The following is a 553,791-nucleotide window of genomic DNA, read 5'->3' as shown; positions in this document are numbered from 1 at the left end:
GTGAGCCACCACCTCTGGCCAGCTCCCACCTGTTGATCAAAGGAGCATCAAAGAATTTGCAGCCTCCAGAAGGAGGTCATTTCCTGCCTCTGAGTCTCAGTTTCCACATCTATGAAATAAAGTTAATGATCCTTCACTCCAGGGTTGTCGTGAAGGCTAAATTAAGTTGTATTTGGAAAAATATGTGGGGCACAGTAGGTGTGTTTCTCACACCCAGAGTCAGAGTGTTTAGCAGAGGGTTAGTAGTTGCCTCCAGGGCATGAAGGGCTCTTCCTGACCCTAAGTGTGAGGAACGCTTTGGGTTAAAAGATTGTACTTTTCTGCGTTCAGCTGAAAGGTGGAGGGCTCAGTGAGGTGGCTCACACCTGTAATTCCAATGCTTTGGGAGGCCGAGGTGGGAGGATCACTTGAGCCCAGGAGTTTCAGAGCAGCTTAAACAACACAGGAAGACCTTGTTTCTACACACACACACACACACACACACACACACACACACACACACACACACACTAGCCAGGCGTGGTGGCATGTGCCTGTAATTCCAGCTACTTGGGAGGCTGAGGTGGGTGGATTGCTTGAGGCAAGGAGTTTGAGACAAGCCTGGTCAACATAGTGACACCCCATCATCCCCCAAAATCATTTTTCTTTGTTTTAAGGCAGAGCCTCACTCTATTGCCCAGGCTGGAGTGCAGTGGTGTGATCTCACCTCCTTGCAACCTCTGCCTCCCGGGTTCAAGCGATTCTTGTGTCTCAGGCTCCTGAGTAGCTAGGATTACAGGTGTGCACCACCATGCCTGGCTAATTTTTGTATTTTTAGCGGAGATGGGGTTTTGCCGTGTTGGTCAGGCTGGTCTTCAACTCCTGGCCTCAAGTGATCCGTCTGCCTTGGCCTCCCAAGTGCTGGGATTACAGGTGTGAGCCACTGTGCCCAGCCACAATAAATCATTTTTTAAAGGTTAAATTTAACCTCATTTAAGTAATACATATAAGTCTCATCGAATAATTGAAGCCAGTTTGTGAGGTAAAGTCTAATATTATGTGCATTTTAATTCTTAGCGTTTAATTAAAGCCTCATAAGTACAAATAAAAACAGGACTTGCTATAACAGGTTGCCACCTATTTTCTTTAAAGATGACGAGCAGCATCTTATTTGCGTTAACACAAGTCATCCACATAACAAATATAGATAAGAAAAGTGGCCAGGTGTGGTGGCTCATGCCTCTAATCCTAGTACTTTGGGAGGCCGAGGCAGACAGATCACTTGAGGTCAGGAGTTCGAGACCAGCCTGGGCACTATGGTGAAACCCCATCTCTATCAAAAATACAAAAATTAGCCCGGCATGGTGGTGGGCACCTGTAATCCCAGCTACTTGGGAGGCTGAGGCAGGAGAATTGCTTGAACCTGGAAGGCGAAGTTTGCAGTGAGCCAAGATCATGCCACTGCACTCCAGCCTGGGTGACAGAGCGAGACTCTATCTCGAAAAAAGAAAAAAGAAAAGAAAAGAAAAGAAAAGTAAGGCACTTAGAGGGTAAGTGGCTTCACTCGGTACTAAGTAGGGGAGTGTGCATTTGAGCCAAGCTGTGGGTTCAAACCACATCAACACCTGCTATGCCTGACTGCGTCTCCACGCTGCTGGGAAGGTTGACTGAATCTGCCACTACCTCCCTGGGGTGCATGTGCTTACCAAACCATTGCATTATGTAAAAGGCGGTGCTGTAGGTTTTTAGTTTTTTAATTTTTATTTTTTTGAGATAGAGTCTCACTCTGTCACCCAGGCTGGAGTGTAGTGGCATGATCTTGGCTGACTGCAATCTCTGCCTTCCGGGTTCAAGTGATTCTCTTGCCTCAGCCTCCTGAGTAGCTGGGACTACAGGCCCACACCACCACGCCTGGCTAATTTTTGTATTTTTAGTAGAGACAGGGTTTCACCATGTTGGACATCATGGTCTCGGTCTCTTGGGCTCATTATCTGCCTGCCTCGGCCTCCCAAAGTGCTGGGATTACAGGTGTGAGCCACCGTGCCTGGCCTCTAGTGACCTCATTTTAACTTGATCACCTCTGTAAAGACTCTGGTTCCAATAAGGTCACCTCTAAGGTCTGGAGGGTCATGGCTTCAATACACGAATTAGGGGTGGGGGGCACACCATGCAGCCCATAATACTAGCGTATCTGGTTATGTTAAACTTGCTATAGCCACAGTCTCGCTGACTTGGATATGGTACCATGGGAAGGGCCCTTAAAGATCATCTTATCTGGTTGGGCTCAATGGCTCACGCGTGTAATTCCAGCACTTTGAGAGGCCAAGGCAAGAGGATCGCTTGTGACCAAGAGTTCAAGACCAGTCTGGGCAACAGAGCAAGATGCTATATCTACTACAGGCATGCACCTGTAGTCTCAGCTACTTGGGAGGCTGAGAGAAGAGGATTGCTTGAGCCCAGGAGGCAACAGAGAGCTGATTGTACCACTGCACCCCAGCCAAGGCAACAGAGACCTTGTCTCTAAAAAACAAAAACAGGCCGGGTGCAGTGTCTTATGCCTGTATTCCTAGCACTTTGAGAGGCAGAGGCGGGTGGATCATTTGAAGTCAGGTGTTCAAGACCAGCCTGGCAAACATGACGAAACCCTGTCCCTACTAAAAAAATACAAAAATTAGGCGGGAGTGGTGGTGGGTGCCTGTAATCTCAGCTACTCGGGAGGCTGAGGCAGGAGAATCGCTTGAACCTGGGAGGCAGAGGTTGCAGTGAGCCGAGATGGAGCCACTGCACTGCAGCCTGGGTGACAAAAGCGAAACTCTGTCTCAAAATATTAGGAAAAAAAAAAAGAGAGAGCCTCTTTTCCATCTCCCCGCCACAGAGTTGTCTTCAGTAATTTCATTCCCTTTTTTCCTGAGGATTCACTGGGTTTCTGGGTCCCAAAGGGGAAGTTCTCTTCAAGGTACAGAAACCACGACTCCGCAGAGAACCGCAGAGACGGCAGCATGACCAGACCCCGGACAGGTGTGGAGAAGCTGCTGGGCTGAGACTTGGGCTGAACTTCCGCTGCAGGTCGACTTATTCCCATCAGCACCAAAGCTGCTGGAGGGGGTCATCCACTAGCAAATGAAGGAGGGGGGGTGCGGCTTGGAGGCTGTTTCAGAAGGCCCCACTGAGCCACGGACTCAAGGCCTGGCCACAGCCCTCCCAAGTGAGGCCCAGATCATATTTCACCACGCTCAGAAAACCTTGTCAGCTCATTTCAGTCCACAGTGACTTTGTTTTCTTTAGGATCTCTCTTGCACTGTCCAACTCAGAGAATTTCAAATCTGAATGGATTCCAATGACGGAGCTAAATCAGGCCTCACCTCAGTTTTTAAATTACAATCAATAGGGCTGGGTCCCAGCATCTGTGTCTTAATGTTCCTCCATGTGATCCTCATGCTGAAAGGCTGGTATTTGAAAATCCCTTTTTTTGGGGAGTGAAGGGTTTTTTTTAGAGAGAGGCCTCACTCTGATGCCCAGCCTGGAATGCAGTGGTGGATCACAGCTCACTGCAGCCTCGAACTCCTGGCCGCAAGAAATCCTCCCACCTTAGCCAACCAAAGTGTTGGGATTACAGGAGTGACCGCTGTGTCCAGCCAGGAAAGCCCTTCTGTTTCACTTGAATGATATTTCTGCAGCATACCTACAGCCATTGTTGTATTAAACGGCATCATTGCAGGAAAAGAAAAGGTGAGAGGTGACTGTTTTGCTTTTTTCTGAACATATCAGACCAAACCTGGGCTGTCTGGCACTTTTTTTTTTTTTTGAGTCGGAGTCTCACTCTGTCGCCCAGGCTGGAGTGTAGTGTCGTGATCTCGGCTCACTGGAACCTCCACCTTCCCGGTTCAAGTGATTCTCCTGCCTCAGCCCCACAAGTAGCTGGGATTACAGAAGTGCACTCCCACGCCCAGCTCATTGTTTCTGTATTTTTACAGAAAAACAGACAGGTTTCACCATGTTGGCCAGGCTGATCTCAACCTCCTCACCTCTGGTTATCTGTCGGCATCGGCTTCCAAAAGTGCTGGGATTACAAGTGTGAGCCACCGCACCTGGTTTGCCCATTTTTTGACAATGTGTCAACATCATCTAAGATGGGCACTGCCTCAGTGTAGTGTGTCTAGACAAGGTGGCCGGAACAGAGAGGAATATGCATACCAGGCTTAAAGACGGGTTAAATCAGAGCTTTTCATTCCACAAAAGAGCAATTTTAATGAGGTCAGAACATGGATGTTCTAATATTTGAAAGCCTGTTAACTAGGAGAGAGAGAGAGTAAAGTGATTTGTTGTAGGAGGACACACCCAGCTCTGACGGTTTAAAGCGTCATGAATGCAAATTTGAACTCCAGAAAAGCAGAGCTTCCTAACAATGGGACTTCCACAGCAATGGGATTTCCTCCCGCATTCAGTTTGTGCCTTTCCCATGAGCGAGAGACTCCTAGGAGAGCCGCAGCCCGTTAGGAAGCCATGTGGGAACTCATCCACAGGTTCTCTTTTTTTTTTTTTTTTTTTTTTTTTTTGAGATGTAGTTTTGCTCTTGTTGCCCAGGCTGGAGTGCAATGGTGCGACCTTGGCTCACTGCAACCTCCGCCTCCCAAGTTTAAGCCATTCTGCTGCCCCCGCCTCCTGAGTGGCTGGGATTACAGGCACCCACCACCATGCCTGACTAATTTTTTGTATTTTTAGAAGAGATGGGGTTTCACCATGTTGGCCAGGCTGCTCTTAAACTCCTGACCTCAAGCGATCCACCTGCTATGGCCTCCCAAAGCGCTGGGATTACAGGTGTGAGCCACTGTGCCTGGCCGGAACCCACAGGTTCTTTGGATGGTCTCTGAATGTCATGAAACTCTTTTATATTTAATTAAAAGAATTTTTTTGACACAAGGTCTTGCTGTGTTGCCCAGGCTGGAGTGCGGTGTCACGATCACAGCTCACCGCAGCCCCTAACTCCTAGGCTCAAGCAATCCTCCTGCCACCTCAGTCTCTCAAGTTGTTGGAACACAGGTGCCAGCCACGACACCTGGCTAATTTTGTTTTGTTTTGTTTTGTTTTAGAGATGGGCTCTTGCTATGTTGCCTATACTGGTCTCGAACTGCTGGCCTCAGGCAGTCTTCCTCCCTTGGCCACCCAAAGAGATGGGATTACAAGCATGAGCCACTGTGCACAGCTGAGATTTTTCGACTTAGTCTTTTTGTACACCCAGTATCTTATAGAATATCCATAATATAGATTCATAAATAAACCATTTCCTTCAATGGTATAAATAAATAAACCACTGCCAAAAATGGTGGAATTTTCTGAGTTAAGAGCAATACATATGATACAAAACTTGATATATAGAGTTTCTTAGCCAAACTGGAGGGGCTGGCTTTAGGTGATCCGTGGACTCCCTGAAATTGGGGACACCATTGGAAATATGTGTGAACTCATGGGCAGTTTCCTATGATTTCCAGTCCTCAAAATATCTCTTGGACTCAAAGATGCCTTAGGGCAGAGGACGCGTGTACCCCCAGTACAGAATCTCGGACAGTGAATGTCAGTAGACATTCGGCAGAAAAGCTCTGCCAAATTGAGTGCTCTGATGTGACTTTTTCATCAAGTCAATGTTCCTGGGATCTCTTGTACATGATAATCTCACTCTTGTAAGGTTTCATCGTTTCTGCTTACCCTACTTTTCTTTCCCATCCTGATCCCTCTCCCACCAGACCGGACTCTGAAACGGGCATGTACAGAGAAGAGGAGACCCCAATACGCTTCAAGCTTTGAGCGGAGAGGACACAGCCTCTGCTGGGACAGGGAACAGAGGGATGCGGAGACCCTGAAGATGCTTTTGGACAGTGGTCTGAGGTTGGGACAGTGGCAGGAGATACCATTCACCCAGGATCTCCAGGACAAGAGATCAGCCTGGCAGTTACATGTGTTTTTGTTCAAACTAGTTGCCAGGTTGGCATGAACGATGACATCAGAGATTCCGACCTTCCTGATTGGAGGGACCGGACTCTGTCGGCACCTGGCAGTTCAGTTGGACAACAGTAACTTCTCAGAGCTGTTCTCCACTCCTGACTTCTCCCAGCCTCGAGAATTGATAACACACTCTTCTGGATCCCAGCAGTGTCCAGAAGAAGACCAAGGACAGAACAGAGACTAGGTTCGGTGAGATGGGACAGATTTTGGGAAAGATCATGATGAGCCATCAACCGCAGCCCCAGGAAGAGCAGAGCCCCCAGCGGAGCACCTCAGGGTACCCCCTCCAGGAGGTGGTGGATGATGAAGTGTCGGGACCATCAGGTGAGGGGACTGGAGGAAGAAGAGGTGGCATACGATTGACTAAGACGAAGGAAGGGGGCCAGGCGTGGTGGCTCACCCCTGTAACCCCAACACTTTGGGAGGCTGAGGCGGGCAGATCACCTGAGGTCAGGAGTTCAAGACCAGCCTGGCCAACATGGTGAAACCCCATCTCTACTAAAAGTACAAAAATTAGCCAGGCGGTAGTGGTGTGTGCCTATAATCCCAGCTACTTGGGAGGCTGAGACAGGAGAATCACTTGAGCCTGGGAGGAAGAGGTTGCAGTGAGCCGAGATCGTGCTACTGCACTCCAGTCTGGGTGACAGAGTGAGATGCTGTCTCAAAAAAAAAAAAGAGGAAGAAAAAAAGAAGGGTCAGAGGTCAGGAAGGAGAACCTGGGGAGGGTGTGTGGGAAGAATGGAGAAATTCAGGTTGGGTGCAGTGGCTCACACTTGTAATCCCAGCACTTTGGGAAGCCAAGGCAGGTGGATCACTTGAGGCCAGGAGTTTGAGACCAGCCTGGGCAACATGGTGAAACCCTGTCTCTACTAAAAGTACAAAATTGAGCTGGGCATTATGGCAGGCACCTGTAATCCCAGCTACCTGAGAGGCTGAGGCAGGAGAATAACTGGAATCCGGGAGATGGATGTTGCAGTGAGCTGAGATTGCACCACTACACTCCAGCCTGGGTGACAAAGCAAGATTCTGTCTCGAAACAAAAAAAAAAAAAAAGAGGGACTCAGAGAGCCAGGGACCAGGGAAGGATATGAGGCAGTGTTCTGAGGACAGAGAGAGGGAAGAATGGGGAGGGGAAGGAGTGGCACATGGGGTTGAGCAGAGGAGAAAGTCAGAAAGGTGGCTTGGAGAAGCCAGCAGTCTGCGAGGCTGGGGAGGATGGAGAGTGGTTTGGGGTTTGGGGTCGGGGTCTAACGTGATCAGTTGCAGAAGCATTACACGGTGGCCTGGTTTCTTTACTCAGCCCCTGGGGTAGATCCCAGCCCCCCACGTAAGTCCCTTGGCTGGAAAAGGAAGAGGGAGTGTTTGGATGAATCTGACGATGAGCCAGAGCAGGAGCTCGCCCCTGAGCCTGAGGAGACCTGGGTGGCGGAGACGCTGTGTGGCCTCAAGATGAAGGCGAAGCGACGGCGAGTGTCGCTCGTGCTCCCTGAGTACTACGAGGTCTTCAACAGGCTGCTTGGTAGGAGGACACCCCAGAGAGCACCTCCAATCCTGTTCTTTCTAAAGAGGAAACTTCCAATAACCACACTTTTCCAATGGGAAAAATATGCCCCAGTGGGTGAGCTCTCCATGCGGGAGGACTCTGAAGTGATCACTCATGAGGGACACTTAGGAGACAACAGAGGATTAGGTAGACTTGATAAAGGTCGGTGCTTGGGATAAGAAAGCTTGGTTTTGGGCCAGGCGCTGTGGCTCCCGCCTGAGATCCCAGCACGTTGGGAGGCTGAGGCAAGAGGATTGCTTGAACTCAGGACTTTGAGGCTGCAGTGAGCTATGACTGCACCACTGCACTCCAGCCTGGGTGACAGAGCAAAAGTCTGCGTCAAAAGAAAAACCAAGGCTGGGCACAGTAGCTCATCCCTGTAGTTCCAGCTACTCGGGAGGCTGAGACAGGAGAATTGCTTAAACCCAGGAGGCAGAGGTTGCAGTGAGCCAAGATCAGGCCAATGCATTCCAGCCTGGCCCACAGAGCAAGACTCTGTCTCAAAATAAATTAATAAATAAATAAAAATAAAAATCAAATAAAGAAAAACAAAATCAAAAATCAAAAAAGTGGTTTCAGCTGTGCCCTCTGAAACTTAATGTTTCTTACCGACTTTTCTAAACCTAAGTGTTTCCATCCATAGTGAGGGATACCAAGGCCATGGTCACACCCTGATGTGTGACTGCCTCATGAGGAAATGATGGGAATTCCTTTATGACTCTGCAGTGGTCCCTCCGTGTCTGCTGGAGGGGGTCCTGGCTGATTCCCAGCTCTACATCCTGTAGATTCTCACACCCAGGGCCTCCTTCGGCCTCTTCTCAGGGGAGTCTCAGAGCAGGAGCCTCTCTCCCTTGCCCAGTGAAAGTCATTCTCCCCTCTCCCATCCACCTCACCCGCGGCCACAATCCTGAGACTTTCCCCCGGGAGGCACACTTCTCCTCACTGCCCTGCTGCTCCCACGGAAACCCTGTCCTGCTTCTCACGCTGATATCTGCTCTCTAATCACAGAGGATCCTGTCATTAAAAGATTCCTGGCCTGGGACAAAGATCTGAGGGTGTCGGACAAGGTAAGGTTGTTCTCTATGTAACTGTGTTCCTGTTCTAACGCACGGCCAGCGGGAGGGCGCAGCTTCCAAACCCACAGTTCTCCCTCCACCACCTCCCACCAGATGCTCCTACAGTTTGTTTTTGTTTTTGTTTTTGTTTTGTGAGACACAGTCTTGCTCTGTTGCCCAGGCTGGAGGGCAGTGTCTCGGTCTTGACTCACTGCAGCTGATGCCTCCTGGGTTCAAGCGATTCTCGTGCCTCAGCCTCCAAGCAGCTGGGATTACAAACGTGAACCACCACGCCTGGCTAATTTTTGTGTTTTTAGTAGAGACGGGGTTTTGCCCTGTTGGCCAGATTGGTGCCGAACACCTGACCTCAGGTGATCCACCCGCCTTGGCCTCCCAAAGTGCTGAGATTACAGACATCAGCACTGTGTCTGACCAGCTCCCATGGTCTTGAGTCTTGGCACCCACACATTTTTTTTTCTGAGACAGAGTCCAGCTCTGCTCCCCAGGATGGAGTACAGTGGCATGATCATAGCTCACTCTAACTCCTGGGCTCAAGCAATCCTCTTTCCTTAGACTCCTGAGGAGCTGGGACTAGGCACATGCCACCATGCTCGATGAATTTTTGAAATCTTCGTAGAAACAGGGTCTCGCTGTGTTGCCCAGGTTGTTCTCCAACTGTTGGGCTCATGTGATACTCCTGTCTCCACCTCTCAAAAAGTACTGGGATCACAGGCTTGAGCTGCCACTCCCGGCTATTCTTTGTCTTTTTATGATTTGTCAGCATCTCTCTCAGGACTCTGCTGGTCTCTTGCAGAGTGAATGAGTGGCCCCTGCCTCTCCTATGGGTCCTTTGGGATCTGAGCCCTGGGCCACAGTCTGGCTGCAGTCCTGAAGCTCCTGGGCCCTCTACTCTCAGCTCCTTGGGACAGTTCTCTGCCTGGCACACAAAAGACCCTCCTGACACCAGCCGACCTAGACACACCCCCTCCCAAGATCCCATCAGAGCCCACCATCCTGGGAGCATCACCGAAAACCCTTCCTCCGGCTTCTCGGATTTGCATCCGACCTTCGAATACCCCTCCACCCCGCAATTTCCACATGAGCACAGTCACCCCAATGCTGAGGTCCCTTCTCTGATGGGCAACCCCTCCCCAGACCCCCATTCCACTATCTCCACAATCTTCCTCTCCCAAGATGTGACCTCTCCCTCTCTGTGTTCCTTTCTCTCCATCAGTATCTCCTGGCTATGGTCATAGCGTATTTCAGCCGGGCCGGCCTCCCCTCCTGGCAATACCAACGCATTCATTTCTTCCTGGCTCTGTGAGTGGTTTGCTGCCTCCTATCCATCAATATCCAATGCCCTGGGACAGCGGGGGAAGTGGGATTGCAGCCTTTCATTTATTCTTTCACCTATTTGTCCTCTTTATTCTGTGTACAAAAAAGACAGGATTATAGTATCTTAGACTGTTGTCTCTAAAAAGAAACTCAGGCTGGGCGTGGTGGCTCAGGCCTGTAATTCCAGCACTTTGGGAGGCCGAGGCAAGCGGATCACCTGAGATCAGGAGTTTGAGACCAGCCTGGCCAACATGGCAAAACCCCGTCTCTACTAAAAATAGAAAAATCAGTCGGGCATGTTGGTGTGCACCTGTTATCCAAGCTACTTGGGAGGCTGAGGCAAGAGAACCCCTTGAACCCAGGAGGTGGAGGTTGCAGTAAGCTAAGGTTGAGCCACTGCACTCCAGCCTGGGCAACAGAGTGAGACTTTTTTTCAAAAAAAAAAAAAAAAAAACAGGCAAACAAAACAAACTCCAATGCCAGTGTACAAATAAAAGAGTAAAACAGGCCAGGTGCGGTGGCTCACGCCTGTAATCTCAACAGTTTGGGAGGCCGAGGTGGGCGGATCACAAGGTCAGGAGAGCGAGACCATCCTGGCTAACATGGTGAAACCCTGTCTCCACTTAAAAAAAAAAATACAAAAATTAGCCGGGTGTGGTGGCGGGCTCCCGTAGTCCCAGCTACTCGGGAGGCTGAGGGAGGAGAATGGCATGAACCTGGGAGGCGGAGCTTGCAGTGAGCCGAGATCGCACCACTGCACTCCAGCCTGGGCGACGGAATGAGACTCCGTCTCAAAAAAAAAAAAAAAACAACAAAAAAAAAACAAAAAAAGAACAAAAAACAAAAGGAACCATGAACCGCTCCTAAGGGGAGAAGAAAAGGAGCGGAGGAGCGGACATGACACTTCCCCCAGCAAGCAGACGTTTCCGGTTCTTCTCTCTCTCTCCTTCCCACATCAACCGCAAAAGCCATCAACCTCCTCTGGGTTCCCGTGACAGAGGTCACAGTCCAGGTCCCCCTTGCATCACTCGAATCCACTGTCAAATGCTCCCTGCTGGGGTTTCCTGGAGTCTCTCCCCAAGCCAAGGGGCTTCCTAGTGCAGCCTGAACATCTTTCCAAAGCACGACAACCTCACCGCCCACCTGAACAACTTCCTTAGCTGATGTCTTTCTCTATCGAGGCCAGGGTCCACAGTGCCAATTCCACCCTCTCTACAATCTCTACAACCACACTGGCTCGCCATCTTGGTGTTTCCTGGCTTGGCTTCACTGCTCCTTCCAAATGCCCTCCACTTGACTTTGCATTTGTGTTTTCTGTCTGGGTGTCCCACACACGTGGTTCTGAAGGGAAGCACCCATTCCTTGAAGTCGGTTCACCCTACAGCCTCTGTGATGCCTTCCCTCATCTTCCAACTTCTGCATGCCCGTAGCTCTCCAGTTACATCCTATTATAATGTGACATTGGGATTAGGACATCTCCTCTGATTACTCCCAGTGCCATTAGACTAGATGCCTGTAGAAGGCAGGGTCCTGGCAAAATATCAATGTATTCAATTGCTTTTTTTTTTTTTGAGACAGACTTGCCCTGTCCCCTAAGCTGGAGTGCAGTGGTGAGATCATAGCTCACCGCAGCCTCCATATCCTGGGCTCAAGCGATCCTCCCACCTCAGCCTCTTGATTAGCTCCGACTACAGGGCTGTGCCACCACACCTGGACAGTTTGTATTTATTTATTTATTTATTTATTTATTTATTTATCAAGACAAGAGTGTTGCTGTGTGTCTCAGGCTGGAATGGAGGGGCCCAATCTTGGCTCACTGCAACCTCCGCCTCCTGGGTTCACACAATTCTTATGCTTCAGCCTCTTGAGTAGCTAGGACTAATGGGTGTGCCACCGCACCAGGCTGATTTTTGTATTTTTAGTATAGATGGGGTTTCTCTGTGTTGACCAGGCTGGTCTCAAACTCCTGGTCTCAAGCAATCCACCTGCTTCAGCCTTCCAAAGCGCTGGGATTACAGGCATGAGCCACCGCGTCTGGCGTATTTTTTATATTTTTAATAGAGACAAGGGTCTTGCTATGTTGCCCAGGCCTGTCTCAAACTCCTGGCCTCAAGTGATCCTCCTGCTTCGGCCTCCCAGTGTGCTGGGATTCCAGGCCTAAGCCACCACTCTTGGTCACCAGTTGGGTTTTTGTCTCCATCCTGAAGGAGTGGGAGACGCCCTTGATCAGGTCTCTGTCCAGCAGAGCCCTCCTGAGGAAGGCATGGCTCTCTGCAGGGTGGGTGCCAGTCCTGAGCTAGGGACGGTCCCTTTTCTTCCTCTCTGGGAAGCTGATCTCAGCCGGAGGTCTCTCCTGGTGGTGCCCCTGAGCAGCAACCTGATTTCTGTCCTCAGCTATCTGGCCAATGACATGGAGGAGGACGACGAGGCCCCCAAACAAAACATCATCTGCTTCCTGTACGAGGAGACCCGCTCTCATATATCCTTGCTCCATGAGCTTTGGTTCCAGTTATGCCGTTACATGAACCCGAGGGCCAGGAAGAACTGCTCTCAGATAGCCTTGTTCCGGAAGCATCGGTTCCACTTCTTCTGTTACATGCACTGCAGGGCTTGGGTTTCCCTGGAGGAGTTGGAAGAGGTGGGTGGGGCCTGGGGACGTGGAGGATGTGGGGAGGAATCGGGTGGGCTGGAGGCTGGACGAGGGGAGAGAGGGGTATCCTGGGGAGTCCCCGTCTTCTCAAAGCGCGTTTGTTTTTCCAGATCCAGGCTTATGACCCAGAGCACTGGGTGTGGGCGCGAGATCGCGCCCACCTTTCCTAGAGCTCCAGGGACCGTGGAGGCCTGAGGTCATCGGCCTGAGAGAAGGTACATCTGCATCCTCCGGGGTAAAGGCAGAATATTGGGGTCTATTTCGGAAATCCAAGGAACCCAATTGCTTGATCTGGCTTCAAGCCTGGGCAACGTGGCGAGATATCCCCTCTCCACAAAAATACAAAAATTAGCCAGGCGATGTGGGAGGCATCTCTACTCCCAACTACTCAGGAGGCTGAGGCAGGAGGATCGCTGGAGCCTGGGAGGTCGGGGCTGCAGGGAGCCCTGATCCTGCCACTGCACTCCAGCCCGGGTGACAGAGTGAGACCCTGCCTCAAAAATAATCATAAATACTGAGTTCGGGGAGGTTCATTATGATTGACGCACTTGAGTTACCGATTTGGGTCGAGGGTTCAGTGAAGCTTTGGTTTACATCTTGTGCAGCTAACCATGTTGAGCACAGAGCATGAGACTTCGTCATGAGGAGGGAGGATTATGGATTAGGCTTCTGGACTCGTGGTTCCTGATGTTGTCACATTAGAAACAGATCTAGCACGGTTACAAGTTTAGATCTGAAGTGACACAAAAGGCCCCAGCTGTGATGAAGTCCAAAGCCACATTCTCTGAGGGTGCCCTACTCCCTGGGAAGACCCACCCAAAGTCCTTGCTATGAAGCAGAGCACTGGGGCTGACCTTGGGTGTATTAAGTTTTGGAGTCAGGGTCACCAAAGTGTGAGTTTCACAGTTGAACACGATGGTTCACAAGCAGGGTATAGAATGAAAGGCAGGAGATAAAATTGCACTTCTCAATTGCTCTGAACTCTAGCTAGACTTGACATGGGACGTGAATAACCTTCCTGTCTAGAGAGCTGCCTCCTTGAGGTGTGACATTGTCTCTCTCACTTCCAGAACACCGGACCCAGGGGAGATGTGGATTTTCAGCAGGAACTTTATTCCAGTGCTAATGGCAGACATCAGGAAGGAGGAGAGGAACCATTTGTGCAGATCATCTAGAAGAACCTGGACCATTCTTGACAGAGCTGAATACAGTGATCACGTTGTCCTCCAAGGAGCAGGGGTGGGGTGGGGTACTTCTAGGAGTCCTTGGAGAAAAGTAAGAAACCAGGAGTGTTTCCAGTTCCACCCTTTCCTGCGGCACCACCTCCCTTTTTATATTGCTGAATGCCAACCTCCCTGGGACGGAACCTGGAGGTCCTGTTTCTTACGGACTTGCTTGCCACAGTCCAGGAGCATTTGAAGGCACAGTGCAGGGGCTCAGATTGGCACAGAATTCTTTCTGAAATATGAGTGCCACAGACTGTAACAGATAGCTTCATGCACACTATGCATTTTATTGGTTTGTTTGGAAAATGTTGGCCATTGAATTATTAATAGGTTTATTTCAAATAGTTTGGAAATTGTTGTACTTTTGAAAACATGCTGTTCCTGTAGAGTTTTTTGATGAGAGTTATAGTTGTTATATATACATAAAGATAATTTTCTTTTCATTTTTAAGTGAGAATTCATTTTATCCTAAATCTTTTATTATCTTTAAATTTTTTTCTGTATTATTATATGTGCTCCTGAAGCGAGCACTCTTTTTATCTATGATACTTCCATAATAATCTCTTCTATTTATAGCTATTGGTAGTTCCCCACCAGAAAAAAACATAATTCTGGTGATAGAAATTTTTATTTGCTGTTTAGGTTTGTGACTGAATTGTGAGAATTCAGTTGTGATTTTTAACATGTCTCAGATATATATACTAACATGTCTAATATATACTATCTATTTTATTGGTTTATTTTGAAAAACATGGGTATAGAATTATTTAAACATTATTTTATTTATTGAAATATTTATTAAATATATTTATTTAAATATTATTATTACTTTCAATATTATTTTAAATATTTTGGAAATACTGGTATTTTTGAATAGATGCTGTTTCTATAAAGCTGTGTGATGGGTGTTATAACTGTTGTATACACATACATATAATTTTGTTTTCCTTTTTAAGAGAGGATTCTTTTCATCCTAAATCTTTTACCTTTCAATCTTGGTATCTATTATTACACGTGCTGCTGAAGGGAGCATGGTTTTTATCTATGATACTTAGTTAACATATATATTACATTTATAGCTATGTGGTAGTTCCCCTAAATTCTTGTAAAAATAAATTTTTATTTGATATTTAGTGTATGTTTGAAATGTGAGAATTCAGATGGAATTTTTTATCTTGTTTTGGCATGTTTGTATGTTACTTTAAAGAGGATGTGTGTTCTAAAGGAGGACACGAGCTGTGTGTTTTGAAGAGAACAGTGCAGTGCATCTCTTGGGGAAACATAATAAAGATGAACTTTTCTCACCTTCACAGTGAGTGTGATCATATTGTGGTCTGGATTGATTATTTGCTGTCAAGTGACATTTTTCCTTAATGGGGTTGTGGTTATTTGAACATATTTATTAGCTTTGGAAGATAATCCTGTGCTGTTTTTTATGTAGAAAAAAACATAAGGCTGGGTGCAGTGCTCACACCTACAATCCCAGCAGTTTTGGAGGTCATGGCGGGAGGATCACTTGAAGCCTATTTTTAATTTTTACTTTTTTAAAGAAAAACAACAGAAGAGAAGGCTGATCCCAAGCTACAGGGTTTTTTTGCTTGTTTGTTTGTTTGTTTTGGAGACAGTCTCGCTCTGTCTCCCAGGCTGGAGTGCAGTGGCACAACCTCGGCTCCCTGCAACTTTCACCTCCGCGTTCAAGCAAATTCTCCTGCCTCAGCCTCCCAAGTAGCTGGGACTACAGGCACCCGCCTGTACGTCTGACTAACTTTTGTAAAAATAGTAGAGACAAGGTTTCACCATGTTGGCCAGGCTGGTCTCAAACTCCTGACCTCAAGTGATCCACCCGCCTCAGTCTCCCAAACTGCTGGGATTATAGGCATGAGCTACTGTGCCCAGACCCCAAGCTAGAGTTTTAAAGCAGGAAATGGGAGAAAGATATTGAGAGAGGAAAACCAGGTGGTAAGAAAACTCTAAAGGTGGCTGGGCGTGGTGGCTCACGCCTGTGATCCCAGCAGGAGTTCGAGACCAGGCAGGAGAATCACTAGCAGAGAATATGTCTCCCCAACCCCTCTCAAAAAAAAAAAAAAGTCCAGGCGCGGTGGCTCAGGACTGTAATCCCAGCACTTTGGGAGGCTGAGGTGGGCGGATCATGAGGTCAGGAGATCAAGACCACCCTGGCTAATACGGTGAAACCCCATCTCTGCTAAAAATACAAAAAATTAGCTGGGCGCGGTGGCAGGCGCCTGTAGTCCCAGCTACTCCGGAGGCTGAGGCAGGAGAATGGTGTGAACCCAGGAGGCGGAGCCTGCAGTGAGCCGAGATGGTGCCACTGCACTCCAGCCTGGGTGAAAGGGCGAGACTCCATCACAAAAAAAAAAAGAAAGAAAGAAAGAAAGAAAAAAAGAAAGTTCCTGCAACAGTTCAAGCTGTGAAAGGCAGGCACTCTGCCATGCAATTCTTTGTGATTTTTCTTTTTTATTTTTGGAGTCGGGGTCTTGTGCTGTCACCCAGACTGGGGTACAGTGGTGCGGTCATAGCTCACTGCGGGCTCAGACTCAAGCTCAAGCGATCTTCTTATCTTGCCTTTCTAATTGCTGGGATTATAAGCATGAGCCACTGCACCTGGCCTGTGTGACGTAATTCTGATGTCAACTCCCTGATGTTACATCAAATGCCACAGGTTAAGGCCACCAGCCCCCGCTAGGCTGCCCTCGCTTCAGATGCAGCTGCAAGCTTGGGTATCCACAGACCGCATGTACTTCTCACCAACTGGCTGCAAATTTGGAGGTTCCCACCACGTCCTCAGGTTTGATAATTCACTATAACAACCCACAGAACTCTGAAAAGCATGATACTTTCTCTTTCTTTATTTGAGACAGAGTCTTGCTCTGTCACCCAGGCTGGAGTGCAGTGGCCACCATGCTTGGCTAATTTTAGTATTTGTATTAGAGACAGGGTTTCGCCATGTTGGCCAGGCTGGTCTTGAACTCCTGACCTCAGGTGATCCGCCCACCTTGGCCTCCCAAAGCGCTGGGATTACAGGCATAGCCACTGTGCCTGGCTGACTTCTAGAGTTTCAATAACAGAGATGTGGTTCAAGAAGAAAAGGGAGACATGTTTTGTAGACAGCAGGAGCTTCATGAAAAGAAGCCAATGAAGGGCAGGATGTGTAGCTGTCTACCTACAGGAAACCAGCCGGGAGCCTCCCCACAGGGACTTCAGCACAGACGGCTGGGAAAATCTGCATTAACCTGAGCTCTGGACCTAAGAGAGGACAAGGCCTTGACTGTTTCTACAGACTCACAAGACGCAATCTCTGCAGTCCATGCCCGTGGTGTGATCTGGGAAACAGGGGGCCTTCTAAATGCCAACAGCAAGGAAATCAAATGTGCAACAGACAGAAATACCGGCACTGACACGGGCCATGGAAAGGCCTAAACAGATGACTGCAGTCCACTGCCAAGGTCATCAAAGGGGTGACTCTGAAATAATACATTTCAGACGCCATGGCCCAAATAGCTGCACGAGGTGGGGAAGTCCTCCACATGCCTCTGCTTCCTTCAGTACCTCTTCATGAAATAAGCTGAGGTACTTCCCTGGGGAATTTCCTTTCTCTTTCTTTCTTTTGAGACGGAGTCTTGCTCTGTCACCCAGGCTAGAGTGCAGTGGCGCGATCTCGGCTCACTGCAACCTCTCCCTCCCGGGTTTTGGCAATTCTTCTGTCTCAGACTTCTGAGTAGCTGAGATTACAGGTGTGTGCCACCATGCCCAGCTAATATTTGTATTTTTACTCGAGACAGGGTTTCACCATCTAGGCCAGGCTGGTCTTGAACTCCTGACCTCATGATCCACCCATCTTGGCCTCCCAAAGTCCTGGGATTACAGGCACGAGCCACCACACCCAGACTTCTTTTTTTATTTTTTGAGATGAAGTTTCGCTCTTGTTGCCCAGGCTGGAGTGCAATGGCGAGATCTCAGCTCACTGCCACCTCCTCCTCCCAGGTTCAAGTGATTATCCTGCCTCAGCCTCCCGAGTAGCTGGGATTACAGGCACCCAACACCAAACCCAGCTAACTTTTTGTATTTTCAGTAGAGATGGAATGTCACCATGTTGGCCAGGATGGTCTTGAACCCCTGACCTCTAATGATCTACCCGAATTGGTCTCCCAAAATGCTGGGATTACAGGCGTGAGCCACTGTGCCCAGCCCCTCCCATACCTCTTTTGGCCAAGGCAGTACAATTCAGAGGATCTTGCCAGGGAAGACTGGTAAATGGACATCAACATGATGCCTATGGCTCCTGGTGGATTTAGATACCTCCTGGTGCTTACTGATACCTTTACCAGTTACATGGGGGCTTTTCCATGCCAGACTGAAAATGCTGGAGATCACTGATCAACCTTCAACTATTTACTAGCAGAACACTGAGGGGACTCTGCAGTCACCAATATCTCCTATTGCACTTGGATAAACACCTCCCGGGAAATAGAGATGAACAGAAAGGAAATAGTTAAACAAGCAGAATGGCTACATTCCTTCAACCAGAAGGGTCCATTAGTCTGTTTTCACACTGCTCTAAAGAACTACTGGAAACTGGGGAATTTATGAAGAAAAGAGGTTTAATTGACTCACAGTTCTGCAGGCTGTACAGGAAGCATGGCTGGGGAGGCCTCAAGAAACTGACAATCACGGCAGAAGGCGAAGGGGAAGCAGGCACGTTTCTGGCCATGGTGGAGCAGGAGAGACAGAGAGAGTGAAGTGGGAGGGCTGCACGCTTCTAAACAACCAGATCCCATGAGCGCTCACTCACTATCACGAGAACAGCAAGGGGGACGTCAGCCGCCACGAGCCAATCACCTCCCACCAGGTCCCTCCCTCAACACTGGGAATTGCAATTTGACATGAGATTTGGTTGGGGATACAGAGCTGAACCATATCAAGGGTAGTTCAACCACTGAGATTGATTGATTGACTGAGATGGAGTCCCGCTCTGTTACCTAGGCTGGAGTGCAGTGGCACAATCTCGGCTCACTGCAACCTCCGCCTCCCAGGTTCAAGCAATTCTCCTGCCTCAGCCTCCCTAGTAGCTGGGACTACAGCACACGCCACCACACCTGGCTAATTTTTGTATTTTCAGTAGAGACGGGGTTTCACCATGTTTGCCCGGCTGGTCTTGAACTCCTGACCTCGTGATCACCCTGCCTCGGCTCTTCTTTTGCTGGAATTACAGGCGTGAGCCACCGCACCCGGACAACCACTGAGATTTAGAAGGCAGTCGAGTCCACTATACCACACCTCACCTGGTTTCTTCCTCTGTTGGGGCCCCTCGTGGCCACTGTTCTGTTACTTTTTGGTCCTATTTATTTAAATGGATGGTGAGCTGTTTGTCCTCCAGGATCCAACACTTCCACCTTCAGCTGGTATTACAACAATACCAGCCTTTCAAGCTACTCCGGGTGACCCCAGAACTCATCTGAACTCAGAAGCCCAAGAGTTTCATTCCTCTCACTTTAGGGGACTAAGTGCCCCTGGTCAGCATGAAGTCGATACAGAAGCATGACCTCCATCCCTAATCCCTCAAGAATGAGGAGTGGAAGGTGTTGGCAGGAGGGTGGGACGCAGTTTGTAAATCTGTAACTGCATCAGACCAAATCTAGTTCAACTTTTTTTTTTTTTTTGATGGAGTTTCACTCTTGACACCCAGGCTGGAGTGCAATGGCACGATCTCAGCTCACTGCAACCTCCACGTCCTAGGTTCAAGCATTCTGCTGCCTCAGCCTCTGGGGTAGCTGGGATTACAAGGGTGCGCCACCACGCCTGGCTAATATTTATATTTTTAGTAGAGACGGGGTTTCACCATTTTGGCCAGGCTGGTCTTGAACTCCTCGACCTCAGGTGATCCACCTGCCTTGGCCTCCCAAAGTGCTGGGATTACAGGCGTGAGTCACCGCACCCGAATCAGTTCAACTTTTATGTAATGAAGTTGTCAGTTGTTTTTCAATTGCCATCGACCCGCAGGTTGAAGGTCATGTACCCTGTGCATGCCCAGGTTAACCAAGCGTGCCACCGTGGAGTGGAACCTAAGAGCTCAGCCTGAAGAGCTCGGACCGATTTAAGAACCAGACACCCCAAGGCAGGAGCCAGGATCCAATCACATTGAGTTTTGGTGTCACCCCATGGCAGGATCCAGTCAGATCACACCTCCCAGCGTTACTTTATTGCAAGATCCAATCAAATCACACCTCATTACCCTACGCTTATAAAACCTGACATAGCCCCCAGCTGTGTAAGGGAGATTTGAGTACTTCCTCCTGTGTTCTTGCTGGCTGACTTACAAAAAAGCTTTAAAAAAAAAGCCGGGCGTGGTGGCTCACGCCTGAAATCCCAGCACTTTGGGAGGCTGAGGTGGGCAGATCACTTGAGATCAGGGGTGCAAGACCAGCCTGGCCAACATGGTGAAACCCCATCTCTACTAAAAATACAAAAATTAGCTGGGTGTGGTGACACACACCTATAATCCCAGCTACTTGGGAGGCTGAGGTAGGAGAATCACTTGAACCCAGGAGGCGGAGGTTGCAGTGAGCCAAGATCACACCACTGCACTCCAGCCTGGGCGACAGAGTGAGAAGACTCCGTCTAAACAAAAAAAGTTAAAATTAGCACCGAATGCTTTACAGGTAAAAAAAGTTTTTAGCTGCATATGTTTAAGTAACTTTTTAGATTATAAGAAATATGCATGCAAAATGGAAAGGCACAAAGAAGAGAGCAAAAAGTGCATGAGATCTCACATCCAAGGATAACCGCTGAGAACATGGAAGTGCTGACTCTTCCAGTCTTTATACTATACACATTTAGGCCTGTTGTTTTGTTTTCATAAAACTGTGATCATATAATACAGACAGTTTTATAATCTGCTTTTTAAACACAACAATTATATAACATTTAGCTGTTTCATTTGCATTCAAATTCATAAGGGTTCCAGTAACTCATTTATCAGAAAACCAAGAGAAATATTCTCATAAAAATATAAGTACATAAGGTCAGGCATGGTGGCTCACGCCTGTAATCCCAGCACTTTGAGAGGCCGAGGTGGGCGGATCACCTGAGGGCAGGAATTCGAGACCAGCCTGGCCAGCCTGGACAACATGGTGGAACCCCGTCTCCACTGAAAATACAAAAATTAGCTGGGCGTGGTGGCGCGTGCCTGTAATGGTAGCTACTCAGAAGGCTGAAGCAGGAGAATCGCTTGAACTTGGCAGGTGGAGGTTGCAGTGAACTGAGATCGCGCCACTGCACTGCAACCAGGGCGCCAAAGTGAGACTCCATCTCAAAAAAAGATAAAAATAAAAAATAAAGAAAATGTATATCTATGTATATATATTTTTCCAGACAGGGTCTTACTCTGTCTCACAGTCTGAAGTGTAGTGACGCAATCATAGCTCACTGCAGTCTCAGGTTCCTGGGCTCAAGTGATCCTCCCACTTCAGCCTCCCAAGTAGCTGGAACTACAGGTGCATGCCACCATGCCCAGTCAATTTTTTTTTAAATTTTTCATAGAGACAGAGTCTCACTATGTTTCTCAGTCCTAATAAACACTATGTGATAAAAAGAAAAAAGTAAATCACCCTGAAGTTAAGTCTTTAATGAGAAATGCAAATAAAGCATTTCTCAATAAATTAGGGGAAGAGAATCAACTGAAGAATAAACATCTTTAGTAAAATCTTTTGCTCATGTGCATTAACCAATACTCTTGAAAACCGGGATTAATTTACTGTACCTTCTTAATATTCCTTTGAAATTCCTTATGGCGCACAGGTAGCGTAGAAAATAACTGCTTCACGCTGACTGTGGTCCCTCTGGGGTGGGGGTAGGGGGTTTTCTGGGTGATTTTCCCATCGTGATCAAACACCAGTCGAGTCCCAACCTTCGCCGATACGTGGCAGGTAGAAATGGTGACATCGCTGTGAGAGAATACCAGGCATGGTGTGTTCAGTGAGAGATCCGTGATGTTGGGCACTGACTACTCTTTTCTTCACTTGATTTTCTCTCAAAACTTTCTTAAAAAGCTGATGATCCCTCTGAGATAACTGAGATCTAAACAGTTGAGGAGTCATCATAAAATCTAAGGTCTGGCATCTAAAAGACAGTGAGACAGAGAGCACTAAACATGCTTTGTTTTGATAAAAACTTTGACTTCGTTTTTCAGGTTGAATTGCAAAACCATAAATGATCTCAAGATTTATTGATTCTCAGAGATTTGTTTTGTTATTACTCTTCAAACAAAATTTTTTAAAAGAATTTTTTTAAAGAATTTTTTAAAATTTTAAAAAAATGTTTTAAAGAATCCAAAAGATATTATAATTAAAAGGTATATGTAGGGCAGGGTGCGGTGGCTCGTGCCTGTAATTCCAGCACTTTGGGAGGCCAAGGAGGGCGGATCACTTGAGGCCTGGAGTTCCAGACCAGCCTGGGCAACATGGCAAAACCCCACCTCTATTAAAAATACAAAAATTAGCCAAGAGTGGTGGTGCACGCTATAGCCCAAGCTCTTCAGGAGGCTGAGGCACAAGAATCACTTGAACCTGGGAGGCAGAGATTGCAGTGAGCTGAGACTGTGCCACTGCACTCCAGCCTGGGTGACAGTGTGTGACTCTAAAAAATATATATATATATATGTATGTATATATATGTGTGTGTGCGTGTGTGTGTGTGCATGTAGTTATTTATAAAAATTTAGTATCTGTGCTATAATTAAGTAGTGCTTTGGTGAAATGTTTCCCTAAAAATTGATAATGAAAACCAATGGTAACTATCATTTATTACCTATATGTTATGTTCAAATTGAGAAGTTACTGTTCTAATAAGGGTAACCAATTTTTTTAACAATACTATTTGCTTCATTTCATTCATTTATTGCTCACATTTCAGAAGTACTAGGACTTAGATTGGCAGTGAGACAAAACAGAATTCAGAAGCTAGAAGCTGAGATATTGAGACAGCAAATTGTAAATAATAATGATTCCAATTAATTTTCAGAGAGGTTTTTCTAAGGGGTCAAGTGAATGGATAAAAATATTTTATCACCTCAGTGCACAAAGTGAGCTCAGAGCTTCCCCCCGAAAGCCAAAAGTTTCAACCTGAGGTACGTCGGCAAACTCTTGAATCTTAGATGTGTGATGTTTCAGAGCTGAAAGAGAGTATAAAGTAAGGACTAAGATATTTCAAGTGCTATAACAATAAATATACATGATATCTAGTAACTGGCTTTAAAAAAACTGTTTTTGTGTTTCCCAAGACAGTGTTACTCAAAATTCTAAGACATGTGGCCCAATTATTTTATAATAGGATTAGAAAAAGTTAACTTACTTAAGCCTTCGAACTTTTCTTCTTCTACCCCACATCCATTGCCTGAAACTTCAATGAGATCCACTCCATAGTCCTTAAGCTTTAGATCTAGAAAGTTTAAAATATTTATATATTTATTAAAAATGGACCCATGCTATCAGTTTTTATATTGATATTATCTATAACATGTGCAAATTTAAGTGTCATAACTAGACCTTTAGTTAAACATACTAGTGTCATTTTGTATATTTCATTTTTATAAAGTTCTTTCTGGCTATTTACTAGCCCAGATTAAATAGTTTAGCATTTTCTTTCTTTCCTCTTTTTTTTTTTCCCTTATGCTAGTCAAGTGAAGCAGTTGGAGTGGAGAAGGAACAAAAAAATCTGTAACTGGTTGTGATCAATTAGTTGTAAAGACCGTTGCACTTTGACCAGCCTTTTCCTTTGAAAGAAATAATTTTAACATACCCAGTAAGGAGAACGGGGGCCGGGCGCGGTGGTTCATGCCTGTAATCCCAGCACTTTGGAAGGCTGAGGCAGGCGGATCACGAGGTCAGGAGATTGAGACCATCCTGGCTAACACGGTGAAACCCTGTCTCTACTAAAAATACAAAAAATTAGCCGGACGTGGTGGCGGGCACCTGTAGTCCCAGCTACTCGGGAGGCTGAGGCAGGAGAATGGCGTGAACCCAGGAGACGGAGCTTGCAGTGAGCCGAGAACACACCACTGCACTCTGGCCTGGGCAACAGAGCAAGACTCCGTCTCAAAAAAAAAAAAAAAAAAAAAAAAAAAAAAAAAAAAAAAGACCAGGCAAAACAATAGTATTCAAGAATACATATTTAGGTGAGATAAATGATGAAATTATTTTATTTTATTATTTCTTTCTTGAAGACACCACTGCCACCCAGGCTGGAGTGCAGTGGTGTGATCATGGCTCACTGTGGCCTCCACCTTCCAGGTTCAAGTGCTCCCCTGCCTCAGCCTCCTGAGTAGCTGGGACTACGGGGCACAGACCACCACACCCAGCTAATCGTTTTTATTGTTTGTGGACATGGGGTCTTGCCACGTTGCCCAGGCTAATAGATAGTGAACTTATTTTAAAGGAGCAAGAAAAAAATGTCCATCCGCACATGAATGGATAAAGAAAATGTGATATATACATACAATGGAGTATTTAATTCAGCCTTAAAAATAAGGAGATCCTGTCACTTGTAACACTATGATTGAACTTGGGGATGTTATGCTAAGTGAAAGGTCAAGGTGGGCGGATTATATGAGGCCTGGATATATGGGATCTTGCTAGGCTGCCCAGGCTGGTCTTGAAGTCCTGGTCTCAAGCAATCCTCCCACCTTGGCCTCCCAAAGTTCTAGGATTACAGGCGTGAGCCACCAAGCCTGGCTGACCCTCACCTATTTTTTTGTTGTTGTTTGAGACAGGGTCTATCTCCATCTCCTCGGCTGGAGAGCAGTGGCTTGATCATGGCTCACTCCAGCCTCAACCTCCTGGGCTCAAGCAATGCTACCACTTCAGCCTCCCGAGTGGCTGCGACTACAGGTGTGCACCACCACACCCTGCTAATTTGTGTATTTTTTGTAGAGATGAGGTCTTGCTATGTTGCCCAGGCTAGTTTCAAACTCCTGGCCTCAGTCAATCCTCCCACCTTGGCCTCCCAAAGTGCTGGGATTATACGTGTGAGCCACCACCTCTGGCCAGCTCCCACCTGTTGATCAAAGGAGCATCAAAGAATTTGCAGCCTCCAGAAGGAGGTCATTTCCTGCCTCTGAGTCTCAGTTTCCACATCTATGAAATAAAGTTAATGATCCTTCACTCCAGGGTTGTCGTGAAGGCTAAATTAAGTTGTATTTGGAAAAATATGTGGGGCACAGTAGGTGTGTTTCTCACACCCAGAGTCAGAGTGTTTAGCAGAGGGTTAGTAGTTGCCTCCAGGGCATGAAGGGCTCTTCCTGACCCTAAGTGTGAGGAACGCTTTGGGTTAAAAGATTGTACTTTTCTGCGTTCAGCTGAAAGGTGGAGGGCTCAGTGAGGTGGCTCACACCTGTAATTCCAATGCTTTGGGAGGCCGAGGTGGGAGGATCACTTGAGCCCAGGAGTTTCAGAGCAGCTTAAACAACACAGGAAGACCTTGTTTCTACACACACACACACACACACACACACACACACACACACACTAGCCAGGCGTGGTGGCATGTGCCTGTAATTCCAGCTACTTGGGAGGCTGAGGTGGGTGGATTGCTTGAGGCAAGGAGTTTGAGACAAGCCTGGTCAACATAGTGACACCCCATCATCCCCCAAAATCATTTTTCTTTGTTTTAAGGCAGAGCCTCACTCTATTGCCCAGGCTGGAGTGCAGTGGTGTGATCTCACCTCCTTGCAACCTCTGCCTCCCGGGTTCAAGCGATTCTTGTGTCTCAGGCTCCTGAGTAGCTAGGATTACAGGTGTGCACCACCATGCCTGGCTAATTTTTGTATTTTTAGCGGAGATGGGGTTTTGCCGTGTTGGTCAGGCTGGTCTTCAACTCCTGGCCTCAAGTGATCCGTCTGCCTTGGCCTCCCAAGTGCTGGGATTACAGGTGTGAGCCACTGTGCCCAGCCACAATAAATCATTTTTTAAAGGTTAAATTTAACCTCATTTAAGTAATACATATAAGTCTCATCGAATAATTGAAGCCAGTTTGTGAGGTAAAGTCTAATATTATGTGCATTTTAATTCTTAGCGTTTAATTAAAGCCTCATAAGTACAAATAAAAACAGGACTTGCTATAACAGGTTGCCACCTATTTTCTTTAAAGATGACGAGCAGCATCTTATTTGCGTTAACACAAGTCATCCACATAACAAATATAGATAAGAAAAGTGGCCAGGTGTGGTGGCTCATGCCTCTAATCCTAGTACTTTGGGAGGCCGAGGCAGACAGATCACTTGAGGTCAGGAGTTCGAGACCAGCCTGGGCACTATGGTGAAACCCCATCTCTATCAAAAATACAAAAATTAGCCCGGCATGGTGGTGGGCACCTGTAATCCCAGCTACTTGGGAGGCTGAGGCAGGAGAATTGCTTGAACCTGGAAGGCGAAGTTTGCAGTGAGCCAAGATCATGCCACTGCACTCCAGCCTGGGTGACAGAGCGAGACTCTATCTCGAAAAAAGAAAAAAGAAAAGAAAAGAAAAGAAAAGTAAGGCACTTAGAGGGTAAGTGGCTTCACTCGGTACTAAGTAGGGGAGTGTGCATTTGAGCCAAGCTGTGGGTTCAAACCACATCAACACCTGCTATGCCTGACTGCGTCTCCACGCTGCTGGGAAGGTTGACTGAATCTGCCACTACCTCCCTGGGGTGCATGTGCTTACCAAACCATTGCATTATGTAAAAGGCGGTGCTGTAGGTTTTTAGTTTTTTAATTTTTATTTTTTTGAGATAGAGTCTCACTCTGTCACCCAGGCTGGAGTGTAGTGGCATGATCTTGGCTGACTGCAATCTCTGCCTTCCGGGTTCAAGTGATTCTCTTGCCTCAGCCTCCTGAGTAGCTGGGACTACAGGCCCACACCACCACGCCTGGCTAATTTTTGTATTTTTAGTAGAGACAGGGTTTCACCATGTTGGACATCATGGTCTCGGTCTCTTGGGCTCATTATCTGCCTGCCTCGGCCTCCCAAAGTGCTGGGATTACAGGTGTGAGCCACCGTGCCTGGCCTCTAGTGACCTCATTTTAACTTGATCACCTCTGTAAAGACTCTGGTTCCAATAAGGTCACCTCTAAGGTCTGGAGGGTCATGGCTTCAATACACGAATTAGGGGTGGGGGGCACACCATGCAGCCCATAATACTAGCGTATCTGGTTATGTTAAACTTGCTATAGCCACAGTCTCGCTGACTTGGATATGGTACCATGGGAAGGGCCCTTAAAGATCATCTTATCTGGTTGGGCTCAATGGCTCACGCGTGTAATTCCAGCACTTTGAGAGGCCAAGGCAAGAGGATCGCTTGTGACCAAGAGTTCAAGACCAGTCTGGGCAACAGAGCAAGATGCTATATCTACTACAGGCATGCACCTGTAGTCTCAGCTACTTGGGAGGCTGAGAGAAGAGGATTGCTTGAGCCCAGGAGGCAACAGAGAGCTGATTGTACCACTGCACCCCAGCCAAGGCAACAGAGACCTTGTCTCTAAAAAACAAAAACAGGCCGGGTGCAGTGTCTTATGCCTGTATTCCTAGCACTTTGAGAGGCAGAGGCGGGTGGATCATTTGAAGTCAGGTGTTCAAGACCAGCCTGGCAAACATGACGAAACCCTGTCCCTACTAAAAAAATACAAAAATTAGGCGGGAGTGGTGGTGGGTGCCTGTAATCTCAGCTACTCGGGAGGCTGAGGCAGGAGAATCGCTTGAACCTGGGAGGCAGAGGTTGCAGTGAGCCGAGATGGAGCCACTGCACTGCAGCCTGGGTGACAAAAGCGAAACTCTGTCTCAAAATATTAGGAAAAAAAAAAAGAGAGAGCCTCTTTTCCATCTCCCCGCCACAGAGTTGTCTTCAGTAATTTCATTCCCTTTTTTCCTGAGGATTCACTGGGTTTCTGGGTCCCAAAGGGGAAGTTCTCTTCAAGGTACAGAAACCACGACTCCGCAGAGAACCGCAGAGACGGCAGCATGACCAGACCCCGGACAGGTGTGGAGAAGCTGCTGGGCTGAGACTTGGGCTGAACTTCCGCTGCAGGTCGACTTATTCCCATCAGCACCAAAGCTGCTGGAGGGGGTCATCCACTAGCAAATGAAGGAGGGGGGGTGCGGCTTGGAGGCTGTTTCAGAAGGCCCCACTGAGCCACGGACTCAAGGCCTGGCCACAGCCCTCCCAAGTGAGGCCCAGATCATATTTCACCACGCTCAGAAAACCTTGTCAGCTCATTTCAGTCCACAGTGACTTTGTTTTCTTTAGGATCTCTCTTGCACTGTCCAACTCAGAGAATTTCAAATCTGAATGGATTCCAATGACGGAGCTAAATCAGGCCTCACCTCAGTTTTTAAATTACAATCAATAGGGCTGGGTCCCAGCATCTGTGTCTTAATGTTCCTCCATGTGATCCTCATGCTGAAAGGCTGGTATTTGAAAATCCCTTTTTTTGGGGAGTGAAGGGTTTTTTTTAGAGAGAGGCCTCACTCTGATGCCCAGCCTGGAATGCAGTGGTGGATCACAGCTCACTGCAGCCTCGAACTCCTGGCCGCAAGAAATCCTCCCACCTTAGCCAACCAAAGTGTTGGGATTACAGGAGTGACCGCTGTGTCCAGCCAGGAAAGCCCTTCTGTTTCACTTGAATGATATTTCTGCAGCATACCTACAGCCATTGTTGTATTAAACGGCATCATTGCAGGAAAAGAAAAGGTGAGAGGTGACTGTTTTGCTTTTTTCTGAACATATCAGACCAAACCTGGGCTGTCTGGCACTTTTTTTTTTTTTTGAGTCGGAGTCTCACTCTGTCGCCCAGGCTGGAGTGTAGTGTCGTGATCTCGGCTCACTGGAACCTCCACCTTCCCGGTTCAAGTGATTCTCCTGCCTCAGCCCCACAAGTAGCTGGGATTACAGAAGTGCACTCCCACGCCCAGCTCATTGTTTCTGTATTTTTACAGAAAAACAGACAGGTTTCACCATGTTGGCCAGGCTGATCTCAACCTCCTCACCTCTGGTTATCTGTCGGCATCGGCTTCCAAAAGTGCTGGGATTACAAGTGTGAGCCACCGCACCTGGTTTGCCCATTTTTTGACAATGTGTCAACATCATCTAAGATGGGCACTGCCTCAGTGTAGTGTGTCTAGACAAGGTGGCCGGAACAGAGAGGAATATGCATACCAGGCTTAAAGACGGGTTAAATCAGAGCTTTTCATTCCACAAAAGAGCAATTTTAATGAGGTCAGAACATGGATGTTCTAATATTTGAAAGCCTGTTAACTAGGAGAGAGAGAGAGTAAAGTGATTTGTTGTAGGAGGACACACCCAGCTCTGACGGTTTAAAGCGTCATGAATGCAAATTTGAACTCCAGAAAAGCAGAGCTTCCTAACAATGGGACTTCCACAGCAATGGGATTTCCTCCCGCATTCAGTTTGTGCCTTTCCCATGAGCGAGAGACTCCTAGGAGAGCCGCAGCCCGTTAGGAAGCCATGTGGGAACTCATCCACAGGTTCTCTTTTTTTTTTTTTTTTTTTTTTTTTTTGAGATGTAGTTTTGCTCTTGTTGCCCAGGCTGGAGTGCAATGGTGCGACCTTGGCTCACTGCAACCTCCGCCTCCCAAGTTTAAGCCATTCTGCTGCCCCCGCCTCCTGAGTGGCTGGGATTACAGGCACCCACCACCATGCCTGACTAATTTTTTGTATTTTTAGAAGAGATGGGGTTTCACCATGTTGGCCAGGCTGCTCTTAAACTCCTGACCTCAAGCGATCCACCTGCTATGGCCTCCCAAAGCGCTGGGATTACAGGTGTGAGCCACTGTGCCTGGCCGGAACCCACAGGTTCTTTGGATGGTCTCTGAATGTCATGAAACTCTTTTATATTTAATTAAAAGAATTTTTTTGACACAAGGTCTTGCTGTGTTGCCCAGGCTGGAGTGCGGTGTCACGATCACAGCTCACCGCAGCCCCTAACTCCTAGGCTCAAGCAATCCTCCTGCCACCTCAGTCTCTCAAGTTGTTGGAACACAGGTGCCAGCCACGACACCTGGCTAATTTTGTTTTGTTTTGTTTTGTTTTAGAGATGGGCTCTTGCTATGTTGCCTATACTGGTCTCGAACTGCTGGCCTCAGGCAGTCTTCCTCCCTTGGCCACCCAAAGAGATGGGATTACAAGCATGAGCCACTGTGCACAGCTGAGATTTTTCGACTTAGTCTTTTTGTACACCCAGTATCTTATAGAATATCCATAATATAGATTCATAAATAAACCATTTCCTTCAATGGTATAAATAAATAAACCACTGCCAAAAATGGTGGAATTTTCTGAGTTAAGAGCAATACATATGATACAAAACTTGATATATAGAGTTTCTTAGCCAAACTGGAGGGGCTGGCTTTAGGTGATCCGTGGACTCCCTGAAATTGGGGACACCATTGGAAATATGTGTGAACTCATGGGCAGTTTCCTATGATTTCCAGTCCTCAAAATATCTCTTGGACTCAAAGATGCCTTAGGGCAGAGGACGCGTGTACCCCCAGTACAGAATCTCGGACAGTGAATGTCAGTAGACATTCGGCAGAAAAGCTCTGCCAAATTGAGTGCTCTGATGTGACTTTTTCATCAAGTCAATGTTCCTGGGATCTCTTGTACATGATAATCTCACTCTTGTAAGGTTTCATCGTTTCTGCTTACCCTACTTTTCTTTCCCATCCTGATCCCTCTCCCACCAGACCGGACTCTGAAACGGGCATGTACAGAGAAGAGGAGACCCCAATACGCTTCAAGCTTTGAGCGGAGAGGACACAGCCTCTGCTGGGACAGGGAACAGAGGGATGCGGAGACCCTGAAGATGCTTTTGGACAGTGGTCTGAGGTTGGGACAGTGGCAGGAGATACCATTCACCCAGGATCTCCAGGACAAGAGATCAGCCTGGCAGTTACATGTGTTTTTGTTCAAACTAGTTGCCAGGTTGGCATGAACGATGACATCAGAGATTCCGACCTTCCTGATTGGAGGGACCGGACTCTGTCGGCACCTGGCAGTTCAGTTGGACAACAGTAACTTCTCAGAGCTGTTCTCCACTCCTGACTTCTCCCAGCCTCGAGAATTGATAACACACTCTTCTGGATCCCAGCAGTGTCCAGAAGAAGACCAAGGACAGAACAGAGACTAGGTTCGGTGAGATGGGACAGATTTTGGGAAAGATCATGATGAGCCATCAACCGCAGCCCCAGGAAGAGCAGAGCCCCCAGCGGAGCACCTCAGGGTACCCCCTCCAGGAGGTGGTGGATGATGAAGTGTCGGGACCATCAGGTGAGGGGACTGGAGGAAGAAGAGGTGGCATACGATTGACTAAGACGAAGGAAGGGGGCCAGGCGTGGTGGCTCACCCCTGTAACCCCAACACTTTGGGAGGCTGAGGCGGGCAGATCACCTGAGGTCAGGAGTTCAAGACCAGCCTGGCCAACATGGTGAAACCCCATCTCTACTAAAAGTACAAAAATTAGCCAGGCGGTAGTGGTGTGTGCCTATAATCCCAGCTACTTGGGAGGCTGAGACAGGAGAATCACTTGAGCCTGGGAGGAAGAGGTTGCAGTGAGCCGAGATCGTGCTACTGCACTCCAGTCTGGGTGACAGAGTGAGATGCTGTCTCAAAAAAAAAAAAGAGGAAGAAAAAAAGAAGGGTCAGAGGTCAGGAAGGAGAACCTGGGGAGGGTGTGTGGGAAGAATGGAGAAATTCAGGCTGGGTGCAGTGGCTCACACTTGTAATCCCAGCACTTTGGGAAGCCAAGGCAGGCGGATCACTTGAGGCCAGGAGTTTGAGACCAGCCTGGCCAACATGGTGAAACCCTGTCTCTACTAAAAGTACAAAATTGAGCTGGGCATTATGGCAGGCACCTGTAATCCCAGCTACCTGAGAGGCTGAGGCAGGAGAATAACTGGAATCCGGGAGATGGATGTTGCAGTGAGCTGAGATTGCACCACTACACTCCAGCCTGGGTGACAAAGCAAGATTCTGTCTCGAAACAAAAAAAAAAAAAAAGAGGGACTCAGAGAGCCAGGGACCAGGGAAGGATATGAGGCAGTGTTCTGAGGACAGAGAGAGGGAAGAATGGGGAGGGGAAGGAGTGGCACATGGGGTTGAGCAGAGGAGAAAGTCAGAAAGGTGGCTTGGAGAAGCCAGCAGTCTGCGAGGCTGGGGAGGATGGAGAGTGGTTTGGGGTTTGGGGTCGGGGTCTAACGTGATCAGTTGCAGAAGCATTACACGGTGGCCTGGTTTCTTTACTCAGCCCCTGGGGTAGATCCCAGCCCCCCACGTAAGTCCCTTGGCTGGAAAAGGAAGAGGGAGTGTTTGGATGAATCTGACGATGAGCCAGAGCAGGAGCTCGCCCCTGAGCCTGAGGAGACCTGGGTGGCGGAGACGCTGTGTGGCCTCAAGATGAAGGCGAAGCGACGGCGAGTGTCGCTCGTGCTCCCTGAGTACTACGAGGCCTTCAACAGGCTGCTTGGTAGGAGGACACCCCAGAGAGCACCTCCAATCCTGTTCTTTCTAAAGAGGAAACTTCCAATAACCACACTTTTCCAATGGGAAAAATATGCCCCAGTGGGTGAGCTCTCCATGCGGGAGGACTCTGAAGTGATCACTCATGAGGGACACTTAGGAGACAACAGAGGATTAGGTAGACTTGATAAAGGTCGGTGCTTGGGATAAGAAAGCTTGGTTTTGGGCCAGGCGCTGTGGCTCCCGCCTGAGATCCCAGCACGTTGGGAGGCTGAGGCAAGAGGATTGCTTGAACTCAGGACTTTGAGGCTGCAGTGAGCTATGACTGCACCACTGCACTCCAGCCTGGGTGACAGAGCAAAAGTCTGCGTCAAAAGAAAAACCAAGGCTGGGCACAGTAGCTCATCCCTGTAGTTCCAGCTACTCGGGAGGCTGAGACAGGAGAATTGCTTAAACCCAGGAGGCAGAGGTTGCAGTGAGCCAAGATCAGGCCAATGCATTCCAGCCTGGCCCACAGAGCAAGACTCTGTCTCAAAATAAATTAATAAATAAATAAAAATAAAAATCAAATAAAGAAAAACAAAATCAAAAATCAAAAAAGTGGTTTCAGCTGTGCCCTCTGAAACTTAATGTTTCTTACCGACTTTTCTAAACCTAAGTGTTTCCATCCATAGTGAGGGATACCAAGGCCATGGTCACACCCTGATGTGTGACTGCCTCATGAGGAAATGATGGGAATTCCTTTATGACTCTGCAGTGGTCCCTCCGTGTCTGCTGGAGGGGGTCCTGGCTGATTCCCAGCTCTACATCCTGTAGATTCTCACACCCAGGGCCTCCTTCGGCCTCTTCTCAGGGGAGTCTCAGAGCAGGAGCCTCTCTCCCTTGCCCAGTGAAAGTCATTCTCCCCTCTCCCATCCACCTCACCCGCGGCCACAATCCTGAGACTTTCCCCCGGGAGGCACACTTCTCCTCACTGCCCTGCTGCTCCCACGGAAACCCTGTCCTGCTTCTCACGCTGATATCTGCTCTCTAATCACAGAGGATCCTGTCATTAAAAGATTCCTGGCCTGGGACAAAGATCTGAGGGTGTCGGACAAGGTAAGGTTGTTCTCTATGTAACTGTGTTCCTGTTCTAACGCACGGCCAGCGGGAGGGCGCAGCTTCCAAACCCACAGTTCTCCCTCCACCACCTCCCACCAGATGCTCCTACAGTTTGTTTTTGTTTTTGTTTTTGTTTTGTGAGACACAGTCTTGCTCTGTTGCCCAGGCTGGAGGGCAGTGTCTCGGTCTTGACTCACTGCAGCTGATGCCTCCTGGGTTCAAGCGATTCTCGTGCCTCAGCCTCCAAGCAGCTGGGATTACAAACGTGAACCACCACGCCTGGCTAATTTTTGTGTTTTTAGTAGAGACGGGGTTTTGCCCTGTTGGCCAGATTGGTGCCGAACACCTGACCTCAGGTGATCCACCCGCCTTGGCCTCCCAAAGTGCTGAGATTACAGACATCAGCACTGTGTCTGACCAGCTCCCATGGTCTTGAGTCTTGGCACCCACACATTTTTTTTTCTGAGACAGAGTCCAGCTCTGCTCCCCAGGATGGAGTACAGTGGCATGATCATAGCTCACTCTAACTCCTGGGCTCAAGCAATCCTCTTTCCTTAGACTCCTGAGGAGCTGGGACTAGGCACATGCCACCATGCTCGATGAATTTTTGAAATCTTCGTAGAAACAGGGTCTCGCTGTGTTGCCCAGGTTGTTCTCCAACTGTTGGGCTCATGTGATACTCCTGTCTCCACCTCTCAAAAAGTACTGGGATCACAGGCTTGAGCTGCCACTCCCGGCTATTCTTTGTCTTTTTATGATTTGTCAGCATCTCTCTCAGGACTCTGCTGGTCTCTTGCAGAGTGAATGAGTGGCCCCTGCCTCTCCTATGGGTCCTTTGGGATCTGAGCCCTGGGCCACAGTCTGGCTGCAGTCCTGAAGCTCCTGGGCCCTCTACTCTCAGCTCCTTGGGACAGTTCTCTGCCTGGCACACAAAAGACCCTCCTGACACCAGCCGACCTAGACACACCCCCTCCCAAGATCCCATCAGAGCCCACCATCCTGGGAGCATCACCGAAAACCCTTCCTCCGGCTTCTCGGATTTGCATCCGACCTTCGAATACCCCTCCACCCCGCAATTTCCACATGAGCACAGTCACCCCAATGCTGAGGTCCCTTCTCTGATGGGCAACCCCTCCCCAGACCCCCATTCCACTATCTCCACAATCTTCCTCTCCCAAGATGTGACCTCTCCCTCTCTGTGTTCCTTTCTCTCCATCAGTATCTCCTGGCTATGGTCATAGCGTATTTCAGCCGGGCCGGCCTCCCCTCCTGGCAATACCAACGCATTCATTTCTTCCTGGCTCTGTGAGTGGTTTGCTGCCTCCTATCCATCAATATCCAATGCCCTGGGACAGCGGGGGAAGTGGGATTGCAGCCTTTCATTTATTCTTTCACCTATTTGTCCTCTTTATTCTGTGTACAAAAAAGACAGGATTATAGTATCTTAGACTGTTGTCTCTAAAAAGAAACTCAGGCTGGGCGTGGTGGCTCAGGCCTGTAATCCCAGCACTTTGGGAGGCCGAGGCAAGCGGATCACCTGAGATCAGGAGTTTGAGACCAGCCTGGCCAACATGGCAAAACCCCGTCTCTACTAAAAATAGAAAAATCAGTCGGGCATGTTGGTGTGCACCTGTTATCCAAGCTACTTGGGAGGCTGAGGCAAGAGAACCCCTTGAACCCAGGAGGTGGAGGTTGCAGTAAGCTAAGGTTGAGCCACTGCACTCCAGCCTGGGCAACAGAGTGAGACTTTTTTTCAAAAAAAAAAAAAAAAAAAAAACAGGCAAACAAAACAAACTCCAATGCCAGTGTACAAATAAAAGAGTAAAACAGGCCAGGTGCGGTGGCTCACGCCTGTAATCTCAACAGTTTGGGAGGCCGAGGTGGGCGGATCACAAGGTCAGGAGAGCGAGACCATCCTGGCTAACATGGTGAAACCCTGTCTCCACTTAAAAAAAAAAAATACAAAAATTAGCCGGGTGTGGTGGCGGGCTCCCGTAGTCCCAGCTACTCGGGAGGCTGAGGGAGGAGAATGGCATGAACCTGGGAGGCGGAGCTTGCAGTGAGCCGAGATCGCACCACTGCACTCCAGCCTGGGCGACGGAATGAGACTCCGTCTCAAAAAAAAAAAAAAAAACAACAAAAAAAAAACAAAAAAAGAACAAAAAACAAAAGGAACCATGAACCGCTCCTAAGGGGAGAAGAAAAGGAGCGGAGGAGCGGACATGACACTTCCCCCAGCAAGCAGACGTTTCCGGTTCTTCTCTCTCTCTCCTTCCCACATCAACCGCAAAAGCCATCAACCTCCTCTGGGTTCCCGTGACAGAGGTCACAGTCCAGGTCCCCCTTGCATCACTCGAATCCACTGTCAAATGCTCCCTGCTGGGGTTTCCTGGAGTCTCTCCCCAAGCCAAGGGGCTTCCTAGTGCAGCCTGAACATCTTTCCAAAGCACGACAACCTCACCGCCCACCTGAACAACTTCCTTAGCTGATGTCTTTCTCTATCGAGGCCAGGGTCCACAGTGCCAATTCCACCCTCTCTACAATCTCTACAACCACACTGGCTCGCCATCTTGGTGTTTCCTGGCTTGGCTTCACTGCTCCTTCCAAATGCCCTCCACTTGACTTTGCATTTGTGTTTTCTGTCTGGGTGTCCCACACACGTGGTTCTGAAGGGAAGCACCCATTCCTTGAAGTCGGTTCACCCTACAGCCTCTGTGATGCCTTCCCTCATCTTCCAACTTCTGCATGCCCGTAGCTCTCCAGTTACATCCTATTATAATGTGACATTGGGATTAGGACATCTCCTCTGATTACTCCCAGTGCCATTAGACTAGATGCCTGTAGAAGGCAGGGTCCTGGCAAAATATCAATGTATTCAATTGCTTTTTTTTTTTTTGAGACAGACTTGCCCTGTCCCCTAAGCTGGAGTGCAGTGGTGAGATCATAGCTCACCGCAGCCTCCATATCCTGGGCTCAAGCGATCCTCCAACCTCAGCCTCTTGATTAGCTCCGACTACAGGGCTGTGCCACCACACCTGGACAGTTTTTATTTATTTATTTATTTATTTATTTATTTATTTATTTATTTATCAAGACAAGAGTGTTGCTGTGTGTCTCAGGCTGGAATGGAGGGGCCCAATCTTGGCTCACTGCAACCTCCGCCTCCTGGGTTCACACAATTCTTATGCTTCAGCCTCTTGAGTAGCTAGGACTAATGGGTGTGCCACCGCACCAGGCTGATTTTTGTATTTTTAGTATAGATGGGGTTTCTCTGTGTTGACCAGGCTGGTCTCAAACTCCTGGTCTCAAGCAATCCATCTGCTTCAGCCTTCCAAAGCGCTGGGATTACAGGCATGAGCCACCGCGTCTGGCGTATTTTTTATATTTTTAATAGAGACGAGGGTCTTGCTATGGTGCCCAGGCCTGTCTCAAACTCCTGGCCTCAAGTGATCCTCCTGCTTCGGCCTCCCAGTGTGCTGGGATTCCAGGCCTAAGCCACCACTCTTGGTCACCAGTTGGGTTTTTGTCTCCATCCTGAAGGAGTGGGAGACGCCCTTGATCAGGTCTCTGTCCAGCAGAGCCCTCCTGAGGAAGGCATGGCTCTCTGCAGGGTGGGTGCCAGTCCTGAGCTAGGGACGGTCCCTTTTCTTCCTCTCTGGGAAGCTGATCTCAGCCGGAGGTCTCTCCTGGTGGTGCCCCTGAGCAGCAACCTGATTTCTGTCCTCAGCTATCTGGCCAATGACATGGAGGAGGACGACGAGGCCCCCAAACAAAACATCATCTGCTTCCTGTACGAGGAGACCCGCTCTCATATATCCTTGCTCCATGAGCTTTGGTTCCAGTTATGCCGTTACATGAACCCGAGGGCCAGGAAGAACTGCTCTCAGATAGCCTTGTTCCGGAAGCATCGGTTCCACTTCTTCTGTTACATGCACTGCAGGGCTTGGGTTTCCCTGGAGGAGTTGGAAGAGGTGGGTGGGGCCTGGGGACGTGGAGGATGTGGGGAGGAATCGGGTGGGCTGGAGGCTGGACGAGGGGAGAGAGGGGTATCCTGGGGAGTCCCCGTCTTCTCAAAGCGCGTTTGTTTTTCCAGATCCAGGCTTATGACCCAGAGCACTGGGTGTGGGCGCGAGATCGCGCCCACCTTTCCTAGAGCTCCAGGGACCGTGGAGGCCTGAGGTCATCGGCCTGAGAGAAGGTACATCTGCATCCTCCGGGGTAAAGGCAGAATATTGGGGTCTATTTCGGAAATCCAAGGAACCCAATTGCTTGATCTGGCTTCAAGCCTGGGCAACGTGGCGAGATATCCCCTCTCCACAAAAATACAAAAATTAGCCAGGCGATGTGGGAGGCATCTCTACTCCCAACTACTCAGGAGGCTGAGGCAGGAGGATCGCTGGAGCCTGGGAGGTCGGGGCTGCAGGGAGCCCTGATCCTGCCACTGCACTCCAGCCCGGGTGACAGAGTGAGACCCTGCCTCAAAAATAATCATAAATACTGAGTTCGGGGAGGTTCATTATGATTGACGCACTTGAGTTACCGATTTGGGTCGAGGGTTCAGTGAAGCTTTGGTTTACATCTTGTGCAGCTAACCATGTTGAGCACAGAGCATGAGACTTCGTCATGAGGAGGGAGGATTATGGATTAGGCTTCTGGACTCGTGGTTCCTGATGTTGTCACATTAGAAACAGATCTAGCACGGTTACAAGTTTAGATCTGAAGTGACACAAAAGGCCCCAGCTGTGATGAAGTCCAAAGCCACATTCTCTGAGGGTGCCCTACTCCCTGGGAAGACCCACCCAAAGTCCTTGCTATGAAGCAGAGCACTGGGGCTGACCTTGGGTGTATTAAGTTTTGGAGTCAGGGTCACCAAAGTGTGAGTTTCACAGTTGAACACGATGGTTCACAAGCAGGGTATAGAATGAAAGGCAGGAGATAAAATTGCACTTCTCAATTGCTCTGAACTCTAGCTAGACTTGACATGGGACGTGAATAACCTTCCTGTCTAGAGAGCTGCCTCCTTGAGGTGTGACATTGTCTCTCTCACTTCCAGAACACCGGACCCAGGGGAGATGTGGATTTTCAGCAGGAACTTTATTCCAGTGCTAATGGCAGACATCAGGAAGGAGGAGAGGAACCATTTGTGCAGATCATCTAGAAGAACCTGGACCATTCTTGACAGAGCTGAATACAGTGATCACGTTGTCCTCCAAGGAGCAGGGGTGGGGTGGGGTACTTCTAGGAGTCCTTGGAGAAAAGTAAGAAACCAGGAGTGTTTCCAGTTCCACCCTTTCCTGCGGCACCACCTCCCTTTTTATATTGCTGAATGCCAACCTCCCTGGGACGGAACCTGGAGGTCCTGTTTCTTACGGACTTGCTTGCCACAGTCCAGGAGCATTTGAAGGCACAGTGCAGGGGCTCAGATTGGCACAGAATTCTTTCTGAAATATGAGTGCCACAGACTGTAACAGATAGCTTCATGCACACTATGCATTTTATTGGTTTGTTTGGAAAATGTTGGCCATTGAATTATTAATAGGTTTATTTCAAATAGTTTGGAAATTGTTGTACTTTTGAAAACATGCTGTTCCTGTAGAGTTTTTTGATGAGAGTTATAGTTGTTATATATACATAAAGATAATTTTCTTTTCATTTTTAAGTGAGAATTCATTTTATCCTAAATCTTTTATTATCTTTAAATTTTTTTCTGTATTATTATATGTGCTCCTGAAGCGAGCACTCTTTTTATCTATGATACTTCCATAATAATCTCTTCTATTTATAGCTATTGGTAGTTCCCCACCAGAAAAAAACATAATTCTGGTGATAGAAATTTTTATTTGCTGTTTAGGTTTGTGACTGAATTGTGAGAATTCAGTTGTGATTTTTAACATGTCTCAGATATATATACTAACATGTCTAATATATACTATCTATTTTATTGGTTTATTTTGAAAAACATGGGTATAGAATTATTTAAACATTATTTTATTTATTGAAATATTTATTAAATATATTTATTTAAATATTATTATTACTTTCAATATTATTTTAAATATTTTGGAAATACTGGTATTTTTGAATAGATGCTGTTTCTATAAAGCTGTGTGATGGGTGTTATAACTGTTGTATACACATACATATAATTTTGTTTTCCTTTTTAAGAGAGGATTCTTTTCATCCTAAATCTTTTACCTTTCAATCTTGGTATCTATTATTACACGTGCTGCTGAAGGGAGCATGGTTTTTATCTATGATACTTAGTTAACATATATATTACATTTATAGCTATGTGGTAGTTCCCCTAAATTCTTGTAAAAATAAATTTTTATTTGATATTTAGTGTATGTTTGAAATGTGAGAATTCAGATGGAATTTTTTATCTTGTTTTGGCATGTTTGTATGTTACTTTAAAGAGGATGTGTGTTCTAAAGGAGGACACGAGCTGTGTGTTTTGAAGAGAACAGTGCAGTGCATCTCTTGGGGAAACATAATAAAGATGAACTTTTCTCACCTTCACAGTGAGTGTGATCATATTGTGGTCTGGATTGATTATTTGCTGTCAAGTGACATTTTTCCTTAATGGGGTTGTGGTTATTTGAACATATTTATTAGCTTTGGAAGATAATCCTGTGCTGTTTTTTATGTAGAAAAAAACATAAGGCTGGGTGCAGTGCTCACACCTACAATCCCAGCAGTTTTGGAGGTCATGGCGGGAGGATCACTTGAAGCCTATTTTTAATTTTTACTTTTTTAAAGAAAAACAACAGAAGAGAAGGCTGATCCCAAGCTACAGGGTTTTTTTGCTTGTTTGTTTGTTTGTTTTGGAGACAGTCTCGCTCTGTCTCCCAGGCTGGAGTGCAGTGGCACAACCTCGGCTCCCTGCAACTTTCACCTCCGCGTTCAAGCAAATTCTCCTGCCTCAGCCTCCCAAGTAGCTGGGACTACAGGCACCCGCCTGTACGTCTGACTAACTTTTGTAAAAATAGTAGAGACAAGGTTTCACCATGTTGGCCAGGCTGGTCTCAAACTCCTGACCTCAAGTGATCCACCCGCCTCAGTCTCCCAAACTGCTGGGATTATAGGCATGAGCTACTGTGCCCAGACCCCAAGCTAGAGTTTTAAAGCAGGAAATGGGAGAAAGATATTGAGAGAGGAAAACCAGGTGGTAAGAAAACTCTAAAGGTGGCTGGGCGTGGTGGCTCACGCCTGTGATCCCAGCAGGAGTTCGAGACCAGGCAGGAGAATCACTAGCAGAGAATATGTCTCCCCAACCCCTCTCAAAAAAAAAAAAAAGTCCAGGCGCGGTGGCTCAGGACTGTAATCCCAGCACTTTGGGAGGCTGAGGTGGGCGGATCATGAGGTCAGGAGATCAAGACCACCCTGGCTAATACGGTGAAACCCCATCTCTGCTAAAAATACAAAAAATTAGCTGGGCGCGGTGGCAGGCGCCTGTAGTCCCAGCTACTCCGGAGGCTGAGGCAGGAGAATGGTGTGAACCCAGGAGGCGGAGCCTGCAGTGAGCCGAGATGGTGCCACTGCACTCCAGCCTGGGTGAAAGGGCGAGACTCCATCACAAAAAAAAAAAGAAAGAAAGAAAGAAAGAAAAAAAGAAAGTTCCTGCAACAGTTCAAGCTGTGAAAGGCAGGCACTCTGCCATGCAATTCTTTGTGATTTTTCTTTTTTATTTTTGGAGTCGGGGTCTTGTGCTGTCACCCAGACTGGGGTACAGTGGTGCGGTCATAGCTCACTGCGGGCTCAGACTCAAGCTCAAGCGATCTTCTTATCTTGCCTTTCTAATTGCTGGGATTATAAGCATGAGCCACTGCACCTGGCCTGTGTGACGTAATTCTGATGTCAACTCCCTGATGTTACATCAAATGCCACAGGTTAAGGCCACCAGCCCCCGCTAGGCTGCCCTCGCTTCAGATGCAGCTGCAAGCTTGGGTATCCACAGACCGCATGTACTTCTCACCAACTGGCTGCAAATTTGGAGGTTCCCACCACGTCCTCAGGTTTGATAATTCACTATAACAACCCACAGAACTCTGAAAAGCATGATACTTTCTCTTTCTTTATTTGAGACAGAGTCTTGCTCTGTCACCCAGGCTGGAGTGCAGTGGCCACCATGCTTGGCTAATTTTAGTATTTGTATTAGAGACAGGGTTTCGCCATGTTGGCCAGGCTGGTCTTGAACTCCTGACCTCAGGTGATCCGCCCACCTTGGCCTCCCAAAGCGCTGGGATTACAGGCATAGCCACTGTGCCTGGCTGACTTCTAGAGTTTCAATAACAGAGATGTGGTTCAAGAAGAAAAGGGAGACATGTTTTGTAGACAGCAGGAGCTTCATGAAAAGAAGCCAATGAAGGGCAGGATGTGTAGCTGTCTACCTACAGGAAACCAGCCGGGAGCCTCCCCACAGGGACTTCAGCACAGACGGCTGGGAAAATCTGCATTAACCTGAGCTCTGGACCTAAGAGAGGACAAGGCCTTGACTGTTTCTACAGACTCACAAGACGCAATCTCTGCAGTCCATGCCCGTGGTGTGATCTGGGAAACAGGGGGCCTTCTAAATGCCAACAGCAAGGAAATCAAATGTGCAACAGACAGAAATACCGGCACTGACACGGGCCATGGAAAGGCCTAAACAGATGACTGCAGTCCACTGCCAAGGTCATCAAAGGGGTGACTCTGAAATAATACATTTCAGACGCCATGGCCCAAATAGCTGCACGAGGTGGGGAAGTCCTCCACATGCCTCTGCTTCCTTCAGTACCTCTTCATGAAATAAGCTGAGGTACTTCCCTGGGGAATTTCCTTTCTCTTTCTTTCTTTTGAGACGGAGTCTTGCTCTGTCACCCAGGCTAGAGTGCAGTGGCGCGATCTCGGCTCACTGCAACCTCTCCCTCCCGGGTTTTGGCAATTCTTCTGTCTCAGACTTCTGAGTAGCTGAGATTACAGGTGTGTGCCACCATGCCCAGCTAATATTTGTATTTTTACTCGAGACAGGGTTTCACCATCTAGGCCAGGCTGGTCTTGAACTCCTGACCTCATGATCCACCCATCTTGGCCTCCCAAAGTCCTGGGATTACAGGCACGAGCCACCACACCCAGACTTCTTTTTTTATTTTTTGAGATGAAGTTTCGCTCTTGTTGCCCAGGCTGGAGTGCAATGGCGAGATCTCAGCTCACTGCCACCTCCTCCTCCCAGGTTCAAGTGATTATCCTGCCTCAGCCTCCCGAGTAGCTGGGATTACAGGCACCCAACACCAAACCCAGCTAACTTTTTGTATTTTCAGTAGAGATGGAATGTCACCATGTTGGCCAGGATGGTCTTGAACCCCTGACCTCTAATGATCTACCCGAATTGGTCTCCCAAAATGCTGGGATTACAGGCGTGAGCCACTGTGCCCAGCCCCTCCCATACCTCTTTTGGCCAAGGCAGTACAATTCAGAGGATCTTGCCAGGGAAGACTGGTAAATGGACATCAACATGATGCCTATGGCTCCTGGTGGATTTAGATACCTCCTGGTGCTTACTGATACCTTTACCAGTTACATGGGGGCTTTTCCATGCCAGACTGAAAATGCTGGAGATCACTGATCAACCTTCAACTATTTACTAGCAGAACACTGAGGGGACTCTGCAGTCACCAATATCTCCTATTGCACTTGGATAAACACCTCCCGGGAAATAGAGATGAACAGAAAGGAAATAGTTAAACAAGCAGAATGGCTACATTCCTTCAACCAGAAGGGTCCATTAGTCTGTTTTCACACTGCTCTAAAGAACTACTGGAAACTGGGGAATTTATGAAGAAAAGAGGTTTAATTGACTCACAGTTCTGCAGGCTGTACAGGAAGCATGGCTGGGGAGGCCTCAAGAAACTGACAATCACGGCAGAAGGCGAAGGGGAAGCAGGCACGTTTCTGGCCATGGTGGAGCAGGAGAGACAGAGAGAGTGAAGTGGGAGGGCTGCACGCTTCTAAACAACCAGATCCCATGAGCGCTCACTCACTATCACGAGAACAGCAAGGGGGACGTCAGCCGCCACGAGCCAATCACCTCCCACCAGGTCCCTCCCTCAACACTGGGAATTGCAATTTGACATGAGATTTGGTTGGGGATACAGAGCTGAACCATATCAAGGGTAGTTCAACCACTGAGATTGATTGATTGACTGAGATGGAGTCCCGCTCTGTTACCTAGGCTGGAGTGCAGTGGCACAATCTCGGCTCACTGCAACCTCCGCCTCCCAGGTTCAAGCAATTCTCCTGCCTCAGCCTCCCTAGTAGCTGGGACTACAGCACACGCCACCACACCTGGCTAATTTTTGTATTTTCAGTAGAGACGGGGTTTCACCATGTTTGCCCGGCTGGTCTTGAACTCCTGACCTCGTGATCACCCTGCCTCGGCTCTTCTTTTGCTGGAATTACAGGCGTGAGCCACCGCACCCGGACAACCACTGAGATTTAGAAGGCAGTCGAGTCCACTATACCACACCTCACCTGGTTTCTTCCTCTGTTGGGGCCCCTCGTGGCCACTGTTCTGTTACTTTTTGGTCCTATTTATTTAAATGGATGGTGAGCTGTTTGTCCTCCAGGATCCAACACTTCCACCTTCAGCTGGTATTACAACAATACCAGCCTTTCAAGCTACTCCGGGTGACCCCAGAACTCATCTGAACTCAGAAGCCCAAGAGTTTCATTCCTCTCACTTTAGGGGACTAAGTGCCCCTGGTCAGCATGAAGTCGATACAGAAGCATGACCTCCATCCCTAATCCCTCAAGAATGAGGAGTGGAAGGTGTTGGCAGGAGGGTGGGACGCAGTTTGTAAATCTGTAACTGCATCAGACCAAATCTAGTTCAACTTTTTTTTTTTTTTTGATGGAGTTTCACTCTTGACACCCAGGCTGGAGTGCAATGGCACGATCTCAGCTCACTGCAACCTCCACGTCCTAGGTTCAAGCATTCTGCTGCCTCAGCCTCTGGGGTAGCTGGGATTACAAGGGTGCGCCACCACGCCTGGCTAATATTTATATTTTTAGTAGAGACGGGGTTTCACCATTTTGGCCAGGCTGGTCTTGAACTCCTCGACCTCAGGTGATCCACCTGCCTTGGCCTCCCAAAGTGCTGGGATTACAGGCGTGAGTCACCGCACCCGAATCAGTTCAACTTTTATGTAATGAAGTTGTCAGTTGTTTTTCAATTGCCATCGACCCGCAGGTTGAAGGTCATGTACCCTGTGCATGCCCAGGTTAACCAAGCGTGCCACCGTGGAGTGGAACCTAAGAGCTCAGCCTGAAGAGCTCGGACCGATTTAAGAACCAGACACCCCAAGGCAGGAGCCAGGATCCAATCACATTGAGTTTTGGTGTCACCCCATGGCAGGATCCAGTCAGATCACACCTCCCAGCGTTACTTTATTGCAAGATCCAATCAAATCACACCTCATTACCCTACGCTTATAAAACCTGACATAGCCCCCAGCTGTGTAAGGGAGATTTGAGTACTTCCTCCTGTGTTCTTGCTGGCTGACTTACAAAAAAGCTTTAAAAAAAAAGCCGGGCGTGGTGGCTCACGCCTGAAATCCCAGCACTTTGGGAGGCTGAGGTGGGCAGATCACTTGAGATCAGGGGTGCAAGACCAGCCTGGCCAACATGGTGAAACCCCATCTCTACTAAAAATACAAAAATTAGCTGGGTGTGGTGACACACACCTATAATCCCAGCTACTTGGGAGGCTGAGGTAGGAGAATCACTTGAACCCAGGAGGCGGAGGTTGCAGTGAGCCAAGATCACACCACTGCACTCCAGCCTGGGCGACAGAGTGAGAAGACTCCGTCTAAACAAAAAAAGTTAAAATTAGCACCGAATGCTTTACAGGTAAAAAAAGTTTTTAGCTGCATATGTTTAAGTAACTTTTTAGATTATAAGAAATATGCATGCAAAATGGAAAGGCACAAAGAAGAGAGCAAAAAGTGCATGAGATCTCACATCCAAGGATAACCGCTGAGAACATGGAAGTGCTGACTCTTCCAGTCTTTATACTATACACATTTAGGCCTGTTGTTTTGTTTTCATAAAACTGTGATCATATAATACAGACAGTTTTATAATCTGCTTTTTAAACACAACAATTATATAACATTTAGCTGTTTCATTTGCATTCAAATTCATAAGGGTTCCAGTAACTCATTTATCAGAAAACCAAGAGAAATATTCTCATAAAAATATAAGTACATAAGGTCAGGCATGGTGGCTCACGCCTGTAATCCCAGCACTTTGAGAGGCCGAGGTGGGCGGATCACCTGAGGGCAGGAATTCGAGACCAGCCTGGCCAGCCTGGACAACATGGTGGAACCCCGTCTCCACTGAAAATACAAAAATTAGCTGGGCGTGGTGGCGCGTGCCTGTAATGGTAGCTACTCAGAAGGCTGAAGCAGGAGAATCGCTTGAACTTGGCAGGTGGAGGTTGCAGTGAACTGAGATCGCGCCACTGCACTGCAACCAGGGCGCCAAAGTGAGACTCCATCTCAAAAAAAGATAAAAATAAAAAATAAAGAAAATGTATATCTATGTATATATATTTTTCCAGACAGGGTCTTACTCTGTCTCACAGTCTGAAGTGTAGTGACGCAATCATAGCTCACTGCAGTCTCAGGTTCCTGGGCTCAAGTGATCCTCCCACTTCAGCCTCCCAAGTAGCTGGAACTACAGGTGCATGCCACCATGCCCAGTCAATTTTTTTTTAAATTTTTCATAGAGACAGAGTCTCACTATGTTTCTCAGTCCTAATAAACACTATGTGATAAAAAGAAAAAAGTAAATCACCCTGAAGTTAAGTCTTTAATGAGAAATGCAAATAAAGCATTTCTCAATAAATTAGGGGAAGAGAATCAACTGAAGAATAAACATCTTTAGTAAAATCTTTTGCTCATGTGCATTAACCAATACTCTTGAAAACCGGGATTAATTTACTGTACCTTCTTAATATTCCTTTGAAATTCCTTATGGCGCACAGGTAGCGTAGAAAATAACTGCTTCACGCTGACTGTGGTCCCTCTGGGGTGGGGGTAGGGGGTTTTCTGGGTGATTTTCCCATCGTGATCAAACACCAGTCGAGTCCCAACCTTCGCCGATACGTGGCAGGTAGAAATGGTGACATCGCTGTGAGAGAATACCAGGCATGGTGTGTTCAGTGAGAGATCCGTGATGTTGGGCACTGACTACTCTTTTCTTCACTTGATTTTCTCTCAAAACTTTCTTAAAAAGCTGATGATCCCTCTGAGATAACTGAGATCTAAACAGTTGAGGAGTCATCATAAAATCTAAGGTCTGGCATCTAAAAGACAGTGAGACAGAGAGCACTAAACATGCTTTGTTTTGATAAAAACTTTGACTTCGTTTTTCAGGTTGAATTGCAAAACCATAAATGATCTCAAGATTTATTGATTCTCAGAGATTTGTTTTGTTATTACTCTTCAAACAAAATTTTTTAAAAGAATTTTTTTAAAGAATTTTTTAAAATTTTAAAAAAATGTTTTAAAGAATCCAAAAGATATTATAATTAAAAGGTATATGTAGGGCAGGGTGCGGTGGCTCGTGCCTGTAATTCCAGCACTTTGGGAGGCCAAGGAGGGCGGATCACTTGAGGCCTGGAGTTCCAGACCAGCCTGGGCAACATGGCAAAACCCCACCTCTATTAAAAATACAAAAATTAGCCAAGAGTGGTGGTGCACGCTATAGCCCAAGCTCTTCAGGAGGCTGAGGCACAAGAATCACTTGAACCTGGGAGGCAGAGATTGCAGTGAGCTGAGACTGTGCCACTGCACTCCAGCCTGGGTGACAGTGTGTGACTCTAAAAAATATATATATATATATGTATGTATATATATGTGTGTGTGCGTGTGTGTGTGTGCATGTAGTTATTTATAAAAATTTAGTATCTGTGCTATAATTAAGTAGTGCTTTGGTGAAATGTTTCCCTAAAAATTGATAATGAAAACCAATGGTAACTATCATTTATTACCTATATGTTATGTTCAAATTGAGAAGTTACTGTTCTAATAAGGGTAACCAATTTTTTTAACAATACTATTTGCTTCATTTCATTCATTTATTGCTCACATTTCAGAAGTACTAGGACTTAGATTGGCAGTGAGACAAAACAGAATTCAGAAGCTAGAAGCTGAGATATTGAGACAGCAAATTGTAAATAATAATGATTCCAATTAATTTTCAGAGAGGTTTTTCTAAGGGGTCAAGTGAATGGATAAAAATATTTTATCACCTCAGTGCACAAAGTGAGCTCAGAGCTTCCCCCCGAAAGCCAAAAGTTTCAACCTGAGGTACGTCGGCAAACTCTTGAATCTTAGATGTGTGATGTTTCAGAGCTGAAAGAGAGTATAAAGTAAGGACTAAGATATTTCAAGTGCTATAACAATAAATATACATGATATCTAGTAACTGGCTTTAAAAAAACTGTTTTTGTGTTTCCCAAGACAGTGTTACTCAAAATTCTAAGACATGTGGCCCAATTATTTTATAATAGGATTAGAAAAAGTTAACTTACTTAAGCCTTCGAACTTTTCTTCTTCTACCCCACATCCATTGCCTGAAACTTCAATGAGATCCACTCCATAGTCCTTAAGCTTTAGATCTAGAAAGTTTAAAATATTTATATATTTATTAAAAATGGACCCATGCTATCAGTTTTTATATTGATATTATCTATAACATGTGCAAATTTAAGTGTCATAACTAGACCTTTAGTTAAACATACTAGTGTCATTTTGTATATTTCATTTTTATAAAGTTCTTTCTGGCTATTTACTAGCCCAGATTAAATAGTTTAGCATTTTCTTTCTTTCCTCTTTTTTTTTTTCCCTTATGCTAGTCAAGTGAAGCAGTTGGAGTGGAGAAGGAACAAAAAAATCTGTAACTGGTTGTGATCAATTAGTTGTAAAGACCGTTGCACTTTGACCAGCCTTTTCCTTTGAAAGAAATAATTTTAACATACCCAGTAAGGAGAACGGGGGCCGGGCGCGGTGGTTCATGCCTGTAATCCCAGCACTTTGGAAGGCTGAGGCAGGCGGATCACGAGGTCAGGAGATTGAGACCATCCTGGCTAACACGGTGAAACCCTGTCTCTACTAAAAATACAAAAAATTAGCCGGACGTGGTGGCGGGCACCTGTAGTCCCAGCTACTCGGGAGGCTGAGGCAGGAGAATGGCGTGAACCCAGGAGACGGAGCTTGCAGTGAGCCGAGAACACACCACTGCACTCTGGCCTGGGCAACAGAGCAAGACTCCGTCTCAAAAAAAAAAAAAAAAAAAAAAAAAAAAAAAAAAAAAAAAGACCAGGCAAAACAATAGTATTCAAGAATACATATTTAGGTGAGATAAATGATGAAATTATTTTATTTTATTATTTCTTTCTTGAAGACACCACTGCCACCCAGGCTGGAGTGCAGTGGTGTGATCATGGCTCACTGTGGCCTCCACCTTCCAGGTTCAAGTGCTCCCCTGCCTCAGCCTCCTGAGTAGCTGGGACTACGGGGCACAGACCACCACACCCAGCTAATCGTTTTTATTGTTTGTGGACATGGGGTCTTGCCACGTTGCCCAGGCTAATAGATAGTGAACTTATTTTAAAGGAGCAAGAAAAAAATGTCCATCCGCACATGAATGGATAAAGAAAATGTGATATATACATACAATGGAGTATTTAATTCAGCCTTAAAAATAAGGAGATCCTGTCACTTGTAACACTATGATTGAACTTGGGGATGTTATGCTAAGTGAAAGGTCAAGGTGGGCGGATTATATGAGGCCTGGATATATGGGATCTTGCTAGGCTGCCCAGGCTGGTCTTGAAGTCCTGGTCTCAAGCAATCCTCCCACCTTGGCCTCCCAAAGTTCTAGGATTACAGGCGTGAGCCACCAAGCCTGGCTGACCCTCACCTATTTTTTTGTTGTTGTTTGAGACAGGGTCTATCTCCATCTCCTCGGCTGGAGAGCAGTGGCTTGATCATGGCTCACTCCAGCCTCAACCTCCTGGGCTCAAGCAATGCTACCACTTCAGCCTCCCGAGTGGCTGCGACTACAGGTGTGCACCACCACACCCTGCTAATTTGTGTATTTTTTGTAGAGATGAGGTCTTGCTATGTTGCCCAGGCTAGTTTCAAACTCCTGGCCTCAGTCAATCCTCCCACCTTGGCCTCCCAAAGTGCTGGGATTATACGTGTGAGCCACCACCTCTGGCCAGCTCCCACCTGTTGATCAAAGGAGCATCAAAGAATTTGCAGCCTCCAGAAGGAGGTCATTTCCTGCCTCTGAGTCTCAGTTTCCACATCTATGAAATAAAGTTAATGATCCTTCACTCCAGGGTTGTCGTGAAGGCTAAATTAAGTTGTATTTGGAAAAATATGTGGGGCACAGTAGGTGTGTTTCTCACACCCAGAGTCAGAGTGTTTAGCAGAGGGTTAGTAGTTGCCTCCAGGGCATGAAGGGCTCTTCCTGACCCTAAGTGTGAGGAACGCTTTGGGTTAAAAGATTGTACTTTTCTGCGTTCAGCTGAAAGGTGGAGGGCTCAGTGAGGTGGCTCACACCTGTAATTCCAATGCTTTGGGAGGCCGAGGTGGGAGGATCACTTGAGCCCAGGAGTTTCAGAGCAGCTTAAACAACACAGGAAGACCTTGTTTCTACACACACACACACACACACACACACACACACACACACACTAGCCAGGCGTGGTGGCATGTGCCTGTAATTCCAGCTACTTGGGAGGCTGAGGTGGGTGGATTGCTTGAGGCAAGGAGTTTGAGACAAGCCTGGTCAACATAGTGACACCCCATCATCCCCCAAAATCATTTTTCTTTGTTTTAAGGCAGAGCCTCACTCTATTGCCCAGGCTGGAGTGCAGTGGTGTGATCTCACCTCCTTGCAACCTCTGCCTCCCGGGTTCAAGCGATTCTTGTGTCTCAGGCTCCTGAGTAGCTAGGATTACAGGTGTGCACCACCATGCCTGGCTAATTTTTGTATTTTTAGCGGAGATGGGGTTTTGCCGTGTTGGTCAGGCTGGTCTTCAACTCCTGGCCTCAAGTGATCCGTCTGCCTTGGCCTCCCAAGTGCTGGGATTACAGGTGTGAGCCACTGTGCCCAGCCACAATAAATCATTTTTTAAAGGTTAAATTTAACCTCATTTAAGTAATACATATAAGTCTCATCGAATAATTGAAGCCAGTTTGTGAGGTAAAGTCTAATATTATGTGCATTTTAATTCTTAGCGTTTAATTAAAGCCTCATAAGTACAAATAAAAACAGGACTTGCTATAACAGGTTGCCACCTATTTTCTTTAAAGATGACGAGCAGCATCTTATTTGCGTTAACACAAGTCATCCACATAACAAATATAGATAAGAAAAGTGGCCAGGTGTGGTGGCTCATGCCTCTAATCCTAGTACTTTGGGAGGCCGAGGCAGACAGATCACTTGAGGTCAGGAGTTCGAGACCAGCCTGGGCACTATGGTGAAACCCCATCTCTATCAAAAATACAAAAATTAGCCCGGCATGGTGGTGGGCACCTGTAATCCCAGCTACTTGGGAGGCTGAGGCAGGAGAATTGCTTGAACCTGGAAGGCGAAGTTTGCAGTGAGCCAAGATCATGCCACTGCACTCCAGCCTGGGTGACAGAGCGAGACTCTATCTCGAAAAAAGAAAAAAGAAAAGAAAAGAAAAGAAAAGTAAGGCACTTAGAGGGTAAGTGGCTTCACTCGGTACTAAGTAGGGGAGTGTGCATTTGAGCCAAGCTGTGGGTTCAAACCACATCAACACCTGCTATGCCTGACTGCGTCTCCACGCTGCTGGGAAGGTTGACTGAATCTGCCACTACCTCCCTGGGGTGCATGTGCTTACCAAACCATTGCATTATGTAAAAGGCGGTGCTGTAGGTTTTTAGTTTTTTAATTTTTATTTTTTTGAGATAGAGTCTCACTCTGTCACCCAGGCTGGAGTGTAGTGGCATGATCTTGGCTGACTGCAATCTCTGCCTTCCGGGTTCAAGTGATTCTCTTGCCTCAGCCTCCTGAGTAGCTGGGACTACAGGCCCACACCACCACGCCTGGCTAATTTTTGTATTTTTAGTAGAGACAGGGTTTCACCATGTTGGACATCATGGTCTCGGTCTCTTGGGCTCATTATCTGCCTGCCTCGGCCTCCCAAAGTGCTGGGATTACAGGTGTGAGCCACCGTGCCTGGCCTCTAGTGACCTCATTTTAACTTGATCACCTCTGTAAAGACTCTGGTTCCAATAAGGTCACCTCTAAGGTCTGGAGGGTCATGGCTTCAATACACGAATTAGGGGTGGGGGGCACACCATGCAGCCCATAATACTAGCGTATCTGGTTATGTTAAACTTGCTATAGCCACAGTCTCGCTGACTTGGATATGGTACCATGGGAAGGGCCCTTAAAGATCATCTTATCTGGTTGGGCTCAATGGCTCACGCGTGTAATTCCAGCACTTTGAGAGGCCAAGGCAAGAGGATCGCTTGTGACCAAGAGTTCAAGACCAGTCTGGGCAACAGAGCAAGATGCTATATCTACTACAGGCATGCACCTGTAGTCTCAGCTACTTGGGAGGCTGAGAGAAGAGGATTGCTTGAGCCCAGGAGGCAACAGAGAGCTGATTGTACCACTGCACCCCAGCCAAGGCAACAGAGACCTTGTCTCTAAAAAACAAAAACAGGCCGGGTGCAGTGTCTTATGCCTGTATTCCTAGCACTTTGAGAGGCAGAGGCGGGTGGATCATTTGAAGTCAGGTGTTCAAGACCAGCCTGGCAAACATGACGAAACCCTGTCCCTACTAAAAAAATACAAAAATTAGGCGGGAGTGGTGGTGGGTGCCTGTAATCTCAGCTACTCGGGAGGCTGAGGCAGGAGAATCGCTTGAACCTGGGAGGCAGAGGTTGCAGTGAGCCGAGATGGAGCCACTGCACTGCAGCCTGGGTGACAAAAGCGAAACTCTGTCTCAAAATATTAGGAAAAAAAAAAAGAGAGAGCCTCTTTTCCATCTCCCCGCCACAGAGTTGTCTTCAGTAATTTCATTCCCTTTTTTCCTGAGGATTCACTGGGTTTCTGGGTCCCAAAGGGGAAGTTCTCTTCAAGGTACAGAAACCACGACTCCGCAGAGAACCGCAGAGACGGCAGCATGACCAGACCCCGGACAGGTGTGGAGAAGCTGCTGGGCTGAGACTTGGGCTGAACTTCCGCTGCAGGTCGACTTATTCCCATCAGCACCAAAGCTGCTGGAGGGGGTCATCCACTAGCAAATGAAGGGGGGGGGCGCGGCTTGGAGGCTGTTTCAGAAGGCCCCACTGAGCCACGGACTCAAGGCCTGGCCACAGCCCTCCCAAGTGAGGCCCAGATCATATTTCACCACGCTCAGAAAACCTTGTCAGCTCATTTCAGTCCACAGTGACTTTGTTTTCTTTAGGATCTCTCTTGCACTGTCCAACTCAGAGAATTTCAAATCTGAATGGATTCCAATGACGGAGCTAAATCAGGCCTCACCTCAGTTTTTAAATTACAATCAATAGGGCTGGGTCCCAGCATCTGTGTCTTAATGTTCCTCCATGTGATCCTCATGCTGAAAGGCTGGTATTTGAAAATCCCTTTTTTTGGGGAGTGAAGGGTTTTTTTTAGAGAGAGGCCTCACTCTGATGCCCAGCCTGGAATGCAGTGGTGGATCACAGCTCACTGCAGCCTCGAACTCCTGGCCGCAAGAAATCCTCCCACCTTAGCCAACCAAAGTGTTGGGATTGCAGGAGTGACCGCTGTGTCCAGCCAGGAAAGCCCTTCTGTTTCACTTGAATGATATTTCTGCAGCATACCTACAGCCATTGTTGTATTAAACGGCATCATTGCAGGAAAAGAAAAGGTGAGAGGTGACTGTTTTGCTTTTTTCTGAACATATCAGACCAAACCTGGGCTGTCTGGCACTTTTTTTTTTTTTGAGTCGGAGTCTCACTCTGTCGCCCAGGCTGGAGTGTAGTGTCGTGATCTCGGCTCACTGGAACCTCCACCTTCCCGGTTCAAGTGATTCTCCTGCCTCAGCCCCACAAGTAGCTGGGATTACAGAAGTGCACTCCCACGCCCAGCTCATTGTTTCTGTATTTTTACAGAAAAACAGACAGGTTTCACCATGTTGGCCAGGCTGATCTCAACCTCCTCACCTCTGGTTATCTGTCGGCATCGGCTTCCAAAAGTGCTGGGATTACAAGTGTGAGCCACCGCACCTGGTTTGCCCATTTTTTGACAATGTGTCAACATCATCTAAGATGGGCACTGCCTCAGTGTAGTGTGTCTAGACAAGGTGGCCGGAACAGAGAGGAATATGCATACCAGGCTTAAAGACGGGTTAAATCAGAGCTTTTCATTCCACAAAAGAGCAATTTTAATGAGGTCAGAACATGGATGTTCTAATATTTGAAAGCCTGTTAACTAGGAGAGAGAGAGAGTAAAGTGATTTGTTGTAGGAGGACACACCCAGCTCTGACGGTTTAAAGCATCATGAATGCAAATTTGAACTCCAGAAAAGCAGAGCTTCCTAACAATGGGACTTCCACAGCAATGGGATTTCCTCCCGCATTCAGTTTGTGCCTTTCCCATGAGCGAGAGACTCCTAGGAGAGCCGCAGCCCGTTAGGAAGCCATGTGGGAACTCATCCACAGGTTCTCTTTTTTTTTTTTTTTTTTTTTTTTTGAGATGTAGTTTTGCTCTTGTTGCCCAGGCTGGAGTGCAATGGTGCGACCTTGGCTCACTGCAACCTCCGCCTCCCAAGTTTAAGCCATTCTGCTGCCCCCGCCTCCTGAGTGGCTGGGATTACAGGCACCCACCACCATGCCTGACTAATTTTTTGTATTTTTAGAAGAGATGGGGTTTCACCATGTTGGCCAGGCTGCTCTTAAACTCCTGACCTCAAGCGATCCACCTGCTATGGCCTCCCAAAGCGCTGGGATTACAGGTGTGAGCCACTGTGCCTGGCCGGAACCCACAGGTTCTTTGGATGGTCTCTGAATGTCATGAAACTCTTTTATATTTAATTAAAAGAATTTTTTTGACACAAGGTCTTGCTGTGTTGCCCAGGCTGGAGTGCGGTGTCACGATCACAGCTCACCGCAGCCCCTAACTCCTAGGCTCAAGCAATCCTCCTGCCACCTCAGTCTCTCAAGTTGTTGGAACACAGGTGCCAGCCACGACACCTGGCTAATTTTGTTTTGTTTTGTTTTGTTTTAGAGATGGGCTCTTGCTATGTTGCCTATACTGGTCTCGAACTGCTGGCCTCAGGCAGTCTTCCTCCCTTGGCCACCCAAAGAGATGGGATTACAAGCATGAGCCACTGTGCACAGCTGAGATTTTTCGACTTAGTCTTTTTGTACACCCAGTATCTTATAGAATATCCATAATATAGATTCATAAATAAACCATTTCCTTCAATGGTATAAATAAATAAACCACTGCCAAAAATGGTGGAATTTTCTGAGTTAAGAGCAATACATATGATACAAAACTTGATATATAGAGTTTCTTAGCCAAACTGGAGGGGCTGGCTTTAGGTGATCCGTGGACTCCCTGAAATTGGGGACACCATTGGAAATATGTGTGAACTCATGGGCAGTTTCCTATGATTTCCAGTCCTCAAAATATCTCTTGGACTCAAAGATGCCTTAGGGCAGAGGACGCGTGTACCCCCAGTACAGAATCTCGGACAGTGAATGTCAGTAGACATTCGGCAGAAAAGCTCTGCCAAATTGAGTGCTCTGATGTGACTTTTTCATCAAGTCAATGTTCCTGGGATCTCTTGTACATGATAATCTCACTCTTGTAAGGTTTCATCGTTTCTGCTTACCCTACTTTTCTTTCCCATCCTGATCCCTCTCCCACCAGACCGGACTCTGAAACGGGCATGTACAGAGAAGAGGAGACCCCAATACGCTTCAAGCTTTGAGCGGAGAGGACACAGCCTCTGCTGGGACAGGGAACAGAGGGATGCGGAGACCCTGAAGATGCTTTTGGACAGTGGTCTGAGGTTGGGACAGTGGCAGGAGATACCATTCACCCAGGATCTCCAGGACAAGAGATCAGCCTGGCAGTTACATGTGTTTTTGTTCAAACTAGTTGCCAGGTTGGCATGAACGATGACATCAGAGATTCCGACCTTCCTGATTGGAGGGACCGGACTCTGTCGGCACCTGGCAGTTCAGTTGGACAACAGTAACTTCTCAGAGCTGTTCTCCACTCCTGACTTCTCCCAGCCTCGAGAATTGATAACACACTCTTCTGGATCCCAGCAGTGTCCAGAAGAAGACCAAGGACAGAACAGAGACTAGGTTCGGTGAGATGGGACAGATTTTGGGAAAGATCATGATGAGCCATCAACCGCAGCCCCAGGAAGAGCAGAGCCCCCAGCGGAGCACCTCAGGGTACCCCCTCCAGGAGGTGGTGGATGATGAAGTGTCGGGACCATCAGGTGAGGGGACTGGAGGAAGAAGAGGTGGCATACGATTGACTAAGACGAAGGAAGGGGGCCAGGCGTGGTGGCTCACCCCTGTAACCCCAACACTTTGGGAGGCTGAGGCGGGCAGATCACCTGAGGTCAGGAGTTCAAGACCAGCCTGGCCAACATGGTGAAACCCCATCTCTACTAAAAGTACAAAAATTAGCCAGGCGGTAGTGGTGTGTGCCTATAATCCCAGCTACTTGGGAGGCTGAGACAGGAGAATCACTTGAGCCTGGGAGGAAGAGGTTGCAGTGAGCCGAGATCGTGCTACTGCACTCCAGTCTGGGTGACAGAGTGAGATGCTGTCTCAAAAAAAAAAAAGAGGAAGAAAAAAAGAAGGGTCAGAGGTCAGGAAGGAGAACCTGGGGAGGGTGTGTGGGAAGAATGGAGAAATTCAGGCTGGGTGCAGTGGCTCACACTTGTAATCCCAGCACTTTGGGAAGCCAAGGCAGGCGGATCACTTGAGGCCAGGAGTTTGAGACCAGCCTGGCCAACATGGTGAAACCCTGTCTCTACTAAAAGTACAAAATTGAGCTGGGCATTATGGCAGGCACCTGTAATCCCAGCTACCTGAGAGGCTGAGGCAGGAGAATAACTGGAATCCGGGAGATGGATGTTGCAGTGAGCTGAGATTGCACCACTACACTCCAGCCTGGGTGACAAAGCAAGATTCTGTCTCGAAACAAAAAAAAAAAAAAAGAGGGACTCAGAGAGCCAGGGACCAGGGAAGGATATGAGGCAGTGTTCTGAGGACAGAGAGAGGGAAGAATGGGGAGGGGAAGGAGTGGCACATGGGGTTGAGCAGAGGAGAAAGTCAGAAAGGTGGCTTGGAGAAGCCAGCAGTCTGCGAGGCTGGGGAGGATGGAGAGTGGTTTGGGGTTTGGGGTCGGGGTCTAACGTGATCAGTTGCAGAAGCATTACACGGTGGCCTGGTTTCTTTACTCAGCCCCTGGGGTAGATCCCAGCCCCCCACGTAAGTCCCTTGGCTGGAAAAGGAAGAGGGAGTGTTTGGATGAATCTGACGATGAGCCAGAGCAGGAGCTCGCCCCTGAGCCTGAGGAGACCTGGGTGGCGGAGACGCTGTGTGGCCTCAAGATGAAGGCGAAGCGACGGCGAGTGTCGCTCGTGCTCCCTGAGTACTACGAGGCCTTCAACAGGCTGCTTGGTAGGAGGACACCCCAGAGAGCACCTCCAATCCTGTTCTTTCTAAAGAGGAAACTTCCAATAACCACACTTTTCCAATGGGAAAAATATGCCCCAGTGGGTGAGCTCTCCATGCGGGAGGACTCTGAAGTGATCACTCATGAGGGACACTTAGGAGACAACAGAGGATTAGGTAGACTTGATAAAGGTCGGTGCTTGGGATAAGAAAGCTTGGTTTTGGGCCAGGCGCTGTGGCTCCCGCCTGAGATCCCAGCACGTTGGGAGGCTGAGGCAAGAGGATTGCTTGAACTCAGGACTTTGAGGCTGCAGTGAGCTATGACTGCACCACTGCACTCCAGCCTGGGTGACAGAGCAAAAGTCTGCGTCAAAAGAAAAACCAAGGCTGGGCACAGTAGCTCATCCCTGTAGTTCCAGCTACTCGGGAGGCTGAGACAGGAGAATTGCTTAAACCCAGGAGGCAGAGGTTGCAGTGAGCCAAGATCAGGCCAATGCATTCCAGCCTGGCCCACAGAGCAAGACTCTGTCTCAAAATAAATTAATAAATAAATAAAAATAAAAATCAAATAAAGAAAAACAAAATCAAAAATCAAAAAAGTGGTTTCAGCTGTGCCCTCTGAAACTTAATGTTTCTTACCGACTTTTCTAAACCTAAGTGTTTCCATCCATAGTGAGGGATACCAAGGCCATGGTCACACCCTGATGTGTGACTGCCTCATGAGGAAATGATGGGAATTCCTTTATGACTCTGCAGTGGTCCCTCCGTGTCTGCTGGAGGGGGTCCTGGCTGATTCCCAGCTCTACATCCTGTAGATTCTCACACCCAGGGCCTCCTTCGGCCTCTTCTCAGGGGAGTCTCAGAGCAGGAGCCTCTCTCCCTTGCCCAGTGAAAGTCATTCTCCCCTCTCCCATCCACCTCACCCGCGGCCACAATCCTGAGACTTTCCCCCGGGAGGCACACTTCTCCTCACTGCCCTGCTGCTCCCACGGAAACCCTGTCCTGCTTCTCACGCTGATATCTGCTCTCTAATCACAGAGGATCCTGTCATTAAAAGATTCCTGGCCTGGGACAAAGATCTGAGGGTGTCGGACAAGGTAAGGTTGTTCTCTATGTAACTGTGTTCCTGTTCTAACGCACGGCCAGCGGGAGGGCGCAGCTTCCAAACCCACAGTTCTCCCTCCACCACCTCCCACCAGATGCTCCTACAGTTTGTTTTTGTTTTTGTTTTTGTTTTGTGAGACACAGTCTTGCTCTGTTGCCCAGGCTGGAGGGCAGTGTCTCGGTCTTGACTCACTGCAGCTGATGCCTCCTGGGTTCAAGCGATTCTCGTGCCTCAGCCTCCAAGCAGCTGGGATTACAAACGTGAACCACCACGCCTGGCTAATTTTTGTGTTTTTAGTAGAGACGGGGTTTTGCCCTGTTGGCCAGATTGGTGCCGAACACCTGACCTCAGGTGATCCACCCGCCTTGGCCTCCCAAAGTGCTGAGATTACAGACATCAGCACTGTGTCTGACCAGCTCCCATGGTCTTGAGTCTTGGCACCCACACATTTTTTTTTCTGAGACAGAGTCCAGCTCTGCTCCCCAGGATGGAGTACAGTGGCATGATCATAGCTCACTCTAACTCCTGGGCTCAAGCAATCCTCTTTCCTTAGACTCCTGAGGAGCTGGGACTAGGCACATGCCACCATGCTCGATGAATTTTTGAAATCTTCGTAGAAACAGGGTCTCGCTGTGTTGCCCAGGTTGTTCTCCAACTGTTGGGCTCATGTGATACTCCTGTCTCCACCTCTCAAAAAGTACTGGGATCACAGGCTTGAGCTGCCACTCCCGGCTATTCTTTGTCTTTTTATGATTTGTCAGCATCTCTCTCAGGACTCTGCTGGTCTCTTGCAGAGTGAATGAGTGGCCCCTGCCTCTCCTATGGGTCCTTTGGGATCTGAGCCCTGGGCCACAGTCTGGCTGCAGTCCTGAAGCTCCTGGGCCCTCTACTCTCAGCTCCTTGGGACAGTTCTCTGCCTGGCACACAAAAGACCCTCCTGACACCAGCCGACCTAGACACACCCCCTCCCAAGATCCCATCAGAGCCCACCATCCTGGGAGCATCACCGAAAACCCTTCCTCCGGCTTCTCGGATTTGCATCCGACCTTCGAATACCCCTCCACCCCGCAATTTCCACATGAGCACAGTCACCCCAATGCTGAGGTCCCTTCTCTGATGGGCAACCCCTCCCCAGACCCCCATTCCACTATCTCCACAATCTTCCTCTCCCAAGATGTGACCTCTCCCTCTCTGTGTTCCTTTCTCTCCATCAGTATCTCCTGGCTATGGTCATAGCGTATTTCAGCCGGGCCGGCCTCCCCTCCTGGCAATACCAACGCATTCATTTCTTCCTGGCTCTGTGAGTGGTTTGCTGCCTCCTATCCATCAATATCCAATGCCCTGGGACAGCGGGGGAAGTGGGATTGCAGCCTTTCATTTATTCTTTCACCTATTTGTCCTCTTTATTCTGTGTACAAAAAAGACAGGATTATAGTATCTTAGACTGTTGTCTCTAAAAAGAAACTCAGGCTGGGCGTGGTGGCTCAGGCCTGTAATCCCAGCACTTTGGGAGGCCGAGGCAAGCGGATCACCTGAGATCAGGAGTTTGAGACCAGCCTGGCCAACATGGCAAAACCCCGTCTCTACTAAAAATAGAAAAATCAGTCGGGCATGTTGGTGTGCACCTGTTATCCAAGCTACTTGGGAGGCTGAGGCAAGAGAACCCCTTGAACCCAGGAGGTGGAGGTTGCAGTAAGCTAAGGTTGAGCCACTGCACTCCAGCCTGGGCAACAGAGTGAGACTTTTTTTCAAAAAAAAAAAAAAAAAAAAAACAGGCAAACAAAACAAACTCCAATGCCAGTGTACAAATAAAAGAGTAAAACAGGCCAGGTGCGGTGGCTCACGCCTGTAATCTCAACAGTTTGGGAGGCCGAGGTGGGCGGATCACAAGGTCAGGAGAGCGAGACCATCCTGGCTAACATGGTGAAACCCTGTCTCCACTTAAAAAAAAAAAATACAAAAATTAGCCGGGTGTGGTGGCGGGCTCCCGTAGTCCCAGCTACTCGGGAGGCTGAGGGAGGAGAATGGCATGAACCTGGGAGGCGGAGCTTGCAGTGAGCCGAGATCGCACCACTGCACTCCAGCCTGGGCGACGGAATGAGACTCCGTCTCAAAAAAAAAAAAAAAACAACAAAAAAAAAACAAAAAAAGAACAAAAAACAAAAGGAACCATGAACCGCTCCTAAGGGGAGAAGAAAAGGAGCGGAGGAGCGGACATGACACTTCCCCCAGCAAGCAGACGTTTCCGGTTCTTCTCTCTCTCTCCTTCCCACATCAACCGCAAAAGCCATCAACCTCCTCTGGGTTCCCGTGACAGAGGTCACAGTCCAGGTCCCCCTTGCATCACTCGAATCCACTGTCAAATGCTCCCTGCTGGGGTTTCCTGGAGTCTCTCCCCAAGCCAAGGGGCTTCCTAGTGCAGCCTGAACATCTTTCCAAAGCACGACAACCTCACCGCCCACCTGAACAACTTCCTTAGCTGATGTCTTTCTCTATCGAGGCCAGGGTCCACAGTGCCAATTCCACCCTCTCTACAATCTCTACAACCACACTGGCTCGCCATCTTGGTGTTTCCTGGCTTGGCTTCACTGCTCCTTCCAAATGCCCTCCACTTGACTTTGCATTTGTGTTTTCTGTCTGGGTGTCCCACACACGTGGTTCTGAAGGGAAGCACCCATTCCTTGAAGTCGGTTCACCCTACAGCCTCTGTGATGCCTTCCCTCATCTTCCAACTTCTGCATGCCCGTAGCTCTCCAGTTACATCCTATTATAATGTGACATTGGGATTAGGACATCTCCTCTGATTACTCCCAGTGCCATTAGACTAGATGCCTGTAGAAGGCAGGGTCCTGGCAAAATATCAATGTATTCAATTGCTTTTTTTTTTTTTGAGACAGACTTGCCCTGTCCCCTAAGCTGGAGTGCAGTGGTGAGATCATAGCTCACCGCAGCCTCCATATCCTGGGCTCAAGCGATCCTCCCACCTCAGCCTCTTGATTAGCTCCGACTACAGGGCTGTGCCACCACACCTGGACAGTTTGTATTTATTTATTTATTTATTTATTTATTTATTTATCAAGACAAGAGTGTTGCTGTGTGTCTCAGGCTGGAATGGAGGGGCCCAATCTTGGCTCACTGCAACCTCCGCCTCCTGGGTTCACACAATTCTTATGCTTCAGCCTCTTGAGTAGCTAGGACTAATGGGTGTGCCACCGCACCAGGCTGATTTTTGTATTTTTAGTATAGATGGGGTTTCTCTGTGTTGACCAGGCTGGTCTCAAACTCCTGGTCTCAAGCAATCCACCTGCTTCAGCCTTCCAAAGCGCTGGGATTACAGGCATGAGCCACCGCGTCTGGCGTATTTTTTATATTTTTAATAGAGACGAGGGTCTTGCTATGGTGCCCAGGCCTGTCTCAAACTCCTGGCCTCAAGTGATCCTCCCGCTTCGGCCTCCCAGTGTGCTGGGATTCCAGGCCTAAGCCACCACTCTTGGTCACCAGTTGGGTTTTTGTCTCCATCCTGAAGGAGTGGGAGACGCCCTTGATCAGGTCTCTGTCCAGCAGAGCCCTCCTGAGGAAGGTGTGGCTCTCTGCAGGGTGGGTGCCAGTCCTGAGCTAGGGACTTACCTTCCTCTCTGGGAAGCTGACCTCAGCCGGAGGTCTCTCCTGGTGGTGCCTCTGAGCAGCAACCTGATTTCTGTCCTCAGCTATCTGGCCAATGACATGGAGGAGGACGACGAGGCCCCCAAACAAAAGATCTTCTACTTCCTGTACGGGAAGACCCGCTCTCGCATACCCTTGCTCCCTAAGCTTTGGTTCCAGTTATGCCGTTACATGAACCCGAGGGCCAGGAAGAACTGCTCTCAGATAGCCTTGTTCCAGAAGCGTCGGTTCCAGTTCTTCTGTTCCATGCGCTGCAGGGCTTGGGTTTCCCCGGAGGAGTTGGAGGAGGTGGGTGGGGCCTGGGGACGTGGAGGATGTGGGGAGGAATCGGGTGGGCTGGAGGCTGGACGAGGGGAGAGAGGGGTATCCTGGGGAGTCCCCGTCTTCTCAAAGCGCGTTTGTTTTTCCAGATCCAGGCTTATGACCCAGAGCACTGGGTGTGGGCGCGAGATCGCGCCCACCTTTCCTAGAGCTCCAGGGACCGTGGAGGCCTGAGGTCATCGGCCTGAGAGAAGGTACATCTGCATCCTCCGGGGTAAAGGCAGAATATTGGGGTCTATTTCGGAAATCCAAGGAACCCAATTGCTTGATCTGGCTTCAAGCCTGGGCAACGTGGCGAGATATCCCCTCTCCACAAAAATACAAAAATTAGCCAGGCGATGTGGGAGGCATCTCTACTCCCAACTACTCAGGAGGCTGAGGCAGGAGGATCGCTGGAGCCTGGGAGGTCGGGGCTGCAGGGAGCCCTGATCCTGCCACTGCACTCCAGCCGGGGCGACAGAGTGAGACCCTGCCTCAAAAATAATCATAAATACTGAGTTCGGGGAGGTTCATTATGATTGACGCACTTGAGTTACCGATTTGGGTCGAGGGTTCAGTGAAGCTTTGGTTTACATCTTGTGCAGCTAACCATGTTGAGCACAGAGCATGAGACTTTGTCATGAGGAGGGAGGATTATGGATTAGGCATCTGGACTCGTGGTTTGTGATGTTGTCACATTAGAAACAGATCTAGCACGGTTACAAGTTTAGATCTGAAGTGACACAAAAGGCCCCAGCTGTGATGAAGTCCAAAGCCACATTCTCTGAGGGTGCCCTACTCCCTGGGAAGACCCACCCAAAGTCCTTGCTATGAAGCAGAGCACTGGGGCTGACCTTGGGTGTATTAAGTTTTGGAGTCAGGGTCACCAAAGCGTGAGTTTCACAGTTGAACACGATGGTTCAGAAGCAGGGTATAGAATGAAAGGCAGGAGATAAAATTGCACTTCTCAATTGCTCTGAACTCTAGCTAGACTTGACATGGGACGTGAATAACCTTCCTGTCTAGAGAGCTGCCTCCTTGAGGTGTGACATTGTCTCTCTCACTTCCAGAACACCGGACCCAGGGGAGATGTGGATTTTCAGCAGGAACTTTATTCCAGTGCTAATGGCAGACATCAGGAAGGAGGAGAGGAACCATTTGTGCAGATCATCTAGAAGAACCTGGACCATTCTTGACAGAGCTGAATACAGTGATCACGTTGTCCTCCAAGGAGCAGGGGTGGGGTGGGGTACTTCTAGGAGTCCTTGGAGAAAAGTAAGAAACCAGGAGTGTTTCCAGTTCCACCCTTTCCTGCGGCACCACCTCCCTTTTTATATTGCTGAATGCCAACCTCCCTGGGACGGAACCTGGAGGTCCTGTTTCTTACGGACTTGCTTGCCACAGTCCAGGAGCATTTGAAGGCACAGTGCAGGGGCTCAGATTGGCACAGAATTCTTTGTGAAATATGAGTGCCACAGACTGTAACAGATAGCTTCATGCACACTCTGTATTTTATTGGTTTGTTTGGAAAATGTTGGCCATTGAATTATTAATAGGTTTATTTCAAATAGTTTGGAAATTGTTGTACTTTTGAAAACATGCTGTTCCTGTAGAGTTCTTTGATGAGAGTTATAGTTGTTATATATACATAAAGATAATTTTCTTTTCATTTTTAAGTGAGAATTCTTTTTATCCTAAATCTTTTATTAACTTTAATTTTTTTCTGTATTATTATATGTGCTCCTGAAGCGAGCACTCTTTTTATCTATGATACTTCCATAATAATCTCTTCTATTTATAGCTATTGGTAGTTCCCCACCAGAAAAAAACATAATTCTGGTGATAGAAATTTTTATTTGCTGTTTAGGTTTGTGACTGAATTGTGAGAATTCCGTTGTGATTTTTAACATGTCTCAGATATATATACTAACATGTCTAATATATACTATCTATTTTATTGGTTTATTTTGAAAAGCATGGGTATAGAATTATTTAAATATTATTTTATTTATTGAAATATTTATTAACTATATTTATTTATTTAAATATTATTATTACTTTCAATATTATTTTAAATATTTTGGAAATACTGGTATTTTTGAATAGATGCTGTTTCTATAAAGCTGTGTGATGGGTGTTATAACTGTTGTATACACATACATATAATTTTGTTTTCCTTTTTAAGAGAGGATTCTTTTCATCCTAAATCTTTTACCTTTCAATCTTGGTATCTATTATTACACGTGCTGCTGAAGGGAGCATGGTTTTTATCTATGATACTTAGTTAACATATATATTACATTAATAGCTATGTGGTAGTTCCCCTAAATTCTTGTAAAAATAAATTTTTATTTGATATTTAGTGTATGTTTGAAATGTGAGAATTCAGATGGAATTTTTTATCTTGTTTTGGCATGTTTGTATGTTACTTTAAAGAGGATGTGTGTTCTAAAGGAGGACACGAGCTGTGTGTTTTCAAGAGAACAGTGCAGTGCATCTCTTGGGGAAACATAATAAAGATGAACTTTTCTCACCTTCACAGTGAGTGTGATCATATTGTGGTCTGGATTGATTATTTGCTGTCAAGTGACATTTTTCCTTAATGGGGTTGTGGTTATTTGAACATATTTATTAGCTTTGGAAGATAATCCTGTGCTGCTTTTTATGTAGAAAAAAACATAAGGCTGGGTGCAGTGCTCACACCTACAATCCCAGCAGTTTTGGAGGTCATGGCGGGAGGATCACTTGAAGCCTATTTTTAATTTTTATTTTTTAAAGAAAAACAACAGAAGAGAAGGCTGATCCCAAGCTACAGGGTTTTTTTGCTTGTTTGTTTGTTTGTTTTGGAGACAGTCTCACTCTGTCTCCCAGGCTGGAGTGCAGTGGCACAACCTCGGCTCCCTGCAACTTTCACCTCCGCGTTCAAGCAAATTCTCCTGCCTCAGCCTCCCAAGTAGCTGGGACTACAGGCACCCGCCTGTACGTCTGACTAACTTTTGTAAAAATAGTAGAGACAAGGTTTCACCATGTTGGCCAGGCTGGTCTCAAACTCCTGACCTCAAGTGATCCACCCGCCTCAGTCTCCCAAACTGCTGGGATTATAGGCATGAGCTACTGTGCCCAGACCCCAAGCTAGAGTTTTAAAGCAGGAAATGAGAGAAAGATATTGAGAGAGGAAAACCAGGTGGTAAGAAAACTCTAAAGGTGGCTGGGCGTGGTGGCTCACGCCTGTGATCCCAGCAGGAGTTCAAAACCAGGCAGGAGAATCACTAGCAGAGAATATGTCTCCCGAACCCCTCTCAAAAAAAAAAAAAAAAAACTCCAGGCGCGGTGGCTCAGGACTGTAATCCCAGCACTTTGGGAGGCTGAGGTGGGCGGATCATGAGGTCAGGAGATCAAGACCACCCTGGCTAATACGGTGAAACCCCATCTCTGCTAAAAATACAAAAAATTAGCTGGGCGCGGTGGCAGGCGCCTGTAGTCCCAGCTACTCCGGAGGCTGAGGCAGGAGAATGGTGTGAACCCAGGAGGCGGAGCCTGCAGTGAGCCGAGATGGTGCCACTGCACTCCAGCCTGGGTGAAAGGGCGAGACTCCATCACAAAAAAAAAAAGAAAGAAAGAAAGAAAGAAAAAAAGAAAGTTCCTGCAACAGTTCAAGCTGTGAAAGGCAGGCACTCTGCCATGCAATTCTTTGTGATTTTTCTTTTTTATTTTTGGAGTCGGGGTCTTGTGCTGTCACCCAGACTGGGGTACAGTGGTGCGGTCATAGCTCACTGCGGGCTCAGACTCAAGCTCAAGCGATCTTCTTATCTTGCCTTTCTAATTGCTGGGATTATAAGCATGAGCCACTGCACCTGGCCTGTGTGACGTAATTCTGATGTCAACTCCCTGATGTTACATCAAATGCCACAGGTTAAGGCCACCAGCCCCCGCTAGGCTGCCCTCGCTTCAGATGCAGCTGCAAGCTTGGGTATCCACAGACCGCATGTACTTCTCACCAACTGGCTGCAAATTTGGAGGTTCCCACCACGTCCTCAGGTTTGATAATTCACTATAACAACCCACAGAACTCTGAAAAGCATGATACTTTCTCTTTCTTTATTTGAGACAGAGTCTTGCTCTGTCACCCAGGCTGGAGTGCAGTGGCCACCATGCTTGGCTAATTTTAGTATTTGTATTAGAGACAGGGTTTCGCCATGTTGGCCAGGCTGGTCTTGAACTCCTGACCTCAGGTGATCCGCCCACCTTGGCCTCCCAAAGCGCTGGGATTACAGGCATAGCCACTGTGCCTGGCTGACTTCTAGAGTTTCAATAACAGAGATGTGGTTCAAGAAGAAAAGGGAGACATGTTTTGTAGACAGCAGGAGCTTCATGAAAAGAAGCCAATGAAGGGCAGGATGTGTAGCTGTCTACCTACAGGAAACCAGCCGGGAGCCTCCCCACAGGGACTTCAGCACAGACGGCTGGGAAAATCTGCATTAACCTGAGCTCTGGACCTAAGAGAGGACAAGGCCTTGACTGTTTCTACAGACTCACAAGACGCAATCTCTGCAGTCCATGCCCGTGGTGTGATCTGGGAAACAGGGGGCCTTCTAAATGCCAACAGCAAGGAAATCAAATGTGCAACAGACAGAAATACCGGCACTGACACGGGCCATGGAAAGGCCTAAACAGATGACTGCAGTCCACTGCCAAGGTCATCAAAGGGGTGACTCTGAAATAATACATTTCAGACGCCATGGCCCAAATAGCTGCACGAGGTGGGGAAGTCCTCCACATGCCTCTGCTTCCTTCAGTACCTCTTCATGAAATAAGCTGAGGTACTTCCCTGGGGAATTTCCTTTCTCTTTCTTTCTTTTGAGACGGAGTCTTGCTCTGTCACCCAGGCTAGAGTGCAGTGGCGCGATCTCGGCTCACTGCAACCTCTCCCTCCCGGGTTTTGGCAATTCTTCTGTCTCAGACTTCTGAGTAGCTGAGATTACAGGTGTGTGCCACCATGCCCAGCTAATATTTGTATTTTTACTCGAGACAGGGTTTCACCATCTAGGCCAGGCTGGTCTTGAACTCCTGACCTCATGATCCACCCATCTTGGCCTCCCAAAGTCCTGGGATTACAGGCACGAGCCACCACACCCAGACTTCTTTTTTTATTTTTTGAGATGAAGTTTCGCTCTTGTTGCCCAGGCTGGAGTGCAATGGCGAGATCTCAGCTCACTGCCACCTCCTCCTCCCAGGTTCAAGTGATTATCCTGCCTCAGCCTCCCGAGTAGCTGGGATTACAGGCACCCAACACCAAACCCAGCTAACTTTTTGTATTTTCAGTAGAGATGGAATGTCACCATGTTGGCCAGGATGGTCTTGAACCCCTGACCTCTAATGATCTACCCGAATTGGTCTCCCAAAATGCTGGGATTACAGGCGTGAGCCACTGTGCCCAGCCCCTCCCATACCTCTTTTGGCCAAGGCAGTACAATTCAGAGGATCTTGCCAGGGAAGACTGGTAAATGGACATCAACATGATGCCTATGGCTCCTGGTGGATTTAGATACCTCCTGGTGCTTACTGATACCTTTACCAGTTACATGGGGGCTTTTCCATGCCAGACTGAAAATGCTGGAGATCACTGATCAACCTTCAACTATTTACTAGCAGAACACTGAGGGGACTCTGCAGTCACCAATATCTCCTATTGCACTTGGATAAACACCTCCCGGGAAATAGAGATGAACAGAAAGGAAATAGTTAAACAAGCAGAATGGCTACATTCCTTCAACCAGAAGGGTCCATTAGTCTGTTTTCACACTGCTCTAAAGAACTACTGGAAACTGGGGAATTTATGAAGAAAAGAGGTTTAATTGACTCACAGTTCTGCAGGCTGTACAGGAAGCATGGCTGGGGAGGCCTCAAGAAACTGACAATCACGGCAGAAGGCGAAGGGGAAGCAGGCACGTTTCTGGCCATGGTGGAGCAGGAGAGACAGAGAGAGTGAAGTGGGAGGGCTGCACGCTTCTAAACAACCAGATCCCATGAGCGCTCACTCACTATCACGAGAACAGCAAGGGGGACGTCAGCCGCCACGAGCCAATCACCTCCCACCAGGTCCCTCCCTCAACACTGGGAATTGCAATTTGACATGAGATTTGGTTGGGGATACAGAGCTGAACCATATCAAGGGTAGTTCAACCACTGAGATTGATTGATTGACTGAGATGGAGTCCCGCTCTGTTACCTAGGCTGGAGTGCAGTGGCACAATCTCGGCTCACTGCAACCTCCGCCTCCCAGGTTCAAGCAATTCTCCTGCCTCAGCCTCCCTAGTAGCTGACACTACAGCACACGCCACCACACCTGGCTAATTTTTGTATTTTCAGTAGAGACGGGGTTTCACCATGTTTGCCCGGCTGGTCTTGAACTCCTGACCTCGTGATCACCCTGCCTCGGCTCTTCTTTTGCTGGAATTACAGGCGTGAGCCACCGCACCCGGACAACCACTGAGATTTAGAAGGCAGTCGAGTCCACTATACCACACCTCACCTGGTTTCTTCCTCTGTTGGGGCCCCTCGTGGCCACTGTTCTGTTACTTTTTGGTCCTATTTATTTAAATGGATGGTGAGCTGTTTGTCCTCCAGGATCCAACACTTCCACCTTCAGCTGGTATTACAACAATACCAGCCTTTCAAGCTACTCCGGGTGACCCCAGAACTCATCTGAACTCAGAAGCCCAAGAGTTTCATTCCTCTCACTTTAGGGGACTAAGTGCCCCTGGTCAGCATGAAGTCGATACAGAAGCATGACCTCCATCCCTAATCCCTCAAGAATGAGGAGTGGAAGGTGTTGGCAGGAGGGTGGGACGCAGTTTGTAAATCTGTAACTGCATCAGACCAAATCTAGTTCAACTTTTTTTTTTTTTTTGATGGAGTTTCACTCTTGACACCCAGGCTGGAGTGCAATGGCACGATCTCAGCTCACTGCAACCTCCACGTCCTAGGTTCAAGCATTCTGCTGCCTCAGCCTCTGGGGTAGCTGGGATTACAAGGGTGCGCCACCACGCCTGGCTAATATTTATATTTTTAGTAGAGACGGGGTTTCACCATTTTGGCCAGGCTGGTCTTGAACTCCTCGACCTCAGGTGATCCACCTGCCTTGGCCTCCCAAAGTGCTGGGATTACAGGCGTGAGTCACCGCACCCGAATCAGTTCAACTTTTATGTAATGAAGTTGTCAGTTGTTTTTCAATTGCCATCGACCCGCAGGTTGAAGGTCATGTACCCTGTGCATGCCCAGGTTAACCAAGCGTGCCACCGTGGAGTGGAACCTAAGAGCTCAGCCTGAAGAGCTCGGACCGATTTAAGAACCAGACACCCCAAGGCAGGAGCCAGGATCCAATCACATTGAGTTTTGGTGTCACCCCATGGCAGGATCCAGTCAGATCACACCTCCCAGCGTTACTTTATTGCAAGATCCAATCAAATCACACCTCATTACCCTACGCTTATAAAACCTGACATAGCCCCCAGCTGTGTAAGGGAGATTTGAGTACTTCCTCCTGTGTTCTTGCTGGCTGACTTACAAAAAAGCTTTAAAAAAAAAGCCGGGCGTGGTGGCTCACGCCTGAAATCCCAGCACTTTGGGAGGCTGAGGTGGGCAGATCACTTGAGATCAGGGGTGCAAGACCAGCCTGGCCAACATGGTGAAACCCCATCTCTACTAAAAATACAAAAATTAGCTGGGTGTGGTGACACACACCTATAATCCCAGCTACTTGGGAGGCTGAGGTAGGAGAATCACTTGAACCCAGGAGGCGGAGGTTGCAGTGAGCCAAGATCACACCACTGCACTCCAGCCTGGGCGACAGAGTGAGAAGACTCCGTCTAAACAAAAAAAGTTAAAATTAGCACCGAATGCTTTACAGGTAAAAAAAGTTTTTAGCTGCATATGTTTAAGTAACTTTTTAGATTATAAGAAATATGCATGCAAAATGGAAAGGCACAAAGAAGAGAGCAAAAAGTGCATGAGATCTCACATCCAAGGATAACCGCTGAGAACATGGAAGTGCTGACTCTTCCAGTCTTTATACTATACACATTTAGGCCTGTTGTTTTGTTTTCATAAAACTGTGATCATATAATACAGACAGTTTTATAATCTGCTTTTTAAACACAACAATTATATAACATTTAGCTGTTTCATTTGCATTCAAATTCATAAGGGTTCCAGTAACTCATTTATCAGAAAACCAAGAGAAATATTCTCATAAAAATATAAGTACATAAGGTCAGGCATGGTGGCTCACGCCTGTAATCCCAGCACTTTGAGAGGCCGAGGTGGGCGGATCACCTGAGGGCAGGAATTCGAGACCAGCCTGGCCAGCCTGGACAACATGGTGGAACCCCGTCTCCACTGAAAATACAAAAATTAGCTGGGCGTGGTGGCGCGTGCCTGTAATGGTAGCTACTCAGAAGGCTGAAGCAGGAGAATCGCTTGAACTTGGCAGGTGGAGGTTGCAGTGAACTGAGATCGCGCCACTGCACTGCAACCAGGGCGCCAAAGTGAGACTCCATCTCAAAAAAAGATAAAAATAAAAAATAAAGAAAATGTATATCTATGTATATATATTTTTCCAGACAGGGTCTTACTCTGTCTCACAGTCTGAAGTGTAGTGACGCAATCATAGCTCACTGCAGTCTCAGGTTCCTGGGCTCAAGTGATCCTCCCACTTCAGCCTCCCAAGTAGCTGGAACTACAGGTGCATGCCACCATGCCCAGTCAATTTTTTTTTTAATTTTTCATAGAGACAGAGTCTCACTATGTTTCTCAGTCCTAATAAACACTATGTGATAAAAAGAAAAAAGTAAATCACCCTGAAGTTAAGTCTTTAATGAGAAATGCAAATAAAGCATTTCTCAATAAATTAGGGGAAGAGAATCAACTGAAGAATAAACATCTTTAGTAAAATCTTTTGCTCATGTGCATTAACCAATACTCTTGAAAACCGGGATTAATTTACTGTACCTTCTTAATATTCCTTTGAAATTCCTTATGGCGCACAGGTAGCGTAGAAAATAACTGCTTCACGCTGACTGTGGTCCCTCTGGGGTGGGGGTAGGGGGTTTTCTGGGTGATTTTCCCATCGTGATCAAACACCAGTCGAGTCCCAACCTTCGCCGATACGTGGCAGGTAGAAATGGTGACATCGCTGTGAGAGAATACCAGGCATGGTGTGTTCAGTGAGAGATCCGTGATGTTGGGCACTGACTACTCTTTTCTTCACTTGATTTTCTCTCAAAACTTTCTTAAAAAGCTGATGATCCCTCTGAGATAACTGAGATCTAAACAGTTGAGGAGTCATCATAAAATCTAAGGTCTGGCATCTAAAAGACAGTGAGACAGAGAGCACTAAACATGCTTTGTTTTGATAAAAACTTTGACTTCGTTTTTCAGGTTGAATTGCAAAACCATAAATGATCTCAAGATTTATTGATTCTCAGAGATTTGTTTTGTTATTACTCTTCAAACAAAATTTTTTAAAAGAATTTTTTTAAAGAATTTTTTAAAATTTTAAAAAAATGTTTTAAAGAATCCAAAAGATATTATAATTAAAAGGTATATGTAGGGCAGGGTGCGGTGGCTCGTGCCTGTAATTCCAGCACTTTGGGAGGCCAAGGAGGGCGGATCACTTGAGGCCTGGAGTTCCAGACCAGCCTGGGCAACATGGCAAAACCCCACCTCTATTAAAAATACAAAAATTAGCCAAGAGTGGTGGTGCACGCTATAGCCCAAGCTCTTCAGGAGGCTGAGGCACAAGAATCACTTGAACCTGGGAGGCAGAGATTGCAGTGAGCTGAGACTGTGCCACTGCACTCCAGCCTGGGTGACAGTGTGTGACTCTAAAAAATATATATATATATATGTATGTATATATATGTGTGTGTGCGTGTGTGTGTGTGCATGTAGTTATTTATAAAAATTTAGTATCTGTGCTATAATTAAGTAGTGCTTTGGTGAAATGTTTCCCTAAAAATTGATAATGAAAACCAATGGTAACTATCATTTATTACCTATATGTTATGTTCAAATTGAGAAGTTACTGTTCTAATAAGGGTAACCAATTTTTTTAACAATACTATTTGCTTCATTTCATTCATTTATTGCTCACATTTCAGAAGTACTAGGACTTAGATTGGCAGTGAGACAAAACAGAATTCAGAAGCTAGAAGCTGAGATATTGAGACAGCAAATTGTAAATAATAATGATTCCAATTAATTTTCAGAGAGGTTTTTCTAAGGGGTCAAGTGAATGGATAAAAATATTTTATCACCTCAGTGCACAAAGTGAGCTCAGAGCTTCCCCCCGAAAGCCAAAAGTTTCAACCTGAGGTACGTCGGCAAACTCTTGAATCTTAGATGTGTGATGTTTCAGAGCTGAAAGAGAGTATAAAGTAAGGACTAAGATATTTCAAGTGCTATAACAATAAATATACATGATATCTAGTAACTGGCTTTAAAAAAACTGTTTTTGTGTTTCCCAAGACAGTGTTACTCAAAATTCTAAGACATGTGGCCCAATTATTTTATAATAGGATTAGAAAAAGTTAACTTACTTAAGCCTTCGAACTTTTCTTCTTCTACCCCACATCCATTGCCTGAAACTTCAATGAGATCCACTCCATAGTCCTTAAGCTTTAGATCTAGAAAGTTTAAAATATTTATATATTTATTAAAAATGGACCCATGCTATCAGTTTTTATATTGATATTATCTATAACATGTGCAAATTTAAGTGTCATAACTAGACCTTTAGTTAAACATACTAGTGTCATTTTGTATATTTCATTTTTATAAAGTTCTTTCTGGCTATTTACTAGCCCAGATTAAATAGTTTAGCATTTTCTTTCTTTCCTCTTTTTTTTTTTCCCTTATGCTAGTCAAGTGAAGCAGTTGGAGTGGAGAAGGAACAAAAAAATCTGTAACTGGTTGTGATCAATTAGTTGTAAAGACCGTTGCACTTTGACCAGCCTTTTCCTTTGAAAGAAATAATTTTAACATACCCAGTAAGGAGAACGGGGGCCGGGCGCGGTGGTTCATGCCTGTAATCCCAGCACTTTGGAAGGCTGAGGCAGGCGGATCACGAGGTCAGGAGATTGAGACCATCCTGGCTAACACGGTGAAACCCTGTCTCTACTAAAAATACAAAAAATTAGCCGGACGTGGTGGCGGGCACCTGTAGTCCCAGCTACTCGGGAGGCTGAGGCAGGAGAATGGCGTGAACCCAGGAGACGGAGCTTGCAGTGAGCCGAGAACACACCACTGCACTCCGGCCTGGGCAACAGAGCAAGACTCCGTCTCAAAAAAAAAAAAAAAAAAAAAAAAAAAAAAGACCAGGCAAAACAATAGTATTCAAGAATACATATTTAGGTGAGATAAATGATGAAATTATTTTATTTTATTATTTCTTTCTTGAAGACTCCACTGCCACCCAGGCTGGAGTGCAGTGGTGTGATCATGGCTCACTGCGGCCTCCACCTTCCAGGTTCAAGTGCTCCCCTGCCTCAGCCTCCTGAGTAGCTGGGACTACGGGGCACAGACCACCACACCCAGCTAATCGTTTTTATTGTTTGTGGACATGGGGTCTTGCCACGTTGCCCAGGCTAATAGATAGTGAACTTATTTTAAAGGAGCAAGAAAAAAATGTCCATCCGCACATGAATGGATAAAGAAAATGTGATATATACATACAATGGAGTATTTAATTCAGCCTTAAAAATAAGGAGATCCTGTCACTTGTAACACTATGATTGAACTTGGGGATGTTATGCTAAGTGAAAGGTCAAGGTGGGCGGATTATATGAGGCCTGGATATATGGGATCTTGCTAGGCTGCCCAGGCTGGTCTTGAAGTCCTGGTCTCAAGCAATCCTCCCACCTTGGCCTCCCAAAGTTCTAGGATTACAGGCGTGAGCCACCACGCCTGGCTGACCCTCACCTATTTTTTTGTTGTTGTTTGAGACAGGGTCTATCTCCATCTCCTCGGCTGGAGAGCAGTGGCTTGATCATGGCTCACTCCAGCCTCAACCTCCTGGGCTCAAGCAATGCTACCACTTCAGCCTCCCGAGTGGCTGCGACTACAGGTGTGCACCACCACACCCTGCTAATTTGTGTATTTTTTGTAGAGATGAGGTCTTGCTATGTTGCCCAGGCTAGTTTCAAACTCCTGGCCTCAGTCAATCCTCCCACCTTGGCCTCCCAAAGTGCTGGGATTATACGTGTGAGCCACCACCTCTGGCCAGCTCCCACCTGTTGATCAAAGGAGCATCAAAGAATTTGCAGCCTCCAGAAGGAGGTCATTTCCTGCCTCTGAGTCTCAGTTTCCACATCTATGAAATAAAGTTAATGATCCTTCACTCCAGGGTTGTCGTGAAGGCTAAATTAAGTTGTATTTGGAAAAATATGTGGGGCACAGTAGGTGTGTTTCTCACACCCAGAGTCAGAGTGTTTAGCAGAGGGTTAGTAGTTGCCTCCAGGGCATGAAGGGCTCTTCCTGACCCTAAGTGTGAGGAACGCTTTGGGTTAAAAGATTGTACTTTTCTGCGTTCAGCTGAAAGGTGGAGGGCTCAGTGAGGTGGCTCACACCTGTAATTCCAATGCTTTGGGAGGCCGAGGTGGGAGGATCACTTGAGCCCAGGAGTTTCAGAGCAGCTTAAACAACACAGGAAGACCTTGTTTCTACACACACACACACACACACACACACACACACACACACACTAGCCAGGCGTGGTGGCATGTGCCTGTAATTCCAGCTACTTGGGAGGCTGAGGTGGGTGGATTGCTTGAGGCAAGGAGTTTGAGACAAGCCTGGTCAACATAGTGACACCCCATCATCCCCCAAAATCATTTTTCTTTGTTTTAAGGCAGAGCCTCACTCTATTGCCCAGGCTGGAGTGCAGTGGTGTGATCTCACCTCCTTGCAACCTCTGCCTCCCGGGTTCAAGCGATTCTTGTGTCTCAGGCTCCTGAGTAGCTAGGATTACAGGTGTGCACCACCATGCCTGGCTAATTTTTGTATTTTTAGCGGAGATGGGGTTTTGCCGTGTTGGTCAGGCTGGTCTTCAACTCCTGGCCTCAAGTGATCCGTCTGCCTTGGCCTCCCAAGTGCTGGGATTACAGGTGTGAGCCACTGTGCCCAGCCACAATAAATCATTTTTTAAAGGTTAAATTTAACCTCATTTAAGTAATACATATAAGTCTCATCGAATAATTGAAGCCAGTTTGTGAGGTAAAGTCTAATATTATGTGCATTTTAATTCTTAGCGTTTAATTAAAGCCTCATAAGTACAAATAAAAACAGGACTTGCTATAACAGGTTGCCACCTATTTTCTTTAAAGATGACGAGCAGCATCTTATTTGCGTTAACACAAGTCATCCACATAACAAATATAGATAAGAAAAGTGGCCAGGTGTGGTGGCTCATGCCTCTAATCCTAGTACTTTGGGAGGCCGAGGCAGACAGATCACTTGAGGTCAGGAGTTCGAGACCAGCCTGGGCACTATGGTGAAACCCCATCTCTATCAAAAATACAAAAATTAGCCCGGCATGGTGGTGGGCACCTGTAATCCCAGCTACTTGGGAGGCTGAGGCAGGAGAATTGCTTGAACCTGGAAGGCGAAGTTTGCAGTGAGCCAAGATCATGCCACTGCACTCCAGCCTGGGTGACAGAGCGAGACTCTATCTCGAAAAAAGAAAAAAGAAAAGAAAAGAAAAGAAAAGTAAGGCACTTAGAGGGTAAGTGGCTTCACTCGGTACTAAGTAGGGGAGTGTGGATTTGAGCCAAGCTGTGGGTTCAAACCACATCAACACCTGCTATGCCTGACTGCGTCTCCACGCTGCTGGGAAGGTTGACTGAATCTGCCACTACCTCCCTGGGGTGCATGTGCTAACCAAACCATTGCATTATGTAAAAGGTGGTGCTGTAGGTTTTTAGTTTTTTAATTTTTATTTTTTTGAGATAGAGTCTCACTCTGTCACCCAGGCTGGAGTGTAGTGGCATGATCTTGGCTGACTGCAATCTCTGCCTTCCGGGTTCAAGTGATTCTCTTGCCTCAGCCTCCTGAGTAGCTGGGACTACAGGCCCACACCACCACGCCTGGCTAATTTTTGTATTTTTAGTAGAGACAGGGTTTCACCATGTTGGACATCATGGTCTCGGTCTCTTGGGCTCATTATCTGCCTGCCTCGGCCTCCCAAAGTGCTGGGATTACAGGTGTGAGCCACCGTGTCTGGCCTCTAGTGACCTCATTTTAACTTGATCACCTCTGTAAAGACTCTGGTTCCAATAAGGTCACCTCTAAGGTCTGGAGGGTCATGGCTTCAATACACGAATTAGGGGTGGGGGGCACACCATGCAGCCCATAATACTAGCGTATCTGGTTATGTTAAACTTGCTATAGCCACAGTCTCGCTGACTTGGATATGGTACCATGGGAAGGGCCCTTAAAGATCATCTTATCTGGTTGGGCTCAATGGCTCACGCGTGTAATTCCAGCACTTTGAGAGGCCAAGGCAAGAGGATCGCTTGTGACCAAGAGTTCAAGACCAGTCTGGGCAACAGAGCAAGATGCTATATCTACTACAGGCATGCACCTGTAGTCTCAGCTACTTGGGAGGCTGAGAGAAGAGGATTGCTTGAGCCCAGGAGGCAACAGAGAGCTGATTGTACCACTGCACCCCAGCCAAGGCAACAGAGACCTTGTCTCTAAAAAACAAAAACAGGCCGGGTGCAGTGTCTTATGCCTGTATTCCTAGCACTTTGAGAGGCAGAGGCGGGTGGATCATTTGAAGTCAGGTGTTCAAGACCAGCCTGGCAAACATGACGAAACCCTGTCCCTACTAAAAAAATACAAAAATTAGGCGGGAGTGGTGGTGGGTGCCTGTAATCTCAGCTACTCGGGAGGCTGAGGCAGGAGAATCGCTTGAACCTGGGAGGCAGAGGTTGCAGTGAGCCGAGATGGAGCCACTGCACTGCAGCCTGGGTGACAAAAGCGAAACTCTGTCTCAAAATATTAGGAAAAAAAAAAAGAGAGAGCCTCTTTTCCATCTCCCCGCCACAGAGTTGTCTTCAGTAATTTCATTCCCTTTTTTCCTGAGGATTCACTGGGTTTCTGGGTCCCAAAGGGGAAGTTCTCTTCAAGGTACAGAAACCACGACTCCGCAGAGAACCGCAGAGACGGCAGCATGACCAGACCCCGGACAGGTGTGGAGAAGCTGCTGGGCTGAGACTTGGGCTGAACTTCCGCTGCAGGTCGACTTATTCCCATCAGCACCAAAGCTGCTGGAGGGGGTCATCCACTAGCAAATGAAGGGGGGGGGCGCGGCTTGGAGGCTGTTTCAGAAGGCCCCACTGAGCCACGGACTCAAGGCCTGGCCACAGCCCTCCCAAGTGAGGCCCAGATCATATTTCACCACGCTCAGAAAACCTTGTCAGCTCATTTCAGTCCACAGTGACTTTGTTTTCTTTAGGATCTCTCTTGCACTGTCCAACTCAGAGAATTTCAAATCTGAATGGATTCCAATGACGGAGCTAAATCAGGCCTCACCTCAGTTTTTAAATTACAATCAATAGGGCTGGGTCCCAGCATCTGTGTCTTAATGTTCCTCCATGTGATCCTCATGCTGAAAGGCTGGTATTTGAAAATCCCTTTTTTTGGGGAGTGAAGGGTTTTTTTTAGAGAGAGGCCTCACTCTGATGCCCAGCCTGGAATGCAGTGGTGGATCACAGCTCACTGCAGCCTCGAACTCCTGGCCGCAAGAAATCCTCCCACCTTAGCCAACCAAAGTGTTGGGATTGCAGGAGTGACCGCTGTGTCCAGCCAGGAAAGCCCTTCTGTTTCACTTGAATGATATTTCTGCAGCATACCTACAGCCATTGTTGTATTAAACGGCATCATTGCAGGAAAAGAAAAGGTGAGAGGTGACTGTTTTGCTTTTTTCTGAACATATCAGACCAAACCTGGGCTGTCTGGCACTTTTTTTTTTTTTTGAGTCGGAGTCTCACTCTGTCGCCCAGGCTGGAGTGTAGTGTCGTGATCTCGGCTCACTGGAACCTCCACCTTCCCGGTTCAAGTGATTCTCCTGCCTCAGCCCCACAAGTAGCTGGGATTACAGAAGTGCACTCCCACGCCCAGCTCATTGTTTCTGTATTTTTACAGAAAAACAGACAGGTTTCACCATGTTGGCCAGGCTGATCTCAACCTCCTCACCTCTGGTTATCTGTCGGCATCGGCTTCCAAAAGTGCTGGGATTACAAGTGTGAGCCACCGCACCTGGTTTGCCCATTTTTTGACAATGTGTCAACATCATCTAAGATGGGCACTGCCTCAGTGTAGTGTGTCTAGACAAGGTGGCCGGAACAGAGAGGAATATGCATACCAGGCTTAAAGACGGGTTAAATCAGAGCTTTTCATTCCACAAAAGAGCAATTTTAATGAGGTCAGAACATGGATGTTCTAATATTTGAAAGCCTGTTAACTAGGAGAGAGAGAGAGTAAAGTGATTTGTTGTAGGAGGACACACCCAGCTCTGACGTTTAAAGCATCATGAATGCAAATTTGAACTCCAGAAAAGCAGAGCTTCCTAACAATGGGACTTCCACAGCAATGGGATTTCCTCCCGCATTCAGTTTGTGCCTTTCCCATGAGCGAGAGACTCCTAGGAGAGCCGCAGCCCGTTAGGAAGCCATGTGGGAACTCATCCACAGGTTCTCTTTTTTTTTTTTTTTTTTTTTTTGAGATGTAGTTTTGCTCTTGTTGCCCAGGCTGGAGTGCAATGGTGCGACCTTGGCTCACTGCAACCTCCGCCTCCCAAGTTTAAGCCATTCTGCTGCCCCCGCCTCCTGAGTGGCTGGGATTACAGGCACCCACCACCATGCCTGACTAATTTTTTGTATTTTTAGAAGAGATGGGGTTTCACCATGTTGGCCAGGCTGCTCTTAAACTCCTGACCTCAAGCGATCCACCTGCTATGGCCTCCCAAAGCGCTGGGATTACAGGTGTGAGCCACTGTGCCTGGCCGGAACCCACAGGTTCTTTGGATGGTCTCTGAATGTCATGAAACTCTTTTATATTTAATTAAAAGAATTTTTTTGACACAAGGTCTTGCTGTGTTGCCCAGGCTGGAGTGCGGTGTCACGATCACAGCTCACCGCAGCCCCTAACTCCTAGGCTCAAGCAATCCTCCTGCCACCTCAGTCTCTCAAGTTGTTGGAACACAGGTGCCAGCCACGACACCTGGCTAATTTTGTTTTGTTTTGTTTTGTTTTAGAGATGGGCTCTTGCTATGTTGCCTATACTGGTCTCGAACTGCTGGCCTCAGGCAGTCTTCCTCCCTTGGCCACCCAAAGAGATGGGATTACAAGCATGAGCCACTGTGCACAGCTGAGATTTTTCGACTTAGTCTTTTTGTACACCCAGTATCTTATAGAATATCCATAATATAGATTCATAAATAAACCATTTCCTTCAATGGTATAAATAAATAAACCACTGCCAAAAATGGTGGAATTTTCTGAGTTAAGAGCAATACATATGATACAAAACTTGATATATAGAGTTTCTTAGCCAAACTGGAGGGGCTGGTTTTAGGTGATCCGTGGACTCCCTGAAATTGGGGACACCATTGGAAATATGTGTGAACTCATGGGCAGTTTCCTATGATTTCCGGTCCTCAAAATATCTCTTGGACTCAAAGATGCCTTAGGGCAGAGGACACGTGTACCCCCAGTACAGAATCTCAGACAGTGAATATCAGTAGACATTCGGCAGAAAAGCTCTGCCAAATTGAGTGCTCTGATGTGACTTTTTCATCAAGTCAATGTTCCTGGGATCTCTTGTACATGATAATCTCACTCTTGTAAGGTTTCATCGCTTCTGCTTACCCTACTTTTCTTTCCCATCCTGATCCCTCTCCCACCAGACCGGACTCTGAAACGGGCATGTACAGAGAAGAGGAGACCCCAATACGCTTCAAGCTTTGAGCGGAGAGGACACAGCCTCTGCTGGGACAGGGAACAGAGGGATGCGGAGACCCTGAAGATGCTTTTGGACAGTGGTCTGAGGTTGGGACAGTGGCAGGAGATACCATTCACCCAGGATCTCCAGGACAAGAGATCAGCCTGGCAGTTACATGTGTTTTTGTTCAAACTGGTTGCCAGGTTGGCATGAACGATGACATCAGAGATTCCGACCTTCCTGATTGGAGGGACCGGACTCTGTCGGCACCCGGCAGTTCAGTTGGACAACAGTAACTTCTCAGAGCTGTTCTCCACTCCTGACTTCTCCCAGCCTCGAGAATTGATAACACACTCTTCTGGATCCCAGCAGTGTCCAGAAGAAGACCAAGGACAGAACAGAGACTAGGTTCGGTGAGATGGGACAGATTTTGGGAAAGATCATGATGAGCCATCAACCGCAGCCCCAGGAAGAGCAGAGCCCCCAGCGGAGCACCTCAGGGTACCCCCTCCAGGAGGTGGTGGATGATGAAGTGTCGGGACCATCAGGTGAGGGGACTGGAGGAAGAAGAGGTGGCATACGATTGACTAAGACGAAGGAAGGGGGCCAGGCGTGGTGGCTCACCCCTGTAACCCCAACACTTTGGGAGGCTGAGGCGGGCAGATCACCTGAGGTCAGGAGTTCAAGACCAGCCTGGCCAACATGGTGAAACCCCATCTCTACTAAAAGTACAAAAATTAGCCAGGCGGTAGTGGTGTGTGCCTATAATCCCAGCTACTTGGGAGGCTGAGACAGGAGAATCACTTGAGCCTGGGAGGAAGAGGTTGCAGTGAGCCGAGATCGTGCTACTGCACTCCAGTCTGGGTGACAGAGTGAGATGCTGTCTCAAAAAAAAAAAAGAGGAAGAAAAAAAGAAAGGTCAGAGGTCAGGAAGGAGAACCTGGGGAGGGTGTGTGGGAAGAATGGAGAAATTCAGGCTGGGTGCAGTGGCTCACACTTGTAATCCCAGCACTTTGGGAAGCCAAGGCAGGCGGATCACTTGAGGCCAGGAGTTTGAGACCAGCCTGGCCAACATGGTGAAACCCTGTCTCTACTAAAAGTACAAAATTGAGCTGGGCATTATGGCAGGCACCTGTAATCCCAGCTACCTGAGAGGCTGAGGCAGGAGAATAACTGGAATCCGGGAGATGGATGTTGCAGTGAGCTGAGATTGCACCACTACACTCCAGCCTGGGTGACAAAGCAAGATTGTGTCTCGAAACAAAAAAAAAAAAAAAAAGAGGGACTCAGAGAGCCAGGGACCAGGGTAGGATATGAGGCAGTGTTCTGAGGACAGAGAGAGGGAAGAATGGGGAGGGGAAGGAGTGGCACATGGGGTTGAGCAGAGGAGAAAGTCAGAAAGGTGGCTTGGAGAAGCCAGCAGTCTGCGAGGCTGGGGAGGATGGAGAGTGGTTTGGGGTTTGGGGTCGGGGTCTAACGTGATCAGTTGCAGAAGCATTACACGGTGGCCTGGTTTCTTTACTCAGCCCCTGGGGTAGATCCCAGCCCCCCACGTAAGTCCCTTGGCTGGAAAAGGAAGAGGGAGTGTTTGGATGAATCTGACGATGAGCCAGAGCAGGAGCTCGCCCCTGAGCCTGAGGAGACCTGGGTGGCGGAGACGCTGTGTGGCCTCAAGATGAAGGCGAAGCGACGGCGAGTGTCGCTCGTGCTCCCTGAGTACTACGAGGCCTTCAACAGGCTGCTTGGTAGGAGGACACCCCAGAGAGCACCTCCAATCCTGTTCTTTCTAAAGAGGAAACTTCCAATAACCACACTTTTCCAATGGGAAAAATATGCCCCAGTGGGTGAGCTCTCCATGCGGGAGGACTCTGAAGTGATCACTCATGAGGGACACTTAGGAGACAACAGAGGATTAGGTAGACTTGATAAAGGTCGGTGCTTGGGATAAGAAAGCTTGGTTTTGGGCCAGGCGCTGTGGCTCCCGCCTGAGATCCCAGCACGTTGGGAGGCTGAGGCAAGAGGATTGCTTGAACTCAGGACTTTGAGGCTGCAGTGAGCTATGACTGCACCACTGCACTCCAGCCTGGGTGACAGAGCAAAAGTCTGCGTCAAAAGAAAAACCAAGGCTGGGCACAGTAGCTCATCCCTGTAGTTCCAGCTACTCGGGAGGCTGAGACAGGAGAATTGCTTAAACCCAGGAGGCAGAGGTTGCAGTGAGCCAAGATCAGGCCAATGCATTCCAGCCTGGCCCACAGAGCAAGACTCTGTCTCAAAATAAATTAATAAATAAATAAAAATAAAAATCAAATAAAGAAAAACAAAATCAAAAATCAAAAAAGTGGTTTCAGCTGTGCCCTCTGAAACTTAATGTTTCTTACCGACTTTTCTAAACCTAAGTGTTTCCATCCATAGTGAGGGATACCAAGGCCATGGTCACACCCTGATGTGTGACTGCCTCATGAGGAAATGATGGGAATTCCTTTATGACTCTGCAGTGGTCCCTCCGTGTCTGCTGGAGGGGGTCCTGGCTGATTCCCAGCTCTACATCCTGTAGATTCTCACACCCAGGGCCTCCTTCGGCCTCTTCTCAGGGGAGTCTCAGAGCAGGAGCCTCTCTCCCTTGCCCAGTGAAAGTCATTCTCCCCTCTCCCATCCACCTCACCCGCGGCCACAATCCTGAGACTTTCCCCCGGGAGGCACACTTCTCCTCACTGCCCTGCTGCTCCCACGGAAACCCTGTCCTGCTTCTCACGCTGATATCTGCTCTCTAATCACAGAGGATCCTGTCATTAAAAGATTCCTGGCCTGGGACAAAGATCTGAGGGTGTCGGACAAGGTAAGGTTGTTCTCTATGTAACTGTGTTCCTGTTCTAACGCACGGCCAGCGGGAGGGCGCAGCTTCCAAACCCACAGTTCTCCCTCCACCACCTCCCACCAGATGCTCCTACAGTTTGTTTTTGTTTTTGTTTTTGTTTTGTGAGACACAGTCTTGCTCTGTTGCCCAGGCTGGAGGGCAGTGTCTCGGTCTTGACTCACTGCAGCTGATGCCTCCTGGGTTCAAGCGATTCTCGTGCCTCAGCCTCCAAGCAGCTGGGATTACAAACGTGAACCACCACGCCTGGCTAATTTTTGTGTTTTTAGTAGAGACGGGGTTTTGCCCTGTTGGCCAGATTGGTGCCGAACACCTGACCTCAGGTGATCCACCCGCCTTGGCCTCCCAAAGTGCTGAGATTACAGACATCAGCACTGTGTCTGACCAGCTCCCATGGTCTTGAGTCTTGGCACCCACACATTTTTTTTTCTGAGACAGAGTCCAGCTCTGCTCCCCAGGATGGAGTACAGTGGCATGATCATAGCTCACTCTAACTCCTGGGCTCAAGCAATCCTCTTTCCTTAGACTCCTGAGGAGCTGGGACTAGGCACATGCCACCATGCTCGATGAATTTTTGAAATCTTCGTAGAAACAGGGTCTCGCTGTGTTGCCCAGGTTGTTCTCCAACTGTTGGGCTCATGTGATACTCCTGTCTCCACCTCTCAAAAAGTACTGGGATCACAGGCTTGAGCTGCCACTCCCGGCTATTCTTTGTCTTTTTATGATTTGTCAGCATCTCTCTCAGGACTCTGCTGGTCTCTTGCAGAGTGAATGAGTGGCCCCTGCCTCTCCTATGGGTCCTTTGGGATCTGAGCCCTGGGCCACAGTCTGGCTGCAGTCCTGAAGCTCCTGGGCCCTCTACTCTCAGCTCCTTGGGACAGTTCTCTGCCTGGCACACAAAAGACCCTCCTGACACCAGCCGACCTAGACACACCCCCTCCCAAGATCCCATCAGAGCCCACCATCCTGGGAGCATCACCGAAAACCCTTCCTCCGGCTTCTCGGATTTGCATCCGACCTTCGAATACCCCTCCACCCCGCAATTTCCACATGAGCACAGTCACCCCAATGCTGAGGTCCCTTCTCTGATGGGCAACCCCTCCCCAGACCCCCATTCCACTATCTCCACAATCTTCCTCTCCCAAGATGTGACCTCTCCCTCTCTGTGTTCCTTTCTCTCCATCAGTATCTCCTGGCTATGGTCATAGCGTATTTCAGCCGGGCCGGCCTCCCCTCCTGGCAATACCAACGCATTCATTTCTTCCTGGCTCTGTGAGTGGTTTGCTGCCTCCTATCCATCAATATCCAATGCCCTGGGACAGCGGGGGAAGTGGGATTGCAGCCTTTCATTTATTCTTTCACCTATTTGTCCTCTTTATTCTGTGTACAAAAAAGACAGGATTATAGTATCTTAGACTGTTGTCTCTAAAAAGAAACTCAGGCTGGGCGTGGTGGCTCAGGCCTGTAATCCCAGCACTTTGGGAGGCCGAGGCAAGCGGATCACCTGAGATCAGGAGTTTGAGACCAGCCTGGCCAACATGGCAAAACCCCGTCTCTACTAAAAATAGAAAAATCAGTCGGGCATGTTGGTGTGCACCTGTTATCCAAGCTACTTGGGAGGCTGAGGCAAGAGAACCCCTTGAACCCAGGAGGTGGAGGTTGCAGTAAGCTAAGGTTGAGCCACTGCACTCCAGCCTGGGCAACAGAGTGAGACTTTTTTTCAAAAAAAAAAAAAAAAAACAGGCAAACAAAACAAACTCCAATGCCAGTGTACAAATAAAAGAGTAAAACAGGCCAGGTGCGGTGGCTCACGCCTGTAATCTCAACAGTTTGGGAGGCCGAGGTGGGCGGATCACAAGGTCAGGAGAGCGAGACCATCCTGGCTAACATGGTGAAACCCTGTCTCCACTTAAAAAAAAAAATACAAAAATTAGCCGGGTGTGGTGGCGGGCTCCCGTAGTCCCAGCTACTCGGGAGGCTGAGGGAGGAGAATGGCATGAACCTGGGAGGCGGAGCTTGCAGTGAGCCGAGATCGCACCACTGCACTCCAGCCTGGGCGACGGAATGAGACTCCGTCTCAAAAAAAAAAAAAAAACAACAAAAAAAAAAACAAAAAAAGAACAAAAAACAAAAGGAACCATGAACCGCTCCTAAGGGGAGAAGAAAAGGAGCGGAGGAGCGGACATGACACTTCCCCCAGCAAGCAGACGTTTCCGGTTCTTCTCTCTCTCTCCTTCCCACATCAACCGCAAAAGCCATCAACCTCCTCTGGGTTCCCGTGACAGAGGTCACAGTCCAGGTCCCCCTTGCATCACTCGAATCCACTGTCAAATGCTCCCTGCTGGGGTTTCCTGGAGTCTCTCCCCAAGCCAAGGGGCTTCCTAGTGCAGCCTGAACATCTTTCCAAAGCACGACAACCTCACCGCCCACCTGAACAACTTCCTTAGCTGATGTCTTTCTCTATCGAGGCCAGGGTCCACAGTGCCAATTCCACCCTCTCTACAATCTCTACAACCACACTGGCTCGCCATCTTGGTGTTTCCTGGCTTGGCTTCACTGCTCCTTCCAAATGCCCTCCACTTGACTTTGCATTTGTGTTTTCTGTCTGGGTGTCCCACACACGTGGTTCTGAAGGGAAGCACCCATTCCTTGAAGTCGGTTCACCCTACAGCCTCTGTGATGCCTTCCCTCATCTTCCAACTTCTGCATGCCCGTAGCTCTCCAGTTACATCCTATTATAATGTGACATTGGGATTAGGACATCTCCTCTGATTACTCCCAGTGCCATTAGACTAGATGCCTGTAGAAGGCAGGGTCCTGGCAAAATATCAATGTATTCAATTGCTTTTTTTTTTTTTGAGACAGACTTGCCCTGTCCCCTAAGCTGGAGTGCAGTGGTGAGATCATAGCTCACCGCAGCCTCCATATCCTGGGCTCAAGCGATCCTCCCACCTCAGCCTCTTGATTAGCTCCGACTACAGGGCTGTGCCACCACACCTGGACAGTTTGTATTTATTTATTTATTTATTTATTTATTTATTTATCAAGACAAGAGTGTTGCTGTGTGTCTCAGGCTGGAATGGAGGGGCCCAATCTTGGCTCACTGCAACCTCCGCCTCCTGGGTTCACACAATTCTTATGCTTCAGCCTCTTGAGTAGCTAGGACTAATGGGTGTGCCACCGCACCAGGCTGATTTTTGTATTTTTAGTATAGATGGGGTTTCTCTGTGTTGACCAGGCTGGTCTCAAACTCCTGGTCTCAAGCAATCCACCTGCTTCAGCCTTCCAAAGCGCTGGGATTACAGGCATGAGCCACCGCGTCTGGCGTATTTTTTATATTTTTAATAGAGACAAGGGTCTTGCTATGTTGCCCAGGCCTGTCTCAAACTCCTGGCCTCAAGTGATCCTCCTGCTTCGGCCTCCCAGTGTGCTGGGATTCCAGGCCTAAGCCACCACTCTTGGTCACCAGTTGGGTTTTTGTCTCCATCCTGAAGGAGTGGGAGACGCCCTTGATCAGGTCTCTGTCCAGCAGAGCCCTCCTGAGGAAGGCATGGCTCTCTGCAGGGTGGGTGCCAGTCCTGAGCTAGGGACGGTCCCTTTTCTTCCTCTCTGGGAAGCTGATCTCAGCCGGAGGTCTCTCCTGGTGGTGCCCCTGAGCAGCAACCTGATTTCTGTCCTCAGCTATCTGGCCAATGACATGGAGGAGGACGACGAGGCCCCCAAACAAAACATCATCTGCTTCCTGTACGAGGAGACCCGCTCTCATATATCCTTGCTCCATGAGCTTTGGTTCCAGTTATGCCGTTACATGAACCCGAGGGCCAGGAAGAACTGCTCTCAGATAGCCTTGTTCCGGAAGCATCGGTTCCACTTCTTCTGTTACATGCACTGCAGGGCTTGGGTTTCCCTGGAGGAGTTGGAAGAGGTGGGTGGGGCCTGGGGACGTGGAGGATGTGGGGAGGAATCGGGTGGGCTGGAGGCTGGACGAGGGGAGAGAGGGGTATCCTGGGGAGTCCCCGTCTTCTCAAAGCGCGTTTGTTTTTCCAGATCCAGGCTTATGACCCAGAGCACTGGGTGTGGGCGCGAGATCGCGCCCACCTTTCCTAGAGCTCCAGGGACCGTGGAGGCCTGAGGTCATCGGCCTGAGAGAAGGTACATCTGCATCCTCCGGGGTAAAGGCAGAATATTGGGGTCTATTTCGGAAATCCAAGGAACCCAATTGCTTGATCTGGCTTCAAGCCTGGGCAACGTGGCGAGATATCCCCTCTCCACAAAAATACAAAAATTAGCCAGGCGATGTGGGAGGCATCTCTACTCCCAACTACTCAGGAGGCTGAGGCAGGAGGATCGCTGGAGCCTGGGAGGTCGGGGCTGCAGGGAGCCCTGATCCTGCCACTGCACTCCAGCCCGGGTGACAGAGTGAGACCCTGCCTCAAAAATAATCATAAATACTGAGTTCGGGGAGGTTCATTATGATTGACGCACTTGAGTTACCGATTTGGGTCAAGGGTTCAGTGAAGCTTTGGTTTACATCTTGTGCAGCTAACCATGTTGAGCACAGAGCATGAGACTTCGTCATGAGGAGGGAGGATTATGGATTAGGCTTCTGGACTCGTGGTTCCTGATGTTGTCACATTAGAAACAGATCTAGCACGGTTACAAGTTTAGATCTGAAGTGACACAAAAGGCCCCAGCTGTGATGAAGTCCAAAGCCACATTCTCTGAGGGTGCCCTACTCCCTGGGAAGACCCACCCAAAGTCCTTGCTATGAAGCAGAGCACTGGGGCTGACCTTGGGTGTATTAAGTTTTGGAGTCAGGGTCACCAAAGTGTGAGTTTCACAGTTGAACACGATGGTTCACAAGCAGGGTATAGAATGAAAGGCAGGAGATAAAATTGCACTTCTCAATTGCTCTGAACTCTAGCTAGACTTGACATGGGACGTGAATAACCTTCCTGTCTAGAGAGCTGCCTCCTTGAGGTGTGACATTGTCTCTCTCACTTCCAGAACACCGGACCCAGGGGAGATGTGGATTTTCAGCAGGAACTTTATTCCAGTGCTAATGGCAGACATCAGGAAGGAGGAGAGGAACCATTTGTGCAGATCATCTAGAAGAACCTGGACCATTCTTGACAGAGCTGAATACAGTGATCACGTTGTCCTCCAAGGAGCAGGGGTGGGGTGGGGTACTTCTAGGAGTCCTTGGAGAAAAGTAAGAAACCAGGAGTGTTTCCAGTTCCACCCTTTCCTGCGGCACCACCTCCCTTTTTATATTGCTGAATGCCAACCTCCCTGGGACGGAACCTGGAGGTCCTGTTTCTTACGGACTTGCTTGCCACAGTCCAGGAGCATTTGAAGGCACAGTGCAGGGGCTCAGATTGGCACAGAATTCTTTCTGAAATATGAGTGCCACAGACTGTAACAGATAGCTTCATGCACACTATGCATTTTATTGGTTTGTTTGGAAAATGTTGGCCATTGAATTATTAATAGGTTTATTTCAAATAGTTTGGAAATTGTTGTACTTTTGAAAACATGCTGTTCCTGTAGAGTTTTTTGATGAGAGTTATAGTTGTTATATATACATAAAGATAATTTTCTTTTCATTTTTAAGTGAGAATTCATTTTATCCTAAATCTTTTATTATCTTTAAATTTTTTTCTGTATTATTATATGTGCTCCTGAAGCGAGCACTCTTTTTATCTATGATACTTCCATAATAATCTCTTCTATTTATAGCTATTGGTAGTTCCCCACCAGAAAAAAACATAATTCTGGTGATAGAAATTTTTATTTGCTGTTTAGGTTTGTGACTGAATTGTGAGAATTCAGTTGTGATTTTTAACATGTCTCAGATATATATACTAACATGTCTAATATATACTATCTATTTTATTGGTTTATTTTGAAAAACATGGGTATAGAATTATTTAAACATTATTTTATTTATTGAAATATTTATTAAATATATTTATTTAAATATTATTATTACTTTCAATATTATTTTAAATATTTTGGAAATACTGGTATTTTTGAATAGATGCTGTTTCTATAAAGCTGTGTGATGGGTGTTATAACTGTTGTATACACATACATATAATTTTGTTTTCCTTTTTAAGAGAGGATTCTTTTCATCCTAAATCTTTTACCTTTCAATCTTGGTATCTATTATTACACGTGCTGCTGAAGGGAGCATGGTTTTTATCTATGATACTTAGTTAACATATATATTACATTTATAGCTATGTGGTAGTTCCCCTAAATTCTTGTAAAAATAAATTTTTATTTGATATTTAGTGTATGTTTGAAATGTGAGAATTCAGATGGAATTTTTTATCTTGTTTTGGCATGTTTGTATGTTACTTTAAAGAGGATGTGTGTTCTAAAGGAGGACACGAGCTGTGTGTTTTGAAGAGAACAGTGCAGTGCATCTCTTGGGGAAACATAATAAAGATGAACTTTTCTCACCTTCACAGTGAGTGTGATCATATTGTGGTCTGGATTGATTATTTGCTGTCAAGTGACATTTTTCCTTAATGGGGTTGTGGTTATTTGAACATATTTATTAGCTTTGGAAGATAATCCTGTGCTGTTTTTTATGTAGAAAAAAACATAAGGCTGGGTGCAGTGCTCACACCTACAATCCCAGCAGTTTTGGAGGTCATGGCGGGAGGATCACTTGAAGCCTATTTTTAATTTTTACTTTTTTAAAGAAAAACAACAGAAGAGAAGGCTGATCCCAAGCTACAGGGTTTTTTTGCTTGTTTGTTTGTTTGTTTTGGAGACAGTCTCGCTCTGTCTCCCAGGCTGGAGTGCAGTGGCACAACCTCGGCTCCCTGCAACTTTCACCTCCGCGTTCAAGCAAATTCTCCTGCCTCAGCCTCCCAAGTAGCTGGGACTACAGGCACCCGCCTGTACGTCTGACTAACTTTTGTAAAAATAGTAGAGACAAGGTTTCACCATGTTGGCCAGGCTGGTCTCAAACTCCTGACCTCAAGTGATCCACCCGCCTCAGTCTCCCAAACTGCTGGGATTATAGGCATGAGCTACTGTGCCCAGACCCCAAGCTAGAGTTTTAAAGCAGGAAATGGGAGAAAGATATTGAGAGAGGAAAACCAGGTGGTAAGAAAACTCTAAAGGTGGCTGGGCGTGGTGGCTCACGCCTGTGATCCCAGCAGGAGTTCGAGACCAGGCAGGAGAATCACTAGCAGAGAATATGTCTCCCCAACCCCTCTCAAAAAAAAAAAAAAAAAAAAAAAAAGTCCAGGCGCGGTGGCTCAGGACTGTAATCCCAGCACTTTGGGAGGCTGAGGTGGGCGGATCATGAGGTCAGGAGATCAAGACCACCCTGGCTAATACGGTGAAACCCCATCTCTGCTAAAAATACAAAAAATTAGCTGGGCGCGGTGGCAGGCGCCTGTAGTCCCAGCTACTCCGGAGGCTGAGGCAGGAGAATGGTGTGAACCCAGGAGGCGGAGCCTGCAGTGAGCCGAGATGGTGCCACTGCACTCCAGCCTGGGTGAAAGGGCGAGACTCCATCACAAAAAAAAAAAGAAAGAAAGAAAGAAAGAAAAAAAGAAAGTTCCTGCAACAGTTCAAGCTGTGAAAGGCAGGCACTCTGCCATGCAATTCTTTGTGATTTTTCTTTTTTATTTTTGGAGTCGGGGTCTTGTGCTGTCACCCAGACTGGGGTACAGTGGTGCGGTCATAGCTCACTGCGGGCTCAGACTCAAGCTCAAGCGATCTTCTTATCTTGCCTTTCTAATTGCTGGGATTATAAGCATGAGCCACTGCACCTGGCCTGTGTGACGTAATTCTGATGTCAACTCCCTGATGTTACATCAAATGCCACAGGTTAAGGCCACCAGCCCCCGCTAGGCTGCCCTCGCTTCAGATGCAGCTGCAAGCTTGGGTATCCACAGACCGCATGTACTTCTCACCAACTGGCTGCAAATTTGGAGGTTCCCACCACGTCCTCAGGTTTGATAATTCACTATAACAACCCACAGAACTCTGAAAAGCATGATACTTTCTCTTTCTTTATTTGAGACAGAGTCTTGCTCTGTCACCCAGGCTGGAGTGCAGTGGCCACCATGCTTGGCTAATTTTAGTATTTGTATTAGAGACAGGGTTTCGCCATGTTGGCCAGGCTGGTCTTGAACTCCTGACCTCAGGTGATCCGCCCACCTTGGCCTCCCAAAGCGCTGGGATTACAGGCATAGCCACTGTGCCTGGCTGACTTCTAGAGTTTCAATAACAGAGATGTGGTTCAAGAAGAAAAGGGAGACATGTTTTGTAGACAGCAGGAGCTTCATGAAAAGAAGCCAATGAAGGGCAGGATGTGTAGCTGTCTACCTACAGGAAACCAGCCGGGAGCCTCCCCACAGGGACTTCAGCACAGACGGCTGGGAAAATCTGCATTAACCTGAGCTCTGGACCTAAGAGAGGACAAGGCCTTGACTGTTTCTACAGACTCACAAGACGCAATCTCTGCAGTCCATGCCCGTGGTGTGATCTGGGAAACAGGGGGCCTTCTAAATGCCAACAGCAAGGAAATCAAATGTGCAACAGACAGAAATACCGGCACTGACACGGGCCATGGAAAGGCCTAAACAGATGACTGCAGTCCACTGCCAAGGTCATCAAAGGGGTGACTCTGAAATAATACATTTCAGACGCCATGGCCCAAATAGCTGCACGAGGTGGGGAAGTCCTCCACATGCCTCTGCTTCCTTCAGTACCTCTTCATGAAATAAGCTGAGGTACTTCCCTGGGGAATTTCCTTTCTCTTTCTTTCTTTTGAGACGGAGTCTTGCTCTGTCACCCAGGCTAGAGTGCAGTGGCGCGATCTCGGCTCACTGCAACCTCTCCCTCCCGGGTTTTGGCAATTCTTCTGTCTCAGACTTCTGAGTAGCTGAGATTACAGGTGTGTGCCACCATGCCCAGCTAATATTTGTATTTTTACTCGAGACAGGGTTTCACCATCTAGGCCAGGCTGGTCTTGAACTCCTGACCTCATGATCCACCCATCTTGGCCTCCCAAAGTCCTGGGATTACAGGCACGAGCCACCACACCCAGACTTCTTTTTTTATTTTTTGAGATGAAGTTTCGCTCTTGTTGCCCAGGCTGGAGTGCAATGGCGAGATCTCAGCTCACTGCCACCTCCTCCTCCCAGGTTCAAGTGATTATCCTGCCTCAGCCTCCCGAGTAGCTGGGATTACAGGCACCCAACACCAAACCCAGCTAACTTTTTGTATTTTCAGTAGAGATGGAATGTCACCATGTTGGCCAGGATGGTCTTGAACCCCTGACCTCTAATGATCTACCCGAATTGGTCTCCCAAAATGCTGGGATTACAGGCGTGAGCCACTGTGCCCAGCCCCTCCCATACCTCTTTTGGCCAAGGCAGTACAATTCAGAGGATCTTGCCAGGGAAGACTGGTAAATGGACATCAACATGATGCCTATGGCTCCTGGTGGATTTAGATACCTCCTGGTGCTTACTGATACCTTTACCAGTTACATGGGGGCTTTTCCATGCCAGACTGAAAATGCTGGAGATCACTGATCAACCTTCAACTATTTACTAGCAGAACACTGAGGGGACTCTGCAGTCACCAATATCTCCTATTGCACTTGGATAAACACCTCCCGGGAAATAGAGATGAACAGAAAGGAAATAGTTAAACAAGCAGAATGGCTACATTCCTTCAACCAGAAGGGTCCATTAGTCTGTTTTCACACTGCTCTAAAGAACTACTGGAAACTGGGGAATTTATGAAGAAAAGAGGTTTAATTGACTCACAGTTCTGCAGGCTGTACAGGAAGCATGGCTGGGGAGGCCTCAAGAAACTGACAATCACGGCAGAAGGCGAAGGGGAAGCAGGCACGTTTCTGGCCATGGTGGAGCAGGAGAGACAGAGAGAGTGAAGTGGGAGGGCTGCACGCTTCTAAACAACCAGATCCCATGAGCGCTCACTCACTATCACGAGAACAGCAAGGGGGACGTCAGCCGCCACGAGCCAATCACCTCCCACCAGGTCCCTCCCTCAACACTGGGAATTGCAATTTGACATGAGATTTGGTTGGGGATACAGAGCTGAACCATATCAAGGGTAGTTCAACCACTGAGATTGATTGATTGACTGAGATGGAGTCCCGCTCTGTTACCTAGGCTGGAGTGCAGTGGCACAATCTCGGCTCACTGCAACCTCCGCCTCCCAGGTTCAAGCAATTCTCCTGCCTCAGCCTCCCTAGTAGCTGACACTACAGCACACGCCACCACACCTGGCTAATTTTTGTATTTTCAGTAGAGACGGGGTTTCACCATGTTTGCCCGGCTGGTCTTGAACTCCTGACCTCGTGATCACCCTGCCTCGGCTCTTCTTTTGCTGGAATTACAGGCGTGAGCCACCGCACCCGGACAACCACTGAGATTTAGAAGGCAGTCGAGTCCACTATACCACACCTCACCTGGTTTCTTCCTCTGTTGGGGCCCCTCGTGGCCACTGTTCTGTTACTTTTTGGTCCTATTTATTTAAATGGATGGTGAGCTGTTTGTCCTCCAGGATCCAACACTTCCACCTTCAGCTGGTATTACAACAATACCAGCCTTTCAAGCTACTCCGGGTGACCCCAGAACTCATCTGAACTCAGAAGCCCAAGAGTTTCATTCCTCTCACTTTAGGGGACTAAGTGCCCCTGGTCAGCATGAAGTCGATACAGAAGCATGACCTCCATCCCTAATCCCTCAAGAATGAGGAGTGGAAGGTGTTGGCAGGAGGGTGGGACGCAGTTTGTAAATCTGTAACTGCATCAGACCAAATCTAGTTCAACTTTTTTTTTTTTTTTGATGGAGTTTCACTCTTGACACCCAGGCTGGAGTGCAATGGCACGATCTCAGCTCACTGCAACCTCCACGTCCTAGGTTCAAGCATTCTGCTGCCTCAGCCTCTGGGGTAGCTGGGATTACAAGGGTGCGCCACCACGCCTGGCTAATATTTATATTTTTAGTAGAGACGGGGTTTCACCATTTTGGCCAGGCTGGTCTTGAACTCCTCGACCTCAGGTGATCCACCTGCCTTGGCCTCCCAAAGTGCTGGGATTACAGGCGTGAGTCACCGCACCCGAATCAGTTCAACTTTTATGTAATGAAGTTGTCAGTTGTTTTTCAATTGCCATCGACCCGCAGGTTGAAGGTCATGTACCCTGTGCATGCCCAGGTTAACCAAGCGTGCCACCGTGGAGTGGAACCTAAGAGCTCAGCCTGAAGAGCTCGGACCGATTTAAGAACCAGACACCCCAAGGCAGGAGCCAGGATCCAATCACATTGAGTTTTGGTGTCACCCCATGGCAGGATCCAGTCAGATCACACCTCCCAGCGTTACTTTATTGCAAGATCCAATCAAATCACACCTCATTACCCTACGCTTATAAAACCTGACATAGCCCCCAGCTGTGTAAGGGAGATTTGAGTACTTCCTCCTGTGTTCTTGCTGGCTGACTTACAAAAAAGCTTTAAAAAAAAAGCCGGGCGTGGTGGCTCACGCCTGAAATCCCAGCACTTTGGGAGGCTGAGGTGGGCAGATCACTTGAGATCAGGGGTGCAAGACCAGCCTGGCCAACATGGTGAAACCCCATCTCTACTAAAAATACAAAAATTAGCTGGGTGTGGTGACACACACCTATAATCCCAGCTACTTGGGAGGCTGAGGTAGGAGAATCACTTGAACCCAGGAGGCGGAGGTTGCAGTGAGCCAAGATCACACCACTGCACTCCAGCCTGGGCGACAGAGTGAGAAGACTCCGTCTAAACAAAAAAAGTTAAAATTAGCACCGAATGCTTTACAGGTAAAAAAAGTTTTTAGCTGCATATGTTTAAGTAACTTTTTAGATTATAAGAAATATGCATGCAAAATGGAAAGGCACAAAGAAGAGAGCAAAAAGTGCATGAGATCTCACATCCAAGGATAACCGCTGAGAACATGGAAGTGCTGACTCTTCCAGTCTTTATACTATACACATTTAGGCCTGTTGTTTTGTTTTCATAAAACTGTGATCATATAATACAGACAGTTTTATAATCTGCTTTTTAAACACAACAATTATATAACATTTAGCTGTTTCATTTGCATTCAAATTCATAAGGGTTCCAGTAACTCATTTATCAGAAAACCAAGAGAAATATTCTCATAAAAATATAAGTACATAAGGTCAGGCATGGTGGCTCACGCCTGTAATCCCAGCACTTTGAGAGGCCGAGGTGGGCGGATCACCTGAGGGCAGGAATTCGAGACCAGCCTGGCCAGCCTGGACAACATGGTGGAACCCCGTCTCCACTGAAAATACAAAAATTAGCTGGGCGTGGTGGCGCGTGCCTGTAATGGTAGCTACTCAGAAGGCTGAAGCAGGAGAATCGCTTGAACTTGGCAGGTGGAGGTTGCAGTGAACTGAGATCGCGCCACTGCACTGCAACCAGGGCGCCAAAGTGAGACTCCATCTCAAAAAAAGATAAAAATAAAAAATAAAGAAAATGTATATCTATGTATATATATTTTTCCAGACAGGGTCTTACTCTGTCTCACAGTCTGAAGTGTAGTGACGCAATCATAGCTCACTGCAGTCTCAGGTTCCTGGGCTCAAGTGATCCTCCCACTTCAGCCTCCCAAGTAGCTGGAACTACAGGTGCATGCCACCATGCCCAGTCAATTTTTTTTTTAATTTTTCATAGAGACAGAGTCTCACTATGTTTCTCAGTCCTAATAAACACTATGTGATAAAAAGAAAAAAGTAAATCACCCTGAAGTTAAGTCTTTAATGAGAAATGCAAATAAAGCATTTCTCAATAAATTAGGGGAAGAGAATCAACTGAAGAATAAACATCTTTAGTAAAATCTTTTGCTCATGTGCATTAACCAATACTCTTGAAAACCGGGATTAATTTACTGTACCTTCTTAATATTCCTTTGAAATTCCTTATGGCGCACAGGTAGCGTAGAAAATAACTGCTTCACGCTGACTGTGGTCCCTCTGGGGTGGGGGTAGGGGGTTTTCTGGGTGATTTTCCCATCGTGATCAAACACCAGTCGAGTCCCAACCTTCGCCGATACGTGGCAGGTAGAAATGGTGACATCGCTGTGAGAGAATACCAGGCATGGTGTGTTCAGTGAGAGATCCGTGATGTTGGGCACTGACTACTCTTTTCTTCACTTGATTTTCTCTCAAAACTTTCTTAAAAAGCTGATGATCCCTCTGAGATAACTGAGATCTAAACAGTTGAGGAGTCATCATAAAATCTAAGGTCTGGCATCTAAAAGACAGTGAGACAGAGAGCACTAAACATGCTTTGTTTTGATAAAAACTTTGACTTCGTTTTTCAGGTTGAATTGCAAAACCATAAATGATCTCAAGATTTATTGATTCTCAGAGATTTGTTTTGTTATTACTCTTCAAACAAAATTTTTTAAAAGAATTTTTTTAAAGAATTTTTTAAAATTTTAAAAAAATGTTTTAAAGAATCCAAAAGATATTATAATTAAAAGGTATATGTAGGGCAGGGTGCGGTGGCTCGTGCCTGTAATTCCAGCACTTTGGGAGGCCAAGGAGGGCGGATCACTTGAGGCCTGGAGTTCCAGACCAGCCTGGGCAACATGGCAAAACCCCACCTCTATTAAAAATACAAAAATTAGCCAAGAGTGGTGGTGCACGCTATAGCCCAAGCTCTTCAGGAGGCTGAGGCACAAGAATCACTTGAACCTGGGAGGCAGAGATTGCAGTGAGCTGAGACTGTGCCACTGCACTCCAGCCTGGGTGACAGTGTGTGACTCTAAAAAATATATATATATATATGTATGTATATATATGTGTGTGTGCGTGTGTGTGTGTGCATGTAGTTATTTATAAAAATTTAGTATCTGTGCTATAATTAAGTAGTGCTTTGGTGAAATGTTTCCCTAAAAATTGATAATGAAAACCAATGGTAACTATCATTTATTACCTATATGTTATGTTCAAATTGAGAAGTTACTGTTCTAATAAGGGTAACCAATTTTTTTAACAATACTATTTGCTTCATTTCATTCATTTATTGCTCACATTTCAGAAGTACTAGGACTTAGATTGGCAGTGAGACAAAACAGAATTCAGAAGCTAGAAGCTGAGATATTGAGACAGCAAATTGTAAATAATAATGATTCCAATTAATTTTCAGAGAGGTTTTTCTAAGGGGTCAAGTGAATGGATAAAAATATTTTATCACCTCAGTGCACAAAGTGAGCTCAGAGCTTCCCCCCGAAAGCCAAAAGTTTCAACCTGAGGTACGTCGGCAAACTCTTGAATCTTAGATGTGTGATGTTTCAGAGCTGAAAGAGAGTATAAAGTAAGGACTAAGATATTTCAAGTGCTATAACAATAAATATACATGATATCTAGTAACTGGCTTTAAAAAAACTGTTTTTGTGTTTCCCAAGACAGTGTTACTCAAAATTCTAAGACATGTGGCCCAATTATTTTATAATAGGATTAGAAAAAGTTAACTTACTTAAGCCTTCGAACTTTTCTTCTTCTACCCCACATCCATTGCCTGAAACTTCAATGAGATCCACTCCATAGTCCTTAAGCTTTAGATCTAGAAAGTTTAAAATATTTATATATTTATTAAAAATGGACCCATGCTATCAGTTTTTATATTGATATTATCTATAACATGTGCAAATTTAAGTGTCATAACTAGACCTTTAGTTAAACATACTAGTGTCATTTTGTATATTTCATTTTTATAAAGTTCTTTCTGGCTATTTACTAGCCCAGATTAAATAGTTTAGCATTTTCTTTCTTTCCTCTTTTTTTTTTTCCCTTATGCTAGTCAAGTGAAGCAGTTGGAGTGGAGAAGGAACAAAAAAATCTGTAACTGGTTGTGATCAATTAGTTGTAAAGACCGTTGCACTTTGACCAGCCTTTTCCTTTGAAAGAAATAATTTTAACATACCCAGTAAGGAGAACGGGGGCCGGGCGCGGTGGTTCATGCCTGTAATCCCAGCACTTTGGAAGGCTGAGGCAGGCGGATCACGAGGTCAGGAGATTGAGACCATCCTGGCTAACACGGTGAAACCCTGTCTCTACTAAAAATACAAAAAATTAGCCGGACGTGGTGGCGGGCACCTGTAGTCCCAGCTACTCGGGAGGCTGAGGCAGGAGAATGGCGTGAACCCAGGAGACGGAGCTTGCAGTGAGCCGAGAACACACCACTGCACTCTGGCCTGGGCAACAGAGCAAGACTCCGTCTCAAAAAAAAAAAAAAAAAAAAAAAAAAAAAAAAAAAAAAAAAAAGACCAGGCAAAACAATAGTATTCAAGAATACATATTTAGGTGAGATAAATGATGAAATTATTTTATTTTATTATTTCTTTCTTGAAGACACCACTGCCACCCAGGCTGGAGTGCAGTGGTGTGATCATGGCTCACTGCGGCCTCCACCTTCCAGGTTCAAGTGCTCCCCTGCCTCAGCCTCCTGAGTAGCTGGGACTACGGGGCACAGACCACCACACCCAGCTAATCGTTTTTATTGTTTGTGGACATGGGGTCTTGCCACGTTGCCCAGGCTAATAGATAGTGAACTTATTTTAAAGGAGCAAGAAAAAAATGTCCATCCGCACATGAATGGATAAAGAAAATGTGATATATACATACAATGGAGTATTTAATTCAGCCTTAAAAATAAGGAGATCCTGTCACTTGTAACACTATGATTGAACTTGGGGATGTTATGCTAAGTGAAAGGTCAAGGTGGGCGGATTATATGAGGCCTGGATATATGGGATCTTGCTAGGCTGCCCAGGCTGGTCTTGAAGTCCTGGTCTCAAGCAATCCTCCCACCTTGGCCTCCCAAAGTTCTAGGATTACAGGCGTGAGCCACCAAGCCTGGCTGACCCTCACCTATTTTTTTGTTGTTGTTTGAGACAGGGTCTATCTCCATCTCCTCGGCTGGAGAGCAGTGGCTTGATCATGGCTCACTCCAGCCTCAACCTCCTGGGCTCAAGCAATGCTACCACTTCAGCCTCCCGAGTGGCTGCGACTACAGGTGTGCACCACCACACCCTGCTAATTTGTGTATTTTTTGTAGAGATGAGGTCTTGCTATGTTGCCCAGGCTAGTTTCAAACTCCTGGCCTCAGTCAATCCTCCCACCTTGGCCTCCCAAAGTGCTGGGATTATACGTGTGAGCCACCACCTCTGGCCAGCTCCCACCTGTTGATCAAAGGAGCATCAAAGAATTTGCAGCCTCCAGAAGGAGGTCATTTCCTGCCTCTGAGTCTCAGTTTCCACATCTATGAAATAAAGTTAATGATCCTTCACTCCAGGGTTGTCGTGAAGGCTAAATTAAGTTGTATTTGGAAAAATATGTGGGGCACAGTAGGTGTGTTTCTCACACCCAGAGTCAGAGTGTTTAGCAGAGGGTTAGTAGTTGCCTCCAGGGCATGAAGGGCTCTTCCTGACCCTAAGTGTGAGGAACGCTTTGGGTTAAAAGATTGTACTTTTCTGCGTTCAGCTGAAAGGTGGAGGGCTCAGTGAGGTGGCTCACACCTGTAATTCCAATGCTTTGGGAGGCCGAGGTGGGAGGATCACTTGAGCCCAGGAGTTTCAGAGCAGCTTAAACAACACAGGAAGACCTTGTTTCTACACACACACACACACACACACACACACACACACACACACTAGCCAGGCGTGGTGGCATGTGCCTGTAATTCCAGCTACTTGGGAGGCTGAGGTGGGTGGATTGCTTGAGGCAAGGAGTTTGAGACAAGCCTGGTCAACATAGTGACACCCCATCATCCCCCAAAATCATTTTTCTTTGTTTTAAGGCAGAGCCTCACTCTATTGCCCAGGCTGGAGTGCAGTGGTGTGATCTCACCTCCTTGCAACCTCTGCCTCCCGGGTTCAAGCGATTCTTGTGTCTCAGGCTCCTGAGTAGCTAGGATTACAGGTGTGCACCACCATGCCTGGCTAATTTTTGTATTTTTAGCGGAGATGGGGTTTTGCCGTGTTGGTCAGGCTGGTCTTCAACTCCTGGCCTCAAGTGATCCGTCTGCCTTGGCCTCCCAAGTGCTGGGATTACAGGTGTGAGCCACTGTGCCCAGCCACAATAAATCATTTTTTAAAGGTTAAATTTAACCTCATTTAAGTAATACATATAAGTCTCATCGAATAATTGAAGCCAGTTTGTGAGGTAAAGTCTAATATTATGTGCATTTTAATTCTTAGCGTTTAATTAAAGCCTCATAAGTACAAATAAAAACAGGACTTGCTATAACAGGTTGCCACCTATTTTCTTTAAAGATGACGAGCAGCATCTTATTTGCGTTAACACAAGTCATCCACATAACAAATATAGATAAGAAAAGTGGCCAGGTGTGGTGGCTCATGCCTCTAATCCTAGTACTTTGGGAGGCCGAGGCAGACAGATCACTTGAGGTCAGGAGTTCGAGACCAGCCTGGGCACTATGGTGAAACCCCATCTCTATCAAAAATACAAAAATTAGCCCGGCATGGTGGTGGGCACCTGTAATCCCAGCTACTTGGGAGGCTGAGGCAGGAGAATTGCTTGAACCTGGAAGGCGAAGTTTGCAGTGAGCCAAGATCATGCCACTGCACTCCAGCCTGGGTGACAGAGCGAGACTCTATCTCGAAAAAAGAAAAAAGAAAAGAAAAGAAAAGAAAAGTAAGGCACTTAGAGGGTAAGTGGCTTCACTCGGTACTAAGTAGGGGAGTGTGCATTTGAGCCAAGCTGTGGGTTCAAACCACATCAACACCTGCTATGCCTGACTGCGTCTCCACGCTGCTGGGAAGGTTGACTGAATCTGCCACTACCTCCCTGGGGTGCATGTGCTTACCAAACCATTGCATTATGTAAAAGGCGGTGCTGTAGGTTTTTAGTTTTTTAATTTTTATTTTTTTGAGATAGAGTCTCACTCTGTCACCCAGGCTGGAGTGTAGTGGCATGATCTTGGCTGACTGCAATCTCTGCCTTCCGGGTTCAAGTGATTCTCTTGCCTCAGCCTCCTGAGTAGCTGGGACTACAGGCCCACACCACCACGCCTGGCTAATTTTTGTATTTTTAGTAGAGACAGGGTTTCACCATGTTGGACATCATGGTCTCGGTCTCTTGGGCTCATTATCTGCCTGCCTCGGCCTCCCAAAGTGCTGGGATTACAGGTGTGAGCCACCGTGCCTGGCCTCTAGTGACCTCATTTTAACTTGATCACCTCTGTAAAGACTCTGGTTCCAATAAGGTCACCTCTAAGGTCTGGAGGGTCATGGCTTCAATACACGAATTAGGGGTGGGGGGCACACCATGCAGCCCATAATACTAGCGTATCTGGTTATGTTAAACTTGCTATAGCCACAGTCTCGCTGACTTGGATATGGTACCATGGGAAGGGCCCTTAAAGATCATCTTATCTGGTTGGGCTCAATGGCTCACGCGTGTAATTCCAGCACTTTGAGAGGCCAAGGCAAGAGGATCGCTTGTGACCAAGAGTTCAAGACCAGTCTGGGCAACAGAGCAAGATGCTATATCTACTACAGGCATGCACCTGTAGTCTCAGCTACTTGGGAGGCTGAGAGAAGAGGATTGCTTGAGCCCAGGAGGCAACAGAGAGCTGATTGTACCACTGCACCCCAGCCAAGGCAACAGAGACCTTGTCTCTAAAAAACAAAAACAGGCCGGGTGCAGTGTCTTATGCCTGTATTCCTAGCACTTTGAGAGGCAGAGGCGGGTGGATCATTTGAAGTCAGGTGTTCAAGACCAGCCTGGCAAACATGACGAAACCCTGTCCCTACTAAAAAAATACAAAAATTAGGCGGGAGTGGTGGTGGGTGCCTGTAATCTCAGCTACTCGGGAGGCTGAGGCAGGAGAATCGCTTGAACCTGGGAGGCAGAGGTTGCAGTGAGCCGAGATGGAGCCACTGCACTGCAGCCTGGGTGACAAAAGCGAAACTCTGTCTCAAAATATTAGGAAAAAAAAAAAGAGAGAGCCTCTTTTCCATCTCCCCGCCACAGAGTTGTCTTCAGTAATTTCATTCCCTTTTTTCCTGAGGATTCACTGGGTTTCTGGGTCCCAAAGGGGAAGTTCTCTTCAAGGTACAGAAACCACGACTCCGCAGAGAACCGCAGAGACGGCAGCATGACCAGACCCCGGACAGGTGTGGAGAAGCTGCTGGGCTGAGACTTGGGCTGAACTTCCGCTGCAGGTCGACTTATTCCCATCAGCACCAAAGCTGCTGGAGGGGGTCATCCACTAGCAAATGAAGGGGGGGGGCGCGGCTTGGAGGCTGTTTCAGAAGGCCCCACTGAGCCACGGACTCAAGGCCTGGCCACAGCCCTCCCAAGTGAGGCCCAGATCATATTTCACCACGCTCAGAAAACCTTGTCAGCTCATTTCAGTCCACAGTGACTTTGTTTTCTTTAGGATCTCTCTTGCACTGTCCAACTCAGAGAATTTCAAATCTGAATGGATTCCAATGACGGAGCTAAATCAGGCCTCACCTCAGTTTTTAAATTACAATCAATAGGGCTGGGTCCCAGCATCTGTGTCTTAATGTTCCTCCATGTGATCCTCATGCTGAAAGGCTGGTATTTGAAAATCCCTTTTTTTGGGGAGTGAAGGGTTTTTTTTAGAGAGAGGCCTCACTCTGATGCCCAGCCTGGAATGCAGTGGTGGATCACAGCTCACTGCAGCCTCGAACTCCTGGCCGCAAGAAATCCTCCCACCTTAGCCAACCAAAGTGTTGGGATTGCAGGAGTGACCGCTGTGTCCAGCCAGGAAAGCCCTTCTGTTTCACTTGAATGATATTTCTGCAGCATACCTACAGCCATTGTTGTATTAAACGGCATCATTGCAGGAAAAGAAAAGGTGAGAGGTGACTGTTTTGCTTTTTTCTGAACATATCAGACCAAACCTGGGCTGTCTGGCACTTTTTTTTTTTTTGAGTCGGAGTCTCACTCTGTCGCCCAGGCTGGAGTGTAGTGTCGTGATCTCGGCTCACTGGAACCTCCACCTTCCCGGTTCAAGTGATTCTCCTGCCTCAGCCCCACAAGTAGCTGGGATTACAGAAGTGCACTCCCACGCCCAGCTCATTGTTTCTGTATTTTTACAGAAAAACAGACAGGTTTCACCATGTTGGCCAGGCTGATCTCAACCTCCTCACCTCTGGTTATCTGTCGGCATCGGCTTCCAAAAGTGCTGGGATTACAAGTGTGAGCCACCGCACCTGGTTTGCCCATTTTTTGACAATGTGTCAACATCATCTAAGATGGGCACTGCCTCAGTGTAGTGTGTCTAGACAAGGTGGCCGGAACAGAGAGGAATATGCATACCAGGCTTAAAGACGGGTTAAATCAGAGCTTTTCATTCCACAAAAGAGCAATTTTAATGAGGTCAGAACATGGATGTTCTAATATTTGAAAGCCTGTTAACTAGGAGAGAGAGAGAGTAAAGTGATTTGTTGTAGGAGGACACACCCAGCTCTGACGGTTTAAAGCATCATGAATGCAAATTTGAACTCCAGAAAAGCAGAGCTTCCTAACAATGGGACTTCCACAGCAATGGGATTTCCTCCCGCATTCAGTTTGTGCCTTTCCCATGAGCGAGAGACTCCTAGGAGAGCCGCAGCCCGTTAGGAAGCCATGTGGGAACTCATCCACAGGTTCTCTTTTTTTTTTTTTTTTTTTGAGATGTAGTTTTGCTCTTGTTGCCCAGGCTGGAGTGCAATGGTGCGACCTTGGCTCACTGCAACCTCCGCCTCCCAAGTTTAAGCCATTCTGCTGCCCCCGCCTCCTGAGTGGCTGGGATTACAGGCACCCACCACCATGCCTGACTAATTTTTTGTATTTTTAGAAGAGATGGGGTTTCACCATGTTGGCCAGGCTGCTCTTAAACTCCTGACCTCAAGCGATCCACCTGCTATGGCCTCCCAAAGCGCTGGGATTACAGGTGTGAGCCACTGTGCCTGGCCGGAACCCACAGGTTCTTTGGATGGTCTCTGAATGTCATGAAACTCTTTTATATTTAATTAAAAGAATTTTTTTGACACAAGGTCTTGCTGTGTTGCCCAGGCTGGAGTGCGGTGTCACGATCACAGCTCACCGCAGCCCCTAACTCCTAGGCTCAAGCAATCCTCCTGCCACCTCAGTCTCTCAAGTTGTTGGAACACAGGTGCCAGCCACGACACCTGGCTAATTTTGTTTTGTTTTGTTTTGTTTTAGAGATGGGCTCTTGCTATGTTGCCTATACTGGTCTCGAACTGCTGGCCTCAGGCAGTCTTCCTCCCTTGGCCACCCAAAGAGATGGGATTACAAGCATGAGCCACTGTGCACAGCTGAGATTTTTCGACTTAGTCTTTTTGTACACCCAGTATCTTATAGAATATCCATAATATAGATTCATAAATAAACCATTTCCTTCAATGGTATAAATAAATAAACCACTGCCAAAAATGGTGGAATTTTCTGAGTTAAGAGCAATACATATGATACAAAACTTGATATATAGAGTTTCTTAGCCAAACTGGAGGGGCTGGCTTTAGGTGATCCGTGGACTCCCTGAAATTGGGGACACCATTGGAAATATGTGTGAACTCATGGGCAGTTTCCTATGATTTCCAGTCCTCAAAATATCTCTTGGACTCAAAGATGCCTTAGGGCAGAGGACGCGTGTACCCCCAGTACAGAATCTCGGACAGTGAATGTCAGTAGACATTCGGCAGAAAAGCTCTGCCAAATTGAGTGCTCTGATGTGACTTTTTCATCAAGTCAATGTTCCTGGGATCTCTTGTACATGATAATCTCACTCTTGTAAGGTTTCATCGTTTCTGCTTACCCTACTTTTCTTTCCCATCCTGATCCCTCTCCCACCAGACCGGACTCTGAAACGGGCATGTACAGAGAAGAGGAGACCCCAATACGCTTCAAGCTTTGAGCGGAGAGGACACAGCCTCTGCTGGGACAGGGAACAGAGGGATGCGGAGACCCTGAAGATGCTTTTGGACAGTGGTCTGAGGTTGGGACAGTGGCAGGAGATACCATTCACCCAGGATCTCCAGGACAAGAGATCAGCCTGGCAGTTACATGTGTTTTTGTTCAAACTAGTTGCCAGGTTGGCATGAACGATGACATCAGAGATTCCGACCTTCCTGATTGGAGGGACCGGACTCTGTCGGCACCTGGCAGTTCAGTTGGACAACAGTAACTTCTCAGAGCTGTTCTCCACTCCTGACTTCTCCCAGCCTCGAGAATTGATAACACACTCTTCTGGATCCCAGCAGTGTCCAGAAGAAGACCAAGGACAGAACAGAGACTAGGTTCGGTGAGATGGGACAGATTTTGGGAAAGATCATGATGAGCCATCAACCGCAGCCCCAGGAAGAGCAGAGCCCCCAGCGGAGCACCTCAGGGTACCCCCTCCAGGAGGTGGTGGATGATGAAGTGTCGGGACCATCAGGTGAGGGGACTGGAGGAAGAAGAGGTGGCATACGATTGACTAAGACGAAGGAAGGGGGCCAGGCGTGGTGGCTCACCCCTGTAACCCCAACACTTTGGGAGGCTGAGGCGGGCAGATCACCTGAGGTCAGGAGTTCAAGACCAGCCTGGCCAACATGGTGAAACCCCATCTCTACTAAAAGTACAAAAATTAGCCAGGCGGTAGTGGTGTGTGCCTATAATCCCAGCTACTTGGGAGGCTGAGACAGGAGAATCACTTGAGCCTGGGAGGAAGAGGTTGCAGTGAGCCGAGATCGTGCTACTGCACTCCAGTCTGGGTGACAGAGTGAGATGCTGTCTCAAAAAAAAAAAAGAGGAAGAAAAAAAGAAGGGTCAGAGGTCAGGAAGGAGAACCTGGGGAGGGTGTGTGGGAAGAATGGAGAAATTCAGGCTGGGTGCAGTGGCTCACACTTGTAATCCCAGCACTTTGGGAAGCCAAGGCAGGCGGATCACTTGAGGCCAGGAGTTTGAGACCAGCCTGGCCAACATGGTGAAACCCTGTCTCTACTAAAAGTACAAAATTGAGCTGGGCATTATGGCAGGCACCTGTAATCCCAGCTACCTGAGAGGCTGAGGCAGGAGAATAACTGGAATCCGGGAGATGGATGTTGCAGTGAGCTGAGATTGCACCACTACACTCCAGCCTGGGTGACAAAGCAAGATTCTGTCTCGAAACAAAAAAAAAAAAAAAGAGGGACTCAGAGAGCCAGGGACCAGGGAAGGATATGAGGCAGTGTTCTGAGGACAGAGAGAGGGAAGAATGGGGAGGGGAAGGAGTGGCACATGGGGTTGAGCAGAGGAGAAAGTCAGAAAGGTGGCTTGGAGAAGCCAGCAGTCTGCGAGGCTGGGGAGGATGGAGAGTGGTTTGGGGTTTGGGGTCGGGGTCTAACGTGATCAGTTGCAGAAGCATTACACGGTGGCCTGGTTTCTTTACTCAGCCCCTGGGGTAGATCCCAGCCCCCCACGTAAGTCCCTTGGCTGGAAAAGGAAGAGGGAGTGTTTGGATGAATCTGACGATGAGCCAGAGCAGGAGCTCGCCCCTGAGCCTGAGGAGACCTGGGTGGCGGAGACGCTGTGTGGCCTCAAGATGAAGGCGAAGCGACGGCGAGTGTCGCTCGTGCTCCCTGAGTACTACGAGGCCTTCAACAGGCTGCTTGGTAGGAGGACACCCCAGAGAGCACCTCCAATCCTGTTCTTTCTAAAGAGGAAACTTCCAATAACCACACTTTTCCAATGGGAAAAATATGCCCCAGTGGGTGAGCTCTCCATGCGGGAGGACTCTGAAGTGATCACTCATGAGGGACACTTAGGAGACAACAGAGGATTAGGTAGACTTGATAAAGGTCGGTGCTTGGGATAAGAAAGCTTGGTTTTGGGCCAGGCGCTGTGGCTCCCGCCTGAGATCCCAGCACGTTGGGAGGCTGAGGCAAGAGGATTGCTTGAACTCAGGACTTTGAGGCTGCAGTGAGCTATGACTGCACCACTGCACTCCAGCCTGGGTGACAGAGCAAAAGTCTGCGTCAAAAGAAAAACCAAGGCTGGGCACAGTAGCTCATCCCTGTAGTTCCAGCTACTCGGGAGGCTGAGACAGGAGAATTGCTTAAACCCAGGAGGCAGAGGTTGCAGTGAGCCAAGATCAGGCCAATGCATTCCAGCCTGGCCCACAGAGCAAGACTCTGTCTCAAAATAAATTAATAAATAAATAAAAATAAAAATCAAATAAAGAAAAACAAAATCAAAAATCAAAAAAGTGGTTTCAGCTGTGCCCTCTGAAACTTAATGTTTCTTACCGACTTTTCTAAACCTAAGTGTTTCCATCCATAGTGAGGGATACCAAGGCCATGGTCACACCCTGATGTGTGACTGCCTCATGAGGAAATGATGGGAATTCCTTTATGACTCTGCAGTGGTCCCTCCGTGTCTGCTGGAGGGGGTCCTGGCTGATTCCCAGCTCTACATCCTGTAGATTCTCACACCCAGGGCCTCCTTCGGCCTCTTCTCAGGGGAGTCTCAGAGCAGGAGCCTCTCTCCCTTGCCCAGTGAAAGTCATTCTCCCCTCTCCCATCCACCTCACCCGCGGCCACAATCCTGAGACTTTCCCCCGGGAGGCACACTTCTCCTCACTGCCCTGCTGCTCCCACGGAAACCCTGTCCTGCTTCTCACGCTGATATCTGCTCTCTAATCACAGAGGATCCTGTCATTAAAAGATTCCTGGCCTGGGACAAAGATCTGAGGGTGTCGGACAAGGTAAGGTTGTTCTCTATGTAACTGTGTTCCTGTTCTAACGCACGGCCAGCGGGAGGGCGCAGCTTCCAAACCCACAGTTCTCCCTCCACCACCTCCCACCAGATGCTCCTACAGTTTGTTTTTGTTTTTGTTTTTGTTTTGTGAGACACAGTCTTGCTCTGTTGCCCAGGCTGGAGGGCAGTGTCTCGGTCTTGACTCACTGCAGCTGATGCCTCCTGGGTTCAAGCGATTCTCGTGCCTCAGCCTCCAAGCAGCTGGGATTACAAACGTGAACCACCACGCCTGGCTAATTTTTGTGTTTTTAGTAGAGACGGGGTTTTGCCCTGTTGGCCAGATTGGTGCCGAACACCTGACCTCAGGTGATCCACCCGCCTTGGCCTCCCAAAGTGCTGAGATTACAGACATCAGCACTGTGTCTGACCAGCTCCCATGGTCTTGAGTCTTGGCACCCACACATTTTTTTTTCTGAGACAGAGTCCAGCTCTGCTCCCCAGGATGGAGTACAGTGGCATGATCATAGCTCACTCTAACTCCTGGGCTCAAGCAATCCTCTTTCCTTAGACTCCTGAGGAGCTGGGACTAGGCACATGCCACCATGCTCGATGAATTTTTGAAATCTTCGTAGAAACAGGGTCTCGCTGTGTTGCCCAGGTTGTTCTCCAACTGTTGGGCTCATGTGATACTCCTGTCTCCACCTCTCAAAAAGTACTGGGATCACAGGCTTGAGCTGCCACTCCCGGCTATTCTTTGTCTTTTTATGATTTGTCAGCATCTCTCTCAGGACTCTGCTGGTCTCTTGCAGAGTGAATGAGTGGCCCCTGCCTCTCCTATGGGTCCTTTGGGATCTGAGCCCTGGGCCACAGTCTGGCTGCAGTCCTGAAGCTCCTGGGCCCTCTACTCTCAGCTCCTTGGGACAGTTCTCTGCCTGGCACACAAAAGACCCTCCTGACACCAGCCGACCTAGACACACCCCCTCCCAAGATCCCATCAGAGCCCACCATCCTGGGAGCATCACCGAAAACCCTTCCTCCGGCTTCTCGGATTTGCATCCGACCTTCGAATACCCCTCCACCCCGCAATTTCCACATGAGCACAGTCACCCCAATGCTGAGGTCCCTTCTCTGATGGGCAACCCCTCCCCAGACCCCCATTCCACTATCTCCACAATCTTCCTCTCCCAAGATGTGACCTCTCCCTCTCTGTGTTCCTTTCTCTCCATCAGTATCTCCTGGCTATGGTCATAGCGTATTTCAGCCGGGCCGGCCTCCCCTCCTGGCAATACCAACGCATTCATTTCTTCCTGGCTCTGTGAGTGGTTTGCTGCCTCCTATCCATCAATATCCAATGCCCTGGGACAGCGGGGGAAGTGGGATTGCAGCCTTTCATTTATTCTTTCACCTATTTGTCCTCTTTATTCTGTGTACAAAAAAGACAGGATTATAGTATCTTAGACTGTTGTCTCTAAAAAGAAACTCAGGCTGGGCGTGGTGGCTCAGGCCTGTAATCCCAGCACTTTGGGAGGCCGAGGCAAGCGGATCACCTGAGATCAGGAGTTTGAGACCAGCCTGGCCAACATGGCAAAACCCCGTCTCTACTAAAAATAGAAAAATCAGTCGGGCATGTTGGTGTGCACCTGTTATCCAAGCTACTTGGGAGGCTGAGGCAAGAGAACCCCTTGAACCCAGGAGGTGGAGGTTGCAGTAAGCTAAGGTTGAGCCACTGCACTCCAGCCTGGGCAACAGAGTGAGACTTTTTTTCAAAAAAAAAAAAAAAAAAAAACAGGCAAACAAAACAAACTCCAATGCCAGTGTACAAATAAAAGAGTAAAACAGGCCAGGTGCGGTGGCTCACGCCTGTAATCTCAACAGTTTGGGAGGCCGAGGTGGGCGGATCACAAGGTCAGGAGAGCGAGACCATCCTGGCTAACATGGTGAAACCCTGTCTCCACTTAAAAAAAAAAAATACAAAAATTAGCCGGGTGTGGTGGCGGGCTCCCGTAGTCCCAGCTACTCGGGAGGCTGAGGGAGGAGAATGGCATGAACCTGGGAGGCGGAGCTTGCAGTGAGCCGAGATCGCACCACTGCACTCCAGCCTGGGCGACGGAATGAGACTCCGTCTCAAAAAAAAAAAAAAAACAACAACAAAAAAACAAAAAAAGAACAAAAAACAAAAGGAACCATGAACCGCTCCTAAGGGGAGAAGAAAAGGAGCGGAGGAGCGGACATGACACTTCCCCCAGCAAGCAGACGTTTCCGGTTCTTCTCTCTCTCTCCTTCCCACATCAACCGCAAAAGCCATCAACCTCCTCTGGGTTCCCGTGACAGAGGTCACAGTCCAGGTCCCCCTTGCATCACTCGAATCCACTGTCAAATGCTCCCTGCTGGGGTTTCCTGGAGTCTCTCCCCAAGCCAAGGGGCTTCCTAGTGCAGCCTGAACATCTTTCCAAAGCACGACAACCTCACCGCCCACCTGAACAACTTCCTTAGCTGATGTCTTTCTCTATCGAGGCCAGGGTCCACAGTGCCAATTCCACCCTCTCTACAATCTCTACAACCACACTGGCTCGCCATCTTGGTGTTTCCTGGCTTGGCTTCACTGCTCCTTCCAAATGCCCTCCACTTGACTTTGCATTTGTGTTTTCTGTCTGGGTGTCCCACACACGTGGTTCTGAAGGGAAGCACCCATTCCTTGAAGTCGGTTCACCCTACAGCCTCTGTGATGCCTTCCCTCATCTTCCAACTTCTGCATGCCCGTAGCTCTCCAGTTACATCCTATTATAATGTGACATTGGGATTAGGACATCTCCTCTGATTACTCCCAGTGCCATTAGACTAGATGCCTGTAGAAGGCAGGGTCCTGGCAAAATATCAATGTATTCAATTGCTTTTTTTTTTTTTGAGACAGACTTGCCCTGTCCCCTAAGCTGGAGTGCAGTGGTGAGATCATAGCTCACCGCAGCCTCCATATCCTGGGCTCAAGCGATCCTCCCACCTCAGCCTCTTGATTAGCTCCGACTACAGGGCTGTGCCACCACACCTGGACAGTTTGTATTTATTTATTTATTTATTTATTTATTTATTTATCAAGACAAGAGTGTTGCTGTGTGTCTCAGGCTGGAATGGAGGGGCCCAATCTTGGCTCACTGCAACCTCCGCCTCCTGGGTTCACACAATTCTTATGCTTCAGCCTCTTGAGTAGCTAGGACTAATGGGTGTGCCACCGCACCAGGCTGATTTTTGTATTTTTAGTATAGATGGGGTTTCTCTGTGTTGACCAGGCTGGTCTCAAACTCCTGGTCTCAAGCAATCCACCTGCTTCAGCCTTCCAAAGCGCTGGGATTACAGGCATGAGCCACCGCGTCTGGCGTATTTTTTATATTTTTAATAGAGACGAGGGTCTTGCTATGGTGCCCAGGCCTGTCTCAAACTCCTGGCCTCAAGTGATCCTCCCGCTTCGGCCTCCCAGTGTGCTGGGATTCCAGGCCTAAGCCACCACTCTTGGTCACCAGTTGGGTTTTTGTCTCCATCCTGAAGGAGTGGGAGACGCCCTTGATCAGGTCTCTGTCCAGCAGAGCCCTCCTGAGGAAGGTGTGGCTCTCTGCAGGGTGGGTGCCAGTCCTGAGCTAGGGACTTACCTTCCTCTCTGGGAAGCTGACCTCAGCCGGAGGTCTCTCCTGGTGGTGCCTCTGAGCAGCAACCTGATTTCTGTCCTCAGCTATCTGGCCAATGACATGGAGGAGGACGACGAGGCCCCCAAACAAAAGATCTTCTACTTCCTGTACGGGAAGACCCGCTCTCGCATACCCTTGCTCCCTAAGCTTTGGTTCCAGTTATGCCGTTACATGAACCCGAGGGCCAGGAAGAACTGCTCTCAGATAGCCTTGTTCCAGAAGCGTCGGTTCCAGTTCTTCTGTTCCATGCGCTGCAGGGCTTGGGTTTCCCCGGAGGAGTTGGAGGAGGTGGGTGGGGCCTGGGGACGTGGAGGATGTGGGGAGGAATCGGGTGGGCTGGAGGCTGGACGAGGGGAGAGAGGGGTATCCTGGGGAGTCCCCGTCTTCTCAAAGCGCGTTTGTTTTTCCAGATCCAGGCTTATGACCCAGAGCACTGGGTGTGGGCGCGAGATCGCGCCCACCTTTCCTAGAGCTCCAGGGACCGTGGAGGCCTGAGGTCATCGGCCTGAGAGAAGGTACATCTGCATCCTCCGGGGTAAAGGCAGAATATTGGGGTCTATTTCGGAAATCCAAGGAACCCAATTGCTTGATCTGGCTTCAAGCCTGGGCAACGTGGCGAGATATCCCCTCTCCACAAAAATACAAAAATTAGCCAGGCGATGTGGGAGGCATCTCTACTCCCAACTACTCAGGAGGCTGAGGCAGGAGGATCGCTGGAGCCTGGGAGGTCGGGGCTGCAGGGAGCCCTGATCCTGCCACTGCACTCCAGCCGGGGCGACAGAGTGAGACCCTGCCTCAAAAATAATCATAAATACTGAGTTCGGGGAGGTTCATTATGATTGACGCACTTGAGTTACCGATTTGGGTCGAGGGTTCAGTGAAGCTTTGGTTTACATCTTGTGCAGCTAACCATGTTGAGCACAGAGCATGAGACTTTGTCATGAGGAGGGAGGATTATGGATTAGGCATCTGGACTCGTGGTTTGTGATGTTGTCACATTAGAAACAGATCTAGCACGGTTACAAGTTTAGATCTGAAGTGACACAAAAGGCCCCAGCTGTGATGAAGTCCAAAGCCACATTCTCTGAGGGTGCCCTACTCCCTGGGAAGACCCACCCAAAGTCCTTGCTATGAAGCAGAGCACTGGGGCTGACCTTGGGTGTATTAAGTTTTGGAGTCAGGGTCACCAAAGCGTGAGTTTCACAGTTGAACACGATGGTTCAGAAGCAGGGTATAGAATGAAAGGCAGGAGATAAAATTGCACTTCTCAATTGCTCTGAACTCTAGCTAGACTTGACATGGGACGTGAATAACCTTCCTGTCTAGAGAGCTGCCTCCTTGAGGTGTGACATTGTCTCTCTCACTTCCAGAACACCGGACCCAGGGGAGATGTGGATTTTCAGCAGGAACTTTATTCCAGTGCTAATGGCAGACATCAGGAAGGAGGAGAGGAACCATTTGTGCAGATCATCTAGAAGAACCTGGACCATTCTTGACAGAGCTGAATACAGTGATCACGTTGTCCTCCAAGGAGCAGGGGTGGGGTGGGGTACTTCTAGGAGTCCTTGGAGAAAAGTAAGAAACCAGGAGTGTTTCCAGTTCCACCCTTTCCTGCGGCACCACCTCCCTTTTTATATTGCTGAATGCCAACCTCCCTGGGACGGAACCTGGAGGTCCTGTTTCTTACGGACTTGCTTGCCACAGTCCAGGAGCATTTGAAGGCACAGTGCAGGGGCTCAGATTGGCACAGAATTCTTTGTGAAATATGAGTGCCACAGACTGTAACAGATAGCTTCATGCACACTCTGTATTTTATTGGTTTGTTTGGAAAATGTTGGCCATTGAATTATTAATAGGTTTATTTCAAATAGTTTGGAAATTGTTGTACTTTTGAAAACATGCTGTTCCTGTAGAGTTCTTTGATGAGAGTTATAGTTGTTATATATACATAAAGATAATTTTCTTTTCATTTTTAAGTGAGAATTCTTTTTATCCTAAATCTTTTATTAACTTTAATTTTTTTCTGTATTATTATATGTGCTCCTGAAGCGAGCACTCTTTTTATCTATGATACTTCCATAATAATCTCTTCTATTTATAGCTATTGGTAGTTCCCCACCAGAAAAAAACATAATTCTGGTGATAGAAATTTTTATTTGCTGTTTAGGTTTGTGACTGAATTGTGAGAATTCCGTTGTGATTTTTAACATGTCTCAGATATATATACTAACATGTCTAATATATACTATCTATTTTATTGGTTTATTTTGAAAAGCATGGGTATAGAATTATTTAAATATTATTTTATTTATTGAAATATTTATTAACTATATTTATTTATTTAAATATTATTATTACTTTCAATATTATTTTAAATATTTTGGAAATACTGGTATTTTTGAATAGATGCTGTTTCTATAAAGCTGTGTGATGGGTGTTATAACTGTTGTATACACATACATATAATTTTGTTTTCCTTTTTAAGAGAGGATTCTTTTCATCCTAAATCTTTTACCTTTCAATCTTGGTATCTATTATTACACGTGCTGCTGAAGGGAGCATGGTTTTTATCTATGATACTTAGTTAACATATATATTACATTAATAGCTATGTGGTAGTTCCCCTAAATTCTTGTAAAAATAAATTTTTATTTGATATTTAGTGTATGTTTGAAATGTGAGAATTCAGATGGAATTTTTTATCTTGTTTTGGCATGTTTGTATGTTACTTTAAAGAGGATGTGTGTTCTAAAGGAGGACACGAGCTGTGTGTTTTCAAGAGAACAGTGCAGTGCATCTCTTGGGGAAACATAATAAAGATGAACTTTTCTCACCTTCACAGTGAGTGTGATCATATTGTGGTCTGGATTGATTATTTGCTGTCAAGTGACATTTTTCCTTAATGGGGTTGTGGTTATTTGAACATATTTATTAGCTTTGGAAGATAATCCTGTGCTGCTTTTTATGTAGAAAAAAACATAAGGCTGGGTGCAGTGCTCACACCTACAATCCCAGCAGTTTTGGAGGTCATGGCGGGAGGATCACTTGAAGCCTATTTTTAATTTTTATTTTTTAAAGAAAAACAACAGAAGAGAAGGCTGATCCCAAGCTACAGGGTTTTTTTGCTTGTTTGTTTGTTTGTTTTGGAGACAGTCTCACTCTGTCTCCCAGGCTGGAGTGCAGTGGCACAACCTCGGCTCCCTGCAACTTTCACCTCCGCGTTCAAGCAAATTCTCCTGCCTCAGCCTCCCAAGTAGCTGGGACTACAGGCACCCGCCTGTACGTCTGACTAACTTTTGTAAAAATAGTAGAGACAAGGTTTCACCATGTTGGCCAGGCTGGTCTCAAACTCCTGACCTCAAGTGATCCACCCGCCTCAGTCTCCCAAACTGCTGGGATTATAGGCATGAGCTACTGTGCCCAGACCCCAAGCTAGAGTTTTAAAGCAGGAAATGAGAGAAAGATATTGAGAGAGGAAAACCAGGTGGTAAGAAAACTCTAAAGGTGGCTGGGCGTGGTGGCTCACGCCTGTGATCCCAGCAGGAGTTCAAAACCAGGCAGGAGAATCACTAGCAGAGAATATGTCTCCCGAACCCCTCTCAAAAAAAAAAAAAAAAAAACTCCAGGCGCGGTGGCTCAGGACTGTAATCCCAGCACTTTGGGAGGCTGAGGTGGGCGGATCATGAGGTCAGGAGATCAAGACCACCCTGGCTAATACGGTGAAACCCCATCTCTGCTAAAAATACAAAAAATTAGCTGGGCGCGGTGGCAGGCGCCTGTAGTCCCAGCTACTCCGGAGGCTGAGGCAGGAGAATGGTGTGAACCCAGGAGGCGGAGCCTGCAGTGAGCCGAGATGGTGCCACTGCACTCCAGCCTGGGTGAAAGGGCGAGACTCCATCACAAAAAAAAAAAAAAAAAAAAAAAAAAAAAGAAAAAAAAAAGAAAGTTCCTGCAACAGTTCAAGCTGTGAAAGACAGGCACTCTGCCATGCAATTCTTTGTGATTTTTCTTTTTTATTTTTGGTGTCGGGGTCTTGTGCTGTCACCCAGACTGGGGTATAGTGGTGCGGTCATAGCTCACTGCGGGCTCAGACTCAAGCTCAAGCGATCTTCTTATCTTGCCTTTCTAATTGCTGGGATTATAAGCATGAGCCACTGCACCTGGCCTGTGTGATGTAATTCTGATGTCAACTCCCTGATGTTACATCAAATGCCACAGGTTAAGGCCACCAGCCCCCGCTAGGCTGCCCTCGCTTCAGATGCAGCTGCAAGCTTGGGTGTCCACAGACCGCATGTACTTCTCACCAACTGGCTGCAAATTTGGAGGTTCCCACCACGTCCTCAGGTTTGATAATTCACTATAACAACCCACAGAACTCTGAAAAGCATGATACTTTCTCTTTCTTTATTTGAGACAGAGTCTTGCTCTGTCACCCAGGCTGGAGTGCAGTGGCCACCATGCTTGGCTAATTTTAGTATTTGTATTAGAGACAGGGTTTCGCCATGTTGGCCAGGCTGGTCTTGAACTCCTGACCTCAGGTGATCCGCCCACCTTGGCCTCCCAAAGCGCTGGGATTACAGGCATAGCCACTGTGCCTGGCTGACTTCTAGAGTTTCAATAACAGAGATGTGGTTCAAGAAGAAAAGGGAGACATGTTTTGTAGACAGCAGGAGCTTCATGAAAAGAAGCCAATGAAGGGCAGGATGTGTAGCTGTCTACCTACAGGAAACCAGCCGGGAGCCTCCCCACAGGGACTTCAGCACAGACGGCTGGGAAAATCTGCATTAACCTGAGCTCTGGACCTAAGAGAGGACAAGGCCTTGACTGTTTCTACAGACTCACAAGACGCAATCTCTGCAGTCCATGCCCGTGGTGTGATCTGGGAAACAGGGGGCCTTCTAAATGCCAACAGCAAGGAAATCAAATGTGCAACAGACAGAAATACTGGCACTGACACGGGCCATGGAAAGGCCTAAACAGATGACTGCAGTCCACTGCCAAGGTCATCAAAGGGGTGACTCTGAAATAATACATTTCAGACGCCATGGCCCAAATAGCTGCACGAGGTGGGGAAGTCCTCCACGTGCCTCTGCTTCCTTCAGTACCTCTTCATGAAATAAGCTGAGGTACTTCCCTGGGGAATTTCCTTTCTCTTTCTTTCTTTTGAGACGGAGTCTTGCTCTGTCACCCAGGCTAGAGTGCAGTGGCGCGATCTCGGCTCACTGCAACCTCTCCCTCCCGGGTTTTGGCAATTCTTCTGTCTCAGACTTCTGAGTAGCTGAGATTACAGGTGTGTGCCACCATGCCCAGCTAATATTTGTATTTTTACTCGAGACAGGGTTTCACCATCTAGGCCAGGCTGGTCTTGAACTCCTGACCTCATGATCCACCCATCCTGGCCTCCCAAAGTCTTGGGATTACAGGCATGAGCCACCACACCCAGACTTCTTTTTTTATTTTTTGAGATGAAGTTTCGCTCTTGTTGCCCAGGCTGGAGTGCAATGGCGAGATCTCAGCTCACTGCCACCTCCTCCTCCCAGGTTCAAGTGATTATCCTGCCTCAGCCTCCCGAGTAGCTGGGATTACAGGCACCCAACACCAAACCCAGCTAACTTTTTGTATTTTCAGTAGAGATGGAATGTCACCATGTTGGCCAGGATGGTCTTGAACCCCTGACCTCTAATGATCTACCCGAATTGGTCTCCCAAAATGCTGGGATTACAGGCGTGAGCCACTGTGCCCAGCCCCTCCCATACCTCTTTTGGCCAAGGCAGTACAATTCAGAGAATCTTGCCAGGGAAGACTGGTAAATGGACATCAACATGATGCCTATGGCTCCTGGTGGATTTAGATACCTCCTGGTGCTTACTGATACCTTTACCAGTTACATGGGGGCTTTTCCATGCCAGACTGAAAATGCTGGAGATCACTGATCAACCTTCAACTATTTACTAGCAGAACACTGAGGGGACTCTGCAGTCACCAATATCTCCTATTGCACTTGGATAAACACCTCCCGGGAAATAGAGATGAACAGAAAGGAAATAGTTAAACAAGCAGAATGGCTACATTCCTTCAACCAGAAGGGTCCATTAGTCTGTTTTCACACTGCTCTAAAGAACTACTGGAAACTGGGGAATTTATGAAGAAAAGAGGTTTAATTGACTCACAGTTCTGCAGGCTGTACAGGAAGCATGGCTGGGGAGGCCTCAAGAAACTGACAATCACGGCAGAAGGCGAAGGGGAAGCAGGCACGTTTCTGGCCATGGTGGAGCAGGAGAGACAGAGAGAGTGAAGTGGGAGGGCTGCACGCTTCTAAACAACCAGATCCCATGAGCGCTCACTCACTATCACGAGAACAGCAAGGGGGACGTCAGCCGCCACGAGCCAATCACCTCCCACCAGGTCCCTCCCTCAACACTGGGAATTGCAATTTGACATGAGATTTGGTTGGGGATACAGAGCTGAACCATATCAAGGGTAGTTCAACCACTGAGATTGATTGATTGACTGAGATGGAGTCCCGCTCTGTTACCTAGGCTGGAGTGCAGTGGCACAATCTCGGCTCACTGCAACCTCCGCCTCCCAGGTTCAAGCAATTCTCCTGCCTCAGCCTCCCTAGTAGCTGACACTACAGCACACGCCACCACACCTGGCTAATTTTTGTATTTTCAGTAGAGACGGGGTTTCACCATGTTTGCCCGGCTGGTCTTGAACTCCTGACCTCGTGATCACCCTGCCTCGGCTCTTCTTTTGCTGGAATTACAGGCGTGAGCCACCGCACCCGGACAACCACTGAGATTTAGAAGGCAGTCGAGTCCACTATACCACACCTCACCTGGTTTCTTCCTCTGTTGGGGCCCCTCGTGGCCACTGTTCTGTTACTTTTTGGTCCTATTTATTTAAATGGATGGTGAGCTGTTTGTCCTCCAGGATCCAACACTTCCACCTTCAGCTGGTATTACAACAATACCAGCCTTTCAAGCTACTCCGGGTGACCCCAGAACTCATCTGAACTCAGAAGCCCAAGAGTTTCATTCCTCTCACTTTAGGGGACTAAGTGCCCCTGGTCAGCATGAAGTCGATACAGAAGCATGACCTCCATCCCTAATCCCTCAAGAATGAGGAGTGGAAGGTGTTGGCAGGAGGGTGGGACGCGGTTTGTAAATCTGTAACTGCATCAGACCAAATCTAGTTCAACTTTTTTTTTTTTTTTGATGGAGTTTCACTCTTGACACCCAGGCTGGAGTGCAATGGCACGATCTCAGCTCACTGCAACCTCCACGTCCTAGGTTCAAGCATTCTGCTGCCTCAGCCTCTGGGGTAGCTGGGATTACAAGGGTGCGCCACCACGCCTGGCTAATATTTATATTTTTAGTAGAGACGGGGTTTCACCATTTTGGCCAGGCTGGTCTTGAACTCCTCGACCTCAGGTGATCCACCTGCCTTGGCCTCCCAAAGTGCTGGGATTACAGGCGTGAGTCACTGCACCCGAATCAGTTCAACTTTTATGTAATGAAGTTGTCAGTTGTTTTTCAATTGCCATCGACCCGCAGGTTGAAGGTCATGTACCCTGTGCATGTCCAGGTTAACCAAGCGTGCCACCGTGGAGTGGAACCTAAGAGCTCAGCCTGAAGAGCTCGGACCGATTTAAGAACCAGACACCCCAAGGCAGGAGCCAGGATCCAATCACATTGAGTTTTGGTGTCACCCCATGGCAGGATCCAGTCAGATCACACCTCCCAGCATTACTTTATTGCAAGATCCAATCAAATCACACCTCATTACCCTACGCTTATAAAACCTGACATAGCCCCCAGCTGTGTAAGGGAGATTTGAGTACTTCCTCCTGTGTTCTTGCTGGCTGACTTACAAAAAAGCTTTAAAAAAAAAGCCGGGCGTGGTGGCTCACGCCTGAAATCCCAGCACTTTGGGAGGCTGAGGTGGGCAGATCACTTGAGATCAGGGGTGCAAGACCAGCCTGGCCAACATGGTGAAACCCCATCTCTACTAAAAATACAAAAATTAGCTGGGTGTGGTGACACACACCTATAATCCCAGCTACTTGGGAGGCTGAGGTAGGAGAATCACTTGAACCCAGGAGGCGGAGGTTGCAGTGAGCCAAGATCACACCACTGCACTCCAGCCTGGGCGACAGAGTGAGAAGACTCCGTCTAAACAAAAAAAGTTAAAATTAGCACTGAATGCTTTACAAGTAAAAAAAGTTTTTAGCTGCATATGTTTAAGTAACTTTTTAGATTATAAGAAATATGCATGCAAAATGGAAAGGCACAAAGAAGAGAGCAAAAAGTGCATGAGATCTCACATCCAAGGATAACCGCTGAGAACATGGAAGTGCTGACTCTTCCAGTCTTTATACTATACACATTTAGGCCTGTTGTTTTGTTTCCATAAAACTGTAATCATATAATATAGACAGTTTTATAATCTGCTTTTTAAACACAACAATTATATAACATTTAGCTGTTTTCATTTGCATTCAAATTCATAAGGGTTCCAGTAACTCATTTATCAGAAAACCAAGAGAAATATTCTCATAAAAATATAAGTACATAAGGTCAGGCATGGTGGCTCACGCCTGTAATCCCAGCACTTTGAGAGGCCGAGGTGGGCGGATCACCTGAGGGCAGGAATTCGAGACCAGCCTGGCCAGCCTGGACAACATGGTGGAACCCCGTCTCCACTGAAAATACAAAAATTAGCTGGGCGTGGTGGCGCGTGCCTGTAATGGTAGCTACTCAGAAGGCTGAAGCAGGAGAATCGCTTGAACTTGGCAGGTGGAGGTTGCAGTGAACTGAGATCGCGCCACTGCACTGCAACCAGGGCGCCAAAGTGAGACTCCATCTCAAAAAAAGATAAAAATAAAAAATAAAGAAAATGTATATCTATGTATATATATTTTTCCAGACAGGGTCTTACTCTGTCTCACAGTCTGAAGTGTAGTGACGCAATCGTAGCTCACTGCAGTCTCAGGTTCCTGGGCTCAAGTGATCCTCCCACTTCAGCCTCCCAAGTAGCTGGAACTACAGGTGCATGCCACCATGCCCAGTCAATTTTTTTTTTAATTTTTCATAGAGACAGAGTCTCACTATGTTTCCCAGTCCTAATAAACACTATGTGATAAAAAGAAAAAAGTAAATCACCCTGAAGTTAAGTCTTTAATGAGAAATGCAAATAAAGCATTTCTCAATAAATTAGGGGAAGAGAATCAACTGAAGAATAAACATCTTTAGTAAAATCTTTTGCTCATGTGCATTAACCAATACTCTTGAAAACCGAGATTAATTTACTGTACCTTCTTAATATTCCTTTGAAATTCCTTATGGCGTACAGGTAGCGTAGAAAATAACTGCTTCACGCTGACTGTGGTCCCTCTGGGGTGGGGGTAGGGGGTTTTCTGGATGATTTTCCCATCGTGATCAAACACCAGTCGAGTCCCAACCTTCGCCGATACGTGGCAGGTAGAAATGGTGACATCGCTGTGAGAGAATACCAGGCATGGTGTGTTCAGTGAGAGATCCGTGATGTTGGGCACTGACTACTCTTTTCTTCACTTGCTTTTCTCTCAAAACTTTCTTAAAAAGCTGATGATCCCTCTGAGATAACTGAGATCTAACAGTTGAGGAGTCATCATAAAATCTAAGGTTTGGCATCTGAAAGACAGTGAGACAGAGAGCACTAAACATGCTTTGTTTTGATAAAAACTTTGACTTCGTTTTTTCAGGTTGAATTGCAAAACCATAAATGATCTCAAGATTTATTGATTCTCAGAGATTTGTTTTGTTATTACTCTTCAAACAAAAATTTTTAAAAGAATTTTTTTAAAGAATTTTTTAAAAATTTAAAAAATTTTTTTAAAGAATCCAAAAGATATTATAATTAAAATGTATATGTAGGGCAGGGTGCGGTGGCTCATGCCTGTAATTCCAGCACTTTGGGAGGCCAAGGAGGGCAGATCACTTGAGGCCTGGAGTTCCAGACCAGCCTGGGCAACATGGCAAAACCCCACCTCTATTAAAAATACAAAAATTAGCCAAGAGTGGTGGTGCACGCTATAGTCCAAGCTCTTCAGGAGGCTGAGGCACAAGAATCACTTGAACCTGGGAGGCAGAGATTGCAGTGAGCTGAGACTGTGCCACTGCACTCCAGCCTGGGTGACAGTGTGTGACTCTAAAAAAAAAAAAATATATATATATGTATGTATATATATATATGTGTGTGTGCGTGTGTGTGTGTGCATGTAGTTGTTTATAAAAATTTAGTATCTGTGCTATAATTAAGTAGTGCTTTGGTGAAATGTTTCCCTAAAAATTGATAATGAAAACCAATGGTAACTATCATTTATTACCTATATGTTATGTTCAAATTGAGAAGTTACTGTTCTAATAAGGGTAACCAATTTTTTTAACAATACTATTTGCTTCATTTCATTCATTTATTGCTCACATTTCAGAAGTACTAGGACTTAGATTGGCAGTGAGACAAAACAGAATTCAGAAGCTAGAAGCTGAGATATTGAGACAGAAAATTGTAAATAATAATGATTCCAATTAATTTTCAGAGAGGTTTTTCTAAGGGGTCAAGTGAATGGATAAAAATATTTTATCACCTCAGTGCACAAAGTGAGCTCAGAGCTTCCCCCCGAAAGCCAAAAGTTTCAACCTGAGGTACGTCGGCAAACTCTTGAATCTTAGATGTGTGATGTTTCAGAGCTGAAAGAGAGTATAAAGTAAGGACTAAGATATTTCAAGTGCTATAACAATAAATATACATGATATCTAGTAACTGGCTTTAAAAAAACTGTTTTTGTGTTTCCCAAGACAGTGTTACTCAAAATTCTAAGACATGTGGCCCAATTATTTTATAATAGGATTAGAAAAAGTTAACTCACTTAAGCCTTCGAACTTTTCTTCTTCTACCCCACATCCATTGCCTGAAACTTCAATGAGATCCACTCCATAGTCCTTAAGCTTTAGATCTAGAAAGTTTAAAATATTTATATATTTATTAAAAATGGACCCATGCTATCAGTTTTTATATTGATATTATCTATAACATGTGCAAATTTAAGTGTCATAACTAGACCTTTAGTTAAACATACTAGTGTCATTTTGTATATTTCACTTTTATAAAGTTCTTTCTGGCTATTTACTAGCCCAGATTAAATAGTTTAGCATTTTCTTTCTTTCCTCTTTTTTTTTTTCCCTTATGCTAGTCAAGTGAAGCAGTTGGAGTGGAGAAGGAACAAAAAAATCTGTAACTGGTTGTGATCAATTAGTTGTAAAGACCGTTGCACTTTGACCAGCCTTTTCCTTTGAAAGAAATAATTTTAACATACCCAGTAAGGAGAACGGGGGCCGGGCGCGGTGGTTCATGCCTGTAATCCCAGCACTTTGGAAGGCTGAGGCAGGCGGATCACGAGGTCAGGAGATTGAGACCATCCTGGCTAACACGGTGAAACCCTGTCTCTACTAAAAATACAAAAAATTAGCCGGACGTGGTGGCGGGCACCTGTAGTCCCAGCTACTCGGGAGGCTGAGGCAGGAGAATGGCGTGAACCCAGGAGACGGAGCTTGCAGTGAGCCGAGAACACACCACTGCACTCCGGCCTGGGCAACAGAGCAAGACTCCGTCTCAAAAAAAAAAAAAAAAAAAAAAAAAAAAAAGACCAGGCAAAACAATAGTATTCAAGAATACATATTTAGGTGAGATAAATGATGAAATTATTTTATTTTATTATTTCTTTCTTGAAGACTCCACTGCCACCCAGGCTGGAGTGCAGTGGTGTGATCATGGCTCACTGCGGCCTCCACCTTCCAGGTTCAAGTGCTCCCCTGCCTCAGCCTCCTGAGTAGCTGGGACTACGGGGCACAGACCACCACACCCAGCTAATCGTTTTTATTGTTTGTGGACATGGGGTCTTGCCACGTTGCCCAGGCTAATAGATAGTGAACTTATTTTAAAGGAGCAAGAAAAAAATGTCCATCCGCACATGAATGGATAAAGAAAATGTGATATATACATACAATGGAGTATTTAATTCAGCCTTAAAAATAAGGAGATCCTGTCACTTGTAACACTATGATTGAACTTGGGGATGTTATGCTAAGTGAAAGGTCAAGGTGGGCGGATTATATGAGGCCTGGATATATGGGATCTTGCTAGGCTGCCCAGGCTGGTCTTGAAGTCCTGGTCTCAAGCAATCCTCCCACCTTGGCCTCCCAAAGTTCTAGGATTACAGGCGTGAGCCACCACGCCTGGCTGACCCTCACCTATTTTTTTGTTGTTGTTTGAGACAGGGTCTATCTCCATCTCCTCGGCTGGAGAGCAGTGGCTTGATCATGGCTCACTCCAGCCTCAACCTCCTGGGCTCAAGCAATGCTACCACTTCAGCCTCCCGAGTGGCTGCGACTACAGGTGTGCACCACCACACCCTGCTAATTTGTGTATTTTTTGTAGAGATGAGGTCTTGCTATGTTGCCCAGGCTAGTTTCAAACTCCTGGCCTCAGTCAATCCTCCCACCTTGGCCTCCCAAAGTGCTGGGATTATACGTGTGAGCCACCACCTCTGGCCAGCTCCCACCTGTTGATCAAAGGAGCATCAAAGAATTTGCAGCCTCCAGAAGGAGGTCATTTCCTGCCTCTGAGTCTCAGTTTCCACATCTATGAAATAAAGTTAATGATCCTTCACTCCAGGGTTGTCGTGAAGGCTAAATTAAGTTGTATTTGGAAAAATATGTGGGGCACAGTAGGTGTGTTTCTCACACCCAGAGTCAGAGTGTTTAGCAGAGGGTTAGTAGTTGCCTCCAGGGCATGAAGGGCTCTTCCTGACCCTAAGTGTGAGGAACGCTTTGGGTTAAAAGATTGTACTTTTCTGCGTTCAGCTGAAAGGTGGAGGGCTCAGTGAGGTGGCTCACACCTGTAATTCCAATGCTTTGGGAGGCCGAGGTGGGAGGATCACTTGAGCCCAGGAGTTTCAGAGCAGCTTAAACAACACAGGAAGACCTTGTTTCTACACACACACACACACACACACACACACACACACACACACTAGCCAGGCGTGGTGGCATGTGCCTGTAATTCCAGCTACTTGGGAGGCTGAGGTGGGTGGATTGCTTGAGGCAAGGAGTTTGAGACAAGCCTGGTCAACATAGTGACACCCCATCATCCCCCAAAATCATTTTTCTTTGTTTTAAGGCAGAGCCTCACTCTATTGCCCAGGCTGGAGTGCAGTGGTGTGATCTCACCTCCTTGCAACCTCTGCCTCCCGGGTTCAAGCGATTCTTGTGTCTCAGGCTCCTGAGTAGCTAGGATTACAGGTGTGCACCACCATGCCTGGCTAATTTTTGTATTTTTAGCGGAGATGGGGTTTTGCCGTGTTGGTCAGGCTGGTCTTCAACTCCTGGCCTCAAGTGATCCGTCTGCCTTGGCCTCCCAAGTGCTGGGATTACAGGTGTGAGCCACTGTGCCCAGCCACAATAAATCATTTTTTAAAGGTTAAATTTAACCTCATTTAAGTAATACATATAAGTCTCATCGAATAATTGAAGCCAGTTTGTGAGGTAAAGTCTAATATTATGTGCATTTTAATTCTTAGCGTTTAATTAAAGCCTCATAAGTACAAATAAAAACAGGACTTGCTATAACAGGTTGCCACCTATTTTCTTTAAAGATGACGAGCAGCATCTTATTTGCGTTAACACAAGTCATCCACATAACAAATATAGATAAGAAAAGTGGCCAGGTGTGGTGGCTCATGCCTCTAATCCTAGTACTTTGGGAGGCCGAGGCAGACAGATCACTTGAGGTCAGGAGTTCGAGACCAGCCTGGGCACTATGGTGAAACCCCATCTCTATCAAAAATACAAAAATTAGCCCGGCATGGTGGTGGGCACCTGTAATCCCAGCTACTTGGGAGGCTGAGGCAGGAGAATTGCTTGAACCTGGAAGGCGAAGTTTGCAGTGAGCCAAGATCATGCCACTGCACTCCAGCCTGGGTGACAGAGCGAGACTCTATCTCGAAAAAAGAAAAAAGAAAAGAAAAGAAAAGAAAAGTAAGGCACTTAGAGGGTAAGTGGCTTCACTCGGTACTAAGTAGGGGAGTGTGCATTTGAGCCAAGCTGTGGGTTCAAACCACATCAACACCTGCTATGCCTGACTGCGTCTCCACGCTGCTGGGAAGGTTGACTGAATCTGCCACTACCTCCCTGGGGTGCATGTGCTTACCAAACCATTGCATTATGTAAAAGGCGGTGCTGTAGGTTTTTAGTTTTTTAATTTTTATTTTTTTGAGATAGAGTCTCACTCTGTCACCCAGGCTGGAGTGTAGTGGCATGATCTTGGCTGACTGCAATCTCTGCCTTCCGGGTTCAAGTGATTCTCTTGCCTCAGCCTCCTGAGTAGCTGGGACTACAGGCCCACACCACCACGCCTGGCTAATTTTTGTATTTTTAGTAGAGACAGGGTTTCACCATGTTGGACATCATGGTCTCGGTCTCTTGGGCTCATTATCTGCCTGCCTCGGCCTCCCAAAGTGCTGGGATTACAGGTGTGAGCCACCGTGCCTGGCCTCTAGTGACCTCATTTTAACTTGATCACCTCTGTAAAGACTCTGGTTCCAATAAGGTCACCTCTAAGGTCTGGAGGGTCATGGCTTCAATACACGAATTAGGGGTGGGGGGCACACCATGCAGCCCATAATACTAGCGTATCTGGTTATGTTAAACTTGCTATAGCCACAGTCTCGCTGACTTGGATATGGTACCATGGGAAGGGCCCTTAAAGATCATCTTATCTGGTTGGGCTCAATGGCTCACGCGTGTAATTCCAGCACTTTGAGAGGCCAAGGCAAGAGGATCGCTTGTGACCAAGAGTTCAAGACCAGTCTGGGCAACAGAGCAAGATGCTATATCTACTACAGGCATGCACCTGTAGTCTCAGCTACTTGGGAGGCTGAGAGAAGAGGATTGCTTGAGCCCAGGAGGCAACAGAGAGCTGATTGTACCACTGCACCCCAGCCAAGGCAACAGAGACCTTGTCTCTAAAAAACAAAAACAGGCCGGGTGCAGTGTCTTATGCCTGTATTCCTAGCACTTTGAGAGGCAGAGGCGGGTGGATCATTTGAAGTCAGGTGTTCAAGACCAGCCTGGCAAACATGACGAAACCCTGTCCCTACTAAAAAAATACAAAAATTAGGCGGGAGTGGTGGTGGGTGCCTGTAATCTCAGCTACTCGGGAGGCTGAGGCAGGAGAATCGCTTGAACCTGGGAGGCAGAGGTTGCAGTGAGCCGAGATGGAGCCACTGCACTGCAGCCTGGGTGACAAAAGCGAAACTCTGTCTCAAAATATTAGGAAAAAAAAAAAGAGAGAGCCTCTTTTCCATCTCCCCGCCACAGAGTTGTCTTCAGTAATTTCATTCCCTTTTTTCCTGAGGATTCACTGGGTTTCTGGGTCCCAAAGGGGAAGTTCTCTTCAAGGTACAGAAACCACGACTCCGCAGAGAACCGCAGAGACGGCAGCATGACCAGACCCCGGACAGGTGTGGAGAAGCTGCTGGGCTGAGACTTGGGCTGAACTTCCGCTGCAGGTCGACTTATTCCCATCAGCACCAAAGCTGCTGGAGGGGGTCATCCACTAGCAAATGAAGGGGGGGGGCGCGGCTTGGAGGCTGTTTCAGAAGGCCCCACTGAGCCACGGACTCAAGGCCTGGCCACAGCCCTCCCAAGTGAGGCCCAGATCATATTTCACCACGCTCAGAAAACCTTGTCAGCTCATTTCAGTCCACAGTGACTTTGTTTTCTTTAGGATCTCTCTTGCACTGTCCAACTCAGAGAATTTCAAATCTGAATGGATTCCAATGACGGAGCTAAATCAGGCCTCACCTCAGTTTTTAAATTACAATCAATAGGGCTGGGTCCCAGCATCTGTGTCTTAATGTTCCTCCATGTGATCCTCATGCTGAAAGGCTGGTATTTGAAAATCCCTTTTTTTGGGGAGTGAAGGGTTTTTTTTAGAGAGAGGCCTCACTCTGATGCCCAGCCTGGAATGCAGTGGTGGATCACAGCTCACTGCAGCCTCGAACTCCTGGCCGCAAGAAATCCTCCCACCTTAGCCAACCAAAGTGTTGGGATTGCAGGAGTGACCGCTGTGTCCAGCCAGGAAAGCCCTTCTGTTTCACTTGAATGATATTTCTGCAGCATACCTACAGCCATTGTTGTATTAAACGGCATCATTGCAGGAAAAGAAAAGGTGAGAGGTGACTGTTTTGCTTTTTTCTGAACATATCAGACCAAACCTGGGCTGTCTGGCACTTTTTTTTTTTTTTGAGTCGGAGTCTCACTCTGTCGCCCAGGCTGGAGTGTAGTGTCGTGATCTCGGCTCACTGGAACCTCCACCTTCCCGGTTCAAGTGATTCTCCTGCCTCAGCCCCACAAGTAGCTGGGATTACAGAAGTGCACTCCCACGCCCAGCTCATTGTTTCTGTATTTTTACAGAAAAACAGACAGGTTTCACCATGTTGGCCAGGCTGATCTCAACCTCCTCACCTCTGGTTATCTGTCGGCATCGGCTTCCAAAAGTGCTGGGATTACAAGTGTGAGCCACCGCACCTGGTTTGCCCATTTTTTGACAATGTGTCAACATCATCTAAGATGGGCACTGCCTCAGTGTAGTGTGTCTAGACAAGGTGGCCGGAACAGAGAGGAATATGCATACCAGGCTTAAAGACGGGTTAAATCAGAGCTTTTCATTCCACAAAAGAGCAATTTTAATGAGGTCAGAACATGGATGTTCTAATATTTGAAAGCCTGTTAACTAGGAGAGAGAGAGAGTAAAGTGATTTGTTGTAGGAGGACACACCCAGCTCTGACGTTTAAAGCATCATGAATGCAAATTTGAACTCCAGAAAAGCAGAGCTTCCTAACAATGGGACTTCCACAGCAATGGGATTTCCTCCCGCATTCAGTTTGTGCCTTTCCCATGAGCGAGAGACTCCTAGGAGAGCCGCAGCCCGTTAGGAAGCCATGTGGGAACTCATCCACAGGTTCTCTTTTTTTTTTTTTTTTTTTTTTTGAGATGTAGTTTTGCTCTTGTTGCCCAGGCTGGAGTGCAATGGTGCGACCTTGGCTCACTGCAACCTCCGCCTCCCAAGTTTAAGCCATTCTGCTGCCCCCGCCTCCTGAGTGGCTGGGATTACAGGCACCCACCACCATGCCTGACTAATTTTTTGTATTTTTAGAAGAGATGGGGTTTCACCATGTTGGCCAGGCTGCTCTTAAACTCCTGACCTCAAGCGATCCACCTGCTATGGCCTCCCAAAGCGCTGGGATTACAGGTGTGAGCCACTGTGCCTGGCCGGAACCCACAGGTTCTTTGGATGGTCTCTGAATGTCATGAAACTCTTTTATATTTAATTAAAAGAATTTTTTTGACACAAGGTCTTGCTGTGTTGCCCAGGCTGGAGTGCGGTGTCACGATCACAGCTCACCGCAGCCCCTAACTCCTAGGCTCAAGCAATCCTCCTGCCACCTCAGTCTCTCAAGTTGTTGGAACACAGGTGCCAGCCACGACACCTGGCTAATTTTGTTTTGTTTTGTTTTGTTTTAGAGATGGGCTCTTGCTATGTTGCCTATACTGGTCTCGAACTGCTGGCCTCAGGCAGTCTTCCTCCCTTGGCCACCCAAAGAGATGGGATTACAAGCATGAGCCACTGTGCACAGCTGAGATTTTTCGACTTAGTCTTTTTGTACACCCAGTATCTTATAGAATATCCATAATATAGATTCATAAATAAACCATTTCCTTCAATGGTATAAATAAATAAACCACTGCCAAAAATGGTGGAATTTTCTGAGTTAAGAGCAATACATATGATACAAAACTTGATATATAGAGTTTCTTAGCCAAACTGGAGGGGCTGGTTTTAGGTGATCCGTGGACTCCCTGAAATTGGGGACACCATTGGAAATATGTGTGAACTCATGGGCAGTTTCCTATGATTTCCGGTCCTCAAAATATCTCTTGGACTCAAAGATGCCTTAGGGCAGAGGACACGTGTACCCCCAGTACAGAATCTCAGACAGTGAATATCAGTAGACATTCGGCAGAAAAGCTCTGCCAAATTGAGTGCTCTGATGTGACTTTTTCATCAAGTCAATGTTCCTGGGATCTCTTGTACATGATAATCTCACTCTTGTAAGGTTTCATCGCTTCTGCTTACCCTACTTTTCTTTCCCATCCTGATCCCTCTCCCACCAGACCGGACTCTGAAACGGGCATGTACAGAGAAGAGGAGACCCCAATACGCTTCAAGCTTTGAGCGGAGAGGACACAGCCTCTGCTGGGACAGGGAACAGAGGGATGCGGAGACCCTGAAGATGCTTTTGGACAGTGGTCTGAGGTTGGGACAGTGGCAGGAGATACCATTCACCCAGGATCTCCAGGACAAGAGATCAGCCTGGCAGTTACATGTGTTTTTGTTCAAACTGGTTGCCAGGTTGGCATGAACGATGACATCAGAGATTCCGACCTTCCTGATTGGAGGGACCGGACTCTGTCGGCACCCGGCAGTTCAGTTGGACAACAGTAACTTCTCAGAGCTGTTCTCCACTCCTGACTTCTCCCAGCCTCGAGAATTGATAACACACTCTTCTGGATCCCAGCAGTGTCCAGAAGAAGACCAAGGACAGAACAGAGACTAGGTTCGGTGAGATGGGACAGATTTTGGGAAAGATCATGATGAGCCATCAACCGCAGCCCCAGGAAGAGCAGAGCCCCCAGCGGAGCACCTCAGGGTACCCCCTCCAGGAGGTGGTGGATGATGAAGTGTCGGGACCATCAGGTGAGGGGACTGGAGGAAGAAGAGGTGGCATACGATTGACTAAGACGAAGGAAGGGGGCCAGGCGTGGTGGCTCACCCCTGTAACCCCAACACTTTGGGAGGCTGAGGCGGGCAGATCACCTGAGGTCAGGAGTTCAAGACCAGCCTGGCCAACATGGTGAAACCCCATCTCTACTAAAAGTACAAAAATTAGCCAGGCGGTAGTGGTGTGTGCCTATAATCCCAGCTACTTGGGAGGCTGAGACAGGAGAATCACTTGAGCCTGGGAGGAAGAGGTTGCAGTGAGCCGAGATCGTGCTACTGCACTCCAGTCTCGGTGACAGAGTGAGATGCTGTCTCAAAAAAAATAAAGAGGAAGAAAAAAAGAAAGGTCAGAGGTCAGGAAGGAGAACCTGGGGAGGGTGTGTGGGAAGAATGGAGAAATTCAGGCTGGGTGCAGTGGCTCACACTTGTAATCCCAGCACTTTGGGAAGCCAAGGCAGGCGGATCACTTGAGGCCAGGAGTTTGAGACCAGCCTGGCCAACATGGTGAAACCCTGTCTCTACTAAAAGTACAAAATTGAGCTGGGCATTATGGCAGGCACCTGTAATCCCAGCTACCTGAGAGGCTGAGGCAGGAGAATAACTGGAATCCGGGAGATGGATGTTGCAGTGAGCTGAGATTGCACCACTACACTCCAGCCTGGGTGACAAAGCAAGATTCTGTCTCGAAACAAAAAAAAAAAAAAAGAGGGACTCAGAGAGCCAGGGACCAGGGAAGGATATGAGGCAGTGTTCTGAGGACAGAGAGAGGGAAGAATGGGGAGGGGAAGGAGTGGCACATGGGGTTGAGCAGAGGAGAAAGTCAGAAAGGTGGCTTGGAGAAGCCAGCAGTCTGCGAGGCTGGGGAGGATGGAGAGTGGTTTGGGGTTTGGGGTCGGGGTCTAACGTGATCAGTTGCAGAAGCATTACACGGTGGCCTGGTTTCTTTACTCAGCCCCTGGGGTAGATCCCAGCCCCCCACGTAAGTCCCTTGGCTGGAAAAGGAAGAGGGAGTGTTTGGATGAATCTGACGATGAGCCAGAGCAGGAGCTCGCCCCTGAGCCTGAGGAGACCTGGGTGGCGGAGACGCTGTGTGGCCTCAAGATGAAGGCGAAGCGACGGCGAGTGTCGCTCGTGCTCCCTGAGTACTACGAGGCCTTCAACAGGCTGCTTGGTAGGAGGACACCCCAGAGAGCACCTCCAATCCTGTTCTTTCTAAAGAGGAAACTTCCAATAACCACACTTTTCCAATGGGAAAAATATGCCCCAGTGGGTGAGCTCTCCATGCGGGAGGACTCTGAAGTGATCACTCATGAGGGACACTTAGGAGACAACAGAGGATTAGGTAGACTTGATAAAGGTCGGTGCTTGGGATAAGAAAGCTTGGTTTTGGGCCAGGCGCTGTGGCTCCCGCCTGAGATCCCAGCACGTTGGGAGGCTGAGGCAAGAGGATTGCTTGAACTCAGGACTTTGAGGCTGCAGTGAGCTATGACTGCACCACTGCACTCCAGCCTGGGTGACAGAGCAAAAGTCTGCGTCAAAAGAAAAACCAAGGCTGGGCACAGTAGCTCATCCCTGTAGTTCCAGCTACTCGGGAGGCTGAGACAGGAGAATTGCTTAAACCCAGGAGGCAGAGGTTGCAGTGAGCCAAGATCAGGCCAATGCATTCCAGCCTGGCCCACAGAGCAAGACTCTGTCTCAAAATAAATTAATAAATAAATAAAAATAAAAATCAAATAAAGAAAAACAAAATCAAAAATCAAAAAAGTGGTTTCAGCTGTGCCCTCTGAAACTTAATGTTTCTTACCGACTTTTCTAAACCTAAGTGTTTCCATCCATAGTGAGGGATACCAAGGCCATGGTCACACCCTGATGTGTGACTGCCTCATGAGGAAATGATGGGAATTCCTTTATGACTCTGCAGTGGTCCCTCCGTGTCTGCTGGAGGGGGTCCTGGCTGATTCCCAGCTCTACATCCTGTAGATTCTCACACCCAGGGCCTCCTTCGGCCTCTTCTCAGGGGAGTCTCAGAGCAGGAGCCTCTCTCCCTTGCCCAGTGAAAGTCATTCTCCCCTCTCCCATCCACCTCACCCGCGGCCACAATCCTGAGACTTTCCCCCGGGAGGCACACTTCTCCTCACTGCCCTGCTGCTCCCACGGAAACCCTGTCCTGCTTCTCACGCTGATATCTGCTCTCTAATCACAGAGGATCCTGTCATTAAAAGATTCCTGGCCTGGGACAAAGATCTGAGGGTGTCGGACAAGGTAAGGTTGTTCTCTATGTAACTGTGTTCCTGTTCTAACGCACGGCCAGCGGGAGGGCGCAGCTTCCAAACCCACAGTTCTCCCTCCACCACCTCCCACCAGATGCTCCTACAGTTTGTTTTTGTTTTTGTTTTTGTTTTGTGAGACACAGTCTTGCTCTGTTGCCCAGGCTGGAGGGCAGTGTCTCGGTCTTGACTCACTGCAGCTGATGCCTCCTGGGTTCAAGCGATTCTCGTGCCTCAGCCTCCAAGCAGCTGGGATTACAAACGTGAACCACCACGCCTGGCTAATTTTTGTGTTTTTAGTAGAGACGGGGTTTTGCCCTGTTGGCCAGATTGGTGCCGAACACCTGACCTCAGGTGATCCACCCGCCTTGGCCTCCCAAAGTGCTGAGATTACAGACATCAGCACTGTGTCTGACCAGCTCCCATGGTCTTGAGTCTTGGCACCCACACATTTTTTTTTCTGAGACAGAGTCCAGCTCTGCTCCCCAGGATGGAGTACAGTGGCATGATCATAGCTCACTCTAACTCCTGGGCTCAAGCAATCCTCTTTCCTTAGACTCCTGAGGAGCTGGGACTAGGCACATGCCACCATGCTCGATGAATTTTTGAAATCTTCGTAGAAACAGGGTCTCGCTGTGTTGCCCAGGTTGTTCTCCAACTGTTGGGCTCATGTGATACTCCTGTCTCCACCTCTCAAAAAGTACTGGGATCACAGGCTTGAGCTGCCACTCCCGGCTATTCTTTGTCTTTTTATGATTTGTCAGCATCTCTCTCAGGACTCTGCTGGTCTCTTGCAGAGTGAATGAGTGGCCCCTGCCTCTCCTATGGGTCCTTTGGGATCTGAGCCCTGGGCCACAGTCTGGCTGCAGTCCTGAAGCTCCTGGGCCCTCTACTCTCAGCTCCTTGGGACAGTTCTCTGCCTGGCACACAAAAGACCCTCCTGACACCAGCCGACCTAGACACACCCCCTCCCAAGATCCCATCAGAGCCCACCATCCTGGGAGCATCACCGAAAACCCTTCCTCCGGCTTCTCGGATTTGCATCCGACCTTCGAATACCCCTCCACCCCGCAATTTCCACATGAGCACAGTCACCCCAATGCTGAGGTCCCTTCTCTGATGGGCAACCCCTCCCCAGACCCCCATTCCACTATCTCCACAATCTTCCTCTCCCAAGATGTGACCTCTCCCTCTCTGTGTTCCTTTCTCTCCATCAGTATCTCCTGGCTATGGTCATAGCGTATTTCAGCCGGGCCGGCCTCCCCTCCTGGCAATACCAACGCATTCATTTCTTCCTGGCTCTGTGAGTGGTTTGCTGCCTCCTATCCATCAATATCCAATGCCCTGGGACAGCGGGGGAAGTGGGATTGCAGCCTTTCATTTATTCTTTCACCTATTTGTCCTCTTTATTCTGTGTACAAAAAAGACAGGATTATAGTATCTTAGACTGTTGTCTCTAAAAAGAAACTCAGGCTGGGCGTGGTGGCTCAGGCCTGTAATCCCAGCACTTTGGGAGGCCGAGGCAAGCGGATCACCTGAGATCAGGAGTTTGAGACCAGCCTGGCCAACATGGCAAAACCCCGTCTCTACTAAAAATAGAAAAATCAGTCGGGCATGTTGGTGTGCACCTGTTATCCAAGCTACTTGGGAGGCTGAGGCAAGAGAACCCCTTGAACCCAGGAGGTGGAGGTTGCAGTAAGCTAAGGTTGAGCCACTGCACTCCAGCCTGGGCAACAGAGTGAGACTTTTTTTCAAAAAAAAAAAAAAAAAAACAGGCAAACAAAACAAACTCCAATGCCAGTGTACAAATAAAAGAGTAAAACAGGCCAGGTGCGGTGGCTCACGCCTGTAATCTCAACAGTTTGGGAGGCCGAGGTGGGCGGATCACAAGGTCAGGAGAGCGAGACCATCCTGGCTAACATGGTGAAACCCTGTCTCCACTTAAAAAAAAAAAATACAAAAATTAGCCGGGTGTGGTGGCGGGCTCCCGTAGTCCCAGCTACTCGGGAGGCTGAGGGAGGAGAATGGCATGAACCTGGGAGGCGGAGCTTGCAGTGAGCCGAGATCGCACCACTGCACTCCAGCCTGGGCGACGGAATGAGACTCCGTCTCAAAAAAAAAAACAAAAAACAAAAAAAAAACAAAAAAAGAACAAAAAACAAAAGGAACCATGAACCGCTCCTAAGGGGAGAAGAAAAGGAGCGGAGGAGCGGACATGACACTTCCCCCAGCAAGCAGACGTTTCCGGTTCTTCTCTCTCTCTCCTTCCCACATCAACCGCAAAAGCCATCAACCTCCTCTGGGTTCCCGTGACAGAGGTCACAGTCCAGGTCCCCCTTGCATCACTCGAATCCACTGTCAAATGCTCCCTGCTGGGGTTTCCTGGAGTCTCTCCCCAAGCCAAGGGGCTTCCTAGTGCAGCCTGAACATCTTTCCAAAGCACGACAACCTCACCGCCCACCTGAACAACTTCCTTAGCTGATGTCTTTCTCTATCGAGGCCAGGGTCCACAGTGCCAATTCCACCCTCTCTACAATCTCTACAACCACACTGGCTCGCCATCTTGGTGTTTCCTGGCTTGGCTTCACTGCTCCTTCCAAATGCCCTCCACTTGACTTTGCATTTGTGTTTTCTGTCTGGGTGTCCCACACACGTGGTTCTGAAGGGAAGCACCCATTCCTTGAAGTCGGTTCACCCTACAGCCTCTGTGATGCCTTCCCTCATCTTCCAACTTCTGCATGCCCGTAGCTCTCCAGTTACATCCTATTATAATGTGACATTGGGATTAGGACATCTCCTCTGATTACTCCCAGTGCCATTAGACTAGATGCCTGTAGAAGGCAGGGTCCTGGCAAAATATCAATGTATTCAATTGCTTTTTTTTTTTTTGAGACAGACTTGCCCTGTCCCCTAAGCTGGAGTGCAGTGGTGAGATCATAGCTCACCGCAGCCTCCATATCCTGGGCTCAAGCGATCCTCCCACCTCAGCCTCTTGATTAGCTCCGACTACAGGGCTGTGCCACCACACCTGGACAGTTTTTATTTATTTATTTATTTATTTATCAAGACAAGAGTGTTGCTGTGTGTCTCAGGCTGGAATGGAGGGGCCCAATCTTGGCTCACTGCAACCTCCGCCTCCTGGGTTCACACAATTCTTATGCTTCAGCCTCTTGAGTAGCTAGGACTAATGGGTGTGCCACCGCACCAGGCTGATTTTTGTATTTTTAGTATAGATGGGGTTTCTCTGTGTTGACCAGGCTGGTCTCAAACTCCTGGTCTCAAGCAATCCACCTGCTTCAGCCTTCCAAAGCGCTGGGATTACAGGCATGAGCCACCGCGTCTGGCGTATTTTTTATATTTTTAATAGAGACGAGGGTCTTGCTATGGTGCCCAGGCCTGTCTCAAACTCCTGGCCTCAAGTGATCCTCCCGCTTCGGCCTCCCAGTGTGCTGGGATTCCAGGCCTAAGCCACCACTCTTGGTCACCAGTTGGGTTTTTGTCTCCATCCTGAAGGAGTGGGAGACGCCCTTGATCAGGTCTCTGTCCAGCAGAGCCCTCCTGAGGAAGGTGTGGCTCTCTGCAGGGTGGGTGCCAGTCCTGAGCTAGGGACTTACCTTCCTCTCTGGGAAGCTGACCTCAGCCGGAGGTCTCTCCTGGTGGTGCCTCTGAGCAGCAACCTGATTTCTGTCCTCAGCTATCTGGCCAATGACATGGAGGAGGACGACGAGGCCCCCAAACAAAAGATCTTCTACTTCCTGTACGGGAAGACCCGCTCTCGCATACCCTTGCTCCCTAAGCTTTGGTTCCAGTTATGCCGTTACATGAACCCGAGGGCCAGGAAGAACTGCTCTCAGATAGCCTTGTTCCAGAAGCGTCGGTTCCAGTTCTTCTGTTCCATGCGCTGCAGGGCTTGGGTTTCCCCGGAGGAGTTGGAGGAGGTGGGTGGGGCCTGGGGACGTGGAGGATGTGGGGAGGAATCGGGTGGGCTGGAGGCTGGACGAGGGGAGAGAGGGGTATCCTGGGGAGTCCCCGTCTTCTCAAAGCGCGTTTGTTTTTCCAGATCCAGGCTTATGACCCAGAGCACTGGGTGTGGGCGCGAGATCGCGCCCACCTTTCCTAGAGCTCCAGGGACCGTGGAGGCCTGAGGTCATCGGCCTGAGAGAAGGTACATCTGCATCCTCCGGGGTAAAGGCAGAATATTGGGGTCTATTTCGGAAATCCAAGGAACCCAATTGCTTGATCTGGCTTCAAGCCTGGGCAACGTGGCGAGATATCCCCTCTCCACAAAAATACAAAAATTAGCCAGGCGATGTGGGAGGCATCTCTACTCCCAACTACTCAGGAGGCTGAGGCAGGAGGATCGCTGGAGCCTGGGAGGTCGGGGCTGCAGGGAGCCCTGATCCTGCCACTGCACTCCAGCCGGGGCGACAGAGTGAGACCCTGCCTCAAAAATAATCATAAATACTGAGTTCGGGGAGGTTCATTATGATTGACGCACTTGAGTTACCGATTTGGGTCGAGGGTTCAGTGAAGCTTTGGTTTACATCTTGTGCAGCTAACCATGTTGAGCACAGAGCATGAGACTTTGTCATGAGGAGGTAGGATTATGGATTAGGCATCTGGACTCGTGGTTTGTGATGTTGTCACATTAGAAACAGATCTAGCACGGTTACAAGTTTAGATCTGAAGTGACACAAAAGGCCCCAGCTGTGATGAAGTCCAAAGCCACATTCTCTGAGGGTGCCCTACTCCCTGGGAAGACCCACCCAAAGTCCTTGCTATGAAGCAGAGCACTGGGGCTGACCTTGGGTGTATTAAGTTTTGGAGTCAGGGTCACCAAAGCGTGAGTTTCACAGTTGAACACGATGGTTCAGAAGCAGGGTATAGAATGAAAGGCAGGAGATAAAATTGCACTTCTCAATTGCTCTGAACTCTAGCTAGACTTGACATGGGACGTGAATAACCTTCCTGTCTAGAGAGCTGCCTCCTTGAGGTGTGACATTGTCTCTCTCACTTCCAGAACACCGGACCCAGGGGAGATGTGGATTTTCAGCAGGAACTTTATTCCAGTGCTAATGGCAGACATCAGGAAGGAGGAGAGGAACCATTTGTGCAGATCATCTAGAAGAACCTGGACCATTCTTGACAGAGCTGAATACAGTGATCACGTTGTCCTCCAAGGAGCAGGGGTGGGGTGGGGTACTTCTAGGAGTCCTTGGAGAAAAGTAAGAAACCAGGAGTGTTTCCAGTTCCACCCTTTCCTGCGGCACCACCTCCCTTTTTATATTGCTGAATGCCAACCTCCCTGGGACGGAACCTGGAGGTCCTGTTTCTTACGGACTTGCTTGCCACAGTCCAGGAGCATTTGAAGGCACAGTGCAGGGGCTCAGATTGGCACAGAATTCTTTGTGAAATATGAGTGCCACAGACTGTAACAGATAGCTTCATGCACACTCTGTATTTTATTGGTTTGTTTGGAAAATGTTGGCCATTGAATTATTAATAGGTTTATTTCAAATAGTTTGGAAATTGTTGTACTTTTGAAAACATGCTGTTCCTGTAGAGTTCTTTGATGAGAGTTATAGTTGTTATATATACATAAAGATAATTTTCTTTTCATTTTTAAGTGAGAATTCTTTTTATCCTAAATCTTTTATTAACTTTAATTTTTTTCTGTATTATTATATGTGCTCCTGAAGCGAGCACTCTTTTTATCTATGATACTTCCATAATAATCTCTTCTATTTATAGCTATTGGTAGTTCCCCACCAGAAAAAAACATAATTCTGGTGATAGAAATTTTTATTTGCTGTTTAGGTTTGTGACTGAATTGTGAGAATTCCGTTGTGATTTTTAACATGTCTCAGATATATATACTAACATGTCTAATATATACTATCTATTTTATTGGTTTATTTTGAAAAGCATGGGTATAGAATTATTTAAATATTATTTTATTTATTGAAATATTTATTAACTATATTTATTTATTTAAATATTATTATTACTTTCAATATTATTTTAAATATTTTGGAAATACTGGTATTTTTGAATAGATGCTGTTTCTATAAAGCTGTGTGATGGGTGTTATAACTGTTGTATACACATACATATAATTTTGTTTTCCTTTTTAAGAGAGGATTCTTTTCATCCTAAATCTTTTACCTTTCAATCTTGGTATCTATTATTACACGTGCTGCTGAAGGGAGCATGGTTTTTATCTATGATACTTAGTTAACATATATATTACATTAATAGCTATGTGGTAGTTCCCCTAAATTCTTGTAAAAATAAATTTTTATTTGATATTTAGTGTATGTTTGAAATGTGAGAATTCAGATGGAATTTTTTATCTTGTTTTGGCATGTTTGTATGTTACTTTAAAGAGGATGTGTGTTCTAAAGGAGGACACGAGCTGTGTGTTTTCAAGAGAACAGTGCAGTGCATCTCTTGGGGAAACATAATAAAGATGAACTTTTCTCACCTTCACAGTGAGTGTGATCATATTGTGGTCTGGATTGATTATTTGCTGTCAAGTGACATTTTTCCTTAATGGGGTTGTGGTTATTTGAACATATTTATTAGCTTTGGAAGATAATCCTGTGCTGCTTTTTATGTAGAAAAAAACATAAGGCTGGGTGCAGTGCTCACACCTACAATCCCAGCAGTTTTGGAGGTCATGGCGGGAGGATCACTTGAAGCCTATTTTTAATTTTTATTTTTTAAAGAAAAACAACAGAAGAGAAGGCTGATCCCAAGCTACAGGGTTTTTTTGCTTGTTTGTTTGTTTGTTTTGGAGACAGTCTCACTCTGTCTCCCAGGCTGGAGTGCAGTGGCACAACCTCGGCTCCCTGCAACTTTCACCTCCGCGTTCAAGCAAATTCTCCTGCCTCAGCCTCCCAAGTAGCTGGGACTACAGGCACCCGCCTGTACGTCTGACTAACTTTTGTAAAAATAGTAGAGACAAGGTTTCACCATGTTGGCCAGGCTGGTCTCAAACTCCTGACCTCAAGTGATCCACCCGCCTCAGTCTCCCAAACTGCTGGGATTATAGGCATGAGCTACTGTGCCCAGACCCCAAGCTAGAGTTTTAAAGCAGGAAATGAGAGAAAGATATTGAGAGAGGAAAACCAGGTGGTAAGAAAACTGTAAAGGTGGCTGGGCGTGGTGGCTCACGCCTGTGATCCCAGCAGGAGTTCAAGACCAGGCAGGAGAATCACTAGCAGAGAATATGTCTCCCGAACCCCTCTCAAAAAAAAAAAAAAAAAAAAAACTCCAGGCGCGGTGGCTCAGGACTGTAATCCCAGCACTTTGGGAGGCTGAGGTGGGCGGATCATGAGGTCAGGAGATCAAGACCACCCTGGCTAATACGGTGAAACCCCATCTCTGCTAAAAATACAAAAAATTAGCTGGGCGCGGTGGCAGGCGCCTGTAGTCCCAGCTACTCCGGAGGCTGAGGCAGGAGAATGGTGTGAACCCAGGAGGCGGAGCCTGCAGTGAGCCGAGATGGTGCCACTGCACTCCAGCCTGGGTGAAAGGGCGAGACTCCATCACAAAAAAAAAAAAAAAAAAAAAAAAAAAAGAAAAAAAAAAGAAAGTTCCTGCAACAGTTCAAGCTGTGAAAGACAGGCACTCTGCCATGCAATTCTTTGTGATTTTTCTTTTTTATTTTTGGTGTCGGGGTCTTGTGCTGTCACCCAGACTGGGGTACAGTGGTGCGGTCATAGCTCACTGCGGGCTCAGACTCAAGCTCAAGCGATCTTCTTATCTTGCCTTTCTAATTGCTGGGATTATAAGCATGAGCCACTGCACCTGGCCTGTGTGATGTAATTCTGATGTCAACTCCCTGATGTTACATCAAATGCCACAGGTTAAGGCCACCAGCCCCCGCTAGGCTGCCCTCGCTTCAGATGCAGCTGCAAGCTTGGGTATCCACAGACCGCATGTACTTCTCACCAACTGGCTGCAAATTTGGAGGTTCCCACCACGTCCTCAGGTTTGATAATTCACTATAACAACCCACAGAACTCTGAAAAGCATGATACTTTCTCTTTCTTTATTTGAGACAGAGTCTTGCTCTGTCACCCAGGCTGGAGTGCAGTGGCCACCATGCTTGGCTAATTTTAGTATTTGTATTAGAGACAGGGTTTCGCCATGTTGGCCAGGCTGGTCTTGAACTCCTGACCTCAGGTGATCCGCCCACCTTGGCCTCCCAAAGCGCTGGGATTACAGGCATAGCCACTGTGCCTGGCTGACTTCTAGAGTTTCAATAACAGAGATGTGGTTCAAGAAGAAAAGGGAGACATGTTTTGTAGACAGCAGGAGCTTCATGAAAAGAAGCCAATGAAGGGCAGGATGTGTAGCTGTCTACCTACAGGAAACCAGCCGGGAGCCTCCCCACAGGGACTTCAGCACAGACGGCTGGGAAAATCTGCATTAACCTGAGCTCTGGACCTAAGAGAGGACAAGGCCTTGACTGTTTCTACAGACTCACAAGACGCAATCTCTGCAGTCCATGCCCGTGGTGTGATCTGGGAAACAGGGGGCCTTCTAAATGCCAACAGCAAGGAAATCAAATGTGCAACAGACAGAAATACCGGCATTGACACGGGCCATGGAAAGGCCTAAACAGATGACTGCAGTCCACTGCCAAGGTCATCAAAGGGGTGACTCTGAAATAATACATTTCAGACGCCATGGCCCAAATAGCTGCACGAGGTGGGGAAGTCCTCCACGTGCCTCTGCTTCCTTCAGTACCTCTTCATGAAATAGGCTGAGGTACTTCCCTGGGGAATTTCCTTTCTCTTTCTTTCTTTTGAGACGGAGTCTTGCTCTGTCACCCAGGCTAGAGTGCAGTGGCGCGATCTCGGCTCACTGCAACCTCTCCCTCCCGGGTTTTGGCAATTCTTCTGTCTCAGACTTCTGAGTAGCTGAGATTACAGGTGTGTGCCACCATGCCCAGCTAATATTTGTATTTTTACTCGAGACAGGGTTTCACCATCTAGGCCAGGCTGGTCTTGAACTCCTGACCTCATGATCCACCCATCTTGGCCTCCCAAAGTCCTGGGATTACAGGCACGAGCCACCACACCCAGACTTCTTTTTTTATTTTTTGAGATGAAGTTTCGCTCTTGTTGCCCAGGCTGGAGTGCAATGGCGAGATCTCAGCTCACTGCCACCTCCTCCTCCCAGGTTCAAGTGATTATCCTGCCTCAGCCTCCCGAGTAGCTGGGATTACAGGCACCCAACACCAAACCCAGCTAACTTTTTGTATTTTCAGTAGAGATGGAATGTCACCATGTTGGCCAGGATGGTCTTGAACCCCTGACCTCTAATGATCTACCCGAATTGGTCTCCCAAAATGCTGGGATTACAGGCGTGAGCCACTGTGCCCAGCCCCTCCCATACCTCTTTTGGCCAAGGCAGTACAATTCAGAGAATCTTGCCAGGGAAGACTGGTAAATGGACATCAACATGATGCCTATGGCTCCTGGTGGATTTAGATACCTCCTGGTGCTTACTGATACCTTTACCAGTTACATGGGGGCTTTTCCATGCCAGACTGAAAATGCTGGAGATCACTGATCAACCTTCAACTATTTACTAGCAGAACACTGAGGGGACTCTGCAGTCACCAATATCTCCTATTGCACTTGGATAAACACCTCCCGGGAAATAGAGATGAACAGAAAGGAAATAGTTAAACAAGCAGAATGGCTACATTCCTTCAACCAGAAGGGTCCATTAGTCTGTTTTCACACTGCTATAAAGAACTACTGGAAACTGGGGAATTTATGAAGAAAAGAGGTTTAATTGACTCACAGTTCTGCAGGCTGTACAGGAAGCATGGCTGGGGAGGCCTCAAGAAACTGACAATCACGGCAGAAGGCGAAGGGGAAGCAGGCACGTTTCTGGCCATGGTGGAGCAGGAGAGACAGAGAGAGTGAAGTGGGAGGGCTGCACGCTTCTAAACAACCAGATCCCATGAGCGCTCACTCACTATCACGAGAACAGCAAGGGGGACGTCAGCCGCCACGAGCCAATCACCTCCCACCAGGTCCCTCCCTCAACACTGGGAATTGCAATTTGACATGAGATTTGGTTGGGGATACAGAGCTGAACCATATCAAGGGTAGTTCAACCACTGAGATTGATTGATTGACTGAGATGGAGTCCCGCTCTGTTACCTAGGCTGGAGTGCAGTGGCACAATCTCGGCTCACTGCAACCTCCGCCTCCCAGGTTCAAGCAATTCTCCTGCCTCAGCCTCCCTAGTAGCTGACACTACAGCACACGCCACCACACCTGGCTAATTTTTGTATTTTCAGTAGAGACGGGGTTTCACCATGTTTGCCCGGCTGGTCTTGAACTCCTGACCTCGTGATCACCCTGCCTCGGCTCTTCTTTTGCTGGAATTACAGGCGTGAGCCACCGCACCCGGACAACCACTGAGATTTAGAAGGCAGTCGAGTCCACTATACCACACCTCACCTGGTTTCTTCCTCTGTTGGGGCCCCTCGTGGCCACTGTTCTGTTACTTTTTGGTCCTATTTATTTAAATGGATGGTGAGCTGTTTGTCCTCCAGGATCCAACACTTCCACCTTCAGCTGGTATTACAACAATACCAGCCTTTCAAGCTACTCCGGGTGACCCCAGAACTCATCTGAACTCAGAAGCCCAAGAGTTTCATTCCTCTCACTTTAGGGGACTAAGTGCCCCTGGTCAGCATGAAGTCGATACAGAAGCATGACCTCCATCCCTAATCCCTCAAGAATGAGGAGTGGAAGGTGTTGGCAGGACGGTGGGACGCGGTTTGTAAATCTGTAACTGCATCAGACCAAATCTAGTTCAACTTTTTTTTTTTTTTTGATGGAGTTTCACTCTTGACACCCAGGCTGGAGTGCAATGGCACGATCTCAGCTCACTGCAACCTCCACGTCCTAGGTTCAAGCATTCTGCTGCCTCAGCCTCTGGGGTAGCTGGGATTACAAGGGTGCGCCACCACGCCTGGCTAATATTTATATTTTTAGTAGAGACGGGGTTTCACCATTTTGGCCAGGCTGGTCTTGAACTCCTCGACCTCAGGTGATCCACCTGCCTTGGCCTCCCAAAGTGCTGGGATTACAGGCGTGAGTCACCGCACCCGAATCAGTTCAACTTTTATGTAATGAAGTTGTCAGTTGTTTTTCAATTGCCATCGACCCGCAGGTTGAAGGTCATGTACCCTGTGCATGCCCAGGTTAACCAAGCGTGCCACCGTGGAGTGGAACCTAAGAGCTCAGCCTGAAGAGCTCGGACCGATTTAAGAACCAGACACCCCAAGGCAGGAGCCAGGATCCAATCACATTGAGTTTTGGTGTCACCCCATGGCAGGATCCAGTCAGATCACACCTCCCAGCGTTACTTTATTGCAAGATCCAATCAAATCACACCTCATTACCCTACGCTTATAAAACCTGACATAGCCCCCAGCTGTGTAAGGGAGATTTGAGTACTTCCTCCTGTGTTCTTGCTGGCTGACTTACAAAAAAGCTTTAAAAAGAAGCCGGGCGTGGTGGCTCACGCCTGAAATCCCAGCACTTTGGGAGGCTGAGGTGGGCAGATCACTTGAGATCAGGGGTGCAAGACCAGCCTGGCCAACATGGTGAAACCCCATCTCTACTAAAAATACAAAAATTAGCTGGGTGTGGTGACACACACCTATAATCCCAGCTACTTGGGAGGCTGAGGTAGGAGAATCACTTGAACCCAGGAGGCGGAGGTTGCAGTGAGCCAAGATCACACCACTGCACTCCAGCCTGGGCGACAGAGTGAGAAGACTCCGTCTAAACAAAAAAAGTTAAAATTAGCACCGAATGCTTTACAGGTAAAAAAAGTTTTTAGCTGCATATGTTTAAGTAACTTTTTAGATTATAAGAAATATGCATGCAAAATGGAAAGGCACAAAGAAGAGAGCAAAAAGTGCATGAGATCTCACATCCAAGGATAACCGCTGAGAACATGGAAGTGCTGACTCTTCCAGTCTTTATACTATACACATTTAGGCCTGTTGTTTTGTTTTCATAAAACTGTGATCATATAATACAGACAGTTTTATAATCTGCTTTTTAAACACAACAATTATATAACATTTAGCTGTTTCATTTGCATTCAAATTCATAAGGGTTCCAGTAACTCATTTATCAGAAAACCAAGAGAAATATTCTCATAAAAATATAAGTACATAAGGTCAGGCATGGTGGCTCACGCCTGTAATCCCAGCACTTTGAGAGGCCGAGGTGGGCGGATCACCTGAGGGCAGGAATTCGAGACCAGCCTGGCCAGCCTGGACAACATGGTGGAACCCCGTCTCCACTGAAAATACAAAAATTAGCTGGGCGTGGTGGCGCGTGCCTGTAATGGTAGCTACTCAGAAGGCTGAAGCAGGAGAATCGCTTGAACTTGGCAGGTGGAGGTTGCAGTGAACTGAGATCGCGCCACTGCACTGCAACCAGGGCGCCAAAGTGAGACTCCATCTCAAAAAAAGATAAAAATAAAAAATAAAGAAAATGTATATCTATGTATATATATTTTTCCAGACAGGGTCTTACTCTGTCTCACAGTCTGAAGTGTAGTGACGCAATCATAGCTCACTGCAGTCTCAGGTTCCTGGGCTCAAGTGATCCTCCCACTTCAGCCTCCCAAGTAGCTGGAACTACAGGTGCATGCCACCATGCCCAGTCAATTTTTTTTTTAATTTTTCATAGAGACAGAGTCTCACTATGTTTCTCAGTCCTAATAAACACTATGTGATAAAAAGAAAAAAGTAAATCACCCTGAAGTTAAGTCTTTAATGAGAAATGCAAATAAAGCATTTCTCAATAAATTAGGGGAAGAGAATCAACTGAAGAATAAACATCTTTAGTAAAATCTTTTGCTCATGTGCATTAACCAATACTCTTGAAAACCGGGATTAATTTACTGTACCTTCTTAATATTCCTTTGAAATTCCTTATGGCGCACAGGTAGCGTAGAAAATAACTGCTTCACGCTGACTGTGGTCCCTCTGGTGTGGGGGTAGGGGGTTTTCTGGATGATTTTCCCATCGTGATCAAACACCAGTCGAGTCCCAACCTTCGCCGATACGTGGCAGGTAGAAATGGTGACATCGCTGTGAGAGAATACCAGGCATGGTGTGTTCAGTGAGAGATCCGTGATGTTGGGCACTGACTACTCTTTTCTTCACTTGATTTTCTCTCAAAACTTTCTTAAAAAGCTGATGATCCCTCTGAGATAACTGAGATCTAAACAGTTGAGGAGTCATCATAAAATCTAAGGTCTGGCATCTAAAAGACAGTGAGATAGAGAGCACTAAACATGCTTTGTTTTGATAAAAACTTTGACTTCGTTTTTCAGGTTGAATTGCAAAACCATAAATGATCTCAAGATTTATTGATTCTCAGAGATTTGTTTTGTTATTACTCTTCAAACAAAATTTTTTAAAAGAATTTTTTAAAATTTTAAAAAAATGTTTTAAAGAATCCAAAAGATATTATAATTAAAAGGTATATGTAGGGCAGGGTGCGGTGGCTCGTGCCTGTAATTCCAGCACTTTGGGAGGCCAAGGAGGGCAGATCACTTGAGGCCTGGAGTTCCAGACCAGCCTGGGCAACATGGCAAAACCCCACCTCTATTAAAAATACAAAAATTAGCCAAGAGTGGTGGTGCACGCTATAGCCCAAGCTCTTCAGGAGGCTGAGGCACAAGAATCACTTGAACCTGGGAGGCAGAGATTGCAGTGAGCTGAGACTGTGCCACTGCACTCCAGCCTGGGTGACAGTGTGTGACTCTAAAAAATATATATATATATATGTATGTATATATATGTGTGTGTGCGTGTGTGTGTGTGCATGTAGTTATTTATAAAAATTTAGTATCTGTGCTATAATTAAGTAGTGCTTTGGTGAAATGTTTCCCTAAAAATTGATAATGAAAACCAATGGTAACTATCATTTATTACCTATATGTTATGTTCAAATTGAGAAGTTACTGTTCTAATAAGGGTAACCAATTTTTTTAACAATACTATTTGCTTCATTTCATTCATTTATTGCTCACATTTCAGAAGTACTAGGACTTAGATTGGCAGTGAGACAAAACAGAATTCAGAAGCTAGAAGCTGAGATATTGAGACAGAAAATTGTAAATAATAATGATTCCAATTAATTTTCAGAGAGGTTTTTCTAAGGGGTCAAGTGAATGGATAAAAATATTTTATCACCTCAGTGCACAAAGTGAGCTCAGAGCTTCCCCCCGAAAGCCAAAAGTTTCAACCTGAGGTACGTCGGCAAACTCTTGAATCTTAGATGTGTGATGTTTCAGAGCTGAAAGAGAGTATAAAGTAAGGACTAAGATATTTCAAGTGCTATAACAATAAATATACATGATATCTAGTAACTGGCTTTAAAAAAACTGTTTTTGTGTTTCCCAAGACAGTGTTACTCAAAATTCTAAGACATGTGGCCCAATTATTTTATAATAGGATTAGAAAAAGTTAACTTACTTAAGCCTTCGAACTTTTCTTCTTCTACCCCACATCCATTGCCTGAAACTTCAATGAGATCCACTCCATAGTCCTTAAGCTTTAGATCTAGAAAGTTTAAAATATTTATATATTTATTAAAAATGGACCCATGCTATCAGTTTTTATATTGATATTATCTATAACATGTGCAAATTTAAGTGTCATAACTAGACCTTTAGTTAAACATACTAGTGTCATTTTGTATATTTCATTTTTATAAAGTTCTTTCTGGCTATTTACTAGCCCAGATTAAATAGTTTAGCATTTTCTTTCTTTCCTCTTTTTTTTTTTTCCCTTATGCTAGTCAAGTGAAGCAGTTGGAGTGGAGAAGGAACAAAAAAATCTGTAACTGGTTGTGATCAATTAGTTGTAAAGACCGTTGCACTTTGACCAGCCTTTTCCTTTGAAAGAAATAATTTTAACATACCCAGTAAGGAGAACGGGGGCCGGGCGCGGTGGTTCATGCCTGTAATCCCAGCACTTTGGAAGGCTGAGGCAGGCGGATCACGAGGTCAGGAGATTGAGACCATCCTGGCTAACACGGTGAAACCCTGTCTCTACTAAAAATACAAAAAATTAGCCGGACGTGGTGGCGGGCACCTGTAGTCCCAGCTACTCGGGAGGCTGAGGCAGGAGAATGGCGTGAACCCAGGAGACGGAGCTTGCAGTGAGCCGAGAACACACCACTGCACTCTGGCCTGGGCAACAGAGCAAGACTCCGTCTCAAAAAAAAAAAAAAAAAAAAAAAGACCAGGCAAAACAATAGTATTCAAGAATACATATTTAGGTGAGATAAATGATGAAATTATTTTATTTTATTATTTCTTTCTTGAAGACACCACTGCCACCCAGGCTGGAGTGCAGTGGTGTGATCATGGCTCACTGCGGCCTCCACCTTCCAGGTTCAAGTGCTCCCCTGCCTCAGCCTCCTGAGTAGCTGGGACTACGGGGCACAGACCACCACACCCAGCTAATCGTTTTTATTGTTTGTGGACATGGGGTCTTGCCACGTTGCCCAGGCTAATAGATAGTGAACTTATTTTAAAGGAGCAAGAAAAAAATGTCCATCCGCACATGAATGGATAAAGAAAATGTGATATATACATACAATGGAGTATTTAATTCAGCCTTAAAAATAAGGAGATCCTGTCACTTGTAACACTATGATTGAACTTGGGGATGTTATGCTAAGTGAAAGGTCAAGGTGGGCGGATTATATGAGGCCTGGATATATGGGATCTTGCTAGGCTGCCCAGGCTGGTCTTGAAGTCCTGGTCTCAAGCAATCCTCCCACCTTGGCCTCCCAAAGTTCTAGGATTACAGGCGTGAGCCACCACGCCTGGCTGACCCTCACCTATTTTTTTGTTGTTGTTTGAGACAGGGTCTATCTCCATCTCCTCGGCTGGAGAGCAGTGGCTTGATCATGGCTCACTCCAGCCTCAACCTCCTGGGCTCAAGCAATGCTACCACTTCAGCCTCCCGAGTGGCTGCGACTACAGGTGTGCACCACCACACCCTGCTAATTTGTGTATTTTTTGTAGAGATGAGGTCTTGCTATGTTGCCCAGGCTAGTTTCAAACTCCTGGCCTCAGTCAATCCTCCCACCTTGGCCTCCCAAAGTGCTGGGATTATACGTGTGAGCCACCACCTCTGGCCAGCTCCCACCTGTTGATCAAAGGAGCATCAAAGAATTTGCAGCCTCCAGAAGGAGGTCATTTCCTGCCTCTGAGTCTCAGTTTCCACATCTATGAAATAAAGTTAATGATCCTTCACTCCAGGGTTGTCGTGAAGGCTAAATTAAGTTGTATTTGGAAAAATATGTGGGGCACAGTAGGTGTGTTTCTCACACCCAGAGTCAGAGTGTTTAGCAGAGGGTTAGTAGTTGCCTCCAGGGCATGAAGGGCTCTTCCTGACCCTAAGTGTGAGGAACGCTTTGGGTTAAAAGATTGTACTTTTCTGCGTTCAGCTGAAAGGTGGAGGGCTCAGTGAGGTGGCTCACACCTGTAATTCCAATGCTTTGGGAGGCCGAGGTGGGAGGATCACTTGAGCCCAGGAGTTTGAGAGCAGCTTAAACAACACAGTAAGACCTTGTTTCTACACACACACACACACACACACACACACACACACAAACACACACACTAGCCAGGCGTGGTGGCATGTGCCTGTAATTCCAGCTACTTGGGAGGCTGAGGTGGGTGGATTGCTTGAGGCAAGGAGTTTGAGACAAGCCTGGTCAACATAGTGACACCCCATCATCCCCCAAAATCATTTTTCTTTGTTTTAAGGCAGAGCCTCACTCTATTGCCCAGGCTGGAGTGCAGTGGTGTGATCTCACCTCCTTGCAACCTCTGCCTCCCGGGTTCAAGCGATTCTTGTGTCTCAGGCTCCTGAGTAGCTAGGATTACAGGTGTGCACCACCATGCCTGGCTAATTTTTGTATTTTTAGCGGAGATGGGGTTTTGCCGTGTTGGTCAGGCTGGTCTTCAACTCCTGGCCTCAAGTGATCCGTCTGCCTTGGCCTCCCAAGTGCTGGGATTACAGGTGTGAGCCACTGTGCCCAGCCACAATAAATCATTTTTTAAAGGTTAAATTTAACCTCATTTAAGTAATACATATAAGTCTCATCGAATAATTGAAGCCAGTTTGTGAGGTAAAGTCTAATATTATGTGCATTTTAATTCTTAGCGTTTAATTAAAGCCTCATAAGTACAAATAAAAACAGGACTTGCTATAACAGGTTGCCACCTATTTTCTTTAAAGATGACGAGCAGCATCTTATTTGCGTTAACACAAGTCATCCACATAACAAATATAGATAAGAAAAGTGGCCAGGTGTGGTGGCTCATGCCTCTAATCCTAGTACTTTGGGAGGCCGAGGCAGACAGATCACTTGAGGTCAGGAGTTCGAGACCAGCCTGGGCACTATGGTGAAACCCCATCTCTATCAAAAATACAAAAATTAGCCCGGCATGGTGGTGGGCACCTGTAATCCCAGCTACTTGGGAGGCTGAGGCAGGAGAATTGCTTGAACCTGGAAGGCGAAGTTTGCAGTGAGCCAAGATCATGCCACTGCACTCCAGCCTGGGTGACAGAGCGAGACTCTATCTCGAAAAAAGAAAAAAGAAAAGAAAAGTAAGGCACTTAGAGGGTAAGTGGCTTCACTCGGTACTAAGTAGGGGAGTGTGGATTTGAGCCAAGCTGTGGGTTCAAACCACATCAACACCTGCTATGCCTGACTGCGTCTCCACGCTGCTGGGAAGGTTGACTGAATCTGCCACTACCTCCCTGGGGTGCATGTGCTTACCAAACCATTGCATTATGTAAAAGGTGGTGCTGTAGGTTTTTAGTTTTTTAATTTTTATTTTTTTGAGATAGAGTCTCACTCTGTCACCCAGGCTGGAGTGTAGTGGCATGATCTTGGCTGACTGCAATCTCTGCCTTCCGGGTTCAAGTGATTCTCTTGCCTCAGCCTCCTGAGTAGCTGGGACTACAGGCCCACACCACCACGCCTGGCTAATTTTTGTATTTTTAGTAGAGACAGGGTTTCACCATGTTGGACATCATGGTCTCGGTCTCTTGGGCTCATTATCTGCCTGCCTCGGCCTCCCAAAGTGCTGGGATTACAGGTGTGAGCCACCGTGCCTGGCCTCTAGTGACCTCATTTTAACTTGATCACCTCTGTAAAGACTCTGGTTCCAATAAGGTCACCTCTAAGGTCTGGAGGGTCATGGCTTCAATACACGAATTAGGGGTGGGGGGCACACCATGCAGCCCATAATACTAGCGTATCTGGTTATGTTAAACTTGCTATAGCCACAGTCTCGCTGACTTGGATATGGTACCATGGGAAGGGCCCTTAAAGATCATCTTATCTGGTTGGGCTCAATGGCTCACGCGTGTAATTCCAGCACTTTGAGAGGCCAAGGCAAGAGGATCGCTTGTGACCAAGAGTTCAAGACCAGTCTGGGCAACAGAGCAAGATGCTATATCTACTACAGGCATGCACCTGTAGTCTCAGCTACTTGGGAGGCTGAGAGAAGAGGATTGCTTGAGCCCAGGAGGCAACAGAGAGCTGATTGTACCACTGCACCCCAGCCAAGGCAACAGAGACCTTGTCTCTAAAAAACAAAAACAGGCCGGGTGCAGTGTCTTATGCCTGTATTCCTAGCACTTTGAGAGGCAGAGGCGGGTGGATCATTTGAAGTCAGGTGTTCAAGACCAGCCTGGCAAACATGACGAAACCCTGTCCCTACTAAAAAAATACAAAAATTAGGCGGGAGTGGTGGTGGGTGCCTGTAATCTCAGCTACTCGGGAGGCTGAGGCAGGAGAATCGCTTGAACCTGGGAGGCAGAGGTTGCAGTGAGCCGAGATGGAGCCACTGCACTGCAGCCTGGGTGACAAAAGCGAAACTCTGTCTCAAAATATTAGGAAAAAAAAAAAGAGAGAGCCTCTTTTCCATCTCCCCGCCACAGAGTTGTCTTCAGTAATTTCATTCCCTTTTTTCCTGAGGATTCACTGGGTTTCTGGGTCCCAAAGGGGAAGTTCTCTTCAAGGTACAGAAACCACGACTCCGCAGAGAACCGCAGAGACGGCAGCATGACCAGACCCCGGACAGGTGTGGAGAAGCTGCTGGGCTGAGACTTGGGCTGAACTTCCGCTGCAGGTCGACTTATTCCCATCAGCACCAAAGCTGCTGGAGGGGGTCATCCACTAGCAAATGAAGGGGGGGGGCGCGGCTTGGAGGCTGTTTCAGAAGGCCCCACTGAGCCACGGACTCAAGGCCTGGCCACAGCCCTCCCAAGTGAGGCCCAGATCATATTTCACCACGCTCAGAAAACCTTGTCAGCTCATTTCAGTCCACAGTGACTTTGTTTTCTTTAGGATCTCTCTTGCACTGTCCAACTCAGAGAATTTCAAATCTGAATGGATTCCAATGACGGAGCTAAATCAGGCCTCACCTCAGTTTTTAAATTACAATCAATAGGGCTGGGTCCCAGCATCTGTGTCTTAATGTTCCTCCATGTGATCCTCATGCTGAAAGGCTGGTATTTGAAAATCCCTTTTTTTGGGGAGTGAAGGGTTTTTTTTAGAGAGAGGCCTCACTCTGATGCCCAGCCTGGAATGCAGTGGTGGATCACAGCTCACTGCAGCCTCGAACTCCTGGCCGCAAGAAATCCTCCCACCTTAGCCAACCAAAGTGTTGGGATTGCAGGAGTGACCGCTGTGTCCAGCCAGGAAAGCCCTTCTGTTTCACTTGAATGATATTTCTGCAGCATACCTACAGCCATTGTTGTATTAAACGGCATCATTGCAGGAAAAGAAAAGGTGAGAGGTGACTGTTTTGCTTTTTTCTGAACATATCAGACCAAACCTGGGCTGTCTGGCACTTTTTTTTTTTTTTGAGTCGGAGTCTCACTCTGTCGCCCAGGCTGGAGTGTAGTGTCGTGATCTCGGCTCACTGGAACCTCCACCTTCCCGGTTCAAGTGATTCTCCTGCCTCAGCCCCACAAGTAGCTGGGATTACAGAAGTGCACTCCCACGCCCAGCTCATTGTTTCTGTATTTTTACAGAAAAACAGACAGGTTTCACCATGTTGGCCAGGCTGATCTCAACCTCCTCACCTCTGGTTATCTGTCGGCATCGGCTTCCAAAAGTGCTGGGATTACAAGTGTGAGCCACCGCACCTGGTTTGCCCATTTTTTGACAATGTGTCAACATCATCTAAGATGGGCACTGCCTCAGTGTAGTGTGTCTAGACAAGGTGGCCGGAACAGAGAGGAATATGCATACCAGGCTTAAAGACGGGTTAAATCAGAGCTTTTCATTCCACAAAAGAGCAATTTTAATGAGGTCAGAACATGGATGTTCTAATATTTGAAAGCCTGTTAACTAGGAGAGAGAGAGAGTAAAGTGATTTGTTGTAGGAGGACACACCCAGCTCTGACGTTTAAAGCATCATGAATGCAAATTTGAACTCCAGAAAAGCAGAGCTTCCTAACAATGGGACTTCCACAGCAATGGGATTTCCTCCCGCATTCAGTTTGTGCCTTTCCCATGAGCGAGAGACTCCTAGGAGAGCCGCAGCCCGTTAGGAAGCCATGTGGGAACTCATCCACAGGTTCTCTTTTTTTTTTTTTTTTTTTTTTTTTTTTTTGAGATGTAGTTTTGCTCTTGTTGCCCAGGCTGGAGTGCAATGGTGCGACCTTGGCTCACTGCAACCTCCGCCTCCCAAGTTTAAGCCATTCTGCTGCCCCCGCCTCCTGAGTGGCTGGGATTACAGGCACCCACCACCATGCCTGACTAATTTTTTGTATTTTTAGAAGAGATGGGGTTTCACCATGTTGGCCAGGCTGCTCTTAAACTCCTGACCTCAAGCGATCCACCTGCTATGGCCTCCCAAAGCGCTGGGATTACAGGTGTGAGCCACTGTGCCTGGCCGGAACCCACAGGTTCTTTGGATGGTCTCTGAATGTCATGAAACTCTTTTATATTTAATTAAAAGAATTTTTTTGACACAAGGTCTTGCTGTGTTGCCCAGGCTGGAGTGCGGTGTCACGATCACAGCTCACCGCAGCCCCTAACTCCTAGGCTCAAGCAATCCTCCTGCCACCTCAGTCTCTCAAGTTGTTGGAACACAGGTGCCAGCCACGACACCTGGCTAATTTTGTTTTGTTTTGTTTTGTTTTGTTTTGTTTTAGAGATGGGCTCTTGCTATGTTGCCTATACTGGTCTCGAACTGCTGGCCTCAGGCAGTCTTCCTCCCTTGGCCACCCAAAGAGATGGGATTACAAGCATGAGCCACTGTGCACAGCTGAGATTTTTCGACTTAGTCTTTTTGTACACCCAGTATCTTATAGAATATCCATAATATAGATTCATAAATAAACCATTTCCTTCAATGGTATAAATAAATAAACCACTGCCAAAAATGGTGGAATTTTCTGAGTTAAGAGCAATACATATGATACAAAACTTGATATATAGAGTTTCTTAGCCAAACTGGAGGGGCTGGCTTTAGGTGATCCGTGGACTCCCTGAAATTGGGGACACCATTGGAAATATGTGTGAACTCATGGGCAGTTTCCTATGATTTCCAGTCCTCAAAATATCTCTTGGACTCAAAGATGCCTTAGGGCAGAGGACGCGTGTACCCCCAGTACAGAATCTCGGACAGTGAATGTCAGTAGACATTCGGCAGAAAAGCTCTGCCAAATTGAGTGCTCTGATGTGACTTTTTCATCAAGTCAATGTTCCTGGGATCTCTTGTACATGATAATCTCACTCTTGTAAGGTTTCATCGTTTCTGCTTACCCTACTTTTCTTTCCCATCCTGATCCCTCTCCCACCAGACCGGACTCTGAAACGGGCATGTACAGAGAAGAGGAGACCCCAATACGCTTCAAGCTTTGAGCGGAGAGGACACAGCCTCTGCTGGGACAGGGAACAGAGGGATGCGGAGACCCTGAAGATGCTTTTGGACAGTGGTCTGAGGTTGGGACAGTGGCAGGAGATACCATTCACCCAGGATCTCCAGGACAAGAGATCAGCCTGGCAGTTACATGTGTTTTTGTTCAAACTAGTTGCCAGGTTGGCATGAACGATGACATCAGAGATTCCGACCTTCCTGATTGGAGGGACCGGACTCTGTCGGCACCTGGCAGTTCAGTTGGACAACAGTAACTTCTCAGAGCTGTTCTCCACTCCTGACTTCTCCCAGCCTCGAGAATTGATAACACACTCTTCTGGATCCCAGCAGTGTCCAGAAGAAGACCAAGGACAGAACAGAGACTAGGTTCGGTGAGATGGGACAGATTTTGGGAAAGATCATGATGAGCCATCAACCGCAGCCCCAGGAAGAGCAGAGCCCCCAGCGGAGCACCTCAGGGTACCCCCTCCAGGAGGTGGTGGATGATGAAGTGTCGGGACCATCAGGTGAGGGGACTGGAGGAAGAAGAGGTGGCATACGATTGACTAAGACGAAGGAAGGGGGCCAGGCGTGGTGGCTCACCCCTGTAACCCCAACACTTTGGGAGGCTGAGGCGGGCAGATCACCTGAGGTCAGGAGTTCAAGACCAGCCTGGCCAACATGGTGAAACCCCATCTCTACTAAAAGTACAAAAATTAGCCAGGCGGTAGTGGTGTGTGCCTATAATCCCAGCTACTTGGGAGGCTGAGACAGGAGAATCACTTGAGCCTGGGAGGAAGAGGTTGCAGTGAGCCGAGATCGTGCTACTGCACTCCAGTCTGGGTGACAGAGTGAGATGCTGTCTCAAAAAAAAAAAAAGAGGAAGAAAAAAAGAAGGGTCAGAGGTCAGGAAGGAGAACCTGGGGAGGGTGTGTGGGAAGAATGGAGAAATTCAGGTTGGGTGCAGTGGCTCACACTTGTAATCCCAGCACTTTGGGAAGCCAAGGCAGGCGGATCACTTGAGGCCAGGAGTTTGAGACCAGCCTGGGCAACATGGTGAAACCCTGTCTCTACTAAAAGTACAAAATTGAGCTGGGCATTATGGCAGGCACCTGTAATCCCAGCTACCTGAGAGGCTGAGGCAGGAGAATAACTGGAATCCGGGAGATGGATGTTGCAGTGAGCTGAGATTGCACCACTACACTCCAGCCTGGGTGACAAAGCAAGATTCTGTCTCGAAACAAAAAAAAAAAAAAAAGAGGGACTCAGAGAGCCAGGGACCAGGGAAGGATATGAGGCAGTGTTCTGAGGACAGAGAGAGGGAAGAATGGGGAGGGGAAGGAGTGGCACATGGGGTTGAGCAGAGGAGAAAGTCAGAAAGGTGGCTTGGAGAAGCCAGCAGTCTGCGAGGCTGGGGAGGATGGAGAGTGGTTTGGGGTTTGGGGTCGGGGTCTAACGTGATCAGTTGCAGAAGCATTACACGGTGGCCTGGTTTCTTTACTCAGCCCCTGGGGTAGATCCCAGCCCCCCACGTAAGTCCCTTGGCTGGAAAAGGAAGAGGGAGTGTTTGGATGAATCTGACGATGAGCCAGAGCAGGAGCTCGCCCCTGAGCCTGAGGAGACCTGGGTGGCGGAGACGCTGTGTGGCCTCAAGATGAAGGCGAAGCGACGGCGAGTGTCGCTCGTGCTCCCTGAGTACTACGAGGCCTTCAACAGGCTGCTTGGTAGGAGGACACCCCAGAGAGCACCTCCAATCCTGTTCTTTCTAAAGAGGAAACTTCCAATAACCACACTTTTCCAATGGGAAAAATATGCCCCAGTGGGTGAGCTCTCCATGCGGGAGGACTCTGAAGTGATCACTCATGAGGGACACTTAGGAGACAACAGAGGATTAGGTAGACTTGATAAAGGTCGGTGCTTGGGATAAGAAAGCTTGGTTTTGGGCCAGGCGCTGTGGCTCCCGCCTGAGATCCCAGCACGTTGGGAGGCTGAGGCAAGAGGATTGCTTGAACTCAGGACTTTGAGGCTGCAGTGAGCTATGACTGCACCACTGCACTCCAGCCTGGGTGACAGAGCAAAAGTCTGCGTCAAAAGAAAAACCAAGGCTGGGCACAGTAGCTCATCCCTGTAGTTCCAGCTACTCGGGAGGCTGAGACAGGAGAATTGCTTAAACCCAGGAGGCAGAGGTTGCAGTGAGCCAAGATCAGGCCAATGCATTCCAGCCTGGCCCACAGAGCAAGACTCTGTCTCAAAATAAATTAATAAATAAATAAAAATAAAAATCAAATAAAGAAAAACAAAATCAAAAATCAAAAAAGTGGTTTCAGCTGTGCCCTCTGAAACTTAATGTTTCTTACCGACTTTTCTAAACCTAAGTGTTTCCATCCATAGTGAGGGATACCAAGGCCATGGTCACACCCTGATGTGTGACTGCCTCATGAGGAAATGATGGGAATTCCTTTATGACTCTGCAGTGGTCCCTCCGTGTCTGCTGGAGGGGGTCCTGGCTGATTCCCAGCTCTACATCCTGTAGATTCTCACACCCAGGGCCTCCTTCGGCCTCTTCTCAGGGGAGTCTCAGAGCAGGAGCCTCTCTCCCTTGCCCAGTGAAAGTCATTCTCCCCTCTCCCATCCACCTCACCCGCGGCCACAATCCTGAGACTTTCCCCCGGGAGGCACACTTCTCCTCACTGCCCTGCTGCTCCCACGGAAACCCTGTCCTGCTTCTCACGCTGATATCTGCTCTCTAATCACAGAGGATCCTGTCATTAAAAGATTCCTGGCCTGGGACAAAGATCTGAGGGTGTCGGACAAGGTAAGGTTGTTCTCTATGTAACTGTGTTCCTGTTCTAACGCACGGCCAGCGGGAGGGCGCAGCTTCCAAACCCACAGTTCTCCCTCCACCACCTCCCACCAGATGCTCCTACAGTTTGTTTTTGTTTTTGTTTTTGTTTTGTGAGACACAGTCTTGCTCTGTTGCCCAGGCTGGAGGGCAGTGTCTCGGTCTTGACTCACTGCAGCTGATGCCTCCTGGGTTCAAGCGATTCTCGTGCCTCAGCCTCCAAGCAGCTGGGATTACAAACGTGAACCACCACGCCTGGCTAATTTTTGTGTTTTTAGTAGAGACGGGGTTTTGCCCTGTTGGCCAGATTGGTGCCGAACACCTGACCTCAGGTGATCCACCCGCCTTGGCCTCCCAAAGTGCTGAGATTACAGACATCAGCACTGTGTCTGACCAGCTCCCATGGTCTTGAGTCTTGGCACCCACACATTTTTTTTTCTGAGACAGAGTCCAGCTCTGCTCCCCAGGATGGAGTACAGTGGCATGATCATAGCTCACTCTAACTCCTGGGCTCAAGCAATCCTCTTTCCTTAGACTCCTGAGGAGCTGGGACTAGGCACATGCCACCATGCTCGATGAATTTTTGAAATCTTCGTAGAAACAGGGTCTCGCTGTGTTGCCCAGGTTGTTCTCCAACTGTTGGGCTCATGTGATACTCCTGTCTCCACCTCTCAAAAAGTACTGGGATCACAGGCTTGAGCTGCCACTCCCGGCTATTCTTTGTCTTTTTATGATTTGTCAGCATCTCTCTCAGGACTCTGCTGGTCTCTTGCAGAGTGAATGAGTGGCCCCTGCCTCTCCTATGGGTCCTTTGGGATCTGAGCCCTGGGCCACAGTCTGGCTGCAGTCCTGAAGCTCCTGGGCCCTCTACTCTCAGCTCCTTGGGACAGTTCTCTGCCTGGCACACAAAAGACCCTCCTGACACCAGCCGACCTAGACACACCCCCTCCCAAGATCCCATCAGAGCCCACCATCCTGGGAGCATCACCGAAAACCCTTCCTCCGGCTTCTCGGATTTGCATCCGACCTTCGAATACCCCTCCACCCCGCAATTTCCACATGAGCACAGTCACCCCAATGCTGAGGTCCCTTCTCTGATGGGCAACCCCTCCCCAGACCCCCATTCCACTATCTCCACAATCTTCCTCTCCCAAGATGTGACCTCTCCCTCTCTGTGTTCCTTTCTCTCCATCAGTATCTCCTGGCTATGGTCATAGCGTATTTCAGCCGGGCCGGCCTCCCCTCCTGGCAATACCAACGCATTCATTTCTTCCTGGCTCTGTGAGTGGTTTGCTGCCTCCTATCCATCAATATCCAATGCCCTGGGACAGCGGGGGAAGTGGGATTGCAGCCTTTCATTTATTCTTTCACCTATTTGTCCTCTTTATTCTGTGTACAAAAAAGACAGGATTATAGTATCTTAGACTGTTGTCTCTAAAAAGAAACTCAGGCTGGGCGTGGTGGCTCAGGCCTGTAATCCCAGCACTTTGGGAGGCCGAGGCAAGCGGATCACCTGAGATCAGGAGTTTGAGACCAGCCTGGCCAACATGGCAAAACCCCGTCTCTACTAAAAATAGAAAAATCAGTCGGGCATGTTGGTGTGCACCTGTTATCCAAGCTACTTGGGAGGCTGAGGCAAGAGAACCCCTTGAACCCAGGAGGTGGAGGTTGCAGTAAGCTAAGGTTGAGCCACTGCACTCCAGCCTGGGCAACAGAGTGAGACTTTTTTTCAAAAAAAAAAAAAAAAAACAGGCAAACAAAACAAACTCCAATGCCAGTGTACAAATAAAAGAGTAAAACAGGCCAGGTGCGGTGGCTCACGCCTGTAATCTCAACAGTTTGGGAGGCCGAGGTGGGCGGATCACAAGGTCAGGAGAGCGAGACCATCCTGGCTAACATGGTGAAACCCTGTCTCCACTTAAAAAAAAAAAATACAAAAATTAGCCGGGTGTGGTGGCGGGCTCCCGTAGTCCCAGCTACTCGGGAGGCTGAGGGAGGAGAATGGCATGAACCTGGGAGGCGGAGCTTGCAGTGAGCCGAGATCGCACCACTGCACTCCAGCCTGGGCGACGGAATGAGACTCCGTCTCAAAAAAAAAAACAAAAAACAAAAAAAAAACAAAAAAAGAACAAAAAACAAAAGGAACCATGAACCGCTCCTAAGGGGAGAAGAAAAGGAGCGGAGGAGCGGACATGACACTTCCCCCAGCAAGCAGACGTTTCCGGTTCTTCTCTCTCTCTCCTTCCCACATCAACCGCAAAAGCCATCAACCTCCTCTGGGTTCCCGTGACAGAGGTCACAGTCCAGGTCCCCCTTGCATCACTCGAATCCACTGTCAAATGCTCCCTGCTGGGGTTTCCTGGAGTCTCTCCCCAAGCCAAGGGGCTTCCTAGTGCAGCCTGAACATCTTTCCAAAGCACGACAACCTCACCGCCCACCTGAACAACTTCCTTAGCTGATGTCTTTCTCTATCGAGGCCAGGGTCCACAGTGCCAATTCCACCCTCTCTACAATCTCTACAACCACACTGGCTCGCCATCTTGGTGTTTCCTGGCTTGGCTTCACTGCTCCTTCCAAATGCCCTCCACTTGACTTTGCATTTGTGTTTTCTGTCTGGGTGTCCCACACACGTGGTTCTGAAGGGAAGCACCCATTCCTTGAAGTCGGTTCACCCTACAGCCTCTGTGATGCCTTCCCTCATCTTCCAACTTCTGCATGCCCGTAGCTCTCCAGTTACATCCTATTATAATGTGACATTGGGATTAGGACATCTCCTCTGATTACTCCCAGTGCCATTAGACTAGATGCCTGTAGAAGGCAGGGTCCTGGCAAAATATCAATGTATTCAATTGCTTTTTTTTTTTTTGAGACAGACTTGCCCTGTCCCCTAAGCTGGAGTGCAGTGGTGAGATCATAGCTCACCGCAGCCTCCATATCCTGGGCTCAAGCGATCCTCCCACCTCAGCCTCTTGATTAGCTCCGACTACAGGGCTGTGCCACCACACCTGGACAGTTTTTATTTATTTATTTATTTATTTATTTATTTATTTATTTATCAAGACAAGAGTGTTGCTGTGTGTCTCAGGCTGGAATGGAGGGGCCCAATCTTGGCTCACTGCAACCTCCGCCTCCTGGGTTCACACAATTCTTATGCTTCAGCCTCTTGAGTAGCTAGGACTAATGGGTGTGCCACCGCACCAGGCTGATTTTTGTATTTTTAGTATAGATGGGGTTTCTCTGTGTTGACCAGGCTGGTCTCAAACTCCTGGTCTCAAGCAATCCACCTGCTTCAGCCTTCCAAAGCGCTGGGATTACAGGCATGAGCCACCGCGTCTGGCGTATTTTTTATATTTTTAATAGAGACAAGGGTCTTGCTATGTTGCCCAGGCCTGTCTCAAACTCCTGGCCTCAAGTGATCCTCCTGCTTCGGCCTCCCAGTGTGCTGGGATTCCAGGCCTAAGCCACCACTCTTGGTCACCAGTTGGGTTTTTGTCTCCATCCTGAAGGAGTGGGAGACGCCCTTGATCAGGTCTCTGTCCAGCAGAGCCCTCCTGAGGAAGGCATGGCTCTCTGCAGGGTGGGTGCCAGTCCTGAGCTAGGGACGGTCCCTTTTCTTCCTCTCTGGGAAGCTGATCTCAGCCGGAGGTCTCTCCTGGTGGTGCCCCTGAGCAGCAACCTGATTTCTGTCCTCAGCTATCTGGCCAATGACATGGAGGAGGACGACGAGGCCCCCAAACAAAACATCATCTGCTTCCTGTACGAGGAGACCCGCTCTCATATATCCTTGCTCCATGAGCTTTGGTTCCAGTTATGCCGTTACATGAACCCGAGGGCCAGGAAGAACTGCTCTCAGATAGCCTTGTTCCGGAAGCATCGGTTCCACTTCTTCTGTTACATGCACTGCAGGGCTTGGGTTTCCCTGGAGGAGTTGGAAGAGGTGGGTGGGGCCTGGGGACGTGGAGGATGTGGGGAGGAATCGGGTGGGCTGGAGGCTGGACGAGGGGAGAGAGGGGTATCCTGGGGAGTCCCCGTCTTCTCAAAGCGCGTTTGTTTTTCCAGATCCAGGCTTATGACCCAGAGCACTGGGTGTGGGCGCGAGATCGCGCCCACCTTTCCTAGAGCTCCAGGGACCGTGGAGGCCTGAGGTCATCGGCCTGAGAGAAGGTACATCTGCATCCTCCGGGGTAAAGGCAGAATATTGGGGTCTATTTCGGAAATCCAAGGAACCCAATTGCTTGATCTGGCTTCAAGCCTGGGCAACGTGGCGAGATATCCCCTCTCCACAAAAATACAAAAATTAGCCAGGCGATGTGGGAGGCATCTCTACTCCCAACTACTCAGGAGGCTGAGGCAGGAGGATCGCTGGAGCCTGGGAGGTCGGGGCTGCAGGGAGCCCTGATCCTGCCACTGCACTCCAGCCGGGGCGACAGAGTGAGACCCTGCCTCAAAAATAATCATAAATACTGAGTTCGGGGAGGTTCATTATGATTGACGCACTTGAGTTACCGATTTGGGTCGAGGGTTCAGTGAAGCTTTGGTTTACATCTTGTGCAGCTAACCATGTTGAGCACAGAGCATGAGACTTTGTCATGAGGAGGTAGGATTATGGATTAGGCATCTGGACTCGTGGTTTGTGATGTTGTCACATTAGAAACAGATCTAGCACGGTTACAAGTTTAGATCTGAAGTGACACAAAAGGCCCCAGCTGTGATGAAGTCCAAAGCCACATTCTCTGAGGGTGCCCTACTCCCTGGGAAGACCCACCCAAAGTCCTTGCTATGAAGCAGAGCACTGGGGCTAACCTTGGGTGTATTAAGTTTTGGAGTCAGGGTCACCAAAGCGTGAGTTTCACAGTTGAACACGATGGTTCAGAAGCAGGGTATAGAATGAAAGGCAGGAGATAAAATTGCACTTCTCAATTGCTCTGAACTCTAGCTAGACTTGACATGGGACGTGAATAACCTTCCTGTCTAGAGAGCTGCCTCCTTGAGGTGTGACATTGTCTCTCTCACTTCCAGAACACCAGACCCAGGGGAGATGTGGATTTTCAGCAGGAACTTTATTCCAGTGCTAATGGCAGACATCAGGAAGGAGGAGAGGAACCATTTGTGCAGATCATCTAGAAGAACCTGGACCATTCTTGACAGAGCTGAATACAGTGATCACGTTGTCCTCCAAGGAGCAGGGGTGGGGTGGGGTACTTCTAGGAGTCCTTGGAGAAAAGTAAGAAACCAGGAGTGTTTCCAGTTCCACCCTTTCCTGCGGCACCACCTCCCTTTTTATATTGCTGAATGCCAACCTCCCTGGGACGGAACCTGGAGGTCCTGTTTCTTACGGACTTGCTTGCCACAGTCCAGGAGCATTTGAAGGCACAGTGCAGGGGCTCAGATTGGCACAGAATTCTTTGTGAAATATGAGTGCCACAGACTGTAACAGATAGCTTCATGCACACTCTGTATTTTATTGGTTTGTTTGGAAAATGTTGGCCATTGAATTATTAATAGGTTTATTTCAAATAGTTTGGAAATTGTTGTACTTTTGAAAACATGCTGTTCCTGTAGAGTTCTTTGATGAGAGTTATAGTTGTTATATATACATAAAGATAATTTTCTTTTCATTTTTAAGTGAGAATTCTTTTTATCCTAAATCTTTTATTAACTTTAATTTTTTTCTGTATTATTATATGTGCTCCTGAAGCGAGCACTCTTTTTATCTATGATACTTCCATAATAATCTCTTCTATTTATAGCTATTGGTAGTTCCCCACCAGAAAAAAACATAATTCTGGTGATAGAAATTTTTATTTGCTGTTTAGGTTTGTGACTGAATTGTGAGAATTCCGTTGTGATTTTTAACATGTCTCAGATATATATACTAACATGTCTAATATATACTATCTATTTTATTGGTTTATTTTGAAAAGCATGGGTATAGAATTATTTAAATATTATTTTATTTATTGAAATATTTATTAACTATATTTATTTATTTAAATATTATTATTACTTTCAATATTATTTTAAATATTTTGGAAATACTGGTATTTTTGAATAGATGCTGTTTCTATAAAGCTGTGTGATGGGTGTTATAACTGTTGTATACACATACATATAATTTTGTTTTCCTTTTTAAGAGAGGATTCTTTTCATCCTAAATCTTTTACCTTTCAATCTTGGTATCTATTATTACACGTGCTGCTGAAGGGAGCATGGTTTTTATCTATGATACTTAGTTAACATATATATTACATTAATAGCTATGTGGTAGTTCCCCTAAATTCTTGTAAAAATAAATTTTTTTTGATATTTAGTGTATGTTTGAAATGTGAGAATTCAGATGGAATTTTTTATCTTGTTTTGGCATGTTTGTATGTTACTTTAAAGAGGATGTGTGTTCTAAAGGAGGACACGAGCTGTGTGTTTTGAAGAGAACAGTGCAGTGCATCTCTTGGGGAAACATAATAAAGATGAACTTTTCTCACCTTCACAGTGAGTGTGATCATATTGTGGTCTGGATTGATTATTTGCTGTCAAGTGACATTTTTCCTTAATGGGGTTGTGGTTATTTGAACATATTTATTAGCTTTGGAAGATAATCCTGTGCTGCTTTTTATGTAGAAAAAAACATAAGGCTGGGTGCAGTGCTCACACCTACAATCCCAGCAGTTTTGGAGGTCATGGCGGGAGGATCACTTGAAGCCTATTTTTAATTTTTATTTTTTAAAGAAAAACAACAGAAGAGAAGGCTGATCCCAAGCTACAGGGTTTTTTTGCTTGTTTGTTTGTTTGTTTTGGAGACAGTCTCACTCTGTCTCCCAGGCTGGAGTGCAGTGGCACAACCTCGGCTCCCTGCAACTTTCACCTCCGCGTTCAAGCAAATTCTCCTGCCTCAGCCTCCCAAGTAGCTGGGACTACAGGCACCCGCCTGTACGTCTGACTAACTTTTGTAAAAATAGTAGAGACAAGGTTTCACCATGTTGGCCAGGCTGGTCTCAAACTCCTGACCTCAAGTGATCCACCCGCCTCAGTCTCCCAAACTGCTGGGATTATAGGCATGAGCTACTGTGCCCAGACCCCAAGCTAGAGTTTTAAAGCAGGAAATGAGAGAAAGATATTGAGAGAGGAAAACCAGGTGGTAAGAAAACTCTAAAGGTGGCTGGGCGTGGTGGCTCACGCCTGTGATCCCAGCAGGAGTTCAAGACCAGGCAGGAGAATCACTAGCAGAGAATATGTCTCCCGAACCCCTCTCAAAAAAAAAAAAAAAAAAAACTCCAGGCGCGGTGGCTCAGGACTGTAATCCCAGCACTTTGGGAGGCTGAGGTGGGCGGATCATGAGGTCAGGAGATCAAGACCACCCTGGCTAATACGGTGAAACCCCATCTCTGCTAAAAATACAAAAAATTAGCTGGGCGCGGTGGCAGGCGCCTGTAGTCCCAGCTACTCCGGAGGCTGAGGCAGGAGAATGGTGTGAACCCAGGAGGCGGAGCCTGCAGTGAGCCGAGATCGTGCCACTGCACTCCAGCCTGGGTGAAAGGGCGAGACTCCATCACAAAAAAAAAAAAAAAAAAAAGAAAGAAAAAAAGAAAGTTCCTGCAACAGTACAAGCTGTGAAAGACAGGCACTCTGCCATGCAATTCTTTGTGATTTTTCTTTTTTATTTTTGGTGTCGGGGTCTTGTGCTGTCACCCAGACTGGGGTACAGTGGTGCGGTCATAGCTCACTGCGGGCTCAGACTCAAGCTCAAGCGATCTTCTTATCTTGCCTTTCTAATTGCTGGGATTATAAGCATGAGCCACTGCACCTGGCCTGTGTGATGTAATTCTGATGTCAACTCCCTGATGTTACATCAAATGCCACAGGTTAAGGCCACCAGCCCCCGCTAGGCTGCCCTCGCTTCAGATGCAGCTGCAAGCTTGGGTGTCCACAGACCGCATGTACTTCTCACCAACTGGCTGCAAATTTGGAGGTTCCCACCACGTCCTCAGGTTTGATAATTCACTATAACAACCCACAGAACTCTGAAAAGCATGATACTTTCTCTTTCTTTATTTGAGACAGAGTCTTGCTCTGTCACCCAGGCTGGAGTGCAGTGGCCACCATGCTTGGCTAATTTTAGTATTTGTATTAGAGACAGGGTTTCGCCATGTTGGCCAGGCTGGTCTTGAACTCCTGACCTCAGGTGATCCGCCCACCTTGGCCTCCCAAAGCGCTGGGATTACAGGCATAGCCACTGTGCCTGGCTGACTTCTAGAGTTTCAATAACAGAGATGTGGTTCAAGAAGAAAAGGGAGACATGTTTTGTAGACAGCAGGAGCTTCATGAAAAGAAGCCAATGAAGGGCAGGATGTGTAGCTGTCTACCTACAGGAAACCAGCCGGGAGCCTCCCCACAGGGACTTCAGCACAGACGGCTGGGAAAATCTGCATTAACCTGAGCTCTGGACCTAAGAGAGGACAAGGCCTTGACTGTTTCTACAGACTCACAAGACGCAATCTCTGCAGTCCATGCCCGTGGTGTGATCTGGGAAACAGGGGGCCTTCTAAATGCCAACAGCAAGGAAATCAAATGTGCAACAGACAGAAATACCGGCACTGACACGGGCCATGGAAAGGCCTAAACAGATGACTGCAGTCCACTGCCAAGGTCATCAAAGGGGTGACTCTGAATTAATACATTTCAGACGCCATGGCCCAAATAGCTGCACGAGGTGGGGAAGTCCTCCACGTGCCTCTGCTTCCTTCAGTACCTCTTCATGAAATAAGCTGAGGTACTTCCCTGGGGAATTTCCTTTCTCTTTCTTTCTTTTGAGACGGAGTCTTGCTCTGTCACCCAGGCTAGAGTGCAGTGGCGCGATCTCGGCTCACTGCAACCTCTCCCTCCCGGGTTTTGGCAATTCTTCTGTCTCAGACTTCTGAGTAGCTGAGATTACAGGTGTGTGCCACCATGCCCAGCTAATATTTGTATTTTTACTCGAGACAGGGTTTCACCATCTAGGCCAGGCTGGTCTTGAACTCCTGACCTCATGATCCACCCATCCTGGCCTCCCAAAGTCTTGGGATTACAGGCATGAGCCACCACACCCAGACTTCTTTTTTTATTTTTTGAGATGAAGTTTCGCTCTTGTTGCCCAGGCTGGAGTGCAATGGCGAGATCTCAGCTCACTGCCACCTCCTCCTCCCAGGTTCAAGTGATTATCCTGCCTCAGCCTCCCGAGTAGCTGGGATTACAGGCACCCAACACCAAACCCAGCTAACTTTTTGTATTTTCAGTAGAGATGGAATGTCACCATGTTGGCCAGGATGGTCTTGAACCCCTGACCTCTAATGATCTACCCGAATTGGTCTCCCAAAATGCTGGGATTACAGGCGTGAGCCACTGTGCCCAGCCCCTCCCATACCTCTTTTGGCCAAGGCAGTACAATTCAGAGAATCTTGCCAGGGAAGACTGGTAAATGGACATCAACATGATGCCTATGGCTCCTGGTGGATTTAGATACCTCCTGGTGCTTACTGATACCTTTACCAGTTACATGGGGGCTTTTCCATGCCAGACTGAAAATGCTGGAGATCACTGATCAACCTTCAACTATTTACTAGCAGAACACTGAGGGGACTCTGCAGTCACCAATATCTCCTATTGCACTTGGATAAACACCTCCCGGGAAATAGAGATGAACAGAAAGGAAATAGTTAAACAAGCAGAATGGCTACATTCCTTCAACCAGAAGGGTCCATTAGTCTGTTTTCACACTGCTATAAAGAACTACTGGAAACTGGGGAATTTATGAAGAAAAGAGGTTTAATTGACTCACAGTTCTGCAGGCTGTACAGGAAGCATGGCTGGGGAGGCCTCAAGAAACTGACAATCACGGCAGAAGGCGAAGGGGAAGCAGGCACGTTTCTGGCCATGGTGGAGCAGGAGAGACAGAGAGAGTGAAGTGGGAGGGCTGCACGCTTCTAAACAACCAGATCCCATGAGCGCTCACTCACTATCACGAGAACAGCAAGGGGGACGTCAGCCGCCACGAGCCAATCACCTCCCACCAGGTCCCTCCCTCAACACTGGGAATTGCAATTTGACATGAGATTTGGTTGGGGATACAGAGCTGAACCATATCAAGGGTAGTTCAACCACTGAGATTGATTGATTGACTGAGATGGAGTCCCGCTCTGTTACCTAGGCTGGAGTGCAGTGGCACAATCTCGGCTCACTGCAACCTCCGCCTCCCAGGTTCAAGCAATTCTCCTGCCTCAGCCTCCCTAGTAGCTGACACTACAGCACACGCCACCACACCTGGCTAATTTTTGTATTTTCAGTAGAGACGGGGTTTCACCATGTTTGCCCGGCTGGTCTTGAACTCCTGACCTCGTGATCACCCTGCCTCGGCTCTTCTTTTGCTGGAATTACAGGCGTGAGCCACCGCACCCGGACAACCACTGAGATTTAGAAGGCAGTCGAGTCCACTATACCACACCTCACCTGGTTTCTTCCTCTGTTGGGGCCCCTCGTGGCCACTGTTCTGTTACTTTTTGGTCCTATTTATTTAAATGGATGGTGAGCTGTTTGTCCTCCAGGATCCAACACTTCCACCTTCAGCTGGTATTACAACAATACCAGCCTTTCAAGCTACTCCGGGTGACCCCAGAACTCATCTGAACTCAGAAGCCCAAGAGTTTCATTCCTCTCACTTTAGGGGACTAAGTGCCCCTGGTCAGCATGAAGTCGATACAGAAGCATGACCTCCATCCCTAATCCCTCAAGAATGAGGAGTGGAAGGTGTTGGCAGGAGGGTGGGACGCGGTTTGTAAATCTGTAACTGCATCAGACCAAATCTAGTTCAACTTTTTTTTTTTTTTTGATGGAGTTTCACTCTTGTCACCCAGGCTGGAGTGCAATGGCACGATCTCAGCTCACTGCAACCTCCACGTCCTAGGTTCAAGCATTCTGCTGCCTCAGCCTCTGGGGTAGCTGGGATTACAAGGGTGCGCCACCACGCCTGGCTAATATTTATATTTTTAGTAGAGACGGGGTTTCACCATTTTGGCCAGGCTGGTCTTGAACTCCTCGACCTCAGGTGATCCACCTGCCTTGGCCTCCCAAAGTGCTGGGATTACAGGCGTGAGTCACTGCACCCGAATCAGTTCAACTTTTATGTAATGAAGTTGTCAGTTGTTTTTCAATTGCCATCGACCCGCAGGTTGAAGGTCATGTACCCTGTGCATGTCCAGGTTAACCAAGCGTGCCACCGTGGAGTGGAACCTAAGAGCTCAGCCTGAAGAGCTCGGACCGATTTAAGAACCAGACACCCCAAGGCAGGAGCCAGGATCCAATCACATTGAGTTTTGGTGTCACCCCATGGCAGGATCCAGTCAGATCACACCTCCCAGCATTACTTTATTGCAAGATCCAATCAAATCACACCTCATTACCCTACGCTTATAAAACCTGACATAGCCCCCAGCTGTGTAAGGGAGATTTGAGTACTTCCTCCTGTGTTCTTGCTGGCTGACTTACAAAAAAGCTTTAAAAAAAAAGCCGGGCGTGGTGGCTCACGCCTGAAATCCCAGCACTTTGGGAGGCTGAGGTGGGCAGATCACTTGAGATCAGGGGTGCAAGACCAGCCTGGCCAACATGGTGAAACCCCATCTCTACTAAAAATACAAAAATTAGCTGGGTGTGGTGACACACACCTATAATCCCAGCTACTTGGGAGGCTGAGGTAGGAGAATCACTTGAACCCAGGAGGCGGAGGTTGCAGTGAGCCAAGATCACACCACTGCACTCCAGCCTGGGCGACAGAGTGAGAAGACTCCGTCTAAACAAAAAAAGTTAAAATTAGCACTGAATGCTTTACAAGTAAAAAAAGTTTTTAGCTGCATATGTTTAAGTAACTTTTTAGATTATAAGAAATATGCATGCAAAATGGAAAGGCACAAAGAAGAGAGCAAAAAGTGCATGAGATCTCACATCCAAGGATAACCGCTGAGAACATGGAAGTGCTGACTCTTCCAGTCTTTATACTATACACATTTAGGCCTGTTGTTTTGTTTCCATAAAACTGTAATCATATAATATAGACAGTTTTATAATCTGCTTTTTAAACACAACAATTATATAACATTTAGCTGTTTTCATTTGCATTCAAATTCATAAGGGTTCCAGTAACTCATTTATCAGAAAACCAAGAGAAATATTCTCATAAAAATATAAGTACATAAGGTCAGGCATGGTGGCTCACGCCTGTAATCCCAGCACTTTGAGAGGCCGAGGTGGGCGGATCACCTGAGGGCAGGAATTCGAGACCAGCCTGGCCAGCCTGGACAACATGGTGGAACCCCGTCTCCACTGAAAATACAAAAATTAGCTGGGCGTGGTGGCGCGTGCCTGTAATGGTAGCTACTCAGAAGGCTGAAGCAGGAGAATCGCTTGAACTTGGCAGGTGGAGGTTGCAGTGAACTGAGATCGCGCCACTGCACTGCAACCAGGGTGCCAAAGTGAGACTCCATCTCAAAAAAAGATAAAAATAAAAAATAAAGAAAATGTATATCTATGTATATATATTTTTCCAGACAGGGTCTTACTCTGTCTCACAGTCTGAAGTGTAGTGACGCAATCGTAGCTCACTGCAGTCTCAGGTTCCTGGGCTCAAGTGATCCTCCCACTTCAGCCTCCCAAGTAGCTGGAACTACAGGTGCATGCCACCATGCCCAGTCAATTTTTTTTTAATTTTTCATAGAGACAGAGTCTCACTATGTTTCCCAGTCCTAATAAACACTATGTGATAAAAAGAAAAAAGTAAATCACCCTGAAGTTAAGTCTTTAATGAGAAATGCAAATAAAGCATTTCTCAATAAATTAGGGGAAGAGAATCAACTGAAGAATAAACATCTTTAGTAAAATCTTTTGCTCATGTGCATTAACCAATACTCTTGAAAACCGAGATTAATTTACTGTACCTTCTTAATATTCCTTTGAAATTCCTTATGGCGTACAGGTAGCGTAGAAAATAACTGCTTCACGCTGACTGTGGTCCCTCTGGGGTGGGGGTAGGGGGTTTTCTGGATGATTTTCCCATCGTGATCAAACACCAGTCGAGTCCCAACCTTCACCGATACGTGGCAGGTAGAAATGGTGACATCGCTGTGAGAGAATACCAGGCATGGTGTGTTCAGTGAGAGATCCGTGATGTTGGGCACTGACTACACTTTTCTTCACTTGCTTTTCTCTCAAAACTTTCTTAAAAAGCTGATGATCCCTCTGAGATAACTGAGATCTAACAGTTGAGGAGTCATCATAAAATCTAAGGTTTGGCATCTGAAAGACAGTGAGACAGAGAGCACTAAACATGCTTTGTTTTGATAAAAATTTTGACTTCGTTTTTTCAGGTTGAATTGCAAAACCATAAATGATCTCAAGATTTATTGATTCTCAGAGATTTGTTTTGTTATTACTCTTCAAACAAAAATTTTTAAAAGAATTTTTTTAAAGAATTTTTTAAAAATTTAAAAAATTTTTTTAAAGAATCCAAAAGATATTATAATTAAAATGTATATGTAGGGCAGGGTGCGGTGGCTCATGCCTGTAATTCCAGCACTTTGGGAGGCCAAGGAGGGCAGATCACTTGAGGCCTGGAGTTCCAGACCAGCCTGGGCAACATGGCAAAACCCCACCTCTATTAAAAATACAAAAATTAGCCAAGAGTGGTGGTGCACGCTATAGTCCAAGCTCTTCAGGAGGCTGAGGCACAAGAATCACTTGAACCTGGGAGGCAGAGATTGCAGTGAGCTGAGACTGTGCCACTGCACTCCAGCCTGGGTGACAGTGTGTGACTCTAAAAAAAAAATATATATATATATATGTATGTATATATATATATGTGTGTGTGCGTGTGTGTGTGTGCATGTAGTTGTTTATAAAAATTTAGTATCTGTGGTATAATTAAGTAGTGCTTTGGTGAAATGTTTCCCTAAAAATTGATAATGAAAACCAATGGTAACTATCATTTATTACCTATATGTTATGTTCAAATTGAGAAGTTACTGTTCTAATAAGGGTAACCAATTTTTTTAACAATACTATTTGCTTCATTTCATTCATTTATTGCTCACATTTCAGAAGTACTAGGACTTAGATTGGCAGTGAGACAAAACAGAATTCAGAAGCTAGAAGCTGAGATATTGAGACAGAAAATTGTAAATAATAATGATTCCAATTAATTTTCAGAGAGGTTTTTCTAAGGGGTCAAGTGAATGGATAAAAATATTTTATCACCTCAGTGCACAAAGTGAGCTCAGAGCTTCCCCCCGAAAGCCAAAAGTTTCAACCTGAGGTACGTCGGCAAACTCTTGAATCTTAGATGTGTGATGTTTCAGAGCTGAAAGAGAGTATAAAGTAAGGACTAAGATATTTCAAGTGCTATAACAATAAATATACATGATATCTAGTAACTGGCTTTAAAAAAACTGTTTTTGTGTTTCCCAAGACAGTGTTACTCAAAATTCTAAGACATGTGGCCCAATTATTTTATAATAGGATTAGAAAAAGTTAACTTACTTAAGCCTTCGAACTTTTCTTCTTCTACCCCACATCCATTGCCTGAAACTTCAATGAGATCCACTCCATAGTCCTTAAGCTTTAGATCTAGAAAGTTTAAAATATTTATATATTTATTAAAAATGGACCCATGCTATCAGTTTTTATATTGATATTATCTATAACATGTGCAAATTTAAGTGTCATAACTAGACCTTTAGTTAAACATACTAGTGTCATTTTGTATATTTCACTTTTATAAAGTTCTTTCTGGCTATTTACTAGCCCAGATTAAATAGTTTAGCATTTTCTTTCTTTCCTCTTTTTTTTTTTCCCTTATGCTAGTCAAGTGAAGCAGTTGGAGTGGAGAAGGAACAAAAAAATCTGTAACTGGTTGTGATCAATTAGTTGTAAAGACCGTTGCACTTTGACCAGCCTTTTCCTTTGAAAGAAATAATTTTAACATACCCAGTAAGGAGAACGGGGGCCGGGCGCGGTGGTTCATGCCTGTAATCCCAGCACTTTGGAAGGCTGAGGCAGGCGGATCACGAGGTCAGGAGATTGAGACCATCCTGGCTAACACGGTGAAACCCTGTCTCTACTAAAAATACAAAAAATTAGCCGGACGTGGTGGCGGGCACCTGTAGTCCCAGCTACTCGGGAGGCTGAGGCAGGAGAATGGCGTGAACCCAGGAGACGGAGCTTGCAGTGAGCCGAGAACACACCACTGCACTCCGGCCTGGGCAACAGAGCAAGACTCCGTCTCAAAAAAAAAAAAAAAAAAAAAAAAAAAAAGACCAGGCAAAACAATAGTATTCAAGAATACATATTTAGGTGAGATAAATGATGAAATTATTTTATTTTATTATTTCTTTCTTGAAGACTCCACTGCCACCCAGGCTGGAGTGCAGTGGTGTGATCATGGCTCACTGTGGCCTCCACCTTCCAGGTTCAAGTGCTCCCCTGCCTCAGCCTCCTGAGTAGCTGGGACTACGGGGCACAGACCACCACACCCAGCTAATCGTTTTTATTGTTTGTGGACATGGGGTCTTGCCACGTTGCCCAGGCTAATAGATAGTGAACTTATTTTAAAGGAGCAAGAAAAAAATGTCCATCCGCACATGAATGGATAAAGAAAATGTGATATATACATACAATGGAGTATTTAATTCAGCCTTAAAAATAAGGAGATCCTGTCACTTGTAACACTATGATTGAACTTGGGGATGTTATGCTAAGTGAAAGGTCAAGGTGGGCGGATTATATGAGGCCTGGATATATGGGATCTTGCTAGGCTGCCCAGGCTGGTCTTGAAGTCCTGGTCTCAAGCAATCCTCCCACCTTGGCCTCCCAAAGTTCTAGGATTACAGGCGTGAGCCACCACGCCTGGCTGACCCTCACCTATTTTTTTGTTGTTGTTTGAGACAGGGTCTATCTCCATCTCCTCGGCTGGAGAGCAGTGGCTTGATCATGGCTCACTCCAGCCTCAACCTCCTGGGCTCAAGCAATGCTACCACTTCAGCCTCCCGAGTGGCTGCGACTACAGGTGTGCACCACCACACCCTGCTAATTTGTGTATTTTTTGTAGAGATGAGGTCTTGCTATGTTGCCCAGGCTAGTTTCAAACTCCTGGCCTCAGTCAATCCTCCCACCTTGGCCTCCCAAAGTGCTGGGATTATACGTGTGAGCCACCACCTCTGGCCAGCTCCCACCTGTTGATCAAAGGAGCATCAAAGAATTTGCAGCCTCCAGAAGGAGGTCATTTCCTGCCTCTGAGTCTCAGTTTCCACATCTATGAAATAAAGTTAATGATCCTTCACTCCAGGGTTGTCGTGAAGGCTAAATTAAGTTGTATTTGGAAAAATATGTGGGGCACAGTAGGTGTGTTTCTCACACCCAGAGTCAGAGTGTTTAGCAGAGGGTTAGTAGTTGCCTCCAGGGCATGAAGGGCTCTTCCTGACCCTAAGTGTGAGGAACGCTTTGGGTTAAAAGATTGTACTTTTCTGCGTTCAGCTGAAAGGTGGAGGGCTCAGTGAGGTGGCTCACACCTGTAATTCCAATGCTTTGGGAGGCCGAGGTGGGAGGATCACTTGAGCCCAGGAGTTTGAGAGCAGCTTAAACAACACAGTAAGACCTTGTTTCTACACACACACACACACACACACACACACACACACACACACACTAGCCAGGCGTGGTGGCATGTGCCTGTAATTCCAGCTACTTGGGAGGCTGAGGTGGGTGGATTGCTTGAGGCAAGGAGTTTGAGACAAGCCTGGTCAACATAGTGACACCCCATCATCCCCCAAAATCATTTTTCTTTGTTTTAAGGCAGAGCCTCACTCTATTGCCCAGGCTGGAGTGCAGTGGTGTGATCTCACCTCCTTGCAACCTCTGCCTCCCGGGTTCAAGCGATTCTTGTGTCTCAGGCTCCTGAGTAGCTAGGATTACAGGTGTGCACCACCATGCCTGGCTAATTTTTGTATTTTTAGCGGAGATGGGGTTTTGCCGTGTTGGTCAGGCTGGTCTTCAACTCCTGGCCTCAAGTGATCCGTCTGCCTTGGCCTCCCAAGTGCTGGGATTACAGGTGTGAGCCACTGTGCCCAGCCACAATAAATCATTTTTTAAAGGTTAAATTTAACCTCATTTAAGTAATACATATAAGTCTCATCGAATAATTGAAGCCAGTTTGTGAGGTAAAGTCTAATATTATGTGCATTTTAATTCTTAGCGTTTAATTAAAGCCTCATAAGTACAAATAAAAACAGGACTTGCTATAACAGGTTGCCACCTATTTTCTTTAAAGATGACGAGCAGCATCTTATTTGCGTTAACACAAGTCATCCACATAACAAATATAGATAAGAAAAGTGGCCAGGTGTGGTGGCTCATGCCTCTAATCCTAGTACTTTGGGAGGCCGAGGCAGACAGATCACTTGAGGTCAGGAGTTCGAGACCAGCCTGGGCACTATGGTGAAACCCCATCTCTATCAAAAATACAAAAATTAGCCCGGCATGGTGGTGGGCACCTGTAATCCCAGCTACTTGGGAGGCTGAGGCAGGAGAATTGCTTGAACCTGGAAGGCGAAGTTTGCAGTGAGCCAAGATCATGCCACTGCACTCCAGCCTGGGTGACAGAGCGAGACTCTATCTCGAAAAAAGAAAAAAGAAAAGAAAAGAAAAGAAAAGTAAGGCACTTAGAGGGTAAGTGGCTTCACTCGGTACTAAGTAGGGGAGTGTGGATTTGAGCCAAGCTGTGGGTTCAAACCACATCAACACCTGCTATGCCTGACTGCGTCTCCACGCTGCTGGGAAGGTTGACTGAATCTGCCACTACCTCCCTGGGGTGCATGTGCTTACCAAACCATTGCATTATGTAAAAGGCGGTGCTGTAGGTTTTTAGTTTTTTAATTTTTATTTTTTTGAGATAGAGTCTCACTCTGTCACCCAGGCTGGAGTGTAGTGGCATGATCTTGGCTGACTGCAATCTCTGCCTTCCGGGTTCAAGTGATTCTCTTGCCTCAGCCTCCTGAGTAGCTGGGACTACAGGCCCACACCACCACGCCTGGCTAATTTTTGTATTTTTAGTAGAGACAGGGTTTCACCATGTTGGACATCATGGTCTCGGTCTCTTGGGCTCATTATCTGCCTGCCTCGGCCTCCCAAAGTGCTGGGATTACAGGTGTGAGCCACCGTGCCTGGCCTCTAGTGACCTCATTTTAACTTGATCACCTCTGTAAAGACTCTGGTTCCAATAAGGTCACCTCTAAGGTCTGGAGGGTCATGGCTTCAATACACGAATTAGGGGTGGGGGGCACACCATGCAGCCCATAATACTAGCGTATCTGGTTATGTTAAACTTGCTATAGCCACAGTCTCGCTGACTTGGATATGGTACCATGGGAAGGGCCCTTAAAGATCATCTTATCTGGTTGGGCTCAATGGCTCACGCGTGTAATTCCAGCACTTTGAGAGGCCAAGGCAAGAGGATCGCTTGTGACCAAGAGTTCAAGACCAGTCTGGGCAACAGAGCAAGATGCTATATCTACTACAGGCATGCACCTGTAGTCTCAGCTACTTGGGAGGCTGAGAGAAGAGGATTGCTTGAGCCCAGGAGGCAACAGAGAGCTGATTGTACCACTGCACCCCAGCCAAGGCAACAGAGACCTTGTCTCTAAAAAACAAAAACAGGCCGGGTGCAGTGTCTTATGCCTGTATTCCTAGCACTTTGAGAGGCAGAGGCGGGTGGATCATTTGAAGTCAGGTGTTCAAGACCAGCCTGGCAAACATGACGAAACCCTGTCCCTACTAAAAAAATACAAAAATTAGGCGGGAGTGGTGGTGGGTGCCTGTAATCTCAGCTACTCGGGAGGCTGAGGCAGGAGAATCGCTTGAACCTGGGAGGCAGAGGTTGCAGTGAGCCGAGATGGAGCCACTGCACTGCAGCCTGGGTGACAAAAGCGAAACTCTGTCTCAAAATATTAGGAAAAAAAAAAAGAGAGAGCCTCTTTTCCATCTCCCCGCCACAGAGTTGTCTTCAGTAATTTCATTCCCTTTTTTCCTGAGGATTCACTGGGTTTCTGGGTCCCAAAGGGGAAGTTCTCTTCAAGGTACAGAAACCACGACTCCGCAGAGAACCGCAGAGACGGCAGCATGACCAGACCCCGGACAGGTGTGGAGAAGCTGCTGGGCTGAGACTTGGGCTGAACTTCCGCTGCAGGTCGACTTATTCCCATCAGCACCAAAGCTGCTGGAGGGGGTCATCCACTAGCAAATGAAGGAGGGGGGGTGCGGCTTGGAGGCTGTTTCAGAAGGCCCCACTGAGCCACGGACTCAAGGCCTGGCCACAGCCCTCCCAAGTGAGGCCCAGATCATATTTCACCACGCTCAGAAAACCTTGTCAGCTCATTTCAGTCCACAGTGACTTTGTTTTCTTTAGGATCTCTCTTGCACTGTCCAACTCAGAGAATTTCAAATCTGAATGGATTCCAATGACGGAGCTAAATCAGGCCTCACCTCAGTTTTTAAATTACAATCAATAGGGCTGGGTCCCAGCATCTGTGTCTTAATGTTCCTCCATGTGATCCTCATGCTGAAAGGCTGGTATTTGAAAATCCCTTTTTTTGGGGAGTGAAGGGTTTTTTTTAGAGAGAGGCCTCACTCTGATGCCCAGCCTGGAATGCAGTGGTGGATCACAGCTCACTGCAGCCTCGAACTCCTGGCCGCAAGAAATCCTCCCACCTTAGCCAACCAAAGTGTTGGGATTGCAGGAGTGACCGCTGTGTCCAGCCAGGAAAGCCCTTCTGTTTCACTTGAATGATATTTCTGCAGCATACCTACAGCCATTGTTGTATTAAACGGCATCATTGCAGGAAAAGAAAAGGTGAGAGGTGACTGTTTTGCTTTTTTCTGAACATATCAGACCAAACCTGGGCTGTCTGGCACTTTTTTTTTTTTTTGAGTCGGAGTCTCACTCTGTCGCCCAGGCTGGAGTGTAGTGTCGTGATCTCGGCTCACTGGAACCTCCACCTTCCCGGTTCAAGTGATTCTCCTGCCTCAGCCCCACAAGTAGCTGGGATTACAGAAGTGCACTCCCACGCCCAGCTCATTGTTTCTGTATTTTTACAGAAAAACAGACAGGTTTCACCATGTTGGCCAGGCTGATCTCAACCTCCTCACCTCTGGTTATCTGTCGGCATCGGCTTCCAAAAGTGCTGGGATTACAAGTGTGAGCCACCGCACCTGGTTTGCCCATTTTTTGACAATGTGTCAACATCATCTAAGATGGGCACTGCCTCAGTGTAGTGTGTCTAGACAAGGTGGCCGGAACAGAGAGGAATATGCATACCAGGCTTAAAGACGGGTTAAATCAGAGCTTTTCATTCCACAAAAGAGCAATTTTAATGAGGTCAGAACATGGATGTTCTAATATTTGAAAGCCTGTTAACTAGGAGAGAGAGAGAGTAAAGTGATTTGTTGTAGGAGGACACACCCAGCTCTGACGGTTTAAAGCATCATGAATGCAAATTTGAACTCCAGAAAAGCAGAGCTTCCTAACAATGGGACTTCCACAGCAATGGGATTTCCTCCCGCATTCAGTTTGTGCCTTTCCCATGAGCGAGAGACTCCTAGGAGAGCCGCAGCCCGTTAGGAAGCCATGTGGGAACTCATCCACAGGTTCTCTTTTTTTTTTTTTTTTTTTTTTTTGAGATGTAGTTTTGCTCTTGTTGCCCAGGCTGGAGTGCAATGGTGCGACCTTGGCTCACTGCAACCTCCGCCTCCCAAGTTTAAGCCATTCTGCTGCCCCCGCCTCCTGAGTGGCTGGGATTACAGGCACCCACCACCATGCCTGACTAATTTTTTGTATTTTTAGAAGAGATGGGGTTTCACCATGTTGGCCAGGCTGCTCTTAAACTCCTGACCTCAAGCGATCCACCTGCTATGGCCTCCCAAAGCGCTGGGATTACAGGTGTGAGCCACTGTGCCTGGCCGGAACCCACAGGTTCTTTGGATGGTCTCTGAATGTCATGAAACTCTTTTATATTTAATTAAAAGAATTTTTTTGACACAAGGTCTTGCTGTGTTGCCCAGGCTGGAGTGCGGTGTCACGATCACAGCTCACCGCAGCCCCTAACTCCTAGGCTCAAGCAATCCTCCTGCCACCTCAGTCTCTCAAGTTGTTGGAACACAGGTGCCAGCCACGACACCTGGCTAATTTTGTTTTGTTTTGTTTTGTTTTAGAGATGGGCTCTTGCTATGTTGCCTATACTGGTCTCGAACTGCTGGCCTCAGGCAGTCTTCCTCCCTTGGCCACCCAAAGAGATGGGATTACAAGCATGAGCCACTGTGCACAGCTGAGATTTTTCGACTTAGTCTTTTTGTACACCCAGTATCTTATAGAATATCCATAATATAGATTCATAAATAAACCATTTCCTTCAATGGTATAAATAAATAAACCACTGCCAAAAATGGTGGAATTTTCTGAGTTAAGAGCAATACATATGATACAAAACTTGATATATAGAGTTTCTTAGCCAAACTGGAGGGGCTGGTTTTAGGTGATCCGTGGACTCCCTGAAATTGGGGACACCATTGGAAATATGTGTGAACTCATGGGCAGTTTCCTATGATTTCCGGTCCTCAAAATATCTCTTGGACTCAAAGATGCCTTAGGGCAGAGGACACGTGTACCCCCAGTACAGAATCTCAGACAGTGAATGTCAGTAGACATTCGGCAGAAAAGCTCTGCCAAATTGAGTGCTCTGATGTGACTTTTTCATCAAGTCAATGTTCCTGGGATCTCTTGTACATGATAATCTCACTCTTGTAAGGTTTCATCGCTTCTGCTTACCCTACTTTTCTTTCCCATCCTGATCCCTCTCCCACCAGACCGGACTCTGAAACGGGCATGTACAGAGGAGAGGAGACCCCAATACGCTTCAAGCTTTGAGCGGAGAGGACACAGCCTCTGCTGGGACAGGGAACAGAGGGATGCGGAGACCCTGAAGATGCTTTTGGACAGTGGTCTGAGGTTGGGACAGTGGCAGGAGATACCATTCACCCAGGATCTCCAGGACAAGAGATCAGCCTGGCAGTTACATGTGTTTTTGTTCAAACTGGTTGCCAGGTTGGCATGAACGATGACATCAGAGATTCCGACCTTCCTGATTGGAGGGACCGGACTCTGTCGGCACCCGGCAGTTCAGTTGGACAACAGTAACTTCTCAGAGCTGTTCTCCACTCCTGACTTCTCCCAGCCTCGAGAATTGATAACACACTCTTCTGGATCCCAGCAGTGTCCAGAAGAAGACCAAGGACAGAACAGAGACTAGGTTCGGTGAGATGGGACAGATTTTGGGAAAGATCATGATGAGCCATCAACCGCAGCCCCAGGAAGAGCAGAGCCCCCAGCGGAGCACCTCAGGGTACCCCCTCCAGGAGGTGGTGGATGATGAAGTGTCGGGACCATCAGGTGAGGGGACTGGAGGAAGAAGAGGTGGCATACGATTGACTAAGACGAAGGAAGGGGGCCAGGCGTGGTGGCTCACCCCTGTAACCCCAACACTTTGGGAGGCTGAGGCGGGCAGATCACCTGAGGTCAGGAGTTCAAGACCAGCCTGGCCAACATGGTGAAACCCCATCTCTACTAAAAGTACAAAAATTAGCCAGGCGGTAGTGGTGTGTGCCTATAATCCCAGCTACTTGGGAGGCTGAGACAGGAGAATCACTTGAGCCTGGGAGGAAGAGGTTGCAGTGAGCCGAGATCGTGCTACTGCACTCCAGTCTGGGTGACAGAGTGAGATGCTGTCTCAAAAAAAAAAAAGAGGAAGAAAAAAAGAAGGGTCAGAGGTCAGGAAGGAGACCCTGGGGAGGGTGTGTGGGAAGAATGGAGAAATTCAGGCTGGGTGCAGTGGCTCACACTTGTAATCCCAGCACTTTGGGAAGCCAAGGCAGGCGGATCACTTGAGGCCAGGAGTTTGAGACCAGCCTGGCCAACATGGTGAAACCCTGTCTCTACTAAAAGTACAAAATTGAGCTGGGCATTATGGCAGGCACCTGTAATCCCAGCTACCTGAGAGGCTGAGGCAGGAGAATAACTGGAATCCGGGAGATGGATGTTGCAGTGAGCTGAGATTGCACCACTACACTCCAGCCTGGGTGACAAAGCAAGATTCTGTCTCGAAACAAAAAAAAAAAAAAAGAGGGACTCAGAGAGCCAGGGACCAGGGAAGGATATGAGGCAGTGTTCTGAGGACAGAGAGAGGGAAGAATGGGGAGGGGAAGGAGTGGCACATGGGGTTGAGCAGAGGAGAAAGTCAGAAAGGTGGCTTGGAGAAGCCAGCAGTCTGCGAGGCTGGGGAGGATGGAGAGTGGTTTGGGGTTTGGGGTCGGGGTCTAACGTGATCAGTTGCAGAAGCATTACACGGTGGCCTGGTTTCTTTACTCAGCCCCTGGGGTAGATCCCAGCCCCCCACGTAAGTCCCTTGGCTGGAAAAGGAAGAGGGAGTGTTTGGATGAATCTGACGATGAGCCAGAGCAGGAGCTCGCCCCTGAGCCTGAGGAGACCTGGGTGGCGGAGACGCTGTGTGGCCTCAAGATGAAGGCGAAGCGACGGCGAGTGTCGCTCGTGCTCCCTGAGTACTACGAGGCCTTCAACAGGCTGCTTGGTAGGAGGACACCCCAGAGAGCACCTCCAATCCTGTTCTTTCTAAAGAGGAAACTTCCAATAACCACACTTTTCCAATGGGAAAAATATGCCCCAGTGGGTGAGCTCTCCATGCGGGAGGACTCTGAAGTGATCACTCATGAGGGACACTTAGGAGACAACAGAGGATTAGGTAGACTTGATAAAGGTCGGTGCTTGGGATAAGAAAGCTTGGTTTTGGGCCAGGCGCTGTGGCTCCCGCCTGAGATCCCAGCACGTTGGGAGGCTGAGGCAAGAGGATTGCTTGAACTCAGGACTTTGAGGCTGCAGTGAGCTATGACTGCACCACTGCACTCCAGCCTGGGTGACAGAGCAAAAGTCTGCGTCAAAAGAAAAACCAAGGCTGGGCACAGTAGCTCATCCCTGTAGTTCCAGCTACTCGGGAGGCTGAGACAGGAGAATTGCTTAAACCCAGGAGGCAGAGGTTGCAGTGAGCCAAGATCAGGCCAATGCATTCCAGCCTGGCCCACAGAGCAAGACTCTGTCTCAAAATAAATTAATAAATAAATAAAAATAAAAATCAAATAAAGAAAAACAAAATCAAAAATCAAAAAAGTGGTTTCAGCTGTGCCCTCTGAAACTTAATGTTTCTTACCGACTTTTCTAAACCTAAGTGTTTCCATCCATAGTGAGGGATACCAAGGCCATGGTCACACCCTGATGTGTGACTGCCTCATGAGGAAATGATGGGAATTCCTTTATGACTCTGCAGTGGTCCCTCCGTGTCTGCTGGAGGGGGTCCTGGCTGATTCCCAGCTCTACATCCTGTAGATTCTCACACCCAGGGCCTCCTTCGGCCTCTTCTCAGGGGAGTCTCAGAGCAGGAGCCTCTCTCCCTTGCCCAGTGAAAGTCATTCTCCCCTCTCCCATCCACCTCACCCGCGGCCACAATCCTGAGACTTTCCCCCGGGAGGCACACTTCTCCTCACTGCCCTGCTGCTCCCACGGAAACCCTGTCCTGCTTCTCACGCTGATATCTGCTCTCTAATCACAGAGGATCCTGTCATTAAAAGATTCCTGGCCTGGGACAAAGATCTGAGGGTGTCGGACAAGGTAAGGTTGTTCTCTATGTAACTGTGTTCCTGTTCTAACGCACGGCCAGCGGGAGGGCGCAGCTTCCAAACCCACAGTTCTCCCTCCACCACCTCCCACCAGATGCTCCTACAGTTTGTTTTTGTTTTTGTTTTTGTTTTGTGAGACACAGTCTTGCTCTGTTGCCCAGGCTGGAGGGCAGTGTCTCGGTCTTGACTCACTGCAGCTGATGCCTCCTGGGTTCAAGCGATTCTCGTGCCTCAGCCTCCAAGCAGCTGGGATTACAAACGTGAACCACCACGCCTGGCTAATTTTTGTGTTTTTAGTAGAGACGGGGTTTTGCCCTGTTGGCCAGATTGGTGCCGAACACCTGACCTCAGGTGATCCACCCGCCTTGGCCTCCCAAAGTGCTGAGATTACAGACATCAGCACTGTGTCTGACCAGCTCCCATGGTCTTGAGTCTTGGCACCCACACATTTGTTTTTCTGAGACAGAGTCCAGCTCTGCTCCCCAGGATGGAGTACAGTGGCATGATCATAGCTCACTCTCACTCCTGGGCTCAAGCAATCCTCTTTCCTTAGACTCCTGAGGAGCTGGGACTAGGCACATGCCACCATGCTCGATGAATTTTTGAAATCTTCGTAGAAACAGGGTCTCGCTGTGTTGCCCAGGTTGTTCTCCAACTGTTGGGCTCATGTGATACTCCTGTCTCCACCTCTCAAAAAGTACTGGGATCACAGGCTTGAGCTGCCACTCCCGGCTATTCTTTGTCTTTTTATGATTTGTCAGCATCTCTCTCAGGACTCTGCTGGTCTCTTGCAGAGTGAATGAGTGGCCCCTGCCTCTCCTATGGGTCCTTTGGGATCTGAGCCCTGGGCCACAGTCTGGCTGCAGTCCTGAAGCTCCTGGGCCCTCTACTCTCAGCTCCTTGGGACAGTTCTCTGCCTGGCACACAAAAGACCCTCCTGACACCAGCCGACCTAGACACACCCCCTCCCAAGATCCCATCAGAGCCCACCATCCTGGGAGCATCACCGAAAACCCTTCCTCCGGCTTCTCGGATTTGCATCCGACCTTCGAATACCCCTCCACCCCGCAATTTCCACATGAGCACAGTCACCCCAATGCTGAGGTCCCTTCTCTGATGGGCAACCCCTCCCCAGACCCCCATTCCACTATCTCCACAATCTTCCTCTCCCAAGATGTGACCTCTCCCTCTCTGTGTTCCTTTCTCTCCATCAGTATCTCCTGGCTATGGTCATAGCGTATTTCAGCCGGGCCGGCCTCCCCTCCTGGCAATACCAACGCATTCATTTCTTCCTGGCTCTGTGAGTGGTTTGCTGCCTCCTATCCATCAATATCCAATGCCCTGGGACAGCGGGGGAAGTGGGATTGCAGCCTTTCATTTATTCTTTCACCTATTTGTCCTCTTTATTCTGTGTACAAAAAAGACAGGATTATAGTATCTTAGACTGTTGTCTCTAAAAAGAAACTCAGGCTGGGCGTGGTGGCTCAGGCCTGTAATCCCAGCACTTTGGGAGGCCGAGGCAAGCGGATCACCTGAGATCAGGAGTTTGAGACCAGCCTGGCCAACATGGCAAAACCCCGTCTCTACTAAAAATAGAAAAATCAGTCGGGCATGTTGGTGTGCACCTGTTATCCAAGCTACTTGGGAGGCTGAGGCAAGAGAACCCCTTGAACCCAGGAGGTGGAGGTTGCAGTAAGCTAAGGTTGAGCCACTGCACTCCAGCCTGGGCAACAGAGTGAGACTTTTTTTCAAAAAAAAAAAAAAAAAAAACAGGCAAACAAAACAAACTCCAATGCCAGTGTACAAATAAAAGAGTAAAACAGGCCAGGTGCGGTGGCTCACGCCTGTAATCTCAACAGTTTGGGAGGCCGAGGTGGGCGGATCACAAGGTCAGGAGAGCGAGACCATCCTGGCTAACATGGTGAAACCCTGTCTCCACTTAAAAAAAAAAAATACAAAAATTAGCCGGGTGTGGTGGCGGGCTCCCGTAGTCCCAGCTACTCGGGAGGCTGAGGGAGGAGAATGGCATGAACCTGGGAGGCGGAGCTTGCAGTGAGCCGAGATCGCACCACTGCACTCCAGCCTGGGCGACGGAATGAGACTCCGTCTCAAAAAAAAAAAAAAAACAACAAAAAAAAAACAAAAAAAGAACAAAAAACAAAAGGAACCATGAACCGCTCCTAAGGGGAGAAGAAAAGGAGCGGAGGAGCGGACATGACACTTCCCCCAGCAAGCAGACGTTTCCGGTTCTTCTCTCTCTCTCCTTCCCACATCAACCGCAAAAGCCATCAACCTCCTCTGGGTTCCCGTGACAGAGGTCACAGTCCAGGTCCCCCTTGCATCACTCGAATCCACTGTCAAATGCTCCCTGCTGGGGTTTCCTGGAGTCTCTCCCCAAGCCAAGGGGCTTCCTAGTGCAGCCTGAACATCTTTCCAAAGCACGACAACCTCACCGCCCACCTGAACAACTTCCTTAGCTGATGTCTTTCTCTATCGAGGCCAGGGTCCACAGTGCCAATTCCACCCTCTCTACAATCTCTACAACCACACTGGCTCGCCATCTTGGTGTTTCCTGGCTTGGCTTCACTGCTCCTTCCAAATGCCCTCCACTTGACTTTGCATTTGTGTTTTCTGTCTGGGTGTCCCACACACGTGGTTCTGAAGGGAAGCACCCATTCCTTGAAGTCGGTTCACCCTACAGCCTCTGTGATGCCTTCCCTCATCTTCCAACTTCTGCATGCCCGTAGCTCTCCAGTTACATCCTATTATAATGTGACATTGGGATTAGGACATCTCCTCTGATTACTCCCAGTGCCATTAGACTAGATGCCTGTAGAAGGCAGGGTCCTGGCAAAATATCAATGTATTCAATTGCTTTTTTTTTTTTTGAGACAGACTTGCCCTGTCCCCTAAGCTGGAGTGCAGTGGTGAGATCATAGCTCACCGCAGCCTCCATATCCTGGGCTCAAGCGATCCTCCCACCTCAGCCTCTTGATTAGCTCCGACTACAGGGCTGTGCCACCACACCTGGACAGTTTTTATTTATTTATTTATTTATTTATTTATTTATTTATTTATCAAGACAAGAGTGTTGCTGTGTGTCTCAGGCTGGAATGGAGGGGCCCAATCTTGGCTCACTGCAACCTCCGCCTCCTGGGTTCACACAATTCTTATGCTTCAGCCTCTTGAGTAGCTAGGACTAATGGGTGTGCCACCGCACCAGGCTGATTTTTGTATTTTTAGTATAGATGGGGTTTCTCTGTGTTGACCAGGCTGGTCTCAAACTCCTGGTCTCAAGCAATCCACCTGCTTCAGCCTTCCAAAGCGCTGGGATTACAGGCATGAGCCACCGCGTCTGGCGTATTTTTTATATTTTTAATAGAGACAAGGGTCTTGCTATGTTGCCCAGGCCTGTCTCAAACTCCTGGCCTCAAGTGATCCTCCTGCTTCGGCCTCCCAGTGTGCTGGGATTCCAGGCCTAAGCCACCACTCTTGGTCACCAGTTGGGTTTTTGTCTCCATCCTGAAGGAGTGGGAGACGCCCTTGATCAGGTCTCTGTCCAGCAGAGCCCTCCTGAGGAAGGCATGGCTCTCTGCAGGGTGGGTGCCAGTCCTGAGCTAGGGACGGTCCCTTTTCTTCCTCTCTGGGAAGCTGATCTCAGCCGGAGGTCTCTCCTGGTGGTGCCCCTGAGCAGCAACCTGATTTCTGTCCTCAGCTATCTGGCCAATGACATGGAGGAGGACGACGAGGCCCCCAAACAAAACATCATCTGCTTCCTGTACGAGGAGACCCGCTCTCATATATCCTTGCTCCATGAGCTTTGGTTCCAGTTATGCCGTTACATGAACCCGAGGGCCAGGAAGAACTGCTCTCAGATAGCCTTGTTCCGGAAGCATCGGTTCCACTTCTTCTGTTACATGCACTGCAGGGCTTGGGTTTCCCTGGAGGAGTTGGAAGAGGTGGGTGGGGCCTGGGGACGTGGAGGATGTGGGGAGGAATCGGGTGGGCTGGAGGCTGGACGAGGGGAGAGAGGGGTATCCTGGGGAGTCCCCGTCTTCTCAAAGCGCGTTTGTTTTTCCAGATCCAGGCTTATGACCCAGAGCACTGGGTGTGGGCGCGAGATCGCGCCCACCTTTCCTAGAGCTCCAGGGACCGTGGAGGCCTGAGGTCATCGGCCTGAGAGAAGGTACATCTGCATCCTCCGGGGTAAAGGCAGAATATTGGGGTCTATTTCGGAAATCCAAGGAACCCAATTGCTTGATCTGGCTTCAAGCCTGGGCAACGTGGCGAGATATCCCCTCTCCACAAAAATACAAAAATTAGCCAGGCGATGTGGGAGGCATCTCTACTCCCAACTACTCAGGAGGCTGAGGCAGGAGGATCGCTGGAGCCTGGGAGGTCGGGGCTGCAGGGAGCCCTGATCCTGCCACTGCACTCCAGCCCGGGTGACAGAGTGAGACCCTGCCTCAAAAATAATCATAAATACTGAGTTCGGGGAGGTTCATTATGATTGACGCACTTGAGTTACCGATTTGGGTCGAGGGTTCAGTGAAGCTTTGGTTTACATCTTGTGCAGCTAACCATGTTGAGCACAGAGCATGAGACTTCGTCATGAGGAGGGAGGATTATGGATTAGGCTTCTGGACTCGTGGTTCCTGATGTTGTCACATTAGAAACAGATCTAGCACGGTTACAAGTTTAGATCTGAAGTGACACAAAAGGCCCCAGCTGTGATGAAGTCCAAAGCCACATTCTCTGAGGGTGCCCTACTCCCTGGGAAGACCCACCCAAAGTCCTTGCTATGAAGCAGAGCACTGGGGCTGACCTTGGGTGTATTAAGTTTTGGAGTCAGGGTCACCAAAGTGTGAGTTTCACAGTTGAACACGATGGTTCACAAGCAGGGTATAGAATGAAAGGCAGGAGATAAAATTGCACTTCTCAATTGCTCTGAACTCTAGCTAGACTTGACATGGGACGTGAATAACCTTCCTGTCTAGAGAGCTGCCTCCTTGAGGTGTGACATTGTCTCTCTCACTTCCAGAACACCGGACCCAGGGGAGATGTGGATTTTCAGCAGGAACTTTATTCCAGTGCTAATGGCAGACATCAGGAAGGAGGAGAGGAACCATTTGTGCAGATCATCTAGAAGAACCTGGACCATCCTTGACAGAGCTGAATACAGTGATCACGTTGTCCTCCAAGGAGCAGGGGTGGGGTGGGGTACTTCTAGGAGTCCTTGGAGAAAAGTAAGAAACCAGGAGTGTTTCCAGTTCCACCCTTTCCTGCGGCACCACCTCCCTTTTTATATTGCTGAATGCCAACCTCCCTGGGACGGAACCTGGAGGTCCTGTTTCTTACGGACTTGCTTGCCACAGTCCAGGAGCATTTGAAGGCACAGTGCAGGGGCTCAGATTGGCACAGAATTCTTTCTGAAATATGAGTGCCACAGACTGTAACAGATAGCTTCATGCACACTATGCATTTTATTGGTTTGTTTGGAAAATGTTGGCCATTGAATTATTAATAGGTTTATTTCAAATAGTTTGGAAATTGTTGTACTTTTGAAAACATGCTGTTCCTGTAGAGTTTTTTGATGAGAGTTATAGTTGTTATATATACATAAAGATAATTTTCTTTTCATTTTTAAGTGAGAATTCTTTTTATCCTAAATCTTTTATTATCTTTAAATTTTTTTCTGTATTATTATATGTGCTCCTGAAGCGAGCACTCTTTTTATCTATGATACTTCCATAATAATCTCTTCTATTTATAGCTATTGGTAGTTCCCCACCAGAAAAAAACATAATTCTGGTGATAGAAATTTTTATTTGCTGTTTAGGTTTGTGACTGAATTGTGAGAATTCAGTTGTGATTTTTAACATGTCTCAGATATATATACTAACATGTCTAATATATACTATCTATTTTATTGGTTTATTTTGAAAAACATGGGTATAGAATTATTTAAACATTATTTTATTTATTGAAATATTTATTAAATATATTTATTTAAATATTATTATTACTTTCAATATTATTTTAAATATTTTGGAAATACTGGTATTTTTGAATAGATGCTGTTTCTATAAAGCTGTGTGATGGGTGTTATAACTGTTGTATACACATACATATAATTTTGTTTTCCTTTTTAAGAGAGGATTCTTTTCATCCTAAATCTTTTACCTTTCAATCTTGGTATCTATTATTACACGTGCTGCTGAAGGGAGCATGGTTTTTATCTATGATACTTAGTTAACATATATATTACATTAATAGCTATGTGGTAGTTCCCCTAAATTCTTGTAAAAATAAATTTTTATTTGATATTTAGTGTATGTTTGAAATGTGAGAATTCAGATGGAATTTTTTATCTTGTTTTGGCATGTTTGTATGTTACTTTAAAGAGGATGTGTGTTCTAAAGGAGGACACGAGCTGTGTGTTTTCAAGAGAACAGTGCAGTGCATCTCTTGGGGAAACATAATAAAGATGAACTTTTCTCACCTTCACAGTGAGTGTGATCATATTGTGGTCTGGATTGATTATTTGCTGTCAAGTGACATTTTTCCTTAATGGGGTTGTGGTTATTTGAACATATTTATTAGCTTTGGAAGATAATCCTGTGCTGTTTTTTATGTAGAAAAAAACATAAGGCTGGGTGCAGTGCTCACACCTACAATCCCAGCAGTTTTGGAGGTCATGGCGGGAGGATCACTTGAAGCCTATTTTTAATTTTTATTTTTTAAAGAAAAACAACAGAAGAGAAGGCTGATCCCAAGCTACAGGGTTTTTTTGCTTGTTTGTTTGTTTGTTTTGGAGACAGTCTCACTCTGTCTCCCAGGCTGGAGTGCAGTGGCACAACCTCGGCTCCCTGCAACTTTCACCTCCGCGTTCAAGCAAATTCTCCTGCCTCAGCCTCCCAAGTAGCTGGGACTACAGGCACCCGCCTGTACGTCTGACTAACTTTTGTAAAAATAGTAGAGACAAGGTTTCACCATGTTGGCCAGGCTGGTCTCAAACTCCTGACCTCAAGTGATCCACCCGCCTCAGTCTCCCAAACTGCTGGGATTATAGGCATGAGCTACTGTGCCCAGACCCCAAGCTAGAGTTTTAAAGCAGGAAATGGGAGAAAGATATTGAGAGAGGAAAACCAGGTGGTAAGAAAACTCTAAAGGTGGCTGGGCGTGGTGGCTCACGCCTGTGATCCCAGCAGGAGTTCGAGACCAGGCAGGAGAATCACTAGCAGAGAATATGTCTCCCCAACCCCTCTCAAAAAAAAAAAAAAAAAAAAAAAAGTCCAGGCGCGGTGGCTCAGGACTGTAATCCCAGCACTTTGGGAGGCTGAGGTGGGCGGATCATGAGGTCAGGAGATCAAGACCACCCTGGCTAATACGGTGAAACCCCATCTCTGCTAAAAATACAAAAAATTAGCTGGGCGCGGTGGCAGGCGCCTGTAGTCCCAGCTACTCCGGAGGCTGAGGCAGGAGAATGGTGTGAACCCAGGAGGCGGAGCCTGCAGTGAGCCGAGATCGTGCCACTGCACTCCAGCCTGGGTGAAAGGGCGAGACTCCATCACAAAAAAAAAAAAAAAGAAAGAAAGAAAGAAAAAAAGAAAGTTCCTGCAACAGTTCAAGCTGTGAAAGGCAGGCACTCTGCCATGCAATTCTTTGTGATTTTTCTTTTTTATTTTTGGAGTCGGGGTCTTGTGCTGTCACCCAGACTGGGGTACAGTGGTGCGGTCATAGCTCACTGCGGGCTCAGACTCAAGCTCAAGCGATCTTCTTATCTTGCCTTTCTAATTGCTGGGATTATAAGCATGAGCCACTGCACCTGGCCTGTGTGACGTAATTCTGATGTCAACTCCCTGATGTTACATCAAATGCCACAGGTTAAGGCCACCAGCCCCCGCTAGGCTGCCCTCGCTTCAGATGCAGCTGCAAGCTTGGGTATCCACAGACCGCATGTACTTCTCACCAACTGGCTGCAAATTTGGAGGTTCCCACCACGTCCTCAGGTTTGATAATTCACTATAACAACCCACAGAACTCTGAAAAGCATGATACTTTCTCTTTCTTTATTTGAGACAGAGTCTTGCTCTGTCACCCAGGCTGGAGTGCAGTGGCCACCATGCTTGGCTAATTTTAGTATTTGTATTAGAGACAGGGTTTCGCCATGTTGGCCAGGCTGGTCTTGAACTCCTGACCTCAGGTGATCCGCCCACCTTGGCCTCCCAAAGCGCTGGGATTACAGGCATAGCCACTGTGCCTGGCTGACTTCTAGAGTTTCAATAACAGAGATGTGGTTCAAGAAGAAAAGGGAGACATGTTTTGTAGACAGCAGGAGCTTCATGAAAAGAAGCCAATGAAGGGCAGGATGTGTAGCTGTCTACCTACAGGAAACCAGCCGGGAGCCTCCCCACAGGGACTTCAGCACAGACGGCTGGGAAAATCTGCATTAACCTGAGCTCTGGACCTAAGAGAGGACAAGGCCTTGACTGTTTCTACAGACTCACAAGACGCAATCTCTGCAGTCCATGCCCGTGGTGTGATCTGGGAAACAGGGGGCCTTCTAAATGCCAACAGCAAGGAAATCAAATGTGCAACAGACAGAAATACCGGCACTGACACGGGCCATGGAAAGGCCTAAACAGATGACTGCAGTCCACTGCCAAGGTCATCAAAGGGGTGACTCTGAAATAATACATTTCAGACGCCATGGCCCAAATAGCTGCACGAGGTGGGGAAGTCCTCCACGTGCCTCTGCTTCCTTCAGTACCTCTTCATGAAATAAGCTGAGGTACTTCCCTGGGGAATTTCCTTTCTCTTTCTTTCTTTTGAGACGGAGTCTTGCTCTGTCACCCAGGCTAGAGTGCAGTGGCGCGATCTCGGCTCACTGCAACCTCTCCCTCCCGGGTTTTGGCAATTCTTCTGTCTCAGACTTCTGAGTAGCTGAGATTACAGGTGTGTGCCACCATGCCCAGCTAATATTTGTATTTTTACTCGAGACAGGGTTTCACCATCTAGGCCAGGCTGGTCTTGAACTCCTGACCTCATGATCCACCCATCTTGGCCTCCCAAAGTCCTGGGATTACAGGCACGAGCCACCACACCCAGACTTCTTTTTTTATTTTTTGAGATGAAGTTTCGCTCTTGTTGCCCAGGCTGGAGTGCAATGGCGAGATCTCAGCTCACTGCCACCTCCTCCTCCCAGGTTCAAGTGATTATCCTGCCTCAGCCTCCCGAGTAGCTGGGATTACAGGCACCCAACACCAAACCCAGCTAACTTTTTGTATTTTCAGTAGAGATGGAATGTCACCATGTTGGCCAGGATGGTCTTGAACCCCTGACCTCTAATGATCTACCCGAATTGGTCTCCCAAAATGCTGGGATTACAGGCGTGAGCCACTGTGCCCAGCCCCTCCCATACCTCTTTTGGCCAAGGCAGTACAATTCAGAGAATCTTGCCAGGGAAGACTGGTAAATGGACATCAACATGATGCCTATGGCTCCTGGTGGATTTAGATACCTCCTGGTGCTTACTGATACCTTTACCAGTTACATGGGGGCTTTTCCATGCCAGACTGAAAATGCTGGAGATCACTGATCAACCTTCAACTATTTACTAGCAGAACACTGAGGGGACTCTGCAGTCACCAATATCTCCTATTGCACTTGGATAAACACCTCCCGGGAAATAGAGATGAACAGAAAGGAAATAGTTAAACAAGCAGAATGGCTACATTCCTTCAACCAGAAGGGTCCATTAGTCTGTTTTCACACTGCTCTAAAGAACTACTGGAAACTGGGGAATTTATGAAGAAAAGAGGTTTAATTGACTCACAGTTCTGCAGGCTGTACAGGAAGCATGGCTGGGGAGGCCTCAAGAAACTGACAATCACGGCAGAAGGCGAAGGGGAAGCAGGCACGTTTCTGGCCATGGTGGAGCAGGAGAGACAGAGAGAGTGAAGTGGGAGGGCTGCACGCTTCTAAACAACCAGATCCCATGAGCGCTCACTCACTATCACGAGAACAGCAAGGGGGACGTCAGCCGCCACGAGCCAATCACCTCCCACCAGGTCCCTCCCTCAACACTGGGAATTGCAATTTGACATGAGATTTGGTTGGGGATACAGAGCTGAACCATATCAAGGGTAGTTCAACCACTGAGATTGATTGATTGACTGAGATGGAGTCCCGCTCTGTTACCTAGGCTGGAGTGCAGTGGCACAATCTCGGCTCACTGCAACCTCCGCCTCCCAGGTTCAAGCAATTCTCCTGCCTCAGCCTCCCTAGTAGCTGGGACTACAGCACACGCCACCACACCTGGCTAATTTTTGTATTTTCAGTAGAGACGGGGTTTCACCATGTTTGCCCGGCTGGTCTTGAACTCCTGACCTCGTGATCACCCTGCCTCGGCTCTTCTTTTGCTGGAATTACAGGCGTGAGCCACCGCACCCGGACAACCACTGAGATTTAGAAGGCAGTCGAGTCCACTATACCACACCTCACCTGGTTTCTTCCTCTGTTGGGGCCCCTCGTGGCCACTGTTCTGTTACTTTTTGGTCCTATTTATTTAAATGGATGGTGAGCTGTTTGTCCTCCAGGATCCAACACTTCCACCTTCAGCTGGTATTACAACAATACCAGCCTTTCAAGCTACTCCGGGTGACCCCAGAACTCATCTGAACTCAGAAGCCCAAGAGTTTCATTCCTCTCACTTTAGGGGACTAAGTGCCCCTGGTCAGCATGAAGTCGATACAGAAGCATGACCTCCATCCCTAATCCCTCAAGAATGAGGAGTGGAAGGTGTTGGCAGGAGGGTGGGACGCGGTTTGTAAATCTGTAACTGCATCAGACCAAATCTAGTTCAACTTTTTTTTTTTTTTTGATGGAGTTTCACTCTTGTCACCCAGGCTGGAGTGCAATGGCACGATCTCAGCTCACTGCAACCTCCACGTCCTAGGTTCAAGCATTCTGCTGCCTCAGCCTCTGGGGTAGCTGGGATTACAAGGGTGCGCCACCACGCCTGGCTAATATTTATATTTTTAGTAGAGACGGGGTTTCACCATTTTGGCCAGGCTGGTCTTGAACTCCTCGACCTCAGGTGATCCACCTGCCTTGGCCTCCCAAAGTGCTGGGATTACAGGCGTGAGTCACCGCACCCGAATCAGTTCAACTTTTATGTAATGAAGTTGTCAGTTGTTTTTCAATTGCCATCGACCCGCAGGTTGAAGGTCATGTACCCTGTGCATGCCCAGGTTAACCAAGCGTGCCACCGTGGAGTGGAACCTAAGAGCTCAGCCTGAAGAGCTCGGACCGATTTAAGAACCAGACACCCCAAGGCAGGAGCCAGGATCCAATCACATTGAGTTTTGGTGTCACCCCATGGCAGGATCCAGTCAGATCACACCTCCCAGCATTACTTTATTGCAAGATCCAATCAAATCACACCTCATTACCCTACGCTTATAAAACCTGACATAGCCCCCAGCTGTGTAAGGGAGATTTGAGTACTTCCTCCTGTGTTCTTGCTGGCTGACTTACAAAAAAGCTTTAAAAAAAAAGCCGGGCGTGGTGGCTCACGCCTGAAATCCCAGCACTTTGGGAGGCTGAGGTGGGCAGATCACTTGAGATCAGGGGTGCAAGACCAGCCTGGCCAACATGGTGAAACCCCATCTCTACTAAAAATACAAAAATTAGCTGGGTGTGGTGACACACACCTATAATCCCAGCTACTTGGGAGGCTGAGGTAGGAGAATCACTTGAACCCAGGAGGCGGAGGTTGCAGTGAGCCAAGATCACACCACTGCACTCCAGCCTGGGCGACAGAGTGAGAAGACTCCGTCTAAACAAAAAAAGTTAAAATTAGCACCGAATGCTTTACAGGTAAAAAAAGTTTTTAGCTGCATATGTTTAAGTAACTTTTTAGATTATAAGAAATATGCATGCAAAATGGAAAGGCACAAAGAAGAGAGCAAAAAGTGCATGAGATCTCACATCCAAGGATAACCGCTGAGAACATGGAAGTGCTGACTCTTCCAGTCTTTATACTATACACATTTAGGCCTGTTGTTTTGTTTTCATAAAACTGTGATCATATAATACAGACAGTTTTATAATCTGCTTTTTAAACACAACAATTATATAACATTTAGCTGTTTCATTTGCATTCAAATTCATAAGGGTTCCAGTAACTCATTTATCAGAAAACCAAGAGAAATATTCTCATAAAAATATAAGTACATAAGGTCAGGCATGGGTGGCTCACGCCTGTAATCCCAGCACTTTGAGAGGCCGAGGTGGGCGGATCACCTGAGGGCAGGAATTCGAGACCAGCCTGGCCAGCCTGGACAACATGGTGGAACCCCGTCTCCACTGAAAATACAAAAATTAGCTGGGCGTGGTGGCGCGTGCCTGTAATGGTAGCTACTCAGAAGGCTGAAGCAGGAGAATCGCTTGAACTTGGCAGGTGGAGGTTGCAGTGAACTGAGATCGCGCCACTGCACTGCAACCAGGGCGCCAAAGTGAGACTCCATCTCAAAAAAAGATAAAAATAAAAAATAAAGAAAATGTATATCTATGTATATATATTTTTCCAGACAGGGTCTTACTCTGTCTCACAGTCTGAAGTGTAGTGACGCAATCATAGCTCACTGCAGTCTCAGGTTCCTGGGCTCAAGTGATCCTCCCACTTCAGCCTCCCAAGTAGCTGGAACTACAGGTGCATGCCACCATGCCCAGTCAATTTTTTTTTTAATTTTTCATAGAGACAGAGTCTCACTATGTTTCTCAGTCCTAATAAACACTATGTGATAAAAAGAAAAAAGTAAATCACCCTGAAGTTAAGTCTTTAATGAGAAATGCAAATAAAGCATTTCTCAATAAATTAGGGGAAGAGAATCAACTGAAGAATAAACATCTTTAGTAAAATCTTTTGCTCATGTGCATTAACCAATACTCTTGAAAACCGGGATTAATTTACTGTACCTTCTTAATATTCCTTTGAAATTCCTTATGGCGCACAGGTAGCGTAGAAAATAACTGCTTCACGCTGACTGTGGTCCCTCTGGGGTGGGGGTAGGGGGTTTTCTGGATGATTTTCCCATCGTGATCAAACACCAGTCGAGTCCCAACCTTCGCCGATACGTGGCAGGTAGAAATGGTGACATCGCTGTGAGAGAATACCAGGCATGGTGTGTTCAGTGAGAGATCCGTGATGTTGGGCACTGACTACTCTTTTCTTCACTTGATTTTCTCTCAAAACTTTCTTAAAAAGCTGATGATCCCTCTGAGATAACTGAGATCTAAACAGTTGAGGAGTCATCATAAAATCTAAGGTCTGGCATCTAAAAGACAGTGAGACAGAGAGCACTAAACATGCTTTGTTTTGATAAAAACTTTGACTTCGTTTTTCAGGTTGAATTGCAAAACCATAAATGATCTCAAGATTTATTGATTCTCAGAGATTTGTTTTGTTATTACTCTTCAAACAAAATTTTTTAAAAGAATTTTTTTAAAGAATTTTTTAAAATTTTAAAAAAATGTTTTAAAGAATCCAAAAGATATTATAATTAAAAGGTATATGTAGGGCAGGGTGCGGTGGCTCGTGCCTGTAATTCCAGCACTTTGGGAGGCCAAGGAGGGCAGATCACTTGAGGCCTGGAGTTCCAGACCAGCCTGGGCAACATGGCAAAACCCCACCTCTATTAAAAATACAAAAATTAGCCAAGGGTGGTGGTGCACGCTATAGCCCAAGCTCTTCAGGAGGCTGAGGCACAAGAATCACTTGAACCTGGGAGGCAGAGATTGCAGTGAGCTGAGACTGTGCCACTGCACTCCAGCCTGGGTGACAGTGTGTGACTCTAAAAAATATATATATATATATGTATGTATATATATGTGTGTGTGCGTGTGTGTGTGTGCATGTAGTTATTTATAAAAATTTAGTATCTGTGCTATAATTAAGTAGTGCTTTGGTGAAATGTTTCCCTAAAAATTGATAATGAAAACCAATGGTAACTATCATTTATTACCTATATGTTATGTTCAAATTGAGAAGTTACTGTTCTAATAAGGGTAACCAATTTTTTTAACAATACTATTTGCTTCATTTCATTCATTTATTGCTCACATTTCAGAAGTACTAGGACTTAGATTGGCAGTGAGACAAAACAGAATTCAGAAGCTAGAAGCTGAGATATTGAGACAGAAAATTGTAAATAATAATGATTCCAATTAATTTTCAGAGAGGTTTTTCTAAGGGGTCAAGTGAATGGATAAAAATATTTTATCACCTCAGTGCACAAAGTGAGCTCAGAGCTTCCCCCCGAAAGCCAAAAGTTTCAACCTGAGGTACGTCGGCAAACTCTTGAATCTTAGATGTGTGATGTTTCAGAGCTGAAAGAGAGTATAAAGTAAGGACTAAGATATTTCAAGTGCTATAACAATAAATATACATGATATCTAGTAACTGGCTTTAAAAAAACTGTTTTTGTGTTTCCCAAGACAGTGTTACTCAAAATTCTAAGACATGTGGCCCAATTATTTTATAATAGGATTAGAAAAAGTTAACTTACTTAAGCCTTCGAACTTTTCTTCTTCTACCCCACATCCATTGCCTGAAACTTCAATGAGATCCACTCCATAGTCCTTAAGCTTTAGATCTAGAAAGTTTAAAATATTTATATATTTATTAAAAATGGACCCATGCTATCAGTTTTTATATTGATATTATCTATAACATGTGCAAATTTAAGTGTCATAACTAGACCTTTAGTTAAACATACTAGTGTCATTTTGTATATTTCATTTTTATAAAGTTCTTTCTGGCTATTTACTAGCCCAGATTAAATAGTTTAGCATTTTCTTTCTTTCCTCTTTTTTTTTTTTCCCTTATGCTAGTCAAGTGAAGCAGTTGGAGTGGAGAAGGAACAAAAAAATCTGTAACTGGTTGTGATCAATTAGTTGTAAAGACCGTTGCACTTTGACCAGCCTTTTCCTTTGAAAGAAATAATTTTAACATACCCAGTAAGGAGAACGGGGGCCGGGCGCGGTGGTTCATGCCTGTAATCCCAGCACTTTGGAAGGCTGAGGCAGGCGGATCACGAGGTCAGGAGATTGAGACCATCCTGGCTAACACGGTGAAACCCTGTCTCTACTAAAAATACAAAAAATTAGCCGGACGTGGTGGCGGGCACCTGTAGTCCCAGCTACTCGGGAGGCTGAGGCAGGAGAATGGCGTGAACCCAGGAGACGGAGCTTGCAGTGAGCCGAGAACACACCACTGCACTCTGGCCTGGGCAACAGAGCAAGACTCCGTCTCAAAAAAAAAAAAAAAAAAAAAAAAAAAAAAAAAAAAAGACCAGGCAAAACAATAGTATTCAAGAATACATATTTAGGTGAGATAAATGATGAAATTATTTTATTTTATTATTTCTTTCTTGAAGACACCACTGCCACCCAGGCTGGAGTGCAGTGGTGTGATCATGGCTCACTGCGGCCTCCACCTTCCAGGTTCAAGTGCTCCCCTGCCTCAGCCTCCTGAGTAGCTGGGACTACGGGGCACAGACCACCACACCCAGCTAATCGTTTTTATTGTTTGTGGACATGGGGTCTTGCCACGTTGCCCAGGCTAATAGATAGTGAACTTATTTTAAAGGAGCAAGAAAAAAATGTCCATCCGCACATGAATGGATAAAGAAAATGTGATATATACATACAATGGAGTATTTAATTCAGCCTTAAAAATAAGGAGATCCTGTCACTTGTAACACTATGATTGAACTTGGGGATGTTATGCTAAGTGAAAGGTCAAGGTGGGCGGATTATATGAGGCCTGGATATATGGGATCTTGCTAGGCTGCCCAGGCTGGTCTTGAAGTCCTGGTCTCAAGCAATCCTCCCACCTTGGCCTCCCAAAGTTCTAGGATTACAGGCGTGAGCCACCATGCCTGGCTGACCCTCACCTATTTTTTTGTTGTTGTTTGAGACAGGGTCTATCTCCATCTCCTCGGCTGGAGAGCAGTGGCTTGATCATGGCTCACTCCAGCCTCAACCTCCTGGGCTCAAGCAATGCTACCACTTCAGCCTCCCGAGTGGCTGCGACTACAGGTGTGCACCACCACACCCTGCTAATTTGTGTATTTTTTGTAGAGATGAGGTCTTGCTATGTTGCCCAGGCTAGTTTCAAACTCCTGGCCTCAGTCAATCCTCCCACCTTGGCCTCCCAAAGTGCTGGGATTATACGTGTGAGCCACCACCTCTGGCCAGCTCCCACCTGTTGATCAAAGGAGCATCAAAGAATTTGCAGCCTCCAGAAGGAGGTCATTTCCTGCCTCTGAGTCTCAGTTTCCACATCTATGAAATAAAGTTAATGATCCTTCACTCCAGGGTTGTCGTGAAGGCTAAATTAAGTTGTATTTGGAAAAATATGTGGGGCACAGTAGGTGTGTTTCTCACACCCAGAGTCAGAGTGTTTAGCAGAGGGTTAGTAGTTGCCTCCAGGGCATGAAGGGCTCTTCCTGACCCTAAGTGTGAGGAACGCTTTGGGTTAAAAGATTGTACTTTTCTGCGTTCAGCTGAAAGGTGGAGGGCTCAGTGAGGTGGCTCACACCTGTAATTCCAATGCTTTGGGAGGCCGAGGTGGGAGGATCACTTGAGCCCAGGAGTTTCAGAGCAGCTTAAACAACACAGTAAGACCTTGTTTCTACACACACACACACACACACACACACACACACTAGCCAGGCGTGGTGGCATGTGCCTGTAATTCCAGCTACTTGGGAGGCTGAGGTGGGTGGATTGCTTGAGGCAAGGAGTTTGAGACAAGCCTGGTCAACATAGTGACACCCCATCATCCCCCAAAATCATTTTTCTTTGTTTTAAGGCAGAGCCTCACTCTATTGCCCAGGCTGGAGTGCAGTGGTGTGATCTCACCTCCTTGCAACCTCTGCCTCCCGGGTTCAAGCGATTCTTGTGTCTCAGGCTCCTGAGTAGCTAGGATTACAGGTGTGCACCACCATGCCTGGCTAATTTTTGTATTTTTAGCGGAGATGGGGTTTTGCCGTGTTGGTCAGGCTGGTCTTCAACTCCTGGCCTCAAGTGATCCGTCTGCCTTGGCCTCCCAAGTGCTGGGATTACAGGTGTGAGCCACTGTGCCCAGCCACAATAAATCATTTTTTAAAGGTTAAATTTAACCTCATTTAAGTAATACATATAAGTCTCATCGAATAATTGAAGCCAGTTTGTGAGGTAAAGTCTAATATTATGTGCATTTTAATTCTTAGCGTTTAATTAAAGCCTCATAAGTACAAATAAAAACAGGACTTGCTATAACAGGTTGCCACCTATTTTCTTTAAAGATGACGAGCAGCATCTTATTTGCGTTAACACAAGTCATCCACATAACAAATATAGATAAGAAAAGTGGCCAGGTGTGGTGGCTCATGCCTCTAATCCTAGTACTTTGGGAGGCCGAGGCAGACAGATCACTTGAGGTCAGGAGTTCGAGACCAGCCTGGGCACTATGGTGAAACCCCATCTCTATCAAAAATACAAAAATTAGCCCGGCATGGTGGTGGGCACCTGTAATCCCAGCTACTTGGGAGGCTGAGGCAGGAGAATTGCTTGAACCTGGAAGGCGAAGTTTGCAGTGAGCCAAGATCATGCCACTGCACTCCAGCCTGGGTGACAGAGCGAGACTCTATCTCGAAAAAAGAAAAAAGAAAAGAAAAGAAAAGAAAAGTAAGGCACTTAGAGGGTAAGTGGCTTCACTCGGTACTAAGTAGGGGAGTGTGCATTTGAGCCAAGCTGTGGGTTCAAACCACATCAACACCTGCTATGCCTGACTGCGTCTCCACGCTGCTGGGAAGGTTGACTGAATCTGCCACTACCTCCCTGGGGTGCATGTGCTTACCAAACCATTGCATTATGTAAAAGGTGGTGCTGTAGGTTTTTAGTTTTTTAATTTTTATTTTTTTGAGATAGAGTCTCACTCTGTCACCCAGGCTGGAGTGTAGTGGCATGATCTTGGCTGACTGCAATCTCTGCCTTCCGGGTTCAAGTGATTCTCTTGCCTCAGCCTCCTGAGTAGCTGGGACTACAGGCCCACACCACCACGCCTGGCTAATTTTTGTATTTTTAGTAGAGACAGGGTTTCACCATGTTGGACATCATGGTCTCGGTCTCTTGGGCTCATTATCTGCCTGCCTCGGCCTCCCAAAGTGCTGGGATTACAGGTGTGAGCCACCGTGCCTGGCCTCTAGTGACCTCATTTTAACTTGATCACCTCTGTAAAGACTCTGGTTCCAATAAGGTCACCTCTAAGGTCTGGAGGGTCATGGCTTCAATACACGAATTAGGGGTGGGGGGCACACCATGCAGCCCATAATACTAGCGTATCTGGTTATGTTAAACTTGCTATAGCCACAGTCTCGCTGACTTGGATATGGTACCATGGGAAGGGCCCTTAAAGATCATCTTATCTGGTTGGGCTCAATGGCTCACGCGTGTAATTCCAGCACTTTGAGAGGCCAAGGCAAGAGGATCGCTTGTGACCAAGAGTTCAAGACCAGTCTGGGCAACAGAGCAAGATGCTATATCTACTACAGGCATGCACCTGTAGTCTCAGCTACTTGGGAGGCTGAGAGAAGAGGATTGCTTGAGCCCAGGAGGCAACAGAGAGCTGATTGTACCACTGCACCCCAGCCAAGGCAACAGAGACCTTGTCTCTAAAAAACAAAAACAGGCCGGGTGCAGTGTCTTATGCCTGTATTCCTAGCACTTTGAGAGGCAGAGGCGGGTGGATCATTTGAAGTCAGGTGTTCAAGACCAGCCTGGCAAACATGACGAAACCCTGTCCCTACTAAAAAAATACAAAAATTAGGCGGGAGTGGTGGTGGGTGCCTGTAATCTCAGCTACTCGGGAGGCTGAGGCAGGAGAATCGCTTGAACCTGGGAGGCAGAGGTTGCAGTGAGCCGAGATGGAGCCACTGCACTGCAGCCTGGGTGACAAAAGCGAAACTCTGTCTCAAAATATTAGGAAAAAAAAAAAGAGAGAGCCTCTTTTCCATCTCCCCGCCACAGAGTTGTCTTCAGTAATTTCATTCCCTTTTTTCCTGAGGATTCACTGGGTTTCTGGGTCCCAAAGGGGAAGTTCTCTTCAAGGTACAGAAACCACGACTCCGCAGAGAACCGCAGAGACGGCAGCATGACCAGACCCCGGACAGGTGTGGAGAAGCTGCTGGGCTGAGACTTGGGCTGAACTTCCGCTGCAGGTCGACTTATTCCCATCAGCACCAAAGCTGCTGGAGGGGGTCATCCACTAGCAAATGAAGGGGGGGGGCGCGGCTTGGAGGCTGTTTCAGAAGGCCCCACTGAGCCACGGACTCAAGGCCTGGCCACAGCCCTCCCAAGTGAGGCCCAGATCATATTTCACCACGCTCAGAAAACCTTGTCAGCTCATTTCAGTCCACAGTGACTTTGTTTTCTTTAGGATCTCTCTTGCACTGTCCAACTCAGAGAATTTCAAATCTGAATGGATTCCAATGACGGAGCTAAATCAGGCCTCACCTCAGTTTTTAAATTACAATCAATAGGGCTGGGTCCCAGCATCTGTGTCTTAATGTTCCTCCATGTGATCCTCATGCTGAAAGGCTGGTATTTGAAAATCCCTTTTTTTGGGGAGTGAAGGGTTTTTTTTAGAGAGAGGCCTCACTCTGATGCCCAGCCTGGAATGCAGTGGTGGATCACAGCTCACTGCAGCCTCGAACTCCTGGCCGCAAGAAATCCTCCCACCTTAGCCAACCAAAGTGTTGGGATTGCAGGAGTGACCGCTGTGTCCAGCCAGGAAAGCCCTTCTGTTTCACTTGAATGATATTTCTGCAGCATACCTACAGCCATTGTTGTATTAAACGGCATCATTGCAGGAAAAGAAAAGGTGAGAGGTGACTGTTTTGCTTTTTTCTGAACATATCAGACCAAACCTGGGCTGTCTGGCACTTTTTTTTTTTTTTGAGTCGGAGTCTCACTCTGTCGCCCAGGCTGGAGTGTAGTGTCGTGATCTCGGCTCACTGGAACCTCCACCTTCCCGGTTCAAGTGATTCTCCTGCCTCAGCCCCACAAGTAGCTGGGATTACAGAAGTGCACTCCCACGCCCAGCTCATTGTTTCTGTATTTTTACAGAAAAACAGACAGGTTTCACCATGTTGGCCAGGCTGATCTCAACCTCCTCACCTCTGGTTATCTGTCGGCATCGGCTTCCAAAAGTGCTGGGATTACAAGTGTGAGCCACCGCACCTGGTTTGCCCATTTTTTGACAATGTGTCAACATCATCTAAGATGGGCACTGCCTCAGTGTAGTGTGTCTAGACAAGGTGGCCGGAACAGAGAGGAATATGCATACCAGGCTTAAAGACGGGTTAAATCAGAGCTTTTCATTCCACAAAAGAGCAATTTTAATGAGGTCAGAACATGGATGTTCTAATATTTGAAAGCCTGTTAACTAGGAGAGAGAGAGAGTAAAGTGATTTGTTGTAGGAGGACACACCCAGCTCTGACGGTTTAAAGCATCATGAATGCAAATTTGAACTCCAGAAAAGCAGAGCTTCCTAACAATGGGACTTCCACAGCAATGGGATTTCCTCCCGCATTCAGTTTGTGCCTTTCCCATGAGCGAGAGACTCCTAGGAGAGCCGCAGCCCGTTAGGAAGCCATGTGGGAACTCATCCACAGGTTCTCTTTTTTTTTTTTTTTTTTTTTTTTTTGAGATGTAGTTTTGCTCTTGTTGCCCAGGCTGGAGTGCAATGGTGCGACCTTGGCTCACTGCAACCTCCGCCTCCCAAGTTTAAGCCATTCTGCTGCCCCCGCCTCCTGAGTGGCTGGGATTACAGGCACCCACCACCATGCCTGACTAATTTTTTGTATTTTTAGAAGAGATGGGGTTTCACCATGTTGGCCAGGCTGCTCTTAAACTCCTGACCTCAAGCGATCCACCTGCTATGGCCTCCCAAAGCGCTGGGATTACAGGTGTGAGCCACTGTGCCTGGCCGGAACCCACAGGTTCTTTGGATGGTCTCTGAATGTCATGAAACTCTTTTATATTTAATTAAAAGAATTTTTTTGACACAAGGTCTTGCTGTGTTGCCCAGGCTGGAGTGCGGTGTCACGATCACAGCTCACCGCAGCCCCTAACTCCTAGGCTCAAGCAATCCTCCTGCCACCTCAGTCTCTCAAGTTGTTGGAACACAGGTGCCAGCCACGACACCTGGCTAATTTTGTTTTGTTTTGTTTTGTTTTAGAGATGGGCTCTTGCTATGTTGCCTATACTGGTCTCGAACTGCTGGCCTCAGGCAGTCTTCCTCCCTTGGCCACCCAAAGAGATGGGATTACAAGCATGAGCCACTGTGCACAGCTGAGATTTTTCGACTTAGTCTTTTTGTACACCCAGTATCTTATAGAATATCCATAATATAGATTCATAAATAAACCATTTCCTTCAATGGTATAAATAAATAAACCACTGCCAAAAATGGTGGAATTTTCTGAGTTAAGAGCAATACATATGATACAAAACTTGATATATAGAGTTTCTTAGCCAAACTGGAGGGGCTGGCTTTAGGTGATCCGTGGACTCCCTGAAATTGGGGACACCATTGGAAATATGTGTGAACTCATGGGCAGTTTCCTATGATTTCCAGTCCTCAAAATATCTCTTGGACTCAAAGATGCCTTAGGGCAGAGGACGCGTGTACCCCCAGTACAGAATCTCGGACAGTGAATGTCAGTAGACATTCGGCAGAAAAGCTCTGCCAAATTGAGTGCTCTGATGTGACTTTTTCATCAAGTCAATGTTCCTGGGATCTCTTGTACATGATAATCTCACTCTTGTAAGGTTTCATCGTTTCTGCTTACCCTACTTTTCTTTCCCATCCTGATCCCTCTCCCACCAGACCGGACTCTGAAACGGGCATGTACAGAGAAGAGGAGACCCCAATACGCTTCAAGCTTTGAGCGGAGAGGACACAGCCTCTGCTGGGACAGGGAACAGAGGGATGCGGAGACCCTGAAGATGCTTTTGGACAGTGGTCTGAGGTTGGGACAGTGGCAGGAGATACCATTCACCCAGGATCTCCAGGACAAGAGATCAGCCTGGCAGTTACATGTGTTTTTGTTCAAACTAGTTGCCAGGTTGGCATGAACGATGACATCAGAGATTCCGACCTTCCTGATTGGAGGGACCGGACTCTGTCGGCACCTGGCAGTTCAGTTGGACAACAGTAACTTCTCAGAGCTGTTCTCCACTCCTGACTTCTCCCAGCCTCGAGAATTGATAACACACTCTTCTGGATCCCAGCAGTGTCCAGAAGAAGACCAAGGACAGAACAGAGACTAGGTTCGGTGAGATGGGACAGATTTTGGGAAAGATCATGATGAGCCATCAACCGCAGCCCCAGGAAGAGCAGAGCCCCCAGCGGAGCACCTCAGGGTACCCCCTCCAGGAGGTGGTGGATGATGAAGTGTCGGGACCATCAGGTGAGGGGACTGGAGGAAGAAGAGGTGGCATACGATTGACTAAGACGAAGGAAGGGGGCCAGGCGTGGTGGCTCACCCCTGTAACCCCAACACTTTGGGAGGCTGAGGCGGGCAGATCACCTGAGGTCAGGAGTTCAAGACCAGCCTGGCCAACATGGTGAAACCCCATCTCTACTAAAAGTACAAAAATTAGCCAGGCGGTAGTGGTGTGTGCCTATAATCCCAGCTACTTGGGAGGCTGAGACAGGAGAATCACTTGAGCCTGGGAGGAAGAGGTTGCAGTGAGCCGAGATCGTGCTACTGCACTCCAGTCTGGGTGACAGAGTGAGATGCTGTCTCAAAAAAAAAAAAAAAAAGAGGAAGAAAAAAAGAAGGGTCAGAGGTCAGGAAGGAGAACCTGGGGAGGGTGTGTGGGAAGAATGGAGAAATTCAGGCTGGGTGCAGTGGCTCACACTTGTAATCCCAGCACTTTGGGAAGCCAAGGCAGGCGGATCACTTGAGGCCAGGAGTTTGAGACCAGCCTGGCCAACATGGTGAAACCCTGTCTCTACTAAAAGTACAAAATTGAGCTGGGCATTATGGCAGGCACCTGTAATCCCAGCTACCTGAGAGGCTGAGGCAGGAGAATAACTGGAATCCGGGAGATGGATGTTGCAGTGAGCTGAGATTGCACCACTACACTCCAGCCTGGGTGACAAAGCAAGATTCTGTCTCGAAACAAAAAAAAAAAAAAAAAGAGGGACTCAGAGAGCCAGGGACCAGGGAAGGATATGAGGCAGTGTTCTGAGGACAGAGAGAGGGAAGAATGGGGAGGGGAAGGAGTGGCACATGGGGTTGAGCAGAGGAGAAAGTCAGAAAGGTGGCTTGGAGAAGCCAGCAGTCTGCGAGGCTGGGGAGGATGGAGAGTGGTTTGGGGTTTGGGGTCGGGGTCTAACGTGATCAGTTGCAGAAGCATTACACGGTGGCCTGGTTTCTTTACTCAGCCCCTGGGGTAGATCCCAGCCCCCCACGTAAGTCCCTTGGCTGGAAAAGGAAGAGGGAGTGTTTGGATGAATCTGACGATGAGCCAGAGCAGGAGCTCGCCCCTGAGCCTGAGGAGACCTGGGTGGCGGAGACGCTGTGTGGCCTCAAGATGAAGGCGAAGCGACGGCGAGTGTCGCTCGTGCTCCCTGAGTACTACGAGGCCTTCAACAGGCTGCTTGGTAGGAGGACACCCCAGAGAGCACCTCCAATCCTGTTCTTTCTAAAGAGGAAACTTCCAATAACCACACTTTTCCAATGGGAAAAATATGCCCCAGTGGGTGAGCTCTCCATGCGGGAGGACTCTGAAGTGATCACTCATGAGGGACACTTAGGAGACAACAGAGGATTAGGTAGACTTGATAAAGGTCGGTGCTTGGGATAAGAAAGCTTGGTTTTGGGCCAGGCGCTGTGGCTCCCGCCTGAGATCCCAGCACGTTGGGAGGCTGAGGCAAGAGGATTGCTTGAACTCAGGACTTTGAGGCTGCAGTGAGCTATGACTGCACCACTGCACTCCAGCCTGGGTGACAGAGCAAAAGTCTGCGTCAAAAGAAAAACCAAGGCTGGGCACAGTAGCTCATCCCTGTAGTTCCAGCTACTCGGGAGGCTGAGACAGGAGAATTGCTTAAACCCAGGAGGCAGAGGTTGCAGTGAGCCAAGATCAGGCCAATGCATTCCAGCCTGGCCCACAGAGCAAGACTCTGTCTCAAAATAAATTAATAAATAAATAAAAATAAAAATCAAATAAAGAAAAACAAAATCAAAAATCAAAAAAGTGGTTTCAGCTGTGCCCTCTGAAACTTAATGTTTCTTACCGACTTTTCTAAACCTAAGTGTTTCCATCCATAGTGAGGGATACCAAGGCCATGGTCACACCCTGATGTGTGACTGCCTCATGAGGAAATGATGGGAATTCCTTTATGACTCTGCAGTGGTCCCTCCGTGTCTGCTGGAGGGGGTCCTGGCTGATTCCCAGCTCTACATCCTGTAGATTCTCACACCCAGGGCCTCCTTCGGCCTCTTCTCAGGGGAGTCTCAGAGCAGGAGCCTCTCTCCCTTGCCCAGTGAAAGTCATTCTCCCCTCTCCCATCCACCTCACCCGCGGCCACAATCCTGAGACTTTCCCCCGGGAGGCACACTTCTCCTCACTGCCCTGCTGCTCCCACGGAAACCCTGTCCTGCTTCTCACGCTGATATCTGCTCTCTAATCACAGAGGATCCTGTCATTAAAAGATTCCTGGCCTGGGACAAAGATCTGAGGGTGTCGGACAAGGTAAGGTTGTTCTCTATGTAACTGTGTTCCTGTTCTAACGCACGGCCAGCGGGAGGGCGCAGCTTCCAAACCCACAGTTCTCCCTCCACCACCTCCCACCAGATGCTCCTACAGTTTGTTTTTGTTTTTGTTTTTGTTTTGTGAGACACAGTCTTGCTCTGTTGCCCAGGCTGGAGGGCAGTGTCTCGGTCTTGACTCACTGCAGCTGATGCCTCCTGGGTTCAAGCGATTCTCGTGCCTCAGCCTCCAAGCAGCTGGGATTACAAACGTGAACCACCACGCCTGGCTAATTTTTGTGTTTTTAGTAGAGACGGGGTTTTGCCCTGTTGGCCAGATTGGTGCCGAACACCTGACCTCAGGTGATCCACCCGCCTTGGCCTCCCAAAGTGCTGAGATTACAGACATCAGCACTGTGTCTGACCAGCTCCCATGGTCTTGAGTCTTGGCACCCACACATTTTTTTTTCTGAGACAGAGTCCAGCTCTGCTCCCCAGGATGGAGTACAGTGGCATGATCATAGCTCACTCTAACTCCTGGGCTCAAGCAATCCTCTTTCCTTAGACTCCTGAGGAGCTGGGACTAGGCACATGCCACCATGCTCGATGAATTTTTGAAATCTTCGTAGAAACAGGGTCTCGCTGTGTTGCCCAGGTTGTTCTCCAACTGTTGGGCTCATGTGATACTCCTGTCTCCACCTCTCAAAAAGTACTGGGATCACAGGCTTGAGCTGCCACTCCCGGCTATTCTTTGTCTTTTTATGATTTGTCAGCATCTCTCTCAGGACTCTGCTGGTCTCTTGCAGAGTGAATGAGTGGCCCCTGCCTCTCCTATGGGTCCTTTGGGATCTGAGCCCTGGGCCACAGTCTGGCTGCAGTCCTGAAGCTCCTGGGCCCTCTACTCTCAGCTCCTTGGGACAGTTCTCTGCCTGGCACACAAAAGACCCTCCTGACACCAGCCGACCTAGACACACCCCCTCCCAAGATCCCATCAGAGCCCACCATCCTGGGAGCATCACCGAAAACCCTTCCTCCGGCTTCTCGGATTTGCATCCGACCTTCGAATACCCCTCCACCCCGCAATTTCCACATGAGCACAGTCACCCCAATGCTGAGGTCCCTTCTCTGATGGGCAACCCCTCCCCAGACCCCCATTCCACTATCTCCACAATCTTCCTCTCCCAAGATGTGACCTCTCCCTCTCTGTGTTCCTTTCTCTCCATCAGTATCTCCTGGCTATGGTCATAGCGTATTTCAGCCGGGCCGGCCTCCCCTCCTGGCAATACCAACGCATTCATTTCTTCCTGGCTCTGTGAGTGGTTTGCTGCCTCCTATCCATCAATATCCAATGCCCTGGGACAGCGGGGGAAGTGGGATTGCAGCCTTTCATTTATTCTTTCACCTATTTGTCCTCTTTATTCTGTGTACAAAAAAGACAGGATTATAGTATCTTAGACTGTTGTCTCTAAAAAGAAACTCAGGCTGGGCGTGGTGGCTCAGGCCTGTAATCCCAGCACTTTGGGAGGCCGAGGCAAGCGGATCACCTGAGATCAGGAGTTTGAGACCAGCCTGGCCAACATGGCAAAACCCCGTCTCTACTAAAAATAGAAAAATCAGTCGGGCATGTTGGTGTGCACCTGTTATCCAAGCTACTTGGGAGGCTGAGGCAAGAGAACCCCTTGAACCCAGGAGGTGGAGGTTGCAGTAAGCTAAGGTTGAGCCACTGCACTCCAGCCTGGGCAACAGAGTGAGACTTTTTTTCAAAAAAAAAAAAAAAAAACAGGCAAACAAAACAAACTCCAATGCCAGTGTACAAATAAAAGAGTAAAACAGGCCAGGTGCGGTGGCTCACACCTGTAATCTCAACAGTTTGGGAGGCCGAGGTGGGCGGATCACAAGGTCAGGAGAGCGAGACCATCCTGGCTAACATGGTGAAACCCTGTCTCCACTTAAAAAAAAAAAATACAAAAATTAGCCGGGTGTGGTGGCGGGCTCCCGTAGTCCCAGCTACTCGGGAGGCTGAGGGAGGAGAATGGCATGAACCTGGGAGGCGGAGCTTGCAGTGAGCCGAGATCGCACCACTGCACTCCAGCCTGGGCGACGGAATGAGACTCCGTCTCAAAAAAAAAAAAAAAACAACAAAAAAAAAACAAAAAAAGAACAAAAAACAAAAGGAACCATGAACCGCTCCTAAGGGGAGAAGAAAAGGAGCGGAGGAGCGGACATGACACTTCCCCCAGCAAGCAGACGTTTCCGGTTCTTCTCTCTCTCTCCTTCCCACATCAACCGCAAAAGCCATCAACCTCCTCTGGGTTCCCGTGACAGAGGTCACAGTCCAGGTCCCCCTTGCATCACTCGAATCCACTGTCAAATGCTCCCTGCTGGGGTTTCCTGGAGTCTCTCCCCAAGCCAAGGGGCTTCCTAGTGCAGCCTGAACATCTTTCCAAAGCACGACAACCTCACCGCCCACCTGAACAACTTCCTTAGCTGATGTCTTTCTCTATCGAGGCCAGGGTCCACAGTGCCAATTCCACCCTCTCTACAATCTCTACAACCACACTGGCTCGCCATCTTGGTGTTTCCTGGCTTGGCTTCACTGCTCCTTCCAAATGCCCTCCACTTGACTTTGCATTTGTGTTTTCTGTCTGGGTGTCCCACACACGTGGTTCTGAAGGGAAGCACCCATTCCTTGAAGTCGGTTCACCCTACAGCCTCTGTGATGCCTTCCCTCATCTTCCAACTTCTGCATGCCCGTAGCTCTCCAGTTACATCCTATTATAATGTGACATTGGGATTAGGACATCTCCTCTGATTACTCCCAGTGCCATTAGACTAGATGCCTGTAGAAGGCAGGGTCCTGGCAAAATATCAATGTATTCAATTGCTTTTTTTTTTTTTTGAGACAGACTTGCCCTGTCCCCTAAGCTGGAGTGCAGTGGTGAGATCATAGCTCACCGCAGCCTCCATATCCTGGGCTCAAGCGATCCTCCCACCTCAGCCTCTTGATTAGCTCCGACTACAGGGCTGTGCCACCACACCTGGACAGTTTTTATTTATTTATTTATTTATTTATTTATTTATCAAGACAAGAGTGTTGCTGTGTGTCTCAGGCTGGAATGGAGGGGCCCAATCTTGGCTCACTGCAACCTCCGCCTCCTGGGTTCACACAATTCTTATGCTTCAGCCTCTTGAGTAGCTAGGACTAATGGGTGTGCCACCGCACCAGGCTGATTTTTGTATTTTTAGTATAGATGGGGTTTCTCTGTGTTGACCAGGCTGGTCTCAAACTCCTGGTCTCAAGCAATCCACCTGCTTCAGCCTTCCAAAGCGCTGGGATTACAGGCATGAGCCACCGCGTCTGGCGTATTTTTTATATTTTTAATAGAGACAAGGGTCTTGCTATGGTGCCCAGGCCTGTCTCAAACTCCTGGCCTCAAGTGATCCTCCTGCTTCGGCCTCCCAGTGTGCTGGGATTCCAGGCCTAAGCCACCACTCTTGGTCACCAGTTGGGTTTTTGTCTCCATCCTGAAGGAGTGGGAGACGCCCTTGATCAGGTCTCTGTCCAGCAGAGCCCTCCTGAGGAAGGCATGGCTCTCTGCAGGGTGGGTGCCAGTCCTGAGCTAGGGACGGTCCCTTATCTTCCTCTCTGGGAAGCTGATCTCAGCCGGAGGTCTCTCCTGGTGGTGCCCCTGAGCAGCAACCTGATTTCTGTCCTCAGCTATCTGGCCAATGACATGGAGGAGGATGACGAGGCCCCCAAACAAAACATCATCTGCTTCCTGTACGAGGAGACCCGCTCTCATATATCCTTGCTCCATGAGCTTTGGTTCCAGTTATGCCGTTACATGAACCCGAGGGCCAGGAAGAACTGCTCTCAGATAGCCTTGTTCCGGAAGCATCGGTTCCACTTCTTCTGTTACATGCACTGCAGGGCTTGGGTTTCCCTGGAGGAGTTGGAAGAGGTGGGTGGGGCCTGGGGACGTGGAGGATGTGGGGAGGAATCGGGTGGGCTGGAGGCTGGACGAGGGGAGAGAGGGGTATCCTGGGGAGTCCCCGTCTTCTCAAAGCGCGTTTGTTTTTCCAGATCCAGGCTTATGACCCAGAGCACTGGGTGTGGGCGCGAGATCGCGCCCACCTTTCCTAGAGCTCCAGGGACCGTGGAGGCCTGAGGTCATCGGCCTGAGAGAAGGTACATCTGCATCCTCCGGGGTAAAGGCAGAATATTGGGGTCTATTTCGGAAATCCAAGGAACCCAATTGCTTGATCTGGCTTCAAGCCTGGGCAACGTGGCGAGATATCCCCTCTCCACAAAAATACAAAAATTAGCCAGGCGATGTGGGAGGCATCTCTACTCCCAACTACTCAGGAGGCTGAGGCAGGAGGATCGCTGGAGCCTGGGAGGTCGGGGCTGCAGGGAGCCCTGATCCTGCCACTGCACTCCAGCCCGGGTGACAGAGTGAGACCCTGCCTCAAAAATAATCATAAATACTGAGTTCGGGGAGGTTCATTATGATTGACGCACTTGAGTTACCGATTTGGGTCGAGGGTTCAGTGAAGCTTTGGTTTACATCTTGTGCAGCTAACCATGTTGAGCACAGAGCATGAGACTTCGTCATGAGGAGGGAGGATTATGGATTAGGCTTCTGGACTCGTGGTTCCTGATGTTGTCACATTAGAAACAGATCTAGCACGGTTACAAGTTTAGATCTGAAGTGACACAAAAGGCCCCAGCTGTGATGAAGTCCAAAGCCACATTCTCTGAGGGTGCCCTACTCCCTGGGAAGACCCACCCAAAGTCCTTGCTATGAAGCAGAGCACTGGGGCTGACCTTGGGTGTATTAAGTTTTGGAGTCAGGGTCACCAAAGTGTGAGTTTCACAGTTGAACACGATGGTTCACAAGCAGGGTATAGAATGAAAGGCAGGAGATAAAATTGCACTTCTCAATTGCTCTGAACTCTAGCTAGACTTGACATGGGACGTGAATAACCTTCCTGTCTAGAGAGCTGCCTCCTTGAGGTGTGACATTGTCTCTCTCACTTCCAGAACACCGGACCCAGGGGAGATGTGGATTTTCAGCAGGAACTTTATTCCAGTGCTAATGGCAGACATCAGGAAGGAGGAGAGGAACCATTTGTGCAGATCATCTAGAAGAACCTGGACCATTCTTGACAGAGCTGAATACAGTGATCACGTTGTCCTCCAAGGAGCAGGGGTGGGGTGGGGTACTTCTAGGAGTCCTTGGAGAAAAGTAAGAAACCAGGAGTGTTTCCAGTTCCACCCTTTCCTGCGGCACCACCTCCCTTTTTATATTGCTGAATGCCAACCTCCCTGGGACGGAACCTGGAGGTCCTGTTTCTTACGGACTTGCTTGCCACAGTCCAGGAGCATTTGAAGGCACAGTGCAGGGGCTCAGATTGGCACAGAATTCTTTCTGAAATATGAGTGCCACAGACTGTAACAGATAGCTTCATGCACACTATGCATTTTATTGGTTTGTTTGGAAAATGTTGGCCATTGAATTATTAATAGGTTTATTTCAAATAGTTTGGAAATTGTTGTACTTTTGAAAACATGCTGTTCCTGTAGAGTTTTTTGATGAGAGTTATAGTTGTTATATATACATAAAGATAATTTTCTTTTCATTTTTAAGTGAGAATTCTTTTTATCCTAAATCTTTTATTATCTTTAAATTTTTTTCTGTATTATTATATGTGCTCCTGAAGCGAGCACTCTTTTTATCTATGATACTTCCATAATAATCTCTTCTATTTATAGCTATTGGTAGTTCCCCACCAGAAAAAAACATAATTCTGGTGATAGAAATTTTTATTTGCTGTTTAGGTTTGTGACTGAATTGTGAGAATTCAGTTGTGATTTTTAACATGTCTCAGATATATATACTAACATGTCTAATATATACTATCTATTTTATTGGTTTATTTTGAAAAACATGGGTATAGAATTATTTAAACATTATTTTATTTATTGAAATATTTATTAAATATATTTATTTAAATATTATTATTACTTTCAATATTATTTTAAATATTTTGGAAATACTGGTATTTTTGAATAGATGCTGTTTCTATAAAGCTGTGTGATGGGTGTTATAACTGTTGTATACACATACATATAATTTTGTTTTCCTTTTTAAGAGAGGATTCTTTTCATCCTAAATCTTTTACCTTTCAATCTTGGTATCTATTATTACACGTGCTGCTGAAGGGAGCATGGTTTTTATCTATGATACTTAGTTAACATATATATTACATTAATAGCTATGTGGTAGTTCCCCTAAATTCTTGTAAAAATAAATTTTTATTTGATATTTAGTGTATGTTTGAAATGTGAGAATTCAGATGGAATTTTTTATCTTGTTTTGGCATGTTTGTATGTTACTTTAAAGAGGATGTGTGTTCTAAAGGAGGACACGAGCTGTGTGTTTTGAAGAGAACAGTGCAGTGCATCTCTTGGGGAAACATAATAAAGATGAACTTTTCTCACCTTCACAGTGAGTGTGATCATATTGTGGTCTGGATTGATTATTTGCTGTCAAGTGACATTTTTCCTTAATGGGGTTGTGGTTATTTGAACATATTTATTAGCTTTGGAAGATAATCCTGTGCTGTTTTTTATGTAGAAAAAAACATAAGGCTGGGTGCAGTGCTCACACCTACAATCCCAGCAGTTTTGGAGGTCATGGCGGGAGGATCACTTGAAGCCTATTTTTAATTTTTATTTTTTAAAGAAAAACAACAGAAGAGAAGGCTGATCCCAAGCTACAGGGTTTTTTTGCTTGTTTGTTTGTTTGTTTTGGAGACAGTCTCGCTCTGTCTCCCAGGCTGGAGTGCAGTGGCACAACCTCGGCTCCCTGCAACTTTCACCTCCGCGTTCAAGCAAATTCTCCTGCCTCAGCCTCCCAAGTAGCTGGGACTACAGGCACCCGCCTGTACGTCTGACTAACTTTTGTAAAAATAGTAGAGACAAGGTTTCACCATGTTGGCCAGGCTGGTCTCAAACTCCTGACCTCAAGTGATCCACCCGCCTCAGTCTCCCAAACTGCTGGGATTATACGCATGAGCTACTGTGCCCAGACCCCAAGCTAGAGTTTTAAAGCAGGAAATGGGAGAAAGATATTGAGAGAGGAAAACCAGGTGGTAAGAAAACTCTAAAGGTGGCTGGGCGTGGTGGCTCACGCCTGTGATCCCAGCAGGAGTTCGAGACCAGGCAGGAGAATCACTAGCAGAGAATATGTCTCCCCAACCCCTCTCAAAAAAAAAAAAAAAAAAAAAAAGTCCAGGCGCGGTGGCTCAGGACTGTAATCCCAGCACTTTGGGAGGCTGAGGTGGGCGGATCATGAGGTCAGGAGATCAAGACCACCCTGGCTAATACGGTGAAACCCCATCTCTGCTAAAAATACAAAAAATTAGCTGGGCGCGGTGGCAGGCGCCTGTAGTCCCAGCTACTCCGGAGGCTGAGGCAGGAGAATGGTGTGAACCCAGGAGGCGGAGCCTGCAGTGAGCCGAGATGGTGCCACTGCACTCCAGCCTGGGTGAAAGGGCGAGACTCCATCACAAAAAAAAAAAAAAAGAAAGAAAGAAAGAAAAAAAGAAAGTTCCTGCAACAGTTCAAGCTGTGAAAGGCAGGCACTCTGCCATGCAATTCTTTGTGATTTTTCTTTTTTATTTTTGGAGTCGGGGTCTTGTGCTGTCACCCAGACTGGGGTACAGTGGTGCGGTCATAGCTCACTGCGGGCTCAGACTCAAGCTCAAGCGATCTTCTTATCTTGCCTTTCTAATTGCTGGGATTATAAGCATGAGCCACTGCACCTGGCCTGTGTGACGTAATTCTGATGTCAACTCCCTGATGTTACATCAAATGCCACAGGTTAAGGCCACCAGCCCCCGCTAGGCTGCCCTCGCTTCAGATGCAGCTGCAAGCTTGGGTATCCACAGACCGCATGTACTTCTCACCAACTGGCTGCAAATTTGGAGGTTCCCACCACGTCCTCAGGTTTGATAATTCACTATAACAACCCACAGAACTCTGAAAAGCATGATACTTTCTCTTTCTTTATTTGAGACAGAGTCTTGCTCTGTCACCCAGGCTGGAGTGCAGTGGCCACCATGCTTGGCTAATTTTAGTATTTGTATTAGAGACAGGGTTTCGCCATGTTGGCCAGGCTGGTCTTGAACTCCTGACCTCAGGTGATCCGCCCACCTTGGCCTCCCAAAGCGCTGGGATTACAGGCATAGCCACTGTGCCTGGCTGACTTCTAGAGTTTCAATAACAGAGATGTGGTTCAAGAAGAAAAGGGAGACATGTTTTGTAGACAGCAGGAGCTTCATGAAAAGAAGCCAATGAAGGGCAGGATGTGTAGCTGTCTACCTACAGGAAACCAGCCGGGAGCCTCCCCACAGGGACTTCAGCACAGACGGCTGGGAAAATCTGCATTAACCTGAGCTCTGGACCTAAGAGAGGACAAGGCCTTGACTGTTTCTACAGACTCACAAGACGCAATCTCTGCAGTCCATGCCCGTGGTGTGATCTGGGAAACAGGGGGCCTTCTAAATGCCAACAGCAAGGAAATCAAATGTGCAACAGACAGAAATACCGGCACTGACACGGGCCATGGAAAGGCCTAAACAGATGACTGCAGTCCACTGCCAAGGTCATCAAAGGGGTGACTCTGAAATAATACATTTCAGACGCCATGGCCCAAATAGCTGCACGAGGTGGGGAAGTCCTCCACGTGCCTCTGCTTCCTTCAGTACCTCTTCATGAAATAAGCTGAGGTACTTCCCTGGGGAATTTCCTTTCTCTTTCTTTCTTTTGAGACGGAGTCTTGCTCTGTCACCCAGGCTAGAGTGCAGTGGCGCGATCTCGGCTCACTGCAACCTCTCCCTCCCGGGTTTTGGCAATTCTTCTGTCTCAGACTTCTGAGTAGCTGAGATTACAGGTGTGTGCCACCATGCCCAGCTAATATTTGTATTTTTACTCGAGACAGGGTTTCACCATCTAGGCCAGGCTGGTCTTGAACTCCTGACCTCATGATCCACCCATCTTGGCCTCCCAAAGTCCTGGGATTACAGGCACGAGCCACCACACCCAGACTTCTTTTTTTATTTTTTGAGATGAAGTTTCGCTCTTGTTGCCCAGGCTGGAGTGCAATGGTGAGATCTCAGCTCACTGCCACCTCCTCCTCCCAGGTTCAAGTGATTATCCTGCCTCAGCCTCCCGAGTAGCTGGGATTACAGGCACCCAACACCAAACCCAGCTAACTTTTTGTATTTTCAGTAGAGATGGAATGTCACCATGTTGGCCAGGATGGTCTTGAACCCCTGACCTCTAATGATCTACCCGAATTGGTCTCCCAAAATGCTGGGATTACAGGCGTGAGCCACTGTGCCCAGCCCCTCCCATACCTCTTTTGGCCAAGGCAGTACAATTCAGAGAATCTTGCCAGGGAAGACTGGTAAATGGACATCAACATGATGCCTATGGCTCCTGGTGGATTTAGATACCTCCTGGTGCTTACTGATACCTTTACCAGTTACATGGGGGCTTTTCCATGCCAGACTGAAAATGCTGGAGATCACTGATCAACCTTCAACTATTTACTAGCAGAACACTGAGGGGACTCTGCAGTCACCAATATCTCCTATTGCACTTGGATAAACACCTCCCGGGAAATAGAGATGAACAGAAAGGAAATAGTTAAACAAGCAGAATGGCTACATTCCTTCAACCAGAAGGGTCCATTAGTCTGTTTTCACACTGCTCTAAAGAACTACTGGAAACTGGGGAATTTATGAAGAAAAGAGGTTTAATTGACTCACAGTTCTGCAGGCTGTACAGGAAGCATGGCTGGGGAGGCCTCAAGAAACTGACAATCACGGCAGAAGGCGAAGGGGAAGCAGGCACGTTTCTGGCCATGGTGGAGCAGGAGAGACAGAGAGAGTGAAGTGGGAGGGCTGCACGCTTCTAAACAACCAGATCCCATGAGCGCTCACTCACTATCACGAGAACAGCAAGGGGGACGTCAGCCGCCACGAGCCAATCACCTCCCACCAGGTCCCTCCCTCAACACTGGGAATTGCAATTTGACATGAGATTTGGTTGGGGATACAGAGCTGAACCATATCAAGGGTAGTTCAACCACTGAGATTGATTGATTGACTGAGATGGAGTCCCGCTCTGCTACCTAGGCTGGAGTGCAGTGGCACAATCTCGGCTCACTGCAACCTCCGCCTCCCAGGTTCAAGCAATTCTCCTGCCTCAGCCTCCCTAGTAGCTGGGACTACAGCACACGCCACCACACCTGGCTAATTTTTGTATTTTCAGTAGAGACGGGGTTTCACCATGTTTGCCCGGCTGGTCTTGAACTCCTGACCTCGTGATCACCCTGCCTCGGCTCTTCTTTTGCTGGAATTACAGGCGTGAGCCACCGCACCCGGACAACCACTGAGATTTAGAAGGCAGTCGAGTCCACTATACCACACCTCACCTGGTTTCTTCCTCTGTTGGGGCCCCTCGTGGCCACTGTTCTGTTACTTTTTGGTCCTATTTATTTAAATGGATGGTGAGCTGTTTGTCCTCCAGGATCCAACACTTCCACCTTCAGCTGGTATTACAACAATACCAGCCTTTCAAGCTACTCCGGGTGACCCCAGAACTCATCTGAACTCAGAAGCCCAAGAGTTTCATTCCTCTCACTTTAGGGGACTAAGTGCCCCTGGTCAGCATGAAGTCGATACAGAAGCATGACCTCCATCCCTAATCCCTCAAGAATGAGGAGTGGAAGGTGTTGGCAGGAGGGTGGGACGCGGTTTGTAAATCTGTAACTGCATCAGACCAAATCTAGTTCAACTTTTTTTTTTTTTTTGATGGAGTTTCACTCTTGTCACCCAGGCTGGAGTGCAATGGCACGATCTCAGCTCACTGCAACCTCCACGTCCTAGGTTCAAGCATTCTGCTGCCTCAGCCTCTGGGGTAGCTGCGATTACAAGGGTGCGCCACCACGCCTGGCTAATATTTATATTTTTAGTAGAGACGGGGTTTCACCATTTTGGCCAGGCTGGTCTTGAACTCCTCGACCTCAGGTGATCCACCTGCCTTGGCCTCCCAAAGTGCTGGGATTACAGGCGTGAGTCACCGCACCCGAATCAGTTCAACTTTTATGTAATGAAGTTGTCAGTTGTTTTTCAATTGCCATCGACCCGCAGGTTGAAGGTCATGTACCCTGTGCATGCCCAGGTTAACCAAGCGTGCCACCGTGGAGTGGAACCTAAGAGCTCAGCCTGAAGAGCTCGGACCGATTTAAGAACCAGACACCCCAAGGCAGGAGCCAGGATCCAATCACATTGAGTTTTGGTGTCACCCCATGGCAGGATCCAGTCAGATCACACCTCCCAGCGTTACTTTATTGCAAGATCCAATCAAATCACACCTCATTACCCTACGCTTATAAAACCTGACATAGCCCCCAGCTGTGTAAGGGAGATTTGAGTACTTCCTCCTGTGTTCTTGCTGGCTGACTTACAAAAAAGCTTTAAAAAAAAAGCCGGGCGTGGTGGCTCACGCCTGAAATCCCAGCACTTTGGGAGGCTGAGGTGGGCAGATCACTTGAGATCAGGGGTGCAAGACCAGCCTGGCCAACATGGTGAAACCCCATCTCTACTAAAAATACAAAAATTAGCTGGGTGTGGTGACACACACCTATAATCCCAGCTACTTGGGAGGCTGAGGTAGGAGAATCACTTGAACCCAGGAGGCGGAGGTTGCAGTGAGCCAAGATCACACCACTGCACTCCAGCCTGGGCGACAGAGTGAGAAGACTCCGTCTAAACAAAAAAAGTTAAAATTAGCACCGAATGCTTTACAGGTAAAAAAAGTTTTTAGCTGCATATGTTTAAGTAACTTTTTAGATTATAAGAAATATGCATGCAAAATGGAAAGGCACAAAGAAGAGAGCAAAAAGTGCATGAGATCTCACATCCAAGGATAACCGCTGAGAACATGGAAGTGCTGACTCTTCCAGTCTTTATACTATACACATTTAGGCCTGTTGTTTTGTTTTCATAAAACTGTGATCATATAATACAGACAGTTTTATAATCTGCTTTTTAAACACAACAATTATATAACATTTAGCTGTTTCATTTGCATTCAAATTCATAAGGGTTCCAGTAACTCATTTATCAGAAAACCAAGAGAAATATTCTCATAAAAATATAAGTACATAAGGTCAGGCATGGTGGCTCACGCCTGTAATCCCAGCACTTTGAGAGGCCGAGGTGGGCGGATCACCTGAGGGCAGGAATTCGAGACCAGCCTGGCCAGCCTGGACAACATGGTGGAACCCCGTCTCCACTGAAAATACAAAAATTAGCTGGGCGTGGTGGCGCGTGCCTGTAATGGTAGCTACTCAGAAGGCTGAAGCAGGAGAATCGCTTGAACTTGGCAGGTGGAGGTTGCAGTGAACTGAGATCGCGCCACTGCACTGCAACCAGGGCGCCAAAGTGAGACTCCATCTCAAAAAAAGATAAAAATAAAAAATAAAGAAAATGTATATCTATGTATATATATTTTTCCAGACAGGGTCTTACTCTGTCTCACAGTCTGAAGTGTAGTGACGCAATCATAGCTCACTGCAGTCTCAGGTTCCTGGGCTCAAGTGATCCTCCCACTTCAGCCTCCCAAGTAGCTGGAACTACAGGTGCATGCCACCATGCCCAGTCAATTTTTTTTTTAATTTTTCATAGAGACAGAGTCTCACTATGTTTCTCAGTCCTAATAAACACTATGTGATAAAAAGAAAAAAGTAAATCACCCTGAAGTTAAGTCTTTAATGAGAAATGCAAATAAAGCATTTCTCAATAAATTAGGGGAAGAGAATCAACTGAAGAATAAACATCTTTAGTAAAATCTTTTGCTCATGTGCATTAACCAATACTCTTGAAAACCGGGATTAATTTACTGTACCTTCTTAATATTCCTTTGAAATTCCTTATGGCGCACAGGTAGCGTAGAAAATAACTGCTTCACGCTGACTGTGGTCCCTCTGGGGTGGGGGTAGGGGGTTTTCTGGATGATTTTCCCATCGTGATCAAACACCAGTCGAGTCCCAACCTTCGCCGATACGTGGCAGGTAGAAATGGTGACATCGCTGTGAGAGAATACCAGGCATGGTGTGTTCAGTGAGAGATCCGTGATGTTGGGCACTGACTACTCTTTTCTTCACTTGATTTTCTCTCAAAACTTTCTTAAAAAGCTGATGATCCCTCTGAGATAACTGAGATCTAAACAGTTGAGGAGTCATCATAAAATCTAAGGTCTGGCATCTAAAAGACAGTGAGACAGAGAGCACTAAACATGCTTTGTTTTGATAAAAACTTTGACTTCGTTTTTCAGGTTGAATTGCAAAACCATAAATGATCTCAAGATTTATTGATTCTCAGAGATTTGTTTTGTTATTACTCTTCAAACAAAATTTTTTAAAAGAATTTTTTTAAAGAATTTTTTAAAATTTTAAAAAAATGTTTTAAAGAATCCAAAAGATATTATAATTAAAAGGTATATGTAGGGCAGGGTGCGGTGGCTCGTGCCTGTAATTCCAGCACTTTGGGAGGCCAAGGAGGGCAGATCACTTGAGGCCTGGAGTTCCAGACCAGCCTGGGCAACATGGCAAAACCCCACCTCTATTAAAAATACAAAAATTAGCCAAGAGTGGTGGTGCACGCTATAGCCCAAGCTCTTCAGGAGGCTGAGGCACAAGAATCACTTGAACCTGGGAGGCAGAGATTGCAGTGAGCTGAGACTGTGCCACTGCACTCCAGCCTGGGTGACAGTGTGTGACTCTAAAAAATATATATATATATATGTATGTATATATATGTGTGTGTGCGTGTGTGTGTGTGCATGTAGTTATTTATAAAAATTTAGTATCTGTGCTATAATTAAGTAGTGCTTTGGTGAAATGTTTCCCTAAAAATTGATAATGAAAACCAATGGTAACTATCATTTATTACCTATATGTTATGTTCAAATTGAGAAGTTACTGTTCTAATAAGGGTAACCAATTTTTTTAACAATACTATTTGCTTCATTTCATTCATTTATTGCTCACATTTCAGAAGTACTAGGACTTAGATTGGCAGTGAGACAAAACAGAATTCAGAAGCTAGAAGCTGAGATATTGAGACAGAAAATTGTAAATAATAATGATTCCAATTAATTTTCAGAGAGGTTTTTCTAAGGGGTCAAGTGAATGGATAAAAATATTTTATCACCTCAGTGCACAAAGTGAGCTCAGAGCTTCCCCCCGAAAGCCAAAAGTTTCAACCTGAGGTACGTCGGCAAACTCTTGAATCTTAGATGTGTGATGTTTCAGAGCTGAAAGAGAGTATAAAGTAAGGACTAAGATATTTCAAGTGCTATAACAATAAATATACATGATATCTAGTAACTGGCTTTAAAAAAACTGTTTTTGTGTTTCCCAAGACAGTGTTACTCAAAATTCTAAGACATGTGGCCCAATTATTTTATAATAGGATTAGAAAAAGTTAACTTACTTAAGCCTTCGAACTTTTCTTCTTCTACCCCACATCCATTGCCTGAAACTTCAATGAGATCCACTCCATAGTCCTTAAGCTTTAGATCTAGAAAGTTTAAAATATTTATATATTTATTAAAAATGGACCCATGCTATCAGTTTTTATATTGATATTATCTATAACATGTGCAAATTTAAGTGTCATAACTAGACCTTTAGTTAAACATACTAGTGTCATTTTGTATATTTCATTTTTATAAAGTTCTTTCTGGCTATTTACTAGCCCAGATTAAATAGTTTAGCATTTTCTTTCTTTCCTCTTTTTTTTTTTTCCCTTATGCTAGTCAAGTGAAGCAGTTGGAGTGGAGAAGGAACAAAAAAATCTGTAACTGGTTGTGATCAATTAGTTGTAAAGACCGTTGCACTTTGACCAGCCTTTTCCTTTGAAAGAAATAATTTTAACATACCCAGTAAGGAGAACGGGGGCCGGGCGCGGTGGTTCATGCCTGTAATCCCAGCACTTTGGAAGGCTGAGGCAGGCGGATCACGAGGTCAGGAGATTGAGACCATCCTGGCTAACACGGTGAAACCCTGTCTCTACTAAAAATACAAAAAATTAGCCGGACGTGGTGGCGGGCACCTGTAGTCCCAGCTACTCGGGAGGCTGAGGCAGGAGAATGGCGTGAACCCAGGAGACGGAGCTTGCAGTGAGCCGAGAACACACCACTGCACTCTGGCCTGGGCAACAGAGCAAGACTCCGTCTCAAAAAAAAAAAAAAAAAGACCAGGCAAAACAATAGTATTCAAGAATACATATTTAGGTGAGATAAATGATGAAATTATTTTATTTTATTATTTCTTTCTTGAAGACACCACTGCCACCCAGGCTGGAGTGCAGTGGTGTGATCATGGCTCACTGCGGCCTCCACCTTCCAGGTTCAAGTGCTCCCCTGCCTCAGCCTCCTGAGTAGCTGGGACTACGGGGCACAGACCACCACACCCAGCTAATCGTTTTTATTGTTTGTGGACATGGGGTCTTGCCACGTTGCCCAGGCTAATAGATAGTGAACTTATTTTAAAGGAGCAAGAAAAAAATGTCCATCCGCACATGAATGGATAAAGAAAATGTGATATATACATACAATGGAGTATTTAATTCAGCCTTAAAAATAAGGAGATCCTGTCACTTGTAACACTATGATTGAACTTGGGGATGTTATGCTAAGTGAAAGGTCAAGGTGGGCGGATTATATGAGGCCTGGATATATGGGATCTTGCTAGGCTGCCCAGGCTGGTCTTGAAGTCCTGGTCTCAAGCAATCCTCCCACCTTGGCCTCCCAAAGTTCTAGGATTACAGGCGTGAGCCACCACGCCTGGCTGACCCTCACCTATTTTTTTGTTGTTGTTTGAGACAGGGTCTATCTCCATCTCCTCGGCTGGAGAGCAGTGGCTTGATCATGGCTCACTCCAGCCTCAACCTCCTGGGCTCAAGCAATGCTACCACTTCAGCCTCCCGAGTGGCTGCGACTACAGGTGTGCACCACCACACCCTGCTAATTTGTGTATTTTTTGTAGAGATGAGGTCTTGCTATGTTGCCCAGGCTAGTTTCAAACTCCTGGCCTCAGTCAATCCTCCCACCTTGGCCTCCCAAAGTGCTGGGATTATACGTGTGAGCCACCACCTCTGGCCAGCTCCCACCTGTTGATCAAAGGAGCATCAAAGAATTTGCAGCCTCCAGAAGGAGGTCATTTCCTGCCTCTGAGTCTCAGTTTCCACATCTATGAAATAAAGTTAATGATCCTTCACTCCAGGGTTGTCGTGAAGGCTAAATTAAGTTGTATTTGGAAAAATATGTGGGGCACAGTAGGTGTGTTTCTCACACCCAGAGTCAGAGTGTTTAGCAGAGGGTTAGTAGTTGCCTCCAGGGCATGAAGGGCTCTTCCTGACCCTAAGTGTGAGGAACGCTTTGGGTTAAAAGATTGTACTTTTCTGCGTTCAGCTGAAAGGTGGAGGGCTCAGTGAGGTGGCTCACACCTGTAATTCCAATGCTTTGGGAGGCCGAGGTGGGAGGATCACTTGAGCCCAGGAGTTTGAGAGCAGCTTAAACAACACAGTAAGACCTTGTTTCTACACACACACACACACACACACACACACACACACACACACTAGCCAGGCGTGGTGGCATGTGCCTGTAATTCCAGCTACTTGGGAGGCTGAGGTGGGTGGATTGCTTGAGGCAAGGAGTTTGAGACAAGCCTGGTCAACATAGTGACACCCCATCATCCCCCAAAATCATTTTTCTTTGTTTTAAGGCAGAGCCTCACTCTATTGCCCAGGCTGGAGTGCAGTGGTGTGATCTCACCTCCTTGCAACCTCTGCCTCCCGGGTTCAAGCGATTCTTGTGTCTCAGGCTCCTGAGTAGCTAGGATTACAGGTGTGCACCACCATGCCTGGCTAATTTTTGTATTTTTAGCGGAGATGGGGTTTTGCCGTGTTGGTCAGGCTGGTCTTCAACTCCTGGCCTCAAGTGATCCGTCTGCCTTGGCCTCCCAAGTGCTGGGATTACAGGTGTGAGCCACTGTGCCCAGCCACAATAAATCATTTTTTAAAGGTTAAATTTAACCTCATTTAAGTAATACATATAAGTCTCATCGAATAATTGAAGCCAGTTTGTGAGGTAAAGTCTAATATTATGTGCATTTTAATTCTTAGCGTTTAATTAAAGCCTCATAAGTACAAATAAAAACAGGACTTGCTATAACAGGTTGCCACCTATTTTCTTTAAAGATGACGAGCAGCATCTTATTTGCGTTAACACAAGTCATCCACATAACAAATATAGATAAGAAAAGTGGCCAGGTGTGGTGGCTCATGCCTCTAATCCTAGTACTTTGGGAGGCCGAGGCAGACAGATCACTTGAGGTCAGGAGTTCGAGACCAGCCTGGGCACTATGGTGAAACCCCATCTCTATCAAAAATACAAAAATTAGCCCGGCATGGTGGTGGGCACCTGTAATCCCAGCTACTTGGGAGGCTGAGGCAGGAGAATTGCTTGAACCTGGAAGGCGAAGTTTGCAGTGAGCCAAGATCATGCCACTGCACTCCAGCCTGGGTGACAGAGCGAGACTCTATCTCGAAAAAAGAAAAAAGAAAAGAAAAGAAAAGAAAAGTAAGGCACTTAGAGGGTAAGTGGCTTCACTCGGTACTAAGTAGGGGAGTGTGGATTTGAGCCAAGCTGTGGGTTCAAACCACATCAACACCTGCTATGCCTGACTGCGTCTCCACGCTGCTGGGAAGGTTGACTGAATCTGCCACTACCTCCCTGGGGTGCATGTGCTTACCAAACCATTGCATTATGTAAAAGGCGGTGCTGTAGGTTTTTAGTTTTTTAATTTTTATTTTTTTGAGATAGAGTCTCACTCTGTCACCCAGGCTGGAGTGTAGTGGCATGATCTTGGCTGACTGCAATCTCTGCCTTCCGGGTTCAAGTGATTCTCTTGCCTCAGCCTCCTGAGTAGCTGGGACTACAGGCCCACACCACCACGCCTGGCTAATTTTTGTATTTTTAGTAGAGACAGGGTTTCACCATGTTGGACATCATGGTCTCGGTCTCTTGGGCTCATTATCTGCCTGCCTCGGCCTCCCAAAGTGCTGGGATTACAGGTGTGAGCCACCGTGCCTGGCCTCTAGTGACCTCATTTTAACTTGATCACCTCTGTAAAGACTCTGGTTCCAATAAGGTCACCTCTAAGGTCTGGAGGGTCATGGCTTCAATACACGAATTAGGGGTGGGGGGCACACCATGCAGCCCATAATACTAGCGTATCTGGTTATGTTAAACTTGCTATAGCCACAGTCTCGCTGACTTGGATATGGTACCATGGGAAGGGCCCTTAAAGATCATCTTATCTGGTTGGGCTCAATGGCTCACGCGTGTAATTCCAGCACTTTGAGAGGCCAAGGCAAGAGGATCGCTTGTGACCAAGAGTTCAAGACCAGTCTGGGCAACAGAGCAAGATGCTATATCTACTACAGGCATGCACCTGTAGTCTCAGCTACTTGGGAGGCTGAGAGAAGAGGATTGCTTGAGCCCAGGAGGCAACAGAGAGCTGATTGTACCACTGCACCCCAGCCAAGGCAACAGAGACCTTGTCTCTAAAAAACAAAAACAGGCCGGGTGCAGTGTCTTATGCCTGTATTCCTAGCACTTTGAGAGGCAGAGGCGGGTGGATCATTTGAAGTCAGGTGTTCAAGACCAGCCTGGCAAACATGACGAAACCCTGTCCCTACTAAAAAAATACAAAAATTAGGCGGGAGTGGTGGTGGGTGCCTGTAATCTCAGCTACTCGGGAGGCTGAGGCAGGAGAATCGCTTGAACCTGGGAGGCAGAGGTTGCAGTGAGCCGAGATGGAGCCACTGCACTGCAGCCTGGGTGACAAAAGCGAAACTCTGTCTCAAAATATTAGGAAAAAAAAAAAGAGAGAGCCTCTTTTCCATCTCCCCGCCACAGAGTTGTCTTCAGTAATTTCATTCCCTTTTTTCCTGAGGATTCACTGGGTTTCTGGGTCCCAGAGGGGAAGTTCTCTTCAAGGTACAGAAACCACGACTCCGCAGAGAACCGCAGAGACGGCAGCATGACCAGACCCCGGACAGGTGTGGAGAAGCTGCTGGGCTGAGACTTGGGCTGAACTTCCGCTGCAGGTCGACTTATTCCCATCAGCACCAAAGCTGCTGGAGGGGGTCATCCACTAGCAAATGAAGGGGGGGGGGCGCGGCTTGGAGGCTGTTTCAGAAGGCCCCACTGAGCCACGGACTCAAGGCCTGGCCACAGCCCTCCCAAGTGAGGCCCAGATCATATTTCACCACGCTCAGAAAACCTTGTCAGCTCATTTCAGTCCACAGTGACTTTGTTTTCTTTAGGATCTCTCTTGCACTGTCCAACTCAGAGAATTTCAAATCTGAATGGATTCCAATGACGGAGCTAAATCAGGCCTCACCTCAGTTTTTAAATTACAATCAATAGGGCTGGGTCCCAGCATCTGTGTCTTAATGTTCCTCCATGTGATCCTCATGCTGAAAGGCTGGTATTTGAAAATCCCTTTTTTTGGGGAGTGAAGGGTTTTTTTTAGAGAGAGGCCTCACTCTGATGCCCAGCCTGGAATGCAGTGGTGGATCACAGCTCACTGCAGCCTCGAACTCCTGGCCGCAAGAAATCCTCCCACCTTAGCCAACCAAAGTGTTGGGATTGCAGGAGTGACCGCTGTGTCCAGCCAGGAAAGCCCTTCTGTTTCACTTGAATGATATTTCTGCAGCATACCTACAGCCATTGTTGTATTAAACGGCATCATTGCAGGAAAAGAAAAGGTGAGAGGTGACTGTTTTGCTTTTTTCTGAACATATCAGACCAAACCTGGGCTGTCTGGCACTTTTTTTTTTTTTGAGTCGGAGTCTCACTCTGTCGCCCAGGCTGGAGTGTAGTGTCGTGATCTCGGCTCACTGGAACCTCCACCTTCCCGGTTCAAGTGATTCTCCTGCCTCAGCCCCACAAGTAGCTGGGATTACAGAAGTGCACTCCCACGCCCAGCTCATTGTTTCTGTATTTTTACAGAAAAACAGACAGGTTTCACCATGTTGGCCAGGCTGATCTCAACCTCCTCACCTCTGGTTATCTGTCGGCATCGGCTTCCAAAAGTGCTGGGATTACAAGTGTGAGCCACCGCACCTGGTTTGCCCATTTTTTGACAATGTGTCAACATCATCTAAGATGGGCACTGCCTCAGTGTAGTGTGTCTAGACAAGGTGGCCGGAACAGAGAGGAATATGCATACCAGGCTTAAAGACGGGTTAAATCAGAGCTTTTCATTCCACAAAAGAGCAATTTTAATGAGGTCAGAACATGGATGTTCTAATATTTGAAAGCCTGTTAACTAGGAGAGAGAGAGAGTAAAGTGATTTGTTGTAGGAGGACACACCCAGCTCTGACGGTTTAAAGCATCATGAATGCAAATTTGAACTCCAGAAAAGCAGAGCTTCCTAACAATGGGACTTCCACAGCAATGGGATTTCCTCCCGCATTCAGTTTGTGCCTTTCCCATGAGCGAGAGACTCCTAGGAGAGCCGCAGCCCGTTAGGAAGCCATGTGGGAACTCATCCACAGGTTCTCTTTTTTTTTTTTTTTTTTTTTTTTTTGAGATGTAGTTTTGCTCTTGTTGCCCAGGCTGGAGTGCAATGGTGCGACCTTGGCTCACTGCAACCTCCGCCTCCCAAGTTTAAGCCATTCTGCTGCCCCCGCCTCCTGAGTGGCTGGGATTACAGGCACCCACCACCATGCCTGACTAATTTTTTGTATTTTTAGAAGAGATGGGGTTTCACCATGTTGGCCAGGCTGCTCTTAAACTCCTGACCTCAAGCGATCCACCTGCTATGGCCTCCCAAAGCGCTGGGATTACAGGTGTGAGCCACTGTGCCTGGCCGGAACCCACAGGTTCTTTGGATGGTCTCTGAATGTCATGAAACTCTTTTATATTTAATTAAAAGAAATTTTTTGACACAAGGTCTTGCTGTGTTGCCCAGGCTGGAGTGCGGTGTCATGATCACAGCTCACCGCAGCCCCTAACTCCTAGGCTCAAGCAATCCTCCTGCCACCTCAGTCTCTCAAGTTGTTGGAACACAGGTGCCAGCCACGACACCTGGCTAATTTTGTTTTGTTTTGTTTTGTTTTAGAGATGGGCTCTTGCTATGTTGCCTATACTGGTCTCGAACTGCTGGCCTCAGGCAGTCTTCCTCCCTTGGCCACCCAAAGAGATGGGATTACAAGCATGAGCCACTGTGCACAGCTGAGATTTTTCGACTTAGTCTTTTTGTACACCCAGTATCTTATAGAATATCCATAATATAGATTCATAAATAAACCATTTCCTTCAATGGTATAAATAAATAAACCACTGCCAAAAATGGTGGAATTTTCTGAGTTAAGAGCAATACATATGATACAAAACTTGATATATAGAGTTTCTTAGCCAAACTGGAGGGGCTGGCTTTAGGTGATCCGTGGACTCCCTGAAATTGGGGACACCATTGGAAATATGTGTGAACTCATGGGCAGTTTCCTATGATTTCCAGTCCTCAAAATATCTCTTGGACTCAAAGATGCCTTAGGGCAGAGGACGCGTGTACCCCCAGTACAGAATCTCGGACAGTGAATGTCAGTAGACATTCGGCAGAAAAGCTCTGCCAAATTGAGTGCTCTGATGTGACTTTTTCATCAAGTCAATGTTCCTGGGATCTCTTGTACATGATAATCTCACTCTTGTAAGGTTTCATCGTTTCTGCTTACCCTACTTTTCTTTCCCATCCTGATCCCTCTCCCACCAGACCGGACTCTGAAACGGGCATGTACAGAGAAGAGGAGACCCCAATACGCTTCAAGCTTTGAGCGGAGAGGACACAGCCTCTGCTGGGACAGGGAACAGAGGGATGCGGAGACCCTGAAGATGCTTTTGGACAGTGGTCTGAGGTTGGGACAGTGGCAGGAGATACCATTCACCCAGGATCTCCAGGACAAGAGATCAGCCTGGCAGTTACATGTGTTTTTGTTCAAACTAGTTGCCAGGTTGGCATGAACGATGACATCAGAGATTCCGACCTTCCTGATTGGAGGGACCGGACTCTGTCGGCACCTGGCAGTTCAGTTGGACAACAGTAACTTCTCAGAGCTGTTCTCCACTCCTGACTTCTCCCAGCCTCGAGAATTGATAACACACTCTTCTGGATCCCAGCAGTGTCCAGAAGAAGACCAAGGACAGAACAGAGACTAGGTTCGGTGAGATGGGACAGATTTTGGGAAAGATCATGATGAGCCATCAACCGCAGCCCCAGGAAGAGCAGAGCCCCCAGCGGAGCACCTCAGGGTACCCCCTCCAGGAGGTGGTGGATGATGAAGTGTCGGGACCATCAGGTGAGGGGACTGGAGGAAGAAGAGGTGGCATACGATTGACTAAGACGAAGGAAGGGGGCCAGGCGTGGTGGCTCACCCCTGTAACCCCAACACTTTGGGAGGCTGAGGCGGGCAGATCACCTGAGGTCAGGAGTTCAAGACCAGCCTGGCCAACATGGTGAAACCCCATCTCTACTAAAAGTACAAAAATTAGCCAGGCGGTAGTGGTGTGTGCCTATAATCCCAGCTACTTGGGAGGCTGAGACAGGAGAATCACTTGAGCCTGGGAGGAAGAGGTTGCAGTGAGCCGAGATCGTGCTACTGCACTCCAGTCTGGGTGACAGAGTGAGATGCTGTCTCAAAAAAAAAAAAGAGGAAGAAAAAAAGAAGGGTCAGAGGTCAGGAAGGAGAACCTGGGGAGGGTGTGTGGGAAGAATGGAGAAATTCAGGTTGGGTGCAGTGGCTCACACTTGTAATCCCAGCACTTTGGGAAGCCAAGGCAGGCGGATCACTTGAGGCCAGGAGTTTGAGACCAGCCTGGGCAACATGGTGAAACCCTGTCTCTACTAAAAGTACAAAATTGAGCTGGGCATTATGGCAGGCACCTGTAATCCCAGCTACCTGAGAGGCTGAGGCAGGAGAATAACTGGAATCCGGGAGATGGATGTTGCAGTGAGCTGAGATTGCACCACTACACTCCAGCCTGGGTGACAAAGCAAGATTCTGTCTCGAAACAAAAAAAAAAAAAAGAGGGACTCAGAGAGCCAGGGACCAGGGAAGGATATGAGGCAGTGTTCTGAGGACAGAGAGAGGGAAGAATGGGGAGGGGAAGGAGTGGCACATGGGGTTGAGCAGAGGAGAAAGTCAGAAAGGTGGCTTGGAGAAGCCAGCAGTCTGCGAGGCTGGGGAGGATGGAGAGTGGTTTGGGGTTTGGGGTCGGGGTCTAACGTGATCAGTTGCAGAAGCATTACACGGTGGCCTGGTTTCTTTACTCAGCCCCTGGGGTAGATCCCAGCCCCCCACGTAAGTCCCTTGGCTGGAAAAGGAAGAGGGAGTGTTTGGATGAATCTGACGATGAGCCAGAGCAGGAGCTCGCCCCTGAGCCTGAGGAGACCTGGGTGGCGGAGACGCTGTGTGGCCTCAAGATGAAGGCGAAGCGACGGCGAGTGTCGCTCGTGCTCCCTGAGTACTACGAGGCCTTCAACAGGCTGCTTGGTAGGAGGACACCCCAGAGAGCACCTCCAATCCTGTTCTTTCTAAAGAGGAAACTTCCAATAACCACACTTTTCCAATGGGAAAAATATGCCCCAGTGGGTGAGCTCTCCATGCGGGAGGACTCTGAAGTGATCACTCATGAGGGACACTTAGGAGACAACAGAGGATTAGGTAGACTTGATAAAGGTCGGTGCTTGGGATAAGAAAGCTTGGTTTTGGGCCAGGCGCTGTGGCTCCCGCCTGAGATCCCAGCACGTTGGGAGGCTGAGGCAAGAGGATTGCTTGAACTCAGGACTTTGAGGCTGCAGTGAGCTATGACTGCACCACTGCACTCCAGCCTGGGTGACAGAGCAAAAGTCTGCGTCAAAAGAAAAACCAAGGCTGGGCACAGTAGCTCATCCCTGTAGTTCCAGCTACTCGGGAGGCTGAGACAGGAGAATTGCTTAAACCCAGGAGGCAGAGGTTGCAGTGAGCCAAGATCAGGCCAATGCATTCCAGCCTGGCCCACAGAGCAAGACTCTGTCTCAAAATAAATTAATAAATAAATAAAAATAAAAATCAAATAAAGAAAAACAAAATCAAAAATCAAAAAAGTGGTTTCAGCTGTGCCCTCTGAAACTTAATGTTTCTTACCGACTTTTCTAAACCTAAGTGTTTCCATCCATAGTGAGGGATACCAAGGCCATGGTCACACCCTGATGTGTGACTGCCTCATGAGGAAATGATGGGAATTCCTTTATGACTCTGCAGTGGTCCCTCCGTGTCTGCTGGAGGGGGTCCTGGCTGATTCCCAGCTCTACATCCTGTAGATTCTCACACCCAGGGCCTCCTTCGGCCTCTTCTCAGGGGAGTCTCAGAGCAGGAGCCTCTCTCCCTTGCCCAGTGAAAGTCATTCTCCCCTCTCCCATCCACCTCACCCGCGGCCACAATCCTGAGACTTTCCCCCGGGAGGCACACTTCTCCTCACTGCCCTGCTGCTCCCACGGAAACCCTGTCCTGCTTCTCACGCTGATATCTGCTCTCTAATCACAGAGGATCCTGTCATTAAAAGATTCCTGGCCTGGGACAAAGATCTGAGGGTGTCGGACAAGGTAAGGTTGTTCTCTATGTAACTGTGTTCCTGTTCTAACGCACGGCCAGCGGGAGGGCGCAGCTTCCAAACCCACAGTTCTCCCTCCACCACCTCCCACCAGATGCTCCTACAGTTTGTTTTTGTTTTTGTTTTTGTTTTGTGAGACACAGTCTTGCTCTGTTGCCCAGGCTGGAGGGCAGTGTCTCGGTCTTGACTCACTGCAGCTGATGCCTCCTGGGTTCAAGCGATTCTCGTGCCTCAGCCTCCAAGCAGCTGGGATTACAAACGTGAACCACCACGCCTGGCTAATTTTTGTGTTTTTAGTAGAGACGGGGTTTTGCCCTGTTGGCCAGATTGGTGCCGAACACCTGACCTCAGGTGATCCACCCGCCTTGGCCTCCCAAAGTGCTGAGATTACAGACATCAGCACTGTGTCTGACCAGCTCCCATGGTCTTGAGTCTTGGCACCCACACATTTTTTTTTCTGAGACAGAGTCCAGCTCTGCTCCCCAGGATGGAGTACAGTGGCATGATCATAGCTCACTCTCACTCCTGGGCTCAAGCAATCCTCTTTCCTTAGACTCCTGAGGAGCTGGGACTAGGCACATGCCACCATGCTCGATGAATTTTTGAAATCTTCGTAGAAACAGGGTCTCGCTGTGTTGCCCAGGTTGTTCTCCAACTGTTGGGCTCATGTGATACTCCTGTCTCCACCTCTCAAAAAGTACTGGGATCACAGGCTTGAGCTGCCACTCCCGGCTATTCTTTGTCTTTTTATGATTTGTCAGCATCTCTCTCAGGACTCTGCTGGTCTCTTGCAGAGTGAATGAGTGGCCCCTGCCTCTCCTATGGGTCCTTTGGGATCTGAGCCCTGGGCCACAGTCTGGCTGCAGTCCTGAAGCTCCTGGGCCCTCTACTCTCAGCTCCTTGGGACAGTTCTCTGCCTGGCACACAAAAGACCCTCCTGACACCAGCCGACCTAGACACACCCCCTCCCAAGATCCCATCAGAGCCCACCATCCTGGGAGCATCACCGAAAACCCTTCCTCCGGCTTCTCGGATTTGCATCCGACCTTCGAATACCCCTCCACCCCGCAATTTCCACATGAGCACAGTCACCCCAATGCTGAGGTCCCTTCTCTGATGGGCAACCCCTCCCCAGACCCCCATTCCACTATCTCCACAATCTTCCTCTCCCAAGATGTGACCTCTCCCTCTCTGTGTTCCTTTCTCTCCATCAGTATCTCCTGGCTATGGTCATAGCGTATTTCAGCCGGGCCGGCCTCCCCTCCTGGCAATACCAACGCATTCATTTCTTCCTGGCTCTGTGAGTGGTTTGCTGCCTCCTATCCATCAATATCCAATGCCCTGGGACAGCGGGGGAAGTGGGATTGCAGCCTTTCATTTATTCTTTCACCTATTTGTCCTCTTTATTCTGTGTACAAAAAAGACAGGATTATAGTATCTTAGACTGTTGTCTCTAAAAAGAAACTCAGGCTGGGCGTGGTGGCTCAGGCCTGTAATCCCAGCACTTTGGGAGGCCGAGGCAAGCGGATCACCTGAGATCAGGAGTTTGAGACCAGCCTGGCCAACATGGCAAAACCCCGTCTCTACTAAAAATAGAAAAATCAGTCGGGCATGTTGGTGTGCACCTGTTATCCAAGCTACTTGGGAGGCTGAGGCAAGAGAACCCCTTGAACCCAGGAGGTGGAGGTTGCAGTAAGCTAAGGTTGAGCCACTGCACTCCAGCCTGGGCAACAGAGTGAGACTTTTTTTCAAAAAAAAAAAAAAGAAACAGGCAAACAAAACAAACTCCAATGCCAGTGTACAAATAAAAGAGTAAAACAGGCCAGGTGCGGTGGCTCACGCCTGTAATCTCAACAGTTTGGGAGGACGAGGTGGGCGGATCACAAGGTCAGGAGAGCGAGACCATCCTGGCTAACATGGTGAAACCCTGTCTCCACTTAAAAAAAAAAAATACAAAAATTAGCCGGGTGTGGTGGCGGGCTCCCGTAGTCCCAGCTACTCGGGAGGCTGAGGGAGGAGAATGGCATGAACCTGGGAGGCGGAGCTTGCAGTGAGCCGAGATCGCACCACTGCACTCCAGCCTGGGCGACGGAATGAGACTCCGTCTCAAAAAAAAAAAAAAAACAACAAAAAAAAAACAAAAAAAGAACAAAAAACAAAAGGAACCATGAACCGCTCCTAAGGGGAGAAGAAAAGGAGCGGAGGAGCGGACATGACACTTCCCCCAGCAAGCAGACGTTTCCGGTTCTTCTCTCTCTCTCCTTCCCACATCAACCGCAAAAGCCATCAACCTCCTCTGGGTTCCCGTGACAGAGGTCACAGTCCAGGTCCCCCTTGCATCACTCGAATCCACTGTCAAATGCTCCCTGCTGGGGTTTCCTGGAGTCTCTCCCCAAGCCAAGGGGCTTCCTAGTGCAGCCTGAACATCTTTCCAAAGCACGACAACCTCACCGCCCACCTGAACAACTTCCTTAGCTGATGTCTTTCTCTATCGAGGCCAGGGTCCACAGTGCCAATTCCACCCTCTCTACAATCTCTACAACCACACTGGCTCGCCATCTTGGTGTTTCCTGGCTTGGCTTCACTGCTCCTTCCAAATGCCCTCCACTTGACTTTGCATTTGTGTTTTCTGTCTGGGTGTCCCACACACGTGGTTCTGAAGGGAAGCACCCATTCCTTGAAGTCGGTTCACCCTACAGCCTCTGTGATGCCTTCCCTCATCTTCCAACTTCTGCATGCCCGTAGCTCTCCAGTTACATCCTATTATAATGTGACATTGGGATTAGGACATCTCCTCTGATTACTCCCAGTGCCATTAGACTAGATGCCTGTAGAAGGCAGGGTCCTGGCAAAGTATCAATGTATTCAATTGCTTTTTTTTTTTTTTGAGACAGACTTGCCCTGTCCCCTAAGCTGGAGTGCAGTGGTGAGATCATAGCTCACCGCAGCCTCCATATCCTGGGCTCAAGCGATCCTCCCACCTCAGCCTCTTGATTAGCTCCGACTACAGGGCTGTGCCACCACACCTGGACAGTTTTTATTTATTTATTTATTTATTTATTTATTTATTTATTTATCAAGACAAGAGTGTTGCTGTGTGTCTCAGGCTGGAATGGAGGGGCCCAATCTTGGCTCACTGCAACCTCCGCCTCCTGGGTTCACACAATTCTTATGCTTCAGCCTCTTGAGTAGCTAGGACTAATGGGTGTGCCACCGCACCAGGCTGATTTTTGTATTTTTAGTATAGATGGGGTTTCTCTGTGTTGACCAGGCTGGTCTCAAACTCCTGGTCTCAAGCAATCCACCTGCTTCAGCCTTCCAAAGCGCTGGGATTACAGGCATGAGCCACCGCGTCTGGCGTATTTTTTATATTTTTAATAGAGACAAGGGTCTTGCTATGGTGCCCAGGCCTGTCTCAAACTCCTGGCCTCAAGTGATCCTCCTGCTTCGGCCTCCCAGTGTGCTGGGATTCCAGGCCTAAGCCACCACTCTTGGTCACCAGTTGGGTTTTTGTCTCCATCCTGAAGGAGTGGGAGACGCCCTTGATCAGGTCTCTGTCCAGCAGAGCCCTCCTGAGGAAGGCATGGCTCTCTGCAGGGTGGGTGCCAGTCCTGAGCTAGGGACGGTCCCTTATCTTCCTCTCTGGGAAGCTGATCTCAGCCGGAGGTCTCTCCTGGTGGTGCCCCTGAGCAGCAACCTGATTTCTGTCCTCAGCTATCTGGCCAATGACATGGAGGAGGATGACGAGGCCCCCAAACAAAACATCATCTGCTTCCTGTACGAGGAGACCCGCTCTCATATATCCTTGCTCCATGAGCTTTGGTTCCAGTTATGCCGTTACATGAACCCGAGGGCCAGGAAGAACTGCTCTCAGATAGCCTTGTTCCGGAAGCATCGGTTCCACTTCTTCTGTTACATGCACTGCAGGGCTTGGGTTTCCCTGGAGGAGTTGGAAGAGGTGGGTGGGGCCTGGGGACGTGGAGGATGTGGGGAGGAATCGGGTGGGCTGGAGGCTGGACGAGGGGAGAGAGGGGTATCCTGGGGAGTCCCCGTCTTCTCAAAGCGCGTTTGTTTTTCCAGATCCAGGCTTATGACCCAGAGCACTGGGTGTGGGCGCGAGATCGCGCCCACCTTTCCTAGAGCTCCAGGGACCGTGGAGGCCTGAGGTCATCGGCCTGAGAGAAGGTACATCTGCATCCTCCGGGGTAAAGGCAGAATATTGGGGTCTATTTCGGAAATCCAAGGAACCCAATTGCTTGATCTGGCTTCAAGCCTGGGCAACGTGGCGAGATATCCCCTCTCCACAAAAATACAAAAATTAGCCAGGCGATGTGGGAGGCATCTCTACTCCCAACTACTCAGGAGGCTGAGGCAGGAGGATCGCTGGAGCCTGGGAGGTCGGGGCTGCAGGGAGCCCTGATCCTGCCACTGCACTCCAGCCCGGGTGACAGAGTGAGACCCTGCCTCAAAAATAATCATAAATACTGAGTTCGGGGAGGTTCATTATGATTGACGCACTTGAGTTACCGATTTGGGTCGAGGGTTCAGTGAAGCTTTGGTTTACATCTTGTGCAGCTAACCATGTTGAGCACAGAGCATGAGACTTCGTCATGAGGAGGGAGGATTATGGATTAGGCTTCTGGACTCGTGGTTCCTGATGTTGTCACATTAGAAACAGATCTAGCACGGTTACAAGTTTAGATCTGAAGTGACACAAAAGGCCCCAGCTGTGATGAAGTCCAAAGCCACATTCTCTGAGGGTGCCCTACTCCCTGGGAAGACCCACCCAAAGTCCTTGCTATGAAGCAGAGCACTGGGGCTGACCTTGGGTGTATTAAGTTTTGGAGTCAGGGTCACCAAAGTGTGAGTTTCACAGTTGAACACGATGGTTCACAAGCAGGGTATAGAATGAAAGGCAGGAGATAAAATTGCACTTCTCAATTGCTCTGAACTCTAGCTAGACTTGACATGGGACGTGAATAACCTTCCTGTCTAGAGAGCTGCCTCCTTGAGGTGTGACATTGTCTCTCTCACTTCCAGAACACCGGACCCAGGGGAGATGTGGATTTTCAGCAGGAACTTTATTCCAGTGCTAATGGCAGACATCAGGAAGGAGGAGAGGAACCATTTGTGCAGATCATCTAGAAGAACCTGGACCATCCTTGACAGAGCTGAATACAGTGATCACGTTGTCCTCCAAGGAGCAGGGGTGGGGTGGGGTACTTCTAGGAGTCCTTGGAGAAAAGTAAGAAACCAGGAGTGTTTCCAGTTCCACCCTTTCCTGCGGCACCACCTCCCTTTTTATATTGCTGAATGCCAACCTCCCTGGGACGGAACCTGGAGGTCCTGTTTCTTACGGACTTGCTTGCCACAGTCCAGGAGCATTTGAAGGCACAGTGCAGGGGCTCAGATTGGCACAGAATTCTTTCTGAAATATGAGTGCCACAGACTGTAACAGATAGCTTCATGCACACTATGCATTTTATTGGTTTGTTTGGAAAATGTTGGCCATTGAATTATTAATAGGTTTATTTCAAATAGTTTGGAAATTGTTGTACTTTTGAAAACATGCTGTTCCTGTAGAGTTTTTTGATGAGAGTTATAGTTGTTATATATACATAAAGATAATTTTCTTTTCATTTTTAAGTGAGAATTCTTTTTATCCTAAATCTTTTATTATCTTTAAATTTTTTTCTGTATTATTATATGTGCTCCTGAAGCGAGCACTCTTTTTATCTATGATACTTCCATAATAATCTCTTCTATTTATAGCTATTGGTAGTTCCCCACCAGAAAAAAACATAATTCTGGTGATAGAAATTTTTATTTGCTGTTTAGGTTTGTGACTGAATTGTGAGAATTCAGTTGTGATTTTTAACATGTCTCAGATATATATACTAACATGTCTAATATATACTATCTATTTTATTGGTTTATTTTGAAAAACATGGGTATAGAATTATTTAAACATTATTTTATTTATTGAAATATTTATTAAATATATTTATTTAAATATTATTATTACTTTCAATATTATTTTAAATATTTTGGAAATACTGGTATTTTTGAATAGATGCTGTTTCTATAAAGCTGTGTGATGGGTGTTATAACTGTTGTATACACATACATATAATTTTGTTTTCCTTTTTAAGAGAGGATTCTTTTCATCCTAAATCTTTTACCTTTCAATCTTGGTATCTATTATTACACGTGCTGCTGAAGGGAGCATGGTTTTTATCTATGATACTTAGTTAACATATATATTACATTTATAGCTATGTGGTAGTTCCCCTAAATTCTTGTAAAAATAAATTTTTATTTGATATTTAGTGTATGTTTGAAATGTGAGAATTCAGATGGAATTTTTTATCTTGTTTTGGCATGTTTGTATGTTACTTTAAAGAGGATGTGTGTTCTAAAGGAGGACACGAGCTGTGTGTTTTCAAGAGAACAGTGCAGTGCATCTCTTGGGGAAACATAATAAAGATGAACTTTTCTCACCTTCACAGTGAGTGTGATCATATTGTGGTCTGGATTGATTATTTGCTGTCAAGTGACATTTTTCCTTAATGGGGTTGTGGTTATTTGAACATATTTATTAGCTTTGGAAGATAATCCTGTGCTGTTTTTTATGTAGAAAAAAACATAAGGCTGGGTGCAGTGCTCACACCTACAATCCCAGCAGTTTTGGAGGTCATGGCGGGAGGATCACTTGAAGCCTATTTTTAATTTTTATTTTTTAAAGAAAAACAACAGAAGAGAAGGCTGATCCCAAGCTACAGGGTTTTTTTGCTTGTTTGTTTGTTTGTTTTGGAGACAGTCTCGCTCTGTCTCCCAGGCTGGAGTGCAGTGGCACAACCTCGGCTCCCTGCAACTTTCACCTCCGCGTTCAAGCAAATTCTCCTGCCTCAGCCTCCCAAGTAGCTGGGACTACAGGCACCCGCCTGTACGTCTGACTAACTTTTGTAAAAATAGTAGAGACAAGGTTTCACCATGTTGGCCAGGCTGGTCTCAAACTCCTGACCTCAAGTGATCCACCCGCCTCAGTCTCCCAAACTGCTGGGATTATACGCATGAGCTACTGTGCCCAGACCCCAAGCTAGAGTTTTAAAGCAGGAAATGGGAGAAAGATATTGAGAGAGGAAAACCAGGTGGTAAGAAAACTCTAAAGGTGGCTGGGCGTGGTGGCTCACGCCTGTGATCCCAGCAGGAGTTCGAGACCAGGCAGGAGAATCACTAGCAGAGAATATGTCTCCCCAACCCCTCTCAAAAAAAAAAAAAAAAAAAAAAAAAGTCCAGGCGCGGTGGCTCAGGACTGTAATCCCAGCACTTTGGGAGGCTGAGGTGGGCGGATCATGAGGTCAGGAGATCAAGACCACCCTGGCTAATACGGTGAAACCCCATCTCTGCTAAAAATACAAAAAATTAGCTGGGCGCGGTGGCAGGCGCCTGTAGTCCCAGCTACTCCGGAGGCTGAGGCAGGAGAATGGTGTGAACCCAGGAGGCGGAGCCTGCAGTGAGCCGAGATCGTGCCACTGCACTCCAGCCTGGGTGAAAGGGCGAGACTCCATCACAAAAAAAAAAAAAAAGAAAGAAAGAAAGAAAAAAAGAAAGTTCCTGCAACAGTTCAAGCTGTGAAAGGCAGGCACTCTGCCATGCAATTCTTTGTGATTTTTCTTTTTTATTTTTGGAGTCGGGGTCTTGTGCTGTCACCCAGACTGGGGTACAGTGGTGCGGTCATAGCTCACTGCGGGCTCAGACTCAAGCTCAAGCGATCTTCTTATCTTGCCTTTCTAATTGCTGGGATTATAAGCATGAGCCACTGCACCTGGCCTGTGTGACGTAATTCTGATGTCAACTCCCTGATGTTACATCAAATGCCACAGGTTAAGGCCACCAGCCCCCGCTAGGCTGCCCTCGCTTCAGATGCAGCTGCAAGCTTGGGTATCCACAGACCGCATGTACTTCTCACCAACTGGCTGCAAATTTGGAGGTTCCCACCACGTCCTCAGGTTTGATAATTCACTATAACAACCCACAGAACTCTGAAAAGCATGATACTTTCTCTTTCTTTATTTGAGACAGAGTCTTGCTCTGTCACCCAGGCTGGAGTGCAGTGGCCACCATGCTTGGCTAATTTTAGTATTTGTATTAGAGACAGGGTTTCGCCATGTTGGCCAGGCTGGTCTTGAACTCCTGACCTCAGGTGATCCGCCCACCTTGGCCTCCCAAAGCGCTGGGATTACAGGCATAGCCACTGTGCCTGGCTGACTTCTAGAGTTTCAATAACAGAGATGTGGTTCAAGAAGAAAAGGGAGACATGTTTTGTAGACAGCAGGAGCTTCATGAAAAGAAGCCAATGAAGGGCAGGATGTGTAGCTGTCTACCTACAGGAAACCAGCCGGGAGCCTCCCCACAGGGACTTCAGCACAGACGGCTGGGAAAATCTGCATTAACCTGAGCTCTGGACCTAAGAGAGGACAAGGCCTTGACTGTTTCTACAGACTCACAAGACGCAATCTCTGCAGTCCATGCCCGTGGTGTGATCTGGGAAACAGGGGGCCTTCTAAATGCCAACAGCAAGGAAATCAAATGTGCAACAGACAGAAATACCGGCACTGACACGGGCCATGGAAAGGCCTAAACAGATGACTGCAGTCCACTGCCAAGGTCATCAAAGGGGTGACTCTGAAATAATACATTTCAGACGCCATGGCCCAAATAGCTGCACGAGGTGGGGAAGTCCTCCACGTGCCTCTGCTTCCTTCAGTACCTCTTCATGAAATAAGCTGAGGTACTTCCCTGGGGAATTTCCTTTCTCTTTCTTTCTTTTGAGACGGAGTCTTGCTCTGTCACCCAGGCTAGAGTGCAGTGGTGCGATCTCGGCTCACTGCAACCTCTCCCTCCCGGGTTTTGGCAATTCTTCTGTCTCAGACTTCTGAGTAGCTGAGATTACAGGTGTGTGCCACCATGCCCAGCTAATATTTGTATTTTTACTCGAGACAGGGTTTCACCATCTAGGCCAGGCTGGTCTTGAACTCCTGACCTCATGATCCACCCATCTTGGCCTCCCAAAGTCCTGGGATTACAGGCACGAGCCACCACACCCAGACTTCTTTTTTTATTTTTTGAGATGAAGTTTCGCTCTTGTTGCCCAGGCTGGAGTGCAATGGCGAGATCTCAGCTCACTGCCACCTCCTCCTCCCAGGTTCAAGTGATTATCCTGCCTCAGCCTCCCGAGTAGCTGGGATTACAGGCACCCAACACCAAACCCAGCTAACTTTTTGTATTTTCAGTAGAGATGGAATGTCACCATGTTGGCCAGGATGGTCTTGAACCCCTGACCTCTAATGATCTACCCGAATTGGTCTCCCAAAATGCTGGGATTACAGGCATGAGCCACTGTGCCCAGCCCCTCCCATACCTCTTTTGGCCAAGGCAGTACAATTCAGAGGATCTTGCCAGGGAAGACTGGTAAATGGACATCAACATGATGCCTATGGCTCCTGGTGGATTTAGATACCTCCTGGTGCTTACTGATACCTTTACCAGTTACATGGGGGCTTTTCCATGCCAGACTGAAAATGCTGGAGATCACTGATCAACCTTCAACTATTTACTAGCAGAACACTGAGGGGACTCTGCAGTCACCAATATCTCCTATTGCACTTGGATAAACACCTCCCGGGAAATAGAGATGAACAGAAAGGAAATAGTTAAACAAGCAGAATGGCTACATTCCTTCAACCAGAAGGGTCCATTAGTCTGTTTTCACACTGCTCTAAAGAACTACTGGAAACTGGGGAATTTATGAAGAAAAGAGGTTTAATTGACTCACAGTTCTGCAGGCTGTACAGGAAGCATGGCTGGGGAGGCCTCAAGAAACTGACAATCACGGCAGAAGGCGAAGGGGAAGCAGGCACGTTTCTGGCCATGGTGGAGCAGGAGAGACAGAGAGAGTGAAGTGGGAGGGCTGCACGCTTCTAAACAACCAGATCCCATGAGCGCTCACTCACTATCACGAGAACAGCAAGGGGGACGTCAGCCGCCACGAGCCAATCACCTCCCACCAGGTCCCTCCCTCAACACTGGGAATTGCAATTTGACATGAGATTTGGTTGGGGATACAGAGCTGAACCATATCAAGGGTAGTTCAACCACTGAGATTGATTGATTGACTGAGATGGAGTCCCGCTCTGTTACCTAGGCTGGAGTGCAGTGGCACAATCTCGGCTCACTGCAACCTCCGCCTCCCAGGTTCAAGCAATTCTCCTGCCTCAGCCTCCCTAGTAGCTGGGACTACAGCACACGCCACCACACCTGGCTAATTTTTGTATTTTCAGTAGAGACGGGGTTTCACCATGTTTGCCCGGCTGGTCTTGAACTCCTGACCTCGTGATCACCCTGCCTCGGCTCTTCTTTTGCTGGAATTACAGGCGTGAGCCACCGCACCCGGACAACCACTGAGATTTAGAAGGCAGTCGAGTCCACTATACCACACCTCACCTGGTTTCTTCCTCTGTTGGGGCCCCTCGTGGCCACTGTTCTGTTACTTTTTGGTCCTATTTATTTAAATGGATGGTGAGCTGTTTGTCCTCCAGGATCCAACACTTCCACCTTCAGCTGGTATTACAACAATACCAGCCTTTCAAGCTACTCCGGGTGACCCCAGAACTCATCTGAACTCAGAAGCCCAAGAGTTTCATTCCTCTCACTTTAGGGGACTAAGTGCCCCTGGTCAGCATGAAGTCGATACAGAAGCATGACCTCCATCCCTAATCCCTCAAGAATGAGGAGTGGAAGGTGTTGGCAGGAGGGTGGGACGCGGTTTGTAAATCTGTAACTGCATCAGACCAAATCTAGTTCAACTTTTTTTTTTTTTTTGATGGAGTTTCACTCTTGTCACCCAGGCTGGAGTGCAATGGCACGATCTCAGCTCACTGCAACCTCCACGTCCTAGGTTCAAGCATTCTGCTGCCTCAGCCTCTGGGGTAGCTGCGATTACAAGGGTGCGCCACCACGCCTGGCTAATATTTATATTTTTAGTAGAGACGGGGTTTCACCATTTTGGCCAGGCTGGTCTTGAACTCCTCGACCTCAGGTGATCCACCTGCCTTGGCCTCCCAAAGTGCTGGGATTACAGGCGTGAGTCACCGCACCCGAATCAGTTCAACTTTTATGTAATGAAGTTGTCAGTTGTTTTTCAATTGCCATCGACCCGCAGGTTGAAGGTCATGTACCCTGTGCATGCCCAGGTTAACCAAGCGTGCCACCGTGGAGTGGAACCTAAGAGCTCAGCCTGAAGAGCTCGGACCGATTTAAGAACCAGACACCCCAAGGCAGGAGCCAGGATCCAATCACATTGAGTTTTGGTGTCACCCCATGGCAGGATCCAGTCAGATCACACCTCCCAGCGTTACTTTATTGCAAGATCCAATCAAATCACACCTCATTACCCTACGCTTATAAAACCTGACATAGCCCCCAGCTGTGTAAGGGAGATTTGAGTACTTCCTCCTGTGTTCTTGCTGGCTGACTTACAAAAAAGCTTTAAAAAAAAAGCCGGGCGTGGTGGCTCACGCCTGAAATCCCAGCACTTTGGGAGGCTGAGGTGGGCAGATCACTTGAGATCAGGGGTGCAAGACCAGCCTGGCCAACATGGTGAAACCCCATCTCTACTAAAAATACAAAAATTAGCTGGGTGTGGTGACACACACCTATAATCCCAGCTACTTGGGAGGCTGAGGTAGGAGAATCACTTGAACCCAGGAGGCGGAGGTTGCAGTGAGCCAAGATCACACCACTGCACTCCAGCCTGGGCGACAGAGTGAGAAGACTCCGTCTAAACAAAAAAAGTTAAAATTAGCACCGAATGCTTTACAGGTAAAAAAAGTTTTTAGCTGCATATGTTTAAGTAACTTTTTAGATTATAAGAAATATGCATGCAAAATGGAAAGGCACAAAGAAGAGAGCAAAAAGTGCATGAGATCTCACATCCAAGGATAACCGCTGAGAACATGGAAGTGCTGACTCTTCCAGTCTTTATACTATACACATTTAGGCCTGTTGTTTTGTTTTCATAAAACTGTGATCATATAATACAGACAGTTTTATAATCTGCTTTTTAAACACAACAATTATATAACATTTAGCTGTTTCATTTGCATTCAAATTCATAAGGGTTCCAGTAACTCATTTATCAGAAAACCAAGAGAAATATTCTCATAAAAATATAAGTACATAAGGTCAGGCATGGTGGCTCACGCCTGTAATCCCAGCACTTTGAGAGGCCGAGGTGGGCGGATCACCTGAGGGCAGGAATTCGAGACCAGCCTGGCCAGCCTGGACAACATGGTGGAACCCCGTCTCCACTGAAAATACAAAAATTAGCTGGGCGTGGTGGCGCGTGCCTGTAATGGTAGCTACTCAGAAGGCTGAAGCAGGAGAATCGCTTGAACTTGGCAGGTGGAGGTTGCAGTGAACTGAGATCGCGCCACTGCACTGCAACCAGGGCGCCAAAGTGAGACTCCATCTCAAAAAAAGATAAAAATAAAAAATAAAGAAAATGTATATCTATGTATATATATTTTTCCAGACAGGGTCTTACTCTGTCTCACAGTCTGAAGTGTAGTGACGCAATCATAGCTCACTGCAGTCTCAGGTTCCTGGGCTCAAGTGATCCTCCCACTTCAGCCTCCCAAGTAGCTGGAACTACAGGTGCATGCCACCATGCCCAGTCAATTTTTTTTTTAATTTTTCATAGAGACAGAGTCTCACTATGTTTCTCAGTCCTAATAAACACTATGTGATAAAAAGAAAAAAGTAAATCACCCTGAAGTTAAGTCTTTAATGAGAAATGCAAATAAAGCATTTCTCAATAAATTAGGGGAAGAGAATCAACTGAAGAATAAACATCTTTAGTAAAATCTTTTGCTCATGTGCATTAACCAATACTCTTGAAAACCGGGATTAATTTACTGTACCTTCTTAATATTCCTTTGAAATTCCTTATGGCGCACAGGTAGCGTAGAAAATAACTGCTTCACGCTGACTGTGGTCCCTCTGGGGTGGGGGTAGGGGGTTTTCTGGATGATTTTCCCATCGTGATCAAACACCAGTCGAGTCCCAACCTTCGCCGATACGTGGCAGGTAGAAATGGTGACATCGCTGTGAGAGAATACCAGGCATGGTGTGTTCAGTGAGAGATCCGTGATGTTGGGCACTGACTACTCTTTTCTTCACTTGATTTTCTCTCAAAACTTTCTTAAAAAGCTGATGATCCCTCTGAGATAACTGAGATCTAAACAGTTGAGGAGTCATCATAAAATCTAAGGTCTGGCATCTAAAAGACAGTGAGACAGAGAGCACTAAACATGCTTTGTTTTGATAAAAACTTTGACTTCGTTTTTCAGGTTGAATTGCAAAACCATAAATGATCTCAAGATTTATTGATTCTCAGAGATTTGTTTTGTTATTACTCTTCAAACAAAATTTTTTAAAAGAATTTTTTTAAAGAATTTTTTAAAATTTTAAAAAAATGTTTTAAAGAATCCAAAAGATATTATAATTAAAAGGTATATGTAGGGCAGGGTGCGGTGGCTCGTGCCTGTAATTCCAGCACTTTGGGAGGCCAAGGAGGGCAGATCACTTGAGGCCTGGAGTTCCAGACCAGCCTGGGCAACATGGCAAAACCCCACCTCTATTAAAAATACAAAAATTAGCCAAGGGTGGTGGTGCACGCTATAGCCCAAGCTCTTCAGGAGGCTGAGGCACAAGAATCACTTGAACCTGGGAGGCAGAGATTGCAGTGAGCTGAGACTGTGCCACTGCACTCCAGCCTGGGTGACAGTGTGTGACTCTAAAAAATATATATATATATATGTATGTATATATATGTGTGTGTGCGTGTGTGTGTGTGCATGTAGTTATTTATAAAAATTTAGTATCTGTGCTATAATTAAGTAGTGCTTTGGTGAAATGTTTCCCTAAAAATTGATAATGAAAACCAATGGTAACTATCATTTATTACCTATATGTTATGTTCAAATTGAGAAGTTACTGTTCTAATAAGGGTAACCAATTTTTTTAACAATACTATTTGCTTCATTTCATTCATTTATTGCTCACATTTCAGAAGTACTAGGACTTAGATTGGCAGTGAGACAAAACAGAATTCAGAAGCTAGAAGCTGAGATATTGAGACAGAAAATTGTAAATAATAATGATTCCAATTAATTTTCAGAGAGGTTTTTCTAAGGGGTCAAGTGAATGGATAAAAATATTTTATCACCTCAGTGCACAAAGTGAGCTCAGAGCTTCCCCCCGAAAGCCAAAAGTTTCAACCTGAGGTACGTCGGCAAACTCTTGAATCTTAGATGTGTGATGTTTCAGAGCTGAAAGAGAGTATAAAGTAAGGACTAAGATATTTCAAGTGCTATAACAATAAATATACATGATATCTAGTAACTGGCTTTAAAAAAACTGTTTTTGTGTTTCCCAAGACAGTGTTACTCAAAATTCTAAGACATGTGGCCCAATTATTTTATAATAGGATTAGAAAAAGTTAACTTACTTAAGCCTTCGAACTTTTCTTCTTCTACCCCACATCCATTGCCTGAAACTTCAATGAGATCCACTCCATAGTCCTTAAGCTTTAGATCTAGAAAGTTTAAAATATTTATATATTTATTAAAAATGGACCCATGCTATCAGTTTTTATATTGATATTATCTATAACATGTGCAAATTTAAGTGTCATAACTAGACCTTTAGTTAAACATACTAGTGTCATTTTGTATATTTCATTTTTATAAAGTTCTTTCTGGCTATTTACTAGCCCAGATTAAATAGTTTAGCATTTTCTTTCTTTCCTCTTTTTTTTTTTTCCCTTATGCTAGTCAAGTGAAGCAGTTGGAGTGGAGAAGGAACAAAAAAATCTGTAACTGGTTGTGATCAATTAGTTGTAAAGACCGTTGCACTTTGACCAGCCTTTTCCTTTGAAAGAAATAATTTTAACATACCCAGTAAGGAGAACGGGGGCCGGGCGCGGTGGTTCATGCCTGTAATCCCAGCACTTTGGAAGGCTGAGGCAGGCGGATCACGAGGTCAGGAGATTGAGACCATCCTGGCTAACACGGTGAAACCCTGTCTCTACTAAAAATACAAAAAATTAGCCGGACGTGGTGGCGGGCACCTGTAGTCCCAGCTACTCGGGAGGCTGAGGCAGGAGAATGGCGTGAACCCAGGAGACGGAGCTTGCAGTGAGCCGAGAACACACCACTGCACTCTGGCCTGGGCAACAAAGCAAGACTCCGTCTCAAAAAAAAAAAAAAAAAAAAAAAAAAAAAAAAAAAAAGACCAGGCAAAACAATAGTATTCAAGAATACATATTTAGGTGAGATAAATGATGAAATTATTTTATTTTATTATTTCTTTCTTGAAGACACCACTGCCACCCAGGCTGGAGTGCAGTGGTGTGATCATGGCTCACTGCGGCCTCCACCTTCCAGGTTCAAGTGCTCCCCTGCCTCAGCCTCCTGAGTAGCTGGGACTACGGGGCACAGACCACCACACCCAGCTAATCGTTTTTATTGTTTGTGGACATGGGGTCTTGCCACGTTGCCCAGGCTAATAGATAGTGAACTTATTTTAAAGGAGCAAGAAAAAAATGTCCATCCGCACATGAATGGATAAAGAAAATGTGATATATACATACAATGGAGTATTTAATTCAGCCTTAAAAATAAGGAGATCCTGTCACTTGTAACACTATGATTGAACTTGGGGATGTTATGCTAAGTGAAAGGTCAAGGTGGGCGGATTATATGAGGCCTGGATATATGGGATCTTGCTAGGCTGCCCAGGCTGGTCTTGAAGTCCTGGTCTCAAGCAATCCTCCCACCTTGGCCTCCCAAAGTTCTAGGATTACAGGCGTGAGCCACCATGCCTGGCTGACCCTCACCTATTTTTTTGTTGTTGTTTGAGACAGGGTCTATCTCCATCTCCTCGGCTGGAGAGCAGTGGCTTGATCATGGCTCACTCCAGCCTCAACCTCCTGGGCTCAAGCAATGCTACCACTTCAGCCTCCCGAGTGGCTGCGACTACAGGTGTGCACCACCACACCCTGCTAATTTGTGTATTTTTTGTAGAGATGAGGTCTTGCTATGTTGCCCAGGCTAGTTTCAAACTCCTGGCCTCAGTCAATCCTCCCACCTTGGCCTCCCAAAGTGCTGGGATTATACGTGTGAGCCACCACCTCTGGCCAGCTCCCACCTGTTGATCAAAGGAGCATCAAAGAATTTGCAGCCTCCAGAAGGAGGTCATTTCCTGCCTCTGAGTCTCAGTTTCCACATCTATGAAATAAAGTTAATGATCCTTCACTCCAGGGTTGTCGTGAAGGCTAAATTAAGTTGTATTTGGAAAAATATGTGGGGCACAGTAGGTGTGTTTCTCACACCCAGAGTCAGAGTGTTTAGCAGAGGGTTAGTAGTTGCCTCCAGGGCATGAAGGGCTCTTCCTGACCCTAAGTGTGAGGAACGCTTTGGGTTAAAAGATTGTACTTTTCTGTGTTCAGCTGAAAGGTGGAGGGCTCAGTGAGGTGGCTCACACCTGTAATTCCAATGCTTTGGGAGGCCGAGGTGGGAGGATCACTTGAGCCCAGGAGTTTGAGAGCAGCTTAAACAACACAGTAAGACCTTGTTTCTACACACACACACACACACACACACACACACACACACACACACACTAGCCAGGCGTGGTGGCATGTGCCTGTAATTCCAGCTACTTGGGAGGCTGAGGTGGGTGGATTGCTTGAGGCAAGGAGTTTGAGACAAGCCTGGTCAACATAGTGACACCCCATCATCCCCCAAAATCATTTTTCTTTGTTTTAAGGCAGAGCCTCACTCTATTGCCCAGGCTGGAGTGCAGTGGTGTGATCTCACCTCCTTGCAACCTCTGCCTCCCGGGTTCAAGCGATTCTTGTGTCTCAGGCTCCTGAGTAGCTAGGATTACAGGTGTGCACCACCATGCCTGGCTAATTTTTGTATTTTTAGCGGAGATGGGGTTTTGCCGTGTTGGTCAGGCTGGTCTTCAACTCCTGGCCTCAAGTGATCCGTCTGCCTTGGCCTCCCAAGTGCTGGGATTACAGGTGTGAGCCACTGTGCCCAGCCACAATAAATCATTTTTTAAAGGTTAAATTTAACCTCATTTAAGTAATACATATAAGTCTCATCGAATAATTGAAGCCAGTTTGTGAGGTAAAGTCTAATATTATGTGCATTTTAATTCTTAGCGTTTAATTAAAGCCTCATAAGTACAAATAAAAACAGGACTTGCTATAACAGGTTGCCACCTATTTTCTTTAAAGATGACGAGCAGCATCTTATTTGCGTTAACACAAGTCATCCACATAACAAATATAGATAAGAAAAGTGGCCAGGTGTGGTGGCTCATGCCTCTAATCCTAGTACTTTGGGAGGCCGAGGCAGACAGATCACTTGAGGTCAGGAGTTCGAGACCAGCCTGGGCACTATGGTGAAACCCCATCTCTATCAAAAATACAAAAATTAGCCCGGCATGGTGGTGGGCACCTGTAATCCCAGCTACTTGGGAGGCTGAGGCAGGAGAATTGCTTGAACCTGGAAGGCGAAGTTTGCAGTGAGCCAAGATCATGCCACTGCACTCCAGCCTGGGTGACAGAGCGAGACTCTATCTCGAAAAAAGAAAAAAGAAAAGAAAAGAAAAGAAAAGTAAGGCACTTAGAGGGTAAGTGGCTTCACTCGGTACTAAGTAGGGGAGTGTGGATTTGAGCCAAGCTGTGGGTTCAAACCACATCAACACCTGCTATGCCTGACTGCGTCTCCACGCTGCTGGGAAGGTTGACTGAATCTGCCACTACCTCCCTGGGGTGCATGTGCTTACCAAACCATTGCATTATGTAAAAGGTGGTGCTGTAGGTTTTTAGTTTTTTAATTTTTATTTTTTTGAGATAGAGTCTCACTCTGTCACCCAGGCTGGAGTGTAGTGGCATGATCTTGGCTGACTGCAATCTCTGCCTTCCGGGTTCAAGTGATTCTCTTGCCTCAGCCTCCTGAGTAGCTGGGACTACAGGCCCACACCACCACGCCTGGCTAATTTTTGTATTTTTAGTAGAGACAGGGTTTCACCATGTTGGACATCATGGTCTCGGTCTCTTGGGCTCATTATCTGCCTGCCTCGGCCTCCCAAAGTGCTGGGATTACAGGTGTGAGCCACCGTGCCTGGCCTCTAGTGACCTCATTTTAACTTGATCACCTCTGTAAAGACTCTGGTTCCAATAAGGTCACCTCTAAGGTCTGGAGGGTCATGGCTTCAATACACGAATTAGGGGTGGGGGGCACACCATGCAGCCCATAATACTAGCGTATCTGGTTATGTTAAACTTGCTATAGCCACAGTCTCGCTGACTTGGATATGGTACCATGGGAAGGGCCCTTAAAGATCATCTTATCTGGTTGGGCTCAATGGCTCACGCGTGTAATTCCAGCACTTTGAGAGGCCAAGGCAAGAGGATCGCTTGTGACCAAGAGTTCAAGACCAGTCTGGGCAACAGAGCAAGATGCTATATCTACTACAGGCATGCACCTGTAGTCTCAGCTACTTGGGAGGCTGAGAGAAGAGGATTGCTTGAGCCCAGGAGGCAACAGAGAGCTGATTGTACCACTGCACCCCAGCCAAGGCAACAGAGACCTTGTCTCTAAAAAACAAAAACAGGCCGGGTGCAGTGTCTTATGCCTGTATTCCTAGCACTTTGAGAGGCAGAGGCGGGTGGATCATTTGAAGTCAGGTGTTCAAGACCAGCCTGGCAAACATGACGAAACCCTGTCCCTACTAAAAAAATACAAAAATTAGGCGGGAGTGGTGGTGGGTGCCTGTAATCTCAGCTACTCGGGAGGCTGAGGCAGGAGAATCGCTTGAACCTGGGAGGCAGAGGTTGCAGTGAGCCGAGATGGAGCCACTGCACTGCAGCCTGGGTGACAAAAGCGAAACTCTGTCTCAAAATATTAGGAAAAAAAAAAAGAGAGAGCCTCTTTTCCATCTCCCCGCCACAGAGTTGTCTTCAGTAATTTCATTCCCTTTTTTCCTGAGGATTCACTGGGTTTCTGGGTCCCAAAGGGGAAGTTCTCTTCAAGGTACAGAAACCACGACTCCGCAGAGAACCGCAGAGACGGCAGCATGACCAGACCCCGGACAGGTGTGGAGAAGCTGCTGGGCTGAGACTTGGGCTGAACTTCCGCTGCAGGTCGACTTATTCCCATCAGCACCAAAGCTGCTGGAGGGGGTCATCCACTAGCAAATGAAGGGGGGGGCGCGGCTTGGAGGCTGTTTCAGAAGGCCCCACTGAGCCACGGACTCAAGGCCTGGCCACAGCCCTCCCAAGTGAGGCCCAGATCATATTTCACCACGCTCAGAAAACCTTGTCAGCTCATTTCAGTCCACAGTGACTTTGTTTTCTTTAGGATCTCTCTTGCACTGTCCAACTCAGAGAATTTCAAATCTGAATGGATTCCAATGACGGAGCTAAATCAGGCCTCACCTCAGTTTTTAAATTACAATCAATAGGGCTGGGTCCCAGCATCTGTGTCTTAATGTTCCTCCATGTGATCCTCATGCTGAAAGGCTGGTATTTGAAAATCCCTTTTTTTGGGGAGTGAAGGGTTTTTTTTAGAGAGAGGCCTCACTCTGATGCCCAGCCTGGAATGCAGTGGTGGATCACAGCTCACTGCAGCCTCGAACTCCTGGCCGCAAGAAATCCTCCCACCTTAGCCAACCAAAGTGTTGGGATTGCAGGAGTGACCGCTGTGTCCAGCCAGGAAAGCCCTTCTGTTTCACTTGAATGATATTTCTGCAGCATACCTACAGCCATTGTTGTATTAAACGGCATCATTGCAGGAAAAGAAAAGGTGAGAGGTGACTGTTTTGCTTTTTTCTGAACATATCAGACCAAACCTGGGCTGTCTGGCACTTTTTTTTTTTTTTGAGTCGGAGTCTCACTCTGTCGCCCAGGCTGGAGTGTAGTGTCGTGATCTCGGCTCACTGGAACCTCCACCTTCCCGGTTCAAGTGATTCTCCTGCCTCAGCCCCACAAGTAGCTGGGATTACAGAAGTGCACTCCCACGCCCAGCTCATTGTTTCTGTATTTTTACAGAAAAACAGACAGGTTTCACCATGTTGGCCAGGCTGATCTCAACCTCCTCACCTCTGGTTATCTGTCGGCATCGGCTTCCAAAAGTGCTGGGATTACAAGTGTGAGCCACCGCACCTGGTTTGCCCATTTTTTGACAATGTGTCAACATCATCTAAGATGGGCACTGCCTCAGTGTAGTGTGTCTAGACAAGGTGGCCGGAACAGAGAGGAATATGCATACCAGGCTTAAAGACGGGTTAAATCAGAGCTTTTCATTCCACAAAAGAGCAATTTTAATGAGGTCAGAACATGGATGTTCTAATATTTGAAAGCCTGTTAACTAGGAGAGAGAGAGAGTAAAGTGATTTGTTGTAGGAGGACACACCCAGCTCTGACGGTTTAAAGCATCATGAATGCAAATTTGAACTCCAGAAAAGCAGAGCTTCCTAACAATGGGACTTCCACAGCAATGGGATTTCCTCCCGCATTCAGTTTGTGCCTTTCCCATGAGCGAGAGACTCCTAGGAGAGCCGCAGCCCGTTAGGAAGCCATGTGGGAACTCATCCACAGGTTCTCTTTTTTTTTTTTTTTTTTTTTTTTTTGAGATGTAGTTTTGCTCTTGTTGCCCAGGCTGGAGTGCAATGGTGCGACCTTGGCTCACTGCAACCTCCGCCTCCCAAGTTTAAGCCATTCTGCTGCCCCCGCCTCCTGAGTGGCTGGGATTACAGGCACCCACCACCATGCCTGACTAATTTTTTGTATTTTTAGAAGAGATGGGGTTTCACCATGTTGGCCAGGCTGCTCTTAAACTCCTGACCTCAAGCGATCCACCTGCTATGGCCTCCCAAAGCGCTGGGATTACAGGTGTGAGCCACTGTGCCTGGCCGGAACCCACAGGTTCTTTGGATGGTCTCTGAATGTCATGAAACTCTTTTATATTTAATTAAAAGAATTTTTTTGACACAAGGTCTTGCTGTGTTGCCCAGGCTGGAGTGCGGTGTCACGATCACAGCTCACCGCAGCCCCTAACTCCTAGGCTCAAGCAATCCTCCTGCCACCTCAGTCTCTCAAGTTGTTGGAACACAGGTGCCAGCCACGACACCTGGCTAATTTTGTTTTGTTTTGTTTTGTTTTAGAGATGGGCTCTTGCTATGTTGCCTATACTGGTCTCGAACTGCTGGCCTCAGGCAGTCTTCCTCCCTTGGCCACCCAAAGAGATGGGATTACAAGCATGAGCCACTGTGCACAGCTGAGATTTTTCGACTTAGTCTTTTTGTACACCCAGTATCTTATAGAATATCCATAATATAGATTCATAAATAAACCATTTCCTTCAATGGTATAAATAAATAAACCACTGCCAAAAATGGTGGAATTTTCTGAGTTAAGAGCAATACATATGATACAAAACTTGATATATAGAGTTTCTTAGCCAAACTGGAGGGGCTGGCTTTAGGTGATCCGTGGACTCCCTGAAATTGGGGACACCATTGGAAATATGTGTGAACTCATGGGCAGTTTCCTATGATTTCCAGTCCTCAAAATATCTCTTGGACTCAAAGATGCCTTAGGGCAGAGGACGCGTGTACCCCCAGTACAGAATCTCGGACAGTGAATGTCAGTAGACATTCGGCAGAAAAGCTCTGCCAAATTGAGTGCTCTGATGTGACTTTTTCATCAAGTCAATGTTCCTGGGATCTCTTGTACATGATAATCTCACTCTTGTAAGGTTTCATCGTTTCTGCTTACCCTACTTTTCTTTCCCATCCTGATCCCTCTCCCACCAGACCGGACTCTGAAACGGGCATGTACAGAGAAGAGGAGACCCCAATACGCTTCAAGCTTTGAGCGGAGAGGACACAGCCTCTGCTGGGACAGGGAACAGAGGGATGCGGAGACCCTGAAGATGCTTTTGGACAGTGGTCTGAGGTTGGGACAGTGGCAGGAGATACCATTCACCCAGGATCTCCAGGACAAGAGATCAGCCTGGCAGTTACATGTGTTTTTGTTCAAACTAGTTGCCAGGTTGGCATGAACGATGACATCAGAGATTCCGACCTTCCTGATTGGAGGGACCGGACTCTGTCGGCACCTGGCAGTTCAGTTGGACAACAGTAACTTCTCAGAGCTGTTCTCCACTCCTGACTTCTCCCAGCCTCGAGAATTGATAACACACTCTTCTGGATCCCAGCAGTGTCCAGAAGAAGACCAAGGACAGAACAGAGACTAGGTTCGGTGAGATGGGACAGATTTTGGGAAAGATCATGATGAGCCATCAACCGCAGCCCCAGGAAGAGCAGAGCCCCCAGCGGAGCACCTCAGGGTACCCCCTCCAGGAGGTGGTGGATGATGAAGTGTCGGGACCATCAGGTGAGGGGACTGGAGGAAGAAGAGGTGGCATACGATTGACTAAGACGAAGGAAGGGGGCCAGGCGTGGTGGCTCACCCCTGTAACCCCAACACTTTGGGAGGCTGAGGCGGGCAGATCACCTGAGGTCAGGAGTTCAAGACCAGCCTGGCCAACATGGTGAAACCCCATCTCTACTAAAAGTACAAAAATTAGCCAGGCGGTAGTGGTGTGTGCCTATAATCCCAGCTACTTGGGAGGCTGAGACAGGAGAATCACTTGAGCCTGGGAGGAAGAGGTTGCAGTGAGCCGAGATCGTGCTACTGCACTCCAGTCTGGGTGACAGAGTGAGATGCTGTCTCAAAAAAAAAAAAGAGGAAGAAAAAAAGAAGGGTCAGAGGTCAGGAAGGAGAACCTGGGGAGGGTGTGTGGGAAGAATGGAGAAATTCAGGCTGGGTGCAGTGGCTCACACTTGTAATCCCAGCACTTTGGGAAGCCAAGGCAGGCGGATCACTTGAGGCCAGGAGTTTGAGACCAGCCTGGCCAACATGGTGAAACCCTGTCTCTACTAAAAGTACAAAATTGAGCTGGGCATTATGGCAGGCACCTGTAATCCCAGCTACCTGAGAGGCTGAGGCAGGAGAATAACTGGAATCCGGGAGATGGATGTTGCAGTGAGCTGAGATTGCACCACTACACTCCAGCCTGGGTGACAAAGCAAGATTCTGTCTCGAAACAAAAAAAAAAAAAAAAGAGGGACTCAGAGAGCCAGGGACCAGGGAAGGATATGAGGCAGTGTTCTGAGGACAGAGAGAGGGAAGAATGGGGAGGGGAAGGAGTGGCACATGGGGTTGAGCAGAGGAGAAAGTCAGAAAGGTGGCTTGGAGAAGCCAGCAGTCTGCGAGGCTGGGGAGGATGGAGAGTGGTTTGGGGTTTGGGGTCGGGGTCTAACGTGATCAGTTGCAGAAGCATTACACGGTGGCCTGGTTTCTTTACTCAGCCCCTGGGGTAGATCCCAGCCCCCCACGTAGGTCCCTTGGCTGGAAAAGGAAGAGGGAGTGTTTGGATGAATCTGACGATGAGCCAGAGCAGGAGCTCGCCCCTGAGCCTGAGGAGACCTGGGTGGCGGAGACGCTGTGTGGCCTCAAGATGAAGGCGAAGCGACGGCGAGTGTCGCTCGTGCTCCCTGAGTACTACGAGGCCTTCAACAGGCTGCTTGGTAGGAGGACACCCCAGAGAGCACCTCCAATCCTGTTCTTTCTAAAGAGGAAACTTCCAATAACCACACTTTTCCAATGGGAAAAATATGCCCCAGTGGGTGAGCTCTCCATGCGGGAGGACTCTGAAGTGATCACTCATGAGGGACACTTAGGAGACAACAGAGGATTAGGTAGACTTGATAAAGGTCGGTGCTTGGGATAAGAAAGCTTGGTTTTGGGCCAGGCGCTGTGGCTCCCGCCTGAGATCCCAGCACGTTGGGAGGCTGAGGCAAGAGGATTGCTTGAACTCAGGACTTTGAGGCTGCAGTGAGCTATGACTGCACCACTGCACTCCAGCCTGGGTGACAGAGCAAAAGTCTGCGTCAAAAGAAAAACCAAGGCTGGGCACAGTAGCTCATCCCTGTAGTTCCAGCTACTCGGGAGGCTGAGACAGGAGAATTGCTTAAACCCAGGAGGCAGAGGTTGCAGTGAGCCAAGATCAGGCCAATGCATTCCAGCCTGGCCCACAGAGCAAGACTCTGTCTCAAAATAAATTAATAAATAAATAAAAATAAAAATCAAATAAAGAAAAACAAAATCAAAAATCAAAAAAGTGGTTTCAGCTGTGCCCTCTGAAACTTAATGTTTCTTACTGACTTTTCTAAACCTAAGTGTTTCCATCCATAGTGAGGGATACCAAGGCCATGGTCACACCCTGATGTGTGACTGCCTCATGAGGAAATGCTGGGAATTCCTTTATGACTCTGCAGTGGTCCCTCCGTGTCTGCTGGAGGGGGTCCTGGCTGATTCCCAGCTCTACATCCTGTAGATTCTCACACCCAGGGCCTCCTTCGGCCTCTTCTCAGGGGAGTCTCAGAGCAGGAGCCTCTCTCCCTTGCCCAGTGAAAGTCATTCTCCCCTCTCCCATCCACCTCACCCGCGGCCACAATCCTGAGACTTTCCCCCGGGAGGCACACTTCTCCTCACTGCCCTGCTGCTCCCACGGAAACCCTGTCCTGCTTCTCACGCTGATATCTGCTCTCTAATCACAGAGGATCCTGTCATTAAAAGACTCCTGGCCTGGGACAAAGATCTGAGGGTGTCGGACAAGGTAAGGTTGTTCTCTATGTAACTGTGTTCCTGTTCTAACGCACGGCCAGGGGGAGGGCGCAGCTTCCAAACCCACAGTTCTCCCTCCACCACCTCCCACCAGATGCTCCTACAGTTTGTTTTTGTTTTTGTTTTTGTTTTTGTTTTTGTTTTGTGAGACACAGTCTTGCTCTGTTGCCCAGGCTGGAGGGCAGTGTCTCGGTCTTGACTCACTGCAGCTGATGCCTCCTGGGTTCAAGCGATTCTCGTGCCTCAGCCTCCAAGCAGCTGGGATTACAAACGTGAACCACCACGCCTGGCTAATTTTTGTGTTTTTAGTAGAGACGGGGTTTTGCCCTGTTGGCCAGATTGGTGCCGAACACCTGACCTCAGGTGATCCACCCGCCTTGGCCTCCCAAAGTGCTGAGATTACAGACATCAGCACTGTGTCTGACCAGCTCCCATGGTCTTGAGTCTTGGCACCCACACATTTGTTTTTCTGAGACAGAGTCCAGCTCTGCTCCCCAGGATGGAGTACAGTGGCATGATCATAGCTCACTCTCACTCCTGGGCTCAAGCAATCCTCTTTCCTTAGACTCCTGAGGAGCTGGGACTAGGCACATGCCACCATGCTCGATGAATTTTTGAAATCTTCGTAGAAACAGGGTCTCGCTGTGTTGCCCACGTTGTTCTCCAACTGTTGGGCTCATGTGATACTCCTGTCTCCACCTCTCAAAAAGTACTGGGATCACAGGCTTGAGCTGCCACTCCCGGCTATTCTTTGTCTTTTTATGATTTGTCAGCATCTCCATCAGGATTCTGCTGGTCTCTTGCAGAGTGAATGAGTGGCCTCTGCCTCTCCTATGGGTCCTTTGGGATCTGAGCCCTGGGCCACAGTCTGGCTGCAGCCCTGAAGCTCCTGGGCCCTCTACTCTCAGCTCCTTGGGACAGTTCTCTGCCTGGCACACAAAAGACCCTCCTGACACCAGCTGACATAGACACACCCCCTCCCAAGATCCCATCGGAGCCCACCATCCTGGGAGCATCACCGAAAACCCTTCCTCTGGCTTCTCGGATTTGCATCCGACCTTCGAATACCCCTCCACCCCGCAATTTCCACATGAGCACAGTCACCCCAATGCTGAGGTCCCTTCTCTGATGGGCAACCCCTCCCCAGACCCCCATTCCACTATCTCCACAATCTTCCTCTCCCAAGATGTGACCTCTCCCTCTCTGTGTTCCTTTCTCTCCATCAGTATCTCCTGGCTATGGTCATAGCGTATTTCAGCCGGGCCGGCCTCCCCTCCTGGCAATACCAACGCATTCACTTCTTCCTGGCTCTGTGAGTGGTTTGCTGCCTCCTATCCATCAATATCCAATGCCCTGGGACAGCGGGGGCAGTGGGATTCCAGCCTTTCATTTATTCTTTCACCTATTTGTCCTCTTTATTCTGTGTACAAAAAAGACAGGATTATAGTATCTTAGACTGTTATTTCTAAAAAGAAACTCAGGCTGTGCATGGTGGCTCAGGCCTGTAATCCCAGCACTTTGGGAGGCTGAGGCAAGCGGATCACCTGAGGTCAGGAGTTTGAGACCAGCCTGGCCAACATGGCAAAACCCCGTCTCTACTAAAAATAGAAAAAACAGTCGGGCATGTTGGTGTGCACCTGTAATCCAAGCTACTTGGGAGGCTGAGGCAAGAGAACCCCTTGAACCCAGGAGGTGGAGGTTGCAGTAAGCTAAGGTTGAGCCACTGCACTCCAGCCTGGGCAACAGAGTGAGACTTTTTCTCAAAAAAAAAAAAAAAAAAAAAAAACAGGCAAACAAAACAAACTCCAATGCCAGTGTACAAATAAAAGAGTAAAACAGGCCAGGTGCGGTGGCTCACGCCTGTAATCTCAACAGTTTGGGAGGCCGAGGTGGGCGGATCACAAGGTCAGGAGAGCGAGACCATCCTGGCTAACATGGTGAAACCCTGTCTCCACTTAAAAAAAAAAAAATACAAAAATTAGCCGGGTGTGGTGGCGGGCGCCTGTAGTCCCAGCTACTCGGGAGGCTGAGGGAGGAGAATGGCGTGAACCTGGGAGGCGGAGCTTGCAGTGAACCGAGATCGCACCACTGCACTCCAGCCTGGGCGACAGAATGAGACTCCGTCTCAAAAAAAAAAAAAAAAAAAAAAAAAGAACAAAAAACAAAAGGAACCATGAACCGCTCCTAAGGGGAGAAGAAAAGGAGCGGAGGAGCGGACATGACACTTCCCCCAGCAAGCAGACGTTTCCGGTTCTTCTCTCTCTCTCCTTCCCACATCAACCGCAAAAGCCATCAACCTCCTGCAGGTTCCCGTGACAGAGGTCACAGTCCAGGTCCCCCTTGCATCACTCGAATCCACTGTCAAATGCTCCCTGCTGGGGTTTCCTGGAGTCTCTCCCCAAGCCAAGGGGCTTCCTAGTGCAGCCTGAACATCTTTCCAAAGCACGACAACCTCACCGCCCACCTGAATAACTTCCTTAGCTGATGTCTTTCTCTATCGAGGCCAGGGTCCACAGTGCCAATTCCACCCTCTCTACAATCTCTACAACCACACTGGCTCGCCATCTTGGTGTTTCCTGGCTTGGCTTCACTGCTCCTTCCAAATGCCCTCCACTTGACTTTGCATTTGTGTTTTCTGTCTGGGTGTCCCGCACACATGTGGTTCTGAAGGGAAGGACCCATTCCTTGAAGTCGGTTCACCCTACAGCCTCTGTGATGCCTTCCCTCATCTTCCAACTTCTGCATGCCCGTAGCTCTCCAGTTACATCCTATTATAATGTGACATTGGGATTAGGTCATCTCCCCTGATTACTCCCAGTCCCATTTGACTAGATGCCTGTAGAAGACAGGGTCCTGGCAAAATATCAGTGTATTCAATTGCTTTTTTTTTTTTTTGAGACAGACTTGCCCTGTCCCCTAAGCTGGAGTGCAGTGGTGAGATCATAGCTCACCGCAGCCTCCATATCCTGGGCTCAAGCGATCCTCCCACCTCAGCCTCTTGATTAGCTCCGACTACAGGGCTGTACCACCACACCTGGACAGTTATTTATTTATTTATTTATTTATTTATTTATTTATGAAGACAAGAGTGTTGCTGTGTCTCTCAGGCTGGAATGGAGGGGCCCAATCTTGGCTCACTGCAACCTCCGCCTCCTGGGTTCACACAATTCTTATGCTTCAGCCTCTTGAGTAGCTAGGACTAATGGGTGTGCCACCGCACCAGGCTGATTTTTGTATTTTTAGTATAGATGGGGTTCCTCTGTGTTGACCAGGCTGGTCTCAAACTCCTGGTCTCAAGCAATCCACCTGCTTCAGCCTTCCAAAGCGCTGGGATTACAGGCATGAGCCACCACGTCTGGCGTATTTTTTATATTTTTAATAGAGACGAGGCTCTTGCTATGTTGCCCAGGCCTGTCTCAAACTCCTGGCCTCATGTGATCCTCCTGCTTCGGCCTCCCAGTGTGCTGGGATTCCAGGCCTAAGCCACCACTCTTGGTCACCAGTTGGGTTTTTGTCTCCATCCTGAAGGAGTGGGAGACGCCCTTGATCAGGTCTCTGTCCAGCAGAGCCCTCCTGAGGAAGGCATGGCTCTCTGCAGGGTGGGTGCCAGTCCTGAGCTAGGGACGGTCCCTTACCTTCCTCTCTGGGAAGCTGACCTCAGCCGGAGGTCTCTCCTGGTGGTGCCCCTGAGCAGCAACCTGATTTCTGTCCTCAGCTATCTGGCCAATGACATGGAGGAGGACGACGAGGCCCCCAAACAAAACATCATCTGCTTCCTGTACGAGGAGACCCGCTCTCATATATCCTTGCTCCATGAGCTTTGGTTCCAGTTATGCCGTTACATGAACCCGAGGGCCAGGAAGAACTGCTCTCAGATAGCCTTGTTCCGGAAGCATCGGTTCCACTTCTTCTGTTACATGCACTGCAGGGCTTGGGTTTCCCTGGAGGAGTTGGAAGAGGTGGGTGAGACCTGGGGACGTGGAGGATGTGGGGAGGAATCGGGTGGGCTGGAGGCTGGACGAGGGGAGAGAGGGGTATCCTGGGGAGTCCCCGTCTTCTCAAAGCGCGTTTGTTTTTCCAGATCCAGGCTTATGACCCAGAGCACTGGGTGTGGGCGCGAGATCGCGCCCACCTTTCCTAGAGCTCCAGGGACCGTGGAGGCCTGAGGTCATCGGCCTGAGAGAAGGTACATCTGCATCCTCCGGGGTAAAGGCAGAATATTGGGGTCTATTTCGGAAATCCAAGGAACCCAATTGCTTGATCTGGCTTCAAGCCTGGGCAACGTGGCGAGATATCCCCTCTCCACAAAAATACAAAAATTAGCCAGGCGATGTGGGAGGCATCTCTACTCCCAACTACTCAGGAGGCTGAGGCAGGAGGATCGCTGGAGCCTGGGAGGTCGGGGCTGCAGGGAGCCCTGATCCTGCCACTGCACTCCAGCCCGGGTGACAGAGTGAGACCCTGCCTCAAAAATAATCATAAATACTGAGTTCGGGGAGGTTCATTATGATTGACGCACTTGAGTTACCGATTTGGGTCGAGGGTTCAGTGAAGCTTTGGTTTACATCTTGTGCAGCTAACCATGTTGAGCACAGAGCATGAGACTTCGTCATGAGGAGGGAGGATTATGGATTAGGCTTCTGGACTCGTGGTTCCTGATGTTGTCACATTAGAAACAGATCTAGCACGGTTACAAGTTTAGATCTGAAGTGACACAAAAGGCCCCAGCTGTGATGAAGTCCAAAGCCACATTCTCTGAGGGTGCCCTACTCCCTGGGAAGACCCACCCAAAGTCCTTGCTATGAAGCAGAGCACTGGGGCTGACCTTGGGTGTATTAAGTTTTGGAGTCAGGGTCACCAAAGTGTGAGTTTCACAGTTGAACACGATGGTTCACAAGCAGGGTATAGAATGAAAGGCAGGAGATAAAATTGCACTTCTCAATTGCTCTGAACTCTAGCTAGACTTGACATGGGACGTGAATAACCTTCCTGTCTAGAGAGCTGCCTCCTTGAGGTGTGACATTGTCTCTCTCACTTCCAGAACACCGGACCCAGGGGAGATGTGGATTTTCAGCAGGAACTTTATTCCAGTGCTAATGGCAGACATCAGGAAGGAGGAGAGGAACCATTTGTGCAGATCATCTAGAAGAACCTGGACCATCCTTGACAGAGCTGAATACAGTGATCACGTTGTCCTCCAAGGAGCAGGGGTGGGGTGGGGTACTTCTAGGAGTCCTTGGAGAAAAGTAAGAAACCAGGAGTGTTTCCAGTTCCACCCTTTCCTGCGGCACCACCTCCCTTTTTATATTGCTGAATGCCAACCTCCCTGGGACGGAACCTGGAGGTCCTGTTTCTTACGGACTTGCTTGCCACAGTCCAGGAGCATTTGAAGGCACAGTGCAGGGGCTCAGATTGGCACAGAATTCTTTCTGAAATATGAGTGCCACAGACTGTAACAGATAGCTTCATGCACACTCTGTATTTTATTGGTTTGTTTGGAAAATGTTGGCCATTGAATTATTAATAGGTTTATTTCAAATAGTTTGGAAATTGTTGTACTTTTGAAAACATGCTGTTCCTGTAGAGTTTTTTGATGAGAGTTATAGTTGTTATATATACATAAAGATAATTTTCTTTTCATTTTTAAGTGAGAATTCTTTTTATCCTAAATCTTTTATTATCTTTAAATTTTTTTCTGTATTATTATATGTGCTCCTGAAGCGAGCACTCTTTTTATCTATGATACTTCCATAATAATCTCTTCTATTTATAGCTATTGGTAGTTCCCCACCAGAAAAAAACATAATTCTGGTGATAGAAATTTTTATTTGCTGTTTAGGTTTGTGACTGAATTGTGAGAATTCAGTTGTGATTTTTAACATGTCTCAGATATATATACTAACACGTCTAATACATACTATCTATTTTATTGGTTTATTTTGAAAAACATGGGTATAGAATTATTTAAACATTATTTTATTTATTGAAATATTTATTAAACATATTTATTTAAATATTATTATTACTTTCAATATTATTTTAAATATTTTGGAAATACTGGTATTTTTGAATAGATGCTGTTTCTATAAAGCTGTGTGATGGGTGTTATAACTGTTGTATACACATACATATAATTTTGTTTTCCTTTATAAGAGAGGATTCTTTTCATCCTAAATCTTTTACCTTTCAATCTTGGTATCTATTATTACACGTGCTGCTGAAGGGAGCATGGTTTTTATCTATGATACTTAGTTAACATATATATTACATTTATAGCTATGTGGTAGTTCCCCTAAATTCTTGTAAAAATAAATTTTTATTTGATATTTAGTGTATGTTTGAAATGTGAGAATTCAGATGGAATTTTTTATCTTGTTTTGGCATGTTTGTATGTTACTTTAAAGAGGATGTGTGTTCTAAAGGAGGACACGAGCTGTGTGTTTTCAAGAGAACAGTGCAGTGCATCTCTTGGGGAAACATAATAAAGATGAACTTTTCTCACCTTCACAGTGAGTGTGATCATATTGTGGTCTGGATTGATTATTTGCTGTCAAGTGACATTTTTCCTTAATGGGGTTGTGGTTATTTGAACATATTTATTAGCTTTGGAAGATAATCCTGTGCTGTTTTTTATGTAGAAAAAAACATAAGGCTGGGTGCAGTGCTCACACCTACAATCCCAGCAGTTTTGGAGGTCATGGCGGGAGGATCACTTGAAGCCTATTTTTAATTTTTATTTTTTAAAGAAAAACAACAGAAGAGAAGGCTGATCCCAAGCTACAGGGTTTTTTTGTTTGTTTGTTTGTTTGTTTTGGAGACAGTCTCGCTCTGTCTCCCAGGCTGGAGTGCAGTGGCACAACCTCGGCTCCCTGCAACTTTCACCTCCGCGTTCAAGCAAATTCTCCTGCCTCAGCCTCCCAAGTAGCTGGGACTACAGGCACCCGCCTGTACGTCTGACTAACTTTTGTAAAAATAGTAGAGACAAGGTTTCACCATGTTGGCCAGGCTGGTCTCAAACTCCTGACCTCAAGTGATCCACCCGCCTCAGTCTCCCAAACTGCTGGGATTATAGGCATGAGCTACTGTGCCCAGACCCCAAGCTAGAGCTTTAAAGCAGGAAATGGGAGAAAGATATTGAGAGAGGAAAACCAGGTGGTAAGAAAACTGTAAAGGTGGCTGGGCGTGGTGGCTCACGCCTGTGATCCCAGCAGGAGTTCGAGACCAGGCAGGAGAATCACTAGCAGAGAATATGTCTCCCCAACCCCTCTCAAAAAAAAAAAAAACAAAAAAGTCCAGGCGCGGTGGCTCAGGACTGTAATCCCAGCACTTTGGGAGGCTGAGGTGGGCGGATCATGAGGTCAGGAGATCAAGACCACCCTGGCTAATACGGTGAAACCCCATCTCTGCTAAAAATACAAAAAATTAGCTGGGCGCGGTGGCAGGCGCCTGTAGTCCCAGCTACTCCGGAGGCTGAGGCAGGAGAATGGTGTGAACCCAGGAGGCGGAGCCTGCAGTGAGCCGAGATGGTGCCACTGCACTCCAGCCTGGGTGAAAGAGTGAGACTCCATCACAAAAAAAAAAAAAAGAAAGAAAGAAAAAAAGAAAGTTCCTGCAACAGTTCAAGCTGTGAAAGGCAGGCACTCTGCCATGCAATTCTTTGTGATTTTTCTTTTTTATTTTTGGAGTCGGGGTCTTGTGCTGTCACCCAGACTGGGGTACAGTGGTGCGGTCATAGCTCACTGCGGGCTCAGACTCAAGCTCAAGCGATCTTCTTATCTTGCCTTTCTAATTGCTGGGATTATAAGCATGAGCCACTGCACCTGGCCTGTGTGACGTAATTCTGATGTCAACTCCCTGATGTTACATCAAATGCCACAGGTTAAGGCCACCAGCCCCCGCTAGGCTGCCCTCGCTTCAGATGCAGCTGCAAGCTTGGGTATCCACAGACCGCATGTACTTCTCACCAACTGGCTGCAAATTTGGAGGTTCCCACCACGTCCTCAGGTTTGATAATTCACTATAACAACCCACAGAACTCTGAAAAGCATGATACTTTCTCTTTCTTTATTTGAGACAGAGTCTTGCTCTGTCACCCAGGCTGGAGTGCAGTGGCCACCATGCTTGGCTAATTTTAGTATTTGTATTAGAGACAGGGTTTCGCCATGTTGGCCAGGCTGGTCTTGAACTCCTGACCTCAGGTGATCCGCCCACCTTGGCCTCCCAAAGCGCTGGGATTACAGGCATAGCCACTGTGCCTGGCTGACTTCTAGAGTTTCAATAACAGAGATGTGGTTCAAGAAGAAAAGGGAGACATGTTTTGTAGACAGCAGGAGCTTCATGAAAAGAAGCCAATGAAGGGCAGGATGTGTAGCTGTCTACCTACAGGAAACCAGCCGGGAGCCTCCCCACAGGGACTTCAGCACAGACGGCTGGGAAAATCTGCATTAACCTGAGCTCTGGACCTAAGAGAGGACAAGGCCTTGACTGTTTCTACAGACTCACAAGACGCAATCTCTGCAGTCCATGCCCGTGGTGTGATCTGGGAAACAGGGGGCCTTCTAAATGCCAACAGCAAGGAAATCAAATGTGCAACAGACAGAAATACCGGCATTGACACGGGCCATGGAAAGGCCTAAACAGATGACTGCAGTCCACTGCCAAGGTCATCAAAGGGGTGACTCTGAAATAATACATTTCAGACGCCATGGCCCAAATAGCTGCACGAGGTGGGGAAGTCCTCCACGTGCCTCTGCTTCCTTCAGTACCTCTTCATGAAATAGGCTGAGGTACTTCCCTGGGGAATTTCCTTTCTCTTTCTTTCTTTTGAGACGGAGTCTTGCTCTGTCACCCAGGCTAGAGTGCAGTGGCGCGATCTCGGCTCACTGCAACCTCTCCCTCCCGGGTTTTGGCAATTCTTCTGTCTCAGACTTCTGAGTAGCTGAGATTACAGGTGTGTGCCACCATGCCCAGCTAATATTTGTATTTTTACTCGAGACAGGGTTTCACCATCTAGGCCAGGCTGGTCTTGAACTCCTGACCTCATGATCCACCCATCTTGGCCTCCCAAAGTCCTGGGATTACAGGCACGAGCCACCACACCCAGACTTCTTTTTTTATTTTTTGAGATGAAGTTTCGCTCTTGTTGCCCAGGCTGGAGTGCAATGGCGAGATCTCAGCTCACTGCCACCTCCTCCTCCCAGGTTCAAGTGATTATCCTGCCTCAGCCTCCCGAGTAGCTGGGATTACAGGCACCCAACACCAAACCCAGCTAACTTTTTGTATTTTCAGTAGAGATGGAATGTCACCATGTTGGCCAGGATGGTCTTGAACCCCTGACCTCTAATGATCTACCCGAATTGGTCTCCCAAAATGCTGGGATTACAGGCGTGAGCCACTGTGCCCAGCCCCTCCCATACCTCTTTTGGCCAAGGCAGTACAATTCAGAGGATCTTGCCAGGGAAGACTGGTAAATGGACATCAACATGATGCCTATGGCTCCTGGTGGATTTAGATACCTCCTGGTGCTTACTGATACCTTTACCAGTTACATGGGGGCTTTTCCATGCCAGACTGAAAATGCTGGAGATCACTGATCAACCTTCAACTATTTACTAGCAGAACACTGAGGGGACTCTGCAGTCACCAATATCTCCTATTGCACTTGGATAAACACCTCCCGGGAAATAGAGATGAACAGAAAGGAAATAGTTAAACAAGCAGAATGGCTACATTCCTTCAACCAGAAGGGTCCATTAGTCTGTTTTCACACTGCTCTAAAGAACTACTGGAAACTGGGGAATTTATGAAGAAAAGAGGTTTAATTGACTCACAGTTCTGCAGGCTGTACAGGAAGCATGGCTGGGGAGGCCTCAAGAAACTGACAATCACGGCAGAAGGCGAAGGGGAAGCAGGCACGTTTCTGGCCATGGTGGAGCAGGAGAGACAGAGAGAGTGAAGTGGGAGGGCTGCACGCTTCTAAACAACCAGATCCCATGAGCGCTCACTCACTATCACGAGAACAGCAAGGGGGACGTCAGCCGCCATGAGCCAATCACCTCCCACCAGGTCCCTCCCTCAACACTGGGAATTGCAATTTGACATGAGATTTGGTTGGGGATACAGAGCTGAACCATATCAAGGGTAGTTCAACCACTGAGATTGATTGATTGACTGAGATGGAGTCCCGCTCTGTTACCTAGGCTGGAGTGCAGTGGCACAATCTCGGCTCACTGCAACCTCCGCCTCCCAGGTTCAAGCAATTCTCCTGCCTCAGCCTCCCTAGTAGCTGGGACTACAGCACACGCCACCACACCTGGCTAATTTTTGTATTTTCAGTAGAGACGGGGTTTCACCATGTTTGCCCGGCTGGTCTTGAACTCCTGACCTCGTGATCACCCTGCCTCGGCTCTTCTTTTGCTGGAATTACAGGCGTGAGCCACCGCACCCGGACAACCACTGAGATTTAGAAGGCAGTCGAGTCCACTATACCACACCTCACCTGGTTTCTTCCTCTGTTGGGGCCCCTCGTGGCCACTGTTCTGTTACTTTTTGGTCCTATTTATTTAAATGGATGGTGAGCTGTTTGTCCTCCAGGATCCAACACTTCCACCTTCAGCTTGTATTACAACAACACCAGCCTTTCAAGCTACTCCGGGTGACCCCAGAACTCATCTGAACTCAGAAGCCCAAGAGTTTCATTCCTCTCACTTTAGGGGACTAAGTGCCCCTGGTCAGCATGAAGTCGATACAGAAGCATGACCTCCATCCCTAATCCCTCAAGAATGAGGAGTGGAAGGTGTTGGCAGGAGGGTGGGACGCGGTTTGTAAATCTGTAACTGCATCAGACCAAATCTAGTTCAACTTTTTTTTTTTTTGATGGAGTTTCACTCTTGTCACCCAGGCTGGAGTGCAATGGCACGATCTCAGCTCACTGCAACCTCCACGTCCTAGGTTCAAGCATTCTGCTGCCTCAGCCTCTGGGGTAGCTGCGATTACAAGGGTGCGCCACCACGCCTGGCTAATATTTATATTTTTAGTAGAGACGGGGTTTCACCATTTTGGCCAGGCTGGTCTTGAACTCCTCGACCTCAGGTGATCCACCTGCCTTGGCCTCCCAAAGTGCTGGGATTACAGGCGTGAGTCACCGCACCCGAATCAGTTCAACTTTTATGTAATGAAGTTGTCAGTTGTTTTTCAATTGCCATCGACCCGCAGGTTGAAGGTCATGTACCCTGTGCATGCCCAGGTTAACCAAGCGTGCCACCATGGAGTGGAACCTAAGAGCTCAGCCTGAAGAGCTCGGACCGATTTAAGAACCAGACACCCCAAGGCAGGAGCCAGGATCCAATCACATTGAGTTTTGGTGTCACCCCATGGCAGGGTCCACTCAGATCACACCTCCCAGCATTACTTTATTGCAAGATCCAATCAAATCACACCTCATTACCCTACGCTTATAAAACCTGACATAGCCCCCAGCTGTGTAAGGGAGATTTGAGTACTTCCTCTTGTGTTCTTGCTTGCTGACTTATAAAAAAGCTGTAAAAAAAAAGCCGGGCGTGGTGGCTCACGCCTGAAATCCCAGCACTTTGGGAGGCTGAGGTGGGCAGATCACTTGAGATCAGGGGTGCAAGACCAGCCTGGCCAACATGGTGAAACCCCATCTCTATTAAAAATACAAAAATTAGCTGGGTGTGGTGACACACACCTATAATCCCAGCTACTTGGGAGGCTGAGGTAGGAGAATCACTTGAACCCAGGAGGCAGAGGTTGCAGTGAGCCAAGATCACACCACTGCACTCCAGCCTGGGCGACAGAGTGAGAAGACTCCGTCTAAACAAAAAAAGTTAAAATTAGCACCGAATGCTTTACAAGTAAAAAAAGTTTTTAGCTGCATATGTTTAAGTAACTTTTTAGATTATAAGAAATATGCATGCAAAATGGAAAGGCACAAAGAAGAGAGCAAAAAGTGCATGAGATCTCACATCCGAGGATAACTGCTGAGAACATGGAAGTGCTGACTCTTCCAGTCTTTATACTATACACATTTAGGCCCGTTGTTTTGTTTTCATAAAACTGTAATCATATAATACAGACAGTTTTATAATCTGCTTTTTAAACACAACAATTATACAACATTTAGCTGTTTCATTTGCATTCAAATTCATAAGGGTTCCAGTAACTCATTTATCAGAAAACCAAGAGAAATATTCTCATAAAAATATAAGTACATAAGGTCAGGCATGGTGGCTCACGCCTGTAATCCCAGCACTTTGAGAGGCCGAGGTGGGCGGATCACCTGAGGGCAGGAATTCGAGACCAGCCTGGCCAGCCTGGACAACATGGTGGAACCCCGTCTCCACTGAAAATACAAAAATTAGCTGGGCGTGGTGGCGCGTGCCTGTAATGGTAGCTACTCAGAAGGCTGAAGCAGGAGAATCACTTGAACTTGGCAGGTGGAGGTTGCAGTGAACTGAGATCGCGCCACTGCACTGCAACCAGGGCGCCAAGGTGAGACTCTATCTCAAAAAAAGATAAAAATAAAAAATAAAAAATATGTATATATATGTATATATATTTTTCCAGACAGGGTCTTACTCTGTCTCACAGTCTGAAGTGTAGTGACGCAATCATAGCTCACTGCAGTCTCAGGTTCCTGGGCTCAAGTGATCCTCCCACTTCAGCCTCCCAAGTAGCTGGAACTACAGGTGCATGCCACCATGCCCAGTCAATTTTTTTTTTAATTTTTCATAGAGACAGAGTCTCACTATGTTTCCCAGTCCTAATAAACACTATGTGATAAAAAGAAAAAAGTAAATCATCCTGAAGTTAAGTCTTTAATGAGAAATGCAAATAAAGCATTTCTCAATAAATTAGGGGAAGAGAATCAACTGAAGAATAAACATCTTTAGTAAAATCTTTTGCTCATGTGCATTAACCAATACTCTTGAAAACTGGGATTAATTTACTGTACCTTCTTAATATTCCTTTGAAATTCTTTATGGTGCAGAGGTAGCGTAGAAAATAACTGCTTCACGCTGACTGTCATCCCTCTGGGGTGGGGGTAGGGGGTTTTCTGGATGATTTTCCCATCGTGATCAAACACCAGTCGAGTCCCAACCTTCGCCGATACGTGGCAGGTAGAAATGGTGACATCGCTGTGAGAGAATACCAGGCATGGTGTGTTCAGTGAGAGATCCGTGATGTTGGGCACTGACTACTCTTTTCTTCACTTGATTTTCTCTCAAAATTTTCTTAAAAAGCTGATGATCCCTCTGAGATAACCGAGATCTAAACGGTTGAGGAGTCATCATAAAATCTAAGGTCTGGCATCTAAAAGACAGTGAGACAGAGAGCACTAAACATGCTTTGTTTTGATAAAAGCTTTGACTTCATTTTTCAGGTTGAATTGCAAAACCATAAATGATCTCAAGATTTATTGATTCTCAAATAGAGATTTGTTTTGTTATTACTCTTCAAACAAAATTTTTTAAAAGAATTTTTTTAAAGAATTTTTTAAAATTTTAAAAAAATTTTTTAAAGAATCCAAAAGATATTATAATTAAAATGTATATGTAGGGCAGGGTGCGGTGGCTCGTGCCTGTAATTCCAGCACTTTGGGAGGCCAAGGAGGGCAGATCACTTGAGGCCTGGAGTTCCAGACCAGCCTGGGCAACATGGCAAAACCCCACCTCTATTAAAAATACAAAAATTAGCCAGGAGTGGTGGTGCACGCTATAGTCCAAGCTCTTCAGGAGGCTGAGGCAAGAAAGTCACTTGAACCTGGGAGGCAGAAACTGCAGTGAGCTGAGACTGTGCCACTGCACTCCAGCCTGGGTGACAGAGTGCGACTCTGTCTAAAAATATATATATATATATATATATGTGTGTGTGTATGTGTTTGCATGTAGTTATTTATAAAAATTTAGTATCTGTGCTATAATTAAATAGTGCTTTGGTGAAGTGTTTCCCTAAAAATTGATAATGAAAACCAATGGTAACTATCATTTATTATCTATATGTTATGTTCAAATTGAGAAGTTACTGTTCTAATAAGGGTAACCAATTTTTTTAACAATACTATTTGCTTCATTTCATTCATTTATTGCTCACATTTCAGAAGTACTAGGACTTAGATTGGCAGTGAGACAAAACAGAATTCAGAAGCTAGAAGCTGAGATATTGAGATAGAAAATTGTAAATAATAATGATTCCAATTAATTTTCAGAGAGGTTTTACTAAGGGGTCAAGTGAATGGATAAAAATATTTTATCACCTCAGTGCACAAAGTGAGCTCAGAGCTTCCCCCCGAAAGCCAAAAGTTTCAACCTGAGTTAGGTCGGCAAACTCTTGAATCTTAGATGTGTGATGTTTCAGAGCTGAAAGAGACTGTAAAGTAAGGACTAAGATATCTCAAGTGCTATAACAACAAATATATATGATATCTAGTAACTGGCTTTAAAAAAGTGTTTTTGTGTTTCCGAAGACAGTGTTACTCAAAATTCTAAGACATGTGGCCCAATTATTTTATAATAGGATTAGAAAAAGTTAACTTACTTAAGCCTTCGACGTTTTCTTCTTCTACCCCACATCCATTGCCTGAAACTTCAATGAGATCCACTCCATAGTCCTTAAGCTTTAGATCTAGAAAGTTTAAAATATTTATATATTTATTAAAAATGGACCCACGCTATCAGTTTTTATATTGATATTATTTATAATGTGCAAATTTAAGTGTCGTAACTATACCTTTAGTTAAACATACTAGTGTCATTTTGTATATTTCATTTTTATAAAGTTCTTTCTGGCCATTTACTAGACCAGATTAAATAATTTAGCATTTTCTTTCTTTCCTTTTTTTTTTTTTTTCCTTACACTAGTCAAGTGAAGCAGTTGGAGTGGAGAAGGAACAAAAAAATCTGTAACTGGTTGTGATCAATTAGTTGTAAAGACCGTTGCACTTTGACCAGCCTTTTCCTTTGAAAGAAATAATTTTAACATACCCAGTAAGGAGAACGGGGGCCGGGTGCAGTGGTTCATGCCTGTAATCCCAGCACTTTGGGAGACCAAAGCGAGCGGATCACCTGAGGTCAGTAGTTCGAGACCAGCCTGACCAACATGGAGAAACTCTATCTCTACTAAAAATACAAAATTAGCCAGGTGTGGTGGTGCATGCCTGTAATCCCAGCTACTGGTGAGGCTGAGGCAGGAGAATCGCTTGAACGTGGGAGGCGGAGGTTGCAGTGAGTTGAGATCGTGCCATTGCACCGCAGCCTCGGCAACAAGAGCAAAACTCCATGTCAAAAAAAAAAAAAAAAAGAAAAAAAAACAGAACTGGTTCTGGAATCATACTTCCTAGATTCTATTTTATTAGCTTTATAATCTCAAAAAAAGGAAATTTACTGTCCCTTAATTTCCTCAACTGTAAAATGGAGGTAATAATTTCTATCTCATAAAGTTATTTGGCAGATTAATAATTTTTTGTTTTTTTATTTTGTCATTTTCTTTTTTTTCTTTCCTTTTTTTTTTTTTAATTTTTTGAGATTGACTTTTGCTCTTGTCACCCAGGCTGGAATGCAGTGGCACAATCGATCTTGGCTCACTGCAACCTCCACCTCCCAGGTTTAAGCAATTCTCCTCCCTCAGCCTTCTGAGGAGCTGAGATTACAGCCATGCACCATCACATCTGGCTAATTTTTGTATTTTTAGTAGAGACAGGGTTTTACCACATTGGTTAGGCTGGTCTTGAACTGCTGACCTCAAAGCATCAGCCCCCCTCAGCCTCCCAAAGTGCTGGGATTACAGATGTGAGCCACTACTCCAGGATTTATTTTATTTTATTTTATTTTATTGTTTTGAGATGGAGTCTTGCTCTGTCCCCAGGCTGCGGTGCAGTGGCACAATCTCGGTTCACTGCAACCTCCACCTCCCAGGTTTAAACAATTCTCATTCCTGAGCCTCCCCAGTAGCTGGGATTACAGGCTTCTGCCACCAGGTCTGGCAAATTTTTGTATTTTTAGTGGAGACAGAGTTTCACCATTTTGGACAGGCTGGTCTCGAATTCCTGACCTCAGGTATCCACCCGCCTTGGCCTCCCAAAGTGCTGGGATTACAGGCGTGAGCCACCACACTCGGCCTACTTTATTTTTTAATAGAGACGAGGTCTCACCATGTTGGCCAGGTTGGTCTTGAACTCTTGGCTTCAAGCAATCCCCCCACCTCAGCCTCTCAAAGGGCTAGGATTACAGGTGTGAAACACCACGCCCAGCTATTCTGCAAATTAAATGAGATATTTCTGTGCAATTCTTAGCGTAACACCTGCCTGGCGCACCATAAGAACACAATAAAAGCTGTTGTTATTATTATTACTACCTAGCTAAGTACTAGGCACATAATAGGTGCTAACTTTAACTTAAAAATAATAATTTATTAGTACATCAACACTTGATAGTCTTATTTCAATAACAAATGTTTCTTGACTACAACAACATTCACTGATCATTTCTTGTGGCTTAAAACTCTCCCAAACTTACCAATATTAGTGGCACCAGCATCCAGACTGTTTTCTACTAACTCCTTCACCGCAGTGCTTAGACTCAGTACCACCGGCCCAGAGCAAATCTGATGGACTGACTTCCAATCAATAGGTTTGATGGCCTTAGCAGGTTCTGTACTAAAGAAATGTTACAAGAAACAAAGCAAGTATTCAGCTATATATTTTCATCCTGATTTTAACTGTGGGAAATGACTCAACACTGCAAATAGTTTATGGGTCTAAACTATTCATTTATTATATTAACAAATACATTTATCATATCCAGAAATGGAAACATTGTTTTACAATCCTTAAACAAGTACCCAAAATACTTCTGGATAGACACTTCAAATTCAACAGATCCTTACTATCTAGTATCCACATGGAGAAAACATACATTGTATCTCTCAAATTACCAAAATCTTTGGCAATAATGGTGTCTTCTTTCTTGAAAACTGAAAGCATGGCCCGTGTGGTGGCTCATGCCTGTAATCCCAGCAATTTGGGACACAGAGGCAGGCGGATCACTTGAGATCAGGAGTTTGAGACCAGCCTGGCCAACATCGTGAAACCCCGTCTCTACCAAAAATATAAAAAATTAGCCAGGCATGGTGGTGGGCGCCTGTAATGCCAGCTACTTGGGAGGCTGGGGCAGGAGAATCGCTTAAACCTGGGAGGCAGAGGTTGCAGTGAGCTGAGATTGCAGCATTGCACCCCAGGCTGGGCAATGAGCAAAAAAAAAAGTAAAAGCAACATAATTTCCCACATAATTAGAAAAACCAACAGTATGCTGGGAAATACACAATGTTTAAGTCAAAATCATCTCAGAAATTGGATACCAGTTATATAACTATTCCTTATACACAGTTGCCTTTGATACCCTACTCCAAATTGAAGCTGCCAGCTGCTGTCTTAGCAAAGACCCTCAAAGTTCTTGCTGTACTTGCTTTAAGAGTTTTTTTTTTGTTTTTTTGTTTTTGTTTTTTTGTTTTTTTGAGATGGAGTCTTGCTCTGTCGCCCTGTCGCCCAGGCTGGAGTGCAGTGGCACGATCTTGGCTCACTGCAAGCTCTGCCTCCCGGGTTCACGCCATTCTCCTGCCTCAGCCTCCTGAGTAGCTGGGACTACAGGCGCCCACCACCATGCCCAGCTAATTTTTTGTATTTTTAGTAGAGACAGGGTTTCACCGTTTTAGCCAGGATGGTCTCGATCTCCTGACTTCGTGATCCGCCCGCCTCAGCCTCCCAAAGTGCTGGGATTACAGGCGTGAGCCACCACGCCCGGCCCGCTTTAAGAGTTTTATAACGGTTTCATTTCCCCTTATTCCCTGCTCCAACCCATCCTCCACTCTATCACCAGAGCTATTTTTGAAATCACGAATCTGGTCAAATAATTTTTCTGCTTGAAAAATTACTAGTGCCCCACTTCCTACTATATGAAACTTAAAATCTAGTCATCACTGGGCCCCAAACTACCTTCTTTTCAGAATCTCTCTAATCCTTTCCCTTCATCAAGTCCCCTACATTATTATTATTATTATTATTATTACTATTATTATTATTTGAGACAGAGTCTCACCCTGTCACCTGGGCTAGAGTGCAATGGCATGATCTCGGCTCACTGCAACCTCCACCTCCCAAGTTCAAGTGATTCTCCTGTCTCAGCCTCCCAAGTTGCTGGGATTATAGGCACCCACCGTTACACTCAGCTAATTTTTGTGTTTTTAGTAGAGATGGGGTTTCACCATGTTGGCCAGGCTGGTTTCTAACTCCTGACCTCAGGTGATCTGCCCGCCTTGGCCTTCCAAAGCACTAGGAGTACAGGTGTGAGCCACCGCAACTGGCCGTCCCCTATATTGCAGCACAGTGAACAACTGTTTCCTGAACATCACAAGCTCTTTTAGACACTACAGTGTATAAGCAGGTCTCTGTCTAAACTGCTCTCCTCTTGCTCCTCTGCCCAACCAATGTCTGCTCATCCAAAGAATGTATCCCATGTGTTCATTAACTTAGCAAGTTCCAGTAAACAGTTTAATTGATCACTCGTTAAGAGAAGGCAGGAAACCTCCATGAAAAGAGAAATCAGTGGGTATTTCCTACAGCATTTAACACATTGTAGGCCTTAAATAAACTCTTGTGAAATAAACAAACCTCTTTACTCTTCATTCTATGTTGCTAAGAATCTCACCAAAGTCTGTCTACCATGTGAAACTGCAGATGACCTCACAGAAAATGGAAAGAAGTATCTCTAAAAATAAGTTTATTTGGCAACACACTACAGGCTACAGGTCCAGTTCTGATTTTTTTTCTTTTTTTTTTTGAGATGGAGTCTTGCTGTGTCACCTAGGCTAGACTGCAGTGGTGCAATCTCAGCTCACTGCAACCTCTGTCGCCTGGGTTCCAGCGATTCTCCTGCCTCAGCCTCCCAAGTAGCTAGGATTACAGGCACCTGCCACCACGCCCAGCTAATTTTTGTATTTTTAGTAGAAATGGGATTTCACCATGTTGGCCAGGCTGGTCGTGAACTCCTGACCTCATGATCCACTTGCCTTGGCCTCCCAAAGTGATGGGATTATAGGTGTGAGCCACCGCACCTGGTCCACTTCAGATATTTAGATACAGACGGCAAATTTATTTAAATGTCTCAATACATTTAAATGTAGTTACCTAAATATATCTAATATATTTAAATGCAGAGAGCAAATTTGCGTTTACAAATCTGACATGGAATTCAACTGTGCTAGCCAAGATTCGGTGTAGCTTACTAGCCAGAAATCACATACCCTAACAGGTAAAAATGCATTGCATTTTTTAAAACTGCGCAGCTATGCAAATTAGGATGTGTCTGGACGCTCTACTGTCCCCAAAATGACCTCAATTTTTTTTTAAAGGCCAGGCACAGTGCATTATGCCTGTAATTCCAGCGCTTTGGGGGGCCAAGGCCGGCGGACTGCTTGAGCTCCGGAGTTCCAGACCAGCTTGGGCAACATAGCTAAATCCCCGTCTCTACAAAAAAATAAAGTAAAAATTAAAAATAAAATAATATAAAAATAAAAATAAAAGGGGAGAGAGAACAGGTAGAAAGGAAATGCATTCAGTCTATGGGGATTTCACGTTCCGGCTTCAAGTCCACGGCCCTGTGATGGGATGTGGGCAGGGCCTGAGACAGGCCGAACCCAACTCTTCACAGGGCCGAATTCTTTGCCCGCAGCCCAGCACCCCGAAGGAGCTTGCCTCGGCTTCAAGGCGCACCTAATGGGCACCGGATCGCTGGGGCGCTGAGGATGCCGCTCCGGGGCCTCCACGAGGCGGCCTCGCCACGCGCCTCGGCCATGTTCCCCCCATTTCCAGGGAGGTTGGACGCCATGGTTCTCAAAGAGGGCGCGCGAGAGGGGCGACCGCGAGCCCAGCTCACCTCGAGCTCTCAGCTCGCTCCAAGGATGCAACACCGGATCCGCCTCGGAGACTGGGAAAGTTCCCTCCATGGCTCCCACAGGCGCCCCGCCTCCTGGGCTCCCAACGGCTGCTTTCGACGTTGTGCTCCACCCTTTCCAGGCGGGGCGGAAAAAATACTTCCCGTCTCTCCTTTTCGCCTAGTGGCTCTGTCAAAGGTCGAGTCCGTGACGTCAAAGAGCCTGGACCAATCAGAGCACACCGGACTGCGTTTTTTTCCGAACGCCGGCAGCAGGGTCAGAAGGGAGGTGGTCGCCCTCCGTCGTGGCCTGGCGTGGATTCCGAGCGTTGGTGTCTGGCGGTTTCCGACCGTTGGTGTCTGGCACGCGCCACCCCGATGTACCAGGTAAAGCCCTATCACGGGGTCGGCGCCCCTCTCCGTGTGGAGCCCACCTGCATGTACTGGCTCCCCAACATGCACGGCAGGAGCGGCGGCCCAGCACTCGGCACTGGCCACTTGCACGTAGGAGCGCGGGGCCCCCCGCCCACTGCGCACGCGCGGCGGCCGGGTGCTGGCCCCGGTGCCCCTAGGCCGGATAGAGTGCGTCCCAACCGATTCGCGGCCCCACCCCGGCATCTGTGCCGGCCGGCCAGGGGCTCACCCAGATTTTTATGTTTTAAAAGATTTATTCAGGCCGGGCGCCGTGGCTCACGCCTGTAATCCCGGCACTTTGGGAGGCCGAGGCGGGCGGATCACCTGAGATCAGGAGTTCGAGACCAGTCTGGCCAACATGGTGAAACCTCGTGTCTACTAAAAATGCAAAAATTAGCCGGACGTGTGTCGGGCGCCTGTAATCCCAGCTACTCGGGAGGCTGAGGCAGGAGAATGGTTTGAACCCTGGAGGCGGAGCTTGCAGTGAGCTGAGATCGAGCCATTGCACTCGAGCCTGGGCAGCAAGAGTGAAACTCCGTCTCAAAAAAAAAAATTATTATATACATATATATCTTTATATATATTAAATATACCTTTATTATGCGTATTATATATATTGTATATTATGTGTAATATATGACATAATATATTATAAAATATATTATATATTATATATATATATATTTTTTTTTTCCTGGTCGAGCGCGGTGGTTCACGCCTGGAATCTCAGCGCTTTGGGAGACCGAAGCGGGAGGATTGCTTGGGAGACCGAAGCGGGAGGATTGCTTGAGCCCAGAGAGTTTGAGACCACCCTGAGCAACATAGCAAGACCCTTGTCTCTATGTTTTTTTTTTTTTTTTTTGAGTTGAAGTCTTGCTCTGTCGCCCAGGCTGGAATGCAGTGGCCTGATCTCGGCTCACTGCAAGCTCCACCTCCCGGGTTCCCGCCATTCTCCTGCCTCAGCCTCCCCAGTAGCTGGGACTACAGGCGCCCGCCACCACGCCTGGCTAACGTTATTTTGTATTTTTAGTAGAGACATGGTTTCATCGTGTTAGCCAGGATGGTCTCGATCTCCTGACCTCGTGATTCGCCTGCCTCGGCCTCCCAAATTGCTGGGATTACAGGCGTGAGCCACCACGCCCAGCTGCCTTGTCTCTATTTTTAAAATGTTTTAATTAAAATAAAAATCTATCCATATTTTTTCTTTTTTTTTTTGCGTATGGCTGCTTAAACATTTTAGTTCAGAATTCTATCCTCTGAAAAGTGAATAGCACATAAATGCTCATTTTGAGGAATTACAAAGCGAACCCCAGGGTCACCACCTCCCAGGTTGACACACATTGTCACCGCTCCATTCTTTCCACTTAAACCTTCCCCACCAACACCCCAGGGCCTGATTTTCATGGTAATTATGTCATGCTTGTCTCTATTATTTTGTCAGCTAAGTATCCCTAAACAATATGGTCTGGTTTTTTGTTTGTTTGTTTGTTTTGTTTTTTTCAGACGGAGTTTCACTCTGTCACCCAGGCTGGAGTGCAGTGGCATGATCTCGGCTCACTGCCACCTTGGCCTCCTGGGTTCAAGCAATTCTCAGGCCTCAGCCTCATGAGTAGCTGAGATTACAGGCGCTGTCCACTGCACCTGGCTAATTTTTGTATTTTTAGTAGAGACGGGGTTTTGTCATGTTGACCAGGCTGGTCTTGAACTCCTGACCTCAGGCAATCCGCCCCCCTTGAACTCCCAAAGTGCTGGGATTACAGGTGTGAGCCACCGTGCCCGGCACCTAAACAACATAGTTTTGATATAGGTAAGCATACAACATATATTTTGATGTATTTCAGGTAATTTAGTCTAAGAACAGGAAAGGACAGAAAATGAACACAATTTGTAGTTCTTTGTTCTTAACAAACTAAGAATACTTTGCTTAAATAAGTAGCAATGAGAATGTAACTCAGTAATTCATACAAATAGACAAGAAGACAAGAAAATGGTTTGAGGACAGCTTCAATCGCGGTGTGAAGAAGAAAGCAGCAAAACGACCACTGAAAACAACGCCGGTGAGTCAGCCAGTTTTCTTTTGTTTTTGAATCTTGTGGGGGAAGCAGCCCAGCTATTCAGGAGGCTGAGGCAGGAGAATGGCACGAACCCCGGGGGCAGAGCTGGCAGTGAGCCGAGATCACGCCACTGCACGCCAGCCTGGGCGACAGAGCGAGACTCCGTCTCAAAAAAAAGAGAAAACCTAAGAGGTTCAGGTGATATGGTTCAAAAAAGGACAAGATTTACAAAGTATTAAGGGACGGAAATAGGAAGAAGAGAAATTTCGAAGAGAAAAGAAAAGAAAAGGATGTTTGGTTATAGAGATACGGGAAGGAGACTCAAGGAATTTTTTTTTTAAAGGGAAAAAAGTTAATAAACTTCATAATATAAAAATCAATTATTTCAGGACTGAGTCTAACTCAGACTGCTGTGGAATTGGCAGCGTAAGCCTACTTGTGTGATAATGATGAAACCAAGTGTTAATGTCACTGTTACCTTTTTTTCATATTTCTGATCTTTTTATGTGTATCAGGTGGCAAAATATCCAAAGAAAGGGTCCCAAGTGGTACATCGTCATAGCCGGAAACAGTCAGAGCCACCAGCCAATGATCTTTTCAATGCTGCGAAAGCTGCCAAAAGTGACATGCAGGTAAAGCAGTGTCTTACCTCTGTTGATACCATCTCACTTTTTGTAAGGTGGTAAGGACAAGTGTCTACAAACTTGATTTGATGTGAACATTTTAGTGAGTGTAACATAGCAAGAAAGATAAGATTATGGGGTGAATCCTTGGAGTGATAGAAGGGTAACCTTGAATAAGAGAGCATGTTCTTTTTTTTTTTTTTTTTTTTGAGACAGTCTCTTTCTGTTGCCCAGGCTGGAGTGCAGTGGCACAGTCTCAGCTCACTGCAGCCTCTGCCTCCTGGGTTCAAGCGATTCTCATGGTCTTGGGAGGCTGAGGCCTCCCAAGTAGCTGGGCTTACAGGCATGTGCCACCATGCCTAGCTAATTTTTGTATTTTTAGTAGAGATGGGGTTTCGCCATGTCGGCCAGGCTGGTCTCCAACTCCTGACCTCAGGTGATCCGCCTGCCTCGGCCTCCCAAAGTGCTGGGATTACAGGTGTGAGCCACCGCACCCGGCTTCGAGAGAGCGTTTCTTTTCTTAAAGCGTGTTCTTTTCTTAAAGGTATCACAGGAGTGATTATGCCTTTATTGATTGATGGAGCAGATGAGGAGAGGCATTGCATGACATGGGAAGGAAGCTTAGATGTGGGTGGCACCTTGTTCACCCATGTTATTTTTTAGCTCCATCTTGACAATTATACTTAATTATTTTTTCCCTGTTTCTTTTTTTATAATTTTATTGAAGTTCTAATATCTGAAAGTGTACAAAGCGTATATGTAGTTTAAAAAATAAAAATGAGATATCACCCAGATCTCTAGCCCCAGCTCAAGAAATGAAACATTAATAGTGCTGTAGAGATCCTTTGTGTACCTTCTTTCTACTCTACCTCACAGTCCCCTTATTACCCATAGGTAAACACTAGGGTGAACTTTGTGTTAATCTTTCTCATCTTTCATTATAGTGTTACCACTATGAATGTGTTCTTTAATTATGTAAATGAATCCATTATTCAGGCTTCTGTGATTTAATTATTTCAGTTAAGATTGTTTGAGATTTATCCACATTAACATGTAGTTTTATAGTTTCTGGGAAAATATTTAAAATTTTCAAACATACAGAATTTTGCTAGTTATATTTTCGTTATTTGATTTCTAACTTTATTGTGTTGTAGTCAGGGAATGTGGTGTTTGAAATTTATGTAGGGGCTGGGCACAGTGGCTCACATCTGTGATCCCAGCACTTGGGGAGGCTGAGGCAGGCAGATCACTTGAGGCCAGGAGTTCGAGACCAGCCTGGCCAACATGGCGAAACCCCATCTCTACTAAAAATACACAAATTAGCTGCATGTGGTGGCATTTGTCTGTAATCCCAGCCACTTGGGAGGCTGAGGCATGAGAATTGCTTGAACCCAGGAGGTGGAGGTTGCAGTGAGCTGAGATTGTGCCACGGCACTCCAGCCTGGGTGACAGAGTGATACTCTGTCTCAAAAAAAAAAAAAAAAAAAAAAAAAGACATTTATGGAGACTTAGCCTTATGGCCTAGTATTGAGTTGGTACAATCGTTTTATCTTTTCTGTTTCTTTTTCCCCCTTTGCTTGCTTTCCTCTGGATTTCTTATCTTCTACAAGGACCTGAGCACGTTTTAATTCCAGTTGTCTTTTCCACCTTACATGCAGTTGTACAGTGTGTTAGTTTTTTATTTGAAACGGAGTCTTGCTCTGTCACCAGGCTGGAGTGCAGTGACGCGATCTTGGCTCACTGCACCTCCGCCTCCCGGGTTCAGGTGATTCTCCTGCCTCAGCCTGCCAAGTAGCTGGGACTACAGGCACCCGCCACCATGCTTGGCTAATTTTTGGCCACCATGCCCAGCCTGAATGAACTTTCAAAATTGGTTTTTAAAAGAGGTATGGAGGCCGGGTGCAGTGGCTCACACCTGTAACTCCAGCACTTTGGGAGGCCAAGACGGGCAGATCACTTGAGGTCAGGAGTTCGAGACCAGCCTGGCCAACATGGTGAAACCCCATCTCTACTAAAAATACAAAAAGGTAGCTGGGCGTGGTGGTGCACCTGTAATCCCAGCTACTCAGGAGGCTGAGGCAGGAGAATCACTTGAACCCGAGAGGTAGAGGTTGCAGTGAGCTGAGATTGTGCCGCTGCACTCCAGCCTGGGCAACAGGTGGAGTGGAGAATTAGGCTGTACAAGGCTGGTGTTTAACTATTTTATGGTTTGGTAACAGAAAGAAAATATTTACTAACTGGGTATGGCACATTTTTGTAGTCCTAGCTACTTGAGAGGCCAAAGTGGGAAGATGACTTGAACCCAGGAGTTCAAGGCCAGCTTGGGCAACACAGCAAGAGATCCCATCCCTTAAAAAAAAAAGAAAAAATATTTACATGTATTTTACTATATATATAGTATTTACATCGGGAGGAAGAAATGAAAGGCATGGGGTACATGGCATTTCAAGAAAATTCTTCCATGAGAGGGAGTTAACTGGTAGGATGGAAAGTGAGTTTGGAGAGAGGGTGGCTCTAAGAGTCAACTTATCTGTCTGTGTCTAGGGATGTCCTTCCTGAGATCCGTGCTATCTGCATTGAGGAAATTGGGTGTTGGATGCAAAGCTACAGCACGTCTTTCCTCACCGACAGCTATTTAAAATATATTGGTTGGACTCTGCATGATAAGGTGGGATTCGAGTCAGTTTCCCTTTCCGTTTCCTTCATCTTTTTCCTGTCCTAGGACACTTCACCTTTTCCTGGGCCTGCCACTGAGATATTTTACCTAGTGACCAATGATTAACCCATCAAGGCGCTGAACCTTGAAACTCCGCTAGCACTGGGGAGGGTAGGATAAGGTAGAGAGAGACATACCCAGGAGATGAAATGACCCAAAACATGAGGTACGGGGAGAGAGACTTTCCAATGGAAGAGAGTTATTGATGGATGGTAATGCAGGTGCTAAGGGGCAGCCAAACGATCCTTCTCATCATGAGTACTGCTGTGATACTTTTTTTTTTTAAGTATGAAGACAGCTGTTCATTGTTTCTGACATCTCAGAGTCCTCAGTAGAGGGGACACCCAAGCTAGAATGAGGGATCGGAGAGGGGAGTCTGGACGCTCAGTAGGGGCGAGTAGAGTGTGGTTGGTCTTATTTCCATTCTCTTGGTTTTCCCTCCTCACCAGCACCGAGAAGTCCGCGTGAAGTGCGTGAAGGCTCTGAAAGGGCTGTACGGTAACCGGGACCTGACCGCACGCCTGGAGCTCTTCACTGGCCGCTTCAAGGTGAGACGGGTGGTGCTCCTTGGCTTGGCTCTTTGTCGTGGTTCCCGTTTCCCCACCTTGTATCTTTCTACCCCTCATGCTCTAAGATGTCTTGGCTATCCCAGCATCTGCCTCTATGTAGGCACTCTCTTTAGGAGTCTCTGATTCTAAGAGAACAGAATATTTGGAATGGGCGTAATGAGATACTGAGTGACTTTCTCCTTTCTGCAGGACTGGATGGTTTCCATGATCGTGGACAGAGAGTACAGTGTAGCAGTGGAGGCCGTCAGATTACTGATACTTATCCTTAAGTGAGTCCTGGGAAGAGGGGAGGCCAGTGTCTCAGACCTTTGCCCTTCCAGGGTCATCTCCCTCCACCTGTCATAGCTGACTCTTCCATCTGTGCAGGTTGACTGAGGTCATTCCTGAGTTGCAGTACGTTGAGGGGGTAATATTTCTGTCTTCTCTAACTCCCCATACTCCCTTGTCTTCCACTCTCCATTTAGGAGTTTTTTGTGAGTTATGTCCTTGTTGCTTTTGCCTCTTTTTCTTTCTAGCCTTGATTGTGCCAGAAGACAATGTCCCTATTCACACACTCTTTCTGCTTTTCTGTGGGCAGGAACATGGAAGGGGTGCTGATGGACGTGGACTGTGAGAGCGTCTACCCCATTGTGTAGGCCTCTAATTGAGGCCTGGCCTCTGCTGTGGGTGAATTTCTGTACTGGAAGTGAGTGGGGCTCCTTTTACGTTTCTTTAACACCACCCTCTCGGTTTCTCTCCCACATCTGCTGCTGCCCTACTTAAGGCCTCCCCATCTCCGTGGAAGTCTCTCTGGTGTCTCTTTTCCTCTCTCGGCTCCTTGGGGCTTTCCTTAGCTCTGCACCTCCTTTTCCTTTATCATCTCCTTGGGCCATCTCCTCCCTCTGTGGTCATCATTACACCTCCTTGTTTCCTCCTGTGCTGAGCCCTTTCCTTGTGTCCATTCCACCAGACTTTTCTACCCTGAGTGCGAGATAAGAACGATGGGTGGAAGAGAGCAATGCCAGAGCCCAGGCGCCCAGAGGACTTTCTTCCAGCTTCTGCTGTCCTTCTTTGTGGAGAGCAAGGTGACATACACAGAGAGAACTCTGGCTGTTGTGCATAGGACCTACAAGTGGGCTGGGGTTGGTGGCTCACACCTGTAAGCCCAGCACTTTGGGAGGCTGAGGTGGGAGGATCCTTTGAGCCCAGGAGTTTGAGACCAGCTTGGGCAACATAGTGAGACCCTGTCTCTACCAAAAAAAAAAAAAAAAAAGACAAATGGAGAAGGATGGGGGTGTACACTGTAGGAAGGAGAGCGATATTTAATCAGTAACCACTTCCTAGGGTATTTTAACATGCCATCACTAAATCCCCATGCACCTCCTTCCCCAGCTCCACCACCACGCTGCTTACTTAGTAGACAACCTGTGGGACTGTGCAGGGACTCAGCTGAAGGACTGGGAGGGTCTGACAAGCCTGCTGCTGGAGAAGGACCAGAGCACGTGCCACATGGAGCCAGGGCCAGGGACCTTCCACCTCCTAGGGTGAAACCAGGAGAGATTGCTTGCTTCACTTGTACAAGGCAGGAACGGTGGCATGGGGTGGGGGGAACTTGGAGTTGGAAGGTGGCTAATCTTTGATTCTATGTTTTTGATCCTCCTGGCACTCCAGACCTGGGTGATGTGCAGGAGAGCACACTGATAGAAATCCTTGTGTCCAGTGCCCAGCAACTCCTGCCTCAGCCTCCCGAGCAGCTGGGACTACAGGCGCCTGCCACCACGCCCGGCTAACTTTTTTGTATTTTTAGTAGAGACGGGTTTTCACTGTGTTAGCCAGGATGGTCTTGATCTCTTGACCTTGTGATCCACCTGCCTCATCATCCCAAAGTGCTGGGATTACAGGCGTGAGCCACTGCGCCCAGCATGTTAGACAATTTTTAATTCATCCTCTCTGTGCTGTTGTTTTCTCAGCTGTGAAAGGAATATTCTGGTGGGGACAAGGTTACAGAGTTGCTGAGAGGGTCTCATGACATGAAGGTACTGGCCTTGGCACAGTGCCTGGGGGGGCGGGGACTCCGCACATGCCTGTGATGTCACAGTTACTGTCAGTTCACAGCGAACCTTCCCTCCTTTTCCTGTTGACTTTCCCACACTCCTGTAACCCTCCCTCCCTCCCTTCTTCCTCTCTCTCTCTCTCTCACTCACACGCACACGCACACACACACGCACACACACGCACACACACACACACTCCATTCACTGTCTCCATGACTGTGGAGTAAACTAACGTCTCGAGTTGCCATTGGAAGCCCCATTGTCCTCATTTTGTTTTGTTTTGTTTGTTTGAGATGGGGTCTCGCTCTGTCCCCCAGGCTGGAGTGCAGTGGTGCGATCTCAGCCCACTGCAGCCTCCGCCTCCTAGGTTCAAGCGATTCTCCTGCCTCACCCTCCTGAGTAGCTGTGATCATAGGTGCCCGCCACCACACCCGACTAATTTTTGTGTTTTTTAGTAGAGACAGGGTTTCACCATGTTGGCCAGGCTGGTCTCGAACTCCTGACCTCAGGTGATCCACCCACCTTGGCCTCCCAAAGTGCTGGGATTACAGGAGTGAGCCACCACGCCCAGCCTCCGTTGTCCTCATTTAGACTTTCATGGGTTATAGGCACTTTTGACTTCCTGGGGTCCTTCTTCAGTTAAAAAAAAAAATTAGAAAATTAGGCCGGGCGTGGTGGCACATGCCTGTAATCCCAGCACTTTATGAGGCCGAGGTGGGAGGATCACCTGAGGTCGGGAGTTCAAGACCAGCCTGACCAATGTGGAGAAACCCCGTCTCTACTAAAAATAGAAAATTATCTGGGTGTGGTGGTGCATGCCTGTAATCCCAGCTACTCAGGAGGCTGAGGCAGGAGAATCGCTTGAACCTGGGAGGTGGAGGTTGCGGTCAGCCGAGATCGTGCCACTGCACTCCAGCCTGGGTGACAGAGCGAGACTCCATTTCAAAAACAAACCAACAAACAAACAAACCAACAAACAAACGGAAATTTTAGGGACAGATGGATTTTTTCTCTGGAATATTGACTTCAACCCAGCCACATGTGGATATGCTTAGAACAGCAGGGCTCAGTCTGAAGTTGGGACCATATCTGTTCTCAAAACATGTGGATCCCTGAGGCCAGACACCAGGTGCCCGCCATTGGTGTCAGGGCCCTGCTCCTCTCCCTGCAGTGCAAGGGGCCAGTCCTCAAGACAGGGGTTCCTCCTCTCTGGACACACAGTGAAAGAGGAGGCGGGGAAACAGCAAGTGCCCAGGAAGGGTGAGGCCCCAGGGACTTGAAGCCAGCCCTCTGATAGCATCGCTGTTTCAGAGGAACACTAGCTACGAAGGGGGTTCCCTTGCCAGTCAGTGCTCAGAGAGATGAGCTTACCTAGCAGGTCCTTCCTACAGCTGCAGCAATGATGCCTGGACTGTGTCTGCCCAGGGGTGGGCGGTGGAAGGTTCTAGGGAGAGGAGTTGGCACTTCCCTGGTGCAGCCCTTCCCTCTCCTCCCCAGCCCTGACACCACCACAGCCCCTTGGTCTTCTCTGTCCAGAACCTCTTCCCAGAGGCTCCCTAAGGAGACCGCGGAGGCTCTGCCTGGGGCTCTCACAGCCCCACACCATGTCTGGCACAGCCTAGGGTGTGACCCCCTTGCCTGCCCTGCGTTTGCTTGGCTGGAGGGACAGGCCTTTCAATGACTCTGACAGTGGAGTAGGGGACCCACAATGGGGAGCAGCTAGCTCTGTCTATGAGAGTTTGGGGAGGGGGGCCTTGCAGAAAAGATGTCTGATGAGTTTTTTTTTTTTTATTTTTGTTTTGAGACAGAGTTTCGCTCTTTCGCCCAGGCTGGAGTGCAGTGGCTGGATCTCTGCTCACAGCAACCTCGGCCTTCCAGTTTCAAGCAATTCTCCTGCCTCAGCCTCCCAAGTAGCTGGGATTACAGGCGCCTGCCACCACACCTGGCTAATTTTTGTATTTTTAGTAGAAACGGGGTTTCACCATGTTGGCCAGGCTGGTCTTGAACTCCTGACCTCGTGATCCGCCTGACTCAGCCTCCCAAAGTGCTGGGATTACAGGCGTGAGCCACCGCACCCAGCCAGGTCTGATGAGTTTTTAAGGTGAAATGGGAGTTTTTCAGGCTGTTGGGAAGTGGTGTCCCCGCTGTAAGCATGCTGGCCCCACATCTGCTTTGATGCTTCTCAGCCCAGGATGGTGCAGCAGCCTGCATGGGTCTCCTCCATGGGTCCCCAGGGCAGCAGGGCCAGAGAATCCTGCCCCTCTTAAGAGAACAACTGGCTAGGCGCAGTGGCTCACGCCTGTAATTCCAGCATTTTGGGAGGCCAAGGCGGGCGGATCACTTAAGGTCAGGAGTTCGAGACCAGCCTGGTCAACATGGTGAAACCCCGTCTCTATTAAAAATACAAACATTAGCTGGGCGTGGTGGTGGGCACCTGTAGTCCCAGCTACTCAGGAGGCTGAGGCAGGAGAATCGCTTGAACCTGGGAGGCGGAGGTTGCAGTGAGTTGAGATCATGCCACTGCATTCCAGCCTGGGTGACAGAGCAAAAAAACTCCGTCTAAAAAAGAAAAAAAAGAGAACAACCGCCCCTTCTAGCAGCAGCCCAGATGGAGACACCCATAGCAGGGCGCCGGATCCAATCTCTTCCTCTCCTCCCTCGGCCTTCCTCTCCCCACAAACCCCAGGGTCTAGAAAGTAGAAGGTTCTCCCCTCTTCTCTCCTTCCTCATAATGAACTCGATGGAGCTGGCCCGAGTGCAGTGGTGGTTACAGTTAATTGATCACAACGACTTACAGATTTTTTTGTTCCTTCTCCACTCCCACTGCTTCACTGGACGAGCCGAACACAAATAAATAAATAAATAGGCAGGTCACAGTGGCTCATGCCTCTAGTCCCAGTGCTGTAGGAGGCCAAGGTGGGCGGATCACTCGAGCCCAGGAGTTCGAGACCAGCCTGGGCAATATGGTGAAATCCCATCTCTACCAAAAAAAAAAAAAAGAAGCAAAAATTAGCCAGGCATGGAGGTACAACCTGTAGTCCCAGCTACTTGGGAGGCTGAGGTAGGAGGATCTCTTGAGCCTGGAAGGTTTTTTTTTTTTTTGGTGTTTTTTTGTTTGTTTGTCTGTTTTTTGTTTGTTTTTTTAAACCGAGTTTTGCTCTTGTTGCCCAGGCTGGAGTGCAATGGTGAGATCTCAGCTCACCACAACCTCCTCCTCCCGGGTTCAGGCGATTCTCCCGCTTCAGCCCCCCGAGTAGCTGGGATTACAGGCATGTGCCACCGTGCCCAGCTAATTTTGTATTTTTAGTAGAGACAGGGTTTCTCCATGTTGGTCAGGCTGGTCTCGATCTCCTGACCTCAGGTGATCCTCCCACCTTGGCCTCTCAAAGTGCTGGGATTACAGGCATAAGCCACCGCGCCTGGCCTGAGCCTGGAAGGTTGAGGCTGCAGTGAGCCAAGATCACGCCACTGCACTCTAGCCTGGGTGACAAACTGACTAAATAAACAAACAAATAAATAAATGAATAAATAAACTCTATGGAAAACCCTATGGTCTACTCCAGTTCATGAAGCCTGGACCTGAGTCAAAGTGGGAGATACTGGCCCAGGCACAGTGGCTCATGCCTGTAAGCCTAGCACTTTGGGAGGCTGAGGCAGGAGGATCGCTTGAGGCCAGGAGTCTGAGACCAGCCTGGGCAACATAGCGAGACCCTGTCTTTATGAAAGAATTTAAAAAGGAAAAGAAAAAAAGTGGGAGGTATTGGTGTTAAGTCCATTATCAAGGAGGCGAAATTGTACATTTGAATGTCAGAAACCCACAATTGTTTCTTTCTCTTTGTGTTCCCTCTGTAGCAAATCGCAGTCTTCTCCAGGCTGACAAGGCGAAGGGCATGGCTTCGAAGTGCAAAACAGTCATCGTGAAACGTCATGAATCATGAATCATTAGGCGTCTTCCCTTCGCTCCCCACTTTTTTTTTTTTTTTGAGACTGAGTCTCGCTCTGTTGCCCAGGCTGGAGTACAGTGGTGCGATCTTGGCTCACTGCAACCTCTGCCTCCTGGGTTCAAGCGATTCTCCTGCCGTAGCCTCCTGAGTAGCTGGGATTACAGGTCCCCGCCACCACACCCGGCTAATTTTCTTATTTATTTATTTATTTTTAGTAGAGATGGGGTTTTGCCATGTTGGCCAGGCTGGTCTTGAACTCCTGACCTCAAGTGATCCACCTGCTTTGGCCTCCCAAAGTGCTGGGATTACAGGCGTAAGCCATTGCACCCAACTCACTCCCCACCTTAAAACCAAAAGCGCTCTGGCTCTCAATGGAGACATCAAGCCCTCCCTGCCCCTTCTCCCTCCCCTTTCAGAGAATCTCCAGGAATTTCTGCCATTGTGCAGGGAGCAATTGAAAAATCAGTTAGTTCAGCTGGGTGCAGTGGCTCATGTCTGTAATCCCAGCACTTTGGGAGGCTGAGGCGGGCAGATCACCTGAGGCCAGGAGTTGGAGACCAGCCTGGCCAGCACAGTGAAACCCCGTCTCTACTAAAAATACAAAAAATTAGCTGGGCGTGGTGATGGGCACCTGTAATCCCAGCTACTCTGGAGGCTGAGGCAGGAGAATGGCGTGAACCTGGGAGGCGGAGCTTGCAGTGAGCCGAGACTGCAGCATTGTACTCCAGCCTGCGCAATAAGAGTGAAACTGTCTCAAAAAACAAAACAAAACAAAACACAAAAAGAAAGAAAAAAGGAAAAATCAGTTAGTTCGATTATTAGAAGACTAGATTATTGCTCAGCAGTAACCACTCCTTTCCCACAAACTCCCCTCTCTAGGAGGAATGTACCTCCCCACCCATTCCTGTTAGGCTTGGCCAGGTGAATCGCTTTGGCCAACGGAATGTAACTGACAAGGTGAGCAGAGATTTGCAGTGGGCTTGTGCTTGGTGCTGGTCCTCCGGGGCTCCTGCCTTTAGCCAGGGGAAGCACACACCCCAGCCCCTCCTTAGCCCTCTGGCCCTGGGGAGAATGAGAGGCATGTGGCACAGTCCTGGACCCAGCCGTGGCTGGGAGCAAGCCTGGAAGCTTGAGCGAGAGATAAATGCTTGGTTTTTTTGTTTGTTTGTTTTTTGTTTTTGTTTTTGTTTGAGACTAAGTCTCGCTCTATCGCCCAGGCTGGAGTGCAGTGTGGCACAATCTCAGCTCATTGCAACCTCCACCTCCCAGGTTCAAGCTATTCTCCTGCTTCAGCCTCCCAAGTAGCTGGGACTATAGGTGTGCACCACCACGATCAGGTAATTTTTGTATTTTTAGTAGAGATGAGGTTTCACCACATTGGCCAGGCTAGTCTCAAACTGCTGACCTCAAGTGATCCACCCGGCTCGGCCTCCCAAAGTGCTGGGATTACAGGCATGAGCCAATTCGCCTGGTGATAAATGCTTGTTTTAAGCTTCTGGGTTTTGGGGTGGTGTGTTAGGCAGCCTCACTGGGGCAGTGGCTGACGGGTACAATCAGATGAACCCTGAGGCCCCTGGAAGCTTCGAGTGTCTGTGAGGGACCTTTCCCGGCCTTTCAGCCAAGTTGGAAGACCCACTTCTCTGGACTGGATGCTGCATTGAATTGAGCAAAGGAACTGAGTGCCCGGGGAGCTCAAAGGGAAGCAGCCCAGCCTTCCTTCCGGGGCAGAGCAGTGGTGGGGACCCGTTTCCAGCTGCTTGTGCCCCCACTTCACGGAGGAGGGACCAGGGATCCTGAGAGGAGAGGGTGATGTCTGACAGTAGCTGCCTGCCCTGAAAATCACCCTTGTCTGTCCAGCCTGGCCTGAATTTCACCCACATCAACCCACATGGGATACTTTATTTATTTATTTATTTATTTATTTATTTATTTATTTTAGAGCCAGGGTCTCACCCTGTGGCCCAGGCTGGAGTGCCGTGGTGCTATCATAGCTCACTGCAGCCTCAAACTCCTGGGCTCAAGTGATCCTCCCACCTCAGCCTCCAGAGTAGCTGGGACTACAGGAACACACCACTGTGCCTGGCTTATTTTTCTTTTTTTTTTTTGGTAGAGATGGGGGTCTCGCTATGTTGCCCAGGCTGGTCTCAAACTCCTGGCCTCAAGTGATCCTCCTGCCTCGGCCTCCCAAAGTACTGGGATTACAGGTATACCATTATGCCCAGCTAAACCTGTTCCTTGAAGAAAGTGTGAACCTCAAATTCAAAGCCCCTCTCTTTCTCTTCCCTCATCAGAATCGGCTCCCAGACACCTGCCACTCATGAATGCATCTGATAAACTCACTCACACTGAGGCCTTGGGGACTGAGGTGATCTGGGCCCAGCAGTGGGGAGATATATGGGGGAAGTGTTAGTGGTGGTGAATCCATATGGATTCACCTCAGTCCTTGCCTCCTCAGAAGAAAGAATTCCACCAAGGGGCATGAGGCAGAGTGAGGGACCGAGGCAAGTTTTAGAGCAGGAGTGAAAGTTTATTAAAATGTTTTGGGGCAGGTGCTGGGCACGGTAGCTCACGCCTGTAATCCCAGCACTTTGGGAGGCCGAGGTGGTTGGATCAGTTGAGGTCAGGAGTTTGAGACCAGCCTGGCCAACATGGCCAAACCCTGTCTCTACTAAAAATACAAAAATTAGCCAGACATAGTGGCACATGCCTATAATCCCAGCTACTGGGGAGGCTGAGGTGGGAGAATTGCTTGAACCCAGGAGGTGGAGGTTGCAGTCAGCCGAGATCACACCACTGCACTCCAACCTGGGCAACAGAGCAAGACTCCATCTCAAAACAAAAACAAAACCAACCAAACAAAGAAAAAGTTTTAGGGCAGTAAGGAAAGGAGGTAAAGTACACTTGGAAGAGGGTCAAGCAGGTGACTTGAGAGAGTCAAGTGCACTGTTTGATCTTGGACTTGGGGTTTGATAGGTTGGCATCCTTCCGGGGCTTGCGTTAACTTTCCCCGATTCTTCCCTTGGGGTGGTCTGTCCGCATGCGCAGTGGCCTTTCAGCGCTCGGGAGGGGCCTCATGCGCAGCGTGTTTACTGAAGTGCGCATGCTCACTTGAGGCATTCTTCCTTTACCAGTCAAATGCTCCCAGGTCATATGCCAGTTAAACTCCACCATGTTGCCTCTTAGTGCACATGCTTGAGCCCACTCGCCCAGCTCCTGAGATCTTATCGGGAAGCTGCTGATCACCAGTTCCAGGTGCTTTCTATCTATTGGGAAACGGCCTTTCCCTGGTGTTGGTTGCAAACAATTATTATTTTAAGAGAGACAGTTACCAACCACCTGACTGCTGGGTGAGGTGGCTCATGCCTGTAATCCCAGCACTTTAGGAGGCTGAGGTGGGTGGATTACCTGAAGTCAGGAGTTTGAGACCAGCCTGGCTAACATGGTGAAACCCCATCTCTACTAAAAATACTAAATAAATAAATAAATAAATAAGCTGGGTGTGGTGGTGGAGGCTGTAGTCCCAGCTACTCAGGAGGCTGAGGTGGGAGGATCACGAGCTGGGGAGACGGAGGCTGCAGTGAGCTGAGATGGCTCCACTGCACTCCAGCCTGGGCAACAGAGCAAGACTCTGTGTCAACAAACAACAACAGGCCGGGTGCAGTGGCTCACGCCTGTAATCCTAGCACTTTGGGAGGCCGAGGTGGGCGATCACCTGAGGTCAGGAGTTCAAGACCAGCCTGGCCAACACGGTGAAACCCCATCTCTACTAAAAATACAAAAATTAGCCGGGCGTGGTGGCGGGCGCCTGTAATCCCAGCTACTCGGGAGGCTGAGGCAGGAGAATGGCGTGAACCCGGGAGGCAGAGCTTGCAGTGAGCCAAGTTCGCGCCACTGCATTCCAGCCTGGGCGACAGAGCGAGACTCCGTCTCAAAAAAAAAAAAAAGGTTGGAGACCAGCCTGGGTAACAGACCAAGACCCCGACTCTGGAATTAAAACAAAAAACAGGATGTGGTTGGTGTTTTGTAACCAAGACGTTTAAAGTAGGATGGTTTTCAGGCTATCGAATTTACTACTATATTGCTCACACCAGAAGTACAAATATACACACAAATTAAATATATTTTTTTGAGATGGAGTCTTGCTTTGTCACCCAGGATGGAGTGCAGTGGCACAATCATAGCTCACTGCCTCCTCCAATTTCTGGGCTCAAGGGATCCTCTTGCCTCAGTCTCCCGAGTAGCTGGGACTACAGGCATGTGCCACCATGGCCATGCCCAGCTATTTTTTTTTTTTTAAAATAAGTCTTTTTTTTTTTTTTTCTGAGACCAAGTCTCACTCTGTTACCCAAACTGCTGTGCCGATCTCAGCTACTGCAACCTCCTCTTCCCAGGTTCAAGCGATTCTCCTGCCTCACACTCCCGAGTAGTTGTGATTACAGGTGTGCCACCACGCCAGGCTAATTTTTGTATTTTTAGTAGAGATGGGGTTTCACCATGTTGGCCAGGCTGGTCTCAAACTCCTGACCTCAGGTGATCTGGCTGCCTGAGTCTCCCAAAGTGCTGGCATTACAGGTGTGAGCCACTGCACTCGGCAGAAGGTTACTTTTGTAGATGGGGTCTCACTATGTTGCCAGGCTGGTCTCAAACTCCTGGGCTCGAGCAGTCCTCCCACCTGGACCTCCCAAAGTGCTGGGATTACCAGCATGAGCCACTGTGTCTGGCCTAAATATATATATTTAAATAATTAGAATCATACATTTCCAAGACCCCCAATATGAACAGAAGCTCTGCAGAAAACAGTTTGAAAACCAGGCATCCAGCAGGGAGAACCTGGGCTTCCCATCACCCGCTTTTTCATCCCTACCCTAGCACCCTCATGCTCCACAACTTGGGGACAAGTTAGTTGTTTTCTCTGAGCCTTCTTTTTCCCTTCTGCGGGGATAATCTTACTTGACTTCCCTGACCACAAGAGACTTGCCTGGGAACATGCATGGAAAGCTCTGTGATGAGCCCTGAGATGTTTGAAGTGAGAACTCTCCAAACAGCCACTGTGGGCATAATCTGGAAAATTCCCTCAGGTGTAACGCCCCTCTGCCCAGCAAGTGAACAAAGGGCTGACTGGTGACAGTTTCTGGACACTGTCGCAGGCTATTTAAGCCCGCAAGCAAGCATCAACACAGAGTAGGGTCTAGGGCTGGGCACGGTGGCTCATGCCTGTAATCCCAGCAATTTGGGAGGCCAAGGCAGGAGGATTGCTTAAGGCTGGGAGTTCAAGACCAGCCTGGGCAACATAGTGAGACCCCATCTCTAAAAAAAAAAAAAAAAAAATTAGCTGGGCATGGTGGCACTGCCTGGAGTCCTAGTTACTTGGGAGGCTGAGGCAGGAGGATCATCTGAGCCTAGGAGGTAGAGGCTGCAGTGAGCTATGATTGCACCACTGCACTCCAGCATGGGTGACAGACCAAGACCCTGTCTCAGAGAAAAAAAATAAAAATAAAAAAGAGTAGGGTCTTTCCTAGCAGGACTGATGTCCTGTCTCCCTTCCTACCCGCTCTGGGAGGACAGCCCCCGCTGGCCACACCTGGTGACACCATTCTCTGACCAGCTCCGGGGAGGGACCCCTGGAGGAGGCGCCCACCCCTCCCTGCTGACCCCAATTTCCAAAAAGCCCATTCATTCATCCCGGGGTTGGGGGTGTGGGGGTGGTCGGAGGAGGACCCCCCGCATCCTGTCCTGCACCCCCAGTCCCCGGGGGGGCGCAGGATGGGGGACCTTAGCAGCGGTGGCGACCCCGAGGAGGCCCGGGCACAGGAAGAAAGAAAGACATTTCTGTCTCCCTCCCTCTCCGCCTCGGGTTTCGCCCTTCCCTTCCCGGGGACAATCCCGACCTTCACCGTCAAGGCCTTTTGCAAACACACACGCACGCACATGTATTTTTGGAAGAAGGGGAAAAATTCCAAGAGAACCTCCGCTGGGTTAAAAATGAAGTGAAGATTATATTAAGAGTGAAAGGCAAGCGGGGCGGCTGGGGCGCAGACAGAGGCCCCTTTCATGCGCCCGGCCGCCAGCCGCGGGCCGCTGCCAACACAAACGCGGGCGGAACCGAACCCGCGGAGCGCCGGCCGCGCTGCCAGGCCCCATCCAGCCCGCCCCGGCTGGCGCTGCTCCGCGTTTCCGCTCTGCTGACGCGCAGGAATCGCGGGGCGGCCGGGAGGGCGGCGGGGACCCGGGTGCGCCCCGAGTCCCCGGGTGGGGGCCGCACCCCTGCCCGTCTCCCCTCCCTCTGCTCCTGTGCCATCCGTTTTCTTCCAGGCCTTGGCGGATCATGGGTGCCCAGGGGCTCGGAGGCCGCCGCCTCCGGGGAGCCCGCCCAGGTTCCGCTGGACTCCCACAGGCAATACCCCTGGGCCTTCCTCGCGGCCCCTGTTGGCCCCAATTCCCCCACCCCCTGCAAGGTCTGTGCCTCTCCTGCAGCCCCGCCACCAACTAGGGCGAGAGGAGCTCGCCCCCACCCAAACGTATTGGTGCGATGAAGGAAGGGCCCATGGTTCTGCCACTGGCCCTGGACACCCAGTGCTGGTTTCCCGTGGAAGTCCCCCTGGACTGAGTGGCGGCTGGGTGCTCTAGTGATTTGCGACCTGGGGCCTCTGACTCCCGTCATGTTGGGAAAGTCGTTGAACCTCACCGGTGAAACGGGCACAGTGAAGTCATTTCCCCGAAGTCTCAGGACTCTGTGTAAGGCTGGGGACAGGGGCTGTTGGGGCCTAAGGGCACCTTGGGAACTGCAGGAGCCCGTCCTGCCTCCATAAGACACTCACTCCTGGCAGGGTCCCCTCTCCGGGCACAGCCCAGATCCGCCGCCATCATCCCTCTCCATCTGTGGCTCCCTGCCCCTCACAGAGGGTTCATCACTCTGTTCAGAATCCCCAGGACTCCCTGGGGGAGGAGGTCACAGCCTGGCCTCCCAAGACCCTGCCTCCCCAATTCCAGGACCTCCTCACGTGGCTCCTACCTCCAGCGCAGAAGCGGCACTAAACCAGGTGGTCAATCAGGGAGCACCACCGAGGTTCTGAATGGTCCAGGGATGAGCAGTGATGCCTCAAGCTAAGCCAATCAAAGCCTTCCCTGGGATTGTCTCAAGGAGTCCGCAGTGAGATTCTGGGTCTCAGTACTGGGAAAGGGTGAGGCTGAGGCTGCCTGCTGTCCTGGGGGCCTCACCCTGCCACCAACAGGAAGCCACACAGAGGGAAGCAGAAATGAGAGGCAGCCAGTGAGGGCAGGGGACAAAGGCGAGATCCCGGAGAGACAGATGCTGGGACATCATCCTTGGGTACTGGTTCCAACAGTGCCTGCAGATGGAGCCACCCTCGGAGAGTCCACAACAGCAGTCAATCCATTCTATGCATGTCTGAGCTACTTTAAGTCGGGTTTTTGACTGTTTGAATGAGAGTCCCATCTTGGCTAGGCACCATGGCGCAACAACTGGGGAGGTGGAGGTAGGAAGATTGCTTGAGGCCAAGAGTCCCAGAGCAGCCTGGGCAACCTATCAAGATGCTGTCTTTACGAAAAGAAAAAAAACTAGCTAGGTGTGGTGGTGCGTGCCTGTGGTCCCAGCTACTGGGGAGGCTGAGGTGGGAGGATCGCTTGAGCCCAGGAAGTGGAGGCTGCAGTGAGCTATGATGGCACCACTGTACTCCAGCCTGGGTGACAGAGCAAGACCCTGTCTAAAAAAAAAAAAAAAAGAAGTCCCACGGAATACCTTCATGCAGTGAAGGTCACCCCATCTGAAAAATAAAGCCTGGGCACTTGGGCTTGGTATTGGTGGCCTTTGCAAGGTGTAAGATGCGTTCCCCTCCTTGGGCCCCCCTTAAGCTTGTCCTGTACATTTCATTTACAAAGGACTTTCACAAGCATGAATGGAGGTGACCCCACCACACCCCAGGTTTCGGATAAGGAAACCGAGGCTTCAGTAGGAAGTACTGTACCCCACGTCACGCAGGCAGTGGGGGGTGAGAATGAACTTGAGCCCCTCATCTGACTCCACCCCCCACTCTCACCTTCACTCCCCTGCTCTCCCTCTTCCCCTGAGGACTGACTGTTCCTGACCTCTGCACTTGGGCATCTTCACCGTGCAGTGTGACTCAAATGCTTCCTTCTCTCCTCTGCTGATTCAGACCAGCTCAGTGTGTGCCACCTCCCCTAGGTGCTTTCTGTAGAAGCCCCTTCTCCTGCCCTGGTCCTGCACCTGCCTCAGGTGTTGACACCTGAGCTCCCGATGCTTAGGGCTGGGTGGCTGCCACCCATCTTGTTACCCAGTGTGCAGAATTGGGTGCTGGAGGCACGAGCCTGCTCTATACCTCTTTTTAAAATTTTTAAATTATTGTTATTATTATTATTTGAGACGGAGTTTTGTTCTTGTTGCTCAGGCTGGAGTGCAATGGCACGATCTCGGCTCACCGCAACCTCCGCCTCCCAGGTTCAAGCGATTGTCCTGCCTCAGCCTCCCGAGTAACTCGGATTACAGGCATGCGCCACCACGCCTGGCTAATTTTGTATTTTTAATAGAGACGGGGTTTCTCCATGTTGGTCAGGCTGCTCTCCAACTCCTGACCTCAGGTGATCTGCCCGCCTTGGCCTCCCAAAGTGCTGGGATTACAGGCATGAGCCACTGCGCCTGGCCAATTATTATTATTTTTTGAGACGGAGTCTCAAATCTGTTGCCCAGGCTGGAATGCAGTGGCACGATCTCGGCTCACTGCAACCTCTGCCTCCTGGGTTCAAGCGATTCTCCCTGCCTCAGCCTCCCGAGTAGCTGGGGTTACAGGAATCCACCGCCACGCCTGGCTAATTTTTGTATTTTTTAGTAGAGATGGGGTTTCACCATGTTGGCCAGGTTGGTCTTGAACTCCTGACCTCAGGTGATTCGCCCGCCTTGTCCTCCCAAAGTGCTGGAATTACAGGCGTGAGCCACCACGCCAGGCCCCTCTTTAGATCTGCTTTTTTTTTTTTTTAAACAGGATCTTGCTCTGTTGCCCAGACTGGAGTGAAGTGGCACGACTATAGCCCACTGCAGCCTTGAACTCCGGGCTCAAGTGATCCTCCCGCTTCAGCCTCTCCAGTAGCTGAAACTACAGGCACACACCACCACGCCCAGCTAATTTTTATTTTATTTTTATTTTGTAGAGATGGGGTTTCACTATGTTGCCCCGGCTGGTCTAAAATTCCTGGCCTCAAGCGATCCTCCTGCCTCCGCCTTCCGAAGTGCTGGGATTATAGGCTTGAGTCACCACCGTGCCCAGCATACATCTGCTTTCTGAATATTTGAGAGGCGGAAGGCACAAGGCGTGACAATTGATGGGATTTGGGATGTAAAGAGCAAGAGAGGACTCAAGCACAGTCGCCTCGAGGTTTCTAGCCCCGGCTGCTGTCACCAACCACTCTCAGGAAGGTAGGCAGAAGGTTACGCAGGAGAAACCGTAGGGGTAGTTCTGAAGCCCTGGAAGGGGTAGTTCTGAGGCCCTCGGGGGTGCAGAGCTGCAGGTCCAAGGAGGAGCAGTGAGGCTGGAGGAAGGTGAGGCTGGAGGAGGAGGTTCAGGAGGCTCTGAGGTAAAGATGGAGGCTGGGGCCTTGGGAGTCGAGGAGTTTACCCAAGACGAAGCATCTGTGTGGAAGAAAAGACAAGGCTGGGTGCAGTGGCTCACGCCTGTAAACCAAGCGCTTTGGGAGGCCGAGGTGGGCGGATCATCTGTGGTCAGGAGTTCGAGACCAGCCTGGTCAATATGGTGAAACCCCTTCTCTACTAAAAATACAAATATTAGCCGGGTACAGTGCACCTGTAATCCCAGCTACTCGGGAGGCTGAGGCACAAGAATCACTTGAACCCGAGAGGCAGAGGTTACAGTGAGCCGAGATCATGCCACTGCACTCCAGCCTGGGTGACAGAGCAAGACTCCATCTCCAAAAGAAAAAGAAACTACAAACATCATTGAAAGAAACTAAAGAAGACCTAAATAAATGGAAGGAAATCATGTTCATGGATTAAAAGACTTAATATTATTAAAATTTCATTACTTCAGAAGTGATCTACAGATTCAACACAATCCCTATCAAAATCCCAGCTGTGGCCGGGTGTGGCGGCTCACTTCTGTAATCCTGGCACTTCAAGAGCCAAGGTGGGAGGATTGTTTGAGCCGAGAAATTTGAGACCAGCCTGGCAACATGATCTCTACAAAAAATATAGAAATTAGCCAGGCGTGGTGGTGTCAGCCTGTAGTCCCAGCTACCCAGGAGGCTGAGGAAGGAGGATCGCTTGAGCCCAGGAGTTTGAGGCTGCAGTGGGCTATGATCACATCACTGCTCTCCGGCCTGGGCAACAGTGCAAGGTCATGTCTCAAAAAAAAATCCCAGCTGGCTTTTTTTTTTTTTTGAGATGGAGTCTCGCTCTGTTGCCCATGCTGGAGTGCAGTGGCGGACGATCAGCTTCAGGGCAGGCCATCTAGAAGAATTACCAAAAACACCAACCCATTCGTCTCTCTATAAAGTGCTGACATCTGTGCTCTGCAACGTACAGCTGAGAGAGCACAAAACTTGTCTGACTCAGCACAGTCTAGGAAGTCAAGCAGCTCAATCTCGAACAGGACAGTGGTGTTTGGGGGGATCAAGGGAGGGGAGCCCAGCGTTCCATAGGCGTAGTTCGGTTTGAACAGAAACCTGGCCAGCTCTCCTCTCCGCATGCTCAGAAGGCCCAGCTCCATGCCCCACAATGTAATATCTGTAAGAAGGGACAAAGAAGGTGGGTGAAGCTTGCTCAGTATCCTGCTTAATGCTATCAGTTTCTTCTCTGGCCTCCATGTCTCCCTCACACAGTTCCCTCTTCCTGCAATGTCTTCCTCCTGAGCCTGTGCCCAGCTTCTGGTGATAGAAATTTTATTCAAACTTCCGGGCTCAGTTCAAATGCCCCCTCTTCCAGGAAGCCTTCCCTGAACCTCCCAGCTAGAATTAATCATGCCTTCATTAAGCACACCCACAACACTGCTTTCACCTCCCAGGCACTCATCCGATTCTACCAAGTGAGCTGAGTGCAGGTCAGTCTCCTCTACTACATTGTGAGGTCCTTAAGGGTGGAGATGTTCTAATCTTCTGAGTACAACCTCTCTTTTCACCATGTATTGTGGGAAGTAAGCATTCGTCGATTTTTACTTAGTAAATGAACAAAGAAACATTCCCAGTGGTGAGTTAAGTCAGAGTGCAAAGATTATACCTTGCCCATTAAGCCATCTCCCAAATGCCTAGGTCTCAAGGGGAGAGAACATGGCTGTTTTACCAAAACCCAGCCTCAGCAAAGTCAATTCAAAGAACCTGCGCTCTGAGCAGTCTTCCCAGCCTGAGGCATGGTGCCTCATCTCGCTCCTAAACAATCCCTTCTTCTCCAGCTCCTACTCTGAATTTACCCTCTCCAAGTTTCATTAGCCGAGGAGTTTTCCTAAAGTAATTAGAATAGAAGGGTCTGTCCAAGTGTTCCAGGTATCCAGAGTATTTCACTAGAATAGAGGAAAGAATGTAAGGAAAATGGACCCAAAACACCCACGCCTCCATAATATCGAGTCTCTCATGATCACACAGAAACAATGCGATCAGGTGAGCTTAAGCTGCCCGACACCACGAGGTACAGGAATAAATCTCTCTGCATTTTGGGAGCCTGCCCTTCGGCTCAGAGGTTCAAGAGCTTCATGGAAGCATCATGCAAAGGGGACATGGGGGTCCTTAGCTTTCCTCTTAAAAAAACTAATTCATGGCAGAAGCAGCGGCTCACGCTTGTAATCCCAGCTACTGGGGAGGCTGAGGTGGGAGGATCACTTGGGACCAGGAGTCTGAGACCAGCCTGGGCAACATAGAAAGTGCCCCATCTCTACAAAAATATTAAAAATTAGCCGGGCATGGTGGATTGCGCCTGTAAATCTCTTATTTGGGAGGCTGAGGCTGGAGAATCACTTGAGCCCAGGAAGCAGAGGCTGCAGTGAGCTATGATCGCACCACTGCACTCCAGCCTGGGGAACTGAGCGAGACCCCGTTTCAAAAACAAAAATCCACTTCAAACAAAGCATTTCCATCCCCATTAAATGCTTTTTGAAAATGTGGCCTCTCTCTCCCCAACAGAGAGTGCGATGACATGGATCCTGCGGACAAACCGCCCCAGGGCGTACCTAGCACCGAAGCATCAGGTGCCACCAGGTCTCCAGCTCCTTCTCGGATGACGTCCTTCAGCACGCCCCGGTCCCCCGAGATGTCCAACATCCTCTGACTTAACCGCTCGTACAGGGACTGGGGGAGAATGAAAGCCAGGCCTCAGAGCCGCAGACCCACCCGGCCACCCCTCAGCGTCTACGCCCCGAAGCGTCCGGGCCCTCACCTGGCCGGGGGCGTCGTCCCCTTCCAGGACTCCCTGGTTTAAGGCGCTTCCCCCCATGTCCTTGCTGCCCTCCCTGTGGCGTGAGCCTTCGGCCTGGTGCGCCCCGCTGCCCTCCTTGGCTGTGACTCTGGTGGGGTTCCGAAGGCCCCTTTATGCCCGGCAGACCCCTACCGACGGCGGCATTCCATTCTGGGGCCACGAGGAGGCACTCATCGTTTCGTTCCAACCGCCGCCAACGGCCCTGGCCCTCGCGAGCTCTGGAACTACAGAGGTCGCACGGTGAGGTGCCAGGTGTGGCCCGTAATCGGAGCGCACAAAACATGATGGGACACGTAACGGGACCACACAGGGCACATTGGGCACTTGCAGGGGCGTGAGGTGGCGGCACGTAATGGGAGCGCGCTGAGCATGATGGGGCATGTGCGGGAGCGCCAGGCGGGGCATGTAACCAGAGCGTGCGGGGCATGATGGGGCACGGACGTGGGGGGTTAGGTGGGGCACGTAATTGGAGCGCGCGGGGCATGATGGGGCACTTGCAGGGGCGCGAGGCTGGGTACGTAACGGGAGCGCGCGGGAAATGATGGGGCACCTAACGAGCACGCAGAGCATGATGGGGCACGGGTGCGAGGTGGGGCGCACAGTGGGAGCGCGTGGGGCATGATGGGACACATGGCGAGGCCGTCAGGGCACAGGGGAAGCACTTTTGGAACACGTGAGTGACAGGGCTGCCGCCCTTGAAGGAGCCCTCGGAGTGGCTGCGTGGTGGGGCACGTGGGGCAGGTTCAGGAAAAAGGATGCAGCATGTGATTGCAGGGCAACCTGGTGAGGACACGAGAGCCACCTGCCACCAGCAGGGTTCAGGGCTCCCAGCTGTGGGTTACTTCCACCTTCTTTCACTTTCCCTCTTCCATTGTATTCTAGAGAATTTAGGCCCAGACAAGACACTGATTGATTGATTGATTGATTGATTGACAGAGGCTCGCTCTGAGCCCAGGCTGGAGTTCAGTGATGGATCTCAGCTCACCGCAGCCGCCACCTCCTGGGCTCAAGAGATCCTCCTGCCTCGGCCTCCCAAGTAGCTGGGATTACAGACGTGCACCACCAGGCCCAGCTAATTTATTTTTTAGTTTTTAATTTGCTGGTAAGATGGTTTGTAGCTTTGTTGCCTAGGCTGGTCTTGAACTCCTGGCTTCAAGCGATCCCCCAGTCTTGACCTCCCAAAGTGCTGGGATTATAGGCGTAGGCTACAGCCAACTTTCAATACTGCCCCATTGGGGGTTACGTTTCCAACACATGAAATTAGGAGGATACATTCAAACCACAGCAGTATATTATGACCATAATATTCATTAACTGTGTAACAGGCTGGGCGCGGTGGCTCACACCTGTAATCCCAGCACTTTGGGAGACCAGAGTGGGTAGATCACTCGAGGTCAGGAGTTTGAGACCAGCCTGGCCCACATGATGAAACCGCATCTCTACTAAAAATACAAAAAATTAGCCGGTGTGGTGGCAGGCGCCTGTAACCTCAGCTACTTGGGAGGCTGAGGCAGGAGAATCACTTGCATCCGGGAGGTGGAGGTTGCAGTGAGCCTGATTGCACCACTGCACTCCAGCCTGGGCAACAAGAGCAAAACTCTGTCTCAATAAACAAACAAACAAACAAAACCTGTATAACAGAGTGTCATTGAATTTCTAAACGTTGAAAGACTTCACATTAAAAAAAAACTCACAATTTAATATTATTGAGTGAAAGAAACCAGACACAAAAGGGTACATTCTATATGATGCTGTTTATGTGACATTCAAAAACAGGCCACATGACAACATGGTAATAAGGACAGTGGCTGTCCTTGTTAGGAGTTATGACTGGAAGGAGGCAGGAGGGAGCTTTCTGGAAACACTCTACATCTTGCTCTTGAGAGTGCATGTATATACATCAAGTGTTTATCAAGCTGTGTGGTTAAGATTTGCACACTTGTATATGTTATACCTCGATTTAAAAAATCTAAATAAGTAAATAAAGATACCTTCAAATCTCTTAAAAAAAAAAAAAAAAAAAAACAAGAGGCCAGTTTCGGCGGCTCACACCTGTAATCCCAGCAATTTGGGAGGCTGAGGTAGGAGGATTGCTTGAGGCCAGGAGTTCAAAACCAGCCCAGGCAACAAAGTGAGACCCCTGTCTCTACTAAAGTAAATAAAACAATAAAATAAAAAAAAAATTCGAGAGATCGAACCATCATCTGCCAGTTTGTATTAGAAAAAAAGAGAGAGAGAAGGAAGACTGGGTGCAATAAGGCTCATGCCTGTAATCCCAGCACTTTGGGAGGCCAAGGTGGGAGGATTGCTTGAGCCCAGAAGTTGAAGATCAGCCTGGGCAACAAAGCAAGACCCGGTATCTACAAAAAAATTTTTTAAAATTAGCTTGGCATGGTGGCACGTGCCTGTAGTCCCAGCTACTCAGGCAGCTAAGGTAGGAGGATGGCTTGAGCCTAGGAGTTGGAGGCTGCAGTGAGCTGTGACCACGCCACTGCACTCCAGCCTGGGCAACAGAGCAAGACACTGTCTTCCCCTGCCCCCCAGCCCCCCACCCCCCCCAAAAAAGGATAGTAAGAGCAAGAGATTGAGATTCAGAAAGAACTGTTTCCCAGCACCTGTCTGCTCCTGTCGGGGTCGTGAGGTGTGGACAGTGTGCCTAGTCCCTCTGTTTCTGCCCCTCCTCCACAGTGGCCAAGGCCAGCACTTGAATGTTATCAGAGCAGGCCCAACAAAGGCTGCCTCCCCAGTCCTGTGATGTAACCCAGTTTCCACCTGATTCTGGTGACCTTGGGGACACAGGGGTGTTGCTGGGGAAGGGGAGGAGAGAAGGGGCAGAGACCAGGCAGTGGTGCAGGCGTCCAGCTGCACTTCCCACTTCTGACTCTGTGCCTGCTGTTCCCTGCTGGGAAGAAGAAAAGCCAGTGATGCTGGCTTGAGGCCATAGTGGGAGGCCCAGTGGATCCTGAGAAGCCAGGTATTCCAATGTCGGGCTCTTGCTGGGGGCTTCTGGTGCTTCTTCTGTCTCACTGACAAGCTTTCATAGGGGAGCAGATGGGAGATCAGGGTAGAGGCCTTGTAGGTTCCAGGCTCTCTAGAATTACTTGGGAGTGTCACCTATAAGTGTAGAGTTCTGGGTCTCACTGGAGACCCCCTGAAGCAGATCCTTTGAAGGTGGGCCTCTAGAATCTCTATTACACCTATGCTTTCAACAGTTTCCCGAAAGTTTGGGAACTGATCTAGAAGGTGGGGAGCTTGCCTGGGTTTTGCTGTCCAGTTCTAGGTCCGGATGCATGCTGGGGCTGGACCTTGCATTATTAGTGTCACTGCAAATGACCCTGCAGATGGCCCCTTTCATGCTTGTCTCCAAATTTGAGTAAAAAATGTAGACACACACACACACACACACACACACACACACACACACACGTATCTTCAAGGGACCAGTTTTTTCACTGCAGTCTTTTGTTTTACAGCTGCGGAAACTGGGGCCCAAGGTCATGTGGGTTAGGACTGGGATCCAGGACTCAAAGTGTTTCCTCTAAAATTCTGGTGCTCCTTAGGGTTGAGGGTGGTGGATGAGTGCTGGACAGGGGGAGGGGAGGGGACAGGACTGAGGTTGGATGCCTGTGTTTCAGCCCGGGCAGTGAGTGTGGATGGCTTGGCAGGTGAGCCTGCCAGAGCTGGAGGACCGGCTTCAGTGTCCCATCTGCCTGGAGGTCTTCAAGGAGCCCCTAATGCTACAGTGCGGCCACTCCTACTGCAAGGGCTGCCTGGTTTCCCTGTCCTACCACCTGGATGCCGAGCTGCGCTGCCCCGTGTGCTGGCAGGTGGTGGACGGCAGCAGTTCCCCACCCAACGTCTCCCTGGCCCGGGTGATCGAAGCCCTGAGGCTACCTGGGGACCCGGAGCCCAAGGTCTGCGTGCACCACCGGAACCCGCTCAGCCTTTTCTGCGAGAAGGACCAGGAGCTCATCTGTGGCCTCTGCGGTCTGCTGGGCTCCCACCAACACCACCCGGTCACGCCCGTCTCCACCGTCTGCAGCCGCATGAAGGTGGGGAGTGAGGGTGCAGGCGGGGCGGCGGGGCCCGCGGGGACTGGATCCTGTGCTCTCTGGCGCTATCACCTGGCACCAAAATGGATCCAGCTATCCTCGATTTCCCTGCAGCCCTGCCCTGGCACATTCATTCCTTAGTGTTTGAGCGGCAGCTAAACCCAGGTGCCGGGGATTGAAGCTACACGCACAGGATGGGAGCTCCCTGGTGTCACGTGCTCACCCCTTCCTGTTTTTTGTTTGCAGTTCTGGTTTGTTCCTTTCTCTTTTTTTCTTTCTCTCTCTCCCGCCCCTTTCCCTTCCTCTCTCTCTCTCTCCCCCTCCCTCGCCCGCCCCCCCTTTCTTTTTCTTCTTTCTTTTTGGAGATAGCGTCTCACTCTTGCCCAGGCTGGAGTGCAGTGGTGTGATCATGGCTCACTGCAGCCTCCAACTCCTAGGCTCAAGCAATCCTCCCACCTCAGCCTCCCGAGCAGCTGGGACTACAGGTGCACACCACCATGCCCAGCTCATTTTTCATATTTTGTAGAAATGGGGTCTTGTTATGTTGCCCAGGCTGGTGTTGAATTCCTTGGCCTCCAACGATCTTCCTGCCTGGGCCTCCCAAAGTGCTGGAATTATAGGCATGCACCACTGCCCTAGGCCCCTTGTTTGTGTCTGGACACTCCCCTGTTTGCACTCTCTGGTGCATGAGGGTGGGGACTTCATTTTGTCCCCTGGTGTATTTCAGTGCCTGGAGCCATGCCTGGCACATTGTAAATGTCCAAAATGCTGAATCAGTGAATTCCTGCCATTATAGGCCATCACCAAACCTAGCAGATCATTCTTTAAGACGAGTAATAATAATACCTGGCTGGGTGTTATATATACAAAACACCTGTTATAAAACACGTGACTGGGTGGCTTATGCCTATAATAACAGCACTTTGGGAGGCCGAGGTGGGTGGATCACTTGAGTCCAGGAGTTTGAGACCAGCCTGGGCAACATAGTGAGACCCTGCCTCTACAAAAGTTTCAAAATTAGCCTGGTTGGCCAGGCGCAGTGGCCACTCCTGTAATCCCAGCATAAAGCTGGAGGGAGCATGGGTGGGGGCGAGATAGGGCCAGCGAGGTAAGCTGCGGCTGGGGCATGGAGAGGCCAGTGTGACCCGGGAAGGGATTTGGAGTTTATTCACAGGATGAGGGAGAAAGGCGGGGGCTGGAGGGTTTTAAGCCAGTGATGACATGCTCAGATCTCTCTGGCAGAGGGGAGCTTTGAGGGTGAGGCAAAAGGACAGTGAGAGATGAGGGTGCCAGGACCTAAGTCGATGGTAACTAGGACAAAGGCCTGGGGCAGACCAAAGACAAATTTCGAAAAGAAAAAAACCCTGACAACTGTGTGTGGCAAGGAGGGTGAGGGACGGGGAGGTTGACTCCAGCTCTGTAATTCCCCCTTGCACAGAGGAAGTGATCGCAGGGGAGGATCCAGCGTGGGCAGGTGGAGCGGGAGGTGCCTGGATATGTGCAGTCGGGTCGAGGGGTGTGCAGACCAGGACAGCGGCGGGGCTCAGGGCAAGAGGTGTGGAGGGTCCTTCCTCCTGGTGGTCACTGAAGTCCCCTTTGGTGGAGAAGACCAACCCAGGAGAGTCTACATAGTGATAAGGGAAGACACTGATGATGACCCCAAGGGGTACCAGGCTTAAAATCTGGATTGAGAGAGAGAGAGCCCTGAAAAAGGAATAGAAAGAATCCTCAGAGCAGGAACACCGGCTGAGTGTGGCCTCCCGGAAATCAGAGAGACAGACTGAAGGAGGAGATCACGTGTGTGAAATGTCTCTGAGGACTGAAAAGTGTTAAATGTAGCAGTAAGAACTGATTATCTTGGCAAGAGCAGGTTTAGGGGAGTATGGAAGGTGGAAGCCAACTGCAGGTGAGGAAGCCGAGTTTATGTTTTATTAGTTGATGGGAAGGAGGGAGGGAACAGGTTGGGAGCTTTTCTGTCCTTTGTAGTTAGGATCCAGCAGCTCAGCTTGGGTCCCTGTTTTAGATTTGGGCTTAATTTTTTTTTTGTTTTTGGTAGAGACAGGGTCTCACTATTTTGTCCAGGCTGGACTCAAACTCCTGGCCTCAAGTGATCCTCCCATCTCGGCCTCCCAAAGTGCTGGGATTCCAGGCATGAGCCACTGTTCCCGGCCAGATTTGGGTTTTGATGATCCCGAGGCTCTTCTCTGTTGCAACACAGAATACAACTAAATTGCACTCCTTTATTGCCCTCTTTAAGGTGTTCCCGTTGCCTCCTGTTTATTGAGATCTTGAGATGCTCGATTGATGGGTGCATTGATTTGCATAACTTAGTTCTTCTCACGGGGAAGGAATGAGTCCCGTCTGTCTGCCTGGGGAGGGTGACATTGGAATGCCGTTCTTAGGCCTCTGTGAGATGTTCTGATGTCTCATTCTCCAGAGCAAGGACTCTGTCCATTTATGCCAGCAAGTGCTTGATTCTTTACCCAACTCCCTTCCTGAAAGCCCCTTGCAGCTCTCTGGTGCTTGGGCACGATCCAAGCCAAAAATTCTGTACATTGCATGGGTACAAACCGACGGGGGCTCTGGTCAAGTCATGGAGTAGATGGTGGTCCAGGAGTCCTGGTTGGCACCCCCAAGGCTAGGTCAGATTTGGGGCCCGGGCAGTCCAGGAGAAGTGCATTTATGTCAGCTTGGGGAGGTCGCAAATCCGTGCTGTGTCCAAGCCCACCAGGAATGGATTCAGGTGTTCATAGGTGTAGGGATTCACCAGGTTTAACCCAGGCCCGTGTGAGCACCACTGGCCCTAGAATTAGCCTCACCTGGCGCCGGCCTTTTTGTGATGGCTCCTGATTAAATACCCACTAATTCTGGATCTGCTGGTGACCACAGAGTTCACCTGATGGGTCCCCTACAGGCAGCATTCAATCCAGGAAGTGCCAGCATCACATGGTGACTTCTGGTAGCTGTAACATTTAGTGACTGTCTCCATGTCATGCACAGGGGTGACATCGAGACCCTCTTATGCCTGGGAAGTTCCTGCTGTCAATGCAGAATATTCTCTTTTTTTTGTCTTTTGTTTTTTTTTTGAGACGGAGTCCTGCCCTGTCACCCAGGCTGGAGTGCAGTGGCGTGATCTCGGCTCACTGCAAGCTCCGCCTCCTGGGTTCACGCCATTCTCCTGCCTCAGCCTCCCGAGTAGCTGGGACTACAGGCGCCTGCCACTGCGCCTGGCTAATTTTTTGTATTTTTAGTAGAGACAGGGTTTCACTGTGTTAGCCAGGATGGTTTCGATCTCCTGACCTCGTGATCCGCCCGCCTCAGCCTCCCAGAGTGTTGGGATTACAGGCGTGAGCCACCGCGCCTGGCCCAGAATATTCTTTGAAAAAAAAAAACATTAGAGATGGGATTTCACTGTGTTGCCCAGTCTGGTCTCAAATTCCTAGCCTCAAGTGATCCTCCCATCTTGGCCTCCTAAAGTGCTGGGATTACAGGCATGAGCCACTGTGCCCAGCCTAGAATATTCTTTTTTTTTTTCTTGAGATGGAGTCTTGCTCTGTTGCCCAGGTTGGAGTGCTGTGGCACAATCTCGGCTCACTGCCACCTCCTCCTCCCGAGTTCATGCCATTCTCCTGACTCAGCCTCCCGAGTAGCTGGGACTACAGGTGCCCGCCACCATGCCCGGCTAATTTTTTTTGTATTTTTAGTAGAGACAGGGTTTCACTGTGTTAGCCAGGATGGTCTCGATCTCCTGACCTCGTGATCAGCCAGCCTCGGCCTCCCAAAGTGCTGGGATTACAGGCGTGAGCCACCGCGCCCGGCCCTTAGAATATTCTTGAATTATTTTATTTTTTATTTTTATTTTTTGAGACAGAGTCTCACTGTGACACCCAGGCTGGAATGCAATGGCATGATCTCAGCTCACTGCAACATCAATCTCCCAGGTTCAAGCGATTCTTGTGCCTCAGCCTCCCAAGTAGCTGGGACTACAGGTGTGTGCCACCACACCTGGCTAATTTTTGTATTTTTAATAGAAATGGGGTTTCACTATGTTGGCCAGGCTAGTCTCAAACTCCTGACCTCAAGTGAAGTCCCACCTCAGTCTCCCAAAGTGCTGGAATTACAGGCGTGAGCTTCTGCGCCCAGACTATTCTTGAACAATTTAACCTGTTTTGGACTCAAGGGTACCTGGGTGGCTCTGGTTCCCGCCCTGGTTTCCCTGGGAGTGCTTGTGGCCATTGGGATACTCCCAAGAAGGTGATCCAAGGAGCTGAGAAGGGGAGGGATCAGCTGCTCATGGGGCCATGGCCTGTTGCCTCCAGGAGGAGCTCGCAGCCCTCATCGCTGAGCTGAAGCAGGAGCAGAAAAAGGTGGATGAGCTCATCGCCAAACTGGTGAACAACCGGACCCGAATCGTCATGAGTGCCCCTTCCCTCTGCCCCTGCCTGGGACCGGCCACCTTCACTTTCCTGTAGAGCTCAGTTCTCATTGGTCCTTTACAGAAAACCATGCCTTCCATATAAAGCCAGAACTCAAAGCATTCCGGGGCGGGGTGGGGAAAGCGCAAATCCTCTCAGGGGAATTCAACCCAGTTGTCGTTAGGACTGGCTCCAAGTTGGCTTTTGTCCTCTGTGTCCTTGAGACTGAGATAACCCAGGACTTGAGTCTCGGGGGTAAACAGCTCAAAGCATGGGCGTGACTCCTCCGCCCCTGTGCCACCTGTGTCTGCTTGACCTTGCCAGCCTGTCATGGTGCCCTCCCAGTACCTGGGTGCGCAGGCGTGGAGAGGCTGGCAGCCCTGGGCCCTGGCTGATCTCCCGAAATGAGAGGCACATGGGGCTGGGAGGCATAGTGCCCCGGCCCTGGAGGTGGCTGTGAAACAGAAACAGGAGCCGGGCAAGATCCAGAAGCACTCGGCCTCCCTCATTTACCCTCCTCACCCTTGCGCGGCAGGCGGTACCAGCCCTGCCTGGTGGAGGCGGAGCTCAGGGTTCTGCAGGGAGTTCTGGCTCCCTCACAGCAAAGCCTGCTCGCCCAGGGCCTTCCTGCTTTCCTTCAGTTGTGGAACTCTGGGATATGCACATTTAATAGCTGAAATAGGCAAAGTGGGGTGTGGTGGCGTGCATCTGTAATCCCAGCAACTCGGGAGGCTGAGGCGGGAGGATTGCTTGAGGCTGGGAGGTCAAGGCTACAGTAAGCTATGATCGTGCCACTGTGCTCCAGCCTGGGCAACAGAGTGAGACCCTGTCTCTTAAAAAAAAAAAATTAAAACAGGCCAAAACAGAGCCTCTCCATTTGAAATGGGAGCTGGGGCCACCCTCCCCACGGCCACCGCCAGGGCTCCCCATGCATGGGGTGAACTCCCTGCCCGGCGCCAGGCCATGCAGCCTCCCCTGAGACTCAGGTCCCAGGACCAGCCTGGTTAGGAAGGCCCTGGGGACACCGAGGCCAGCCAGACAGAGCCTGGCAGCTCGGCTGTGACTCTGCAGTGACCAGCCCTCCCTGTCCCAAAATGAGTCGGATGTCTTCAGCTGGGTGATCCGCCACGAGTTCCAGGAGCTGCGCCACCCAGTGGACGAGGAGAAGGCCCGCTGCCTGGAGGGGATAGGGGGTCACACCCGTGGCCTGGTGGCCTCCCTGGACATGCAGCTGGAGCAGGCCCAGGGAACCCGGGAGCGGCTGGCCCAAGCCGAGTGTGTGCTGGAACAGTTCAGCAATGAGGACCACCACGAGTTCATCCGGGTGAGTGGACAGGGAGGCGTCCCATCCCCATACCCGCCAGGGCCTTCCCCTTCCCAACAGTGCCCTGGCTTCCCACCTTCTAGCCTTAACCTCCCTGTCTCTTGCCTTCCAGAAGTTCCACTCCATGGCCTCCAGGTAATAACCTTGGAGAGAGCTCAGCCAGGGTCTGGTGGCTGCGGGCACGGGCATCTCAGCTCCACTGGTTCCTCCATTCGGTTTAACCAGCGCCTCCCAAGCAGCTGCCCACAGCTGGCTCTATAACTGAGCCTGGGGAAGACAGAGGAAAGTCACGTCCCTGCCTTCAAGGGTCTCGCAGACAGGTGGGGAGGCAGATGGTGAACTGTGGGTACCTAGAACAGCAGAAGTTCACTCAAGCTACAGAAATACTAGAGGAGGGTAGCTCATGCCTGCAATCCCAGTACTTTGGGAGGCCAAGGCAGGAGTATTGCTGGAGGCCAGGAGTTCGAGACCAGCCTGGCCAATGTAGTAACACCCCCGTCTCTACAAAAAATACAAAAATAAAAAAATTAGTTGGGCATGGTGGCATGCGCTTATAGTCCCTGCTACTCATAAGGCTGAGGTGGGAGGATTGCTTGAGCCCAAAGTTTGATGCTGCAGTGAGTCATGATCATGCTACTGCATGATCCAGCCTGGGTGACAGAGCGAGACCCTGTCTCAGAAAACAAAACACTAGAGGAGGAGCAGGTGTCTGGGAGGCCTGGCAGAGGGGCACACGCCTGATGGCTGAGAAGGGCCCAGGACCCGAGTTTGCCAGGCAAGCCGAGGGAACAGTCCTGTAAAAGGGGGAGTGGCATGTGGACTCTGGTTATGAGAAGTTCAGGGTGGCTGGATGTAAGGCAGGATATCAGGAGGAGTGGGAGCTGGGAGAGGTGGGAAATGGCCAGAAGCAACATCCAGGAGCACCGAGCATCCCTTGCTTACCGTCCTCACCCTTGCGCAGCAGGCAGTATCAGCCCTGCCTGAAACTTGCTCTGCAGATTGTGGGAAGAGAGCGGATCCATGTTCTAGACCCAACAAACGAACACGTGCAGTTCCCAAGCCTTCCTCACTCCCTGTTTATGGGAGACTCCTTGTTTCTCACATTTCTTTTAGTCTTAGAGACAATTTGGTCAGGAGACATGGGTTTAAATGAAGGCACAGAGCCTGGGCACGGCAGCTTACACCTGTAATCCCAGCACTTTGGAAGGCCAAGGCAGAAGGATGACTTGAGGTCAGGAGATCAAGACCAGCCTGGCCAACATGGTGAAACCCTGTCTCTATGAAAAATACAAAAATTAGCTGGGTGTGGTGGCACATACCTGTAATCCCAGCTACTCGGGAGGCTGAGGCACGAGAATCTCTTGAACCTGGGAGGTGGAGGTTGCAGTGAGCTGAGATTGCTCCACTGCACTCCAGCCTGGGCGACAGAGCAAGACTCCATCTCAAAAAAAAAAGAAAAGAAAAAAAGAAAAAAAAAAAGTCCGGGCATGGTGGCTCATGCCTATAATCCCAGCACTTTATGCTCAAGTCTGCTTTTTTTTTTTTTTTTTGAGATGGAGTCTCGCTCTGTCACCCAGGCTGGAGTGCAGTGGCACGATCTCAGCTCACTGCAACCTACACCTCTCAGGTTCAAGTGATCTCCTGCCTCAGCCTCCCGAGTAGCTGGGATTACAGGTGTGCACCCCATGCTCAGCTAATTTTTTTATTTTTAATAGAGATGGGGTTTTGCCATGTTGGCCATGCTGGTCTCGAACTCCTGACCTCAAATGATTCGCCTGCCTCGGCCTCCCAAAGTGCTGGGATTACAGGCGTGAGCCACCGTGCCCAGCCTTGAGTCCTTATTTTTAGAGACAGGATCTTGTTCTGTCACCCAGGCTGGAGCGCAGTGGTGCAACTGTAGCTCACTGCAGCCTTGACCTCCCAGGCTCAAGTGATCCTCCTGCCTCAGCCTCCTGAGTAGCTGGGACGACAAGTGTCTGCCACCATACCCAGCTAATATTTAAATTTTTAGTAGAGATGGGATCTTGCTATGTTACCCAGGCTGGTCTGGGCCTCAAGCAATCCTCCCACCTTGGCCTCCCAAAGTGTTGGGATTATAGGTGTGAGCCACTGTGCTTAGCCTCCCATAACCCTTTGATTCACGATACTCACAGGCTAAGTGGGTCCTGGAAGCTCCGGGGTAGCCTTCTAACCAAGATGCTGGCTCTGGCCACTGGAAGTCAAACTGGGTGCACAGACCAGTGAGAGGGCATGAGGGAGCCTAGCAGGGGTGAACAGCAACCCTCAGCCTCCCCACAGCCCTGCCTCTCCTCCTGCCTCTCCTCGGTCTCCTTTGAGGATTCAGCCTCTCGTCCTCACCACTTATGGTCTGAGGGCCTCCAGGCTCCTCTTCTGGCTGTCTACCCCTCCACACCCACAGCTCCAGTCATCACTTCCACAGGGATGACTCAGAAGTTCCCTCTCCAGGAGACCCGTCCCTTACATGCCACATCCACTAGAGCTCCAGCCATTCAGCAGCTCCGCCTGGACATCAAGGGCATGTCCAAAACCGCGCTCATAATCTTCCTACTCCCCCATCCCTGAGATTTATCCTGTGGCTGTGGTGTCCTGTGGCTACTGTAACAAATGACCACAAACTTGGTGGCTTCAAACAAATTTAATCTCTCATGGTTCTGAAGGCCAGATGTCCAAGATCATGATGACAGCAAGGCCGCGCTCCCTCTGGAGACTGTCGGGGAAAACCTGCCCCTTTCCTCTTCAGCTTCAGGTGGTGGCTGCCATGCCCTGGTGTTTCCTGGCCTGTGGCTGCATCATTCCAATCTCTGCCTCCGTCTTCACGTGGCCTTTTCTGTATGTGCCGGTCTAATCTTCCTCTGCTTCTCTCTTATTTTTTGTTTTTTGAGACAGAGTCTCACTCTGTTGCCCAGGCTGGAGTGCAGTGGTGTGATCTCGGCTCACTGCAACCGCCGCTTCCCAGGTTCAAGCAATTCCCTTAACTTAGCCCCCCGAGTAGCTGGGATTACAGGCGTGCACTCAGCAAAGTTTTGTATTTTTAGTAGAGACGCGGTTTCACCATGTTGGCTAGGCTGGTTGTGAACTCCTGGGCTCAAGGGATCCACCAGCATCAGCCTCCCAAAGTGCTGGGATTACAGGTGTGACCCACTGCGCTTCTCCCTATAAGAGAGGCCTTCCTCTGCCTCTCTCTTATAGGGATACTTGTGATGCCATGCAGGACCTGCCCAGATAATCCAGGATAACCTTCTCTCCAAATCCTTCCCCTGATCACTCCTACAGATCTCTTCCATAGAAGGTGACATTTCCAGGCTCTAGGAATTAGGACCTGCTCTCTCTGGGTGGCCGTTGTTCACTCCACCACCCCAGGTTTCCCCATCCTACCAAAAGACACAGCAGCATTGTGTCAACTGCCCAAACTGAAAACCTATGAGTTATTCTTGACCTGTCCTTTTTCCTGAGCAAGTTCTGTGGATTTAACTTAGCGGTCACACTGCCAACTTCAACCTAACTCCACTGCCACCAACTCAGTCCAGGCCACCAGTTCTTGTTTAGGTGACTGCCATGACCCCCATTGGTTTCTCCCTGCCTCGACTCTGTCCCCTCCATCCTATATCCCCACACTGTAACCAGACTGATTATTTATTTATTTATTTATTTTTTGGGGAAAGAAGCTTGCTCTATCCCCCAGGCTGGAGTGCGGTGGCACAATCTCAGCTTACTGCAACCTCCGCCTCCCAGGTTCAAACGATTCTGCCTCAGCCTCCCAAGTAGCTGAGATTACAGGTGTCTGCCACCATGCCTGGCTAATCTTTGTATTTTTAGTAGAGACGGGTTTTGTCATGTTGGCCAGGCTGGTCTCAAACTCCTGACCTCAAGTGATCCACCTGCCTTGGCCTCCCAAAGTGCTAGGATTACAGGTGTGAGCCACCGCACCTGGCCAGACTGATCTTTAAAGAAGTATACATGAACACAGCACTCCATGACTTAAAACCCTTAAGAGGACTACCATTTATCTCAAGATAAAAGAACAAAATCCTCGCTGGGCACAGTGGTTCATGCCTGTAATCACTGCTTTGGGAAGCCGAGGTGGGAAGATCACTTTAGGCCAGGAGTTCGAGACCATCCATGGGCAACAGGGTGAGACCGCATTTCTACAAAAGATAAAATTTGCTGGGTGTGGTGGTGCACGTCTGTAGTCCCAGCTACTTGGAGGGTGAAGTGGGAGGATCACTTGAGCCCTGGAGTTTGAGGCTGCAGTGAGCTATGACGGTGCCACTGCACTCCAGCCTGGGTGACAGAGTGGGACCTCATCAAAAGCAAAAACAAAACCGTTATTGTGGCTTTGAGGCCTGGATCATAACTACATCATTTAATTTGGCCAAACCGGCCCATTTCAGCTACCCAAATACCCCGTGTGCTTTCTTGCTTGGCTCTGGGACTAATGTGGTTACTGGTGCAGGGTGAGTGGCAGGTATCATGAACCACATTGTGGACCTGGAGTTGCTAGGACCTTTTCTGCCATTACACAGAAAAATCCTCCCTGAGAACACAGCCATTGGAGGACACATGGCAGAGGAAGATAAGACAATAAACAGAGACACATAATTATGGCCAGCGTGGGGGCTCACGCCTGTAATCCCAAAACTTTGGGAGGCCGAGGTGGGCAGATCACCTAAGGTCAGGAGTTCGAGGCCAGCCTGGCCAATATGGTGAAACCCCGTCTCTACTAAAAATACAAAAATTAGCCGGGCGTGGTGGCACGGGCCTGTAGTCCTAGCTACTCCAGAGGGTGAGGCAGGAGAATTGCTTGAACCTGGGAGGCGGAGGTTGCAGTGAGCCAAGATCGCGACACTGCGCGACAGAGTGAGACTTTTTGTCTGAAAAAATATATATATATACACACATACACACATGTATACACACACACACATATATATATATGAAATGACCAATACACATGTGAAGATATTCAACGCAATAACTGCGGTTAAACAGCAGTAAAATCCCATTATTTATCCATCAGATTGACAAAGACTGAAGAACTAGAGAAGAAGTGGCGAAACGGGCTCGCAGCGTCGCACTCCCTACCCCGGCAGGTGCGCGATCACACACACACCCTGCAGAGGGACTTCGACCGGCACTTCCGGTCCCGGAAGGGCGTGCCCTTGGACCCCGGAAGTCCGGGCGGGGGCAGAGCCGGGTGCGCTTTGCGACAGAGCCGTAAAGGCGCGCGGGAACATGGGGCTGTACGCTGCGGTGGCAGGCGTGCTGGCCGGCGTGGAGAGCCGCCAGGGCTCTATCAAGGGGCTGGTGTACTCCAGCAACTTCCAGGTAGCGGGCCCGGGCGCGAGTAGTAGGGGTGGGGGGTGAGGAACCCGGGGTGGGGTGGGACGGGCCCGGGTGGGGTCGGGAGGTGGGGCCCGGCGAGGAGGGACGGGGGAGCCCCCGACCCAGCTTGTCTCCCTCGGCCACACAGAACGTGAAGCAGCTGTACGCGCTGGTGTGCGAAACGCAGCGCTACTCCGCCGTGCTGGATGCTGTGATCGCCAGCGCCGGCCTCCTCCGTGCGGAGAAGAAGCTGCGGCCGCACCTGGCCAAGGTGAGGGGAGGGGAGGGACGGGGAAGTGAACCCCGACGGTCAGCGCTTTGTCATCTGGTTTCAGCCCTGCTGCCGTGCACGGCGGGACTGGAGCAAGTCGCTCACCTGAAATGAGTATGAGCAGACCTTCCCTGGGTTACGAATTGAGATGGGATGAAAATGCTTTAACTTCGAGTGTTTTGAAGGATTAAATAACCGAAGTACAAAGTAGTAGTAGCGGAGACTGTAAGGAAGTCGGGCGTGGCGGCGCGCACCTGTGGTCCCAGCTACTTGGAAGGCTGAGGGGGGAGGATCACTTGAGCCCAGGAGTTCGAAGCTGCAGTGAGCTGTGATGTGGCCACTGCACTTCAGCCTGGGCGACAGAGCTAGACCCCATTCTAAAAAAAAACAAAAACCCCAAACCCACACCCACGAAAGGGTAATGTTGGCAAGAAGTTGGGTGCAGAGGTCTACTGGTGAACATCTGTGGGGAAAGGGTCTAAGGCTGGGAAGCGAGACGCCAGGTTCCGATCCTGTTGTGTAGTTAATTTCTGGTGTGGTCTTGAGTAAGGTACCCCGCCTTTATCTGTAACCATCTAGTCAGGTGATCTCTTTAGCCATTCCAGTGCCCGGGCTCTATTAGAGTTAGTTCTAAGGCATTCATACTTCTTGCTTAGGGCGTTTTTGTCTTTGATCCCTCATCCCCAGGTGCTAGTGTATGAGTTGTTGGGAAAGGGCTTTCGAGGGGGTGGGGGCCAATGGAAGGCTCTGTTGGGCCGGCACCAGGCGAGGTGTTGAGTTGGCTTGGCTCAAGGTTCTTCAGGGTGTGAGCTGGAATGAGGACCTGTTGGAAGTGGGATCCAGGCCTGGTCCAGGTGAGCTGGAAGGAGTTGGGGGGTGGGGGAGGTGGGGAACTTTGCTCCTGCCTACTCACTGCTCATTGCGTCCTACCTAGCCTCCCAGCTGCCTCGATTTGTGCGTGTGAACACTCTCAAGACCTGCTCCGTTTATGTAGTTATTTCAAGAAACAAGGTTTCTCCTATCAGGGTCGGGCTTCCAGGTGAGAGCTTAGAGCCCTGGCTGTCCTCATCTAGGGAGGTGTCTGGGGTACTGGGAAGAGAAGTGGTTGGATAGTTGTGACTTTGCTCTCTGGGCTTTGTTCCTACCTTTCCAGCAGTTTCTCCATCTCCAAGGTTTGTTTTCCTCGCATCCCTTAAACATCGAACTCCTAGGAGCCCCATCCTACATTCTTCCGGAGCTCTCCGTTTTTTCTCTAACTTTAGCTCCTGCCTCCCACCTGGTGATTCTCACCACCCAGTGTAGACTTCCCTTTTGCATTCTTCCCTCCTTAGGTTCATATGAATGCACCACAGATGCCACAGTCGCTGCATTTGTCATCTTTCCTCTCAGACTTTACACTTAGTACATCCCCAGTTTAATCTAACAGATGTCACCGTTTTCCACCCATTTGGTCAAGCCAGAAACGGAGTCATCCTAGGTGCTTCCTTCCCCTCCCTCCAATCATTTACTCCCCTACCTTGAGCATCTTTCTCAGCTCCACTCCTTTTTTTTTTTTTTTTTTTTTTTTTTTTAAGGACTGAGTCTCGCTCTGTCACTCTCACCGAGGCTGGAGTGCAGTGGCATGATCTTGGTTCACTACCTCCAAGGTTCATGCAATGCTCCTTCCTCAGCCTCCTGCGTAGCTGGGATTAGAGGCTCCCACCACCATGTCCAGCTAATTTTTGTATTTTTAGTAGAGATGAGGTTTCACCATGTTGACCAGGCTGGTCTCAAACTCCTGACGTCAGGTGATCTGCCCATCTTGGCCTCCCACAGTGCTGGGATTACAGGCGTGAGCCACAGTGCCCGGCCTCCACTCCTTTCTCTTAATTCCCCCGGACACTGCCTAGGTTAAGCACTCATTTCTTATTGGGATGACCACAAGAACTTCCCAGACTGGTCTCTCTGCTTCCAGACTGTCTCACTGCGTTTTCCTTGAGGTTGACTGTAGGAAGCTCTAAAGGCAGATCTGATGCATTACTCCTCTGCTAAGTTTTTTTTTTTTTTTTTTTTTTTTTTTTTGAGAGAGTTTTGCTCGTTCCCCAGGCTGGATGGAGTGCCCTGGCGCGATCTCGGCTCACCGCAACCTCTGCCTCCTGGGTTCAAGCGATTCTCCTGCCTCAGCCTCCTGAGTAGCTGGGATTATGAAGGGGTGGCCTGCCCCTCCACATCTGTGGGATATCTCATCAGGTGGGACAAGAGACTGAGAAAAGAAATAAGACACAGAGACAAAGTATAGAGAAACAACAGTGGGCCCAGGAGACTGGCACTTAGCATACCAAGGACCTGCACCAGCACTGGTCTCCGAGTTCCCTCAGTTTTTATTGATTATTATTTTCATTATCTCAGCACAAGGAATGCGGTAGGAGAGCAGGGTGATAATAAGGAGAAGGTCAGCAAAAAAACATGTGAGCAAAAGAATCTATGTCATAATTAAGTTCAAAGGGAGGTACTATGCCTGGACGTGCACGTAGGCCAGATTTATGTTTCTCTCCGCCCAAACATCTGTGGAGTAAAGAACAACAAGGCAGCATTGCTGCCAACATGTCTCGCCTCCCGCCACAGGGTGGTTTTTCTCCTATCTCAGAATTGAACAAATGTACAATCGGGTTTTATACCGAGACATTCAGTTCCCAGGGGCAGGCAGGGGACAGTGGCCTTCCTCTATCTCAACTGCAAGGCTTTCCTCTTTTACTGATCCACCTCAGCACAGACCCTTTACGGGTGTCGGGCTGGGGCACGGCCTCTCATCCCATGAGGCTATATTTCAGACTATCACATGGGGAGAACCTTGGACAATACCTGGCTTTCCAGGGCAGAGGTCCCTGCAGCTTTTCACAGTACATTGTGCCTCTGGTTTATTGAGACTAGAGAATGGCGAAGACTTTTACCAAGCATACTGCTTGTAAACATTTTATTAACAAGGCATGTCCTTCACAGCCCTAGATCCTTTAAACCTTGATTCCATACAACACGTTTTTGTGAGCTCAAATTTGGGGCAAAGTGGCTGAGGCAAAGTCACAAATTAACAGCATCTCAGCCAACCAATTGTTCAAGGTACAGGTCAAAATGGAATTTCTTATGTCTTCCCTTTCTACATAGACACAGTAACAGTCTGATCTCTCTTTCTTTTCCCTACAGGATTGCAGGCATGCAGCACCATGCCTGGCTAATTTTGTATTTTTAGTAGAGACGGGATTTCTCCATGTTGGCCAGGCTGGTCTCAAACTCCTGACCTCAGGTGATCTGCCCACCTTGGCCTCCCAAAATGCTGGGATTACAGGCATGAACCACCGCGCCCGGCCATGCTAAGTCCTTTCTTGGCTCCATTGTGCTGTCCCTCCTGCTTCCTCTCCAGGTCCATCTGCCACGGTGCTACGTGCACCAGCATGCCAGCAACAGTGGCTGGTCCCTGCCCCGTGCCTCCTCCACTGGGCTCACACCTGTCTTATTTTGTCCTTTGGTGGCTCTGAGAAGCAGCCTCTGCCCCTCTCCCTTTCCCCTACTCTTTGTAAGATCCTCTTCCTTCTGCCCTACCATGTTGCTTGGACACCAGGGTGGAATAGCAGAGAACGGCTGCTTGTGTTTGAATTCCAGCTCTGCCACTTTGATAGATTTCTGAACTGAGACATGTGACTCTCTAGGCCTATTTCTGCATGGATCGGAGAGTGGGCGGGACTCCTTTACTGAGTTATAGTGAATGTAGTTTTAACCTAAGCGCCTCAGATGACTAACTCCTCATCCATCAAGAATGAGCTCAGCTCTCACTTCCCCACTCCTCACCCCCCTGTAAAGTAACCTTTCTCCAAGGTTATGCTTCAACAGGAATAGCTAACATTTATTAAATTGTGGCACGTAAGTATCTTGGATATATTGGCTTATTGAATCCTCACACCTACTATTTTACAGAGATGCCAGTGGGGCTTGAGATTGAATCACTTGCCCAGGCTCCCACTGCTGGTAAACAGTAGAGGGGGCTCCTGACCCATCAGTCTGGCTTGACAACCCATTCCCTCAACTGCGGATTCCCGGATTCCCTTATCACCCTGTTAATTTCTCCGTAGCTGTGGTAACATTTGTTGCATGAATGGACCGTTGAAATGGGGCCTGGCAGGGAGAAATTCAGGAAATGATGAATGAATGGTTCTTCCCTGGCAGCCTCGATGACTTATGAGCCCTCAAGGGGAAGCATTTTCTCCTGGACCCCTTGATGCCGGAGCTGCTGGTGTTTCCCACCCAGACAGATCTGCGTGAACACCCACTGTACCGGGCCGGACACCTCATTCTGCAGGACAGGGTAGGCAAGAGGAATAGAAAAGGGAAGAATGTGTAGGCACGGGAAAGGCCTAGCCTGGGGTCTCTGTTTACCTGGCCCCTGTGCTCTGCCTGCCAGGCCAGCTGTCTCCCAGCCATGCTGCTGGACCCCCCGCCAGGCTCCCATGTCATCGATGCCTGTGCCGCCCCAGGCAATAAGACCAGTCACTTGGCTGCTCTTCTGAAGAACCAAGGGTGAGTGCCGCAGTCAGGAGCAGGAGGAGGACATGGGGTTTGATTTTGTGCCTTTCAGTGGGTAAAGGCTGAAAGGATGACTTTTGCTTAACTCTTTCCTGCTGCACCAAAGCAGTTCACGGTATTTGCCCCAAGCTAAGCTTTCCCCACTGCAGGTGTGAGATGTGGATCCCTTAGCCCTTGAGGCAGAGACCCCAGGCCAGTTACCTCTGACCCTGGGCCCCTTAAACATAGGCCGTTTCAATATTGTGTGTCCTGGCTTAACCTGCATGTTCTGGTTGTCTGTGTCAGCTGTGACAGGCCCTTAGCTGCTCCACGCATGCTCAGCTCACCTCTGCTCTGCCCTCTGCCCTAGGAAGATCTTTGCCTTTGACCTGGATGCCAAGCGGCTGGCATCCATGGCCACGCTGCTGGCCCGGGCTGGCGTCTCCTGCTGTGAGCTGGCTGAGGAGGACTTCCTGGCGGTCTCCCCCTTAGATCCGCGCTATCGTGAGGTCCACTATGTCCTGCTGGATCCTTCCTGCAGTGGCTCGGGTGAGATGGTGAGAAGGCGTGGCTGAGGGACTCGGAGGTCCACAGCAGCTTAGACCTGGAGTCATTTGTTTTGGTCTTAGTTCTGACACTTTAATGGGCTTGGGACCCTGGAGCAAAAGTTCTCTGTGAAGTGAGGATTTCAGGACTGAGGCAGCCTGTGAAGCTGTGTAACCGAGACACGCTTTTCCTTAGGTATGCCGAGCAGACAGCTGGAGGAGCCCGGGGCAGGGACACCTAGCCCGGCGCGTCTGCATGCCCTGGCAGGGTTCCAGCAGCGAGCCCTGTGCCACGCGCTCACTTTCCCTTCCCTGCAGCGGCTCGTCTACTCCATGTGCTCCCTCTGCCAGGAGGAGAATGAAGACATGGTACGAGATGCGCTGCAGCAGAACCCGGGCGCCTTCAGGTACAGGGCGTGCGCCAGGGTCGTGGAGGGGGGGATGGGGTGAACTGCTCTCTTACCCAGCATTGGGGCTGTTTCTCTTGCAGGCTAGCTCCCGCCCTGCCTGCCTGGCCCCACTGAGGCCTGAGCATGTTCCCGGGTGCCGAGCACTGCCTCCGGGCCTCCCCCAAGACCACGCTTAGCGGTGGCTTCTTCGTTGCTGTAATTGAATGGGTCGAGGTGCCGAGGTGAGTGAGTGGGGGCATGCTTGGGAGGCACAGGATGGCACCGGCACATCTAACATCTACACTTCTCTAGCTCAGCCTCACAGGCCAAAGCATCAGCACCAGAACGCACACCCAGCCCAGCCCCAAAGAGAAAGAAGAGACAGCAAAGAGCCGCAGCCGGTGCTTGCACACCGCCTTGCACAAAGCAGAGGCTCCAGGCTGACTCCTTCCTGGTGGGAAAGGAAGATGCCTGTCCTCTCCGTGGAGGACCCTGGGCCCTCACCGCAGGCAGCAGTTTGCATTTTGAAAGGTTACTGGGTCCCTTCCTTGGGCTGTGTTCTTGCTGGTGAGCAAAAGTGTTGCCTGCAGAAATAAAATGCAGAATGTACTCTATGATAGATCACAGTTTTTTATTCTTAATGTCACAAGCAGGAGAAAAATCTCACATTCATACTAAAAATTCCAACTAGACTCACTAAAAATTCCAACTAGACTCAACAGGAATGAAGTCTCTATTTATTTGTAATGGAAAGTCCCAGCCTCCCGCTGCCGTCCAGTGTGTGTACTGTACACATCCACACTCACTCACTCAGGGTTCCTGGACCGGCTGTCCTGCCTGCGGAACTGAGGTAAACTAGCTCAGGTACTGACACTAGGAGGGTCTACCTTACGTAAGGTACAGGTAGAAGCTTGATTGCTAGGCCCAGGCCCACCCTGACCCTCCAATCCTAACAGGTATTTAGGCTTGAGGTTCACTCCCTCCTCAGCTGCACACGCAGCCAGGTATAACACTCGCCCTCAGTCACAACAGGGAGGGGGCACCGGTTACATCTACATCACATTATTTATAAAATAAGAATTACATTTCATATAACATGGCCAGAAGGAGCTCTAGTCCCCCAGGAAAGCTGCCGGGGACAGCATTTGAGCCTCTTCTTTGCACAGGCATAACTTAACTATACAGCTAATTCCTAGTTAATAGCATTTATACTTAACCACCTCAATGAACCAAGCTTGAAGGAATTTAAAAGGCAATTTAGCTTAAATACAAAAATAAATTTTTGTTAAAAAACGTTTAAATATTTTTTTCTTTCAATTTAGACACACGCATTCATACTTCTCCCAAAGAGGTTGGGCGTGGCAGCAAGGCGCTTGGGCCTGGGGTATGTGGTTTCAGAAGGACGGAAGGAAAGGATGGGCTGCAGAGGGCCCTGTTTGGGAAAAATAGGATTTTAAAAATATGGTTCATTAATTTAGGTTTTCTAACATCTACTTTGGGTGATGTAGCCTCCAGTGAGGTCAGTTAAGTGGGACAGAAACAGCAGAGGGAAGAGGTCTTTGCTTCCCCTGGGCCCATTCTCCCTGGCTGCCAGCCCTTGAAGTCAGAACACCATGGGAAAATTCAGGAGTCGGCACTTGTAGCCGTCAAGTGGTGCTACTTTCCACATTCAATTAGCAAGGCCCCAGAAAACTTGAAACAGGAAGTCCGGCACTACCAACATGCCGCCACTCATACAACTCAACTCTTCCTCCAAACTCGATTCAAAGAGCAATACACAGAGCGTCAGACAAAGGAACACAGGACAAGGCTTGAAACATACAATCCTGGAGAGGCAGACGAGGGCCCAATGGGGCCAAAGGGTAGCTGGGCGAGGAGGCAGCTGAAGCAGCGGTGGGCATCCTGCCTGCTCCAAGAGCTTCTTCCTGGAGCGAGGTATCTCACCCCTGGCTCTGCCAGGCTAACAGTCTTGAGCCACCAAGCTCTGAGGGGCCAAACTGGCAGAGGGTTGGAGATGAAACATTGATTCAGGCCTGGCAGGAAGAAAATGGCAGGAGCAGCACCCACTGGGGTCTCCAAGGCAAAGCTAGATTCAAGGGCATTTAAAAAGGAGGGAATCCTGCAAGGAACCGGTGAGGGACACAGCAGCAAGAAATGGGGAAACAGAGTCCCCAGAAGGGACCAGAGGAAAAGAACCACTTCTCACAGCTAAGCCAAGCAAGATAAAGCTTTAGGGATAACCCATTTCCCAAATCCCATCAGGTGCACACCACCGATCCAGGCGGGCTGGACCCTGCACCCTCCAGCGACGACGGCTCTCGGGGAAAGGTGGAAGGGGCGCCTGCCTAAGGGTGTGCTAAGCCGGAGTCAGGGCAGCGGACACTATGTACAGGTGTTTCCTTAGTTCTCCAGCCTCCCCAGTGGAACTGTTCAAGTAGAGGTCCCGGGCTTTGGCCCTCCGCATCCTGCTTCCCCATCCCTGAGGCTTGTGCTTCCTCCAGGAGAAGGGAAAGGGCCCCAGGGCTGCCACTACCCCCTGGCAGCTGAAGCCAGAGATCCGGGGTAGGTTTGCTTTACGCAACTGGAAGGGTCCAAGGCTCTTCCTAGCAGGTGCCAAGGTCCAGATTTAGGGAAGGGGGGGTGGGGGGAACAGGGACAGGGGACAAAGGCTACTTTTTGCGGGTGTGCTGCCTTCGGGCCTGCAGTCGCTGTCGAGCCCCTGGGGTCTTGGATCCTGCACCAATGGAAAATGAAGGGGCCGCCGATCCTGGAAAGATTCAACAAGACCTCATCAGGGCAGCTGCTACCTGAGACTCTGGCTCTGGGTGCCCAAATCTCTGGAAGGCCAGGCCAGTAATAAAACACAGGGTGCCTCAATAGGGCTTTCCCCGCTGCATCAGAAACACTGTACAGGAGGAGCCTCCTGAAATGCAAACTCCCAGAGAGTCTCAGAGCGAGGCCCACGAATCCATTTTTACCTGGCTTCCCATGGGAGGCAAACTTCCACCCCGGACAGCTCCTCTCTGATCTCTGCCATCCAACTCCCATCCCTGGGCTGTGCTGTACTCCTAACCCGAAATGTCTTTCCTGTGCTGAACCTGATCTTCACGGGGCCTCAGAGGGCCAGGAGCCTGCCACCCCGCCCAACCTCTCCTCAGACAGACGAGCAGGGCCACAGGGTGGCTTGCTGCTTACCGAAAGGTGCAACACCAACAAAGCCTTGGGCGGGTGCTGAGGATGCCCCAAAGGAGAGGCTGCTGCCCGATGTGCCCACTCCAGGCGCAGGGGTGTTCTGACCAAAGGTGGGGGTGGCGGTGCCTGGAATGAAGAGAACAGAGAGCTGGCCAGTGAGCAGAGGGCAGAGGCAGGCGAGGAGCCGGGCAGGAGCCTGTGCTCCGCAGGGCACTTCCCACGGGACCCTCAGCCCCACTTCTGCTTCTGGGGCACTCCTCCATCAGCAGCTGAGCCAGACAACCGAGTCTTCATGCCTGGTGCCCCAGCTCAGCCTGCTTCTCCCACCCGCTAACGGCCACGCCAGGGCAGAGAAAAAGCCCCCCTGCCCCGCAGCCACCTCCTGGGCCTCCTGACCATCGCTACAGAGGGGAGTACTCTGGGGCCCCCGCCTCCTAGCGTACCTGGGTTGGCTACCTCCTCTGTTCAGGCCTTTTCCCCCTAGCCACCGTCCCCTCCCCTCTGAAGCCTGGTTTGTCCGTCCCGCGTCTTTTGTGATGCCCCGTGGTCCCCTCCCTTCCCCGGCCTTGCCCTGACTGGCTCTGGCTGCCTGCCCGATGCCCTCTCTGGCAGCCCCTCTGCAGGGTTGGCTGCTCTCAGGGCTTGGCCTCCGGCCCGGACAAGGGGAAGCTCCCTGTGCTCCCACGCTGCTTCCACACTGTTTCTCTTCCTTCCCTAAATACCGTAACTCAGGTTCAGATCACTTTAATCTGCCATGTCCTCATGTCACCTGTCAACTGCCAGGTCACTCCCTGATCACAGAGGACCCTTGGCTCACTGGCTTCCTCCCCATCACCACTCACGGTGACTTCGCCCTGTGGGGCTGACTGATGGTCCTCTCAGCCCCTCGACCCTGCCACCCCCATGACCTCCTCTCCCCGACCCCTGCCACCACTCCTGCAGCCACACTGTCACCACAACTGCTCCGGCTCCTGAATCTCCTGCAGGCACCACCCCTCCTGCAGCTGACTTCACCCACTCTCCACTCCTGCACCCCCTGAGCTGCATCGGGGCACTGACCCGCTGCCCCTCCTGCTGTGCTTGCTGGGGTCTCCACAGCCGGGTGGCACCAGCTGTCCACTGACCTTAGATCTACACCCACAGTGTCGCTGGGAAACACACGCCATGCTAACTGGCCTCACTTTAACTTCACAATCACAATTTTCCAGCCCACAAACTGCCTGGAAACTGATCACACTTTTTAATATGATGTTCCTTTCCCCCACTGTCCAAAATGACTATTTCAAAAGACCCCTTTTTTAATACACTTTATCCCGACCTTCCCTCTCCCAGATTTTCTCTCCTACTTCACGAAGCAAACAGAAGCCATGGATCTACACTCATCTTCCACACGGGAGGAACCATCACTGCATCCTTCTGCCTGATTCTGCAATGGTTTTCCTGAACACTTAAGACCCAAACACCCAACCCTGGCCACAAACAATCCTTGCCTCTTGGCCTCCTTCCACACCACTGCTTTAGCTCCTGCCCTCCTGCCACGCTTGTCTTTGTTCTGCTCTTCAACATACCAAACATGTTTCTGCCTCTGGGCCTTTGCATGCGCCATCCTGGGCCTGAAAGGCATGTCCACTTGTGCTGTGCCCACCCCCACCCCACCCCCATACTCAGCTTACGGTTTGTTTTTTGAGACAGAGTCTTGCTCTGTCACCCAGGCCAGAGTACAGTGTGGCATGATCTTGGCTCACTGCCACCTCCACCTCCTGGGTTGAAACATTCTTGTGCCTCAGCCTCCCGAGCAGCTGGGATTACAGGTGGGTACCACCACGCCCAGCTAATTTTTTGGTATTTTTAGTAGAGACAGGGTTTCGCCAAGTTGCCCAGGCTGGTCTTGAACTCCTGTCCTCAAGTGATCCACCCTCCTTGGCCTCCCAAAATATTGGGATTACAAGCGTGAGCCACTACGCCCAACCTTCAGCTTACAATTGTTAAGTACTCAGAAGGCCTTTGACCAGTTAAATCCACAATGGCTCCTCCAGTCATTACTACGTTAGCAAAACATGTATCATGCCCTGGCATCTCACTGAGTTCTATATTCAGTGCCTGTCTCTTCACTGCCACAGCAAAAGCTCCCCGAGACCACAGGCTTCGCAGGCACAGCTTTTCAGTGTCTGGCCCCATAGCCCAAGTCCACGACCCTCCTTACCTCCAAACACAGGTTTGCTCTCAGTTGTGCTGCCCACGTTGAAGGCAAACGGTGTGCTCTGGCTGGTGGTGCCCAGGGAGTTCTGACCTAAGCCCCCTGCGAAGGGGGTGGAGGTGGCTGTGCTCCCACTCTGTCCTGCTCCAAAGCTGAAAGCTCCGGCGGTGGCGCTGGAGCCTGGGGTGGCCACGTTGATCCCAAAGCTCCCACTGCCAGCGGGGGCTGCCGAACCCCCAAACGTGAAGGGTGATGGTGTTGTGCTGCCAAACACCGAGCTGCTGCTCCCGCTGCTGGCAGTCTGGGTGGTGGCTCCAAAGCCGGAGCTGGTGGCTGCACCGAAGGAGAAGACAGCAGTGGAGCCGCCAAAGGCGGGCTGTGAGCTGGCGGGAGTGCCGAAGGCCGAAGCCGTGGCTTTCAACCCAAACGCCGAGTGCGTGGCACCGCCAAAGGTAGGCTGGATGGGCGTAGGCACGTGCGCAGGCACGATCTTGATCGTGGACGCAGGTGCAGGTGTGGGTGCAGTAGCCGGGGCCGGGGCTGCAGAGTTTCCAAAAGTGAAAGAGCTGCCAAAGCTGGGGGTAAGGGCTGGCTTGGCGGTCCCCGGTGGCTGCCCCTCAGCGGCCCCAAATGCGGGCTGGGGGTTGGCTCCCGGATATGATGGGAGTGGGGACTTGGCGTTTGAGCCAAAGGGAATGTTGAACGTTGGGGTGCTCATGTTACTGAACGTCAGAGCGGGCTGGCTGCTGGTGGCCGGGGCGGAGGTGGCGAGGGTGCTGCCAAAACCACTAAAGTCGGCAACGCTGCTGCTGGTGGCCGTTGGCACAGCAGTGGGCAGGGACTGGCTGAAGGTGGTGACTGTGGTGGTTGTGGGCAGGGCAGGAGGTTTGCCAAACTGGAATATGGAGCCCATGGCCGGGGTGAAGCTGGCAGCAGAGGCCTGGGGCGCCCCGAAGAGGAAAGGCTGTGAGGCGGCAGTGGCGGTGCTGGTCGTGGTACTCACACTGCTGCTGCTCACACTGTTTATGCCAAAGCCAAACGCAGGCTTCGAAGCAGAGTCTGTGGATGGACTGGCAGAGGTGATGGGAGCCACAGCAGAGGTGGCGCTGGCCAGGCCAGAGAAGAGCGGGGCAGTTGTGGTGGGAGCAGTGGTGGGAGTAGTTGTCTGCTTGAAGAAGGGAGCAGGCAAGGGCATAGATGCAGGTGGCCCCATGCTGCTAAAGACAGGCTGGAAGGTCGGGGCTGTGGTGCTGGTGGTAGTGGGGAGGGAGGAGCTGGAGGGCGCTGTGGCTGTGACTGAAGGGCCAGGCGGTGTGGAGCCTTCCTTCTCACTCTTGGGTGGGGCCGTGAAAATGGGCTTGAACATGGGAGATGCTGAAGATGCAGCAGGGGCGGCAGGGCTGGAAGGTGAGGTGTTCTGTGTTCCAAACAGGAAGCTTTGCTTGGGGGCGGGGGACGGGGCAGATGTGGCTTGGGGTTTGGTAGCCGTCTCTGCCTGAAGGGTTGGAGGTGCCTTGGTGTCAGTGGCTGGTACCATGGATGGAGCAGGGATCAGCCCCAGCAAAGTGGTCGGGGGTTTGGAGTCAAAGGAGGGGCTGGGGAGCGGCCCTGGCGGCCCTGACTGTGATAAACCCAGCGGGGGTAGAAGGCTGGGTGTCTTTGGAGGTGAGGGGGCCTCAGTGGTTGCTGCTCCAGCAGATTCTGGAAGAAGAATAGAAAATGTGAAATTGGAATAAACACTTCAAAGATGATGGTATTCAGTATTTCAGTGTCCTCCCCATGCCTACCACAGAGCCTGGGATCCAAGAGTCAGTCAATAAACTCAGCTAAGTCTACACTACAGGCCTGTACAGTAAATCAAGGAAGTGTTCATTATTTCTACCTCACAGATCATCAGACAGAAAGGGATAAAATGGGGCCTAAATGGGGGCCTAATGTGTAGAGACTAAGACAGTCCAATTGTCTGAACTCTGAAGTTCATGTATGAATCTAGATACACTTTATTTGCCTACTAAGCTCACCTGCCAGGCGCTAAGAGCACGCAACTATGAATGGGGAAGTCTCTGCCCTTGAGCAAGGAGGGTGCGTACGAACCCCAGGTTACTGTCTGATAAAGAGGTGTGCGCGCGCAGTGCCGTGAAGGCCTGGGCCAGGAACACCAGCAGCCCTCGAAGTGCTGGAGGGAAAGGAAGCAGTGCTGTTCTGGACCGGTGGTTCTGACAGGCAAGGATATCCTGACCACGCCACCACATTCACACTTCAGAGGTGCTGCACCGGGAAGATCATTCTCATCTGACAGATGAGGAAGGCGAGGATCAGGGCAGCTACGAGCCAGGCTTCAGATCCTGAGCGCCGCAGCACCCCTTCTCTAACACTTCCTGATGCGGGCTCCGGCGCTGTTAAACGTGAGCCCGCTCCAGTGTGCTGAGCCAGGGTGCGTTCGGCCTGCAGAGCAATCTCCAGCGACTGACAGGCACGACGCCCTTATTCCAACCCAAGCCGGGGATGCTGCTCAGAAGGCTGGATCCACGGCCCCACTCCAGCTCACCTGGGCAGGGTGGCAGGCTCGGGGGAGTCTGCATCTTCTTCAAGCTCTCTAACAGTGGGTTGGTGCTTGGGGCCAGGAGGGAGGTGGGTGGGGAGGCAGTTGCAGCAGCAGGCAGGGTAAAGGTAAATGAAGGCTGAGTGATAGGTGGGGTCTCAGTGACAGAGTTCGAGGCAGCATCTAAGAAAGAAAGAAAGGTGAAGCAGTCCTGGCTTGTCTGGGACTTCTTTCCACATGCCTGTTGGAGAGCAGGCTCTCAGCACAGCTCATGGAGGAATGTCTGCCCTCAATTGCAGTGGTCCCTGCTGTCCAGTTCCCGTGAAGACCAACACGGATATCTCAGGTGAGAAAGACCACAAGAAAACATGGAACCCTACTTGGAATTTTCCCAGAGAAACCCATTTTTCCAAACACCAAAATAAAACCAAAGAAAACAGACACCTGAAACCTCTCGAGTGTGCAACGATCTGTGCTCCTTACCACTCTTGTCCTCCAAGGCCTGGTTGAACCACTGTAATGCAGCCTTCTTCTCTAAGTCTAGGTCCTCGGCAGTGATCGAATAGCCAAGCTGGGGAGGTGGAGGCTACCAAAGAGAAAAAGAAGAAGTCAGGCCAATCAGAAAAAATGGGAAGGCTGGGCGTGGTGGCTCACGCCGGTAATCTCAGCACTTTGGGAGGCCAAGCCAGCTGGATCACTTGAGGTCAGGAGTTTGAGGCCGGCCTGGCCAACATGGTGAAACCCCATCTCTACTAAAAATACAAAAAATTAGTCAGGCGTGGTAGCAAGCACCTGTAATCCCAGCTACTTGGGAGGCTGAGGCAGGAGAATTGCTTGAACCCAGGAGGCAGCGGTTACAGTTAGCCAAAATCGAGCCACTGAACTCCAGCCTGGGTGACAGAGGGATGTTGTCTCAAAAAACAAAAACAAAAATAAGTTAGAAAAAAAACCAGAAGAAACTTGTCCTTAGTGTTCCTAAGACTTAGGAGAGCTAAGCCGGGGAGGGCAGGAGTAGATGGACAAGACCATACCAAGGTCAGCTGTTCCCCTCGCCGAGAAGGCAGCAGCTGAACTTTCCGCTTACGCTGCCCAGAGCTGCCAGGTGTAGACTGAGAATTCGAGTTTTGTTTCTTCCTTGGGGTTGTATCTGCAGCTAAAGAAAGAAATCAAGATTCGTTTGCTTCCTTCCCTCTTCCAGAAATGGATGGTTGTGTCTACCCACTTCACATTTCACACTGAGTTTTCAATGATGGTATCTCTGAAAAGATTCAATCTTCTATGGTTTGGTTGCTTGGATGGTGTTTGCAAGATTAAGGCGCGCACACAAACCGCTTACTGTGCAGTAATTACTGGGATCACCCACAGGTGACTCAAACTGAGCTTACCTCTATCCAATCGTTAGCCCCCGTCTATAGCCTTTCTCCCTCATCAGACTATAAACTTCTGAAGGAGAGGAAATCTCTCTCTTTGTATCTAACATGCCTTAGACATAGCAATGCTCAAGACCTTTTTTCAATAGGTATTAATCTCTACATCCTCCACAAACACCTCCACCACCAACAGCAGCCCCTCCTCCTGGCTCAGCAACCTACCCTTTTCTCCCTGGGACTCCTTGTCTGCTGCCAATGGAGTTGAAGAACTGGAATGATGACACAGCTCCTCTTCTCTGTCAGGAAAAAAGGAACAATTTAGTCTAGAAAGACTTCTTGGCTGAAGTATTAAATAATTTCTCACACCCTCCTAACTACCAAGTGGCCAATGTCTAAAACAACCATCATTTAAGATCTCAGTATGCCAGGATAAAAAAAGTCAAAAGGAAATTCCAACAGAATGAAGGGAGGCTGTTCACAGAGGCCATGAAGACAGCTTTTGTCTTAAAACAAGCACAAAACAATAATCTTCAAACCTTACTTACAACCTACCAAGTCCCTGGGAGTTCTAGACACAGATGTGATCCCTGAGGGAGTGGCATTCCAACCAACTGCAAGCACCTAGGGGATCAGCTCGAGTCAAGAACCTGAAGGCGACTGCCCGCTGACTTGACTCTCTCTGCTCTCCACTCTGCATGGCCTCTGTGCTTGCACCCGATCCCTCATGCTGGAGTGGGAGGCGACAGCCAGAGGCCACTGGAGTCAGTATCCAAGACTGTAGGGATGATAGTTGTTCAGGTGGATGCTGCATTGTCCCTCTCAGGGACTTAGTTTCTTTGATTCTCCAAGTCACAGCAGCACAAAGCCTAAGAGCCAGGTTCGTTTCCCACCTTTCCTCACCCCCGTCTGTCCACGTAGCAAATGAAAACTGCAGGAGAATGCCGAGTACCTTATTTTCTTTGCTGGCCTCTCCGGTGTCTGGGAGCGGGATGAGGCTGGGCTAGAGAAGGGTGATGAACTGGGGCCATTTCTCTTCCAGAGCTAAAAATCAAGAGGGACATGACTGAGCCTGCTGATAACTTAGCATCTAACCCTCAACACGACGAAGTCTCTTTTTAAGTGACTAAAAAAATATTTTTTATGGTTAAATGGTTAGTCATGCCTGTAATCCTAGCATGCTGGGAGGCCAAGGTGGGAGGATTGCTTGAGCCCAGGAGTTTGAGACCAGCCTGGGTAACATAGCGAGACCCCCGTCTCTACAAAAAATTGAAAAATCAGTTGGGTGTGGTGGTTTGCATCTGTGGTCCCAACTACTCAGGATGCTGCAGTGAGCTGAGATTGCCCCACTGCACTCCAGCCTGGGTGACAGAGTGAGACTCTGTCTCAAAAAAAAAAAGAAAAAAAAAAGAAAATGAAAATGAAAAAAATTTGTTTGTGAATAAAGACCCCTGAAAAGAAAGTCAACTGCCAGTATTAATTATGAAAGCAAAAAAAGAAAAGTCTATAAAAGTAATGGAATGTGAATAAAGGTAGAAGGGATGGACACACTTTTGCATATATTAGCCTCAGTAATGAAGAGCCAGGACACATTCAAACCTGTGCCAGACTGTCTACGGAAAGGATACAAGTAAATTAAAGAAGACAACCCAGTAAACTAATTTAGTCTTGCTTCCATTAAATTTTCGATTTTCATTTAGTAACTTCATTTTAAAAATACGCTGTCATGGCCAGGCGTGGTGGCTCACGCCTGTAATCCCAGCACTTTGGGAGGCCAAGGGGGGTGGATCACGAGGTCAGGAGATGGAGACCATCTTGGCTAACACAGTGAAATCCCATCTCTACTAAAAATACAAAAAAATACAAAAAATTAGCTGGGCGTGGTGGCGGGTGCTTGTAGTCCCAGCTACTCGGGAGGCTGAGGCAGGAGAATGGCGTAAACCTGGGGGGCGGAGCTTGAAGTGAGCCAAGATCGTGCCACTGCACTCCAGCCTGGGTGACAGAGCGAGACTCCGTCTCAAAAAGAAACAAAAAACAAAAACAAAAACAAAAAAAGCACTGTCATAATATTTATGACTTTTGCAACAACGATGGCATTTATCATCATGTGATGATTATCCATACATCTGCCTCTTCCACCAGGTGAGTTCTTGACAGCAAAGACGGTGTTTTCATCTCTGCTTCCTCCACAGACCAGCAGCAAAGTAGATGGCACAGAGCGGACACTGCAAATAGTCTCGTAAGTGCTGAGCCTAATTACAAAGCCACTAAACTGTCACCTCAGACCGTCTTTCCTACTTGAAAAGCTGCTAGTGATTTCTTACCCAGTACCAGCTACATCATATAAGTACAAACAGGAAGCCAACAAGCTTAATAAGTACAAACAGGAAGCCAAGCTTAATAAGAGTTCAAAAAGGGAAAAGAGGAAGCTTCAGACAAGTGGTAAGCAGCAGAACAGTTCAGTGAGGCCATCATCAGGAAGCCGGGCCCAGGAGGAGCTTGAGAAGACTGCTCACGGCAATAACAGTTGAAGTTACGCTCAAACAGCAAGAAAGGCCAGAGCACAATGGTTTAAAAAACATGGGATTACAGGCATATAAAAGAGCAGAATACAAAAACTCATCAAAGGGATCCAAGGATTGAATATATAAGCGGCATTTTCAATCACTTCAGATCCCTGACACTACCTCGCTGGTTCTCACACGACGGCTCATCAGTCACCTGTGGAACTTTTTTTTTTTTTTTTGAGACGGAGCCTTGCTCTGTCACCAGGCTGGAGTGCAGTGGCACGATCTCACCTCACTGCAACCTCCGCCTCCCTGGTTCAAGCGATTCTCCTGCCTCAGCCTCCTGAGTAGCTGGGACTACAGGAGCATGCCACCACAGCCGGCTAATTTTTGTATTTTTAGTAGAGATGGGGTTTCACCATGTTGGCCAGGATGGTCTTGATCTCTTGACCTCGTGATCTGCCCGCCTTGGCCTCCCAAAGCACTAGGATTACAGGCTTGAGCCACCACGCTTAGCCACCTGTGGAACTTTAAAAGCACATAGATGGCCAAGTGCGGTGGCTCATGCCTGTAATCCTAGCACTTTGGGAGACTGAGGCAGGAGAACTCCTTGAGCCCAGGAGTTTCAGACCAGCCTGGGCAACACAGAAAGACCCTATCTGTAGTTAAAGTAATAAAATTAAAACAAAACCATAAACCTTGCATTTTTGTTCACAATGTACTCCAGACACTGAGGGATACACATCACTGAGCAAGCAAGGGTCAGAAATGCCAAAGGGGCCGGACGAGGTGGCTCACGCCTGTAATCCCAGCACTTCAGGAGGCTGAGGCAGGAGGATCACCTGAGGTCAGGAGTTCGAGAACAGTGTGGCCAACATGGTGAAACTTCATCTCTACTAGAAATACAAAAATTAGCCAGGTGTGGTGGTGCATGCCTGTAATCCCAACACTTTGGGAGGCCAAGGTGGGAGGATCACTTGAGCCCAAGAGTTTTGAGACCAGCCTAGGCAACATAGTGAGGTCTCTTCTCTACCAAGGGAAAAAAAAAAAAAAAAGCCAAAGGTGACTGTAATGATTAGCTAGGACTGGAAGACAACTGGCTTAACAATTAGGGGAAAAAAGTTATTACTCCTCTACTTCATTGACTGTACGTACACACTCATTTCAGATATAACAAGACAAGGATGTTTATTATTATGTCTATTCAACTCAAAGTCCTAGCCAAGTGCAGTAAGACATAAACAGAATAAGACTGCAGAGGGAAGGAAAAACTCATTATCATAGACATGAGTGTATGTACTAAAATCCTAAAGAACATACAGATTTAGCAAACTTTCTGAATACAAAATCAGTTGTATTTCTAGACACCAGCACAGCCAATCACATTTTGAAGACACTAGTTATAATAGCATCAAAACCATATACCTAGGGCCAGGCACTGTGGCTCATGCCTATAATCCCAGCACTCTGGGAAGCAGAGGCAGGTGGATCACTTGAGGTCAGGAGTTTGAGACCAGCCTGGCCAACAAGGTGAAATCCTGTCTCTACTAAAACTCCAAAATTAGCCAGGTGTGGTGGCGCATGCCTGTAATCTCAGCTACTTGGAATGCTGAGGCAGGAGAATCACTTGAACCCGGGAGGTGGAGGTTGCAGTGAGTCGAGACTGTGCCACTGCACTCCAGCCTGGGCGACAGAGCGAGACTCCATCTCACAAAACAAAACAAAAACCAGATACCTAGAAATAAATCTAATACAAGAGAAGTAAAACTTCTACAGAGATGAATTAGAGATAATGTAAATAAATGAAAGAGGTGGGACATGGTGGTTCATGCCTATAATTCCAGCACTCAGGGAGGCCAAGGTGGGAAGACTGCTTGAGCTCAAAAGTTTGAGACCAGCCTACGCAACATAGTGAGACCTTGTCTCTACTATAAGTTTTTTAAAATTAGCTAGGTGTGGTGATGCATGCCTGTACTCAAAAGGCTGAGGCAGGAGGATTGCTTGAGCCTGGGATTTCAAGGCAGTAGTGAGCTATGATCATGCCACTGCACTCCAGCCTGGGCCACAGAGCAAGACCCCTTGTCTCAAAAGTTAAATAAAGAAATGAATGACATTCCATGTTCATAGATTAGAAGTAAACAAGGTCAATATTATAACAATGTTAATTCCATCCAAAGTAATCAGTAGATGAAAGGCAATCCCAATCAGTATCTCAAAACTTTTTTGTGTGTGTGTGGAAATTGACAAGTTGATCTAAAAATTATATGAAAATGCAAAAGGCCAAGAAACAAGACAGTCCTGAAAAGAAATGAGAAAGGGGGATGACTGACTCTATCAAGACTTAAAGTATAAGGGTAGGGGTAAAACAAAGACTGGCACAAGGGTAGTAAGAAAAATAGTCCAATGGAACAAAAGAAAGTCTAGAAATGGACCCACATATATACGGACACTTAAATTAGACAAAGGCAGTGCTGCAGAGAAATAAGGATGGTCCTTTCAATAAATGTTGCTGAGAGAAATGGGTATTTCTATAGTAAAAAACAAACAAACAAACAAAAAAAACTAATTTTGATCCCAACCTCACACCACACACAAAAATCAATTTCAGGTGGATTATGGATTTACATATGAAAATATTAATAAAATAATAAAGCTTCTGGAAGGTAGCATAGAAGAAAATTATCATGACCTTAGGTTGGACAGGCAAAGATTTCCTAAATACTACACAAACTATGCTAACTACAAGGAAGTAGAATGGCAAGAGCGGGACACTTTTGTTGTATCTAGAATATATAAAAAGTATATTCAAATCTCTGAGAAAAAGACAACTTAATAGAAAAGAACCAAGAGGCCAGGCGCGGTGGCTCATGCCTGTAATCCCAGAACTTTGGGAGGCCGAGGTGGGCAGATCACGAGGTCAGGAGATTGAGACCATCCTGGCTAACATGGTGAAACCCTGTCTTTACTAAAAATACAAAAAATTAGCTGGGTGTGGTGGCAGGTGCCCGCAGTCCCAGCTACTCGGGAGGCTGAGGCAGGAGAATGGTGTGAATCCGGGAGGCGGAGCTTGCAGTGAGCCCAGATCGCATCACTGCACTCCAGCCTGGTGACAGAGCAAGACTCTGTCTCAAAAAAAAAAAAAAAAAAAAGAGCCAAGAAATTTGAACAGGCATCTCACAAAAGAGGCTATACAAATAGCCAATAAACAGTTGGTATTTCAGTAATCAGGGAAATGCAAATTAAAACCACAATGAAATATTACTTCACACTTAGCAGAATGGCTAAAGAGACTGGCAATACCAAGTGTTGGTGAGGATATGGAACAACATAAATAAAAATCTCATATACTGCTGGTAAGAATATAAGCCGGGCTGGGTGCAGTGGCTCACGCCTGTAATCCCAGCACTTTGGGAGGCCAAGGCAGTTGGATCACCTGAGGTTGGGAGTTTGAGACCAGCCTGACCAACATGCAGAAACCCCATCTCCACTAAAAATACAAAATTAGCTGGGCGTGGTGGTGCATGCGTGTGGTCCCAGCTACTCGGGAGGCTGAGGCAGAAGAATCACTTGAACCCAGGAGGTGGAGGTTGCCATGAGCCAAGATTGTGCCATTGCATTCCAGCCTGGGCAACAAGAGTGAAACTCCGTCTCAAAAAAAAAAAAAAAAAAAAAAAAAGAATATAAACTGAAACACTCCCTTTAATACATTGCTTAGCAGCTGGGTGCAGTGGCTCATGCCTGTAATCCCAGCATTTTGGGAGGCTAAGGTGGGCAGGTTACTTAAGGTCAGGAGTTTGAGACCAGCCTGGCCAACATGGTAAAACTCCATCTCTATTAAAAGTTTTAAAATGTAGCTCAGTGTGGTGGTGCATGCCTGTAATCTCAGCTATTTGGGAGGCTGAGGCATGAGAATCACTTGAACCCAGGAGGCAGAGGTTGCAGTGAGTGCCAATACGGTGCCACTGCACTGTAGCTGTAATCCCAGCACTTTGGGAGGCCGAGGCCTCACCTGAGGTTAGGAGTTCGAGACCAGACTGACCAATATAGTGAAACCTTGTCTCTACTAAAAATACAAGAATTTGTTGGGCACAGTGGCATGCGCCTGCACCTATAGTCCCAGCTACTAGGGAGGCTGAGGCAGCAGAATAGCTGAACCCAGGAGGTGGAGGTTGCAGTGAGCCGAGATCGCGCCACTGCACTCCAGCCTGGGTGACAGAGCGAGAATCTGTCTCAAAAAAAAAAAAAAAAAAAAAAAAAGTTAGCAATATCTACTAAAAGTGAACGTACAAATACTTTATGTATACCAAAAGACTTAGACAATTATCTATAGCAATATTATGTATAATAGCTCCAAACTGGAAACCCAAATGTCCAATGGCAGAATGGATAAATTAACTGTGGTTATATTCCCAGTGCGGAACAGTATATACATCAATGACAATGAATTACCTACTGCTATGTGCATGAAGGTGGACACATCTCACAAGTAAAATGTTAAGTCAAACACCAAAGAATGCATACTCTATTTCCATCTATATAAAATTCAAAAACAGGGTACACTATAAAAGGTGCTAATAAGGAAAGGAGAAGCATGATGGGGAGTGGGCAGGAGGGAGGTTTCTGGTGATGAAAATGTTTTATTACTTGACCTGAGTGGTGGTTACAATTTGTGTTTTTCTGTGTATTATACTCTAGTAAAAAAGGCCATCTAAAGAATGAGGCAAATTACACGATACAAAATGCTATGCAAGATGTAATGGATAAAAGAGAAAAGAAGATGCTTTTAAAAAAGCAAATATGCTGTGACCCTGCTATGTAGAACAGTCAAAAAATTCTGGGTATTATCTGTGTTTGCACACAGTAAAAATGTTAACAATGGGTACCTACTGGATGGAGACTCGGATTGCTGGGACAGAGGAATTTTACTTTTTTACTTAAAAAAGCCAAAACTAGGAAAGGTAATATTTGCACGTTACCGATTCTAATAATAAGAATGTACAGTAGACTGGGCATGGTGGCTCACACCTGTAATCCCAGCACTTTGGGAGGCCAGGGCGGGTGGAATCACGAGGTGAAGAGTTCAAGACCAGCATGGCCAACATGATGAAACCCTGTCTCTACTAAAAATACAAAAAATTAGCTGGGCGTGGTGGCCAGATCCTGTAATCCCAACTACTTGGGAGGCTGAGGCAAGAGAATCGCTTGAACCCAGGAGGCGGAGATTGCAGTGAGCTGAGATCGCACCACTGCACTCCAGCCCCAGTGACAGTGTGAGACTCTGTCTCAAAAAAAAAAAAAAAAAAGAATGTACAGTAAAAAGTAAATTTCCTTTTTATCTCAATAACAATTACCAGTTTCTAATATATCCTGTAAGAATTATTTTATGCATATTAAAATATATTTATTTATTTATCTATTTTTGAGATGGAATCTCGCTCTGTCGCCCAGGCTGGAGTGTAGTGGCGCGGTCTCTGCTCACTGCAAGCTCCGCCTCCCGGGTTCACGCCATTCTCCTGCCTCAGCCTCCCTAGTAGCTGGGACTACAGGTGCCCGCCACCACGCCCAGCTAATTTTTAAAAAATATTTCTAATAGAGGCGGGGTTTCACCATGTTAGCCAGGATAGTCTTAATCACCTGACCTGGTGATCTGCCCACCTCGGCCTCCCAAAGTGCTGGGATTACAGGCGTGAGCCACTGTGCCTGGCCAAAAGATTTTTAAAAGCCCGAATAATAGAGGATACTATACAATTCTGACCCTTGTTTTTTATATAATTCCTTTGAAATCATTCTTATGAGTACGTCTTCAGTTGCCTTATTCTTTTTCATAGTTACATAGTATATTTCAACTTACACCAATACTGTAAGTTATTCAACCAGCTCCCTGAAAAGATAACATGTAGATTGTTTCCAAGCTGCTGTTATTAAAACAATGTTACATTAAATCCTTGTATCCATTTCCCAGTATGTGTGTAGGATAACTTCCTAAAGGTAAAGCTGCTTGATCAAAGGGTGCGTGTATCTCTTATGTAGACAATTCCTGCCACACAGCCCTCTAGAGAGCTGTACCAACTGACACTCCCACTAGCAACGTGTGAGGAGCCTGTTTCTTGTAACACTGCACTTCTATTTTACATTCAAAACTTTGCTTCATTTGGAATAGGTTTCTCTACTATAGGAAAAACTCTTGAACGTGAGATTTGGCTGGTAGCCCTTCAGAAAAATGGGTAAAGGATATGAACTAAGACTCACGGAAACAGAACTGAAAATAATCATTCAACATGTGAACAGATGATCAAACTACTCATAAGAGACAAAAATTAAATACTATTTTTTTTTTTTTTTTTTTAAGATGGAGTCTCATTCTGTTGTCCAGGCTGGAGGGCAGTGGCATGAGGTCGGCTCACCTGACCTCCACCTTCCGGGGTCGAGCAGTTCTCCCGCCTCAGCCTCCTAAGTAGCTGGGATTATAGGCACACGCCACCACACCTGGTTAAATTTTTTGTATTTTTAGTAGAGATGGGGTTTTGCCATGTTGGTCAGGCTGGTCTCAAACTCCTGATCTCAGGTGATTCACCTGCCTCGGCTTCCCAAAGTGCTGGGATTACAAGAGTGAGCCACGGTGGCGCTCAGCTAGCTTTTTTTTTTTTTTTTGAGACAGAGTCTCACTATGTCGCCCAGGCTGGAGTGCAGTGGCGCTATCTCTGCTCACTGCAGCCTGTGCCTCCTGGGTTCCTGAGATTCTCCTGCCTCAGCGTCCCAAGTAGCTGGGATTACAGGCGTGCACCACCATGCCCAGCTAATTTTTATATTTTTAGTAGAGACAGGATTTCACCATGTTGGCCAGGATGGTCTCGAACTCAGGTGATCTGCCTGCCTCGGACTCTCAAAGTGCTGGGATTACAGGCGTGAGCCGCCACGCCCATCCTAGATACTATTTTTTACCTGTCAAATTGGTAAAAGCCCAGAGCTACAATAACCAAATCTGCTGGTGAGGCCAGGGAGAAATGGTCCCTTTCATACAATACTGAGGGGAATGCTGAGTGGTACATGCCCTGTAGGGGGATTTAACAATACCCAGCAAAATTACATGCGCATTTAACCCTTGACCGGAATCTGACTTCTAGGAATTTTTCCAGAGGCAAAACTGCCAAGGGTGAAAGGACATATGAACAAATGTATTCTTTGCAGCATTATTTGTGATAGCAGAAGACTGAAACAACCCAACGTTTGTCAACAGAGGACTAGAGTACCTATGCAGTTGTAAGACCAAAGATGAGTTTCTGTGTACTGCTATGGAATAACCTCAACTGTCTATTATGTGAAAAAGCAAGGTTCAAATCTATATATACTGTCTACTACCTTAAATGTTAGAAGGTGGCAGTTTTCAGATACACTGATACGCATATCGTTTAAAAAAGAACAACAAAGGATAATAAAAAAATAATAAAAATGGAGAGGAAGGAAAAATGTAGAGTGGAAAGGGATGGAAATTGAATTTTTGAGTGTATCTTGTTTTAGTGTATTTTTTTTCAAACAACAAGTATTTTATGTAATTTAAAATAGAACTATTTCAAAAAGGAAAACATAGAAATCCCTGTAACTTTCAAACATACTGAACAAACGAACCTCACTGTATATAAAGTTGGTGTACCCAAAGGACAATTAACATTACTTTAAAACACGATATATTGATTACATGTCCCTAGGATTCACAGAGGGATATAAAGACAAAATGAATCACAATTCTTAAACTGACTTCAGCAGTCTTAATAATGACAGTGTTAATAATGACACTGATATTGCTATTTTGAAATTGCATGGCCAGGCATGGTGGCTCACACCTGTAATCCCAGCACTTTGGGAGGCCAAGGTGAGTGGATCCCCTGAGGTCATGAGTTCCAGGCCAGCCTGGCCAACATGTTGAAACCTTATGTCTAACTAAAAATACAAAAATTAGCTGGGCGTGGTGGCCAGAGCCTGTAATCCCAGCTACTTGGGAGGCTGAGGCAGGAGAATCGCTTGAATTCAGGAAGCAGAGATTGCAGCGAGCCAAGGTCGCACCACTGCGCTCCAGCGTGGGGAACAGAGTAAGACTCCGTCTCAAAAAAAAAAAAAAGAAATTGCATGTACTAGGATCAAAGTAATTATAGACCAACATTTTTGGTGTAATACATAACAATATAAAATCAAATAGATTACATAAAAAATCCTGCCACCATAAATTTGAATTTGGAATATTATGAATTAATTCTTTACATTCCTCTTTCTAGAGGATCTATCTTATCTCTCCTAAAACTTAGACTGTAGTCTCTACAGTTCTAACTGGAAGAAACCAAAGCTTTTTGAAGAAACAACCAACTTCAGTATAGGCTAAAAATGGACTTTGGGAAGGTGGGCAAAAAGCAATGAAGCTATCTGTCGAAGATTGCTGGGATCAAAATAAAGGATACAGGAGCCAGTTTGGCTCCCATAGTCCAAAGCTGGAAAAGTTTGCATATCAAAAATAATAACTAGATATTAAATAATATTAAGGTTAATAATTTAAGAGGGATAATGGTATTATGGTTATTAATGTTCATTTATATGACTCAGAGCCTTCTGGGCTGATGAACTCATCTCAAAATTTTCCTCGTCTCAAAAACGTTTCTCCTTACATGCTTTACATCTTTTTGTCTGGCTGCTGTATACTGGGTACCCACTTACTGACAGCCACTGTAATAGGTGCTTTTTAAATATTACCCTCAATCATTGCAACAGCACTTCAGAGATAAGAAAAAGAGATGTTATGTGATTGTCTGCCCAAGACCTTATAGCTACTAGATGTCAGAGCCAAGCATTTTTTTCCTTTTCTTTGAGACACAGTCTTGCTCTGTTGCACAGGCTAGTCTTGAACTCCTGGACTCAAGAGGTTCTCCCACCTTGATCTCTCAAAGTGATGGGATTACAGGCATGAGCCATCCCGCCCAGCCTCAGAGCCAAGATTTGAATCTAAGTCTGTCCAGCAGCAAAGCCTGCTCTGTTCCTTATACTATGCGATAATCCCCTTTCCAAAAAATCATGACCACTTGTTTAAAAACCCTGCGCTCAATTCTAAATGCCTATAAATCTCTTTTATGACCCAATACAAGCTGGACTCAGTCTGCCTTTCGAATCACCCTCTGTCCGTTTATCTACATCACAGCTCTGTCTCGAATCAGCTCGCACACATGCACTGCTTTACATTCCGGGCTTTCTACTCCGTTCTGCTGGCCTATATTGATCACTCAATGATCTGTATTTTCTATTAGTTAGAGACAATCCTAACGTCCAACAGATAGAAGGTGATTAGTAAACTTTTGCTAACCAATTACTTTATTTAAAAAAATTTCTTTAAAGATTCTTTTGTACAGACAAGGTCTCACTATATTGCCCAGGCTGGTTTTGAACTCCTGGGCTCAAGCAATCCTCCCGCTTTGGCCTTCCAAAGTGCTGGGATTACATGGCTAAGCTACCATGTCTGGCCCTAATCAATGAATGAACGCTGGGAATTCATGTCCCCCACATTACAAGAGCTGTACTTGTACCTGTGAGATGCCTCGAGTGGAGCTGTAAGAACTGGTAATGGCATTGCGGCTGGAGCTAGGGATGCCACTTGTGTAAGCGCCTGTCAAGGAGCTCATGGAAGAGCTTCGGGATCTCTTATTCAAGTGGTCATCTGAGCTCTGAGAATTGAGGCCTCTCTTCAGAGACCCAGGCCTAATAAAAGAGAAGAAGACAGTTAGATGCTTTATTGAAGGCAACATTCTTTTACGATTTCATCCATGGTCATGACATCTTTCTTAATAAGATGAAGGGAAGAGAATAATGCTTTTAATTTTTACTGCTAACAATCTGGCCAAATCTATCTGACAAAGTCAGTAAGAAAAGCCAAATATTTAAAACTTAAATGTATGATTTATAGAATATTCTGGAAAATGCATACTTATCTACAGTGATAGAAGACAGATCAGTGGATGCCTGGGGACACGGGTGGAACTAAAGAGAGGGATTACAGGCATGTGGGAACTTTTGGAGGTCATGGATGTTCATTATCTTAGTGGTGGGATGGTTCCACAGGTATATGCGTGTCAAAATGTCACATGCTTTAAATAAGTACAGTTTATTTTATGTCAATTATACCTCAACAAAGCTGTTAAAAAAAAATCAGAGTTAAGAGGAACCCATCATTTTTCTAAACCTCCAATGGAAACAGAAATCTCCTATGCATCTTTCCTGTAGGACAGTCATCCAACCTGTTACAATATAGACAACGCTCTCCTAGAGTGACCCACGTCAACCATGAACCAGTTTATTCTCACAGTGGATTACAATGTATTTCCTCTAACTTTCACCCACGGATCCTATTTGAAGTCAAACAGAGCAAGTTATTTCGCTTCTTTCAAGGGACAGTCCTTTGGTTTTTTGGAGACCACTGTCCTTCCCTCACTTATTTCTTTATTCCTCCTGAGATTTTTCTCCTCTGGGCTAATACTTCCATACCTCCAAAACCCCATCATCCACCACCACCCCTTTGGGCTGTTGCAAATCTCCTTAACATCTTAGTTGCTTCACTGGGAATGAATTTCCGTTTGTGTACATCCTCCCTAGCAGTGCAGTACACTTATCTGACCACAGTGCTCCACGGACAGTGAGCACAACTACGGAAGGCAGGAATACCATCCACCTGCCTCATTCTAGTCTTTCTTCTAACAGCACAGACCAGGAGCACTTTAGCTTTCCTGGCGGCCACATCACACTGCTGACTCAGATGAGGTACCTAAGGTATCCTAAGTCTTTCCACACATACTTTTGAGCCACTTTCCTTTCCACCCAATTCTTCCTCCAATTTGTTTTTAAACTGACATGTAGAAATTTAACATTTAAGTTTCATACTGTCTTATCCGCTGCACAAACTTTGCAATCCTTCTGTGTATGTGCTTGGTTATTAAATATATTTATAAAACCTCTTAAGTCTCAGCATATTTCATCCATATTAATGCAAGAACATTAAAAGGAATTAGACAGAAGGCAGTTAATTGTGACAGGTTACTCAGAATATTCCTAATTTCAAAGACATGAACCTGAACTAATTAAGCAATGCAAAAAACAAAGAGGAAAATCTATAGGGCAACAGCTCTGATCAGGCCTTTTTCCAAACAGTTGGTATTTCATCTGGATGGACTCGCACTTACTTAGGCACAAAAGAAGCGGGGACTCCACTGGCCACCAGGGGCTCAAATGCTGAATGTCCACTGCCACTGCTATCATGGCGCCTGCGACAAATCAAAAAAGTCTCAAATGAAATGACATGACTTTGTTTGTCCCTTTAAAGTGTATTCACACATTTCTGGGACCTTATACTATCTCTATGGAGCACAGATTCCATGCTAGACCAGAAAATGGTTGTTTAAAATCCCTAAGTTTCTGAAAGGTAAATTTTTTTTTCAGACAGAGTTTCACTCTTGTTGCCTAGGCTGGAGTGCAATAGCACAATCTTGGCTCACTGCAACAAACCTCTGCCTCCCGGGTTCAACCAATTCTCCTGCCTCAGCCTCCAGCGCAGCTGGGACTACAAGTATGCACCACCACACCTGGCTAATTTCTTAATTTTTTGTACAGGCGAGGGCTCACTATGTTGCCCAGGCTGGTCTTGAGCTCCTGGGTTCCAGCAATCCTCCCACCTTGGCCTGTCAAAGTGTTAGGAATACAGGCGTGCACCACCATACCCAGCCTTATAAAATGGTGTTTCCCTCAAGAGTCCCATGAGAGCAGAGATTTTGTCTTGTCCACTGCTCTATCCACAGTACTTGCAGTAGGGTCTCATACACAGTGGGTGCTCAGTAAATGCTCACCCACTTCAACTTCTTTTCTTCCTGTAATTAGAAAACTATTCCATTTTCATTAGGTTATTTTACAAACCACATAAGGAATTTTTTTTTTTTTTTTGAGACAGTCTCGCTCTGTCACCCAGGCTAGAGTGCACTGGCATGGTCTTGGCTCACTGCAACCTCTGCCTCCTGGGTTCAAGCAATTCTCCTGTCTCAGCCTCTGGAGTAGCTGGGACTATAGGCACCCACCACCACATCCAGCTAATTTTTGTATTTTTAGTAGAGACAGGGTTTCACCATGTTGGCCAGGCTGGTCTCCAACTCCTGACCTCAGGTGATCCACCCGCCTTGGCCTCTCAAGGTGCTGGGATTATAGGCGTGAGCCACCTTGCCCTGCCAGGAAATTGGTTTTAATCTCATTATTGATAAAACTACCAAACTCTAGTTTTCATTTTTCTTTCCCAAGCATTTCCTTCAGCACAATTAAGACACTAGAACTGGTGGGCCGGGCGCCGTGGCTCAAGCCTGTAATCCCAGCACTTTGGGAGGCCAAGGTGGGCGGATCACGAGGTCAGGAGTTCGAGACCATCCTGGCCAACATGGTGAAACCCTGTCTCTACTAAAAATACAAAAAAATTAGCTGGGCATGGTGGCGGGCGCCTGTAGTCCCAGCTACTCGGGAGGCTGAGGCAGGAGAATGGCATGAACCTGGGAGGCTGAGCTTGCAGTGAGCTGAGATCGGGCCACTGCACTCCAGCCTGGGGGACAGAGACAGACTCCAACTCAAAAAAAAAAAAAAAAAGACACTAGAACTGGTGGTTACCCAAATAACTGAACACCACAAAATTCCGACCAGAAGACTTAGAGCCTTCTTTCTTGAAAATAAACTTTTAACACGTTTCTACAGAAGCATGAGGCTAACATGGCTAATAGCTGTCAGCTTATCTCTGCTACTCACAGAAAAGGTAAATTATGACATCGATCTAACCTGTGCCTTGAAATGAACAGCATTAAAACCCTTGTTATTAGGTTCTCTCATGAAAGCCAAAGGAGGAGGCCTATGAAGGCTCACAAACTGGAGGTGGCCTCTGTATCTTTACGGGAATGTCTACATCTCATCCCATAGGAGTCCAAGCAGGAAACTGGCTTAGTACTCTCCTGAGCCTGTTACCTTCTTTTATTTTCCTGGCCATCAAGGAATATTTGGTCTTCTTCCTCCACTGTCCTTTTCTTCTTCTTCTCTTTGAGGGCACTCAGTACAGTCTCCTTTGCACATGGGTCTGGGGCATTACTTGATGGTGAGGACAGTGTTGAGCTGATTATCTGCTCTGGTCTATAATGAAAGACAAGATTCTAGCCGTAAGATATTTTAATTCCCATGCCATATCAGAAACAGAAATCAGAAGCTAACCAACAGGCCAAAGTATAATTTATACACTCACAACAGTTCCCCTTAGCAAGTAAAGCTACTTTTTCGTTAACGGCAAAAAGTGAAAAACAAACGGTTTTACTAGAATTTGGTATTTCTCATTCAAACAAGCAGATTCGTCCTTTCTTTTTTGCGTTGTAGTCATGTTGTCATAGGAACAACTGGAGAAGAATAAAGTGGACACGAAAAGGGAGAGTATTCTTCCAACGATAATACTCACATCGCAGAACGCGAAAATCTTCTGTCAGGAGGGGCGATCCTCACAGTCACTGGGCTACACACCATCCTGGAGTTGCGAGGGGACAGCACAGCCTTCTTGTGATAACCATTCCAGCACACTGTGGGAAGTACCCCCAGACAGGAATACTGGGCCTGATGGATCGGATAGCGTCTTCGAGGTGTTATTACAAACCGATCTGGTAAAGTCCCACGATCCCTGCAGAGAATGCGAGACAAATCATCGAAACAAAGTATAAAAGAATGTCAAAATTTTAGACGGTTAAAAACCCACCAGTTAAGACATTTTCCAAAGAACTTAAATCTCTTTCTACGCAACACAGAACACGTTGTTTTTATGGCAACTTTCCCCTATTCCATCTAAGAGCAGAGAGTGACAGCTGCTTAACAGCTGTCTCAACAATGGATTGCAACAATTTGAGAGGGAAAATCTAAATCTAGACTAAATCTAGACTGCACTAAAATTCGGGGAGTTTTTAGAACTGGAAAGAAGGGAATCGTTTTGGCAACACATCTCACACCAAGAGTCAGAGGCCAGGAGACGGCTGGCACACACCAAGGTGTTAAGGAGGGCAACACCACACACAATTCCCTTCGGATTTGATGAAAAAGCAAATCGGATTTAAAAGTCAAGTCCTCGATTTCAAGCCAGCCGAGCCAGAGGATGATCTGGGAAAATCAGCGCATCTCACCGTGGGGAAGGCCTCCCGGAGGGTCGGAGAAGAGGAGTGGGGAGAGAGGGGTAAACGTGGTGAACGCGATGGGTCGGCGGGGAGGGCGGTGTGGAGCGCGGCGCCGGGCGGGCGGGTGGGCGGCGGCCAGGCCTATTCCGCAGGTCCTGGCCCTCCGGAGCGGGGGCGGGCTGCGGCGGCCCGGGCTTGCCCAGGTAACTGCCCATGAGGAGCAGTTCGGCAGGGTCAGGTCCTTCGAGCAGGGTCCGCGGCTCTAGGAGGTTTCCGTTGGCTGTCGACTTGGCCGGAGGCGAAGCGAACAGTGTTCGCCGATGTCGCGCCTTCTGAACGAAGGAGGACAAGGGGCGCGAACCTCGGGGCTCGCGGCTCAGTCCCCACCAGGCCGCGGTAGTCCCCACGGCCAGCCAGGCCAGCGCAGCCGCAGCAGGCACGAGGTACAGTAGGAGGCCGACCAGCGACAGGCCGAGAAGCGCCGCCCCGGCCGGCCCGCCGCAGCCCCGGCCCCGGCCGTCCCTGACACTCGCTATCGGCCGTCGCCGCTCGCCTGCTCCAGCCGCCGCAGCCGCCGGAGACATCGCGGCTCCGCGCCGCGGAGGAGACTTAAATATCCCAGCGTGCACCGCGCCACGCGTCGCGTCATCGCGCGCCCGCCACGTCATGCGCGCGCGACTCGGGGAGACGCTACAGCCCGGCAGCTCCCGAGACACAGCTGTTTTGGAAAATGCCGCCTGCCTTCAACGCCTGTTTCTGACTCTTGCGGTTTCCTGCATGGCTCCCAGCGAGACGATCCCGTCCGGGATCCCATCCGGCTCCCATCCGGAGGCGATCCCGTGAAAGGATCGCGTCCAAAATAAAAGGGCCCGAGACCTATGCTTATGTAATTCCTAATCCGTGATCTTTTCTAGGGGCTGAACTCCCCTCCAGCACAGCCTGTTACCAGGTGCTTTTCACAAACGCCACTGGCGGCTGAGTTTCCCCCCCCCACTTCCATTTCTACTTTACAAGTTGATAACGTGGGACGATTACCTACCAAATTTCACATCATGGCCCAGATATCGGGTGGATTTTGAGGCTCTGATCGATTTATACCTATGCTAAAGTTATCGGTCTGAGAAAGTAGATTAGTGGTTGCCTAGGGCTAAGGAGTGGGTTTGGGGGTGGGGAATAGAAAATGTCTGCTTATGGGTATAGGCTTTCTCGTAGCAGCATAAACATAGTTTAAAATTAGATTGTGTTGGCGGTTGCACCACCCTATGAACTGTATGGTTTGTGAATTATATCTTAATAAAGCTGTTTAAAAAGTCTGGTAGTCTGCCAATACACTTTGGTGTAGTTGTTTCCTCAGACATTCATTCATTGATTTATTCATTCCATTGTTTATATACATTAAAGAGATTAAGGGGGAAAATAGAGGATCTCTGATCTTTATAAGCTCTGTTTAGTAAGGAAGATGTGTAAGCAAAAGATTGCAATTCAATGTTATCAGTGTGATAACGGGAACAAAAAAAGAGGCCAGACGCAGTGGCTCATGCCTGTATTCCCAGCACTTCGAAGGCGGAGGCGGGCGGATCACCTGAGGTCAGGAGTTCAAGACCGGCCTGACCAATATGGTGAAACCCCGTCTCTACTAAAAATACAAAAATTAGCTGGGCATGGTGGCGCGTGCCTGTAGTCCCAGCTACTCGGGAGGCTGAGACAGGAGAATTGCTTGAGTCCGGGAGGTGGAGGTTGCAGTGAGCTGAGATCATGCCACTGCACACTCCAGCCTGGACGACAGAGCGAGTCCATCCCCCCCCCCCCAAAAAAAAAAGTTGTGATAAAGGGGAAGGAAGGCAGGGAAGTGCTCCTGGAGCTGAGAGGTCTGGCAGGTTCAAGGAAGATGAAGGAGCACTGTGCAGAAGTCCAGAGATGGAATTGTTCAGTATCGCTGGAGATTAGGGTGTTTTGGGGATAGAAAAGTTGGAAAGGTATAGATGCCTCTGGGGCAACTCAGAGAGATGAGAAGAAGGTGCAGTTTGGGTTCCAGATCCTCCCCAACCCAGTGCCAAAGTAATTCTTCTATTTAATATACTGTGATTTCACATAAGACTTAATTTGAAAAAAAAAAGGGGGGGGGGCGGAGGGGGGACTGTGTTGCTTAAGAAAAAAATCTCAGTATCAGTAGACTAGTGGGACAAAAGCCAGGCTGCCCTGGGTTGAACAGTGACTGGAAGGTGAAGAAATGGAGGCAGTGACTGCAGACTCCCTACTCAAGAAACCTGGGTAATAGGGGAAGAAGAAACATAGTATCTAGGTCAGTAGGGGCTCTTTAAATTATTGTGTATGGCTGGAGTTAAGTGGAGGAGCTACACATAAAAGCCATCAGGGTACAGATGTCCTGAAACCAAGCAAGATGATTGAGAATTAATGTAAATAGAGAGGTCCATAGCCTGAGCCCTCGGGGCACTCCTGTGTTTAGAGGTTAAGAGATGAATACACAAAGGGCACAAGTCATGTAGGAAATATAGATAAATATGACTACATTAAAAGTTAGTACTTCTGGGCCGGGAGTGATGGCTTATACATAATCTAGCACATTTGGAGGCGAGGCTGGTAGATTGCTTTGAGCTCAGGAGTTCGAGACCAGCCTAGGCAACATGGTAAAACCCAGTCTCTACTAAAAAAAAAAAAAACACAAAAATTTGCCTGGTGTGGTGGCATGTGCCTGTAGTACTACTCAGGAGGCTGAGGCTGGAGAATCGCTTGAACCCAGAAGGCAGAGGTTGCAGTGAGCTGAGATCACACCACTGCACTCCAGCCTGGGCAACAGAGCGAGATCACACACACACAAAAAGTTAACACTTCTGTATGGGAAAAGAAAAGATACACATCTAAAAGACAAGCCAAGACTGGGAAAAACAACATAACACACATAACCAAAAGAGGATTCATAAGTAGAATTTATAAAGAACTCCAAAGAATCAATAACAAAAAGATGACCCAATTTTTAAAAAGGACAATTGATATAAAAAAGCTATCGAATGGGAAACACAAATACCTAATAATATATACATATGTGCATATACGTACATACACATATACATTTAACCTCACTAGTAATCTAGGAGAGACTAACAATATTTTGCACTCATTTATACACTAGAAAAATTAATTTAACAAGATCAAGTCTTAGCATGGATGTGAAACAAACAGAACTCATGCCGTTGTGGATATATGAAACAGTACAATTTGGAAAGCAATTTGGCAATAACTAGTAAAAAATAAGGGTGAAGAAGTATGTATCCTATAAACCCGCAATCCCATTCTGGGTAGATAGTCACTGAAGCATTATTTGTATCACAGACAATGTGAACACACTTCATGGGTAATGTCTATCAACACAAGGATGGGCAAACTGGTATAATTCATATAATAAAATACTATAAAGCAGCTGAAAATTAATCCTTCCAGCTGCAGGTTAGTCCTCCCACCACAAACAACTGTAGACATGGACAAAATGTATTGATTAATAAATTTGTTTAAAAAAATCTGGCAGTCTGCTGATCCAGACTTTGGTTTAACGCATGCTATGGTGGATACATAAAACAGTACAACTTGGCAACTACTTTCAGGCAGAGGACAACAGGAAGCAAAAGACTGATCCCTAAGTGTAAGGAAACTTGTGAGATGAGCCCCAAAGTCACCTAGTTCCTCTACCTGGGGATCGTTTCCCAACTGCAGTGCAGAGAGTTGGAGTCTGAGCACAGTAGGGAGATCCCGCTGGGCTGAAGAGGCAGAGATGAGGAGGCAGAGATCATGCTGAGACAGCTGAAATGGCAGAGAAATGGGGCAGAAAAAAGAAAGGAGGGCACTATGCAAAGAGGGAGTTCTAGAAATCTATGCATGACGCAAACCCACGGCTGAAGGCTGGAGTGATGGGTAATTTCATGTGTCAACTTGAAGGGACCATGGGGTGCACAGATACTTGGTTAAACATTTATTTATGGGTGTATCTATACAGGCATTTCTGGATGAGATGGTCTTTTATTTAATTACTTATTTTTATTTTTTGAGATGGCGTGTTGCTCTTGTCGCCCAGGTTGGAGTGTAGTGGTGTGATCTCAGCTCACTGCAACCTCTGCCTCCCAGGTTCAAGAGATTCTCCTGCCTCAGCCTCAGTGGAGTAGCTGGGATTATAGGCACCCACCACCACACCTGGCTACATTTTTGTATTTTTAGTAGAGACTGGGTTTCACCATGTTGGACAGGCTGGTCTCAAACTGCTGACCTCAGGTGATCTGCCTGCCTCAGCCTCTCAAAGTACTGGGATTATAGGCATGAGCCACTGTGCCCAGCCTCTTTATTTTTTTGTAGAGATGGGGGTCGCCACAAATCAGATGGGAAAAACTCACAATTTATAGGGCTCTGTGTGGAGTACTCAAGCACCCCAGGAATGGGAAAGAATCAGTCTTAGATTGAGCATTGCTTTGGACCCACCTAATGAATCATCAAAACAAGACCTGAAAGGATCCAACTTTCCAATGATCTTAAATACATCCCAAAACAAAGCTCAAGAAAATGTATATAGGAATAAAAAATTGGCTGGGCGCGGTGGCTCACGCCTGTAATCCCAGCACTTTGCGGGGCCGAGGTGGGTGGATCATGAGGTCAGGAGATCGAGACCATCCTGGCTAACACGGTGAAACGCCATCTCTATTAAAATACAAAAAATTAGCCAGGCATGGTGGCGGGCGCCTGTAGTCCCAGCTACTCGGGGGGCTGAGGCAAGAGAATGGCGTGAACCCGGGAGGCGGAGCTTGCAGTTAGCCGATATGGCACCACTGCACTCCAGCCTGGGCAACAGAGCGAGACTCCGTCTCAAAAAAAAAAAAAAAAAAAAAAAAAATGACCATTACTCAACAAGGTAAAATCTCCAATGTCTGGCATCCTGGCATCCTATTACTAGGCATATAAATAAGCAAGAAAACACAGCCCATAATAACAACCAATCAATCCTTATTTTGATCCAAACCAACCCCAAACTGACACATATTAAAATGAACAGAGAAAGACATTAACATTAATTTTAACTATATCCCATATGTTTACAAAGTTGAGACATGGAAAAATATTAGAAGAAATAATGGCCCAACATTTTCCAAATGTAATGAAAAATATAAACCCACAGACCTGAAGCTCAATGTCAAGTACAAGAAATACAAAGAAAACTGTAACAAATCACATAATCAAATTGCTCAAAACCAATGATATAGATCAAATCCTGAAGGCAGCTGGGAAAATAGTACATGTTATTTTACACAGGAACAAAGATAAGAATGATACCAAATTTCTTGCCAGAAATAGTGCAAGTGAGACAACAGCAGTGCAACTTGATCTTTAAAGTGCTGAAGGCAAAAACTGCAAACCTAGAATTTTATGCCCAATGAAAATATATTTTAAGAAAGTTAAATAAACATATTTTCAGACACATAAAAGCTGGGAGACACTTTGAGAGGCTGAGCTGGGCAGATCGCTTGAGCCCCAGAGTTCGAGACCAGCCTGGGCAACATAGTGAGACCCTGTCTCTAAAAAAAAACAAAAATTAGGCCGGGAGCGGTGGCTCATGCTTGTAATCCCAGCACTTTGGGAGGCCGAGGCAGGTGGATCACGAGGTCAGGAGATCGAGACCATCCTGGCTAACACGGTGAAACCCCGCCTCTACTAAAAATACAAAAAAATTAGCCAGGTGTGGTGGCAGGCGCCTGTAGTCCCAGCTGCTCGGGAGCCTGAGGCAGGAGAATGGCGTGAACCCAGGAGGTGGAGCTTGCAGTGAGCCGAGATCGCGCCACTGCACTCCAGCCTGGGCAACAGAGCTAGACTCCATCTCAAAAAAAAAAAAAAAAACCAACCAAACAAACAAACAAAAAACACAAAAATTAGCTAAGCATAGTGGCACATGCCTGGAGTCTCAGTTACTCGGGAGGCTGAGCTGGGAGGTTCACTTGAGCCTGGGGGGTTTCCTTGAGCCTGGGAGGTCGAGGCTCCAGTGAGCCATAATTGTGCCACTGCATTCCAGCCTGGGTAACAGAGCGAGACTCTGTCTCAAACAAATAAATAAAAAGCTGAAAGAATTAATCACCAACAAACACAGTAAGAAATGTTAACGGATGTCCTTCAGGCAGAAGAAAAATACCAAAGGAAATCTGGATCTACACAAAGGAATGAAAGGCATTGAAAATGGTAACTACATATATTTATATGTGCCTGTTTTTCCTTATTATTTAAATCTCTTTAAAATATAATTGAGGACTGATATCAGCAAAAGGGCAGAGTAGACAGCTCCAAGCTCCCATTACCCAACAGAAACAGAAAAGAAAAAAAAAAAAGGCCAGGCGCAGTGGTTCACACCTATAATCCCAGCACTTTGGGAGGCCGAGGCAGGTGGATCACCTGAGGTCAGGAGTTTGAGACCAGACTGACCAACATGGTGAAACCCCATCTCTACTAAAAATACAAAATTAGCCAAGTGTGGTGGCACATGCCTGTAATCCCAGCTACTCGGGAGGGTGAGGCAGGAGAATCGCTTGAACGGGGAGGCGGAGGTTGCAGTGAGCCGAGATGGCGCCACTGCACTCCAGCCTGGGCAACAAGAGTGAAACTCTGTCTCAAAAAAAAAACCAAATAATTATTAGAAACAACTCTGAAAAACAGCCAAAGCCTTACAACAACCAAATGAATGCTGAATCAAGAAAAAGGCAACTTAAAAAGGAAAGGTAGAAAACCTTTGTGGCAATGTTTTTTAAGAGACAGGATCTTGCTCTGTTGCCCAGGCTGGAATGCAGTGGCGTGATCGTGGCTCACTCTACCCTTGAACTCCTGGGCTCAAGTGATTCTCTCACCTCAGCCTTCCAAGCAGCTGGGACTGCAGGCGTGAGCCACCGCACCTGGCTTCTACGGGAGTCTTGAAGACAGAAGGCTGCATTCGCAGTGTGGGGCCTCTTGGCATTCCACAGGGACGGGGCGGACCTTACCTTCAAATTACTGGTAAATCTGCTATCGCACGTCTGAGGGCTACTGAGGGAATGATGTAGACGCCTGTCTACTTGCTGGAAACTCACTGAGGCTGGAAAAGTGGTGAGCATTGCTCAAAAACATTGCAAGGCAAACAATCTACACAGGACTGGGGCAAAACATGACAGTTGAGACTCACAACACTCCACTGTTCTCTCTCTTTTATTTTATTTTTTTTTTGAGACTGAGTCTCACTCTGTCACCCAGGCTGGAGTGCAGTGGCACAATCTCGGCTCACTGCAAGCTCCACCTCCCGGGTTCATGCCATTCTCCTGCCTCAGCCTCCCGAGTAGCTGAGACTATAGGCGCCCGCTGCCACGCCCGGCTAATTTTTTTGTATTTTTTAATAGAGACAGGGTTTCACCGTGTTAGCCAGGATGGTCTCGATCTCCTGACCTCGTGATCCACCCACCCGCAGTCTCCCAAAGTGCTGGGATTACAGGTGTGAGCTACCATGCCCGGCAACAGTAGGGGAAAGAGCTGAGTTCCATTCTCTGGTGTCCTTAAAGAACAGGAAGAAATGCCAGGGATGGCCAGGCACGGTGGCTCATGCCTATAATCCCAGCACTTTGGGAGGCTGAGGCAGGCAGATCGCCTGAAGTTAGGAGTTCGAGACCAGCCTGGCCAACATGGCCGGGCCCGTCTCTACTAAAAATACAAAAATTAGCCAGGCGTGGTGACAGGTGCCTGTAATCCCAGCTATTAGGGAGGCTGAGGCAGGAGAATCGCTTGAACCCGGGAGGTGGAGGTTGAGTGAGCCGAGATCGTGCCACTGCACTCTAGCCTGGAGACAGAGCATGACTCCATCTCAAAAAAACACAAAAGAAACAAGCAGAAATGCCAGAGACGTGCAGAGAAAAGGTCACATGAAGACACAGCAAGAAGGCAGCTATCTGCAAGCCAATGAGAGAACACTCTGAAGAAGTAAGCCCTGCTGGCACCTTGATCTTTGACTTCTGGCCTCTAGAACTGTGAGAAAATAACTTCCAGCTGTTGAAGCCATGGTCTGTGGCATTTTGCTATGGTAGCCCGAGCAAACTAATAGAGACTTCCTAAATCCGAGAAGGAAAGCTGGGGAGAATTCCTCTGAGAAAGCAGGAAAGCTGGGGAGAATTCCTCTGGGAAAGCAGGGCAGTCACAAGCACTCAGTTGTTACACGGGCTTTGCCCAGGGCAGGATGCTTGCTCAGAAATACCTGACAAAGACCTAAGTTTTCACCTTGGCCTGATCACGAGGGTCAGTGCAGGCCTAGCTAAGTGCTGAAGAAAAGCTGTGGTGCAAAGGCAAACTTCAAAGACTGGGAGAGGTACTTTCTTCCATTTTTAGCTCCTAGTATTCAAGGAAATCTCTTATCAAAATGTGAGCGGAACACATGCTAAAAGAATCAGAGACTTCAGTGACCACACATGAAAATGATAAATCTTTGCAAAAATAGTTTGGAAGTCACTAAACGTATGTACTACTACAGCCTTCAATGATTAAAAACAGACACACTCACAAATACATAGCAAATAAATGAGAAGAATTATCTAAATGCCAGAGTTACTACCTTGCAATATTCAAATGTCCGTGTTTCAATGACAATCACAAATCATGCAAAGACAAGGGAACGTATTCAAAGTAACAAAATAAATTGATGGAAATCAGCCCTTAGGAAGCCCAGATATTGGACTTAGCAGACAAAGACTTTTTAAAAACTCTATAAATCGTGAAGGACCTCTTCAAGGAGAACTACAAACCACTGCTCAAGGAAATAAGAGAGTACACAAACAAATGGAAACACATTCCATGCTCATGGATAGGAAGAATCAATATTGTGAAAATGGCTATACTACCCAAAGTAATTTACAGATTCAATGCTATTCCCAACAAGCTACTGACTGTCTTCACAGAATTAGAAAAAACTACCTTAAATTTCATATGAAACCAAAAACGAGCCCATATAGCCAAGACGATACTAAGCAAAAAGAACAAAGGTGGAGGCATAACGCTACCTGACTTCAAACTACACTACAAGGCTACTGTAACCAAAACAGCATGGTACTGGTACCAAAACAGATATATAGCAATGGAACAGAACAGAGACCTCAGAAATAACACCACACATCTACAACCATCTGATCTTCGACAAACCTGACAAAAACAAGCAATGGGGAAAGGATTCTCTATTTAATGGTGCTGGGAAGACTGGCTAGCCATATACAGAAAACTGAAACTGGACCCCTTCCTTAACACCTTATAAAAAATTAGCTCAAGATGGATTAAAGACTTAAATGTAAAATCCAAAACCATAAAAATCCTAGAAAAAAACCTACGCAATACCATTCAGGACATAGGCATGGGCAAAGTCTTCATGACTAGAACACCAAAAGCAATTACAACAAAAGCCAAAATTGACAAGTGGGATCTAATTAAACTAAAGAGCTTCTGCATAGCAAAAGAAACTAGCATCCAAGTGAATAGGCAGCCTACAGAACGAGAGAAAATTTTTGCAATCTACCCATCTGACAAAGGTCAGATCCAGAATCTTGTATATTCTTGTAGATCCAGAAACTACAAGGAACTTAAACAAATTTACCAGAAAAAACCAATTAACCCCATCAAAAAGTGGGCAAAGCGCCAGGCACGATGGCTCACGTCTGTAATCACAGCACTTTGGGAGGCCAAGGCAGGTGGATCACCTGAGCTCAGGAGTTCAAGACTAAAAATACAAAAATTACTGAATTACTCTACTAAAAATATAAAAATTAGCCTGGCATGGTGGTGGGCACCTATAATCTCAGCTACTTGGGAGGCTGAGGCAGGAGAATCTCTTGAACCCAGGAGGCGGAGGTTGTAGTAGGCCGAGATCGCGCTGCTGCACTCCAGCCTGGGTGACAGAGTGAGACTCCGCCTCAAAAAACAAAAAGGCTGGGTGCAGTGGCTCACACCTGTAATCCCAGTGCTTTGGGAGGCCAAGGCAGGCGGATCACCTGAGGTCAGGAGTTCAAGACCAGCCTGGCCAACATGGGGAAATCCCATCTCTACTAAAAATACAAAAAATTTAGCTGGGTGTAGTGGTGCACACCTGTAATCCCAGCTACTAGGGAGGATGAGGCAGAAGAATCACTTGAACCTGGGAGGTGGGAGGCAGAGGAGGAGCCGAGATCGTGCCACTTGCCTAGGCGAGTGAGACTCATCTCAAAAACAAACAAAAAAACAGTGCATGTTGGCTAGTTTGTTAATCAATATTAGTTAGTTATTAGCTCCGAATAGATGTCAGGTAATATGGTAGGCACTGATGACGTATTCATGACACAAAGCTGGTCCCAATGCTAGAATGATCTTTGTTCGAGATCCAGGTTGCTGCTGCCACTAGAGGGCAGCCGAAGCTCATCTGTAATGGCACAGTAATGGTTAACCCCAACAATCTAACATTACCAGGGAAGAACTGTCCTGAAGGGCAAAGTACCAAGCTACCTAAAGTTTGTATTGATTCTCTCAAGACTGTTGCTAACAAAATGGTAAAATGGGTCAAGTTTGTGTTTGGAACCCCTAGCCTCTCATCTCTTCACCCTCTTCCCTGAAGAGGTGGAGGGAATAATACAGGTACCACCTGTCAGTAAAAAGTGTGGCAGAAACAGTCAGTTGCATCTCTCACCAACAGGTGGGTCAGGGTGGGGAGGGAGAGGAGATTCCTGGAGAGGAACGGATCAAGCTAGGAAGCACAGAACTGCAGGCCAGAGACAACTCTGGAAGCAGAAACAGGTGTGTGCTTCCAGGCGCACAGACACCAACTGTGTGACACCCACACCTTCTACTCACAAACTCACTATTGACGGTGCACCACCACCTGCTTTGTGCAACACAGGAAACACCAATAAACACTGGAGACAGTGTCAGGCCAGGCATGGTGGCTCACACCTGTGCTCCCAGCACTTTGGGAGGCTGAGGTAGGAGGATCGCTTGAGGCCAGAAGTTCAAGACCATCCTCAGCAATACAGAGAGACCCTATCTCTACAAAAAGTTAAAAAAAAAAAAAAAAGATACAGGCCAGGCGTGGTGGCTCACGCCTATAATCTCAGCACTTTGGGAGGCTGAGGCAGGCGGATCACCTGAGGTCCGGAGTTTGAGACCAGCCTAACCAACATGGAGAAACCCCAACTCTGCTAAAAATACAAAATTAGCTGGGCATAGTGGCGCATGCCTGTAATCTCAGCTACTTGGGAGGCTGAGGCAGGAGAATCGCTTGAACCCGGGAGGCAGAGGTTGTGGTGAGCCGAGATCATGCCATCGCACTCCAGCCTGGGCAACAAGAGCAAAAAACTCGGACTCAAAAAAAAAAAAAAAAAAAAGACACAGTCTCATTCCTTAATGAGTATAAAGAAGTAAAGTCTGTTTCAGTTACTAATTGCATAAGAAACCAATCTAAAACATAGTGGCAAAAAACAATCATTATCATCAGGGATTCTGTGATTCCAACAGGCCTGGCTTGTCTCTGGTCCACACGACATGTGGGGCCTCAGCTGGGAAGACATGGAGTCTTAAGTGTGATCAGTGGGAGGGGGCTGGAATCATTTAGAGGCATCTTCATTCACAAAACCAGGAGCTGATACTGGCTGTCAGCCAGGACTTCAACTGACCTGTGGGCTGGAACCTGTCCATGTGGCCCCTCGCAGTCTCCCCATTTGGGCTGGTTTGGGCTTCATCACAGTCCGGCAGCTTACTTCTAAGGGCAAGCATTCCATGACAACACAGCAGAAAGGCATGACATTTTTACAGTGCAGCCTGGCTATCTCATAGCGTCGCTTCTGTCCTACTTTATTTATTGGTCAGGGCAATCACAAAGATGTGCATAGGCTCAAGGAAAAGAGACATACCCCCGACCACGCGATGGAAGAAGTGACAAGGTCATGTTATGAGAGGAGTGTGTGGGATGGGAGATAGGGCTGTGGCCACCTGCAGAAAATAGCATCTGCCACAGGCTGTCATGGAAGCGCAGGATGGGGATTTAGCCTACCTGAGGGGTCAGTCAGCAAAGGCCTCTGGGACGAAGTGAGATCTTCGGCTGAGGATGTGAGGGGCTAAAAGGAGACTGAGGAAGAGTCTCAGGGAGAGGAATCAATGAGACTGGATTCCAGAGAGAGGCTGGTGAGTTGGATGGTTTGCTTCAATATGATGGCAATACAGAGGTCAAGGAGACTGGTGCAGGAGGAGAGAGAAGGTGCCATGTGCTCTGGGTGGCGCTCTGTGCCAGACCCCCTTAGAAGAGGAGCAGCCTCTAGTCAGCGGTGTCCCAGGAACACAGAGGCTGGAGAGGACAATGGCAGCCAATCCCTGCTCCCAATCTGGTGACAGTAGGGAAAAGCTGCATGGTCTAGATCCACCCTGCTCCCTGGCCCCAGTATAGAAGATCAAATTCAATCTGCCCAATCTTATCCAGATAAAGTAAAGGAAGACTGGAAAAAAGAACTAATCCAAAGCTCCATCTGCCCATGACTTTCTCTGCTGATGCCGGAGGCAGCTATGGATAAAGAGATGGCACACGGCATGTCCCGACGCAGTGGAGGTGGGGAGACCCTGCAACTCCACAGGGAAAGAGTGAAGTTGCTGCCACCTGGGCATCAGCTATTCTCTGCTCTTCTGCCTCATCCTCAATTCAGACCATGATGGAGCTGATTTTCCTCCATTTTATACCTTGGATTGAATGGTCTCGAGCTGCTGGTGTTGTCTCCAGAGTCACATCCAAGAGGTTTGTCTTTCAAATAAATGCTGTGTATCAATGTACAGTGTATATAATTAATGTATGATATAAGACTAAATTACAGATAAGACAAGAGATGAAATTAGAGTTAAGTAGGGACCTGATGATGAAGAGCCTTGTAAATCAGGGAGAGTCTGGTTCATGTGCTTCTCCAGACACAATTTCAACACGGCTGTAGGCATGTATCACTGATGACATGGACACTGAATTACCCGCCGTGCTGGTCTGTGGCTCTCAAGTTTTGCTCATTCTGCTTCTGCGGGAAATGCCTTGACGCACCTTGGGAAAACCCACTTAGATCTTTTTTTGAGGTGGAGTCTCGCTCTGTCGCCAGGCTGGAGTACAGTGGCGTGATCTCGGCTCACTGCAACTTCTGCCTCCCAGATTCAAGCGATTCCCCTGCCTCAGTCTCCCAAGTAGCTGGGACTACAGGCATGCACCACCATGCCCGGCTAATTTTGTGTGTGTATTTTAGTGGAGATGGGGTTTCACCATGTTGGCCAGGATGGTCTCGATCCCCTGACTTCATGATCCGCCCGCTTTGGCCTCCCAAAGTGCTGGGATTACAGGTGCGAGCCACCGCACCGGGCCAGAAAACCCACTTATCTTTTAAGATTCAGCCCAACTGTCACCACCTCTGGGAACCTGTCCTCAGCCCCAAACATATGGCCACCCTCCCTTTGGGGTCCCCGCTCGCCCGTGTCTATTTTCATTACATTCTTATCAGTTTACTGCACTGTGCTGCATATCTACTGTGTCTATTTTCATTGCATTCCTATCAGTTTACTGCACTGTGCTGTGTGTCTATTTCTCCCACTCTGGCCTGTGGGCTCTTTGAAGACATGGGCTGTATCTCGCCTATCTTTTGATGCCTCACATAGGATATGGTGCGTGGTGAGCACTCACTAAAGGTGTGCAGAGTACTGCATGAGGAAAAACTTCATCCAGGCCAGGCGCAGTGGCTCATGCCTGTACTCCCAGCACTTTGGGAGGCCAAAGAAGGAGGACTGCTTGAGCCCAAGAGTTCAAGATTAGCCTGGGCAACATAGCAGAGATCTCGTCTGTACCAAAACAACAACAACAACTAGCTGGGCATGGTGGCGTGAACCTGTAGTCCCAGCTACTCAGGAGGCTGAGGCAGGAGGATCCCTTGAACCCAGGAAGTCAACGCTGCAGTGAGGTATGATGGCTCCACTGCACTCCAGCCTGGGTGACAGAGTGCAACCCTGCTCTTAAAAAAATAGAAAGTTCATTTATAAACAGAAGTGAACAGGAATCTGACTCTTGTACTTTGGTGGGAGTTTGGGTTATCTTTTACTTGAGGCTGAGGCTATGTCAAAACTAGGGATATAACAACAAGCACCATGTACCGAGTGCTGCTTCTGTGCCACAGGCTCTCCTACATGCTTGCCACACATTCGTCTATTTCATCCTCCCAATAGTCCTACTCCATGTCCAGCAAGGAGTGAAAAGGCTGAGGCGAGTCACAGGGAGAAGAGGGCCCCAGTGAAAAGACGAAATGAGGAAGAAGATCTGGAGAGGTCGCACGAGCCAGAGCGCAAAGGCACAGTGGCTGCGGTGCAGGCTCTTTAGCAAGGTGCTTTGGGCTGGAGATGGGGTTTTACTGCCTGTTGCGAGATGGGACATGAGACACAATCAACATGCAAATGGATAGGATGTTTCATCACACGGAAGCAAAATGTATTGCCACTAAAATGAGAAGTAACACCCTAAAAGTTATCAAGACAACAATTTTCAATGCCACATGTTGTTTCCAGTTCCATAGGAGATGGAATAAGCACACCCATTACATTTCTCTTCTAATTACAACTAAAACCCCTGTTCAAAATACATGAAGCAGCTGGGCACAGTGGCTCATGCCTGTAATCCCAGCACTCTGGGAGGCCGAGGCAGGTGAATCACCTGAGGTCAGGAGTTTGAGACCAGCCTGGCCAACATGGTGAAACCCGACCTCTACTGCTAATACAAACATGAGCTGGGCATGGTGGCAGGCGCCTGTAATCCCAGCTACTCAGGAGGCTGAGGCAGGAGAACTGCTTGAACCCAGGAGGTGGAGACTGTATTGAGCTAAGATTGCACCACTGCACTCCAGCCTGGGCAACACAGCCAGACTATCACAATTAAAAATAAATAAATAAATAAATAAATAAATACACGAAGCAACGATCCAATCAATCAAACCAACAAATTCTGGAAAGGTAGAGAAGAGAAGGGCTGACCCAGTGGTGAGTTCCCAGGGTGGTTTGATGGTTTGTTCTTTGGCCTCCTATATACCCTGTCTTATCTGTTAGAGCAGAGTCTACAACCAGGAAATCCCAGTGCCCCCTTCATCCCCCAACCCCCACAAAAGGAGCCTCATCTTTCGAGCCAAATGACAGCGAAGAGGGCGGCCCTGAGGGACAGTGCCCTTTTGACTACACACACCCTACTCTAGGAAAACAGCCTGAAAAAAGCTGCACCTTCCCCTGCCCCAGATACTGTAGACACTGTGGAACAAAGACCTGTTGACCCTCCCCACCTTGGGCCAACACAAGCAGAGGTGGCATCTCTCCCCTCTCCACCAAGCACTGGCAAGACTGTGTGGAAGGGCCCTGCTGACCATCCACAACCTGCACAAGACTGAACCACAGTAACAAGGTGGCACCCCATCCTCTCTCAAAGACAGTGAGGAGCTAGAAGCAAGGATTCTCCAACCCATTTCCCGTTCCCTGTCCCACCCACCGCAGAATACTCCTCTCTAATCCTAATATAACGTCGTGTACATTTCTGTTACATTCGGATTAAAGACAAGTTCTGTTTAATAATAACTCCAAGAACAGTTGATATATATATTTTTTCTTTTAGAACAGGAGTGAAAGTTTATTAAAAAGCTTTAAAGCAGTAAAGAAAGGAAGGAAGGGAAGGAAAGTACACTTGGAAGAAGGCCAAACCCAGTTTTCATATTTTATTTTCGCATTGAAAATCAGTCAGATTTACTTCAGCCTCAAAAGTGTGTTTATGTAAAATTAAATGAGCACTAGCAGCAAGCTGCACTTTTTTTTTCCCAAATGGGAAACGGGTTAAATGTGTGTAGGAAGTCCTGGGCCATGCCCTCCAAGTGCCCATGTGTGAAAACAACCAGGATCAACACAGCAAAAGCTCTGAGAGCTCAACGGCAATGTGGAATACTCTGAGGTTTCAAACTGGCCTCCAGGGCTGGGTGCGGTGGCTCATGCCTGTAATCCCAACACTGTGGGAGGCCGAGATGGGAGGAACACTTGAGCCCAGGAGTTCAAGATCAGCCTGGGCAACAGAGTGAGACCTTGTCTCTACTAAATATAAAAAATTAGCTGGGCGTGGTAGTGTGTACCTCTGGTCCCAGCTACTCAAGAGGCTGAGGAGGAGGAGTGATTGAGTCTGGGAGGTTACAGCTGCAGTGAGCTATGACTGGGCCATTGCACTCCAGCCAGGGCAACAGAGCAAGACACTGTCTCCAAACAACAACAAAAACAAAAACAAATTGGCCTCTGGGTTGCACAAAGGTGGGGGAGGCCAGAAGAGCTCTGCAAAAGCTTTGAAAACTAAATTGATCTTAGAACCAGAGCCCTGCTGGCCACAGAAAGTGCATCCTGAATCTAAACAGGTTGAGTGCCTGCTAATACAGAATATTTAAACAGGAACTACAGTCTCATAACATAACACTCAAAGTGTCCAGGATAAAATTAAAACTTACTCCTCATACTAAGAACCAGAAAAATCCGAACTCAGAAAAATTACTCCTCATACTAAAAACCAGAAAAAATCTGAATGAGGAAAGACAATTAACACTAAGATGACAAAGATGTTGGAATTATTGCATAGGGATTTTAGATGAGCTATCTTATAAATGGCCCAAGAAGTAATTATGAACACTCTCGAAACACACTGAAAAATATAATGTCTCATTGAAGATATAAGGAAGAACTACATTGTAATTTTAGAACTAGAAATTACAATAACTAAGTAAAAAACTCAATGGGTGAACTCAATAGCAGAATGGAGATACAAAAGAGAAAAAAATTAGTGACCTTGATGATAGAGCAGCAGAAATGATTCAATCTGTATCGTGACAATCTTGCCATAAGAAAAAAAATTACGTAGAAATAATCCCATTTGACCAACAGAGAGAAAACAAATAGAAAAAAAAAAAAATGAACAATGAGACAACAGCAAAAGCTCTAACATTCATGTCACTGAATTCCCAGAAGGAGAGGAAAAAGAGCGCAGTGCCCAAAAAACATCTGAAGAGGCCGGGCGCGGTGGCTCATGCCTGTAATCCCAGCACTTTGGGAAGCTGAGGCAGGAGGATCACTTGAGGTCAGGAGCTCAAGACCAGCCTGGTCAACATGGTGAAACCCCATCTCTACTAAAAATATAAAAATTAGCCAGGCATGGTGGTGCATGCCTGCAATCCCAGCTACTCGGGAGGCTGAGGCAGGAGAATCACTTGAACCAGGGAGGTGGAGGTTGCAGTGAGCTGAGATCACACCAGTGCACTCCAGCCTGGGCAACGGAGTGAGACTCTGTCTCAAAAAAAAAAAAAAGAAATGAAGAAAAATCCAGAGAGATTTTTTTTCAGAAGAAAAAGTATAAAAATTAAATTAAAAAAGAGAAATTTTAAAAAGCAGTAAGAGGGTAAATATCTGGGTGAATATAATCTCGAGTTTAAAAATTATATTTGATGGGCGAAAGCAAAACCATAACATTATCTCAGTGGTTCTCAATGAATGTAGAGGTGATATTCAAGACAACAATACCATAAAGAAGGGCAGAGGGGCCTAGAAAGCAGTAGAGTTTCTACATTCCACTTGAATTGGTAAAAGGTTGATACTAGCCAATGATCAGTATGTATAATATAATCTCTACAGCCACCTATAAAATCCTATACAAAAATATATACTAAATGGCATACTGAATTGATTTAGCACGGCATATGAAGTTAAATGGCATACTAAGAAATGTCTAAGTACCCCATAAAAAGGCAAGAAAAGGGAAACAGGTATAAAAAAACCCAGAGGGAACAAGTAGAAAATAGATAATAAAAACCCGTCCAAAATTAAATATAAATCTTGTAAACACAGCAATCAAAAAGGTTGTTGGAATCTGTTTTTTTAAAAATGACTCATGGCCAAGTGTGGTAGCTTATGCCTATAATCCCAGCACATTAGGGGGCCGAGGCGGGGGGAATCACTTGAGCTCAGGAGTTTGAGACCAGCCTGGGCATGATAGTGAGACCCCATCTCTACAAAAAGAATAAGAAAAAAAAAAGATTAGCCAGGCATGGTGGCACATACCTATAGTCCCAGCTACACGGGAGGCTGAGGTGAGAGAATCACTCAAGCCCAGGAGGTCAAGGCTGCAGTGGGCCGTGACTGCACCACTGCACTCCAGCCAACAGAGTAAGACTCTGTCTCAATAAATAAATAAATATCAATAGTCACATAAGATGGCAGAGTAGGAAGCTGTAGTGTAGAGATCAGTCCCTTCACTGAAGCAACCACTTAGCTAGAAAGAGTGATTGGAATCAGCTCTTTTGGAATTCTGAAACATGACCAGGAACTCCTAACAACCAGAGACATACTTAAACAATGAAGAGAGAGGCTGCTGATCTTCACGAGTGAGTGGCATGTGCCAACCAGCCAACACTCCCCCATTCCTGAGCCTGAGTTCCCGAAGCAGCTGGCTGATGCCAGGGTGAGCAGCAGAACTCTGTCCTCCAAAACCGTGGGTTCTGCACCTTGGTGGGTCCAAGGGGTCTCTGAGGACCAGCCCGGATGCTTGCCTTGGTTTATTTGGCCCTCTCAGCAACAGTGGCTTCCCCAGGGACATCCTTCAGAAGATTTTATTAAAGAGACAAAATCCTCCTCTGCCCCACCCCATTTAAAGCCACCTGTTTAAGGAAATCGATGTTAGGTGGCTGGCTGACTGCAGAGATAATGAAACAAATTTCAGTGACCACACAAGCACAAGGAAGAAACGCTTTGCAAAAATAGTTTGGAAAAGTAACAAAAGGGGAGCTTCAGACCTCAACAAGAAAACCCAGCAATCCCAGGTGACTGAGAGAATCACATTTTGAGGGTCATTACATTGTAACACTTAAAATGCAACGTTCTCAACAAAAAACCACAAAATATACAAAGAAACAGGAAATAGGAAGCTTAGACCATTCACAGGAAAAAAACAGCAAAGAAAATCAGCAAACAATACAATAACTGAACACCATCATCGACCAATGGAACCTAACTGACATTTACAGGAGACTTCACACACCAACAGCAGGTACACATTCTTTGCCCATGGAAGATTCAGCAAGATTTACCAGAACCTGGGTCATAAAACAAATGTTTTTCTGAGATGGAGTCTCTTTCTGTCGCCCAGGCTGGAGTGCAGAGGTGCAATCGGCTTACTGCAACCTCCGCCTCCTGGGTTCAAGCAATTTTCCTGCCTCAGCTTCCGAGTAGCTGGGATTACAGGCATGCACCACCACGCCTGGCTAATTTTTGTGTTTTTCAGATGGGGTTTTGCCATGTTGGCCAGGCTGGTCTCAAACTCCTGACCTCAGGTGATCTACCTGCCTCGGCCTCCCAAAGTGATGGGATTACAGGTGTGAGCCACCATGCCCGGCCAAAACAAATCTTAAGAAATGTAAAATAACTGAAATCATACAAAATACGTTCTGTGACTGTAAAATAATTAAACTAAATCAATTTTAAAAAGAAACCAGAAAATCTCTAAACACATGGAAATTAAATACACTTCTAAATAATTCATGGGTCAAAGAGTGAGTCGCAAGGGAAACTGGAAAACATATTGAATTATGTAAGAGTGAAAATATAACATGTTGACTGGTATCAGCAAAAATGGCAGAGTAGGTATCTCCAAGTCCCCATCCCCCCACAGAAACATTGATAAACCAAGCAAAACTGTCTGAATCAACTTCATGAGAACTGCAGAAAAATAATCAAAGGTTTACAATAACCAGATCATCTGATGTGGCTCTTTGTCCCCAAGCACATCTCATCCTGAATTGTAATCCCCAGGGGTCAAGGAGGGACCTGGTGGAAGGTGACTGGATCACGGGCGCGGTTCGCCCTATGCTGTTTTCGTGATAGTGAGGGAGTTCTCACGAGATCTGATGGTTTTTAAGTGGCAGTTTCCCCTGCACTCTCTCCTCTCTCCTGCCAGCCAGTGAAGAGGGTACTTGCTTCTTGTTAGCTTTCCACCATGATTGTAAGTCTCCTGAGGCCTCCCCAGCCAAGTGGAACTGTGAGTCAATTAAACCTCCTTTCTTTATAAATTACCCAGGCTCAGGCAGTTCTTTCCAGCAGTGTGAAAACTGACTAATACTCCAAATGAACACTGAATCAAGAAAAAAGCAACTTCAAAATGGTAGGAAAACTGGGTTATTTTACTTGCCCTTGCCCCACAACCTTCCATGGTTCAGTGGGAACCTTGAAGATGGCAGCCCACATTCCCAGCGTGGTTTCTGGTATTGAAGGCAGCAGAGCAGACCTTATTCTCAAAGCATTGTGTTTTCCTGTTCTCAGCTGCCTGAGGGCTGCCAAAAGAACTGATACAGGGCAGCTGCCTTTGTTTCACCTAACCTACAACTCACACAGGGCAGAAAAGTGGCTACACAGAGGGTATTCCTTGAAAACACTGTAAATCAAATGCATACCCTGCTGATGCCTAGGCAAAAGATTACAGTTGAGGCAAACTATAGGTGTGCTAACAGCATGGGAGAAGAAGTTGTGGAGAGTTTCTATGGGAAATTTGGGTACTGAAATTCGGACCTGCCCATGTGTACTATGGAATTTCAGTAGCCATGCACATGCTGAGTGCAGAGCACATTCTCAGAATAGACCTGAGAAAGGATGCTGAGCTTTCATCTGTGGCTCCTCTCCATCCTCCCTGCAGGCAGGGAGTAAAGCCTAGGGCAAAGCTGTACACAGACTGGGCCGGGTGCGGTGGCTCACGCCTGTAATCCCAGCACTTTGGGAGGCTGAGGCGGGTAGATCACTTGAGGCCAGGAGTTTGAGACCAGCCTGGCCAACATAGTGAAACCCCGTCTCTACTAAAAAATACAAAAGTAAGCCGGGTGTGGTGGAAAATTAGCCAGGCGTGGTGGCACAAGCCTGTAATCCCTGCTACTCAGGATGCTGAGGCAGAGAATCACTTGAACCTGGGAGGCAGAGGCTGCAGTGAGCCAAGATCGTGCCATTGTACTTCAGCCTAGGCGACAGGGCAAGACTCCATCTCAGAAAAATAAATAAAAAGTTGTACACAGACTGGCTAAGCCCTGAAGGACTGCTCCAGTGCCCCAGCACAGTGGCAATCCACAAAGACGGAAAGAGCTGGGTTTTTCTTTTTTTTTTTCACCTTTGGCTTCTGGCATTCAAGGAAATCTCTGTTAAAACACTAGTTGAACACAAGCTAACAGCAGAGAGACTTTCAGAGACCGCACATGTAAAAGAAGACACACTTTGCAAAAATGTTTAGAAAGTCACTGAACAAACAGCTACAGCCCACAGCAAAAGCAAACCCAGGGGTGGTGGGGAGGATAAAATAATTTCCAGTTACCCCATTATAATATTCAAAATCTCTGATTTCCTTTTTTGAGACGGAGTTTTCACTCTGTCATCCAGACTGGAGGGCAGTGGTGCGATCTCGGCTCACTGCAACCTCCACCTCCCTGGTTCAAGCAATTCCCCTGCCTCAACCTCCTGAGTAGCTGGGATTATAGGCGTATGCTACCATGTCTGACTGTTTTTGGATTTTTAGTAGAGATGGGATTTCACCATGTTGGCCAGACTGGTCTTGAACTTCTGACCTCAGGCAATCTGCCCACCTCAGCCTCCCAAAAGTGCTGGGATTACAGGCGTGAGGCACCACGCCTGGACTCTTTTTTTCTTTTTAATTTTACTTTTTCTTTTTTTGGGGAAAAGGGATTAGAGGTGTGAGTCACTGTGCCTGACTCCAATTTTCAAAAAAAAATTACAAACCATGCAGTGACATTAAGAGAGTACAGCCCATTCACAAAAGAAACAAATTGTCTTTAAGGAAGCACAGACATTGAAAGTACTAGACAAAGACTTTAAATCAGCTGTCTGAAATCTGCTCAAAAAGCTAAAAGAAACGATGAATAAAGAGTTAAAGGATACAAGGAGAACAATGTCTCAACAAATGCAGAACATCAATAAAGAAATAGAAAATATTATAGACAGGTGAGGGGCAGTGGCTCATGCCTATAATTCCAGCACTTTGGGAGGCTGAGGCGGGCAGAACACCTGGGGCCAGGATTTCAAGACCAGCCTCAGCAACATGGCAAAATCCCCTCTCTACAAAAAATACAAACAATCAGCCAAGTGTGGTGGCATGCGCCTGTAGTCCCAGCCACTTGGGAGGCTGAGGTGGGAGAATTGCCTGAGCATGAGAAGTCAAGGCTGCAGTGAGCCAAGATTGCACCACTGCACTCCAGCCTGGGTGACAGAGTGAGACCCTGTCTCAAAAAAAGAATTTATTATAGACAAACTAAAGCTTAGAGAAAAAAAGAAAGGAAAAAAATAGAAATTATTGAAAGGAATCAAAGTCTGAAGCTGAAAAGCATACAAAAATTAGCCAGGCATGGTGGCGGGCACCTGTAATCCCAGCTACTCGAGAGGCTGAGACAGGAGAATTGCTTGAACCCAGGAGACAGAGGTTGCAGTGAGCCAAGATTGCACCATTGCACTCCAGCCTGGGTGACAAGAACGAAACTCCATCTCAAAAAAAAAAAAAAAAAAGAAAGAAAAGTATAGAAATGGAAATGAAAAATTCACCAGACTATTTCAAATTCATTAGAGCAGATGGAAGAGAGAATCATTGAACACATGAAGACAGGTAGATGAAACTATCCTGTCTACAGTTTTTTTTTTTTTTGGATGGAGTTTCACTCTTGTTGCCTAAGCTGGGGTGCAATGGCGTGATCTCGGCTCATTGAAACCTCTGCCTACCGGGTTCAAGCAATTCTCCTGCCTCAGCCTCCCAAGTAGCTGGGATTACAGGCATGCACCACCATGCCCGGCTATTTTTGTATTTTTAGTAGAGATTGGGGTTTCACCATGTTGGCCAGACTGGTCTTGAACTCCTGACCTCAGGTGATCTGCTCACCTTGGCCTCCCAAAGTGCTGGGATTATAAGCGTGAGCCACCGTGCCCAGCCTGAATTGTAACACTTTAAAATGGTATGTGGACTGGGTGTGGTGGCTCATGCCTGTAATCCCAGCACCTTGGGAGGCTGAGGTAGGAGGATCGCTTGAGACCAGGAGTTCAAGACCAGTCTGGCAACACAGTGAGATCCCATCTCTACAAAAAAAAAAATAAAAAATTAGCCTGAGTCGGGCCTGGCACAGTGGCTCACACCTGTAATCCCAGCACTTTGGGAGGCTGAGGCGGGTGGATCATGAGGTCAGGAGTTCGAGACCAGCCTGGCCAAGATGGTGAAACCCCGTCTCTACTGAAAAGACAAAAATTAGCCGGGCATGGTGGCAGGCACTTGTAATCTCAGCTACTCTGGAGGCTGAGGCAGGAGAGTCGCTTGTACCTGGGAGGTGGAGGTTGCAGTGAGCCAAGATTGTGCCACTGCACTCCAGCCTGGGCCACAGAGCAAGACTCCATCTCAAAAAAAAAAAAAAAAAAAAAAAATTAGCCTGAGTCCTAGCTACTCAGGATGAGGTGGGAGGATTGCTTGAGCCCAGGAATTCAAGGCTGCAGAGAGCTATAATCACACCACTGCACTCCAGCACAGGCAACAGAGTGACACCCTGTCTCAAAAAAAAAAAAAAAAAAAAAGGTGTGTGACTTTCACCTCAATTAAAAAAAATAAAACATATAAAAACCTGTCAGCTGGGCATGGTGGTGCATACCTGTAGTCCCAAGTATTTGAGAGACTGTGGTGGGAGGATTCCTGGAGCCCAGGAGTTTGAGGCTTCAATGAGCTATGATTGCACCACTGCAGTCTGACCTGGGCAACAAAGGGAGATGCCATCTCTTAAAAAAAAAAGTCAAATCCTGTGAGATGCAGCCAAAGTAAACTTTAGGTAAATTCATAGCCCTAAATGCTTAGAGAAGAAGCAATTAAAAAAAAAAAAATCTTAAGAATCTGAGCTTCCATTTTAAGAAACTAGAAAAAGAAGAGCAAAATAACCACAAAACAAGCAGAAAGAAGGAAATAGAATTAATATAAGAGCAGGCTGGGAGGGGTGGCTCACACCTCTAGTCCCAACACTTTGGGAGGCTGAGGTGGGCAGATCTCTTAAGGCCAGGAGTTCAACACCAGCCTGGCCAACATGGTAAAACTCCATCTCTACTAAAAATACAAAAATTAGCCAGGCGTGATTGCATGTGCCTATAATCCTAGCTACTCCCAAGCTGAGGTAGGAGAATCGCTTGAACCCAGGAGGTGGAGGTTGCAGTGAGCCAAGATTGTGCCACTGCACTCCAGCCTGGGTGACAGAGCAAGACTCCATCTCAAAAAATAAAAATTAAAAAAAAAAATGTAAGAGTAGAAATCAGTGAAGTTAAAATAGAAACATTTAAAAAATCAATTAAACCAAATGTTGGCTCTTCGAAAAGATCAATTAAAAATAAGAAATCCCTAGCCAGACTAATCGAAGAAAAAAAAAAAAGCAAAGAGAGAGGATGCAAATGACCAGCATCAGGAATAAAAGGGAGGCTATTAGCACAGACCCTGCATGCATCAAAATGAGATTAAATATTACAAACAAATCTAGGCACCCAGCTCTCACCCTCATTTTTTATAAGTGGGAAAAAGACCCAGAGATCAAATGACTCACTCAAAATGACAGTCAATGACAGAGCAGGGCCTGGGGCCTTAGGACTGATTATCCAAATGCCATCAGAGAACGAGCTAAATCAGAAGCACCTAGTGAGCTTTTAAAAAATAATTCTCCAGGGCACAACCCCTGAGATTCTGATTCAGTAGGTTTTGGAGTGATGCCTAATATTCTGAAAATGCCAAAAGCTCAACAGATGGTTCTCTTGCTTGGCCAGTTTTAGAAAATGCTGTGTCCCATATTACCACCTTCACTCATATGACGACTGTAGAGAAAATCATAAAAATCTGGTGCTCAAGTATGTTTAAATTTAATGTAAAGCACCGGGCATGGTGGCTCACGCCTGTAATCCCAGCACTTTGGGAGGCTGAGGTGGGTGGATCACGAGGTCAGGAGATTGAGACCATCCTGGCTAACACAGTGAAACCCCATCACTACTAAAAATACAAAAAAATTAGCCGGGTGTGGTGGCACATGCCTGTAGTCCCAGTTACTTGGGAGGCTGAGGCAGGAGAATGGTGTGAACCCTGGAGGCGGAGCTTGCAGTGAGCCGAGAGTGCGCCACTGCACTCCAGCCTGGGTGACAGAGTGAGATTCTGTCTCAAAAAAAAAAAAAAAAAAAAAAAGTAATATAAAGCAGGCGGAATAAATCCTGTGATGGTGACTGGGTGAATGCTCTTGAGAGAAATCATGATCTGGAATACCCGTCTCCGACATTTCCCATGGCAGTTAACATTTTCCCACTTTATTCAAATACACATTTATTTGTCAAATATTTGCTGGGTACCACTCTGTGCTAGGTATTGGGGATACAGTCATTTGCATCACAAAGTCCCTGTTCAGTGTAATAAGCACTCATTGAGCACCTACCTACGTGTGAGGAACTGTGCTAGGGGGTATCAGAAACACACAAAATAGGCCGGGCACTGTGGCTCATGCCTGTAATCCCAGCACTTTGGGAGGCCAAGGTGGGCAGATCACCTGGGGTCAGGAGTTTGAGACCAGCCTGACCAACATGATGAAACCCCATCTCTACTAAAAATACAAAAAAATTAGCCAGGTGTAGCGGTGGGCGCCTATAATCCCCAGCTACTCAGGGGCTAAGGCCGGAGAATTGCTTGAACTGAGGAGGCAGAAGTTGCAGTGAGCTGAGATGGCACAACTGCACCCCAACCTGGGCAACAGAGACTCTGTCTATAAAAAAAAAAAAAAAAAAAAAAAAAAAAAGGAAAGAAAAGAAAAAGAAACGCAGAAACACAAAATAAAACTGAGCGTCTCCTCTCAAAGAACTCACCCTCTCCAGTCAGAGACAAACTATACAACGCCTTCCCAGGTATCTCATCCCGTTTCTTAAGTCCAAATTCTGTTTCCACATTGAAGACTCCAGCTTTTTTTTTTTTTTTTTTTTTTTTTTTGAGACAGTCTCACTCTGTCACCCAGGCTGGAGTGCAGTGGTGCAATCTCGGCTCACTGCAACCTCTACCTCCCAGGTTCAAGTGATTCTCCTGCCTCAGCCTCCTGAGTACCTGGGATTACATGCGCCCACCACCACACCTGGCTAATTTTTTGTATTTTTAGTAGAGACAGGATTTCGCCATGTTGGCCAGGCTGGGCTCAAACTCCCGACCTCAGGTGATCCAGCCACCTTGGCCTCCCAAAGTGTTGGGATTGCAGGTGTGAGCCAACATGCCTGACTGACTCCAGCATTTTTATCTTCATCTCAATCTCATCCCTAAACTCAAAACCAACATATGCAACTGCCTACTTGATGTTTCCATTTGGATATCTAACTAACACCTCAAACTTAACATGTGCAAAGCCAGGTGCAGTGGGTCATGCCTATAATCCCAACATTTTGGGAGGTCAAGACGGGAGGATCGCTTGAGCCCAGGAGTTTGAGACCAGCCTGGGCAACTTAGTGAGACCCCATCTGTCTATTTATTTTTAAAACATTAAAAATTGTTTTTAAAGAAAAAAATAAACCTAACACGTGCAAGACCAAATTCCCAATTTCGCACTCTCCCACCAAACTGGTTTCTCCGGCAGTCTTTGCCAACTCAATAAATAACAACTCCATTCTTAAAGTTCATGTAACAAAAATCCTGGAGTCATCCTTGACTCCTCTCTTTCTCTTACACACTGCATGCAAAGCATCTGCAAATCTTTTGGGTCTACTTTCTTTTTTTTCCTAGACAGGGTCTTGCTCTGTTGCCCAGGCTGGAGTGCAGTGGCATGATCACAGCTCACTGCAGCCATGACTTCCCAGGCTAAAGCGATTCTCTCACCTCAGCCTCCCAAGTCCCTGGGACTACAGGCATGCACTACCAAACCCAGCTAATTTTTCATTTTTTTAGAGACAGGGTCTTGCTATGTTTCCCAGGCTAGCCTTGATCTCCTGGGCTCAAGTGATCCTCCTGCCTTGGCCTCCCAAAGTGCTCAGATTACAGGCCTGAGCCACCACACCTGGCCAGGTCTACTTTCAAAATACATCCTGCATGTGACCACTTCTATCTGCAGCTGCCTCTCTCATCCATACCTCTGGCTTGTTTTGCCTGGAGTGCTGCCTTATAACCAGGACCCCTGTTTTGACCAGAGTTCTCCTATGAACTGTTCTCAACAGAGAGGCCAGAGAGATCTTTTTAAAAACACTAAGTTGAATCTCATTAGTCCTCTGTTCAACCTGCAAAGATTCCCATTTTATTCAGAGTAAAAGACAATCCTTATGATTCTCACAAGGCGTGACATGACTCCCTGCTCCCTCTTGGATCTCAACTCTCTCCACCTTTGCCTTTGCTGAACTTCGCTCCAGCCTCATTGGCTTTTTCTGCTGTTCTAAACATGCCATGCATATTCCTCTCTGGAATGCTGTTCCTTTGGAGGTAAGCATGGCTCTCTCTCCACCTCCTTCAGCTCTCTAAGTATCTTATCAGTGAGTCCTTTCTCAACCACCTTATAAAAAGTAATCACTTCCCACTCCCAAGGAACTTCTTTCCCCTCACAGTAATTGTCACCATTTGACACATATTTTATTTTGTTTATTATTGTTACTTTTTGAGACAGTGTCTTGCTCTGTTGCCCAGGATGGAGTACAGTGGCACGATCTCGGCTCACTGCAACCTTAGCCTCCCAGGTTCAAGCGATTTCTGGCTAATTTTTGTATTTTTAGTAGAGATGGGGTTTCGCCATGTTACCCAGGCTGGTCTCGAACTCCTGACCTCGGCCTCCCAAAGTGCTAGGGTTACAGGCATGAGCCACCATGCCCGGCCTTGACACATATATTTTAGTGTCCATCTTTTCCTGCAATAAAGTGTACAATTATTAGGGTAACTTGTTCAGTTCACTGTCTTATTCCCAGTGCTTAACAGTGGCAGGCAAATAGTTAATGATCAATACATATTTTGTGAATGAATGTGACATGTTCTAATAGAAGTAGGAAATGAACACTTCGTGGGATGGGTAAACAGTGGGAGTCATGGCCAAAAATAGTTTAGAATGGATCATTTACTGCAATGGTTTTCAAGCACTTTTCTTTCTTTCTTTTTTTACAGAATCAGGGTATCACTCTTGCCCAGGCTGGAGTGCAGTGGCACAATCATAGCTCACTGCAACCTGAGAACTCTGAGCTCAAGTAATCCTCTTTTACCTCAACATTCCCAAGTAGCTGGGACTACAGGTGCGTGCCACCATGCCCAGCTAATTTAACTTTTTTTCTTTTTTTTGAGAAAGGGTCTCACCCTGTCACCCAGGCTGGAGTGCAGTGGCACTATCACAGCCCACTGCAGCCTTGACCTCCTGGGCTCAAGCAATCCTCCCACCTCAGCCTCCTGAATAGCTGGGACTACAAGTGCATGCCACCACTTCTGGCTAATTTTTAAATTTTTTTGTAGAAATGGGGTCTCCCTATGTTGCCCAGGCTGACCTCGAACTCCTGGGCTCAAGTGATCTGCCCACCTCGACCACTCAAAGTGCTGGGATTACAGGCATAAGCCACCATGCCCAGTCCTGCATATATATATATTTTTAAACTGGAACTCATTTTTTTAAATGGAAGCACAATCTGAAAAAGGAATAAAACCCAAAGATTGACAACGGGCTAGAAAACCAGAAATCCCCAATTCAGCTTCTTCCCCTCACTCTCCCCTTTGAACTCATGATGTGTCTCAAAGCCCAGCTTGAAAGCCACAGATCTAGAGCTTGGATGGCATTCTAATGAGCTAAGCATCTAAACCGACCACAGTTGGGAGCCACTGAAAGTTTTTGAGCAGGTAAATGAGAGATTGATTGATTTATTCATTTTGAGACAGTCTTGCTCTGTCACCCAGGCTGGAGTATAGTGGCGCGATCTCAGCTCACTGCAGCCTCTGCCTCCTGGGTTCAAGTGATTCTCCTGCTTCAGCCTCTGGAGTAGCTGGGATTACAGGCGTGCACCACCACGCCTGGCTAATTTTTCTATATTTAGTAGAGACGGGTTGGCCAGGGTGGTCTCGAACTCCTGACCTCAGGTAATCCACCTGCCTCCACCTCCCACAGTGCTGGGATTACAGGTGTGAGCCACTGTGCCCGGCCTAAATTATATATTTAGATCCATGCTTTAGGAAGATTAGTCTCAAGCGAATGGGTAGACTGAACGATGACAGAAGGAGATGGCAATCAGGAAGATCAAAGAGAAGACTGCTGCAATAGGCAAGCTAATACTTAAAGTACAGAAGGAGGGGCCAGGGGAGACCAGTGAGAATGCAAAGAACAGAAAAATGGAGACAGCTGTCTAGGACCTGGCACCTCCCAGAAGGAAAAAGACGTTCAGAGTAAAATCTGTCAGTTTCATGCCTTAGTGACTGGTGAATTTAGTGAACGCACAGGAGGTGAAAGGCTGGGAGAGGAAGCAAATACCACCACTTCAGATTTAGACAGGGTCTGAGGTATGAAAAAGGTACATACAACTGTCCTACAAACAGATGAAATGCAGTCCTCACATGATATGCCCTGTTGGGAGCCTTTAGGAGCCATCTGGACAACCCTGGTCATTGAGATGGTGTGGAAGAGCAAGAAGTGCTCCAAGTGTGTCCAGAACAGACAGGCCGGGTGCTGTGGCTCATGCCTGTCATCCCAACACTTTGGAAAGTAGAGGTGGGAGGACGGCTTGAGGTCTGGAGTTGGAGACCAGCCTGAGCAACACAGCAAGACTCCACTTCTATAGAAAATTTTTAAAAATTAGCTGGGCGTGGTGGGCAGGCCTGTAGTCCCAGCTATGTGGAAGCTGAGGTGGGAGGGTTGCTCGAGCCCAGGAGTTCAAAGCTGCCATGAGCTATGATCACGCCACAGCACTCCAGCCTGGGCAACATAGGGACACCCCATTTTTACCTAAAACTTTTAAAATTAGCCAGGCATGGTCAGCTGTGCGCACCTGTAGTGCCAGCTACTTGGAAGGTGGGGTGGAGGATCTCTTGAGTCCAGGAGTTGGAGGCTGCAGTAAGCCATGATAGCACCTCTGCACTCCCAGCCTGGGCTACAGGGACGGAGATCTCTCTCTCTCTCTCTCCCTCTCTCCCCTCTCTCTCTCATCTCTCTCTCTAGAAAGAGTTTTTTTTTTTTTTTTTTTTTTGAATGAAGTTTCACTCTTGTTGCCCAGGCTGGAGTGCAATGGCACGATCTCAGCTCACTGCAACCTCCGCCTCCCAGGTTCAAGCGATTCTCCTGCCTCAGCCTCCTGACTAGCTGGGATTACAGGCACCTGCCACCATGCCCGGCTAATTTTTGTATATTTAGTAGAGACGGGGTTTCACCATGTTGACCAGGCAGGTCTTGAACTTCTGACCTCAGGTGATCCACACACCTCGGTCTCCCAAATTGCTGGGATTACAGGCATGAGCCACCATGCTTGGCCTCGAAAGAGTCTTTATTTATTTATTTCTTTAAGACAGAGTCTCGCTCTGTCACCCAGGCTCTGCACCAGAGTGCAGTGGTGCGTTCTCTCCTCACCACAACTGCCGCCTCCCGGGTTCAAGCAATTCTTGTGCCTCAGCCTCCAAGTATCTGGGACTACAGGCGCGTGTCACCACGCCCCGGTAATTTTTGTATTTTTAGTAGTCTCATTCTGTTGGCCAGGTTGGTCTGGAACTCCTGACCTCCAGTGATCCACCCGCCTCAGCCTCCCCAAGTGCTGGGATTACAGGTGTGAGCCACCATGCCCGGCCGAGACCTTGTCTCTTAAAAAAGACAAAACAGGGTCAGGGGGAGGGGGCAGCACAGAACAGAAACAGAACTTTGGGGAACAGAGACACGGCGCCGAGTTGAGCAGAAACCAGGGCAGAAGCACCAGGCAGAGATGGAAGACTGAGTTTCATCGAAGGAGTGGGATCCTGGGACCCAAGGGAGCGGGAGCACAGTAAGTAGGGATGAAGATGGCGAAAGCACGACCTGCCAGAGCGCTTGCTGACGAGCCACACTCCACACCTACTACGCGCTGTCACGTGCTTGACAAAACCCGACACACAACGCACAACGCTAAAGTTTATTGCTCAACAATGCAAATACAGTTAACATTACCGTACACTTAAAGATGGTTAAGACGGTAAATTGTATGTTACGTTTTGTTTTTTGAGATGGAGTCTGGCTCTGTCGCCCAGGCTGGAGTGCAGCGGTGTGATCTCCGCTCGCTGCAAGCTCTGCCTCCCGGGTTCAGGCCATTCTCTTGCCTCAGCCTCCCAAGTAGCTGGGACTGCAGGCGCCCGCCACCATGCCCGGCTAATTTTTTTGTATTTTTAGTAGAGACGGGGTTTCACCGTGTTTGCCAGGATGGTCTCGATCTCCTGACCTCGTGATCCACCCGCCTCAGCCTCCCAAAGTGCTGGGATTACAGGCATGAGCCACCATGCCTGGCCATGTTACGTGTTTTTTTAACCACAATTTAAAATTAAATGAAGGGGGCTGGGTGCAGTGGCTCACGCCTGTAATCCCAGCACTTTGGGAAGCTGAGGTGGGCAGATCACAAGGCCAAGAGTTCAACAGAGAACTCCTGGCCAACAGACTGAAACCCCGTCTCTACTAAAAATACAAAAATAGGCCGGGCGTGATGGTGCATGCCTGTAATCTCAGCTACTCGGGAGGCTGAGGCACAAGAATCATTTGAACCTGGGAGGCAGAGGTTATCGTGAGCCAAGATTGTGCCACTGCACTCCAGCCTCAGTGACAGAGTGAGACTCTGTCTCAATAAATAAGTAGGCTGGGCACAGTGGCTCAGGCCTGTAATCCTAGCACTTTGAGAGGCCGAGGCAGGTGGATCACAAGGTCAGGAGTTAGAGACCAGCCTGACCAATATGGTGAAACCCCGTCTCTACTAAAAATATAAAAATTAGCCAGGCATGGTGGTGTGCACCTGTAATCCCAGCTACTTTGGGAGGCTGAGGCAGGAGAATCGCTTGAACCTGGGAGGGGGAGGCTGCAGTGAGCCGAGATCATGCCATTGCACTCCAGCCTGGGCGACAAGAGCAAGACACTATCTCAAAATGGAAGGAAGGAAGGAAGGGAGGGAGGGAGGAAGGGAGGGAGGGAAGAGAGGAAGAAAGGAAGGGAAAATATGTATTATCTCAGCAAGTAAAATGCAGATGAAGGAAAAGGACAATGATCATTTGAATGGAAGATGGATCCACTGTAATCCAGGTATGGGAGAATACTGAACACTGATGTCAAAAGAAACAGAATGTGCTGACGATCTGCAAGGCATTTCACAGAAGACAAAGAACACAAACCATGGAGAGAAGACTAGCACAATCAAATAGTGGGAGGTGACGAAGGTAGACAGAATTCATGATTTTGGAATGTGCACAGTTTATCATCAGACATTCTGAGAAAGAAGGAAGTGAACTATCTCACTGGTACTGCTATATTGTCAAGTAAAATATTCAACTAGGTTAAAAGTGTCAGACATATCAATTTGGAGGCAAGCTGCAAATATACACAGGAAAAAAGGTCTTAGAAGTTGAGATTAGATAAACTCTTTTATGGAATACAAAGAAAACCAAAAAAGTGGAAAATGGGTTCTAAGAGGACACTCCTGAAAAGGCAAGAAAAGGAACCGACATTCACTTATGAAATTCACACTTCCTGAATGTCTACTATGGACAGAGCATGATTCCAGTTATGGGGAAGGGGAAATGAACACACAGACAGGTCACAAACGAGCATTGGGGAAAGAGGGGAAAGCTGAGGGAGCGCTACATCATCACATCAACTGAGCATGGACTTGGGGAAATAAGGTACACCACAAGCTGTGACTCAATTCACAAGCACAGGTGGAGGACGAGGTTTTGGTATCTGAATGCCTAAAGAAATAAATAAAATCGAGGGCAGAAAATAAGTCCAAGGTATTTTTAAAGCAAGGAAGGAAAGAAAATGGAAGATACAAAGAATGAACATAAAAGTCTCAAGTTAATTTTTATGTCAGACTTCTGAATGCCCCAAAATGAAACAATTCTGTAAGGCCAGGAGCAGTGGCTCAGGACTGTAATCTCAGCACCTGGGGAGGCTGAGGTGGGTGGATCACTTGAGGCCAGGAGTTCAAGACCAGCATGGCCAACATGGTGAAACCCTGTCTCTACTAAAAATACAAAAATTAGCCAGGCTTGGTGGCATGTGCCTGAAATCCCAGCTACTCAGGAGGCTGAGGAAGGAGAATTGCTTGAACCTGGGAGGTGATGGTTGCAGTGAGCTGAGATCATACCAGTGCACACCAGCCTGGGTGACAGAACAAGACTCCGTCTCCAAAAACCAAACAAAAAAACAAACAAACAGCCCACAACAATTCTCTAATGGCGAGGGAGTAAATAAGTGACCGATAATGCTGGAGGAAGAGGAAGTGAATGGGTCCCCAGTATAGGTTAGAATGAAAAAATCCCTACCAATGTAAATCAAATATAAAATAAACAAAAGAGTTCATGTACGTGTGCGGGAAGGAAAGTGATATTTGGGGGTTGGGAGGTGTTACTGAGGGTACCGAATACATATAAACAACTCTTTAGTCACTCCCAAAGGTCTGGGATGAGCATTTTTTAACATTTGATACTCTACTAACTTACCTGGACTATGTTGACATGGAAATTCACCTCCCGTTATCCACAGCTCCTCTCCCTGCTCCAACTTAATGATGACGTTTGGCTTGGTGATATCATATCTTGTTAATGGGAAAAGAAGAAGGACTTGGGCAAGTTGCTCGGCTTCAGAATCTCCAAAGTACAAGATGTTGCCACCTCATAAGCTGCATAACAGAAATGCTCCATTTTTTACCTTATCAAAGTTAGAACCTTTCAATGAAGAATAATATAAACACTGCAGCTAGTGCCCACAAGGAATTAAATGGTGTTGTCACTTATTTCTTCAAACTAAAGCATAAAACCCTATTCAACTGAGAGCATTCAGAAAGCAAGCTATCCTCACCCAAGGAAACTAGATGGCTGTAGTTCTCCAACATCACATCCCCGTATGTTATCTTCTCATCAGGGTCCAGTTGCCGCCACTCCTCCTGGGTGAAATCCACAGCCACATCTTTGAATGACACTGGCCCCTGTAATGGCAACATGATCAGAATTGGGAGATATGGAAAAGGGATAGGGGGATAACATTTTACAAAGCTCACTGGTGAAGTTAACCATACCTTATTTTATGTTACAGATTATGGAAGGGAAATCATATTGGAAACACATATCCTTTGGGGTCCTTTATATATATACAAAAATAAAAACCCAAAACACAACTGAGCTCCTATTTTGCAACTGAACTGAGTTTTGGGGATATGAGATGAGTGAAACACCATGCCTGCTCTCAGAAAGCAGACAACCTAATAAGGAGATAAACATGTAAACAAACACAAGCATTTTACTCCTTGTCACTTCTTTTAGTCTTCTTTGCTGCCAGGCCCTCCCCTTCTCCGGGACCTCTTCATGTTGGAGTGCCCACCACTCAGTTCCTGGTCTTCTTCTTCCTAACTCACTGCTCTGGGGCTCTCACCTAGTTTCAGCTCCTTGTTCTTTTGGCTCTTTTATTCTCATAGCCAGTGGCCTCTGGCTATCTGCATGACTGATTTTATCTCAAACATCTCAATCTCACAGCAATAAATATTCGTTAAATGAATGAATGCCCAAAGCTGTTATTAGAGTAATGCTGACAAGGTGCAGAATGATTTAACGAAAGAGGATCAAATTATTTTAACTTTATGCCATCAGATTAGGCTTCACAGACTCAGTTAACTTGAAGTACTTAAAGATGAATTGTGTATTCTATGGGATGAAGGGGAGAAAGAATATGATGAGGTGTAAAAGTACCAATGGCAAACATGAAGCAGCTTCAATTTTTAAGAGGTTGGGACTGGGCATGGTGGCTCATGCCTATAATCCTAGCACTTTGGGAGGCCGAGATGGGAAGATCGTTTGAACTCAGGAGTTCGAGACCAGGTTGGGCAACATAGTAAGAACCTTATCTCTGCCAAAAATAAAAAAATTTTAAAAAATTGGCTGGGCATCATGGCACATGCCTGTAGTTCCAGCTACTTGGGAGGCTAAGGCAGGAGGATGGCTTGAGCCTGGGAGGTCAAGGCTACAGTGAGCTGTGAATGCAACACTGCACTCCAGCCTAGGCAACAGAGCGAGACCTTGTCTCAAAAAAAAAAAAAGAAAGAAAAATGCAAAGCTCCTGGGCTCCAGCAATCCACCTGCCTTGGCCTCCCAAAGTATTGGGATTACAGGCTTGAGCCAGCATGCCCCACCCAAACTTGCAGTTTAGAAAAAGGAAGTGCCCAGTAAGCACGTTGCATTATGCTGTTATTTATAAAGAACATATCAACAAGGGGTTCAAACCCAGTGATACAGCTAGGACCATGTAGATCCCAAGAGATAGCAGAGGCAGAGCCGCTAGGCTGGTGGGCTGAGAAACTAAAGCAGAACATCCAAGCTTATCCACAGGCAGGCCACAGGAGCTGATAAAATCACCGAGAGAGAGTAATAACTTTCTGGGTTAAGTTAGTCCAGAAGGCAAGGAGGTGGTAGGGGTTAGAAGACTGATCAACCAATAAATAACATAAAATTACATGTCAATACCACTTACATCAATACAAATACCCAAAATGAAACATAACCAAACAAAATCCAGTACCAGATTAAAAACATAATATACAACAGACAAATAGGACTTATTCCAATAATATAGACTAGTTTAATATTTGGAAATCTATTAATATGATAAGCCACTATAACACAGCAAAGAAGAAAAATCTTGTATCCATGAAGATACTTGAAAAAGCTTGACAGAAAAAGCTGATTTAAAAAAACAAACTAAAGAAAATAGAAACTGATGGATACTTCATTAACATCAATATTATATACACAAATATAAATATTACACCCTAATATGCCATAGTACATATGATATGTGACATATGTATTTCAATTACACACAAGCACATATATACAGTTTGAATGTATGTATACACACACACACACACACACACACACACACACACTTATGCCTCAGTCTTCTCAGTCCGAAAGTCAGGATTTTACTTAACAGGGAAAAACTACGTATCTTCCCACTAAGATCAAGAACAAGGTATTAATAAAATGCTCATTATCTACAATTAGAGAAGAGAAAACAATTAGAGGAATATAACTAAGAAAAAGTAAAAGTGCTTGGGCATGGTGGCTCACGCCTGTAATCCCAACACTTTGGAAGGCCGAGGCAGGCAGATCACCTGAGGTCAGGAGTTCAAGACCAGCCTGGTCAACATGGTAAAACCCCATCTCTACTAAAAATCCAAAAACAACAACAAAATTAGTTGTAGTACTAAGGTCAACTTAATAATACAGAGATACCAGTTTCCCTAAATTACTTTATAAATATGCAATCCCAATAAAAATACCAAAAAGCTTTTTCCTGGAACTAGATAAGCTGACACTACAGTTCATATGAGGTGGAAGAAAATCAAAAACAGCTCAGGGAAAAAAAAAATTTGGACATGGATAAAACTGGATCCAGGCCAGGTGTGGTGGCTCATGCCTGTAATCCCAGCACTCTGGAAAGCTGAGGCAGAAGGATTGCTTGAGGCCAGGAGCTTGAGACCAGCCTTGGCAACATAGCAAGACCCTGTCTCTACAAAGAAAAAAATATATATATTAGAAAAAACATAGAGACATGAGGACTTCTGCCCTCAGGTGTGATAAATTAACAAGTACTGGATATACCCTCCAACCTGAAACAGCACACACCAAAGAACAACAAAATCAAAAACAGAAAGAAAAATAAAACAAGAACATATATGAAGCAATGATTTGTTTTTTTGTTTTTGTTTTTGTTTTTTGTTTTTTGAGATGAAGTCTCGCTCTTGTCTTCCAGGCTGGAGTGCAATGGCACAATCTCGGCTCACTGCAACCTCTGTCTCCCGGGTTCCAGCAATTCTTCTGCCTCAGCCTCCCCAGTAGCTGGGATTACAGGCGTGCACCAGCATGCCCGGCTAATTTTTATATTTTTAGTAGAGATGGGGTTTCACCATGTTGGCGAGGCTGGTCTTGAACTCCTGACTTCGTGATCCGCCCGCCTTAGCCTTGTTGTTGTTGTTGCTGTGATTACAGGTATGAGCCACCACGCCTGGGCTGAAGCAATGGTTTTCAAGGCACTGATTATCAGGCAGTAGAGTTATCTATGAGTGATGGGAAATAAACAAGGTGAACCAATCAACTTCTGCCTTGAGCGTTTCCAGGCCATGGAGCAGGGAAGAAGAACCGAGGCAGATGTGACGAGAAAAAGTTGTGGGATGGGAAAATGGGCAGGAAATTACAACCCATAAGGAAGAAAAGAATCAGTCCATCAAAACTGGCCCAGAATTGACACAGAGTTCACAACCGGCAGAGAGCACTGAGAGAGTTCATCGTTCTATTCCAAATGTTCAAAAAAATCAAGACAGGCAAGATGTAAAAAAGACCCACGCTAACCTTCTACAGATAGTACAATATCTGAGATGAAAATTATACTGGAAAAGATGAACAGCATCGTGGAAAAAAGAGATTAGTGAATATAAAGATAGCAACAGAAGTTACATAAAATGAAACAGAGAAAAAAGAATTAAAAGCAAATAAAGAGCAACAGCATGTCGTGGGAAAATTTCAAGTGGCCTAATATACAGGCAACAAGAATCAATGGAGGGGAGGTGGCGGGTACTTGAAGAGATAATGATAAAAATGTTCCCCAAGAGATGACACCACAAACCCAAGATCCAAGAAGTTCAATGATCCCCAAAACAGAAACATGAAAAAAAGATACCATGACATATTGCAATCAAATTGTCCAAAACTAGTGATAAAAAGTTTAAAACAATAAGGGGGGAAGAAAAAAGACATGTTATATATAGGGGAACAAACATGAGTATGAGATCAGATGTCTCTTAGAAAAAAATGTAAGCAGGAAGACAACAGAGAAACATATTTAAAGCACTGTGGAGAAAAATCCAGCAAAAACACCTTTAAAAGCAAAGACACAATGAAGACATTTGCGGACATAAAATAATTCATCATCAACTAGAAGAAATGTTAAAGAAAGTCCTTCAGGCAGAAGTAAAATGACAGCAAATAAAAATTTAGATTTACACAAAGGAATGAAGAGTACCAGAAATGGTAACTGTGTATTTTCTCTCATTACTTAAATCTCTTTAAAAGATACCTGGGCCAAGTGTGGTGGCTCACACTTGTAATCCCAGCACTTTGGCCGGCTGAGGCAGATGGGTGACCTGAGGTCAGGAGTTCGAAACCAGCCTGGCCAACATGGCGAAACCTCGTCTCTACTAAAAATACAAAAATTAGCCGGGCGTGATGGTGGGTGTCTGTAATCCCAGCTACCCAGGAGGCTGAGGCAGGAGAATCACTTGAACCAGGGAGGCAGAGGTTGCAGTGGGCCAAGATAGCACCCCTGCACTCCAGCCTGGGGGACAGAGTGAGACTCTGTCTCAAAATAAATAAATAAATAAATAAATAAATAAATAAATAAATAAATAAATACAGTTTAATTAACAACAACGTAATAGATAGTGTGTGGCACTGATACCACCTGTAAAAATAAAATGAACAATGGTGTAAAGACCAAGAGGAGAGAAATGGAAGTGTCCTATTGTAAGCTTCTCTTATTCTAAGAAAAATGGATATTACTTAAGAATAAACTATGACAATTAAAGTTGCATACTATAAATTCTAACTCACTAAAATAACAAAACAGTGTGATAGCTAAAAAGCCAACAAAAGATATAAAGTAGAATCATTAAAAATTCTCAACTAATCAAAAGGAAGGAAGACAAATAGAGACATTTTAAAAAGAAACAAAGATGAGACTAAAAGAAAGCAAAGACAACGGACTATAACCTAACTCGTTTTATCAATAATCACATTACATGTAAACGGCTTATACATCCCCAATTATGAGACAGAAATAGACTGATGAAAACAAGCAAGATCCAAATTTTGCTGCCTGTAAGAAATAATACTTTAGATATAAAGATGCAAATAGGTTAAAAGTAAAAGGATGGAATAAGATATACCATGCATGTATTACTCATAAGAATGCTACATAAATAACAAAGTACATTTCACAGCCTGGAATATTAGCAGGGATAAGGAAGGCCATTTTACAAAGTGGTTAATTAATCAACAGGACGTAATAACCTTGAACATTTAGGTATCTAACATAACACATAAAGCAAAAAGTGGTAAAATTGCAAAGAGAAACAGAACCACAACTGCAGCAGATTTCAATCCCCTCTCCCCGACAATTGATACAAGTGGGCACACAATCAACAAGGATATAGTACACCTGAACAACACAACCAACCAACTTGATCTCATTAACATTTATCAAACACTCCACCCAACCAGAGCAGAACAAGCCATCTTCTCAGGCATGCACAGAATTTTCCCAAGACAGATCCTGTTCTGAGCCATAAATTTAAGAGGTTCCATGTAGCATTCCAGACAAAAATTCACAGTCTAAATCTAATCATGAAGAAACATCAGGGAAACCTAAATTTAAAGACTTCTATAAAATCACTGGCCTGTATTCTTCAAATGTTATAATGGCACTGTGGAACAAATCCGTATTAAACAGACTTAAAAAGCATGAAAACTAAAGGCAATTGACAGTCCTAGACTGAATCTTCTACCAAAAATTAAAAATTGCTATAAAGGAAATTATTGGGAAATTGGTAAAACTGGAAAATGAACTATAGTTTAGATAAAAGTATTAAATCGATAAATTTCCTGAATTCAATTACTGTGCTATGGATATTTAATAGAATATTCTTGATTTTATGAGCTCTAATCTAAAACTTTATAGGGTAAAGAGGCATGACACGTTATACCCACTCTCAAATAGTTCAGAAAAAAATATATATATAAATATATATATACACATACGTATATAGGCATATAAATGATTAATGTGGGAAAATGTTAAGAATGAAGTATCTGAACAAAAGGAAGTATCTGGGATTTCTTTGTAAAATCCTTGCAATTTTTCTGAAAATCTGAAATGATTTCAAAATAAAATGCTAAATAGAAAATAATGCTATCAAATATATATGTATATATTTGCTATCAAACATATATTATATGTATATATTTGCTATCATATATATCAAATATATTTCAAAAGGACTCAGAAACCAACTTAAAGGGATTCCGTCTGGCCAAAGATGGAATCACTTAATTTTCAAAAAGAATCACAACTTCTATGTACTGAAATATTTACTATCTGTTTAAACCCATGAGCTCATGATGGTAACAAAACAAAATACCCTCCTGCTTAAAAGCCTACTCAATATTTTAGAAACTGTCTTTCCTGCATGAATTATATAAACAAATAGAGAATAGAAATTTATCTTTAGAAAAGTATTCTAGGCCAGCCGTGGTGGCTCATGCCTATAATCCCAACACTGGGAGGTTAAAGAAGAGGATCACTTGAGCCCAGTTCAAGACCAGCCTGGGCAACATAGAGAAACCTGTCTCTACTAAAAATTAAGAAATCCACAGGGCATTGTGGCATATGACTATACTCCCAGCTACTTGGGAGGCTGAAGTGGGAGGATCACTTGAGCACAGGAGTTTGAGGCTGCAGTGAGCCATAAACGTGCCAGCCTGGGCGACAGAGTGAGACTCTGTCTCCAAAAAAAGAAAAGAAAAGTATTTTGGCTAGTAATTAAAGAAGAAATGGTAGAATTAGCAGATCACCAGTTTGCCTCCCCTAATGAAGGGAAATCACAGCAATAGTAAATCACAGCAATAATCAACAGTCAATAGTTCTTAACTTCACAAAAACAAAAAAGGTAACACGTGCCTCCAGAAGTAGACAAATGCCACGTATGGTATAGTTGTGTGAAAAGAACTGAACATAAACCTTATTAGACTTCCAGATCAAACTACCAATTTTACCAAGGCATACAAGATATTTTTTTAAAATGTGCTAAAGGTGAAACAAGGGTAACACAATCCAAACTGAGGATAACCAACCCAGTTTCTTCAAAACAATGAGCACGCAGGAGACATACTATGGGAACTATTAAAAGATTTAACGCAACTGCCACGTGTATTAAGGAAGAGAGTATTATGGGTTATTCCTAGCCCCTTTTAAAAAGATTCCTTACTGGCCAGGTGTGGTGGCTTACACCTGTAATCCTACCACTTTGGGAGGCCAAAGTGAAAGGACTGCTTGAGGCCAGGAGTTTGAGACCAGCCTGAGCAATACAGTGAGAATACATTTCTAGGCCGGGAGCAGTGGCTCACGCCTGTAATCCTAGAACTTTGGGACGCCGAGGCGGCCAGACTGCCTGAGCTCAGGAGTTCGACATGCATGACACGGTGAAAGCCAGTCTCTACTAAAATACAAAAAAAATTAGCAAGGTGTGGCAGCGTGCACCTGTAGTCCCAGCTACGCAGGAGGCTGAGGCAAGAGGATCGTGTGGGCCCGGGAGATTGAGGTTGCAGTGAGTTGTGATCACGTCTCTACACTCCAGCCTGGGTGACAGAGCAAGACCCTATCTCAAAAAAAGAAAAAAAGAAACAAAACAAAACAGATTTCACCATTTAAAGACAAACAAATACTTACAGATGAATCTTTTTAAAAGCCAAGAAAAGAGAGACTCCATGGAGAAAATATCAGTTTGGAAGTAACGGATGTCAAAGGCAGACAAAGGGTCCTGTGAGGAAGGGGCTAGGAAATGCCCGCTGGATTTGACTGCAATTAAATCACTGGTCACCTTTACTGACTGACTTAGCAAAGTGAAAAGGACAAAACGAAAACACGGAGAAGTGAAATAAGAAACAGAAATGAGGAAATCTTCACAAGAGAGTAACTGTTTGTATTGTTTGCTGTGCAACCCGAACAAAAAGACGAACAAATATTTGACGGATGATCACGTCATTCATTCCCCCCATGATCTAGGACTCAACAGTAAAAAAACAGAATTGTTTACTTGGATCACGATATTTCCGTCCCTGGAAAAATTATATGCACCAAGTTCTCCTTGGGCAGCAGGCCCTCTGCTTACATAAGCACCAAGAATAAGCCATAAATTACAGTAATTTAATGGTTGTTGTTAGGAAAGCTATCCACAATTAGACCAACTTGAATGAAGAAATTTTTCCAAGTCCTAGAAAATCTTTTAAATCCACAAGTAACAAAACTGGTTTCTCCTTATAATCAATGCAAACGATGTCATGGATGGTGATATGGTTTCGGTGTGTGTCGCCTCCCAAATCTCATGTTCAATTGTAATCCCCAATGTTCCCTCTTCCTCCTGCTCTGGTGATGGAAGATGCACCCACTTTCCCTTCACCTTTCACCTGACTGTAAGTTTCCTGAGGCCTCAGCCACGCTTCCTATGATAGAGCCTGCAGACGTGAGCCAATTAAACCTCTTTTCTTTATAAATTACCCAGTCTTGGTTATTTCTCTATAGCAGTGTGAGAATGGACTAATACAGATGGCATTTTCCTTTTGTGATGACTGCCAAGAATATCAGTCCTAGGTGCGGCTCAATTTCAACAGCCTTAAAATATACTACCCATACATACAAGCTTCACAAATCATTTTTGGTGCTGATCTGCCACACTAACTATATTTTACAGGATAATGTCTATTTCCACATTCCCATTTTAAAGTATGAATCCTGGCTGGGCTCGGTGGCTCATGCCTGTAATCCCAGCACTTTGGGAGGCTGAGGCAGGAGGATCACCTGAGGTCAGGAGTTTGAGACCAGCCTGGCCAACATAGTGAAACCCCATCTCTTCTAAAAATACAAAAAATTAGCTGGGCATGGTGGCGCACACCTGTAATCCCTGCTACTCAGGAGGCTGAGGCAGGAGAATCACTTGAACCCAGGAGGTGGAGGTTGCAGTGAAGCAAGATCATGCCACTGCACTGCAGCCTGGGCAACAGAGCAAGACTCCATCTCAAAAAAAAAGAAAAAAAAAAGTATGAATCCTTACAAACCTCTTAAAATGCATCACAAAATAAAATTGAGGAACATATACACAAGCAGGAAAACTCACCTGCAATGTGTTCATTTTCTGCTGCTCTTGGAAACTTGCAGAGACTGTGGCTGATAGACCTAGCGGGGCAGAAGCAGGTCACTGAAGTCATGAGGTCTCCGGCCTGCAAAGGCAGAAATCACCTGCATAAGAACCACAAAAGAAAGCTCAATAGGCTAACACCCTGTGAACACTCAACCTGCAAACACTCAGAAGGGTCTAAAAGAGTAATACAGGGTTTCGCCATGTTGGCCAGGCTGGTCTCAAATTCTGGCCTCAAGTGATCCGCCTGCCTGGGCCAACATGGCAAAACCCTGTCTCTACTTAAAAATAACAAAAAAAATTAGCCAGGCATAGTGTCACATGCCTGTAGTCCCAGCTACTCAGGAGGCTGAGGCACGAGAATCCTTTGAACCTGGGAGGTGGAAGTTGCAGTGAGCCGAGACCATGCTGTTGCATTCCAGACTGGGTGAGAGACACTGTCTCAAAAAAAAAAAAAAAAAAAAAAAAAAAAGAGTGATAGGGGAAGCATGCGCCTGTAACTCTAAGATAATCAGGTAGTAATTAGATGAGTTAGACTCTCATGGGTAACACGACTCCTGTTACAAATAGTCTGCCATCATCATCAAATACAAGGTGCAAAAAGAAAAAAAATTCCCATTATACGGCTCATGTTTTTTGTGGTTTGTTTGTTGAGACAGGGTCTCAATCTGCCACCCAGGCTGGAGTGCAGTGGTGCATTCACAGCTCTCTGCAGCCTCGACCTCCTGGGCTCCATCCATCCTCCCACTTCAGCCTCCTGAGTAGCTGGGACCGCAGATGCATCCCAGCATGCCTGGCGACTTTTGTATTTTTTGTAGTCAGGGTCTCCCCATGTTGTCTAGGCTGGTCTCTAACTCCTGGTCTCAAGGGATACTCTTGCCCTAGCCCCGCAAAGTGCTCGGATTACAGGTGTGAGCCACTGCATCCCGCCCGCATTTTCTTATTGTCTCTTTAAACTGCTTAAAATAAAGTAAGCCATAGGAATTGAGTATGTGAGCTCTCAGAAATGAAATGAATGTGTATAAAATATGGTTTTGTTTCTAAATTATCTAACTGAACTTGGTTATTGCTGCACCTAATAATCTTCTATTAAGAAAACTAGGATACGGGAGAAAGAACACTGGCCTGGGAGATAAGTCTCCTGAGTTCTACTATGAGCAGCTCTACCCACAAAGCCGGTGACCTGGTCAAGTCACCCACCTGCTAAGGCCCAGTCTCTTCCCCTAGCAACTGAGGCAGCAGCAGAGAATCCCTGCAGACTGTTCCTGCATTACTATGATTCTCCCAGGGCAGATCTAAGGGGGGGATCAGCAGATACTTAAGTGAGAGAATAGAAGTGCTGACGGACGTTTAGAGGCGGTCGAAATCTGGAGCACGGAGAGGAGGAGGAAGGACTGTTAGGGGTTAGCGGGGAGTGGAGACGACGTCCGCAGCTGAGGGTGGTGACACCCTCCACGCCTCCATAAGCCTCGTCCTCCCAGATCTTCCCATGCAGCGCCTGTTCGGTGCAGCCGGACCCTGCCCTCAAACCCAACACATGTCTCTCCGGCAAGCAATCGGGACCCTCCCTCTACCCCACACTCTAAGGTCCCCAACACACGGTGACTTCACCCAGGTCCTTCTCGCTCCGGGCCCGAAAACCCAAGACTTACCCTCCTGGGGCTCCGCAGCCTCTGCCCCACGGCTCCCGAGAGGCCGGGACGGGCTGCTGTCGCTGGCGCGCGCGTCTGCTCACGAGGTCCCCTCCTGTCCACCTCATCAAGGCTGTTCTGCTCCCGAGGGGCCCGGGCCGGGCCTACGGGGCAAATCCAGGCGGGTGTCCTTCTCAGGGCCCAGATCCGCCTCCCTGGGGCTCACTGTACAGCGACGGCTGGCGCCAGGCCGCCGAGGACACACACGGGCCAGGCCCAGGTCCCATCGCCCCTTAGCCTCCGCCACCAACTCCCGCCCGGCCCCTCTGGCCCCAGCGCCGCCGGCTCCGGGGTTCACGCTCGGGGGTCCCGGCTCGAGCCTCTACCCGGCCCGCGCGAACCCTGGGCCGCACAGCTCCCGCCCGCCTAGGTGCTGGTCTGGGTGGTCAGTGTCCAGCCCCGCAGACTCGGTGATTCTCGTCCACTAGAGGCCAAAGCCTGGAACGAGAGCAAGCGATGACCTGAAGAGGCGCAGGAAGCGAGGGCAGTGCGGAGGTGGCGCGCATGTGCGAACATGCACGCGCGAACACGCACGCAGGGAGAGGTGCACACGCGCTGGAGTGCACCGGAAGTCCGCCTCCCGGGACACCCACCGCGGGTCCCAGGACAAGTAACGGACTCTATTTCCCATGAGCCTACGCGCTCCCCAAGTTTAGGGGCCGTCTTAAATGTCTCTACCCCGCCTAAAGGTTAAGAAGCTCCAGGCTATGAGCTTTGGCAGCCCTGAACCCCGGACTGAACTTCACCTTTGTCTTTACTCCCTTTTAGGGTCAAGTCCAGGGCTCCGTTACTGGGTCCTGGAGCCCAAGTCCTCTGGGTTAGAACGGAGTTTCCCATAAGGAGAAGGAAAGGAAAGGGTGTATCATGGTCACTGCTCTGAAATGCTGAGAAGTTTCACTCAAATACTGGGACAGGATAAATGCCCAGCAATGCTTTCCAAGGAACAAAAAGAAAATAGAATTTGTAGCTGGGCACGGTGGCTCAAGCCTATAATCGCAGCACTTTGGGAGGCCAAGGCGGGCAGATCGCGAGGTCAAGAGATAGAGCTCATCCTGGCCAACATGATGAAACCCTGTCTCTACTAAAAATACAAAAATTAGCTGGGCGTGGTGGCGCGTGCCTGTAATCCCAGCTACTCGGGAGGCTAAGGCAGGAGAATCACTTGAACCTGGGAGGTGGAGGTTGCAGTGAGCCAAGATCACGCCACTGCACTCCATCCTGGCAACAAAGCGAGACTCCATAGCTTTTCTAGATCACACAGCGAATGCCTAAAAACTGTAGAGAAATAAGGACATACACACACAAACTTAACGAGGAAGAGATACCTGTGATCTTACCTTCCCCAGGAGGATTATGTTTACGGTTAGGTTATGTTGACCAAAAAGAGTCAAAGTCTGTAAAGAGTTTTATTCTGGGCCTCCTATTTGAGTGACCATGGCTGGTGACACAGCCTCAGGGGGTCCTGAGAACGTGAGCCCAAAGTGATTGGGTTACAGCTTGGTTTTATGCATCTTAGGGAGACAGTAGTTACAGGCAAAGACATAAATCAATACATGGGAAGTATATGTTGGGTCAGCCAGGAAAGGCTTTCAGGTCACTAGTAGATTGAAAGATTGGCAGTTTGTTCAGAGTTAAGTGTTGGCTGAACAGCTGGAAGACTACATAAAGAAATGGGCCATTGCAGTGGCTCATGCCTGTAATCCCAGCATTTTGGGAGGGTGAGCTGGGAGGGTCCCTTGAGGCCAGGAGTTCAAGGACAGCCTGGGCAACACAGCGAGACCCCCACTTCTACAAAAAAAAAATAGTTATCCAGGTGTGGTGGTGCATGCCTGTAGACTCAGCTACTCAGGAGGCTGAGATGGGAGGATCGCTTGAGCCTGGGAAGTTGAGGCTACAGTGAGCCATGATGGCACCACTGCATTCCAGCTTGGGCAACAGAGAAGAAAAGAAAGAGAGAGAGAGAAAAAGAGAGAGAGGAAGGAAGGAAAAAGAGGGAGGGAAAAAAAGAAAAGTTTGAGTTAAGATAAGGGGGATTGTGGAAACCAAGGTTCTTGTTATGTAGGTGAAGCCTCAGAACAGGCTTCAGAGAGAATAGATGATAAATATCTCTTATTGGATCTTAAAAGGTGTCAGACTCTCCAGAAAAGACCTGGAGTCTTTTCTGTAAGGGAAAGAGATTCTCTACAGAATGCAAATTTCCCCCAAAGAGATGGCTTTGCAGGACTATTTTAAAGTTTGTCAAAGAAAATATGTTATGGGGTAAAATACTGTGATTTACTTCAGGAACTGCTATCTGTCATGTGATGCTATATCAGAGTCTGGTTGGAGATGGGTATCTTACTGATAAAAAGAGCCTGTTTTGTCAGTCCTATGATCTCTATTCTAATATCTCTATTCTAATAGAGATCATAATGTTGGTCACCTGTGCCTAAACTCTGACGGGAGGAGAATTATGACAAGGCATGTCCAACCCCCTCCTTCCCATGATGACCTAAATTAGTTTTCCATGTTTATTTTGGATCCTGTTGGCCAACAGGGGAGTCCACTGAGTCAGTTGTGGGGGCTTAGAATTTTATTTTTGGTTTACAATTAAAATGTCAATTTTCAAAAATGGGATCATAAAGACAATGATTCATCACAATTTTTTGGTGAAATCTAACAGTGTTCTTGCCCAGTTGTTTCATAAAAACTGGTAAGGAAAAGACTAAAAATAAATTCTTCTGAGGCCAGGTGCAGTGGCTCACGCCTGTAATCCCAGCACTTTGGGAGGCCGAGGCCGGCGGATCATGAGGTCAGGAAATCAAGACCATCCTGGCCAACATGGTGAAACCCCGTCTCTACTAAAACACAAAAAATTAGCTGGGTGCGGTGGTGCGTGCCTGTAGTCCCAGATACTTGGGAGGCTGAGGCAGGGGAATCACTTGAACCTGGGAGGCAGAGATTGCAGTGAGCCGAGATCAGGCCACTGCACTCCAGCCTGGGAGACAGAGCAAGACTCCATCTCAAGATAAATAAGTAAATAAATAGATTATTCTGTTAACCTAGAATATTCTCTCCACAAATTCAGAAAATAAAGAAAACAATTTTATTATTGAATAAGCATTAAACCAGACTGTGATGCCCATCACAGGTGATCCATTAATGAGATGCAAAGAGAAATAAACCCTCCTTTTTTTTTTTTTTTTTTTTGAGACAAAATCTTGCTCTGTCGCCCAGGCTGGAGTTCAGTGGTGCGATCTTGGCTCACTGCAACCTCTGCCTCCCCAGTTTAAGCGATTCTCCTGCCTCAGCCTCCCAAGTAACGGAGACTACAGGCGCGAGCCACCACACCTGGCTAATTTTTTGTATTTTTAGTAGAGATGGGGTTTCGTTATGTTAGCTAGGATGGTCTCGAAATCCTGACCTCGTAATTCGCCCGCCTAGGCCTCCCAAAGTGCTGGGATTATAGGCGTGAGCTATGGCGCCCGGCCAAAGCGTCCTTTCTATATAGCCTGGCAGATAAAATCCATTGCATACACGCTCTCAAGATAAATAGTAACTCATCCTCATGCAAAAGGACTTGCTATGCAGTTTTTTTTGTTTTGTTTTTTTTGAGACAGGGTCTCATTCTGTCATCCAGGCTGGAGTGTAGTGGTGTCATCTTCTTGGCTTACTGTAACCTCCACCTCCTGGGTTCAAGTGATTCTCGTGCCTAAGCCTCCCAAGTAGCTGGAATTACAGACATGTGCCATCATGCCCAGCTAATATTTGTATTTTAGTAGAGACAGAGTTTCGCCATACTGGCCAGGCTGGACTCAAACTCCTTCTTTCGATTTCTGTGTGGCTTCAAGTGATCCGCCCGTCTCGGCCTCCCCCAGAGTGCTGGGATTACAGGTGTGAGCCACCGCGCCTGGCCTGCTATGCATTCTTAAACACTCATCCTAAATTCACCTGGAAATCAACGTGGCCATCCATGCTAGTTAATTACCTGTATCCAATGAAAAAATAAAACTTCTCACATCTCCTTGACAAGCAGGTAGTAACAGCTCAAGGTGCCTAGGCTAAACTCCCTAGGCAACAGGAAGATAGGGACACTATTTTCCTCCAGGTTTACATTTCAAAGACAAGACTCTTAGGCTCTTAAGAAAAAAATTCCTGGATTGTGACCAGGCATGGTGGCTCACGCCCATAATCCCAGCACATTGGGAGGCCGAGGCTGGTGGATCACCTGAGGTCAGGAGTTCAAGACCAGCCAGACCAACAAGGTGAAACCCTGTCTCTACTAAAAATACAAAAATTAGCCAGGCGTGGTGGCAGACGCCTGTAGTCTCAGCTACTCAGGAGGTTGAGATGGGAGAATTGCTTGAACCCGGAAAGTGGAGGTTGCAGTGAGCCGAGATTATACCCCTGCACTCCAGCCTGGGTGACAGCGAGATTCTGTCTCCAAAAAAAAAAAAAAAAAAAAAAATCCTCGGTTGTAATGTTGGCAAGTTCATTTACCTTTTTAAAAGATTTAGGTACATATCAAAGGCACAAAAGAAGTTATTTATATTACAAGGTTTATCAAGGAAATACTCTTTAAAAAGGAGAGGAGATAAGGTTAATTTCCCTTTTGGCAAGTAAGACAAATGTAATCTTTTTTTTTTTTTTTTAGAAAATCCATACAGTGAGGGCTGGGCACAGTGGCCCACATCTGTAGTCCCAGCACTTTGGGAGGCCAAGGCAGGTGGATTACTTGAGGCCAGGAGTTCGAGACCAGCCTGGGCAACATGGTGAAACCCCATCTCTACTACAAATACAAAAATTAGCTGGGTGTGGTGGTGTGTGCCTATTGTCCCAGCTACTCTGGAGGCGGAGGCACGAGAAGTGCTTGAACATGGGAGGCAGAGGTTGCAGTGAGCCAAGATGGAGCCATTACAATCCAGTCTGGGCAACAAGAGTGAAGCTGTGTCTCAAAAAATAAAAAAATAAAAAATAAAAAACAAAAACAAAGAGCCTATTTTCCCTCTCCCTGCCACAGAGTTGTCTTCAGTAATTTCATTCCCTTTTTTCCTGAGGGTTCACTGGGTTTCTGGGTCCTAGAAGGGGAAGTTCTCTTCAAGGTACAGAAACCACAACTCCACAGAGAACCACAGAGACGGCAGCATGACCAGACCCTGGCCAGGTTTGGGGAGGCTGCTGGTCTGAGACTTGGGCTGAACTTCCGCTGCAGGTCGACTTATTCCCATCAGCACCAAAGCTGCTGGAGGGGGTCATCCAAAAGCAAAGGAAGCAGGGGCACAGCTTGGAGGCTGTTTCAGAAGGTCCCACTGAGCCAAGGACTCAAGGCCTGGCCACAGCCCTCCCAAGTGAGGCCCAGATCATATTTCACCATGCTCAGAAAACCTTGTCTGCTCATTTCAGTCCATAGTGATTTTGCTTTCTTTAGGATCTCTCTTGAACTGTCCAACCCAGAGAGTTTCAAATCGGAATGGATTCCAATGATGGAGCTAAATCAGGCCCCACCTCAGTTTTTGAATTACAATCAATAGGGCTGGGTCCCAGCATCTGTGTCTTAATGTTCCTCCATGTGATCCTCATGCTGAAAGGCTGGTATTTGAAAATCCCTTTTTTTGGGGAGTGAAGGTTTTTTTTTTAGAGAGAGGCCTCACTCTGATGCCCAGCCTGGAATGCAGTGGTGGATCACAGCTCACTGCAGCCTCGAACTACTGGCCGCAAGAAATCCTCCCACCTTAGCCAACCAAAGTGTTGGGATTGCAGGAGTGACCACTGTGTCTGGCTAGGAAAGCCCTTCTGTTTCACTTGAATGATATTTCTGCAGCATACCTACAGCCATTGTTGTATTCAACTGCATCACTGCGGGAAAAGAAAAGGTGAGAGGTGACTGTTTTGCTTTTTTCTGAACATATCAGACCAAACCTGGGCTGTTTAGCCTTTTTTTTTTTTTTTTTTTTTTTTTGCGATGGTGTCTCGCTCTGTCACCCAGGCTGGAGTGCAGTGATGCAATCTCGGCTCACTGCAACCTCTGCCTTCCAGGTTCAAGCAATTCTCCTGCCTCAGCCTCCCAAGTAGCTGGGATTATAGATGTGCACCCCCACACCCAGCTCATTTTCTCTGTATTTTTAGTAGAGACGAATTTAAACATGTTGGACAGGCTGGTCTCGAACTTCTGACCTCTGGTGATCTGTCTGCCTCTCCTTCTTAAAGTGGTAGGATTACAGGCATGAGCCACCGCGCCTGGTTTGCCAATTTTTTGACAACATATCAACATCATTTACGATGGGCACAGCCTCAGTGTAGTGTGTCTAGACAAGGTGGCCGGAAGAGAGAGGAATATGCAAACCAGGCTTGAAGATGGGTTAAATCAGAGCTTTTCATTCCACAAAAGAGAAATTTTAATGGGGTCAGAACATTGATCTTCTAATATTTGAAAGCCTGTTAACTAGGAGAGAGAGAGCAAACTATTTTGTTGTAGGAGGACCCACCCAGCTCTGATGGTTTAAAGCGTCATGAATGCGAATTTGAACTCCAGAAAAGCAGAGCTTCCTAACAATGGGACTTCCACAGCAATGGGATCTGCTTCCTCTTTCAGTTTGTGCCTTTTCTATGAGGGAGAGACTCCTAAGAAAGCAGCAGCCCATTAGGAAAACGTGTGGGAACTCACTCGCGGGTTATTTTTTTTGAGATGGAGTTTTGCTCTTGTTGCCCAGGCTGGAGCACAATGGTGCGATCTTGGCTCCCTGCAACCTGCGCACCATGAGTTCAAGTGATTCTCCAGCGCCCTCTCCTGAGTAGCTGCGATTACAGGCATCCACCACCATGCCTGGCTAATTTTTTGTATTTTTAGTAGAGATGGGGTTTCACCATGTTGTCCAGGCTGGTCTCAAACTCCTGACCTCAAGTGATCCACCCACTTTGGCCTCCCAAAGTGCTGGGATTACAGGCATGAGCCACTGAGCCCAGCCGGGAACCCACAGGTTTTTTGGATGGTCTCTGAATGTCATGTAACTCTTTTATTTTTTATTTAAAAAAATTTTTTTGACACAATATCTTGCTGTGTTGCCCAGACTGGAGTGCAGGGGCAAGATCATGGCTCACTGCAGCTTCTAACTCCTGGGCTCAAGTGATCTTCCTGTCACATGAGTCTCCCAAGTAGTTGGAACACAGGTGCCAGCCACCACACCTGGGTAATTTGGTTTGGTTTGGTTTTTTTAGAGATGGGCTCTTGCTATGTTGCCTATACTGGTCTTGAACTGCTGGCCTCAGGCAATCTTCCTCCCTTGGCCACCCAAAGTGCTGCGATTACAAGCATGAGCCACTGTGCACAGCTGAAATTTTTGACTTAGTCTTTTTGTACATGTGATATTTTATTCATAGAATCCATAAATGGAAGGGAAATTTCTGAGTTCAGAGCAATACATATGATACAAAACTTGATATATAGAGTTTCTTAGCCGAACTGGAGGGTCTGGCTTAGGTAATCCATGGATTCCCTGAAATTGGGGACACCATTGGAAATATGTGTGAGCTCAGGGGCAGTTTCCTATGATTTTTAGGCCTCAAAATGTCTCTTGGACTCAAAATTGCCTTAGGGCAGAGGACGTGTGTACCCCCAGTACAGAATCTCGGACAGTGAATGTGAGTAAACATTCGGCAGAAAAGCTCTGCCAAACTGAGTGCTCTCATGTGACTTTTTCATCAAGTCAGTATTCCTGGGATCTCTTGTACATGATAATCTCACTCTTGTACATGATAATCTCACTCTTATAAGGTTTCATCGTTTCTGCTTACCCTAGTTTTCTTTCCCACTCTGTTCCCTCTCCCACCAGACTGGACTCTGAAATGGGCATGTACAGAGACGAAGAGACCCCAACATGCATCAGGCTTTGAGTGGAGAGGACAAAGCCTCTGCTGGGACAGGGAACAGAGGGATGTGGAGTCCCTGAAGATGCTTTTGGACAATGGTCTGAGGTTGGGACAGTGGCAGGAGATACCATTCACCCAGGATCTCCAGGACAAGAGATCAGAATGGCAGTTACAAGTGTTTTTTTACAAACTGGTTGCCAGGTTGGCATGAGCCATGACATCAGAGATTCCGACCTTCCTGATTGGAGGGACCGGACTCCGTGGTGCCTGGAGATCAGTTGGACAACAGTATCTTCTCAGAGCTGTTCTCCACTCCTGACTTCTCCTAGGCTTGAGAATTGATAACATACTCTTCTGGATCCGAGCAGTGTCCAGAAGAAGGCCATGGACAGAACGGAGACTAGGTTCCGTAAGAGGGGACAGATTACGGCAAAGATCATGACCAGCCGTCAACCGCACCCCCAGAATGAGCAGAGTCCCCAGCGGAGCACCTCGGGGTACCCCCTCCAGGAGGTGGTGGATGATGAAGCGTTGGGACCATCAGGTGAGGGGACTGGTGGAAGAAGAGGTGGGATAGGATTGACTAAGACGAAGGAAGGGGGCCGGGTGCGGTGGCTCACGCCTGTAACCCCAGCACTTTGGGAGGCCGAGGCGGGTGGATCACCTGAGGTCAGGAGTTGAAGGCCAGCCTGGCCAATATGGTGAAACCTCATCTCTACTAAAAGTATAAAAATTAGCCAAGTGGTAGTGGTGCACACCTGTAATCCCAGCTACTCAGGAGGCTGAGACAGGAGAATCACTTGAGACTGGGAGGAAGAGGTTGCAGTGAGCTGAGATCACACTACTGCACTCCAGAAAAAAAAAAAGAAAAGAAAAGAAAAGAAGGGTCAGCGGTCAGGAAGGAGAACCTGAGGAGGCTGTGTGGGAAGAATGGAGAAATTCAGGCTGGGTGCGGTGGCTCACACCTGTAATCCCAGAACTTTGGGAGGCCAAGGCAGGCGGATCACTTGAGGCCAGGAGTTTGAGACCAGCCTGGCCAACATGGTGAAACCCTGTCTCTACTAAAAGTACAAAATTGAGCTGGGCATTATGGCAGGCACCTGTAATCCCAGCTACCTGAGAGGCTGAGGCAGAAGAATAAATGGAATCCAGGAGATGGATGTTGCAGTGAGCTGAGATTGCACCACTACACTCCAGCCTGGGTGACAAAGCAAGATTCTGTGTCAAAACAAAACAAAACAAAAAAGGAGGGACTCAGAGAGCCAGGGACCAGGGAAGGACATGAAGCAGTGTTCGGAGGACAGAGAGAGAGAAGAATGGGGAGGGGAAGGAGCGGCACATGGGGTTGAGCAGAGGAGAAAATCAGAAAGATGGCTTAGAGAAGCCAGCAGTCTGCGAGTCTGGGGAGGATGGAGACTGGTTTGGGGTTTGGGGTCGGGGTCTAAGGTGATCAGATGCAGAAGCATTACACAGTGGCCTGGTTTCTTTACTCAGCCCCTGGGGTAGATCCCAGCCCCCCATGTAGGTCCCTTGGCTGGAAAAGGAAGAGGGAGTGGTCAGATGAATCTGCGGAGCAGCCGGAGAAGGAGCTCGCCCCTGAGCCTGAGGAGACCTGGGTAGTGGAGACGATGTGTGGGCTCACGATGAAGCTGAAGCAACAGCAAGTGTCATCCTTCCTCCCTGAGCACCACAAGGACTTCAACAGTCAGCTTGGTAGGAGGACACCCCAGAGAGCACCTCCAATCCTGTTCTTTCTAAAAAGAGGAAACTTCCAATAACCACACTTTTCCAATGGGAAAGATACGCCCCCAGTGGGTGAGCTCTCCACGCAGGAGGACTCAGAAGTGATCACTCATGAGGGACACTTAGGAGACGATAGAGGACTAGGCTAGACTTGATAAAGTTTGGCGCTTGGGATGAGAAAGCTTGGTTTCGGGCCAGGTGCAGTGGCTCACGCCTGAGATCCTAGCACGTTGGGAGGCTGAGGCAAGAGGATTGCTTGAACTCAGGACTTTGAGGCTGCAGTGAACTATGTATGACTGCACCACTGCACTCCAGCCTGGGTGACAGAGCAAAACCCTGTGTCAAAAGAAAAATGAAGGCCGGGTGTGGTAGCTCATGCCTGTAATCCCATTACTTTGGGAGGCTGAGATGGGTGGATCACTTGAGGTCAGTTGTTCGAGACCAACCAGACCAATACAGCGAAACCTCATTTATACTAACAATACAAAAATTAGCCAGGCATGCCTGTTATCCCAGCTACTCAGGAGGCTGAGACAGGATAATCGCTTGAACCCAGGTGGAAGAGGTTGCTTTGAGCCAAGATAGCGCCACTGCATTCCATTCTGGGTGAGAGAGTAAGACGCTGTCTCAAAAAAAAAAGAAGGAAGGGCCCAGAAGTCAGGAAGGAGCACATGAGGAGGGTGTGTGGGAAGAATGGAGGTACTGAGGCAGGGTGCAGTGGCTCACACCTGTAATCCCAGCACTTTGGGAGGCCAGGCAGGCAGATCACTTGAGGCCAGGAGTTGGAGACCAGCCTGGCCAACATGGTGAAACCCTGTCTCTTCTAGAAGCACAAAAATGAGCTGGGCGTTCTGGTGGGCACCTGTAATCCCAGCTACTTGGGAGGCTTAGGCAGGAGAATCACTGGAACCCAGGAGGCGGAGGTTGCAGTGAGCCAAGATCGCACCAACACACTCCAGCCTAGGCCACAAAGCAAGACTGTTTCTCAACAACAACAACAACAACAAAAAAAAAAAAAAAAAAAACAAGGGACTCAGCCAGGGACCAGGGAAGGATATGAGGAAGTGTTCTGAGGACAGAGAAACGGGAGAATGGGGAGGAGAAGGAGCGGCACATGGAGCTCAGCAGAGGAGACAGACAGAAGGAAAGATGGCTTGGAGAAGCCAGCAGTCTGCGAGGCTGGGGAGGATGGAGAGTGGTTTGGGGTTTTGGGTCGGGCTCCAGTGTGATCAACTGCAGAAGCATTACACCGTGGCCTGGTTTCTTTACTCAGCCCCTGGGGTAGATCCCAGCCCCCCGCATAGGTCCTTTTGCTGGAAAAGGAAGATGGAGTGGTGGGACGAATCTGAGGAGTCGTTGGAGGAGGAGCCACGGAAGGTGCTCGCCCCTGAGCCTGAGGAGATCTGGGTGGCGGAGATGCTGTGTGGCCTCAAGATGAAGCTGAAGCGACGGCGAGTGTCGCTCATGCTCCCTGAGCACCACGAGGCCTTCAACAGGCTGCTTGGTAGGAAGACACCCCAGAGAGCACCTACAATCCTGTTCTTTCCAAAAACAGGAAACTTCCAATAACCACACTTTTCCAATGGGAAAAATATGCCCCAGTGGGTGAGCTCTCCATGTGGGAGGAATGTGAAGTGATCACTCATGAGGGACACTTAGGAGATGATAAAGGATTAGGTCAACTTGATAAAGGTCAGCGCTTGCGATAAGAAAGCTTGGTTTCGGGCCAGGCGCGGTGGCTCCCGCCTGAGATCCCAGCACGTTGGGAGGCTGAGGCAAGATGATTGCTTGAACTCAGGACTTTGAGGCTGCAGTGAGCTATGACTACACCACTGCACTCCAGCCTGGGTGACAGAGCAAAACCCTGTCTCAAAAGAAAAACCAAGGCTGAGCACAGTAGCTCATGCATGTAATCCCAGCTACTCGGGAGGCTGAGACAGGAGAATCGCTTAAACCCGGGAGGCAGAGGTTGCAGCGAGCCAAGATCAGGCCACTGCATTCCAGCCTGGCCCACAGAGCAAGACTCTGTCTCAAAATAAATTAATTAATAAATAAAAATAAAAATCCAAGAAAAACAAAATCAATAAACAAAGAAAGCGGTTTCAGCTGTGCCCTCTGAAATTTAATGTCTCTTACTGACTTTTCTAAACCTAAGTGTCTCCATCCATAGTGGGGGATACCAAGGCCATGGTCACACCCTGATGTGACTGTCTCATGAGGAAATGATGGGAATTCCTCTATGACTCTGCAGTGGTCCCTCCGTGTCTGCTGGAGGGGGTCCTGGCTGATTCCCAGCTCTACATCCTGTAGATTCTCACACCCAGGGCCTCCTTCGGCCTCTTCTCAGGGGAGTCTCAGAGCAGGAGCCTCTCTCCCTTGCCCAGTGAAAGTCATTCTCCCCTCTCCCATCCACCTCACCCGCGGCCACAATCCTGAGACTTTCCCCCGGGAGGCACACTTCTCCTCGCTGCCCTGCTGCTCCCACGGAAACCCTGTCCTGCTTCTCACACTGACATCTGCTCTCTAATCACAGAGGATCCTGTCATTAAAAGATTCCTGGCCTGGGACAAAGATCTGAGGGTGTCGGACAAGGTAAGGTTGTTCTCCATGTAACTGTTCCTGTTCCAACGCATGGCTGGGGGACGGCGCAGCTTCCAAACCCACAGTTCTCCCTCCACCACCTCCCACCAGATGCTCCTACAGTCTTTTTTTTTTTTTTTTAGTGTGAGACAGAGTCTTGCTCTGTTGCCCAGGCTGGAGGGCAGTGTCTCGATCTTGACTCACTGCAGCCGATGCCTCCCGGGTTCAAGCGATTCTCCTGCCTCAGCCTCCAAGCAGCTGGGATTACAGACATGAACCACCACGCCTGGCTAATTTTTGTGTTTTTAGTAGAAACGGGGTTTTGCCATGTTGGCCAGGTTGGTCCTGAACACCTGACCTCAGGCGATCCACCCGCCTTGGCCTCCCAAAGTGCTGAGATTATAGACGTCAGCCACTGTGCCCGACCAGCTCCCATGGTCTTGAGTCTTGGCACCCACAAATTTTTTTTTTGTGAGACAGAGTCTAGCTCTGCTCCCCAGGATGGAGTGCAGTGGCATGATCATAGCTCATTGCAGCCTCTAATTCCTGGGCTCAAGCAATCTTCTTTCCTCAGCCTCCTGAGGAGCTCGGAGTAGGCACATGCCACCATGCTCAACTAATTTTTGAAATGTTTGTAGAAACAGGGTCTCACTATGTTGCCCAGGTTGTTCTTGAACTGTTGGGCTCACATGATCCTCCTGTCTCCACCTCTCAAAGTACTGGGATCACAGGCTTGAGCCGCCACTCCCGGCTATTCTTGGTCTTTTTATGATTTGTCAGCATCTCCCTCAGGATTCTGCTGGTCTCTTGCAGAGTGAATGAGTGGCCCCTGCCTCTCCTATGGGTCCTTTGGGATCTGAGCTCTGGGCCACAGTCTGGCCACAGCCCTGAAGCTCCTGGCCCCTCTACTCTCAGCTCTTTGGGACAGTTCTCTGCCTGGCACACAAATGACCCTCCTGACACCAGCCGACCTAGACACACCCCCTCCAAAGATACCATCGGAGCCCACCATCCTGGGAGCATCACCCAAAACCCTTCCTCTGGCTTCTTGGGTTTGCATCCGACCTTCGAATACCCCTCCATCCCGCAATTTCCAAATGAGTACAGTCACCCCAACACTGAGGTCCCTTCTCTGATGGGCAGCCCCTCCCCAGACCCTCATTCCCCCTCTCCACAATCTTCCTCTTCCAAGATGTGACCTCTCCCTCTCTGTGTTCCTTTCTCTCCATCAGTATCTCCTGGCTATGGTCATAGCGTATTTCAGCCGGGCCGGCTTCCCCTCCTGGCTATACCAACGCATTCATTTCTTCCTGGCTCTGTGAGTGGTTTGCTGCCTCCTATCCGTCAATATCCAATGCCCTGGGACAGCGGGGGAAGTGGGATTTCAGCCTTTCATTTATTCTTTCACCTATTTGTCCTCTTTACTCTGTGTACAAAAAAGAGAGGATTATACTATCATAGACTGTTGTTTCTAAACAGAAACTCAGGCTGGGCACAGTGGCATATGCCTGTAATCCCAGCGCTTTGGGAGGCCGAGGCAGGCGGATCACCTGAGGTCAGCAGTTCGAGACCAGCCTGGCCAACATGGCCAAACCCTGTCTCTACTAAAAATAGAAAAATTAGCTGGGCGTGGTGGAGTGCATCTGTAATCCCAGCTACTCAGGAGGCTGAGGCAAGAGAACCCTTTGAACCCAGGAGGTGGAGGTTGCAGTAAGCTAAGGTCGAACCACCGCACTCCAGCCTGGGTGACAGAGTGAGACTTTTTCTCAAAAAAAAAAAAAGCCAAAAAAACAAACTCCAATGCCAGTGTACAAATAAAAGAATAAAACAAAAGGAACCATAAACCGCTCCTAAGGGGAAAAGAAAAGGAGTGGAGGAGCGGACATGCCACTTCCTCCAGCAAGCAGACGTTTCTGGTTCTTCTCTCTCTCTCCTTCCCACATCAACCACAAACGCCATCGACCTCCTCTGGGTTCCCATGACAGAGGCCACAGTTCAGGTCCCCCTCGCATCACTCGAATCCACTGTCAAATGCTCCCTGCTGGGGTCTCCTGGAGTCTCTCCCCAAGCCAGGGGGCTTCCTAGTGCAGCCTGAACATCTTTCCAAAGCACCACAACCTCACTGCCCACCTGAACAACTTCCTTAGCTGATGCCTTTCTCTATCGAGGCCAGGGTCCACAGTGCCAATTCTACCCTCTCTACAATCTCTACAACCACACTGGCTCGCCATCTTGGTATTTCCTGGCTCGGCTTCACTGCTCCTTCCAAATGCCCTCCACTTGACTTTGCATTTGTGTTTTCTGTCTGGGTGTCCCGCACACATGTGGCTCTGAAGGGAAGGACCCATTCCTTGAAGTCAGTTCACCCCACAGCCTCTGTGATGCCTTCCCTCATCTTCCAACTTCTGCATGCCCGTAGCTCTCTAGTTACATCCTGGACACTGGGATTAGGTCATCTGCCTTGATTACTCCCAGTCCCATTAGACTAGATGCCTGTAGAAGGCAGGGTCCTGGCAAAATATCAATGTATTCAATTGCTTTTATTTTTTTGAGACAGACTTGCCCTGTCCCCCAAGCTGGAGTGCAGTGGTGAGATCATAGCTCACCGCAGCCTCCATATCCTGGGCTCAAGCGATCCTCCCACCTCAGCTTCTTTATTAGCTCCGACTACAGGGCTGTGCCACCACACCTGGACAGTTTGTTTGTTTGTCTGTTTATTGAGACAGAGTCTTGCTCTGCCTCTCAGGCTGGAATGGAGTGGCCCAATCTCAACTCACTGCAACCTCCGCCTCCTGGGTTCACACAATTCTTATGCTTCAGCCTCCTGAGTAGCTAGGCCTAACGGGTGTGCCACCGCACCAGGCTGATTTTTGTATTTTTAGTAGAGATGGGGTTTCTCCGTGTTGACCAGGCTGGTCTCCAACTCCTGGTCACAAGCGATCCACCTGCTTCAGCCTTCTAAAGTGCTGGGATTACAGGCATGAGCCACCGCGTCTGGCATATTTCTTCTATTTTTAATAGAGACGAGGGTCTTGCTATGTTGCCCAGGCCTGTCTCAAACTCCTGGCCTCAAGTGATCCTCCTGCTTTGGCCTCCCAATGTGCTGGGATTCCAGGCGTAAGCCACCACTCTCGGCCACCAGTTGGGTTTTTGTCTCCATCCTGAAGGAGTGGAAGAAGCCCTTGATCAGGTCTCTGTCCAGCACAGCCCTCCTGAGGAAGGCATGGCTCTCTGCAGGGTGGGTGCCAGTCCTGAGCTAGGGACGGTCCCTTACCTTCCTCTCTGGGAAGCTGACCTCAGCCGGAGGCCTCTCCTGGTGGTGCCCCTGAGCAGCAACCTGATTTCTGTCCTCAGCTACCTGGCCAATGACATGGAGGAGGACGACGAGGACTCCAAAGAAAACATCTTCCACTTCCTGTATGGGAAGAACCGCTCTCGCATACCCTTGCTCCGTAAGCGTTGGTTCCAGTTAGGCCGTTCCATGAACCCGAGGGCCAGGAAGAACCGCTCTCGCATACCCTTGCTCCGTAAGCATCGGTTCCAGTTACGCCGTTGCATGAACCCGAGGGCCAGGAAGAACCGCTCTCAGATAGTCCTGTTCCAGAAACGTCGGTTCCACTTCTTCTGTTCCATGAGTGGCAGGGCTTGGGTTTCCCCGGAGGAGTTGGAGGAGGTGAGTGGGGCCTGGGGAGGTGGAGGAGGTGGGGAGGAATTGGGTGGGCTGGAGGCTGGATGAGGGGAGAGAGGGGTAACCTGGCGAGTCCCCGTCTTCTCAAAGGGCGTTTGTTTTTCCAGATCCAGGCTTATGACCCAGAGCACTGGGTGTGGGCGCGAGATCGCGCTCGCCTTTCCTAGAGCTCCAGGGACCGTGGAGGCCTGAGGTCATCGGCCTGAGAGAAGGTACATCTGCATCCTCCGGGGTAAAGGCAGAATATTGGGGTCTATTTCGGACATCCGAAGAACTCAATTGCTTGATCCGGCTTCAAGCCTGGGCAACGTGGCGAGATCCCCTCTCCACAAAAATACAAAAATTAGCCAGGCGATGTGGGACGCATCTCTACTCCCAACTACTCAGGAGGCTGAGGCGGGAGGATCGCTGGAGCCTGGAAGGTCGGGGCCGCACGGAGCCCTGATCCTGCCACTGCACTCCAGTCTGGGCGACAGAGTGAGACCCTGCCTCAAAAATAATCATAAATACTGAGTTTGGGGAGGTTCATTATGATTGACGCACTTGAGTTACCGATTTGGGTCGAGGGTTCAGTGAAGCTTTGGTTTACCTCTTGTGCAGCTAACCACATTGAGCACAGAGCATGAGACTTCATCATGAGGAGGTAGGATTAAGGATTAGGCTTCTGGACTCGTGGTTCGTGATGTTGTCACATTACAAACACATCTAGCATGGTTACAAGTCTGGATCTTAAGTGACACAAAAGGCCCCAGCTGTGATGAAGTCCAAAGCCACATTCTCTGAGGGTGCCCTACTCCCTGGGAAGACCCACCCAAAGTCCTTGCTATGAAGCAGATCACTGGGGCTGACCTTGGGTGTATTAAGTGAGTTTTGGAGTCGTGGTCACCAAAGTGTGAGTTTCACAGTTGAACACGATGGTTCAGAAGCAGGGTATAGAATGAAAGGCAGCAGATAAAATTGCATTTCTCAATTGCTCTGAACTCTAGACTTGACATGGGACGTGAATAACCTTCCTGTCTAGAGAGCTGCCTCCTTGAAGTGTGACATTGTCTCTCTCACTTCCAGAACACCGGACCCAGGGGAGATGTGGATTTTCAGCAGGAACTTTATTCCAATGCTAATGGCAGACACCAGGAAGGAGGAGAGGAACCATTTGTGCACATCATCTAGAAGAACCTGGACCATTCTTGATGGAGCTCAATACAGTCATCACGTTGTCCTCCTAGGAGCAGGGGTGGGGGGAGGGGGGTGGGGTCCTTCTAGGAGTCCTTGGAGAAAAGTAAGAAACCAGGAGTGTTTCCAGTTCCACCCTTTCCTGCGGTACCACCACCCTTTTTATATTGCTGAATTCCAACCTCCCTGGGGCGGAACCTGGAGGTCCTCTTTCTTACGGACTTGATTGCCACAGTCCAGGAGCATTTGAAGGCACAATGCAGGGGCTCAGATTGGCACAGAATTCTTTTGTGAAATATCAGTGCCACAGATTGTAACAGATAGCTTCATGCACACTCTGCATTTTATTGGTTTGTTTGGGAAATGTTGGCCATTGAATTATTCATAGATTTATTTCAAATAGTTTGGAAATTGTTGTACTTTTGAAAACATGCTGTTCCTGTAGTTTTTTGATGAGAGTTATAGTTGTTATATATACATAAAGATAATTTTCTTTTCATTTTTAAGAGACAATTCTTTTTATCCTAAATATTTTATTATCTTTAAATTTGTTTCTGTATTATTATATGTGCTCCTGAAGTGAGCACTCTTTTTATCTATGATACTTCCATAATAATCTCTTCTATTTATAGCTATTGGTAGTTCCCCACCAGAAAAAAACATAATTCTGGTGATAGAAATTTTTATTTGCTGTTTAGGTTTGTGACTGAATTGTGAGAATTCAGTTGTGATTTTTAACATGTCTCAGATATATATACTAACACGTCTAATATATACTATCTATTTTATTGGTTTATTTTGAAAAACATGGATATAGAATTATTTAAATATTATTTTATTTATTGAAATATTTATTAAATATATTTATTTATTTAAATATTATTACTTTCAATATTATTTTAAATATTTTGGAAATACTGGTATTTTTGAATAGATGCTGTTTCTATAAAGCTGTGTGATGGGTGTTATAACTGTTGTATACACATACATATAATTTTGTTTTCCTTTTTAAGAGAGGATTCTTTTCATCCTAAATCTTTTACCTTTCAATCTTGGTATCTATTATTACACGTGCTGCTGAAGGGAGCATGGTTTTTATCTATGATACTTAGTTAACATATATATTACATTTATAGCTATGTGGTAGTTCCCCTAAATTCTTGTAAAAATAAATTTTTATTTGATATTTCATATATGTTTGAAATGTGAGAATTCAGATGTAATTTTTTACCTTGTTTTGGCATGTTTGTATGTTACTTTAAAGAGGATGTGTGTTCTAAAGGAGGACACGAGCTGTGTGTTTTCAAGAGAACAATAGAGTGCGTCTCTTGGGGAAACATAATAAAAATGAACTTTTCTCACCTTCACAGCAATTGTGATCATATTGGTCTGGATTGATTATTTGCTGCCCAGTGATATTTTTCCTTGATGGGGTTGTGGTTATTTGAACATATTTATTAGCTCTGGAAGATAATCCTGTGCTGTTTTTTATGTAGAAAAAACCATAAGGCTGGGTGCAGTGCTCATACCTACAATCCCTGCAGTTTTGCAGGTCATGGCGGGAGGATCACCTGAAGCCAGGAGTTTGAGGCCAGCCTCAGCAACATAGCATCTACATCTATTTTTAATTTTTATTTTTTAAAGAAAAACAATAGAAGAGAAGGCTGATCCCAAGCTACAGGGTTTTTTGTTTGTTTGTTTGTCTGTTTTGGAGACAGAGTCTTGCTCTGTCTCCCAGGCTGGAGTGCAGTGGCACAACCTCGGCTCCCTGCAACTTTCACCTCTGGGTTCAAACAAATTCTCCTGCCTCAGCCTCCCAAGTAGCTGGGACTACAGGCACCCGTCTGTACGTCCGACTAACTTTTGTAAAAATAGTAGAGACAAGGTTTCACCATGTTGGCCAGGCTGGTCTCGAACTCCTGACTTCAAGTGATCCACCCACCTCGGCCTCCCAAAGTGCTGGGATTACAGGCATGAGCTACTGCGCCCAGATGCCAAGCTAGAGTTTTAAGGCAGGAAATGAGAGAAAGATATTGAGAGAGGAAAACCAGGTGGTAAGAAAACTCTAAAGGTGGCCGGGCGTGGTGGCTCACGCCCATGATCCCAGCAGGAGATTGAGACCAGCCTGGCCAACATGGAGAAACCCTGTCTCTACTAAAAATACAAAAATTAGGCAGGCGTGGTGGTGCACGCCTATAATCCCAGCTATTTGGGAGGCTGAGGCAGGAGAATCACTAGCAGAGATTGTGTCTCCTCACCCCCTCTCAAAAAAAAAAAAAAAAGAAAGTTCCTTCAGCAGTTAAAGCTGTGAAAGACAGGCACTCTGCCATGCAATTCTTTGTGACTTTTCTCTTTTCTTTTTGGAGTTGGGGTCTTGCGCTGTCACCCAGACTGAGGTGCAGTGGTGTGGTCATAACTCACTGCGGCCTCAGACTCAAGCTCAAGCGATCCTGTTACCTTGCCTTTCAAATTGCTGGGATTATAAGCATGAGCCACTGCATCTGGCCTGTGTGACACAATTCTGTTTTTTATCTTTTTTTGGGGGGGGGGAGGGGGATGGAGTCTCGCTCTGTCACCCAGGCTGGAGTGCGGTGGCGTGATCTTGGCTCAATTCAAGCTCCGCCTCTTGGGTTCACGCCATTCTCCTGCCTCAGCCTCCCGAGTAGCTGGGACTACAGGTGCCCGCCACCATGCCTGGCTAATTTTTTGTATTTTTAGTAGAGATGGGGTTTCACTGTGTTAGCCAGGATGGTCTCGATCTCCTGACCTCGTGATCTGCCTGCCTTGGCCTCCCAAAGTGCTAGGATTACAGGCGTGAGCCACCGCGCCCAGCCTATGTGATGCAATTCTGATGTCAACTCCCTGATGTTACCTCAAATGCCACAGGTTAAGGCCACCAGCCCCCACTAGGCTGCCCTCGCTTTAGACACACCTGCAGGCTTGGGTGTCCTCAGACCACATGTACTTCTCACCAACTGGCTGCAAATGTGGAGGTTCCCACCATGCCCTCAAGTTCGATAACTCACTAAAACAATTCACAGAATGCAGAAAAGCATGATACTTTCTTTCTCTTTTTTTTTTTTTTTTTTTTTTTTTTTTTTGAGACGGAGTCTTGCTCTGTCGCCCAGGCTGGAGTACAGTGGCCACCATGCTTGGCTAATTTTTGTATTTGTATTAGAGATGGGGTTTCGCCATGTTGGCCAGGCTGATCTTGAACTCCTGACCTCAGGTGATCCACCCGCCTTGCAATCCCAAAATGCTGGGATTATAGGCATAGCCACCATGCCCGGTCTACTTCTAGAGTTTCAATAACAGAGATGTGATTCAAGAAGGGAGACACGTTTTGTAGATGGCAGGAGCTTCATGAAAAGAAGCCAGTGAAGGGCAGGATGTGTAGCTGTCTACCTACAGGAAACCAGCCAGGAGCCTCCCCACAGGGACTTCAGCACAGATGGCCGGGAAAATCTGCATTAACCTGACCTCTGGACCTAAGAGAGGACAAGGCCTTGACCATTTCTACAGACTCACAAGATGCAATCTCTGTGGTCCATGCCCATGGTGTGATCTGGGAAACGGGGGACCTTCTAAATGCCAACAACAAGGAAATCAAATGTGCAACAGACAGAAATACCGGCATTGACGTGGGCCATGGAGAGGCCTAAACAGATGACTGCAGTTCACTGCCAAGGTCATCAAAGGGGTGACTCTGAAATAATAAATTTCAGGTGCCACGGCCCAAATAGCTGCATGAGGTGGGGAAGTCCTCCACATGCCTCTGCTTCCTTCAGTACCTGTTTATGAAATAAGCCGAGGTACTTCCCTGGGGAATTTCCTTTCTCTTTCTTTCTTTCGAGACAGAGTCTTGCTCTGTCGCCCAGGCTAGAGTGCAGTGGTGCAATCTCGGCTCAATGTAACCTCTCCCTCCTGGGTTTTAGCAATTCTCCTGCATCAGACTTCTGAGTAGCTGAGATTACAGGTGCATGCCACCATGCCCAGCTAATATTTGTATTTTTAGTAGAGACAGGGTTTCACCATCTAGGCCAGGCTGGTCTTGAACTCCTGACCTCGTGATCCACCCGTCTTGGCCTCCCAAAGTGCTGGGATTACAGGTGTGAGCCATCACGCCCGGACTTTTGTTTTATTTTTTGAGACGACGTTTCACTCTTGCTGCCCACGCTGGAGTGCAATGGCACGATCTCAGCTCACTGCCACCTCCTCCTCCCAGGTTCAAGCGATTATCCTGCCTCAGCCTCTCGAGTAGCTGGGATTACAGGCACCCAACACCAAACCCAGCTAACTTATTGTATTTTTAGTAGAGATGGGATGTCACCATGTTGGCCAGGATGGTCTTGAACCCCTGACCTCTGATGATCCACCTGAATTGGTTTCCCAAAATGTTGGGATTACAGGCACAAGCCACTGCGCCCAGCCCCTCCCATACCTCTTTTGGTCAAGGCAGCACAATTCAGAAGAATCTTGCCAGGGAAGACTGGTAAATGGACGTCGACGTGATGCCTATGGCTCCTGGTGGATTTAGATACCTCCTGGTGCTTACTGATATCTTTACCAGTTGCACGGGGGCTTTTCCATGCCAGACTGAAAACGCAGGAGATCAATGATCAACCTTCAACTATTTACTAGCAGAACACTGAGGGGACTGTGCGGTCACCAATACCTCCTATTGCACTTGGATAAACACCTCCCAGGAAATACAGATGAATAGAAAGGACATAGTCAAACAAGCAGAATGGCTGCATTCCTTCAACCAGAAGGGCCATTAGTCTGTTTTCACACTGCTATAAAGAACTATGAGAAACTGGGTAATTTATGAAGAAAAGAGGTTTAATTGACTCACAGTTCTGCAGGCTGTACAGGAAGCATGGCTGGGGAGGCCTCAAGAAACTGACAATCACGGCAGAAGGCGAAGGGGAAGCAGGCACGTCTGGCCATGTTGGAGCAGGAGAGACAGAGAGAGTGAAGTGGGAGGGCTGCACGCTTTTAAACAACCAGATCCCACAAGCGCTCACTCAATATCACGAGAACGGCAAGGGGGAAGTCGGCCCCCATGAGCCAATCACCTCCCACCAGGTCCCTCCCACAACACTGGGAATTACAATTTGACATGAGATTTGGGTGTGGATACAGAGCTGAACCATCTCAAGGGTAGTTCAACCACTGAGATTGATTGATTGATTGATTGACTGAGATGGAGTCCTGCTCTGTTACCTAGGCTGGAGTGCAGTGGCACAATCTCGGCTCACTGCAACCTCTGCCTCCCGGGTTCAAGCGATTCTCCTGCCTCAGCCTCCCGAGTAGCTGGGACTACAGCACATGCCACCATGCCTAGCTAATTTTTGTATTTTTAGTAGAGACAGGGCTTCACCATGTTTGCCAGGCTGGTCTTGAACTCCTGACCTCGTGATCACCCTGCCTCGGCTCTTCTTTTGCTGGAATTACAGGCGTGAGCCACTGCACCCGGCCAACAACTGAGATTTAGAAGGCAGTCGAGTCCACTATACCGCACCTCACCTGGTTTCTTCTTCTGTTGGGGCCCCACGTGGCCACTGTTCTGTTACTTTTTGGTCCTATTTATTTAAATGGATGGTGAGCTGTTTGTCCTCCAGGCTCCAACACTTCCACCTTCAGCTTGTATTACAACAATACCAGCCTTTCAAGCTACTCCGGGTGACCCCAGAACTCATTTGAACTCAGAAGCCCAAGAGTTTCATTCCTTTCACTTTAGGGGACTCAGTGCCCTGCTCAGCATGAAGTCGAAGCAGAAGCATGATCTCCATCCCTAATCCCTCAAGAATGAGGAGTGGAAGGTGTTGGCAGGAGGGTGGGGGTGAGGTTTGTAGATCTGTAACTGCATCAGACCAAATCTGGTTCAACTTTTTTTTTTTTTTTTTTTTGACGGAGTTTCACTCTTGTCACCCAGGCTGGAGTGCAATGGTATGAACTCAGCTCACTGCAACCTCCACCTCCTAGGTTCAAGTGATTCTGCTGCCTCAGCCTCCAGATAGCTGGGATTATAAGGGTGCACCACCACACCTGGCTAATATTTATATGTTTAGTAGAGACGGGGTTTTACCATTTTGGCCAGGCTGGTCTTGAAGTCCTGACCTCCACCTGCCTTGGCCTCCCAAAGTGCTGGGATTACAGGCGTGAGTCACTGCACCCGGCTCAGTTCAACTTTTATGTAATGAGGTTGTCAGTTGTTTTTCAATTGCCATGGACCCACAGGTTGAAGGGCATGTACCCTGTGCATGCCCAGGGTAACCAAGCATGCAACCACGGAGTGGAAACTAAAAGCTCGGCCTGAAGAGCTGAGACTGATTTAAGAACTGGACACTCCATGGCAGGAGCCAGGATCCAATCAGATTGAGTTTTGCTGTCACCCCATGGCAGGATCCAGTCAGATCACACCTCCCAGCATTACTTTATTGCAAGATCCAATCAAATCACAACTCATTACCCTATGCTTATAAAACCTGACATAGCCCCCAGCTGGGTAAGGGAGATTTGAGTATTTCTTCCTGCGTTCTTGCTAGCTGACTTACAAAAAAGCTTTAAAAAAAAGGCCACGCGTGGTGGCTCATGCCTGTAATCCCAGCACTTTGGGAGGCTGAGGCAGGCAGATCACTTGAGGTCAGGGGTGCAAGACCAGCCTGGCCAACATGGTGAAACCCTATCTCTACTAAAAATACAAAAATTAGCTGGTCATGGTGACACATACCTATAATCCCAGCTACTTGGGAGACTGAGGCAGGAGAATCACTTGAACCCAGGAGGTAGAGGTTGCAGTGAGCCAAGATCACACCACTGCACTCCAGCCTGGCCGACAGAGTGAGAAGACTCTGTCTAAAAAAAGAACAGTTAAAATTAGCACCAAATGCTTTACGAGTAAAAAAAGTTTTTAGCTGCATATGTTTAAGTAACTTTTTAGATTGTAAAAAATACACATCCAAAATGGAAAGGCACAAAGAAGAGAGCAAAAAGTGCATGAGATCTCACATCCAAGGATAACCGCTGAGAACATGAAAGTGCTGACTCTTCCAGCCTTTATACTATACACATTTAGGCCGTTGTTTTGTTTTTATAAAACCGTAATCATATAATACAGATAGTTTTATAATCTGGTTTTTAAACACAACAATTACATAACATTTAGCTGTTTCTTTTGCATTCAGATTCATAAGGGTTCCAGTAACTCATTTATCAGAAAACCAAGAGAAATAGTCTCATTAAAATATAAGTACATAAGGCAGGCATGGTGGCTCACGCCTATAATCCCAGCACTTTGAGAGGCCGAGGTGGGCGGATCACCTGAGGTCAGGAATTCGAGACCAGCCTGGCCAGCCTGGACCACATGGTGAAACCCCGTCTCTGCTAAAAATACAAAAATGAGCCAGGTGTGGTGGTGCGCGCCTGTAATCCCAGCTATTCAGAAGGCTGAGGCAGGTGAATCGCTTAAACTCGGGAGGTGGAGGTTGCAGTGAATCGAGATCGTGCCACTGCACTCCAGCCAGGGCGCCAAAGTGAGACTCCATCTCAAAAAAAGATAAAAATTAAAAATAAAAATAATATATATATATGTATATATATTTTTCCAGACAGAGTCTTACTCTGTCTCCCAGTCTGAAATACAGTGGCGCAATCATAGCTCACTGCAGCCTCAAGTTTCTGGGCTCAAGTGAATCTCCCACTTCAGCTTCCCAAGTAGCTGGAACTACAGGTGGATGCCACCATGCCCAGTCAATTTTTTTTTTAATTTTTCATAGAAACAGAGTCTCACTATGTTGCCCAGTCCTAATAAACACTATGTGATGAAAAGAAAAAAGTAAATCACCCTAAAGTTAAGTCTTTAATGTTAAGTCTTTAACGAGAAATGCAAATAAAGCATTTCTCAATAGATTATGGCAAGAGAATCAACTGAAGAATAAACATCTTTAGTAAATCTTTTGCTCATGTGCATTAACCAATACTCTTGAAAACCAAGATTAATTTACTGTACCTTCTTAATATTCCTTTGAAATTCCTTATGGCGCACAGGTAGTGTAGAAAATAACTGCTTCACGCTGACTGTGGTCCCTCTGGGGTGGGGGTAGGGGGTTTTCTGGATGATTTTCCCATCGTGATCAAACACCAGTCGAGTCCCAACCTTCACCGATGCAAGGCAGATAGAAATGGTGACATCGCTGTGACAGAATACCAGGTGTGGTGTGTTCAGTGAGAGACCCGTGATGTTGAGCATTGACTATGCTTTTCTTCACTTGCTTTTCTCTCAAAACTTTCTTAAAAAGCTGATGATCCCTCTGAGATAACCAAGATCTAAACGGTTGAGGAGTCATCATAAAATCTAAGGTTTGGCATCTAAAAGACAGTGAGACAGAGAGCACTAAAGATGCTTTGTTTTGATAAAAGCTTTGATTTCATTTTTCAGGTTGAATTGCCAAACCATAAATGATCTCAAGGTTTATTTATTCACAAATTGGATTTGTTTTGTTATTACTCTTCAAATAAAATTGTTTTAAAGAATTTTTTAAAGAATTAAAAAATTTTTTTAAATCTTTAAAGAATCCAAGAGATATTATAATTAAAATGTATATGTAGGGCAGGGTGCGGTGGCTCATGCCTGTAATTCCAGCACTTTGGGAGGCCGAGGAGCGCAGATCACTTGAGGCCTGGAGTTCCAGACCAGCCTGGGCAACATGGCAAAACCCCATCTCTACTAAAAATACAAAAATTAGCCAGGAGTGGTGGTGCACGCTATAGTCCCAGCTCTTCAGGAGGCTGAGGCATGAGAATCACTTGAACCTGGGAGGCAGAGATTGCAGTGAGCTGAGACTGTGCCACTGCACTCCAGCCTGGGTGACAGAGTGAGACTCTGTCTAAAAAAAAAAAAAAAAAAAATATATATATATATATATATATATATATATATACACATACATATATACACACACACATATGTGTATATATATACACACATATATATACACACATATGTATATATATACACACACATATATATGTATATATATACACACATATATATGTATATATATATTTAAATATAATTATAAAAATTTAGTATCTGGGCTATAATTAAATAGTGCTTTGGTGAAATGTTTCCCTAAAATTTGATGATGAAAAGCAGTGGTAACTATCATTTATTACCTACATGTTATGTTAAAATTGAGAAGTTACTGTTCTAATAAGGGTAACCATTTTTTTTAACAATACTATTTGCTTCATTTCATTCATTTATTTCCCACATTTCAGAAGTACTAGGACTTAGATTGGCAGTGAGACAAAACAGAATTCAGAAGCTAGAAGCTGAGATACCGAGATAGAAAATTGTAAATAATAACGATTCCAATTAACTTTCTGAGAGGTTTTTCTAAGGGGTCAAGTGAATGGATAAAAACATTGTATCACCTCAGTGCACACAGTGAGCTCAGAGCTTCCCCATGAAAGCCGAAAGTTTCAACCTCAGTTAGGTCGGCAAACTCTTGAATCTTACATGTGTGATGTTTCAGAGCTGAAAGAGACTGTAAAGTAAGGACTAAGATACCTCAAGTGCTAAAACAACGGATATACATGATATCTAGTAACTGGCTTAAAAAACTGTTTTTGCGTTTCCCAAGACAGTGTTACTCAAAATTCTGAGACATGTGGCCCAATTATTTTATAATAGGATTAGAAAAAGTCAACTTACTTAAGCCTTCAAAGTTTTCTTCTTCTACCCCACATCCATTGTCTGAAACTACAATGAGATCCACTCCATAGTCCTTAAGCTTTAGATCTAGAAAGTTTAAATATTTATGTATTTATTAAAAATGGACCCATGCTAGAATGGCATGAACCCGGGGGGCGGAGCTTGCAGTGAGCCAAGATCGCGCCACTGCACTCCAGCCTGGGAGACAGTGAGACTCCGTCTCAAAAAGAAAAAAAAAAAAAAATGGACCCATGCTATAAGCTTTTATATTATTTATAACGTATGCAAATTGAAGAGTCATAACTATACCTTTAGTTAAAAGTACGAGTATCATTTTGTATATTTCATTATTATAAAGCCCTTTCTGGCCATTTACTAGCCCAGATTAAATAGTTTAGCTTTTTCTTTCCTCTTTTTTTTTTTTTTTTTTTTGTCCATAGGCTAGTCAAATGAAGCAGTTGGAGTGGAGAAGGAACAAAAAAATCTGTAACTGGTTGTGATCAATTAGTGGTTAACACCGTTGCACTTTGACCAGCCTTTTCTTTTGAAAGAAATAATTTTAACATACCCAGTAAGGAGAAAGGGGGGCAGGCGCGGTTGTTCATGCCTGTAATCCCAGCACTTTGGGAGGCCAAAGTGAGCAGATCACCTGAGGTCAGGAGTTCCAGACTAGCCTGACCAACGTGGAGAAACCCTGTCTCTACTAAAAATACAAAATTAGCCAGGTGTGGTGGTGCATGCCTGTAATCCCAGCTGCTCATAAGGCTGAGGCAGAATTGCTTGAACCCGGGAGGCGGAGGTTGCGGTGAGCCGAGATCGTGCCGTTGCACTATAGCCTGGGCAACAAGAGCGAAACTCCATCTCAAAAAAAAAAAAAAAAAAAAAAAAGACAACTGGTTCTGGAATCAGACTTCTTGGATCCTATTTTATTAGCTTTATAATCTCAAAAAAAGGAAATTTCCTGTTCCTTAATTTCCTCATCTGTAAAATGAAGATAATAAGTTCTATCTCATAAAGTTACTCAGCTGATTAATAATTTTTTAGGTTTATTTTCTTTTGTTATTTTCTTTTTTCTTTCTTGTTTTTTTTTTTTTTTTGAGATGGAGTTTTGCTCTTGTCACCGAAGCTGGAATGCAGTGGCATGATCTGATCTTGGCTCACTGCAACCTCCACCTCCGAGGTTCAAGCAATTCTCCTCCCTCAGCCTCCCGAGGAGCTGAGATTACAGCCATGCACCATCACATCTGGCTAATTTTTGTATTTTTAGTAGAGACAGGGTTTTACCATGTTGGTTAGGCTGGTCTTGAACTCCTGACCTCAAATGATCAGCCCTGCTCTGCCTCCCAAAGTGCTGGGATTATAGATGTGAGCCACTACTCCATGCCTATTTTATTTTTATTGAGACAGAGTCTTGCTCTGTCCCAGGCTGGTGTGCAGTGGCACGATCTCGGCTCACTGCAACCTCTGCCTCCCGGGTTCAAGCCATTCTCATGCCTCAGCCTCCCAAGTAGCTGGGATTACAGGCTTCTGCCACCAGGTCTGGCTAATTTTTATATTTTTAGTAGAGACAGAGTTTCACCATTTTGGACAGGCTGGTCTCAAACTGCTGACCTCAGGTATCCACCCACCTTGGCCTCCCAAAGTGCTGGGATTACAGGTGTGAGCCACCACACCCGGCCTGCTTTATTTTTTTAATAGAGATGAGGTCTCACCATGTTGGCCAGGTTGGTCTTGAACTCTGGCCTCAAGCAATCCCCCCACCTTGGCCTCTCAAAGGGCTAGGATTACAGGCGTGAAACACCACGCCCAGCTATTCTGCAAATTAAATGAGATATTTCTGTGCAATTCTTAGCATAACACCTGCCTGGCACACCATAAGAACACAATAAAAGCTGTTGTTATTATTATTACTACCTAGCTAAGTACTAGGCACATAGTAGGTGCTAACTTTAACTTAAAAATAATAATTTATTACTACATCAACACTTGATAGTCTTATTTCAATAACAAATGTTTCTTGACTACAACAACATTCACTGATCATTTCTTGTGGCTTAAAACTCTCCCAAACTTACCAATATTAGTGGCACCAGCATCCAGACTGTTTTCTACTAACTCCTTCACTGCAGTGCTTAGACTCAGTACCACTGGCCCAGAGCAAATCTGATGGACTGACTTCCGATCAATAGGTTTGATGGCCTTAGCAGGTTCTGTACTAAAGAAATGGTACAAGAAACAAAGCAAGTATTCAGCTATATATTTTCATCCTGATTTTAACTGTGGGAAATGACTCAACACTGTAAATAGTTTATGGGTCTAATCTGTTCATTTATTATATTAACAAATACATTTATTATATCCAGAAATAGAAACACTGTTTTACAATCCTTAAACATGTACCCAAAATACTTCTGGATAGATACTTCAAATTCAACAGATCCTTACTATCTAGGATCCACATGGAGAAAACATACATTGTATCTCTCAAATTACCAAAATCTTTGGCAACAATGGTGTCTTCTCTCTTGAAAACTGAAAGCATGGCCTGGTGGGGTGGCTCATTCCTGTATTCCCAGCACTTTGGGAGGCAGAGGCAGGCGGATCACTTGAGGTCAGGAGTTGGAGTCCATCCTGGCCAACATGGTGAAAACCTGTCTCTACTAAAAATACAAAAAATTAGGCAGGCATCAGGGGGGGCGCCTATAAACCCAGCTACTCAGGAGGCTGAGGAAGGAGAATCGCTTGAACCTGAGAGATAGTGGTTGCAGTGAGCGAGATCATACCAGTGCACACCAGCCTGGGTGACAGAACAAGACTGTCTCCAAAAAACAAACAAACAAACAAACAAAAAACGCACAACAATTCTCTAATGGCGAGGGAGTAAATAAGTGACCGATAATGCTGGAGAAAGAGGAAGTGACTGGGTCCCCAGTACAGGTTAGAATGAAAAAATCCCTACCAATGTAAATCAAATGTAAAATCAACAAAAGAGTTCATGTATGTGGTATGTGTGTGGGAAGGAAAGTGATATTTGGGGGTTGGGAGGTGTTACTGAGGGTACCGAGTACATATAAACAACTCTTTAGTCACTCCCAAAGGTCTGGGATGAGTGTTTTTTAACATGTGATAATCTACTAACTTACCTGGACTATGTTGACATGGAAATTCACCTTCCATTATCCACGGCTCCTCTCCCTGCTCCACTTCCTTCACCTCCACTCCATGATGATGTTTGGCTTGGTGATAATCATACCCTGTTAATGGGAAAAGAAGAAGGACTTGGGCAAGCTGCTTGGCTTCAGAATCTCCAAAGTACAAGATGTTGCCACCTTATAAGCTGCATAACAGAAGTGCTCCATTTTTTTACCTTATCAAAGTTAGAACCTTTCAATGAAGAATAATATAAACACTGCAGCTAGTGCCCACAAGGAATTAAATGGTGTCATCACTTATTTCTTCAAACTCAAGGATAAAACCCCATTCAACTGAGAGCATTCAGAAAGCAAGCTATCCTCACCCACAGAAACTAGATGGCTGTAGTTCTCCAACATCACATCCCCGTATGCTATCTTCTCATCAGGGTCCAGTTGCTGCCACTCCTCCTGGGTGAAATCCACAGCCACATCTTTGAATGACACTGGCCCCTGTAATGGCAACATGATCAGAATTGGGAGATATGGAAAAGGGATAGGGGGATATCATTTTACAAAGTTCACTCGTAAAGTTAACCATGAACATTGTATACCTTATTTTATGTTACAGATTATGGAAGGGAAATCATATTGGAAATCATACAGGAAACACATATCCTTTGGGGATATATATATAAAAAATATATATTACCCCACAAAAATAAAAACCCAAAACACAACTGAACTCCTATTTTGCAACTGAACTGCGTTTTGGGGATATGAGATGAGTGAAACACCATGCCTGCTCTCAGAAAGCAGACAACCTAATAAGGAGATAAACATGTAAACAAACACAAGCATTTTACTCCTTGTCATTTCTTCGCTGCCAGGCCCTCTCCTTCTCCGGGACCTCTTCATGTTGGAGTGCCCACCACTCAGTTCCTGGTCTTCTTCTTCCTAACTCACTGCTCTGGGGCTCTCACCTAGTTTCAGCTCCTTGTTCTTTTGGCTCTTTTATTCTCATAGCCAGTGGCCTCTGGCTATCTGCATGGCTGAGTTTTATCTCAAACATCTCAATCTCACAGCAATAAATATTCATTAAATGAATGAATGCCCAAAGCTGTTATTAGAGTAATGCAGACAAGGTGCAGAATGATTTAACAAAAGAGGATCAAATTATTTTAACTTTATGCCATCAGATTAGGCTTCACAGACTCAGTTAACTTGAAGTCCTTAAAGATGAGTTGTGTATTCTATGGGATGAAGGGGAGGAAGAATATGATGAGGTGTAAAAAGTACCAATGGCAAACATGAAGCAGCTTCAATTTTTAAGAGGTTGGGGCTGGGCATGGTGGCTCATGCCTATAGTCCTAGCACTTTGGGAGGCCGAGATGAGAGGATCATTTGAGCTCAGGAGTTCGAGACCAGGTTGGGCAACATAGTAAGAACCTCATCTCTACTAAAAATAAAAATTGTTTTAAAAATTGGCTGGGCATCATGGCACATGCCTGTAGTTCCAGCTACTTGGGAGGCTAAGGCAGGAGGATGGCTTGAGCCTGGGAGGTCAAGGCTGCAGTGAGCTGTGAATGCAACACTGCACTCCAGCCTAGGCAACAGAGCGAGACCTTGTCTCAAGAAAAAAAAAAGAAAAATGCAAAACTCCTGGGCTCCAGCAATCCACCTGCCTTGGCCTCCCAAACTGTTGGGATTACAGTCTTGGGCCAGCATACCCCGCCCAAACTTGTAGTTTAGAAAAAGGAAGTGCCCAGTAAGCATGTTGCATTATCCTGTTATTTATAAAGAAGATATCAACAAGGGGTTCAAACCCAGTGATATAGCTAGGACCATGTAGATCCCAAGAGATAGCAGAGTCAGAGCCACTAGGCTGGTGGGCTGAGAAACTAAAGCAGAACATCCAAGCTTATCCACAGGCAGGCCACAGGAGCTGATAAAATCACCGAGAGAGAGTAATAACCTTCTAGGTTAAGTTAGTCCAGAAGGCAAGGAGGTGGAGGGGTTAGAAGATGGATCAGCCAATAAATAACATAAAATTACATGCCAATACAATACCACTTATATCAATACAAATACCCAAAATGAAACATAACCAAACAAAATCCAGTACCAGATTAAAAACATAATATACAACAGACAAATAGGACTTATTCCAATAATATAGACTAGTTTAATATTCGGAAATCTATTAATATGATAGGCCACTATAACACAGCAAAGAAGAATAAACTTCTTGTATCCATGAAGATACCTGAAAAAGCTTGACAGAAAAACCTGATTTAAAAAAACAAACTAAAGAAAACAGAAACTGATGGATGCTTCATTAACATCAATATTATGTATATATACACATATAAGTATTACACCCTAATATGCAGTAGTACATATGATATATATGTGATATATGTATTTCAATTACACACAAGCAAATATATAGTTTGTGTGTATACACACACACACACACACGCACGTGCACATACACGGACACACATAAACTCTTATGCCTCAGTCTTCTTGGTCCAAAAGTCAGGATTTTACTTAACAGGGAAAAACTACATACCTTCCCACTAAGATCAAGAACAAGGTATTAATAAAATGCTCATTATCTACAACTAGAGAAGAGAAAACAATTAGAGGAATATAACTAAGGAAAAGTAAAAGTGCTCGGGCGGCCAGGCGCGGTGGCTCACGCCTGTAATCCCAGCACTTTGGGAGGCCAAGGCGGGTGGATCACAAGGTCAGGAGATCGAGACCATCCTGGCTAACATGGTGAAACCCCGTCTCTACTAAAAATACAAAACATTAGCCGGGCATGGCCGCGGGTGCCTGTAGTCCCAGCTACTCGGGAAGCTGAGGCAGGAGAATGACATGAACCCAGGAGGCGGAGTTTGCAGTGAGCTGAGATTGTGCCACTGCACTCCAGCCTGGACGACGAGTGAGACTCCATCTCAAAAAAAAAAAAAAAAAAGTGCTCGGGCATGGTGGCTCATGCCTGTAATCCCAACACTTTGGGAGGCTGAGGTGGGCAGATCACCTGAGCTCAGGAGTTTAAGACCAGCCTGGTCAACATGGTGAAACCCCATCTCTACTAAAAATCCAAAAAAAAAAAAAAAAATTAGTTGTGTTATTAAGGTCAATGTAATAATACAAAGATATCAGTTACCCTAAATTACTTTATAAATATGCAATCCCAATAAAAATACCAAAAAGCTTTTTCCTGGAACTAGATAAGCCGACACTACAGTTCATATGAGGTGGAAGAAAATCAAAAACAGCTCAGGGAAAAAAAACATTTGGACATGGATAAAACTGGACCCAGGCCAGGTGTGGTGGCTCATGCCTGTAATCCCAGCACTCTGGAAAGCTGAGCCAGAAGGACTGCTTGAGGCCAGGAGCTTGAGACCAGCCTTGGCAACATAGCAAGACCCTGTCTCTACAAAGAAAAAAATATATATATTAGAAAAAATAGAGAGAGACATGAGGACTTCTGCCCTCAGGTGTGATAAACTAACAGGTACTGCATATACCCTCCAACCTGAAACAGCACACACCAAAGAACAACAACAAAATCAAAAACAGAAAGAAAAATAAAACGGAGAACATATATGAAGCAATGGTTTGTTTGTTTTTGTTTTTGTTTTTGTTTTTTATGAGACAAAGTCTCGCTCTTGTCTTCCAGGCTGGAGTGCAATGGCACAATCTTGGCTCACTGCAACCTCCGTCTCCCGAGTTCCAGCGATTCTCCTGCCTCAGCCTCCCAAGTAGCTGGGATTACAAGCATGCACCAGCACGCCCGGCTAATTTTTGTATTTTTAGTAGAGACGGGGTTTCAACATGTTGGCCAGGCTGGTCTTGAACTCCTGACCTCATGATCCGCCTGCCTTGGCCTCCCAAAGTGCTGTGATTACAGGTATGAGCCACCACGCCTGGGCTGAAGCAATGGTTTTCAAGGCACTGATTATCAGGCAGTAGAGTTATCTATGAGTGATGGGAAATAAACAAGGTGAACCAATCAACTTCTGCCTTGAGTGACTCCAGGCCACGGAGCAGGGAAGAAGAACAGAGGCAGATGTGAGGAGAAAGAGGTGCGAGTTGGGAAAATGGGCAGGAAACTACAACCCAGAAGGAAAACAATCAGTCCATCAAAACTGGCCCAGAATTGACACAGAGTTTACAACTGGAACAGAGCACTGAGAGAGTTCATCATTCTATTCCAAATGTTCAAAAAAATTGAGACAGGCAAGATGTGAAAAAGACCCATGCTAACCTTCTACAGATAGAAACTACGATATCTGAGATGAAAATTATACTGGACAAGATGAACAGCATCGTGGAAAAAAGAGATTAGTGAATATAAAGACAGCAACAGAAGTTACATAAAATGAAACAGAGAAAAAAGAATTAAAAGCAAATAAAGAGCAACAGTATGTTGTGGGAAATTTTCAATGGCCTAATATACAGGCAACAAGAATCAATGGAGGGGAGGTGGCGGGTACTTGAAGAAATAATGATAAAAATGTTCCCCAAGTGATGACACCATAAACCCAAGATCCAAGAAGTTCAATGATCCCCAAAACAGAAACATGAAAAAAAGATACCATGACATATTGCAATCAAATTGTCCAAAACTAGTGATAAAAAGTTTAAAACAATAAGGGGGGAAGAAAAAAGACATGTTATATATAGGGGAACAAACATGAGTATGAGATCAGATTTCTCTTAGAAAAAAATGTAAGCAGGAAGACAACAGAGAAACATATTTAAAGCACTGTGGAGAAAAATCCAGCAAAAACACCTTTAAAAGCAAAGACACAATGAAGACATTTGCAGACCTACAAGAATTCATCATCAACTAGAAGAAATGTTAAAGAAAGTCCTTCAGGCAGAAGTAAAATGACAGAAAATAAAAATTTAGATTTACATAAAGGAATGAAGAGTACCAGAAATGGTAACTGTGTATTTTCTCTCATGACTTAAATCTCTTTCAAAGATACCTGGGCCAAGTGTGGTGGCTCACACCTGTTATCCCAGCACTTTGGGAGGCTGAGGCGGACAGGTCACCTGAGGTCAGGAGTTCGAAACCAGCCTGGCCAACATGGCGAAACCTCATCTCTACTAAAAATACAAAAATTAGCCGGGCGTGGTGGTAGGTGTCTGTAATCCCAGCTACCCGGGAGGCTGAGGCAGGAGAATCCCTTGAACCCAGGAGGTAGAGGTTGCAGTGAGCCGAGATCGCACCCCTGCACTCCAGCCTGGGGGACAGAGTGAGACTCTGTCTCAAAATAAATAAATAAATAAATAAATACTGTTTAATTAACAACAACGTAATAGATAGTGTGTGGCACTGATACCACCTGTAAAAATGAAATGAACAACGGTGTAAAGACTGAGAGGAGAGAAATGGAAGTGTCCTATTGTAAGCTTCTCTTACTCTAAGAAAAATGGTATATTACTTAAGAATAAACTATGATAATTAAGGCTGCATACTATAAAATTCTAACTCACTAAAATAATAACAGTGTGATAGCCAAAAACCCAACAAAAGATATAAAGTAGAATCATAAAAAATTCTCAACTAATCAAAAGGAAGGAAGACAAACAGAGACATTTTAAAAAGAAACAAAGAAGATGAGACTAAAAGAAAGCAAAGACAATGGACTATAACCTAACTCGTTTTATCAATAATCACATTACATGTAAATGGTCTATACATCCCCAATTATGAGACAGAAATAGACTGATGAATACAAGCAAGATCCAAATCTTGCTGCCTACAAGAAATAATACTTTAGATATAAAGATGCAAATAGGTTAAAAGTAAAAGGATGGAATAAGATATAGCATGCATGCATTACTCAAAAGAATGCTTCATAAATAACAAAGTACATTTCACAGCCTGGAATATTAGCAGGGATAAGGAAGGCCATTTTACAAAGTGGTTAATTAATCAACAGGACATAATAACCTTGAACATTTATGTATCTAATATAACACATAAAGCAAAAATTGGTAAAATTGCAAAGAGAAACAGAACCACAACTGCAGCAGATTTCAATCCCCTCTCCCCCACAATTGATACAAGTGGGCACACAATCAACAAGGATATAGTACACCTGAACAACACAACCAACCAACTTGATCTCATTAATATTTATCAAACACTCCACCCAACCAGAGCAGAACAAGCCATCTTCTCAGGCATGCACAGAATTTTCCCAAGACAGATCCTATTATGAGCCATAAATTTAAGAGGTTCCATGTAGTATTCCAGACAAAAATTCAGTCTAAATCTAATCATGAAGAAAGATCAGGGAAACCTAAATTTAAAGACTTCTATAAAATCACTGGCCTGTATTCTTCAAATATTATAATGGCACTGAGGAACAAATCCATATTAAACAGACTTTAAAAAGCATGAAAACTAAAGGCAATTAACAGTCCTAGACTGAATCTTCTACCAAAAATTAAAAATTGCTATAAGGGAAATTACTGGGAAATTGGCCAAACTGGAAAATGAATTACAGATAAAAGTATTAAATAAATGATAAATTTCCTGAATTCAATTACTGTGCTATGGATATTTAACAGAATGTTCTTGATTTTATGAGATATAATCTAAAACTTTATAGGGTAAAGAGGCATGACATACCCACTCTCAAATAGTTCAGAAAATATATATACACACACATGTATATATGCATATAAATGATTAATGTGGGAAAATGTTAAGAATGAAGTGTCTGAACAAAAGGAAGTATCTGGGATTTCTTTGTAAAATCCTTGCAATTTTTCTGAAAATTTGAAATGATTTCAAAATAAAATGCTGAATAGAAAATAATGCTATCAAATATATATTATATGTATACATTTGCTATCAAATATATCAAATATATTTCAAAAGGACTCAGAAACCAACTTAAAGGGATTCCGTCTGGCCAAAGATGGAACCACTTAATTTTCAAAAAGAATCACAACTTCTATGTACTGAAATATTTACTATCTGTTTAAACCCATGAGCTCATGATGGTAACAAAACAAAATACCCTCCTGCTTAAAAGCCTACTCAATATTATAGAAACTGTCTTTCCTGCATGAATTACATAAACAAATAGAGAATAGAAATTTATCTTTAGAAAAGTATTCTAGGCCAGCTGTGGTGGCTCATGCCTATTATCCCAACACGGGGAGGTCAAAGAAGAGGATCACTTGAGCCCAGTTCAAGACCAGCCTGGGCAACATAGAGAAACCTGTCTCTACTAAAACTTAAAAAATCCGCTGGGCATTGTGGCACATGACTACACTCCCAGCTACTTGGGAGGCTGAAGTGGGAGGATCACTTGAGCACAGGAGTTTGAGGCTGCAGTGAGCCATAAATGCGCCAGCCTGGGCGACAGAGTGAGACTCTGTCTCCAAAAAAAGAAAAGAAAAGAAACGTATTTTGGCTAGTAAATAAAGAATAAATGGTAGAATTAGCAGATCACCATTTTGCCTCCCCTAATGAACTAGTAAATCACAGCAATAATCAACAGTCAATAGTTCTTAACTTCACAAAAACAAAGAAGGTAACACGTGCCTCCAGAAGTAGACAAATGCCACGTATGGTATAGTTGTGTGAAAAGAACTGAACATAAACTTGATTAGACTTCTAGATCAAACTACCAATTTTACAAGGCATATGAGATATTTTTTAAAAATTTGCTAAGGTGAAACAAGGGTAACACAATCCAAACTGAGGATAACCAACACAGTTTCTTCAAAACAATGAGCACGCAAGAGACATACTATGGGAACTATTAAAAGATTTAACGCAACTGCCACGTGTATTAAGAAAGACAGTATTATGGGTTATTCCTAGACCCTTTAAAAAAATTCTTTATTGGCCACGTGTGGTGGCTTACACCTGTAATCCTAGCGCTTTGGGAGGCCAAAGTGAAAGGATCGCTTGAAGCCAGGAGTTTGAGACCAGCCTGAGCAATACAGTGAGAATACATCTCTAGGCCAGGAGCAGTGGCTCACGCCTGTAATCCTAGCACTTTGGGAGGCCAAGGCAGGCAGACTGCCTGAGCTCAGGAGTTCGACACCAGCCTGTGTGACACGGTGAAAGCCAGTCTCTACTAAAATACAAAAAAAATTAGCCAGGTGTGGCAGCGTGCATCTGTAGTCCCAGCTACGTGGAAGGCTGAGGCAGGAGGATCGCACGAGCCCAGGAGATTGAGGCTGCAGTGAGTTTTGATCACGTCTACACTCCAGCCTGGATGACACAGCAAGACCCTATCTCAAAAAAAGAAAAAAAGAAACAAAACAAAAGACTTCACCATTTAAAGACAAACAGAAATACTTACAGATGAATCTTTTTAAGAGCCAAGGAAAGAGAGACTCCATGGAGAAAATATCAGTTTGGAAGTAACGGATGTCAAAGGCAGACAAAGGGTCCTGTGAGGAAGGGGCTAGGAAATGCCCGCTGGATTTGACTGCAATTAAATCACTGGTCGTCTTTACTGACTGACTCAGCAAAGTGAAAAGGACAAAACGAAAACACTGAGAACTGAAATGAGAAACAGAAATGAGGAAATCTTCACAAGAGAGTAACTGTTTGTATTGTTTGCTGTGCAACCCCAACAAAAAGACGAACAAATATCTGAAGGATGATCATGTCATTCATTCCCCCCATGATCTAGGACTCAACAGTAAAAACAGAATTCTGTTTACTTGGATCACAATATTTCTGTCCCTGGAAAAATTATATGCACCAAGTTCTCCTTGGGCAGCAGGCCCTCTGCTTACATAAGCACCAAGAATAAGCCATAAGTTACAGTAATTTAATGGTTGTTATTAGGAAAGCTATCCACAATTATATCAACTTGAATGAAGAAATTTTTCCAAGTCCTAGAAAATCTTTTAAATCCACAAGTAACAAAATTGGTTTCTCCTTATAATCAATGCAAATCATGTCATGGATGGTGATATGGTTTCAGTTTGTGTCGCCTCCCAAATCTCATGTTCAACTGTAATCCCCAATGTTGGAGGTGGGACCTGGTGGGAGGTGATTGGATCATGGGGACAATTTCCCTTTTGGTGCTGATACTGAGTGAGTTATCACAAGATGTGGTTGTTTAAAAGTGTGTAGCGCCTCCCCCTCCTTCTTCCTTCTCCTCTGGTGATGAAGATGTACCCGCTTTTCCTTCGCCTTCCACCATGACTGTAAGTTTCCTGAGGCCTCCCCAGCCATGCTTCCCATGATAGAGCCTGCAGGTGTGAGCCAATTAAACCTCTTTTCTTTATAAATTACCCAGTCTTGGTTATTTCTCTATAGCAGTGTGAGAATGGACTAATACAGATGGCATTTTCCTTTTGTGATGACTGCCAAGAATATCAGTCCTGGGTGCGGCTCAATTTCAACAGCCTTAAAATATACTACCCATACATACAAGCTTCACAAATCATTTTTGGTGCTGATCTGCCACACTAACTATATTTTACAGGATAATGTCTATTTCCACATTCCCATTTTAAAGTATGAATCCTGGCTGGGCGTGGTGGCTCATGCCTGCAATCCCAGCACTTTGGGAGGCTGAGGTGGGAGGATCACCTGAGGTCAGGAGTTTGAGACCAGCCTGGCCAACACGGTGAAACCCTGTCTCTTCTAAAAATACAAAAAATTGGCTGCGCACGGTGGCTCACGCCTGTAATCCCAACACTTTGGGAGGCCGAGGCGGGTGGATCACGAGGTCAGCAGATCAAGACCACGATGAAACCCCGTCTCTACTAAAAATACAAAAAAAAAAAAATTAGCCAGGCGCGCTGGCGGGCGCCTATAGTCCCAGCTGCTCAGGAGGCTGAGGCAGGAGAATGGCGTGAACCCAGGAGGCGGAGCTTGCAGTGAGCCGAGATCACGCCACTGCACTCCAGCCTGGGCAACAGAGTGAGACTCCGTCTCAAAAAAAAAAAAATTAGCTGGGCATGGTGGCGCATGCCTGTAATCCCAGCTACTCTGGAGGCTGAGACAGGAGAATCGCTTGAACCCAGGAGGTGGAGGTGGCAGTGAAGCAAGATCATGCCACCGCACTGCAGGCTGGGCAATAGAGCAAGACTGCATCTCAAAAAAAAAAAAAAAAAAGTATGAATCCTTACAAGCCTCTTAAAATGCACCATAAAATAAAGTTGAGGAACATATACACAAGCAGGAAAACTCACCTGCAATGTGTTCATTTTCTGCTGCTCTTGGAAACATGCAGAGACTGTGGCTGATAGACCTAGAGGGGCAGAAGCAGGTCACTGAAGTCACGAGTGCTCCGGCCTGCAAAGGCAGAAATCTCCTGCATTACGAACCACAAAAGAAAGCTCAAATAGGTTAACACCTTGTGAACACTCAGCCTGCAAATACTCAGAAGGGCCTAAAAGAGTGATACAGGGTTTCACCACATTGGCCAGGCTGGTCTCGAATTCTGGCCTCAAGTGATCCACCTGCCTCGGGCCAACATGGCAAAACCCCGTCTCTACTTAAAAATAGCAAAAAAATTAGCCAGGCATAGTGTCACATGCCTGTAGTCCCAGCTACTCAGGAGGCTGAGGCACAAGAATCATTTGAATCTGGGAGGTGGAGGTTGCAGTGAGCGGAGACCACACTGTTGCACTCCAGACTGGGTGAGAGATACTGTCTCAAAAAAAAAAAAAAAAGTGATAGGGGAAGCATGCACTTGTAACTTTGTAACTCTAAGATAATCAGATAGTCATTAGGTGAGCTAAGACTCTCATGGGTAACATGGTCTGCCATCAAGTACAACGTGCAAAAAGAAAAAAATTTCCCATTATACGGCTCATGATTTTTGTGGTTTGTTTGCTGAGACAGGGTCTCAATCTGCCACCCAGGCTGGAGTGCAGTGGTGCATTCACGGCTCTCTGCAGACTCGACCTCCTGGGCTCCATCCATCCTCCCACTTCAGCCTCCTGAGTAGTTAGGACCACAGGTGCATCCCAGCATGCCTGGCTGCTTTTGTATTTTTTGTAGAGTCAGGGTCTCCCTATGTTGCCTAGGCTGGTCTCTAACTCCTGGTCTCAAGGGATACTCCTGCTCTAGGCCGGCAAAGTGCTGGGATTACAGGTGTGAGCCACTGCATCCGGCCCGCGTTTTCTTATTGTCTCTCTAAACTGCTTAAAATCAAAGAAGCCATAGGAATTGAATATGTGAGCTCTCAGAAATGAAATGAATGTGTATAAAATATGGTTTTGTTTCTAAATTATCTAACTGAACTTGGTTATTGCTGCACCTAATAATCTTCTATTAAGAAAACTAGGATACGGGAGAAAGAACACTGGCCTGGGAGATAAGACTCCTGAGTTCTACTATGAGTAATTCCATCCACAAAGCCAGTGACCTGGTCAAGTCACCCACCTGCTAAGGCCCAGTCTCTTCCCCTAGCAACTGAGGCAGCAGCAGAGAATCCCTGCAGACTGTTCCTGCATTACTACGATTCTCCCAGGGCAGATCTAAGGGACGAATCAGCAGACACTTAAATGAGAGAACAGAGGTGCTGAGGGACGTTTAGAGGCGGTCGAAATCTGGAGCACGGAGAGGAGGAGGAAGGGCTGTTAGGGGTTAGGGGGGAGTGGAGACGACGTCCGCAGCTGAGGGTGGAGACACCCTCCACGCCCCCGTAAGCCTCGTCCTCCCAGATCTTCCCATGCAGCGCCTGTTCGGTGCAGCCGGACCCTGCCCTCGAACCCAAACACACGTCTCTCCTGCAAGCGATCGGGACCCTCCCCCTGCCCCACACTCAAAGGTCCCCAACACACGGTGACTTCACCCAGGCCCTTCTCGCTCTGGGCCCGAAAATCCAAGACTTACCCTCCTGGGGCTCCGCAGCCTCTGCCCCTCGGCTCCCGAGAGGCCGGGGCGGGGCTTCTGTCGCTGGCGCGCGTGTCTGCTCGCGAGGTCCCCTCCTGTCCACCTCACCAAGGCTGTTCTGCTCCCGAGGGGCCCGGGCCGGGCCTACGGGGCAAATCCAGGCGGGTGTCCTTCTGGGGGCCCAGATCCGCCTCCCTGGGGCTCACCATACAGCGACGGCCTGGTCTAGACCGCCAAGGACACATACGGGCCAGGCCCGGGTCCCGCCGCCCCTTCGCCTCCGCCGCCACCTCAGCCGACTCCCTCCCGGCCCCTCTGGCCCCAGCGCCGCCGACTCCGGGGCTCACGCTCCGGGGTCCCCGCTTGAGCCTCCACCCGGCCCGCGCGAACCCTGGTCTGCACAGCTCCGCGTCCGCCTAGGTGCTGGCCCGGGCGGTCAGCGTCCAGCCCCGCAGGCTATGCGATGCTCGTCCACTGCAGGCCAATCCCTAGGAACGAGAGCAAGCGGCTACTTGAAGACTCACAGGAAGCGAGGGCAGTGCGGCGGCAGCGCGCATGCCCGAACACGCACGCCGGGAGAGGTGCACACGCGCAGGAGTGCACCGGAAGTCCGCCTCCCAGGGCCCACTGCTGGTCTCAGGACAAGTACTGGACTCTATTTCCCATGAGCCTATGCGCCTCACAAGTTTAGGGGCCGTTTTAAATGTCTCTACCCCGCCTAGAGGATAAGAAACTCCAGGCTATGAGCTTTGGCAGCCCTGAACACCGGACTGAACTTCACGTTTGTCTTTACTCCCTTTTAGGGTCAAGTCCAGGGCTGCCTTACTGGGTCCTGGAGCCCAAGTCCTCTGGGTTAGAACCGAGTTTCCCATAAGGAGAAGGAAAGGAAAGGGTGTCTCTTGGTCACTGCGCTGAAATGCTAAGAGAAGTTTCACTCAAATCCTAGGACAGGATAAATGCCCAGCGATGCTTTCCAAGGAACAAAAAGAAAAAAGAACTTGTAGCCGGGCGCGGTGGCTCACGCCTGTAATCCCAGCAGTTTGGGAGGCCGAGGCGGGCGGATCGCGAGGTCAAGAGATAGAGACCATCCTGGCCAACATGATGAAACCCTGTCTCTACCAAAAATACAAAATTTAGCTGGGCTAAATTCGAGTTCTCTCGAATTCCACTTTTGCTCAGTTTTTCTTTGTCAGCACTCATTGTCAGGAGTGTTTAAGTGCTGTACCTGGATCCACTCACCTCAGCCTCCCATGTAGCTGGGACTACAGGTGTGCACCACCACACCTGGCTATTTATTATTATTATTTTTTGTAGAGATGGAGTCTCCCTATGTTGCCCAGAGTGGTCTTGAACTCCTGGACTCAAGTGATCCACTCACCTGAGCTTCCCAAAGTGCTGAGATTATAGGTGTGAGCCACTGTGCCCGGCCAACTTCCGTTCTTTTTAAATTACCAGGTCTCAGGTACTGTTAAAGCAGTACAAATGAACTAAGAAACTGACTGTAGTAAAAATACATTAAACTTGGTTATTTTTTATTTATTTATTTTTATTATCATTTTTTTGATATGGAGTCTCACTCTGTCACCCAGGCTGGAGTGCAGTGGCGCGATCTCAGTTCACTGCAACCTCCACCGCCTGGGTTGAAGCAGTTCTTCTTCTGTCTCAGCCTCCCGAGTAGCTGGGGTTACAGGCACCCACCACCACGCCCAGCTAATTTTTGTATTTTTAGTAGAGATGGGGTTTCGCCATGTTGGCCAGGCTGGTCTTGAACTCCTGACCTCAGGTGATCCGCCCACCTCGGCCTCCCAAAGTGCTGAGATTACAGGCGTGAGCCACTGCACCCATCCTAAAGTTGGTTATTTTATTTATTTATTTATTTATTTAGAGACAGAGTTTCGTTCTTGTTGCCCAGGTTGGAGTGCAATGGTGCGTTCTTGGCTCATAGCAACCTCTGCCTCCCGGGTTCAAGCAATTCTCCTGCCTCAGCCTTCCGAGTAGCTGGTATTACAGGCATGCACCACCACGCCCGGCTAATTTTGTATTTTTAGTGGGGGGTGGGGTGGTTTCTCCATGTTAGGCTGGTCTTGAACTCCTGACCTCAGGTGATCCACCTGCCTCGGCCTTCCGAAGTGCTGGGATTACAGGCGTGAGCCACCGTGCCTGGCCTCAGTTATTTTAAATAGAGAAAATCCTCAAGGCTCCATTATGGACCCTTTTCTTTTCTTGTACTCTTTCCTTCTGTTATGGCTTTAGGTACGATTCAATTCCCATGACCTCTGACTTCTCTGAGTTAAACTTTGCATCTTCATGGGAATGTTTCAAAGGCAACTCAGCTGAGGCCAGGTGTGGTAGCTCACACCTATAATTCCAGCACTTTGGGAGGCAGAGGCAGGATGATTGCTTGAGGCCAGGATCTGGAGGCTGCAGTGAGTTATGACTGGGCCACTGCACTCCGGCCTGTGTGACAGCGCAAAATCTCCTGTCCCGGCCTTTAAGAAAAAAAAAAAAAAAAAGGCAGTTCAGACTGGATGCCGTGGCTCACGCTTGTGATCCCAGCACTTTGGGAGGCTGAGGTGGGACGATCACTTGAGGTCAGGAATTCGAAACCAGCTTGGCCAACATGGTGAAACCTGGTCTCTACTAAAAATACAAAAAGTTAGCCGGGTGTGGTGTCGGGCGCTTGTAATCCCAGCTCCTTGGGAGGCTGAGGCAGGAGAATTGCTTGAACCCTGGAGGTGGAGGGTGCAGTGAGCTGAGATTGTGCCACTGTACTCCAGCCTGGGCAACGGAGTGTAGATTCTGTCTCAAAAAAAAGCAATTCAGCTCAAAACATATCATAATATCTATGCTGAGCCTGGCCTTCTTCCAGGTAGATGGCACCACTAATTTCACAATCCAGAAACCCAGGACCCCTCCCTAAAAGCTCCTTCCCTAGCCCCCTTCTATGTAACCCAACTCCTGTCTGTCCATGTCCATTTTACCTGCCATGTGTCTCTCTGGCCTGCCATTTCTCCTGTCTCTCCTGCCACTATCCTGTCTCACATGCCGTCACCCTTTGCCTGGACTATGACAATAACTTCCTTGTCAGTTTCCCCTGTCTACTCCAGCTCCACGCCACTCTGTCCTCCATACTGCAATCAGAATGGTCTTTTCAGAATGCAAATCTCATCATGTCACCCCGTTGCCTAAAGCCAATCAACCACTTTCCCTTGTCTGCACAATTGAATAGACCTTTTATTTTTTATTTTTTTGAGAGGGAGGCTTGCTCTGTTGCCCAGGTTGGAGTGCAGTGGCATGATCTTGGCTCGCTGCAACCTCTGCCTTCCAGGTTCAAGCGATTCTTGTGCCTCAGCTTCCCGAGTAGCTGGGATTACAGGTGCATGTTGCCACACCCAGCTAATTTTTGTATTTTTAGTAGAGATGGGGTTTCACCACGTTGGCCAGGCCGGTCTCGAACTCCTGACCTCAAGTGATCCTCCGCCTTGGCCTCCCAAAGTGCTGGGATTACAGGCATGAGCCACTGTGCCCAGCCTAGTAGAGCTTTTAAAGGACAGTTCAAGATGGTTTTTTTTTTTTTTTTTTTGAGACAATGTCTGACTCTGTCGCCCAGGCTGGAGTGTGCAGTGGCACCATCATAGCTCACTGCAACCTCTGCCTCCCGGGCTCAAGCAATCCTCCTGCCTCAGTCTCCCAAGTAGCTGTGACTACAGGCATGTGCCACCACACCCAGCTAGTTTTTTGTATTTTTTGTAGAGATAGAGTTTCTTCATGTTGCCCAGGCTGGTCTTGAATTCTTGGACTCAAGTGATCCACCTGCTTGGGCCTCCTAAAGTGCTGGGATTACAGGCATGAGTCATTGCGCCCTGCCTATGCTTTAAATGGAGCAGGCTCACTTTGGCATTCTGTCACTGGGAGCAGAAAAGCCCAGCTGCAGGCAAGTGTCCCCGTCTTTGGTATTTATCCAGATCACCTTCCCACTGAGCAAGGTGATCCCACTGGTTCTTTGATCTCCTTAGTTAGAGATGCTAGCTTCTGATTACCTGCCTCATTCTCTCCTTATGTGATGAGTCATTTGGGCCAATTCTCCTGCTTACCAAGCCCAGCCTTTCCCAATCTGTATCTCCCCTGTAGGTCCCCTGGCTTAACACACTGTATTAGGTTGCAGCGTGCTGTGGAAAGGTCGCTCTGCAGCCCAGCCCGGCTCTGTTAGCTCCCTCTGTAAATCCTCTGGTAGCTGTGACTGGTTTGCTCTGAATCCCTTTGACCAGTAGCTTCTGTCTCTGAGCAGAATTGGTCACATCTCATTTTAAGGTAATAGGTTAATTTGCATCGCAAGGGTGCAGAGGGAGGAGCCACAGCCTGAACCCCCAGATTTTATGAGACCTGATCTATATGACAAGTTTTTTTTTTTTTTTAAATATTATGTTTTTTTAGACAGGGTCTCTGTCATCCAGGTTGGAGTGCAGTAGCGCAGTCATGGCTTACCGCAGCCTCGACCTCTCCAGGGGCTCACATGATTCTCCCATCTCGCCCTCCCTAGAAGCTGGGGGTACAGGTGCACACCACCATGCCCAGCTTTTTTTTTTTTTTTTTTTTTTGTATTTTTTATAGAGACAGGGTTTTGCCATGTTGCCCGGGCTGGTCTCAAATGCCTTGGCCTCCCAAAGTGCTGGGATTACAGGCATGAATCACCATGCCCAGCCTAAATGGCAGTGTTAACCACTTCGGGACTTTTTTTTTGAGACGGAGTTTCGCTCTTGTTGCCCAGACTGGAATGCAGTGGCGTGATCTCGGCTTACCACAACCTCCGCCTCCTGGGTTCAAGTGATTCTCCTGCCTCAGCCTCCCGAGTAGCTGGGACTACAGACATATGTCACCACACTTGGCTAATTTTGTATTTTTAGTAGAGATGGGGTTTCTCCATGTTGGTTAGGCTGGTCTTGAACTCCCGACCTCAGGTGATCCACCCGCATCAGTCTCCCAAACTGCTGGGATTACAGGTGTGAGCCACAGTCCTTGGCCCACTTCGGGACTTTCTATTTGATCATTCCCATGGACAGGAGAGCGTACAGGGAGGATGGAACATGTTTAAGAAGTGCAAACAAATGTCTTTTTTTTTTTTTCAAGAGACAGGGTCTTGCTCTGTTGCCCAAGGTGGAGTGCAATGGCGTGATCACTGCAGCCTCAACCTCCTGGGCTGAAGTGAGCCTCCTGACTCAGCCTCCCAAGTAGCTGGGACTACAGGCATATGCTACCATTCCCAGTTAATTTTGTTGTAGACGGGGTCTTGCTATGCTGCCCAGGTTGCTCTCAAACTCCTGCACTCAAGTGATCCTCCCACTGCGGGCTCCCAAATTGCTGGGATTACAGGCATGAGCCACCATGCCCAATATCAAACTAATATTTCTTTTTTTTTTTTCCTTTTTGTGGAGAACAGCTTCTCACTATATTTTCCAGGCAGGTCTCTTAACTCCTGGGCTCAAGCTATCCTCCTGCCTCTGCCTCCCTAAGAGCTGGGATTACTGGTGTGAGCCACCACACCCGGCTCAAACTAATATTTCTAAGATATATTCCCAGAGGTGTGGGGCTAAGTGGATTCCATGAACCCCAGGATACAAATGCAGGCTTCTCACTGGAGCCTATACCTCAGAGCCACGCTGGCTGGTCAATCACCACCACGCTCCATTGCCAGGCGGAAATATTTATTTGAAAAATTGAAAACACAGATGCAATGTATTATACAAAGAAAGGTCTTAATACCATAATAAAAGTATTGTTGGAGGGAAACAGAAGCCAGTGGCCACCTGCCCTGGGAAGGTAGGCACTCAGTGAAAAATGAAATTCATTTCAAGGAACTACCCTAATGGAAACCCAGGGGAAAGGTTAAAAACAGAAGAAAAACAAACCCAACCCTATCCCTGCAAACTGAAATGTGAAAGAGTTTGTTATAAGTTTGAGACAATTGCATTATCACCAAGATGTAACCGAACCCCCTCGGTTTGTCCCTATGAGTGGTAATCAGTTTCATTTAGGGCCTTCAAACCTGAGGTAGTTGAGGGTCACCTGAAAGACATGTCTGGAAAAATCTACTCTCAGAATCGAACCCAACAGCATTGAATTGTTTCCTGTTGCTTTGGCTCCTGACAACACCACGGTGTGGTGCTGATCTTGTATTTGGTCTGGACCTGGGAGAGGAAGGAATTTGGCAGCAAACAGCTGGCTGGTTTGCTGCGCCGATGGCTGGCAGGTCCGTGGTGGTGGTTTTCTATGCTACAGGTGGTGCAGTCTCTGGAGGACAAGGATGGCAGAGAGAGGGCAAAGCCAGTTTGCTTGGAAAGCCAGTGTTGGAACTGGAGGCTTTCCCTGGCAGGATTTCCAGAGATTTGGAAAGGTGGTAGAAGGTAGCAAGATGCTGACCGGTTATTAAAGACCAGGGCCAAATGGAGCCAGGAGACCCCTCTAGACTAAGGAGCTAAGAGGGAACTTTCAGCTGCAAGCTGAGAACTAGCTCCTGCACAGGGTCGAGGGGCCAAAGCCAACTAATCTGACCGGAGCGACATGTACCTGTGATCCCCGTGTTACCTGGTGGCATAAACCTTGGTGTCTGAGTTGGTAGCTGGGACAGTTCCAAGAAAAGTTGCTCTAGACAGTGGTTCTTCCAGCCACTGGGTTAGAGGGACCCGTATTCTGGTGAGATTTTAGGGGTACTGCTATGGACGGCTGCATCAGCAGACAATCTAAACTAGTCTCATTTAAACTCCTTGCTCAGATATAAAATAACCCTGCCAAGATGGCTCTTCTATTTCTTTCTCTCTCTCTCTTTTTTTTTTTTTTTTTTTTGAGATGGAGTCTCAGTCTGTGACCCAGGCTGGAGTGCAGTGGTGCGATCTTGGCTCACTACAACCTCTGTCCCCCAGGTTCAAGTGATTCTCCTGCCTCAGCCTCCCCAGTAGCTGGGATTATAGGCGCCTGCCACCATGCCCGGCTAATTTTTGTATTTTTAGTAGAGATGGGGTTTCACCATGTTGGCCAGGCTAGTCTTGAACTCCTGACCTCAGGTGATCCACCCGCCCCTGCCTCCCAAAGTGCTGGGATTAAACACGTGAGACACCATGTCTGGCCTCTTTCTCTTAAGTAAACAAACATCTTTTCTCTAGAGGTCTCAGGGCACTGTCTTACAAACTTAAGTAACAGATGCAGCTGTTTTTTAACTTCTTGTCGATCCTAAGCCATGATTTTGTTGCTGTCCCATCTTGTCATGACCCATTTACGCTCACCCGAGACTTGTCACTAGTGATGCTCGGCGACTCATTTAGAAGGCTTGCAGGTTCATTTTTAGCTTTAAGATGTGATTCCCGTTTTAATCCAAGTTGTGTCATTAAATACCTCTTCATCTTCATTTTTAGAAGAGTCACAATAGGACAATTTGATTTTGTCTAGAGAATGGGGTAGCCATTCTAATCTGAGCTATTACGAAAGTAATTATGTGACATCTGACAGCTACTTCCTCATGTGACACTGAATTAGCCTCTGCTTCTGTTTAAGTGCTTTCTTAACCGTTATGACTCAGGCTAAGTCGATGAAGTTTTTAAACATTTCTGTGGCTTCTTTTTAGAGACAGGATCATTCAGATAATTTTTTGTTTGTTTTTAAAGAGATGGAGTCTCGCTCTGTCACTCAGGCTGGAGTGCAGTGGGAAATCATGGCTCATTGCAGCCTCAAACTCCTGGGCTGGGCTCTGACACAGAATCTTTTTTTTTTTTTTTTTTTTTTTTTTTGAGACAGGGTCTCACTCTGTCACCCAGGCCGGAGTGCAGTGGCACAATCAGGGCTGACTGCAGCCTCGACTTCCCAAGCTCAAGCAATTCTCCCACCTTAGCTCCCCAACTAGCTGAGACTACAGGCATGCACCATCATGCCCGGCTAATTTTGTTTTTGAATTTTAGTAGAGATGAGGTCTTGCTATGATGCCCAGCCTGGTCTCAAACTCCTGAGCTCAAGCAATCATCCCGTCTTGGCCTCCCAAAGTTCTGGGATTACAGGCATGCACCACTGTGCCCAGCTGGGCAGAGAATCTTAATTTGATCCATTACACTAGACTGTTTACCCCATTTGTAATTTTTTTTTTTTTTTTTTTGAGACGGAGTTTTGCTCTTGTTGCCCAGGCTGGAGTACAATGGCGTGATCTCAGCTCACTGCAACCTCTGCCTCTGGGGTTCAGGTGATTCTCCTGTCTCAGCCTACTGAGTAGCTGGGATTACGGGCACCCGTCACTACGCTCGGCTAATTTTTGGTATTTTTAGTAGAGATGGGGGTTTCACCATGTTGGACAGGCTGGTCTCGAACTCCTGACCTCAGGTGATCCAACCACCTCAGCCTCTCAAAGTGCTGGGATTACAGGCGTGAGCCACTGTGCCCAGCCACCCCTTGGTAATTGGGAACATATGAGTTAGAATGGCTGAGATCTAGAAGTGAGGACTAGCCACTTTTGGAAATGTTGACCCGCATCAAGAACACACTGATTGGTTTAGTTGCCACAACTGGGACAGGGAAGCCACGCACCATTCCTTCTGAGCCTTGAATCAAAAAAATACTAAGCAGAAAGCAGCATTCAACATTAAGACTGCCCAATTTCTAGTGCTGATACTTCCTTAGCCCAGTATGGAGGTCACACGTCTGAGTATGGTCATCCGAGGTCCTGGGAGAGAGTTTTTTGAATGTCCCACTTAGAAAATGCACAGAGAGGGAGTTGGGGAGGGGGGTGGGCTAGGGAGATGGGGGTTGGTTCACAGTGATCAAACAGAAGTCTCACAACCCGTCATGTAGCAAAACCTAGCAATATTCTGTTGGAGCAGATCCTGGGAAGTGCTTGATGGCTACCACCAATGAGTTGCTATAGATAAAGAAGGAAGACGCTGTTTTTCCAAGATCAGAAGGTCACTTAAATGCTGGGGTCCATCTAGAAGAGGAAAAGTGCTGTTGGGCTGCCCATCCCTGGCAAGCTGTTCATGTGCCCTCTGTCCTCATCCTGTCCACAGGGCAGCGAGAGCCTGGGGCATGTGGCTGAAAGGAGTTGGAGCCGCTGGCTCTGTCCTTTCTCATTTTCTCTGACCCAAGAGCTCCAAATGATCTCCTTGCTTTGGGATCCAAGTCAGTAACAGTCCAGCACCTTGGCCTTTCTTCTGATTCTTGAAGGCTGATGTAGCCGGGCAGAAAGATGAGCCTTGCTAGTCACACCTGAAGTCCTGATTGCTCCAAGCATCTCTTTGTAGGCTGTTGCTGCTTAAGGGAGGTTAGTAATAAATACTAAGGGTAGCAAACCAAGTATAGGGTTCTTTCCTGATGGGAGCAATTGCATCTGATCTTCCGGGTTTGTCAATTGCGTAGAAGGTGGAACGATCTTCCTATTCAAGAGGATGCCAAGGCAGACGTCTGCAGAAAGGAGTTGGGAATCACTCCCACACTCCCTCTCTGGGCCAAGGGAGATGGCCCGCTTGACAGAGACCATTCACGGACAGTTCATTCCGGCAGGGAAGTAGTGTTGTTGATCTCACCAGCTCCATTCAAGCATGTGATCAAGTTTTTGAGCCTGGTCACGGGAACTGGGCTGTGTGAACCCTCTTGTCCCTCTTTCTGTTGTCTTCTCCCTTGTAAAGGCAGACAGAGGCTTTCCGCCGGGATTCAGCTTTAGGAGGGAAAGGCACTCACTCTCCTTCTGCTTTTTGAGGAAAGCTGTCACTCAGCAGCTCCGCTTGACCCTGGAGCATGGACTGGGTGGGCCAGCACTTGTTCAGTGTGGAGGCGGAGATGGAGCACCGAGAGGCCTGGGCAGCACCATCGCTGGAGCTACCACAGTGGGGGGGCCCTGGAGACTCAGCCCCAGGGGTGTGCCCTTTGGGAGAGTTGGCTATGTGAGTGAAACTTAAAAAAAAAAAAAAACCAAAAAACCCAACCAACCACCATAAGAAGCAGTGGAAATCCATGGCACTGCCCAAAGAGGGGGAGAATGGCTTTGGCATTCACAGCCAGGACACTCCTGCCGTCCTTCTGACTGTGCAGCTCTCAGGGTAGTGTCCTGGTTTGGAATCCATCAGCCCTCTGATGCTCACAAGTTTGTGCAAATGATGAAACCGAAAAGACTGAGAAGAAAACAGAAAAGAAAAGGCATAAGATCTTCCCTTTCCAAGCTGTCAACAAACAACAAGCAGCCCCTCTATTAAGGATACCCATTGTTGTGGGGGTCAAATAGTCAGCAGGACTGGATGTTGGTCCTCTCTGTTGAGTGGCCCTGCCCCCCACCACCCCTCTTTGTACCTAGGCTTGCTCATGGGCAGCACTGGCCAGCCTGGATGCTAACTAGGGAGGCGGGGAAAGAACAGAGATGACCATGGGTCCAAACAGAAAGGGTGTCGCTATGGAGGGAGTCTTTGGAAGTGTCATGCATGTCCTCGGCACTGGGTAATGGCAGTGGTGTGGCTGCCCCTGGGACTCCAAGGATTTGGCCTGTGGCTGGGGAAATAACACACACGAGATAGGTAACAAGGATTTACACTGACATATGGGGTGTTGGTTTGGCTCTATTCTTTTTCGGTTACCGCTTCTTGCAGTGTAGGTGGAGATGCCTCTGTTCCTAAAAGACAATGATAATTTATGTTGCAAAGCACTCATGAATGCATTCATTCACTTAACCAACAAAACCTGCCACCATGGGGGCTCAAAAATACATTATAATTATAACCATGGTGTAATCACATAGTCCCCAAGTTTCGTGTCTAGGAATGACTAGGATCTGTCTATGGTTGGTGCCCAGAGTCAGTTGAGTCCACTAAGAGTGAACAATCTTGGCTGTGATCAAGTTGACTGCTTTCGACATGCAGACAACAACATATAGACTCGAGGTGATGGATGGCAAGTCTCTGGGCTGGCAGGCTGAATGTGACTCCATGCCACTCCATTTCTCAGCACCTGATCCCGTCTTTTTTTTTTTTTTTTTTTTTGAGATGGAGTCTCGCTCTGTCGCCCAGGCTGGAGTGCAGTGGCGCGATCTCGGCTCACTGCAAGCTCCGCCTCCCGGGTTCACGCCATTCTCCTGCCTCAGCCTCCTGAGTAGCTGGGACTACAGGCGCCCACCACCACGCCAGGCTAATTTTTTGTATTTTTAGTAGAGACGGGGTTTCACCGTGTTAGCCAGGATGGTCTCGATCTCCTGACCTCGTGATCCGCCCGCCTCAGCCTCCCAAAGTGCTGGGATTATAGGCATGAGCCACCACACCCGGCCTAGCACCTGATCCCTTCTGTCTTTTGGCAATTGTCGCCCTTCACTGGCTCTAGATAGACAGAAACTTGTAATTCACTTGTCCCTGTCTGCCAGATCTCGACTGACCACTATTTATTCATTTTTCAACTCTCTGCTGGCCAGAAACTAAATTCCCAGGGAGTTGGCAAGGCTAGCTGGGCCTGGGAGGGAATGGCAGTGAGTGAGTTATGATCAATGTTTAGGTCTTAAAAGGTGACAACAAAAGCTTTCAAATCACCATAACTTCACCCAAAGTTAGGCTTAAAGGTTATTTACAACGGAAGAGAAAACAGGTTCCATGAGGAGAGAAGAGAAGGAAGAAGCCACCGATCTGGTGGGTTCCTTGTTCTATTCCATTCTAGGGGAAGGCCCTGGCCACACAGCTTCCCCTCCCTGCTGCGGGTTAGTGCCCATCCTTGGAGTCAGCTTACCTTCTTCCCAGCCCTCAGCAACACCAGCAAGCTCGTAGTGCTTTTTCCGAAGCTCTCCCAGTTTTTGACGCTCCTTCTGCAATTCATTTTCTAGCTCTAGCACCCTAACCTGTAAGGGAAAGTAAGTGGGATTTTCTCTTAATCAGCTCTCAGAGATTTAATTTTTATTTATTTTTTTATAGAGATGGGGTCTTGTTCTGCTGCCCAGGCTGGTAGTGAACTCCTGGCCTCAAGAGATCCTCCTGTCTTGGCCTCCCAAAGTGCTGAGATTACAGGCATGAAACACCATGCCCAGCCTACATCTATCTTATTTTGATTACTCCCTTTCTGCTGCATTGTGAATTCCTCTTCTTCCATATTATTCACCCTGTTTCCATACTTTATCTGGCCCTCAATTTCAATTCTCTTCTTTGCTCTAATTTTTCCATTCTCCCATTCATTTATCTATCCCAGTAGCTCTTATGCTTTACTCACTGTGATCTTCTACTGGAAGTGAATGATGCTTTACAAATGCCTAAATGGTAGGTGGGCTTATCTTCTGTTCCTCTGAGAAATCACTATCTAAAAACAACTCTAATGTTTAGCCTAACTGTATGGTGAGTACCAGTCTAGTTGTAACCCTTCTTCAATCCCAGTTCCCTAGAAACCCAGGTAGGAAGCAAATATGATGGTTCTGATATCTTTCAGGTATTTGTGCAACTTACGCTTATTACTGCTACAGGAAAAAGCCTGGAAAATCTTACTATAAAGGAAAGGGTGATCTTGTCTAGCTCTACTTCTCATTAATGTAATTTATTTTATTTCTTAATTCAAGGAATATTTGCTGGCCGGGCATGGTGGCTTATGCCCGTAATCCCAGCACTTTAGGAGGCCAACGTGGGTGGATCACCTGGGGTCAGGAGTTTGAGACTAGCCTGACCAACATGATGAAACCCCGTCTCTACTAAAAATATACAAAATTAGCCAGGTGTGGTGGTGCATGTCTGTAATCCCAGCTACTTTGGAGGCTGAGGTAGGAGAATCGCTTGAACCTGGAAGGCGGAGGTTGCAGTGAACCAAGATCGTGCCATTGTACTCACTCCAGCCTAGGCAACAGAGCAAGACTCGGTCTCAAAAAAAAAAAAAAGAAGGAAAAATTAGCTGGGCATGGTGGTGTGTACCTGTAGTCCCAGCTACTCAGGAGGCTGAGGTGGGAGGATCCGCCTGAGCCCAGGCGTTTGAGGCTGCAGTGAGCTGTGATCACACCACTGCACTCCAGCCTGGGGAACAGAGCAAGGCCCTGACTCAAAAAAAGAAAAAAAAATGCTGAGTGACACATCTTGGAGTACTTTAACAATTCCAATTTGAAATTCACCCCAAGACTGATGACCAGTTATTCTAGGAAAACTATGTCAATTTTTTTTTAAAGGATCTCGCTGATACCTATTTTACATGATATGACTTTATAGAACAACAGAGAGAAATAATGGCATTGCCTTTGATGAGTTGAAAGGATTTTCTCTTTTAAAACTAAAAGTCATACACAAATAATTCATACCAGAAGTCTAAAACAGTGTTTATAGTAAGACTATTAAGTTTGTGGATACTAAGAGATCCTGGATAACATGTAGAGGAACGTTAGTCCAAGAACAGTGGGCAAGAGTTAAGAGTCTGATCTTGGCTGGGCGTGGTGGCTCACGCCTGTAATCCCAGCCCTTTGGGAGGCTGAGGCAGGAGGGTTGTGTGAGGCCAGGAGTTGAGACCAGCCTGGGCAACATAGTAAGACCCCGTCTCTATCTTATTTAAAAAAAAAAAAGGGCCGGTGGCTCACGCCTGTAATCCCAGCACTTTGGAAGGCCCAGGTGGGCAGATCACAAGGTCAGGAGTTTGAGACCAGCCTGGCCAGCATGGTGAAACCTTATCTCTATTAAAAATAAAAAATTAAGGCCGGGCACGGTGGCTCACGCTTGTAATCCCAGCAGTTTGGGAGGCCAAGGCAGGCAGATCACGAGGTCAGGAGATCGAGACCATCCTGGCTAACACGGTGAAACCCTGTCTCTACTAAAAATACAAAAAATTAGCCAGGCATGGTGGTGGGCGCCTGTAGTTCCAGCTACTCAGAGAGGCTGAGGCAGGAGAATGGCGTGAACCTGAGAGAGGGAGCTTGCAGTGAGCCGAGATCACACCACTGCACTCCAGCCTGGGCGACAGAGCAAGACTCCGTCTCAAAAAAAAAAAAAAAAAAATTAGCTAGGTGTGGTGACGCACATCTGTAATCCCAGCTACTTGGGAGGTTGAAGTAGAAGAATTGCTTGAACCTGGGAGGTGGAGAGTGCGGTGAGCCGAGATCACGCCACTGCACTCCAGCCTGGGCGACAGGACGAGACTCCGTCTCAAAAAAGAAAAAAAACAAAACAAGACAAACAAAAAAAAAACAAGGTGATTCACTAATCACCTTCTCTACCTCCACTGTTTCTTCCGGCAAGATTTACATTCAGTCTTGGGTTAGTAGGTGCACCTGTGTTCATTTCCCTCTGGCTTTTCTCCATGGGAATAATATTCAGAGTCCATGTCTAGGCAATAGAGGCTATCTAGACTTACAGATGGAGCTCTCACCTGAGAATCCATCTCTTGGCGTTTGATCTGTGTCAGCGTCATGCTTGAGAAGTCCATGTTGTCTGCAAGGATGGAAACAAGAAGGTCTCATCAAATTCCACCCTGGCTGACTGGCACCTGAGAGGCAGCCAATGCCAATGCTCTGTGGAAATGCCTGGCTTGCCATTTGTCAACACTGCATGAAAGTAACTGAGGGGGCCAGACAACGGTGGCTCACTCCTGTAATCCTAGCTCTTTGGGAGGCTGAGGTGGGTGGATCATGAGGTCAGGAGTTTGAGACCAGCCTGGCCAACATGGTGAAACCCCGTCTTTACTAGAAATACAAAAATTAGCTGGGTGCAGCGGTGGGCGCCTGTAATTCTAGCTACTTGGGAGGCTAAGGCAGGAGAATCACTTGAACCCTGGAGGCGGAGGTTGCAGTGAGCCAAGATTGCGCCATTGCACTCCAGCCTGGGCAACAAGAGAAAGACTCCAACTAAAAAAAGAAAAAAAAATGGCAGAGCGCGGTGGCTCACACCTATAATCCCAGCAAACTTTGGGAGGCCAAGGTGGGCAGATCACCTGAGGTGAGGAGTTCGAGACCAGCTTGGCTAACATGGTGAAACCCCGTCTCTACTAAAAATACAAAAATTAGCCAGGCGTGGTGGCGGGCGCCTATAATCCTAGCTACTCGGGAAGCTGAGGCAGGAGAATCGTGTGAACCAGGGAGGTGGAGGTTGCAGTGAGCAGAGATGGTACCACTGCACTCCAGCCTGGGCGACAGAGTGAGACCCTGTCTCAAAAACAGAAATAAAGAAAAAATAAAATAAAAAGATGAAAAATATAAAAGAATTTAGACACAGTCCTGTGGGATTTGGTTGGGATCACAGGGAAGGATGCAGAGAAGAGCTCAACAGGGTGGATAAGAAAAGGGTCCCTTTGGAAAGGCTACCTGTCTCTTCGATCTATGATTTGCCGGAAATGGTTGAGGCCACAACGCTGGCAGTGGCCTGGTTCACTCCCCGAGAGGCCTGCTGCAGCTGGGCTAGGTTGGGGCTGTCCTTATCAGCTTTCACCTACCAGGACAAAGCGGATTTAGGTTCATACAACACCTAGAGCAACAAGGACTGAATCAGATAATTGCTCTGATGGTTCTTAGCAAACATATGTGGGCCAAACGGTAATCACCAATCAGCTTCTCAAAATCTGCTGACTATAGTCAGCTCCTGACATATCTATCATATAAAAAGTTATTCCTGGCTTCTTTGCTTGGTGGATCCCAAACTCTAAGCATTATCACTTATTTGGACAATGTGCCCAGTTGTGGAAACCAATTTGGGATGACAAGAAATAAGGACAAACAAAGAACACTCTGGGATACTGTGAAACTCTTAAAAAGGATTTGGGGCACACTTTACATGAGAATCAGTTGGGGGCATTGATGATATTGATTCAAAAAATAATTTTTTTTTAGACAGAGTTTGCTCTTGTTGCTCAGGCTGGAGTGCAATGGCATGATCTTAGCTCACTGCAACCTCCACCTCCCAGGTTCAAGCAATTCTCCTGCCTCAGCCTCCCAAGCAGCTGGGATTACAAGTGCCCGCCACCACGCCCGGCTAATTTTTTGTATTTTTAGTAGAAACTGGATTTCACCATGTTGGCCAGGCTGGTCTTGAACTCCCGACCTCAGGCCTCCTAAAAGTGCTGGGATTACAGGAGTGAGCCATCGTGCCCGGCCTGATTCAAATTTGAACACTAATAAAGAGGGGTTGTAGAATCTCACAGCCAAGCCAGGTAACCTGTTTATGATGCCAACCTATTCCTTATTCGAGTGTTTCTTGAATGCCAGGACTGCTAATCGAAGTTGGCATTGCTGGGGCTCTCTAAGGCCACTTGTAACAGATGTGAGGAAAGCCACGAGGGACATGTGTGGCACACCTGGGTACAGACTGGGTACAGACGTTCCTTGCTGTCACATGAAAGGCCTCTAAGGCCAGGTGTGGTGGCTCACGCCTGTAATCCCAGCACTTTGGGAGGCTGAGGTGGGTGGATCACAAGGTCAGGAGATCGAGGCCATCCTGGCTAACGCGGTGAAACCCCGTCTCCACTAAAAATACAAAAAATTAGCTGGGCGTGGTGGCACGTGTCTGTAGTCCCAGCTACTCGGGAGGCTGAGTCAGGAGAATCACTTGAACCTGGGAGGCAGAGGTTGCAGTGAGCTGAGATCACGCCACTGCACTCCAGCCTGGGTGACAGAGCAAGGCTGTCTCCAAAAAAAAAAAAAAAAAAGCCTCTGTAAGAGGATAGTATGGGACCCTTAACAGGGTGAATTTTTATTTGGAATCGAATCCACCTGAGCCCTGGATAAATCATTTGTTCTCAGGGCCAGTTCCATCCCATCATCCAAGTACTATCTAACCTAGCCAAGTACTCTCTAACTCCTAAGTAGTCTCTAACCTAGCCAAGTACCATCTAACCTAACCAAGTACCATCTAACCTAGCCAAGTACTCTCTAACCTAGCCAAGTACTATCTAACGTAGCCAAGTATTCTCTAATCCCTTAGTATTCTCTAACCCAGCCAAGTACCATCTAACCTAGCCAAGTACTCTCTAACCCCTTAGTACTCTTTAACCTAGCCAAGTACAGTCTAACCTAGCCAAGTGCCATCTAACCTGGCCAAGTACTCTCTAACTCAGCCAAGTACTGCCTAATGCAGCCAAGTACTCTTTAACCTAGCCTAGTACTCTCTAACCAGGCCTTCCAGCGTCCTAGGAGGTCCAGCCAGGTCCTACCTTGGATGCAGCCACAAGTTGGGCTGTGCTAGCAGCAATTTCATGAGAACACACCATTAGCTCCTCAAATTTCCCTCTGCCTTGTACCACCAGATCAGCTGCATCCCTGATGGAAAACGACAAGAGGGACTAGGTTACGGGCAAATGAGCTGCAACTCCTCCACATTCCCACCTCCAGACCACCCCATCGCCCTTGGCTAAACAGGGAGGGGAGGCTGCCTGCCCTGTGTCCCCTGGGAGAGCCAGGCTCCCTTGTAAACTCGGTCCTATTGACTTCCTGATCAATAGTTTATTTCTAAGGGACAGATTTTTTTTTCCCTCCTTAGCTATTGTTTGGAGTGGATCAATGGAAGAGGGGTCATGGGAGGAGCCTTGGTACCAATGGATACTTACACCATGACACTGGCTCCCCAGCCCACAGCCTTGGAGGCTGAGATGAGTCCTTCTGTCCATCGAGAGTTCTTGGCATAAAACTCTTTAGGGGATGCTGTACCCTAGGGAAATAAAAAATAGTAATAGCCACCTTTTATTGAGCATGTACTATATGGCAGGTGCTTTTATACATATATTATCCCAAATCATCCTCATAGTAACTCTGAGACATAAGCATTAGTATTCCCATTTTACAAAAAAGAAGAAGATTCAGAGACCAAAATGGCTTTTCCAGCTGGGTGCAGTGGCGCTCGCCTGTAATCCCAGCACTTTGGGAGGCTGAGGCAGGTGGATCACTTGAGGTCAGGAGTTCAAGACCAGCTTGGGCAACATGGTGAAACCCTGTCTCTATTAAAAATACAAAAATTAGCTAGGTGTGGTGGTGGGTGCCTGTGATCCCAGCTACTCAGGAGGCTGAGGCAGGACAATCACTTGAACCTAGGAGGCGGAGGTTGCAGTGAGCCGAGATCGCGTCACTGCACTCTAGCCTGAGCAACAGAGCGAGATTCTGTCTCAAACAAAACAAAACAAAACCCTGGCTGGGCGCGGTGGTTCACGCCTGTAATCCCAGCACTTTGCGAGGCCAATGCGGGCAGATCATGAGGTCAAGAGATTGAGACCATCCTGTCTAACATGGTGAAACTCCGTCTCTACTAAAAATACAAAAATTAGCTGGGCGTGGTGTGTGCCTGTAATCCCAGCTACTCGGGAGGCTGAGGCAGGAGAATCGCTTGAACCCAGGAGGCAGAGGTTGCAGTGAGCCGAGATTGCACCACTGCATTCTAGCCTGGCGACAGAGCGAGACTCAGTCTCAAAAACAAACAAACAAGCAAACAAAAAACCCAAAACAACAAAACAACAAACAAAAAGACTTTTCCCAAGGTCATGCAGGAAATCAATGGAAGTAAATCTTGGGCTTTTCTGACTCCAAAGCCTGTAGCATTTCTACCATACCATGACATTTCTGTATTGTATATATAAGAATAAATATTCTCATATGAATAAGTTATGATCTGAAAAGAGTCTAGCCACTCTGCGATTTGCCAAAAAAAGGAGACTACACAGTGAATACATTAAAAAAAAAATTTCTACTTGGATTTGAAAAATGTTTTTATGCTTTGGAAGTGTCTGATAGTCTGAGAATCTGCAGATAATCCTTGTCCAGTCCATCTTTCTATTTTAGAAACAGAAAACATCAGCTCTCAGGAAGATAAAAGGCACCAGCAAAGCAGGCCTGGCTGCTTGCTTTATGGCACCGTTCTCAGGCTCATTAACCCCTCCCCTGGACTTACGCCTCCCAAGCTGTGGCGGCATATGGGGAAATGAGAAAAAAACAAGATGATGATAATCCCAGCAAAGGTGTGAGACCACGAAGTGGTGCGTTGATAAGAGGCTGACAGCAGAGTCTATTTGTAAGGGTGAGTTGACTCTGCTGTTAGAAACAGATTAGGCCGAACTCCCTGTGAAAAGCCAGTCTCAAGTTGGCATTCAGGATCTGCTTCTTTTGCAAAAGTCCTCATGTCCCCCTCAGAGTACCCAGGTTTGCAATGTAAAAAGGGCTCCCACAGCAAGTTCCAACAATGTCTGCCTGTGCGAAGGGAGCTGGAGTTGGGACACATGCCTGGCCACCCTCTGGGGAGGTCCTGGAGCTCTGACTTCTCCCCAGGGCCTCTGCTGATATCTACAGGAGTGGCTGCTCTGTGCTCAGGTGGACACACAGAGTAAGACGGCATCATCACAGAGTCCGTTGGAGCGGGAGTCTGTCACCAATGCCTCCTCTTCCTGCCCAGGGCCCACACCCACGCTCACCCTGCCGCTCTCCACAATCTCTCTCCGGAGGTCCTTAGAGGCCACGATGAGCACCTGAATAGCTTGCATGAGGCTGGTACAGCAACCAAGGATCCTGCCAAACAAACAAGTCGAGGATACACTGAGATCAAGATCCAAGATCAATGAACATGACGGTTCTCTTCCCCACTCCTAGCCAAAGGCAAGCTTGGAATGGGAAAGGGAGGTAAGAAGGGTGCTGAGGTTGCTGGAACATTCTGCGGGGAGGCACCGAAGGAGAGGCTGGGGAGTGAGAGAGATCTAATTGTGGGTCTCCATCGTAAGGAATAGTGAAATTGTGATTCCTAGGACTTCTTTTCTTCTTTTTTGAGACAGAGTCTTGCTCTGTCGCCCAGGCTAGAGTGCAGAGGCACGATCTTGGCTCACTGCAACCTCCACCTCCCGGGTTCAAGTGATTCTCCTGCCTCAGCCTCCAAAGTAGCTGGGATTACATGCTGCATGCACCACCACGCCTGGCTAATTTTTGTATTTTTAGTAAAGACGACTTTTCACCACATTGGGCGGGCTGGTCTCGAACTCCCGACCTCAGGTGATCCTCCCTCCTCAGCCTCCCAAAGTGCTGGGATTACAGGCGGGAGCTACCGCGCCGGCCCGGGGTTTCTTTTCTTCTATAGTGAAACAGCAATACTGCTGTCATCATTAATACTGTTATTGATGATTACATCAACTCAGCCCTTCCCCGTGGCTGCTACTGCTCTCCTCTAATTCCCTAATAAGTATGCAAAGTATAGACCAATGTCAGGAAGACAGATCCTGCTCCCCTAGGTCCCACCATGCCGCTCAGACCGACCTTTCATTCACCTCCAATTTGACTCCTGTGTCTCCTGCTCGGGATTTGCTGAGCATCTCCTGTGAAAAAGAAGCATGGTTTCTAAATGTGCCTTGAATATTAAGGATCCACTAATGTCTTACTATACTTTCAGTCCAACATCGTGTGGTAGCTGGGAAACCTGAATCTGGAAGTCCCCAAGTCCCTGCCCACATTCTTGAGAGAGTCAGAAAAGAATCCAGACTCTAACCTATTCAGGGAGAGTGCAGCTGCAGTGGGCTGGCTCTGTGATCCGTGTCATTTTGTTTTGTTTTGAGATGGAGTCTCACTCTGTCACCCAGGCTGGAGTGAGCGGTACGATCTCGGCTCACTGCAACCTCCGCCTCCTGGGTTCAAGTGATTCTCCTGCCTCAGCCTTCCGAGTGGCTGGGATTACAGGCACGCGCCACCACGCCCAGCTAATTTTTGTATGTTTAGTAGAGACCGGGTTTCACCATGTTGTCCAGGCTGGTCTCAAACTCCTGACCTCATGATCTGCCTGCCTCGGCCTCCCAAAGTGCTGGGAATACAGGCGTGAGCCACCACGCCTGGCCAGAACCCAGGATATTCTGACACCAAAGTATCTGATTCTTGAGGAAACTAATCACCTTCTCTCATGCGGACCTTCTCTCGTGAGGACCTTCTCATTTTCTATCACTCAGAAAAACGAGCGAGTTCAGATTTTGGTCTCTCTTTTTTTTTTTTTTATAATTTAAAAACATTTTTACAGACAGGGTCTCACTCTCTCACCCAGGCTAGAGTGCAGTGGTGCAATCATGGCTCACTGTAGCCTCCAATTCCTGGGCTCAAGTGATCCTCCTGCAGCCTCTGGAGTAGCTGGGACTATAAGCATGCACCACCATGCCCAGCTAATTATTTTATCTTTTGTAGAGGTGGGGTCTTGCTATGATGTCCAGGCTGGTCTCAAACTCCTGGACTCAAGTGATCCTCCCAAGGTGCTGGGGTTACAGGCATGAGCCACTGTGCCTGGCAAATTCTGGTTTCTGTCTTAGGGGGTTGCCATGGCCTTAATGAACGACTGTGACATGTCTAATGAGCAGTGTTGCAGAAGGGCAGCTGCAAAGGCATCGTTTCAGGAGATCCTGCAGGAACCTCCTACCTCTATTCTGGCCGTGGCAGTTTCAATAGCAGCTGAAGTGGCCGCCATCTCCTTGTCCACCAGGTCCCCCAGCTCCTCCTGCTTGATGTCCAGGCCCCTGGGCAGGAGCTCCTGTGAACACATCACAAAGGCTGAACTGACCTTGGGGCCTCCTGTCTCTTCTCCTCTGCCATCTGTAACCCTTACAAGATGGCAAGGCAGGAGGCAACCCAGCAAACACCTTCTGCAAGCCACAGGGGTTGTGGGGGGGTCTTTTGCAGACCGCATCTTGTCCTCTCTGTGACACGAACTCTGGAACCTCATGCTCCTCCTCACTCAGGATCCACCTCCTTCCAGAATGCCATCGCTGCCTCCCCCTGCAAGGCCATTCCGCCACCACTAAGACCCCAGTCCCTTAGTTGTGCAGTGTCAATTGTACTAGCTACACAGGAGGTATTTTTTTACAATTTTTCTTTTTCTTTTGCTTTCTTTCTTTTCTTTTCTTTTCTTTTTTTTTTTTTTTGAGACAGAGTCTCAATCTGTTGCCCAGGCTGGAGTACAGTGGCACAATCTCGGCTCACTGCAGCCTCCGCCTCCCAGGCTCAAGGGATTATCCTGCCTCAGCCTCCCAAGTAGCTGGGATTGCAGGTTTGCACCACCATGCCCAGCTAATTTTTATATTTTTAGTAGAGATGGGTTTCACTATTTTGCCCAGGCTGGTCTCAAACTCCTGACCTCAGGTAATCCTCCTGCCTCAGCCTCCCAAAGTGCTGGGATTACAGGTGTAAGCCACCACGCCTGGCCCTAATTTTTTATTTTTTTGAGACACAGTCTTGCCCTGTCACCAGAGATGGAGTGCAGTGGCATGATCATAGCTCACTGCAGCCTCGACCTTCCATGCTCAAGCAATTCTCCCACCTCTACCACCAGAGTAGCTGGGAGTACAGAGGTGCACCACCAAGCCCGGATAATTGTTTTTTTTTTTTTTTTTTAATAGAGATGGGGTCTCACTATGTTGCCCAGGCTGGTCTTGAATTCCTGGGCTCAAGTGATCCTCCTGTCTTGGCCTCCCAATGTGCTGGGATTGAATTACTATACCTGGCCTACAACTTTTTCAAACACAGATGATACCTTCCACTTTGACCCTGACTTAACTTTGCTTCCACGGTGATCATATGAGGCGGGTATTATTCCTACTGTGCAGATAGGAAGCCAGGGATCAGAGGTAGAACGTCTTGACCACAGTTATGGTAACAAATGGCAGGGCAGGGATTTGAACTAAGGTCTGACAAACAGCAAAGCCTATGATTTTTAAAACATGATGTGTTATACATACTAAGGTATAAAATATATATGAATGGTTCAAAGGATAAGAATAAAGACGCATGTTACCCACCACCCAACTTAAAACTTAAGGAATGCTGTAAGAAACATCAATACCTTTGGAATCCTATTTGAACTTGTATGTGCCCTGATTCTATCTCCCTTACTCCCTGCCTTCTACCCCAAGAGACACAGAATTCAAGAGAGTGGTTGTTGTGTCTTATTTTATTTTTATTTTTTAAAGACAAAACATAAAAGCCTGTTGCCCAGGCTAGAGTGCAGTGGTGCGATCATAGCTCACTGCAGCCTCCCACTCCTGGGCTCAAGTGATCCTCCCTGCCTCAGCCTCCTGAGTAGCTGGGACAACAGGCACACACCACTAGGCTCTGCTAACTTTTAAACTTTTTTGTAGAGTCAGAGTCTTGCTTTGTAGCCCAGGCTGTATCAAACTCCTAGCCTCAAGTGATCCTCCCGCTCCGGCCTCCCAAAGTGCTGGGATTTTCAGACATGTGCCACTATGCCTGGCTTGTCTTATTATTATTATTTTTTAACTCCACATAGATGCATCCCTATTAAGTTTGAATGTTTGAGTCTTTATATAAAAGGAATCCTACTGTATATATTTTTCCATGACTTGATTTTTCACTCAACATTCTATGTGTGAGATTCATCCTAATACCTAGTAATTCTGATTCTACGTATATACTCTAGAGAAACTGACATGTGTGCATATATGATCATAGGGGCAAATTAATAACAACCCAAACTGGAAATAACCCAAGTGTCCATCACCAAGAGAACAGACGGATGAATTAAGCGATATTCACACAATAGATAATGAGAGAGCAGTGAAAATGAATTTATCTTCTTGGATTAATCTCACAGAATGTGGAGTGAAAAAGCGAGTTGTAGAAGAATATATACAGTAGGACTCCATTTACCTGTAGTCTATATCATGTGAAACTAACTCTATTATTTAGGGAGGCAAAGATGTAGATGATAATTTTTTTTTTTTTTTTTTTTTTTTTGAGGCAGTGTCTCACTCTGTCGCCCAGGCTGGAGTGCAGTGGCGCAATCTCGGCTCACTGCAGCCTCCGCCTCCCAGGCTCAAAGGATTATCCTGCCTCAGCCTCTCAAGTAGCTGGGATTACAGGTATGTGCTGGGATTACAAAATTAGCCACCACACCTGGCTAATTTTGTATTTTTAATAGAGATGGAGTTTCACTATATTGGCCAGGCTGGTCTCAAACTCCTGGCCTCAAGTGATCCACCCACCTCAGCCTCCCAAAGTGCTGGGATTACAGGCGTGAGCCACCACACCTGGCCCTGATCTTTTTATTTTTTCTTTTTAGAGACAGGGTCTTACTCTGTCACCCAGGCTGGAGTACAGTGGTTCACTGCAGGTGAACCACTCTGCAGAGCACACTCTGCAATTCACTGAAGAGTACACGGTTCACTGCAGTCTTGAGCTCCCAGGCTTAGGTGATCCTCCTGCCTCAGCCTCCTGAGTAGCTGGGACCAAAAGTGCTCACCATGACATCCGGCCAATTTTTAAATTTGTTGTAGAGACAGGGCGCCACTAAGTTGCCCAGGCTGGTCTCAAATTCCTGGCCTCAATTGATCCACCCACCTTGGCTGGATGTGGTCTTTTTATTATCTTCTTCTGGAACTCCAATTAGACATTCTATCCTCATGGCTTTTATTTTTCATTTATTTTTTGAGTGGAGTTTCGCTCCTGTTGCCCAGGTTGGAGTGCAAAGGCACGATCTTAGCTCATTGCAACCTCAGCCTCCCAGGTTCAAGTGATTCTCCTGCCCCAGCCTCCTAAGTAGCTGGGATTACAGGCGCCTACCATCACGCCTGGCTAATTTTTTGTATTTTTAGTAGAGACGGGTTTTGCCATGTTGGCCAGGCTGGTCTAGAACTCCTGACCTCAGGTGATCCACCTGCCTCGGCCTCCCAAAATGTTGGGATTACAGGCGTGAGCCACCGTGCCTGGCCCTATCCTTGTATCTTAACCAATATATTCCAATTCATAACACTGGGGAAAAAATGAAAAAAAACTGTACTGCATAGAAATGGTTTTCTTATTTTTCTTTTCCATATTGTCCATGTCTTCCCTGTCCCTATATATACTTAACCCAATTTCTGGTATACAGGACATATTTATTTATAGCAGAGGCAGGGTCTCACTCTGTTGCCTAGGCTGGAGTGCAGTGGCACAATCATAGCTCACTGTGGCCTCCAAATCCTGGGCTCAAGCGATCCTCCTGCCTCAGCCTCCCGAGTAGCTGGGACTACAGGTGCGTGACATCACGCCTGTCTAATTTTTTAAAAAAATTTTATTTTGTAGAGACAGGGTCTCACTATGTTGCCTAGGCCGATATTGAACTCCTGGCCTCAAGTGATCCTCCTGCCTCGGCCTCCCAAAGTGCAGGGATTACAGGTGTGAGCCACCATGCTCGGCACTACATCTTTAGTAAATGAATGAACACAGTGTTATTTCCATTTTGGGTATTACCTGCCCACCTAGAGAAAAATCCTCAGAGACAGGGGAGCTGCCTATACTTCTTTGATATTGCCTAGTGTAATGATGACAACATAGTAAGTAGATTCTCAGCTAACAGCCAGTGAATTAAATATAGCTGGAAAGTCCTTCAGGAGGTTTTTCCTTTAAAAATTTTTTTTTTTAGTTTTTAAAGAGACAGGGTCTCATTTTGTTGCCTAGGCCTGTCTCAAACTTCTGGGATCAAGTGATCCTATTTTTTTTTTTTTTTTTTTTTTTTGAGATAGATCTCACTCTTATGCCCAGGCTGGAGTGCAATGGCATGATCTCGGTGCACTGCAACCTCCACCTCCTGGGTTCAAGCAATTCTCTTGACTCCACCTCCCAGTACCTGGGATTATAGGCATGCACCACTATGCTGGGTTGATTTTTGTATTTTTAGCAGAGACAGGGTTTCACCCTGTTGGCCAGGCTGGTCTCTAGCTCTTGACCTCAAGTGATCTGCCCACCTCAGCCTCCCAAAGTGCTGGGATTACAGGCATGAGCCATCCCGTCTAGCCTCAAGTGATCCTCCTGACTCAGCCTCCCAAAGTGCTGGGATTACACGCATAAATCACTGCACCTGGCCAGATTTTCCAATTTTAACAATCTCTTTCTAGAATCAAGTTATAAGTGCAGAAAGAACTAGCTCAGAACATCACCGATTCCCTGGCCATTCACCAGCATGCACACCCAGAAGAATAACAATGCTCCTCAATGATACTACTCCAAGTACCTCGCCGATGGCCTTGATCTTGCTCAGGCAGTTCCTCATGGCTGTGCTGTCGGCATTCTCAAGGCTTCCCTCTTCCTCCAGGGAGGCCAGGCAGGCGAGGGTTTCCCTGCCATACTGCTTACAGGCCTCGGTCAGTGCTGGAGATACAAGGCAATAGACACTTTTTTTTTGAGATGGAGTCTCGCTCTTGTTGCCCAGGCTGGAGTGCAGTGGCGCCATCTCGGCTCACTGCAAACTCCACCTCCTGAGTTCAAGCGATTCTCCTGCCTTGGCCTCCCAAGTAGCTGGGATTACGGGTGCGCCACCATGCCCGGCTAATTTTTGTATTTTTAGTAGAGACGGGGTTTCGCCATGTTGGCCAGGTTGGTCTCGAACTCCTGACCTCAGGTGATCTGCCCACCTCGTCCTCCCAAAGTGTTACGGCGATTACAGGCATGAACCATTGCATCTGGCCCATCGTTTTTGTATCTTTAGTAGAGATGGGTTTTTGCCATGTTGGCCAGGCTGTTCTTGAACTCCCGACCTCAAGTGATCTGCCCGCCTCAGCCTCCCAAAGTGCTGGAGTTACAGGCATGAGCCACTGCGCCCGGCCCAACAGAGACTTTTAAAGGCCCCCTGCTCCCCTGGTCCATGAACAGCCCCTCATGCCCCAGTACTCACAGTCGGCAGGCTCAGGTGGGGCTCTGAGGCAGGTGGTGGCACCATGAGCAATGGCGTCACTGGTCAAGTGGGCCAGCAGGGTTATGGAATGGAGAAGTCCACTGATGTCTGCCAGGATTGGAAAGAGAAGTTTCTCAGGTCTGGTTGATGGAGACACTTTCATACCCTCTCCTCCCGTTTTATGGGTTGCCTACATGCCTTTCTTGTATGAGTTGCCTACATGCCTTTCTTGATGCAGAGGGACCTGTCACTATCCCCGCATTCAGGTGCTTCTGAACCCTGTCTGGCCGTCACTAGCCGACAGAGACTGTCCTTGGCCATTCTTACCTTCTGGGCAGGCCAGATACTGGCTCCAGCTTTTGTCCAGTTGCTCGATGCAGCTGGAAATGGATGTGACCGTGGAGAGGAGGTGATCTGTGAGAGGGAACACAGGGCAAGGTCAGAGCAAGTTCTCATAGCTGGCTTCATCCTCGTTAATTAAGCACTGAATGGAGGAGCTTACCTAGTGGGTAAGCTTCCTGCCTAGACGTGAAGTTCATGAGTAATCACCTCTTGATTCAGACCATAGTTTTTTCCTTAGAGAAACAGAATTGTCTGCTCCTGGTGGGTGTTTTATCAGTGTGACCCACTGTCTAAAGCAGTGGCTATCACACCTGGGGGCTTTAGAAAATACTACTGCTGGGCCTGGCGTGGTGTCTCATGCCTGTAATTCCAGCACTTTGAGAGGCCAAGGTGGGAGTTCAGAAGTTTGGGACCATCCTGGGCAATAGAGTGAGACCTCGTCTCTACCAAAAATTAAAAAATTAGCCAAGGCCAGGCATGGTGGCTCATGCCTGTAATCCCAGCACTTTGGGAGGCCAAGGTGGGTGGATAGCCTGAGCCCAGGTCTTCAAGACCAGTCTGAGCAACAAACCGAAACCAAAAATTAGCTGGGCGTGGTGTTGCGTGCCTGTAGTCCCAGCTACTTGGGAGAATGAGTGGGGAGGATTGTGTGAGCCCAGGAAGCGGAGGTTGCAGTGAGCCACGGCACTGCACTCTAGCCTGAGCAACAGAGTAAGACCCTATCTCAAAAAGGGTGGGTGGGGGGAAGAAAATACTAAAATACTAGTGTATAGGCACTAATGCACAGAGTTTCCACATGTAACTGATCTAGGATGGGGCCTGGGCACCCCTAAGGTAATGCTGACATGCTGCTGGGCTGAGAGCCCCTGAGCTAAGTCTCACATGAGATTCAACATCAACAGAGTCTCAGGCTGTAAGGACCTGGCCCCTGCCAGCTGGGCAACTGCAAATGTACCTGCAGACCCAGCGCAGCTGATGAGAGGAGGTTCTTCAAGCTGGTTCAGGGCGTCTTGTATCACCTGCTCCGCAGCCTTCCTGGACCCCACCAGAAGCATTTTTCGTTGGTCTTTGGCAAGCTGGCACATAGATTCCTAAAAATGGTCCAGGGAGGTGAGAGTCTGCCCTAGACTCCATAATGAACCTGAGCAGGATGACCTGGCTGGGGCTCTTAGCATCTTAGTTCAAGTCATGGCCAATGAGGTCCAAGCCAGTAAGCCTGAGACAGAGAAAGGCGCTTTAACTGTGTGCACAGGGTGCGGCTGCCCACGATGTGCGGCTGCCCACAGAGGCTGTGGGGATGGATCACTGCGCCCGCTTCTCATGGCTGGGAGGAGATGCCAAACTTCTCTTCTCATACAAAAAAGACAGCAGTTTGCTTTCCCTCATGGACTCTGCAGGCAATGCAGGGCCTGCTGGCATTACACCTACAGAATGTCTGCACAACCAGGCCAAGGCCCCAAACCCCTTCTCAGCAGCCCCGGGGTCCTCCCAGCCTCCGTGCATGCGCAGAGGCCCTCGGTGGGAATTCACAGGTGCTCGCTCGTGTCCGTGTCCGTGACTTGCCTCTGTGCTGGCCAGTTTGAGCTGAGTGTCCTGCAGTTCTTTCCGAAGAGCAGATAATTCCTCCTCCCTATGAGCTGCGCCACTCACCAGGCTGTCCCGCTCCTTCTCTAGCTCGGCGAACTGGGCTGCCCAGTTTGCTTCTGACTGCAAAGGTGACCACAAGGAAAGAGGGAGACGCTGGTTGAGTTAAACAGTCCCTACTTCCCAGAGGTCCAACCCACCACCGGGTTGCAAGGACTGGGAAGGTGATGGCTCTTTAACCTGCCACTCTGATTCCCTCCCGGGGACACACTGATTGCAGTGGGGGCTGACTTGGCCAGGCCAAGGATGGTGGATGACAGCAACGCCAAAGCCAGGGGTGGGGCAAGAAAGGAGGCTGGGCATGAAGGCTCATGTCTGTAATCCCAGCACTTTAGGAGGCTGAGGTGGGAGGATCACTTGAGCCCTGCAGTTCGAGACCAGCCTGGGCAACACAGTGAAACCCCGTCTCTACCAAAGAAAATACAAAAACTAGCCAGGTGTAGGAGTATGTGCCTGTAGTCCCAGTTACTCGGGGGGCTAAGTGGGGAGAATCACCTGAGCCCAGGGAGGTGGAAGCTGCAGTGAGCTGCGATCGCACCACTGCATTCCAACCTGAGTGACAGAAGAAGACTCTATCTCCAAAAAAAAAAAAAAAAAAGGAGGTATTTACCTGGGCAGAAGTTTCCAGGCTGCCTTGCAGAACCTGAAGCTCCCGTTGGCTTGTGGCAAGTTCCTGCTTCAAGCTCTCTAGAACTTCTAGCTGTTCTTGAGTCTGAAAGAGAAGAAAAACAGAGGGACTCTGATCTGGGTGGCAGTGACAAAGAATATAAAAATGTAAAAATGTCCCAAGCGATCAACAAGAGATCTGTAAACTCTACTGTATGTAAGTTACACCCCCCCAAAAAAGTGCAGGTTGTGGGAGGAGGAGGCAAGACCCCAGAGTGTACTGAAAATGTGGAATGTCAAGGAAGGATTTTTTATTATTTATTTATTTATTTATTTATTTATTTATTTATTTATTTTTGAGACGGAGTCTCGCTGTTGTTGCCCAGGCTGGAGTGCAGTGGTGCAGTCTCAGCTCACTGCAACCTCCACCTCCAAGGTTCAAGAGATTCTCGTGCCTCAGCCTCCCAAGCAGCTGGGACTACGGGCACACGCCATCACACCTGGCTAACTTTTGTATTTTTAGTAGAGATGGGGTTTCACCATATTGGCCAGGCTGGTCTCGAACTCCTGACTTGGTGATCCGCACCGCCCCCCCCCCAGCCTCCCAAAGTCCTGGGATTACTGCCGTCTCAAAAACCAAACAAACAAACAAAACAAAAAAACAAAAAAACGCTCATCCCTCTCTCTCTGCTACCCATGTGTTTTCCTTTCCTCAAACTCTCCACCAGCCTCATCCTTGGAAAGCCTTTGCTGATTAACCCCAGGCAACTTGGGTCCTTCCATTACTTCGTGTATGCACTGGTGACGGTGTTTTGCTGTTCTGTGTGGCCACCATGGTGTGCTCCCTGCTGTGTGATGCCAACCGACCCACAGAACTGCCCTTGGAGCAGAAGGCCACAAAGCCCCCGCCACCAACTCAACAGCCCCCTCCCTCATTTCCCGAGTGCTCCTCGTCCCACTCACCTTCCGCTGGCCCTGGTCACTGATGCGCTCCAACGAATCCTCCAGCTCTTTTTTCTCTCGTTCCAAATCTACCTGGGCTTGTCTGGCCATGGACACCTGTTTGGTCACCTCTGCATTCTGCAAAAGAAGAACAGTGTCTTGACCCAGGAGATCCCAGACTTAGAGGACATCCTCCTGCTAGGACAATCATACTCAGGCTGTGCGCGCCCTAGAGTCAGACACGGGAATCACTTTCCTACCCACAGCCGGAACAGAGCCATCACCTTCAGATGCTTGATGCTCAAATATTTACAAAATAATAAAGAAGGTGGGTGACCTACATGGGATTGGCACCCAGGACACAGCCCAAGACACAGAGGCAAGGAAGCCTGAAAAGGTGTGGTTCCCGAGATGACGGCAATGCCTTAGAGATCAATGTAGGGGTTGCTGGCCCCGGGGAAGCCACAGGCCTGAGCCGCTCTCTCCCTAGAGGTGCAGGGCCTGCAGGATGGTGACAGGGGCTGAGGGTCTTACCTTCCGCAGCAGGTCAGCGTGGTTCTGAACCAGCTCGCTGTACTTCTCCTTTAGCTTGCTATATCGCTGTTCATTGGCTTGAGCTTTCCCTGTATTGTAAAGGACCAAGGTGAGGAGTCTAACCTAGCAGGGACCCTTGCCTTCCTTGCAATGAGCCAGGGTCCCTAGAAGGTCCTCCTTGTTTTGTTTTGAGACAGTCTTGCTCTGTCACCCAGGCTGGGGTGCAGTGGCACAATCACTGCTCACTGCAGCCTCGACCTCCTTGGGCTCAAGTCATCCTCCCACCCCAGTCTCCTGAGTAGCTGGGTTCATGGGCACACGCCACCACACCCGGCTAATTTTTGTAGAGACAGGGTCTCACTATGTTTTCCAGGCTGGTTTCAAACTCCTGGGCTCAGGTGATCCTCCCACCTCAGTGGGATTATAGGCATGAGCCACTGTGCCCGGCCAAAGATCTTCCTTTGATTTAGGAATGCATATATGCTTTTCTCCCTTGAAAGTCCTACTTATACAAACTTCTCCAGGAAGTCATCTTTAAAAAGAATTCAACTAGTTAAAAATCAAGCCAGGGGCCAAGCGAGGTGGCTCATGCCTATAATCCCAGCACTTTGGGAGGCCAAGGTGGGTGGATCACCTGAGGTCAGGAGTTCAAGACCAGCCTGACCAACATGGTGAAACCCCATCTCTACTATAAATACAAAAATCAGCTGGACATGGTGGTGTGTGCCTGTAATCCCAGCTACTCGGGAGGCTGAGGCAGGACAATCGCTTAAACCTGGGAGGTAGAGGTTGCAGTGAGCCCAGATCACACCACTGCATTACAGCCTGGGCAACAGAGTGAGACTCCACCTCAAAAAAATAAAACAAATAAATAATCAAGCCAGGGATTCATGCCTCTTCAGCACTTACATACATGGCATTTATTCTATGGGGGCTTTCAGCTTTTTAAAAAATTTATTTGAAATTTTTTAGAGACAAGGCTCTCTGTTGCAGAGGCCGGAGTGCAGTGGTGCAATCAGCTCACTGCAGCCTTGAATTCCTGGGCTCAAGCGATCCTCCTGTCTCAGCCTCAAGAGTAGCTGGGACTACAGGCACGTGCCACCACTAATCTTTTTTATTTTTTCTAGAGATGGGGTCTTGCTATGTTGCCCGGGTTGGTCTTGAACTCCTGGCCTCAAGCAATCCTTCCATCCTGGCCTCCCAGAGTGCTAGGATTACAGGCATGTGCCACTGTGCCCTCAGCTTTTATGTCAATTTCTTTGTTAGGACCTCAATCCTCTCTCCTTCTCCCTTAGTATCCACTGCCCAGGGCAAGGACTTCAGTGCTGTCTTCTGTATTTCCCATCTCTATGCTCAGCGGTGCCTCACACACAGCTTTGTGCCTGCAGGACTCAAACCCGCCCTCTGGACTGAGGCTAAGAGCTGGCATTCCTAGCTGTTTCTAGAAAGACAGTCTGGGTCTCCCCCACCCAGCCTCTGTGCCGCATCCTGAGTCCAGCTGGGCTCTGCTGCCCGCGCCTGCCCCCGGGGCCCGCCCCCGCCCCCGCCCCCACCCACCACTCACTTTCTATCTCAGACAGGCTCCGCTGAGCCTTCTCGGTGTCCTCCCGCTGCCTCCTGAGCTCGTCCAGTTCTGCCCGCAGGAATTCACAGTCATTGGCCGCCTGCTGCCGCAGGTGCTGCTGCTCGGCCAGCTCTGCTTCCAGCTCGCTGACGTGGCCCTTCAGCTGCAGCACAACCCGCTGGCTCTGTGGGGGGACTCCGGTCATGAGGCCAACCGCCCACTGCCACGGGTCACGGGCATGGGCCGGAGAAGCGGGTCCTACCATGCTTTCAAGTAAATACCCGATTCCCCTAAGTCAACTCTCCACGTCCCAGGAGGGTTGTACCATCTGGTCATTAGGAGCCCCTCAATCAACAACAATAACAGGGGATGATGGCCGGGGAATTGTGGTCCTCTTTAGAGTGGCTGGGGGTAGCAGTGGCTGTCCCTGTGGGTAAAGTCACCTGACCAGCCACTGTGAGGGGCGGTTGTTAATATACCACCAACATTGCTCACAGCTGTCTCTTCTCTTTTTTTTTTTGGCGGTTGGGGGAGGGGAGGGACAGGGTATCACTATCACCTAGACTGGAGTGCAGTGAGGTGATTATGGCTCCCTGCAGCCTCAACCTCCTGGGCTCAAGAGATCCTCTAGCTTCAGCCTCCCAAGTAGCTGGCATTACAGGTATGCACCACCATGCCCAGCTAATTTTTAAAAAGTTTTTTGTAGAGATGGGGTCTTGCTATGTTGCCCAAGCTAGTCTTGAACTGCTGGGCTCAAGTGATCCTTCTGCCTGAGCCTTCCAAAGTGCTGGGGTTACAGGCGTGAGCCACTGTGCCCGGCAAACCAATCTCTCCTTATCGCCATGTGAGAAGGTCTGGTCTTGTTTTCCACAGCTTCTCAGCCTCGTGGGGACCAAGGTCATCTCTGGGTATCAATCACATGGATACTGGGCCTGGCCTAAATGCTGTCCTCATGGCATGTAAAATGGAAATGCATTATGACAGAGAACACGGGAAGACCTGGTTCTTTTGGATTTAGCATTTCTACCAGTTTTTATTTGGTTTTAGAGACACAGGTCTCGCTATGTTGCCCAGGCTGGATTCAAAACTCCTGGGCTTGAGTGATCCTCCTACCTCAGCCTCCTGAGTAGCTGGGATCACAGGTGCGCACCACCACGCCTGGCTTGTTTCTACTAATTAACCTACCCTAAGGATGTGGTCCAAAAACTGTCTAGCTGATGCAATTTTTTTTTTTTTTTTTTTTTGAGACAGAGTCTTGTTCTATCGCCCAGGCTGGAGTGCAGTGACACGATCTCAGTTCACTGCAACCTCTGCCTCCCAAGTTCAAGCAATTCTCATGCCTCAGCTTCCCGAGTAGCTGGGATTACAGGTGCCTGCCAACACACCCGGCTAATTATTGCATTTTTATTGAAGACGGGGGTTTCACCCTGTTGCCCAGGCTGGTCTCGAACTCCCGACCTCAGGTAATCCTCCTGCCTTGGCCTCCCAAAGTGCTAGGATTACAGGTGTGAGCCACTGTGCCTGGCCAGTGTGATGCAAATTTAACATTCAAATCTACCGTGTTTTGGTGAAGCGCAAAGGCAGAGCAGATCCAAGTTATACCTCAGTCTTCATGTTTTCTAGCTGTGCCTTCAATCCACTGATCTCTCTGTATAGTCGCTCAATTAAGTGGTCCCTGGGAAGAGAAAGGGAATGAGTTTCCTTCCATAGTGCTTCTATCCCTCTGTTTTTAATTGTGAGCTCAGGGGAGGAAATTAAAAGCTGGTATTAATTTGGGGACAATTCTTAGAAATGCCATAAATTATACTCTAAATGTTACCAGATACTAATCTAATACTCATAAATCCATGGTTATTGATTTTCTTCTGAGATTAAAGGGGCCAATATTTGAGGGTCAAGACATTCCTTTTTTGTGTGTGTTTTCGGTTTTGTTTTAGAGACAGTCTGGCTTTGTCGCCCAGGCTGAAGTGTAGTGGCACGATCATAGCTCACTGCAGCCTTGATATCCCAGGCTCAAATGATCTTCCCACTTCAGCCTCCTGAGTTACTGGGACTACAGGTGTGTACCACCTGCCCAGCTAATTTTTTTACTTTTATTTAATAAAGATGGGATCTTGCTATGTTGCCCAAGCTTGGTCTTAAACTCCTGGCCTTAAAAAATCCTCCTGCCTCATCCTCCCCACATGTTGGGATTACAGGCATGAGCCATTGCCCCCAACCCTTCAAGATGTTCTGTATCTAAGAAGCCCCAGTATCATTAAGAATTCCTCTTTGGTTAGTGTTTTGAGGCAGACCATGGCTTAACTTAGCTCCTGAACCATCTGCTTGAACCCAGCTTGGACTCACTTCTCATCCTTGTTCACACCATTTTGACTGTTGAAATTGAAGGGATCACTGCTGAATGAACTGCCAAAGATGTCATCAAACTTGTTGTCAAATAAATTCTGTGGTTGACCAAAAAGGAGTGAGAATAAGTCAGAGAGCCAGAGAATTCTGTGTGTGGGTCAGTTGAGTGATATGGGAGAATGCCCCCTTTCTCGAATTAAATGGTTCAGACCTGTTTAATTTTTTTAATTTTTTTGAGACAGGTTCTCGCTCTACTGCCCAGGCTAGAGTACAGTGGTGCAATCATAGCTCACTGCAGCCTCCAACTCCTGGCTCAAGTGATCCTCCTGTTTCAGCCTCCTGAGTAGCTGGAAGTATAGGTGTGTGCCACCATACCTGGACAATTTTTTTATTTTAATTTTATGTATTTATATTTTTAGGGCCTGGTTCTTGTTCTCTTGCCTAGGCTGGAGTGCAGTGGCATGATAACAGCTCACTGTAGCCTTGGCCTCCCAGGCTCAAGTGATCCTCCCATCTCAGCTTCCCACATAGCTGGGACCACAGGTATGTGCCACCACATCTGGCTAATTTTGTAAAGATGGGGCCTTACTATGTTGCCCAGGCTGGTCTTGAACTGGCCTCAAGCAGTCTTCCCACCTTGGCCTTGCAAAGTGTTGGGATTACAGCTGTGAGCCACTGCACCCATTTATGACCCTTCTGGGAGCCACAGAGCAGGATGCTCAGCCTAGGTTGGTGCTAGGTGAATGAAGAGAAGCCTGAACCTGGTTAGAGTCAATGGGCTTTGGCCAGGGTCTCCCCCAGCCTCTCCCCTGTACTTGCAGGTGAGAGGAAAGGCCAAGTTTCTCTCCCAAGTGGTCCTCACCTGCTGAGAGGCATCCATGTCCATGAGGTCATCCTTCTCTAGGACTGGCTCGCTGTCGGGGGATGAGGCCTCTGCAGGGATCACCACCACAGGGCTGATATGTTCTGACAGGGCTGAGGCTCGCAGGAAGTTGGGTGGGTTCTGAAGACGGAGACACATCCTCAAATAGTGCTTGCTTGCCAGGCCCCGCCGGCCCTTAAGAGGGTACTTGGGGCCTCTGCAGTGCCGAGGGTGTGTGGTTGGGCATGCTTACCTCAGGCAGCTGGGGGATCTGAATGAGCCGCTTGAAGTACTGCAGGTTGCTGGAGCGGTAGAACAGATCTTTCAACCTAGGGGTGGAGAAGGACCTGAGGGCTGCTGGGTGTCTTCATCAGCCCCACGTAGGGGACAGAGCAGCCACCTGGCTTTCCTGCCCCCTCCCCAGCCCAAAGGCACAGGCTGTCAAGGAGATAAACTCCATGGTGCTGGGATTCAATGATGATGCTGCAGAGGAGGATTATTTAAAGCTGGTCCTCAGTGACCTGCTGGTGAGGAAAGAGTAATTCATGCTACAAATCCTTTGGAAGAGTAGATGATCAAAAAGCTAATTTCTTCATTGCTGTAGAACACATGTTGTTATTTTGCAGATTTAACTTCCGAGGAGTGTTTGGTTTAGAGTAACATTAAAAGAAATTGACTTTCTCTGAGGATAAGCCAACTAACCATAGGAAAAGGGAAGGGAATTTTACTACAAAGGTAGCTCTCTTCTTTCATTACTTCTCTTTGTTTTTGGACTATTTGTTCTCTCCACAATTAAGATTATAAGTTCCTGGGAAGTGGGGACTGAGCTCCGCTGAGCTGTTTCCCATAATGCCAGGGACAGGGCAGCCGTTCAATAAACACTTGGAGAATTACAATCGTTTGGTACTATGTCCTAATCTTGGGTGGATACGCACATGAAGAAACCAATATATTTTTTTTCTCTCTCTCTCTTTTTGTAGAGGCAGGGTCTTGCTCTGTCACCCAGGCTAGAGTGCAGTGGTGCAATCAGAGCTCATTGCAGCCTTGAATTCCTGGGCTCAAGCAGTCTTCTGCCTCAGCCTCCTGAGTAGCTAGAACTACAGGGATGCACCACCATGCCTGGCTAATTTTTAATTTTTTGGTAGAAACAGGCTCTTGCTGTGTTGCCCAGGCTGGTCTCAAACTCCTGGCTTCAAGCAATCCTACTGCCTTGGCCTCCCAAAGTGCTGGGATTACAGGCATGAGCCACCACATCTGGCAAAATCAACATCTTTTTCTCATTCTCAAATCTCTATTTTGAATCTAAACACTGAAGACCAAGAAACCTGAGAGGATCCAGACTTATATATTCTTCATTTTTATTTTGTTTATTTATTTTTTGAGATGGAGTGTCGCTCTTATTGCCCAGGCTGGAGTGCAATGGCGCGATCTTGGCTCACTGCAAGCTCCACCTTCCAGGTTCAAGGGATTCTCCTGCCTCAGCCTGCTGAGTTGCTGGGATTACAAGCATGTGCCATCATGCCTGGGTAATTTTGTATTTTTAGTACAGATGGGGTTTCTCCACGTTGGTCAGGCTGGTTTCGAACTCCCGACCTCAGGTGATCCGCCCATCTCGGCCTCCCAAAATGTTGGGGTTATAGGCGTGAGCCAATGTGCCCTGCCTATTTGTAAATATTTTTTTGAGATTGGGTCTTAGTCTGTTGCCCAGGCTGGAGTATAGTGGCAAAATCATAGCTCACTGCAGCCTTGACCTCCCTGGGCCCAAGGGATCCTCTCACCTCAGCCTCCAAGTAGCTGGGAGTACAGGTGTGTGCCACCACACCTGGCTAATTTTTTTGTGTTTTTGATAAAGATGGGGTCTCTCTATGTTGTCCAGGCTGGTCTCAAACTCCTGGGCTCAAGCCATCTACCCACCTTGGCCTTCCAAAGTGCTGGGATTATAGGCGAGAGCCACCATGCTTGGCCTATTTTAATTTTTTTAGAGACAAGGTCTTGCTGTGTCACCCAGGCTGAAGTGCAGTGGAACGATCAAGGCTTGCTGCAATCTCAACCTCCTGGGCTCAAGCGATCCTCCCACCTCAGCCTCCTGAGTAGCTGGAGTTAACTACATCTATTCTGAGATGAAAGGGGTACATGGGCCTTAAATCCTTTGGCCTGCAACAATGAACTTTCTCCAGCTTAGTCCAATAAACGAAACCCCCAGGGTCTCGTTACAGCCTGTCAGATCCCAAGACTTAGGCCTGTCTCTGTCTCTGTGACATCACTGCTGCTTCCCCTGAATTCAAGGACAGTGAGGTCTCAGACAGCAGCCGTGTCTGTGTGGAACAGCAAAGTGGCTACTCAGGGGAGATGTTTTTATAAGCTAGAAGCAAATGAAAGGAAATGAAATCACCTGACCACACATCCCCATCTTGCTGGTTTAGAGCCAACAGTAATAGGCTCAACTGCTTTCACAAGCTACCGGAATTTGACATTCCAGGAAATCAGCCTCAGGGCCTGTCTCCTTGGACTAAAGAAGCCATTTATCACAGAATATGTACTCGGCTTCTCAAATGGAACAGGGGTACCAGGAGGTGGGTACAACCACACACTTGTCCTTCGCTTGCTCCTGGGGAACCAGGCAGAGAAGCTGAAACTTGGCATTTGGGAGTTATGGTCAAGGGTGAGGAAATTAACAGGAAAAACAAGAGAGTGCACTTTTACACAGCTAAGTCAGGAGGCCCTTCTCAGCCCCCTCTGTCCTCCCAACTCTCACTCTATTATCCTTCCCTTTTGCCTGGTTTCGCCTCCCCTCCCCTCCTTTCCTTCTTTTTTTTTTGGATGGAGTCTTGCTCTGTTGCCCAAGCTGTAGTGCAGTGGCATGATCTCAGCTCACTGCAACCTCTGCCACCTGAGTTCAAGCAATTCTCCTGCCTCAGCCTCCTGAGTAGCTGGGATTACAGGGCTAATTTTTGTATTTACAGTAGAGACAGGGTTTCATCATGTTAGCCAGGCTGCTCTCAAACTCCTGACCTCAAGCGATCCACTTGCTTCGGCCTCCCAAAGTGCTGGGATTACAGGTGTGAGCCACTGCACCCAGCCTAAGTAAAGATCTTTTGTTTTTGTTTTTGTTTTGAGATGGAATCTCATTCTGACGCCCAGGCCTGAGTGCAGTGATGTGATCTTGGCTCACTGCAACCTCCACCTCCTGGGTTCAAGTGATTCTTCTGCCTCAGCCTCCCGAGTAGCTGGGATTACAGGTGTGCACCACCATGCCCTGCTAATTTTTTAGTAGAGACGGGGTTTCACCATGTTGGCCAGGCTGGTCTTGAACTCCTGACCTCAAGTGATCTGCCCACCTCGGCCTCCCAAAGTGCTGGGATTACAGGCATGAGCCACTGTACCCGGCTGGTGTTAGCAACTTTTATTGAGGCGGCAGTGCACAGCCAGCAGCGGAGGTCCTGTTCCTTGCAGAGCAGGGCTACCCCATACGCAGTAAGCCCAGAATAGTAGCTGCTACATTTATACCCACTTTTAATCATATGTAAATTAAGGGGCAGATTATGCAGAAATTTCTAGAAAAAAAGTGGTAAATTCCGGATTGTCAGGTTATTGCCATGGAAAGGGGCGCTAACTTCCGGATGTTGCCATAGCAATGGTAAACTGTCACTGCACACTGGTGGGTGTGTCTTATGCAGAGGTGCTTCCGCCCTTTCCCTGTTTTACTTGTCCTTAATTTGGTCCGATGCCCAAGACCTGCCTCCAGAGTCCACTCTCCCATCCCACCTCAGAAGCAGGTCATATTTGTAGGGTATCAACCAAACCTGCTAGTGGATTGGACATGGGGGATGAGGAAAATGGTGACTTCCAGATCTCTGGCCTAAATGGATGATGGCAGTATTTGTTGAGATAGAAAAGAATGGGGAGGGGCTGGACACAGTGACTCGCGCCTGTAATCCCATCACTTTGGGAGGCAGATCACTTGAGGTCAGGAGTTCCAGACCAGCCCGGCCAACATGGTGAAATCCTGTCTCTACTAAAAATACAAAAATTAGTCGGGCATGGTGGTGGGCGCCTGTAATCCTAGCTACTGAAGAGGCTGAGGCAGGAGAATCACTGGAGATGGGGAGGCTGAGGTTGCAGTAAGCCAAGATCACACCACCGCACTCAAGCCTGGGTGACAGAGCGAGACTCTGTCTCAAAAACAAAAACAAAAACAAACAAACAAAAACAGAATGGAGAGAGAAAGGTTTTTTTTTTTTTTTTTTTTTTTTTTTTTTTTTTTGAGAAAACCTAAAGTACAGTTTGAGATTTAAGTATGCTATACAGATGTCAAATTGGGGACAAGAGGCTGGCATTCAGAAGTAAGGTCTGGCTGGAGATGCATATTTAGGGGTTATCAGTCTATAAATGCTATAAGACCAGAACTTAGGGAGACGGAAAAGAGAAGAGGATGAAGTCTGGGGCATAAGCAGGCAACTAATGAATGGATGAAATCTCTTTCTTCTATATGCTTCTATGGGATTTATTAGATAACCAATAGTTACCCTAGCTATAGGTAGATTTGCCTCTGTCTGAGCTATTTTCTGTCACTTTATCACCTTAGAATGAAGATGACCTCAGGTCGGGTGCAGTGGCTCACGCCTGTAATCCCAACACTTTGGGAGGCTGAGGTGGGCAGATCACAAGGTCAAGAGATCGAGACCATCCTGGCCAACATGGTGAAACCCCATCTCTACTAAAAATACAAAAATTAGCTGGGCGTGGTGGTGTGTGCCTGTAGTCTCAGCTACTCGAGAGGCTGATGCAGGAGAATCACTTGAACCCAGGAGGCGGAGGTTGCAGTGAGCCGAGATCGTGCCATTGCCATTGCACTCCAGCCCGAAGATAACCTCACCCCCACAAGTATTTAAAAAAAATTTTTTTTTAGAGACAGGGTCTCACTTTGTCACATAGACTGAAGTCCAGTGGCACAATCATAGCTCACTGCAGCCTCGGACTCCTAGGCTCAGGCCATCCTCCTGCCTCAGCCTCTCAAGTGGCTGGGATCACAGGTGCATACCACCATGCCCAGCTAATTTGTTTTACATTTTTTTTCTGTAGAGATGGGGTCTCGCTATGTTGCCCAGCCTGGTGTCGAACTCTTGGCCTCAAGTGATCCTCCCACCTCAGCCTCCCAAAGAGTTGGGGTTACAGGCATGAACCACTGTGTCCAGCCACCTCTCACAGTGCTCTTGCATGGCTTAATGATTTTATAGCGCTCTTGAATTCACCTCCATTCCTGTTACTTGAACCACTTACTTTGTAAACTGCTCCATGAAGCGGTCCCGGTGGCCTTGCAGGGTGTCAGCTGGGAGGCCTGGAAGAAATTGGAAAGAGTGTGAGAGGGGAGGGGGACCAGAGGGCAGGGAAGCCACAGCGGGGCTCTCGATGGGGAGGGGCCCAGCTACCCTGGGGCATGTGGCCAGCACTGCCAGGGGCCACGACTGGCCTAGAGCTGTCCCGAGGTCTGGTAACCAAGGGAGCCCAGCAGGAACCAGCAGGAGTGTGGAGACGCTTATCCTCCAAATCCTTCCACTTCAATTAGTTCCTGAAGGACAAGCCATGCCGGGCACAATAGGGTGGAAATTGTGTCCTGGACTAGAGAAGAAATGGTGACCTGACCCAGTAGCAGGCTGGACCATGGCAGGCCCAGGAGGGAGCAGTTCTTTCTCAGCTATTGCCTGCATTTGTTTTAGGTTGAGGCTCAGGGCTGATATTAGTCTGGAAGAGATCCACAGAACCTGCCCAAGAGGATGGCTGTCAGAAGGCAAAGAACAAGGGATTGAAGGCCAGGTGCAGTGGCTCACACATGTAATCCCAGCACTTTGGGAGGCTGAGGCAGGAGAATCACTTGAGGTCAGGAGTTCAAGACCAGCCTGACCAATATGGTGAAACCATGTCTCTACTAAAAATACAGAAATTAGCTGGGCGCGGTGGCATGCGCCTGTAATCCCAGCTACTTGGGAGGCTGAGGCAGGAGAATCGCTTGAACCCAGCAGGCGGAAGTTGCAGTGAGCTGAGATTGCACCACTGCACTCCAGCCTGGGCGACAGTGAGACTCTGTCAAAAAAAAGAACAAGGGATTGAGGCTTGGGATCTGAGTTCCAGTCCCGGCTTGGTTGGTAGCTAACTCTATGACACTGCACACACCAGTAACCTCTTAGGACAGCCTCCTCCCCTACAGAGCCAGTTCTCTGAGGTTCTGTAACCTCTCAGATGTGCGAACCTGCATATTGCAGCTGTAGATCACAGCTCAGCAATCCTTTTAGTGTTTGCTTTATTTGTTTAAATTTAAATTTGTTATTTGGAAATGGGTCATACATTCATTGGATAAAATCAGGGAACACATGTATAAAACATGATTATTGAAATGGCAAAAGATGGCTGGGCGCAGTGGCTCCCACGTGTAATCCCAGCACTTTGGGAGGCTGAGTGGGGAGCATCGCTTGTACCCAGGAGTTTGAGACCAGCCTGGGCAACATAGTGAGACCCCCATCTCTACAAAAATTAAGAAATAAAAATTAGCCAGGTGTGGTGATGTGCACTGTAGTCTTAGCTACTCAAGAGGTTGAGGTGGGAGGATCTTTTAAGCCCAGGAGTTTGAGGCTGCAGTGAGCTACAATCGCACCACTGCACTCCAGCCTGGGTGACAGAGCGAGACCCTGTCTTAAAACAAAACAAAACAAAACAAAAATGGCAGAAGTGGACAGTGAATGAATATGGCACTTGACCTAAATGATCTTTCTCCCAAGAACCCTTAACCCCAGTTAAATCAGGAGAAAAACATCAGGCAAACAGAATTCAGGAACATTCTACAAAAAACTCAGAACTGTCAAAGTCATCAAAAATAAGGGAAGTTTGAGAAGTGAAACGTCATAGCCAAGAGGAACCTAAGGAGACATCACAACTAAATGTCACATGATGTACCGGGTGAGATTCTGGGGCAGAAAAGGACATTCGGTAAAAACTGTGACAATCTGAATAAAGTACGAACTTTTTTTTTTTTTGAGACAGAATCTCACTCTGTTGCCAGGCTGGAGGGCAGTGGCACAATCTCAGCTCACCACAACCTCCGCCTCCCGGGTTCAAGCAATTCTCCTGCCTCAGCTCCCAAGCAGCTGGGACTACAGGCGCGCGCCACCACACCCCACTAATTTTTGTATTTTTAGCAGATACAGGGTTTCGCCGTGTTGGCCAGGATGGTTTCAATCTCTTGACCTCGTGATCCGCCCGCCTTGACCTCCCAAAGTGCTGGGATTACAGGTGTGAGTCACCGTGCCCTGCCTTAAGTACGAACTTTAATTAATAATAAGGTATCAACACTGGTTAATTAGTTGTGACACGTTTCTTTTTTTTTTTTTTTCTCGAGACGGAGTCTCGCTCTGTCACCCAGGCTGGAGTGCAGTGGCACGATCTCGGCTCACTGCAAGCTCCACCTCCTGGGCTCACACCATTCTGCTGCCTCAGCCTCCTGAGTAGCTGGGACTACAGGCGCCCGCCACCACGCCCGGCTAATTTTTTGTATTTTTAGTAGAGACAGGGTTTCACCATGTTGGCCAGGATGGTCTCAATCTCCTGACCTCATGATCCGCCCACCTCGGCCTCCCAAAGTGCTGGGATTACAGGCGTGAGCCACCGTGCCCAGCCAGTTGTGGCAAATGTTTCATACTAATATACGAACAAAGGGAAAATGGAACTGGGTATACGAGAACTCTCAGTACTATTTTTATAACTTTTCTGTAGATCTAAAACAAAAATAAATGTTTATTTTTAGAAAAGAGGGCCAGCTGCAGTGGCTCACAATTGCAATCCCAGCACTTTGGGAGGCCGAGGCAGGAGGATCACTTGAGCTCAGGAGTTCGAGACAAGCCTGGCCAACAGGATGAAACCCTGTCTCTACTAAAAACAATACAAAAATTAGCCAGGCATGGTGGCGGGCACCTATAATCTCAGCTACTTGGGAGGCTGAGGTAGGAGAATTGCTTGAACCTGGGAGGTGGAGGTTGCAGTGGGCTGAGATTGTGCCACTGCACTCCAGCCTGGGCAACAGAGCGAGACCCTGTTTCAGAAAAATAAATAAATAAATAAATAAATAAAGTAAATTAAAAAACTATGTATTGTAAAGAGTATCCCTCCTACCCCTTCCTCAGCCCAGAGGCAGTGTGGGTCTTGGGTATTGCCCTGCCTTCAAAGAAGGCCTTTAAACCCAAACACTTAATTACCTGTCTCTTCTCATAACTCCCTCAGCCTCCCGAGTAACTGGGACTACAGGTGTGCACCACCATGCCCAGCTTAACTCCCCATTTTACAAAAAGGCAGTGGTGATGTTCTACTGAGCAACAGAATACTTGGAAACAATGAAAAGTTTCCAGGGGAAACAATGAAAAGTTCATCTGTATTCAGCACTCTAAGCAGCTGGTCCCTTCTCTTGGGGGCCCACTCCACCCTCTCAGCTCCCTTCAGGCAGGCCTACTTGCCGCAAAGCCCTTCTAATCCCCAGGCAGCTAATTCCAATCTCCCTTCCACAAAACCACCCTAGGTTAGCATCTAGGCGATGCTACACCCTTCCCTTGTACTGTCTAAATAAAGAGATTCATTACTTGTCAATAACCGCAGTTACAGAGTATACTGTCTTATACTACTTTATTTATTTATTTTATTTTTTTTAGGCACGGTCTCGTTCTGTTGCCCAGGCTGGAGGGCAGTGGCACAAACACAGCTCACTGTAGCCTTGACCTTCTGGGCTCAAGCGATCCTCTCGCCTTAGCCTCCCAGGTAGCTGGGACTACAGGCGCATGTCACCATGCCTGGCTAATTTTTGTATTTTTTGTACAGACAGGGATTTCACTATGTTGCTCAGGCTGGTCTCCAACCCCTGAGCTCAAGCGATCTGCCTGCATCAGCCTCCCAAAGTGATGGGATTCCATGCGTGAACCACTGTGCCCACCCCAGACACATCATTTTAAACCAGAAGGACACAAAAGTATAAGAACTGGCGGGTGTGGTGGGTCATACCTGTAATCCTAGCACTTTAGGAGGCTGAGGTGGGCAGATCACTTGAGGCCAGGAGTTCGAGACCAGCCTGGCCAAAATGGGGAAACCCCATCTCTACTAAAAATTCAAACAACAACAACAAAAAATTAGCTGGGTGTGCCAGCACAGACCCGTGGTCCCAGCTACTTGGGAGGCTAAGGCACAAGAATTGCTTGAACCTGGTAGGCAGAGGTTGCAGTGAGCCGAGATCATGCCATTGCACTCTAGCCTGGGTGAGAGAGTGAGACTCTGTCTCAGGAAAAAAAAAAAAAAAAAAAAAAAGTGTAAGAACTTCTGTAAGACCAGAACCTCCAAACTATATATATTCTGCTAAGGGCACCCCAGGGAACTGAAGCTAGGTAAGGGATAGGTCTCCATTTAATGAGCAGCTGTGTTTTATAATTTATATTTCTCCATAAAATTCCATTTGCACAAAGGGATTGTGTAGATAAATGGTCTGGAAATCATTATGTTAGCTCATGTAGGTCTAGGCCAGGTCTGCTGATATTTGTGCTGTTCGTAGGATACACGACATACTTGATGAATGGTGACGTGCTCAAGCTAGAGGCAGACAGAGAGGACCATCCTGGTGATGGCAGCTGCCAGTCCAGATGGCCTGCCACTGCCATCATGCCAGCTGCAGCAGGGAGGCATGGCCAGGGCTGCACACTCCATGGAACAGGCAGAAGCCTCACCCTCCTGGATGGGGCTGTAGCCGCCCAAGTTGTGACTGCAGATCTGAGCCTCCCTGTGCTCTTGAGGGTCCGGAGCAGGCAGGAACCCTACCTTCCCAGGTGCAGCTGCAGCCGCCCAAAACACAGCTGCAGACTTGGGCCTCCCACTCCATGGAGTGGGTGGCAGCCCTGCTGCCCCGCACCCGCACCCAGCCCCGGCTGCAGACTCAGGCATCCCTGTACTCTTCAGGGCCTGAGAAGGCTCTCCCTCCCCTCTTCTGAACCTGTTCCCGCTGCCTGGCTTCTCCCTGCTGTCGGCACCCACTCTGATCTTAGAGCAAAATTGGGGCTGAGCCCTGTTGCCATGCATGGCAGCGGGAGGCAGACAGATTCCTGGGTGAAAGGGCGGGTCCCCGGTGGGGGCTGGGCTGCCAATCCCACAGACCGGAGTGGGAACTTGGGGTGCCCTTTCCGGGCCTGCCCATGGACCAATCGGGGTACATTTCCTCCCCTCTGAGGCCCATAAAAGGCCTGAGCTCAGCCAGAGCTGAGCAGAGATGGGACGACCAGCTACAGAGAGGAGCTACCCTCTCTGCTGAGGCTTCAGAGACCTGCAGAGATGCTAGGATAACCAGCTGCAGAGAGGAGCTACCCACTCCATGGCCTCTTTTCTGCTGAGAGCTGAACACTCGACAGGACAACCTGCCTACAGACAGAGAGCGGTACCCACTGCAGTCTCCTCTGAGCTGTTCTAATACTCAATAAAGCTCCTCTTCATCTTGTCCACCCTCCACTTGTCTGCATACCTCATTCTTCCTGGATGCCGAACAAGAACTCGGGCAAAGGCACCACTGGCCCCAGAGGTTTCCAGCCAGAAAACGGACACCCCAAAGATCCTGTAACACTGGGACGCAAGAGTGGCAAGCCAGGGGCTTTACTGGGGTCACCAAAGCCTGGGCCCTGCTCTTTTATCCTCACAATGGTCAGAAGCTCCGGGGCCTTTTGAAACAGAAGCAGACAGCCAAAGGCACTGAGAAGGACTGCGTTTCTCTGGGGACATCCTCAGGCTGGGATCCTCCTTCTAGCCTGAATCTCATGTAAGAAGATCTGGCCCGTGGTACTCACAGGAGTGGAGTTTGAAGAGAAGCTTGACAGTGTAGTCATAAAGGTGGCTGCAGTCCAAGATGACCTGGATCAGCGGGGCGAGGCGGCACTGCCCTGCTGCCGTCACGGACACAGAGCGGGACATGTCCAGGGAGTTGAATACTAGGAAATAAAAGTGAGGGAGAAAGGTGGTAGAGCCAGGGGATTACAGGCAGCCTCTTCAGAGGGGCAGAGGCAGGGGTCCAACATACACCAAGGACCGATTCTGTGCGTGCTTTACCTCATCTAATTCATTTAACCCTCACAACACTCCCATGAGACAGGTAAACGTATCCCCATTAAACAGGTGAAGAAACAGAAGGTTAGTAACTTGAAGGCTGTCACAAAGTCAGGAAGTGGTTTTGTTAGCCGAGCATGGTGGCGCATGCCTGTAATCCCAGCTACTCGGGAGGCTGAGGCAGGAGAATCGCTTGAACCCGAGAGGCGGAGGTTGCAGTGAGCCAAGATCATGCTATTGCACTCCAGCAACAGAGCAAAACTCAGTCTCGAAAAAAAAAAGTGGTTTTCGCAGGGTGTGGTGGCTCATGCCTGTAATCCCAGCACTTTAGGAGGCCGAGGCGGGTGGATCGCCTGAGGTCAGGAGTTCGAGACCAGCCTCTCCAACATGGGAAAACCCTGTCTCTACTAAAAATACAAAAATTAGCTGGGCATGGTGGCACATGCCTGTAATCCCAGCTACTCGGGAGGCTGAGGCAGGAGAATCACTTGAACCCAGGAGGCAGAGGTTGCAGTGAGCCGAGATTGCACCACTGCACTCCAGCCTGGGTGACAAGAGTAAGACACCATCTCAAAAAAAAAAAAAAAAAAAAAAAAAAAAAAGGGGTTTTGCTGAGAGGTGGTGAGTTAACAGACTTGTTGGAGAGCCCAAGAGCTGATGGGGCCAATGATGGTTAGACCAGGAGCCTTTGCTCCTGAGAGTCAGAATATTCAGTGCATCATGACTGGGTGAACTAAGCGCTACTCTGTGCAGAGACCCCTGATAGCTCAGGGAAGAAGAGATTTGCTCATAACCTGGGAGAGCTCCTACCATGGCGGACATGGAGGAGGAGCCTCATCTTCGTTTTTTTCCTCTTTACGAGACTGGGTCTCAGCCAGGTACAGTGGCTCACGCCTGTAATCCCAGCACTTTGTGAGGCCGAGGTGGGGGGACTGCCTGAGCCTGAGTTTGAGACCAGCCTGAGCAACATGGCAAAACCTCATCTCTACTGAAAATACAAAAATTAGCCAGGCGTGATGGCTCATGCCTGTAATCCCAGCTACTTGGGAAGCTGAGGCAGGAGAATCGCTTGAACCCAGGAGGTGGAGGCTGCAGTGAGCCAAGAGCCCACCACTGCACTCCAGCCTGGGCGACAGAGTGAGACTCTGTTTCATAAATAAATAAAACAAAACAAGCCAGGCACAGTGGCTCATGCCTGTAATCCCAGCACTTTGGGAGGCCGAGGCGGGTGGATCGCCTGAGGTCAGTAGTTCGAGACCAGCCTGGCCAACATGGCAAAACCCTGTCTCTACTAAAATACAAAAATTAGCTGGGTGTGGTGGCGTGTGCCTGTAAACCCAGCTACTTGGGAAGCTGAGGCAGGAGAATCGCTTGAGCCTGGAAGGTGGAGGTTGCAGTGAGCTGAGACGGTGCCACTGCACTCCAGCCTGGGTGACAGAGTGAGACTCCATCTCAAAAGAAACCAAACCAAACCAAAACAAAACAATACAAAACAAGAAAAATAAGAAAAAGGACTTGGGAGAAGGAAGATATGTCAGGGTTCAGGGCTGAAACTTGGGACACCTGTCAACAAAAATAGAAGTCTTGCCTCCACCCTCTTGAGTTTCAGAGACGAAGTTGCTCCCTCAATTTCTCACGCTGGAGCTCCCTCCACACTAACCTCCTGCCCCCCATCCTAGACCAAGCAACTGGCCGTCTGGCTGCAGACACTCAGCTCACACCACTGGCCAGGCTGATTTTCCTTCTTGCACTGGCCACCCACTGCCTCTGCAGACTCTGCACGCAGCGGGCAATGAAATGACTCTCCCCGTGGTCCCTCTGTGAGTGGAACTGGCCCAGAGGGAAGCCTAGCACTGCCTGTATTCCGCTTCCCGACTGCACTAATCCCTGGTAACTGGGTTAGTCTGGCAGCTGAAAAAAAAAAAAAATCCCGAATTGTTCTAATTAAAAGGCAGCTTTTCTTCTTGACACAAATTAAAAGCAGCTGTCACTGCAAGGCAGCCATCCCCAAGTCTACCGGCTTCCTCAGGCTCCAACTGGCAGGAACCACGGGCTGTTCCATTTCCCTGCCTGGCCCCGATTCCTGATACCTTCCAGGAATGCCCTTTGGCATCCAGAAACATCTAGAGCAGTGTCATCGCGGACAAGTTGCTCAGTCACTCTGTGCCTCCTGATGCTCTTCTGTTGAGCACATGTGGCTATAACAGTGCATACCTCGTAAGGGTCTCAGAGGACTTCAATGAGAATGCTGGGAAAAGTGCATGGAATTGTGCAGTGGTTCTTGACTTTGGCTTTGAGACTGGTTAGGATCACCTGGGGAAACTGAAACACTAAAGTCTTCCTGCAACCCCCAGAACCGCCCCACCATCTGTTTCAATTGGTCTGCGGTATGTTGGGATGTCAGTGGGTGTCAAAAGCCTTCCCCTGCTGTCCCCCGTTAGGCCAGGTGCTGTGGCTCATGCCTGTAATCCCAGCACTTTGGGAGGCTGAGGTGGGAGGACTGCTTGAGGTCAAGAGTTTGAGGCCAGCCTGGCCAACATGGTGAAACCCCGTCTCTACTAAAAATACAAAAATTGGCCGGGTGTGGTAGCAGGCACCTGTAGTCCCAGCTACTCAGGAGGCTGAGGCACAAGAATTGCTTGGAGGCTGCAGTGAGCCAAGATCCCACCACTGCACTCCAGCCTGAGTGACAGAGCAAGGCTCCGTTTCAGAGAAAACAAAAACAAAAAAAACGCCCCAGGTAGATTCTAATCTGCATCCAGGGTTGAAAACTGTATGTCCAAGCTCAGTGGTTGTCAAGTTTTAGCACACATCAGAATCACCCACAATAGTGCTATCCAATAGAATTCTACAATGATGAAAATGTTCATATAAACTTTTTAATATATTAGCCATATGTGGCTTTCTGAAATATGGCTGAAATAGGACTAGTGCAGCTGAGGACCTGACTTTTAAATGTTATTTAATTGTAATCAAGTTCAATGATCACATGGGGCTAGTGAGTGCCCTATTGGACAGTGCACACTGCGGGTGCTTCTTAAAGCACAGGAGGCTGGGGGTGGTGGCTCATGCCTATAATCCCAACACTTTGGGAGGCTGAGGTGGAAGGATCACTTGAGCTCAGGAGTTCGAGACCAGCCTGGTCATATAGCAAGACCCCATCTCTACAAAAAATTAAAAAATTAGCTGGGTGTGATGGCACACATCCCTGGTCCCAGCTACTCAGGAGGCTGAGGTGGGAGGATCCCTTGAGACCAGGGAGGTCAAGGCTGCAGTGAGCTATGATTGTGCCACAGTACTCCAGCCTCGGCGACAGAGTGAGATCCCATCTCCAAAAAAAAAAAAAAAAAAAAAAAACACGAGAGAGAGAGAAAAGAAAAACAGCAGTGATGATGAAATAGGTGAACAGAATTCATTACATGGTGTTAACTTTCAGCTGCATGCTCTGGGAAACTCTAGGGTGAATTACTTAGAGTCTTCTGGACCAGAGCTACCCGACTATAACTCCTGGATTCAAGCAATCTTCCCACCTTGGCCTCCTAAAGTGCTGGGTTTATAGGCATGAGCCACTGCACCTGGTAGCCTGCTGTTTTTCAAAAAGCAAGCATTCTTTTATGGTTGAGGGCCTGCTATTCACCAGGCACTGGGCTAGAACAGAGGGAATTTAGAGATGAGTAGGTCAGCATCTCGTGGTAACAATATTAATGAACAATGCATATAAAACCAGAGCAGGCTGGGCACGGTGGCTCATGCCTATAATCCAAGCACCTTGGGAGGCCAAGGCAGGCAGATCACTTGAGGCCAGGAGTTCGAGACTAGCCTGGCCAACATGGTGAAACCCTGTCTCTACTAAAAGTACAAAAATTAGCCGGGCGTGGTGGCACACACCTGTAATCCCAGCTACTCAGGAGGCTGAGACAGGAGAATTGCTTGAGCCTGGGAGGCGGAGGTTGCAGTGAGCTGAGATGGTGCCACTGCACTCCAGTCTGGGCAACAGAGCGAGACTCTCTCAAAACAAAACAAACAAACACACAAAACACCAGAACTAGGGGTCATGAGATGTGGCACAAAAAAGATGGCTGAGCTCACCACCTCTACCCCTTACTCATTCTCTCAGCTAACCAAGTCCTTTTGGACCTCATCACCATCTCCGCTTACTCATGGTCCACTGTCTGTCAGGAACTGGAAGGATGACCCAAAGGTTGAAACATTTGTCTTGCTTATCCCTAAACACCACAGCAGCGGGAGGCAGGCAGGCAGCCGGCTCCAAGAAGAGGTGAGAGCCATGGGGAGAGAGCTTGTGTCAGCCGAACTGCAACTTCTAGGCTGCACTTTCCCAAGGATGACAATTCCAAGAATCTCACTCACGCCTGCATTCAGATCTAGCACATTCCAAAGCTAAATGCAGGCTGGGCGTGGTGGCTCATGCCAATAATCCCAGCACTTTGGGAGGACAAGGCAGGCACATCACTTGAGCTCAGGAGTTTGAGACCAGCCTGGGCAACATAATGAAGCCTTGTCTCTAAAAAAAGTACACAAAAATTAGCTGGGCATGGTGGTGCGTGCCCGTAGTCCCAGCTACTTGGGAGGCTGAGGTAGGAGGATGGCTTGAGCCCCAGAAGCGGAGGTTGCAGTGAGCCGGAATCGCACCACTGCATTCCAGCTTGGGTGACACAACCAGACTATCTCAAAAGAAACAACAACAAAAAAGTGAAAGCTAAATGTGAATGAATTCTGAATTATCCACATACGTTGTTCCCACCAAAATCCAAATGATGAAAAGTTAGCCACAACAATGTATACTTGTTTATATACTTTTATGCAAACATTTCCAAAGCATTTTTTTTTTCAAGGAGTCTTGCTCTGTCACCCGGGCTGGAGTGCAGTGGTGTGATGTTGGCTCACTGCAACCTCTGCCTCCCGGGTTCAAGCAATTCTCCTGCCTCAGCCATCTGAGTAGCTGGGATTACAGGCACACACCATCAATCACGCCTGGCTAATTTTTGTATTTTCAATAGAGATGGCGTTTCACCATGTTGGCCAGGCTGGTCTTGAACTCCTGACCTCATGATCCACCTGCCTTCGCCTCCCAACGTGCTGAAATTACAGGCATGAGCCACTGCGCCCGGCCCCAATGCATTTTTTAAAAAATAAATGCATCTACACCACTGCTTTCAGTCTGACTGGGAATAGCTTAGGGCATAGACTAGATTCTGCGTTTTATTTTTATTTCTCTACTGACTTTCGTATAACACCCTGCTCAAATAGCTTCCTAGTCGGCTGAATGTCCCTTTCTCGCACAAACCGCAGTTTCCAGCTGTTTCTGGTGTTGGTCTTTCTTTTTTCTGAGATAGAATCTTGCTCACTGCATCTCGGCTCACTGCAAACTCTGCCTCCTGAGTTCAAGCCATTCTCCTGCCTCAGCCTCCTGAGTAGTTGGGATTAGAGGTGCTCACCACCACACCTGGCTAATTTTTGTATTTTTCGTAGAGACAGGGTTTCACCATGTTGCCCAGGCTGGTCTTGAACTCCTGACCTCAGGTGATCTGCCTCCCTTGGCCTTCCAAAGTGCTAGGATTACAGGCATGAGCCACTGCGCCTGGCCTGTTTCTGATGTTTTTCTGACCACATCCTGTGCTGAAGACTGGTCAATGTATTACAGAATTTGTTGCCCTGTCCCAGCCATCATACAACACAAAACAGAATATTCTGGAAAAGAGGCCAGTAGTAGGCATTTCTGCACAGATGAACAAGCTGAAGGAAGCTGAAGGAAATTCGGGGTCAGAGAGTCCAAGCCCCAAGAGTGGGTCCTGCCTGTCCACATGCAGAGAAGGCCACGAGGCTTGGGCGTGAAACCACCAAGCTTGCGTATGGAGACCTGCAATGTGGAATGTTGTCTTTCAGAGTTGGATGCTTGTCATGGAACGCCCTGAGTCTCAGAACGCTGGTGCTTACATCCCCCAGGGAAAGGAGGGGAGCCTGCTGGGAGATGTGGGGAGGAGACGCGCTGGAGAGAAGGGGACCAGCTGAGGCTTGTCAGGGAAGCATTAGGGGCTGATGGTCTGGAGGCACCACAGTTCTTGGCAGGCAGGAGCCTGGAAGTGTGGCCACTCCCCCTGCTAGTGGAACAGGACTGTGTGAGCTTCTCATGTGGACTTGGGTGACAACCAGTCCTGGGTGACAACCAATCCTGACCAGCTTGTTTCCCATGGCTGCCAACTCAACAGCAGACATGAGCCCTTCCTCCTCAGCAGAAATCGTGCCCATGAGCCAGCCCAGTTCCGAGTAGCAGACAAGACTGGACCAAGGACTGGCCAGGGCCATGGCTACAGTCCAGTGGCTGGCAAAGAGGTAAGACCTGTCTTTGGGCTTTTGGAGGCCTGCGCTTCAGGAGAGAGGCCAGTAGGAAGGGGCAGTGTGTGGTCTTTCTGCTCAGACGTGAAACCACCCGCTTGGAAAATATCTAGGAGGCCAGGTGTGGTAGCTCACGCCTGTAATCCCAGAACTTTGGGAGGCTGAGTTGGGAAGACACCTTGAGGCTGGTAGTTCAAGAACAGCCTGGGCAACACAGTGAGACCCCTATCTCTGCAAAAAATATAAAAAATCAGCCAGATGTGGTGGTGCGTGCCTGTAGTCCCAGCTACTTGGGAGGCTGAGGTGGGAGGATCATTTGAGCCTAGTAGTTTGAGGTTGCAGTGAGCCGTAACATGCCACTGCAATCCAGCCTGGGCGACAGAGCGAGACCTTCTCTCTCTCTCTCTCTTTTTTTTTTTGAGATGAAGTCTTGCTGTATCACTCAGGCTGGAGTGCAATGGCATGATCTTGGCTCACTGCAACCTCGACCTCCTGGGTTCAAGCAATTCTCCTGCCTCAGCCTCCCAAGTAACTGGGATTACAGGCATGTGCCACCATGCCCGGCTGATTTTTATATTTTTAGTAGAGACAGGGTTTCACCATGTTGGCCAGGCTGGTCTTGAACTTCTGGCCTCAAGTGATGGGCCCACCTTAGCCTCCCAAAGTGCTAGGATTACAGGTGCGAGCCACTGCACCCGGCCGAGAACTTGTCTCTTAAAAAGAAAAATACTGAAGAGGTTCAGTCCCTCCCTGCACGAGGGTTGGAGAGACCAGAGATGGGGTGTGAATGTCTCCATTTTCCTACCCCTTGTGCTGCACACTTTGCAGGGAGAGGAGGACTGGGAATTAGGTAGTTCCCATGAGAGCCTGGGTTAGACGGGAGGGAAGAGACTCACCTGTTTGGAAGAGGTTGAGTTCACACTCCAGGTAGTCAAACATCTCCACTGTTAACTGGAAACTGGACCCAAGAGGAAAGAGAGCTTACCCTCCACAGCCTGAGGCCGGTCTGTTACCTGTCCCCTCCCCCACGCTCTACGCTACTCCAGTCTCCAATGCTCGTGTGCATGCGCAAACACACACACAACTCCAGCTCCAAGTCTTAGCCTCGTGGGTATTATGGCCATGCAGCCTGGTGAAGTCAACAGTGACAGCGACAGGTCGGGGGCGGTGGCTCACGCCTGTAATCCCAGCTCTTTGGGAGGCCGAGGTGGGCGGATCACCTGAGGTCAGGAGTTCAAGACCAGCCTGGCCAACGTGGCGAAACCCCATCTCTACTAAAAATATAAAAATTAGCCGGGTATGATGGCGCATGCCTGTAATCCCAGCTACTCGGGAGGCTGAGGCAGGAGAATCACTTGAACCTGGGAGGTGGAGGCTGCAGTAAGCCGAGATCAAGTCACTGCACTCCAGCCTGGGTAACAGGGCGAGACTGCCTCTCAAAAAACAAAAACAAAAACAGTGACAGTGACAGAGGGAGAGGATAGGTACCAGTGTTGGAGTCAGAGGGCAGAAAGCGAGACAGACAGGAAAGCTTTGGGGTGTGAAATAGCCAGGCAGGGGTTCTGGATGAGGCACCACCAATAAATAAGTAGCCCCAAGGCCACGTCCCCCAGGGGCTTTGGTCCCCATCCCAGCCACGGCCTCCCCCCATCAGGCCCTCCATGACCCTTATGAGAAGTGTCAGCATTCACAAAAGCTTTCTCCCTCCCTGGGCTCAGGGCAGGAGCCACTTACAAGTTGTTCACGTCACTTTCTCCAGCCTCGTCCAGCTGGCGGTCACTCATCTGCAGGTTGCCTGGGAACCTGGGATTCTGGAAGGGAGGCAGAGGAAGGGAGTCAGGGCAGAAGACATGAAGAGCCCTCTCTCAGCCGGGCGTGGTGGCACACGCCTGTGGTCCCAGCTACTTGGGAGGCCGAGGTGGGAGGATTGCTTGAGCCCGGGAGTTCAAGTTTACAGTTCAAGGCCACTGCACTCCAGCTTGGTTACAGAGTGAGACCCTACCTCAAAACAAACAAAAAAGAAAAAAAGAAAAACCGCTGGTATCATCAATCATTGCTCAGTATCTACAGCCAGCATGATCCTGTCATCTGTGTGGTTTGTCCCTGTGGCAAAGGGAAAAGGCCACAGAGATGGGTGGCCATTCCATCGTGGGGCATCTACATGTACAAGTGGATACTTTAGGCTCTAGGCCAGGTGCGGTGGCTCACACCTGTAATCCCAGCACTTTGGAGGCCAAGGCGGATGGATCACTTGGGGTCAGGAATTAGAGACGAGGCTGGCCAACATGGCAAAACCCTGTCTCAACTAAAAATGCAAAAATTAGCCGGGTGTGGTGGTGCACGCCTGTAGTCCCAGCTCCTTGGGAGGTTGAGGCAGAATTGCTTGACGCTGGGAGGCGGAGGTTGCAGTGAGCTGAGATCGCACCACTGCACTCCAGCCTGGGCAACAGAGTGAGACTCCGTCTCCCTCCCCCGCAAAAAAAAGAAAAAAAAATCCCCATTGCAGACTTTGCTCCTGGGTTCCATGGTGCCAAGGCCTCTGAGGCTTGACCTGGCACCTGGGACACAGTTTTCCTTTGCCCCAAGTCATACACGCTGAGATTACAACCTCTGACCTCAATTTCAGCACCTTCACCTCTACTCCATCCCCACTCCAGACTCTGCCATCACCTAAAACATCCCTGCCCAGACCTCCCCACACCAGCATCTCCCTCTCTGGCTGCATCGCCCAGGCCTCTGCCCTTTCAGTCCTCTCCTGCCCTCAAGTCCACCCACTACTCACGCTTCTGTCTCAGAGATGGCCAGTCCCCTCCTGCTCCCTCTCCTCCCCATCTCTCTGCCTGCCTTTGCTTCCTGGCTCAGTCTTGACATCATGACTGGTGGCCTGGCTCCACTTCCCCACACCCTGCCTGCCTTTCTACCACACTGCTTGGAAGACCTGCTGAGAGCCTGGGTCCTTGTCATCGGCTCTGCACCTAGGGCCGGCTGCCGACTGTCCCTGGAGAAAGACTCACAGCTGGTGTCACTATGCATTCACGCTCTCTGTCCTGAACGTCCGTCTTAGTCAGCTCGGGCAGTTATAACAAGATACCATGCACTGGGTGGCTTAACCCATAGAGAGTGCCTTTCAGTTCTCGAGGCCAGGGAGTTCAAAGCCAAGGTGTTGACAGATTCGGTGCCTGGTGAGGCGCTTCATCCTGGTTACATTGCTAACATGGCAGAGGAGGGGGAAGCCAGCTCTCTCTTGTTTCTCTCTCTTTTTTTATTTTTTAGAGACGTGGCCTCACTGTTGCCCACGCTGGAGTGCAGTGGCATGATCATCACTCACTGCAGCCTCGAATTCCTGGGCTCAAGCGATCCTCCACCTCAGCCTCCTCAGTAGCTGGTACTACAGGCATACACCACCATGCGGGCTAATTTGTGTGTGTGTGTGTGTGTGTGTGTGTGTGTGTGTGTTTTTAGTAGAGATGGGGTTTCGCCACATTGGCCAGGCTGGTCTTGAACTCCTGACCTCAGGTGATCTGCCCGCCTTGGCCTCCGGAAGTGCTGGGATTACAGGTGTGAGCCACCACGCCCAGCCAGAGAATGAATTTTTCTTTAATGTGTGCGGGATATTTTTGTTGTTGTTTTCGAGACGGAGTCTCACTCTGTTGCCCAGGCTGGAGTGCAATGGCATGATCTCAGCTCACTGCAACCTCAGCCCCTTGGGTTCAAGCAATTCTCCTGCCTCAGCCTCCTGAGTAGCTGGGATTAACAGGCACGCACCACCATGCCCGGCTAATTTTTTTGTATTTTTAGTGGAGATGGGGTTTCACCATGTTGCCCAGGCTGGTCTTGAACTCCTGACCTCAGGTGATCCACCCGCCTCGGCCTCCCAGAGTGCTGGGATTACAAGCGTGAGCCACCACGCCTGGCCAAAAAAAAATTTTTTTTAAGAGACAGGGTCTCACTGTGTTGCCCAGGCTGGTCTCACCTCAAGCCTTGGCCTCCCCAAATGCTGGGATTGCAGGTGTGAGCCACTCTGCCCAGCCTCCTTCCCCACTCTTGTATCGCTAATTGCTAAAAACTGGAAAAGTCCTTTGCTCCTCCACACTTGGACAATACCAGCTTCCCCTTTTTCTCTGCTTTCTAAAACCAGGAAAAACAAGACAGCAGTGAGCTCGAGAGCCTGTGGAAGCAAAGCCAGCTGCATCCTCTTCCACCCCAGGTCTCCAAGCCCACGTGACCATTCCCTTCTGCCCTTCCATGCTATTAAAAGCTAGGGGACTGGCTATTGGCACCAGCTGCTTCTGATGCCGCTGAACTCTGCTGTCTTCCTATACACAAGGCAAAGGGACCCCTTTGGCCTCTATCACCCCCGCAGCCCCACTGCCCCAGCTCCCATCCCAGTCCTCTTCCTCCTTAACCTTCTTCCCAGTCTTGCTTTCTCTATACCCTCCTTTCTTTCCTTTTCCACCTAAAATCCTACCCTAGGCCCTTCCTCCTCCTATTTTCCATTTAACACTTTTTTTTTTTTTTTTGAGACAGAGTCTTGCTCTGTCACCCAGGCTGGAGTGCAGTGGCGCCATCTCGGCTCACTGCAACCTCCGCCTCCTGGGTTCAAGCCATTCTCAAGCCTCAGCCTCCTGAGTAGCTGGGATTACAGGTGCGTGTCACCACGCCCAGCTAATTTTTGTGTTTTTAGTAGAGATGGGGGTTTCACTATGTTGGTCAGGCTGGTCTCCAACTCCTGGCCTCAAGTGATCCTCCTGCCTTGGCCTTCCATTGTGTGGAGATTAGAGGTGTGAGCCACCACATCCAGCTCAATTTAACGCTTTCAATCTCTACTCCCAAAACGTCTTTTTTTTTTTTTTTTTTGAGATTGAGTCTTGCTCTGTCGCCCAGTCTGGAGTGCAGAGGCAGCATCTCGGCTCGCTGCAACCTTCACCTCCCAGGTTCAAGCGATTCTCCTGCCTCAGCCTCCCGAGTAGCTGGGACTACAGACGTGAGCTAATTTCTTTTTGTATTTTTAGTAGAGACGGAGTTTTGCCATGTTGGCCAGGCTGGTCTTGAACTCCAGACCTCAGACAATCTGCCCGCCTTGGCCTCCCAAAATGCTGGGATGACAGGCGTGAGCCACTGCGCCCAACCCCAAAACATCTTAAATCCAATTCTCACCTTTCCCCGCCTCCTCATGACACCTTTACCAGAGCCCGGTCCTCCCTCCAATCACACGCTACAAGCCCCCTCCCCTCCACACTCTCAGCCTCTCCCTCCTGCTTCTTCGCCTTGCAATCCAGCCCAAGGGCCGCCCGACTCCCGGCCTCAGCCTCTGACACCCTGGCCTGGCCCAGCCTCAGTTCTGGTTTACGTTGCCTCCTATGTGCCCACCCCTCTGCCTGATCCCCATTGTCTCCCACAGTTGCCAGACCCCTGTACACCCCGCAGCTGCTCGCCTCCCCCACCTCACACTATCCATTGTGTCACCTTCTTCTCTCTTTTTTCTGTGAAACAGGGCCTCTGTTGCCCAGGCGGGAGGGCAGTGATGCGATCATAGCTCACTGCATCCTTGACTTCCCAGGCTCAAGGTATCCTCCCACCTCAGCCTCCCGAGTAGCTGGGACTACAGTTGCACACTACCACGCCCGGCTAATTTTTAAATTTTTTTGTAGAGACAGGATCTTGCTATGGCCCAGGCTGGTCTCAAACTCCTGGTCTTAAGCCATCCTCCAGCCTCGACCTCCCATAATGCTCAGATTACAGGCATGAGCCACTGTGCCCAGCCAGGAATTGTTTTTATTAACAGTAAAATCAATGCTTCTGTAACATTTTCATAAGGTAATATAGTGCCTAGGGTTACTCTTTCTTTTTTTTGTTTTTTTTTTTGAGACAGAGTCTCATTTTGTCTCCCAGGCTGGAGTGCAGTGGCATGGTTTTGGCTCACTGCAACCTCTGCCTCCTGGTCTCAGGTTCAAGCGATTCTCCTGCCTCAGCCTCCCGAGTAGCTGGGACTACAGGCATGCATCACCACCATGGGTAATTTTTGTAATTTTAGTAGAGACGGGGTTTTGCCATGTTGTCCAGGCCAGTCTTGAACCCCTGACCTTGGGTGATCCATCCGCCTGGGCCTTCGAAAGAGCTAGGATTATAGGTGTGAGCCACCGTGCCTGGCCAGGTTTCTTTCTAGCTGCAAAATGGGGAACAAAGGGTGCAGAAGACACGGGCCAAAATCCCAGCCTTCGTCACACCCCGTGGGCCTGGCAGTGGCTTTCCTCTCTCACAGCTTGGGTACATGATGTGCACACTTCCTCAGAAGCCTGGGCTGTCTATTACCTGAAAGAGCTGACAAATGAGCCCAGGGAGGGGTTGAAGGGATGGAGCAGGGGAGGCGGCGGTGGCGGCAGAACTGTCCGCAGAGACTCACTTTGGTGTGGTACTCCATCTTGGTTCTTAGCAGTTTCAGGTAGATGCTGCACAGCTGGCCATACCCCTCGCTCAGGTGGCCCTTTTAGGAAGAGGAGGGGAAACAGAGTCAACAACAAGAACATAACAGTTGAGAGATCTGCAGCCAGGAATTCTCTGGTAAAGAATCTATCTTCTTTTTTTTCTCCCCTTTATTTTATTTATTTAGAGATGGGGTCTAGCTCTGTTGCCCAGGCTGGAGTGCAGTGGCATGATCTCGGCTCACTGCAGCCTCCACCTCCTGGGTTCAAGTGATTCTCCTGCCTCAGCCTCCCGAGTAGCTGGGATTACAGGCACGCACCACCACGCCTGGTCAATTTTTGTATTTTTACTAGAGATATGGTTTCACCATGTTGCCCAGGCTGGTCTCAAACTCCTGGCCTTGAGTGATCCACCTGCTTTGGCCTCCCAAAAGGCTAGGATTACACTACAGGTGTGAGCCACCACGCCCAGCTAATTTTTGTAGTTTTTAGTAGAGATGGGGTTTCACCATATTGGCCAGACTAGTCTCGAACTTCTGATCTCAGGTGATCTGCCCGCCTCTGCCTCCCAAAGTGCTGGGATTACAGGCGTGAGCCACCGCACCCAGCCATCTACCTTTATTCTTAAATGTAAAATAGAATCAATCTATTTTTCTTGCTTAATATGCTGCAATTTTATTCAACTTCTTCAACTTTCTTTCATTATTTTTAGTGACTGACCAGTACTATTGTAATTTATTGAACTGACTCAATAAATTCAAATGAGCTGAAGCCAATTCAAACCAGTTGAAATTTTTGCTATGATAAACCATTTCAATGAACATTCCTTATAGCACAATCTTTTGTACAAACATAAGGACTGCCTTTGATAAATTCTGGACAAAGCTTCCTACTTAAGAATGTTGAGTCTGGCCAGGTGCAGTGGCTCATGCCTGTAATCCCAGCACTTTGGGAGGCCGAGGAGGGAGGATTGCTTGAGCTCAGGAATTTGAGACCAGCCTGGCCAACATGGTGAAACCCCATCTCTACAAAAAATTAAAAAATTAGCTGGGCATGGTGGTGTGCACCTGTGGTCTCAGCTATTCAGGAGGCTGAAGTGGGAGGATCACTTGAGCCCAGGAAGTTGAGGCTGCAGTGAGCTGTGATCATGTCACCATACCTCCAGCCTTGGTGACAGAGCAAGAAACTGTCTCAAAACACCACCACCACCACCAACACACACACAAAAGACTGCCTCCTTGGTATAGGGGAAGTAAAGATAAATAATAAAGTAACAAACGCTTGTACTCCTGCACTGAGGAAGTCCTCCCTAAGGACTATGAAGAATTCTACCGCCTCAAATCACCGCTGTGATTGGGGAAGGAAAATCTGCCCTAAACTCACAAAACCTTAAGCTGAGAATTTAATTTCGAGTGATCTCAATCGAAGCAAATGCCAGTTCTCTCTGGAGGAACCTGCCTTCATTACAGACTTCAAAGAATTCTCCACAGATACAATTCCAAGGAAGATGAGCAGCTTAGGGTAGAAAATAACCGAACATAAAGAAAACTACACAGCATGGGCAAAATGCACCAAAAGGGACGGAGGACAGAAACAAATCTCTAAAGACTTTAGATAATAGAATTACAAAATATATATGAGATGACTTTGGTTCATATATCTAAAGAAATAAGAGACTGTTTCAAAATACATGCAGGGCATAATAAATTGTAAAGGAGGAGAAGCAGGGCCAGACACAGTGGCTCCTCCTGCCTGTAATCCCAGTGCTTTGGGAGGCTGAGGTGGCAGATCGCTTAAGCCCAGGAGTTTGAGACCACCCTTGGCAACATGGCGAAAACCTGCGTCTACAAAAATTAGCTGGGTTTGGTGGTGCACACCTGTTTTCCCAGCTACTTGGGAGGCTGAGGTGGAAGAATCACCTGAGCTCAGGAGGTTGAGGCTGCAATAAGCCATGATCGCGCCACTGCACTCCAGCCTGGGTGACAGAGTGAGACCCTGTCTCAAACAGCAACAACAACCACCTCCCCCCGCAAAAAACAAGCAGATTTGAAAATAAATAAATAAATAGAACTTCAGAAATGAAAACTGTACTAATTGGGCCAGGTGTGGTGGCTCATGCCTGTAATCCTAGCAATTTGAGAGGCTGAGGCATTGGATCACCTGAGGTTAGGAGTTCGAAACCAGCCTAGCCAACATGGTGAAACCCCATCTCTACTAAACATACAAAATTAGCTGGGCGTGGTGGCACATGCCTGTAATCCCAGCTACTTGGGAGGCTGAGACAGGAGAATCACTTGAACCTGGGAGGTGGAGGTTGCGTGAGCAGAGATCGTGCCATTGCCCTCCAGCCTGGGCAACAAGAGCAAAACTCTGTCTTAAAGAAAAAAAAAAAAGAAGAAGAAGAAGAAGAAAAGAAAAGAAAAGAAAACTGTACTAAATGAAATTGAAAACCTTATGGAGAAGCTTAATAACACATTAGACCCAACTGGAGAGGAGGCAAACTGAAGGCTAGAGTTGATAAAAATTATCCAGAATACAGCAAAGACAAATAGGTAGAAAAAACTGAAAGAGTGGTTTAGAGACATGAGGGGTAGGATGAGAAAGTCTGACACAGGTCTAGCCAAAATCTGAGAAGGGGCTGGGCGCGATGGCTGATGCCTGTAATCCCAACACTTTGGGAGGCCGAGGAGGGAAGATCACTTGAGGTCAGGAGTTCGAGACCAGCCTGGCCAACATGGCAAAACCGTGTCTCCACTAAAATATAAAAATTAGCTGGGTGTGGTGGTAGGCACTGTAATTCTAGCTACTCGGGAGGCTGAGGCAGGAGAATCGCTTCAACCTGGGTGGCGGAGGTTGCAGTGAGCTGAGATTATGCCAGTGTACTCTGGCCCAGGCAACAGAACAAGACTCTGTCTCTAAAAAAAAAAAAAAAAAAAAAAAAAAAGACATTCTTTTTTTTTGTTTTTTTTTTGTTTTTTTTTGAGACGAAGTCTCTCTCTGTCACCTAGGCTGGAGTGCAGTGGTGCGATCTCGGCTCACTGTGAACTCCGCCTCCCGGGTTCACGCCGTTCTCCTGCCTCAGCCTCCTGAGTAGCTGGGACTACAGGCACCCACCACCACGCCCGGCTAATTTTCTGTATTTTTTTAGTAGAGACGGGGGTTTCACCGTGTTAGCCAGGATGGTCTCGATCTCCTGACCTCGTGATCCGCCCGCCTCGGCCTCCCAAAGTGCTGGGATTACAGGCATGAGCCACTGCGCCTGGCCAAAAACGACATCCTTAAACAAGCAAACACAGTGTCAGCCACCAGTAGGCTCTCAATTATGGAAGTTAGAAAGGAAATAATTCAGGCAGAAAGAAAGTGATCTCAGATGAAAGGTCTATGGAGAGCACAGAATAAAACAAGGAAAATAAAACAATAACTTACAGAATTTAAAGATAAACATAACCAAAACCAAAATACATGGTTATGCTAACAGATAAATTGAGGGACTGAATGGAACTAAAATATTCTCAAGTCTTTGTGTTATACAGGAAACAAAGATACGAAAGGTAGACCTAGATAAAACAAGCAAGCATTTTGTAATTATTAGAGAACATGCCAAAAACAAAAAAAGTAGATTTGTTTTTTAACCTCCCAAATAGTAATGAGGAAAAAACAGAATGAGAAAAAAATACCCAGCCAATCCAAAAGAAGGCAAGGAATGAGAGAAATAGAAGTAGAACAGATGGGACAAATAGAAAACATAGAATAAAATGGGAGACATAAATCTAAACATACCATGTAGCATAATAAATGTAAATAGACTAAATGCCCAGTTAAAAGACAAAGACTACCATCCTGGATAAAAAAACAACCACCACAAACCACACAAAATCCAACCAAATGTTATTTATAAGTGTTATTTCTAAAACATAAAAATATAGGAATGCTTAAAGTAAAAAGATGAAGAAATATATACCAGGCAAATTCTAACAAAAAGGAAAAAGACCTAAGCTTTACATGTTACAGGGAACGTTTTCTAGCGCACAGTTGGGAAATCTGGGGACAACTCTCAACTTTGTTCTGGTACCTAATTTTGTGACTTTAGGACAAGTTGCTTCCCTTTCTGGGCCTGTGTTTCCTCACCTATGATAGGTAGATAGGACTACATAGTTGCCAACATTTTATAGGTGCAGACAGATACAGGTAAGACTTTGCAAAAAGGCTAAAGTAGTAGTTCTCAACTGGTAGAGGCAAAAGAACATATCAGAATCAACCAGGGAGATTTTTTTTTTTTTTTTGAGACAGAGTCTCACTCTGTCACCCAGGCTGGAGTGCAGTGGCCCAATCTTGGCTCACCACAACCTTCGCCTCCTAGGTTCAAGCGATTCTCCTGCCTCAGCCTCCCGAGTAGCTGGGATTACAGGCACACGCCACCACACCCGGCTAATTTTTGTATTTTTAATAGAGCCCGGGTTTCACCATGTTGGCCAGGTTGGTCTCAAACTCCTGGCCTCAGGTGATCTGCCTGCCTCGGCCTCCCAAAGTGCTAGGATTACAGGCGTGAGCCACTGCGCCTGGCCAAGAGAGATTCTTCAAAATGCAGATTACCCCTCTCCATATACACACCCACGGACATCAGAATCTGGGGTGATTGTGGTGTGTGTACAGAAATGCTCTTTTCCATTGACTGTGATATTGCCACCTACCTCCCCCCTCATCCTAAAGCACTGATAATCTCTAAACAGGAAAGAAAAAGCTCTGGCATTAAGAATTGGGTATGCTAATTCTAATTCTCAATGCACTATGACTCCAACGGGACCAGTGGAAGGAGAAGAGAAGTAGGAACTGTGGGCTGGGCACAGTGGCTCATGTGTGTGATCCCAGCACTTTGGGAGGCTGAGGTGGGAGGATCACTTGAGGCCAGGAGTTCAAGACCAGCCTGGGCAGCATAGCAAGACCCCGTCTCTACCAAAAAAAAAAAAAAAAAAAAGCAGGAAACATGGCCATGTAGCTACTGCTGAGGGATCCCAACCTTGGACAGCTTTGTGACATGAGTTTATGAGTTTTCATTGGCAGGAGAAGCTCCCAGGCCCTGGAACTTTCCTGAAGCATCCAGAGACCCCAGGCAAGACTATGGATATCATGGTACTCTTTGGGGGCATCCTTAGTCCGTCTCTGGCACCCATGGGAGAAATCCTCAACAAGCTGAAGGAGATGAATTTATTTCACCCTCCAGTCCTTGCTCTGTGGCCTCTGAGGAAGGAAAGGAGAAGCACGTGGCTCCTGAGTACATCTCCAAACTCACCCACATCCTGCTCATGTCACTCAATTCATTTCTGTATCTCAGAGAGTCCTTCAGGACCTGCAGGGGCAAAAGAACAGCCTGTGAGAGAATGGAGAAGGAAAGAAAGACAAAGGGAAGGAGGATGGAGAGAGGCGGAGGTGAACCTAGGGCAGGGGGACAGGCTGATGGGAGGGAGACTCACCCAACTCTAATGGGGAACCCAAAGGCCAGGAGAAGGGGGCAGTGTGGGAGAGGACAGCAGCCTCTGTGGCCCAGGCAGTCACTTTCCCCACAAGGATCCCTGGCTCCCTGCCACCCCACAGCCCCAGGAACTCACGTTCGGGTGTCCATCTCGGAGGAGTTTGTGGAACACATGGCAGAACTTCCAGCAGAGCACTGCATTGCTAGACAGAGGCAGGCAGTTGACAACAGACCAGAAGGTCTGTGCCCCTTTCTCATGGTGGGTGCCCAGTATGCACGGTGAGGGGGGGTTATGGAAAACAACGGATGGGCTCTGCCAGTCACTGCAGGGGACTGAGCCTGCACCCAGCCACTGCAGGGGACTGAGCCTGCACCCAGCCATCACAGGGGATAGAGGCTGCACCCAGCCACTGCAGGGGACCAAGCCTGCACACAGCCACTGCAGGGGACCGAGCAGTAGTGCAAGTCGTGGTTGGCAGTGCCTTGGAGGGAGCGCCGCTCAGAGCTAAGACACCATAGAACTGTACATTCCTTCTGGGAGTTTTAGGGCAGATGGGAATACTTATTTTAATAAAATCCACTTGAGTAGACAATTTCCCGAGATGTAAGCATCTTGAGAGAGAGGTGTGTCTTTTTCTAATTTGCACAAATACCCTGTAGGCCACGGTGGTATTGGGTTGTCCTTTCTATGAGAATGCTGAGTTGATGATGTGTCCTTCGGGAATAACTACAGCTATTTGTTGTGGTGGTTGAGATAGGGTCTTACTCTGTCACCCAGACTGGAGTGCAGTGGTGTGATCATAGCTCACTGTAACCTCGAACTCCTGGGCTCAGGCAATCCTCCTACCTCAGCCTCCCAAGTAGCTGGGGCTATAGGCATGCACCACTGTGCCCGGCTAATTTTTAAATTTTTGGTAGAGATGAGATCTTGCTATGTTGCCCAGGCTGGTCTCAAGCTCCTGGCCTCAAGTGGTCCTCCCCTCTTGGCCTTGCAAAGTGCTGGGGTTACAGGCATGAACCACTGTGTCTGGCCTTATGACACCTAACTTTTAAACAACATTTGAGGGCTTCCTCAGGTTCTTTCTTATGCATTATTAAAAGTAAGGGTGTGCAAGCCAGGTGCAGAGACTCACGCCTATAATCCCAGCACTTTGGGGGGCCGAGGTGGGTGGATCACCTGAGCTCAGGAGTTTAAGATCAGCCTGACCAACACGGCGAAACTCCATCTCTACTAAAAATACAAAATTAGCTGGGCGTGGCGGTGGGCGCCTGTAATCCCAGCTTCTCAGGAGGCTGAGGCAAGAGAATTGCTTGAATCCGGGAGGTGGAGGTTGCAGTGAGCCAGGATCATGCCACTGCACTCCAGCCTGGGTGACAGAGCAAGACTCCATCTCAAAAAAAAAGTGAGGGTGTGCTTCTGCTCCTCGTCAAGGACCTTGGTCCCTGCAGGGAGTCCTGCACCTTGACCCCTTGGCTCCTCCTCCAGGCAGCATTTCCCAGCCCCTTTCCATTTAGCCAGCCTTGTGCTTGCCTTGACAGCAGCAATCTTTGTTTAAAATGCCCTTTCTGTAAACCTCAACACCCCACTTCTTCCGTAAACCCACCTGGCCCTGTTCAGGGGCACCTTCAATCTCTCCACACCTTAAATTCCCCATATATGGAATCCTGGAACCGCTTCTCCCCAGGCCTAATTCCAAACACACCCACTCCCTGCAGATAGTCGTTGGTTTGCATGTAATAAATGTCCATCATGGTGGAGCGCGGTGGCTCACACCTCCAATCCCAGCACTTTGGGAGGCTGAGGCGGGAGGATCACCTGAGGTCAGAGTTCGAGATCAGCCTGACCAATGTGGTGAAACCCCATCTCTACTAAAAATACAAAATTAGCCCAGTGTGGTGGCGCATGCCTGTAATCCCAGCTACTTGGGAGGCTGAGGCAGGAGAATTGCTTGAACCTGGGAGGCAAAGATTGCAGTGAGCTGAGATCGTGCCATTGCACTCCAGCCTGGGCAACGAGCAAAACTCCGCCTCAACAACAACAGCAACAACAAAAGCCCTTTCCATAAACCTGAACACCCGACTTCTTCCATAAACCTGCCTGGCCCTGTTCAGGGTCACCTTCAATCTCTCCACACCTTGAATTCCCCATATATGGGATCCTGGAACCACTTCTCCCCAGGCCTAATTCTAAACACACCCACCCTCTGCAGATAGTTGTCAGTTTGCATGTAATAAATGTCCATCAGGGTTGGGCGTGGTGGCTCACGGCTGTAATCACAGGACTCTGGGAGGCCGAGGTGGGCAGATCACGAGGTCAGGATATCAAGACCAGCCTGGCCAACATGGTGAAACCCCGTCTCTACTAAAAGTACAAAAATTAGCCGGGCATGGTGGTGCATGCCTGTAATCCCACCTACTCGGGAGGCTGAGGCAGGAGAATCGCTTGAACCTGGGAGATGGAGGTTGCAGTAAGCCAAGATTGCACCACTGCACTCCAGCCTGGGCGACAGAGTGAGACTCCATCTCAAAAATAAACAAATGTCCCTCTGGCCTCACATGATTTTAAGTTCGGCTATTCCAGATCTCTGTCATTAGTGAGCTCTTTTTGGAGTGAGGAGAGAATTTCCACTTTTGTAATTGTGTGCTTCAACAAGATTCACAGACCCAGTAACTGGGCACTGTCAGTTGTTAGGACAACTCTGTGCCCGGAACTTTAGGCTTTACTCAGCAAGGCTCAGGTCGCAAGTGCACTGTCATTTAGGGCAGAAGGACTCATCTCAGGTAGGAAACTAAATGACTCACCCAGAGCACATGTTATTTTGCTTCTGAACTGGAAGATACCATAAAGCTCCTTTCCTCGATGACATCTTCATTTAGAGAGGGGTGGGCTTAAACAGATGTTTGGGTCTGGAAGCTAAAATCAGCTTTTGGTGTAGGAGTCTGTCTTTCTTTCTTTCTTTCTTCCTTCCTTCCTTTTCTTTCTTTTTCTCTCTTTCTTTCTCTCTTTCTCTCTCTCCCTTCCTTCCTTCCTTCCCTCCCTCTCTCTCTCGTTCGTTCTTTCTTTCTATTTTTTTTTTTAGACAGGGTCTCGCTCTGTCGCCCAGGCTGGAGTGCAGTGGCACAATCTTGGCTCACTGCAACCTCCACCTCCCAGGTTCAAGTGATTCTCGTGCCTCAGCCTCCCAAGTAGCTGGGATCACAGGCACCCGCCACCATGCCCGGCTAATTTTTGTTTTTTTAGTAGAGACGGGGTTTCACCATGATGCTCAGGCTGGTCTCGAACTCCTGGCTTCAAGAGATCCACCCACCTTGGCCTCCCAAAGTTCTGGGATTACAGGTGTGAGCCACTGCGCCTGGCCTTGGTGTAGGAGCGATTTCTGAAATAATTTTTGGTTCCACTTAAATCACAGCCCCTGCAGACTGCAAGGAAGCCGTGAGGAGAGACCAGCAACCCCCAGCCTCCCCGCACTCCTTCTCCCAGTGGACAGTGCTTACTTTTCCTGAGAGCAGCCTCCTAAACCGAAGCTGAGTGCAGAGTTAGTTGGGGACCCTGGCTTTATTTTATTAAATTTAAATTAATTTTGTTAATTTGTTTTTTAGAGACAGGGTCTCCTTCTGTTGCCCAGTCGGGAGTGCATTGGTGCAATCATAGCTCACTGCAGCCTCCAACTTCTGGGCTTAAGTGATCCTCCCTGCTCAGCCTCCCAAGTAGCTGGGACTACAGGCATGCACCAACACACTTAGCTAATTTTTTATTTTTTGTAGAGATGGGTCTCACTATGTTGCCCAGGCTGGTCTTGAATTCCTGGGCTATGTGATCCTCCTGCCTGGGCCTCCCCAAGTGCTGGGATTACAGGTGCGAACCACCACACCCGGCTCAGGCACCCTGACTTTGAAATGCGCAAGGAGACCTTTCTGGCATTCTTTCACATATAAGCATTTTTATGCCCCAAGTATGTGTCAAAGCCTGTAAAATCCATTCAGGGAGAAAAAAAAGAAAATAAGAAAAATAAGACTCAGTCCCCAGCCCTCCAGGAGTGAATACCAAGGTGGCGGGCCAACCTGTTCACCATTTAGGCATCTGTGATAAATGTGTAAGCAGCATTTCTGAAGTCAGACTTCCTAATGCTTATTCAGTTTGTATCTAAGGCAGCTGATAAAAGACCTGATAATAGATAAATGTGCTGGGCATGGTGGCTCACGCCTGTAATTGCAGCACTTTGGGAGGCCCAGCGGGAGGACTGCTTGAGCCTAGCTAGGAGTTCAAGACCAGCCTGGGCCACAGTGAGACCCCATCTCTATAAAAAATTAGCCAGGCATGATGGCATGTGCCTATAGTCCCAGCTACTCAGGAGGCTGAGGTGGGAGGATCACTTGAGCCTAAAAGTTGGAGGCTGCAGTGAGCCTCCAACTGATTGTGTCACTGCACTCCAGCCTGGGTGACAGTGCATGACCCTGCCTCAAAAAAAACCAAAAGCTTTGGGATATCTTTAATTAGGCATTTCAAACCCTACTGTATGGAGTTGATTTTTCAACATTTATTCACCATTTAGAAATTATGAATCAGAGACTCATAGAATGTTAGGGCTGGACTGTTAAATCTTTGAAATCTTTTTCTTTTTGAAACGGAGTTTGGCTCTTGTTGCCCAGGCTGGAGTACAGTGGCGCGATCTCGGCTCACTGCAACCTCTGCCTCCCAGGTTCAAGTGATTCTCCTGCCACAGCCTCCCAAGTAGCTGGGATTACAGGTACCCGCCACCACACCTGGCTAATTTTTGTTTTTTCAGTAGGATGGGGTTTTACCATGTTGGCCAGGCTGGTCTCGAACTCCTGACCTCAGGTCATCCACCCGCCTCCACCTTCCAAAGTGCTGGGATTATAGGCATGAGCCACCACACCTGGCCTGAAATCTTCTTTGTCCAACCTTTGATTGAACAGAAAGTGACCTAAGACTCATGGAGGCCCCACTCAAGGTCCCAGAGTGAGCCCGAGAGTTCCAGTGGCAGAATGTCAGAATCTCCTTGCAGGGCCCCTTCCCTCCTCCCAGGGAGCCTCCCGGCAGCATGTGACCTGACCCTGCCGCTGCAGGCCTGGCCTCTCTGCACCCATGTCTTGTCCTGAACAGCACACTGCCTGATGATAACTGTCTCTCCCTTACTCATATCTTTTATCAGATTGATCACAAATTATTCGTAGGTAAGGGTCAGGGCTGAGTCATTTCCTCTGAGAAAATCCACTGGGCCGTTTAAAATAAAGGCTTTTCTTGGTTTGCTTTGAATCATCGCAAGGGTACCAAACGTGATGCAGGAAACCAAGGGGCCTGTGTCTTTCTGGGGAAAAAAAGAGCAAGATCTAGCTAGGCTCGCACAGGGCTGGACTTCTGGGTTACCCCAGAGAGGTTCTGCAGCCGCCATCCTAATTCCAGCCAAAGCATCTTCCCACTAAAGGCAAGCTGCTTTCCCTCTAGCAAACAGCAGTTCATATACCACACTAAGCAATGCTGGGCTTCTCTGGCTATCTAACCTGGAGGGTCGCCTCTAGGGGTTGAGGCTAGAAGGCTTCGGGACAAGCTGCTCTGGCTTGCCTGGCTGTGACACAGTAACCAAGAGCCCAGGTGAGGAGAAGCTTCCCACTGCAGACAGAAGTCCAGCCTCTGAGGCTGGGTGCGGCCTCCGAAGTTGGGCGCGGTGGCTCATGCCTGTAATTCCAGCACTTTGGGAGGCCAAGGCAGGAGGATTGCTTGAGCTCAGGAGTTTGAAACCAGCCTGAGCAACATGGCAAAACCCCGTCTCTACTAAAAATACAAAAATTAGCCAGGGGTAGTGATACACACCTGTGGTCCCAGCTACTTGGGAGGTTGAGGCAGGTGGATCTCTTGAGCCTGGAAGGCGGAGGTTTCGGTGAGCTGAGATCATGCCACTGCACTCCAGCCTAGGCGACAGAGCAAGACTGTCTCAAAAAAAAAAAAAAAAAAGTCCCAACTCTGCTTGCCCGGAACTCCACCTTGCTCTGGCCCAGCACACAGAGAGTTAAAAGCTTAGCCACCCCCCTGGCAGACTCTCTCCTTCAGCCTTTGGGGATTAAGCGCTTCAGTTCCTGGATTCTGCAACTCAAAGGCAGATTCCTAGGGATTCATCAGCCAGCATGGTCCTGCACCTCTCTACAAAGCCACAGGCTGCTCCTGGGTGTGGTGGGCTTACAGAGGGCTTTCAAGTCACCCATTCCCTAATCCACTTCAAGGCTCTTGTCTTCTTCCCCCTGGCATAGGTTGAACCTGTTCACGAAGGTAGAGAGCCCCTGCCTCAGTTTAAGGCCAACCAACCTCTGAAGCTAAGACTTTCTTTTTTTCGGCCAGGCATGGTGGCTCATACCTGTGATCTCAGCACTTTAGGAGGCTGAGGCCAGGCGTTCAAGGCCAGCCTGGCCAACATGGCAAAACCCCGGTCCTACTAAAATTATAAAAATTAGCCGGGTGTGGTGGCACACGCCTGTCATCCCAGCTACTTGGGAAGCTGAGGCACAAGAATCGCTTGAATCCAGGAGGCAGAGGTTACAGTGAGCCGAGAACATGCCACTGCCCTCCAGCCTGGGCAACAGAGTGGGACTCTGTCTCAAAAAAGAAAAAAAAAAAAACTCTCTTTTTCTTTTTGCTTTCATGCTCAGAAAAGGAGATAACTATTGATTATGCAACCTCCAGGGGAGTGGTCCCTGTGTTCCTGTAAAGGCAAAGAAAGGACCTGGAGGGCTTTGAATATAGGTGAAGATGCCTCCTGACCCCCAGGAGGTCTCTCAAAGGAAAGTAACTTTCAAGTGACTATGAGGTTCTACAAAGCTTGAGTCGGCCAGGTGCAGTGGCTCTCCCCTGTAATTCCAGCACTTTGGGGTTACAGAGGAGGGAGGATTGCTTGAGGCCAGCTTGGGCAATGAGCAATACCCCATCTCTAAAAATCATAAAATAAATTAGCCAGGCATAGTGGTGCACACCTGTAGTCCCAGCTACTCGGGAGGCTGAGACGAGAGGATTGCGTGAACCCAGGAGTTTGAGGCTGCAGTGAGCTATGATCACGCCATTGCACTCCAGCCTGGGCAACACGGCAAGACCCCTTTGGGAAAAAGAAAAAAAGGAGTGCTTAAGTCCTTAAGGAAAGGAGCAGGATCTCTGGCAAGTTGAAAGGCCTGGGCTCCACAGCCTCTTTGGTGTCTGCCACCCTGAAGGTCTGTGGTCTCTGCAGCCAGCCCTCTCTGAGAAGCTGCCATCATCAGAAGCTGCAGGGACCTGGCCTGTGCAGGGTTGCCCCTTCCTGGAGCTGAGCAAGGCAGCCTGGCCCTGACCTCAGTCCCCATGAGCTGACCTCCCTCAGGGTCGGTCTTCCAAGCAACATCCAAAAGGATATTTCTGGCGTGTTTTTCCTTTACAGCCACTTCCTGCGTATTAATGGCCTTATTGATGCTGACAGTCTGAAAAACAAGAAGGGGGGAGGGAAAGGAGGATGAGATGAATAAGCCTCTGAGTGGCTGAGACCCTCCCAGATGCCTGCCCCTTTCTCCTCCTCCAGCCAACCTCCCCCAGCCCCACGGGTGGTCGGTTCCTCTGCAGGCGCCCAGCTGGGGGCAGAGGTGGGCAGCGCTCCCAGGAGCCAGCTGGCTGGGCCGTCCTGAGGGAGTGGGCACCACTGCCTGGCATTGGCTGTGCCCAGCTGCTGCTCCCGCCTGCCACTCACTCCCTTGGCACAACAACATGGCAATTAAAGCCCGCACAAAGAGATGCTTTTCATCCCCCAGGGAAACATTATTTCTCCCGGAGCAGGAGGAAGAGGCGCAGAGATCAGGGAGTGACCATGGCCCAAGAGCATCCAGCTGCCCCTCTCTCCCCTCCAAACCTTCCACAGAGCCTTCTCCGGCTGGCCAGCACCGGCGGTGGTCACTAAGTCTTTGTTTTACCACACTCTTGGGCATTTTCCAACTTCTAAGCAAATTCCCTTGTACTTCCTTAATGACATCAAGGGACATTAAACATTCCCTCTCAATCGTTTTTAAAATCGTTAACTTTTTTTTTTTTTTTTTGAGGAGTCTCGCTCTGTCACCCAGGCTGGAGTGCAGTGGCCTGATCTTGGCTCACTGCAACCTCTGCCTCCTGGGTTCAAGCGATTCTCCCACCTCAGCCTCCCGAGTAGCTGGGCCTACAGGCACCCGCCATCAAACCCGGCTAATTTTTGTATTTTTAATAGAGACGCGGTTTCACCATGTTGGTTGGCCAGGCTGGTCTCGAGATCCTGACCTCAGGTGATCCGTGCGCCCCAAAGTTCTGGGATTACAGGCCTTGTTTTTTTCTTTTTTGAGCAGAGTCTTACTCTGTCGCCCAGGCTAGAGTGCAGTGGTGTGATCGTGGCTCACTGCAACCCCTGCCTCCTGTGTCAAAGCAATTCTCCTGCCTCAGCCTCCCGAGTAGCTGGGATTACAGGTGTGCACTACCATGCCCAACTAATTTTTGTATTTTTAGTACAGACGGGGTTTCGCCATGTTGGCCAGGCTGGTCTCGAACTTCTGACCTCAAATGATCCTCCCACCTCTGCCTCCCAAAGTGCTGAGATTACAGGCGTGAGCCACTGTGCCCGGCCAAATCATAACTCTTTTTAATTTTGCAAAGTGCATATACATAGGAGTACCATTTGCACAAACACAGAAAAGGGATTATATCACGTAGGCTGTTTTCTTAGGTACAGATTTTATCCTTTTTCTGTTTTGATGTCATTCTATCCCTATAACCCATGTTAAAAACCTGTTATGTATCACATACATACACCCACACATACACATAAATACCTACGTACTGAAGAGGTTAATTTTGCCATTGTTCTACAAAAATTAGATTGTCATATATAGACTTCTCTACATCTTGGTTTTCTTGAATGTATCTCCTGGAAAATTCTGCAAAGGGGCTGAAAAAACTCTAGTTTTTATTATTATTATTATTATTTTTCGTCCTGAGACAGGGTCTTTTTCTGTCCCCTAAGCTGATGTGCAGTGGCACAATCATGGCTCACCACAGCCTCCAACTCCTGGGCTCTAGCGATTCTCCTGCCTCAGCCTCCTGAGTAGCTGGGATTACTGGCGAATGACATCATGCTCAGTTATTTTCATTTTTGGTAGAGACGGGGTCTCACTATGTTGCCCAGGCTGGTCTCAAACTCCTGGCTTCAAGTGATCCTCCCACCTCAGCCTCCCAAAACACTGGGATTACAGGCATGAGCCACTGTCCCCAGCCAGGAATTACCTTTAAAATTTTAGGTGTGATAAATATGTTGTGGTTAATTTTTAAAGAGTTTGTTTTTTTTTTAAACAGGTTCATTCTGAAATATTTACTGGCAAGATGATACAATGTCTAAGATTTACTTCAAATAATCTGGAGAATAAAAAGTCTGGTGGTTGATGGTATAGACCCACGGATCAGCAAACTACAGTTGCAAGCCACAACCAGACCAGACTAACACCTGGTTTTGAAAATAAAGCTTATGGCCGGGCACAGTGGCTCATGCCTGTAATCCCAGCACTTTGGGAGGCCAAGGTGGGTGGATCACCTGAGGTCAGGAGTTTGAGACCAGCCTGGCCAACATGGTGAAACCCCATCTCTACTAAAAATACAAAAATTAGCTGGGTGTGGTGACGGGCACCTGTAATCCCAGCTACTTGCTACTCGGGAGGCTGAGGTAGGAGAATTGCTTGAACCTGGGAGGCGGAGGTTGCAGTGAGCCGATATTCCACAATTGCACTCCAGCCTGGCTGAGAGAGCTCTCAGCGACAACAACAAAACTCTCAACAACAACAACAACAACAACAACAAAGAAAAAAAAAGAAAAAAAGAAAGAAAAGAAATCTTATTAGAATTCACCCACTCTCATGCATTTATGTATTCATTTAATATCAGCTGAGGCTGCTTCTGCATTACAAAGGCAGAGTTGAATGGTTGCGATGGAGACCATGAGGCCTGCAAAGCCTAAAATATTTACTAACTGGCTCTTTGCAGAAAATGCTGACCCCTTGTCCATAGGATATATGTTTGGCCACAAGTTCCTTGTTGATGCTGGGGCTATACCAGGGCTTCTTGGACTAGTCTTCATATTTGTATACGTTTGAACTTTTCTATAATGAAAGGTTAAAAAAAAAAACCTTTGACCCAGTAATCTCACTCCTAGGAATCTATCCTTTGGAAATAAAAACTTTTTTTTTTTTTTTCTGTTTAGACAGAGTCTCACTCTGTTGCCCAGGCTGGAGTGCAGTGGCATGATCTCAGCTCACTGCAAACACCACCTCCTGGGTTCAAGCGATTCTCCTGCCTCAGCCTCCCGAGTAGCTGGGACTACAGGCGTATGCCACCATGCCTGGCTAATTTTTATATTTTTAGTAGAGACAGGGTTTCGCTATGTTGACCATCCTGGTCTCGAACTCCTGACCTCAAGGTTGCCCAGGCTGGCGGGACTTGAACACCTGGATTCCAGTGATCCTCCTACCTCAGCCTCTCAAGTAGCTGGGACTATAGCTGCACACTGCCACATCCAGCTGCTGTTTTTCTAAATTCTCAGATATGTTCTTTTTTTTTTTGAGACGGAGTCTCGCTCTGTCACCAGGCTGGAGTGCAGTGGCGTGACCTCGGCTCACTGCAACCTCTGCCTCCTGAGTTCAAGCGATTCTCCCACCTCAGCCTCCCGAGTAGCTGGGACTACAGGTGCCTGCCACCACGCCCAGCTAATGAATATGTTCTTAAATCCATATCTCCTTATATATTTTCTTCTCCTGACCAGACTTGATTTTTAAACAGTATAACCTCTGTTGTAAGTTGAATTGTATACCCCCGCCCCACAAAAATATATAATCACGCCCAACCCCCCCCCCACCCCGTACCTATGAATATGATCTTATTTACAAATAGGGCATTTGCAGATGTAATTAGTTAAGATGAGGTCACACTGGAGTAGGGTCATATTATGGGATGTAATATGACTGGTGATCCTCGAAGAAGATGTAGGGATCCAGAGACACACAGGGAGGATGCTGCATGAAATGAGACAGAGATGAGTGATGAGTCTACAAGCCAAGGAATGCCAAGGACAGCCAGCGGCCACGAGAAGCTAGAAAGAATCCTTCCCGGCCGGGCGCAGTGACTCACACCTGTCATCCCAGCACTTTGAGAGGCAGAGGCGGGAGGATCACCTGAGGTCAGGAGTTCAAGACCAGCCTGGCCAACACAGCGAAACCGTGTCTCTACTAAAAAATACAAAAATTAGCTGGGTGTGGTGGCGTGTGCCTGTAGTCCTAGCTATTAGGGAGGTTGAGGCAGGTGGATTGCTTAAGCCCAGGAGGTTGAGAGTGCAGTAAGCAGTAATCACGCCACTGCACTCCAGCCTGGGTGACAGAGCGAGACACTCAAAAAAAAAAAAAAAAAAATGGAGCCTTTCCTAGAGCTTTCAGAGACAGTATTGCCCTACCTTGCAAGATGGTGAGAGAATGCAGCCACCCAATTAGTGGGAATTTGTTGACAGCCCCAGGAAACTAATTACAGGGTCCTTTCCCCATCAGATGGGGTCCTCTGGGAGGACAAGAATGACATGCGATGCTTCCCCTACAGCACATGATTTGGGGCTCTCCTGAGCACAGTCGTTGGCTCTGCAGGGTGAGCGTAAGAGCAGTCAGGAAGGAATCTCTGGCCAGCACTTTGGGAAGCTGAGGTGGGAGGATCGCTTAAGGCCAGGATTTTGAGATCAGCCCGGACAACATGGTGAAACCCTGTCTCTACAAACCAATACAAAAATTAGCCAGGTGTGGTGGTGCACAACTGTAGTCCCAGCTACTAGGGAGGCTGAGGTGGGAGGATCGCTTAAGCCCAGCAGGCAGAGGTTGCAGTGAGCCGTGATCGCCCCCACTGCATTCCAGCCTGGGCAACAGAGCAAAAACCCTGTCTCAAAAAAGGAAAAAAAAAAAAGATGCAAGTAAGAAGTGAAAAGTTCATTCCCCTAAACCTCTCCATGAAGCAGTACTTCTCTCCTATGGAGACGCAGTGCTTACAGCTTCCTCTTAGCACGTCCTTCCCTGGACCTTAGTCCTCAGTGACAGAACTGTCCCAAGCACTGTCTTCCCTGTACATTTCCTCAAGTGCATTACAGCCGTTTAAACTATGTTCTTCCCCTGGCAGCATAGGCCAGGGGCACCATGACATAGGCTGGGGCACCATGACAATGGCAAAATTCTGGCTGCAGACAGACCCCTGGGCAAAGTCTCCATACTTCCGGAGCCCATCAAGGTTGTCTGCAGTCAGAAAGGACTTACAAGGCATATAAATACATAGAAGGACAAGAAACCCAAATCTGTAAGATGCTGACCTGGACATGGTTAAGTTCCAGGGGGTTTGGGAAGGCCTGTAAGGAATATGGGCTGTGAGGAAGAGGACCACACCAGGTAGTTGGAAATGCTAGAAATGGGGCTGGATGCGGTGGCTCATGCCTGTAATCCCAGTACCTTAGGAGACTCAGGTGGGAAGATCACTTCAGGACAGGAGTTCAAGACCAGCCTGGGCAACATAGTGAGACCTCATCCCTACAAAAAAATTAGCTGGGTATGGTGGCATGCGCCTGTATTCCCAGCTACTCTGGAGACTGAGGTGGGAGGATTACTTGAGCGATCCAGGCATTGGAGGCTGCAGTGAGCTGAGATTGCATCACTATGCTCGTCTGAATGACAGAGCAAGACCTTGTCTTAGAAAAGAAGGAAGAAGGAAGGAAGGGAGGGAGGGAAGAAAAATGGTAGAAACTGCTTCAGGGCCTCTAGGGAGGACCCATGATGGGTGAGATTTAGATTTACCCTAAAAATAACTGTTCCTACTGCTTGACCAATTGCTCAAACTTGTGGTCATTATGAACCTTGCTCACACACACACGCAAAAATCTTATAGTAACAAATTTTTAAAATCTTTAAAATTCCCATAAGCCACGTAAAATAATATACCGTGAGTCTGTAACTATGGATCCACTGAGGGTGTGTGTATAGCTGAGAATCAGGAAAGTTCTGTGCTGTAGTGTTGAAAGGAGAGAGAAACCTTTTAAACTGAGACACTGCTCAAGGAAGACTTCTTAAAGGGAAAGGAGGGATAACTCGGCCCAGCTACTGTCCCAGCCATTACCCACTTCTGTCATATATGCCTCATAGGAACTCTGGGGTCTGGAGGGCTGTTGTTCAGAAAGGCGGAGAAACTCACCCAAGGTCATGCTCTTTGGTTCCAAGCCCTGAACCAGCACCCGCTCTGTACTGTGGAGGGGTTCGGGCCTGCAGGGGACTGGGTCTGGGGTTCTGGACACAGATGACAGGCCTTCTGGGCAGAGGAAGTGCCACAAGTAAAGGCACCAAAGTGGAAGGGCATGGAGCATGCAGCCTGAGGGCCGGGGGGGATGGAGGAGAAGCCAGGAGGCAGGTAAGGCTGCGTGTGGGAGGCCAGTGGGCTTCTGAGTGGCAAGAAGAGATGACAGCAGGTGGAGGGGAATGGGCCAGCAGCGGCGGCAGCTGGGGTAGAGCTGGATGGAGCCTGGAGGTGAGAATTCAGGGAGGAAGCTATTTTTGTTGTTGTTGTTGTTTTGAGACGGAGTCTTGCCCTGTCGCCCAGGCTGAAGTGCAATGGCGCAATCTTGGCTCACTGCAACCTCCACCTCCTGGGTTCGAGTGATTCTCCTGTCTCAGCCTCCCAAGTAGCTGGGATTATAATAGTTGCACATTACCACGCCTGGCTAATTTTTGTATTTTTAGTAGAGACAGGGTTTTGCCATGTTGGCCAGGCTGTTCTCAAACTCCTGTCCTGAGGTGATCCCCCTGCCTTGGCCTCCCAGTGTTGGGATTAGAGGCGTGAGCTACCGCGCCTGGCTGTATTTTTATTTAATCTATTATTATTAGTTTTTGGAGACAGGGTCTTGCTCTGTCACCCAGGCTGGAGTGCAGTGGTGCAATCATAGCTTACTACAGCCTCAACCTCCTGGGCTCAGGCAATCCTCCCACCTCAGCTTCCTGAGTAGCTGGGACCACAGGCACATACCACTATGCCTGGCTAGTTGGTTTTTTTAAATAGATACGGGGTCTCATTATGTTGCCCAGGCTGGTCTTGAACTCCTGGCCTCAAGCAATCCTACTGCTTCAACCTCCTAAAGTGCTGGGCTTATAGGTGTGAGCCACCATGCCCAGCCAGAAGCTATTTAATAGCATAAAAGTACAGGAAAAATGGAATCAAAATGAAAGATGTGAAAATGGAAATGACCCAATATAATGTGGGCTGTAAAACGAGCTTCAGTAGGACTGGCAGATAGGAGCTCCGGGTTACAGGGAGACAGCAGAAGGATGCATCCATGGTGCCTCCAAGATGATGCAGAGACTTTAGGAGGCCGAGGGGGGCAGATCACCTGAGACCAGGAGTTCAAGACCAGCCTAGCCAACATGGTGAAACCCCATCTCTACTAAAATACAAAAATTAGCTGAGTGTGGTGGCTCATGCCTATAATCCCAGCTACTTGGGAGGCTGAGGCAGAATTGCTTGAACACGGGAGGTGCAGGTTGCAGTGAGCCGAGATCCCGCCATCGTACTCCTGCCTGGGCGACAGAGTGAGACTCCGTCTCAAAAAAAAAAAGATGATGCAGAGGCTCTGGACCTAGATGAGGGGAGGATAGCAGCAAGGGCCGCAGGCTGGGGAGACACTGTAAGAAAAGGACCCGAAGGAACAATGAACAATGAGGCCAGGCGGCTCTTGGGTAAGAAATAGCCATTTTTAAAAGAATGAGGAAGTGAACTAGCGGTAACGGTGGTGATAATTATCAAGCTGATGGCACTAATGAGTGCTTAGACCAGGCCCCTTTGTATGAATTATCTTATATAAAGTCTTACAACTCTACAACCTACCAGTAGACACTTAATAGTATTAATCAGCTCCATTCTGCAGATGAAGAAACCAAGGTACCTGAGATCTCTTAGGCTTAGAAAGGCTAAGTAAGCCTGGGTGGGGTGGCTCATGTCTGTAATCCCAGCACTTTGGGAGGTTGAGGCTGGAGGATTGCTTGAGAACAGGAGTTTGAGACCAGCCTGGGCAATAGAGCGAGACCCCATCTCTAAAAAAAAAATTTTTTTTCAATAGCCAGGTGTGGTGGTGCACACCTGTAATCCCAGTACTTTGGGAGGCTTAGGTGGGAGGGTTACTTGAGGCCAGGAGTTTGAGAACAGCCTGAGCAACACAGTAAGGCACCATCTCTACAAAAAAAAAAGAGGTTTTTTTTGTTTTTTTTTTTTTTTGAGACAGAGTCTTGCTCTGTTGCCCAGGCTGGAGTGCAGTGGTGTGATCTCAGCTCACTGCAACCTCTGCCTCCTGGGTTCAAGCAATTCTCCTGTCTCAGCTTCCCAGTAGCTGGGATTGCAGGTGCACACCACCAAGCCCGGCTAATTTTTGTATTTTTAGTAGAGATGGGATTTCACCATGTTGGTCAGGTTGGTCTTGAATTCCTGACCTCAGGTGATCCGCCCATCTTGGCCTCTCAAAGTGCTGGGATTACAGACATGAGCCACCATGCCCAGCCTAAAAAAAAAAAAAAAAAAAAAAAATTTGTCAAGTGCGGTGGCCATGCCTGTAGTCCCAGGTACTTGGGAGGCTGAGACAGGAGGATCACAGGAGGATCACTTGAGCCCAGGAGTTTGAAGCTGCTGTGAGCCATGATCACGCCACTGCACTCCAGCCTGGGGACCAGAGTGACACCCTATCTCTAAAATAAATAAATAAAAATAAAAAAAGAACTGCTAAGTAAACTGCCCAGGCCTGTAACATCAGCAAGTGTAGGGCGGGGATTCAGTCTTTGCAGTGTGACCAAGCTCAGGCTCAGGATCACAACCTCGGCACTAGACAAGGCCCTCTACACCACAGAGACATGATCAGAATCCACAGACTGGAAAAATGCATTAAAATTCACAAGATGAAATCCAGTAGGTACAAAGGAAATTTTCTACACTTAGGCCTAAACTCACTGGCACCGGGGAGCCGTGACTCAAAGCAGCACTTGTGAAAAGAATGAAGGTGTTTTGGCCGGGCACATGGCTCACGACTCTAATCCTAGCACTTTGGGAGGCTGAGGTGGGTGGATCACGAGGTCAGGAGTTCAAGTTCGGCCTGGCCAAGATGGTGAAACCTTATCTCTACTAAAAACACAAAAAAAATTAGCCGGGCGTGGTGGTGGGCACCTGTAATCCCAGCTGCTCGGAAGGCTGAGGCAGAAAATTGCTTAAACCCGGGAGGCGGAGAATGCTGTGAGCCGAGATCACGCCACTGCACTCCAGCCTGGGTGACAGAGAGAAACTCCGTCTCAAAAGAAAACAAAAAAAAGAATTAAGGTGTTTTATTTGGCTGCTAACTTAATAATAGCAAGATTTTGATACGGTTGATGAACATGCAAGTCTGATCTCTCTGGATGCATTAAAAGGAGGGAACGTATGGTTCCAGTTCTCTACACAGATAAGGCCATGCGTGAAACACTATTCAGTTTCAGGCTTTATACATTATGAAGGAAACTAACAAGCTGGACCATTTCCAAAAAAGAGTGACCTGGATTGAAATGGACTTAATATCTGAAGAAAATTTAGAGAAATATCAGTATTCTGAAGCGTGACCATCTGGAAGCAGGAAAAACTCCAGAGGCTCAAACCTAGACCAATGGGCAGAAGTCCAGAGAGGCAGTTTCTGGATGAACTTAAAGCTGTCTCATGAAAGAGAACTCCTCATTATTAGAAACACACATGCAGAAGGGAGGCAACCTCTCTGGGTTATTGTGAAAAAGATGGACAGGTTCAGATTACATTAGATGACATCTAGGTCTCTTCCCATTTTTAGACTCTGAAACGGCTGATCAGATGACGGAGGGCTCTGGATATCAGGTCGAGGAAAACTGTGATCTGATGGGTACTGGGGATCCACAGAAGGCTCTTGAGCAGGGGAGGAACATGACACAAATGACCCTCCATTCTCCTGAATGAGTTACTTCTCCAGTGTGCTAAGGAAAGTGGGGAACACCGTGGGAGTCACCGCCTCCCAGTATGAATCCAGTGCAACTGACAAGGACCTGGCCTAAGCACTGGCTTGTGGAAAGAAGTTTCTTCCTAAACCAGCGGCTACAAGGCACCTGTAAGCTCTGCCTGAGCTTGCCAGGACTGTCCCAGACCCTTCTCCTGCAGCTCTGGGGGGGCTCACAAGAGCTCTCAGGCACTGTCATCATCGTGCCCCAGTTCCCCAAGCAACACTTCATCATAGTGGCTGTACCAATGAGGCAGAGCCCACTCTATGGTTTGGGGCCCATTGCCGAGCCTGTGGCAAGGCTTCTTGGGGGCTCATTCTGGGTTCTAAGGCAACCTGTGGGTCCCCCAGGGGGCCAGGGAATGTCAGATACTGAGGGGTTTCCAGGGCAGAAGTTCCCTGCGAGGACCAGTTTCCCATGGCTCACTAACACTGTGTACCTGGGATACCACCTCTCCACCCCACCCTCCACCATACATGCTCCCTCTTCTTTCTACTTTCCAAACCCTGACCTCCTTCAAGCTCATACTCAACGGTACCGTTTTCTTTTTTTTTCTTTTTTTTTTTTGAGACAGAGTCTTGCCCTGTCGCCAGGCTGCAGTGCAGTGGCGCAATCTCGGCTCAGTGCAACCTCCTCCTCCCTGGTTCAAGTGATTCTTCTGCCTCAGTCTCCTGAGTAGCTGGGACTACAGGTGTGCGCCACCATGCCCAGCTAATTTTTATATTTTTAGAAGAGACGGAGTTTCACCATATTGGCCAGGATGGTCTCGATCTCTTGACCTCATGATCTTCCGCCTCGGCCTCCCAAGGTACCTTTATTTTTTAAGACTTAACCAAGCTACTCAGGCCAACAATGTATTTTTCTCTCTTCCTTCTTTCTTTTCTTTTCTTTTTTTTTTTTTGAGACAAAGTCTTGCTCTGTTGCCCAGGTTAGAGTGCAGTGGCACAATTTTGATTCATTGCAACCTCTGCTTCCTGAATTCAAGTGATTCTCCTGCCTCAGCCTCTGGAGTAGCTGGGATTATAGGCCCACACCACCACACCTGGCTAATTTTTGTATTTTTAGTAGAGACAGGGTTTCGCCATGTTGGCCAGGCTGGTCTTGAACTCCTGACCTCAGGTAATCCACCTGTCTCAGTTTCCCAAAGTGCTGGGATTACAGGCATGAGCCACCTCATCCAGGCCTTTTTTTTTTTTTTTTTTTTATAAGAGACAGGGTCCTGTTCTGTCATCCAGGCTGGTGTGCAGTGATGTGATTATAGCTCACTGCAGCCTTGAATGCCTGTGCTCAAGTGATCCTCCAGCCTTAGCCTCCCGGAAAGCTGGGACTTCCAGGCATGTGCCACCACACCCAGCTAATTTTTTTGTATTTTTTGTAGAGATGGGGTCTCCCTGTGTTGCCCAGGCTGGTCTTGAACTCAGGCTCAAGTGACCCTCCCCCAACAGCCTCCCAAAGTACTGAGATAACAGTTGTGAGCCACTGCACCTGGCCTTTTTTTTCTCTTTTTTTGAATTCCTATTTCTCTCAATACGTTTGACACTGAGTATTACCTTCCCTCCCTACCCAGACTAGAATCCCAAGCACAAGGACCCTGCCTTCTCCTTTCCTGTAGGCCCACAGTCGCGAAGGCAGGTCATAAGTCCATAAATCATCAGGACTGGCTGCTTCCCAGCACTCTCGCCTCTAAAGTGTACCAGGTAGAGGCCAGGCATGGTGGCTCATGCCTGTAATCCCAGCACTTTGAGAGGCCGAGGCAGGAGGATCTCTTGAGACCAGGAGTTCAAGACCAGCCTGGGCAACATGGTAAGATCCCATCACTATTAAAAAATATATATATTTATATATATTAAAATTTTATATATTATTTATATAAAATATATATATATATACATTTTTTTTTGAGATGGGAGTTTCACTCCATTTGTCTCCCAAGCTGGAGTGCAGTGGTGTGAGCTTGGCTCACTGCAACCTCTGCCTCTCAGGTTCAAGTGATTCTCCTACCTCAGCTTCCCCAGTAGCTGGGATTACAGGTGCCCGCCACCATGTCCAGCTAATTTTTGTATTTTGTTTTTTTTTTTTTAGTAGAGACAGGGTTTTACCATGTTGGCTAGGCTGGTCTTGAACTGCGCCTGTTCTATAAAATTTTTTTAGAAAGAGTCCCAGGTACGCCAGGTGCGGTGGCTCATACCTGTCATCTCAGCACTTTGGGAGGCTGAGATGGGCGGATTACTTGAGGTTCGGAGTTCAAGACCAGCCTGGCCAAAATGGCAAAACCCTGTCTCTACCAAAAATACAAAAAGTAGCCAGACATGGTGGTGCGTGCCTGTAGTCCCAGCCACTTGGGAGGCTGAGGCAGGAGAATCACTTGAACTGGGGAGGCGGAGGCTGCAGTGAGCTGAGATGGTGCCACTGCACTCCAGCCTGGGTGACAGAGTGAGACTCTGTCTCAAAAAAAAAAAAAAAAAAAAAAAAGTCCCAGGTATGTGATTCACAGTCTCTTGAGAAAATCTACTCCCTTCCCCTCCCGGCCCGAGGCTCTCTGAAGGACATCATTTGGTTCTGAACTGTTCCCGCCCCGCCACAGGCCAATGCCTGGGGGCCCCTCCCAGCACCAAGGGCGGGCAGTGCGGGGCTGGGTGTCTCACCTCTGGTGGGGGCTCTGGGTTAGGGAACATCATCTGAGAACAGGCTGTTCTCTGGACTGGAGTCACACAGGACCTAAGACCAAGCCGTGTCTCCCCTGAAAGGGTGGCATTGTCCACCACTTCCTGACCCAGCAGGCCCTCGTGTCCCCGGCTGGTTCCGGAGAGCCAATTACCAGCAGGCACCGCAGGAAGGGCGCCTTTCTCCCAGCCTCTCTTCCTCCCTCCCCAGCACTCCCCATCCTCCGCTCGCCTGGGACAGCCCAGCCAGGCAGTGGCCAATGGGAAACCCTCTGGCCTTGCTTGTGTGGGGAGCTGGGCCTGGGCCTGGCCTGTGGGGCCAGTTGGACACTGTCAGGTCACATACACACAGCTCTTGGCAGGAGCCCAGCCCTGGGGCTGCCAAGGCCAGGCTGGCTCGCAAAGGTCCCACGGCAGGAGCAGGCACGGGGATGTGCCCCGGGTGGGGGTGGCAGGTCCCCAGGCAAGGGGCCAGAGAAGGAAAACCTGAGAACAGGCAGCACAGATGGGAAAGGAGAAGGGCAAAACAAAAGCAGAGGAGGCCGGGCACGGTGGCTCCACCTGTAATCCCAGCACTTTGGGAGGCGGAGGTGGGCGGATCACCCAAAGTCAGGAGTTCCAGACCAGCCTGGCCGACATGGTGAAATCCCATCTCTACTAAAAATACAAAATTAGCCAGGGGTGGTGGCGCGTACCTGTAGTCCCAGCTACTCAGGAGGCTGAGGCAGGAGAATCACTTGAACCCACGAGGTGGAGGTTGCAGTGAGCCGAGTTCGTGCCACTGCACTCCAGCCTGGGTGACGAGAGAAACTCTGTCTCACAAAAAAAATAAAATAAAGGCTGGGCGCGGTGGCTCATGCCTGTAATCCCTGAACTTTGGGAGGCCGAGGCGGGTGGATCACCTGAGGTCAGGAGTTCAAGACCAGCCTGACCAACATGGTGAAACCCTATCTCTACTAAAAATACAAAAATTAGCCAGGCCTGGTGGTGGGTGCCTGTAATTCCAGCTACTCGGGAGGCTGAGGCAGGAGAATCGCTTGAACCCAGGAGATGGAGGTTGCAGTGAGCTGAGATCGTGCCATTGCACTCCAGCCTGGGCAACAAGAGTGAAACTCCATCTCAAATAATAATAATTTTTTTTTTAAAAAGAGGCTGTAATCCCAGTACTCTGAGAGGCTGAGGCAGGCAGATCACTTGAGGCCAGGAGTTCAAGACAAGCCTGGCCAACATGGTGAAACTCCGTCTCTACTAAAAATACAAAAATTAGCTGGGCATGGTGGCAGGTGCCTGTAATCCCAGCTACTCAGGAGACTGAGGTGGGAGGATGGCTTGAGCCCAGAAGTTCAAGGTTGCAGTGAGCTATGATCATACCACTGCACCACTCCAACTTGGGACACACACACACACACACACACACACACACACACACACACAAGAAAGAAAAGAAAACTAGAAAGAAAGAAAAGAAAATTGGCCATGGCAGGTTGCAGTACAGGTGGCAATAGCTCAGGTTAACAGCTGGGACCTACCACCTGAGTGAGGATGACAGGGAGAGTATAGAACCAAATGGAGATGAGGTGAGCCTGGGAGAGTAGAGGGACAGGTGAGGCATGAAAGCCAAACAGAGCGTCCCCACCGTGGGGAGCCTTCTGTGCTCCGTGAGACTGCTCTGGTCCTAGCTACAACACTTGGAATTTGCTGCCCAACATCAGGGTGTTTTTAATTCTTCTCTTGATCAAAAATAATAATAATCATCATAGAGCCATTGTCACCAGATTAGTGGTAGTAGCAGGAGCCACTGACCCTCACTTGGGCCTCTTCCTCCTCCCAGGCACTGCACTGGTAATTTACTTCTCATCCTCCTTTGGTCCCTAGAGGGCAAGAAATCTGGGCCCCTATTTTCCAAGACAAGCTACTTGCAAGGAGTACAGCCAGCAAGAAGTGAAGCCAGAATTCAAACCCAGGTCCATCTGAGAACGCCTCCTCTCCCACACCGTGCTGCCTTCTGTAACTGCCAGGGTCCAACACAAACCTGTTGCCAACCAACGTCCTCCACCCTACTGTATGCCTTACCTTCTGTTGCCCAGGCTGGAGTACAGTGGTGCAAACGTGGCTCACTACAGCCTCAACCTCCTGGATTCGAGCAATCTCCCATCTCAGCCTCCCAGGCAGCTGAGACGACAGGTGCATGCCACCACACCTGGCTAATTTTTAAATTCTTTTGTAGAGATTGGGTTTGCTATGTTGCCTAGGCAGGGTCTCCCTCTGTTGCCCAGGCTGGAGTACAATGGTGCAAACATGGCTCACTACAACCTTAACCTCCTGGGTTCAAGCAATCCTCCCATCTCAGCCTCCCAGATAGCTGAGACGACAGGTGTATGCCACCACACCTGGCTAATTTTTAAATTCCTTTGTAGAAATGGGGTTCACTATGTTGCCTAGGCAGGTCTCAAACTTCTGGCCTCAAGTGATCCTCCTGCCTCAGCCTCCTGAGTAGCTGGGATTATAGGCACATGCCACCACACCCAGCTAATTTTTGTAGAGACGGGGTCTTACTATGTTGCTCAGGCTGGTCTGAAACTCCTGGGCTCAAGCTCTTTGGCCGTCCCAGCCTCCCAAAGTGCTGGGACTACAGGCATGAGCCATGCGCTGGGCCCTAAAATGGTGAATTTTATGGTATGTATATTTTACCACCACACACACACACAGTTACAAGGTAGATAAGCCTCCAAAACATGCTACATGAAAGAAACCAGACATGAAATGGGACACAATGTGTGATTCTATTTGTATGAAGTGCTCAGAATGGGCAGATCCATAGAGACAGAGAGCTGACTGGTGGCCACTGGGGTCTGGTAGGAGAGGGGTGGGAAGTGATTACTTAATGGGAACAGGGTTTCCTTTACGGATAGTGAAAATGTTCTGAAATTAAACAGTCATGTCGGTTGCATGACATAGCGAATGTGCCAAATGTTGCTTAATTATACACTTGAATTTGTTACAATAGCGAATTTCATGTTATATGTATTTTGTCACAGGAAACAAAAGATAAAAAACACTGAGAAACTGATTTTTTTTTCTTTTTTTGAGACGGAGTCTCACTCTGTCACCCAGGCTGGAGTGCAGTGGCGCGATCTCGGCTCATTGCAACCTCTGCCTCCCGGGTTCAAGTGATTCTCCTGCCTCAGCCTCCTGATAGCTGGGATTACAGGCACCCACCACCCCGCCTGGCTAATTTTTGTATTTTTAGTGGAGACGGGGTTTCACCATGTTGGCCTGTCTTGTCTCGAACTCCTGACCTCAAGTGATCCACCTGCCTCGGCCTCCCAAAGTGCTGGGATTACAGGCATGAGCCACCACACTGGCCTGAGAAACTGATTTTACTGAATACCTACTACACGCAGGGCAAGGCTGCCACACAGATAGTAAGGCTCTTTGCCATACAACCACAAGAGGGCCTTTCACAGACAGTTGTGGACAGCCATGCACCTGCACATGGCTGCCAGGATCCAGGGCACCACACCAGGGGCTGCTAGAGAGCACACAGATGATAGGAAGTGGACCCTGTGGCCAGGTGTGGCAGCTCATGCCTGGAATCCCAGCACTTTGAGAGGCCGAGGCAGGAGGATCACTTGAGGCCTGGAGTTCAAGACCAGCCTGGGCAACATGGTAAGACCCCATCTCTACAAAAAATAAAAATTTAGCTGGGGATGGTGGTATATCTGTAGTGGTGGCTACTTGGGAGGCTGAGGCAGGAGGATTGCTTGAGCCCAGGAGTTGGAGGCTGCAGTGAGCTATGACTGTGCCACTGCACTCTATCATGAATGACAGATGGAGACCCTGACTCCCCACCCTTAAAAAAGGTGGATCTTGTCCTCAAAGGGATAAAGACTGTACTACTCCTTCCTGTCCTTTCCTTCCTTCTCCTCTGACTGTGCTTATGCCTGTAATCCCAACACTTTAGGAGATTGAGGTGGAGGATCGACTGAGCCCAGGAGGTGGAGGTTGCAGTGAGCCGAGATTGTGCCACTACACTCCAGCCTGGGTGACACAGCGAGACTCTGTCTCAAAAAACAAAAACAAAAACAAACAAAAAATGGCCAGGCGCGGTGGCTTACGCCTGTAGTCCCAGCTCTTTGGGAGGCTGAGGCAGGCGGATCACCTGAGGTCAGGAATTTGAGACCAGCATGGTCAATATGATGAAACCTCGTCTCTACTAAAAATACAAAAATTAGCTGGGTGTGGTGGTGCGCACCTGTAGTCCCACCTACTCAGCAGGCTGAGGCAGGAGAATCGCTTGAACCTGGGATGTGGAGGTTGCAGTGAGCTGAGATCACACCACTGCACTCCAGCCTGGGCGACAGAGTAAGACTCCGTCTCAAAAAAAAAAAAAAAAAAAAAAAAAAAAGAAAAGAAAAGAAAACAAAAACAAAAACAAAGTATCTCGTAACATCGTCCTAGACAAGAATGAGAAAGGACAGGCTGCCAGGGGTCCAAACCACCGCCCACCAGCCAAACCTGGCCTCAGCCTGCTTGTGCATGGCCTGTGAGCTAGGACTGGTTTTTGTGTTCTTGTTTAGGGACAGAGTCTTGCTCTGTTGCCCAGGCTGCAGTGTAGTGGTACGATCATAGCTCACTACAGCCTTGAACTCCTGGGTTCATGCGATCGTCCCACCTCCACCTCCCAAGTAGCTGGGCCTACAGGTGCGCACCACCACGCCAGGCTAATTAAAAAAATTTTTTTTGTAGAGACGGGGTCTCACTTTGTTGCCCAGGCTGGTCTTGAGCTCCTGGCTTCTAGCGATCCTCCCACCTTAGCCTCCCAAAGTGCTGGAATTACCGGCGCGAGCCACCATGCCTGGCTTTTTAAGGGTGGGGAGGAGGAGGAAGAGGAGGAGGATGAGGAGGAGGAGGAAATAGTAGCAGCAGGAAGCCACAAAGCCAAAAACATTTACCATCTGGCCCTTTGCAGAAAATGTTTGCTGGCCCCTGGACTAGGCAGGGCAGCCTATGAGGGTGGATGTCCACACATACAGAGGCTGATTACTGGCCATCACTTTGGGGTAAGGCATGCTGGTGCCCGAGCCTGTGTCCTCCTCCTCATGTTTACCAGGGAGGTATATGTCAGGCACAGTGATTGATCTAACCGATGCTGGGAACAACAGTAACTACATTTAGATGACTACTTTTTTTTTGTTTGGACAAGGTCTTGCTCTGTTGCCCAGGTTGGAGTGCAGTGGTGCAATCATGGCTCATTGCAGCCTCGACTTCCTGGGCTCAAGCAATCCTCCCACCTCAGCCTCCCAAAATAGTTGGGAGCACAGGTGCATGCCACCACACCCAGCTAATTTTTTTTTTTTTTTTTTTTTTTTGAGATGGAGTTTTGCTCTGTCACCTGGCTGGAGTGCAATGGCGTGATCTCAGCTCACTGCAACCTCCGCCTCCCCGGCTCAAGCGATTCCCTTGTCTCAGCCTGCCAAGTCGCTGGGATTACAGGCACCCACCATCACTCCCAGCTAATTTGTTTTGTAGTTTTTAGTAGAGACGGGGTTTCACCATGTTGACCAGGCTGGTCTTGAACTCCTGACCTCAGGTGATCCTCCTGCCTCGGCTTCCAAAAGTGCTGGGATTACAAGCGTGAGCCACCGCACCCAGCCGCTAATTTTTTATTATTTGTAGAGGTGAGGATCTCCCTGTGTTGCCCAGGCTGGTCTCGAACTCCTGGCCTCAAGCCATCCTCCTGCAGCGGCCTCCCAAAGTGCTGGGATTACAGGCGTGACCCACCGCACCCAGCCTCAGCCTGGTTCCTTGCGTGAGTCTTGGTTTCTTGGTCTCCTTTTCCCCATATGCCAGCTGCCTCCCTCCATAACAGAACATCCGTGATGACCTTCGGGGTGCCCACTTAGGCTTTCAAAGGGGCCTGGAATGTAGGGCACAGGGTAAGAGACTCGGACACCAGGCCTTGGGGAAAAGGAGAAGCGGGCCCATATGCCCTCCTCTCACCCACAGGGAGCTGTGGCTTCGAAAGGGGCTCCTCCCTTGTAAGGCTGCTGCTCCTGTCGGCATGGAGGAAACCTTGGTTCCGCTTCCCTAGCACCCCAAACTGCAAAGTCACGCTGGCAGGTATTGCACCCAGAGGGCTCATTCCCCATTCATCATAGTCACTGGTTGGGCAAGTCACCCTCCCTGGAAAGCGCAGCCTTGGGTAAATCCACCAGACATATCCTGATCTTTCACTATTCACAGAGCCAGACTGGAGTGGCCTTTCGTAATGGCCCTGGCCAGAGCTTCCAGGGGAAGCCTTCCGGATAGGCAGCTTGTCAGCAAGAGTGGGAAACCCTGGGCTGCGCCCTCCCCACAAACCACCAGCATTGCCCAACTTCCTCTCTTCATGCCCTCTACCACCCTCTCGTCGCCCCAGCTTTCTTTCTTTCTTTTTTTTTCTTGAGACACAGTTTCACTGTCACCCAGGCTGGAGTGCAGTGGTGTGATCTCGGCTCACTGCTACCTACCTCCACCTCCTGGGTTCAAGCGATTCTCACACCTTAGCCTCCCGAGTGGCTGGGATTACAGGCACATGCCACCAACTCTGGCTAATTTTATATTTTTAGTAGAAACAGGGTTTCACCATGTTGGTCAAGCTGGTCTCAAACTCCTGACCTCAAGTGTTTCATCTGCCTCAGCCTCCCAAAGTGCTGGGATTACAGGTGTGAGCTACCACACGTGGCTAATTTTTGTATTTTCAGTAGAGATGGGGGTTTCACCATGTTGGCCAGGCTGGTCTTGAACTCCTGACCCCAGGTGACCTGCCCTCCTCAGTCTCCCAAAGTGCCGGGATTACAGGCATGAGCCACCGCACCAGCTGTTTCCCCAGCTTTCTAACAGTGAGGTTAGTTTTGTCTCTTCTCTTTTATTAATATACTGCTACTTATCTCCAATGATCTGAAGACTCAAGGTGGGTGATGCCTGACTTACAGGAGATCCCCCAGCACGGGAACCATCCCTTATCCAGCTCTGGGTCTCTTGCAGTGTCCAATTTCTAAAAGTGACCTTTCTGTCAAGTGAATGAGCCAAGCCCCAGCCACATCCCAGCACTAGAAAACCTGATGCCTCTCCCTTGAGCACATCCTTTTTTTTTTCTTCCAAGTTTTTTTGTAGAGATGGGGTTTCACTATGCTGCCCAGGCTGGTCTCAACCTCCTGGGCTCCAGTGAGCCTCCCACCTTGGCCTCCCACCCAACATCCTTGACATCCCACCTTTTGTTCTATTTCTGCAGGAATCGCTGTGTGTAGAAAGAAAGCCTTTGGTCAGTGGTTCCCAGACTTGGCTAGGCCGGGATATCATCTGAGAATCCTGTACCCCGAGTTTGTACACACACCCCTAGATTCCTTTGCTCCACCCCCAAATTGGACTCATTTGGCCTCGGAAGGGCCCATGGCACTGTTAATTCAGGTGATGTTACAGAAGAACATTGTATGTCAGAGTCTAAGAAAAAATTCAGCTAAAAGTAAAAACAGTGGCCGGGCACAGTGGCTCATGCCTGTAATCCCAGCACTTTGGGAAGCCCAGGTGGGTGGATCACTTGAGGTCAAGAGTTTGAGACCAGCCTGGCCAACATGGTGAAACCCCATCTCTACTAAAAATACAAAAATTAGCCAGGTGTGGTGGCATGTGCCTGCTGTAATCCCAGCTACTCGGGAGTCTGAGGCAGGAGGATTGCTTAAACCCAGAAGGCAGAGGTTGCAGTGAGCCGAGATCACTCCAGCCTGGGCGACAGAGCAAGACTTTGTCTCAAAAAAAAAAAAAAAAAAAAGAGAAGAAAAACAGTAACAAAAAGGAAGAATGAGAGCAAAGAATAAAGATGGTGGAAATGTGAAGAATGAAGTCAGTTTCTCAGCTCAGACAAGTATACCCTGATGTAAGTAAATTTTTTTCTGGAAAATGTGAATTGCCACTAAAGCCAAATTAGGAGATTATTATTCATTTCACAGAAGACATTGGCATTCGATACCCTTAAATAGCAATCTCCGTTAGTACATTTAAGAGAGGATTCAGTTTACAGAAGTGTGATTTATACAAAACCACATCTGTTACATAAAGCTCAGAAAAATAGCTCTCCTCCCATGTCATCTTGCTAACTATAGAACTGGCCCAGTATAGATGGTCACCTATTTTCTTCTAAAAGATACCACCCCTGCTCTCTGTCATCTATTTCTGTTTCACCGTGATCATGGGTAACAGATTCTTAGGGGCCACCCAGATCTCTCTCTGGTCTTCCCTAAACTCAGGGAACAACTGCTCTGAATTGTTTTCATATTCACTCATTCATTCGACATATATTTCTGGAAGGCCTATCATATGCCTGGCACTGCTCTAGAAATACAGCGAGGGTGCGGTGGCTCATGCCTGTAATCCCAGCGCTTTGGGAGGCCAAGGTGGGTGGGTCACTTGAGGTCAGGAGTTCGAGACCAGCCTGGCCAACATGGTGAAACCAGTCTCTACTGAAAATACAAAAATTAGCCAGGGGTGGTGGTGCATGCCTGTAGTCCCAGCTACTCGGGAAGCTGAGGAACAAGAATTGCTTGAGCCTGGGAGGCAGAGGTTGCAGCGAGCTGAGATAGCACCATTGCACTCCAGCCTGGGTGAAAGAGTGAGGCTCTGTCTCAAAAACAAACAAACAAACAAATAAATAAACAAAACCAAAATAAAACAGCAAGGGACAGATATGACGATCTCTGTCCTCACGGAGCTTATATTTTAGCAGGGGAGACAAGCAGTAAACAAATCGGATGGCGAGAGGTGCTATGGAAGAAAGATCAGGACAAGGATAGGGCTGGAGTGTTCTAGGCAGCATTATAACCTCCCAAAGGGTCACTGAGAAAGGCTGTACTGAGGTGACAGAGGGATACAGACTTTAAAGTGACGAGAGGCTGGCGTGGTGGCTCACACCTAAAATCTCAGCACTTTGGGAGGCCGAGGAGGCAGGACTGCTTGAGACCAGGAGCTTGAGAACAGTCAGGGTGACATAGCAAGATCCTGTCTCTACAAAAAAATTTAAAATGAAAAAATTAGCCTGGCTTGGTGGCAGAGGTGGGAGGATGGCTTGAGCCCAGGAGTTTGAGGCTGCAGTGAGCTACGATAGGGCCACTGCACTCTAGCCTGGGAAGCAGAGTGAGAGCCTGTCTCAAAAAATAAATAACATGAAGAGGAAGTGAGCCTGGTACACACCTGGGGGAAGATTTCTAGGCACACGAGCAGAAGCCCAGCTGGCAGGCGCAAGGAAATATGGCTAGAGCCGGAAGTCAGGGGCAGGAGGGGCCAAATCCCTAGAGGCCTCGTGGCTCATGGTGAGGACTGACCTTTGTTCCACGTAAGACTGGGGCCACTGGAAGTGGTTTTGTTTTTTGCGGTTTTTGGTAAAGACGGGGTCTTGCCATGTTGCCCAGGTTGGTCTTGAACTCCTGGCCCCAAGCGATCCTCCTGCCTTGGCCTCCTAAATTGCTGAGATTAATGGGTGAGCCAGTATGCCCGGCCTCCCTGGAAGGTTTTGAGCAAAGCGGTAAAACGATCTGATTCAATAGGATCCCTCTGGCTGCTGTGCTGAGAACAGACTGCAGGGACCAGTGTGGCTGCAGGGACCACAGTGAAGACGCTGCTGCCTTCAATCAGGCCAGAATTGATGGTGGAGGCAGAGGAGGTGTCGAGACGTGGTCGGTCTCTGAATTTATTTTGAAGCTAGAGCTGATGGGATTATCTGATGTTCTGGATCTGGGGTGTGAGGAAGGAAGGAGTCAAGGATAACATCGTGATGATTTGCCTGAGCAACTAGAGGGACTGAGCTGCCATGAACAAGCTGGGGGGACCCATGGGAGAGTTGGTTTGGGGCTAGGTTAGACATGAGACACCCACCAGGCATCCCAGTGGAGCTGTGGGTGAGCAGTGGGCTGTGCCGCATCTGGAGTTCAGAAAAGGTCTAAGCTAGGCCAGGTGTGGTGGCTCACACCTGTAATCCCAGCTCTTTGGGAGGCCGAGGTGGGCAGACCTCTTGAGGCCAGTTCGAGACCAGCCTGGCCAACATGATGAAACCCTGTCTCTACTAAAAATACAAAAATTAGCCAGATGTGGTGGTGCACGCCACCCAGCTGACTCGGGAGGCTAAGGCAGAAGAATTGCTTGAACCCAGGAGGTGAAGGCTGCAGTGAGCTGAGATCATGCCACTGCACTCTAGCCTGGGTGATAGAGTGAGACTCTGTCTCAAAAAAAAAAGAACAGGTCTGAGCTACATTTATAAATTTGGACGGGATGTAAGAGTGAATAAGAGCACCAAGGAGTGAGTGCAGATGAGATGTCTGGGGACAGCCTGAGGACACCCCGATGTTCAGGAGAGACAGGAGGCCAGGTACGGGCAGTGGCTCATGCCTGTAATCCCAGCACTTTGGGAGTCCAAGGAAGGAGGATTGCTTGAGCCCAGGAGTTCGAGACCAGCCTGGGCAACACAGTGAAACCCCGTCTCTACCAAAAATACCAACATTGCAAGTCTTAAAACCTGGTCTCTAAATAAATAAATAAGGATAGGAGGGAATCAGTGATGGAGATAGAAAAGAAACAGCCTGTGAGGTTGGGGGAAGCCAGGAGACTGTGGCACCCTGGAAGCCATATGAAGAAATGCATTTTGACCGGGCATGGTGGCTCATGCCTGTAATCCCAATGCTTTGGGAGGCTGAGGAAAGAGGACACTTTGAGCCCAGGAGTTGGAGGCTGTAGTGAGCTATAACTGCGTTACTGCACTCCAGCCTGGGCAACAGAGCAAGATTGTCAAATAAATAATTATCTATCTATCTATCTATCTATCTATCTATATATTTTTTAAAGGAAATTGGCTGGGTGTGGTGGCTCACACCTGTAATCCTAGCACTTTGGGAAGCTAAGGCGGGCAGATCACCTGAGGTCAGGAGTTTGAGACCAGCCTGACCAACATGGTGAAACCCTGTCTCTAATAAAAATAAAAAATTTAGCCAGGCGTGGTGGTGCGTGCCTGTAATCCCAGCTACTCGGGAGGCTGAGGCAGGAGAATCGCTGGAACCTGGGAGACGGAAGTTGCAATGAGCTGAGATTGTGCCTCTGCACTCCAGCCTGGGCAATAGAGCGGGACTCCATCACAAAAAAAAAAAAAGCAAAAAAAAAAAAAAAAGGCTCTCCCCCTCTGATGGTAGGTCGAGGAGAGAAAGGGGAGGCTGGGAGCTGGAGGCAATGAGTGCTCTACAGGGTTTCTGCTGTGAAGAGGGACAGAGAGAGAGGGCAGCCGCTGGGAGGAGGTGGGCTCAAGGTTTTCTTGTTTCCAGTGGGAGACATAATAACGCATTTGCATGCGCATGAGGAGAGGACGGGAGAGTGGCAGGGATGGGAATGGGGCCTGGTGCCCAGCAGGAGGGCAGGCTGGGCCAGATCCCACAGTACAGACACAGACGGAGGCAGACATGTGGGTGAGGGCAGTGCCAGTTTTCACAGATCGTCTCTCTTCACAGTGAAACAGGAAGCGAGGTCAGGGCTGAGAGCTCAGGATTTGAGGAGTGCACAGGATGCCTGGAGCTGCACTCAAGGCCCAGGCAAGTGGCACTTGGAGAAAGGAACTAAGCCAGCCTCCGCCTCCTCTTCTCCAGCCCAGTTCTCCCCAGAGCCTCTCCCTTGTCCTCAAACCAACTCTTCTCCTCCTCCTCATTGCCTTTCTGTCTTGTAAAGTGTTTGAGGCTGGGCACAGTGGCTCACGCTTGTAATCCCAGCACTTTGGGAGGCCGAGGCGGGAGGACTGCTTCAGCCTAGGAGTTTCAGACCAGCCTGGGGAGTAGTGAGACCCTATGTCTACAAAACATCAGAAAATTAGGGTGTGGTGGCTCATGCCTATAGTCATAGCTACATAGGAGGCTGAGGCAGGAGGATCGCTTGAGGGCAGGAGGATCACTCGAGCTCTGAAGGTCAACGCTGCAGTGAGCTATGATCGTGCCACTGCACTCTAGCCTGGGAGACAGAGCTGGACCTTGTAAAAGAAACACACACACACACCTCCAAAGCACAGACCTCACTGATCTCAGGTCAGAACCAAAGAAAAGAGACGGAGTGAGCAGTGAGGCTGTGGTTACACTCTGGAGGCCACGGAATCAGGCAGGCAGAGGCGCTGATGGATACTCCCTGCTCTGGACCCAGGGAGTGAGAACAAGCTGGGGAGGATTTGCTAATCAGTTTTCTAAAGTGGAAAGAGGGGTTGTTGCTAATTCCGGAGGTGGATTTCATCATCGGCTGCACGGCTGTGACGTGACTTCCTCAGAAAGCAAAGCTGCCAGAAACTCTCCCTTCTACTTCTTCTGTCTTGGGGGTGAAGAAGAGCCCTTTCTTAGGGGAGTGGGGGAAAAAAGAGCTATGAGATTCAGAAGTATAGGGGTGTTGGCCGTGGGGGAGTCATCCAACAGGCCCCAGGCAGGGTAAGCCCCACCCAAGCCTCCAGGCCTGACAGCCTACTGGTCTCCTGGTGGCCACAACGTCACTGGAAGCCCCCTTTCTAAAGCACAGCTCCAATCATGTCAGAAACATCCAGAAACATCCAGGGCTCACGAGGAAACTGCTCCACTCCCTGGCCTGGCACTCAATGCCTGGAGATCCGGCCCCCACTTGCCTTTCCAGTCTTAGAATTCATTCCTGTCCTTCCCTTTCCCAAATACGTCCTGCCTAATTTGACCCTCATGCCTTCTCTTCATGCCACCTCTCTAACCAAGATTAACTACCCTGCCAAAACCATCTCCATTTATTTAAGTTCCATCATTCATTCAGATAGTCATGATTTTATTCATTCATTGAATTCATCCATCAAATCTATATTCATCCCTCTGTGTCTGTACATAGGTGTATTTTTGTTTAAATTTTTTTTTTTTTTGAGATGTCTTGCTCTGTCGCCCAGGCTGGAGTGCAGTGGTGTGATATTGGCTCACTGCAGTGCCTCGGCCTGCCTCCTGAGTAGCTGGGAATTACTGGCACCTGCCACCACGGCCAGCTAATTTTTGTATTTTTACAATTAGTAGAGATGGGGTTTCATTATGTTGGCCAGGCTGGTCTCGAACTCCTGACCTCAGCTGATCCACCCACCTTGGCCTCCCAAAGTGCTGGGATTATAAATATAAGCCACCATTGTTTAAGTTTTTATAGAGATGGGGTCTCACTCTGTTGCCCAGGCTGGTCTCAAACTCCTGGGTAGGTGTATTGAGCACCTGGTCAAGTGTTGCATTAAGTCAACTCACAGATCACTAAGACTTAGTCCTGGTTTCAGAGTGAGGTCTAGATGGGGAGAAGGTGATGGCACTGTGTCCACCTTGTGAGAGGAGAGAGATTGGTGGGTATGGACTGTACGGAGGCCTGGGGTGTGGGCATCTATCTGAGGCTTAAGGGTTGGTGATGGCTGCCTGAAGGAAGAACCAACCTAACCAGCTGAGAAGCTGGTCTGGAAAGGGGGCCTGCCAGGGCATTCAGGTAGAGATGACAGCATGACTGAGCCACAGAAGTGAGCAAGGCCCAGAGTTGGGGACTGGTGAATAGTCACTGTTTCTAGTGAGTAGAAAAGCAGAGATGGGGCGCTATAGTTTAAATATGTGTGTCCCCTCCAAAATTCATGTTGAAACTTAATCTCCATTGTGATGGTATGAAGAGGTAGGGACTTTTGGGAAATGATTAAGTCTTTTATAAGGACAAATGCCCTTATAAAAGAGGCTTTGGAGGCCGGGCGTGGTGGCTTATGCCTGTAATCCCAGCACTTTGAGAGGCTGAGGCAGGTGGATCGTTTGAGCCCAGGAGTTTGAGGCCAGCCTGGGTAACATGGTGAATCCCTGTCTCTTAAAAAAAAGAGGCTTTGGAGAGCTCCTTGCCCTTTCTACCTCTTCTGCATGCGAAGGCACACCATTAATCTCTTCTACCTTTTTTTTTGCCATGTGAGGATGCGGCGAGAAAATGCCATCTATGGAACAGGCTCTTGCCAGTCACTGAATCTGGTGGCACTGTGATGTTGGACTTCCCAGCCCCCAGAACTGTGAGAAATAAGCTTCTATTGTTTATAGACCCAGTCTATGGTATTTTGTTATAGCAGCAAGAATGGACTAAGACCGGGGCCATGACCTGGAAGCCTAATTTATAGAGCCATAGGGCAGCCGCCCAAGGAAACTTCCCCTGTACTTACTACCCAGCTTGAAACACATTAGCAAAAAGAATTCTTGAAAGCTAAAACCTCAAAGCCTAAGTCCTTAAAGCGTTAAGTAAGCCAATGGATACATACGCTTAGGTGAACGCACAAGGATTTCACCCCAATAGTGGAAAATGTTATTAATAGAGGACAGATCACAATGAAATGATACATCGCCCCCTGCTCATCTGGAATTATAGTGATACTAACATTGACTGAATGATACATGTCAAGGCATTGGTCTAAACACTTTATATGTGGTAATTCATCTGCCCTCACCACAACCCTGTATGGAAGGTAATATGCCTATCCCCACCGTACAAGAGGGAAAGCCTGGCAAAGGGAGACCTCAGTAGCCCACCCAGGTAAGTACACAGTGGAAACTGGTTTTGAACCCATGAACCCAGAACCCATGGATGGCCTGGACCACTCTGATATATTATTTCTAGATCTCCAGCATGGTGAAAACAAAAATTAAAGTCTACAAAACCGTATTATGGTATGGCCCCATTTTGTTTAAATATGTGTGTATTTGTCTGTGCGTACATGCTTGTGTTTGATTGAATCAAATGAAAATTTGGCTGTTTTTGACTTATATAAAAGGCAATTTCATAAGGTTCAACCTAGTGCATGCACACAAAGACACACACACACACACACACACACACACACACAGAAAAGTCTGTAAGAACCTACACTAAATTGTTAACAGTAGTTTTAGATGGTGGAAAAATATTTGATCTTTATTTTCTTTATACCTTTTCATATTTTCTGAAAAGTGGCAGAAGTTTAACATTTCTGTGGATTACCTGTTTCCTTACTGCTGGTGCTGATGACCTCAGCTATGTGGTATTAAAATCTACTCAGTGTGCAGGAGCCCCAGCCCGGCAAACTACAGCATCAGGGTCCAGTGCACTCAAGGCTATCTCTCCTCAGGGACAGAGAAGCCAAAGTGTGTACTTCAATGAAGCAAGTGCTTAGAACAGCACATGGCATATCAAGGGCACTCTATAAACCTTTTCCAAATAAATGAATGAATGGTCACTTTCTCCACCCCACTTCCTACACCACTTGGCAGAATCAATCATTCCTACTTAGTTTCTATAGGAGTTTCCTTAAATCTCTATAGAATAAAGAACCCAGTAACCTGCCCAGGTAAGTGGTAGAGACAGATTTTGAACCCCAGGACCCAAGGCCTTGACCACTCTGAAATACTGTTCCTAGATCAAAGTGAGGGGCCCTTTGAGATTTGACTTCTCTGAGCCTCAGTTTCTCCAGCTTGAACATGAAAATAGGAATCACACTTTTCTGAGAATTGCATGAGACACGGTGCTCTGTCACCTCCAGCCTTGTTCCAGTTGATGTTACTTGGGTAGGGCTGAGAGGGCCTTGTTTATTGTGGGTAGCATCAAGTCCACACCCAGGGCCATGGCCAGAGAACTGCCCATTTGACCTTGCCTCCCTTACTGGAGATTTGTTGGATATAAGAGGCAGCATCTTCCCTCCAATTACTAGAAAATCTGGCAGAAGTGGATGAGCGTTCAGTGCTCTGTAGACCCTCTGGCTGACGGCTGGATCCACAGTTGAGTAGACCTCAGGATGATGGTCAAGGGGAGCTGGGCACAGGGAAAGGGCCCTGAGGTTTAGACTCAGACAACTCTCAGCAATGAGCCATGAGCTAAATCTGGAGTCCAGGATTTCAGCCAGACTGTAAGCCAAGTACACACCATGAACAGGGGTTCCAGAGTTCCCTGGCAGCCAAGGAAAATCCCCTGCTGGGAATGAATGTGCTCACTCCTCTTTCACAATTCTTATCCAAGCATATTTAGAACAGTGCAGCCATTTCTGCATCTAACCCCATTTCCTGGATCATTTACCACCTTCCAACAGCCTACAAAATTTTCTCATTTACATTTATTGCTATTATCTATGACTCATCCCCTCAGTCCCTGCAGGAGCTCAGCTCCACAAGGCAGGAATCTTTGTTTGGTTCAGTGAAGTATCCCAAGTGCTTGGAACAGCACCTGGCATATGGAAGACACTCTATAAATCTTTTCTGAATAAATGAATAAATGAAATGTCACCTTCCCCACCCCACTTCCTGTACCATTTGGCAGAATTAGTCATCTTGCCTCTGAATGTCTATAGAACTTTCCTTAAATCTCTCATATTGTACCAATCACACTATTGTGATTATTAACATTAATCTAATGTTATAATTTTATCTCCTGTACCTCTTTTTTTTTTTTTTTTTGCTCTGTCACCCAGGCCAGACTGTAATGGCACAATCTCGGCTCACTCCAACCTCTGCCTCCCGGGTTCAAGTGATTCTCGTGCCTCAGCCTTCCAAGTAGCTGGGATTACAGGCACGTGCTGCCGCACCCGGCTAATTTTTGTATTTTTAGTAGAGACGGGGTTTCACCATGTTGGCTGAGCTGGTTTCAAATTCCTGACCTCAAGTGATCCACCTGCCTTGGCCTCCCAAAGGGCTGGGATTGCAGGTGTGAGCCACTGCATGAGGCCTGTACCTCTTTTAAGGAAGAAGCCATCAAAGGATCACTTTCTCTCTTACATTATCTACACCTGGCATGAGGTCTGGGTGGGTCCTCAGTGTCTGCTGACTCAGGGGACAATCTTCACATATACAGGGCAAAAAAGACAATAGCCAGGACCCTGGTTGTAACCATTAGAAACATCCCTACCCAGCACCGGGGCTGGTGACATGATCTTGAGCTAGGGGGAGTAGGGAGGCAGTGATTTTGTAAGACTTCTTCCTAGCCTGAGAAAAATCCAGCAAGAAAAAGTTATTTTAGGTCCCAGAATACGAGGCTGAACTGAGTCCTCCAAAGAGAGGTTAAGATAGAAAGTTAATGAAATGTTCATTTCAAAAAAACTTTGCCCAACCCACGGTTTGCAACTCCCACACTTATCCTGGTACCAGTGAGAGCCATCTCCAGGCCCGGGTAGCAGTAGGCAGCGTAAACCCGTTGGCCAGAATAGCATATCCACGTCTGATTGGCAAGTGGAGGCAGCCCCGCTTACTGGCTCTACTAGAGACTTGCTGGTTATTTTTAACACAGGCCCTCACACCTGTGCCCACTCCTCCTCTCCATTCCTCTGGCCCCGCTCCTAACAAACCTACTCAACATTCATTCCCCAGGGTTGTATGTTCAGCCTGTGTGCAGCACCTCTCTCTCAACTGGAATGTCTTCTTTTGTCTTTTAATCATTCATGCATTCAGCACCCATTGTGCATCCTGTATTTCCTTCAATTGCGGCTCCCCACCTTTTCTTTTTTTTTTTGAGATGGAGTCTTGCTCTGTCGCCCAGGCTGGAGTGCAGTGGTGTGATCTCGGCTTACTGCAACCTCCGCCTCCCAGGTTCAGGCGATTCTCGTGCCTCAGCCTCCTGAGTAGCTGGGATTACAGGCGTGAGCCACCACGCCCAGCTAATTTTGTATTTTTAGTAGAGACGGGTTTTTTCCATGTTGGTCAGGATGGTCTCAAACTCCCGACCTCAGGTGATCCTCCCGCCTTGGCCTCCCAAATTGCTGGGATTATAGGTGTGAGCCACTGCGCCCGGCTTGCTCCCCTTCTTAAAGCACAGCTCTTCCAGGAATCACTGAGGTGTAAAAAGATTCAGCTTTGGGAGGCCAGGTTGGGAGGCCGAGGCAGGAGTATTGCTTGAGGCCAGCAGTTCAAAATCAGCCTGGGAAACATAGCAAAATCCTGTCTCTGCAAAAAAGTTAAAAATTGCTGGGCATGGTGGCATGCACCTGTAGTCCCAGCTACTTGGGAGGCTGAGGTGGGAGGATCACCTGAACCTGGGAGGTTGAGGCTGCAGTGAACTGGAACTGGAATTGCACCACTGCATTCCAGCCTCAGGGATAGAGTGAGACCTTCTCTCTGAAAAAGGAAAAAAAGCCAGCACCGTGGCTCATGCCTATAATCTCAGCACTTTGGGAGACCAAGGCGGGCATATCTCTTGAGCTCAGGGATTCAAGACAAGCCTAGGCAACAAGGTGAAACTCCGTCTCTACAAAACATACAAAAATCAGCCAGGTGTGGTGGTGTGCACCTGTAGTCCCAACTACTCGGGAGGCTGAGGTGGGAGAATCACTTGAGCCTGAGAGGTTTGAGGCTGCAGTGAGCCGTGACTACACCACTGCACTCCAGCATGGAGGATAGACCGAGATCCACCTCAAAAAAAAAAAAAAAAAAAAAAAAAGATTTGTGTTCTGTATCCTGGAAACTTTGTTAGCCCACAGAGATAGGGAGTGTGCCTACTTTTCAAGCATCGACCAGAGGTAGTTTCTGAACAAATCCTGTGGTTTCATGACCTTACCCTTTCAGCGTGCCTGAAATACCCTTATTTTCCTCCTTCCAGGGGATCTTCTTCCCCTCTGTCCCCAGTTTTCTTAATGATACCCTTCCTTAAGTTGCTGGCTGGTTAACCCCACCTTCTCCAGGCTGACACATGCCCCATCCTTTGTGCATTGCACCACATGTATTGCAACTACTAACAGGTCTGATTGCCCCGGCAGACTGAGCTCACCCAGCAGTGATCATTCTGCAAGAAGCAATGCTCCCCTCTTTCCCTGAAGTTTTCAGATTTCATTTGTAGCCTAAATGAAAGAGCAAACATATTTCTAATGATAGCCATGGTTTACTAAGCCCCTCCTATGTGCCAAGTACTGTATTTTGTATTTTATCTTATTTTTTTAGACAGGGTCCTGCTCTGTCACCCAGGCTGGAGTGCAGTGGTGCAATCACATCTCACTGCAACCTTGAACTCTTGGGCTCAAGTGATCCACCTGCCTCAGCTGGGAGGATCCCTAGTAGCTGAGACCACAGGCCCATGCGACCAAACCCAGATAATTTGTTTTTAAAATTTTTTTTTTTTTTAGTAGAGATAGGATCTTGCTATTTTGCCCAGGCTGGTCTTGAACTCCTGGGCTCAAGTGATCCTCCCGCCTTAGCCTCCCAAAGCACTGGGATTACAGGCATAAGCCACCATGCCTGGCTTGTGTCAAGTACTTTAAGTGAGCATCTTGACAGTGCTGCAAGTCTGCAGACACCAACCTGCCTTAGAGGCGAGGAAACAATATGAGGAGATCAACTAACTTGTCTACGATCTGAGAGTCGGCAAGTGGTAGCAACGGGACCTTAGCCTCTGTAATTCCAAAGCCCAGGCTCAGCATCTGGAGCAGCCTCAGGATGCAGACGAGCCTCCCTTAATCCTCTGTGCACAGGGGACAGGGCTGTGGAGTCTGGCTGGGATCCCACTCACTCAACCATTCCCATTTACAAATATGCCTCCCACCCTGACCCCTCTCTACCTGCCCACAGGAACCTCCTCCAAATTAAAGATGCATTAGGACTTTAGGGAATCTAAAGGACACATGGGGAATTTATTTATTTTTTCTTGAATGACCCATGGATTAATTTATTTGGGGCTCCGGAGCAGGGGGAATCTTCTCCGATTATGGAAACCTTTGGCTCAGGGGCAGGTGTGAGACTACGTGCCTGTCCTGGGTTTGAACTGGGACCTCTCTGGGCAAGAAGGGAGACAAAGGTGGAGGGGAAACAGCACTTGGACTTGAGCTTCAAGAAACTCACCCAGCTGCACGTGTGTTGCGGGGGAGATTGGAGTAGGGGAAAGACGGCAGGAAATGGGGAAGTGGGAGGGAGAGATAGTGTGATGGGGGCAGAAAAGCACTGTGGGAGGGGCTGTCTTAAAACCCATGTTTGCATCTGGACTTAGCCCCTGACCAGAAGTGCAACTCGGAGGGGCCTCCGAAGACAGGTGCTCGTAGGACACTAAATCCTGCTTCACAAGGCCGCTGTGAGGAAGAAAATAATCCAGGTGAGATTGTTCTGTCAATTGCAAATGTCTATTGATGCGTGGTCGCCCTTGGTGCATTTCAAGGAAATCTCTCTTTCAACTCTGTAAGCCTTTTCGACAGACAAGGACTCAGCCATCCTCAGCCCTGGATCCTTTCATATCTTAACGTCCTCACCCAGGGGCCTACATAAAAAGGGGGTATTCAGTATGTGAGTGAATTGAATGGAACCTCATCTTGGTGAGATAAAATCTTAGTGATCAGTGACGATGAAAGATAGTAATCCACAAATGGTAAACCAAAAATTCTTTTCTCGCAAGCAATTTTTTTTAGAGAAAAGGTCTCACTCTGCCACCCAGGCTGGAGTGCAGTGGTGTTATCATAGCTCACTGCAGCCCTGACCTTTTGGGCTCAGCCTCCCGAGTAGCTGAGATTACAGGTGCACACCACCATGCCTGGCTAATTTTTTCTTTTTTTTTTTTTTTGTAGAGACAGGGTCTCACTATGTTGCCCAGGCTGGTCTCAAACTCTTGGGCTCAAGCGATCCTCCTGCCTCAACCTCCCAAAGTGCTGGGATTACAGGTGTGAGCCACTGTGCCTGGCCAATTTCCATTCTTTATAAATTACCAGGTCTCAGATATTGTTAAAGCAGCGCAAATGGACTACGCAACTGACCGTAGTAAAAAACACATTTTACTGTGGTACACATACACCATGGAATACTCTGCAGCCATAAAAAGGAACAAGATCATATCCTTTGCGGGGACATGGATGGAGCTGGAAGCTGTTATCCTCAGCAAAATGACACAGGAACAGAAAACGAAACACCGCATGTTCTCACTTATAAGTAGGACCTGAGTGATGAGAACACATGGACACGTGGCAGGGAATAATGCACACTGGGGTCTGTCAGAGGGTGGGGAGGGAGAGCATCAGGAGGAATATCTAATGGATGTTGGGCTTAACACGTAGGTGATGGGTTGATCTGTGCAGCAAACCAGCATGGCACGTGTTTACCTATGTCACAGACCTGCACATGTACCCCTGAACTTAAAAGTTGAAGAAAAAAAAAATACGTTTTACAGGGCCACCCAGTACTTACTCATGTGCATGCATAAAATACAACCAAAATCAGTTTCATGATCTAATGCTTACCCTCTCACGTGGAATATACCTGGATGTTTTCTCATCTATTTCACTCTTGTTTTTATTTTTTTGAGATGGTCTCTTGCTCTGTTGCCCAGGCTGAAGTGCAGTGGTGCGATCTCAGCTCACTGCAACCTCTGCTTCCTGGGTTCAAGCAATTCTCCTGCCTCAGCCTCCCCAGTAGCTGGGATTACAGGCGTGTGCTGCCTCACCTGGCTAATTTTTGTATTTTTAGTAGAGATGGGTTTCACCATGTTAGCCAGACTGGTCTCTAACTCCTGACCTTAGTTGATCCTCCCGCCTTGGCCTCTCAAAGTGCTGGGATTACAAGCGTGAGCCACCGCGCACCTGGCCTATTTCACTCTTTCATATGCTGGCTGAAGCCCACTAAATGGATTTTGTGGCCCAGGGCTGAAAACGCTGCTCTGTTTGCTGGGCAGGTCACCCATCAGTCCTTGGCATCATTTTGCACAGCGATCTCTCCAGTTGGGCATTTAACTTCTACCACATCCCTCCTCCAGCCCAAATTACTGGAGGTTAGTAATTTGGAAGAAAGTTCTAAAAACAATGAAGTTCTTTTTTAAATAAAATAAATGCTTCTTCACCACATTCTTGATGTAGAAACAAACAGAAAACAACAACTACCCCCCCAAATAACAGATATCAAAAATTCTAGGTAGCAAAGTTACTTAGAAAAGTCATAATCTCAATGTAAAGCAATCTGAGGATATTCCAATCAATTTACCTCACATATTTTTTTCATGTGTACAGGCATTAAATATTATAAAATTCACCCAAATTTATACAAAATCTATTTTCAGTAAGTACCAAATGCAAATTCTAAATAATAAGAAATTAATCGTGTCATATTTAATTGGTGCCATTGTTTTTCTTTCTTAGTAATAGAAAAAAATAATGGTACACCTTAAATCAATGAAACATAGTATCTGAAAATGAAATAAAGTTTGTAAAGCCTTAGCAACTTTATGTAGGTTAGATAATAAGATATTAAGGGAAATTACAGATGATGAATACATGTCCTCAATGCTACAAGCTTTCTTTAGAGGAACAGTCATGGTTTTACATCATTAGTCTCTAAAACTGGAGACAAACTAATAATGTTGGTAGCTCACTGGGCTGTTCAACGGGGATAACTCTGGATGTTTACATATACTTGCTCTAAAAATATTCCTTCCTATTCTCAAGATTAGGAAAACTGGATAAATCCAAGTGATCAACAGCGCCACAATCAATTTAGACAGGAAGATAGATTTCAGATCATTACGATGAAAGACCAATGTATGAAATTGTTTAACATGAAAGCTGTGGTTGCTGCCATCTTAGAACACAGGACTTTAGTTACCACTTGCCATTTGCCACGCTCTGGAATTGGTCTTTCTACAGGGAAGAAGGCTGACTAGAACGATGACCCACTGAACCCCATTTAACTTTATGCTTCTATGTTTCTAAATAAAATCCCCTGAGCCTGCAATTGATAAATATTTAAAGATAAATTATATAATTAGACACTCACCTCTAGGTTTATTAGCCCCAACAATGAAAAAAAAAGCAAGTTCCAATACACATACACACACACACACACACACGCACACACACACATTTGTCAGATAGTCATAAAAAGAATTTACAAAGCTCATACATTTTATTTTGTTTTAACTTTTATCTAAAATTAAAGAAAAATTAATTAACAATGCTACCCCAATGCCATTCCTAGACAGATACATAATCAAGCTTCCCTCAGAAACTCACTTTTAGGTAAACCTATTACTTTATTTCTAATTTATTTTACTTAATACTGACCATTCTCCTTTAGTTGTCAATGACTTATGATAATTTTTAAAATATTAAAATGAGTAACAATAATTCAATTTCCTTTACTAAACATCTCTTGTTTTCTCCTTTGTATATTTCAGTAAAGATTATCCTTCATGGAGGAAAATGAATACTGAGATGCCTAGAATACCCAGTTCTTGACATGATCACTATCACGCTTAACCAACAACCGATATGAAAGCTGTGGTTGCTGCCATCATAGAATGCAGGACAACAGTTACCATTTACCAATACTATTTTAAGAACAGAAGGGAAAAGGTCGATTACAAAATGAAAGACAGTAAGAAAAAGGAAAATGTGAGGAAGAGAGGAAAGGGAATGGAGAGAGGACATATGCTTTTCCTTTATTTCCCTAGAAGTACTTAAGTAGGGACAAAATGTGAGAATGTGGTAACTTTAGCTTTGAATCTTCCAAATTAACCCATAGCTGTTTTGGCTCAAATGATAACAGACATCTTTCTGGCATGTCCACAAATCAGCTTTGTTTATGCATCTATGATTTATCCAATATATAAAGAGGAAGCCATTGACAAGACAGTAAGATTATACAAACTATGTATTAAAAGCCAACATATTACCCTATTCCCATTAAGCATGGTATTCCTTGTTAAACAAAAATTTATCTCATGTTATAAATATTTATCTGATATTGAAGTAGCAAATGCAAAACTTTAAATAGACTATTTGATTATTATGCTGGAAAATTGATGACATAAAACATAAATTTAAGCAAAAGACTCTAAATAATTCCTAGTACTCTTTGGTAGCATGGGAAATACATTATTTTCCCCCTTGAATAAAATGTCCACCTACATATACCTACAGGTTTACTGCAAGAAGTTAATCAGCAGCCCATATTGGCCCACAAGGGCATATTATTGGTTACATCAATGCACAGTGGGATGTCTCACTAGAACTAAATATAAGACAGCTTTGATTTCTTTGCTGAGGACCATCTAACCTAATTTTAGATAGCCTGAATCTTTCTCTGAGTAGAAACCATGCTCTGTTCTGATTCTATTGTCCTGGAAAGCAGAGTAAAATATGCATCAATTGACTTTTCAACAACTGCATTATGAAATAATACAAAGGGGGAATAGGTTGCACATGTTCACACACAAACATGCAACTGTCTCTACCTTTTTCCAGAAAATTAAGTTTAAAGTTCTATAAAACTAGATGGATATTGCTGAACAAATGTAACACATGACATTAAAATCAGCCTGTTACAAAACCTAGAAACTACTCAAAGTGATGCCCCCAATTCACCACATATATTCAGCTTATTATACAACCCCGCAGGAGTTCTGCTTGCCTTCCTAACCATACTAATTCTTAAGTGTATTTTGTTTCAACCTCACTTTTCTCAATGTCAACATTATTCATCTCTTCTGTGATCAATGTGAAAGTGAAAAAAACAAATAAAGCACTGAGCATTTCAGACCAGGCAATTAAACATGTGGTTTCTCTAGGCACATATTACAGCATCAGCATTTGCAGCTCAAGAAGCCACTGATGAGTCAGGCTAAAATAAAGTCTTCAACGGAGCTGACACTTTATTTTGCATCTACGCCACCAAGATTACATCATTATGGTGAAATTCATGGTCCACTAATATTTAGTTAAGAACTCCAAAGTTCAGGCATTTTTATTCAAACCATAAAAATCCAGAGGATGTCAGCCTTTACTCTGACATCATATGAACTTGGACATTTCTGTTGCACTATTTCTTTTTACAGCATTAAATTCACAGTAACGTTAATGTGAATCTGTGAAAACTCAATGCCATGACTTCAAGTTATGAGAAAGCTTCTAAATAAATGAAGGGATGTTTTGTTTATCATTCATAATCTCAAGAGTGGCTGTGTGAAGTATTTAATAAAGTCAAATATAATATGCACAAAATCCAATAAAATTAAAACAAAGAACAAAATGTAACAACACCAGATAGAACAACAAAAATATTCCTTTGGGTACCGTGGACTGTGTTAGCACTTTGAGAAATACAAAAGAAGTAAATGTCACAATGCTATTACAATAAATCTGTTTGACATTATTACTGTAATCACAGCTGATTTGCAGGCAAATGACTATCTGTTTTGTTTACCTATATATTCTTACCATGTTGCTTGGCTTACAGTTAAGTACCCAATAAATATTTATTAATTGAATCCATTGTGTTAGTTGGTCTTTACAATGAGCTTTTAGTGTTACTGCTATTATTAATATTACTCACATTTTATTATCATTTTACTATTTATTATCATTAGCCTTCCACAAATAAGACATTAGGGTGTGACAGAATGCCCAAACTCTTGCTTCTAAAGTAGTAATAGCATGACAGTTCTATCTTGCATTGTCCTTAAAATATTTTTATTAATAAAATAATGAAGGAATTAAACTTACAAAAGGTACTGCTTAATGTATCTGACAGGAGCATTTATTTTATTATCAGCAGTGTCATACTGCTCCTTTTCTGCCTATCACATTGTCTACTTTTATAAGTGGCCCTATCTCGTTGCAATACAGCTACCTTCACTAACCTGGTGGGCCATCATCTGAAGAATATGATATAAAAGAAAGTTACAGCCATTACTCTGAAAAGAATATCCTTGGAGACATTCACAACACAGACTGCAACATTTATGTAGTTTTAATGGCTATACACTTGAGTGCCCGAAGATAAAACTAACAACTGTTTTCACATCTAATCAGTATGCACATGTCATTTATAAATTTTCAATATGCTGATTTATCATTTCTAGTCTCTATACCAGGGTCCTCATATTCTTGTATTTCTTTTTATCTGAACGCATGCAGCTTTCACTGAGATTCAAACAAAGGAGGATGTTTCATTGTTCTAAGGCCTGGTCCATTTGTTTCATTGCAATACGCAAGCCAGCTGTGCTCAAATGCAGCATCTGAAGAATGATATTGAAATAAAGTAGGCAGCCTGGCAGGACCAATCATACTAAAGAAAATAACTTTGGGCAATTCTGAAATGGTAACACAACCATAGTATTAGTCGCCTATGGTATGCTCATAAATTCTACATGACCTTTTAGGAAATAGAGTGGAGTTATTTAAACCTATATTCTATACTTCTAGCTCCACTCTGTCAAGCAAATTAGCTCTTTCCTGTCTTTGCCTAAATCATTTTTCCTGTACTTAGCAGGGCAGGATTTTTGTTTGTTTTACTTGGGTGTCCTAATCCAAATGCAAATCATGAGATATTATTTGAAGTAATCATATATATGTCACATATATTTAGCTATGGAATACTTTATATTTTATTTTCCCCCAAAATCCAGGTACTTTATGAAATTTAATTATAATATCAAACAATATATCAGAAAAAATGTAAAATGTCAGAAATATACATTTTCCCCTTGCAATTAAAAAAGTGATAAACTAAAGCTGTCCTAAGCATTCCACACTGACAAAAAATAAAATTCAGTCAGATTTATGGCTTCATGCAATTTCAAACAGTAAGGTATAAATCAATAAACTTGCATTTTTTGTTTGGTATTTTTTTTGTGGTTTGTTTTTCACTTGCTTGATTTTATTTAGGAAGGTTTTTCTACTAACAATTTTGTTCAAGGGAATAAAGCCAGGTTCCCAGTGTGCAAAAACACAGCCCGACTCTGGGAAGGTTCAGTCAGAAACCAAACTTGGAACTATCCAATGGCAATAAATATAGAATGCCAAGGTAGATAGACAAACCTGTATAATGCTGAAACAAAAGGAAGGGGGTTCTTGGCACTCAAAATGATTTTCTCTCATACCAGAGCCAATGTCTTATACATCATTGAAGCTTTCTAAATTTGAGCAACCATAAATGGTGAAAAACAAACTCATTAAACATAAGAATTAAAAAAGAAAAAGAAATACAGGTAGATAAATTCACAAGATTGCGTTACATGGCTGCCCAATTAAATTATTGCCATAATTTGTATGTCATGTAATAACCATAATGTCTTCCAACATTATAGCACTCTCCTAGAACCAACATAAAAAGGCAAAAATAAATATATGTATTTGTACTTTTTAGTCAGTCCCTTTAGGAGTATTTTGAAATCGTTGTACACATCATCAATAAAAAAACTGTATTTATTATTTGTAAACAGATTATCATTTTAATCTTCAACACCACTAGGAATTAGACATTAACATCTCTGTTTTAGAGATAAAGACACAGATACTGAGAAACAGTCAGCAATTTGCCCCAGATCCAAAATCATCTGATTTCAAAGTTCTCTTTTCATTTAATATTAATTGTGATGAAATACATATTATACATTTCACCTAATTAGGAATAATTCAAAGATGTAATACTAAATATCTACTCAATATCCAGCCCTCTACTACTATGTCCTAGATTGGGGATATAAATTAAGTATGGACATAATCTAAGGATAGTTTTTGTGAGGAGACGAGTCTTTCAATAAATAATTAAACAATTATTTTAAAATATTTAAAATGATTTAGATACGAAGTATATATATTATGCAGGTTATGCCATTTCTTTCAATATCTATTTTGAAGATATCTGATGTTTGAAGATGGCAGAGCAGAGAAATTGAATGAAGACATATTTTTAGTCATTCAATCAACCAATCTTGGAGTCTGCCCTATCTTTAGATTTCCTGTTATGTAAAATCATAAATATCCTTATGGTTTATGCCTACTTGATTTGGCTTTCAGTAACTTGAGCCTGAAAGTGTTACAACTAATGCATATTATTATATAAAAGTGCAGAGAATTTAGCAACATCTAGGAAGAGTTAGGAGGAAGGTGAAGTGTTTATTTGGTTCATGTAACTTTCACCATGTATGTTTATTTAACTATGTATATATATTCCTATAAACCATTGTTCCAGGCATTGGGAATGCCAATATGAAACACTGCCTTTCCTCAAGGCTTAGCACATCAGAGATAACAAATTAATCACAGAATGTTAGAAGTCACATCATCCAGTGATGTGATTTTTCACACAAATAATCTGAGGCCACATAGCTAGTGGCCACGTGCAGTAGAAACTTAGACTTTCATATGCTAAACCAGAAATAATATTTCACTAAACATAATGCGTTCAGATTCACCCATGTTGTTGCAAATGGCAGATTTTTCTTTTCTTTTTTTTTTTAATTTGATGCCTAATAGTATGGTAAGTGAAATAAGCCAGGCACAGATCAATACTGCATGGTCTTATTCATATGTAAAATCTAAAAAAGTTATTTTCATAGAAGCAGAGAGTAGAATGGTGGTTGTGAGAGGCTGGTGGTTAGTGGGAAGGGGAGGTTGGGGAGATGGTCTAAAGATACATATTTAAAGTTAGATAGAAAGTGTTCAAGAGATCTATTTTACAGCATGGTGACTATAGGTATTGACAATATATCATATGATCAAAAAATGCACAGACAGTGCATGTTAAGTGTTTTCACCACAAAAAAAATGATATCTATGTGAGGCAATGCATTTGTTAATTGGCTGGATTATCCATTCCACAATGTATGTATACTTCAAAACATCATATTGTACATAATTACATAAATTTTTTGTCCATTTAAAAAATAAGTTTCAAAAAAAGAAATAATATACTAAAGACTATATAAAGTCACATAGTCTATATTCACTCAGAAGGGAATTTTAAAATAATGTTTCAATATTTGAGTTGGATCAGGCAAATCATTTTATTCCTCATGTCACAGTCTGAATATCATGTAATGAAATTAGTTATATTATACCTGTATATTTATTTCCATTCACATTCATGCCTTCTAGAGTTTTTAATTTTTTTAAGCCTCCAAAAATAAAGCCATATTTAACTAGGTACAGTATTGTGACTAAGTTCTGGTCAATAGGATATAAACATAAGTCTTGTGGCCTTTTTCTGGGAGCTTTCACTAAAAGATAGTCTGGAGTTTAAGACCAGCCTGGCCAAGATGGTGAAACCCCGTCTCTACTAAAAATAGAAAAAAAATTAGCTGGGAGTGGTGGTGGGTGTCTGTAATCCCAGCTGCTTGGGAGGGCTGAGTCATGAGCATTGCTTGAACCCAGGCATCAGAGGTTGCAGTGAGCCGAGATCGCACCAATGCACTCCAGCCTGGGCGACAGAGCGAGACTCCGTCTCAGAAAAAAAAAAAAAAAGTCTGATGTTCCCCTTCTTTCTCTCATCCCTCCTGCTATTTCAAATGTGCATATAATGGCTCAGCCATTAGGATTAAGATCATCCATGAGGATGGAAGAACCAAAATTAGTAGTATTCTGACTTCTACGTAACTGTTGAACTACCACACCAGTCCTGGACCACCTGTGTGCAAGAGAAATCAGCTTCTTTTATAAGTCAATATATTTGGGGGTTCTCTAGTACTTCCAGTCAATTAGAATACTAACATCCTAAAGCTAACAAATTATATATTAGTTTAGTCAGAACTATTTTGCAGAAAATAAGGGTTTTATATACATATATGTATGTATATATACGTTTTGATTACATAACTACCATTGTCTGAGTCTCAGTTCTGTAACTGAGTTCTCAGTTATGTGACTGAAAATTAACCTGATAATATTTATTATAGTCTTGTTATATCTCCTTAACATCATGTTTACGAGTGACACATACAGACAAAATAGAGAGAGAGAGGGTTGGGGGAGGGAGGAAAAGAGGGGGAGAAAGACAAAGAAGCCCTTGGATAAAGGCTTCAATGACTATTTGCCTCTCTGCACTATGAAGCATTGTGCAGATTGTTTAACGAGAACAAAAAGCTGCACCAGGAAAACTCAGTGTTTGAACTTGAATAAAAGGCACCTCATAATTTTTAAAAAAGAATCTTTTCAAAGAAATACACAAACGATTGTTCAATCTATTGTGTTGAACAGAATCTAATCGGATGGTCTTCGAAACATTATACATATTTGTCTTGATCCCAAACTGAGAATATATTCATGGACTCATAAGAAACAATGTTTTAGATTTTAGTGTGGAGCTGTCTGTAACACTCCTGTTAGTTATACTCTAAACCAAACCACAATCTCAGAATGTCAAGCTGGGAATTATTAGATTAATTGAGCATTCAGACAATTCGGTTGACTGAACACTTTCCAAAGATGAATGCATAGATCATTAGATCAGAAACATGCTCTTGACTAAATCACATTCTCCTCCCTATCTTCCTTCTCTCCTTCCTCTTCCTTTCTCCTTCTCCTACTTGTTTTCTTTCGTGGCATTTTCATCAAAGAACTTCTCAGATCTGCATACAGACATATAAAAAATTGTCATTGTAATATATTACACTATGCCAATCTAAAGGTAAAAATGATCTTCTGTATCTCTAATAGAAATTATGAAATTAAGAAATTCCTCATTTTCTCACAGCTTCTGACTTATCTTCTCTCCTGAGGAGTTAAATCGAAGATATTGGTTATTTATATGTTGAGGTGTACTGACTTGGGTAAGTTACTGCATATATAACTAGAATCATCAAAGAACATTGGGCATTTATATCCTATCTCTACAAATATGTCAAATTAATCAGGGATGCACAATGTCAGAGATGAACTTTTTACACTTTAGTTTTGAAGCCAGTTCCCCTTAAAATTTGCTCTTTGCAAAGAAATTACTTTTGCACTACAGATTCAAATATCAGGAGTTTACATGAGTGATATCTTGAGCTGCAAATGTAGTAAATCTATTCTGTACCTTGATTTGAACTGCCTTCCTACCTTCGCCCCTATTCAAATGACATAATTGTACTTTTGAAAATTAGGGCACTTCAACCTGTATGCCTGGATGGTTCTGCAGTTACTTTTAATCCTAAAAAAGGAAAAAAAAAATCTTTACTTCCACCAACTTTACTATTGTCTGATTGCAGGGCTTTATTACAAAGCACTAAACTGTAAAATATTGTTATGATTTGAAGTTGGATATAAATGTATTGTACATAATCTAGACTTTAACTGGCAGTTTTTGGACACAAACTTTCATTTACACCTTGAAACAAGTATATTCTTCATTCAATAAATATTTACTGAGTACTTACTCTGTGAAGTTAGTAAGGAAAGGGACTAAGAAGATATAGAAGCTTGAATATCTAAACTTGAAGATTCTATGGAACAGTAGATAAGATTCAGGACTTAAAACCTAGATGATGGGTTGATAGGTGCAGCAAATCACCATGGCACATGTATACATATGTAACAAACCCACACATTCTGCATATGTATCTCAGAACTTAAAGTAAAATAAAAAAATTAATTAAATTATTTTTTAAAAAAGATGCCATCTATCGAAATGATTTTTCAAGGTGTCATGCAATAAGTGATCTAAAACAGAGACAAATAAAAGAATGTAGATATCAATTCTAATAGAGCAATCAAGGGATGATATGAGAAGGAGATGGCATTAGAGTCCAGCAGAATTTTCAGCAGGCAAAACTCAGACAATATTCTTGGTTGAGGAAGGGAGAGAAGGATAGAAATAAAATCCATGTTGTCCAGCATAGCTAAGATCCAATGCATATGTAGGAAAATGGCATCAAATACACGTAGAAAGTTGCGCTGCGGTTTTATTACAGCAAATTCTTAATGTCAGGCTAAATATTTAGAGGTTGTGCAGTACGGAAAAAAAGAGAAGAAACAGATGTATCATGCTGAGTGCCATTTTAGGCAGGTGAATTTGGTAGTCACTTGCCGGATGGATTGGGCAAGGGAAAGACTGTCAGCAGGAAAACTGTTAGAAGCTATGGTATTAATACAGGTAGGGCAAATGAAGGGACACATATACAGTGCTAACAGATGAAAGGGAAAAACAAGAATTATTACCAAGACCTAACAGAATTAAGCAGATTAAGGAGTCAGAAGAAAAGAGAAGAGACAGCATGAATTTCCAAATTTTTAGTGTATTGAACTAGAAAACTATGGGGTCCCTAAAAGAAACTGGGAAATCAAAAGGCAGAGCTTACTAAAATGACAAGTAAGTTGACTTTTAGATTTTTAAAGGAAGAAGTAGGGCATACATGTGGAAATGTCCAGAGAACAGTTGGAAACCATGACTAGTGCAAGAGAGGACTGGAAGAAAACTTGGCTGTTGTCAGATTAGAAGTTGGGTCTGAACATATAAGACTGTGTAAATCTATTAACAACAAGCAGAGAAGTATTGCTTTATAAATAATAAATATTGTCTTCAGAGAAAAATAGGATCATTTGCATATCTTTAGAGACAAAGCTGAGGTTAAAATGAAGCAGTAGTTCTACAAGCCATTCCAGCTTAAAGGAACTTTAACTCTGTTACAGTCCCATAACAATAACTTGTACCTCCATGACCACTGTTGAGAATGACTGTCTTGCCATGCTGATATTTATTTTGTAGGATCAAATGCTTTGGACTATGATTATTCATTAATAGGCTTTTCTGTCTTTATAGTTGGAAAGGTTAATACAGAACAAAAATAAGGAATGTCTACATTTGTGATGAAATGTAAAAATATTTTAATTTCAAAAACTATTATAATCACCCCCATTATATGTTTTCTGATGATATAGTAACAATCAGGAGAGTCTTCAGCAATTGGATGCTAATAAAAATGACAGCAGGCAACTATAAATACACCTATATTGCCTTTCCTTATCAGATTATATTGGATGACAAATCGCCTGAGTTAATACCCTACTGAAAATGTACAATTGTTCATTGTTCTCATTTGCTGAAGCTATTCCTTTGGAAGGCTTTCATTTCTAAGAACACAAAAACATTTATCTGTCTGTTTTCCAATAGGTAATTTTTTTAGATAGCACTTTGGATTTGTTTTATATAAAACTCTTTTAAATATACCTTGATTATCAAGTATAAAAACAATGATATAAGTAGACTATATGTTGATATATAACAGAAACAGCCTGTATATAACTTCTATATACTCTAGAAGTATATATATATCCCTGAAACCAAGCCCATATCTATAATGCTTCATAAATTAAGGATGTATTTTTCCATTCACAAAAGTACTTCTCCACCTTTTATTAAAAGTAAAATATTCAACAGAACAGCTTTTGATCTTTTCCATTTATTTGAATAAAATCAAATTGTTTTAACATACAATAAATCTCAAACAAAAATATTAAACTATAAACCTTATTGACAAGTCAATAAATGAAAAAGCAATTTTTAATTTCTACTTTTTTTTTGTTTTTTGAGACAGAGTCTCACTCTGTCACCCAGGCTGGAGTGCAGTGGCCTGTTCTCAGGTCACTGCAACCTCTGCCTCTCAGGTTCAAGCAATTTTCATACCTCAGCCTCCCAAGTAGCTGGGATTTCAGGAGTGTGCCACCAAGCCCAGCTAATTTTTTTCTATTTTTAGTAGAGACGGAGTTTCACCATGTTGGCCAGGCTGGTCTCGAACTCCTGGCCTCAAGTGATCCGCCTGCTTTAGCCTCACCAAATGCTCGGATTATAGGCATGAGCTACCGCATCCAGCCAATTCCATTATATTTCTTAATAAAATGTATAAAAAGTTGTTTTAAAAATTGATCTTTCCTACTTTCAATAGAGTTTTGTGTTATTTTGTTTTAGAAGGAAGCAAAAAAGGCAAAAATAATTGGAAAAAGTCTTTTGCATAAGGTTATTCAAGAATCTTCTATTTTTCAGACATATTAAAATTGACTCTTTTCTAATAAAAATAATACGATTATCTCATTGAATATAAAGTCAGAAGTCTACCAAATGATTAAGAGGATTGAGGAGTTGACTTTACAAGTTATAGTCAAGTTAACTTTTTATAATAGGAGTTATAACTTAAAATTCCAGTCACTTAAAAGCTTTAAAAAAATAAGATGGTGCTAATGGATGAAAAATGTTCCCATCAATGACTACTATTCAGAAGATTAGAAAAATATGCCTTGTATTTAAGCTAATGGATTCAAAATGGAAGAAAATAATATTCTAAAGAGGAATAAATGATGTATTTATTGCAAAGAATACATATGCAATTGACATAAATTAGTATTTGCTAAATAGGAAATATCCAGATTTTAGTTTTTAAATATTCTATAAAATTTTAAAAATCTACATCAACAACTCAGTCTCCTATATTTAGTTATTTCTTTACTTTATTGTGATAAAATAAGGCTTTGTAGGATTTTTAGTTACCCTTCACAATTATAGCTACATGCGAAAAAAATGACAAAAGG

The 553,791-nt window shown here is 47.4% G+C and overlaps 21 protein-coding genes, 2 long non-coding RNA genes and 3 pseudogenes across 34 annotated transcripts; 14 read left to right on the top strand and 12 right to left on the bottom strand.

Annotated features, from left to right (window-relative positions):
- The first annotated feature begins 6,173 nt into the window (after positions 1–6,173).
- On the top strand, positions 6,174–13,737 carry LOC129398264 (speedy protein E12-like). The gene is made up of 6 exons (XM_063606248.1): positions 6,174–6,303; positions 7,280–7,498; positions 8,531–8,589; positions 9,812–9,897; positions 12,307–12,550; positions 13,633–13,737. The coding sequence occupies exons 1-6, from the start codon at positions 6,174–6,176 to the stop codon at positions 13,735–13,737; spliced, it is 843 nt and encodes a 280-aa protein (XP_063462318.1).
- Positions 13,738–28,414: 14,677 nt separating this feature from the next.
- On the top strand, positions 28,415–39,065 carry LOC129398242 (speedy protein E12-like). Its single transcript, XM_055115110.1, has 7 exons — positions 28,415–31,119; positions 32,096–32,314; positions 33,347–33,405; positions 34,628–34,713; positions 37,136–37,379; positions 37,502–37,606; positions 38,462–39,065. The coding sequence occupies exons 1-6, from the start codon at positions 30,990–30,992 to the stop codon at positions 37,559–37,561; spliced, it is 798 nt and encodes a 265-aa protein (XP_054971085.1). The 5' UTR covers positions 28,415–30,989; the 3' UTR covers positions 37,562–37,606; positions 38,462–39,065.
- Positions 39,066–55,760: 16,695 nt separating this feature from the next.
- LOC129398261 (speedy protein E12-like) lies at positions 55,761–62,417 on the top strand. Its single transcript, XM_055115140.2, has 6 exons — positions 55,761–55,945; positions 56,922–57,140; positions 58,173–58,231; positions 59,454–59,539; positions 61,947–62,190; positions 62,313–62,417. The coding sequence occupies exons 1-6, from the start codon at positions 55,816–55,818 to the stop codon at positions 62,370–62,372; spliced, it is 798 nt and encodes a 265-aa protein (XP_054971115.1). The 5' UTR covers positions 55,761–55,815; the 3' UTR covers positions 62,373–62,417.
- An 8,654-nt stretch (positions 62,418–71,071) lies between these two features.
- Positions 71,072–94,902, bottom strand: LOC129398251 (putative postmeiotic segregation increased 2-like protein 1). Its single transcript, XM_063605844.1, has 4 exons — positions 92,881–94,902; positions 72,801–72,887; positions 72,519–72,621; positions 71,072–71,395 (listed from the first exon to the last, which is right to left on the bottom strand). Exons 1-4 carry the CDS (start codon positions 92,975–92,977, stop codon positions 71,203–71,205), a joined length of 480 nt encoding a protein of 159 aa, XP_063461914.1. The 5' UTR covers positions 92,978–94,902; the 3' UTR covers positions 71,072–71,202.
- LOC129398262 (speedy protein E12-like) lies at positions 80,621–88,685 on the top strand. Its single transcript, XM_055115141.2, has 7 exons — positions 80,621–80,750; positions 81,729–81,947; positions 82,980–83,038; positions 84,261–84,346; positions 86,756–86,999; positions 87,122–87,226; positions 88,082–88,685. The coding sequence occupies exons 1-6, from the start codon at positions 80,621–80,623 to the stop codon at positions 87,179–87,181; spliced, it is 798 nt and encodes a 265-aa protein (XP_054971116.1). The 3' UTR covers positions 87,182–87,226; positions 88,082–88,685.
- Positions 94,903–105,388: 10,486 nt separating the features above from the next.
- LOC129398260 (speedy protein E12-like) lies at positions 105,389–112,044 on the top strand. The gene is made up of 6 exons (XM_055115139.2): positions 105,389–105,573; positions 106,550–106,768; positions 107,801–107,859; positions 109,082–109,167; positions 111,574–111,817; positions 111,940–112,044. Exons 1-6 carry the CDS (start codon positions 105,444–105,446, stop codon positions 111,997–111,999), a joined length of 798 nt encoding a protein of 265 aa, XP_054971114.1. The 5' UTR covers positions 105,389–105,443; the 3' UTR covers positions 112,000–112,044.
- An 808-nt stretch (positions 112,045–112,852) lies between these two features.
- Positions 112,853–128,117, bottom strand: LOC129398263 (putative postmeiotic segregation increased 2-like protein 1). The gene is made up of 7 exons (XM_063606247.1): positions 128,098–128,117; positions 127,034–127,166; positions 122,442–122,574; positions 122,160–122,262; positions 120,846–121,029; positions 117,700–117,788; positions 112,853–113,093 (listed from the first exon to the last, which is right to left on the bottom strand). The coding sequence occupies exons 1-7, from the start codon at positions 128,115–128,117 to the stop codon at positions 112,997–112,999; spliced, it is 759 nt and encodes a 252-aa protein (XP_063462317.1). The 3' UTR covers positions 112,853–112,996.
- Positions 128,118–129,804: 1,687 nt separating this feature from the next.
- On the top strand, positions 129,805–136,802 carry LOC129393017 (speedy protein E12). The gene is made up of 6 exons (XM_055115124.3): positions 129,805–130,391; positions 131,368–131,586; positions 132,619–132,677; positions 133,900–133,985; positions 136,377–136,620; positions 136,743–136,802. Exons 1-6 carry the CDS (start codon positions 130,262–130,264, stop codon positions 136,800–136,802), a joined length of 798 nt encoding a protein of 265 aa, XP_054971099.1. The 5' UTR covers positions 129,805–130,261.
- Positions 136,803–146,211: 9,409 nt separating this feature from the next.
- On the bottom strand, positions 146,212–194,157 carry LOC134730694 (putative postmeiotic segregation increased 2-like protein 1). Of its 2 annotated transcripts, XM_063605835.1 has the most exons (7): positions 192,136–194,157; positions 172,050–172,136; positions 171,768–171,870; positions 170,453–170,636; positions 167,308–167,396; positions 147,225–147,311; positions 146,212–147,045 (listed from the first exon to the last, which is right to left on the bottom strand). In XM_063605835.1, the coding sequence occupies exons 1-6, from the start codon at positions 192,230–192,232 to the stop codon at positions 147,299–147,301; spliced, it is 573 nt and encodes a 190-aa protein (XP_063461905.1). In that variant the 5' UTR covers positions 192,233–194,157; the 3' UTR covers positions 146,212–147,045; positions 147,225–147,298. The 2 variants fall into 2 exon arrangements, with proteins under 2 accessions (XP_063461905.1, XP_063461906.1); XM_063605836.1 differs by lacking the exon at positions 167,308–167,396.
- Positions 151,045–163,450, top strand: LOC134728377 (speedy protein E12-like). The gene is made up of 7 exons (XM_055115123.2): positions 151,045–155,181; positions 156,160–156,378; positions 157,411–157,469; positions 158,692–158,777; positions 161,190–161,433; positions 161,556–161,660; positions 162,516–163,450. Exons 1-6 carry the CDS (start codon positions 155,052–155,054, stop codon positions 161,613–161,615), a joined length of 798 nt encoding a protein of 265 aa, XP_054971098.1. The 5' UTR covers positions 151,045–155,051; the 3' UTR covers positions 161,616–161,660; positions 162,516–163,450.
- Positions 176,813–186,144, bottom strand: LOC129398244 (uncharacterized; annotated as a pseudogene).
- A 1,138-nt stretch (positions 194,158–195,295) lies between the features above and the next one.
- LOC129398329 (putative postmeiotic segregation increased 2-like protein 1) lies at positions 195,296–243,782 on the bottom strand. The gene is made up of 8 exons (XM_063605834.1): positions 241,761–243,782; positions 221,688–221,774; positions 221,406–221,508; positions 220,099–220,282; positions 216,954–217,042; positions 196,871–196,957; positions 196,589–196,691; positions 195,296–195,465 (listed from the first exon to the last, which is right to left on the bottom strand). The coding sequence occupies exons 1-6, from the start codon at positions 241,855–241,857 to the stop codon at positions 196,945–196,947; spliced, it is 573 nt and encodes a 190-aa protein (XP_063461904.1). The 5' UTR covers positions 241,858–243,782; the 3' UTR covers positions 195,296–195,465; positions 196,589–196,691; positions 196,871–196,944.
- On the top strand, positions 200,701–211,257 carry LOC134728381 (speedy protein E12-like). Its single transcript, XM_063605849.1, has 5 exons — positions 200,701–206,026; positions 207,059–207,117; positions 208,340–208,425; positions 210,832–211,075; positions 211,198–211,257. Exons 1-5 carry the CDS (start codon positions 205,957–205,959, stop codon positions 211,255–211,257), a joined length of 519 nt encoding a protein of 172 aa, XP_063461919.1. The 5' UTR covers positions 200,701–205,956.
- Positions 224,059–236,062, top strand: LOC134728394 (speedy protein E12-like). Its single transcript, XM_063605850.1, has 5 exons — positions 224,059–230,823; positions 231,856–231,914; positions 233,137–233,222; positions 235,637–235,880; positions 236,003–236,062. Exons 1-5 carry the CDS (start codon positions 230,754–230,756, stop codon positions 236,060–236,062), a joined length of 519 nt encoding a protein of 172 aa, XP_063461920.1. The 5' UTR covers positions 224,059–230,753.
- A 10,547-nt stretch (positions 243,783–254,329) lies between the features above and the next one.
- On the top strand, positions 254,330–260,895 carry LOC129398243 (speedy protein E12). Its single transcript, XM_055115112.3, has 6 exons — positions 254,330–254,459; positions 255,437–255,655; positions 256,688–256,746; positions 257,981–258,066; positions 260,470–260,713; positions 260,836–260,895. The coding sequence occupies exons 1-6, from the start codon at positions 254,330–254,332 to the stop codon at positions 260,893–260,895; spliced, it is 798 nt and encodes a 265-aa protein (XP_054971087.1).
- On the bottom strand, positions 258,517–279,006 carry LOC117978411 (putative postmeiotic segregation increased 2-like protein 1). The gene is given in 8 exon segments (XM_063605827.1): positions 258,517–261,989; positions 266,585–266,673; positions 269,728–269,911; positions 271,030–271,132; positions 271,311–271,397; positions 273,287–273,426; positions 276,701–276,954; positions 276,956–279,006. Coding segments are annotated over 8 exon segments (1,314 nt in total). The 5' UTR covers positions 277,316–279,006; the 3' UTR covers positions 258,517–261,892.
- Positions 276,949–288,977, top strand: LOC129398249 (putative STAG3-like protein 2). 4 transcript variants are annotated; one of them, XM_057302711.2, is made up of 9 exons: positions 276,969–277,084; positions 279,091–279,168; positions 279,681–279,802; positions 282,333–282,456; positions 282,954–283,052; positions 283,263–283,342; positions 283,651–283,758; positions 284,023–284,137; positions 288,959–288,977. In XM_057302711.2, the coding sequence occupies exons 1-7, from the start codon at positions 277,076–277,078 to the stop codon at positions 283,706–283,708; spliced, it is 570 nt and encodes a 189-aa protein (XP_057158694.1). In that variant the 5' UTR covers positions 276,969–277,075; the 3' UTR covers positions 283,709–283,758; positions 284,023–284,137; positions 288,959–288,977. The 4 variants fall into 4 exon arrangements, with proteins under 4 accessions (XP_057158695.1, XP_063461907.1, XP_057158694.1 ...); XM_057302712.2 differs by lacking the exon at positions 288,959–288,977 and having other exon boundaries at positions 276,949–277,084; positions 279,083–279,168; positions 279,681–279,797; positions 284,023–285,351; XM_063605837.1 differs by lacking the exon at positions 288,959–288,977 and having other exon boundaries at positions 276,955–277,084; positions 279,083–279,168; positions 284,023–285,351.
- Positions 288,978–298,195: 9,218 nt separating this feature from the next.
- Positions 298,196–301,785, bottom strand: LOC100982775 (inactive peptidyl-prolyl cis-trans isomerase FKBP6-like). 2 transcript variants are annotated; one of them, XM_034951410.4, is made up of 4 exons: positions 301,460–301,785; positions 301,254–301,371; positions 299,572–299,821; positions 298,196–298,711 (listed from the first exon to the last, which is right to left on the bottom strand). In XM_034951410.4, the coding sequence occupies exons 1-4, from the start codon at positions 301,514–301,516 to the stop codon at positions 298,642–298,644; spliced, it is 495 nt and encodes a 164-aa protein (XP_034807301.2). In that variant the 5' UTR covers positions 301,517–301,785; the 3' UTR covers positions 298,196–298,641. The 2 variants fall into 2 exon arrangements, with proteins under 2 accessions (XP_034807301.2, XP_054971089.2); XM_055115114.3 differs by lacking the exon at positions 298,196–298,711 and having other exon boundaries at positions 299,083–299,821; positions 301,631–301,768.
- Positions 301,786–301,974: 189 nt separating this feature from the next.
- On the top strand, positions 301,975–314,143 carry LOC117978629 (tripartite motif-containing protein 73). Its single transcript, XM_055115142.2, has 5 exons — positions 301,975–302,012; positions 305,134–305,550; positions 309,870–309,971; positions 311,065–311,289; positions 311,402–314,143. The coding sequence occupies exons 2-5, from the start codon at positions 305,152–305,154 to the stop codon at positions 311,426–311,428; spliced, it is 753 nt and encodes a 250-aa protein (XP_054971117.1). The 5' UTR covers positions 301,975–302,012; positions 305,134–305,151; the 3' UTR covers positions 311,429–314,143.
- Positions 314,144–316,505: 2,362 nt separating this feature from the next.
- On the top strand, positions 316,506–322,984 carry LOC100972263 (28S rRNA (cytosine-C(5))-methyltransferase-like; annotated as a pseudogene).
- LOC100983753 (nuclear envelope pore membrane protein POM 121C) lies at positions 322,983–382,254 on the bottom strand. Of its 2 annotated transcripts, none has more exons than XM_034951405.3 (14): positions 382,119–382,254; positions 348,380–352,186; positions 347,671–347,886; positions 347,193–347,354; positions 345,386–345,466; positions 343,739–343,910; positions 332,621–332,712; positions 331,894–331,967; positions 331,333–331,454; positions 330,785–330,887; positions 330,308–330,484; positions 327,766–329,460; positions 325,566–325,688; positions 322,983–325,137 (listed from the first exon to the last, which is right to left on the bottom strand). In XM_034951405.3, the coding sequence occupies exons 2-14, from the start codon at positions 349,036–349,038 to the stop codon at positions 325,040–325,042; spliced, it is 3,774 nt and encodes a 1,257-aa protein (XP_034807296.3). In that variant the 5' UTR covers positions 349,039–352,186; positions 382,119–382,254; the 3' UTR covers positions 322,983–325,039. The 2 variants fall into 2 exon arrangements, with proteins under 2 accessions (XP_034807296.3, XP_063461891.1); XM_063605821.1 differs by lacking the exon at positions 348,380–352,186 and adding an exon at positions 372,115–372,212 and having other exon boundaries at positions 382,119–382,232.
- A 33-nt stretch (positions 382,255–382,287) lies between these two features.
- LOC117978628 (uncharacterized) lies at positions 382,288–397,825 on the bottom strand. Of its 3 annotated transcripts, none has more exons than XR_010112613.1 (4): positions 392,834–393,279; positions 391,613–391,734; positions 382,477–382,603; positions 382,288–382,297 (listed from the first exon to the last, which is right to left on the bottom strand). It is a non-coding gene; the product is annotated as an uncharacterized LOC117978628 (long non-coding RNA). The 3 variants fall into 3 exon arrangements; XR_010112612.1 differs by having other exon boundaries at positions 391,613–391,715; XR_008625997.3 differs by having other exon boundaries at positions 391,613–397,825.
- Positions 397,826–401,553: 3,728 nt separating this feature from the next.
- LOC117977997 (speedy protein E6) lies at positions 401,554–409,347 on the top strand. The gene is made up of 7 exons (XM_055115138.3): positions 401,554–401,713; positions 402,664–402,882; positions 404,186–404,416; positions 405,446–405,504; positions 406,725–406,810; positions 408,847–409,165; positions 409,288–409,347. The coding sequence occupies exons 1-7, from the start codon at positions 401,554–401,556 to the stop codon at positions 409,345–409,347; spliced, it is 1,134 nt and encodes a 377-aa protein (XP_054971113.1).
- Positions 409,348–415,174: 5,827 nt separating this feature from the next.
- On the bottom strand, positions 415,175–418,357 carry LOC134730698 (uncharacterized). The gene is made up of 2 exons (XR_010112614.1): positions 417,090–418,357; positions 415,175–415,295 (listed from the first exon to the last, which is right to left on the bottom strand). It is a non-coding gene; the product is annotated as an uncharacterized LOC134730698 (long non-coding RNA).
- A 1,121-nt stretch (positions 418,358–419,478) lies between these two features.
- LOC117978301 (putative postmeiotic segregation increased 2-like protein 3) lies at positions 419,479–435,760 on the bottom strand (annotated as a pseudogene).
- A 4,990-nt stretch (positions 435,761–440,750) lies between these two features.
- Positions 440,751–520,444, bottom strand: LOC129398241 (huntingtin-interacting protein 1-like). Of its 4 annotated transcripts, none has more exons than XM_063605822.1 (31): positions 519,528–520,444; positions 507,201–507,264; positions 499,943–500,085; positions 499,627–499,683; positions 494,318–494,398; positions 489,649–489,725; positions 488,811–488,872; positions 481,305–481,445; positions 475,732–475,789; positions 470,705–470,780; positions 470,452–470,592; positions 469,590–469,687; positions 468,846–468,918; positions 467,244–467,427; positions 465,680–465,768; positions 465,167–465,283; positions 464,208–464,309; positions 463,517–463,660; positions 462,909–463,044; positions 461,939–462,025; positions 461,612–461,719; positions 460,952–461,088; positions 456,368–456,478; positions 455,230–455,288; positions 454,401–454,494; positions 452,553–452,653; positions 452,160–452,265; positions 450,319–450,442; positions 449,388–449,449; positions 446,793–446,901; positions 440,751–445,695 (listed from the first exon to the last, which is right to left on the bottom strand). In XM_063605822.1, exons 1-28 carry the CDS (start codon positions 519,558–519,560, stop codon positions 450,332–450,334), a joined length of 2,790 nt encoding a protein of 929 aa, XP_063461892.1. In that variant the 5' UTR covers positions 519,561–520,444; the 3' UTR covers positions 440,751–445,695; positions 446,793–446,901; positions 449,388–449,449; positions 450,319–450,331. The 4 variants fall into 4 exon arrangements, with proteins under 4 accessions (XP_063461892.1, XP_063461895.1, XP_063461894.1 ...); XM_063605824.1 differs by having other exon boundaries at positions 445,169–445,204; XM_063605825.1 differs by lacking the exon at positions 450,319–450,442 and having other exon boundaries at positions 519,528–520,442.
- Positions 520,445–553,791: the final 33,347 nt, after the last annotated feature.

Source organism: Pan paniscus, chromosome 6 (genome assembly GCF_029289425.2).
Source record: "Pan paniscus chromosome 6, NHGRI_mPanPan1-v2.0_pri, whole genome shotgun sequence".
NCBI lineage: Eukaryota > Metazoa > Chordata > Mammalia > Primates > Hominidae > Pan > Pan paniscus.
Note: the sequence above shows the minus strand (reverse complement) of the source record. Positions and strands in the feature narration are given on the sequence as shown.

Coding starts and splice junctions, on each gene's coding strand:
- LOC129398264 (XM_063606248.1), top strand. CDS start 6,174: ATGGGACAGATTTTGGGAAAGATCATGATGAGCCATCAACCGCAGCCC. Junction 7,499..8,530: donor GGTCTTCAACAGGCTGCTTG/GTAGGAGGACAC, acceptor CTCTAATCACAG/AGGATCCTGTCATTAAAAGA. Junction 12,551..13,632: donor CCCTGGAGGAGTTGGAAGAG/GTGGGTGGGGCC, acceptor TCTCACTTCCAG/AACACCGGACCCAGGGGAGA.
- LOC129398242 (XM_055115110.1), top strand. CDS start 30,990: ATGGGACAGATTTTGGGAAAGATCATGATGAGCCATCAACCGCAGCCC. Junction 34,714..37,135: donor ATTCATTTCTTCCTGGCTCT/GTGAGTGGTTTG, acceptor TTCTGTCCTCAG/CTATCTGGCCAATGACATGG. Junction 37,380..37,501: donor CCCTGGAGGAGTTGGAAGAG/GTGGGTGGGGCC, acceptor TTGTTTTTCCAG/ATCCAGGCTTATGACCCAGA.
- LOC129398261 (XM_055115140.2), top strand. CDS start 55,816: ATGGGACAGATTTTGGGAAAGATCATGATGAGCCATCAACCGCAGCCC. Junction 55,946..56,921: donor TGAAGTGTCGGGACCATCAG/GTGAGGGGACTG, acceptor TTCTTTACTCAG/CCCCTGGGGTAGATCCCAGC. Junction 59,540..61,946: donor ATTCATTTCTTCCTGGCTCT/GTGAGTGGTTTG, acceptor TTCTGTCCTCAG/CTATCTGGCCAATGACATGG.
- LOC129398262 (XM_055115141.2), top strand. CDS start 80,621: ATGGGACAGATTTTGGGAAAGATCATGATGAGCCATCAACCGCAGCCC. Junction 80,751..81,728: donor TGAAGTGTCGGGACCATCAG/GTGAGGGGACTG, acceptor TTCTTTACTCAG/CCCCTGGGGTAGATCCCAGC. Junction 83,039..84,260: donor ATCTGAGGGTGTCGGACAAG/GTAAGGTTGTTC, acceptor TCTCTCCATCAG/TATCTCCTGGCTATGGTCAT.
- LOC129398251 (XM_063605844.1), bottom strand. CDS start 92,977: ATGGCCAGAAACGTGCCTGCTTCCCCTTCGCCTTCTGCCGTGATTGTC. Junction 72,622..72,800: donor AGAAAAGTTCGAAGGCTTAA/GTAAGTTAACTT, acceptor ACTCTCTTTCAG/CTCTGAAACATCACACATCT. Junction 71,396..72,518: donor AGCTCACTTTGTGCACTGAG/GTGATAAAATAT, acceptor ATTCTCTCACAG/CGATGTCACCATTTCTACCT.
- LOC129398260 (XM_055115139.2), top strand. CDS start 105,444: ATGGGACAGATTTTGGGAAAGATCATGATGAGCCATCAACCGCAGCCC. Junction 107,860..109,081: donor ATCTGAGGGTGTCGGACAAG/GTAAGGTTGTTC, acceptor TCTCTCCATCAG/TATCTCCTGGCTATGGTCAT. Junction 111,818..111,939: donor CCCCGGAGGAGTTGGAGGAG/GTGGGTGGGGCC, acceptor TTGTTTTTCCAG/ATCCAGGCTTATGACCCAGA.
- LOC129398263 (XM_063606247.1), bottom strand. CDS start 128,117: ATGCCGACAGATAACCAGAG. Junction 122,575..127,033: donor TCTGCGGAGTCGTGGTTTCT/GTACCTTGAAGA, acceptor AAAAACTGATAG/CATGGGTCCATTTTTAATAA. Junction 122,263..122,441: donor AGAAAAGTTCGAAGGCTTAA/GTGAGTTAACTT, acceptor ACTCTCTTTCAG/CTCTGAAACATCACACATCT.
- LOC129393017 (XM_055115124.3), top strand. CDS start 130,262: ATGGGACAGATTTTGGGAAAGATCATGATGAGCCATCAACCGCAGCCC. Junction 131,587..132,618: donor GGCCTTCAACAGGCTGCTTG/GTAGGAGGACAC, acceptor CTCTAATCACAG/AGGATCCTGTCATTAAAAGA. Junction 132,678..133,899: donor ATCTGAGGGTGTCGGACAAG/GTAAGGTTGTTC, acceptor TCTCTCCATCAG/TATCTCCTGGCTATGGTCAT.
- LOC134728377 (XM_055115123.2), top strand. CDS start 155,052: ATGGGACAGATTTTGGGAAAGATCATGATGAGCCATCAACCGCAGCCC. Junction 156,379..157,410: donor GGCCTTCAACAGGCTGCTTG/GTAGGAGGACAC, acceptor CTCTAATCACAG/AGGATCCTGTCATTAAAAGA. Junction 158,778..161,189: donor ATTCATTTCTTCCTGGCTCT/GTGAGTGGTTTG, acceptor TTCTGTCCTCAG/CTATCTGGCCAATGACATGG.
- LOC134730694 (XM_063605835.1), bottom strand. CDS start 192,232: ATGGCCAGAAACGTGCCTGCTTCCCCTTCGCCTTCTGCCGTGATTGTC. Junction 171,871..172,049: donor AGAAAAGTTCGAAGGCTTAA/GTAAGTTAACTT, acceptor ACTCTCTTTCAG/CTCTGAAACATCACACATCT. Junction 167,397..170,452: donor TTCAAAGGAATATTAAGAAG/GTACAGTAAATT, acceptor CACCATGGCCAG/AAACGTGCCTGCTTCCCCTT.
- LOC134728381 (XM_063605849.1), top strand. CDS start 205,957: ATGAAGGCGAAGCGACGGCGAGTGTCGCTCGTGCTCCCTGAGTACTAC. Junction 208,426..210,831: donor ATTCATTTCTTCCTGGCTCT/GTGAGTGGTTTG, acceptor TTCTGTCCTCAG/CTATCTGGCCAATGACATGG. Junction 211,076..211,197: donor CCCTGGAGGAGTTGGAAGAG/GTGGGTGGGGCC, acceptor TTGTTTTTCCAG/ATCCAGGCTTATGACCCAGA.
- LOC134728394 (XM_063605850.1), top strand. CDS start 230,754: ATGAAGGCGAAGCGACGGCGAGTGTCGCTCGTGCTCCCTGAGTACTAC. Junction 233,223..235,636: donor ATTCATTTCTTCCTGGCTCT/GTGAGTGGTTTG, acceptor TTCTGTCCTCAG/CTATCTGGCCAATGACATGG. Junction 235,881..236,002: donor CCCTGGAGGAGTTGGAAGAG/GTGGGTGGGGCC, acceptor TTGTTTTTCCAG/ATCCAGGCTTATGACCCAGA.
- LOC129398329 (XM_063605834.1), bottom strand. CDS start 241,857: ATGGCCAGAAACGTGCCTGCTTCCCCTTCGCCTTCTGCCGTGATTGTC. Junction 220,283..221,405: donor AGCTCACTTTGTGCACTGAG/GTGATAAAATAT, acceptor ATTCTCTCACAG/CGATGTCACCATTTCTACCT. Junction 217,043..220,098: donor TTCAAAGGAATATTAAGAAG/GTACAGTAAATT, acceptor CACCATGGCCAG/AAACGTGCCTGCTTCCCCTT.
- LOC129398243 (XM_055115112.3), top strand. CDS start 254,330: ATGGGACAGATTTTGGGAAAGATCATGATGAGCCATCAACCGCAGCCC. Junction 255,656..256,687: donor GGCCTTCAACAGGCTGCTTG/GTAGGAGGACAC, acceptor CTCTAATCACAG/AGGATCCTGTCATTAAAAGA. Junction 260,714..260,835: donor CCCTGGAGGAGTTGGAAGAG/GTGGGTGAGACC, acceptor TTGTTTTTCCAG/ATCCAGGCTTATGACCCAGA.
- LOC129398249 (XM_057302711.2), top strand. Junction 282,457..282,953: donor GTTGGACTCTGCATGATAAG/GTGGGATTCGAG, acceptor CCTCCTCACCAG/CACCGAGAAGTCCGCGTGAA. Junction 283,053..283,262: donor TCTTCACTGGCCGCTTCAAG/GTGAGACGGGTG, acceptor TCCTTTCTGCAG/GACTGGATGGTTTCCATGAT.
- LOC100982775 (XM_034951410.4), bottom strand. CDS start 301,516: ATGGGGGGAAGCGCCTTAAACCAGGGAGTCCTGGAAGGGGACGACGCC. Junction 299,822..301,253: donor ACCTGATGCTTCGGTGCTAG/GTACGCCCTGGG, acceptor CCCTTCTTACAG/ATATTACATTGTGGGGCATG. Junction 298,712..299,571: donor CTTTATAGAGAGACGAATGG/GTTGGTGTTTTT, acceptor TCTTCCACACAG/ATGCTTCGTCTTGGGTAAAC.
- LOC117978629 (XM_055115142.2), top strand. CDS start 305,152: ATGGCTTGGCAGGTGAGCCTGCCAGAGCTGGAGGACCGGCTTCAGTGT. Junction 309,972..311,064: donor GGACCCGAATCGTCATGAGT/GCCCCTTCCCTC, acceptor TCCCAAAATGAG/TCGGATGTCTTCAGCTGGGT. Junction 311,290..311,401: donor ACCACCACGAGTTCATCCGG/GTGAGTGGACAG, acceptor CTTGCCTTCCAG/AAGTTCCACTCCATGGCCTC.
- LOC100983753 (XM_034951405.3), bottom strand. CDS start 349,038: ATGACGTGGCGGGCGCGCGATGACGCGACGCGTGGCGCGGTGCACGCT. Junction 330,888..331,332: donor GAGGGGAACAGCTGACCTTG/GTATGGTCTTGT, acceptor TCTCTTTGGTAG/CCTCCACCTCCCCAGCTTGG. Junction 325,689..327,765: donor GAGCAAACCTGTGTTTGGAG/GTAAGGAGGGTC, acceptor TCTTCATTCCAG/GCACCGCCACCCCCACCTTT.
- LOC117977997 (XM_055115138.3), top strand. CDS start 401,554: ATGGACAGAACGGAGACTAGGTTCCGTAAGAGGGGACAGATTACGGCA. Junction 402,883..404,185: donor GGACTTCAACAGTCAGCTTG/GTAGGAGGACAC, acceptor TTCTTTACTCAG/CCCCTGGGGTAGATCCCAGC. Junction 409,166..409,287: donor CCCCGGAGGAGTTGGAGGAG/GTGAGTGGGGCC, acceptor TTGTTTTTCCAG/ATCCAGGCTTATGACCCAGA.
- LOC129398241 (XM_063605822.1), bottom strand. CDS start 519,560: ATGATGTTCCCTAACCCAGAGCCCCCACCAGAG. Junction 468,919..469,589: donor GGTGTGAACAAGGATGAGAA/GTGAGTCCAAGC, acceptor TTCTCTTCCCAG/GGACCACTTAATTGAGCGAC. Junction 467,428..468,845: donor TAGAAAACATGAAGACTGAG/GTATAACTTGGA, acceptor GTCCCCCCACAG/AGCCAGCGGGTTGTGCTGCA.